General features: G+C 42.0%; 19 protein-coding genes, 1 long non-coding RNA gene and 1 pseudogene across 23 annotated transcripts; 7 read left to right on the top strand and 14 right to left on the bottom strand.

The window, feature by feature from the left end:
- Nucleotides 1-21,302: 21,302 nt before the first annotated feature.
- LOC134573521 (carbohydrate sulfotransferase 6-like) lies at nucleotides 21,303-22,556 on the top strand. The gene has a single exon (XM_063433297.1). The coding sequence runs from the start codon at nucleotides 21,371-21,373 to the stop codon at nucleotides 22,529-22,531; it is 1,161 nt and encodes a 386-aa protein (XP_063289367.1). The 5' UTR covers nucleotides 21,303-21,370; the 3' UTR covers nucleotides 22,532-22,556.
- Nucleotides 22,557-47,871: 25,315 nt separating this feature from the next.
- LOC134572575 (uncharacterized) lies at nucleotides 47,872-446,597 on the top strand. Its single transcript, XR_010085289.1, has 2 exons — nucleotides 47,872-47,929; nucleotides 446,124-446,597. It is a non-coding gene; the product is annotated as an uncharacterized LOC134572575 (long non-coding RNA).
- LOC134573522 (carbohydrate sulfotransferase 6-like) lies at nucleotides 53,487-55,035 on the top strand. The gene is made up of 2 exons (XM_063433298.1): nucleotides 53,487-54,751; nucleotides 54,802-55,035. Exon 1 carries the CDS (start codon nucleotides 53,493-53,495, stop codon nucleotides 54,639-54,641), a length of 1,149 nt encoding a protein of 382 aa, XP_063289368.1. The 5' UTR covers nucleotides 53,487-53,492; the 3' UTR covers nucleotides 54,642-54,751; nucleotides 54,802-55,035.
- LOC134572947 (carbohydrate sulfotransferase 5-like) lies at nucleotides 78,135-82,073 on the bottom strand (annotated as a pseudogene).
- LOC134573523 (carbohydrate sulfotransferase 6-like) lies at nucleotides 83,252-123,748 on the bottom strand. Of its 2 annotated transcripts, XM_063433299.1 has the most exons (3): nucleotides 123,687-123,748; nucleotides 99,742-99,961; nucleotides 83,252-85,771 (listed from the first exon to the last, which is right to left on the bottom strand). In XM_063433299.1, the coding sequence occupies exon 3, from the start codon at nucleotides 85,696-85,698 to the stop codon at nucleotides 84,568-84,570; it is 1,131 nt and encodes a 376-aa protein (XP_063289369.1). In that variant the 5' UTR covers nucleotides 85,699-85,771; nucleotides 99,742-99,961; nucleotides 123,687-123,748; the 3' UTR covers nucleotides 83,252-84,567. The 2 variants fall into 2 exon arrangements, with proteins under 2 accessions (XP_063289369.1, XP_063289370.1); XM_063433300.1 differs by lacking the exon at nucleotides 99,742-99,961 and having other exon boundaries at nucleotides 123,687-123,725.
- Nucleotides 208,016-231,195, bottom strand: LOC134573524 (carbohydrate sulfotransferase 4-like). Its single transcript, XM_063433301.1, has 2 exons — nucleotides 231,139-231,195; nucleotides 208,016-209,406 (listed from the first exon to the last, which is right to left on the bottom strand). Exon 2 carries the CDS (start codon nucleotides 209,351-209,353, stop codon nucleotides 208,190-208,192), a length of 1,164 nt encoding a protein of 387 aa, XP_063289371.1. The 5' UTR covers nucleotides 209,354-209,406; nucleotides 231,139-231,195; the 3' UTR covers nucleotides 208,016-208,189.
- On the bottom strand, nucleotides 226,446-227,612 carry LOC134572948 (carbohydrate sulfotransferase 5-like). Its single transcript, XM_063432289.1, has one exon. The coding sequence runs from the start codon at nucleotides 227,610-227,612 to the stop codon at nucleotides 226,446-226,448; it is 1,167 nt and encodes a 388-aa protein (XP_063288359.1).
- On the bottom strand, nucleotides 240,646-241,812 carry LOC134572949 (carbohydrate sulfotransferase 5-like). The gene has a single exon (XM_063432290.1). It carries the CDS (start codon nucleotides 241,810-241,812, stop codon nucleotides 240,646-240,648), a length of 1,167 nt encoding a protein of 388 aa, XP_063288360.1.
- LOC134572950 (carbohydrate sulfotransferase 5-like) lies at nucleotides 254,769-266,539 on the bottom strand. Its single transcript, XM_063432291.1, has 2 exons — nucleotides 266,280-266,539; nucleotides 254,769-255,843 (listed from the first exon to the last, which is right to left on the bottom strand). Exon 2 carries the CDS (start codon nucleotides 255,726-255,728, stop codon nucleotides 254,769-254,771), a length of 960 nt encoding a protein of 319 aa, XP_063288361.1. The 5' UTR covers nucleotides 255,729-255,843; nucleotides 266,280-266,539.
- On the bottom strand, nucleotides 285,642-286,484 carry LOC134572951 (carbohydrate sulfotransferase 5-like). The gene has a single exon (XM_063432292.1). The coding sequence runs from the start codon at nucleotides 286,482-286,484 to the stop codon at nucleotides 285,642-285,644; it is 843 nt and encodes a 280-aa protein (XP_063288362.1).
- LOC134573525 (carbohydrate sulfotransferase 5-like) lies at nucleotides 286,649-287,729 on the bottom strand. Its single transcript, XM_063433302.1, has one exon. It carries the CDS (start codon nucleotides 287,727-287,729, stop codon nucleotides 286,659-286,661), a length of 1,071 nt encoding a protein of 356 aa, XP_063289372.1. The 3' UTR covers nucleotides 286,649-286,658.
- MGAT1 (alpha-1,3-mannosyl-glycoprotein 2-beta-N-acetylglucosaminyltransferase) lies at nucleotides 408,499-423,281 on the bottom strand. 3 transcript variants are annotated; one of them, XM_063431616.1, is made up of 4 exons: nucleotides 423,177-423,281; nucleotides 420,951-421,043; nucleotides 413,350-414,398; nucleotides 408,499-409,607 (listed from the first exon to the last, which is right to left on the bottom strand). In XM_063431616.1, exons 3-4 carry the CDS (start codon nucleotides 413,941-413,943, stop codon nucleotides 408,855-408,857), a joined length of 1,347 nt encoding a protein of 448 aa, XP_063287686.1. In that variant the 5' UTR covers nucleotides 413,944-414,398; nucleotides 420,951-421,043; nucleotides 423,177-423,281; the 3' UTR covers nucleotides 408,499-408,854. The 3 variants fall into 3 exon arrangements, with proteins under 3 accessions (XP_063287686.1, XP_063287687.1, XP_063287689.1); XM_063431617.1 differs by having other exon boundaries at nucleotides 423,170-423,274; XM_063431619.1 differs by lacking the exons at nucleotides 420,951-421,043; nucleotides 423,177-423,281 and adding an exon at nucleotides 415,404-415,670.
- On the top strand, nucleotides 423,577-425,240 carry NDUFAF7 (NADH:ubiquinone oxidoreductase complex assembly factor 7). Its single transcript, XM_063433303.1, has one exon. The coding sequence runs from the start codon at nucleotides 423,807-423,809 to the stop codon at nucleotides 425,121-425,123; it is 1,317 nt and encodes a 438-aa protein (XP_063289373.1). The 5' UTR covers nucleotides 423,577-423,806; the 3' UTR covers nucleotides 425,124-425,240.
- On the bottom strand, nucleotides 428,960-431,980 carry MPG (N-methylpurine DNA glycosylase). Its single transcript, XM_063431621.1, has 2 exons — nucleotides 431,902-431,980; nucleotides 428,960-429,812 (listed from the first exon to the last, which is right to left on the bottom strand). Exon 2 carries the CDS (start codon nucleotides 429,753-429,755, stop codon nucleotides 428,982-428,984), a length of 774 nt encoding a protein of 257 aa, XP_063287691.1. The 5' UTR covers nucleotides 429,756-429,812; nucleotides 431,902-431,980; the 3' UTR covers nucleotides 428,960-428,981.
- On the top strand, nucleotides 432,189-446,597 carry PPP1R11 (protein phosphatase 1 regulatory inhibitor subunit 11). Its single transcript, XM_063431622.1, has 3 exons — nucleotides 432,189-432,522; nucleotides 435,172-435,280; nucleotides 445,288-446,597. Exons 1-3 carry the CDS (start codon nucleotides 432,445-432,447, stop codon nucleotides 445,464-445,466), a joined length of 366 nt encoding a protein of 121 aa, XP_063287692.1. The 5' UTR covers nucleotides 432,189-432,444; the 3' UTR covers nucleotides 445,467-446,597.
- A 4,325-nt stretch (nucleotides 446,598-450,922) lies between these two features.
- LOC134573528 (zinc finger protein 614-like) lies at nucleotides 450,923-472,767 on the bottom strand. Its single transcript, XM_063433304.1, has 7 exons — nucleotides 472,695-472,767; nucleotides 470,944-471,046; nucleotides 467,399-467,437; nucleotides 467,079-467,226; nucleotides 460,176-460,292; nucleotides 453,996-454,043; nucleotides 450,923-452,198 (listed from the first exon to the last, which is right to left on the bottom strand). The coding sequence occupies exons 2-7, from the start codon at nucleotides 471,022-471,024 to the stop codon at nucleotides 451,390-451,392; spliced, it is 1,242 nt and encodes a 413-aa protein (XP_063289374.1). The 5' UTR covers nucleotides 471,025-471,046; nucleotides 472,695-472,767; the 3' UTR covers nucleotides 450,923-451,389.
- A 25,862-nt stretch (nucleotides 472,768-498,629) lies between these two features.
- LOC134573617 (olfactory receptor 6C1-like) lies at nucleotides 498,630-499,565 on the bottom strand. Its single transcript, XM_063433402.1, has one exon. It carries the CDS (start codon nucleotides 499,563-499,565, stop codon nucleotides 498,630-498,632), a length of 936 nt encoding a protein of 311 aa, XP_063289472.1.
- A 16,059-nt stretch (nucleotides 499,566-515,624) lies between these two features.
- LOC134573619 (olfactory receptor 6C74-like) lies at nucleotides 515,625-519,567 on the bottom strand. Its single transcript, XM_063433403.1, has 2 exons — nucleotides 519,490-519,567; nucleotides 515,625-516,578 (listed from the first exon to the last, which is right to left on the bottom strand). The coding sequence occupies exons 1-2, from the start codon at nucleotides 519,565-519,567 to the stop codon at nucleotides 515,625-515,627; spliced, it is 1,032 nt and encodes a 343-aa protein (XP_063289473.1).
- An 11,201-nt stretch (nucleotides 519,568-530,768) lies between these two features.
- On the top strand, nucleotides 530,769-531,710 carry LOC134573620 (olfactory receptor 5V1-like). The gene has a single exon (XM_063433404.1). The coding sequence runs from the start codon at nucleotides 530,769-530,771 to the stop codon at nucleotides 531,708-531,710; it is 942 nt and encodes a 313-aa protein (XP_063289474.1).
- Nucleotides 531,711-544,762: 13,052 nt separating this feature from the next.
- On the top strand, nucleotides 544,763-545,710 carry LOC134573621 (olfactory receptor 5AR1-like). Its single transcript, XM_063433405.1, has one exon. The coding sequence runs from the start codon at nucleotides 544,763-544,765 to the stop codon at nucleotides 545,708-545,710; it is 948 nt and encodes a 315-aa protein (XP_063289475.1).
- Nucleotides 545,711-569,786: 24,076 nt separating this feature from the next.
- LOC134573622 (olfactory receptor 5B21-like) lies at nucleotides 569,787-576,676 on the bottom strand. Its single transcript, XM_063433407.1, has 2 exons — nucleotides 576,657-576,676; nucleotides 569,787-570,732 (listed from the first exon to the last, which is right to left on the bottom strand). Exon 2 carries the CDS (start codon nucleotides 570,717-570,719, stop codon nucleotides 569,787-569,789), a length of 933 nt encoding a protein of 310 aa, XP_063289477.1. The 5' UTR covers nucleotides 570,720-570,732; nucleotides 576,657-576,676.
- Nucleotides 576,677-576,716: the final 40 nt, after the last annotated feature.

Genomic DNA, 576,716 nt, shown 5'->3' on the forward strand with positions numbered 1-576,716 from the left:
CTTCTGAGCAGCTGCTGAACGAGACAGCGCAACATGGACCTGATCCCACATCTTCCGCAAAGAGGCAAGGTGCTGGTCCAAGGCGGGCATTCCCTTGTCGAAGAACGCACCGGGAAGGACAGAAGGCCGAAACCCATAAGCAACCTCAAAAGGACTTAAGCCAGTAGACGAGTGAGACACCGTAGTCCTGGCAAACTCAGCCCACGGAAGGAGGTGAGACCAGTCGTCCTGGTGCGCATTAGTGAAGCAGCGCAAATACAATTCCACAGACTGGTTAGCACGTTCGGCTGCACCATTAGATTGCGGGTTATAGGAGGAAGTGAACGACAAGGAGACCCCCATCTCAGCACAAAAGCCCCTCCAAAACCGAGAGACAAATTGAGGACCCCTGTCAGACACGATATCCTGAGGAACCCCATGCAAGCGGAACACTTCTTTGGCAAACACCTGAGCCAACTGAACCGCAGAAGGAAGCTTTCTAAGCGGAATAAAGTGCGCCATTTTAGAGAACCTATCCGTCACAGTCAATATCACTGTCTGACCATCAGAAAGAGGAAGGTCTACAATGAAATCCATGGATAAGTTGGTCCATGGTTTCTTTGGTATAGACAGAGGCAAGAGTAGACCCTGGGGTCTCACATTAGGGGACTTACACTGCGTACAGACCCGACAAGCCTGTACAAAATCTACTACGTCCTGCTTAAGTGAAGGCCACCAGAACTGTTGAAGGAGGCCCTTATAGGTTTTGGTTACCCCCGGATGACCAGCAGTTTTGGCGGTGTGAAATAAAGTCAACAGCTCTTTTCTGTCCTTTGTTTTAATATATAGTTTACCAGCCGGCGTCTCAGGGGGTGCTTGGGTTTGGTATGTCTTAATACTATCAAGAAAAGGAGACGAAACAACCAAACGGGTAGCAGCTATTATCTGAGACGCAGGAACAATAGGTACAGGAGTCGGGTTAACAAATTCTAAAGGTTCACGCTGTCGGGAGATAGCATCAGCTTTGGCATTACGGCAACCAGGTCTATAGGTAATAACGTATTGGAAACGTGAAAGAAATAGGGACCATCTAGCCTGCCGGGCAGATAACCTTCTAGCGTCAGCTATATAGGAGAGGTTTTTATGATCAGTAATAACTATGATTTTGTGTCTAGAACCCTCCAATAAGTACCTCCATTCCTTAAAAGCTAACACAATAGCTAATAGTTCCCTGTTCCCAACATCGTAATTCTTTTCTGGATCGGACAACCTTTTTGAAAAGAAACAACAGGGATGGAGGGGTTCGTCATGCGATAACCTCTGTGACAGTACTGCTCCCACACCCGATTCAGAAGCGTCTACTTCCATAACAAAGGGAAGAGAAGGATTAGGGTGGTGCAGTACTGGAGCAGAGGCAAATGCCTTCTTGAGAGTTTTGAAGGCCCTAAGGGCTTCGGGAGTCCAAACCCTAGGGTGTAGACCTTTTTTAGTCAGCTTCGTTATAGGAGAGATAAGGGGTGAAAAGTTCTTTATAAAATTTCCTATAATAGTTGGCAAATCCTATAAAACGCTGGATAGCCTTAAGTCCTTGGGGAAGTGGCCAGGACAGTATGGCTTCCAATTTAGCAGGATCCATACTGAAACCCTGTTCAGTAATTATATATCCAAGGAATTGCACAGAGGTTTGATCGAACAAACATTTTTCTAACTTACAGTAGAGTCCGTTCTGTAATAATTTCTTGAGCACCATCCTAACATGATTATGGTGTGACTTCAAATCAGGGGAATACACAAGTATGTCGTCAAGGTACACCATGGCACAGACATGCAAAAGATCCCTAAGGACATCGTTTATGAGGTCCTGAAACACAGCAGGGGCATTACACAGTCCAAAAGGCATGACCAGATATTTGTAATGCCCACTGCGCGTATTAAACGCTGTTTTCCACTCGTCATTCTCCTTTATACGGACGAGGTTATAAGCCCCCCTGAGGTCTAATTTGGTGAAGAACTTAGAACCTTTCACACGATCAAACAACTCAGTGATGAGGGGGATAGGGTAGGCGTTTTTAATCGTTATGTTGTTCAGACCCCTGTAGTCTATACATGGCCTCAAGTCGCCCTCCTTCTTTGCCACAAAAAAGAAACCAGCACCAGCAGGAGAGGAGGACCTTCTAATAAAACCTTTACTTAAGGATTCCCGTATGTACTCCATGATCTGGTTTTCTTTCTCAGAAAGAGGGTAGACCTTACCCCTAGGAGGCATAGTACCCGGTAACAGGTTTATGGCACAGTCATACTCCCTATGTGGGGGTAGCTTATCTGCCTCCCTTTTTTCAAAAACCAATGCAAGGTCTGCATATACAGAAGGGACAGAAACAGAAAGTGGTTTAGCCGTGGGCACATTGAGTGAACAAACAGGACGTACATGAGCCATACAGTCTCGTTGACAAGATTCCCCCCAGGAGAGTATATCTAAACAACCCCAGTCAAGTACCGGGTTGTGCTTAACTAACCAGGGAAAACCCAGAACGATGGAAGCAGTAGGGGAGTCAATTATTTGGAAGGTTAACCTTTCCTTGTGCAAAGCACCCACAGACATAACGATTTCTTGGGTTTCATGGGTTACCAGAGGTTTCTCAAGCGGTCTACCATCTATGGCCTCAACGGCCAAGGGTGTGGCCTTTTGGATCAAAGTCAAGGCTGCGGTTTTGGCAAAGTTCTCATCCATAAGGTTGTCTGCCGCACCTGAATCGATCAAGGCTTTAGTTGTTATGGTGGTTTTATTGACCAAAAGAGAAACCGTAATAAACGGTCTGGAGATGGACACATGAGGGGACAAAGTCATAACACCAGAGGCCGACCCCTCTCTAGGCCTTAGGTGCTGTAGTTTCCCTGTACCTTAGGGCAGGCATTACAGTGGTGCCCCCTCTTTCCACAATAAAGGCATAACCCCTCCCTTCTACGGTACGCTCTTTCAGCCTCAGTTAACCCCGTAGCGCCCAATTGCATGGGTTCAGGGGATGGTGGCCTAGGAGCGGGTAGTCAGGGCCGGCCTTAGGGGTGTGCGAGCTGTGCGGCCGCACAGGGCGCCATGGAGCAGGGGGCGCCGTGCGGCCGCACAGCCGATTTTATAAAAAAAAAATAATTTTTTTTTAATTTGCAGCGGGGGCGGAGCTTACCGTGCGGCGGGGGCGGAGCTAAAAGCGCCGGAAAACTGCTGCAGGGGAAGCAGGAAGGAGTCCCTGCTTCCCCACCAAACAGTCACCAGGAGCTGCACTGCCTCCACAATGAACTCCACAGGTAACTGTGGGATTGTCATGTGAGTGTGACTCTCTGCCTGTGTGTATGACTGTCTGCCTCTGTGTGTGTGTGTGTGTGTGTGTGTGTTACTGTCTGTGTGTGTGTGTGTATGACTGTCTGCCTCTGTGTGTCTGTGTGTATGACTGTCTGCCTCTGTGTGTGTGTCTGTGTGTATGACTGTCTGCCTCTGTGTGTATGACTATCTGCCTGTGTGTGTCTGTGTGTGTGTGTGTGTGTGTATGACTGTCTGCGTGTGTGTGTGTGTGTGTGTATATGACTGTCTGCCACTGTGTGTCTGTGTGTATTACTGTCTGCCTCTGTGTGTTTGTCTGTGTGTATTACTGTCTGCCTCTGTGTGTGTGACTATCTGCCTGTGTGTTTGTGTGTGTGTGTGTGTGTGTGTGTGTATGACTGTCTGCATGTGTGTGTGTATGACTGTCTGCGTGTGTGTGTGTGTGTGTGTGTGTATATGACTGTCTGCCACTGTGTGTCTGTGTGTATTACTGTCTGCCTCTGTGTGTTTGTCTGTGTGTATTACTGTCTGCCTCTGTGTGTGTGACTGTGTATGACTGCCTCTGTGTGTATGACTGTCTGCCTCTGTGTGTATGACTGTCTGCCTCTGTGTGTATGACTGTCTGCCTCTGTGTGTCTGTGTGTATGACTGTCTGCGTGTGTGTGTATGACTGTCTGCCTCTGTGTGTATGACTGTGTGTGTGTGTCTGTGTGTATTACTGTCTGCCTCTGTGTGTGTCTGTGTGTATTACTGTCTGTGTGTGTCTGTGTGTATGACTGACTGTCTGCCTGTGTGTGTCTGTGTGTATGACTGTCTGCCTTTGTGTGTCTGTGTGTATGTGTGTATGACTGTCTGCCTGTGTGTGTGTGTATGACTGTCTGCTTGTGTGTGTGTGGATGGCCGTCTGACCGTCTGTGTGTGTATGGCCGTCTGACCCTGTGTGTGTGTGTGTGTCACATACAACCAATACACGCATATCACACACTGTTAATATACCCATTACAAATATCACACATAGCATACATATCACACACAGTCATCACACGTACTATTACATACACAGACAACACAAACATAACAGCATACATGGATGACGGGGGGGGGGGGGGGGGGGGCGCTGTTAAGATTTTTCGCACAGGGCGTCTAAATGCCTAAGGCCGGCCCTGCGGGTAGTGCTAGTAATGCAGTACTGGGTAGAGCAGGTAACACCCGTGTATCCAGCCGTCTTTGACTACGCCTCTCTCTAATACGGTTATCAATAAGGATCACATAGTCTATAACATCATCCCAAAGAACAGCCAATTCCCTGGATGCTATTTCAAAGGCTGTTACGAGGGCGTCATTGTTCCAAACCACTTCAGCTGCTAGAGTGCGGAATTCGATAGTGTAATCCGCTACAGATCTATTACCCTGTCGTACCCTAAGCAGAGCTTTGCCAGCAGAAGCAACCCTACCGGGTTGATCAAATGTGCGTTTTAAAGCGGTCAAAAAGTCTGCAAAGGACATTGGGTAAGCATTCTCCCACGCTAAAGCTTTCCCTGACAAGTGGTTTATCAAAAAGGCTATTTTAGATCTGTCAGTGGGATAGGAACGTGGATTCATCACCAAATGGATGTCGATTTGGTTGAGGAAACCACGACACAATGCTGGGTCACCGCTGTAGCGGCGTCATATGCACTACATGAGCAGGAACGGGTAGCGGAGTGGGAATGGGCTCGGGCACAGCAGCAGCAGCCTCCTGAACGGCAGGCTGCAAGTGTGCAGTACGAGCCAGTATGGTTTGCAAAGCTTGAGCAAACTGATCCATACGGTGGTCCAAGCCATCCATTCTAGCCTCCTGATTAACTAAAAGCTGGGGTATGTCAGCAGGTTCCATTATGGCCCTGTTGTAATGTCATGATTCGGGGAACCCAACACGCTAACACACACACAGACACACACAGAAAGTGTGCAGTACCGGTCCTTAGAGTGGCCGGGTTGAGCACACACAGAATAGTCAGGAGACAAGCCGAGTAAGGGGAACCAGAAAACAGAATAACGAGAAACAAGCCGAGGTCAAAGGGTAGGAGAAAGTCACAAAGTCAGTATAACAAGCCAGAGAGTACGTAACCAGAAAGCACACGTTCAGAATCAATACTATAAAGCAAAGACCACAACAGGAAAGGTAAGTATTTAAACCAGAAGGTTAATTCTGATTGGATAATTTCCAATCAGAATTAACAATCACACGTGGGAGATATCTAAACCTCCCACTGTGATTGAGGCACTGTGCCTTTAACGCCGGGTCAGGTGACTGACCCCGGCGTGTAACAAATTGGGCGGTCTCCCAGCGTGCAGCGTCATGCATGCTGCCGCTGGGGGACTTGGAGGAAGACGCGGGCGGCATCCGTGGCTGGGAGGATGCCGCCCGCCGAACAAATGGCAGGAAGGGGACCGCGGACAGCTGGAGGGTGAGTGCCGCGAGCGGACTGCAGCCGCCCGCGGGATCCTGACACACTACATTCCTTGTAAGCAAACATACTACATTCTCTAAACACACACTCTTTACAACCCCTACACACACTACAGCCCGTATGCACACACTCGCTACATCCCCAATACACACTATGCCCCCTATAAACACTTGCTACAGCCCCTAGCCCCGCATATTACACCACAAACACAAATTAAATTGACCTATTTACACAATACCACACCACAATCAACTTACTCAACACACACGCAATCCCACAAGCAGGCTCCAAACACATGCACTATACGCTTTTCTGGCCCTTTTGTCCTCTGGTATCCCACTTATTGAGACACCAGAGACAAGTTAAAAGCAAACACAGCGCAAGCTTGTTATTAAATTTGTTTGCACTGTGCAGAACAAATACAGGGCCTTTTTCTAATGCTAGAGCTCCTCAGCGGGGCTCTGCGCAATGAACTAATATGCTCACTTTGAGAGGGGCGTGCTTGTCATAAGTGATGACAAAACATACCCTCTCTGGCCCCGCCCCTTTCTCAGGGGGCCGCTGTGATTGAAAAATGCCCGGGCCGAATTTTTTTCCCAGTCCAGCCCTGTATCAGGGGATCAGGGAAGGTGCAGGGGACACAGGGCCGGCAAACTCTTGGGTGCCGCAGGAGCCCATGCTGTCCCCAAGTGCCCACTGATCCACGGTGCTTATGGGGGGCGGCCTGGGCGGAACCGGCCGGGGGCTGAACACCCGGGGAGGGCTTGCAACACTGAGTGCCCCTCGGCCTATATGGAAAAACCCAATGCCTCGCAAACCTAGTGGGACTCGACCCTTCATGCGAGTTCACTGGGCTCACAGGTCTGGCACTCAAGACACCACTTAAGGAATAAGAGGAAAGTGCCGAACCTGACACTACCCTCACTTAGCCAGCCAGGATACACAGACATGCGAGGCCACGAGGCCTCTAGCTCTGGACACAATGCTGCACACTCTGCAGTAAAAGTTGCTAATTGCTGTATCTATGTTCGTTATAAATTTGCAAGGTACCACTGATAGATGAGCACTTGACCTTGCAGCAATACAGCTGACGGCTCTTATTAAAATGCAAACTACAGTTTAATATACAGTTAATGCTTTTCTATACGCTGTCATACTAAGAACATATAGATTATTGTTAGTGTTACTAATACGCGTTCGAAGATTGTTGTCAATTAACCAGTCTATATCATTTTTGCGCAGCTGGTAGCATTCACCTGCTTAGCCATAGGGTATTCAATAAAAGGCACATAAATACAACAATTTTCTAAGGTAACTTAATAGATAAACACCAGCTTACACTGGTGAATAGCTCTCAAATTTTAAACGATGAGACCGGATATGTGTACCATAACCACTGTGTCACTGCAAAAATAACCGCCACCTGCGGTTAAAAGTGTAAATAGTAGGTGTGTCTATTGAATAATCAATAGTAGTAGCAGGACTCTGTGGAGATAGTTATTAAGGCAGTGTGAGTTCACAAAATAGCAATATTGTATAACAAATGTCTCAGCTTTTTGTATCTTTTCTTTCCATTTGAGGGCAAGAAAAATAAAACAATAGCTGAATAAAGATAATCTAGTAAAGGTTTAACCACATATGTTAACCAGTACACTAAAAAATAAATGAATTTTGGGAAAAATATGTATTATCCCACTGTAGTAGAAAAAAAAACTATGTCAATTATTTTGTGAACTCACACCGCCTTAATAACTATCTCCACAGAGTCCTGCTACTACTATTGATTATTCAATAGACACACCTACATAAATACAACACCCTCTGCCATAACACATGCCATATTGCCATATATAGCTTCACCGGGAGACAGGCAGCCACATGCCACTCACACCCCCAGTGATTAGGGGTCAAGCTCCGTTCAAAGCACCTAGCTCGAGAAGAGCCCACTTAATGCTCACAGACCCGAACATAACTGCGACTCAATAAGATATATGCGCTCCCTTTTAGTCGCGCATTTAAGCAAGTACGGCACTTCTTGACCATCTTATACTTAGCACCCGCATATAACGTGCACAACTTTCTAATCATAATTAAGCTTCCCTTTTATCAGTTCTATTGATCTAGTTTTTTAGGATTTATCTAAAGCAAAAACAAATCTCGCAAAGTTTATGTACACTTAATTTACTTAAATACATGTTTATTTAACTAAGTATAAGGCTACCCATGCGGATAGTGACATCGCATGCATAGTTAGACATAGGTATGGCTCAGACGACTAAACAGCCTGCATAATGCGTTAATATGCTGATTGAATGCCCTTGATGTATCAAATCTTGCAAAGTCTATATGTACATTCAATTTTCTATATTGCTTGTTTGTTCTGACTTATATGCCTCTGCGCAGGCAACCATATGTTATTTTTACCGATTCATAAAATGTCTGCCTACGCTTTATTGCGACTTTAATAAACATATTCAAAACAAAAGGGACACAGCACCCAGACCACTTCAATGAGCTGAAGTGGTCTGGGTGCCTACAGTGTCCATTTGAAAGCAACAATGGGTACTCACTGGGATATAATCATTAAATAATAGTGACATGAACATACCCTTGGAAAATTAAGGCTCAAATGAAAGAGAATACAAATATAATCAGTTCAAATGAACCCCCCACCCCCCAAGTCTTTGTTTTTTGATTGTATTTCTATAATCATTTTGGCAAAACTGTGTAGCAAATATATCCTCAACATGAAGCAAACTTTTTATATGGAAGTAAAAATAATATTGAATAACTAACATGAGATAGGCTTATATACATACATTTTTTGCGATATATATGAAAGGAAAAAAAAATGTTTTCATTATTATCGAAAACACAAGATTACATGTTGTGCTATGTATTGTTTTGCAGTTAATAACTCTTTTTATCACTCTTGCTCTGTGGGCCAGCCATCTGCAATCCACTTTGGCCAGAAACACCAGTTACCTGCTAAGACCATGTTCCATCTGAAGGTCTGAAAAATTCTCTGAGAGCATTTCCAGGTCTTTCATAAGTTGTCAGGACTTGTGAACATGCACTAGTCCTTAATGACTGTGATTGAACTTTGCCCCCCAAGATGCAATCTGAAGATTTGGGGACGAATAAACACAAGTTTAGGTTTTAAGGATTCTGTCTGCAACCAGCGAATCTCAAATGCTGAAAAGTAAAAACAGGTGGTAACACAATGCGCAGCTCAGTAGATAAGGCCCACTCTTAGAACCACGCTTTTATAGGCCTTATCTCCTAAACTGTGAATTGTTTTACCTTCTGTTTTTGCTGTTACATTTTGCTTCTGATGAACCATGCCAGCGTAATACATTTTTGCTGTACTAGGTGAATTGCATATATAGTGTTTTGGCATTGCAGTGCCCACACTTTTTTTGTTGATTGTTCATTTGATCTTCTCGCTGGCCGTGATGCTAGAGAGCTCCCCGTTAAGCCAACACTCAGGGCAAATGAATAATTCCCCTTCGCGTCATGCCCGAGTCTGCAAATGAATCTTCTCTTTTTTAATGGTGATTTGCAAATGGGTTTACGACCCACTCTATGGTATTGCAGAAGTTGTGTGAGGTTACTTGCAAGTTGTGATGCCACAGGCAGAGCTTGGTAATGGAAATGTGAGTGTGTGGGATGTGAACCAAGCTACCCCAAATGGTAGTGAATTAGGGATAACCACACACAAGAAGGATTTGGGAATTGTTATAGACAACAAATTAGGCAGCAATGCAATGTCAATCTGCAGTTGCTAAGGATAGTAAGGTTTTGTCATGTACAAATAGGGGCATAAATTCTCGAGATGAAAATATGATTTTTGCCTCTTTACAAATTGCTGGTAAGACCACACCTTGAATATGCTGTGCAATTTTGGGCACCTGTTCTAAAGAAAGATATCATGGCACTAGAAAAAGTGCAGAGACGAGCTACAAAATTGATAAAAGGAATGGAGCATTTTAGTTACGAAGAAAGGTTAAAGAATGTAAATCTCTTCAGTTTGGAAAAACGGCGCCTGAGAGGGGATATGATAACATTATACAAATATATTCGGGGCCAGTACAAACCATTATCTGGAAATCTATTCATAAACAGGGCTATACATAGGACACGAGGTCACACATTTAGGCTGAAATAATAGCTGCTTGATCCAAGGATAAATCTGACTGCCATTTTGGGGTCAAGAATTATTTTTTTCTAGTTTGTTGCAAAATTGGAAGGGCTTCAGACTGGGTTTTTTGCCTTATTTTAGATCAAGAGCAAAAACATACGTGAGGAAGGCTGAACTTGATGGACGCAAGTCTCTTTTCAGCTATGTAACTAGGTAACTATGTAACTATGTAACTATGTAACAAGACTGCTCCCACCTTCAAGGTATTTAATGTCTTAAAGTCCAAGACCCAGCAAAGCTTATGCGTCACCCCCCCCCCCCCAGTAAAGTTTCAATAATATTATAATAACATTTCATTATATGTATGTATTTCTATTTTTTAAACTGTAAAGCAGATATACACATCTTGGCATTATGGACTAGTAAATGTATCAGAATTCCTTGGCGTGAATCATGGTGATGGTATCAGAATTCTTCTTTATACCTGCTGAGGAAAGGGAGCTCTGCCTCGTTCCCCTTAATTAACCATTGTCTTCATGTTGTTACTGGAGCCAGGCAGCAAGCCATTGTTTATCAACTGATTATTTTCCTAATCCAGTAACTAAAACAATGAATAAATGTGTGATTTAATAGGATTTGGCTACCATCCCATTACATCCGGACAGCTTCAACCTCAAAAATTTATAGTACAGTTCAGCATTCTTAAGCAATAATACTAAGTGCAATGAGAAATATTTTTTTAAAAATTACTAATTTTTCTTTTTTAATAACAACTTTCGCAATCATTTATAATACAGATTCTTCTTTACAATTACAGATGGCAAAGATACCGAATGACATACATTAGAAGTTTGAAGCTGCGTTATTGGATTTTATAGCCTGCATTGTCATTTGAGACATTGACGGAATCTCCCTATCTGTTTAACCCATCTCTATAACTTGCACCTTGTTAATAAGTAATGGAATTCACGGTTAAACAGTCAACTATTCATCATCCACTCCTCACCATTATTCATCTCTCGGGTGTACAAGGGCAAGGAATAAAAAAAAAATATTATTTTTTCAGTAGGGTGGTGCGATATAGTAACAAAATGTGATAACTACCCTACTGTAAATGTGAGGATGGATTAATGTTGTCTAACATTTCTCATGCCATTCTTCATGCCATTGATCAGAATCGTACCAAGGCTCCCCGTTGGGAGTAAAAAGAATATGTGGAACACACCCTTTTGATGACACTAACAAACAATTATTACTCGTGGAGCTACGGCTGAAGAACTAAAGACTAAAGGGCAAGGCTGAGAAAGGAAGCTAGGGTTGGTGAACCTGGAGCAAGATATTTAAGCTGAATGTTTTCTTTCGGAATAATAAACTTATTTCGTTGTGACTGGAGTTGTCTTTAATTCACATTTCTGTGGTGGAAGCAATTGCGGTCAAAAATGGACACAGACATAACTACGACCTCGGAATAAGGAGATAGGTAGGTGAAAGGACAATTTTCGGAAAGAGATTAATTCAAATTCTTTTTAAAATTTAAAATATAAAAATAATCAAGGATTTTCAGTATGCAGCAACAAATATAATTCAATTCAATAAATTATATTAAAAGTCAAATCATTTCTTCTATCGTTTCAAATATTTGGACATATATTCAGTAATTATTTTTGTTTGCTCTCATAATTCTCTGTATACAGATTAAACACAGACTATGAAGGTAGACCTGCTTTAAAAAGGTGATAAAGATTTTTATTTATTACAAGTGGAGGTATTCTTACCTTATTTCGATTTGTGGGAATATATATGTATTTTTTTTTTATCACAAAGTCCGTCAAGAAATACGATTTAGAGCACGTCAGACCTTTTATCCCAGGCTAGCGTACAAATACATAATTAGAAAAAACAAATCAGAGAATACCAACTAGTATATAACTATGATACAGTTGTATTCAAATAATTTATTTTTGCATCACTTGGGGAAACACAGTAGGATTTATAGACTAAATAGCAAAACTGTAGTGAATTAACGATTGAATTGCAAAATTATGCAGAAAAACTATTTTGACTTGAAGTTTTGAGATTAGGTTTCAATTTAGCTCAATTTGCTATAATTTGAATAGTCTGCATTGATTGAGAAATGTCTTAAAACAAATTTTTGACAAACTCCATAGAAATAATAAGCTTTACATGTTGCCGTCACTATTGCTGTTATAACATATTTTCTCCTTAAAACACAATACCTTCAGAATTGGGGGAAAAAAAAGAAAGAAAACTAATAATTCGGAATTGTATAGAAAAACATATCTACTTACATACTAAACTCTTATTGTGTTTAATAAGTTATAGATAATTTTGCAATTTAGTTACAAAACATTAGCTTAAAGGGCAGTATAATCTAATAAAATATATTCCTTAAAGGGACACTCCAGGCACCCAGACCACTTCTGCCCATTGGAGTGGTCTGGGTGCCAACTCCCACTACTCCTAACCCTGCAACTGTAATTATTGCAGTTTTTTATAAACGGCAATAATTACCTTGCAGGGTTAACTCCACCTCTAGTGGCTGTCGACTAGACAGCCACTAGAGGGCACTTCCTCCTTCATAGCACAGGAAACCTGTGCTAGAGCGTCGCTGGACGTCCTCACACTGTGTGAGGACCTCCAGCGTCGCTCATTTCCCCATAAGAAAGCATTGAAATTATTCTTCAATGCTTTCCTATGGGGAGCGCTAAAGCATTGCCGCGTATGCGCATTAGGTCTCTTTGGCCAGTGGGCGGGATCAGTTTTGCCCACCGGCCGACGCAATGCAGAGGAGCAGCGGCGCGGAGGAGGAGACAGCGACGAGGGACATCGTCGCTGCCTCAGGTAAGTGACTGAAGGTTTTTTTTCCCCTTCAGTAACCGGGGATTGGTGGGTCGGAGGGAGAGGGACCCTCCAGTGCCAGGAAAACGGATTGTTTTCCTGGCACTGGAGATTCCCTTTAATAAGAAAATAACAGGATGTAGTGTTAGTGGCGCAAGTTGTACATTCTTTCTGTTAGATAGATGGATAAAAGTTGCTCTGGACCAAAATATTGGACGTATGTACCCCGTGAAGTGAGAGCACATCAGTTGTGATTAAACATCACACACCGTTCAAAAATATAGGGGTGTATTCACTGAAATGCAAATTGTAATAAATCGAAAAGCAGAGGGAAGACTTAGACCCATTCAGTCAAGCTGTGATTAAAGCTGTTTTGGACCCTTTTGGGGTGAGTTCAATTAACGACAAATTGCTGTTAAGGCAAATCCCACATACTGTCAAATAGACACTCTAGTACAGATGAGTAGCATAATGAATTGTATTAATCGTAATGAGTTTTTATGAATTATTGTTTACATGAAATAATGTGGAGATGGTTTACTTTGCTGGGAGAAATAGCTTTATGATTCTGTTAGTTGTATAGAGTCTGTCTAGCTTTGTTGAACTATATAGGAGTGTCCGCCCCTCTATAATACCCCAATATATTGAGAAAACGCCACACATTTATAAATTGTGCTATATGGTTAGAGAGGGTTTAGAGTTGGGGTTGAGGCGTGTCAGTTTAGGCTTAGCAAGGGTTTTAATGTGGGTTAGTAATTGTTGGGTAAATAATGTTTAGGGTTAGAGACGGGGAACATGTAGGGTTAAAGGCAGTAACCTGGGTTAATTCCTTTAGGGTTGGAAAGGAGTTGTATGTTAGTAGTAGGTTTTAATATAAAAGGGGTGTTTAAGTCTTAAAAATGGGGGTAAAGTTAGGGTTAGCGTTAGGTAGAGGGATAATGAGGTTTATGGGGCTTAGGGCTAATTGGACTTAAGGGACACTGTAGGCACCCAGACCACTTCTGCCCATTGTAGTGGTCTGGATGCCAACTCCCACCACCCTTAACCCTGCGAGTGTAATTATTGCAGTTTTTATAAACTGCAATAATTATCTTGCTGGGTTAACTCCTCCTCTAGTGGCTGTGCTATTCGTCTTTCAATTAATAATAATAACGTTTTTAACCAGGAAAGAGACATTCAGATTGCTCTGGTTTACGAGTATGCCCTGGGGTAATCACAACAATTTGCTGTCTGGTAAATAAAAGAATAAAACCCTATGTGTTTGAACGGCACAGGTTTTCTAATCACTGTAATGGTATGTCCCTAATATATATCATACATTTTTAAAAAGTGTCAAAATGACAAATATTCATGGCATTTTTTGGGAGCAAATGTATTTTAACCCCTTCCCGACCGAGGACAAAAAATGGTCCTTAACTACCGCGGACGTACCTAGTATGTCCTCAAAGTCCTTAGTACTAACCCGATCGCCGCCACACACACACACACACAAACACACATATATTATATATCTCCATATACATAATTACATAAATAATTTCATAAATATACACGTAGACTTCAAATATATAAATGTGTATATATATTTATTTCTATGTGCACATTTATGTAATATTTTTACATAACTAAGTAATTTTAATGATTGCATTTTGAGGGACCTGCCTGACAACCCAGGCCAAAAGTCTAGAGAATTGAATGTGCTAGCACTATATTAAGCCCTATAACTTTCCATGACACACTAAAACCTGTTTTACTCGGGAGACTTTGCTGAACACAAATATTAGTGTTTCAAAACAGTAAAACATATCACAGTGATGATATTGTCAGTGAAAGTGAAGTTTTTTGCATTTTTCACACACAAATGGCACTTTCACTGATGGTATCATTGTTGTGATACGTTTTACTGTTTCGAAACACTAATATTTGTGTTCAGCGAAGTCTCCCGAGTATAACAGTTCCCCCAATGTACAGGTTTTATAGTGATTTTGAAAGTTACCGGGTCAAATATAAGGCTTGATTTTCTGTTTTGTCACATTGAAATTTGCCAGATTAGTTATGTTGCCTTTGAGAGTGTATGTCATAGGCGTGCGCACGGGATCTCAGGAGATCTCAGGATCTCCCCTGTCGGCTCATGCAGAGCCGGCGCTATCCGAGCGCCGGCTCTGCTCTCAGCCTCCCCTCACCGGCTCACAGGCAGTGAGGGAGGCAGGAGAGGACCCGGGGAGCTATTGCCAGCAGCTCCGCCGGGTTCCTCTCGCGAGATCTGAGCGTTGCCGCGGCAACGCTCAGATCTCGCGTGAGTGAACTCTAGCCCTGCGGGGCTAGAGTTCACTCTCCTCTGGACCACCAGGGATGGCAGCAGCAGCAGGATCCCCCCTCCCAGGCATAAGGTAAGAAGGGAGGGGGGATAACTGATCTGCCTCCACCTCCACTGGACCACCAGGGACAAGGAACAAGAATCCCCCCTCCCCACATAAAGTAAGAAGGGAGGGGGGGTATTTAGTAATGTACCCCCACCTCCACCCCCCACAATCACCCACACACATACACACATACACAGCACACACACACACACACATACACAGCACACACACACACATACACAGCACCCACACACACATACACAGCACCCACAGACATACACAGCACCCACACACAGCACCCACACACAGCACCCACAGACATACACAGCACCCACAGACATACACAGCACCCACAGACATACACAGCACCCACACACAGCACCCACAGACATACACAGCACCCACAGACATACACAGCACCCACAGACATCCACAGCACCCACAGACATACACAGCACCCACACACAGCACCCACAGACATACACAGCACCCACAGACATACACAGCACCCACACACATACACATACACAGCACACCCACAGACATACACAGCACACCCACAGACATACACAGCACCCACAGACATACACAGCACCCACAGACATACACAGCCCCCACAGACATACACAGCACCCACACACAGCACCCACAGACATACACAGCACCCACACACAGCACCCACAGACATACACAGCACCCACACACAGCACCCACGGACATACACAGCACCCACAGACATACACAGCACCCACACACAGCACCCACACACATACACAGCACCCACACACATACACATACACAGCTCACCCACAGACATACACAGCACACCCACAGACATACACAGCACCCACAGACATACACAGCACCCACAGACATACACAGCACCCACAGACATACACAGCACCTACACACATACAGCACCCACAGACACACAGCACCCACACACATACAGCACCCACACACATACAGCACCCACACACATACAGCACCCACACACACATACAGCACCCACACACACATACAGCACCCACACACACAGCACCCTCACAAACACAAACAGGACCCTAACAAACACACACACACAAAACACTACCAGTACCCTCACACACAAACAGCACCCTGACACACAGTACATTTACAGCACCCTCACAAGTGCACACACACACACACACACACACACAAACAGCACCCTGACACACAGTACATTCACAGCACCCTCACAAGCACGCACACACAAACACCCTCACCCACATAGTACACTACCAGCACACACACATCACACTAACAGCACCCTCACACAGCACACACACAGCTTTGTGTGTGTGTGTATATATGTGTATATATATACATACATATACATATATATATATATATATATATATATACACGCCGCGTGTGCTTGTGCTTGAGGGTGCACACCCTAATGCAATAGGCTGCGCACGCCTATGGTGTATGTTATCCCAGGAATAAGAATTACCCCCATGATGGCATACCATGTGCAAAAGAAGACAACCCAAGGTATTGCAAATGGGGTATGTTCAGTCTTTTTTAGTAGTCACTTAGTCACAAACACTGGTCAAAGTTAGCGTTCATTACTCAATGCTTTCCTATGGACGTCAGCGTGTCCTCAAAACGATTTTCGCATTGAGGATTGCAGAAGCGCCTCTAGCGGCTGTCAGTGAGACAGCCACTAGAGGCTGGATTAACCCTCAGTGAAACATAGCAGTTTCTGAAACTGCTATATTTACAGCTGCAGGGTTAAAACCTGGGGGACCTGGCACCCAGACCACTTCATTGAGCTGAAGATGTCTGGGTGACTATAGTGGTCCTTTAAGCTAAAGTTTTTTTTTGTGACTATAGTGTCCCTTTAACAGTAAGAAAATAGAAAAACGGTCTGATCACCAAGGGGTTAATACATTATCTAGATCATGCAGTTCCCTTTACAGTTTAATATTCTACTTTTAACTAAAGTTATAGGCAATTTTCAATAATAAAAAAAAAAAAAAGATCTTTATTAAAATTTTCAGCTGATGGGTGTGCCGGTTGGAATCTAATTTTATAGCATGACAGGAGGCTTCATATTTTGCTTAAGTCTCTCTTTACTAGAACTCCACAGCAGCACATTAACAGAGAGATAAACACCAAAGACAAAAACATAAGGCATCTATATAAGGCTCCTCCTAAGCCACCATTTCCTCTTTCTTTGCTGCTCCGCAGAACAGTACAGGTCAGAGTACCACTGCCTCCTGTTTTTATATGGGTGGCTGTGTGGTTTATTACTTATATCCTCCTGTGTTTATGCTGTGTGTGTTTTTACAGATTTTTCGTTTTATTACCTCTTCTTTTCTGGGGTTTGTGTGCCTTCTGTTGGCAGTTCTGGCTGCCTGCCGTCCTTTTGCCCTACTTTCTCCTATTTCGTTATTGCTATTCCGGCTCTATTCTGCCATCTGTCCCTTTATTCTTCATTTTCCCTTTGCCTGTTATTTCTTGTTCGCCGGTCGCCAGGAAGCGGTCACCTGACCGCCTCCCGTGCCGACTGTTGGGGCCACGGAGAAAGACTCCGGTGGCCCCACATGTTGATTCCCGCCTGCCGTCTTTCGACGCCGGGCAGGAATCCTCTACTTGCTCCCCTGTCCCTCCCGCGTCCCCGCTCAGCAGTCTCTTCACGGGCGGCGTGCAGATGGAGTCGGGGGAGTTCCTCCCGGTGGTCAATTTTCGGGAATTGAACACCTTCGTTGTCTGCCACCACTCTGCCACCTTCGTTGTCTGCCACCACTTCAAGTTGGGGGGCATTCACCTCCATCGGAACCTTCGGCCGGGAGACTTGTTCATGTGACTAGACCTAAGGATCCTTACCTCTCCGTCCTGGTGGACAAGAGTGGTCGCGGGTTGCTTCGCTTCACCTGGAATAGCGTCTCTCGCCAATTCATGTGCCTCCCGTTCGGCCTCAGTTCGGCCCTTGGTGCTTCACCAAGCTGCTGACGATTGTGGTCGCCCGATTCTGGTCAGTGGGCGTCCGTTTCCTGTTATTTCTGGATGATGTGCTAGCCCTCTGCGAAGATCCCTCCTGGCTCGGACTTTGAACGCGTTCGGCGACCCCCTTATTGGAGCTCCTGGGATTCGTGGTTAATCTGAAGAAATCAGCTTTGGAACCTGCCCGGACGGTGGAGTCCTTGGGTGTCGTGGTCAATGCGACGGAATGCGTTCCCCGTCTGCCTCTGGCACTGATGGCAACCGCCCGGGAGGTAATGAGAAGGATATTACGGCAAGTCCGGATTCCCTTTTAAATGTTTGCTCGCATGGTGGGCCTCCTCTCAGCCTCGATACAGGCAATATACCCGGGCCCACTACACTACAGGACCATACAACGGTTAAAGGCCCATGTTCTACGCAGGTGACCTTCTTCAGACCAGATGGTTTTCTGTTCCGGACGTGAGGACTGGACTGCGCTGGTGGCTCCTGCGCTTGGTCGCATGGAACGGCAAGGCAATATTTGGACCAACCCCAGAGTTCGTACTGGAATCGACTGTACGCCTTTGGGTTGGGGTGCCACGTGCGTGACCGGGTCCACGGGCGGCCCGTGGTCGAACAAGGAGTCTGAATTCCACATTAGGTGCCTGAATTGATGGCGAGTTCATTGGCAGTTCGGAGACTGACTGTCAGACTGCTGCGTCCTCCTTCGGTGGGACAGGGTTTCAGCGGTGCAATATACCGACCACTTGGAGGGCGCTCGGTCTCGCACACTGGAGGTGACGAAAGGGATTTCCAGCTTCTACCCCAGCGCAACATCGCGTTTCAGGCGGTGTATCGGCCGTGGGAGTCAAACCTGACGTCGGATTGTTTCTCCAGACATTGGAAGGATGCCAGCGACTGGGCGCTCTCTATTCGCCTTCGGGACGCCCATCGGATTCGGTCGTGCTTTGGTTGACTCTCAGTTCCAGCGTGCGCAGTGATGGTCGCGCTTCGACGGGTGCGGTTGTTTCTTCTCAGGAAGCTTAGGCGTTTCCTCCTTTCGCCCTTTTCCCCCGGGTGTTGCCTCTAGTTTGTGGTCGTCATGTGTCCTTGGTGTTGTTGACTCCGCTATGGCGAGAGCGGTCGGGTTCACGGAGCTTCTGGATTTTTTCTTGTCAGGATCCTCTTTTCTTACCGTCCTCTCGAATTCTCCTCTTAGACTCTTTCGGGAGTACCTGGTATGTCGAGGCGTCGTCACTATCCCTTCTCTGGGATCCCTGAGCTCCCGGGTCGAGGGGAAGTGTCCTCTCAACATGGATTTTCATAGTGTCGTTGGTGCTTAGGACAAGATGCTGAACCCTTTTTTCCGGCCCGTGACCAACTTGCTGAGTGTCTTGTCCCTCCTCGAGGTTTTGGGATGGCTGTGCCGTCTGGTTCTTGTGATTAGTCTTTTATTTAGGCGGCGCGTGTTCCGTTTGGAGGTTTTTCCCATCGGTCAGGACCCACTGGTCTGCAGATTTCTACGGGGGAGGAGGCTGGCACGTCCTCCGGCGCCTAAATACCCTTCCCTCTGGGAGGTAAGTATGGTTTTAGCGTTTTTCTTCGGGATTCGTCCGGAGTTCCTTGTTTTTTCCCCTCGCCAGCTTTCTACTGTGTTTGTCCTCTTGTTGTGTCTGGTTTCGTTCGGACGTGTTTCTGATGTTCGTTCCTTCGCCCCTGTCCAATCTCGATGGAGGAGATGGTTATTGACGCTGGCAGGGGTGAATGCGACTCTTGGAGTGCATTCGGTTAGCGGCGCTACTGCTTCCGAGTTTTTTTCCTTGATGGGCATTTCTCCTCGGGACGTTTTTTTGTAGGTGGCGGTCCGGTCCCGTGAGGAGTTTTTTGCGCCAGTTTGGTTTCTCCCCCCCTTGTTTTGGATGGATTGCATGATTGTTTTTCTGTCGATTTGTCTGATTATCTGGGCTAGGTTTGGTAGTCTGGGGTGATGTTGTGGGAAGTGCATGTTATATTGTATTGACGGTCATTAGTGATGGATTTCATGTCTTTATTCTATCAGTACTGGATCGTGGGATTTATGTTTTATCAGTACATTTCGTTCACTAATCAGTGTTTTCGATTCTGTTTATTTCGTTTCAGTTTAATGGTTCGACTTCAGTTCATAGGATCGGCTGTTTGGCAGGATGAAGTTCAAGTTCATCCATTATCCGAAGTTTTTCCTGATGGCATTCATTGTTATGTTGAAATATTTTCTTTATTTAGTTTTTGTTATTATTGTGTACGTTACTTTGTCGCAGCGTGAAAGAGGAAATGGTGGCTTAGGAGGAGCCTTATATAGATGCCTTATGTTTTTGTCTTTGGTGTTTATCTCTCTGTTAATGTGCTGCTGTGGAGTTCTAGTAAAGAGAGACTTAAGCAAAATATTCGCCTCATGTCATTAATAAAATTAAGATTATAGTTACACTAAAGCTAGTATAATCTACAATTGTAGAGTGAAAATTTGCATGCAGATAATGGATAACAACTTTCTAAATATCTTTAGAGTGCTCTATTTGTCCATTATCTTGTATTTGCCAATTTCGGAACTGTACATACATTTTCAATGCTAAAATAAAATGTAACTATAGGATGTGCCATTTTTTTTTTTTTTTTTTACATTTACACTGTATATAATTAAATAAAAAAAAATAAAAAATGGCACAGGATTTTTTTTTTAAATAGCACATCCTATAGCTAAATTTTATTTTACTGTCCTGACACAGCCAGAGCATATCATTCAAATTAATTTAACCTTAAAATGCTAGAAATGGGTCCAGCTGATTGTTCCATTTAAGGCACTTAATCACATAATTGTGATTAATATATATTCCTCATTGTCTGTAGGACAATCAGGGTTGAGATTGAGAACAATGGGACAACATTTTTTAGTGTTTGTGTATTTTTGTGTGTATTTTGAATTTATTGTAAAATTTGCAGTTGAATTTAACAGAATATTGCAAAATTCCAATCAAATTTGCTATCATGGTTTCTTTGTCTAGCAGCATTACTAGAATGAATTAGTAGGTTTACATAATTTAGTCAGTTTACACAATTTTCTAATCATCTTTTTGTTCTTCCCATTTTTTTTCTCATCTCTCAATAACTTCTCCATTACACTTGATTTGCCATTCTCTCCTTTTATTGAATTTGTCTTTAACTTACAAGTTGTTCTTTCCATATTCCCATGATAACTAAAAAAATCTGACCTTCATCCTTTCTCTCATTGACCTCCATACCCTTGCTCTTTTATCCCTTTTTTAAGCTCAGCATGCACTCTAAATATCTTCAGCTTGCTTTCCTTCTCTTACTGTCTCTTGTTGCATTGATTCTTCTCCAGTCCTTCCAACTCAACTTTCACTCCTCCACAAATCCCTACCCTTACCAGAAGAGACCTGTCCACGTTCTGATCATCTCCTCCTGGCGTTCTGGCTCGTCATTCATTGGACAGATCTTTAACCATCACAATGACGTATTTTACCTCTTTGAGCCTGCTCATCCTATTTGGATGAGACTTAATCAAGAGTCAGCAGAACTACTTCACTATCCAGTCAGAGACCTTCTCCGTTCCCTGTTTTTTTGCGATGTGACTCCTCTCTATTCCTATCTCCCTAGTGGTGGGCAACGCATATCTGAGATGAAGTTTTTTGCAGAGAGTCGGGCTCTCTGTTCAACTCCTTTTTGCCAAGCTTCAATCCCATTAGAAGGCTATGACCGCAATTTATGTTTCCACCGCTGTAAAAATATTTCACTTGGAAAGATGGAAGAAACATGCCGGTCTTATAGCCATGTAGTTATGAAAACTGTGAGGATCTTTGACCTTAAAGTCATTCTACCTCTTCTCCAGGATCCAACGCTAGACTTAAGAATTATCCACCTAGTACGAGACCCACGAGCCGTGACTGCATCCCGGAAATATTTTAGTCTTAACATTGATGACCAAATTGTTGTGGGAAATGAAAAAAAACAGAAGGATAAAAAATATAAACTCACTCTTGCACAGGTCATGACCAAGATCTGTAATGCCCAGGTCACCATTAACAAAGCAGCCATAGCAGCTGGAGAGTCCTTGCATGGGCGCTATATGTTGCTAAGACATGAAGATCTAGCCATGGAACCGTTACTGAATGTCAAAAGAATTTACAAGTTTGTTGGTCTCAGTATTAGCCCAAATCTAGAGAAATGGATTTATAATGTCACCCATAATGATAGCCAAAGCAGAAAGGAATTTATGCCCTATTCCAGAGACGCAATAAGTGTAACACAGAAATGGAGGAAGGTGCTAAAATTTGCCAATGTAAAAGAGATTGAGCATGTCTGCAGTGAGGAGATGAAACAGTTTGGCTACTTACCACTGAAATCACCAAAACATCTGGGAAACCTTAAAGTGAATCTTGTTGCCCGAAGGAAGATAGAGGGAGAGGAGGAATGACAGTGCTTTGCAAGGGATAGGTGGAAAAGAAAGAAAGAAGAAAAAAAAAGAAAGATACAATCATAAAAAGGATATATTAGTGTGTAACAATGTTTATATTTGCATATATTTGTTGTTGTTTGTATTGTGTATGTTTGTAGCCATGCAATATCCAAATACATTGAGTGATGACTTGGGCTTTCTGTTACGTTAATAGACAGTATGCTTTGAGAATTGTTTTGTCTACTACTTTTGTGGGTTTTACTGTATGACGTGCAGGGGATTTTCTTTCTATGGTATTTTTATCCATGCTTCTTTATGAAGGTTTACAGTTATCTACAGGGGAGAGTACTATGTATTTTATTAGACATACGGACACTAAATGGCTCCGGGGTTTACAATCCCATGGACATCATGGAAGTTCAGATGAATGGGTAACTGGGGAGGAAATTGCAATACAGTTTTGCTTGTGAGTTGAGGAGGGTATTACTGGCAATCTTAAACTAATGGGAAAAAAGGCCTATTATATAAATTACAGCAAAGAAACCTCATTACTATCTGTATATGTAAACATGCGAAAGGACATATTGTCAGACAGCCAGCAGGACTATGCACTAGGTGAAAAGTGGCAACTTCTCGAAGTCACTGTAAGCTTGATACCATTACTGGTTAATAAAAAGTCTGGCACAAATATCTGGCTCTGGCAAGCTGACAGCCTTTAGTGCTTCTGAACATCGCTTATTACAAAATAAAAAAAACGAATTAACTAAAAATATAAAGGAAAATAAGTAAAACTAATATTCCTTAAGAGAGGAAGATAAAAAATTAATCAAAATATTTTTTTTTATAAGAAAACCAGAAGCAAATAAGGTAACAAGTGGAAAATGTACCAAAATTACTGTTAGAAAAAAACTTTGTGTTTTCACACAATTCATCAGTAAAATGAAAGTAATAACTCTACTCATTAAAGTCCTAAGAGGGACACTCTAAACACCAAAACACTGTTAGCTTAAAGGGTTACACCACGCACCAGGACAACTTTAGTGATTTGAAGTGGTCATGGTTTCCTGCAGTCTGTATGCAAGTTTTATTCTATACCCCTGGGAGCATCATCAGCCGGCCCCAAAACTAAAGTTCCTGGTGTATTAATGTAAATTCTGTGCCCTGTGTACATGCCTTGCAAACTTCTCATTGAGCTCCATTGGGAAGCCTGTGATTTGACAGACACAGAAAGTCCAAACTGTGGAAGAAGGGGAACCTTAGTGCGTCAATGTACAGGAATCATTCTCTATAGAAAAATATAAATACTGATCAGCAGTCTGATTAAACCAATGGGACCTATTATTGGGGCAATGGTAAATTTTGCTTCTTCAATCCAAGATGTTTAATATATTTTAATATGTTTTTATAGCAGTTCTTCGTATAATTCAATTAAATATTACTGCAGTGTGTAAACTGTGTAACATCACTTGCATCATAGGAAGACATAATCATTAGCTTATGTGACATTTATATCTACATAGATTGAGCACATAACATTTTCCAGGATAATTCACTATCTTTATTGTTGTGGGAAAGTCAGTGAGTGTCACTTCTTTCGGACAAATACCATGGAATATTTGTATAAAAGTAACAGTCTAAATGAACCCACCTCTCCTACAGAACTTCTCAAGCATTCACCATGAATAAAGCAAATGAATACATTTTTTAAAATGTAAAACTGGGTGGTGAGCAAATTGCTGACGATTGCATTGAAGACTACGAAAAATTCAAGGTATTCGTGAAAGGGCATTCATTTTTGCAAATAATTATGATTGTAATTACATACTTTGTGCCATTGTTGTAAAAGGAAAGTACAGGAAATATATAATTAAAGCACTACAATTGAGCCTTTTAGGTGATACTTTAAAGAACTGAGATATTCATTTTCATGTTTTAATGCATCATTGCAATTATATATTTTTTGAGCAAGAAACACGTGAATTATGTTCAAATAAGTATTTAGGTAACACATACTACTATTATTTTATAACACATTCTTCAGGTAAGTATATAGTTACACAACAAATACACAAAACAAAAGTCCTGTGCTCAAACTCCTCTACTCTTGAGCGGCTGCAATGACCATAGTACACATCAGCCCCAATACATACAGTAAAAACCAAAGAAAAAAAGAGTTACCTGCGCTCTTCCCAAATCCCTATGTATATTTAAAGAAATTGAGGTTATTTAGTTACTTCAATGGCCATTGGAGGGAATGCCCACCTGCCACTTCAAGGCAAACCTCTCAGGTGGGTCCTATTCACCTTGCTTCCTTGAGCTTCAAGAAAAGATATCTCTGAACGGAACGTGATAGTGATTAAGAGGTGAAATAAGTCACCACAACAAAAAAGAAAAGGAAAACAAAATTCAAACAGAAATAGTAATGTACATATTTGCAAAACAACTATCCTGAGTGTAGCTATAATGTCTGTATATGAAAATCTGGTAGTTCTACCCAAATATAGGGATAATGAATACAGAGTAAGATAGTACAGGCTGTAGTTTTGTGAGTTCAGGACAATAAAAGACCATCTGTAGCAGACCAGCCGTATAAGGAGAATAGAAAAAAATCTTAATCTAAACTAAAATCTAAAAAAAAGTAGTATATGACAATGTGCTCTGCTGCAATATGAATTACTAAGATTTTAGAAAATGCTTGTAATACAGGCTAAAAGGTCTTGCTAGAGATAGTGCAACTAAAAAAAACTAATATATATATATATATATATTTATGTCATATTTTTAATATAATTAAGTAATTTTATTCATTGCAATTTGCGGGACCTGCCTGACAACCCAGGCTGAAAGTCCAACGAATTGAATTTTCTAACACTGTATTTAACCCTGTAACTTTCTATGACACTCTAAAACCTGTACATGGGGGATACTGTTTTACTCGGGAGACTTCACTGAACACAAATATTAGTGATTCAAAACAGTAAAATGTATTACAACGATGATATCGTCAGTGAAAGTTGCATTTTTTGCATTTTTCACACACAAACCGCACTTTCACTGATGATATCACTGTTGTAATACATTTTACTGTTTTGAAACACTAATATTTGTGTTCAGTGAAGTCTCCCGAGTATAACAGTATTTAGTGAAAGTTACAGGGTCAAATATAAGGCCGTTTTTTCACATTGAAATTTGCCAGATTGGTTACGTTGCCTTTGAGACCATACGGTAGCCCAGGTATGAGAATTACCCCCATGATGGCATACCATTTGCAATAGTAGACAACCCAGGGTATTGCAAATGGGATATGTCCATACTTTTTTACTAGCCACTTAGTCACAAACACTGGCCAAAGTTAGCGTTCATAATTGTTTTTTGCATTTTTAACACACAAACAAATATAAATGCTAACTTTAGCTAGTGTTTGTGGCTATGGACATACCCCATATTGAATACCCTGGGTTGTCTACTTTAAAAAACATATGTACATGTGAGGTGTAATTCAGAGATTTATGACAGATGACAGTGTTACAATGTCACTATTGATAAATGTTAAAAATATATATTTTGAAACAGCAATGTCCTACTTGTACTTATAGCCCTATAACTTTCCCCCCAAAAAGCTAAGAACACGTTAACATTGGGTATTTCTAAACTCAGGACAAATTTTAGAAACTATTTAGCACAGGTGTTTTTTGGCGGTTGTAGATGCGTAACAGATTTTGGGGATCAAAGTTCAAAAATTTGTGTTTTTAAAAATGTTTTCATCATATTTTATAGTTTATTTTATAGTAAATTATATGATATGATGAAAATAATGGTATCTTTAGAAAGACCATTAGATGGTGAGGAAGATGTTATATAATATGTGTGGGTACAGTAAATGAGTAAGAGAAGAATTACAGCTAAACACAAACACAGCAGATGTAAAGAGAGCCCAGGTCCCAAACGGTAAAATTGAAAAGCGGTCCGGTCACCAAGGGGTTAAGTAATTTTAGCTAAGTTCAAATAATTTTTCCTGAAATGATTGCAGGGGAAATTCGTCTAAACTGAGCCGGACCAAATTTTTGCCTGACTGAACCAAATGTATTTTTTTTTTGACAAATCAATTTCTTTGGACTGAATTTTTTTGCCATCAACAAGTCTAATAAAAATCAGAGCATAAGCACATTAACATTAAAGTATTTGTACCAAAATCCATTTAGTGGGGGTCTAAAAACTAGTTTTGTTTAGAGCTTTGGTAAAAGTTGCAAATGATGGAAATAGAGATATTTGTTGTGTCAAAAACAAGAATGCTCTAAGGCTTGTCTTCAGAGGTAATCCAAGATGACCTTTTTCTGTTATTTTGGGGGGATAAAATCAGCCCGGACCCTTTGTGGATGATGGATATTTGCCAACTCATTCAGAGCTCTGGAAATTGGAAATGAATAGCAGAGACTTGTTCAATAACCAATTCAAAGTTTATTTAAACGTTAGTAAGATATATACCCCATTTCCATGTTGGTGGGGGTCATGAGCGTTTATTACATAATATGTTGGTCACAAGTTATAAACAGCTGTTTCTAATTATAATCTTTCGCAATACATATTTGATTAAAACCAGATATTTACAAAATACCGATATCTTGGACAATTAACAAGAACATTTCGAAATCAGTATTTTTCCAGCAAAAAGGATTTTATACAAATCCTTTTTCCGAGAAATAAAGATGAAATGCCAAATTCATTCTTTGTTCAAATTAACTCTTATATGGACAGCTAGGATAGATATCAAAATGGATATTTGCATCTACAGTTCCCCTCTTAGATCATATCATGATCTATCTTACGGTAAATATCCATGGGAGGCCTGCGGCAGAGAAACAAGAGGAGGTATATTCAGACGTGCTAATCACGTCTGCGGGACTTTCATTATTTCTTCACCTCGATTTCCCCCATTTGCTCTGTGCCATAGGTTTTCCCTTAAAGAGGAGTTCGAGCTGTTGATTTCAGCTTTTTCAATTATCTGCTGATCTTTTAAGTGTACATCATGTTATCTGTATCTTGAGTCTTGGGTCAATATAGGCAAAGTGTATTTGTGAAGGCAAAGTGTTATTCCCAACAACGGGAATATTATTATTATTACAATTCAAAATGTAAGCTCGTATAGTCAAAACGGGAATAAGATCCATCCCCTCTTTGGACCAGGGTCCTGGATTACCATTCCACCCGGTGATCTGGGGCCAGGTCAAAAAACCCAGTGGCAAAAACTCATATTTGAGGAAAAAAGCACATCTGGGGAAACTCTGAGTGAGGGCCATCCCCTCACGCTGACAGCATTAGTGACTTATAAAACCCTGCATTTGTAAGTAAATAGCTGGGTATCGGGATTGGGAAACATTTCTTGATTCGTTTCAAAAGGCCCATTTACATATTAAATCATGAGATAACTTATAATCAGTTTGTAATTCTAACAATAATCCCAATCATGACCTTGCATCCTATGTCTCCTAATTACATCGCTATTTCGATGGTCCAGTCATATCCACACTTAATAAATAGGAATCCATCCTTAGTACACTCAACATACATCAATGACACACATAGTACATCCATGCCTGAGTAAGTAAACACTTCCTCTCTCTCCGGCTAACTCTACAAAAATAAAAATAACAAAATAGTTCAATAGTCCAGCATAGTCCAGCATAGTCCTAAAAATAGTCTTTCAAGGAGAATAAAGAATGTTAGACACCATAAACTTTGTTCCATAATCTTAGACACCATAACATAGCTAAGGGTAGCAATATGGCTGACAACAAGACAATGTCAGCTTCCACATAGTTCTTAATTCTTCTGTTTGCTGGATGTTCACCACAATGCTCTTTGCAACACCCCAATTGTTGAAAGGGTTAATACAGACATAGCGGCATTAGACAGCACTGCACCTTCAGGACTTTCCAAGTCAGTCTATGTACTCATAAGTAAGCATTTTAGTTTCTTCGGCCAGCATGGATTTTGACCAAACAGATTTAATTGCAAAAAAAGGTAGGTAGGTAGGCAGGTAGGTCAGCCAGAGAGATTGGTGTGTAGTCCCAAATATCAGGCGGCACAAATACTCCAGTATGGTCTCTATAATCATACAAACACAAGGATCAGTACGACATCAATAACTTCATTATCTAGGCTAAACTCAAATTAGAGACTAAAGTTAAACCCTTAACTTGTGTAACATGTACTTCTCTTAGCTTTGCTTATATTTCATTGCATTGTCCTTTATACAATTGTAATACATAATTTCCCTTTAGAATGCCTTTGCATGGATGAGAGAAGCACTCATTCTATATAAATGCTTGTTGAGTACTAAAACACTAACATATACATATTGGAATAATTCCTAATAAAATACTGTTCTTAAACTTAAACCTTAATTTGATAATCCCAATTAATTACTTTAATAGAATTGGAATGCTGAATTCTGTCAAAAATGTTGTGGACCCAGGTAACATTTTTTTAAACCAAAGCCTTTTATATATCCCGATGTCCAAAAAGCCACCAATTCTGTATGTGTGTGATCATGTTTAATACATGCTGGAACCTCCATAGAGTTATCCCACTTAAACAATATTTTTTTTTCAGAACAACTAGGAATGAAATAGGAGAAACAAAATGAATTACTGTTGTTGCAAAGTGCTTTGTTTAATACAGAGTTGTCTTGCTTTGCTAAAATTGCAAGTGGCCTCTGATAAGGAAGGGGCAGCAAACTGTAGACATGTGTTATATTAAGTTGCCCTCACTTGTCAGGTCTTGTAAACTCACTTATTTTATTGCAGATGCCTCTATGATACCACGTTACAAATTGACTAAGCATACTTATTATTATCCTATTTTATTTTAGTTATTTCACATTGCGCAGCCTATGCAAACAATGTCTACATCTCAACTTCAGCTTGTACTTTCCCTAAGAGCCAGCATTAATACGGTTTCCATAAGAGCCAGCATTAATACTGTTTTATCTATATATAAAACATTAAGAACATGAACCATCTGTGTATTAGGCTGAGGTTGTTGAGTGTGGGTATAGGTTTGAATCTGTGGTTGGTATTGAGGAACCTGCCAGGGTGGGTCCAGGAGCACCACAGGCACCAGGGAAGCCAGAGGCACCAGGGAAGCCAGGGGCACCAGCAATACCAGGAGTACCAGTGGGGCCAGCTTGATCAGGTTCACCACGAGTACCTTGGGGCCCTGCTCTCCACAATTAAAACAATTAAAACAGTGCTGAAGTTGCCACCTCTACAAAAGTTAGACCCTTTGATAAAATTCTCTACCTCTGCCTCCAAAACTTGTCTGATTCAATCTCCTATCACCTCCCAAATGTCCTCGTCTCCCCTGCTTAAGATCACAATCCTTTGTGACCGATCCAACATACTTTTCCCTCTTTCTTTATATCAAAACAACCTGCTGTATCTTTCTCATGAAGCATATTCCATTTGCAGGTCGAGATTACCTAACTCACACCCCCTCTTTGTGTACACTTCTTAGTGTACCACACAGATATAATATTAATAAGCTTTTGAAGAATTAGTACATAAACAGTGAAAGCAGAGTCTTCCTACAGGGTTTGCAATACTGACAGTCTGGGTCATAGGTGTAATGCAGTTAGTTACTTTTCTATTGTTAGAATACATTGAAAACACAAATATATTGCAAATATTAAACTTATATTGCATATCAAATATATTGCAAATATTGCAAATATTAAAATCATATTGCAGCCGTTTCCTACACCTATAAGGATATGGTTGTTATACTTCAATTGAGTTCAAATTGAGTATCAAAAGACTAACCACAAAAACTAAACTTTATATGCTTATCAAAAATGAGTTTAACCCCTTAGAGAGTTAATAGGGTGACCTCTTCCCATAGTATGGTTCCTTTTAGAATTATTATATTATTTATTCTCTTCTGGGTCTGCAAAATGCTTTCAATATACCAATACAAATATAATACAGTAGTTTAGAATTGCCTCAAAATAAATTGTCTGATCTCTATTAAAAATACCATTTCATCATTTTGCTATAATCAATGAGGCATATTAGATGAATCTTAATCTGGGAAAAAACGTATCCACTTCTGGTCATCCATTAATTTTGTACTTGTTAAATATATAATATAACAATTGTTTATGTTAAAGATAACGCTAAATACTCCCCTAATAATATGAAGAATGAGAGATCCACGATTTTGAGAAGCAGATTTTTTCCAGGGGCCCCTTTTTCGTGAGCTGATCAGCATTTAATCTGTTGTAAAAAGACACTAAAAGCTTGCGTTAATGACATGCAAATATTCTTTAAATATTCTTCATACTCATCGTAATATCACACATGTCCTCTTATAACACAGAACACAACGAATGTAGCAGATATCCAGCAGACATCCCAACACAAAAACCCATTAATGGACAGGCAATTAACTCAATCCAAAATACATTATTAAATGTCACACCCAAAAGAAACACAGACATAATGTAGGTTTCCCTTGTTTGTGCATTCTGCAACTATGCAAGCAGTACTGCTTTAAGATCAGAAAACCTGGCAGCTGCACTGGAAAGTCGAATTTTGGCAAGAAGTCCATTATTACAACAGAATTTTGGAAAACAGCTAAAACTTAGCGTGTTTTTTTTTTTTTTTTTCTTTAAGGATTACAACTCATATTGCTCTTGGACTAGTATTCAATAATAAATCAGTTATTTAATAGATTATTAGATTATTACGCTACCATTTCCAGCTGTATCAATACTGAGACAAATTTATTCAAATATAATTTAGAATAGCACAGCAAATTACCCATTAACATACATGACAATCAAACTGCATACTTTAAAATGAGTAACCAAAACACATTTATCACAATCACCATTTACACAGAATAAACTTTTAGCAGCTGTATTCAGAACATATTATTGTATATTTTCTTTATTTTTATTTGATTTTATTATTTAGGAGTTCTGGTACCAATGGTTTTCTTATTAAAGAAGGGATCCCGTATGGCCATATAACGCGTTTAACTTAAACATTTGTATAACACTTGCATTAACCAGTTGCAACATATGTACCTTATCAATAGAATTTCTCTCCTATACGCTTATAGAACATTTGGACCAGATTACACAGACATGGTATCACCTGCATTTGTCAGAACTCTCAAACACTCAAAATATTTATACTACTCCATGTTAAAAGCATGGGAAATTTTGACCGGTCAATTTGAGTTCCCAAAAGTCATAAAAACACAGGTAAAAACCTTTGTCCATGGTTTCTGATCCTACATTCTATGACCAAAATTTCAAACCCACTTCTGCACAGGGGGTCCACCATTTGGGTCACAATCAATAAAATCTCTGCATCCCCAGACAACAATTTACAGATTTTCACAATTCTACAGAATACATACAATTTAAAGCATTTACAACATGTCAGGTACCTGTAGCAAGCAAGTTAGTTTACAGCACGAAATGAAGCATGTGCTGAAAATATAAATTTCATATTAATTTATAATCATCTACATTTACAACATGAATTTGTAGACCCCCTTAATGAACCTCTATTTTTTTCTTTTATTTATCATCACCTTTACATGTACTTTTGACATTCCCTCAATTATTTTATTCCCTTAATTCTCATACCTGGTTTGGACACCCTCAGGGCTTCAGAGGAGCTGCCAATCCTTTCTTCCTGGGCAGGTGGTAAAAGGGAGCTTTATGGAGCAGTGGGAACCCCTTGTTCCTGCTTGGGTAGGTCTAACTTATCACAGCAAGGATAGCACCCAAATCATTATTGTCTTTAGGGGACAGGCTGGGTATAATCAGGAGGGAGTAATGGTTTGGAGTTGTTAAAAACAGCCTCATTCCCATTTTATTTATCTTAACCCCCTTATCACAGACTTCATGCTTAAAATCAAAGTTGCACAGTCAAATAAAACAGCACATAAAGTAGCAAGCTTGAGTAATGCCAAACATCCATCATACAGGGTTAAAACCACTTTTTTTTTTTTTTTTTTTTTTATCGTTAATAAACTTTCTTTGCAAAAGTGACATGTACATAAACATGTACATAAACTGTTTGCAAAAGTTACATGTACATATACAACAACTCAGTCTGCCAAGACTGAAAACCAGTTTTACAACCTACAAAAGGCAACCCATACAAAGAGGGACCATGGGACGTCCCCCATACACACTTTTACCACCTGCCAAAGGTGAACCCCTAACAAAGAGGAAAGGCCAGATAATTGTGCACAAAACCGCCTGCCAAAGGCACTCCTCCTACCAAAGGAGTTAAACAAGTCTACCTGAGACTTAAAAAAACCATGTCTACTAAAGACATTATGCATTGAAAATCCCCTTTAAAAAATTAAAATAGTAAGAAACCCCAATAAATAACAAAGCAATGTGTGGGTGATAGGAGATGCAGGTAAAGAAGGTCTTCAAAGAACCCCTTACCTGACATCTCCGCTCCGACCAATTGCCCCCCCACTTCTGACACCAGTTTGTTGGGGATAAAATCAGCCCGGACCCTTTGTGGATGATGGATATTTGCCAACTCATTCAGAGCTCTGGAAATTGGAAATGAATAGCAGAGACTTGTTCAATAACCAATTCAAAGTTTATTTAAACGTTAGTAAGATATATACCCCATTTCCATGTTGGTGGGGGTCATGAGCGTTTATTACATAATATGTTGGTCACAAGTTATAAACAGCTGTTTCTAATTATAATCTTTCGCAATACATATTTGATTAAAACCAGATATTTACAAAATACCGATATCTTGGACAATTAACAAGAACATTTCGAAATCAGTATTTTTCCAGCAAAAAGGATTTTATACAAATCCTTTTTCCGAGAAATAAAGATGAAATGCCAAATTCATTCTTTGTTCAAATTAACTCTTATATGGACAGCTAGGATAGATATCAAAATGGATATTTGCATCTACAATCCATTTAGTGGGGGTCTAAAAACTAGTTTTGTTTAGAGCTTTGGTAAAAGTTGCAAATGATGGAAATAGAGATATTTGTTGTGTCAAAAACAAGAATGCTCTAAGGCTTGTCTTCAGAGGTAATCCAAGATGACCTTTTTCTGTTATTTTTAAGAAAAATCCATTATTGTTACAGTATCAGCCTTTTTGCCACGGGTGGGCTGCTTCAGTAAGTCTTTTTACTGGAAGACTTGCTGTGGATATATAATGACACGTTATCTAAGCATCAAAGTCATGTGCACTGGGAAAGTGCTACTTGGCCAACCAGTCTAGTCTCATTCCACTTACTTGACCTCAGAATTGGATAGACGTAATTTTCCTTTAGAAATGTATCCCTTCATCAGTTCCCAAATTCTGCCTAGCAGGAGCTCTGTACGTGTAATTTTTTATTTTTTTTTAATAGCAGCATTAAAGGATTGATATAACTCTTTATAAAAATAATTGTTTTACTTTATTATAACTTATTATTATTTGTTTCTCATACATTAAATCAGAGATCTTGGATCCTCCTCTGGGGAAATCTACTTATTTACGTGGGAATCAGTACACAAGCAAACATGAGAGACGCAAACCTTCTCTCTCTGTATATAAGTGGGTGGTTCTCACTAAACTAAAGTCTAAATGGCCAAATACCAAATAGAGCAAAGCCAACCGGCTGCCTACAGTGCTATTCAGACCGCAAAATTCTGGACATTGTTGACACCATTTCTCAATGTCTGGATTTGGAAAATAGGGGGCCCAAATGGGCCTGAATTTGGTCCATATTTTAGCGGGATCAAACACTGACTGAAATCCATACCCTAATGTTTCAAATAAATAAACAAACAAATAAATAAATAAATAATAAACTCTCTATCGGGGTCAATAAGAGGGGGGTTAAAACTTTCCTATACCTCCTTCTGCCATGCTGCTGGTGGGGACATATCTGCTAAATATTTAAAACTAGTGAGTGGCAGCAATTCCTCGCCATTGGGATGGGGTCATTAAAATAACTAGTGGGGGGGACTGATCACTGTCCACCCCCTGTACCCTCACCCCAGAATATTATTATTAGGGCCTACCCTCTGAACCTAATTATTAGGGCCTCACCCACTGCCAATAGTTGGGGGAAAGCATTAGGGCTTTCTCTCTTAATATTATAATCCCACAGTTGGCAGCAGGGGTGATATTAAATTCCCCCTGTTTCTTTAATTAAATAGTCTCTGCCCGCAGGCCACAGGTGGGGACCGGGAGGAGTGAACAGTGATCACACCCCCCAATAATGTTTCTCACCCGATGCCCATGGCTGGGGGCATGAGCCCCCCTCACTCGTTTGTATTACAGGCCTTTCTAGTGACTGGGCCCAACTAGGGGCAGAGGTATAAAACATCCCTTACAATAGCATGGGGGTCTTATCGACCCCCTGAGGGTTATTTATTTATTTATTTAAAACTTTTTGTGTATTTTTTTTAATTTAAAGGTGTGTGCACCTGGCAAGTGAACTCTGTTCAGCTACCAATTAATTAACCTTTAAGCTGTAGAGGGTTTTTAACTATTTATCCTCTGTATGATAGCGCTACCAGCAGGCAAATAGTACTTAAAATAATTGCTCGTTTGCAGAAAACCTGTCGTATGCATTTGGTTACAAATTTTTGTTAACTTGGAGCTTTGTAAATCTTCCAAATTCTGAATACTTTCTATAGGGTTCAGATGTTTAAGCATTCATTTTCATCCAGGCACGGAAGGCGTTCGGGTGATTTCTGCAGATTCACTCGAACCCACTGAATTCCAACCAAAATTGTTTTTAGTAAGTATGAAAATTACCATCGCGATTAGAATTCGATCATTTTCAGTGGATTTAGTTGATCCGTTCAGAAATCTGGTCTCTAGTGAATAAACCCTCGACAGAATATCAACAATTATCCTCATATCATATTAGTAAATCATGCTAGTCTTTTTTATTTCGGAGTTATTCACTGAGAATTGTCAGGAAATTAAAGCGAATACAATGTGAAACTCAAAAATAAGACCAAGTGGGTCGAACTGGAAAAATTCTGCTAGTTGCCTACAAACACAATAAAATCTCAAAGGTAACCTTTATTAGTACCGTGTCCTAAAAAGTGACAACTGGAAATTGATAAACCAAATTCAAAAGATAGACATTGACAATATAAATTCAGCAGACTGTCCTCTAGTATTGCTAGTCTGAGAAAATACGATCTTGTCCCAACATATTTGTCAGCCAGTCAATGTTCGCTAATAGAAAGGTATACATAATTAGTGAAGAAAAGTATAAATCCAATATAGGGGGAAAATCGCTGTTAGAATCACAATTCAAGTCAAATATTGTATTATAGTATATTGTATTCCTGACAATTCTCATTTAGTGAACAACCCTGCAAACTGTACTGGAATGAATGTGAATTCTAACATGTAGGCCAAAATAACTGATTTAGAAAGATTCTCCAACTGTATCACAACCTATTTTTGCATAAATTTTTAGCAAATTGTATTGTTTTGATTCACTGCAATTTGGTGTTTGGTCAATAAACCCTTCAGTCTGATACTAGCACGTGTCGAGTTGGCAACAGACTATTTCGTTAAGCGCTATTGTCCAGATGAGATGGTAATGAGTGACAGTTGTTCTCATTCAGCTGAAGAAGAATTTGAAGGACTATCTACTGGGGAATGTGGATGTGGTAGACCGGGCAGGACGTGTGAGCGCATGGTTAGCAGCACCGGCAGGAAATTGGCGCTGTGGCCATTGCATCAAATGCAATAGGGTGATACTGGGGGGCATTTTTTTTCATCATAGGACAGGGAGAAAATATACAATCCGTGAATTTTGTATTTTTTAGTCTGAGTTTGTCCGTGAGCTTAAAAGTAGCATTTGCATGAAAAATGATGCAGTACCCAGTGGCGCATCATTTTGTAGAAAAGCGCCATTGCAGTTTCCCAATTGCGTTAAACAATTATACAAATGGTAAGAGATGTGGATCGAGATAATGTGCAATGGAACAACAAGTACTGCATTGAATTTATTAGTAACAGACACTTTAGGGTCTAAATTAGAAGAGGGATTTCTCTATTCCTCTATATCGGCAGAGAGTGCTCTCCAGCACAATGTCACCCCTGCTTTACCCTGTACTCATGCGTTTACGAGTACAAGACTTGTCAGGTTATGCTCATAGTCAAGATGGCTCCATTGTGAGCATGCACATGCTTCTTTTCAAGCGTGCACATGGGGTAACTAACGTGCACATGTGCTAACTAACCACTTTGTAGGCATTTAGCTTTGCTGCAATAAACTTTATTAGTTTGATCCCTGTTTAAGTTCTATCCTCTATTTATGTGGATTCTTTTGTGTGAAATCTAGCGAGACCAGAAGTGGTGATGTAATTTCCGATCCCAATCGAGATATCTTTGCAGATGGCGATCAGCTGCTCAGAGGGGTATATACATGACCAGGTAAAATGTGATACAAGTTCCCTTGAGAAAGGCATCCCTTTATGTGCTGAAATTTTGTTTTTTGTAGTTTATGTCCTGCTCTGGTAGGCTATTGATGGCAATACTTAATACAGATGGCGCACACATAAAAATACACTTATAAATCTTATCAGGCTACTTAATCAGGCTACCTCAATATCTGTGGGTCCTGCACTAATTCCAAATGTGGGAGAAAATTAAATAGAGCTAGTGCTTCCACATTTGGAATTAGTGTAAGACCCACCGATATTGGGGTACTGTGAAGTTGTGGTGGGCTTAACACAATATGGCCAAATACGTGGAACTGAATCCATTTTTGTTTTCTTAGATAGGCCATTTTAAGTAGCCTGGTAAGATTTATAAGTGCATTTTTTATGTGTGTGCCGTAACTTAATCAGTATTATATGTGAATATTTGTCACTGCGCCAGTACCATTCCTGCAGAATGCACGTTTCGGGTGTGCCCCCATTCCTTTTTGCCTTTGCTATTGATGGCAATACTGCGATATGTTAACGAATAGATTCTAGCCTTTTCACTGTGTTTTTTGTCTTGTGTCTATTATATGTTTAATTGTCCTATTGCTTTGTAAATAAAGATATAGTAATATTTTCAGTATCTGATGTGCATACTGGTTTGTTGTTGTGTGACATGATGACGTGAGAGTACAATAACATTTTAGAGCTTGTCACATGACCAGTAGTTTATTTTAACAGTAAAGGTTACTGATAGAAATCTAGGTATGTCTTCCCAAAACACTTCTGCTGAGAGATCACTATCTGGAAATACTTGACTTCAGTGGAATTCCCACTAGTATTGCAAGATACCTCGCATCACCAAATCTATTGCTCAATTGAATTGTCACATTCTTGCAAACCGACCTCATTCTACAGAGACTGATCCGACTGCCTTTTCCCCCAACCATTACCACTGAATGCTCAATTATCTTTATTTTTTCCTATGGGAGAGGGTAAGAAGATGGCATCACTGGGCGAAAGGGGCAGTGCCAACTTTAAAACGCTGGTAAATCTGACTTCAAAGAGAGCTTAATGTTTTGAAATGCCTTCCCCTAAATGATGTGGTTGAGCTGGCTGGATACAGGGTGGAGCTAATATCATCAACCCCCCTGCAGAATTTTCTGCATTTTCCACTAATAATCTCATTGAAGTCAGTATCTTCAGTCTTCCGAAATTTACAATGTTCCATGCTCGTTTAGCGTTGTAGGCAAAGGTGACTTAGTGATTGTGAGACATTAACAGGGTTATTCACTTTATCCAAATAGACAAACTCTGGTGAAAATGACCAAATTCTTACTGCATTGGCAATTCACAGATTTACAAAAGTCAAATGTGGTCAGGACTCGGTCAGTCCCGCTTCTGTAACATTTGGTCGTAAACGCCCTGAAAATTACCAATATCCCCATCTCAAGCAATTTACAGGACCAGAATTGGAGAATTATTATCAACTGCATGGTGGATAAAAAATCAACTGAGTGAGTCCAGCAGGATGCATGTTTGCAAATGATCATTCACTTGCTTTTTGCAAGTACTATTTGCTCACTGGTAGCATTTACTATACAGTGCTTTTTATGTTTTGTATTTGGACAGTGGGGTGTTCCTTTAAGACTCTATGGCTTCTACTTTGTATCTCTGATTCTCTCCTGGAGTTATGTTGACATTAACATGGTAGCATCAAAGTCATCTAGCTTCAATAAAGTATCAAGTTCATCACGTTCAGCCTTCTAGACATCGGTTTCTGACGCTGTTCCAAATAAAGGCAAGAAACAGTTTGAAGTCATTTCCAATTATGCCACAAATAGGGTGGAGTCCTTCTCGATTCCAAAATGTATCTCCTTGGATTGACAGTAACAGTAACTACCCATGTTATATATGGTAATAATTAGTGTTTTGTACTTTGAAGGGGGAGTGTAAGAACAACTATACACTTTTGGTGACTGCCTCTGAAGCCACCTATTTTGGACGGCAGTTCAGGGAGTCTTGACCAATTTCTCATTGCAGTTATTCCACAGTTTTTATATCTAAATGTAAAAAGTGATTTAAATAACTTACATTGTAGATTGTAAGCTTGAGTGGACAGGCCCTTTAATCATCTACTGTTCCTGTATGTCAAACCTGTTATACGAAGAAAATTAAAAGAATTAACCTAGGGCAAAAATTTAGATATCACAAGGTAGAAGGCACAAAAAAGGGGGGTAACCCCTAAATGGTGAATATCATAGAGAATAAACAAAAAAAGAAAAAAATGCCATTCTACCTGTGTATGATTTACTGAGAAGATTATAAGCTTAAAAAGTAACTTTTAATAAATAAATCTAAAATAAAAATATATTAAAGAAAAATAATAATATGAACAGCAGGAGTGAGTGGAGACTATACAGCGAGTAAAACTCTGTGACTACTTATACAAGCTGTAAAAGTGTCTACATAATAATACTAATGCTGAAGCATTAGTTTGTGCATGAAATTACAGTCTGGCTTGCTGCGCCACAATAGCTACAGCCAACCGTTCATTAGCATAGAATGATATGGCGTGAGAAATACAGTGCACTTTTTAAAAAATGGTATAAAAATTAAACACGATAAACATTACAGACATGTAAAGTAAACAGATGAGGCATGCCTAAGTTAACACATGTGCTGCTTCCGCCACAATAGCGTGTGCAATCATGGTAATATTGCAATGGTTCATAGTTATGGCAACGGAGTAGTGCACAATTTTAGTTTATATATGGAGAGTTACGAGTGAGGCTCATACGTCTAACAATTGAACAATATAACTTAGAACATAATTAGTATAGTGTGTATTCATCGAATTAGTACAGTCGTCTAACTGGCGTAGATGTTGTGTGTGGGTTTCGACGTGTGGGTAAAGCGTATTTGGGTTAGCTTGGTGTGTGTGAGGCCCTCTGTGAGCAATATAGTTAACGTTGTTGAGATGGGTAGCTAAAGGACACGTCTGTGTGCTAGCTGGGGGCATCCTTGGAGGGAGTGTCAGTGTGTCCGGTAGTGTGTTGAGCAAGTGTTGCAGCCGGTGGTTGCCTTGTGGTCCTTATACGTGAGGGACACTTATTCTTTTGCGGTCATGGTGAGGCGTGTGTTGGCTGCATTCCCTGGGTGTTTAACGACAGGGTTGCCCCTGGATAGCATAGGGCATTGTGTGAGTATAGTAACGCACGTCTGACATACGAATCTAAACAGTTTTAGAGATGTAACATAACAATTTGTAACATGAGGTGGAAGTCCACCAAAGTAGGGTTTGCTTGTAACTTACAGTGTCCATAGTTAGAGGTGAGGGAGAAAAGAGGAAAAAAAAAAAAAGAAAGAACAAAACAGTCCAGCTGAGGTCGAGTTCATTTATGGAACTCCTGTGTCCCCACTGAGGGAGGCATCTCGTGGCTCTTCAAAAAAGCCGCAGGGGGTGTCTGCAGTGTCTATGTGGTGATCGCTGCATAGGAATCTGGTGTTGCGCCGGAGGGGAAGAATGGCGTAATCTTCGCTGGGTCCCAGGCGCATGTGGGAGAAGTGGGGTTAGGTGGACCCCCCTGTGAGAGAGAGTCCTGGGGTAGGCCCAGAGTTCGTAGTAGAGCTGCGGCATCCTGGATGTCGTGGATTTGGTGGGTGTCTTTCCCGTGGTATATGTGGAGTGATCGGGGTTGTCGCCAGTGGTAGCCGATTTTGTGGCTTTGAAGCAGGGTGGTGAGCGGTCGGAGCGACCTTCGCCAGGCTAGAGTGCCACTGGATAAGTCCGCGAAAAAATTCAGCTCCATGGACTCAAATGGGAGAGGCGTTTTCCCCCGCAGGGCTGCGAGGACGGCAGTTTTTTCTTTTCCATTTCGGAATGTGAGTATGACGACCCTTGAGGCTGTGGCCGGCGCGTTTGCAGGTTTGGGTACACGGAACAGGTCTGTAGGGTGAATCTCCTTGGCTTGCCCGGTCGGGAGGATGGTCGTTAGCAGTCGCTTAATGACTAGAGGCAGCTCGGTCTCCGGTACTGCCTCCGGGACCCCTCTGATTTTCAGATTGAGTCTCCATCTGGAGTCCTCTTGTGCCGCGTGGCGGCTGTCTTGCTTCTGGGTTTGAATTTGCAGATTGTGCACTGCCTGCTGTAGTGTAGCAATGCTCTGTGCATGGTCTTGTGTGGATCCCTCCAGTGCGCCAATGCGGCCTGTCAGGCCCTGTAGGTCAGTTCGGAGTGCCGTGACATCTGCCAGGATGTTCCTCTGCAGGTCAGCCAATAGTGTCTTGAGGATTGCCCTTGTGACTGGCTCAGAGTCTGCTCCCTTCTTGCTGTATTTTTTCGTCTGTGTTGGGGCAGGAGCAGGTAAGTGTTCGTCGTCTGCGCTCTCAGACAGTTCCTCCGAGAAGTCTGAGCAGCCTCCATGGAGGGCCGCCATGTTGGGCCCGCTAGCGTAGCTTGCTTGCCGCCACATTTCTCCGATAGTCAGCCCTGGGGTAAGCTTGCCTGGTATTGTTTTTTTGGTTTTTCGCCCCATGTGGTCTCGTGGGTCTTTCCTATCGTTTAGAGGGTGAAGGGGTGTAAATCAGTCGTCTATTTTGCCGGGTAACGCACGGAGCTACAGGCACATGCGAAGCAGGCACATCCGCCCCCTGAAGCAATACTGTTTTAGCAGTCGTCTTATCTCCCCCCTCTTGTTACAGCTATTAGTGATATTTAATACAGTATCACCTCTATTACTTGGGAATACCCTGATGTTATATTATAGCAAAACAGTATTGCTTCAGCATGTGTTATTATGTATACACTTTTACAGTTTGTATAAGTAGTCACAGAGTTTTACTCGCTGTCTAGTCTCCACTCACTCCTGCTGTTCATATTATTATTTTTCTTTAATATATTTTTATTTTAGATTTATTTATTAAAAGTTACTTTTTAAGCTTATAATCTTCTCAGTAAATCATACACAGGTAGAATGGCATTTTTTTCTTTTTTTCTTTTTTTGTTTATTCTCTATGTATGTCAAACCTGTTTTGTTAGAATTGTTTGTCTTGTTTTACCCATTGTACCTTCACCCATTGTGTTTCTATAAACTGAAAGAATTCCATAGTATAGAGGCCCTTTCAGTTTCATTTAACTAGCTATTCTGAAATGCCACTTATTTGCCCTGATGTGTTTATGGTACTTATGGTGCCACTTTACATTACCACCCTGTCTGTCTGAGACCCATTTGAAAGAGTTAGGAGTACTCAGCTGTGCCTCCACTATCTGATAGTATCTTGTAAAGTTCCACAGCGGAATCTCATTCTCAACCTTGGAGCAGTAAATGACGGCACTGTTTCGTCTTCTCCATAAAAGAAAATCTTTCCACTCCCAGATCTTTCCCTAATAAAATCCACACTTTGTACCGTACATTGCAATCTATAGTTACAACCTGCATTCCAGAGGGCAATTTATGCAAAGTGTAGGTTACTGGATTTTTCCTTTCATATTTTCGCTCAAAAAACAAACCAAACACGAGTACCGTAAATCGCTGATATGTTACCTCTTACCAAATTAAAATATTGTCTGACAGGTGCCAATAGGCATGTCACACACAAATAAGTCCCTCCAAAAAAAATATGTAAAAATCATAAATCTTTAATAGGATAACAATAGGAAAAATATGGTAAAGGGACTTATTACAAAAACCCACCAGACCAGTTAAAAAAAGGCTGAGTATAAGTGGAGAGATGAAATGCAGCAAATTGTATGAGTAATTATATACAATGTACAACAGCTTGATTGTCTCCTAGCCAATGTGTACTGTTACCAAGACTCAGATGCAAATTTAATACATTCCCCAGTTGAAGGTGCATCCTTAGCGTCGAAACGCGGGTCAGGCTGTTCACTATGTGGGGTTATTCACTTTTTTTTTTGAGTAACTTATGATTTGATTTATCATTGCTGATTTTAGCTGAGCTGTGAGAGGACCAGGGGTTATTACAACCAAGTTTTGGGCCTCTTTTTGGGTACTTTTTGTGGATTTAACCCTTCAGTCAGAGAATCTTTGCCACTGGACACCACTTTAGAGATATAGGAGTCGTTTGTTTAACCTTCTGATTGCCAGTGTCTGGTTAATTTCATTATATATGTGAGATTTGTGAATCTCATTTATGGGTACTGCTATACAAGGTCACAGGTGGGTAAACAAGTAGACTATCGGTCAAAGAGAAGACTCTGACCAGTAGCTGGGGAAGGGTTACAGGGGTAGTATAGGGCTTAACCCTAGGTACATGTAGTAATCAAAAAGAAAAGGTAGTGAGGAAAGCTCCTCGTGAATACGGGGTGCTTCACCTCACAACCACTACCCCCCGTTTGAATATCAAACAGTTAAAACTCAAAATAACAAAAACTTTAATAGAACACGAATTGTCAAAAACATACACCCTATGATCTCACCCCAAATCGTGAGGATTAAAAAAGAAAAATGAAAAAGAAAGACTGTAATTATAAACTGGCAAAACAGTACAGCAAAGATCCTTATAGGGAGAACAAACGGCAACAGTGGTCACATATATGCAACAAAGTTGCAACTGTAGAAAAAAACCCAGTTAATGAGAACAACCTCCCAAGGGGATTCAGCCTATCTGTAGTACATTTAAGCCAGGAGACAGCAAAAAAAGGGGAATTAACCCATACTAAGCAATCCTAGGGAAAACCAAATTCAAGGTTTCCCTGTTACGACTTCAGAAGTTCCTATGGTACATGTAATTCAACGTTTTCAATAATTAAAGACCTGATGTGTCTAGTGTTTACCAAAAGGAAATAAATAGAAAGGATAGAGAGATCAGATGTAGAGGAAACAAAGTGTGGAAAAGAGCTGAATCTAAGCAGAGCTAAAAACGGGGGGCTCTGTCCCTATACCAGCTCCTATATCCTAGCTCAAATGGCAGTGGTCCCTATAGTAAAAAACGGGATCAATCACATCTAGATCTCTAAGTGCAGGGTATCCAACAGGCTGTCCGAACAGTCAGTAAAAACAGTAGTCCAGTTACCGGATCATTTGGAGCTTGATAACATGTGTCAAAGTAAGCTGCCCAGAACAGTCAGTGAAAGCAATAGCCCAGTTACCGGATCATTTAAATCTTAGTGACATGTGTCAAAGTAATCTGCCCAACGCGCGTTTCGGCGGTCTAACCGCCTTTCTCAAGGGCAAGTAATGCAAACTAAACCTCTCCCTCCATGCCTTAAATACCAGTAATAATAATTTAAGGCATGGAGGGAGAGGTTTAGTTTGCATTACTTTAATTATTGAAAACGTTGAATTACATGTACCATAGGAACTTCTGAAGTCGTAACAGGGAAACCTTGAATTTGGTTTTCCCTAGGATTGCTTAGTATGGGTTAATTCCCCTTTTTTGCTGTCTCCTGGCTTAAATGTACTACAGATAGGCTGAATCCCCTTGGGAGGTTGTTCTCAGTAACTGGGTTTTTTTCTACAGTTGCAACTTTGTTGCATATATGTGACCACTGTTGCCGTTTGTTCTCCCTATAAGGATCTTTGCTGTACTGTTTTGTCAGTTTATAATTACAGTCTTTCTTTTTCATTTTTCTTTTTTAATCCTCACGATTTGGGGTGAGATCATAGGGTGTATGTTTTTGACAATTCGTGTTCTATTAAAGTTTTTGTTATTTTGAGTTTTAACTGTTTGATATTCAAACGGGGGGTAGTGGTTGTGAGGTGAAGCACCCCGTATTCACGAGGAGCTTTCCTCACTACCTTTTCTTTTTGATTATCACAGGTGTGTAACTTCACCCTTTGCTTATTATTATTAGTGGTATTAATGACTAATTGCCTACATCTGATTGTACCTTTTCAACTATTCATCTGATTTGTATGATCTGAGTGTTTACGTAATATAACTGCATTAATTGCTGGATATCACTATAACTGATTTAACATGTACACTGAGGCATTTATTTAGCTATTTTTGGTTCTTGGGGAAACCCAGATGGCATTTTAATGAATTGCTCCTTCCTTGTTATTCTATATATTTTCTTATCTGAGTTTTGGTAACAGTACACACTGACTAGGAGACAATCAAGCTATTGTACATTGTATTTCATTACATATATAAGTTACTCCATTTCAGTTCCTCTCTGATACTCAGCCTTTTTTTAACTGGTTTGGTGGGTTTTTGTAATACATCCTCTTAACATTTTTTTTTTCCTATTGTTACCCTAATAAATATTTAAAATGTTTTCATAAATTTCAGGAGGGACTTATTTGTGCATGACATGCCTATTGGCACCTGTCAGACACTATTGTAATTTGGTTGTTTCTGCAAATGGGTTACCCCATTACGTAAGTCTTTCTAGCACGAGTTATTAGTTCTCCTTTTGATAGAACTTTTTCTATACTATGTTACCACCTAAACGCTGCTAAAGCCATCATACCAGTGTTTTGGAGGTACACAGACCCACCAACATTAGACAACTGGACACAGAGAGTTGGGCAGGGACCGGTCATGGAGGAAACGCTAACCACTAAATCCAGAGACATAGGGATATTTGGTGTAATTGGACAGACTACCTCAGTTCTAAGGTGAACATATAACTACCACTAATCCCCCGATTACTTAACACATCTGTTTTCAATAGACATGAGTACCAATAGATTTTCAGAAAGATCTGAATGAAACGAGGTACATCCACATAACTGCACATTATGGTCTGCCAAAGATCGACTTATCCATCTCATCACAAACAGATGGGGACGGGGAAAGGACGTTCGAGCAGCGACATACCAACTCATTAAAATTTTTACTATGGTTATTGTTTAAATCAGTTCCACTAAGTTTTGTTTTATTATATTTTACTTTTTTTTTTTCCAGAAACTGACATATCTTGGTAAAACACAAATTATACACTATGAATGTTTGATAAGTACAGTACAGTTACAATGTGGATTGCATAATTAAGTTGATTGCTCCAAATGAAGCTGGACATGCTCAACTGCTCCATCAACTGGGACCCTAAATGGTCAATGATGTTTTCACTGTGTGCTAAACCGGAAAACTCAATAAAAAAGAAATAAATAGAAAAAAAAAAAGCCACACGTAGAATGGTATCCTACACTGCCAGAATTATTTTAACCACACCCCACCTATAAAATGATTTAGGTAATTATACCTGTTGAGGCAATTTGAGTATTCTAATTGTTTGTGAGTTATCACAAGAATAAACCTTGCTAGTTTAAACAAAGGCAATAAAAAGCAAACACACCTAGAAAGAAGATATATAATGGTATTATTGAAGAAGAGTTCTTTTTTTCAAGCAAGCATCTGCTACATATAAAGGTCTGTTATCCATGCATTGCCTGGACAGTTAATTAGCCATGCCGTGGTTGTAAAACTGGCATATACCTGCTGTTGAATGAGTCATAGAGAAATTCCGCGTGAGCTGTAGTGTCAGTTTATTTAGTAAATACTGCAAAACAAAAAGTGAAAAATTGCTTCTGGGCAGATAATCCATACAAAACATCTGATGTATTTATTTGATATCAACTCAATGTTTAGATGCACCCGAGAGCACAAAGGTAAAAGTGTACGTTTGCATATATCTCCACTCCGTCTCTCCTCTAGGAAAAGTACAGAGTTTCTAGAGGAGAGACCGAGTGAGACAGACAAAGGATGTTATGATAGCGAGACAAACAAATGATGTTGTGATAGGAGGCATGGGTTGCTGTACCAAGGGAGTTTCAGTGCTGGAGACATGGTAAGCAAAAACCTTTTTTTTTTTTTAGGTTTTTACATTCAAGTTTGTACTCTTAACGCTATAGTGTTCCTTTAATTAGAAAGGTGTGTTGATATATGAACCTTAATTTACTTTATTAACTCCGCAAAACCTTTTAATAAAGCAACCTCCAATTAAATACGGATTAATCTTTGATCAGACTATGATGCGGTGCTAATTTCAATAGGAGACTTGCTGTGGCTCGTCAAGTAGCCTCATTCATTTTTATTTCTGATTTTATTCTTGTGTCACGGGTGGCTAGCCGAAGACCGGGACGCCTGTATCCCTGATGATGGTAGGAGTCACAGCGTGGAAATGAACTATCAGGGCCTGGTGCAGGGTAACCACATGCCCCCTGGTGTTGAGCACCAGCGTTTGTACAGCCACAAACCAGAACCCTGATGCAGCTTAGCAGATACCAGGAGCTAGATGATAAGCTGAGATGTATCCAGTACCAGAAACAAGGCAAGACTAGAATAGGCACCAAACAAGGTAACAAGACAAGACTAGAAGAACCCAGAACATGTACTGTACACAATACACGAGGGAAACAAGAACAGGACATTGACAGGGAAGGACAGGACTGTGCATGAACTAGGAATACAAGACAAAATAAAACAAGACAAGACATACAAGGCAAAACAAGAAGAGAAATAGCCAAGTACTATATATGTAATAAACATTGGAGATTTAGACATACATAAATGGACAAAATGTATGCATCCCACCACTGCGCCAAAGTACTCCAATTACAGTGGGTCCTAACTGCCTGGATATGCATGACTCAAAGTACAACAATAAAACACACACTGTACTTACCTGCAAGGAAAGGAGCAGAGGAATGAGACCACTGCTAGCAGGGAACACTGAAACAAAAAGGATAAATGGCAAAGGAACGGGTGTGACACATTGCTGATGAAACAAAGTCTCTGAGTAAAACAGAACAGCTGTCTTTTGTAGTACGATTCTTTCATGATTCTATATTCCATGAACGGTTCCTAAAATTCTATCGAGCAGATAGCCTTGAAGCTGAACCTTTAACAGGGTATTTATTCCATATCCTAACACAGGGATAGTCAACCTTCGGCACTCCAGATGTTGTGGACTACCTCTCCCATAATGCTCTTACATCCATAATGCTGGCAAAGAATCATGGGAGGTGTAGTCCAAAACATCTGGAGTGCCAAAGGTTGCCTATGCCTGTCCTAACATCTTCAGGCATTGATAAAAAGAATTGCGTTGGCCAACGCTATGATGGAGCATCTGTAGTGAGTGGCTGGCTTATGGCGTGCAAACACGCATTACAAAGGAGGTTGATTGTGCACTTTACATTCATTGTATGAATGGACATGGTGAAGAATATGCGGGCAGCAATAGAATTTTTTGTAAAACTAGAAAAGTTGTATGATTATTCCAGTACTTCTGTAGCTCATTCAATGTTTGCTAGTGTGCAACATGAAATGCTGAGCAAACCAGCTGTCCAGCTTAGGCAACTAAGTGATTCAAGGTGGACATGCCAACACTTGACCCTCAGTTGGAAACACTCAATATTTTGGTTGAAGAACACCATACCCCAGTTCATTGACTTTGGCTTTATTCTGGCACTTGCCTTTTTTGAGAATATACTGAACAGGACCCAGACTCTCTCTAATATGTTACAAGCCAAAGATCTTGACTTGGCACCAGCTGTCCTCATTGTGCGAACAGTCACACAAGAACTTGAAGAAGTGCACCACCCAGAGAGTGAACAAGAAGTTCCTGCTAATTCTGGAACAATAGAGAGTGTTGGGGCAGAAACACTAGGCAGTGCCTTAGCATGAAGGTTAGAATCACAGTACCAGCAAATTATGGTTCTTCCAATCTGCCTTCCAATAAACGAGAACGCCGATCTCCTTTCAACTTAAGTAATAGCGTCATTTTGGAAACTGTAGGTCATAGACAACAACTGCTCAAAAAAGATGATTTCACTAAAATGTTCACTTATGTTATTCTTGACAGAATAATTTTAGAGCTAAAATCTCTATTCTCCAAAAATTCTCTGGAGATCATGGAAGGTGTACAGTCTCTAAATCCCAATCTGAATAATTTCTTAATTTTAAGAAACTGCTACCAATGTCCATATTCTACTCAAAAAACATGGAAAACTCGGAGATTGAGCTGAAGCAAGCGTTGCTAACCCTACAAAGAAAAAAGTCATCAGATGCCATTACGGTGGACACAATTCTAGCGTTTACCAACTTTGTGGAGTCTTAGTCTATTTCATTGCTTGATCTTTACTGGCTACATAAAATTGCTTGTGTTTTGCCAGTCAGCAGTGCATCACGCGAAAGAAGCTTTTCTGGACCAAAATTAATAAAATAATTCCTTTCCAACAATAATACAAGGAAAGGCTTTCAGACCTTACCACATTGCCTACTGAGTGTAGGCTTGCATCCCAAATAAATATGAATCTTAGTTACCAGGTTTGCATTATTCCCCAAAAATGGCTGCTTAAGCCTTTATTAGTGTGAATGACTACGTTCAACTATTAACTATCACATTTCAATGCATTTCACAATAAGAGGATGACACTGAATTTTTATTTTTATTTTTGTGACGTTGCACTTTATTTTTTGTAGACTTGTTTCCTTGTTTAATATTTGCTCAATACTATATTGTTTGTATGTCCAGTAATACTTGAAGGTTAAAATATTTATAGTTCATTTAATAAGTTGACTACAAGCTTCATCAAGAAACAAAAGTTAGCCCCTTTCCCTTCCCCCTCCTTTCCCCTTCCCGGGAACTCACGGTACTGTCTACCTTTTCTGGAAATGCTGCAGGACAGCGACTGCCTCTTCTCTCTCTCTCTTTTTCTAGTTCTTTTCAACCTTTGTTGTGCCTTGCAGAACTCAAGTACGCAAATAGTTTAGAACCACCACATATTGCCCCATTCGGGCGACCTGTAGAGTACAGGATCAGCTAGCTGTGTAGCCTTATAGCAGCTACCTCTTAAACATTGACCCTCAATTTAATGACCCCCGCCATTATGCTTATAGCTGCCTCACTCTGTGCTATAGTGTTTAACAGTTCCTACTCTTCCTTAAACTGACAACAGCCCAAAGTCAGGGCCAGGCTCTATGCCCCTTGAAGGAGCTTTGACTAGTGGGCGAAGTAGCACCCCTATTAATAGGAATGTCTAAGATGCTGACTCTGTTCCATGTTAATTGTACCATCAGATATATATGTTATATATTCTTTCTATTTCACTGCTGGTTCTACTTCAGTTCTGAATCCTACTGTTTACCTTTCTGTTTTTTTGAAAATGCAAAAATAAACCATATTTTTTAAAAAGGGTGAGGGGGGGGGGGAGGAGTAGTAGGAAATGACAGGAGTGGGGGTGGTGGGGACGAAGAAAAAAAAGGAGGGGGGAGGGAATAAGCATCCCCAGTCACGCAGGTCTCTCTCGTCTACCCAGTCGTATGTGCACTTAGAGCCAGTACCTCCCGGTAAGAGACCCCGTTATCATCTCACTCAGGTGGTTGGTTGTCAGGATCTTCTCTTGTGCAATGGTAGTATGTACATGTCCTCCAGGTCTCCTCATGTTTCTCCAGTCTTCCTTTCACTGCCACTATTTCTGCCTCCACTTGCGTGATCACCTCAACGCTTTAAAACCCAGGCTTTAAATGTTGGTGGTTCTGTTTACCGCCACCGAACCAGGATAAGTGAGTTAGATGCCGTGAGCAGGCGACAAGATATTATCTTCTTATATATCAACATTGACAAGGCTGATTTGTTAAAGGAACACTATAGTCACCTAAATTACTTTAGCTAAATAAAGCAGTTTTAGTGTATAGCTCAATTCACTGTCATTTAGGAGTTAAATCCCTTTGTTTCTGTTTATGCAGCCCTAGCCTCACCTCCCCTGGCTATGATTGACAGAGCCCGCATGAAAAAAAAAAACTGGTTTCACTTTCAAACAGATGTAATTTACCTTAAATAATTGTATCGCAATCTCTAAATTGAACTCTAATCACATACAGTAGGCTCTTGCAGGGTCTAGCAAGCTATTAACATAGCAGGGGATAAGACAATCTTAATTAAACAGAACTTGCAATAAAGAAAGCCTAAATAGGGCTCTCTTTACAGGAAGTGTTTATGGAAGGCTGTGCAAGTCCCATGCAGGGAGGTGTGACTAGGGTTCATAAACAAAGGGATTTAACTCCTAAATGGCAGAGGATTGAGCAGTGAGGCTGCAGGGGCATGTTCTATACACCAAAACTGCTTCATTAAGCTAAAGTTGTTCAGGTGACTATAGTGTCCCTTTAACCCCTTAAGGACACATGACATGTGTGACATGTCATGATTCCCTTTTATTCCAGAAGTTTGGTCTTTAAGGGGTTAAGTAGAACATCTACCTGGTCAAAAGCTACACCTCATCCGCCACTGTCTTCATTTCCTCGTAGATTTGGCAATCTGAACAATGAAAATGCTGCATGAAGAAATGATTTAATTAATTTAGGATGAATCCAAACAGGAACTGCCTCACCTAACTAATTAATTTTCATGTAATTCCTGTAATCTATCCATGTATTGCTCAACAGCCAAATTAAATGGGTTTGGCAAACTTAACCCCAACAAAAATAAGAATTGAAAATTAGTTTATACAATAATATTATATACATATATACACAGGTAGCGTGAAGATAGCACTCCCAGGACTCAATATATTAAAGTAAAACAACTTTTAATGTCCACAGTTAAGAGATCAACGTTTCAGTTTGCAACCCAAACTTTCATCAGGAATAAATCCATTATTTGCCGAGATCAATTCATCAGGATCAATATCTGTATCCAACTCATGAACTGATCCTGATGAAAGACCCAATTGGGTACTGACACGTTGTTCTTGCTTTAACTATATTTAAAATAAAGATTGGAATTTTATTGAAAGTCAGTAAAAGCGGCCACCTATTTATAAATCAAACAATTTTTTAAGGAAACACCAGGAAGACAACTATAAATATCCAGGTTATAATCTGAGACTGATATCTGTATTAATAATTCAAAGGACGAATTGACTTGCCCAATGACTTACATTGACTTACAACACATTCTTGCATGCAGTCATAATTCTACTCTCCCTGTCCCTCCCTACCTCTCTGACTTTCAAGAGGTTTAATCTGATGTACAGTTTTTCAGCTATCAGCAAAGTGTGATCTCACCTGCAATATCTGTGTGACAAGAACATTCTACAAGGAAAACACATGAAGATATCTACATAGAAGGATTAATTAACTCTGTGTCTCTCTCGGTAGATACAACATTTAAGAACGGCTCATCTTTCCTTAACAAATAAGGAGTAATATTTAAATAAACTGCAGTAAATCAGGTAAGTGGATTTGTCTAGGTATTAGCAGTTTTGATCAAGTACAGTCTAATTTTAAATCCTTTTGGAATAAAATGCTGTGATGACAACTAAAACGTATAGGTTAAATAACAACTGTCACTGTAATACTATTTAAAAATATATATATATATTAATCCTTTTATCAAGTTTTGAAAAGGAAAGAGATTTTTTTTTTTAATGAATTAAATGTAAAAAAATAAATAAATTAGAAAATATCATTCCTACCTTTAGTATATGACAGAATTCTACAGCCATATACATACACCTTGGGTCAGACAGAGTTTGGAATCCGACGTTATATGTGGACTCCACAGAGACCATCCCAACTAATTGTATGTTTTCAAACACAGTCTGTCCCAGGGTGTATGTATATGGCTCTAGGATCAGGTCATTTACTAAAAGCAGAGATGATTTTTTTTTGTTTGTTACTTAATTTAAAAAAACAATCTATTTCCTTTCAAAACTTGATAATATGATTATTATATTAAAAACTAAATGTCTCATTGTCACAGCTGCCCTTAAATTAACTCATGTGCTGAAACTCCCCTAAATCTGTTTTTACAGGAGCAGACCAAACGTCTGGTACTCCTATACTAGCGTTGAAATCCTAGCAATGGGCTTTATTCACTAAACTGTGATGTGTAGGGAGTTGAAATGAAAGTTTGGACTGCATTTGATCTCTTTCCAAATCATTTGTTTTGGATTTAAAGGAAAATTAACATACATTTCAATACAGCCTTAAAGTGTGTGGTTTTATAAGCTTCACTGATCATAATATTGATGTTAAACCCTAATGTAAAGCTCTATAAACTCACTCTTTATATCATCAGAATATATAAATGAGCATTACTGTCTCTTTAACCCCTTAAGGACACATGACATGTGTGACATGTCATGATTCCCTTTTATTCCAGAAGTTTGGTCCTTAAGGGGTTAAGTAATTGTTTTCACAGCATCAACACATTTAAAAATGTCACATTTTGCTGTTTTTTTAAATGAAATGTGTACATATGTAATTATTATCTAACCTCGATACTGCACATGATTGTGAACTACAATTCCCCTAATGCTTACCCAGATTTTGAGCAATTCGTAGATAATTTAGTTGATATATATCTGCAGTGCCCGCTGGTCGGAAGTTATGTATTAATTTGTTTCACTCTTTGTTTTCTCCTCTTTGTCCATTTTCCTCTCTGTTTTCAATTAAATTTCTTACAAAATCTTTGTTGCCAATCTCTTGCACTGCTTTGCCGACCTTTATTCTTGTTTTTTTTTGTTAATTTTTTTTTTCATTTATTCTTTCTATTCTTTTTCTCCAGAATTTTGTTCTTTTTAACATAATTTCCTCTACTGGTTCCTCCTCACCATGACTTTCCGTCGGGGAATTATACTCTTTTTCCTGTTAAATTGTATTATTTTATTTTTCTTTATGTTCCTTTCTTTAAATGATTACTCCATCTCCATCTTACATTCCCCTACTTCTAAGAGGGAAAAGGTACACCTCCTTATTGTCTCTTCCTGGCGTTCTGGTTCTTCATTCTTAGGACAGATCTTCAATCAGCACAATGATGTCTTTTATTTATATGAACCTGGGCATCCCATCTGGATGAGATTAAACCAAGAGTCGGCTGAGCTACTTCAGTATACTGTCAGGGACCTGCTGCGATCACTCTTTAACTGTAATGTATCTCCTCTCCACCCATATCTCCCCAGTAGGGCACAGCGTATCTCGCACATAGACTTCTTTTCTGAGAGTCGAGCACTCTGCTCCCCTCCTGCTTGCTCATCTTTAATTCATTTAGAGAGCTATGACCAAACAACTTGCCATTATCGTTGTGGGAATGCTTCCCTAGACAAGATGGAAGAGTCATGTAGGTCTTACAGTCATGTGGTGATAAAAACTGTGAGGGTCTTCGATTTTTCTGTCCTTCTGCCTCTCCTCCAGGACCCTACATTGAACTTGAAGATCCTACATCTGGTGAGAGACCCAAGAGCTGTGGCTGCATCAAGGAAAAAAGGAAAATATTATCTCAGTATAGATGACAATATTGTCATTAAAGATGGAATGGATGGAAAGAAGCTCAACCAGGATCAAGTCATGATGAAGATCTGCAAAAGCCAGGTTGCCATCTACAAGGAAGCCAAGTCATCTGGAATTTTCAGTCAGGGGCGTTATATGCTCATACGCCATGAAGATCTTGCAATGGAGCCTTTGGCAAATGCCAAAAGACTTTTCAAGTATGCAGGTCTTCATTTGACATCAGATCTGGAGAAATGGATATATAGCATGACCCATCATGATATAAAACAACGTAATGATTTTTTGTCATTCTCCAGGGAGGCTGCTAAAGTCATTCAGAAGTGGAGGGGTGAACTGGATTTTAAGATGGTAAAAAATATTGAAAAATATTGCAAGGGGGCAATGAAGGCCTTTGGTTACTTGCCTTTGAACTCAACGAAAGAAATGAAAAACCTGACTTTGAATTTGATAAATATTAAAGAAGAACCCCTTTAAAATGTTGGAGAAGTACAAAAAGCAGCTGAGAAAAAAACATATTGCACAATTTTTTCGAACATTTTAGAAATTTATGAAAAAACAAATCATGTTAAAATTTTAACTCATGTGTCAAGAATGTGAATTCTATCATGTTCTGGCAGTTCGTTTTGATTGAAAGAAAGAAATGGCTGAATTATTTGTGATGGTAGCAAGTATACTAAGGCAACGTATGGTGGTTATGTATAATGAGCAATCCTGTGGTAAATTTTCTAGAAATTGAGTAAGCACTATCTGAACTGCTGCAATGTTCCTTCACATCTCCTGAAAATAAGCCCTAGCTTATTTGGGAGACGCGGAGGGGGGAGAGGGCGCTCCTAAAATAAGCTCTACCCTTAAAATAAGCCATAGTCGCTATTCACTAGTTCGCTAACTAGAGATGTCCCGAACAGTTCGCCAGGAACTGTTCGCCGGCGAACATAGCTTGTTCGCGGTCGCCACGGCGGGTGAACATATGCGATGTTTGGTCCGCCCCCTATTCGTCATGGAGGTGGGAGGGCCTGGGAGGGAGGGTCTGCTGCTGATTGGCTGGAATGTGTCTGCTGACTGTGAGGTACAGGGTCAAAGTTTACTCAATGATGACGAATAGGGGGCGGACCGAACATCGCATATCTACGCCCGCCGCGGCGACCGCGAACAAGCTATGTTCGCCGGCGAATAGTTCCTGGCGAACTGTTCGGGACATCTCTATTGCTAACCTATGTTCGGGGAAGTTTCCTCGCCCATAGATTCGCGGGATTCCATGCACTAGTCAACTGGTCTATGTTCGGGGAATTCCCCTGAATGTAGACCCTCTTTCTAGCACACGCTTGCCTCGAAATAAGGCATCCCCCAAAAATAAGCCCTAGTGGATTTTTTTCAGGGGAAAATGAATATAAGACCCTGTCTTATTTTCAGAGAAAGACGGTGAAATGTTACAAATTATAATGGAAAAATGTAGTATAATCTATAAAAATTGGTAAAAGGGGGCGGGGAGGGGGGCTATTTTGTAGTGGTTTGACAAAAAAAAACAGGACTTTTTCTGTAACCCATAGCCCTTACCCTCTGCAGCAGCATTGCTAATACACAAATGTCACTTTATCAAGTACAACCCATGCATTAAGTATGAGCAGTCCAGAGTCTAACCATGTCTAGTCCACCATCCACATTGTTAAACAAGCTTCCAGTGGCCCCAGCTGTTACAGTGACTATTTAGATGCCAAAATATTGAGTTGCAGCATTCCAGGACTGAGTTCATTTGTTCGTAATAACAATAGTTTAAACATTTAACTTGCTCCATGCGGCTATTGTTATTATAGCTTGTTAACCAAGTGTCTATATTTTAATATAAATGATGTTCCATTAACATCTCAATAATATTGGTTATTTATGGTTGAGTGTTCAGAAATAATTACTGAACAGAAATGGCTATTTATGTATTTTGTATATACGTTAATACATTATTTGTAATTTGGGTTAGTTTGTAAATGTATAATATTTAAAGTATTTATTGCTTGTAATTACATTGTTACATAGCTGAAAAGAGACTTGCGTCCATCAAGTTCAGCCTTCTTCACATTTGTTTTTTTGCTGTTGATCCAAAAGAAGGCAAAAAAAATAATCTTTTAGAAAACCTAGGTATAAACAGTTTATAAAAAAAAAAAAAACAATGCGTGTTTATGTAGTATTAGGATAACTGTTTACACTACATACAGTGTGTGTTTGTGTGTGCGCGTGCTTGCATGTGTATAGAAATACCAATCAATTACCCACTATACCTCACAACTGCAAAGCCTGCACTCATTGGGTCATCTGACTGCCTACATTTTATTGATGATTTCTTTAAATACAAGAGAAATTAATATAATTTCCAGAATTTTGATCTTAAAATTGCTTTAAATCCCCTCTTACCCTTAAATATCTTTTGGGAGGGCATTTAATGGGATTTGTTTCATTCATTCTTTTTCACCTTGATGAAGACTCAGGTCAAAACGTGTGCTTGTGTGGAATGATTTTAAGTATAGTCTTAAGATTTTATATATTTTTTTTATACTTCATTTTAACCACCTACTGCCTGTGTCTTACCTCATGACCTACATTGGAATGTTAAGGGAAAATTCAGAAGACACTTACAGAGGAGAATACTGATCAGTTCAATACATTTTTGGTTGATTGAGATACTGGCAATCCACTACGGTCAAACAGAGCAATATTGCTGGCTCACTAAAAAGCATATATGTGTACACCTAAAATTGTAAAACATAATATACACTATGAGAAGTTTTCTCCTTGAACAGTTTGAGATATCCAGTTGTATACTCAAATTACCCATAACAAGGGAGATATAATATATTTTATATAATGTTTCACTTCCTTTGGTATTTTTACATATTCTTTGGATGCCTCCCCTTCACCCATGACACCATTTGTGAAATACAGTGCTTTTCCTCCAGGTATGACACAGGGAAATTCCTAGGTGTTGAGAATGCAGTCCTGCAAAGATTTGTCCTTCATCATTCAGGCCCGGGCTGGCCATTGGGCACACTGGGCAAATGCCCGGTGGGCCGCGGTGGCCATGGGCCGAGGCCGGCAGGGGAGGTCACAGGACATTCCCTGCCAGTCTATGCAGGGCAGGCACTATCCGAGCGCCGACCCCGCTGTATTCCATGGAGGGCCGGTGGGGAGATCAAAGTTCTTCCTCACCGGCCCCCTTGTGATAGACCTGCGGCTGGGGAGGGAGAGGAGCCGGCGGAGCTCTATCTTGCAGCTCCGCCGGGTTCCTCTTGCGAGATCGGGCATGTTGCCCTGGCAACGACTGGATCTTGCGAGAGTGAACTCTAGCCCCGCAGGCTAGAGTTCACTCCCCACTGGACCACCAGGGATGAAAGAGTGCCTGAACCCCCCTACCAGATACCACCATGCCGGATCCCCCCTCCCAGGCTAAAGGTAAGATGGGAGGGGGGATATAATGCCTAGTTTTTATTTTATTTATTTTTTACCCCCCAAACACACAAACCCTTCTAATATTCACACACAGCACTCTCACACCCATCACTCCCACACCCATCACACTCAGCACTCTCACACCCATCACACACAGCACTCCCACACCCATCACACTCAGTACTCTCACATCCATCACACACAGCACTCTCACACCCATCACACACAGCACTCTCACACCCATCACACAGCACTCTCACACACAGCATTCTCACACACAGCACTCTCACACCCATCACACACAGCACCCTTACACACAGCACTCTCACACCCATCACACACAGCACCCTTACACACATCACACACAGCATACTTACACACAGCACCCTCACACACAGCACCCATACACACATCACACACAGCACCCCTCAAACACATCCATCACACACACATACTGCACCCTTCACATACACACTACATCCCTCACAGACACCCACTGCACCCCTCACACATACACACAATACGTACAAACATATTTATATATGTATATATATATATATATATATATTACAGCACCCCTCACACACATCCTGCACTCCTAAACACATTACAATCCAGACACGCACTAGATCCCTTACCCAACTCTGGATCGTATACACACACTAGATCCCTTTATACACTCTGAATCCGTTATATACACACACTCACTAGATCTCCTAAACATTCTGGGTCCTTCAAACACACACTAGACTCCTGTATACACACACACTACACCATCTACACACACACACTACATTCCTAAAATACACACTCTGTATCCCTTATAAACACACTAGATTCATTGTAAACAAACACATACTACACCCCTAAACACACACTCTCTACAACCTCTACAAACACTACATCACCTATATATACACACACACACACACACACACACTATAGCCTGTATGCCCACACTTACTACATCCCCAAAACACACATTCTCTACAGCCCCTAGCCCAGAGCCGGATTAACATAGGGGCTGATGGAGCTGCAGCTCCAGGCCCAGGCCCATGGAATAGGCCACCTGACTGGTATTTTACTGGCACAGCCGGTATTTGAGGCTGTCTGGCCGTGCCGGTATTGCAGTAATACCGGCAATACAAATGCAGGTATTTTTCTCAGAATAAATAGAGATTACTCTGCAATACCAGCACGGGCCAGTAGGGGTCACTGTGTGTGGAGAGAGGCAGGTATAGGAAGTTACAGCATATCCCTGCCTCTCTACTACTCACTGATCCATGGGGGAGCAGCAACACAGCACAGAGTCCAGACAGCAGCTCTACAGTAAGTGAGGGATGGGGGGAAAGGCAGTAGGGACACATGTGGACACTGAGACACTAGGAGACACATGGGGACACTGAGAAACTAGGGGACACTAAGGGACATATGGGGACACTCAGACACTAGGGGACACAGACACTAGGGGACACAGACACTAGGGGACACTGAGACACTAGGACACATGGGGACACAGACACTGGGATACCTGGGAACACTGAGACACTTGGGGACACTGGAAAACATGGGGACACTGAGACACTAGGGGACACTGGGACACATGGGGATGCTTAGACACATGGGGACGCAGTGAGACATAGGGACATTTGGAGACACTGAGACACTGGGACATGGAGACACTATGTCCCCATTTCTCCCAGTGTCCCCATGTCCCCCAGCCAGTGTCCCTAGTGTCTCAGTGTCCCTAAGTCTCCCAGTGTCTGTGTCTCATGTCTCTCAGTGTGCCTAGTGTCCCCATGTGTCCCTATATGTCCCAGTGTCCCGATGTCTATGTCCACAACTGCCCCCATGTCTCCCAGTGTTCCCAAGTGTCTGTCTCCCAGCCAGTGTCCCCTAGTCTCCTAGTGTCCCCTAGTCTCCCAGTGTCTGTGTTCCCATGTCTCTGTGTCCCTAGTGTCTTAGTGTCCCCAAATGTTGCAGTGTCCCCATGTCTCCCAGTGTCTGTGTTCCTAGTGTCTCAGTGTGCCTAGTGTCCCCATGTCTCCCAGTGTCCCTATATGTCCCAGTGTTCCTATGTCTCCCAGTGTCCCCAAGTGTCTGTCTCCCAGCCAGTGTCCCCTAGTCTCCCAGTGTCTGTGTTCCCATGTCTCTGTGTCCCTAGTGTCTTAGTGTCCTAGTATCTTAGTGTCCCCAAATGTTTTAGTGTCCCCATGTCTCAGTGTCTGTGTCCCTAGTGTCTCAGTGTCCCCATTTCTCCCAGTTTCCCTAAATGTCTCAGTGTCCCCATGTCTCCCAGTGTCCCCATGTCTGTGTGTTCCCGGGTCTCTCAGTGTCCCCATGTCTCTTAGTGTCCCCGGGTCTCTCAGTGTCCCCAGGTCTCACTGTGTCCCCAGTATCCTAGTGCCATGGGGACACACTGAGACATTGGGACACTGGGAGAAATGGGGACACTGAGACACTGGTAGACTAGGGGACTGGGCGACTGGGCGACATGGGGACACTGACACTGCGATACATGGGGACACTGAGACACTGGGTGACTTGCGAGACTGAGACACTGGGAGGCAGGGCGACATTGGGAGCAATCCATCTATACAGCAGAATCAAACTGTGAGTAGTTTGTTGGTGATTTTACAGAATTTTCTCTGATGTCGCTCCTTGTGATTATACAAATGATTAAGGCTGGTATTTTTTCCCAAGAAAGGTGGCAACCCTAACTACTCTTCACATACTCTTGCTTAAAGGAGCACTACAGGGTCAGGAACACAATCATGTATTTCTGACCCTATTATGTTAAAACCTCCCTAAGTATAGTAAAATATAACTTGTATTCAAGTCTGCAGCTGCTGGCTCTGCCTCTGAACTGACTGTCTGCTGACATCATCAGAAGTGGTGGTCTGAGCAAATTACAATACTTGCCCATAGGATTGGCTGAGACTGTTAACTAGGCAGATCAGGGGCAGAGCCATCACAAGTCCAACATAGCCCTGGTCAATCAGCATCTCCTCATAAAGATAAATTGAATCAATGCATCTCTATGAGGAAAGTTCAGTGTCTGCATGCAGAGGGTGGAGACACTGAATGGCAGTGCTGCACAATAGGCAGTACTGCCCAGGAAGCACCTCTAGCAGCCATCCAAGGAGTGGCCAGTGGAGTTATTTTCTCTGAAAAGACAGTGTTTACTGCAAGAGGCCTGAATGGAATGATTCTACTTACCAGAACAAATACAATAAGCTGTAGTTGTTCTGGTGACAATAGTGTCCCTTTAAGTATGGGAACAAAACTTGTGTGGACTGGCTGACAATAAAATTAATTTAGGTAATGCAGACGTTGGTCTCTCTAACACTGCGGCATGTCCCCTTTCTTCTACACTCACTACATACACCTTTTCTCTGTCTCAGACTATATACCAGGAACTTCTGCCTGCTAGTAAGAAGATAAGGAGACAAGTGGACCAGCGAGTGCTAGGGGACAGTCCTTAGAAAGCATGGAGTGAGCGCATCATTAGACGCATTTATGTCAAGCTCAGGGTGCTGCCTGCATAGTTTGCCCTTAGTTGGCCAGCTTGCAGGATTGGCGGGCAGCCTGACATGCATTCATGCCAGGCTGTCCTTCAAATTCTTTGGAAAGACATGCCCCCTTTTTGGGCATGTTCTCCCCTTTTGGCAGGTCTGGTCACGTGATTCGCACCAGTGGCCCACCCTTTTACCCCGCCCATTGACTTCCTGCTTCACTGGACACTGCTATTAGGGGGTATGGATTTACTTGAAAGATGAAAGCATAAATTAGAGAGAGATTAGCATAGAGTGTGTGTTTTCTTATAGCTGCATCCTATGAGTTTCCCTCCAACACCAACTCCATCAGATACATGACGCTTGGGAGGTATGACTGTTTTAGTGTTTTTGGTCGATAAGATTCCGTAATTAGGCCCATCATAATTGTCAGCACCAGGCCCACTGTGCTTTAATCCGGCCCTGCCCTAGCCACATATGCATTACATTACACCAAAAACACAACACGACTAAAACCGACCTTTTTAACTGACCTTATTACACAATACCACACCACAATCAGCTCACTCTACACACATGCAATCCCACAAGCAGGCTCCAAACACATGCACAATACTCTTTCCTGGCCCTTTTGTCTTCTGGTATCCCATTTATAGAGACAAGTTGCAAGGAAACAGAGTGCAAGCATGTTATTAAATTTGCTTGCACTGTGCAGAACAAATACAGGGCTTTTTTTCTCATGCTAGAGCTCTTTAGCAGAGTTCTGCGTATGGTCTGCCCTGGAAGAGCATTGACCCAACATACTCACTTTGAGAGGGGGCGTGTTTGTCATTGGTGATGATGAAACACACCCTTTCTTAGTGGACCGCTGTAATAAAAAAATGCCCGGGACTAATTTTTCTCCCAGTCCGGCCCTGATCATAATAATACTTTTATCACCTTTTCTGGATTGCAAAAATATTGCAGACTAACCCTGGGTGACGTTTATAGATATCTACAAAATATGGGATTTTTCGCTTCCTGGGGGCGACACAAAACAGGTAGCTCACACACCCCTACATTATTTGAAACACTATGCATTAAAATATAGATCTCCCAGTTATATAATTATCTATATACAAACTCTTATGAATGGGGGTAAGCTCAAATACATAGATCCATGGGAGCAGGAACTAGGAGAAACATTGGAGGGTGGGGAATGGGTTAACTCCAAGTCCTCCATTTGCATTACCTAGCAGGAGCAAGCCTTTAAGATACTTTTTATCTGGCACACTACACCAGTTAAATTATTGCACTTGGGGAAAACTGGATCTGGTGTATGTTGGAGACTATATGGGCACAGAGGTCCCTTCCACCACATGTGGTGGACATGTCCTAAGTTGTGGCCGTTTTGGGAGAAGATCAGTAATCTAGCCTCATACATCTTTCCCAGACACACCTCCTAAATCCCTGGGTGTTTCTGCTTTCAATACTCCTTGATGGTTTTAACTCCCATGAGCGGAAGCTCTTCAGTAGGATCATGCTAGCTGCTCGAAGAGCTCCCTCCCAGACTTGTTTGAAAGATAGAGCTTCCCCGCTAGCAATTGTCCATTATAACATAAAAGATAACTTCCTTAAGGATAAATTAATGTCAGGAACGAGATCCCTTAATTTCACAAAAAAAGTATTTATGGGAAGAGGGAAGAATGTACTGGTCCGGATGCATCTTAGATGATTGCGTTGATTGTCTTTCCTTCTTCCCTAGCGGCAGTGCCGTGCTTCTATCTCCTCCACCTTCTCCCAATTCTTTCCCTTCTAGCTAACTCCTTTCTTTCTCTCTTACCATATTTCTTTTTTTTTAAGTTACATCACCTTCCCCCTTGGAATCTGTATGCTTTTTTCCACCCATTACTTTTTAAACATTTGATTACTGCTGCTTGTAATTATATACAGATTTTGGATAAATAAATAAAAATAAATCCCAAGACTAAGAGTCTAGAGGGAGAACCCCAACATGGCATTATTTTACCCTAATAAACATTGAGTAAATGGTGACAGTTGAAAATAGTTGCAAAACAATGTTGACCACCATGGGACAAACACCTGTATTCTCAGCACCGCATTGCATGGTATCACAAAATGCATTCCGGTTTTTAATGCATGGTGTGATGTTACCCAATTTACCACACTGTATGATCATGTTTTTTTTTCCATTAATTACCGTATATACTCGAGTATAAGCCGAGTTTTTCAGCACATTTTTTGTGCTGAAAACCCCCAACTCGGCTTATACTCGAGTCAATGTCTGCATTATGGCAATTTATATTGCCATAATACAGACTGGGGGCTGGCAGCGAGCGCTTACCTCTCCTGCAGCTCCTGTCAGCTCCCTTCTCCTCCGCGCCGGTCCGTTCAGCACCTCTGTCAGCTCCCAGTGTAAATCTCGCGAGAGCCGCGGGGTCATAGTGCGGCTCTCGCGACACTTACAGTGTGAGCTGACAGAGGAGCTGCACGGACCGGCGCGGAGGAGAAGGGAGCTGACAGGAGCTGCAGGAGAGGTAAGTGCTCTCTGACAGTCTCCCTCCCCCCCACTGAACTGCCAATGCCACTGGACCACCAGGGAGTGAGAGCCCCCCTCCTTGCCATGTATCAAGCAGGGAGGGGTGAAAAAAAAATAATAATAATAAAATAAAATATTAAAAATAATAATATTAAAAAAAAGTAATAATAATAAAAAAATATATAACAAAAAAATTACAATTATTATAATTAAAAAATAATAATAAAAATGCCCACCCCCCACCAAGACTCTGCATCACACACACACTGCACTCATACACACACACACACACTGCATTCACACACACACACACACTGAACTCATATAAACACACTGCACTCATACACACACACTGCATTCACACACACACACACTGCACTCATATAAACACTGCAATCATACACACACACACTGAATTCATACACACACTGCATTCACACACACACACACACTGCATTCACACACACTGCACTCATATACACACTGCATTCACACACACACACACTGAACTCATACACACACTGCACTCATACACATACACACTGCATTCACACACACACACTGCACTCATATACACACTGCACTCATACACACACTGCACTCATATACACACTGCACTCATACACACACTGCACTCATACACACACACACACTGCACTCATACACACTGCACTCATACACACTGCACTCATACACACACTGCACTCATACACACACACACACACTGCACTCATACACACTGCACTCATACACACACACACACTGCACTCATACACACTGCACTCATACACACACACACACACTGCACTCATACACACACACACACACTGCACTCATACACACTGCACTCATACACACACACTGCACTCATACACACACACACTGCATTCATACACACACTGCATTCATACACACACACTGCATTCATACACACACACTGCATTCATTATATACCCACACTGTAAATAAAAATTAAATTAATATAATTTTTTTAGGATCTAATTTTATTTAGAAATTTACCAGTAGCTGCTGCATTTCCCACCCTAGTCTTATACTCGAGTCAATAAGTTTTCCCAGTTTTTTGGGGTAAAATTAGGGGCCTCGGCTTATATTCGGGTCGAGTATATACGGTACTGAGTTTAGCAAATGTTTAATTCTCCTGAAATAACAACTGAATTTTGCCAAAACGGCCATGTTGGATATTAGCTTCTAATGTCGGCAAGTTTATCCAAAGCACAGTGTATATCACCTTGCGGTCATCTTCTTCCGTTCCAGATAATTGTAGTAAATCAGGAAATCTGTGACTAAGTACCATAATATGACAGTTTTCAAATGTATTGAACTTTTTGGAGATCTGGAGAGCTAATGGGATGAACATTTACAAAACATTTACTTCATCCATTACAAAACAAAGAAAATGTCTGGCAAAAATATTCACACAAATATTGATATGATAGATTGACTTGTGATAGCAGATTAGATTAGTGTGATACAATGAAGACCAATTTGCTTCCACACCATTTTGGCCGTGTTAATTGTGAACTATTGGCATTTAACGTAAAAAAGAGCGCTTACTCTTGTTCCTGTTTTTACTGGCATAATTGCTAACCTTTGTAACCTTGTACGGCATCATGGGAAATGCGTCATACGTTATCTACAGTGCTAAAGGTTAGCTGTCTTGTTATGGTATATTTATTAAGAGCACTTATCATGTAAGGATGTCCCAGATGGGCTTGTAGCAACCAAACACAAAAATTCTACAAAGCAAAAAAAGTTACATGATATCTGGTAGACAAAAAAATATTCACCAGTATTTTCATTTATTTTCTTTTAAATTATGTAATATAGTTACATAGTTACATAGCTAAAAAGAGACTTGCGTCCATCAAGTTCAGCCTTCCTCACATTTGATTTTGCGGTTGATCCAAAAGAAGGCAAAAAACCCAGCCTGAAGCGCTTCCAATTTTGCAACAAACTAGGAAAAAAAACCTTCTTGACCACAGAATGGCAGTCAGATTAATCCTTGGATCAAGACGCTAACACCCTACATAGAAAAATTATATCCTTGAATATTCTGTTTTTGCAAGTATGCATCTAGTTACTGTTTGAACATCTGTATGGACTCTGATAAAACCACTTCTTCAGGCAAGATGTCCACATCTTTATTGTTCTTACAATAAAAAAACCTTTTCTTTGCCTTAGACGAAATCTTCTTTCTTCCAGTCTAAACGCATGACCTTGTGTCCAATTTAAAGTCCGACTTGTGAATAGATTTCCACACAATGGTTTGTATTGACCCCGAATATATTTGTTTAATGTTATCATATCCCCTCTCAGGTGACGTTTTTCTAAACTAAAGAAGTTTACATTTGTTAACCTTTCTTCATAGCTGATATGTTCCATTCCTTTTATTAATGTTGTAGTCCGCCTCTGCACTTTTTCTAGTGCCATAATATCCTTCTTTAGAACAGGTGCCCAAAATTGCACAGCATCTTCAAGATATGGTCTAACCAGTGATTTATAAAGAGGAAAAATTATATTCTCATCCCGAGAATGAATGCCTTTTTTCATGCATGACAATACCTTACTGGCCTTGGCCACTGCTGATTGACATTGCACATTGTTGCATAGTTTGTTATCTATAACAATTCCCAAGTCCTTTTCGTGTGTTGTTATCCCTAATTCACTTCCATTAAGGGTATACGTTGCATGTGCATTCTTTACACCAAAGTGCATAACTTTGCATTTTTCAACATTAAATTCCATCTGCCATTTGAGTGCAGAGTCCCCCAGTCTATCTAAATCCCTCTGCAGCAAAGTAATATCTTGCTCACATTGTATTATTTTACAGAGCTTTGTGTCATCTAAGATGTAAATAAAATTATTGTTTTGGCTAATTTGGATAACTTCTACATTTTTGACATTCCGAAAATGTATTTAACTATCAGCTTTTCCAAACAGGCATGCATACAAGTGTTTCTACTAACCAAGGTATGAAAGTGTAATTTATCATGTACAAAAGATTTCCACTAGCTTAGCTTCTAGTCACTCAGTCACACATGTCTGCAGGGTCAGACTGGCCCACTGGGATACCAACAATTTTCCAGATCGGACGTTTAACCCTGGGAGGCTACTCACAGCCACAGATATGGGGAGGAGAGGACACTAACATAGGTGGGTTTGCCTGTAATCATTTATGAAAATTTGCTGCAGTGTGTGTCTGTGTGTGTGTCAGGGAGATGAGGTTCTGAGGAGAGATGGGAGAGAGGCCATGGAGAGCAGACAAAGAAGGAGGTAGATGGAGCTGGAAAGGTGAGAGGAGGAGAGATGGAGGGGAGAGAGAGTCAGATATGGAGCTGAAGAGGAGAGAGGGAACTGGAAGGAGAGAGGAAGATGGAGCTGTATGGGAGAGAGGGAGGGGGAGGGGAAACTGAAGGAGGAGACACAGTGGCAGAACTAATGTAGAGAGGGCCCTGGTGCAAGAAAGTTTTGTGGGGCCCCCCTCTAGTGCAAAAGTGGTTTATAGGTAGATCTCTGACGTACAACTCCAAGGATGCCAGCTGGGGATCTACGATTTCCCCTAGACATGTGCACCAGTGAAATTTTCATTTCCCATGGGGCCCCGGTGCGAAAACTGATCCGAGGCCCCCCCCCGCGCTTACTCTGTACGCCAGTGCATGCAGATACACATACACTTAAAGGACCACTACAGACACCCAGATCACATCAGCTCAATGAAGTGGTCTGGGTGCCAGGTCCCTCTAGTTTTTGCCATGTTTCACTGAGGTCTCATTGACAGCCGCTAGAGTAGCTTCCGTGATTCTCACTGTGAAAATCACAGTGAGAAGACGCTGAACGTCCATAGGAAAGCATTGAGTAATGCTTTCCTATGGGCGGTTTGAATGCGCGCGCGGCTCTTGCCGCGCATGTGCATTCGGAGCTGAGAGGCAAATCGGGCTGAGGGATGTCCAGTGCAAAGGGAGTCCTGCGCTGGAGAAAGGTAAGTGCTGAAGACACACACACTCTCACAAACAGATGCATAAACACTAGCTAACAGACACACAGACACACACACTCTCACGAACAGATGTATACACATTAGCTAACAGACACACACTTACTGACAGACACACACTCAGTGACAGTCATACATACACACTCACTTACAAAACACACACTCACTAACAGACACCAAAGACTCACTAATAGACACACACAGTAACACACTCACTGACACACACACTTTTAAAAAAAAAAAAATTAATCCCCCAGCCTCCCTACCTTTGGAAGTGCTGAGGGGATTCCCTGGTGTCCAGTAGTGTTGCTGGACGGTCGGTCACCGGGCAGGCTGGCGGGCGGGCGAGGGAGCACTCTCCCCTGAGTGCTCCCTGTTCAGCTCCCTCGCGCACCACGTATTGATGCCGGAGCATGACGTCAGAATGCTCCCTCGCCCGCCCCCCGGGAGAAGAGGCTGGCCACACTGGCGTACATACCGGGTCGCAGGGCGGCCGAGCCCCCTTGTGGGCCAGCCCATTCGCAGCCGCGACCCCGGCATGTATGCCACTGCACACCACTACTATACATGCTGGCATGTATGCCACTGCACACCACTACTATAACTCAGCTTATTGTCCCTGACCATAACTAATACAAAGTTAGCAGTTTATTTGACGTATTTTTTTCATATTTTTTTTTCAAGACATTGTATATTATTATTATTATTATTATTATATTTATATAGCGCCGTCAAATTCCGCAGCGCTTTACAATGGGTGGACAAACAGACATGTAGTTGTAACCAGACAAGTTGGACACACAGGAACAGAGGGGTTGAGGGCCCTGCTCAATGAGCTTACACGCTAGAGGGAGTGGGGTAAAATGACACAAAAGGTAAGTATAGTATTAGACTAGTGACAGTTGCAGAAGAGGAATCAGTTGGGAGCTATTAACAGTTTAATTGATACGCTTTAATGAAGAACTGAGTTTTTAACGATTTTTTGAAGGAGTGGAGACTGGGTGAGAATCTAACGGAGGAGATATCAGCTATGCCTCACTGATGATGCCAAACAAGGCTGTAAAGATCGTCTGGGCGCTTACTCTGTACGCCAGTGCATGCAGATACACATACACTTAAAGGACCACTACAGACACCCAGATCACATCAGCTCAATGAAGTGGTCTGGGTGCCAGGTCCCTCTAGTATTTGCTATGTTTCACTGAGGGTTAATCCAGCCTCTAGTGGCGGTCTCATTGACAGCCGCTAGAGGAGCTCTCGTGCAGAGAGAACTTGCTGGCATTTCGGATCTGGACTGCCCGTATGGGTGGGACCAGTCTGATATGTTTCAGAAATGTTCTCTCTGTAATGGCACAAGATGAGCAAAAAAACAGCTTGAGATCTGAGCGGGGACCCACCGATGGGCAGGCTATTTCAGCTGCTGCCCGTTCTCAGTATACTCTTGCGACCCATTTTTTTGCTCTCTAACGGAGAAGGGAAGCGAGTTCCACAGGAATGATGCAGCCCTCGAGAAATCTTGAAGGCGGGCATCAGAGGTGGGAGTACGGACAGAAGTTAGACGTAAGTCTTCAGCAGATCGTAAGGGCCTAGACGGGACATACTTGTGCATAAGGGAGGATAGATAGGTGGGAGCAGCATTATGTAGAGATTTGAAAGCAAGAACCAGAATTTTAAATTGAGCTCTATATTTTATAGGAAGCCAATGTAGGGACTGACAGAAGGGTGAGGCATGGGAGGTGCGGGCAGACAGGAAGATGAGCTTTCCCGCCGCGTTCATTATGGACTGTAACGGCACAAGTTGGGAGCACTATTTACGTATTATAAATACATTACAAGTTGATTGCTTTGTAACGTGACATGCTGATGAATAAATAGTTTATTGAACAGTATAGTAAAACAATTAACACTTCCTCTTTTAACCCTGCCTCAAACGCATTCAGTCATACAAACAACACACTTGCAATGTGAAAACAAGGGCTATCAAGAGCATACTCATGTGATGAGTTTATCTGATTCAGACATTACATCAGATATTTGCTTATAAAACAAAGTTACACCTTCTTGTACCTATCAGGCAGTGGAGTTTTGAAGTTTACAGCCACACAGATTTCTATTTAGTTGGGACAACCCACTTCTTTCTTCTGTTCTTAATCAGAGATACATAGGCCAAGATTTATACTAAAAATTGTTCCAGTTTTGCTGGCCAACATCTCCTTGAATTAACTGCCAGCCTATAGTAACCAGATAATATTGGGGATTCTAGTCCGACTACACAACTAGGTTTGAGCTTCAAATTCTCAATAATTCACATTTTAGTAACTAATCCTTTAAATGTTCAGATATCATTAGTGTAACAAAGGGTAGATGGACACTATAATTACAACAAAGGAAAATAAAAAACATCACATCACTGTAAACATAACTGTAAAAAAAAAAAAACGTACACACAATAACAAAGTTTGAACCTCTGTATCTGGTGTAGTCTGTATAAATATTCCTTCATAGCTTCCTTCCAAAACTCGATCAGAAGAGTTTTCAAAGACAAACCCGAAGTTATACAAATACAGAAAGAAAAGTCCTGCGCTCACTCCCATCACTCCTGGGCGGCAACAACGACTACAGTATATCAGCCCCAATATATAGTACCTGCGCTCTCCCCTTAATCCCTATGTATATTTAACCCCAGAAGGACACAGCTTCAGAAGCTTGTCTTACGCTTAATGACACAAGCAATTTTTGCATTTTCTTGCTGTATGCGTTCAACTGCAATTTGCATCTCTCTTTATTGCACCGACACATATTATATACTGTTTTTTAAAGGACAGAAAGGGCTTTAATTTAATGTAACACATATACATATATACATATATATAAATGCTTATTATTAAAAGAAATATGTTTTTTGTACAGTTTTTGCAATAATAATGTGTGCCTAATTAGTGCAGGTTAAAGAAAGTAATTAAAAATAAATTCATTTAGTTGTTCTGATTTACAGAATATATAATGTGTCTGGGATTTTAAGGTTTTTTTTGGTAGTTACAGGTCACAAAGCACAAGGAGTAATATGAACTTTTAATGTGGAGCGATTTTAGAATTTGGTATGTTTGTCTTGTAAGCTTAATAGCCATAAAAGAAAACAAAATTGCCACACAAAAGTATATATTTATATACAGTAGACCTCACAGGCTATTGTCCTAAGGTTGTTTTGACACTTTCTACGTAGCCATTTTACCGCCAATCTCTGCTAAATATTGGAGTAAAATTTAGTTTTTGGGGGTTTTTGGCGCACAAACTTATAACAAAGAACTTCTCATGTGTATTTTGTAAAGTTGGTGTGTGCTATTTCTGTACAAAGTTTTATTTTGTGTTCAGTTACTTCTGATGAGTACAACGATACCCCCCATTGTATGTCTTTGGCACTATTTCGTGAAGCTACAGTGCCATATAGGAGACCTGTCCGTTTCAACATTTACAGTAGAATTTTGAGAGGCGGATTCCACAAAAACCACAAAGGCCTACCATTTGTAAAAGTAGACACTCCAGGGTATCTCATATGGTGCATATTGTGCTTTAACATGCCCCCATTTTTTCACCAATATATGCCAAAGTATGTGGTAAAAAATTATTTGGGCATTTTGTACATTTCAAATGTGCCACTAAGTTCAACCCCCCCAAATTATGCTCAGCTAAGTCTTCTGAGTAAAACAATATGCCCAATGTATGACCTAGACACTATTTTGTGAAGTTACAGTGCTGTAAAAGAGACGTGACAAGTTAAGTTTTTTAAGTGTGAATTTTCATGGAGGGTTTTGATGTGTCCGTGTTCCACTTTGGAGCACTTGAGCAGGCTACATATTACAACTACACTATAAAGGCATACCATTTCTTAAAGAAGACATACCAGGGTATTTCAAAAGGCATATTTTGAACCTTAGCGTGGGATAATTTTTCCGCTAGCTTGTACCTAGTGTAGTGGTAATAAGCATTTCTTCTGCCTTTTTGACACACAAAGTGAGTTTGCACAGTATATTTAGCAAATCGTATGTGTGCTACGACTGTATAATACGTCATATGTTGCTAAGCTATGTCGGCTGAGTACAGCAATACCCCTGTATGTACCTTTGCCTGGTATATGTGTCTACACCCTATAAGGGATCACACTTGCTTGCACTGTATCATCTGTTTGTAAATACTTCTCAACACTTGAGGGGTTTTGTACATATGTATGCGCACCAGCACTTTTCTGTTTTGTGATTGTTTCTGTACCTTATTACCTGGGTAAATTGTGGGTGCTGCAAACCTATTTATATTTTATCTTAATTTTTTGCGCCAACTTATCTAATGCACATTTTTTCTGTTAAAAGTCATTAGATTACAGTATAATACTGTGATCTGTATTTTGATCACTGTAGGCAGTGATCAACTGGCAGGGAAGGGGTTAATTTTTATTAAGACTGGGTAAAGGAGGGGTGATATTTTTTTTTTTTTTTTACTTAAACGTTACTAAAACATAATTTTTTTAAAAATTCTTTATTTTTGTCGTGCAAAGGATATAACACACGCATGGGCTACCCCAAAGGCAATCCACATGCTTTTGCATAACATTTTCAACAATCAGGGGTATGTTAGTACTTGCACTTTTTTATGGTTAGTCTGAAGCCCACGGAGCAACGCAGGGGGGGAGTGGGCCTTGACAGGGCCAGAAAGTTGGCAGGTGAGCTGAAGGTCAAGGGGTGGGCTTAGCCTGGTGTGGGGCGGAGTATGGTGAGTTAAATAGCAGCCATTTTAAGTTTAGGCCAGTTTAATTTGAGCTGCCCTTACCTGTGAGTTGTCCCTCCCTCCCTCCCTAGGTTTTGTGGTAGTTCCCGTTTGGTCACAGCGGTGGGAAATAGGGCTTGGGTAAACTGGTAATTTGTGGGTTAGGAAAGTGTTATGCCAAGGTCTAGGCTGGAGTAGGCCGGAGTTAAAGTGTTTGGTAGGTTCGAGCCCGTCGGTGGCGACGAACCTAGGGGTGTAGGGGTGTCTGGGTACACCCCTGCAGGTAAACAAATATTGGGGGCCTCTTTGGTAGGCCAGGTATTATTTGTTATGTATCAATTGTTATGTTTGTATTGTTTTGGTAGGGTCATTGTCAGGGGTATTTGGGGATAGAGCGGAACAAAGTTATTACTGTTGACAATGACCCTAAATTGTTAATTTAAATATTTTAATAATTAATAAAGCTGTGGACGTTATACTCCAACAGAATAAGCGGTGTCAGTGTTTTATTTATGTTATTAGCACATGCCGAATAACGTCTGTGCACATGTCATGCATTTGTACTAGTTTAGTCACGAGTTAGCTTTGGTAAATATAAACGAGGTCTGTGTAAGTCAGGCTAAATAGAGAGAGCAACACTATACATGGGACTGCATAGACATCTGCACTAATCAACATTGAGTAACATGCTGGCTAATTGGCATAAGTGTAGTAAACAAGCTAAACTGTGGGTCTAGGCAGGTAATATGAGGGTGTAGAATTGTAGAGAGAGATGCCCAAGTTTGCCTAATGGCTGTCTAAGCTTATAATCATAGAAAAGCAGTGCAATTAAAGGTTACTGGCATGTTACTCAGCACATCAGTCACTTAAGGAGGAGACCGTTGGATCCTGTGCGGCTCTTAGTGGTCAGTTCAGCCAGTGACCGCTCACCTCAATTGATCAGTCCAGTTTTGTTTCAGCCGATGCCCACGTTAGGTATGTTCTTGGTGCGGGCTGTTGATGTCTCGACATTGGGAGGCTCGATGGGGTTGTCAGTCCAGGTTCATGCGTGGAGTTGAGCTTGTGACAACCTGTTGATGGCTTGTGGTCTGGGAAGGCTCCGGTTCTGCCCCAGTGAGCTAGGTAAGTGGGTTCTGTAGGTCCGTCGTGTAGATTTTGGATGCCGCGCTGTGGCGTCCCGCTTGTGCCTTGGGAGTCGCCTTTGTGGGTGCTTGCGGCCTGTCGTCGTGTATTTGTAGCCCAAGTTGGTGTCTGTAGCGTTCGATAGCCTTGATACTGGGTGCTTCTTGGTGTGCGCCGGCCTTCCTTTCTGCGCCTGCTTTTTGGTGGTGGTAGGCCCTGTAACGGACCGTTTCGCTCAAAAGGGGATAAAAACCGTTTAGGCGATAATCCCCTTCCAGATAGACCAGCAGCTACTGCAATCACCAACCTCCCGAACTACAAACTGCACGTATTCACCAACTCCCGAACAAGAGACACATGAACTCTGGAAGCAGCCGAACAGGAAAAGCAATGCGAACAGCTTACACTCCTGGCAATCGGCATACTGTCAAATTCCCCCCAAGAATGAGACAACACTTCAGCTTCAGGGTTAAACAGCAACAACACTGATTTATTCACACACAGGCTTATAAGGGATTCTCCCATGCAAGGGAGGGATTTACAGTAATTACACAATACACCAATCACACATGAGTTACCTCCCACAATGCCTCACAATCCCTCCTCTCTGCCCTGGAGATAATTGGGGAAGGAATCTAATTATCTCCAAGGACAGAGGCAAAACTCCATTACCCACATGGCAGACAAAAGACAGTAAAATACATAAAATTACCTATTGATGCATTTAGTACACAAAACACATACATGCAATATATCCCCAGATAGCTTAGATCTGAGCGCACATTATTACCGAATGGCGCTCAGATCACATACATATAGTTCAACCGCCATGGAGCCAAAGTCTTTCACATAGTCTTTCGTTACACGAATAGGCTCCATGGCATGGCTATCTGGGATGAGGCTGTTCATACGGTCAAACTACCGAATGAACAGCCAGTCGGTTCCACTACCGAATGCCGAGGTAAGGAGGCTGGCGGCTCAGCGGTGTTCGCGCAATAAAGTGCCCGTTTTCAGTTCCATAGTTTGAGCGCTGAACACCGCTGGCCGTTCGGGAGTTAAAATGGCCGCTGCCACGTGTTCGGCAAACGAACAAAGGCCACCCAGCGTTCCTCAATTAAGCTGCGGTTAACCACAGCTTCTGGGCGGTTAATTGACGGCACACTCCAGCTCCTAGGTGGTCCCTCATACGGTAGTTTGTTCGGTAGCTGGAATCTACGAACAAGCCTTTCTGCAGGGAAAATAACCCTTTTTCAAGTCTGGTCCATAGTCTAAAGGAAGCAGGCGAGCAACCAGGCTTCTCCAGTTCATAGTGGCGAGGTTGGTTTCGCCACACTTCTCCCCTTTACCAATTAGACTAACAGGGTACCTGACCTCCTGCCGGTCAGGGCCCTGGTTAGTCCAGCAACCCACCCACAACACAGACACATCAGTACAGCCCACCCACAATAACTGGTTACTACACCTGGGTAGAGGAGAACTTTGTCCATGTCCAGGTGCCTTACCACAACTGTGTGGGGAACTGTTAGGCTGCCTTGGTGGGTTGCTGAGTGGGCAGAGATCAGCGGTACTCTGCCCTGATGCTAGTGCTACAGCGGAAGTAGCCTGGTTGGAGCCTGTCTCCCCTCTGGATACTGGCTGGGGGACAGGATCGACCATCCTTACTCCTTGTGCTGTAAGTGCAGAGACTCCAGTCCCATCTGCACTGTTGGGGGGCGTAACATCTCCCCTTGGTGGGCTAGGCTGCCGCTGGAGAGAGGTTGTAACAAGTTCCTCTCTCTGGACTGTAAACTGCCGCTGGGGAGAGGGGGTAGCAAGCTCCTCTCTCTGAAACTTGCTCTGCTGGTGGAGAGGGGAACCAGCTGTCTCCCCTTTCATTATTTTGTCCTGCTGCTGGGGTGCGAGACTGACGGTCTCTGCTCCCTTTAGGACACACTGCCGCTGGGGAGGAAGGACGGCACCTTCAGCTCCCTGAGGTACACACTGCCGCTGGGGAGGAAGGACGGCACCTTCAGCTCCCTGGGGTACACACTGCCGCTGGGGAGGAAGGACTGCACCTTCAGCTCCCTGGAGCCCACACTGCCGCTGGGGAGGAAGGACGGCACCTTCTGCTCCCTGGGGTACACACTGCCACTGGGGAGGAAGGACAGCACCTTCTGCTCCCTGGGACACACACTGCCGCTGGGGAAGAAGGACGACACCTTCAGCTCCCTGGGCTTCACACTGCCGCTGGGGAGGAAGGACAACACCTTCAGCTCCCTGGGGTACACATTGCCGCTGGGGAGGAAGGACGACACCTTCAGCTCCCTGGGATACACACTGCCACTGGGGAGGAAGGACGATACCTTCAGCTCCCTGGGCTACACACTGCCGCTGGGGAGTAAGGACAGCACCTTCTGCTACCTGGGACACACACTGCCGCTGGGGAGGAAGGACGGCACCTTCTGCTCCCTGGGACACACACTGCCGCTGGGGAGGAAGGACGACACCTTCAGCTCCCTGGGGTACACACTGCCCCTGGGGAGGAAGGACTGCACCTTCAGCTCCCTGGGATACAATATGCCGCTGGGAGGAAGGACTGCACCTTCAGCTCCCTGGGACTTACTCTGCCGCTGGGGAGGAAGGACGGCACCTTCTGCTCCCTAGGATACACACTGTCTCTGGGGAGGAAGGACGATACCTTCTGCTCCCTGGGACACACACTGCTGCTGGGGAGGAAGGACAGCACCTTCAGCTCCCTGGGACTTACTCTGCCGCTGGGGAGGAAGGACGACACCTTCTGCTCCCTGGGGTACCCCTTTGAGTCCCCGTAACGCACTCTGCCACCGGATAGGGCGACCGATATCTTTGGCTGGATCTGCCATGAACCGCAGGTACTTGTCTACATGGCTCCTTACGAACTGCACGAATTTCTCAGAGGGGACAAATGTAACGAGAGCCATCCGCGAGGCATACTCTTTGTCAAACGCCTCCTGAGTGTAGCTGGGTGCCATGCTTGCTTTGCTGAAGTTGGTTCCTTAGTAGATAGGGTCGCTGTACGGGTACTAGCGTTGCCCTCAATTTGTAATCCAAGGAATGGTGTTGCCTTGTAGCTGTCCTTCTGGGCTGTGGAAATGATCCCGCCGCTTGCCACCAATTGTAACGGACCGTTGCGCCCCCAAGAGGATAAAAAACGTTTAGGCGATAATCCCCTTCCAGATAGACCAGCAGCTACTGCAATCACCAACCTCCCGAACTCCAAACTGCACGTATTCACCAACTCTCGAACAGCAGACACACGAACCCTGGAAGCAGCCGAACAGGAAAAGCAATACGAACAGCTTACACTCCTGGCAATCGGCATACTGTCAAATTCCCCCCAAGAATGAGACAACACTTCAGCTTCAGGGTTAAACAGCAACAACACTGATTTATTCACACACAGGCTTATAAGGGATTCTCCCATGCAAGGGAGGGATTTACAGTAATTACACAATACACCAATCACACATGAGTTACCTCCCACAATGCCTCACAATCCCTCCTCTCTGCCCTGGAGATAATTGGGGAAGGAATCTAATTATCTCCAAGGACAGAGGCAAAACTCCATTACCCACATGGCAGACAAAAGACAGTAAAAGACATAAAATTACCTATTGATGCATTTAGTACACAAAACACATACATGCAATATATCCCCAGATAGCTTAGATCTGAGCGCACATTATTACCGAATGGCGCTCAGATCACATACATATAGTTCAATCGCCATGGAGCCAAAGTCTTTCACATAGTCTTTCGTTACACGAATAGGCTCCATGGCATGGCTATCTGGGGTGAGGCTGTTCATACGGTCAAACTACCGAATGAACAGGCAGTCGGTTCCACTACCGAATGCTGAGGTAAGGAGGCTGGCGGCTCAGCGGTGCTCGCGCAATAAAGTGTCCATTTTCAGTTCTTAAGTTGGAGCGCTGAACACCGCTGGCCGTTCGGGAGTTAAAATGGCCGCTGCCATGTGTTCGGCAAACGAACAAAGGCCACCAAGCGTTCCTCAATTAAGCTGCGGTTAACCGCAGCTTCTGGGCGGTTAATTGACGGCACACTCCAGCTCCTAGGTGGTCCCTCATACGGTATTTTGTTCGGTAGCTGGAATCTACCGAACACCCCGGCTGAAAGGCACAAACAAGCCTTTCTGCAGGGAAAATAAACCTTTTTCAAGTCTGGTCCATAGTCTAAAGGAAGCAGGCGAGCAACCAGGCTTCTCCAGTTCATAGTGCCGAGGTTGGTTTCACCACAGGCCCCTTCTCTGATTGGGCCTGAACCTTCCTGTCGCTCAGCGGTAGACTGACCACGGGAATGAAAGTAAGCTTCTGCAGCTTCCGCCAGAGGCGCTGAAAGGTCTTGTCAAGCCTCTCTAGGATGTCTGCGGTGTGATCATCTGACCGCCCCGGCTCTGGGCCTTCGAAATAGGTTGCTAGAAAAGTATTCACTGAAGAACTTAATAGGTTATTTTTTACAGTTGCAGGAGAGGAGTCATGGGAGGGATGAAAACCCGCTAACAGTTTAAATGATATGCTTATAGTGGGGCTTCTTTGCCATTAGGGATTCACAGTCTTAAAGGAACACTCCAAACCCTGAAAGAGTTGTGCTGAAGGGCTTCTGGGAATAACAGAGTGTCCTCTTTGACTTTGATAAAAGTGTCGATTGAGTGTTGCAGAAATTTGTATTTTTCTAAGGCCCTTTGATTGCACCCTCCTGACTGTCATTGATTTTTGCTGTCGCTCAAAGTCAATGTGAGGATTTTTGTAGCAGCATCGGTTTCAACGTTTCTCTACAGAAGCAATGCAGGAGCAGGAGATTGCCACACACAGGTTTTTCCTACCAATACTTCCCAGAGGCGGAGTGGAGCTTCGACAAGGAGCCCTCTTGACATTGGGTTTGACGTAAGTAACCTAATTTTTTAGGGCACTGGGGCCTGGGGCATGAATCTAAATGGAGTTTTAAACACACACTAATAAAAGTATCTACTAGTAACACTGGACTATTCCTGTAAGACAAATTGTTTGTTATATGCAAACCAGTACCTTACTGATGGAAATAGAGTTATGTTTACCATTAACTTTTTATTTGTTGTATTAATTCCACTCCCACCCAATTGACTTTTTAAGATCAGATTCTGACTCTACAGGTTGGTACCCAAACAGCTCCATTGCCTCTCTGCAAACTTCCTGTATTTGCTTTATGATCTTGAAGTTCAATTTCCTCTTCCAATTCTGAGTGACTTTTATGGATTATCTGGAATATGACATGAACTCACCAGGCTCCAAAGAACTATCTTTGTGAGTTACATTATACACCCAATGTTTAAGCTCCGGTGTCATACCCAAGCCACTAAAAGAATACAATTTATTGACATTAGACAAGGGATCCAATGCCAAATCTTCATGGCGAACTAACATGTAATTCTCTGGACAAAAATATTTGGCACCTCTGCTCACTTTATGCATGGCAACCTGTGATTTGCAGATCTTGCCCATGACTTCCGTAATGTTTGTTTTTTTGTTGTTTTGTTTTGCATTACCTAAGGCATCTTTACACACAATCTTGTCATCAATAGAAAGGTCTAAGTATTTTCTCGATGAAGAAACAGCTCGTGGATCTGTGTGTGCTCTGTGTGAGTGTGCTCTGTGTGAAGAGGCTACCTCACAAATGGTTAGATACACTCTCAATGACAGACACAAACTCTCAATGATTTGAAACCCACTGACAGACAGACACACACACACACTGACACACACACACACACAAACACTGACAGACACACACACACTGACAGACATATTCACTGGCAGTCACACAATATTACTGACAGACACACACACTCACTGATTTGACGCAAACTGACATATACTCCTAATGAAAGTGGGCGTGTGTCTGTCAGGGTGTGTCAAATCAGTGTTGTGTGTCTCTCAGTGAGAGTGTGTGATTGTCAGTGAGTGCATGTCTGATTCTAAAAATTGGTGGTGATTATAGATGGAGATATTAAGTCGTTGCTACAGAAACATGCATGTCTGGACTTGACATTTGCAAAGGGGAGGGGTTACTAATATGACCTGGGAGACGCCAAAAAAATTCTGCACCCACGCTTCTGTGACTCTGGGATCGGCTCTGCCCACACCTATACGATACACACTGTCACACTACACCTATACAATACACACTGTCACCCCACATCTATATTGTGATGAAAGCAACTTCGCCACTGCTTTTTGGAGGGGACTGTTTGCCAGCCTCCTACCCTGGGACTATGGGATAACCCATGTTCAAAAGTACTGTTTCTGCCCCATGGACTTTTAACTGGAACAGATTCAAACATGTGGCGGCGGCCATCTTAAATTGTCCAGCAGTGTTTTGTCATTAAATGTATGGAACTGTTTTGGGCATGGGACCATGTGCACGGTGGGGCAAAAATAAGACTTCCAGGAAATTCTTGAACCCCTGAACCGATTTGGGTGATTTTTGGATATGTTGTTCACACAGATCGGGGCTATCAGGGGATGTGATATGTGGGGATATGAAAATGTATGTTTTTTCTGCTTAGAGTTAATTGAGTTAGTCCATCGCCTTTGTTAATTATATCACAGGCAGAGGGGAGGGATTGTGTACACTGTATGGGAGTGACTGAATTTAAAACTATATTTTTATTGGCTTGTTGTTCCTGTGTTCCTGTGCCCCACAAGGTCCACCTGGGTGGTAACCTTGTGGGGAAAACTGTATAAAAGACCAAGCTGTTCAATAAACCCTCAGATCTGCTTAGTTCCTGTTTTACCCTCAACATAGAGCCCCGTCTCATGTGTGGGGGGAAAGGCTGCATCTACCCTGGGGATTGCTATATCACTATACTCCCCAGGGATTATAATCACTAAGCTCTTTTAAGAGCTTGTTTCTGATACTCTTTCTTGGAGGAGAGGTTCACCCACTGGAACCTGGAGCCTTGTCATAGGTCCAGGGTGGGTAGAGGATGGCGAGTTCCCAGCCAAGCTGTGACGCTGGATGTGGGAACTGCGGTGCTGATGGTGTCTGGTGGAGTGCTTATAGTCCTCGGTGAGCACTAGGAGCATCCGTCGGCAGAGGTACCCAACTGGGGTACAGGAAGCTCTGTTAGATATACAATACACACTGTCACACTACACACATGCAGTCTTTCCAACTACTGCCCGTTCAGCTGGTGCGACTGCACGGGGGCTTACACACTGAAGGGGCCCATCAGGTGTCTCATGCACTTAGGGCCACCTGATGGCAAAGTGCATTCAGTGGCATGGTCGTACGCTGCGACTCTCTAAGAGTGCAACCGGGCTCCTGTAATCTTGGCAGCCTGTGAGGAAGTGACAGTCGGTCACTTACTCCGAGATAACACTGAGCCACGTGGGAGGAAAAGGCAGAGAGGGGGGGATGAGGAGTGGGAGTGCCTCTGACTCCCAATAGCCTAAGCCAGCTGACTGGACCCCAGGGAAGTCACCCACCTGCACCCAAAGGATAGGAAACAGGAGGGTGGCTTAAAATATCTGTGGCTTTAGCTGTGTCTGTGTGTCTATCTGCGTGTCTGTATATCTATCTATGTGTCTGTATGTGTGTATCTGTGAGTCTGTATAGCTATCTGTATGTCTGTGTATCTGTCTGTGTGTGTATCTATTTGTGTTTATCTGTGTGTCAATGTGTACCCTGTGCATCTGTGTGTGTCAGTATCTGTATGTGTGTCAATGTTTGTATCTATATGATGTATCATTGTGTATCTGCGTGTCTTACTCTGCGTGTGCGTCAATGTGTGTGTCAGTGTGTGTCTCTATGTATCTGCATTTGCATTACTATGTCTGTGTATCTGCATGTGTGTCAGTCTGTGTATCTGGGTATCTGTTTTTGTGTTAATGTATGTGTCTATGTATTTGCAAGAGTGTCAGTGTGTGTATCTCTGTGTCTGTGTATCTGTATGTGTGTCAGCGTGTGTCTGTGTATCTGAATGTCCACACCTGTGTTTCTGTATGTGTGCCAGTGTATCTGCAAGTGTGTGTGTATATATATGTGTGTTTGTGAATCTGCATGTGTGTCTGTGTGTATATCTGTGTGTCTGTGTATCCACATGTGTGTCAGTGCGTGTCTGTGTGTATATGTATGTGTATCAGTGTGCGTGTGACAGTGTATATTTGTATACATTTCAGCATTCAATTCCCAACACTACACAAAAATACACCCCCGCATTCAAAGTCAAACACTATACACAAGTCAACTACTACTTTCAAATGAACAGTACATTAAAAACACACAATACATCACTACACAAAAATACATCACTACATTTACACACACATACTCCATACAATAACATGCTTACATTCAAGCATACAAACACTGAGTAGTGCTAAATACAACCTCCAGCTGGCAAAATATTGTGGGAGTTGTACAACAGACAGGGATCTACCTTTTTCTCTATAATTGCGAAAACATGTTTTCACCAGAGCTTCCTCTACTTTAGTTCCACTACAGATCATATCATGAGATAAAGTTTCATTCTATATCATGTTTACAACACCATTCTTGTTATAATTAAAAAAACAAACATGGTGATTTGCGCACACAGAGATATTTGGTTTACCTTTCACATGATAGTTCTTTGGTAACCAGTAAAAATTAGATTTTCTCTCCTACATTAAATAAATATTGAAAAACACATAGTGTAATCTATATAGATATCATGTATCATGTTTTAAGTGTAAATAGTGGCATTACACTTGGGTTATTTTTGGCAGTACTAGACTTATATCGTGTTAGCGCCACTTCTTCCTTCAGTCTGTCACTATGCCATTCTTGTTATACCTGTTATTACTGACTCTTTCTTCACTTGAAAAATGACGTGTTGATAAGATGCATAGATAAATATGATACAGACTGATCCAAAGTAAAAAAAAAAAACAAAAAAAAAAAAAAAACAACCTTTCAGACAACTCTTTCGTCTTAGACTATACACTCGTTTTGAAATATGGCTTGTACATTTTAAGATAAATTCAATGTATCCTATTTAACATACTTCCACACTGTTAGGCACTGGATTATTTTACAAACTGTAAATTGTCAAAGTGAATTTGAAATAGACAAACTGAATTTTTTTTTACATCAGATATATTTTTAATCCATCAATTTTGTCTTAAAATTTCGAACTCACTTTGAATTCCCGAAACTTCCCACTTTACTGAAAAACCCGTTTACTGATTGCTTTTAATTTTAACACATTTTAAGTCCATCACTTGTAAGTATTTTTTTTCCTGAGAAGCAAAAAAAAAAAAAACACACAATTTGCCAAAGTATACACCACATTGGAACTACTAATACACAGGTAGCAGTTTATTCTTCATATTTGTTTCATTTCTTTGAGACATTGTATATCAATTGATATATTATAAATACATTACAAGTTGATTGATATTTAAAGTGATAGGCCGGTAGGCGGAGCCGTAGTTTTGGGAGGGATTACCCAGGCCTATAAAATCCCCCTACTCTGGGCTGAGAACGACTGGTTCAGCCCTCACACCGCTCCCTTTATTAAGCTATTCAATTGGTTGGCCCTCTTTTACAGGCCTACTTGAACATCGGTTTCGGTACACCAAAACTGACTTGAACACCACTACTAACTTGAATTATTGTCCCTGACCACAACTAATCAACAAAGTTAGCAGTTTATTTGACAAATTTTTTCATTTTTTTTTCAAGACCTTGTATATCAGTTTACGTATTATAAATACATTACAAGTTGATTGCTTTTTAACGTGACATGCTGATGAATAAATAGTTTATTGAACAGTATAGTAAAACAATTAACACTTCCTCTTTTAACCCTGCCTCAAACGCATTCAGTCATACAAACAACACACTTGCAATGTGAAAACAAGGGCTATCAAGAGCATACTCATGTGATGAGTTTATCTGATTCAGACATTACATCAGATATTTGCTTATAAAACAAAGTTACACCTTCTTGTACCTATCAGGCAGTGGAGTTTTGAAGTTTACAGCCACACAGATTTCTATTTAGTTGGGACAACCCACTTCTTTCTTCTGTTCTTAATCAGAGATACATAGGCCAAGATTTATACTAAAAATTGTTCCAGTTTTGCTGGCCAACATCTCCTTGAATTAACTGCCAGCCTATAGTAACCAGATAATATTGGGGATTCTAGTCCGACTACACAACTAGGTTTGAGCTAAGCTTCAACCTAAATTCCCGATAATTCACATTTTAGTAACTAACCCTATAGATGTTCAGATATCATTAGTGAAACAAAGGGAACATGGACACTATAATTTCAACAAAGGAAAATAAAAAAAAATCACATAATAAATATTGTAAACATCATGTAATAAAAAACCAAACACGTACACACAATAACTAAGTTTGAACCTCTGTATCTGGTGTGGCCTGTATAAATATTCCTTCATAGCTTCCTTCCAAAACTCGATCAGAAGAGTTTTCAAAGACAAACACGAAGTTATAGTCTGTCAGTGCACCTACCCTTTATTGAAGGCGCTATAGATATGTAACTATGCGTAATAAAGGTTCTGTAGGCTTGTATGCAAGGCTGGTATTTTTCTAAGGCTCTTTGATTGCACCCTACTGACTGTCATTGATTTTTGCTGTCGCTCAAAGTCAATGTAAGGACTTTTGTAGCAGCATCGGTTTCAATGTTTCTCTACAGAAGCAATGCAGGAGCAGGCGATTGCCACACAAAGGTTTTGCCTACCAATGCTTCCCAGAGGCGCAGTGGAGCTTCGGCAAGGAGCCCTCTTGACATTGGGTTTGATGTAAGTAACCTAATTTATTACGGTACTAAGGGCTGCTGCATGAATCTAAATGGAGTTTTAAACACACAAATATAGGTATCTATTTATAATACTGGAGTATTCCTTTTATACTAAATGTTTGTTATAGGCAAACTAGTACTTACTGATGGAAAGAGAGTTACGTTTACCATTAACTCTTTATTTGTTGTATTAATTCCACTCCCACCCAATTGACTTTCTAAGATCAGATTCTGACTCTAAAGGTTGGTACTCAAACAGCTCCATTGCCTCTCTGCAAACTTCCTGGATTTCCTTTATGATTTTGAAGTTCAATTTCCTCTTCCAATTCTGAGTGACTTTTAAGGATTGTCTGGAATATGACATGAGCCCATCAGGCTCCGAGGAACTATCTTTGTGAGTTACATTATACACCCAATGTTTAAGCTCTGGTATCATACCCAAGCCACTAAAAGAATACAATTTATTGACGTTAGACAAGGGATCCAATGCCAAATCTTCATGGCGAACTAACATGTAATTCTCTGGTAGGAAATATTTGACATCTCTGCCCACTTTATGTATGGCAACCTGTGATTTGCAGATCGTGCCCATGATTTCAGTAATATTTGGTGTTTTGTTATTTTGTTTTCCATTACTTAAGGCATCTCTACACACAATCTTGTCATCAATAGAAAGGTCGAAGTATTTTCTCGATGAAGAAACAGCTCGTGGATCTCGAACTAGGTGGATTATTCTCAGGTCAAGCTTAGGGTCTTGGAGGAGTGGGATGAGAACTTTAAGGTCAAATATGCGAACTGTTTTCATTGCTATATGGCTATGGTTCCTACAAGTCTCTTCAATGGTTACCAGGGATTTTCCTCCACATGTGTTAAAACAATGAAGACGGTTGTAACTGGCTGATGTATTAGAGGACTGGCAGGTTGGATGCATACAGAGAGCTCGACTCTCATAAAAGAACATGAACTCAGAAAGTTGCTTTCCTCCTTGTTGAAGGTAGGAATAAAGAGGAGAAACATCACACTTGAATAAGGAATGTATAAGGTCTCTGACAGGGTAATGGAGAAGCTCAGCACTCTCATACAATAGTTTCATCCAGACGGGGTGTCCTGGCTCAAAGGTGTAGAATACCTCCGGGTGATTGTTGAAGATGCTTCCAAGGAATGAAGAACCAGAGCGCCAAGAGGAGATGATGAGTATGTGGACCTGCTTCCCCGCAGAGGAATCCGTTGTAGGTTTAGAGGAGGAGGGTATCAAGAGGACAAAACAAATTATAGAAAAGTTTATGACAGCAAATAACAGGTAAAATGTGCGTGATCTCATGACAAAAACACCCCTATGGAAAGAAACTGTGTGCGATAGGTGGGAGATTTGCGATTTGGAGAGATGGGTCCACCTGCAGAAAAATGCAAAAGGAAAAACAAAACATGTAAAAAATTTGAATATTTTACAGATAAATATTTGTTGGCATTGTATTTACTGAAAAAATTGTACATTAATCACATTAGTCTCTTGAGTCGTGTAAAAAAGGAAAAGGGAAATTCCTAATCAGTTCCTAAACTAGACAAATCAACAATGGCCACTGTGCAATCGGTCAGTCAAAAATAGATGTGCGCAGGGCGGAAAAATTTGGTTTGGTCAAGCCATTTTTTTCAAAAATTAAATATAGTTCAGGACCTTGTTGAGATATTGTCCATAAAAAATATTTGGTAAAACTATTTGGACGCACCGAAAAAGGGCATGAAAATGGGCCAATACGTGTGCTGCAAAATATATACATATTATAAATATAATATAATAGTAATGTATATTTGGCAGTGCAATGATAGGCACGTTTTCCTGCCATTTGGTTCACAGACCAAGTGAGATTAAAGTAACCAATAGCGGAGAAAGTATAAATCTATATTTAACTTGCATATATTTATCAAATGTATAATATACAAATCTAGATCTTTTTTCTACTGCTCCTTCTTTTTTGGTTACTTCTCGCTTGATTTGTGTATAAAAGTAATATTAATTTAGTTGCTAATCCCTAACCATCAATTATCTTTTTTTCCCCCCCCATCACTCATCTCTTTTTGTAGCCCAGTGGGCTGAACTTTGAATCCTGAATCAAACCAATACGCTCGTCTAGTGCTCTAATTGTTTGCTCAGTTGATCTGCACGGTGCTTCGAAGACATATTACTCGGCTGAATCGAAATTGCAATTCGGCATAAATCGACTGATTCTTGGTTTTGAGACTTGAACCCAAATTTTGTCTTTTTATTTTTTGTAGAGGATTTTATACACAGACACTTTATTTAACCATAGTCATTTGTGGTAACCTATATTTTTTTCACTAGGGTGATTAGCCATCAAGGATAAAACCTCTACTTTATTGCTTGTAGTGGAGCCCTAGTCTTAGCAGGGACTTTCTCTCCGCTGGATCACCCAAGAGTAAAATCAGGAACAAGAAAACACCAAGTAGATATCCCATCTCCTCCCCAGCAACTGGACGACACACAATTCTGGGAGTACAACTGGTTTTATACATTGCCTTTAGCATGGGGTTTCTTAGTCACAATTACACAGCTTTTCTTCCAAAGAACATCTGTGCCTGAGAGATAACTGCGTGAGAAAAAACTATAACTCAATTATCTCTCAGGTACAGAAAAATCTACAATATTTAAAAACATCCAAACATACATTGTAATAACTTCAGAACCCCACGAAAGTCACATCACTGAATAGCTTGGCTCTCAGCACACACTTTGCCACTTTGTTGATTTTTTTTTTAATAACATTATCTATAATACTTAGATCAATACTTACCTTGACCCTTGCACTTGCACTAACCCTAACCTTAAAGGGACATTCCACTCCCAAATAAAAAAAATTATTATAATAAAAAGCACTGTGTAGTAGATTTTCACCAACAAAACATGCCTTTAATTATGCATTTTTCATTGCGGTATACCTAAAACCAGCTTGCAAAAGCTGCATATCTCTTGCTGAAGTGCTTTAGTGGTCTCTGGAGTATCCCTTTAACTTTAACCCTTATACGTGGGCAACTAGAAACCACGGGGCCCCGGTGCGAAAATTGCCCTGGGGCCCCCCATACGCCTACCCCCCATGCGTCCCACCCCCCACACTTCCCCGCCCCCACCACACATGCAGACACACACACAGACACACGCATACAGGCACACATACATGTAGACACAAACACATACATACAAACACACATACACACACACACATACATACAGACACACATACACACAGACACACAAAAAACACATACAGATGCACATACACATATACCTATTGTTCCTGTAAGTTTATTTGTAATTGTCCTATTTATAGTTAAATCCCCTTCTTAATATTGTAAAGCGCTACGGAATCTGTTGGTGCTATATAAATTGCAATAATAATAATAATAATACACACACACGCATACATGCACACAGAGACCCATACATACATACAGACATACATACATAAACACATACATACACACAGACATGTAGACACAAACACATACCTACAGACACACACACACACACACACACACATACTTACAAACACATACAGACACACACATACCCACATACACAAACACACAGAGACACACACACATACAGAGACATACATACAGTAACACACACACATGCAAAATGTTTGTCACCCTTCATTCTACCTTTTAGATGCAGGAGGGTAACTCTTCCTGGGGTCCAGTGGCTAAGGCTGATGGGAGTCAGAATTACCACTCTGATTCCCTCCTCCCATTCCTCCTCCCTCGCGTCTCCTGCTGGTTGCTGGGAGGAAGTGACCGGGGCAGTCACTTCCTCCCAGCTGATGTCATCACAGGGGGCCCGGTCACGTTGTTAAAGTGCCACAGCGCTGACCAGGCCCCCTGGATATTCATTGCCATCTGGTGGCCACAGCATGGGCCACCTGATGAGCCCCTTAACATGCAGCCCCGGCGGTTCTACTGTGCGGCCCGGGGCAGCAACACAGGGAGGCGGGCACCCGGTCGCAGGGGTCCACAGGGCGGCCGGGCCCCCTGGTGCTATGGGCAAACGCAAATATTACAAGTTTTAGAATGAAATTGATACCGGAGAAACTGACGGAAGCCAAGCACAGAGAGATGGACACAGGTTTCTTCAGGAAGGAAGAGATTCTTTATTGGATCACCGATCGGGACTCAGAGGGACTAGCGTCACCAAAATACAGCAAAGTCTGAGTACTGAATACATAGAGTACATTCCTTATATAGCACTGTAGCTCCTCCCACAATTAACTACACCCACACATACCCTTAACCTATTTAATAAATAGAGTCTAAACTCATCCATCCGGTCTAACCACGTGGCTCATCTGATACAAAGGAGAGGGACGCGTAATTCCAGTTCTTACATTCCTGCACCTGGTCAGTACAGTGATAACAGTATCTTAGCTACGTGTAATTAACTAACTGATACTACAAACACATATACATACATATGCCTTGTGGCAATCTTAGCCTGCTAAACTTGTATTTTACTGGAATTACATCACATTCCCCCCTTTGATGCCTCTGATATTTCACAATTACTTGAGGCATCACTTAACCTTGGTTTGCATATACCTCAGGTTACCATGAACCAGACCAGACTTATCTTATGATGTGAATCTTTTAACACTCATCTTCCTGCATTGGTTCTCCTTGATCTAGAGCCTTATACTTATATATCGCCATTATCTGTGCAGCAGCCTTCCTCTCTGCTATACTTCCTATCAGGCTTTGCACAGACCTAACTACTAAGGGTATAAGACACGGTAGGAGTAGACACAACAGTAAAATCAGTAGGACTCCACCTACCACTGCCTTAAGCCCTCCAAACCACTCATACCAGCTACCAAACCAACTACTTGGATTGTACCCTTTCCATACCTGAGTAGGCACATGCACTAGTTTAACCATATGGCTAGTAAGCTCAGCTATTGCTTGCCCTTCGTCATCTATTTGAAGACAGCAATTGCTCAGGTTAAACTTCCCACATACACCTCCCTCTACTGCCAAAAGGTAATCCAAGGCTAATCTATTTTGGTACACTGCTGTCCTCATCCTGGTATTATGCTTCGCTAGAAGATTGAGTGCTTGTGAGGTCTCATTAGTAATAATCTCAACCACCGCCTGTAATCTTATAATACGGTTGAGCATATAAATTGGGGTTCTATAACCAAAGGTACCATCTTCTGCCCACGTGGCTGGCCCATAATAATCTATGATACGCTGGGGAGGCCATTCATTATCTTCGCAGGTGCCTATCTCTAAGGGTCCCCTTTTCTTCCTATGATTCACATCATACACTTTAACACCTAAAGTCTCACCTGTTTCAATCGGTAACAAGAAGAAGGATGGTTTGAGCATACCCAACACACATGCCCCTTCCCAGTCCTGTGGCAACTCCGAATAGGCTTTCTTACCACAGATCCAGTACAAATTTGCTGGGGCTCTCCAGGTAGATGTGATGGATAAATCAAACCACACATCCTTTAAACTGGCATATCTAGCAAACGGGTTAGATGGTTCTGAGACATTTGAAGCCGACCACCAAGTTGTATTTTTAGTATCATCATCATAAGCTTTTTGCCCTAGACAAGTTAATTCTCCTACAGAAGTATTATACATTATTCCTTTCCTTTCTATGCAAACATAACCTATGATGGAGGTCTTTAATCTCCACTCAGATTTACCTCTAACACTCAAATGATAATCGGCTTGTGTAGATATTAGTTGGTCAACTGCCTCAGAACCGGACATTACCTCCTTTGCTTCCCAAGGCCATTGGTCTCCCATGTTAGTACCTCCACACACATAGCAGTTGGTAACATTAAGACTACCGGCAATACTTTCAGCTAGGTCAATGAACAGGTTTTTAGCGTTATGGGGGATCTTATTATCTATACTCATCTCTTCATAAAAGGAATGGTATACTTGATGAGTCTGGGAGGATACCGTATCAGTCTCTATTCCTATAAACAATAATGTCCCAGGATCTAAACCCGTCCCGTATATCTGAAACCCAAATAAATTTCCATACTTATCTAGGAACTTGTCGGGGTTATTAATAAGTATATGGACTGGGTTGCATTCCATAGACTTACAATAAGGGCTAGTCGGCAACTTAGTCACTATCATGTCTTTATCTACTGTCTGTCCCCAAGTCGCCCACCCCACACAAGACCAATATGGACAAAAGTTATAGTCTTTATTTGGGCATCTAGGACTCACATATTTATTTTTACTACTGGGACAAATATATTTATCATTAGACCCATACGTCCTCTCCCATCTAAGATCCCCACATACATTCCACGGTTTTCTACCACTTGATATCGCCTTACATGCATCAAATAGCAGAACACCCGAAGAATGTACGGATTCTAACACCGTCTTATTAATTAGGGTCCCCTGAGGATCTCTATTCCTGAGAGTCAACCAAATTGTACGAGGTTGATACTCTGGACTGAAGCACTTAGGTTCTCCTACTCCTAAATGGCACACACTATAGTCTATATTTAGGTATCTACATCTTGATACCTCTCCTTTACATTCGTATTGTGAATGCCAAATTAGGGTTTGGGAAATATGGTTACCTGTTCTCGTAGTCTTAATGCATACCTCACAGCTAGGAGTGTCGGTACCTCTACCTTCCTGAATATAAAAACACATATAAATAAACACAATCAAAAGCACATCTTTCGCCGTTATCCTCAGTCTTCGTCCGTGCGATGGAACCTCAGCTTCCAGGATGTGAGGGCTGCAGGGAATGGAGTTCTGCTCGTCTTCACAGGTGTCCCTTCGAGACTTTCCTGGCTTATACACTATGTGTTGGTAAGCGGACAGGCTTTATTATGGCCTTCTCACTCACACCTGTAACAATAAAATTTGTAATCCACAATAATTCCTCGTTACTCCGACTGAGTAGTGCGTTTCAACCGGATCTTGCAGGGATTCTCTGGATCTGCTGTAATTTGCCAAGAATCGACTGCTGCTGGTTTAACCCTGGAGTGATGTATCCACGGAGTTACTTCGGCTACTTTTATCGCTGTAGGGGTAGACAAAAGAACAACATAAGGACCTCTCCACTTGGGCCCTAACGGTACATTATTCCACTCTTTAATCCACACTTGGTCTCCTGGATGATAACTATGAACAGGGGGATAAATATTCACAGGTAATCTATCTTGTACCCATTTCTGTACCTCCTCCATAGTCTTACCCAACTCTACAACCTGCTGCCGGGTAATTCCTTCTCCCAACTGACTCAAGTCCCCCCTTAAGTTACCAAGTACGGGAGGTGGTCGCCCATACATGATTTCAAAAGGAGAGAGGCCCATCCTTCTGGTAGGGGTACTGCGGATTCGCAATAAAGCTATGGGTAAGAGAACGTTCCACTTAAGTTGGGTTTCCTGACACATTTTAGCCAACTGGTTCTTTATAGTTCTATTCATTCTCTCTACCTTACCAGAACTCTGGGGTCTATATGCAGTATGAAGCCTCCACTTTATACCAAGCATATGAGTCAGTTGTTGTAGGCACTGATGAACAAAAGCTGGACCATTGTCCGATCCTATAGAACAGGGTAGTCCATATCGGGGTATTATTTCTCGTAGCAGGAATCTTACAACTTCTCCTGCTTTCTCTGTACGAGTAGGACATGCTTCTACCCAGCCTGAATAGGTGCACACAATTACCAACAGGTAACGATGTCCACCCGATTTAGGCATTACTGTAAAGTCTATTTGTAGATCGGACATGGGGAGTCCCCCCATAAACTGGACTCCTGGTGGCTTTACTGGTCCTTGTCTTGCATTATTCTTAGCACACGTTACACATCTGCGTACAATGGCCTGAGTCAAGTTGGACAATCTTGGTATGTAGAAATGTTTCCTGAGAGATTCTTCAGTACTGTCTCTCCCAGAATGTGTCCCGTTGTGATAATTTTGGACAATTTCTACCGCTAGTGATGCTGGTATGACTATTCTTCCATCTTCTAGCTGATACCACTTGTTCTCCAAATACTTTCCCGGTTCAGTCTTTAACCACTCCTCTTCTTGAGCTGTATAAACTGGAGTCCATTGGGACAGTGGAGTTGGTATAAGAGCAGCTATATGCCCCACATACTCCTGTCTTCCTGATTCAGCAGCACGCTTAGCTGCACTATCTGCCATCCGATTTCCCTTGGTTACATCACCATCTCCTCTCAGATGCGCTCGACAATGTATGATACCGACTTCTTTCGGCTCCCACACTGCTTCCAATAGTTGTAGGATTTCAGCTGCGTACTTGATTTCTTTGCCTTCTGAATTCAGTAGTCCTCTTTCTTTATACAAAGCTCCGTGGGCATGAGTGGTTAAAAACGCATACTTAGAGTCCGTATAGATATTTACTCTTAAACCTTCAGCCAATTGTAACGCTCGTGTTAGTGCTATTAATTCTGCCTTTTGTGCTGATGTTCCTTTCGCCAGTGGCCGAGCTTCTATCACCTTGTCTATTGTTGTCACTGCATATCCTGCATAGCGGATCCCTTCTTTCACATAACTACTGCCGTCGGTGTAATATTGAACATCGGGGTTCTGGATGGGAAAATCACGAAGATCTGGTCTACTTGAAAATACTTCATCCATTACTTCCAAACAATCATGTTGACTTTCAGTAGGTTGCGGCAAAAGGGTAGCTGGATTTAAGGTGTTTACAGTCTCTAAATGCACTCTTGGGTTTTCACACAACATTGCTTGATACTTGGTCATACGGCTGTTACTAAACCAATGATTTCCTTTGTAATCCAACAACGTCTGTACTGCATGTGGGACTCGTACATAAAGTTCTTGACCCAGAGTGAGTTTATCGGCTTCAGCTACTAGCAGGGCGGCTGCAGCTACGGCTCTTAGACAAGGTGGAAGTCCGCTGGCCACTGCATCCAGTTGCTTAGACATGTAGGCAACAGGTCTTTGCCATGATCCCAAGTACTGTGTCAATACTCCCACAGCCATTCTTCTTTGCTCGTGTACATATAAGTAGAATGGTCGTGTGTGATCAGGTAGACCTAATGCTGGGGCACTCATCAAAGCCTTCTTCACATCTTCAAATGCCGTTTGCTGTTCTTGGGTCCATAAGAAGGGGTCGTGCTCTGTACCTTTGATGGCTGCGTACAGAGGTTTTGCCAGTATCGCATAGCTGGGAATCCATATCCTACAGAAGCCTGCTGCCCCCAAGAATTCTCGCACTTGTCTTCTATTCTTGGGTATTGGTATTTGGCAGACAGCTTCTTTTCTCTCTGGCCCCATAATCCTTTGACCTTCAGAGATATGGAATCCCAGATACTTGACAGTTGGCAAACACAACTGAGCCTTCTTCCTGGACACCTTGTATCCTGCCTTCCAGAGAATATGTAGTAGATCGTGCGTTGCTTGCTGACATTTTTCTTTTGTAACTGCTGCTATCAACAAGTCATCTACATATTGTAACAATACACATTCTCCTGGGATAGACTCGAAATCCAGTAGATCTTGACTTAGAGCTGAACCAAATAGGGTAGGTGAATTTTTAAACCCTTGGGGCAGTCTTGTCCAAGTCATTTGGCGTTTTGAGCCCGTTACAGCGTTCTCCCATTGGAAAGCGAAAATACATTGGCTTTCTGCGGCAATTCGGAGGCAAAAGAAGGCATCTTTGAGATCTAAGACTGTGAAGTAAGTAGCCCCGCCCGGAATTAAAGCAAGCAGGTTATATGGATTGGGTACAACTGGATGTATGCTAACAACCGCATCATTGACTGCTCTTAAGTCCTGTACAGGTCGATACTCATCTGTACCGGGCTTTTGAACAGGCAGCAATGGGGTGTTCCAGGGGGAAGTACAGAATTTTAGGATACCATACCGTATGAACTTATCCAGATAGGATTGGATGTTCTTCTTAGCCTTCTGCGGAATGTGATATTGTCTTAGGCTCACTGGATAAACCCCATGTTTCAGTTCAATTTTTATTGGTGGAATATTGCGGGCCAGTCCTGGTGGGTTGTTCTCTGCCCAAACTCCTGGTATGTTAAACAATGTCTCATCACTCCTAGGGTTTTGGCTAGTCAACACTGTATAAAGTCGCCACTCTTCTTCCTTTGGTACGGATAAAGTCATAATACCTGAAGGTCCATTAAACTTTAAGGATGTTGTTCCATTTGGTAGGAACGTAATCTGCGCTTGTAATTTTGATAGCATATCACGTCCCAGCAATTGGACTGGACATTCAGGCATATAAAGGAATTGGTGTTTTACTACGTGGCCTCCCAATGTACAGAGTCGACTTTTAAGAACCGGTTTTTCAGCACTTCTTCCAGTTGCTCCTATCACAGTAATAGTCCTTCCAGATGGAGGAGCAACTAGATTAGTCACCACTGAATGTTCAGCACCAGTGTCGATCATGAACGCACTCCTTTTCCCCCCTATTGATACATCGACCATAGGCTCCGCTCGACCAAGGGGGATGGAGCCCGGTCGGTATCAATAGTCCTCCATGACAGTGTCAGCCAATCCTACAAAGTCCCTACCTTCTCTATCGCGGGACCTTTGCGCTGCTGGAATATACCTGTCTTCCCTAACACTTCCTCTGTTCCCATTACTCCCTCTATAACCATTACTCCCTCCGGGGCCTCCTCTACCTCTCGCTCTACCTCTAAAGTTTCCGTAGCCTGCCCTGGGTTGGTCTCTCTCGTACTGCTCTCTTTGCGGACATTCGTTCCTCCAATGCCCTTCTTCCTTGCAATACGCGCATTGATCCCTACTCAAAGGCTCCCTACTCCATCTATTATTGCCTCTATCTGGGCCCCGTTTATCTACGCCTGCGATCGCTACCGCTAGCATATCAGCCTTTTTACGCATCTTGCGCTCTTCCTCTTTCTTACTTTCTGTATCCCTGTTCATATAGACCTTATTTGCTACCTCCATTAGTTGGGTGATGGACATACCTGCAAACCCTTCTAACTTTTGTAGCTTGCGCTTAATATCTCCGTATGCTTGGCTGACAAAGGCGGAGTTAACCATTCGGGAATTGTCTGCGTCTTCCGGATTAAAGGGGGTATACAAGCGGTATGCCTCCAATAATCGGTCATAAAAGACACTGGGCGCTTCATCGCTTTTCTGGATCACCTCAACTGTCTTCGACATGTTAATGGCTTTCTTTCCTCCGGCTTTCATGCCAGCAATTATAGCGTCTCTATAGGCTCTGAGTTGAACCATATCAGCACCATTTACGTTCCAATCGGGATCGGTGTTGGGATAGTGTGTCGCGGCCCATGCTGCTGGATTGGCTTGGTTCAAAGCACGGGCTCTATCCTCTAATGCTTTAATGGCTGCTTGATTTATTCTTGTCCTTTCCTCATTGTTAAATAAAGTCATTAGTAACTGCTGGCAATCAGCCCATGTCGGATTATGCGTCTGTACTATTGAGGTGAACAGATCAGTCATAGCTTGTGGTTTCTCAGTATACGAGGAATTATGGGTCTTCCAGTTTAAAAGATCGGTTGTGGTAAATGGGACATATACGAAGACTGGGTCAGCGTGTGCCATTTGACCTGCGGCATCGATATAAGCTGACCCGGGATTCAGACGAAGAGGCATCTGATAGTGCTTTAATTGTTGGGCACCAGTCAACTGTCGGGTTTGGATGGGGCTACGTAGAGAGGCGTCAGTCATGGGTTCCGGTCGGGGAGAGATAGGGTATGGGGATGTGGGAGGTCGGTTTTGGGAAAAGGTCGTAAATAAAACACTTCGAGCCGAGCTAGATGAAGCTTGACCGGAAGTCTGAAGTGGCGCCAAATCAGGATATTCGTTTCTAATGGGGGTGGATTCTGGTTCCGGAAGGGGAGATTTAGTACGAGGGGGGGTGGATCCTGTACTGGAGGAGGAAGCGGAAGTGGATGAGGGTAATGAGGGGAGGGGTGCAGGACTTCCTGCGTTTGCGTCACTTCTTCTTAACGGAAAGTAAGGGGGCGGCAAAGGGATCTCGGACTCAGGGGGCGTGTCCAAAATGGGCCTAACACCAGTCCTAGTGGACGAGCAAGTCCTAGCTACCATGAGGCGACACTGCTCCTCGTGGCATGTCTGGAGCCATTTTGGCGAGTCATTTACGGCCTGTCTCCAACAGTCAATATAAGGAAACTGGCCGTAAAGTTCAGGCCTACCCGATACAGCCACGTGTAAGCGCTGTACCAGAGTTGGATCCAAACTGCCACGTGGCGGCCATGCCGCAACCAAAGTAGGCCACTCCCTAGTACACAAAGTGACCAAACGTACAGGAGACATCTTTACCCCAAAATCACAAACTTTGAATCCCTTTTTAAAATTCTTAACCATACATCCTAAGGGATCCGGAATCGTTGACTGCGACGCACCCATACTTAACAATGGAACGTCGTCGACAACGAATACTATACACGCGTACTATTCAACAGTCACACCCGTTTCCTCTGGCAACAGCACCACGTGGTACGGTTACCAAGTGAAACGTACACAATAACAATAAACACTCAGGGAATTCCCGTACACACACAGCTGTTACACCAGTCACTATATAATCAATATTATGCCCTTTGGCGTAACTATACAGTCACCCACGCTATAATTCTCTATATACGAATTACCCGTCTATAACACACCCCAGTAACATCGTCTTTTACAAATAGCGGTTACAGTACGGTTAGCATAGGTCAAAGCACAAGTTAAGGTCACAATACAATTATTAGTGGTTATGGTGTTAAACATGCAATGGACGACAATGATTAGTACTTATTATATAATGTCAGTAAATATACAGGGTTATGGTACCGTGCACTATAATACAGCAACACACTATTAACACTCTCGCTAGACGGCTGAGCTCGCGCTATCTAACAAGATATACACTTTACTAAAACAATCGTTAACACATTTACAATTCCCAACTAAACTATTGGCCAGTACCTTGAATGGACTACCTAAAACTATATACACCCGTTTTGGTTAGCCACACTGCCCAATCACCACATATATAGCGAGCTAGAGAACCGAATTTACACAGGCGCCTCTTAGTCGCACTATCAAAAGTCTAGTGGGTTCCAAATTTACACGCCTTCCCACTTAGCCCAGATAGGATGAGAACTAGCGAACCGAATTTACACAGGCGCCGCTTAGTCTCCCGGTCCCTCCGACCTAGCGAACGTAATATACACCCTAGAACGCTAGTCTAGACAAGACACCGGTGTCCGGCTAGGGCTATTTACACCAGGACCCCGCCTGACTAACCAAATCAAACGGTCTGACTAAAGAGCGTTCGATCGAGCGGTGCGCCTTCGCTCCTTCCCTCCGACAGAGGGGGCAGATACACAGATTCAAAACCCCTTTGGGCCTACCGCACAATCGGTATACCCCTAGTGGGTCCTGCCGTCTAAAACAGCAGTTGTCTTACCTCCTCGTTCCTGAACCTGAGTTCACACTCATCGACGGGGACACCCCAGCACTTCTCACGTAGAGGCCGATGATCTCCTGGACAACAGACCAGTGGCGCCGAGACGAAGGGAGGTCCACGCAGAAGTTCAGGGGTGCAGCCGTAGAGAACGTGGGCAAAGATAGACCGTCTCACGCCTCTGCCTCTCAGCTACCGTTGAACGATGAGCTTCCCGGCCAATGCACCAAATGATACCGGAGAAACTGACGGAAGCCAAGCACAGAGAGATGGACACAGGTTTCTTCAGGAAGGAAGAGATTCTTTATTGGATCACCGATCGGGACTCAGAGGGACTAGCGTCACCAAAATACAGCAAAGTCTGAGTACTGAATACATAGAGTACATTCCTTATATAGCACTGTAGCTCCTCCCACAATTAACTACACCCACACATACCCTTAACCTATTTAATAAATAGAGTCTAAACTCATCCATCCGGTCTAACCACGTGGCTCATCTGATACAAAGGAGAGGGACGCGTAATTCCAGTTCTTACATTCCTGCACCTGGTCAGTACAGTGATAACAGTATCTTAGCTACGTGTAATTAACTAACTGATACTACAAACACATATACATACATATGCCTTGTGGCAATCTTAGCCTGCTAAACTTGTATTTTACTGGAATTACATCACAAAATGTTGTATTTCTTAAACTGTGTACTTTGTCTTTAAGAGATATTGCAAACTGACAAGGTGTTAGAAATGGAACATGTTTTTCATAGATGTTTCTTTAAGCAATAACCTCAGTGCATAATATGGTATGGTATGGTACATGTTAAGACACAGAGGAGAGACTTGGAGACAGACGCTGCTCCATCTTAAAATGACTGAGAGGCTGACATGATGACATGTTCAGAAAGGGTATGTTAACCTATTAATGATATTTGCAAGCATTTACTTTCATCTTATAAACTCTGCTATAATGGATTTGATATGTCTATATTTATATTTTTTATATAATAAATATCTAAAAGACAAAACTATTGCTTCCAAGACAATCCTTTATTTATATTGTATTCTCAATTATTTACATATGTTAAATAGAGGATCTCTTACTAACTATATAACATTATGGCAAAGATATCTGTATGGTTAGCCCTACTAAGTTCTATGCTTTAAGACATTATAGTGGTAAATAAGGTTACACTGGAGTGACGGGCCCAGTCACAGCTGCGACCCCTGCGACCGCATTAGTTCCGCCACTGTACATGTGCCAATGCAAATTAACTTTACACTTGAACTATAACTTACTTTAACCCGCACAGTAACTTAAATCTTCTGCTAACACTACCCTAACATTTACACTAACTCGCATTGTGATTTACACTAACATTTAGATCAGCCCTTACATTATCACTTGTACCAACACTAACACTAAAATAATCATAGAAAAGAAATATAAACATATTAGCAAAAATAATGCCATCTCTTGATTCTACAAACACAGTGTTTTATTGTTTATTATGATTTTTCCTAAAATCCTAAATGACATAATTTTCTATATATATCCTGACATTTTATCTTTTTTTATTTTGGATTCCTTTAAATATTTGACTTCGTATTGCCTAAAATCCTTTTTTCCAAATTTCCTTTTCCCCTCATTTGGACCTTGCATGGTTATAAGCCAAAGTGAGAATTCAAGATGAATTTCCAATTCATGGTCAACATTCTATATTTCAGCTCTGCTTTCCGTTTGGCTACTCCTGCCTTTAATTTAAAATTCACTTTGAATTCTCTCTTTAGTGAATGATCGTGTAAGGAAACGTGGCACTTTGTATTCTAAGTGACGAATTACCATTGTAACAGGTATTTTATTTACGTAACATATTTAATTTACATTTTTCCTTGTTGGCTCACTTTCATAACTCCTTCCACCTGTTCTAGGTTCTCTTCTCCCTCAAATATCCTGTGTTGTTTCGACCATCAATCATGGGGTATTGTTATGTATGATGTGTTCATGTGTTTGATGAGATTGAATAATATTCCATCATGTTTAGAATTGTGCAATTTGGTATGGAAAGTTTTACTGCCATACGTCATGTGATTCATACGTGTTGCAACATAACTCGCAGCCGACCTAGTAACGTGACGCATTGAAACTGTTTATGTTACATATAAAAATACACAGTATCGATTGTAAAGTGCAGTGAGTTACAGTGTATGAGAGACAGCCAGAAAGATAGACAGACAGACTGACACAGACAGACAGACAGACTGACATAGAGAGACTGACACAGACAGACAGATAGATGGATAGATACATAGGTAGATAGATAGACAGACAGAATGACAGAATGATAGACAGACAGATAGATAAGAGATAAATAGATAAATATATAGCTAGACAGCATATTTATCATTTTACTCTAAAATACATTTTTCATCGTCAGTTTTTATTTTTCCTCTTGATATTTGTCCCTAAATTCAGGTTAATAAATAAGACTTTTTTTAAGAGTACAAATTGCTATACTTTACATAGAGTTCCAACATTTTGGGGCTGTCAGACACTGGATTTCAGTAATCCCATTCATGGCTAATATCTGGATTTTTTTTTGCTAATTTGGTAACCACCCGATGACGTTTCGTCCCGTTCTTTCCAACCATTGCGAATATCCCAACCTGTATTAGCCAAATAGTTGTGAATGTGTAGGAAGAATAATTTTTTATTCAAAGTATCACGCCTAGGAGGTTGGCATGGTGGAATAAATTACGGCTAAACGTGCAATAGCGAAGACATACCATCACACAGAGTGACTGGCTATTTCTCTAATCTCAGGTAACCTAGCCATATCCAGTTAGTGGGCCGCAATGACTACCAGCATTTATGAATGGATCACAGCGATGTTAGATTTTGCCCTTCTCATCCGAGTCTAGGCATTTCTTTTTTCTTTTTTCATTGTGTTAAAGCAGTAATATGTTGTAGCAGTGGTATTTCTTCTTTTGTTTGTCATTGATTTGTTTTTGGTTGAAGGTAGAGTACGAAGGTAATCTTAAGATTTAGTTGTGGGGGAAAAAAAAATGAAAACGGAAGTTGGGAAATAAGTTATAGGAAGTTATATATATGTGTTCATAATGAGGAAAAGTATTTATTTATCATTTCAGCATCTGACATTTACTCAGAATATGACAACACAGAGACAAAGATAATGTCACTTTAACAGATAGCGTCACTGGAAATTAAGACAATCTTTAAAATGACCTTGACAAAGGTATACATTAAGACCAATACTATCCTTGCAAAATGACAGAAAAACTAAACAACACCCCTTCCCCCCCCAAATAAAACCATGAATGGAAACAAGTTTGTAGGATATAGTCAGGATTACAAATTCCTACTAAAAAAAAAAGAACAGATGTTTTCTCTCCTTTAGGAAACAAACAAAGAAACAAGCAGGGGTTCTACGAAATCCCAGGTAACCCAGGAAGAGAGAAAGAGGTAGCTCCACCTGAAATGAATAGTACATGGGTTCCCAACACCTTTTTAAACTTAGAGAAGTCCCTCTTTGAAATGTGGGGAGGGTTAATATAACAGGTAAAAATGCTAAGTGGCTCCAAATCAACAGGAGCCACATATAGGCCCAATCCTAGGGTCACGGATGCCTGGGTTCAGTAATATTTTTGGCGCCCCCAGGTGGGCATGGTTATATCACTAGCTCTTATGTTCCCAAACATAACACTTCTAACCAAACCCATTTTCTATGGAAGACACTCCAACTTTTTGGGCCCACAACTTCACCGAGTCACATGTCATGCACTTCCTACAATGCCATATTTGCCCCCCAAAATCTTATCTGTGCCATCTTTGTGCCCAGCTTCCCAGTGCCATATTTGTTCCCATACAGCTACCCAGTGCCATCTGTGTTTCAAAATAGTGCACTTCCTACAATGCCATCTTTGTTCCCAAATAGCCTATCAGTGCAATCTTTGTTGGGAGGGACACTGGTAGTGGGCTGTAGTGTGCTGTAGTGGGGTGATTGGGGCTGTAATTTAGGAGTTAGGGGCTGTAGTGGACGGATAGGGGCTGTTGTGGTTGAGGTAGGGACTATAGTAGGGTGGTTAGGGGCTATAGTGGAGGGTTTGTAATTGGGGAAAAGGAAATCTAGTGGCGGGATAGGGGCTGCAGTAGGGGGTGTAAGGGGCTGTATTGGTGGGCTGCTGCAATTGGGGAAAGAGGCTATAGTGTGGGGTATGTGGGCTGCAACTGGGGGAGGGAGGCGGTAGTAAGGAGGATAGGGACTGTAGTGGGGGTAGGGACTGTGGTAGGGGAAAAGGGGATGTCATTGGTGGGAGGGGTGTAAAAGGGGGGATAGTGGCTGTATTGTGGGTATAGGGGCTGTAATGGGTTAAAAAGGGGGGGTTAAGAGCTGTAGTAGAGGCTTTAGCAGGGTGTAGGGACTGCAGTTGGGGTTTATGGGCTGTAGTAGAAGGCTTAGGGGCTGTAGTGGGGCATAAGGGCTACAATTGGTGGATAGGTACTGAAGAAAAAACACTAGTTTATTCCCCCCGCCCTGAGATTTACCTTGGGCCATAAAGGGTGAAATCCTGATTCCCCATGGCCCCAGGAGCTGAGTGTGATAAACTGAGTCTAATATGAGGCGGATTCTAATGTGAAGGATCCTAATGCAAAGGGCTAGCGCCACAATGCACCTCTATCTGCAGAGCACCAGAACACAATAAGTGTTATTCAATGAGACTTTAGGTGACTAAAAAGAGACAGAGAGGGGCTGGGAGGGAGACACCAGAGGGGCTAGAGGGACACAAAGAGACACAGAGGGGCTTTGGAATGGGCAAAAGAGACCGACATGGGTTCAAGTGACAGACATGGGCTTAGGAGGGATACCCAGAGTGGCTGGTCAACACAAAGAGACACAGAGGGACTGGTGGGAGAAAGAGTCATACAGAGGGGCAGGGAAGGGGCAAAATACGCAGTCAGAGGTTAGGGAATGGACAAAATAGACTGTGGCTGGGGGGGAGACACCCTGACACAAAGACACATAGAGGGGCTGGGTAAGGGTCAAAAGAGGCAGACAGGATCTAGGGAAGGGGCAAAAGAGACAGACAGGGGCTGGGGAGAGACACCCAGAGGGAGAGGGGGAGTAAGAGACAAGATGCTAGGAGAAATAAACACACACAGGGGTGCTTGGGGGAGAAAGAGACATAGAGGGATGAAGAAGAGGAGACAGATACACAAAAGTAACTGGGAGGAAATTAAAGGTTGGGGAAGAGGAGAAAGAAACACATAAAGGGGCTGCGGGGAGTAAGAGACACACAAAGGTGGGGAGTAAGATAATTAATAAACAGTGCTTCCTATGTTTGTATTTCTTTTCGTATGAAAATTAAATGCTAACTCTATGTTTACCTGTTAACTGATCACTGATAACAGATTTTTACAAGTAAACACAGTAGAACACATAGTAATTATATTAAACCACTTGTTTCTTTATCCAGAATACAGTAGACTGGTGGACCTATCAGGCAGAATGGCACGTAGACAAGTAACAGGAATTAACAGACAATTAACAAAACATTATTGTATATAGAAGCTTTACTTGCTACATACTATCTGCTCAGATATCTCACCAAATTACATCACACCTTCTAGTTGTATGATAGCTTTCTTGGGTCCCACAAAGAGCCAAAATGTCATATATATTCCATTAGTATGTACGGTAAGTAGCATTTTTTCTGATTGGTCAGATATAACCTTGGCATCCTTTTTTTTTGCATGACAGATATGAATCTTCTCTCCCTCCATTTACTCTAAGCGCAGATTTCCATAATTTGAAGATTTATCTTTTTGAACAGTAAGCAGTAAAGGGTTATAGAAAAGAATATATAGTTTATATACCTAAAAAGTTTACGTAATGTTTTCTTGGCTGCTACAAAGGATGTCTGGTTGGCAGGATTACAACTGGTGAACAAAGAGAATCTTAACAATGGGTGTAAACAAATTAAAATTTAATGACAAGATGAGGTTGTTAAATGTGTCAGTACATCCCAAGAACACATTTTAAATTGGAAAGTTATGATTAATATAGACGACATCTGAGATTTTATAATCCTTAAGAGTGGAGCGTATGAAAGATGGTGGGAATTTAACTACCTACCCTAAATGGGAGTGTGTCAGATGTTACCAAACTTGGATGATGCTTGAATCCAGTGGATATTAATACTTATATAAAAAGAAAAAAATAGGGAAAATACATAGCGTAATTCTGCGGTAAAGAGTAAGAAATGTATCTACGTTAAGAATTTACAACTCACATGGAGTACACGTAGATTAGGTGTTTTTAATAAAACTAACAAAATCGGTCAGCACCAAAATAGCTGTTTAGTAGATAAGGGAGTGCGCTGGATTTTCATTTTTACTGTACTTATTGGCCTCCAGCAGCACCCGATTTAAGCATGTTCAGGTGAGTGCAGCCAACCCCTTGTTTTCTCTCTCTCTATATATATACATATTTAGGAGTCTAGCCAGCTCCTTGGTTCTGAACCCCTACCTGTCACAGGTGCCTCATCTCAGGACAGGGCCGGACTGGGGATACAAAGCAGCCCTGGAAAAAAAAAATCTATGCCAGCCCCATAAGTCATTGCGCCATATATTGTCGCATGTAATATGTAGGGCTATGTCTTGCCACCCCAGATGATTGAGTTATATATATATTGCTTTTTCCAATATAAAGTATTGGTCCTTTCAGAGTAAAACATTTAATTATACAGTAAGCATACTCACATGCAGACACAGACAATCTCACTGACACTTATTGATACACAGCCTCATAGACAAACAATTTCACTAATATACATAAGCTCATTGGCATAAAAACACAAGCTCACTCACTAGCAGGCACACACACACATGCAAGCAAGCTCACTCACTAGCAGGCGCACACACACACACAGCTTAATGTAGTGGTTCTGGTGTCTATAGCCTGTCCCTGCAGGCTTTTGAATGTAAACACTGACTTTTCAGAGAAAAGGCAGTGTTTACATTGCTTCCTAGTGACACCTCTAGTGACAGACACTCAGACGGTCACTAGAGGCGCTTTGTGTGTCAGTGCAGATTGGCTGAGATCATCAAGCTTGATTATCTCAGTCATAGAGGCAGAGACCAGCACGACGTTGGAAAAAAATAAAGGTGAGTAAAACACTATTTTTAAAAACACACACAGACACCACGACTGACACACACACACACCACGACAGACACACACCACGACAGACACACACACACCATGACAGACACACCATGACACAGACAGACACACACACACACCGTGACACAGACAGACACACACCATGACACAGACACACACACGACACAGACAGACACAGACACACACACGACACAGACAGACACACACACACACCATGACCCAGACAGACACACACAGCATGACACAGGACACACACACACACCATGACACAGACAGACACACACACACACACACCATGACACAGACAGACACACACACACACACACACCATGACACAGACAGACACACACACACACACCATGACCCAGACAGACACAGCATGACACACACACACACACACACCATGACCCAGACAGACACAGCATGACACAGACAGACACACACACCATGACCCAGACAGACACACACCATGACCCAGACAGACACACACAGCATGACACAGACAGACACACACACACACAGCATGACACAAACAGACAGACAGACACACGCACACACACCATGACACAGACAGACACACAGCATGACACAGACAGACACACACACACCATGACCCAGACAGACACACAGCATGACACAGACAGACACACACACACCATGGCACAGACATAAAAACAGCATGACACAGACAGACAAACACACACACCATGACCCAGACAGACACACAGCATGACACAGACAGACACACACACACCATGACAGACAGACAGATACACACCATGACAGACAGACACACACCATGACAGACAGACACACACAGCATGACACACACACACTCCCACTGACATACATACGTTTTGGTACCTGTGGGTGGGCAGACTGATAGCTGTGCTGGCGGCCACAGGGGAAGCTCTTCATGCGGCCGCTGGGGGAGCAAGCTGTTCAGTCTCTGCTCCCCCTCCCTCGCGTGCAGCTTAATGAGACCGGGGCTGGAATATGACGTCAATTTCCGGCCCCGGTCTCTTTCTAGCGCGCGAGGGAGGGGGAGCAGAGACAGAACAGCCTGCTCCCCCAGCGGCCGCCATGCAAGCTCTCCATGCGGCCGCAGGTCACCCCGGCCCCAGGTGCCGACGGCCCACCGGGAAATTTCCCGGTATCCCGGTGGGCCAGTCCGGCCCTGTCTCAGGACCCTATTTAGCTTTGTACTGCAGAGAACTCGAGATGGAAGTATTTCCCCAAGTAAGTAGCTCATTTAGCAGACATTTGGCTGTTAGAGTAGGACCTGCCAAAGATGGGGTACATTGACGTTGTGGCATTCTTATGCAATGTATTATCATATAATCTAACTAAACCCCCATTATTTTTGCCTAGATTAGGTGTTTTTAATAAAACTAACAAAATCAGTCAGCAGCAAATTAGCTGTTTAGTAGATAAGGGAGTGCGCTGGATTTTCATTTTTACTGTACTTATTGGCCCCCAGCAGAGATATTTCTTGAAAGAGTATTCTAATAATATCGGACAATTCATATAGTGCCGCTAAGAATTTCCCCATCCTAATATGGTTATGTCGGGCAGAAAGGCAATGACGTACACATATCAGTTGTGTAAATGTCAATTCCTGGCAGAGATAACCACTTGCCCAGAGAGATGATGGGGAATAAGACCTCGGAAGTGACGCTGCTTCCGTGCAGTAAGTCACTTCTGGTACGGACGTATTAAACTAATAGAAGTCAGCTGAAATCAACACACCTCCAGAATACCAGACTACTACTGGCTGAAATCCCACGGAGAACCACCAATGAGGAACAACACCACCGGATTTAAAACGGACGGAACGTGAAGCAGCATATACCGTTTAAAAAAGCCCTTAGACAGGGTGAAACGCGTCTCAGGAAGGAATCCATGCTGGACAGTATACATTTATTTACACACTCAGCTTTTATTTACCGTACATACTCGAGTATAAGACGAGTTCTTCGGCACATTTTTTGTGCTGAAAACCCCCCACTCGTCTTATACTCAAGTCAATGTCTGTATTATGGCAACTTACATTGCCAAAATACAGACCAGGACCGCCGGGCTCATTACAAGCCCGGCGGTCCTGTTGGGGGCTGGCAGCGAGCTGTAACTTACTTTTCCTGCAGCTCCTGTCAGCTCCCTTCTCTCTCCTCCGGTCCGGTCAGCTCCCCTGCAAGTCTTGCGAGTGCCGCGGGGTCACTCGCAACGCTCCACGCGGCAGTCACGTTGCGAGACTTTCAGGGGAGCTGTCCGGACCGGAGGAGAGAGAAAGGAGCTGACAGGAGCTGCAGGACAGGTAAGTAAACGCTTCCTGCCAGCCCCCCTCCTACACAGTGCACACCACTGGACCACCAGGGAATGAGAGCCACCCTCCCTGGCCAGCTAACAAGCGGGGGGGGGGGGGGGGGGGACGAAAAAAAATAACATAAAAATTTTAATTAAATAAAACATAAAAATATTAATAATATAAAAAAAATATTAAAATAATAATATAAAAAAAATAATAAATATGCCCACCCCCCACCAAGGCTCTGCATCACACACACACACTGCACTCATTCATACACACTGCACTCATACACACACTGCATTCATACACACACACACACTGCATTCATACACACACACACACACTGCACTCATATACACACACTGCATTCATACACACACACTGCATTCATACACACACTGCACTCATACACACACACACACACACACACACTGCACTCATACACACACACTGCATTCATACACACACTGCACTCATACACACACACACACTGCATTCATACACACACACACTGCATTTATACACACACACACACACTGCACTCATACACACACACACTGCACTCATACACACACACACTGCATTCATACACACACAGACACACACACACTCCACTCATACACACACACACTGCATTCATACACACACACACACTGCACTCATATACACACACAAACACTGCATTCATACACACACACTGCATTCATTATATACACACACTGTAAATAAATATTCAATTAATATAATTTTTTGGGGATCTAATTTTATTTAGAAATTTACCAGTAGCTGCTGCATTTCCCACCCTAGTCTTATACTCGAGTCAATACGTTTTCCCAGTTTTTTGGGGTAAAATTAGGGCTCTCAACTTGTATTCGGGTCAACTTATACTCGAGTATATACCTTTTTTTGCTTGTAAGTTTTTTAGTACTGTAATAAATTTATTTTAAACTATTCAAGTCCTCTTTGGGTCCTCCAACTTGCTGCTACAAAGAAGGGTGGTGTCTTCTTTACAGACACCTAAGCCATTTCACCCAGAGCCAGGTTCATAGGCTCTGAGCAAGGTGTGTAAAAATGTGCACTTTAATATCTCCATATCTATATTGTAATCTACTACACCAGAAAGATTTTTTTTGTACTACTGCTTTTGTCTTATTCTCTGAGGATTATCTGAATTAAAGGGGAAAGTTCCACCAGACGGCACTACCGCTGAAGAGATTTGAGCCGATCCTATTAGAGGCTCTACTCAATGTGAGTTGCAAATTCACAAGGTAGATTTGTTTCTTACTCTTTACTGCAGAAATACACTATGTATTTTCCCTATTTTTATCTTTCATATATGTATTAATATCCACTGGAGTGAAGCATCATCCAAGTTTGTCAGTGAATGCGTGCCTGGCAGTTAGTGTGTATGCGTGTCTGTCAGTAACACTCCCATTTAGGGTAGGTGGTTACATTTTCACCATCTTTCATACGCTCCACTCTTAAGGATGTTAGCTTGTTGGACTCTTTTCCACTATTCTTGTATGCATGTTTTTGGTGGGTTAGAGGGAATCCCACTAGAGTGTTGTAGCGTTATCAAGGACTATACTCTATGTACCTTTAAGCGCCTTTATCACATAGTAATTTGTATATATATTTAGACATCTGATAACTGCACGGTCTTTAACAAGACAGAGACACAAAGATCTACAGAGCATGTGGCAACCAGTTGTTAGAATTAAAGGAATAGTCTGAGCACCATAAACACTGCAACACACTGTAGTGGTCATGGTGCCATTATTACCCTAGTAATCCCACATAAGTAGTGAAATTGTTTAATAACGGTACAGGGACTTCCGTTTGCTCTTGTGAGCTAAATCCTGCAGTGTAGAGCCAGCTTATTGGCTGAGAGCATCTCAGCCCTGAACCACTGAGCGAAGCTGAGAGCTTTTGGCTGAGAGGAGGCAGGAAGTGTTGCCTGGTGACTCCACGTTAGAAGTCAAACCATTACTAAACGATCTTACTTCTTAAATTATAGGGGTGCCCAGCTACTCCTGGCACCATGACAACTGCATTGCACTGTAGTGGCTATGGTGTTTAGAATGACAGTACATTTTCATTTAATAAAACTGTAAACTATTGCATTACTTCATGAAAGGTTGACTTTTAGTGCTGTCAACATGGTTGGGACAAGGGGAACCATCACCTCTATGGAACTTACAGGAGTGAATAATACATTGAAAATCACCTATAACTTGTGTGATACTGTGTTTTCTTTTAAATGGGTAATAAAGATTTACCAGTTAATGTGAGAATCCAGGACAGTCCAGGCACAGGGTGGGCACATTATTCACTGGACCAATGTGCAATGGACAGAGCTTCTAACTATGATTGACAGGGATCCAAGGTGGAGACTCTCAGTTCCAGGGTAGACATAAACACAGCAGTGCTCTTTTCTAAACATAATTTTATTTTTCAGATATCACAAACACATATTTATTCAAAATGGGGATAGATTTATACATAGTATCAGAAATCCTAAAAAGTGACAGCCATTGAAACCAAGTTGTTATGGTGCCAGGAGGTCCCTGGAGTTTCCTTTTATGGTATAAACGGTTTGTGAATGGTTTAACCAAAAAGTCTCCCTGACAAAGTCGTTATGCTCTGCCCCCTCCAACTTCTAAAAATCTTCAAAAACAGAAGCCACGGACTGCCACGGGCAGGAGCGCTGCTGACTGACTTGATGCTCTAAGCCAACCAGAAGCTCCACATTCACAAAGCGACTTGAGATATGTACATATTTATATTTTTCTATACAATGACAGCCAAAAAGGCAGTTTATAGTCACCAGAATAACTACATTACACTGGTGGCTTTAGTGTCCCTTTAATTACTGTGGCATTAAATCACTTGTCAGTTGGGCATTACTAATCATAAGTGATAAGATTTTCAAGTATGGAAATAGCCACTGGTCAGTAATATTAGAAATGTCCATTTTAATGACTACCAGCGTTCATTGGAAACAAGCCCTTAGTAAGGCCTCACATCTAAAAATTTATTTAGATATAGATTTTAAATATAGCCATTCAGTTCTTCTTGGGTGCTATTCCTTTCGAGCTGAGATATTTGGAAACTTTGTTAATTGATGACTAGTCCACAACAAGGTCTCAATTTAAGATTTTTGAAAAAACATATAAAAAAATGTTTTTCAAAATAAATATATCAATATATATATATATATATCTAATATTAAATCTAAATATTAAAATATTTAACAAGATTATCCAAACATTAAATCAATGCAAATGTTTTTCAACCAGTATTACATTGAGCCCTAATTTTCCAAAGTAAGCGATTTGTGGACCTCCAACGGCAGAACCTGTTGTACTTATTATGGTTTTATACAGGAAGGATAGTGGAGATGAGTCTTCTGTGTAATTATTGTTCCAAACTATACTAATTTGAGTTTCTTAAAATAAGAAGAAAACTGATTGGAAACATCCCTTGTTTTTTGCAGATTGACCATTGTTGGCAGGTCAATCACGTTCTTACACACACAAGAACAGTCCTACGTCCTATAGTCCAATTTTAGACATGCTTTAGTGGACCATTTCTATGTGCCACTGGGCTAATCTACCTCTAATCTCCACATTGAAGGTGTTAGATTATTTTTCCTAATTAAAGCACAAGTTTTAAAACACAAGTGACACAGATATTTAACATATGGATCATTCTAAAATGTTTCTGTATTTCAAAGAAAATTAAACACCAAAAAAAACTAAGACAGACTTAAACAACACAATTTAAACTTACAGTAAACTCATCTCCTGCAATAATTGATTACCATATATTTAAAGTCACAATGTAATTATTGTGACATTTTAATTCGCACAATGAGCTAAATAAATAAGCATTAACTACGTCACCAATACAATCTTCAATAATTAATGACATTTAATGATTAATCACATTCATACCAGGTATCCTGAACATATATCTTGCACCCATTTGACATCATGTTGATTCATACATTTTTTTCCTACTAAATTTCATAGGTAACCTATTCAATAGATTTTTCTGCAGGCATGATAAAAAAAGCATTTTATTTCCATTTGTTTCTCTTTAGATCAGACCAGGTGGCTGGTGAAAATGGGCCCGCACACTAAGGAGGCCCATCAGGTTGCCTGTGCAGTTAGGGTCACCTAGCAAGCATGTGTAAGCTGGGGCCCGGTCGGGCTCTGTGGCTCTTTATCAGCGCAACTGAGCCCCTTGCTTATCGGCCACCTGGGAGGAAGTGAGATCCTGTCACTTCCTCCCAGAGAGATTGGAGCTGTGTTGAAAAGAGGAAAGGAAGTGAGGAGGGTACTGGGCAAGGAGGGAGACAGGAGGATAAAGTGGAGTAGAAGGCAGGAGTGGATGGTTTTACAGACTTCAAGAGTCAACCCCTAACTCCCAACAGCCTCAGCCTGCAGACTGGACACAAGGGTAGTCACCCTCTAGCACCCAAAAGGTCGAAAACTAAAGGGCAGCTATAAAAGTATATTTTTTTTACCTGCATGTCTATCTGTATGTCTGTCAGTGTTTGTGTGTGTGTCTGTATGTCTGTCTATGTGTCTGTATGTCTGTCAATGTGTGTGTATCTGTATGTCTGTCTGTGTATGTGTCTGTATGGTATTTTTATACCCTTACTTCGCAAATTAGGTGGTAAAAACAAATCTGCGGCCCGAAGAAGTTTAGTATATTTTAATTTTGGAGCCTACCTACTCAGAAATGTATTTACTGTGAGGCTGACAAGGCATTTGCCTTGGGTGGCACTTTCAGGGGGGTGGCAAAAAAAGCCATGCCCCGCACGCCCCGGCAAATACCTTGCCAGCCTCTTGTCCGGGGGTCTCAGGAACTGGACGGCTGGCCACCTCAGGCTCCAGAGGCTGGCATCTACCTGATGTGGGAGGCGGTTGGCGAGGGAGCACTGTCCCCTGAGCTCTCCCTGCTCAGCTCCCTCGGAGCTGGAATATGACCGCACGCCTGTCCCTCTGGCAATTAAAGGTTCCCCACTGGATCCCAGAGAAATCAACTCCAGCAAAGGTATGGAGGCTAGGTGGATTGAAATAATTAAAAAAAATAAAATTGTTAGTGTGTGTATTTATCTGTTGGTGAGTGTGTTAGAGTATCTGTGTCTGTTAGTGAGTGTGTTAGTGTGTGTGTGTCTGTTGGTGAGTGTGTTAGTGTATCTGTGTGTGTGTGTTGGTGAGTGTGTGTGTGTGTGTGTTGGTGAGTGTGTCTGTGTTGGTGAGTGTGTCTGTGTGTTTCTGTCAAAGAGTGCGTATGTGTGTCTGTCAAAGAGTGTGTGTCAATGAGAGTGTGCATGTCTGTTAATGAGTATGTTAGTGCGTGTGTGTCTGTTCGTGAGTGTGTTAGTGTGTTTGTGTCTGTTGGTGAGTGTGCTAGTGTTTCTGTGTCTGTTACTGAGAGTGTGTTAGTGTGTCAGTGAGTGTGTGTCGGCTGGAGAGTGTGTTAGTGTGTCTGTAAGTGTGTTAGTGTGTCTGTGTTTCTTAGTGAGTGCATGTCTGTCAAAGAGTGTGTGTCAGTAAGAGTGTGTATATCTGTTAGTGAATGTGTATGTCTGTCAGTGTGTGTCTGTCAGTGTGTGTATGCGTGTCTGCCACCGAGAGTGTGTATCTCTCAGTCAATGTGTATGTCTGTTGACGAATGTTTGTGTCTGACACTGAGTGTATATGTGTTTGTCAGTGTGTGTCTACCACTGAGTCAGAGTGCAGCTGTCAGTGAGTGTGTATGTGTCTTGTCAGTGAGTGTGTATGTGTATCTGTCAGTGAATGCGTGCCTGTCAGTTAGTGTGTATGCGTGTCTGTCAGTGAGTGTGCATGTGTATCTGACAGTGAATGTGTGTGTCAGTTAGTGTGTCTGTTGGTGGATGTGTGTGTCTGTCAGTACTTGTTAGTGTCTGTCAGTGAGTGTGTATGTTTCAGTGAAACATATGTTGGCTCCATTTAAATAATTGTAATTGTAAACCAATATTGTAAAAAAAATCAGCTGGCAACATGAAAAAGTGGAAGATGGTAAGCAGCTACAACTCTGATTCCATACTAATAACGATGATAATTAATAATCTATTTTTTTTTAAATGTAACAACATATTATTTTTAAATTTGTTTAGAGATCCATTCTTGAAACTTTTTAATTCCTGTACCCCCAAACATACCAATACCCCAGTTAAGAAATTTTGTCCTAAATGTTAACATTTGAAAAAGTCCAGGAACACTTTGGAGCAAACCAAGAGGACCAATGTCAAAGGTTGATCTGCAAGCCCCACAAATTCTTGCTCGGCAGTGAGTTATGAAATATGAAAATAAAAGTAATTGTCATATGCTAACTGGCAGAGCCACTTCCTGGTCTTGTCAAAATCCACTGAAGAGACTGTACATCCTGAACACTTGCAGTAAATGCAGAAACTTAAAAAGCTGTATTTATTATCTATATAATGCAGCCTGGAGTGTCCCTTTTGACCTCCTCACTGTTTCTTTAACCCCTTAAGGACACATGACATGTGTGACATGTCATGATTCCCTTTTATTCCAGAAGTTTGGTCCTTAAGGGGTTAAAGGGAAAACAACCACGAAAACCACTAAATCTTAAATCCTGATTAAGGTGGTTTTGTTGCCAAAACCCTGTCCCTGCACTTTGACTAATGTAAACGTAACCATTTGTGAGATGTTTATATTTGTCATTTAGAATGTCATTTCTAACAGTCTGATAATCAGCCAATCAGACAGCTAGTGGCGGCTGGTAAAGTGTGGCATTTGAGTGGCTGAGCGTGGCTGTAGGACACCCATGCTTCTATATGAGTATCTTTGGATTAGCCTAAGATCCTCCATGAATATGAAGTAAGAAGAGGAGGATCGTTTACTAAGGTGAAACGGTGATGATGTCTTTATTTTACTTTTACAGCGTGGGCGCAATAAACTAAAGAAGAAAAGGGAATACATAAGTATATTTCTTTATAACATCAAAGAGTGTCCCTTTACGCAAATGCAAACATTTAAGCCTCAAGCACATAGACTATTCTGTTGCATGTTGCAGCCTTTCGCAAATAACAGAATACCTACAATTATTGGGAAAAGTCCACAGATGGAAACTGCCTTTTCTCTTTTTGAAATATAATAATGCATTAATCAGCCCTACACCCATTGTAAACATGTCACAAATCAGATGGGTGACATTGAGGTATAGATTTAATCTATATATAGTGATTTTAAATATATATATATTGTACAGTAGTGATGTCCCGAACTGTTCGCAGGCGAATAGTTCCTGGCGAACATCGCATATTCGCGTTCACCACAGACGGCGAACACATGCGCTGTTCGGTCCGCCCCCTATTCGTCATCATTGAGTAAACTTTGACCCTGCCTGTACCTCACAGTCAGCAGACACATTCCAGCCAATCAGCAGCAGACCCTCCCTCCCAGACCCTCCCACCTCCTGGACAGCATCCATTCTACAATCATTGTGAAGCTGCATTCTTAGTGAGAGTAGGGACAGTGTAGCTGCTGCTGATTTGATAGGGAAATTGATAGCTAGGCTAGTGTATTCAGTGTCCACTACAGTCCTGAAGGACTCATCTGATCTCTGCTGTAAGGACAGTACCCCAAAAAGCCATTTTTAGGGCTAGAACATCAGTCTTCTTTTTTTTTTCTTTTTTTTTTCTGTGTAATGTAATTGCAGTTGCCTGCCTGCCAGCCTTTGTGTCAGGCTCACAGCATATACTGTGCCCACTTGCCCAGTGCCACCACTCACTCACTGGTGTCACAATAGCTTGCATTTAACAAAAAAAAACATTTTGGACTGTACTATAATAGCAGTCAGTTTCCTTCACGAGTGTGCGTTTCAGGGCCTGCCAGGGCACAGTGTCACATCAGTGCAACTCATATCTGGTGGAACAGTAGTGTACATTTAAAAAAAATAAATAAATTTTGACTGTAATAGATTGAATAGCAGTTAGTTGTCTGCCAGCGTGTGTGTCAAGCTCACAGCGTATACTGTGCCCACTTGCCCAGTGCCACCACTCATATCTGGTGTCCCAATAGCTTGCATTTAACAAAAAAAAACTTTTTGGACTGTAATGTAATAGCAGTCAGTTTCCTTCACTAGTGTGCGTTTCAGGGCCTGCCAGGGCACAGTGTCACACCAGTGCAACTCATATCTGGTGTAACAGTAGTGTACATTTAAAAATAAAAAAATAAAAAATTGACTGTAATAGATTGAATAGCAGTTAGTTGTCTGCCAGCGTGTGTGTCAGGCTCACAGCGTATACTGTGCCCACTTTCCCAGTGGCACCACTCATATCTGGTGTCACAATAGCTTGCATTTAAAAAAAATCACTCTTTGGTCTGTAATATAATAGCAGTCAGTTTCCTTCACTAGTGTGCGTTTCAGGGCCTGCCCAGTGCCACCACTCACTCATATCTGGTGTCCCAATAGCTTGCATTTAAAAAAAATGAAACTTTTTGGACTGTAATATAATAGCAGTCAGTTTCCTTCACGAGTGTGTGTTTCAGGGCCTGCCCTGTGCCACCACTCACTCATATCTGGTGTCCCAATAGCTTGCATTTAAAAAAAACTAAACTTTTTGTACTGTAATATAGCAGTCAGTTTCCTTCACGAGTGTGCGTTTCAGGGCCTGCCCAGTGCCACCACTCACTCATATCTGGTGTCCCAATAGCTTGCATTTGAAAAAAAACGAAACTTTTTGGACTGTAATATAATAGCAGTCAGTTTCCTTCACTAGTGTGCGTTTCAGGGCCTGCCAGGGCACAGTGTCACACCAGTGCAACTCATATCTGGTGTAACAGTAGTGTTCATTTAAAAAAAAATATACAATTTTGACTGTAATAGATTGAATAGCAGTTAGTTGTCTGCCAGCGTGTGTGTCAGGCTCACAGCGTATACTGTGCCCACTTTCCCAGTGGCACCACTCATATCTGGTGTCACAATAGCTTGCATTTAAAAAAAAATCACTCTTTGGTCTGTAATATAATAGCAGTCAGTTTCCTTCACTAGTGTGCATTTCAGGGCCTGCCCAGTGCCACCACTCACTCATATCTGGTATCCCAATAGCTTGCATTTAAAAAAAACGAAACTTTTTGGACTTTAATATAATAGCAGTCAGTTTCCTTCACAAGTGTGTGTTTCAGGGCCTGCCCTGTGCCACCACTCACTCATATCTGGTGTCCCAATAGCTTGCATTTAAAAAAAAACTAAACTTTTTGTACTGTAATATAGCAGTCAGTTTCCTTCACGAGTGTGCGTTTCAGGGCCTGCCCAGTGCCACCACTCACTCATATCTGGTGTCCCAATAGCTTGCATTTGAAAAAAACTAAACTTTTTGGACTGTAATATAATAGCAGTCAGTTTCCTTCACGAGTGTGCGTTTCAGGGCCTGCCAGGGCACAGTGTCACACCAGTGCCACTCATATCTGTTGTCACAGTAGCTTGCACGCATAGTACCACTAATGGAAAAAAAAAATGACAGGCAGAGGCAGGCCGCCCCGCAGGGGCCGTCGTGGTTGTGATGCCCAGTGTTCAGAGGCCACGTACCCTGAACTTGAAAAATTCTGAGGTCATAGTTGACTGGCTAACACAGGACACCCAATCTTCTACAGCTTCCGCTCGGAACCTTGACGCACCATCCTCCTCCAGCTTAGCTTCGGGCACCTCTCAAGTTACCACTCGCCCGCCTGCCGCCACCACCAACACTAGCACCACAGCCGCTTCACTTGATCTGTCAGAGGAGTTATTTATACATCAGTTGGAAGAAATGAGTGATGCGCAACCATTATTGCCAGAGGATGTAGATAACAGGGATATGTCTCAGTCAGGCAGCATTACACACGTACGGTGTGATGATGATGATGTTGTACCCGCTGCTGCTTCCTTTGCTGAGTTGTCAGATACAAGTGAAGTGGTTGATGATGACGATGCGTCCGTGGATGTCACGTGGGTGCCCGCTAGAAGAGAAGAAGAACAGGGGGAAAGTTCAGATGGGGAGACAGAGAGGAGGAGGAGGAGACGAGTTGGAAGCAGGGGGAGGTCGTCGCAAGGAGCTAGTGGCACAGTCAGACAGCACGCCAATCAATGCATGCTGTTGCCACCACCAGAATGCCGTCATTGCAGAGCTCAGCAGTGTGACATTTTTTTTGTGTGTCTGCCTCTGACAACAGCCATGCCATTTGCAACCTGTGCCAAAAGAAACTGAGTCGTGGGAAGTCCAACACCCACCTAGGTACAACTGCTTTGCGAAGGCACATGATCGCACATCACAAATGCCTATGGGATCAACACATGAGTACAAGCAGCACACAAACTCAAAGCCGCCATCCTCCTCCTGGTCCAGCATCTTCAGCCACGTTAACCACTGCTGTCCTCCTTGCCCCCTCTCAACCATCCGCCCCTCCGTCTCTCGCCTTGAGCAGTTCCTGCTCATCTGCCCACAGTCAGGTGTCTGTCAAGGACATGTTTGAGCGTAAGAAGCCAATGTCACAAAGTCACCCCCTTGCCCGGCGTCTGACAGCTGGCCTGACTGAACTATTAACCCGCCAGCTTTTACAATACAAGCTGGTGGAGTCTGAGGCGTTCAAAAAATTTGTAGCTATTGGGACACCGCAGTGGAAGGTACCCGGACAAAATTTCTTTGCACAAAAGGAAATCCCCAACCTGTACTCGATTGTGCAAAAGGAAGTAATGGCATGTCTGGCACACAGTGTTGGGGCAAGGATCCATCTGACCACTGATACCTGGTCTGCAAAGCATGGTCAGGGCAGGTATATCACCTACACTGCGCATTGGGTAAACCTGCTGACGGCTGCCAAGCATGGAATGCGTGGCACTGCAGAGGAGTTGGTGACACCGCCACGACTTGCAGGCAGGCTTGCTGCCACCTCCTCTGCTTCTCCTACTCCATCCTCTTCCATAACCTCCTCGGCTGAGTCCTCTTCTGCTGCTACGTCTTGCTCCACATCAACGGCACCCCCCCAGCTCCCCAGGTACTCTTCCACATCCCGGATACGGCAGTGTCACGCCGTCTTGGGGTTGACTTGCCTGAAAGCAGAGAGTCACACCGGACCAGCACTCCTGCCCGCCCTGAACGCACAGGGGGATCAGTGGCTGACTCCGTACCAACTGGAGATCGGCAAAGTGGCTTGTGACAATGGAAGAAATTTGCTGGTGGCATTGCATTTGGGCAAGTTGACACATGTGCCTTGCATTGCACATGTGTGTAATCTGATCGTACAACGCTTTGTGCATAAGTACCCAGGCTTACAGGACGTCCTTAAGCAGGCCAGGAAGGTGTGTGGCCATTTCAGGCGTTCCTACACGGCCATGGCGCACTTTTCCGATATCCAGCGGCGAAAAAACATGCCAGTGAGGCGCTTGATTTGCGACAGCCCGACACGTTGGAATTCAACACTCATAATGTTCTACCGCCTGCTCCAACAAGAAAAAGCCGTTAACGGGTATTTGTATGACCGGGGTGCTAGGACAGCCTCTGCTGAGCTGGGAATTTTTTTGCCACGTTACTGGACGCTCATGCGCAATGCCTGTAGGCTCATGCGTCCTTTTGAGGAAACCTAGTCAGTTGCACCGAAGGCACCATCAGCGACATCATACCATTTGTTTTCTTCCTGGAGCGTGCCCTGCGAAGAGTGCTGGATCAGGCCGTAGATGAGCGTGAAGAGGAAGAGTTGTGGTCACCATCACCACCAGAAACAGCCTTATCAGCATCGCTTGCTGGACCTGCGGCAACGCTGGAAGAGGATTGTGAGGAAGAGGATTCAGAGGAGGAATGTGGCTTTGAGGAGGAGGAGGAAGACCAACCACAACAGGCATCCCAGGGTGCTCGTTGTCACCTATCTGGTACCCGTGGTGTTGTACGTGGCTGGGGGGAAGAACATACCTTCAGAGAGATCACTGAGGACGAGGAACAGGACATGAGTAGCTCGGCATCCAACCTTGTGCAAATGGGGTCTTTCATGCTGTCGTGCCTGTTGAGGGACCCTCGTATAAAATGGCTGAAGGAGAACGACCTGTACTGGGTGTCCACGCTACTAGACCCCCGTTATAAGCAGAAAGTGCCTGAAATGTTACCAAATTACGGCAAGTCGGAATGGATGCAGCAGTTCCAAAATCAATTAAAAAGTATGCTTTACACAGCGTATAAGGGTGATGTCACAGCACAACGGGAATCTAACAGGGGAAGAGGTGAAAGTAATCCTCCTCCTCCCACGACCACGCCGGCAAGGACAGGACGCTTTACAGACGTGTTGTTGATGCAGGACATGCAGAGCTTTTTAAGTCCTACGCATCGCCACAGCCCTTTGGGGTCCACCCTCAGAGAATGACTCGACCGACAGGTAGCAGACTACCTCGTCTTAACTGCAGATATCGACACTCTGAGGAGCGATGAACCCCTTGACTACTGGGTGTGCAGGCTTGACCTGTGGCCTGAGCTATCCCAATTTGCGATAGAACTTCTGGCCTGCCCCGCTTCAAGTGTCCTGTCAGAAAGGACCTTCAGTGCAGCAGGAGGTATTGTCACTGAGAAGAGAAGTCGCCTAGGTCAAAAAAGTCTAGATTACCTCACCTTTATTAAGATGAATGAGGGATGGATCCCGAAGGGACTGACAGTGGGCGATACATTCGACTAAAAAAGGTCTGATGAGGGGGACTACTTAACACACCACTGCTATCTGGTGGCACATTAGATTGCACGCGCAGTGCCCCAAATTTGAAGTAGGAGGAACGACCAAGCATCTTTTTCCATCTCCCGCTTCCTGGGTGGAGGAAGAAAGACCTTCAATGACATCAGTGAGGTCAAGGAACGGGACATGGCTAGCTTGGTATCCAATCTTGTCCAAATGGGGAGTTTGCGGTTGTGCAAATGGACTGTTTGCGGTTGTTTGTGGTGCGTTAAACGGGGAGTTTGGTCTGTCACTGTGAAATGGGCGTAACCCTTACACTACCTGATCGATACAACATCATACCTGATGTTTTAAAGCACGTTATTCCAAATAATTTAGGAATGTTAGGTGATTTATGCCCTTTATGGATTAAAACCAGACTCTGCATCAACTATGTAATTTTCCATGGGAGTTTTGCCATGGGTCCCCCTCCGGCATGCCACAGTCCAGGTGTTAGTCCCCTTGAAGCAACTTTTCCATCACAATTGTGGCCAGGGTTTTAAAATTCGCCTGCCCATTGAAGTCTATGGCGGTTCGCCCGTTCGCGAACATTTGCGTTCGCCATTCACGAACCGAAAATTTTATGTTCGCGACATCACTATTGTACAGATGAAAAGATATACTTACCTGAGGATTACTTCCTCCATACCTGACATTTTTTAACAAACGATCATCTGTGACCCAAAAGGACGCAAGTGGCATCCAACAATGTCACATCCACTTTATATAGGGACAAAGTAACACCACACTTGAACATAAACTGAACACATTCAAAGTCATTGCTCGGTGGCAAAAAAAAGAACAAGGGTTTAAGCTTAATGGTAAATTGTCTAGCTCCTCCCACATATATTAATTTAAAGGGACCACTCCACACACAGAAAGCACTTCAGCAAGCTGAAGCGCTTTATGCGTATGGAGTATCATTAACTTAATTAAGCTAATGGATGTGATAGGCGTGCGTCCACAGTCATCCATTTTACCTCTTCTCTGGTTACTCTCCTTCCTCCTCACCAGCTGGAGCTGCCTCACTGCCCTCCCCCCTCCCCCAGTTCGCACTTGTGGCTTAGAATCAGGGGCTAGTAGATAGCTCCTTTAATTTGGTACCATTATGTGAGACTGTCTACTTAAGGATACCAAATTAGGGCACTGTTTAGTAGATAGCTCCTTAATTTGGTACAATTATGTGTGATTGTCCTATTTAGGATAGGGAGCTGCACTGCACACATAGGGAAATTACAGCGTATTATACATGCATGGGCAAATCCCACGTAAGGATACCAAATTAGGGAGCTATCTGCTAACCAGTGTGCCCTAATTTGGAATCTTAAAATGGAGCAATCCAACAAAAGGTTACCAAATTAATGAGCTATCTAGTAAGCAAAACTCTAATTTGGTATTGTTAAGTCGAGCAATCCCAGGGTACCAAAGTAGGGAGGTACCTACTAAACAGCCGAAAGAGCAACAATAAGAAAAGTAAATTTTCTTAAATTAGGTTTTTCAGTTGCTTAGTAGATATGTCCCTTATTTTCTATAATCATGAAAACAAATGGATCCAAACACGTGTCCCATCAATTAGATCTAATGTCTAATTAGTCATGTCAGACCCTGCCCAATCCGAATCCAAATGCATATGTCTAATAAAATTCAGACCTATATTATGCCCTAAGGCCATATCTAAACCCTAATGTCATATTGTGACATTATTACACAGAGCTATATTTTAAGCTCCAAATCTGCTGTGTTAACCACAAGCCACGCTGTATATACCCCGATACAGTATACATACAGTATACATAGGAAAAAGAGCTCAAAGATCCATGTTTAGGGCATATGGGACGAGGGGTTAACCCTTAGTGGAATTACAACTGAAGACAAAAACCAAACGATATGCCGTGAATTGACCTATATTTGAACATATAGGATGTAAATCCTTAAAATAAATAAATAAATTAAAAAGTATATCTAAAACTTAACATTTATTAAAGCTATCAATAAAAAGTGATACAAGTAGAGGAGGTGCCCTTGAAAGCACAGGATAGCATCTCAATTACTAAGATATACACAGCTCAGTTCTCTTACTCAAATCTGATTTATAGTATATTATCTGTGTGCTCCAAGCCGGTATCTGGCTACAGTGTGATATTTGATACACAACTTGGTGATGCTAATTTGTTACTTTTTTGTTATGAATTGTAGCTATTCTGTTATTCTGCAGTTTACGAGTCTAATGCAGAACATCTGTACGGTCTTTTAGGTGTCTTATGTGGATAAATCTAGCCAGATATAATTGCCCACATAGATATACCCTAACAGACCACACAATAATAATATATTAGAGTTATCTCTGTTTATAATTTGTTTGTTTTTTCTTTTCCCCTTTTTTCGTTTAACGCTTGTGTGTGTGTGTGTGTGTATATATATATATATATATATATATGTAAAAAACAGATAACATTCCTATCTTGTAATACCTTTGTTATTGGACTAACAGAATTTTTTAATGACAAGTTTTCGGGAGAACCTCCCTTTCTCAAAAATTCTGTTAGTCCAATAAAAAAGGTATTACAAGATACGAATTTTATCTTTTTTTTTACATCTACATCACTGGACTAATACGGCTACAATCTCTTCTTGAACACTATGGAAGATTATAAAATGTTTAGCTTATCTCTTATGCACTTTTTATTGATAACTTTAATAAATGTTAAGTTTTAAATATACTTTTTTTTTCTTTCTTTTTTTTTTTTTATGGATTTACATCCTATATGTTCAAATATTGGTTAATTCAGGGCACATATTTTGCTGTTTTGTCTTCTGTTGTTCCCCGACACAGTGCTGTAAAAATTAAATCCAAATACGGTGTATTAAACTGTCACCTTTGCATTTATGTAATTAAAGGTGTTATTTCTATCTCTGTGTTACATGGGGACTTGGGTCTAACAATGAAATGTTACCGTAATTAAACCCAGGGCTTTTCAGGACCCCGCTAGGGAGGGACCCCCTTAGCAACACCCCTGAACAGATAGCCACTTTTGAATAATTAGACCTAATATGTATTATGGTTGAGTAAAATAATGAACAAAAAAATTTTTTTCCAATTGTTTTACTGTATAATTATATTTATGGATAACGCTTGGGGAAAAAAAAAGGGATAAGGAAAAAGTGAGAAATAAAACAACTAAACGTTATGAAAATGAAATTATCGGATAGATGTCTGCCTCTCGTATACTGACAGGGTAAAAGATACTGATTGCTCTCTCCCATACTTCAATCACTAGCCTACTTAACTCAATAATTGCCAGGCTGGTAACAAAACATAAAAAAATCAGCTTACAGGCAACGATACAGTTAAATATGCTACCTTAGAGAATATAGCTATTTACAATGCAGAATTTACCGTCTAGGGTCCAGGGGTTACACAGAGGCCCCTGAACCACAAACCATTTGCTTGCCCCATTTACCATCCCCATGTGAAGAGAGAAAAGGAGGTACCACACTGGGACCCAGCTTAGGACCCCTTCTCTGGTTTCACACCATTACACACTATTCCGAATTTTACAAAGCTAGATCTTATATTTTCCATCCATTCTATACATGTCAAACCTGGTTTTTGAAGCTCGTTATCTGACTTCAGCTGCAGAGCACTCGCTCCCACTGCACACAGCAGACAAATTGTCCCAACTTGGATGGAGATGTAGGGTTTAGTAAGTGGGAGGGAGATCCTGAAAGGTGGGACTGTCTAAATGGACCAGGAAGAAGTAATGCAAGAATTGTTTGAAGGAATCCACACCTTTAAAAATAATAAACTTTCCACTGTCTGCAGTATGCGGGCTGTCTCTTTTGTTTGCATGGGCTGACACTAACACGACACCTGTAATTGCAGGCAGCGTTTGAGAACTCTAGAGCTTCCAGGGAGAAATCTGACTTGAAGTTATGGAGTCAAGAAGGAATATTTCCCTTTCTCCCCAAAATTGGAAATTACTCGATTGGGATTTTGTTTTTGCCTTCTTTTTGATCAACAGCATAAAAGTGCTAATAATGTGGTAGCTGATCAGTGTGTGCATTGCTAATTTACACGTAAGATTGTTTTGTCTTTGCAGTATTGTTGGAGATGAGGGTGTCAGAGTTCTTGGCTGATTGGGATGCCCCCATCACCCTTCCCCCCCCCCCCAAAAAAAATATTCCCAAAATTCTAAGTGCAGTTTAATAGAACTCTCACTGGGTGGCAATCTTCTACAGGAAAAAAAAAATTGCAAGGAAAAAGACACAAAACACAAACATGTTTTTTTAAATATATGAATACTTTTTAAAAAAATGGACTTCAATGTCTGTGTCTGAACAAATGTGAAACACTTATTGCAACGGATTCACTTCTAGTCTTTTCTGATGAGTGAGAGCAATTTGAGCATCATTCCTTGGCTGACATTCTCTGAGTAACATATTTAAAGGAACACTGTAGGATCAGGAACACAAACATGTATTTCTGAACCTATAGTGCTAAACCCACCATTTAGGTGGCTTGTCCCCCCTCAGCCCCCATAATAGCAAATAAAACTCACCTTATTTTCTGCGCCGCGCGGGTCCGCCGGCTCTGACCCTACCCCCTTGGTGACATAATCAAAATAGCCAATTTTAAGCCAGCCCGCATTGGATTGGCTAAAATCGGCAAGGGGGTGGGGCCAAACACCATTTTGGCCAATCAGCATTTCCTCATAGAGATGCATTCCTCTATGAGGAAATTTCAGCGTCCCCATGCAGGACTGAGCCAGGAAGCACGTGTCCCTAGGGGCAATGTAAACAATGCCTTTTCTCTGAAAAGACAATGTTTACATGAAAATGCCTGAAGGCAATGATTATACTCACCAGAACAACTACATTAAGCTGTAGTTGTTCTGGTGACTATAGTGTCCCTTTAAACTCTGTCTACTGAGGATACAAAATGGTGAAACATCTATTACTACCTAAGGATGCTACCATGGGGTTTTGGAAACACAAACAAAAACACCAACTACTTTCCCTATGTTTTACCAACTGTATCTTTTTGAGTTAAAAAAAAAAAAAAAAAAAGTTGTGATTACATTTAAGTTATTCCCCCCCCCCTAAAATTTAGATTTATTTAGATTTTACTTGGAATTCCTGATTGCTTTAGTGAATAACTCCATATATATTTCTTTATATCAATCTCTATATATAATAAATTGACTAGTATTTGGAATCACCTACATATCTCAAGTTGGACTTTGGAAAGTCCACAACGGGCACAGAAACTTGAGGCCACGCACGCTACAACACTGGTGTAGGAGGGGGGGGGGGGGGAAGAAAGAAACGGGGGGGGGAGAGAAAGAAACAGGGAGGGGGGAGAGAAAGAAACAGGGAGGGAGGGGGGAGAGAAAGAAACAGGGAGGGAGGGGGGGGAGAGAAAGAAACAGGGAGGGGGGGAGAGAAAGAAACAGGGACGGAGGGGGGGAGAGAAAGAAACAGGGAGGGAGGGGGGGAGAGAAAGAAACAGGGAGGGAGGGGGGGAGAGAAAGAAACAGGGAGGGAGGGGGGAGAGAAAGAAACAGGGAGGGAGGGGGGGAAAACGGGGGGGGGGGAGAGAAAGAAACAGGGAGGGGGGAGAGAAAGAAACAGGGAGGGAGGGGGGAGAGAAAGAAACAGGGAGGGAGAGGGGGAAGAAAGAAACGGGGGGGGAGGGGGGGGAGAAAGAAACAGGGATGGGGGAGAGAAAGAAACAGGGAGGGGGGAGAAAGAAACAGGGAGGGGGGAGAAAGAAACAGGGAGGGGGGAGAAAGAAACAGGGAGGGAGGGGGGGAGAAAGAAACAGGGATGGGGAGAGAAAGAAACAGGGAGGGAGGGGGGAGAGAAAGAAACTGGGAGGGAGGGGTGAGAGAAAGAAACAGGGAGGGGGGAGAGAAAGAAACAGGGAGGGGGGAGAGAAAGAAACAGGGAGGGAGGGGGGAGAGAAAGAAACAGGGAGGGAGGGGGGAGAGAAAGAAACAGGGAGGGGGGGGAGAGAAAGAAACAGGGAGGGAGGGGGGGGAGAGAAAGAAACAGGGAGGGAGGGGGGGAGAGAAAGAAACAGGGAGGGAGGGGGGGAAGAAAGAAACGGGGGGGGAGAGAAAGAAACAGGGAGGGGGGGAGAGAAAGAAACAGGGAGGGAGGGGGGAGAGAAAGAAACAGGGAGGGAGAGGGGGAAGAAAGAAACGGGGGGGGAGGGGGGGAGAAAGAAACAGGGATGGGGGAGAGAAAGAAACAGGGAGGGGGGAGAAAGAAACAGGGAGGGGGGAGAAAGAAACAGGGAGGGGGGAGAGAAAGAAACAGGGAGGGGGGAGAGAAAGAAACAGGGAGGGAGGGGGGAGAGAAAGAAACAGGGAGGGAGGGGGGAAGAAAGAAACGGGGGGGGAGAGAAAGAAACAGGGAGGGGGGGAGAGAAAGAAACAGGGAGGGAGGGGGAGAGAAAGAAACAGGGAGGGAGGGGGGAGAGAAAGAAACAGGGAGGGAGGGGGGGAGAAAGAAACAGGGATGGGGGAGAGAAAGAAACAGGGAGGGGGGAGAAAGAAACAGGGAGGGGGGAGAAAGAAACAGGGAGGGGGGAGAAAGAAACAGGGAGGGGGGAGAAAGAAACAGGGAGGGAGGGGGGGGAGAAAGAAACAGGGATGGGGAGAGAAAGAAACAGGGAGGGAGGGGGGAGAGAAAGAAACTGGGAGGGAGGGGTGAGAGAAAGAAACAGGGAGGGGGGAGAGAAAGAAACAGGGAGGGGGGAGAGAAAGAAACAGGGAGGGAGGGGGGAGAGAAAGAAACAGGGAGGGGGGAGAGAAAGAAACAGGGAGGGAGGGGGGAGAGAAAGAAACAGGGAGGGAGGAGGGGGGGGAGAAAGAAACAGGGAGGTAGGAGGGGGGAGAGAAAGAAACAGAGAGGGAGGGGGGAGAGAAAGAAACAGGTAGGGAGGGGGGGAGGAGAAAGAAACAGGGAGGGAGGGGGAGAGTAAGAAACAGGGAGGGGGGAGAGTAAGAAACAGGGAGGGAGGGAGGGGGGGGAGAAAGAAACAGGGAGGGAGAGGGGGGAGAATAGAGTGACAAGGGAGGCGGGAGAGATTGACATTCATCACACACACACACACACACACAATCACAACCAATGCACCCCTTACACACAAAGGCAATGCACCCCTTGCACACAGAAAAACACACAATGCATTACACACACACACACACACACACACGCAATGCAACCCTTACACACAATGCATCCCTTACACACACAGAAACACACAATCCATTACTTACACAAACTCAAAGCACCCCTTACAGACTCACACACTTCATCCCTTACATACACAGAAACACATCTTGCAGCCCTTACAAATACAAACACAAATTCACACAATGCATTCCTTACATACAAATCAGGACATCCCCTACACAGTCCACCCCCTGTGAACAAACTCATTGGTGGACCCTGGGACCTAGACCTTGAGCTGTGTAAAGGGCCCCCCAAAAATGGAGCTGCTTCCCGTTCTCCCAGAACATTGATTTTTGTGACCACAGTTACAAACAGCCTCCATAGATCCTGTTCTACACCAGACCAGTGGAGCCAGACTGCAGCTAGAGCCCATCATCATCCTCATCTGGTTGTAAGTAGGCAATCTAGTATATTATTTGTGGCACTAATCTCTAATTTACCTCACATTAAAGAAACAGTATAGTCCCCAGAACCACTGCAGCTTAATGTAGTGGTTCTGGTGTCTATAGCCTGTCCCTGCAGGCCTTTTAATGTTAACACGGCGGCACTGCAGCACTAGTGTTAGTTAACATTGCAGGTCATATGGGTGGGGCATTGTGATATCACGGGGGGGGGGGGGGCGGCAAACTTTACTTTTGCCTAGGGCGGCAAAAATCCTTGCACTGGCCCTGTTTGTAAGAGATGCTTTTTAAAAAACTTTAGCAAGGGTAATGATCCAAAGGGACCAGTGTCCAGAAACTAGACATAAACTTACAGTTTCAACCTTATGGACCTCGTCAGCATGATTCTTATTGTGGCTTCAAATGTGAAATCTCTCTGAGAGTATATAGTCAGGTGCCAACACGTTTGTGGTGAGACCACACTAAGTTAAACTCTCCACAGTGCAAGTAGAAACATTATTGTTGAGCATTGCCTGCATTTCTCAAGTTGTCACCCTTGGGCAAAGAAACCCAAGAAATCACGTTTTCACAACTATCCCAGAGTTCCCAGCTTGATATGCAAATGAGCACAGACATATATTGTGTTTCAGACCATGCAGTGTTCAGTAAAGCGTATTTAGGTCTGCAGCAGTTGCTCCAAGGTGCACAAATGACACATTTCTTTGAAAAATAACTTCTTTATTTAGAACACTTATGAAAACCTTGAATATAATCACAAACAAATCACAGTACAAAATAAAACAGCAAGGTGTGCTGTACTACCTTTTGCACCATTAAACAAACTATATGAACTTTGTTAATACAATGTATCTTACCATGGAATCAATATTAGCAATAAAGTGTGCTGATAATTAAACCATTGTATCAGCTCGGACATAGTGTGACAAAGGATTTCTTAAAGGGACATAGGTTTATTTCAATGAAACAATACACAAAGCTGCCCTAAATTGATCAATTCTTAGATAAAAAAATAATAATAATAATTAAAACTATTTTGTTCAAAGCGAATTTATTCTTCAATAAGATAATATGCTAATGAAAACTAAAAAAAACAAATGTAAAATGATTTTACACAAAACATGTGACATTAGGTAGAGCACGGTTTCCTAAACTGTGGGTCAACCGGCTGATTTTTGGTGGGTCGTGCTGACCCACGCCGTGGACTTGGGAAACCGTCCATGACGAGGGCCTGACACCAAGAGTGGGCCCCTCAATAACAGGGATAAAGCCCTGCAGCTACGCCTCCGTCAGGAGCATAGCTGCAAACCATGCAGTAACTGTCAGTGAACTAGGCCAATCACAGAGCGTTACCATGACTTACCCCGGTAATGCTCTGAGACTTCACGTGCCAGGGCTTTCAAGACTATGTCTGCATGGTCTGTAGCCGGCGGATGTGGAGCTGCAGACAGGACTGCAAGCACCACCGGACCACCAGGGAAGAAGGAAGGAGAAGAGACCACTGGACCACAAGGGACCTCTAAAAAAAGTATTTTAATGGCTTTTACCCTCACCTCCCACATACTGTCACCCTCACGTTCTCCCCACTGTCACCCTCACCTCAGCCCCACTCTGTCACCTTCACCTCCCACACACTGTCACCCTCACAACCCCCCCACACGGTCACCCTCACCACCCACCACACTGTCACCCTCACCTCCCCCACACTGTCACCATCACCTCCCCCCACTGTCGACATCACCTCCCTCCCCCACTGTCACCCTCACCTCCCTCCCACACCTTCACCTCCCCCACACTGTCACCCTAACTTCCCTCCCACACTGTCACCCTCACCTTCCAACCATTGTAACCCTCACCTCTCCCCCACTGTAACCTGCACTCCCCCCCACTGTCACCCTCATCTCCCCCTCACACTGTCACCCTCACCTCCCCACCACTGTCACCATCACCTCCCCCCCACACTGTCACCTTCATCTGTATCTGTGTGTCCTTTTGTGTCAGTGTGTGAGTCTGTGTATTTTTTATGTCCATGTGTGTCTGTGCATGTATTGTGTGTCAGTGAGTATCTGAGTGTCTGTGTATCTGTGTCAGTGTGTGCAACATGTGTCATTGTGTGTGTCTGCATGTGTATTGCTGTGTCAGTCTGAGTACTTGTGTGTCTGTTTATTTGCATGTGTGTGTCTCTGTGTGTGTGTGTGTGTGTGTATGTATGTGTTTCAGTGTGTGTAAACACTACACACAAATGCACTAAACCTACATGCACACATACATAAACTACACACAAATGCACACCTACATTCAAACACCTGTATTTACACACATACTTCATACAAAAACATGCTTACATTCAAACGCTCAAACACTGCTCACAGATACAACCTTGCAACGGTGGGCAAATTGTAGATCCCCAGCTGGCACAGCATTGTTGGAGTTCTCCGACAGATGAGGATCTACCACTGGGATACTTAACGTGAGAAAGAGAGGGACACAGCACGTCTAAGTCTGTGAGTAACTAGTTGTATGCCCATGACATGCCAAAATTATTCCTCTAAAACTACCATGATATGTCTAAATAATGCCTCTAAAAATTGCTTGATATGCCAAAATAAAACCTCTAAATCTTCCATGATATGCCATGTTTATGCATCTGAAACTGGTTGCCATAAAGTGCAAAGTTTAGGCATCTAAAACTGATTGCCTTGATGTGCCATTTTTAATGCGTCTAAAACCGATTGCCATGGTGTGACAATTTTATCCATCTAAAGTGGATTGCCATGTTGTGACAATTGTGTGCATCTAAAGCTGACATGGTGTGCCAATTTTATGCATCTAAAACTGGTTGCCATTGTGTGCCAATTGTATGCCTCTAAGGCTGATTGCCCTGGTGTGCCAATTGTATACCTCTGAAGCTGATTGGCCTGGTGTGCCAATTGGATACCTCTAAAACTGATAGCCATCGTGTGCCAATTTTATATATCTAAAGCTGCCATGGTGTGCCAATGTTATGCCTCTAAAACTGATTGCCATTGTGTGGCAATCTGATGCATCCAGAACTGCTTGCCACGGTGTGCCAATTTTATGCTTCTAAAGCTGCCAGGATGTGTAAATTTTATGCATCTAAAAATGATTACCATGATGTGCCAATTTTATGCCGCTAAAGCTGATTTCCATGGTGTGCCAATTTCTATGCATCTAAAACGGATTGCCATGGCGTCAATTTATGCCTCTAAAGCCGATTGTCATGGTATGCCAATTTTTTGCCTCTAAAGCGGGCGTGGAGTGCCAAGTTTATTCACTTTGAAAATATGCATTCAAAGCGAGTGGGTTTTGAAAAGTTATCGTTTTCAAAAGTGGATCTCGGCCCGTAAAAGTTTGGGAAGCCCTGCGGTAAGATTATTAAAGTCTATTGGGGTCCTGTTTTTTTCGATAGTTGATATATTTAATGTCCAAAAAATTGAGTCATCAAAAATGTGATTAAATAAAAATGTCACGTCCTCTGTAGTTGAATATTATTACATCCTATTACATCCAAAAACGTGTGTCTTAATAAGTGTTGTGGTTTTTGATTGTATGGATAAGATGTTTAAGTAAATATGTTCTTCTGTCCAGTATTTAACACCTGTTTGCCTGCACCACATTTTGTTTATTGAAGTGAGTGCCGTTTAACAGATGTCACATTTATTGCTAACGTTTATGTAATGATGGTTGACATACACCTTCCCTTTTATCGAACTCGTAAAGGTCGACCTATGACAGATGTTAGATCAAGGCATGGCCAACACTCACAATTGTATTTACCTTTTCTAATTTAACCGCATATGTTCTGATTTTTCTTTAGACGTGTAAAGGGAAGGAGAGACAAGTGTCCCTAAACTGGTAGCCTGCCTGAACGCTGTTCCCGTTTTTAAAACACACATTTTGCTGTCACTTGACTAAATTGGCAGATATTTATTATGGTTCTCGTGATAGCATGAACTATAATTGCAATTTGAATTTCAGCTCATGTTTACTGCAGCATTGGTTGCTCTCTCTCTGTCTCTTCACATGTATCTCCGAAACAAGCATGTATTACAAGAAAAAAAAAAAAAACATCTGGCAAAAAGTAATTTTTTTTCATAATTTTCCACTCTAACAGTAGACATTAGGCGCATCCTGTTGCTACTGTTTGTCTTTTGGTTATTCATTGAAATTAATTATTAAAGTTGTGCATGTAAGCAATCAAAAATCCTTATTTGCCCAAACGGTGCAAATGATTAAAAACAGGGAAAGTCTTTGTCAACCATCCAACCAATTCTGGAACTGATTCTATCAACGGCTACTAGGAATTTTATCCGGACCAATGGTTTAATTTTTTTTTCTGCGCACACCCTCCTACAATTAAAACGGCTCTCAACCCCCTTACCAAGCTACTGTTGTAGTGTTGACAGATTTCCACTGAACCCTACGGTTCCAATTTATACTCAACATCAACACTAGAATTCCACTTGGCTTGGGGCAATGGTGTAAAAAGAGTCAGAGGAGACATGGAAAAAACATATCCTCATCTTAGTTTCATCATATTCCTGCTAGCTGCATGGGATCTTAGTGGTGAAGGGACATTGTTCGCACCATAACCACTTACAGTGGTTAAATAGTGTTACTGCAACAAAGTTCAATGATGACATTGATAACAGGTCCACTTTAAAACCATATTATCTTTCTTATTCACAGTTTTAATGCCACCTGTCAATACATTCTAGATTGTTTCTTTGTTTGCTTAGCAATAGCCATGTTGGATCACTTATTTTAGTATTTTAGATCTCTCTTAGTTCTTTTTATTTCATTAGATGCTAGGAAGTTGCTAACAAGTATTATGTGCCCCGTACTATAGGCTATTTGTTTTCAGCCTGGAAATTAGATTGAAATGGGGATGAAATTTAACTTTTCTAGATAAAACATGTAATAACGTTTTCTTCAGAGCTGCCAGACTTTCATTATCCAAATTTTTCATATCTTTGAATTCATACCAGAAAGTGTTCTAAAGTATTACCATTGTGTATCAGGATTGACTGAGTGTGTGGAGTATACTGAGTATGTGAATGGATGGACTGAGTGTTTGAATGGATTGGCTGCGTGTATGAATGGATTGGCTAAGTGTGTGGATAATACTGAGTGTGTGAATGGATTGACTGAGTGTGTGAATGGATTGTCTGAGTGTGTTGATTATACTAAGTGTGTGAATGGATTGACTGAGTGTGTGGATAATACTGAGTGTGTGAATGGATTGGCTGAGTGTGTTGATTATACTGAGTGTTTGAATGGATTGGCTCAATGTGTGAATGGATTTACTGAGTGAATGGATGGATTAGCTGAGTGTGTGGAATATACTGAGTTTGTGAATGGATTGACTGAGTGTGTGGATAATAGTGAGTGTGTGAATGGATTGACTGAGTGTGTGAATGGATTGACTGATGTGTTGATTATACTGAGTGTGTGAATGGATTGACTGAGTGTATGGAGTATACTGAGTGTGTGAATGTATTGGCTGAGTGTGTGGATAATACTGAGTGTGTTAATGGATTGGCTGAGTGTGTGGATAATACTGAGTGTGTGAATGGATTGGTTGAGCGTGTTGATTATACTGAGTGTTTGAATGGATTGACTGAGTGTGTGGATAATAGTGAGTGTGTGAATGGATTGGCTGAGTGTGTTGATTATACTGAGTGTGTGAATGGATTTGCTGAGTGTGTGGAGTATACGGAGTGTGTGTGGAGTATACGGGGTGTGTGTGGATGGATTGGCTAAGTGTGGGGATTATACTGAGTGTTTGAATGGATTGACTGAGTGTGTGGATAATACTGAGTGTGTGAATAGATTGACTGAGTGTGTGAATGGATTGACTGAGTGTGTGTATGGATTGACTGAGTGTTTGAATGAATTGACTGATTGTGTGGATAATACTGAGTGTGTGAATGGATTGACTGAATGTGTGGATAATACTGAGTGTGTGAATGGATTGGCTGAGTGTTTGGAGTATACGGAGTGTGTGTGGAGTATACGGAGTGTGTATGGATGGATTGGCTAAGTGTGTTGATTATACTGAGTGTGTGAATGGATTGGGTGAGTGTGTGAATAGATTGGCTGAGTGTGTTGATTATACTGAGTGTGTGAATGGATTGGCTAAGTGTGTTGATTATACTGAGTGTGTGAATGGATTGGCTGAGTGTGTTGATTATACTGAGTGTGTGAATGGATTGGCTAAGTGTGTTGATTATACTGAGTGTGTGAATGGATTGGCTGAGTGTGTGGAGTATACTGAGTGTGTGAATGGATTGGCTGAGTGACCGCCTGCTCCAACAAGAAAAAAGCCGTTAACGAGTATTTGTATGACCGGGGTTCTAGGACAGCCTCTGCAGAGCTGGGAATTTTTTTGCCACGTTACTGGACGCTCATGCGCATTGCCTGTAGGCTCATGCGTCCTTTTGAGGAGGTGACAGACCTAATCAGTCGCACCGAAGGCACCATCAGCGACATCATACCATTTGTTTTCTTCCTGGAGCGTGCCCTGCGAAGAGTGCTGGATCAGGCCGTAAATGAGCGTGAAGAGGAAGAGTTGTGGTCACCATCACCACCAGAAACAGCCTTATCAGCATCGCTTGCTGGACCTGCGGCAACGCTGGAAGAGGATTGTGAGGAAGAGGAGTCAGAGGAGGAATGTGGCTTTGAGGAGGAGGAGGAAGACCAACCACAATAGGCATGCTCGTTGTCACCTATCTGGTACCCGTGGTGTTGTACGTGGCTGGGGGGAAGAACATACCTTCAGTTAGATCACTGAGGACGAGGAACGGGACATGAGTAGCTCGGCATCCAACCTTGTGCAAATGGGGTCTTTCATGCAGTCATGCCTGTTGAGGGACCCTCGTATAAAAAGGCTGAAGGAGAATGACCTGTACTGGGTGTCCACACTACTAGACCCTCGGTATAAGCAGAAAGTGCCTGAAATGTTACCAAATTACGGCAAGTCGGAAAGGATGCAGCAGTTCCAAAATCAATTAAAAAGTATGCTTTACACAGCATATAAGGGTGATGTCCCACGACCATGCCGGCAAGGACACGATGCTTTACAGACGTGTTGTTGATGGAGGACATGCGGAGCTTTTTAAGTCCTACGCATCGCCACAGCCCTTCGGGGTCCACCCTCATAGAACGACTCGACCGACAGGTAGCAGACTACCTCGCCTTAACTGCAGATATCAACATTCTGAGGAGTGATGAACCCCTTGACTACTGGGTGTGAAGGCTTGACCTGTGGCCTGAGCTATCCCAATTTGCGATAGAACTTTTGGCCTGCCCCGCTTCAAGTGTCCTGTCAGAAAGGACCTTCAGTGCAGCAGGAGGTATTGTCACTGAGAAGAGAAGTCGCCTAGGTCAAAAAAGTCTAGATTACCTCACCTTTATTAAGATGAATGAGGGATGGATCCCAAAGGGACTGACAGTGGGCGATACATTCGACTAAAAAAGGCCTGATGAGGGGGACTACTTAACACACCACTCCTATCTGGTGGCACATTAGATTACACGCGCAGTGCCACAAATTTGAAGTAGGAGGACCAACTAAGCATCTTTTTCCATCTACCGGTTCCTAAAATCGATGCCATATACACGTCCCCTGATAGGGGACGTAACAGGGATTAAACTGATAAGAATAGTACTACTTAACACACCACTCCTATCTGGTGGCACATTAGAATGCACGCGCAGTGCCCCAAATTTGAAGTAGGAGGACCGACCAAGCATCTTTTTCCATCTCCCGGTTCCTAAAATCGATACCATATACACGTCCCCTGATAGGGGACATAACAGGGATTAAACTGATAGGAATAGTACTACTTAACACACCTTTTAATAACGCAGAGAGAGGCAACGCAGAGAGAGGAGTCTGAAGAAGAGGATTCAGAGGAGGAAGGTGGCTTTGAGGAGGTGGAAGACCAAACACAGCAGGCGTCCCAGGGGGCTTGTTGTCACCTTTCGGGGACCCTTGGTGTTGTACGTGGCTGGGTGGAGGAAGAGACCTTCAATGACATCAGTGAGGACAAGGAACAGGACATGGCTAGTTTGGTATCCAACCTTGTGCAAATGGGGAGTTTGCGGTTGTGCAAATGGACTGTTTGCGGTTGTTTGTGGTGCGTTAAACGGGGAGTTTGGTCTGTCACTGTGAAGCGGGCGTAACCCTTACACTACCTGAGCGATACAACATCATACCTGATGTTTTAAAGCACGTTATTCCAAACAATTTAGGAATGTTAGGTGATTTATGCCCGTTATGGATTAAAACCAGACTCTGCATCAACTATGTAATTTTCCATTGGAGTTTTGCCATGGATCCCCCTCTGGCATGCCACAGTCCAGGTGTTAGTCCCCTTGAAACAACTTTTCCATCACTATTGTGGCCAGAAAGAGTCCCTGTGGGTTTTAAAATTCGCCTGCCTATTGAAGTCTATGGCGGTTCGCCCGGTTCACCCGTTCGCGAACATTTGCTGAAGTTCTCGTTTGCCGTTCGCGAATCGAAAATTTTATGTTCGCGACATCACTACTGGCCAATAACAGCCATGCCATTAGTAGGCATGGCTATGATGGCTTCTAAGGGCAAACGAGTCAAACGCTTGTTGATTGGCTGCCCTGCAGTGATATGTCCGTGTTCGGGTCCGGGGTCCAAAAAACTTAATGTTCGGTACGAACCCGAACTTTACAGTCCGGGTTTGCTCAACTCTAAACAAGACAAGAGTAATTCAAGGCATTTGCTAGCACAGTGAGACCAGCGGTGTGTGGTTTTATACATGAGCTATTGCCCCATAGTTTATGAACACTGAATAAATGCCTTATAAATTGCACATCATCAAAGTTTAAAGACAAATCTCTGTTTTCCTGTGCAGAGGAAACTTGGAAACTACACTCAGCAAATCACAACTCTTTGGCTTCTGATATTGCGTGTTTTTGGTCTTGACTTTGCTTTCTTTTTGTGTTTCTTTTTACTTTTTTTAAACAGTAAATTGTTACTAAAGATTTGAACATTATGTAACAATCTGAATACGGTCTCTTCCAATGACATACTCATCACAAGATCTGTCACTATTCTTTTCAAATGGCAGGTAAACATTCTGTATCCTGTCTTTTGGAATGAATATTTTAATGTTATGCATTAAAAGAAAATAGAAATGCTGGTGCCAATTTCATTATGGATCATAATTAAATGTTTCAGTGCAAAAAAAAAATTATAACATGACAGGAGGCTTCGTATTTGCTTAAGTCTCTCTTTACTAGAACTCCACAGCAGCATAGAAAAACAACCAATCAGAAAAAAAGTTAGGTACTATAAAACTCCCCTCCTCGTGCATCATTTCCTCTTTCTTTGCTGCTCCACAGACAGTACAGGTCAGAGTACCACTGCCTCCTGCTTATAGTGGGTAGCTTTGGGATTTATTATGATTTATCAGGATTTATATTTGATATCTTTATGTATTTACTTAATTATTTTTTTTGGTATCATATTTTCTCTTCTATATATTTTTATGTTATAGATATTTTTTTGTGTTTAGTTATTTTCTGATATATTTATTTCCTTCCTACTGCTTATGTGGGTTATTGTATTGTATTTAGATAGATTGATTGTGATTGGAATTCCTGCCTTTTGATTTTTTGCTTCCCCTATCTTCTTGGGGAGACCTTTTCTTTTCTGTGGTGGTTTGGGGAGTTTCTTGGGGATTCCTGCATGCTGTCCGCCCCCCCCGCTACCCCACTCTCTTTGTCCCGCCATTACTATCCGCGGGCTGCATGCTGTATCGGGGGTTTCAGGAGACTAGCCAAGGGCTGTCTCCTGATTTCCCCGAATCCCTTTGTTCTTTTCCGGCTACAGTGGTACCCACGGTCGGACGCGAGTACTCAGTGGCCGCCCGCCGTGCTCAGCTTCTTCTCAGAGCCGCAGGCAGCTGACCGGGCAGAGGAGAGTGTGCACGCGCCCCCCCCCCCCCCCCCCCCGCTGCGCCCATGGTTTTGGAGCTCGGCTGTTGTCACCCTGCTGGGATTCACTGGTGGATTGCTTCAATGTTGCCAGGTTTCCTTCAGTGTATATCTCAGGCTCACTGTGTGTCTTATGTTTTTTTACCTGTCAGATTTCTGGGCTTCTATGACAGGAGTTTTATTGGCATAACATACCTCAGATTGCTGTGATTGTTGCTGGCAAGTATATATCACAGATTCTGTGGGTTTTTGCTAACGGTGTATTTCACGGATCGCTGTGTGTTTTTACTGCCTGTGTATAGCTCAGATTTAGTTTTACTGACTGTGTATGGTTCAGATTTAGTTTTGCTGACTGTGTATAGCTCAGATTTAGTTTTTCTGACTGTGTACAGCTCAGATTTAGTTTTCTGACTGTGTATAGCTCAGATTTAGTTTTGCTGACTGTGTATGGTTCAGATTTAGTTTTCTGACTGTATAGTTCAGATTTAGTTTTTACCGACAGTGTATATCACAGATTACTGTGAGTTTTACTGACAGTGTATATCACAGATGGTTGTGAGTTTTTACTGACAGTGTATATCACAGATGGTTGTGAGTTTGCTGACAGTGTATATCACAGATTACTGTGTGTTTTCCTGGCAGTGTATATCACAGTTTGCTGTGAGTTTGCTGATGTATATCACAGATTGATGTGTGTTTTACTGACAGTGTATATCACAGATTGCTGTGTGTTTTACTGACAGTGTATATCACAGTTTGCTGGGAGTTTTACTGACAGTGTATATCACGCTGACAGTGTAGATCACGGATTACTGTGAGTTACAGGCATTATGAACTGGGATTCATGTGCTTCACGGTATATATTTTTTCGGATCCAGTTATGGGGTCTCAGAGGAGTCTGCCCTGGTATGTATTCGCTGTCCATGGCATATATATATATAAAGCTAACAGACCTGGATCTGGCTCAAACTGGTATGGGAGACCAGTCTGCACTGATACTATACAATTTTTTCAAAATTGATGATGGTATCTATATTAATGATGGAAACATCAAACAGATCTGTGTGAGCATGTGCATTCCAATTCACAGTTTAAGGAGAGTATTGCTCAATTTATCTTACTTTCGTGGACATCGTAATCACTGAAACAACTTCCGCTTATACCCCAAACAGCGGAGATACCGCTATTTGCCTGCTGGGCATTCAGGAACTGCCAGTCCTGGTTCAAGTTATTCACACGGCATTACGCTGTCTAAAAGGGTTGATGTCTGGGGGTCCTATGTCAGGGTGCTCTGAGGATCTACAATTTTTTGGGGAACTCTACCCAAGCTCGGAGGTCCCCATTACTCATTCAAGACCCATGGTAAAGCGCTGCGGAATTGGATGGCGCTATATAAATAACAGATACTCATATGATATAATATACAACCCAGGATTGGCCTGCTATGTCTGTGCCCCATTGATTGGCCTGCTATGTCTGTGTCCATAAGAACGGCCTGCTATGTCTGTGCCCATAAGAATGGCCTGCTATGTCTGTGCCCATATGAATGGCCTGCTATGTCTGTGCCCATAAGAACGGCCTGCTATGTCTGTGCCCATTTAAATGGCCTGCTATGTCTGTGCCCATTTTAACGGCCTGCTATGTCTGTGCCTATTAAGTTGGCTTGCTATGTCTGTGTCCATTTAGACGGCCTGCTATGTCTGTGCCCCATTGTTTGGCCTACTATGTCGGTGCCTATCTGAATGGCCTGCTATGTCCGTGCCTATTTGCTTGGCCAACTATTCTGTGTCCATTCGTTTGGCCTGCTGGGCCTGTGCCCTTCTGATGGGCCTGCTCTATTGGTGCCGAACCCCATTTAGGCCGCAGGCCTGGGGGAATATCACTGAGGTAATGCCAGTGCCCACCAGTGACAGGGAAATAGGCGCAGGTGTCCAGATAAGCACCATTGCCATACTATCCAAGAGGACACCAGTGTACGGCCATCTGAATATGGTGGGTAGGGTGAAGGCCCTAAACCTCATGCCTGAAGTGCAGGGTTTCTTATGAAGACCCCGGTCATACATTTCCAAGGAGAACTTCGCACAGGCAAGGATCGATGCTCAGACACCTACAGGGGAACGCGGTGTTTTCCTTGTCTTTAACAACTAACTCCGTATCTGCCTCCCGGTATCCATATAGGTATCGGTAGTTATTTCCTGCGTTAGGTTAGCTACTGGCCCTGTTCGGTGGGGCTTACTTGTCTTACCTTTCCGGCCTGCTATTTGCCTTCAAGCTGAGATAGAATTGCATTTTTACTCTTATCTACGTTATTGTTTTTTTTTTTTTTTTTTCGTGACTTCCTTTCCTTTCGCTCGGGTCGTCGAGAGGCCTGACTTGACCTCATCCGACCTCCCGGGCGCTCGTGGATTGCGGAGAACGTCTCCAGCTTTCCTCTGACTACCAACGGTCAGCCTGGACCCCGCGCGCGCACGGGATCCGGACGGTCAGTTGATAGTTTTTTCCATCGTTATTCCTAAGATTGTCCTCAGCCTTATGCTGATCTAGTGTTCGGTGTACCCTGCAGTTGGTCACCCTGAGTCTCTAGGGACCCTAGTTTGGATCTCAGGAGGGTGCGGCCCTTCATCACTTCGATCCGAGAATATTTTATCTTCAGGAACAGAGAGCGAACCCCTCTCAGATACGGAACCGGACGCTGATTTGTTATTAGAGGGCGCAGCCCTCCCTCAACCTCAGCCAGGGACTGAGCTGGATACGGGAGACATGTTTGGAGGACACATCCTCATAGAGAGGACCGATCACGGAGGTAGACTCCACTGCCGGACGCTATCACGATATTCGATCACATTAGTAGAGGGCACGGCTCTCTTATACACTCGACGCTCTACAGTGCCGACCACTTGTTCGTCACACAGGCTTGTACCTGTGAAAGACATATATGGCTACATGGAGGGGCGTGCCTCCTGCATTCAATTAAATCTGACATCCGTGCTACTGATTTCGTTATAGAGGACTGCCTGGTCATGCAAGATATGCATATTTAGACTGGATCCCTCTATTCTATCTCCTGTAATGGATCTACTGGATCCGGACCGCTCTAACACACGCGAGACATTCTCACGGAGGTGTAACTGGGGGAAGCTCCCACCTATTTACACACACTCCTGGAGATGGTATGGCTAACGGATGGACCTCAGATATTACGTGAGTGCAGGTTTTGGTATTTCTGCCCCATATAAAACAGAGGATTGCTTTCTGTTTTTGGATATCCAGACCATTGCGAACAACTGCGCAGACAGTTTCTTCCATATCTAGGTGACAGGAGATACGGAGACCTTCATGGAACAAACGGGCACTGCCTTGCTCGAGTAACGGGATTAAGGAAGGCCTATTACCCGGTCCGAAGGTAAACCGTTCGCATGGATCACATGGTGAGACCGGTAACCCCGGTCGTACTGAGTTCCCTGGTCATTACGATCTTAGGATAAGATGGCAGGACTGCCCCATCTCCTCGGAACGCGTACCTGGTGAACAGGGTTCGGATATGGGGGTCCTCCGTCTATACTCTTTTTGTCCCTCACGGGAGCTGTTTTGTTCTGGATTCGCGCTACCTATTTTTCAACTACCGTCATGGAGACCTACAAGACCTGGTAGGGGTACCGGGTGTGCCCCGATTCCTACGCAGACATCTTTCACTCTTTGACGAGGGCATATTTGGATGGAAATCTACACCCCGGTTGACACTTCCCATCCATTTGAATATTCCTGGGATTCGCTACTCCCAGAATAGTCGACCACCGTTCCTCCACACAAGTTCAGTTCGGAACCCTGAATGGAGGTCCTTTTGGAGTCTTTCCTCTACCGTGTCCGAGGATTACAGAGTTCACTTGGAATATTGGAATCACTTAGGATACGGCTAGTTTGACAACACTCTTGCCTGCATTATACATTTACTCTCGGAGGAGACATTTCACCGGGTAGGCCAGGAGGGAACGAAAGATCCTACTCGGTTCAATTGCGATTTGGTAGTGGACTTAGACGTATTCCTTGAGATTGAAGATCTGCCTGCAAGGCCACATTGCTGGGTGACCCTGGCACGATCGGTGGAGCAACCTTATACATCAAGAGTTGAGACATGGTGGCAGTGTATTATCACGGCCCTAGGTCCGCAAATGACCTTCGACATTTTATATCTGCAGGGAAATGGCTAATAGGTCAGTCTGCCAGCACTTGGCCCAGCTGGTAGGCAACAGGTCGCGACCCCACGCACATTGGATCTATCAGCGGAGGATGTTTTTTCTGTTTTTGGGGTACTTCATCAACTGGCATCTCCATCGGTCGGTGTATTATCATCTATCGCAGTTGGAAAGTCCATTTAGGATTGCTCGGGTAGCTCCAAGAATAGGTACCAGCAAAACAAACAGCGTTGGATTTGTTGAATGAGCGTTGAAACAGCAAATACGAAGCCTCCTGTCATGTTATAAAATTGTAGATTATGCTAGCTTTAGTGTACCTATAATCTTAATTTTATTAATGACAGGAGGCGAGTATTTCCGACCCATTCTTATCCCTCCCTTGTTTAATTTTATAGTTTAGATTGATCAGGTACGTATGCAACTCTGCTTGTTGTCCCTGCTACCTGTCGCTTGTTTCTTATATCTATTTTTCATAGTAGGGTTGGGATATCTACAGGTTAGGATAAATTTGGTTGCTACATTGGGTACCTGCATGTTTACTCAGAATACATTTCATTGGATAATCAACCTGTTCGATTCTGTTTTTTCTCTCGTTTCAGTTTACAGTCCATCAACGCTATCTAGTTTGACAGCTCTTCTCGGAGGGTGGACATTGTTGTATTCATCGTATCTAGGACTTCGTTTTTTCCCCATTATATTTTCTGCCTCTTGTTCTGTTTGTCGCAGCTTGAAAGAGGAAATAATGCATGATGAGGGGAGTTTTATAGTACCTAACTTTTTTCTGATTGGTTGTTTTTCTGTGCTGCTGTGGAGTTCTAGTAAAGAGAGACTTAAGCAAATACTCGCCTCCTGTCATTAATAAAATTAAGATTATAGGTACACTAAAGCTAGCATAATCTACAATTATAATAAACAATGGAAATATTACCCTCCGGACTAGATGACTCCTGTGTAATTAAAGTAATTACGCTGTTAATATAGTATGAAGTCAGTCAGTGTATTATTTACATGTTTCACATTTTGGAACAGGTCTGACAAAATAGAACAATCTTCTATCCTTTAAAATGAAAAAATTACATATTTTGTGTCATTTTGTCTTCTAAACTTTAGCGTTAATATACTAAATTTGCTAAAGGCTGTTCAGTTCTCCTCCTTATTGTATTGGAAACCTGTCACTAAAGAGCTAGAAGCGAATTCTATTTTTTTTTTTTTTTGTGGGGGGGACGACCTGGATTACACATACCTCCTTCATACATTGAGAACTTTTCAGAGTTGCTGGTGAATATCAAACAAGTGAGACAAAAGTTTGCTAAAGTGAGGATTCAAAGTAAATTTCAAATTTAAGGCTAACATAGCTGAACTGGAAGCATAGCTAACTTTTTGGACATTTTCACCTGAAATTTAAAATTCACTTTGAATTCACTTTAAATTCTTACTTTAGTAAATACCTCTGAGAGTGTGTGCTTATATTTGAGAATTAGCTTACTTGTGGTATACTAATTGTATAACTAGATACCCAGCATACGTATCTCCACTATTCCTTCCTCGTAGCTGAAAGAAGCACTGTTCTGGGATTCAACTGAGTTTATTTTGGCCACACACGGTTTTTATGCACTGACCCCTAGCATGGGGTCTCAACATCAAAATCACAAGGGTTTTCCTCCCAAGAGTCTCTGTTTATGAGAGATAATTGAGTGGAAAAAAACTATAACTCAATTATCTCTCAGATGCAGGAAACATATACAATTTTAAAATTTTACATAAAAATACATTTTAAAAACCTAGGAACCCCACGAAAGTCATATCACTCATAGCTTGGGTCTGAGTGCCCACTTTGTCAAAATAGCACTTAGATCCCTTTGGTGGTTTGGAAACACCATTCAAATGAAGTTTAGACTGGCCGGCCAAGAGGTGATGCTCTGAAACAGTTCCATGGAGACCAAGGCAACGACCTGTCATCTTTCGGTGATCTCATAGAAACACAGATGAATGCTTCCCCTGCCTGTTAGGGAGCGAATGCTCCCGCTCTTCAGTAGTTCATGCCTCCTGAATGCCGTTCTCCCACAGTTCGTGAAATTGGATGGGCAGCAGTACTAGTTTCCCGGGTGTTCGCGGGGTCGCTTATCAGAAAAAAAACCAGACCGTCGACAACCACGTACCGCTGCCTGCGTTCAGGCAGACAAAACTTTTGGAGCACATGTGTTCGGTTATACGAACGGCGACCACACAAAGGAAACACTTGAACTAATGAGCAATTTGTGGTTAACAGCAAGTGGTGGTCGATGATTGTAAGGTGTTAACAGGGTACCACACAAAGTTGGTTCGGTAAGCGAACAGGGGTGTACGGACAGCTGAACAAAAGGGAATAAAAGTGTAGTTAGGGTCTCCATTCTGCTTCAATAACTACAGTAACTATAGTTAAAGGAACACTCCGGCACCATAACAACTTCACGCGCCTAGTCTGATGCTTCCTGTTTCAAGCCTTGGACGCAAGTGGATGTGCTGAATGGAGTTAACAATTTAACTCTTGAAGGTAAACTAGCACCACTTCCAATTTTGCAACAAACTAGGAAAAAAAAAATCTTTCTTGACCCCAGAATTGCAATCAGATTAATCCTTGGATCAAGAAGCTATTACCCTACATTGAAATATTATATCCTTGAATATTCTGTTTTTGCAAGTATGCATCTATCTGCCATCAATCTGTATGTGAGCAGAGCTGGCTGGGAAGACATTTAGGGAAAGGAAATGGACCCGAGAGACATTAAGGGAAAGCGAAGGAGAGCAATTTAAGGAAAGGGAATAGATTGGGAAGACAATTAGGGAAAGGATAGAGAGATATTTGAGGTATTTAGGAAACAGAGACAAACTGTTTAATCTCCAGGTCAATATGCTCTTGATCAATCTCACAGTGATCCAGTAGATGGCATTTTGCTTATTAAGATATCTATATGATACCTCACTGCAACAGTATTATACAGGGAGTGTTAAATAAATGGCGACGTTTCCACCATATCTCCCTTCAGCTTATATAAATACATAGAATGTAGCTGTAAGACAGAGGATATTAAGCAAAAGCCTCTCTCCCTGTAAACCTGGCTAAATAGATAAAGGAAAATAAGAGAGAAACCAAATTAAATCATGTACAAAAAGTAAATGCACCCAAGTGTGTCAAATAAAATGTGAAGTGCCCAGGCAAAAACAAAGAACTACCCGATGCACGTTTCAGAGCTAACCAATGTGCACCATGGGTGCATTTAAATTTTTGCTTTTTTGCTTTGATTGAATATAACTCATGTAATAGGTTAAGGAGAAGCCTTTTAAGGCTGATGTATTAATAATTGTTACTTTTTTACGTCTGGATTGCTACAATTGTTATTTCACCACAGAGACTTATATTGTTATTATTGAACTGTTAGTACCTCCAGGCTGCGTCTTTTCACTTTGGTGATCAGATGCTAATTTTTGACACGTGCAATTCGTTTCGTTCCGAATGCAAATTCGGACGTATTTTGGAAATTTGGATGCTTCTGAATGTCCGAAGTGCCGAATTTCCGAATTTTGGAATGCTGAACCAAACTGAATTTCCGAAGTGCCGAAGTTCTGAAGTGCCAAAGTGCCGAATTTCGGAATGCCGAACCAAACCGAATTGCTGAATTTCCGAATTGCCGAAGTGCCACATTTTCGGAAGTGCCGAAGTGCTTTGGATTTCTGAAAAGTGGCAAAAAAGGAGAGGGTTGGGGTTAGGGGTTGGGGTAGGGTAGGGTTAGTGGTTGGGGTAGTGGTAGGGGTAGGGGTAGGATTAAGGGTTGGGGTAGGGTTAGTGGCTGGAATAGGGTTAGGGGGGTAACCCTAACCCTATTCCTAACCCTAACCCTACTCCTAACCCTACACCTAACCCTACCATAACCCTACCCCTAACCTAACCCCTAACCTTAACACTAACCTAACCCTACCCCTAATCCCACTCCTAAACCAACCCTAAACCCTACCCTTAACCTATCCCTACCCTAACCCTACCTCTACCTCTAACCCTACCCCTAACCAGGGCCGGACTGGTTAGGGGGTAGGGTTAGAGGTAGAGGTAGGGTTAGGTATCCCAGTGGGCCGTGGCACCTGGGGGCTGCAGAGCTCTTACTCCCTATAGAGAGGGAGCCCTGCAGCTATTTTTAAGAATATAGCAGCCGCGGGCCGCATGTCGGTGCTGCCGGGTGGCCGGTCCGGCGGCACACTCTGAGGGGGTACTCACCTTGCGGCGGCGGACCCATCTCCTGTGCTGACAGTTGTACTGCTGTCAGTATCAGTGAGTGTACCGGTCGGCCGTCTAACCGGTCCAGGGGCACACTCACTGATACTGACAGCAGCATAGCTGTCAGCACAGGAGGACTGAGGGAGGGGCGGAGCTAGCTACCATGCTCCCTCGCAATTCCCATAATTTCTAGTACAGCCACATCATAGAGTAGTGATTACTCTATGATGTGTAAATGCTGGGAATTATGGGAACCGCGAGGGAGCATGGTAGTTAGCTCCGCCCCCTCCCTCAGTCCTCCTGTGACAAGGTCAGCAGGGACAAAGAAACAGAGGGGAAGGGGGAAGGGGCGACAATTGGAGGGGTAATAGAGACACAGGGGATGGGGTTACACCTGATATAGAATTGTCTTGCCATGTGTAATTTAGATAGAATGTGTGTGTGCATGTGTGTATTCGAATTACTGTATGTAGGACATTCTTGTGCAAATTATATACAGCATAGGTGTGTGCCTGTCTGAATCTGTCTTACAGTATGCCTTATATAGAATGTGTTTGTAGCTTTCTGTATTACAGTATACATTGTATGAATGTGTGTATGGAGTCAGGCTTCAGAGCACACATATCTATGTGTATTTGTATTATAGTATATGTGATGGACATCTATATTATATTTTTTTAAGTAGTTTATATAACATCAATGTTTCTGTGAGTAGCAGTGTTATATAGCATTTTGTGGTGGAAAGAGCCTCATATTAGTGTGGTGTACGAAGGCCTTAAGGCAAATCTGGCCCTGGGTGTGTACCTGTCTTACAGTGAAAGTATTTTTGTGTGCGTACACTGAACAATTATCTTATATTTATTATAATTGTATCATACTCTTGCATGTAGAAATGATTAGCATAACAAAACCGTTGTATAAAACTATTTTACTGTCAAAAGAGTACATGCAATAAACAATTAATTATCTTCTGTTCTGGCTGATTCAAGAGGGGTAATAGAGAGACACAGGGGAAGTGGGGGACACAGAGACAGATGGGGTAATAGAGACACACAGTGGAAGGAGGGACAGATAGAGGGGTAATAGAGAGACACAGGGGAAGGGGGGACAAAGAGAGGGGTAACGAACATAGCTGAAATGTCACCAGGGTATAGTTTAGACCGCGACCGCGCCTGCCCAAAAGAGTTTCATGAATTCAGCCTGAGTGGTCGGTCTCTTTTGGGAGTACGAAATATAACAAAATTATGAAGATAACCGCAGGGGCGGACTGAGAACCCTCAGGGCCCCCGGGCAAAATAAATCAAGGGCCCCCTTACAGGCCCCACCCATACTCCGCAGCAAGCGCCACCCATGTCCCGCCTCCAGCCACACCCTACACAATCTTTAGACACAAGGAACAAAAGTGCAATAATCCCTTCAAGGCCCCAGTAGAGACTACAATTGAGGGCTAATGGGCCATGGACGGGGGTCTTTCTAGCAGAGGCTATCTCAGTGTCCTTTAGAGAGTGTGTTAGAAAGAATCCCCTCCAGGCCCTATTAGAGACTACAATGGAGTCTAACAGGCTTGGAAGGGGGTCTTTCTAACAGAGGCCATCTCAGTGTCCCTGCTGGAAACAGTCGCCTCCAGGCCCCAGTAGAGACTACAATTGAGGGCTAATGGGCCATGGAGGGGGGGAGCATTCTAGCAGAGGCTATCTCAGTGTCCTTTAGAGAGTGTGTTAGAAAGAATTTCCTCCAGGTCCCATTAGAGACTACAATGGAGTCTAATGGGGCCTGGAGGGGGGTCTCTCCAACACTCTGGTTCCTATTCACAATATAGCAACACAACATAGCTGATACCTAGGCCAAGTTGGCTCCTCTTACCTTAATTACTGTTGCTGGCTGGCAGTCTGTGGGCTTGCTGGAAGGCTGTGGGCTTACTGGCTGCGGCTGGCAGGCTGTGGGCTTGCTGGCAGGCTGTGGGCTTGCTGGCTACTGCCGGCAGGCTGTGGGCTTGCTGGCTGCGGCTGGCAGGCTGTGGGCTTGCTGGCTGCGGCTGGCAGGCTGTGGGCTTGCTGGCTGCGGCTGGCAGGCTGTGGGCTTGCTGGCTGCGGTTGGCAGGCTGTGGGTTTGCTGGCTTTAAGCCTAACTGGTGGCCTGTAGACTGGCTGGCTGTCTACTGGCCAGCCTGTGGGCTGGCTGGCCTGTGGGTTGGCTGGCTTGCTGGCTACTGGGGCACTCGTAGATTATTTAAAGAAATAATCCATGCACAATAACCACTACTACTCTGTGTAGTCATTATGGTGCCAGGAGGGCCGGGCCCCCCTCCCAGAGTAAGTAGTCAAACCGTTTAAGAACAGTTTGACAACTTACCTGGGGTCTGCTGGGATATGAGGCTGTAGTAGGGTATAGGAGCAGTGGTGCAATGTGTAAGGGGTGCAGTCTGTGTGAGGGGGTGTAGTGTGTGAATGGGTAGGGTGTGTGGGGCAATGTGTGTACGAGGGGGCTGTGTATGTGTGTGGCAATGTTAGTATGGGGGGCTGTGTGTGTGAGGCAATGTGTGTAAATGTGTATGGTATGTGTGGGGGCAGTGTGTGTGTGTATGGTGTGTGTGGGGGCAGTGTGTGTGTATGGGGGGCAGTGTGTGAATGTGTATGGTGTGGGGGCAGTGTGTTTATGGGGCTAAAGTTCACTCTCACCACTGCGACCACCAGGAATACCTGGTGGTCAGTGTTGAGAGTGAACTCTAGCCCGTAGCTCCAGGGCTAGAGTTTACTCTTGCAAGAGCCGTAACGTTGCCGTGGTAACCGCGGCAACGATCTGTGCTCGCGCAAGAAGGACCCAGAGGAGCTGCAGGCTGAGCTCCCGGGTCCTCTCTTCCACCCTCCCCTGCCGGCTGCCCGCACGGTGCCTGCGGACAGGGGAGGGGGCAATTGCCCTCCTCTTACTCCCCCCTCCCCCTCTTCTTACCCCCCCTCCCCCTCTTCTTACCCCCTTCTTACTCCCACTCTCTTCTTACCCCCATTCTTACTCTCCCCTCTTCTTACTACCCCCTACCCCTCTCCTTACTCCCCCTTCTTACTCTCCCCATCTTCTTACTCCCCCTCCCCCTCTTCTTACTCCTCCCTCTTCTTACTCCCCCCTCTTCTTACCCCCTCCCCCTCTTCTTACTCCCCCTTCCTCTTTTTACTCCCCCCTCCCCTCTTCTTACCCCCTTTACTCCCCCCTCTCTTCTTACCCCCTCCCCCCTCTTCTTACTCCCCCCTTCCTCTTTTACTCCCCCCTTCCCCTCTTCTTACTCCCCCTCCCTTCTTACCCCCTCCCTCTTCTTACCCCCTCCCTCTTCTTACCCCCTCCCTCTTCTTACCCCCCTCCCTCTCTCTTTTTACCCCCCTACTCCCCTCTCTCTTTTTACCCCCCTCCCTCTCTCTTTTTACCCCCCTCCCTCTCTCTTTTTACCCCCCTCTCTCTTTTAACCCCCCTCTCTCTTTTAACCCCCCTCTCTCTTTTAACCCCCCTCTCTCTTTTAACCTCCCCTCTCTCTTTTAACCTCCCCTCCCTCTCTCTTTTAACCCCTCCTCCCTCTTTTAACCTCCCCTCCCTCTCTCTTTTAACCCCTCCTCCCTCTTTTAACCCCCCTCCCTCTCTCTTTTAACCCATCTCTTTTAACAACCCCCCCTCCCTCTCTCTTTTAACCCATCTCTTTTAACCCCCCCCTCCCTCTCTCTTTTAACCCCCCCCTCCCTCTCTCTTTTAACCCCCCCTCCCCCTCTCTCTTTTAACCCCCCCTCCCCCTCTCTCTTTTAACCCCCCCTCCCCCTCTCTTTTTTAACTCCCCCCCCCTCCTCCCCTCCCTCCCTCCTCCCCTCCCTCCCTCTCTCTTTTTACCCCCTCCCCGTAGCGTGGCCGAGAGGCTCTGCGTCCGCGGTGCCGACCGGATTGATAGGAAGGTGCACACACACTGAGTGTGCACCTTCCTGTCAGTCCGGCCGGGTACAGGAAACAGAAACTCCTGTTCCGCGCGGAACAGGAGTTTCTGTTTCCTGTACCCGGCCGGACTGACAGGAAGGTGCACACTCAGTGTGTGTGCACCTTCCTATAACTCCGGTCGGCACCGCGGACGCAGAGCAGCTCGGCCACGCTGCGGGTAGGGGAGGTGAGAAGCTGCAGCCGCCTGAGCGCTCTTAAGAGAGCGCTAAGGCGGCTGCAGCATTTAAAGGGGCGGCCGGGCCCCCTGATGGCGGGCCCCCCTCCCGGCCGGGCCCTCGGACCATGTCCGAAGTGCCCGACCGGTCAGTCCGCCCCTGGATAACCGTTCATGTATAAGTGGTTTGGGTGCCATTCAGGAGTTTGCTCCCACCAAACGCTGCTTCTCTCAGATGAATAGAATTGAACATATGTGGAAGTGGAAGTCCCAGCAGTGTTCGCGGCTTCGAGTGTCTGATAATATTTCCATACACTCGACGACCAAACACCGCTGGGTGTGTTTGCAAAACAAGATGGCCGCCACCTCGTGTTTGTCCATACGAACGGTGGCCACCCAGGCGACCACTTAGAATGTTAAAGTGATTGTGGTTTGTGAAGGTGTTAGTGAGGTCAAGTAGGTTAATGAGGGACACACGACTGTTCTGGGAGGTCTGTCTGTTCGGTACTTTGTTCGGTATACAACCAAATGGGGCAATCTATTCAGTGAACTTGCCAGATACCTGTTTTGGGACCACACTTGGGGAGACACCCGCAGACCTTCCAGCTGAACTCCCACAAAGGGGCCCACCCGGCCCAATTGTAGCTCCTTTTCCAACTTCTCCCTAACCACCTCTGGAAAAGAAGCAACCAACTTCAGGTAGCACGGGAAAATACACGGCTCCCTAAGTAGTAAGGAAATTCGGAACCCGTGAGAAAACCCATTGGCCTTAGTCTCAGCTAAGATTTTTTCCTTCATGTCGACCTTGAGTTGACAACCCAGGAGCCCCGTGAAGGAAACGTATGCTGTTTACCTAGCCTCTTCGGGAACATTCCCAAATTATGTCTCAACGTCTGCCTCCCCCTTGACCACACTAACGGAGGATCCTGTGTCCCCTTATTCCAACCCCACTGGGGAAGTCACGCCCGAGCCCAGATGCCTCTGCTCCACCACACCTGAAGCCACCACCCTGACTTCCCTCTCGAAGATGGACGTCCGAGGCAGCTGCGGAAGTCACTACGGTGCTCTGGATGGAATCCCTCAGACCGGGCTAGTCCCGGGGAGGAAATTATTGCTGAAACAGACTCAAACAGTACAGAGGAAGGGCTGAACTTTTTACTAAGGTGCTGGTAGATGCACTATGGCTGCCATTCCTACCCCTACCCCAACCGCCTTACCTATTGCACTGCCTACCAGAGGTCCCTGACAGTCTGGTGAGGCAGATCAAATGGATGTTGGATGGATGTTGGATGTTGAAGAGAATACCCCTGGTATCCCCTGGTAGAGAATATCCCCCCAACTGGAGAGAATGCCTAGCAGAGAACACAGAACATGCCTATCTAGGAAGGGATACGGTACAAGAGGGCAAACCTGATCCTTAGAGCCAAACAACCTGACCCCCCAGGGACAAGCCCCTTTTCCCGGAATGACCCGGCCCCTCCAGGACAATGGACAGAGGAACGATGAGACCTCGGGGCCGGTAGAAAGTGGGCCCCCTAAGAGACCTAATCTGCTGGGAATTAAACCACTGAACCCTATCCGACAACCGAGGAGCCCTAGCCTTGGGAGAGGAACGCTCCAAACTCACCAGGGAACTGGATGAACCCCACTCACTGCCGCAGACCTGCAGAATTCAGATTGGAGGGAAAATGGGGATGGTGACCTAGGGTACCCCCCTGGCACCACCTCCACCTATCTGCTCTCTCTGTGCCTGAGACCCAGTGGTTCATCCACTGGGTGTGCCACTGACACGCAGACACTCCAGCCAACCTGTCCCCACCACAGTTCCTCCTGCTCCTGGACCTGATCCTGACCACTAGGGGAAGCCCCTTCACCTCCAGCACTGGCTACAATACCCCTCACTTGCATGTGGGGGCTACCATGGATATCACTGTTGGAAGGCTTCCAAGATCTGCAGGAAGGCTGCATTACTTTTCTCTGCTTCTGGAGGGCGCCTTTCATCCTGACCAGCCAACCATCTCAGCTGCCTGCCCTGCCTGTTTTCGCGACCCACAGCTTCCCTAAGCCTAGACAGCAGGAATCCTGGGTTGGGACTTGTGGAGCCCACTGTTGCTCCTGGGCAATGAAACCGGCCTGCTGGCAGGCCCTAAATGAGACACCGATGCCAGAGCCACCCCCCACAGAACCCAAGGCCGTAGCAGGCAAAGGTGGACAAGAGAGAGAGACAAAGAAAAAGACCAAGAAACTTCTCAGGTAATAAGAAAACTACAAAATTACCAGGTAATTTTATAAATGAAATAGTTCTTTGACACCTGACTGACCATTACTTAGAAACTACTGACTCCCTCCCCGATATTCTGCCTGACAGTCTAGCTTTACTCAATCCTTCATCAAGGCTTCCTCTCATCTATTCTGACCCAGTGAGCTTACGTGTTTCAAACCTGCCCGTTACAGTGTATAATGAATCTGGTGGTGAGGCTCATCTTCCTGTCCTCACTATTACACAAATATGTCCCATCTAGGCCACTATGCTCTGCCAGAGTCCTACGTCTAACCTCTATTCATACTCCTACCTCTGATGCTCACCTTAAAAATTTCTCTAGGGCTGCTCCATTCCAATGGAACGCCCTTCCTCTCTCTGTTAGACTTTCACTCAATCTCCACTCCTTTGAAAACGTACTTCTTTTCTTTAGTAAAGCATATCAATTAAACTGTTAACAGCTTTCCCTCCTTACACCCTGATTCCTCTCCTGAAACTGTCACCAAAACAAAACACTAAGCCCTCAATGAACACTATCCTAGCAACCTACTTTTCTACTCTACCCTGTTACTTTATAAGACACCATAAAACCTGTACATTGGGGGTACTGTTTAACTCATCTCCAATGAACACAAATACAAGCTTTTTTAAAACAGTAACATGTATCAAAAAAATTACATTGGTGAAAGTACAGTTTGTGTGTAAAAAATGCAAAAAACAAATATGAATCTATGTTTTGAAAATGACCCTTCATCATCCATTTTTAAACACTCCAAGCCATTTAGTTAGATTACTGGCCACACTACCTGATGGGTGAGGAGGGGGGATTATGCAAATGGGACCGAGAGACCTTGAGAGTCCTGTGTCATCTTCGTCCTCAGTTTGGCATCTGATGACTTTTTTCTTTGTAGGGTTAGCATTACCTCCTTCAACTCAATCTCCAAGTTCTCCATTTGCCTGAATAGACTTTAACCACGGATAGCAATATCTCAAAATTAAGCAAAAAAATCAGATTGGAGACTAAGAGACTGTACAGGCTCTCACCTATAAAACTATTCTATAAATTCTATAAATATCATATAAATCAGGGGTTGAGGTGGAGGGTATGATTGCGGAGTGGGGGGAGGTGGGATAGGGTCCAGGAGGTCCATGCAAATGTTTGCCTAGGGTCCAATCAATATTAAAGATGGCCCTGCAGAATTCCATTGGTGGCACCACAAAATGAGACGATTGATGGAAAAATATGATTGATGGCAAGGGGACAGATACTAAATGGTAATCTTATTTGGAGATCAACTGAGAAGCGGCCAGTATAGGGGAAAAGTAGGATCAATAAAAAAAACCTCTATAGTTATAAATTATATTTTAATACATTTATATTATATAAATATAGATTTCTTTTTTTCTGCTCCTCTTTTTTTTCCAATTTATTATTATCAGGTGCAAACCATTTATATTTTTATATTAACAGGTTCACATGGGCACATCAGTACATAACTCACAATTTGCTTGCAACGGTTGTGCTTATTTCTCACTTAATCTGTGAACCAAATGGTGGGGAAATGTGCCTATGGGTGTACTGCAAAATACATGCAGAATATTTATATTATGTATATATTTTGCAGGACACTGAGTGGCCCATTTGGGCTCCCTTTTGATTTATCCAAGTCATTTTTTCCCAAATCATTGCATGGACAAAATAAATCCGAATTGACTGAAATAAAAAAATGCTTGGGCCAATTCAAAACCTTTATTTGAAAGATGCTTCTTCCATCCTTCAAATTATTAAACTTATTTAGCTAATCCTGGAGATAGCTATAGAATTTTTATCCAATGACCCCCAGTTCTTACAACTGACAGTATGTGAGCACAATAACTGGGAGTACTAATGTATGTAAGTACTCTGATTAAACTCCAGTTTGTCTAGTTTCTTAAAAAGGTCTTTACATAATGTTTTCTTTCCAAAGGACTAATCATCATTCCTCTTTTGTTAAAAGATCACTATAGGGTCAGGAACACAAACATGTATTCCTGACCCTATAGTGTTAAAACCACCATCTAGCCCCCCCGGGCCCCTCATGCCTCCATAAATATAGCAAAATCTTACTGTTTTCAAGCCTGAAGCTGTAACTCTGCATGCTGTTTGTCTCAGAAAAACAAACAGTCTGCTGACATCATCAGAAGTGGTAGCTTGATCCAATCACAATGCTTCCCCATAGGATTAGCTGAGACTGACTAAGAGGCAGATCAGGGGCAGAACCAGCATGATTCAAACACAGCCCTGGCCAATCAGCATCTCCTCATAGAGATGAATTGAATCAATGAATCTCTATGAAGAAAGTTCAGTGTCTGCATGCAGGGGGAGGAGACACTGAATGTTTGGATGCATTTTAGGCAGCCATGACCCAGGAAGGATCTCTAACAGCCATCTAAGGAGTGGCCAGTGAAGTTAGCACTAGGTTGTAATGTAAACACTGCATTTTCTCTGAAAAGACAGTGTTTACAGCAAAAAGCCTGAAGGTAATGATTCTACTCACCAGAACAAATTCAATAAGCTGTAGTTGTTCTGGTGACTGTAGTGTCCCTTTAACCCCTTAAGGACCAAACTTCTGGAATAAAATGGAATCATGACGTGTCACACACGTCATGTGTCCTTAAGGGGTTAATAGATATATGCACAAATTATTTTCAGCTAGTACGAACAGATCAAATTCCTTTCAATCTATGCCTAAAAGGATCGATCCATCCAGGCGTAGACTAAAAGACGTATTGATTCATCCACACGTAGATTAAAAAACAGATCGAATCATCCAGGCGTAGACTAAAAGATGGATCAACTATTTCAGCTGTAGACTAAAATAAATTTCATTAGTTTGTGCCAGCTAAAAATTATTTGTATGTAAGTCAAGTTGTTAAAGCATCTATTAAAAGCTACAATCATCATTCGGTGCAAACCATTTACATTTTATATTAACAGGTTCACATGCGTCATACCTGCATTAAACATCAGTACGTAACTCACAATTTGCTTGCAAGGATTCTGGTATGTTGGCAAGCACTGTCCTTAATGTTTGCAACTAAAGTTTAGATGTATTTATTAAAAACTACTTATCATGCTTATAGAAAGACATTAGTGCAGAACTGTACTTAAAAATACATTAGAATATTTTTTTTTCATTTGTAAACTAGACTTTTTCCCTGTACTCCCCTATAGGGCAGGCAGTGATTGTGAACATTAAGCATTAGAGTGGCTCTGTCACCATCTGGGGTCTTTGAATATTTTGCTGCTGCTTGCAGTGCTGTGGGGGTACAGTGGAAGGTAGGTTTTAGTTAACTGAAGTTGTCCCTTGAGGCCACAACCATCTTCATCTGGTGGATCATCTTGAGCTGATGGCGCTTCATCTGCCAGGAGTCCATTTCAGTGCTGCTTTCTCAGGCATGAGGTCTATGGAGGATCCCGTGAGATGGCAGAAACCCAGGGGCGTATTAGCCGCGAGGCAAACAAGGCATTTGCCTTGGGCGGCATTTTCCAGGGGGCGGCAAAAAACGCCGCCCCCAAATGCCCAAGGCAAATGTCTTGTTAGCCTTGCGGCTAACAGACATGCTGGGCTGGTTGCTGGGCGGCCGGCGAGGGAGCTCTTCCCCTGAGCTCTCTGCTCAGCTCCCTCGCGCGCCGCCCGCAGAGTGAGACTGGGAGCCGGAATATGACGTCATATTCCGGCTCCGCCTCCCAGCCTCACTCTGCGGGCGGCGCGCGAGGGAGCTGAGCAGAGAGCTCAGGGGAAGAGCTCCCTCGCCGGCCGCCCAGCCTGCCCGCCAGTGCCGTCCTGCAGCCACTGGACCACCAGGGAATGGGAGAACCCCCCCACCCCCAGCATTCCCAAAGGTAAGGAGGCTGGGGGGGGGGGAGTAAATAAAAAAAAAAATGTGTTAATGTGAGTGTGTGTGTGTGTCTCTGACTGTGTGTGTCTGACTGTGTGTCCGACAGTGTGTGTCTGTTAGTGTGTGTGTCCGACTGTGTGTGTTTGTTAGTGTGTGTGTCTCACTGTGTGTGTCTGTTAGTGTGTGTGTGTGTCAGACTGTGTGTGTTTGTTAGTGTGTGTCAGACTGTGTGTGTTTGTTAGTGTGTGTGTCTCACTGTGTGTGTCTGTTAGTGTGTGTGTGTCCAACTGTGTGTGTGTGTTAGTGTGTGTGTCTGACTGTGTGTGTTTGTTAGTGTGTGTGTGTCCGACTGTGTGTGTTTGTTAGTGTGTGTGTCCGACTGTGTGTGTTTGTTAGTGTGTGTGTCTCACTGTGTGTGTCTGTTAGTGTGTGTGCGTCCGACTGTGTGTGTTTGTTAGTGTGTGTGTGTGTGTCCGACTGTGTGTGTCTGACTGTGTGTGTCTGTTAGCTAGTGTATGCGTATCTGTCAGTGAATGTGTGTGTATTTAGAAGGCGGGGCAGGGGGAAAGGGTTGGTGGGGGTGGCGCGCGCGCGCGCGCGGGGAGGGGGGTGGCTGAGTTTTGTCCTGCCTAGTGCAGCACAAAACCAAGATACACCACTGCAGAAACCTCCATAGATATTGACCTATCCCCTAGCGATGGCTGGGGAAATGACAATACATAAGAAAAGCAGTTCTGACTTAAGTCAAGTTTTGTAGGAATAGGAGATACATAAGATAAAGGAATGACTACTTTGTCTTATAATATCTTTAGACTGCATTGTAATATCAGTGAGACGTGGGTATTTCATAAAAGTAAAGTGGTAGCACTTAGGGACTTGTATTAATCTCTATAGGATATAAGATTAATACTTCCAGCATTTTAAATTACATCATGAAACTGCCTTTTATTTGTTAAGATTAGTGGCGGCCACTTTAGAGATTAACTGGTAATACTAAAAACCACGGTAGAGTCCTTAAGTCTCTTATAAAGGTGAACTTATCCCAATCATGAAAAGACCATTTGAGGGATCTACAAAAATTACACTAATATACTTTTATTTGTCGTTTATTTTATTGCATTTTCAATTCTACTTTAAAAGATGTAAGGAGGTTCTTGTTGTTTATCAGATAAAATATTTATGACTTATTATTGTGGATTCATGTTCATCTCCTTCCAAACAAAAAGTACATATGATACATCTTCCTTTAAACATCATGTTCATCTTTCTTAAAACAATAAGCAGGGCCGTCTTTAAAGCGAGGGACACTGGGCCGCTGCCCCGGCCCAGTTACTCCTGGGGGGGCTTAAAGTAGCTGCCCTCCAAAAATTATTTTACTCCCCATGTGCCTGTTGGTGCTGGTGCGGCTACTATCAGTTGCCATTATTGCCACAAGTTCATGGATCTTATTCCCTAAACTGCGAGCATTTGTAGACATGACTCTAAGCTTATCATTTTTTAACACACTTGCTACAGGCACCTTCTGTCCTTGTTTTGGGGAACAATTGGATTGATGTTTTATCACCCTTTTGCCCCCCCCTCCTAGTTTAAATACATCTTAGCAAAACCTCTGAACTGCTCACTGAGAACATTTGTTCCCTTTTGAGAAAGATGCAAACCATCTTTTTTGTACAGTTTATTTCCATTCCAAACAGAGCTACCATGAGCAATAAAGCCAAATCCTTGCTCCCGACACCATTCACCAAGCCACAAGTTAAAGTCCCTAATACGCATCCGCCTGTCATTCTGAGTGTTATGCACAGGCAGAACTTCAGAGAATGACAGTGTGGAAGCAACCTGCCGTATATCATTGGCAAAAACACTAAAAACTTCCTTAACCTCTGAAACCTCATTGCAAGCCAAGTCATTTGTCCCTAAATGGACAAGTACATCCAATTCCCCTTCCTGCTTTGCTTGCTTAACAATATTACAGATACGTCTCCTGTCTCTGTGAGCAGTAGCTCCGGGAAGACACCTCACAAGACCACCATTGTCCATCTCCACACCTCTTATGATGGAATCCCCCAACAACAACTGTTTTCTATTAGGCCTCACCATAGTCTTCAAGCCTCTCTGCACAACACCACTAGCCTCAGTGCCTCTCTGCACAACACCACTGGCCTCAATGCCTCTCTCCACAACAGCACTAGCCTCAGTGCCTCTCTCCACAACACCTCTAGCCTCAGTGCCTCTCTCCACAACACCTCTAGCCTCAGTGCCTCTCTGCACAACACCACTAGCCTCAGTGACTCTCTGCACAACACCACTAGCCTCAGTGCCTCTCTGCACAACACCACTAGCCTCAGTGCCTCTCTGCACAACACCACTAGCCTCCGTGCCTCTCTGCACAACACCACTAGCCTCAGTGCCTCTCTGCACAACACCACTAGCCTCAGTGCCTCTCTGCACAACACCACTAGCCTCAGTGCCTGTCTCCATGACACCATTACACTCTGAAAGTGCAGAAAATGAATTATGTAGAACAACAGACTGTGCAATATGCCTTTTATCCACAACTCTAAGTCTACCAGATCCTACAGTAATCCATCTGCCATTCCTAGTATGTCTCTGTGGCAGTGGCTTTGCAGCAGTTCCAGCCTGAGTTTGTTTACCAGATAATTTACAAATCTCAGACTTCAAAAATACAATCTCCTGCCGCAAGATAGAGAACTGTCTACAGATTAGACAACAACCAAACCTCCAAAAAGTGGAACGCGAAACAAATGCATAGCAACTATTACACTGAACTAAGTCTGCCATTCCAATGAGATGAATTATTTAAATCAAACGAATCTTAACTTTTTATTTATCCTCCTGAATACCTCAGATTACCTCCAGTTTATCTCCAGAATATCTCCAACCACAGACACTTAGAAGCAACACTCTCCAGAATATCTCCAACCACAGACACTTAGAAGCAACACTCTCCAGAATATCTCCAACCACAGACACTTAGAAGCAACACTTAGATGAAGCAACCAAGCACTTACCTCCAAAAGAAGGTATACCTGTCAGGATCGGGACAGGGATCCAACACGCAGAGTACAAACAGGTGGTAGGTACGTATACCGGACCTTAGAATGGCCGGACTTAACGTAAGGAGTAAGTAGAGAATGGTCTAGGAACAAGCCGAGGTCAAGGGAACGAGAGGACAGGTAAGCGAGAGACAAGCCGAGTCAAAGGGTAACAGAGATAAACAGGGTAGTACAAACAAGCCGGGTCAGAACCAAAGAGACAACTAGAATACAAGAGCACTGAGTGACTAGACAGGCTAGAACCACGACAGGGCAATGAGCAGATGCCGAAAGCCTTACTTTATACCTTGATTCTAGAGGGTAATCACGCCCCCGACGAGTCCTGATTAGTGCTCGGGACTTGACTGACAGGTCGACCCGGGTTGGCGTCATGACGTCGACTACTGAGCGTCGCGTCATATAAGGAAGTGGATCCCTCGTGGTCGGCTTGTAAATGGCGGAGAGGACCGCGAGGAACGGAAGAAACAACCCCTCTGGGAGGATAAACGTCTAAGTCTCTCACCTCCTCTGAGGTAGAGACTACAGGTACCCTGACAGTACCCCCCCTCTCAGAAACGCCCACCGGGCGGAAGGAACCGGGACGAGATGGAAAACGGGAGTGAAAAGCCCTGCGGAGGCGAGGAGCATGTACATCCTCCTGAGGTACCCAAGTCCTCTCCTCAGGACCATATCCCTTCCAGTCAATAAGATATTGTAACTTCCCCCGGGAGATTCGAGAATCGATGATGGAGTTGATTTCATACTCCTCCTGACCCTCAACCTGAACAGAGCGAGGAGAGGATATAGTGGAGGAAAATCTGTTACAGACTAGCGGTTTCAGTAACGAAACATGAAAGGAGTTAGGAATGCGTAAGGCAGCTGGAAGAGCTAGGCGATACGCAACTGGGTTAATTCGAGTCAGAACCATGTAAGGGCCAATGTAACGAGGAGCGAATTTCATAGAAGGAACCTTCAAACGAATGTTTCTAGTACTCAACCATACCCTATCACCTGGAACAAAAACCGGAGCCGCCCTTCTGTGCTTATCAGCGTGTTTCTTGAACAACATGGAATTATGTAGGAGAATTTGTCGAGTCTGATCCCACAACTTCCTCAAATTGGCAACATGAACATCAACCGACGGTACCCCTTGGGAAGGAGAAACCGAGGGAAGAATGGAAGGATGAAAGCCATAATTCATGAAGAAGGGGCTGGAACGAGTAGAATCACAAACGAGATTATTGTGTGCAAACTCCGCCCAAGGAATCAAACCGACCCAATCGTCCTGGTGTTCAGAAACAAAACAACGCAAATATTGTTCAATCTTTTGATTGGTACGTTCAGCAGCTCCGTTAGACTGATGGTGATAGGCAGAAGAAAAATTCTATTTGATGCCTAGTTGAGAACAGAAGGATCTCCAAAAACGTGAAACAAATTGGGAACCTCTATCGGAAACAATTTCGGAAGGTATCCCATGTAAGCGAAAAATCTCTCTCGCGAATATCTCCGCCAATTCAGGAGAAGTCGGGAGTTTAGTTAAGGGCACGAAATGAGCCATCTTAGTAAACCTATCAACCACCGTGAGGATCACAGTCTGTTTTTTAGAAACAGGCAAATCTACAATGAAGTCCATAGCCAAACAGGACCATGGTCTCTCTGGAATGTTCAAGGGATGTAACAACCCACATGGAAGCGTATGAGGTTGCTTAGTCTTCATACAGACCTCACATGCTCCGATGAAATCCCTAATATCCTTCCGTAAAGAAGGCCACCAGAAATCTTTAGAGATCAAGGAACATGTCTTGCGAATACCCGGATGCCCAGCCGCCTTACTGTTGTGAAAACACTGTAAGAGTTCCAGTTGGAGTTCAGGAGGAACGAAATGCCTTGCCCCAGGAGTCTGTCTAGGCGCCAGATGCTGCAACTTCATGATCTGACCAAGCAACGGAGAGTGAATCTTAAGACTCGTGTTGGCGATAATATTGCACCTGGGTACTATAGAAGACAAAACCGGCTCAGATATCGCAGAAGGTTCATATTGTCGAGACAAAGCATCGGCTTTAGAATTCTTAGAACCAGGTCTATAAGTGAGCACGTATTCGAAATGCGTGAGGAATAAAGACCAACGAGCTTGCCTGGAGGACAAGCGCTTGGCCTCCCCAATATAGGACAGGTTCTTGTGGTCTGTCAAAATAGTAACAGGATGTAAGGTGCCCTCCAGTAAATGTCTCCACTCCTTTAAAGCCATGATAACTGCTAGTAGTTCCCTGTCACCAATGTCATATCTGCTCTCAGGGCCTGATAGTTTCTTGAAAAAAAACCACATGGATGTAAGGGCTTATCCACACCTAACCTTTGGGACAGGATGGCACCTATACCTGTCTCTGAGGCGTCTACCTCGAGTAGGAAAGGCAGAGTCGTATCAGGGTGAACTAAAATTGGTGCAGAAGCAAACAGTTCCTTGAGTGTTTTGAAGGCAAGAAGGGCTTCAGTAGACCAGTTCTTAGTGTCAGCCCCCTGTCTGGTCATATTGGTAATAGGAGCTATAATTGAAGAGTAACCCTTAATGAAGCGCCTATAATAGTTGGAGAATCCAATAAACCTCTGAATGGCCTTGAGGCCCCTGGGTAAAGGCCAATCCAAAATGGACTGGAGCTTATCCGGGTCCATCTTAAACCCTTCCCCAGAAATCACATAACCAAGAAAGTTTATCTGGGATTGGTCAAAGCTGCATTTCTCCAATTTGCAGTACAGGCCATGTTGAAGAAGCTTGCGCAATACCCTTCTGACTTGTCTGTGGTGAGTCTCAATCTCTCTAGAGTGTATAAGTATATCATCCAGATATACAATAACGCAGTCATGTTGAAATTCCCTAAGAACTTCATTGATCAGGTCCTGAAATACTGCCGGTGCATTACAGAGGCCAAAAGGCATTACTGTGTATTCATAGTGCCCATAACGGGTATTGAACGCCGTCATCCACTCGTGTCCCTGCTGAAATCTCACCAAGTTATACGCCCCTCTGAGATCTAACTTGGTGAAAATCTTGGAGCCTTTTAGACGATCAAAGAGCTCGGTAATCAAAGGAATTGTGTAGGCATTTCTAATGGTTATTTTGTTCAAACCTCGATAATCAATGCAAGGTCTTAGTGTACCATCCTTCTTTTTAACAAAAAAAAACCCAGCCCCGGCAGGAGAGGAGGATCTCCTAATGAATCCTTTTTCAAGGTTCTCACGAATATACTCCTCTAAGACTAAGTTCTCTTTAGTGGACAAAGGATATACATTACCCCTGGGGGGCATAGTACCAGGTAGTAGATTAATCTTACAATCAAAAGACCTGTGTGGAGGTAAAGTATCAGCATTCTTTTTGTCAAATACTGCCTTTAAATCCAGGTACAGGGGCGGTATTTGTACCTCTGTAGAGTAGGTAGAATTAATCGGTGTGTTAACTGTGCAAAGCGGTGACACTGTCCGTAAGCACCTGTCCTGACAACCCTGACCCCATGAGATTATCTCCCCTAATTCCCAATCAATAATAGGGTTATGTTTTTTTAACCAAGGGTACCCCAGGACTATGGGAACAGAAGGAGAAGAAATAAGCAATAAAGATATGTCTTCCTCGTGTAAGATACCAACAGTTAATTTAACGGGTATGGTTTCACGGAAAATAACAGGCTCAACTAAAGGTCTACCATCTATGGCCTCAACGGCCAAGGGTGTCTCCCTTAACTGGGATGGGATAGCGTGTTTGGTAACAAAAACTTGGTCGATAAAGCTCTCAGCAGCTCCGGAATCTATCAATGCCATAGTTTCTAGTACTCCCTTCTCCCAAGTTAAAGAAACGGGTAGCAGAAGCTTGTGATCTTTATAATTAAGATTAGAGGACAAAATAGAAACACCCAAGGCCTGTCCTCTAGAGAAACTTAGGTGCGAGCGTTTCCCGAGCGATTAGGACAATTTAGGCGTAAATGACCTCTGACTCCACAGTACATACACAACCCCTCCCTTCTCCTGTACTGTCTCTCCTCTTCTGAGAGGCGAGTATTGCCTATCTGCATAGGTTCTGGAAAAAGTGAGGTTGTGGATTCAGAACTTTGAAATGAAGGAGCTAGTTTAAAGGAAGGTCTACGGTTTCTCTCTCGAGTGTTCTGCCTCTCTCTTAAACGTTCGTCAATGCGAGAAATAAAAGAAATTAAATCCTCCAAATTTTCAGGAAGCTCTCTAGTAGCAACCTCGTCAAGGATTATGTCTGATAACCCGTTTAAAAATACATCTATATAAGCCTGTTCATTCCACTTAACCTCTGCCGCCAAGGACCTGAACTCTAGTGCATAATCCACAAGTGTTCGGTTTTCTTGTCTAAGGCGCAACAGTAATCTAGCTGCATTGACCTTTCTACCTGGAGGGTCAAAAGTTCTTCTGAAAGCAGCTACAAAGGCATTATAATTATATACTAACGGATTATCATTTTCCCACAATGGATTGGCCCATCTCAAAGCTTTCTCAACAAGTAATGTGATAATAAATCCAACCTTCGCCCTATCTGTAGGATAGGAGCGGGGTTGTAATTCGAAATGGATACCTATTTGGTTTAAGAAACCACGACACTTCTCTGGAGAACCACCATAACGTACAGGTGGAGTGATACGGGAAGAAGCACCTACAGTGGCTACCTCTAGACCTGAACTCACAGGAGAGATAGAAGTATTACGCATCTCCTCTGGTTGATTACTAGAACGAGATAGTAACGCCTGTAGTGCTAGAGCCATCTGGTCCATTCTGTGATCCATGGCGTCGAACCTAGAGTCAGAAGGACCAACCTGAGTGTTTGTACCTGCAGGATCCATTGGCCCTGTCGTAATGTCAGGATCGGGACAGGGATCCAACACGCAGAGTACAAACAGGTGGTAGGTACGTATACCGGACCTTAGAATGGCCGGACTTAACGTAAGGAGTAAGTAGAGAATGGTCTAGGAACAAGCCGAGGTCAAGGGAACGAGAGGACAGGTAAGCGAAAGACAAGCCGAGTCAAAGGGTAACAGAGATAAACAGGGTAGTACAAACAAGCCGGGTCAGAACCAAAGAGACAACTAGAATACAAGAGCACTGAGTGACTAGACAGGCTAGAACCACGACAGGGCAATGAGCAGATGCCGAAAGCCTTACTTTATACCTTGATTCTAGAGGGTAATCACGCCCCCGACGAGTCCTGATTAGTGCTCGGGACTTGACTGACAGGTCGACCCGGGTTGGCGTCATGACGTCGACTACTGAGCGTCGCGTCATATAAGGAAGTGGATCCCAGAGCCTAACTCCCAACAGCCTCAGCTACCACACTGGACCCCAGGGAAGGCACCCTCCAATATAGAAAACTGTAATGTAATAGTGGGTGGTTGCAAGGGCAAAATTACAACTATTCTACAAAGTGTAATGATGTCTGTGCCTCAACTTGTAAAGTTTGCATGTGTGTGTCACTGTCTGTCTGTCTGTATGTGTCTGTGAATGTGTCTGTCAGCGTGTGTGTCAGTATGTCTGTCAGTATATGTGTGTGTCAGTATGTCTGTCAGTGTGTGTGTGTGTGTGTGCGCGTGTGTTTTAGTACGTCTGTCATTGTTTGTGTGTAAGTATGCTTGTCAGTGGATGTGTGTATTTGTATGTAGTTAGTGTATGTATCTGTGTATCTGCATGTGTGTCAGTGTATGTGTCATGATCTGCTCTGCTCTGTTCTGATGTCTGGACTTGGTTTCTGGTATCCAGTACTCTTTTTGCTATTCTTGCTTAGTTTTCCTTGTTTTTTTGGTTTTCTATTCTATGTCTGGTTTTCTATATGCTGGGATTTCTGGGTTCATTCCTATAGTTCGTCCCTGGATTTCCCAGTCTCCAGGTTTCCTTTAAATGTTTGTTTTATGTTGCCACACCCGTTTGTTTTCCATCATTCCTTTCTGTTTCAGAGTCCTGCAAGCAGCTGCTCAAAGCTTCTGCCCTTTCTTGCAGGTAAGTGCTATATATGTCTACTTAGGATGTTTTAGCATACATTAGGTAGTGTAGGACCTGCCAGACAAGGCTGGTGCAAGGATTTTTGCCGCCCTAGGCAAAAAACTATTTGCCGCCCCCATATGTCCTGCCCACCATGTGACATCACAATGCCCCGCCCATATGCTCTGCCATATGGGCCGCCAGTCTGCACAAAGTGTCTTTTATCTGAAAAGACAGTGTGTTTACATTAAAAAGCCTACAGGCACAGGCTATAGACACCAGAACCACTACATTAAGCTGTAGTGCTTCTGGTGACTATAGTATCCATTTAATGTGAGGTAAATTAGAGATTAGTGCCACTAATAATATATTGGATTGCCTACTTACCACCAGATGAGGACAAGAGGCTGATGATGGGCTCAGTCTGGCTCCACAGGTCTGGTGTAGAAGAGGCTCTCTGGAGACTGTTTGTAACAGTCCTCACAACAATTAACGAACATGAAGCAGCTCTATTTTTTGGGGCCCCTTACACAACTCAAGGTCTGGGCCCCCAGTGCTTGACCGTGAGTATGCCTACAATGCCCACCCATAAATCCACCTACATGGCCCACCCATGAGTTCTCTCACAGGGAGTGGAGTGTATGTGTGTAGGGGATGTGTTATTGTAGAGGATGTAATGTGTGTGTGTTCTTATAGAATGTAGTGTATAGGGATACCAATTTGTGTAAGGGATGTAGTGTGTGTATAGTGGATGCATTGTATGTTTCTGTGTGTGTGTGTGTGTGTGTGTGTGTGTAAGGGATGCAAGGTGTGTTTCTGTGTATGTAATTGAATGCAGTGTGTGTCTGTAAGGGGTGCATTGAGTGGTGTGGTCCTTACTTCCCCCTCCCCCAGTGGTCCTTATCCCCCTCCCCCAGTGGTCCTTATCCCCCCTCCCGTGGTCCATATCCCCCCCCAGTGATCCTTATCCCCCCTCCTCCCCCAGTGGTCCTTATTCCCCCCATCCACTCCCCTCCCCCAGTGGTCCTTATCCCCCACATCCCCTCCCCCCCAGTGGTCCTTATCCTCCCCCCACGCCCAGTGGTCCTTATCCCCCCCATCCCTTCCCCTCCCCCTGTGGTCTTTATCCCCCCATCCCCTCCCCCTGTGGTCCTTATCCCCCCATCCCCTCCCCTCCCACAGTGGTCCTTATCCTTCCCCCCTCCAGTAGTCCTTACCCTCCTGTTTTGTTCCTCCTGCCAATGTAGCGTGGCCGGGTGGCGTGGAACGCGGGGCAGGAACCTCTGTTTCCTGTACCCGGCTGCCGGCGGACTGAAGGGAAGCGCTCACTGAGTGAGCACTTCCTGTCAGTCCGCCGGCGGCCGGGTACATGAAACAGAGGTTCCTGCCCCGCGTTCCGCGCTGCCCGGCCATGCTACATTGAGAGACCGGCAGGAGGGAGCGCTCTTCGCTTCCCTCCTGCCGGTCACTCAAATCCTGTGAGGAGCCGCACCGGTGATTTCGGGAGCAGGGATCCGGTGCCCCCTGCTAAGCTGCGCCCTAGGCGGCTGCCTAGGTCGCCTTACAGGTACCGCCGGCCCTGCTGCCAGATATGGGGTACATTGGCGTTGTTGGCAGGCTTATGCAATGTATGATCATATAGTGTGACTAAATCCCCATATTTCCATATGTAGTACTTAGTTATTTCTCCTCTTGTTTTGCCCTATGTTATCTTGTCTTGTTTTAGCTTGTATACCCAGCCCATGTACAGTCCTGTCCAGTCATGCCCATGTTATGTTCATGTTTTCCTCATGTCTTGTGTATATGTTCTGGGTTTAGCTTACTATCCTTCTCTGGTTCTGGGTTCTACTAGTTCTGTCTTGTTTTCATGTTTGGTGCATATCTCTAGTCTAGCCTTGTTTCTAGTACTGGATACAATCTTGCTGCAGAGCCTCCCTATTCAGCTCCTGGGAGGTATGCTTAATTCCCAAGCTCCTAGTTCCTGGTATCCGCTGAAGCTGATTCAGGGTCTTGATATGTGGCTGCACAAACGCTGGTGCTCAACACCAGGGGGCGTGCGGTTACCCTGCACCAGACCCTGCTAATCCACCTCCACACTGTGACTCCTACTTAACATCAGGCATAATGGGACCCGGTCCACGCGCCGCCGCCTGGACACTGTGTCTGGGTCCCGGGCACCGGACTACCACCCTGACAGTATGTACCTGTGTATGTACCTGAGTATCTGCATGTGTGTCAATGTTTGTATCTGTGTGCCTGTGTATCTGCATATTTTTTAGGTCATGTAAATTCACGTTTTCTGGTAACTAGACCAAATAAGGGTTTCTCGGTATTGGTAGTACCAGCCCTACTCTGGACTAGGACCCTGTATAATATACTTTAGAATAATATAATCCCAGCAAGGGGATCTAAAATCTAGTAATGAAATAAACAAATTGGTACTTCCAAGCAATAGTTCAGTAGAATATATCAGGGGAAATAGATACAATTTAACAGCAGTGTTGTTAAACTTTATCATGTATCCAGTGACTCCTAGAGGCCTTATTTTGCAGTGCCAAGGAGAACACCCATAAACAAGTGTATCACTGCCCGTTAACTAATTTGTTACAGTTTCCTAGAATAGGTTGCTGGTTTAGACCTTATAATTAGTGTGGAAAGTAAATGTTACAAAGAGGTCCTTGAAATTAGAATGATTTTAGGATGAAGATACCAGATTATCACATTAATACACAAGTTAAAATAAATGATAACTTAATTCAAGGGGCAGGGTAGTCTAAACTGACAAAATAGCACGAAGGAGCGATATTTGTATAAAGATTCTCATAGAGAGGAAATAAGAAGCCTTAACCACAATATAGTTGAAATACGAATTAGAGGAATAATATAATTGTAAAGACTATATTTCTCCAATTATGGAGCCAAACATGAGTAAACTACTGAGTTAGAATAATTAGACAATAAAGTTAGAGAGGCTGGATTATTCTAGATAGTAAAGTTAGAATGATTTTGAAAAAAGGGAGGAGAATAAGCAGTTGGCTCAAGCTGTTGGTAGTGAAGAGAAGATACAGTGATATAGTATCTGGATAGTTCTGGTATCAGGTAGATGAGAAGAGATGAAAGAGAAACGTTGGGTTACATTTGAAAACATGGCTAGTGCCAGCTTGCATAATCTTTATGTGAGTGCACTTTGTTGAAGTTACTTTGATGTGGATTTTGTGTAAGCAGCGGAATTAATTCAAAAGAAATTGTGCAACATAGTCATATAAAAGAATCCCTGGTATCTCAGGCAAGGACTGCTATGTGAGCACCAAACCATATATAAAAAGGGAAAACCAGGAAGAAAATTGTCTGCTTTCAGAGGCTCCCTCGACAACCAATGGTGGCTGGTGACATTGCAAGATGATGGTGCGCCAGACTGGACACATGGGTGTGACTTTTTTTTTATGTGTCCTGATGAAAGCTCCAACTGGGAGCTGAAACGTTGACCATTCTGGATTGACTGCAAATAAATCGAATCAGCAAAACCTAGAGTGCTGGTATTTTTTGGACATTCGGGTGCTTCCGAAGTGCCGAAATTACCAAATTTCCGAAGTGTAGTAGTGCCGAATTGCTGAAGTGCCGAAGTTCCGAGGTGTCAAAGAGCCGAAGTTCCGAAGGACAGTATTGCCTAAGTACTAATATACTTACCCTGTGGAAGAAGAAGAATGTTACACTGTATCCAATTTTAAATAAAAAGTATACAAACATAGCCAGGATTCAGCTGTAAGCGTTTGCAACACTTTCAACAGTCAAGTAACACACATTCATATAAAACTTGGCCAGTCATGTAATGACAGGAATGAATAAGTAGATAACTCCCTAATTCCCACGGTATTAGGGAGCTATCTACTAAAAGGCTGAAAGACCTAAATTGGTCTTTCAGCCAAATTTACTAATACTAAGTAAAAATTACTTAGTATTAGTAAATTTTGCCCCTACTCGTTATACCGCGAGTAGGGGCATGTCTATTAAACAGTGAGCAGCCTGTGGCTGCTCACTGTTAAAAAAATAAAAATAAAAAAATAGACATGAAAAAAGGTCCCCCCTCCTGAGCCCCCACCCCTGAGCGGCAAGTGGGTGCCCTAAAGTAAAAAAAGGGGGGAGGACCTACACGCTGTGTAATTTGACTCATAACTCTCTGATTGGTGGATTAAGTAACCAATCAGAGTGTTATGAGTCAAATTACACAGTGTGGGAAAATTCCAAAGAACTTTCCCACACTGTGTAAAATGACACAGAGCACTCTGATTGGTGGATTTCAAGCCAACCAATCAGAGTGCTGTGACAGGTAAATGTAGAGACTTCTGAGCACTCTGATTGGATGGCTTAAACCCACCAATCAGTGCTTTGAGCCTAATTGCAGGGCAGGGCAAGGCTTTATAAGCCTTCCCCTACCCTGCAGAGCTAAGTCTGTGCGGAGCCCTCGCCGGGTGAAGATGGATTATTATTTTTTGCGCTCAGGTATTTTTTTTTATTGCGTCGGTTATTATGCATTTTTATTTGGCCTTTTTTGGGGCTGAAAAAATAAGATTTTAGAAGAAAGAAAACATCAAATGGTAAGATTATTTTTACAGGTACTTAGTTAAAGGTCCCTCCCTCATTATTTTTAGGGTGAGGGGGGTAGGTAGGGGTTCATTTTTTGGGGGAGGGGGTGACTAAGGGTTTGGGGACCCCTAGTCACCTGGGGGGCAGCGGGGTTAAATTTGTATTTAGGGCCCCCACCCGCCGCTCAGGGGTGGGAGCCAGGGGGGAGGACATTAGGTCCCCACCAACAAATTTGTATTTAGCCACAGGCTGCTCACTGTTTAATAGACATGCCCCTACTCGCGATATAGCAAGCAGGGGCAAAATGTACTAATACTAAGTCATTTTTACTTAGTAGTAGTAAATTTGGTTGAAAGACCAATTTAGGTCTTTCAGCCTTTTGGTAGATAACTCCCTAATACCGTGGGAATTAGGGAGTTATCTACCAAGCGGCTGCAAGAGAAGTCCCGAGTTGCTGAAGTCCCCGAGTTGCTGAAGTCCCCGAGTTGCTGAAGTCCCCGAGTTGCTGAAGTCCCCGAGTTTCTGAAGTCCCGAATTTCGGAATGCCGAACTGAGCCATGCACATGCCTACTATTAATGAGTAAAATAAATTGGTCATGTTGAGGCCAAGAACAAATTACAAGTGTAATAAAGAGTTTAGCCAGTAGATGCAGCCAAATGATTAATTTTAAATATAATTTTTTTTTTAATTTTTTTTTTTATTCTTTATTTTGGCGTGCAATAAAAGAATTACATACAGGCTGGTAGAGCCATGACAGCATCTACCAACTTAATATGGTCGAACAGTTGTATACATTGTCATGGCATGTGAAACAATTGCACTTTTTGTTTTTGTGAGTTAAAGAAACAGGCTTCAACATAGATTTTAGTATAAAACTTGAGAAATAACAAGCTAGAAAACCAACGTTAGGATGAGATTAAATGTGTTGCTGTGTTAATGTGCAGAGGTATGATGTCGGAGATGTCAGTGGATAAGTAGGAGTTTTCGAACTAAGAATTGAACTGCCAGCTTATTTATGGAGAGACCTGGGTCATGGACCCAAGAGGCTAGCCTATGGTAGGGCAACGCTTTGGGTATTACAGGCTGAGTGTGCTGCTGCTTAGTGTGTGGTCTTAGCTAAGAAGGTTGACCTTTTGCTGATTCCAATGTGCTAGGCATGTGTCAATAAAGGTACTATCCCTGCAGGTCTATTGATTGCTTAGGGTACCCCAGTAGCAGAGTATGTGATACATGAGGTAGGGGCTCTGTGCAGGTCGTCTTAGTAGCTTAAGAAGACTAGTATAAAGATTGGTAATACCAAAATTAGCACAGGGATAAAGTAAGGTGATGCTACCTATGGGCCATGTGGTCTGTACCTGCATTGAGTTGCAGAAAAGTAGGGGGAAGCCCCCCAGCAGTCCATGTTGGTTGGTCTATACCCCTTCTGGAGGCCCGTGATATGGTCCTAGGTGTGCTAGTAAGGGGTACTTGCAGCTAAGTAAAACTGTGTACATTTTCACGGTTATGATCGCTCGACATACATGTACATAAACAACCTTACTAAGAATATAATGAACATAATGCACATTAACTGTTTCTGGGTGCATTGCCTTCGGTCACTGCACATTTGCAAATGGCCAAGCATACATTCACCCCGGAAAGGCTGAGCAGTAAGTCAAAATAAGATTTACAATGTTAAACCAGAAGTTACAGTAAGTCGGACGCAAGCTGACTATAAGCTGATGCGTTAAACTTAGTAGTACCAATATTGAACTTGTAACGTGAGCAGTCTCGGTTACTTATGCAGCTATGGTGCTATAAGGTGGGTAATGTAGCTGTGGCTAGGACATAGATTAGTATTTTAAAAGGCTATCAATTGCTTATGGTGTAAGCTATCATACTCAGTATATAATAAAGCATATATGCTTTTATGCCGCTGAGTCAGAAACGTTAAACATAGAGCATAACATCAAAACAGTATGAGGAAGAAGGTCGGTGCCCCTCATGGCTTTGTGTAAAGATCCCCTGTTACCTGGGGGAGGGGGGGGGGGAGGTGGGGAGATGTCAGATGGCTTTACATAAGTGGCTTAAAAGTGCCCTTGGTTGCTAAAACTCGTGTGAGTTCTACCTTAGTATTGTGGCTATAACTTTTCAACATATATACATCGTGACTGATTCATGAGTCCAGGGGTTGCAGCGAGCATTGCTGCTTAAGGTAGTCTTGTCTGGATACCGGATAGCTTCAGGGCTGCGTCAGGTGTTGGTTGCCGCAGTGATCGCCGTTTCGGCTCCTCTAGGGACAAATGTGATCGCTGTTGCGGGGGTCCATGCGGTGCCGTGTGCCAGCTTTGTTCTGTTCTCCGGTGGAGGATGAGCGATCGGGGGAAGTCCCAGGGTCGGTAGTAGCTCAGTTGCCTCTTGTAAGTCCCGTATGGTAGAGGTCGCGTTCCCGTGGTGGATCAACATTGTGCGCGAACCTCTCCAATGGTAGGTGATATTATGTTGGCGTAGGAGGGCTGTAAAGGGCTGAAGCGTGTGTCTCCACGCCAGGGTGGACACCGACAGTTCCGCGTAGAAAGATAGCTGCATATTTTCAAACAGGTACGGAGATTGGTTCCGCGTTGCTTGCATCACCGCCACCTTGTCTCCGTGATTTTGGAAGCATGCCAGTAGGTCTCGTGGGGCCTTTGGTGGGGCCTTAGCCGCTCGTGGTAGGCAAAATACCCTTTCAATGGGTACCTGTCTGGCTTGCTTGGGCGGTAATAGTGCCTGCATTAGCCTCCGCACTGTGTGCGGGAGTTCAGACTCCGGTATGTCCTCTCTTATGCCCCGGATTTTTACGTTCCGGCAGCGACTCCGATCTTCTAAGGTTGCTATACGTTGCTCGTATGTGGAGTGCTGTAACTTGATGTCCCGAACCGTTTGTCGGAGGTCTTGGGTGTGTTGCTTGGCGCGCTGGGAGTCAGCCTCCAGCGTGCCCAGGCGGCCCGTTAGGCCTTGTAGGTCTTTGCGCAGTTTAGCCATGTCTGTCTGTATTGTTAAGCGGAGGTCTGCTAGGAGGTCTTTCATGACCGTAACAGTCACTGGTGAGGAGTCTGTTTTCGGGGGTGACTTGTGAGGTGGTATCAGGGGCGTATTAGCCCGAGGCAAACAAGGCATTTGCCTTGGGCGGCATTTTCCAGGGGGCGGCAAAAAAAGCCGCCCCCAAATGCCCAAGGCAAATGTCTTGTTAGCCTTGCGGCTAACAGACATGCCGGCGGGCTGCTGGGCGATCGGGCGGCACTGCCTGGCGGGCGGGCGGCCGGCCGGCGAGGGAGCACTTCCCCTGAGCTGTCTGCTCAGCTCCCTCGCCTGCCACAGAGTGAGGCTGGGAGGCGGAGCCGGAATATGACGTCATATTCCGGCTCCCAGCCTCACTCTGAGGTTTGCGAGGGAGCTGAGCAGACAGCTCAGGGGAAGTGCTCCCTCGCCGGCCAGCCGGCCGCCCGCCCGCCCGGCAGGGCCGCCCGCCCGATGGCCGGCAGTGCCGCCCGATCGCCCAGCAGCCACTGGACCACCAGGGAGGAAGAGACACCCCCCTCCCCAGCATTCCCAAAGGTAAGGAGGCTGGGGGTGGTGTGTTAAATAAAAAAAAAAAAATGTGTTAAAAAATAAATGTAAAAAAAATGTGTTACAAATAAATTTAAAAAAAATGTGTTAAAAAAAAAATTAAAAAAAATGTGTTAAAAATAAATAAAAAAAAAGTGTTAAAAAATGTGTTAAAAATAAATTTAAAAAAAATGTGTTAATGTGGGTGGGTGAGTGTGTGTCTGTGTCTGTTAGTGTGTGTCTGTGTCAGTGTTTGTGTCTGTTAGTGTGTGTGTGTGTGTGTCTGTTAGTGTTTGTATCTGTTAGTGTGTGTGTCTGTGTCTGTTAGTGTGTGTGTGTCTGTTAGTGTGTGTCAGTGTGTGTGTCTGTCAGTGTGTGTGTCTGTTAGTGTGTGTGTGTGTCTGTGTCTGTTAGTGTGTGTGTGTGTGTCTGTTAGTGTGTGACTGTGTGTGTCTGTTAGTGTGTGTTTGCCTGTGAGTGTGTGTGTATGTCAGTGAGTGTGTGTGTCTGCTAGTTTGTGTCTGCTAGTGAGTGAGTGTGTTTGTCTGTTAGTGAGTGTGTCTGTTAGTGTGTGTGTGTTTCTGTTAGCGAGTGTGTGTGTGTGTGTATTTAGAATGCGGGGCGGGGGGAAAGGTTGGGTGGGGGTGGCGCGGGGGGATGGGGGGGGGCGCCTGAGTTTTGTCCTGCCTAGGGCAGCACAAAACCAGGATACACCACTGGGTGGTATTTCCTCGTGTGGGTGCTCCATCTCAGTCTCCGTGGTGAAATCATCGGAGATATCTGAGCCGTAGTCGTTGTAAGCGGCCATGTTGGGGCCTTGGGCGCTGAGTGCCTGCTTCCACAAGTCGCCGATGCTGTGGTGCTGCCGCGGGTTGTCGGGCTTAGATTTTTTAGTTTTTTACTCCTCCTAGCAACAATGGAGGAGCATAATAAGGGCATAATTGACCTAATAAGTAACTTATAACTAATAATTACAAGGATATAACACATACTGATTAAAAGGCTATAACTCATACCAGATAAAACAGACACACCTTAATCCCTTAAGAACAGAGCTTCGGAAGCTTGTCTTTCACTTAATGACAACGGCATTTTTTGCTATTTGCGTTCAACTGCAATTTGCATTTGACTAATTTATTGCACAGACGCATATTATATACCGTTTTTTAAAGGACAGAAAGGTCTTTAATTTTATGTAACATATATATACATAAATGCTTATTTATTATAAAAAAATACAGAAAAATGCAAAAAAAATGAAAAATGTTTTTTTTTTTACAGTTTTTGCAATAATAATGTGTGCACAATTAGTGCAGGTTAAGGAAAGTAATTAAAATAAATTCATTTAGTTGTTCTGATTTACAGAATATATAATGTGTCTGGGATTTTAAGTTTTTTTTGGGCAGTTACAGGTCACAAAGCACAAGGAGTAAAATAAACTTTTAATGTGGAGCGAATTTAGAATTTGGTATGTTTGTCTTGTGAGCTTAATAGCCATAAAAGAAAACAAAATTGCCACACAAAAGTATATATTTATATAAAGTAGACACCACAGGCTATTTACCTAAGGTTACGTAGCCATTTCACCTCCAATCTCTGCTAAATATTGGAGTAAAATTGTGTTTTTTGGGGGTTTTGGCACACAAACCTATAACAAAGAACTTCTCATGTGTATTTTGTAAATTTTGTGTGTGCTATTCCTGTACAAAGTTTTATTTTGTGTTCAGTTACATCTGCTAAGTAAAATGACACCCCCATTGTATGTCTTTGGCACTATTTTGTGAAGCTACAGTGCCATATAGGATACTTGTCCTTTTCAGTATTCACAGTAGAATTTTGAGAGACGGATTTAATTAGCCTATGCTTCCATTTGGGGTATTATAACAGTTTGACTGTTCAAAAACCCCCCACAAAGGCCTACCATTTGTAAAAGTAGACACTCCAGGGTATATCATAAGGTGCATATTGTGCCTTAGCATGCCCCCATTTTTTCACCAATATATGCCAAAGTATGTGGTAAAAAATAATTTGGGGCATTTTTTTACATACGGATTGCTTTTTTGCTGGGCATTTTGTATATTTCATATGTGCCACTAAGTTCAAAACCCCCACATTATGCTCAGCTAAGTCTTCTGAGTAAAAAGGCATCCCCAATGAATGTCTTTGGCACTATTTTGTGAAGCTAGAGTGCCATATAGGAGACCAAGCCATATCAGTTTTTACAGAACTTTGAATTTTGACGCTGGGCCTATGTGCAATTTCCAAGCATCTTCGCCGGTTTTAAATTCAAACTACCCCACAAAGGCCTACCATTTCTTAAAGTAGACACCCCAGGGTATTTCAAAAGGCATATTTTGAACCTTAGCGTGGGATCATTTTTCCGCTAGCTTGTACCAGGTGTAGTGGTAATAAGCGTTTTTTCTGCCTTTTTGACACACAAAGTGAGTTTGCACAGTATATTTTGCAAACCTTATGTGTCCTACAACTCTATAATACTTCATATGTTGCTCAGCTATGTCAGCTGAGTACAAAAATACCCCCGTATGTACCTTTGCCAGGTATATGTGGACATCGGAGGGGCACATTTGGGACATAGTCATTCCAGTTTTTTTCAAACTTTAAATTTTTACGCTGTGCCCATGTCCCATTTTAGAGTATTTTACCAGGCTATATGATCCAAATAGAGGAACAATACGAATTAATACTTATCTCAAAGAGATACAATGCGGCAGCCTGCCAGGTCACTACCCAAAAAAGATGACCTTACACAGCAGAAATGTGGGATAACAAAGAAGTTTGGGATACGGCTGCAAATCTACAACAAACAAAACACATACATAGTGTGATACAGTATAAAAAAACAAATCGCATAAATGTAATGCACTCACATTAGGACCTCTTGATATTTTATATCTTATTTTATACTTTATTTTATTAATTGTTTGGTGGTATTTTTCCCACCTTATCAATAAAGCTGCTATTTTTTCACCATTTCTGGAGTCCTGCATTGTGTATCCATCGGTGAACTACAGAAGGGATAATTTGGCCCCCCACTACTATCCGGGGAGGCACCCTAAGGCTTAACTTTCCACAAAATCCTGTGAGTGCATTACATTTATGCGATTTGTTTTTTTATACGGTATCACACTATGTATGTGTTTTGTTTGTTGTAGATTTGCAGCCGTATCCCAAAGTTCTATATGATCCAAATACCCCATAAAGCCATACCATTTCTTAAAGAAGACATACCAGGGTATTTCAAAAGGCATATTTTGAACCTTAGCGTGGGATCATTTTCCCGCTAGCTTGTACCAGGTGTAGTGGTAATAAGCGTTTTTTCTGCCTTTTTGACACACAAAGTGAGTTTGCACAGTATATTTTGCAAACCTTATGTGTGCTACGACTGTATAATACCAGCTATGTGGTCTGAGTACAGCAATACCCCGTATGTACCTTTGCCAGGTATATGTGGATGTTGAAGGGCCACATTTGAGACGCAGCCATTCAGTTTTTTTCTAACTTTGAAGTTTTACGATGTGTCCATGTTCCAATTTGGAGTAGTTTAGATGGTTGGTTATTGAAACTTCCCCACAAACACATACTATTTATTAAAGAATACACCCTGGGGTAATTCAAAAGGCATATTTTGAATCTTAGCGTAGGATCATTTTTTCTCTAGTTTGTTCTAGGTGTAGTGGTAATGAGCATTTTTAAATGTATTTTTTAACTTTTTTTACTTTTTAAAACTATTTTTTAAACTTTTGTTTTGCTTATTATTTTTTTTAAACTTTCCTAAACTTTCTTAAAACTTTTTTTTACAGATTTAACATTTTTCTAAGCTTTTTTTTTACCGTTAACCCCTAACTAGTAGTAAGCAGCACTAACCGTAAATTCCCAATTTTCCCATAACTCCCACCCACCCCACCTAGAAAAAAATATCTAATTATACAATATTTAAATTAGTTAATTAAATAAATTGAACCCCTGAGGATTAAAAAAATAAATAAAAGTTAATCGTCAGGGGTTAAAAAAAAATTAGATCACAGTATAATACTGTGATCTGTATTTTGATCACTGTAGGCAGTGATCTACTGGCAGGGAAGGGGTTAATTTTTATTTGGACTGTGTAAAGGGGGGTGTTTTTTTGTTTTGTTTTTTACTTAAACGTTATTAAAACTTTTTTTAACTTAATTTTTAACTTTTTAAAGCTTATTTAAAAACTTTTTTTTAACGTTAACCCCTAGTTAGCCTAACACCAAATCCCCCAATTCCCCACTAACTTCCACCCTCCCCAGCTAGCTAAATATATAATTTTAAAATACTTAAATTAATTAATAAAATGAATTTAACCCCTGAGGGGATAAAAAAAAAAGAATTAACCCTCAGGGGTTAAAAAAAAAATCAGATCATAGTAAAATGTAATCCCTGCCAATTGATCACTGTAGTCATTGATCAATTGGCAGGGAAGGGGTTAATTTTTTATTAAAATGGTAAAGGGGGGTGGGATTTTAAATAAACTTTATTTTTTTTTATACAGGGGGCAGGATCAGCACTGATCCGTCTCCCTGCACTTCACACTGAACCCGGAAGTGCAGGGAGGCGGAAGGTAAGTATACAGAGCACATGTGCTCGCTCTGACATGCTGATCTAATACAGAGGCAGACCGGAGCACCATTAACCCCACGATCGCCGCGATTGCGGCGATCTGGGGTTAATTTTACCACGTGACGGACGAGGTCCGTCACTCGTCATTAAGGGTTTTTCCCTGAGTGACGGACCTCGTCCGTCACTCGTCCTTAAGGGGTTAAAGTTGTAAGTTTCCACAAAGAAGTTAAAAATCACAAAATAAATAAAAATAATTATATTGTTTAAGTTTTTAAATTAATAAAAGAATGTATTGCAATGCAAACTGGTGGGGCGGAGGCCTAGCTGTCTCTATGGACGAGCCTTCAATGTCTTAAACAATACTCAGATATCTGTCTTATAAACAGTTTTTATTATTGCAGCAGCATTACAAGGTGTTGTTTTAAAATAACTCAAAGAAGCGAAATATATATTAAACAATTCAGCATTTGTCTCTTGGAAAAGATGATACAATAGATTGGAACATGTTGTGTGTAAATCTATGAGCTGTCTGCAGTTTGATTCATTTAATCCTGGATCCAACATGACACAACTCTGTTCTCTTATAAAGATGAGTAATTAGAAATCACCTATGAAAAGAATGGTATGATTGTTAACAACTAATAAATCAGCCGACTCTGTCACCTGAAGATCTCTTTCCATAAATCAATTTAAAAGAGTAATATAAATCAAATAAAATAATTTTTATGCTGCTGACTAAGTAAGGTTGCTGGAATTATGATATAGATCCAAATATTGATCTTTGTTACATTCAGAGGGAGCCCAAATTATTATTATTTCAAGTGCACTTGAAGGAGCGAGAATTCAGACATCAGAAAGCTGTTGGCATCCAAAAAAAAGCCTCTGTCGTTTTATTTGTCAGTTGTGTTTTTATACATTAAAAAGTAAGTGCTTACATGCAAATACTCATTGGACTCATTGGATATTTTAGAATCAATATTTTAGAATTAAAAAAGAAAAGAAAATTATTTTTTTAAAAAGGATGTGAGGTAAAGATATCAGGCTCCTGTCTTAAATAACATTTTGGCAAAATAGTCGAAACCTTTCAGCTAAATTATTTTATTTTTAAAACTATAAAAACAAATTAAGGCTATAATCACAGTTTTGTATTTAGGGCCCCCATCCGTCGCTCCGGGGTTTGGGCCAGTGGGGAGGACAATAGGTCCTCCCCCCCTTATTCTTGTTTAGGGCCCCCACCCACCGCTCAGCGGTGGGGGCCAGGGGGGAAGACATTAGGTTCCCCCCCAAAATTTTTATTTAGCGCCCCCACCCGCCGCTCAGGGGTGGGGGCCGGTGGGGAGAACAATAGGTCCTCCCCCCTTTTTTTAATTTAGGGCCCCCACCCGCCGCTCAGGGAGGGGGGACCCTTCTTTTTTTTTTTTTTTTTAACAGTGAGCAGCCAATTTAGGTCTTTCAGCCTTTTGGTAGATAACTCCCTAATACTGTGGGAATTAGGGAGTTATCTACCAAGCAGCTGCAAGAAATGTCCCGAAATGCCGGAGCTCCGAAGTGCCGAAGTCCCGAATTTCGAAATGCCGAACCGAGCCGAATATTTTCCCCATGCACATGCCTAATCCATATTCTTGTTGGTGACTATTGGTCTGTTTTTCAACTTTGCTCCCCGGTTTCCTTTTTGTTCCTTTTTATTTTGTTTTTTACTTCCTAATCACCCTGTACACATTTGTGATGTATGTGAAATTTTTGAATAAAAAAAAATCATATTCTTTTGTAATTTTTCCACAATTCTCAGTGAATATTATCATGACAATTCTCTGATAATATTGGTGGTGAGGGAATTTGCAAAAGAAACATATTGCAGAGGCGGACACACAACGAACACCAGGGCAAGGCACCCTAAGGCTGGGGGAATAAGCTTTGTTTCTTTTTAATAATGGCTATTACATTTCTATCCTACAGCCTTTACCTCCTAGAAACCAATTTTTTGTATCCAAATTTACTAGGAACCAATACTTAAATTTAATTACCATGTTCTACTTTTCAGTTGTGTGGTTCAATTCTCAGTCTCATGGATATCTAACTGGGTAACAATGGACAATGTGGCCAACTGCAAGTGCACCTTTCCCCACAGAGCCTCCTGGCGCAAAGCGGTAAATGTTCTGAAGCTTTACCGAGACTCTGCGGAGCACTACCCATCTGAAATATTACCAAACTCATTTAGTAGTTTCCTGAGTACCCACTACAATGGCGATGCATGTTGCTCTGACCCCTGGTGACCTGAATACTTGCCCTTTACATCATAGGTAGCGGAGGGTAAACCCTATCCAGTGGTATAATTAGATTAAGGGAGCTTCCCTCATCTACAAAGTTCTCTATTTTCTTTGGTTGCCTCTATTATATACATGGGGACTTGCAACCTTCCCTCTGTAGTGGGGTCTTTTTCACCGGGGGTCTTCTACGGTTGGCCAACCATCTCTTAACCTGAAGATTTGAACAATTTGTGGACAAACCCTGGTTGATACAACTAGTTTGGAAGGATAATCAACCAGACAGAGTTTACTGTGCAATCTGACAATTTGGCAATTTATTGATAAAAGCAAATGGTTTATAAAGGTTTAGTTTCAATAGATCTTTATGAGTGGCACTGAATCAAAATAATACTAAAAATTAATTGGTTAGCTTTCAACATCCAGAGTTCTGACGTATACCATAAGTTGTTTTTGCCAATGTGTGTAATATTTAACCCCTTCATTGCTGCTTACCAAATAAATACTCGTTTAACGGTCTGCAGAAACTCCGACTGAGTCATTGCCTATTCTGTGCCATTAGGAGCAATCAGATGTCCATCGCAAAGTAAACTGAGCAGCATTCAGAGGTGAAATGTAGTGATTGTAGCATTTACCCAACACCATGAGTGGAGACTGCATGTAGGGGTTAAATAGAACTAACTTTATTGCAGCTGTGGGTATTTATACCCACAGAGAGTCAATTACATACAATAAGGTAATTAAACAGTGCATACGTTTCCCCATCTAGTATTCTTCCCATAATTCCTTGATTTTCTTGCTGAAAACAACCCTCAGACCTACCAAAACAAACAAATGCTCAGCTCCATTTTGTCCATATAATTCTAACAACCTGAAACAATGAAGGTCCCTTGTAAAATGGCCACCCAAGCTAGAGGAAGCCAACAACTCGTATATGTTTAATATTTTATCACTGCAAACTTATCACACTGCATTGTAAACATGGTGCTTTATCTTTAGATATATCTATGTTAATGGTATGTATGAAATATCACTTATTCTGCAGTTTATTCTTATAGTTTGTTTATGACTTAAACTTAATCCTTGATATTACGTAGTTGAATGTTGTGGCAGATGGATACAAGATAAAAGGAGAAAATCCAGTTTATCTAAGGTTACATGATGGAATGTATCCTTTGCTAGATGTGACTAAGCATATTTGATATTTTAGCTTGAAAATACATTATGTTTGTTTATGTGCTTGAGGTGCCATCATTCTAAGTATGCTTTCTTAACATACAACATGGCTGTATCAGGTTCAGATTGCTAACACCTTCTTACCCATTTGTTCAGCTTAGCCCAGACTTACTGGCACCAGGGTGGGTACGTGTCCAGCACCCTCTTTCTCACTGTGTCACTGTTGTCTCCTACCAGGTCCTCACATTCTTTTCTTTTACATGTTTGTCATGCCTTTATGTAGCAGCTTGTATTGTATAAATACAAGGCCTGTTGTCGATGCGATTTGTCTTGTCTCTTTGTCTTGTCTAGTGTTTGGGTACAAGGTGGGATGGGGTATTCGTCGATTTGTCTACTTTCTGGCTGATGTTGGTCGATATCACTGAAGAAGCTCAGCTGCTAGGTGAGTAGTCATAAGGTACCAGGTTGCTTCCGTAGCTCCTGGAGGCCCATGGTGGCATGGAGAAGACATGGATTAGTGGGTTCAGTTCCAGATCCAAAGTCAGGGACCAGGCACCCTGTTCCCTTTACACACCTAGTTTCCAGAGCATTATGAAATTCTCTTAACTCACTTAATTGAATTTACTTTACTTTCTTACTGCATATGTATTTATGTAGGGTTTTATCTGATAGTGGGGACGCTGTTTTTTTGTTTTGTAAGGTATAGTCTTGGGATGCCTGTGTACCTACTTTATCCCTTTTATTCCCTATCAGTTTTTTGAGGTGACCTCCTCTCATAAACTCAGCCCAATACCGATATTTATACTGCTTCCTGTTAGTGTTTTGTTTATCTTACAGTTTATGTCAGTACATAATACTGTGTTCATTATTAGAGGGTGAGCCCTTCTCATAAACTCAGCCCAATACTGACATTTATATTGCTTCCTGTCAGTGTTTTGTTTATCTTACAGTTTATGTCAGTACAGGATACTGATCTCATTATTAGAGGGTGAGCCCCTCTCCTAAACACAGTCCAATGCTGATATTTATATTGCTTCCTGTCAGTGTTTTGTTTATCTTACAGTTTATGTCAGTACATGCTACTAATTTTATTATTAAAGGGTGACCCCCTCTCATAAAATGTTCTCCTTGTTGCCACGCTCGCCACTCCACAGGCACTCTCCCACCGCCACACGATCTCCTCAGGTAGAGTGTGGAGCGCTGTGGAGATTTCCCGCCTATCAGGCTTCTGCGTTCGCACGCTTTTAACATGTGCTAGCGTTCGTCTATTCTCTCCTTTTCAATCTACCGAAGCGTATATCTATGCGGTTCCTACCTAGTAACCTGGCTCAAGGTGCGCCTGCATATGTGCGCCCGCATATACTGCAGCCAAGTGGAGCTGTGCTTGCAGCCTCCTTTAAGCTGGGTGAGCCCCAGCATAGCCTCTACATACATTACTATGGGTCGCATACTTGACCACCATAACCTCTAGCAGTCCCATGTTACCAATTTGCCTATTTACTCATGAATCTATTGGGTGAGCCCCAAGTATACTGGGTGTTATTAATGGAAGACTCAGATGCCCTCAGACCTCCGGGCAGTAATCACCACTGCAGTTGCCGCTTCTGTGGAGAAGGCCTCAGTCAAGGCGTTTCAGCCGCTCAAGATGCAACCAAAGCACCCAGAAACGCTCCCAACAGAGAGACGTCACAGAGGAGTCTGACTCCTCTTCCAAGGAGCAAGGCTGCCCTACTAAACACCACTGGAAAGGTGAAGGGTCAAAAATCAAAACCCGCTAAGGGTAAGGCTCCCCTAAAGAAGGGAAAACGTACATGGCCTGTAAACCCTCCAACTTATGACGCTTCCTCGGACGAGGAGCAGGAGGTCCCACCATCATTATCATTTCTCGATGAGTGGCAAGCTGAAGATTCCCATTCTGATGACATGACTGGGGGCCCCAACTCCTTTGTGAAGGAATCCTTTCTGGGTGAGCCTCAGCACGTGGGCGATGTGGAGGAAGAGCTGGTGTTGGCGCATCCTGATGGCAAGCTCTTTTGTTACACCACGGGCCAGCACTGTTTGACCCGAGAAACATTTGCCACCCACGCTCGGAATATTGGACACCACCTTAAATTATGCACTTGTGGCTACATAAGGCACTGGACAAGGAGGTCTACAAGTGGCTGAGATCAGAGTGCCCCAGATCTTCACTCCAGATAAGGTCGCCTATACCCCAGAATTTGACCAGATGATGCTGTCCTTCATGGCACGAGGGAGTAGAGACCCAAAGAAAGGGGTTGAGAAAGGGTTTAAGGGAGCCCAGAGTAAGCTCCTCGATGCTGTCGGGTTGCTCACCCAGGTTCTGACCCTAACGGATGAGGCATACACCCAGGCTGATTCCTTTCAGCAGACAATGCATGTGACGGGGCGCACGATATTCGTGAGTGGACCCAGAGATGTTTTGCTTCCTTGGCAACACAAATGTGTCTCTCTCTTCAGAGAGATGCCAGCAAGCCTTATTCTGAATTGACATAGCTTGAAAAAGACCTCTCAGTAGGTTGAAACATTGCTCTCTTTTTTGTTTCAATAAATCTGCCTGCGGCTTTCACACTTTGAGTGCCTGGGAATCTTTCTTGCTGCCTTATTCTGAATTGATGGGAAATTGGTAAACCTACGGGCTTAGGAATTGGGCCCACAGACACAAGGAAAATTATTCAGTGAGCCTTTCATGAAAGGCTAATGCTTGGTAAGAAGAATCTGCTTAACCCTTGGGGGTGACAGGTTCAATTCCCCAGCAGGGTTGACTCAGCCCTTTGAGGTAGATAAAATTAATACCATTGAATTGGGTAACAATTACATCAATAGGATGCATTTGGGCACCAGAAAATATCTAAATGTCTCTTTCCTGGTTAAACATTATTACATACCACCATTTCAAGATGGAAGGTATCCATCTATTGCGGCACCCCCAGCAAGGAGGGGACTGGTTTACCCGCCTGGACTTAAAGGTGCCTACCTGTCTGTACCAGTAGACAACAGCAGTCGTCTCTCCTTTCAGTTCATCTGGAACGGGACACCATGGCAATTCACCTGCCTCCCCTTTGGCCTCAGTTCGGCACCACGATGCTTTACGAAGGTTTCTGAAAACAGTGATGGCTCTTTTTCGGGTTCAAGGCATACGATGCCTGGCTTACCTGCATGACATTCTACTTTCTGACCAGAATCGCAACCACCTTCTTTCAACTACAGATTACAGAGTGACTGTGTCGGAATCCCTCTGCTTCCTGGTCATTCGACAAAAGTCTACACTGACTCCAACTCAATATGTGGAAGTCCTGGGGTTCAACATCAACTCCCTGTCATGTACACTCCGACTTCTAACTACCACAGTTGTGGCAATACTACGTTGGGATTTGATCCCACTCAGACTGCTGGCACGGATCGTAGGACTACTATCCTCCTCCATCCAGGTGATTTTCCCAGGCCCACGGCACTCTCAGGTCATTTAAGGCCTAACAGCTTGTTTCCTCAGAACCCCCCCCCCCACATATGATCAACCATTCCCCATGACGTAAGAAAGAGAGCAATCTTCTGTATCGCGTCTCGCACCAATCACCAACTACCGATTTTCTACAGCTTATTACCAGACCTGGAGGGTGCAGCGGTAGACGCATTTCTGCAGGCATGGCTGACCGAAGGGACTTATGCATTTCAACCCTTTGCAATGATCGCAAGAGTGGTTCACCACATCAGAATGCTGGAAGTGGCAATCCCCCTGGTGACGTCAACCTTGGTTCCCAGATCTCCTTGCACTGTCATACCAGGACACTCCGCTATTAACAGACGATTTGATGATACTCACGGATTCCATGGGGAATCCTCATCCCATGCTATAAGAAGGACATTCATGGCCTGGAGTCTTTCAAGGGTGTTTGATGCACTGATGACTTATCGCCAACGGCTAGAAATATACTCTGGGACTCATGGGCCCCTGCAACAAGGAAGTGTTACCTCTCAGCTTGGAATTCACGGGTCAATTGGTGGATTGGACGGAACCCCGGTCCTTTTACGGCCTCTATATCCTCCATATTGAACTTTCTCGTGTTCCTGTTCTTGGAAAGTAAGTCCTACCAGTCCATCAATACCGTGTGTTCAGCGATTTCAGAAGTTCACGTTCCATTACAAGGGAAATCAATAGGTCAGAATCCTTTGGTTTTTAGACCATTTTAGGACATTCGGTTACATAGACCAAATATTACCAAATATTCCTCCACTAAACACTCTGGTCAGACCAAAGCTCCACCATCCACACACGGTCAGACTGCAGATTATTTACTGATAGACCGCGATCACTACTGTACAAGCAGCACGTATATTCTCTCAGACTGTGCATTGAATTCTTCAGCAGCGGTCTGACCAGGGTGTTTAGTTTATTTGGTGTTCTGCTCCTTATAGATAAATAGACTCTCTTTCCTATAGGTGCCCTTGAAGGCACAGGTTAGCAAAACTTTGCAGCATTATTATCTTAGCAATTGCCAATTCACAGTTGCCTCTTAAGGCACCAATTGACATATAGTTTTGAAGCAGAATTATTCAATTTCTTACGATATATTGCATATCACAATGGTGATAATTATCGGCAGTGCCATTCAGCAACAGTTAGAACTAGTTTTGACTATTTAGCATAGGTGGCCTTGAAGGCACAGATTTAGCTACTGTATATACTTTCATACCGATATTTTTACCATTGCCATTAACCCACATTAGTTTACTTTACACCAATAGTCCTTTCCAGGACTTCACCCCTCACTGTTTCAGCAGCCGCTTTACTCTATGTATTCTTATATTGCCGAGGGTTCCCCCTGGCACTACATAGCAAACATGATGTCATCATACCATGTTGCACTTTAGTAATAAATTGTTACAGATTGCTCCATTTGATTCTGTATAGAACACTGCATATTCATGGTATACAGCTTGCTACTATCTATCTATACACTTCCCAGAGTAAACTCCTTTATGTATATATATATATATATATATATATATATATATAGTTAGATTTTTTGTCCCCCCCTTTTTTATTCTACATTGTATAACATTTCAGCATGGTTAAGCTTTGTCTCCATCTATTGGTATACTTAAAGGAGCACTATAGGGTCAGGAACACAAACATGTAGTCCTGACCCTATAGTGTTAAAACCACTATCTAGCCTCTTGGCCCCCTTTGCCTCCCTAAAGATAGTAAAATCTTACTTGTATTCAAGTCTGAAGCCGCTGCCTCTGCATGTGAACGGACCTCTGACCCATGATCCAGTCACAATGCTTCCCCATAGGATTGGCTGAGACTGACAAGGAGGCAGATCAGCCGCAGAGCCAGCACAATTCAATCACAGCCCTGGCCAATCAACATCTCCTCATAGAGATGAATTGAATCAATGAATCTCTATGAGGAAAGTTCAGTGTCTGCATGCAGAGGGAGGAGATACTGAATGTTTGGAAGCATTTTAGGCAGCCATGACCCAGGAAGGATCTCTAACAGCTATCTGAGGAGTGGCCAGTGAAGTTATCACTAGGCTGTAATGTAAACACTGCATTTTCTCTGAAAAGACAGTGTTTACAGCAAAAAGCCTGAAGGTAATGATTCTACTTACCAGAACAAATTCAATAAGCTGTAGTTGTTCTGGTGACTATAGTGTCCCTTTAAGATTGTATCCACTTAAATCTTCTTTAACCAAATACTATATTCAAAGTTACATTTTAATTATATCCCAACCATCCTCTGGGCCAAGAGCTAGTTCTCTTCTTCTCATCGACAATTATTAGTGTCCTACGATAAGCCACATGGATACGATGGCTTTTATCTCTCGCCGAAGGGATTGACCCTTCCTTCGGCAAACACTCGGTTCGGGGTGCGGCGGCCTCTTCTGCGTTCACAGCGTGGTGAAGAGAAACCACCTTAGCATTAAAAATGCAAAATATGAAGCCTCTTGTCATGTGATAAAATTGAAGATTATGCTAGCTTTAGTGTACTAATAATCTTAATTTTAGTAATGACAGGAGGCGAGTATTTCCCCCCCCTATTGAATTTCTCTCCCATTTAGGTGGATTTATATCACCAGGTAGGTGATGTATGTTATCAATATGGTACTGGTCGTTTCTTGTGGCTACATAATTGACTCTATGCACGCTAGATGGAAAGATGTTGTTTTTATTTTTATATATAGCTGATATATGAATAGATATTCTATATTAGGTAGCTATATTATGGTACGTAGGTTAAATTTTATAGCTCACAATAGATTGTGATAGTACCGGAATATTGTGCACCTTTTATGTGATGGTTATTCATATTGTTCAGGTTTAAATTTCATATCACTAAAACGCGCTCGGTCTCTTTCAGCTTGAAAGATCTTCTACATCAAGCGTACAAGGATGTTCGTTGTTCCCAGTTTTCAATGAATCCAGCCGTTCTTCATCGTTCCTGGAATTTGAACTGTCTTCGTTATTGAGTGGTTCTTCAGTTATTATTATTATTGCTATTTATATAGCACCAACAGATTCCGTAGCGCTTTACAATATTATGAGAGGAGGGATTTAACTATGAATAGGACAATTACAAGAAAACTTACAGGGCCAATAGGTTGAAGAGGACCCTGCTCAAATGAGCTTACAGTCTATAGGAGGTGGGGTATAAAACATATTAGGACAGGAAATATCAATCAAATAGGGTGGGAGTGAAGCAAAGCTGGAGGAGAGAGTAGAGTGCTGCCCTTAAGGAGAGAGCAAGAGAGAGACAGGTATGTAAGGTAGAGGTCACTCTGGAAGGCTCTCTTCCTAAAGAGATGGGTTTTAAGGCACTTCTTAAATGACTGAAGACTAGGGGAGAGTCTGATGGGGGTAGGCAGGCTATTCCAAAGGAAAGGAGCCGCCCGCAAGAAGTCCTGCTAGTCCTGCAAGTGTGAGTTGGCTGTATGGGTGTGAGCAGTGGACAGCAGATGGTCACGGACGGAGCGGAGGGACCAAGAAGGGGCATACCTATGGATCTGTGAAGAGATATAAGAGGGGCTAGAATTGTTCAGTGATTTATATGTATGGGTTAACACTTTGAATTGACTCAGATAGGGTTCAGGAAGCCAATGTAAGGACTGACAGAGGGGTGAAGTGTGAGAGGACCGACTAGAGAGGAAAATCAGTCTAACGGCAGCATTCATTACAGACTGTAGCGGGGCAATATGGCTTTTGGGAAGACCAATCAGGAGAGGGTTACAATAATCCATGCGGGAAATTACTAGAGCATGGACAAGCTCCATTGTAGCAACTTTTGTAAGAAAGGGGTGGATGCGGGCTATGTTTTTGTTGGAATCTACAGGATTTGGCAACATGCTGGATGTGAGGCTCAAAGGTGAGGCCAGAGTCAAGTATGACGCCAAGACAGCGTGCTTGCAAGGATGGACTTATGTGGATACCACTGACCTGAAGGGAGAGTGAGAGAGGAGGATCAGTATTAGGAGGAGGAAAGACAAGGAGTTCAGTTTTAGAGAGCTTGAGTTTCAGAAAGCGGGAGGACATCCAGTCAGAGACGGAAGAAAGGAAAGCAGTGACACCTTGCAGGACGGCAGGGAAAGGTCCGGGGAGGAGAGATATATCTGGGTGTCATCAGCGTACAGGTGCTGGTGAAATCCAAAAGAGGTAATAAGTTTGCCACGAGAGGCAGTATAAAGAGAAAATAGAAGGGGACCAAGAACAGAGCCTTGGAAAAGGAGACACTGAATGAGCGTGAGAGAGATAAGATGAAAACCATGAGAGGACAGAGTCACAGAAGGCAAGCGGTTGAAGAGTTTGAAGAATTAGTGCTAGTCATTTTACACAGCGTGGGAAAGTTCTTTAGAATTTTCCCACGCTGTGTAAAATGACATAGAGCACTCTGATTGGTTGGATTTCGAACCATCCAATCAGAGTGTTATTAGTCATTTTACACAGCGTGGGAAAGTTCTTTTGAATTTTCCCACGCTGTGTAAAATGACACAGAGCACTCTGATTTGTTGGATTTCAAGCCAACCAATCAGAGTGCTGTGACAGGTAAATGTAGAGACTTACCTGTTTTTTTTTTTTTGTCAATCAATTTTTATTGAAGGTTTTCTTTTTGTCATGTCAGCGTTTGGTTGGATACAAAAATAAAAGAGGGGTAGGGTGCATAATACGTTACATGAGACAACATATGTCATGAAAAGACAATTGGGTGAAAAGAGTAATAAACAACAACCATACATTGACATTTTGACATGAGAGTAATATAGCTTAGGGAGAGCAGCGGCATAGACCGTGTCTACGGTTTTGTGACTAAGGATCCAATGAGTGGTTCAGCTGCCTTCTAAATGTACCCCTAACCTAGGGGGCAGCGGGGGGGAGAGCGGGGGATATTTTAGTGTGGGAGTGCGCTCCACCATACGGGTGGGCACTCTAGCTTCGGGGAGCCGGAGCTTCTCACTATGGGTGGGAGGTTGTTTAGGCTCCTTTGAGCGTTCTGGACTGGGGTGGCCAATGGAGCTATTTCTGGTCAAACTATAGTCCAATAAAACTTGCTAGAAAAACATGGGAGACAGACTTTGTGCGCTGTGGCACTAATCACAAAGAGTTCAGACTACATCTTCGTGATTGTCATTGTCCACTATATTAAAGTCCCCGATGAGGGGGTCTGAGGCCTCCTTGAGGTGGAGGGGTCAGTGCTCTGTGGGTCCCGTGCGTGAATGTTTGATCGTTGAGCAGGGGTTGTCTTCGGGGCCATTAAGCCCAGTTTCCGCAGGAATTGTGGTGCTTCTGCCAGAGTAGATATTTTATGTACCGTCCCTTCATGAGATACCACAAGGAACCTAGGTGATCTCCAGTGATATTCCATCCCGGCTGTTCGCAGCTGGCTGGTAACAGATCTTCTCCACTGCAGAGTTGACCTGGTAAGGTCTTGATAAAAGGAGAGTGTGGAGCCTTCAAATGCTAGCGGTGTCTTTCCTCTTAGTGCTGTCAGCAGGCTTTGCTTATCTTGCGCGGTTGAACAGCGGACTATGACATCTCTTGTCCCTGGCAAACGTGCGTTGCTCGGTAACGGCAGGCGGTAGGTTCCGTCTAGGGAAAACTTCTTTGCCTGGCTTGGTGGGAGCACCGAGGCCACCAGCCTCCGGAGATAATGTGGGAGTTCGTCGGGCGTGATTGGGTTGGGTATGCCTCGAATTTTAAGATGATTGCGTCTTGACCTATCATCCAGTGCTGTGAAGTGGAGTGCCAGGGCTTGTTGAGTCGCGTGCATGTTGGAAACCGTGTCCGATAGGGCCGACAGATCCCTACGGAGGTCGGTGATGTCGCCCTCTGACACTGCCACCCTGTCATTTACCGCTTGTAGGTCGGTCTTTATCCCTGCCACATCGGCTGCTAATAGGCCTTTTATCTCTGCGACCAGGTTACGGAAGTCGCGTTGTGTGACCGCGGCTGATCCCTCTGTGTCCCCTGCAGGGTGAAGTACCTGGTCAGGGGCCGGGTCGGGCTGTATCCCATCTGTTACGGCCTGCTCGACTTCAGGCTCCCTTGCCGCCATTTTTGTCAGTGGCTGCCGTTGGAGCATGGACCCAATGTCTCTGGACCCCGTGGGTGCCTCTGGATTCTGCCTCTGCGTCTGACGCCCCATGGTCGGTGTCTGGGTAGGTGGCGGGGTGGGCAGGTAAGCTTCAGAGTCTGAGTCGGCAAGGGGTTCAAGGCAGTGAAGCAGCGCCGACAGGTCTAGGCCTGTGTGCGGTCTGTAGGCCCCAGGTCTCCGCTTCTGGCGTTTCGGTTTGGCGGCTTGTAGGAATGGCATAAGACGTCTCTTGGTGGGCTCCTCTGGTAGAGCCGGTGTTTCTATGCTCCAATGTGGGGTGAATCCCCCGAGAATCAGCAGTTTTACCGTGTCGGGAACGGAGCGTTGGGAGATGGCGACAGCTCCGGCTCGAGGTTAGGCTCCTCCCCCCGAGACTTACCTGTTAGTCTCTTCATTTACCTGTCAGAGCACTCTGATTTGATGGCTTAAACCAGCGGTTCCCAAAGTGTGGGTCGCGACCCACTGGTGGGTCGCAGGGCGATTCCCAGTGGGTCGCGCTGACCCACACATCCAGGGCCGCCGGGCAGTCAGGCAGACTGACACCAGGAGCGAGCCCGGCGGCTTGCCCTGTATGCCGCCGGGCTCCCTCCAGTCAGTCTGCCCAGCAGCTCCGGTCTGCAGGTCCGCCGGGTGCAGAGCTGCAGACCGTGTGATAGAAGTCTCGCGAGCTCCCAGAGCGTTACCATGGCAACACTCAGGGAGCTCGCGAGATTTTTATTACACTGTCTGCAGCTCTGCACCCGGCGGAGCTGCAGGCCGGAGAGTTACCCCACTGGACCACCAGGGAATTTATTACAGGTAGGACACAGCCCCAGACCATGTCCTCCATCCCCCCATGTAACCCCTTCACCCCCTGCCCCCCATGTAACCCCTTCACCCCCTGCCCCCCATGTAACCCCTTCACCCCCTGCCCCCCCATGTAACCCCTTCACCCCCTGCCCTCCCCCCATGTAACCCCTTCACCCCCTGCCCTCCCCCCATGTAACCCCTTCACCCCCTGCCCCCCATGTAACCACTTCACCCCCTGCCCCCCATGTAACCACTTCACCCCCTGCCCTCCCCATGTAACCCCTTCACCCCCTGCCCTCCCCCATGTAAACCATTCACCCCCTGCCCTCCCCCCATGTAACCCCATTCACCCCCTGCCCTCCCCCCATGTAACCCCTTCACCCCTGCCCCCCCATGTAACCACTTCACCCCCATGTAACCCCTTCACCCCCTGCCCTCCCCCCATGTAACCCCTTCACCCCCTGCCCCCCATGTAACCACTTCACCCCCTGCCCCATGTAACCATTTCACCCCCTGCCCCATGTAAACATTTCACCCCCTGCCCTCCCCATGTAACCCCTTTACCCCTGCCCTCCCCATGTAACCCCTTCACTCCCTGCCCTCCCCCATGTAACCCCTTCCCTCCCTGCCCTCCCCATGTAACCCCTTCACTCCCTGCCCTCCCCAATGTAACCCCTTCACCCCTGCCCTCCCCATGTAACCCCTTCACCCCCTGCCCTCCCCATGTAACCACTTCACCCCCTGCCCTCCCCATGTAACTACTTCACCCCCTGCCCTCCCCATGTAACCACTTCACCCCCTGCCCTCCCCATGTAACCACTTCACCCCCTGCCCTCCCCATGTAACCCCTTCACTCCCTGCCCTCCCCATGTAACCACTTCACTCCCTGCCCTCCTCATGTAACCCCTTCACTCCCTGCCTCCCCATGTAACCCCTTCACTCCCTGCCCTCCCCATGTAACCCCTTCACTCCCTGCCCTCCCCATGTAACCCCTTCACTCCCTGCCCTCCACATGTAACCCCTTCACTCCCTGACCTCCCCATGTAACCCCTTCACTCCCTGCCCTTCCCATGTCACCCCTTCACTCCCTGCCTTCCCCTATGTGTCACCCCTTCACTCCCTGCCTTCCCCTATGTGTCACCCCTTTACTCCCTGCCCTCCCCCATGTCACCCCTTCACTCCCTGCCCTCCCCATGTCACCCCTTCAACCCCACCCCCCCCCCACTGTAACCTTTTCTGCCCCTGCCCCCCCCCACTGTAGCCTTTTCTCCCCCTGCCCCCACACTGTAACCCTTTCCTCCCGCCTGTGCCACACCTTCTCCCCCTGCCTGCCCACGCCTTCTCCACCTGCCCCCCCACTGTAATCCTTTCTCACTTTGCCCTCACACTGCCCCCCACACTGTTACCAGCACACACACTCCCTCCCACACTGTCACTCTCACCTCTCCCACACACTGTCACACTCACTTCCTGTCTCTGCGTGTATATGTATCATGTATCTGTGTGTCCTTTTGTGTCATTGTGTGTGTATTTAGTGTCAGTGTGTATCTGTGTACATGAGTGTCTGTTTATCTATGTGTGGGAAACTAGGTGTCATTGTGTGTATTGCTGTCAGGGTGTGTATTTGTGTGTCTGTGTGTGCCTCTGTATGTGTGTGTATATGTGTATACACTTCACACATACTCCATACAAAAAACATGCTTACATTCAAACACACATTGTGTATATGTATATTTTATAAACACAATACACACACACACACACTGCATCCACTACACACGTACTGCAAACGCAAACATTACATACAAACACACCCCGGCATTAAAACACTAAAATTATCTACAAACACCCCTTCATTCAAACACCAACACTCAAAAAGCACACCTGCATTTTAAGTCCGACACTACATACAAACACCCTTGCATTCAGACGCAAACATTACAAACAAGTACACCACTACATTCCAATGGCAACAGTACATACAAATACACCCATACATGCACACATATACTTAATACAAAAACATGCTTACATTCAAACGCTTAAACACTGCTCACAAATATAACCCTGCAATGATAAGAAAATGGTAGATCTCCATCTGGTATAGCATTGTTGAAGTTCTCCGACAGATGGAGATCTACCTTTTGGCCACACTTGCACTAGAGGGGGTCCAGAAAACATATTTGCACCACGGTCCTCTCTACATTAGTTCCACCACTAGGATAATCAACGTGAGGTGCCTGGATGAAAGAGCAGGACACAGCACTTCTGATTCTGACTCTGTGAGTAAGCAGTTCTATGTCTCTAAAACTTATTGTCATGATGTGCAAAGTTTCTGCCTCTAAAACTGCCATAATATCGCAGAAATATGCCTCTAAAACTGCTATGGTGTGCCAATTTTATGCATCTAAAACTGATTGCCATTGTGTGCCAATGTTATGCTTTTAAAACTGATTGCCATGTTGTGCCAATTTTATGCATCTGACTGTTTGCCATGGTATGCCAATCGTATGCCTCTGAAGCTGATTGCCATGATATGCCAAGTTTATGTATTTAAAGCTTATTGCCATGCTGTGCCAAGTTTATGCATCTAAAAGTGATTGCCACGATATGCCAAGTTTATGCATCTAAAGCCTGTTGCCAAGCTGTGCCAAGTTTACGTATTTAAAGCTGCCATGATGTTCCAATTTTATAAACTGATTTCCATGATGTTCTGAATTTATGCCTCTAAAGCTGGTTGCCAAGGTGTGCCAATTGTAAGCCTCTAAAACGGATTGCCATGGTGCGCCAAATGTATGCACTTAAAGTTGCCATGATGTGCCAAGTTTATACATCTACAACTGATTGCCATGGTATGCCAGTTGTATGCATCTAAAGCGGATTGCTATAGTGTGCCAATTTTATGCATCTAAAGCTGTCATAATGTTCCAATTGTATGCCTGTAAAGCTGATTGCCACGGTGTGCCAATTGTATGCATCTAAAGCGGATAGTGTGCCAATTGTATGCCTCTAAAGCGGATAGTGTGCATCTAAAGCAGATAGTGTGCCAAATTGTATGCATCTAAAGCGGATTCCACGGTGTGCCAATTGTATGCATCTAAAGCGGATTGCTATGGTGTGCCAATTGTATGCCTCTAAAGCGGATTGCTGTGGTGTGCTAGTTTTATGCCTCTAAAGCAGATTGCTATGGTGTGCCAATTGTATGCCTCTAAAGCGGATTGCTGTGGTGTGCCAGTTTTATGCCTCTAAAGCAGATTGCTATGGTGTGCCAATTGTATGCCTCTAAAGCTGATTGTCATGGTGTTCACTTTTTAAAATATGCATTAAAAGCAAGTGGGTCTCGAAAAATTACCATTTTGAAAAGTGGGTCTCGGCCCATAAAAGTTTGGGAAGCCCTGGCTTAAACCAACCAACCATAGTGTTCTGAGCCTAATTGCAGGGCAAGGCAAGGCTTTATAAGCCTTTACCCGCCATGTGGAGCTCAGTCTGCGCCATGCCCTTGCTGGGTGAAGATGGATTAATTTTTTAGCGTCAGTTTTTTTCTGTTTTGTCAGATTTTTTTTTTGCGCTCAGGTTTTTTATTTTATTTTTTACAAGTTCGACTGGTATTATGGTTTTTATTTGGCCTTTTTTTGGCTGAAAAATGAAGATTTTAGAAAAAAGAAGGCATCAAATGGTAAGTTTTTTTTTGTTTTTTTTTACAGGTACTTAGTTCTTTTATTCCCCCCTCAAAATTTCTAGGGTAAGGGAGGTAGGGGATTTAATATTTTTTTATTTGGTGGGTGGAGGGGGGTGACTAGGGGCTTGGGGACCCCTAGTCACCTTGGGGGGGAGGACATTTTCATTTAAGGCCCACACCCGCCGCTCAGGGGTGGAGGCCAAGGGGGAGGACAATAGGTCCCCCCCTTATTGTTATTTATGGCCCCCACCCACCGCTCAGGGGTGGGGGCCGGGGAGGAGGACAATAGGTCCCCCCTCATTTTCCTTTAGGGCCCCCCACCCACCGCTCAGGTGTGGGGGCCAGGGGGAGGACAATAGGTCCCCCCTTATTGTTTTTTAGGGCCCCCACCTGCCGCTCAGGAGTGGGAGTCTAGGGGGGAGGACAATAGGCCCCCACTCATTATCCTTTAGGGCCTCCACCTGCCACTCAGGCGTGGGGGTCAGGGGGATGAGAATAGGTCCCTCCCCTTATTGTTATTTGGGACCCCCACCTGCCATTCAGGGGTGGGAGCCAGAGGGGAGGACAATAGGTCCCCCCACAGTCACATTTAGGGTCCCCACCCACCGCTCAGGGGTGGGGCTGGGGAGGGCTCAAGGTCCCCCCTTCAGTTTAATAGCCCCCACTCGCTCGGCACGGGTGGGGGCTCGTGAGGGGGAATACTAAGGTGTTTTATGTTTTTTTTTAACAGTGAGCAGCCACTGACTGCTCACTGTTTACTATACATACCCCTACTCACGGTATAGCAAGTAGGGACAGCATTTACTAATATTAAGTAATCTTTACTTAGTATTAGTAAATTTGTCTGAAAGACCAATTTAGGTCTTTCAGCCTTTTGGTAGATAGCTCCTTTATACCGTGGGAATTATGGAGTTATCTTCTAAGCGACGGCAAGATGCAGCCGTGGCACGAATAGGATCGGAATTTCATTCATTAGAATGAAATTCCGATACGAACAAAGTCCCGAATTGTGTCCTAACATGAATGAACAAACTGTTCTCATTGTGTTAGGACGCAATTCGGCAGTTTCGCCGGTTTCCTGTCTAAATGACAGGATGCTCGGGAATACTGACAGGAAGCATCGCGGGAACAGGGAGGAAAGCTTAGAATTGCGGGAAAATTTCTCTGACCACCGGAAATAATGCACACTTTGCTCCTCTGCGGGTCAGAGATGGTCAGGCGTAGGAAACCTCCATAAGACAAATAGTGCCTACTTTGTCTTATGTTTTAAAGAAAACTAGAGCAGACAGGAAGAAATGAAGAACAGATCATGAGAGAGGGAGAGAAGAGGAATCTATTTAAGTTCGGCATGACAGTGCCGCTTTAAATATCCACAGACCATCTCCTGGATTCGAGAATGTCTGCAAGGCGCTGCTCTCTCATTTTTTCAGGTTTCTCAGGTTTATTCACAAAAGGGAGAATTGTTGAGAATCCAAAGTGAACTGCAAACATAGCTGATGTGGAAACATTTTCCTGTTCTGCTGCTTTGTCCTTCAATATGGTTAACTTTGAATTCTTGATAATTGTCACTTTAGTGGATAACTCTGTTGGTCGAAAATTTCCATTTTCCCAGCTAATTCTCCACAGTCCCTTACATATATTGTCTTGTTTATGAATGGATTTCCAGACAGTGATTTATATTGGCCAGAAATATATTTATATAATGCTATCATATCTCTTCCGAGGCGCTGTTTCTGTAAACTAAGCAGATTTAAATTTGTTAACCTTTCTTCATAGCTAAAATATTCCATTCCTTTTATTCATTTTATAGCCCACATCTGTACTTTTCCTAGTGCCATGATATCCTTCTTTAGAACACATGCCTAAAATTGGATTAGGTTAGGTTACAAAAGTTAAGCCACAAGCGTTAAGTTCATCTTTAGTTTGCAAAAGCCTTGGTTCCCACGTATAAGGCGAGGACTGAGCAAGTATTAGAGCTCTCTATACTGTTTTAGATTATAACAAAAGGATTGTTTTTTTGAATAGCATGTCCTCTTTATATGTCACATAGGATGATATTTCGCTTTTTTTTTCTTTTGACACATAGGTCTAAAATTACAATGAAATAACTAGTACTGGTTATTCGACTCATTTGTCTGTAATTTCCAGGTTTTTTGAAATTGTGCATTTTCCCGGTCTTCATCATTACCTGACACACCCATATCTGGTTTCAATGTACCTACAATTTTTATTTTTTTTAGAATTTACGTACAACATATATTTTTTTTGGGTGGGGGTGATATTGCTCCCTTTGTTTATCACTTTATCATTATCTAATTTAGCCCATCTAATTGCCTTATTGCATGCATTATTGGCTTCCCTATAGCTTACATAGGATGCCTCTGATTTGTCTGATTAAAATCTTTTAAATGCCCTTTTCTTATTTGTAATTTCTTGGTTTAACTTTCCACTAAGGTACATTGGTTTCAGTTTGTTTCTTTTATATTTATTACCCAATGATTCATACTTAGAAGAATGAGAAGTACTGAGAGAGGACAGCGAAATGGGGGGCATGTCCTCCATTATAAATATTCTCCCCATGGTCTTCCCAGGGCTTTTGAAGGGACGTGTTAGGCCAGAGTGCACAGTCCTGGTCTCTCAAATAAATCCCCTGGAGGAAACGAACATTTTCCAAGAAAGCTTAGAAGACTGTCCCAGAGGCCTGCATGCTCTGTGGACACCTACCTATTCATCTTTACTTTGCCACAGCCTTGGTTCCAACGTATGGAGTGGGACTGTTTTTTGGAACAGCACGTTCTATTTGTATTCCTTACAGAAGGATTTTTCATTTTGACATATGGTGCTTAAATTACATTAAAATAACTATTACTGATTATGTGACTTATTTATTGTTTTTTTTTTTGATTAGTATCATAACATTTTTTAGTTTTATATTTTTTATTGGTTTAGTATACACAAGTATACATTGAATCATTAACTGAAAGTGACATTAAAACAGGTAATATTAATGACATCAGGAGCACCGCAATATGACAAGACATTTCCAGTTATCATCTAAGAAATTCATCATAACATACTGGTAATGAAAAGGTATGGTATAAAATAATATATAGGTTAGTGTGCTTCGTTGGGTTGGAGAAGTAGTAAAGCAGAAAATCTGGAGAGGTTAGGAATTGTAAAGAAAACTCTCAGGAACACAGCATTTCCATTAACAGGGAGGACAGTCCACCATGGCCCGGCTGGGCAGTCACTCTATCATTTTCTTGCTTTCGTGGATGCTTGGTGTTTGGCTTGTGTTTTTGGGGTGCCTTCTCTTGGGTCCCCCTTAGGTGGGTTTCTTTTCAGGACCTCACTGTGTAGTTGTCGGTCATTCCAGAGTGCCTCTGGGCCTTGGTCTGATGTGAGAGAGAGGCAATGTGACCAGTAAGGCTCCATCTGTGCCCCATCTGTACCGGACTAATCGGTCTCTCAGTAGTCTGGCAACTGGACTTAGCTTGCGTGTTTCCGTGAGGACTAGGAAGGGTATATCTCCATATAATGTCACCTCGCTATTGCCGCTTCCCAGGGCTCTGGAGCGGGACAAGATCACAGAGTGCACAGCTATGGCCCTGGTCACCACTATTATGTCCCTTGGAGCGTTAGCTGGGGACTTAGCTGCTTTCCGGATCCTGAATGCTGTCAGCAGCACAGGTGGTCCATCTTCCACTTTGATTCCCATAGTGGTGAACAGCCTCTGGATATAGAGCAGCAATGCTTCCCCACTGAACTGTTCTGGAAAGCCTCTCAGCCTGATATTCTGGCACCTGTGTTGAGCCTCAATGGAAGCCATAGCTCTGTGCATTCTCTGGAACTTCTGTGTAAGATCCTCCAGGTGGGTCTCTGTGGCTTGTATTCTGTCATCCCTTGCGCTCTCTCTCATACATCTCTTTAACTTGTCTGGTTACAACTACATGTCTGTTCGTCTACCCACTGTAAAGAGCTGCGGAATTTGTTGGCGCTATATAAATAATAACATAATATTAATAATAATAATAATCTAGTAGCAGCCTTTTCATATCCCCCTGCGTGGAGTCTTCATTAGACTCTGGGGATTCCAACTCCTCTTGTGACTCCTCTGAGTCCTCTTTCGTGGGTTGTTCCACGGGTGCCATCTTGGGAATTGATCTCAGAGCAGGCCTCTTGAAGGAGAGCCTGATATCTGGGAGTTTAGGGCTCTCAGGTACTTGGAACCTATTATTTTTGCTGCCCATGGTGTCAGCTGGTGGGGGCAAGAAATTAGTCATTTTCCTGAGTAAAATTGGCAGGTTTTAACCTTGTTTTATTCTCTCTCCATGCGGAGCTGCACAGGAATGCGTCCGTTCTGTCTGCTCGTCAGCCACGCCCCACAGTGTCATAATTTTTTTTTAATGTTTTTTGTTTCTTTTGTTTTTTTTGTATGGTATTTTCTCAATTTTTCTTTGCATTTACCAGAATATAACATGGAGAATTTATACAAGAGGAACAGCACAACCAAAGGACAGAAAAATAATATATGAGTACTTTTATAATGCTTTTACCTTGGAAGATTAATATATCCTCAGGATTTTTTCCACAAAAGAGTTTATGCCAGTCATAATCATATTGACATTTGTCTTTTAAAATTTTTTTTTAAAATTTTTTATTAATTTTTATTGAATACATAAACACAAATATACATAAAAAGTCATAAGATTGAGTTCATAGCTTTTGCCAGCTTACTGTTACTATAATAATATGCTTTTTTAATCAGAAAAAAGGAAAAAAGTAAAGAGAGCTTCCCCTGTTTTTTAAAATTCTACCCAATATCTATCCTCATTCATCATAACACACACTACCATGCATCCTCTAGTAATGATATTTTCTAGACTACTGTTTTTCTCCTTTAGAGCAGGGGTTCTCAACCTTGTCCTCAAGGACCCCCTACCAGTCCAGGGTTTAGACTGGTAGGGGGTCCTTGAGGACAACCTTAGATCCAGCCAAATGCTAAATATAACCCTATAAATAAATAAAATATGCAATAAATATATGTGACAGATAGCAAAACTATATATGAGAAATAATATATACATACATATACAAATTGTCTACTAAGCCATAAATAAAATGTCCCAATATAGCACAGAGACAATGTGTCCCATGTAGATACAAATAGATCAGACAGAGAAGGCATACAATAAATCCCAAAGTCACACTCCAAGTCCATCCGAAGATGCCAGGTTTTCATGGCTAATTTACATAAACCATGCCACCTCCTCTTGATGTTGATTTATCCAATGTGAGCTCATCAACAGTTTGTGGCAGATCCACAATGACTTGTCAGTCCAAACAAAAAAACAACAAAGTATATATCCTAACTAACCACCCTTTATATCACTTAACATGTGTAACAAAAACGTATAAAGTACATAATATATAAGTTGGCAAGTATAAACAAAAAATTTAAATATACACCATGTACATCCCAAATCACACATAGTTACATAGGCTGAAAAGAGACGTGTCCATCAAATTCAGCCTTCCTTATATTTGTTTTTTGCTGTTTATCCAAAAGAAGGAACTAGGAAAACAATTCCCTCTTGACCCAGGAATAGCATTCAGATTAATCCTTGGATCAAGCAGTTATTACCCTACATTGAAAGATGATATCCTTGAATATTCTGTTTTTGCAAGTATGCATCTAGTAGCTGTTTGAACATCTGTATGGACTCTGATAAAACCACTTCTTCAGGCAGAGAATTCTACATCCTTATTGTTCGTACAGTAAAAAACCTTTTCTTTGCCTTAGATTAAATCTGCTTTGTTCCAGTCTAAAAGCATGACCTCGTGTCCTATGTAAAGTCCTGTTTGTGAATAGATTTCCACACAATGGTTTGTATTGGCCCCGGATATATTTGCATAATATTATCATATCCCCTCTGAGGCAACGTTTTTTTAAACTAAATAGGTTTAAATTAGTTAACCTTTTTACATAATTAAAAAGTTCCATTCCTTTTATTAATTTTGCAGCCCTCCTCTGCACTCTTTCTAGTGCCATAATATCCTTCTTCAGAACAGGTGCCCAAAATTGTACAGCATATTTAAGATGTGGTCTTACGAGAGATTTAAAAAGTGGCAAAATGATATTCTCATCCCGAGAATTAATGCCCTTTTTCATGCATGACAATACCTTACTGGTCTTAGCCACTGCTGGTTGACATTACACATTGTTGCATAGTTTGTTGTCTATACCAATTCCCAAGTCCTTTTCGTGTGTTGTTATCCCTAATTCACTTTCATTAAGGGTATACGTTGCTTCTGTATTTTTCACACCGAAGTGGATAACTTTGCATTTTTCTACATTAAATTCCATCTGTTATTTGAGTGCCCAGTCCCCCAGTCTATCTAAATCCCTCTGCAGCAAAGCAATATCTTGCTCACATTGTATTACTTTACAGAGTTTTGGGTCAGCCGCACATCTCACATATTACCCAGCCGCACATCTAACATATCACCCAGCCGCACATCACACATATTACCCAGCCGCACGTCACACATATCACCTAGCCGCACATCACACATATCACCCAGCCACACATCACACATATTACACAGACGCACATATCACATATTACCCAGCTATACATCACACACATTACACAGCTGCACATCACACATTAAACAGCCGCACATCTAACATATCACCCGGCTGCACATCACACATATTACACAGCCGCACATCTAACATATCACCCAGCCACACATCTAACATATCACCCAGCCGCACATCTAACATATCACCCAACCGCACATCACACATATTACCCAGCCGCACGTCACACATATCACCTAGCCGCACATCACACATATCACCCAGCCACACATCATACATATTACACAGACGCACATATCACATATTACTCAGCCACACATCACACACATTACACAGCCGCACATCACACATATCACCCAGCCGCACATCTAATATATCACACAGCCGCACATCACACATATTACCCAGCCGCACATCTAACATATCACCCAGCCGCACATCACACATTTCACCCAGCCGCACATCACACATATCACCCAGCCGCACATCTAACATATCACCCAGCCGCACATAACACATATTACCCAGCCGCACGTCACACATATCACCCAGCCGCAGATCTAACATATCACCCAGCTGCACATCACACATATCACCCAGCCGCACATCACACATATCACCCAGCTGCACATCTAACATATCACCCAGATGCACATCACACATACTACACAGATGCACATCTAACATATCACCCAGCCGCACATCACACCTATCACCCAGCTGCACATCTAACATATCACCCAGCCGCACATCACACATACTACACAGACGCACATCTAACATATCACCCAGCCACACATCACACATATCACCCAGCCGCACATCACACATATCACCCAGCTGCACATCTAACATATCACCCACCCAGCCGCACATCACACATACTACACAGACGCACAACTAACATATCACCCAGCCACACATCACACATATCACCCAGCCGCACATGACACATATCACCCAGCCAGACATCACACATATCACCCAGCCGCAGATCTAACATATCACCCAGCCGCACATCTAACATATCACCCAGCCGCACATCACACATATCACCCAGCCGCACATCACACATATCACCCAGCTGCACATCTAACATATCACCCAGCCGCACATCACACATATCACCGAGCTGCACATCACACATATCACCCAGCTGCACATCACACATATCACCCAGCCACACATTACACAGTCGCACATCACACACATCACCTAGCCACACATCACACATATCACCCAGCCATACATCACACATATCACCCAGCCGCACATCACACATATCACCCAGCTGCACATCTAACATATCACCCAGCCGCACATCACACATATCACCCAGCCACACACTACACAGTCGCACATCACACACATCACCTAGCCGCACATCACACATATCACCCAGCCATACATCACACACATTACACAGCCGCACATCTAACATATCACCCAGCCGCACATCTAACATATCACCCAGCCGCACATCTAACATATCACCCAGCTGCACATCTAACATATCACCCAGCTGCACATCTAACATATCACCCAGCCGCACATCTAACATATCACCCAGCCACACATCACACATATCACCCAACCGCACATCTAACATATCACCCAGCCGCACATCACACATATCACCCAGCCACACATTACACAGTCGCATATCACACACATCACCTAGCCGCACATCACACATATCACCCAGCCATACATCACACACATTACACAGCCGCACATCTAACATATCACCCAGCCGCACATCTAACATATCACTCAGCCGCACATCTAACATATCTCACAGCTGCACACACATCTAACATTACACCCAACCGCACATCGAACATATCACCCAGCCATACATTACACAGTCGCACATCACACACATCACCTAGCTGCACATCACACATATCACCCAGCCATACATCACACACATTACACAGACGCACATCTAACATATCACCCAGCCGCACATCTAACATATCTCCCAGCCACACATTACACAGTCGCACATCACACATATCACCCAGCCATACATCACACACATTACACAGACGCACATCACACATATCACCCAGCCATACATCACACACATTACACAGCTGCACATCACACATATCACCCAGCCGCACATCACACATATCACCCAGCTGCACATCTAACATATCACCCAGATGCACATCACACATACTACACAGATGCACATCTAACATATCACCCAGCCGCACATCACACCTATCACCCAGCTGCACATCTAACATATCACCCAGCCGCACATCACACATACTACACAGACGCACATCTAACATATCACCCAGCCACACATCACACATATCACCCAGCCGCACATCACACATATCACCCAGCTGCACATCTAACATATCACCCACCCAGCCGCACATCACACATACTACACAGACGCACATCTAACATATCACCCAGCCACACATCACACATATCACCCAGCCGCACATGACACATATCACCCAGCCAGACATCACACATATCACCCAGCCGCAGATCTAACATATAACCCAGCCGCACATCACACATATCACCCAGCCGCACATCACACATATCACCCAGCTGCACATCTAACATATCACCCAGCCGCACATCACACATATCACCCAGCTGCACATCACACATATCACCCAGCTGCACATCACACATATCACCCAGCCACACATTACACAGTCGCACATCACACACATCACCTAGCCACACATCACACATATCACCCAGCCATACATCACACATATCACCCAGCCGCACATCACACATATCACCCAGCTGCACATCTAACATATCACCCAGCCGCACATCACACATATCACCCAGCCACACACTACACAGTCGCACATCACACACATCACCTAGCCACACATCACACATATCACCCAGCCATACATCACACACATTACACAGCCGCACATCTAACATATCACCCAGCCGCACATCTAACATATCACCCAGCCGCACATCTAACATATCACCCAGCTGCACATCTAACATATCACCCAGCCGCACATCTAACATATCACCCAGCCACACATCACACATATCACCCAACCGCACATCTAACATATCACCCAGCCGCACATCACACATATCACCCAGCCACACATTACACAGTCGAATATCACACACATCACCTAGCCGCACATCACACATATCACCCAGCCATACATCACACACATTACACAGCCGCACATCTAACATATCACCCAGCCGCACATCTAACATATCACTCAGCCGCACATCTAACATATCTCACAGCTGCACACACATCTAACATTACACCCAACCGCACATCGAACATATCACCCAGCCATACATTACACAGTCGCACATCACACACATCACCTAGCTGCACATCACACATATCACCCAGCCATACATCACACACATTACACAGACGCACATCTAACATATCACCCAGCCGCACATCTAACATATCTCCCAGCCACACATTACACAGTCGCACATCACACATATCACCCAGCCATACATCACACACATTACACAGACGCACATCACACATATCACCCAGCCATACATCACACACATTACACAGACGCACATCTAACATATCTCCCAGCCACACATTACACAGTCGCACATCACACATATCACCTAGCTGCACATCTAACATATCACCTAGCTGCACATCTAACATATCACCTAGCCGCACATCTAACATATCACCCAGCCATACATTACACAGTCGCACATCACACATATCACCCAGCCATACATCACACACATTACACAGACGCACATCACACATATCACCCAGCCATACATCACACACATTACACAGACGCACATCTAACATATCTCCCAGCCACACATTACACAGTCGCACATCACACATATCACCTAGCTGCACATCTAACATATCACCCAGCTGCACATCTAACATATCACCTAGCCGCACATCTAACATATCACCCAGCCATACATCACACACATTACACAGCCGCGCATCTAACATATCTCCCAGCCACACATTACACAGTCACACATCACACATATCACCCAGCCGCACGTCTCACATTTCACACACCGCCTCCTCTCACATCATTATAGGGATTCTAGCTGTAGAATGTGCTTAACCCCATGCTGAACCCAAGTGCATTGTGACATTCATCTGAAGATTCCTATTAAAACAATACTCCACAATCCCATCTGTAATCTCTCCATGAGGAGATTTTCTTAATTCACTTAATTTAATTTAGATTTATATTTTTTCCTTTAATAAAAATGTATTTTGGGGGCGGGGCCTGACCGCCGAGCCGGCTGGACGTGGGGCACCTCGGCTCCGCTAAGAATAAAAAAATAACCGGGCAAAACCTACCTTTTTCCCCCTGAAAACGACTCAACAGCCACATGAAGGCAAAGGGGACACAGGCAGATACCCTGGAGGTCGGTATCAACCCCAGTCCTGCCGGCGAGGCGGACTGCTGGGCGACTGGGATGGAGGCCTGTCGTGAGGCTCTGGTGGGAGAGGCGGCCGCTCTCCCGCGCTTAGTCCGGTGGGACCTCTCGCACGCCTACTGAGGGCCCCGTTTCCCCCCCTGTGGGCCGGGGGGTTATCCCGGACCCCAACGGAGAGGCAGTGACCGCTTCTATCATCTTGGCGGCGACACGATCACACAAGAACCGCGTGGCAAATTACAAGATGGCCGCCGCGATTAATGTAAGCCGGAGATCAAGCTCCCACATACAGTATCAGAAGTTACAACTCCCTGTGACACTGGCAGACCTAAGGGGACTTTACCAAGACACTCACTCAGCTTACCCTGAGAGGAGCAGCGATCGCAGCATACAAGCATTATTCTGCACTTAAGGCTGATGCTGGCAAATGACACAAACGCACCCCTGACCGGCAAGTACTAAAACGCTCCACCACCCAGCGGGAAAATGGGGGACCTGACGCTGGTGACCAGGACGGCAGCCGACCCAGCGCAGTTACAGGGGTAACAAAGCAGCTGCTAACCTGCTACAACAACAGCCCAGCAGAGCACTGAACTTTCCTTAGTTTAGCACTGTGATCCTTTCTGACCTTACTGTAATCACTGTAAAATTGTCTTACCTTAATGTATGCATTTCCCGGCAAACTCAGTGACTAGCTGCCTCCCGGTGGCTAACCTTAAGCAGTGTGGATAAATCCATACCTGATATTAGCTTACGACCTACCGATAATATATTAACACTTAAATTAGGACAACTGCGCAATACCTAGCATGTAACCAAACAGTCACGACACACATAATCGCAGTTGCGTCCGGTCCAGCATGTTACTTAATCTTGATTATTACCTACGTAACCTTATTACTAGCAATGTTTTGCCTATTTTAAGCGACCTATCTAAGTTGCGCTCATGCTCCGTGAAAGTTAGTTTTACCTTGTTCAACTGAATGTTAAATATAAAAAATGTGCAAGCTTTAACATAACCCTGATTGTTAAAAATGTTTTTTGATCAAGCATGGGGAATGCCGTCGGGGTACCCCAGGCGTGTTGTTTCTCCTATCTGCACTACAAAAATAAAGAATTAATAAAAAAATAAAAAAAATTTATTTAATCATTCTTAGTATTGGATAAAGGATGATATTGCAAACAGTAAAACATAAATAAACGTCAACATCTGGGAAATCACAGAAAATTCTAACTCAATGCATAGGAAGCTTAGTGAAGATTTTATCCGTATGAAAAACTCACAAGTGACAGATCCACTTAAAACTTCAGAGGGCAGAGGAAAAGTGGACAATTAAATAGATAATCAACAGAACAGAAAAAAGGTGTGAATATGTTAACAATAACCTGTTTTATGTGTTTTGTCAGTTACACTTTTATCTGTATGGTTTCTTCCTCTTTCTCACTGATACTATATCCAAGTATTTTTTTAGATCAGCCTCTGACTCTACAGGTAAGTACCCAAACATGTCCATTGCCTCCCGGCAGACTGATTGGATTTGTTTTACTATTCTGAAGTCCAACCTCTTTCGCCAATTTTCTGTGACATTTTTGGCCTCTTTTGAATATGACATAAATCCCCCTGGTTCGCTAGCTATTTCATGGTGTGTTATATTATGCACCCAATGTCTTATCTCTGGTGTCATAGTCAAGCCAACAAAGGAGAACATTTTATCAACATTAGACAAGGGATCCCATGCCAAATCTTCTAGTCGAACTAACATGTAACGACCCAATGGAAAATTTGTGGAATCTCTGCCCTCTTTATACATTGAGACCTGTGACCTGCAGATCTTGGCCATTACTTCAGTAGCATTTGGAGTCTTGTTTTTGTTTTCCCCTTGATCTGAAATTCCATCTCTATACACAATCCTGTCATCATCAATAAGAGTGAAGTACTGCCTCGATGAAACCACAGCTCGTGGATCTCGTACTAGATGCACAATTCTAAGGTCAAGTTTAGAGTCTTGGAGGAGTGGAATAAGAACCTTAAGGTCAAGGATGCGAACTGTCTTCATTGCCATGTGCTTATGACTTCTGCAAACGTTCTCAATGTTTTTCAAGGGGTTCTCTCCACATACAAGAGAACAATTAAGACGGTTGTATGTTTTTGTCATATTAGAGGACTGGCAAGCTGGAGGCATACAGAGTGCTCGGCTCTCAGCAAAGTAGTGGAAATCAGACATTTTCTTTCCACCCCGAGGAAGGTAGGAATGGAGAGGAGAAACATCACAAGTGAATAAAGAACGTAGGAGATCTCTGAGAGGGTAATGGAGAAGTTCAGCAGTCTCATTTAACAGTTTCATCCAGACAGGGTGTCCTGGCTCAAACATGTAGAATACGTCTGGGTGATTGTTGAAGATGCTTCCGAGGAACGAAGAACCAGAGCGCCAAGAGCTGACGATGAGCACGTGGACATTCTTCCCTGAAAATGGGGAAGGGGAAGAACTTAAGGAGACAAGTAGAAGAGGCATGATAAAGTACCCAAGCAGAGAAAAGATCACAGTGACAAGAAATAAGTAAAATTTATGTGGTTTCATATTTTAATGAGAGCGCAGAATAGGAAGAAATTTTGAAACCAAGGTATGACAACCTGCAGGAAGAAAGAAAAAAAAAAGATGTAAGGTATGTTCATTTACTGAGAAAAATAAAGTTAAATCAGATTCAAAATATTAATAAAACGTAAAGTATAAAATTAGCTACAAGTTAAGCTGGGATATGAGCTGCAGCCTGTACTTTGATTAAGTCATACAACAAGCTTGGTTTAACAACATTTAGCAGATAAGACCTTTGATGTAAATGCCTCCAAAATGAATCAAGAGATGAAAGGGTTAAAGGGATTCTCCAGTGCCAGGAAAACATATTAGTTTTCCTGGCACTGCAGGACCCTGTGTTGCCCCTCTCCCTCCCACCCACCATCCCAAGTTGCTAAAGGGATTAAAACCCCTTCAATGACTTACTGGAGTCCAGTGCCAATGTCCCTTGGCGCTTGTCAGGCTCCGCCTACTCTCCTCCCCTGCCGACGTCAGCCGGCGGAGGACACCTAATGCGCAGGCGCATTAGACCTCCCCATAGGGAAGCATTATTTAATGCTTTCCTATGGGGATTTCGGCGACGCTGGAGGTCCTCAAACATGAGCTCTCAGAGCTGGGGAGGAAAGGAAGGTAGTATAGAGGGAGGACTTCTAAGAAATACAAAAAAAATTAAATCACATGTAGAAAGGTGTGTTGAGATGGGACGGAGTGCAAGAGGGAGGGACTCGACTCTGAACATTCCGCTTAGAAGCAGTGCTCCCAGAATGGACATTACGCAGCATGAAACAGAATTCCAGACATGCCCCTGGTACAAAACTGCAGATTGCTCAGCATATGCAGCGTTTCAAGCTGAAATACTACAAATGCAGACTCCAAACACCATGACCACTTCTAAAGGAAGGTCATGGTGGTTAGCATAACCCTTTCACAATGGAGGAAAGACAACTTGGGGTTATTTACTGATTGGAAAGTGCGGGGAATTTAGCTAAAAGGACCAACCCGAATGAATTCTCCAGCTCAGTTAATTTTAAAGTTCATCTTGCAGGGTCATTCACTAAAGGGAAAATTTAGGAAATTGAAGGTGAATTTCAAACCGCAAGCATAGCTGACTTGAAGATTTTGTTTTTTAGATCAGCCACTTTGACCTTAAATTGTTAATTCACATTGAATTCCTGGCAATTCTCAATCTAGTGAATAACTCTGTTAAAATTTGCAATTCCCCTGCTAATCCCCCCCGGTTCCTGGTTTAGTAAGTAACTAAAAAACTCTAGAAGGTTGGAGTGAGTAGAGTAAAAGAACATTCTAGCTTAAAGCATTTTACATATAATTGTAACCTTTAGTCAAGGTCACCTGCATAATTAAATGCATGCATGGTGTCATTTGGTAACTAGAAAACCAATTAAAGAGAGCGCAAAAAATAGCAATAAACTAAAAAGTGAATAACTACAAATGACAGTATATGAAAACAAATAACACAGCTGTTAGATCACAGAAAAAACTTCCCTAAGTCCAAATTGCAAACCACAGTGTCAGCGCTTAGTAAATATTTCCCCTGTGAGATATTCTCCGGGGTATCACAACAAACTTGTACAGTCTGAGTTCCAAATGGTTTCATTCGGGGTGTAAATACTAAACAGTCATTTGTAATATTTTTTTATTTGGGCAGTAGGCTGTTTCTTTAACATATATGTATCTTCTCCACTCACATTGTCTCTGATTTGCAGGTTCACTTTTCTGATCTGTGAGTAGGAGAAATTATAAAGCATTCTACTTAGCTATATATGTGATGTTCACTTGGCTGCCTGAGGAAAAAGCTGGTATTGTTTGGCAGAATAGCTTGAACAAGTTGAACTCTGATACCTGTGGAATATCATGCATTTTAATTAGAAAAACAGGAACTGCACTCCTTTAGAGGAGCCAAGCTTGGTGCAAAAACTGACCTGTAGGTGAGCCAATCCCAATATGTTAAGCAATCCAAAAATAGGTTTTTGTTCACACCAAAGCTCATAAACAAACAAATTTATTTGGATAAAGTGAGTAGAGGAACATTTCAGCCCACAGCTGAGGTCTTTGTTCAAATAGATTTGCTTGCTTATGAGCCTTGGTGTGCCCGAACCTCTTTATAGGTCGAAGCCTCTCTATACTGTACTGTACATTATATTATATGAAAGACCCCTGCAGGGAGAGTCAACCTTGTGGTATATAAATAGCTGTGTGCTGTTAAATAAAATGCCATTCTAACCACTACATTCAGACTCATCTAAAAAGTGTGGGGGGAAGCTATTGTCCCCAGTGCCGGCCTGTCCATAGACTGCTGTGGAGCCATGGCTCCAGGCGGCATTCTGACAGAGGCGGCATTTTGTGTGTAGGTCCATCGGGTGGCCCATGCCCTTAGGGCCACCCGATAGACATGTGCAATGAGGGGCCCGGTCATGCACTGCAGGCTATTTTTAACAGCGCGACCGGACCCCTTGTACCGCAGTGAGAGCTGGGAAGAAGTAACAGTGTATCACTTCCTCACAGCTCACACAGAGCCAGCAGTGCGGGAGGAGGAAGGAGCCGGGAGGATTGGGCTGAACCACTAGAGCAGACCCCGAATTCCCACCAGTCACAGCTAGCAGAAGGTAAGAACTGCTGGAGGGCTTTATCTTTTAGTGTTTATCTGTGTAGTGTGTGCATCTGTGTGTTTGTATGTTTCTATTGTTTATGTTTCTGTGTGTATCTGTATGTGTATATCTGTATGTGTGTCATTGTGTATGTGTGTCAGTGTGTATGTCTGCAGGCGTATCAGTGTGTATCTCAGTATTTGTGTCAATATCTGTATTTGTGTGTCAGTGTTTGATTCATATACTGATACACATACAGTTGCACAGACACACTGATATACATGCAGATACACAGATTCAAACACTACCACACCTGCAGATACATAGACAAACAGATACAATCACTGACACACATACAGATACAGACACTGACACTGAAACACTGACACTGACATACATGCATATACAGTTTACTTACTTACAGACACAGTTTAGAGGTAAGTATATTGGCTGCAGTGCACACACACAGACACACGCTACATCTCCAGCACACACACAGATACACACTACTTCCCCAGCACACACAGACACACACTACTTCCCCAGCACACACAGAACACACACTACATCCCCAGCACACATACACAGACACATACTACATCCCCAGCACACATACAGACACACTTAATCCACAGTACACACACAGACACACATTTCATCCCCAGGACACATACATAGAGACACTACCATTTGTCACGGCACAGTCCGAGCCCTGCAGACAGCAAGGCGTGGCCGCCCCTTTAAGGGGTCATTTTGCCTGTTTGGTGTTACCTGCCGGATCTTTGATTTGCTACTGACTGATTTCCTGGACTCTGACCTCTGCCTGATTTACCGACTTTGTTACTCCGCTGCCAGCCCTCTTCTTCTCGCCTGACCCTGCCTTTGGATTTCTCCTTAATCTGTACTGTGTTTTGGACTTTGCCTCCTCCTGTGCCATCTCCTGCAACTGGGCTCCAACTCCTGGAAAACTGTTCCATAAGTCCCCAGGTGACTGTTACTTATGTCATGCCATTCTAATAGTTTGGGGGTCTACCTTTTTCTACCATTGCATTACATTCTCCTCGGATTGCCTGGCAGTCACATTCTCATTCTCCTGCTACATACAAGTTATTAGGTGCAATACTCACTGTCTCAGCTCACACAGCTTTCTCTCAGGTCAGAGACGCAGTCCATTCTCCTCAATAATGCTCATTTATGGATATTTTTTGTGTTCTTTATTATGTTTCCTTCACACACAGCCTTTCACAACCTTGATCTGATGAGGTTTTGTTTCCGTGGAAGTGGTGAAATGGGGCCAGAAGCTGCCAAGAGATTCGGATGAGTCGTATGGTGCCGAAGTGTGCTTTGATCAGAAAGACCTTGATTTCACAATTACGAGTAGTGTAAGGTAGAGGTAAGGCTTGAGGGGTGGAATGAGGTCATTCAGCTATTTGGGCGATTCAAGTGACTTTGCTAAAATACGACCTAGATGCGTTTCAGTCAGGTAACTCTAAAGGGTTTTACGACTGTAGACAAGGCAACCGTATCTTAGTCCTACAAATGGATTGTAGCAGTTCTGAGCAGCTGCGAAACTTGTTGTCTACTGTGTTCTGGGTGAGAGTCTGGCCACAGAGAAGCGCTTGTTGTAGGGTGAAAGGGGAAAGATGTGGAAGGTAAGGGTAACAGAGGGGAGAAAGGAGGGACAGGATGAGAGACGAGCTGCAAAGTAGGAAAATAAGAGCGGAGAGGAAAGGAAGGGCCAGGAGAGGAAAGGAAAGGAAAGGAAATAAGAAGGGAAGGTAAAGGAAAGGAAAAGGTAAAAGGTAAAAGGTCCCCATATCCGATTATCCTCATTTGAAGGCTGCTAATATTGTACTGTGCGGGCTTGAGAGAGAATTAGCCCAAGTTGGTGTAGTATTGGTATGTGGCGTCCCAACCATTCCATTGCTCGTAGAATTTGGATATGTTTCCTCTTTTTGCCCATTCCTTTTCATGGCAGTATGCGGTGTTGATTCTATTAAGCAGTTCTTTTGCAGAAGGGATAAAGTCACTTTTCCAGTGGGACGCAACACATAGTTTTGCTGCAATTAACACATGAATGACAGCTGCCCTCGAGGGGATGTGGGACGAGTCAGGCAAAATGTGAAGCAAAAAACTAGCAGGTTGAAAAGAGAGTTTTAACCCTGACATATTGTGTATTACGTTTGCCACATAGATCCAAAATGCGCTGAGTTTCGGGCATTCCCAAAAAATATTCAACATGGTGCCTTTACCGCCATTGCACCTCCAGCAAGTGGGAGCAGCCGTTGGATATATTTTGCTTAGCCTACTAGGTACTAGGTACCATCTCATCAGTACCTTGAAATATGCTTCCCATAAATTAATGCATTTTGTGGACTTTTTTGTGGTTGCTATCGCAGACAGCCAGTCGTCGGTATGAAAAGTCGTGTTTAAATCTGTTTCCCATCTTATCATATAGGGTAATTTATCCTTCTTAGATGAGTTTACTTGGGTTAGGTAACACAAAGCTAGGAATTTCAGCGGGGTATGAGATTTCCCTATGCTGTAAAGTGTACGACTAATTGGGGTAAATGACGATAGATCCCGGTTTGTTATGTTTGCTGAATTTAATATGTGTTTTACTCTCAAATAAAGGAAAATGTCTTTATGAGGAAGGTTATGAGAATTTTGCAGGTCTGGGAAAGTACGAATACCTTCGGAGTCATACAAGGAGTACACGTGAGTAAGACCATGTTTAGGCCAATGCTGAATTGACAAATCTGGAGATGTCGTGGATAGGACTTTTAGTGGAGCCAAGAAGAATAGTTCATGTTTGGGACAAAGGCCTGTGCTCCATGACTTCCATGACTGCAGGAGAAATTTCGTACACGGCAGTAGAGATTTGGTGGTGCATGTTTGCGTAGTCCACAAATTATCAGAGAGGGAATGAATTTGACTGCAAGCTTGTTCGAGTTTAAGCCAAACCGGACTTGTTTTCCCCCGACAATAGGTCTAAGCTTTGTGCAAGTATAGAGGCTTTATAATAGTTATATATATTGGGAACACCAAGACCGCCTTGATGGACGGAGCGCCATAATGATGAAGTAGCGATTCTCTGAGGTTTTTTCTTCCAAATGTGCGCGTTAATAGATGTTTGGAATCTCGAAAGAATTGATTTGGGAAGAGTGATGGGTATCGTACGGAACAGATAAAGTATATGAGGGAGTGACATCATTTTTATTGAGTTAACCCTGCCTATCCAGGAGGTGTTCAGTTTATCCCATGATTTTAGTTGATTGGATAATTTCAACAATACCGCTTCGTGATTTTCTTTTATAGACTGAGAGGCTGTAAGGGTGAGCTTTATGCCCAAATATGTGATCGAGGTGGTGCGCCAGTCAAAGGGAAATCTTGATTTTAGAGTAGTTACAGTTGGAGGGTCAAGATTCAGAGGGAGTATTTGCGTTTTACTAACATTATTTTTATAAAATGACAAAGTTCCATAGTTAACCAGCGTTTGCATGAGGTGAGGTATGGTGGAGCTTGGATTCGTTAAGAAAAGAATAATATCATCTGCAAATAGAGCGAGTTTCTTTTCCCCCGCCGGTGTAATAAATCCGGGAATTAATGAGTCTTGTTTGATCGATCGGACAAGTGGTTCCAGACACAAAATAAATATGAGAGGGGATAAGGGGCACCCTTGTCTAGTACCATTTGAGATGTCAAAGCTCTTGGATAAAAAACCTGAGCTAAAAACTTTCGCTGAGGGTGAAGAGTAAAGAGCCATGATACTAGAGATAAAAGGTACTGAGAAACCGTAGGCTTGCAGGGTGAGTTCCATATAAGACCAATTGAGGCGGTCGAAGGCCTTTTCTGCGTCCAAGGCCATTAAGACCCCGGACATGCGGTGACGCTTGGCCCATTCAATGAGGTCCATACAGAATCTGGTGTTATCTCCCACCTGCTTGCCGGGCACAAAGCCTGCTTGTTCTTCAGAAACTAAGGTAGGGAGCAAGGGTTTCAGTCTGTTGGCTATGAGTTTTGCATAAAGTTTCACATCCGCATTCAATAGCGAAATTGGACGTAGATTACCACATGTCGTAGGTGGTTTGTTCGGTTTGGGTAATGTGATAATGTATGCCTCCAGCATGGATTTAGGAAAGCATCCGGTTTCTCTTATCTTGTTGAAAAGATTGGTAATGTGCGGAGTTAAGTAAGGTTCTAATTTAATATAATAATAATTTGGGAGTCCATCTGGACCAGGTGCTTTGTGTTTAGGGAGGGATTTAATAGCTGCGGCCACTTCAAGTTCCTCGAATGGAGCTGATAGCAGGTTATTCTGTTGCTGTGTGATGCTTGGTAACTGAATTTGTTCTAGGAATTGTTGTATTCCGGTTTTGTTCGGAGTGTACAAATCCTCCCTTTTATCAAGGTTATAGAGATCCTCATAAAAGGATGCCAATTCGTTCACTATGTCGGTAGGATTATATAGTTTCATCTGTGATTTTGAAAGAATGAATGGGATCTTCGTTTGAAGGTAATTGGATTTTAGTTGACTTGCTAGTAGTTTCCCGGCTTTGTTGCCCATACCATAATAATGTTGTCGAAGTTTCGTTGAGGACGCCGTAAATTCTTTAATCTTCAGTTTTAGAATTTCGTCTCTTGTTTTGGTGTGTTATAGTGCGAGAAGGGGATAATTTGTTGGAGTTTTCCAAAGACGTGAGATCTTGGAGTAGTTTTTGCTGTGAGTCGCGAAGTACCCTTTTGTTAGTCGCTCCCAGCTTTATAAATTCTCCCCTTATCACCGCCTTATGGGCCAGCCATTGGGTTTCTATGGATGTGTCTGTTGTGTTATTGATTTCTAAGTAGTTTTGCAGTTCCTTAGCAATCTTCTCCAAATCTGATGCCGAGTCAAGGATGGATTCATTCAATCTCCATTTACCACGGCCTCTTGTAGGATAAGGCACTGCTATTGTGATTATTATTGGGGCATGGTCGGACCATGTCCTATTACCTATCATCTGATCCACTAGGTGAGGCAATGTTAGTTTGTCTATCAAACAGATATCTATACGTGTGTATGTTAAATGGACCGGGGAGAAATACGTATAATTTTTTGCGGCTGGGAATAGGTTTCTCCACGTGTCATAGAGATCATGTGAAAAAATGAGATTGGAGAAAAGTTTGCTATTTTGGATGGTTAATTTATTGGGCTTTTGATTGTTGGAACGTTGGACATCTAATGTAGGATCCAGGGTACAATTGCAATCACCGCAAATTATAACATGGCCCTGTTTTAAGGAGGAGATCTTCTTTATAGTTTTATTAAGAAAGGAAAATTGAGCCTCATTTGGGGCGTATAAGGATGCTATCGTTATTAGGATTCCATTAAGGTCTCCCACTATAATTAATAATCTCCCCTGGGGGTCGACGTATTGTGTAGTGGGGGTAAATACCCAATCTGCGTGTATTAGGATACTCACACCTTTTGATTTATTAGGTGCATAAGCGTGATAAGCTGTGGGGTATTTGGAGGATCGTAACTTAGGCGGATTCTTTATACTGAAATGCGTTTCTTGAAGACAGACTATTGCGGCATCGGAATTATGCATTTCTTTTAGAACTTGTTTGCGCTTGTTCGGGCTGTTAAGGCCTTTGACGTTTAAAGATAAAATTTTCATCGTGTTAATCATTTAGACAGGAAGTGTGGCACTAGCAGATATTTAGGCATTTCGGTCTGGCGATGAGAAGGAATGGCAGGACGGTGGTTTGCACAATTAAAGATAGCAAGTCTGGCAGAAGATTACGTGCGTTAAGAGGACGAGTTGGATTACCAGTTAATGTTGCTGGATATGGGGGTGAGAAATAGGGGGAGGAAAGTAAGAAAGGGAAGAAAGCGATAAGAACTAAAGTAACTATATACAAAGTCATCTTCCTATAGGGAAGATATATCTTGGTCAACATGAGAGCACTAACGGTGTCCCAAAACATGACCTGGGGGACCAGGGAGAGTCGTCAGGCCTAAAATGAATCGCAATACAGTGGATGGCTGCAATTAAATTGAATAAAAGGTGGTTAATCCAAATGATACAAACTGTATCTTTCTAAATGAATACAGAGGAATATAGGAACAGTTAGATGTTAACGGCTGTATAGTAACATAGAGCACTCGGAGTTACGATGTCGAACGGATTGAAGGATTTATACTTTATGCGACATGCAAGCAATATCTACAAACAACATCCAGACGTGACATGATGTGAGGGGGTGTCAGCTACTTATTAGTGAAATGACGGCAGGGTTAGTAAGGGATGTCGAGACGTTCGTTGCTACTGAGTACATGCTCGTAGTTGTTAAACGTTTGTGAGCTGTCACTGTACAATCACCTGGAAGTGATGTAAATTGTATAAATCTAAAGCGTAGAAAAAAATTAGGATGTAAAACACAAAATGTAAAACATAAAGTACAGCGGAGTGCACGCCGTTATAGAGATTTAAGGGAGAAATTCAAAAGTTAGATAGTCAGGTGCTCAATATGGATATAGATATGTTATCCATAGACCTCCTCCTTTTTTTTTTTTTTTTTTATGTTTTTTAGTTGTATTTTATATATTTTTTTTTTCTTTTTTTTTTCACAGACGGTGTGCAGAATTTGAAGCGTACTCCTGTGAATACCCGCGAGGGAACATACAGAGGTCTGAATGTCCCCAGTTGCCCTATCACATGCAGTCTAGAGTGCGTAGAGAAACATACACGGGTCAAAAAATGAATAAGACATAATCAAAGAAAATAAAAAGGACATGTAAAACATAATGGCAATGCGTGGGGGTAGCAGGAGTATAAGTACTAATAAATATATATACTGGTAGTAGTCTCCCATATTAGCTGGCAAGGTGCAAACAATTGGCCCTTCCTGACAGTGGTGGAGGCTTAGCAAGCCATACGTGTTAGTAGCAAGCAACGATGTATACATACATTACTACAGATAATAACGCTTGAAGTAAAATTTTTGCAATCAATTTAACAGTCGTGATTTTACCCACGGTAAACATAAAATATTAATTGCTATATCTGCGAAATTTGTTAGGAATGTACAGGTAGGTGGGCTGCACATAAAGTGTGGGAGTGAGCAGTTTAATAACAAAGCCCACAATCGGGGCCTAGTGACAACACTGCTTGCATGAGATTAATTACTTGTGACTATGAGAGGCACTTTAAATCTAGCGACATGCTGAGGGGTTGTAAAAGAGATCTAAAAATAACATAACGATAGATTATTACAAATCGAAATGTGGTGCTATGAACAATCATAAAGAGCATATAAAGAGAAGACATAACGTTTTAAAAGTCATAACGTTTTAAACATGCTAGACTGTGCATAAAATGGGGTATACTCATCGATATGCAAACATGTGAGCGGGAGACAGTTCATGAGTTTGTAGCCGGCGAACCAGATAGGACCCAATCCGTCTGTAGTTTTCTCGGGGAGAGATCTGTTGAAGATGTTGCACACAAGGGCGATTTAGTGGCGGTCCAAAGACCCCATGTTCTGATGAGCTTCATGCCTTCGTCCGGGTCGTTCATGACAACCGTTCTCCCTTCTCTCCAGACCAGAAGCTTTGTTGGGTAGCCCCACTTGTAGGAAACATTATTGTTGCGTAGAGTTTTAGTGATGGTCAGGAATTCTTTCCGACGAGCCATTGTGGAAGCCGAAAGGTCAGCAAATAGAAATATTTGTTGAAACGGTTCCGGTAAGGTGCCAACTTTCCGTGCTGCATTAAGGAGGGTGTTCTTATGAACAAAGTAGTGGAACTTCACGATCACATCTTTAGGTACGTCTCTCGCCATACGGGCCGGGCGTGGAAGCCTATGCATGCGATCGAACATCCATGCAGAGTCAGGCAATTCCGGGACCAGGGATTTGCATATAGATAGAATGAAAGCAGGTAAAGCATCATGGGGTACATCGTCCGGTATGCCCCTAAATCTGACGTTCTGTCTCCGTGATCGATCCTCCAGATCCGCCAGTTTTAGTTTAAGAGTAGTGTTATCTTCTGAGAGTTTCTGGATCTTGTCAACGACCTCATTATGGGCGACACATAGCTCATCCGATTTGTTTTCCAGATGACTGGTTCTATCTCCCAATGACGAGATTTCCCTCCTCAGTTCACTATCAATTTGTAAGAAATCTTTTCTGATTGTAGTACGGAGGTCCTGCAACATTCTGTGCAGACTGCGTTCCGTGACCGTGGCGTCTGAAAGTTTAGAGGAGGTTGACTCACTGTCTGACTGATCGTCCGACACACCATGCGTTTCGCCGCCATCTTGGCTGCTCTTTTTTCGGTCTTTTTTGCGTTTTTTCGTCGTGTCCGTGAGCTTTTTTTTTTTTTTTTTTTTTTTTTTTTGTCAGCAATTTTGTGTTCCATCACAAATTTATTAAACAACAGAAAAGCCCTGTCATAAACTTTTTTAATATTTACAGACAGTCCTAATTGTGAGAGATGATATCCATGAGCGAGTAATCTGTTTAGTCCAATATCATCTCCTGCCACTGTGGTACGGGAGTGGGTGTTAAGGCCGCTGTGGGTAGGGCCGCCCGGAACTCCTGAAAACGAGATCGGGATAAATGGTCAGCGGCAACATTTAGAATCCCAGGGACATGTACGCAATTCAGGAAAAAACTGTATTTCGCTGCATGCCATGTGAGATTCCTAACGAACCGCATGATGGTCAGTGAAGCGGAACGTCCCTTGTGTGTCCGTGAGCTTTAATTGCTTAGAAGGTGACATTTCCGTGGTATACCTCTGTGGGGATGAGGGTTTTAGAATAAATTTGCAGTTTTCTGCTGTCTTTGTCGCTAGTTAGGCCGGAATAACAGCGGAGCTCTCAAGCCATGCGTCCGTGCTAGCCGGAAGTCGGACACGCCCCCCTGGAGTGTCCCTTTAAGTGTTGTGTAATCGGTGGTTGAATTTTGTGTGTGGTGAAGTCTACATGTATATGTGTAAGGGAGTCTAACTGTGATTGAGTGCTGTGTTTGTGTGTGTGAAGTGTTTAAATGTGTGTGCAGATGTTGTACTTTGCCCTGCCCCCATCCTGCATGACGTTTGGTATGAGGGTGCTATTATCCCTGGTGATTTAGTGGAGGACGTCCCTTACTGGATCCCTGTTAGTCAGGTGAAGGGTGAGCAATATCCCTGCTGGGAGGGTAGGATCTGCATCTGTGACTCAGAGAATTGGGTGTAGATCACTTTGGGTGCTCCGTCGCGGTTATGGCACTTAAAGGAATACTGCTACCTCAAAACTATTTTTTTATTTAATAATCCTATCATCAAGGGTTGAAAGAAAATAGATTAAAAAAATAAAATAATTATATGTCAGCAAATGAGAAAATCTCAACCCTACATTTATGACAGGATCGTACAGCCATATACATACACCCTGGGTCAGACAGTGTTTGAAAACTGACAACTGGGATTTCTGGTCTTCCCTGCTTTTGTGCAGGGAAGAAGACTATAGAGCGTACGTGTTAGTTTTAAACACTCTCTGACCACGGGTGTATGTATATGGCTGTAGGATCCTGTCATATATTAAACGTTTTTTTTTTGTTTTCCTTTCTATTTTCTTTCCAAACTTGCTGAAAGTATTATTATTTTGTAAAATATTTTTTGAGGTGACAGTTGTTTGAAGTAAAATGTAGGCACTATAACATTTGACTCTCTTTATATTGGTAAGTGTCTGGAGTCCTCTGGCACTGTCCCTCCATTCAATGTTAAACCAGTTTTAAACAGTTTAAAGGGACACTATAGTCACCAAAACAACTTTAGCTTAATGAAGCAGTTTTCATGTATAGATCAGTGGTTCCCAAACTTTTTAGGATCAAGGTGCCCTTCATATTTCAATATTTTTTAAAGGCACCCCAAGTCAAAATGTCTAGGTTTGTTTATCTGTACAGCACTGCAGCATTTATTGGCACTATAGTGTAATGTACAGTGTTGGTGTTTGAAGGAGTGCTTGTATATAGTTTGTGTTTTAATACAGGGGTTTGTATGTAATGTTTGAGTTTGATTGCAGAGGTGTGTCTGAATGTTATGTTCACTTTTTAATGTAGATGTACATTTGTGCGAAGTATTTGTGTTTGAGTAAAAGGGGTGTGTTTGTATGTAATATTTGTGTTAGATTGCAGGAGTGTGTTTGTATGTTGTGCTGGTGTTTGACTGCTTGGATGTATGCACACACACTACCACATATATACACATATGCACATTAACACACAGATACATAGATACACAACGACACATACACACACCTATAGATACACACCAACACATACACACACCTTTACACACGTATACACCGACATATACACACACACACCCTGACACACAGATGCACATTCAAAGATGTGTGCACACACACAGACACGCATACTGACCGAAGCACGCTGACATGCACACACACACACACACTCATACACACACTCTCATACACACACTCATACTCATACACTTATACTCATACACACACACTCATAGTAATACACATACACTCATACACACACTCGCTCATACACAAATACACACACTCATACTCATACTCACACACACACTCATACACTCATACATACACACACTCACACAAGTGATATTTGTTTATATTTTCAGCCACCCTCCTGTTAGCTTACCTTGTATGTCCAGGAGGGTGGCTTGGAGTCCTGCTGGTTGCTGTGTGTGAGGGGTCTGGAGCAGCTCTGGACTGCTCCTCTCCCCTCATGCTGCGGCTGCCTCCTCTCCCTTCTGCACTGTCTCTCTGCATGAAGCTGGGAGGAAATGACAGGCTTTCACTTCTTCCCAGCCGGCCAACATTACAGGGGCCTGGTCCCGGTCTTAAAGGACCACGGCACCTGACCGGTCCCTGCTCAGCCGTTATGTTTCCCGGTGCTATAATCATAGCACCGGGGAAGCATTTTGTGGCACCCCTGTGTGCACACAGTTTGGGAACCGGTGGTATAGGTCATTCCTCTGAGGTCTCACTGCTCAAATCTCTGCCATTTAGGAGATAAATTACTTTTGTTTCTCTTTATGCAGCCCTAGCCATACCTCCCCTGGCTGTGGCTGACACAGCCTGCATAAAAAACAAAATGGTTTCATTTTCAATCAGATGTAACTTATTCTATCTCCTGCTCTGTAAATTGAACTTTAATAACATACAGTAGGCTCCTACATGGTCTAACAAGCCATCAACAAGGCAGGAGATACGAAATTTTGAATTAAATAGAATTTGCAATAAAGGAAGTGTAAACATTAGATGACTCTTTGCAGGAAGTGTTTAGGAAGGCTGTGCAAGTCACATGAAGGGAGGTGTGCCTAGGACTGTATAAACAAAGTGAATTAACTCCTTATTGGTAGAGAATTGAGCAATGAGTCTACAGGGACATGATCTATGCATCAAAACTGCTTCATTAAGCTAAAGTTGTTTTGGTGTCCCTTTAACAAAAAATAGGGTCTCTGGTCACACGTAAACTAGCCTCTACTAGAGATTTGGCTAAGGCAGAGATTACATACTTCCTTGTAGTCATACACATTCAAACAAGGTAGCACTGAGAGGCTAAAAGCAGTCAGCTAACAATCTCAGCCAATCACAGCTGCCCATTGCTGTTAAGGTTAATATTTTGTCATTAGCCAAAGCCACGCAGAGAGGAAGGGGTTGCTGAGGACTCTCATTAAGCATTAAAACATAAAAAACATTAAAAACTGTTTAATGCTAAATGAAAGGACAGAGCAAGGTGACTTCAGACACTATAACCAGCTCAATGAGATGAATCACATCAATGCCTACAGTGTCCCTTTAGTCAATGATACAAAGCTCTGGCTGTGACACTCTGATTCACTGAGAAGTTCTGGGGGGCCGTGAGGTAGTTCTTAAAGAGCAGGTGAGGGGCTCAAGGCTCAGGGAGGGTCCCTTCACAACCAAAACCAGAGCTCTGAGCCAGGCCGCCTAAGTATCCACTTAAGCTGCCTTATGGGTAATCTGGCTCTGCTCCTCGTGGGTGTTTTGGAGTTTTACCACCTAACGGTTATCAGCAATGATTGAGCTAATATGGAGGTATCCATTCCTGTAGAGACCTAAAAAACAATGATGTGGATTTCTAATATTTAAGACATAATATTTAAAATTCTGGAATAAAATGCATTATTCTAAAATCAATAAAAACAGTATTTTTTCTGTTTGTTCTTTCAGATTTTTATTTCAACATCTGTAATCTCCAGGCCGGTTTTATGGTACAATATGACTGTTGGCTTTTTTTTTTGCAAAGATTATGATGCCATATCACAGTTTAACTTATGTCTATATTGCTCAACGTTACAAATGTTTAAATACCAATTAGATGAGGCAGAACTACAAATCCCACTATTATTTTGACATCTAATCCATTTAAAGAATTTGGTAGTTGTAGGCAATCAACATGTAGAGGATCCTTGCTCTAAGCGATGTACGGTCAAAATGAATTGCAAACTAAAATTGCAGAGGCTTGTTTGGCTTTTTAATAAATATTTCCCCATTTTAGCAGATTTGTGAGGATGGACAGTGTGGTCTAGAATACAAACTTTAGCTAAACTGTTCTCTTGATGATGATGATGATGATGATGATGATGATGAGAATGATATTGACTGACAGCACATAACGAGCACAAGCGTATCTATATTACATTCTAATCAGATAACTCTAGGAAAAACGGTTATTACAAATAATTTCCAGATATGAACAAGTGACTAAGCAATAATTTGATGTTAAATAACTGAATCTGCAGTTTATTCTTTAATATTCATGCAGACAATTTGTTTTGGAGGCGCCAACTACTTACTATTACATGAAAAAGTATTTACAAGGTCCCCCAAAATACACGCAACAAAACACAAAGCCCAGCACTAGAACACCATTAAAGACACATGCCATTTAAGGTTGTTTAAGAAATCTTTTTACGATGACACATATAATCCTAATATCAAACACCTCTCCCCGGCAGTTTTTATTGTCTCTACAAATCTTGTGATGGCAACACGCAAAGTTTGTTTGTTTGTGCTGCTGTCAGTCCACGCGTTCATGTGATTTACAGGTCGCTTGTGTTTGTGTTCACATGCATTTACAGTGATGTCACCTCCACATGTCTTTAACTACCTGCATTCATGACGTCTAAATTGGCATGTTCCCGATGCAACTACAGAGGGTGCAAATGCTTTGCTATTTATCCTTTTTCAGGTCTGTTAAATCTGAATTATTTCTACTCTATTCAGTTCAGAATCCTCTGAAAACTCAATACTTCTCACCCACTTAGTAGAACAAGTAATATTCACGGTTACCTTAGCAAGCATTACAAAATGGAATAGCATGTCCTTTCTAGCTATATATATATAGTCACATCCTTAATCTCATAATCTGTTTTTTCCTAGCCTGGATGTCACATGAAACCCTTGTTAAAGAAACACTCCAAGACACACAGCCACACATGACACATATCACACATTGCCACTGCTGACATCATTATGGGGGTTCTAGCTGTAGGATGTGCTTAACCCCATGTCTCACCCAAGTGCATTCTGACATGGCATCTGAAGATCTATATTAGAACAACACTCCGCAATCCCATCTGTAATCTCTCTGTGATGAGATTTTCTTAATTTATTTTATATTTATCTCTTATTTTTTTTTTTTAATCTTTAGCATCTCAATTGAATTTGTGCTTATGGCTACCTGTATGTTTTTTGCACTGAGGAAGACTTATTGTAGTCGAAACGCGTTTGCATTCTTCTTAAGGTTTTCTGATTTTTGCGGTACTGTATACTGTTGTTATTTTGCACACTGCTTTGAATGTCCTGCTTTTAAAATATATTTTTAATACTTTTTCACTAATAAAATGTTTTTGGAGATTAACCCCCAGCCTGCCTGTGGACGTATTATCACTTTTGATATAGAGCCCGATACGACTCCCTGTTTGTGAGTGTGATTTTACCATTATTCTCAGTAGGCCGCTGTGATTCAAAAATGCCCGGGCCGAATTTTTTCCTAAGTCTGGCCCTGCTTCTTTCCCACCCCTCCCTTTTCTTTTCTTTTGTTTTCTTATAATCAGAAATTGAAAAAGTCAATGTTTGTCTATCATTACTGTATACCAACATCTCTGATATTTTATTTATCTACTTGATGACCTCACAATGTGTTTTTGTACAACTTTTTACAAGCATTCTCAATAAAAAAGTGTTTGGAAAAAAAAACAACAACAAAAAACATCCAAACAACATGACAAAAGCCATGTCAGCTGGTTTATGGGTCCTGGTAGGAGGACCCATCAACCACTTATAGGGAAACTTACTCATTTCCAGATTTAATTACCAGGAGCCATGTCACATAGAAAGCTTAGTGAAGATTTTATCTGTATGAAAAACTCACATAAATGAACAGAACAGAAAAAGGTAAATATATTTACAATAAACTATTTTATTTGCTATGTCAGTTACATTTTATCTGTGTGTTTTCTTTCTCTTTCTTACTGATACTATATCCAAGGTCAAGTCTTTAAGGTCCGCCTCTGACTCGACAGGTAAGTACCCAAACATGTCCATTGCCTCCTGGCAGACTGATTGGATTTCTTTCACTATACTGAAGTCCAACCTCTTTCGCCAATGATCTATGACATTTTTGGCCTCTTTTGAATATGACATAAATCCCCCTGGTTCACTAGCTATTTCATGGTGTGTTATATTATGCACCCAATGTCTTATCTCTGGTGTCATAGTCAAGCCAACAAAGGAGAACACTTTGTCGACATTAGACAAGGGATCCCACGCCAAATCTTCTAGTCGAACTAACATGTAACGACCCAATGGAAAATGTGTGGAACCTCTGCCCTCTTCATGCATTGAGACCTGTGACCTGCAGATCTTGGCCATTACTTCAGTAGCATTTGGAGTCTTGTTTTTGTTTTCCCCTTGATCTGAAATTCCATCTCTATACACGATCCTGTCATCATCAATAAGAGGGAAGTACTGCCTCGATGAAACCACAGCTCGTGGATCTCGTACTAGATGCACAATTCTAAGGTCAATCTTGGGGTCTTGGAGCAGTGGAATAAGAACCTTAAGGTCAAGGATGCGAACTGTCTTCATTGCCATGTGCTTATGACTTCTGCAAACTGCTTCAATGTTTTTCAAGGGGTTCTCTCCACATACAAGAGAACAATTAAGACGGTTGTATGTTTTTGTCATATTAGAGGACTGGCAAGCTGGAGGCATACAGAGCACTCGACTCTCAGCATAGTAGTGGAAATCAGACATTTTCTTTCCACCCCGAGGAAGGTAGGAATGGAGAGGAGAAACATCACAAGTGAATAAAGAACGTAGGAGATCTCTGAGAGGGTAATGGAGAAGTTCAGCAGTCTCATTTAACAGTTTCATCCAGACAGGGTGTCCTGGCTCAAACATGTAGAATACGTCAGGGTGATTGTTGAAGATGTTTCCGAGGAACGAAGAACCAGATCGCCAAGAGCTGACGATGAGCACGTGGACATTCTTCCCTGAAACTGGGAAAGGGGAAGAACTTAAGGAGACAAGTAGAAGAGGCCTGATAAAGTACCCAAGCAGAGAAAAGATCACAGTGACAAGAAATAAGTAAAATTTATATGGTGTCATATTTTAATGAGAGCGCGGAATAGGAAGAAATTTTGAAACCAAGGTATGACAACCTGCAGGAAGAAAGAAAAAAAAAGAAACATTATGTAAGGTATGTTCATTTACTGAGAAAAATAAAGTTAAATCAGCATAATTCAAAATATTAAATAAAACGTAAAGTATAAAATTAGCTACAAGTTAAGCTGGGATATGAGCTGCAGCCTGTACTTTGATTAAGTCATACAACAAGCTTGGTTTAACAACATTTAGCAGATAAGACCTTTGATGTAAATGCCTCCAAAATGAATCAAGAGATGAAAGGGTTAAAGGGATTCTCCAGTGCCAGGAAAACATATTAGTTTTCCTGGCACTGCAGGACCCTGTGGTGCCCCTCTCCCTCCCACCCCCCATCCCATGTTGCTAAAGGGATTAAAACCCCTTCAATGACTTACTGGAGTCCAGTGCCAATGTCCCTTGGCGCTGGTCAGGCTCCGCCTACTCTCGCAGGCGCATTAGACCTCCCCATAGTGAAACATTATTTAATGCTTTCCTATGGGGATTTCGGCGACGCTGGAGGTCCTCAAACATGAGCTCTCAGAGCTGGGGAGGAAAGGAAGGTAGTATAGAGGGAGGGCTTCTAAGAAATAAAAAAAAATTAAATCACATGTAGAAAGGTGTGGAGAGATGGGACGGAGTGCAAGAGGGAGGGACTCGACTCTGAACATTCCGCTTAGAAGCAGTGCTCCCAGAATGGACATTACGCAGCATGAAACAGAATTCCAGACATGCCCCTGGTACAAAACTGCAGATTGCTCAGCGTATGCAGCGTTTCAAGCTGAAATACTACAAATGCAGACTCCAAACACCATGACCACTTCTAAAGGAAGGTCATGGTGCTTAGCATAACCCTTTCACAATGGAGGAAAGACAACTTGGGGTTATTTACTGAATGGAAAGTGCGGGGAATTTAGCTAAAAGGACCAAACTGAATGAATTCTCCAGCTCAGTTAATTTTAAGGTTCGTCTTGCAGGGTCATTCACTAAAGGGAAAATTTAGGAAATTTAAAGTGAATTTCAAACCGCAAGCATAGCTGACTTGAAGATTTTGTTTTTTAGATCAGCCACTTTGACCTTAAATTGTTAATTCACATTGAATTCCTGGCAATTCTCAATCTAGTGAATAACTTTGTTAAAATTTGCAATTCCCCTGCTAAAAAATAGCAATAAACTAAAAAGTGAATAACTACAAATGACAGTATATGAAAACAAATAACACAGCTGTTAAATCACAGAAACAAACTTCCCCAAGTATGAAGTCCAAATTGCAAACCACAGTGTCAGCGCTTAGTAAATATTTCCCCTGTGAGATATTCTCCGGGGTATCACAACAAACGTGTACAGTCTGAGTTCCAAATGGTTTCATTCGGGGTGTAAATACTAAACAGTCATTTGTAATATTTTTTTATTTGGGCAGTAGGCTGTTTCTTTAACATATATGTATCTTCTCCACTCACATTGTCTCTGATTTGCAGGTTCACTTTTCTGATCTGTGAGTAGGAGACATTATAGAGCATTCTACTTAGCTATATATGTGATGTTCACTTGGCTGCCTGAGGAAAAAGCTGGTATTGTTTGGCAGAATAGCTTGAACAAGTTGAACTCTGATACCTGTGGAATATCATGGATTTTAATTAGAAAAACAGGAACTGCACTCCTTCAGAGGAGCCAAGCTGGGTGCAAAAACTGACCTGTAGGTGAGCCAACCCCAATATATTAAGCAATCCAAAAAGAGGTTTTTGTTCACACCAAAGCTCATAAACAAACACATTTCTTTGGATAAAGTGAGTAGAGGAACATTTCAGCCCACAGCTGAGGTCTTTGTTCAAATAGATTTGCTTGCTTATGAGCCTTGGTGTGCCCGAACCTCTTTATAGGTCGAAGCCTCTCTATACTGTACTGTACATTATATTATATGAAAGACCCCTGCAGGGAGAGTCAACCTTGTGGTATATAAATAGCTGTGTGCTGTTAAATAAAATGCCATTCTAACCACTACATTCAGACTCATCTAAAAAGTGTGGGGGGAAGCTATTGTCCCCAGTGCCGGCCTGTCCATAGACTGCTGTGGAGCCATGGCTCCAGGCGGCATTCTGACAGAGGCGGCATTTTGTGTGAAGGTCCATCGGGTGGCCCATGCCCTTAGAGCCACCCGATAGACATGTGCAATGAGGGGCCTGGTCATGCACTGCAGGCTCTTTTTAACAGCGCGACCGGACCCCTTGTACCGCAGTGAGAGCTGGGAAGAAGTAAGAGTGTATCACTTCCTCACAGCTCACACAGAGCCAGCAGTGCGGGAGGAGGAAGGAGCCGGGATGATTGGGCTGAACCACTAGAGCAGACCCCGAATTCCCACCAGTCACAGCTAGCAGAAGGTAAGGACTGCTGGAGGGCTTTATCTTTTAGTGTGTATCTGTGTAGTGTGTGCATCTGTGTGTTTGTATGTTTCTATTGTTTATGTTTATGTGTGTATCTGTATGTGTGTATCTGTATGTGTGTCATTGTGTATGTGTGTCAGTGTGTATGTCTGCAGGCGTATCAGTGTGTATATCAGTATTTGTGTCAATATCTGTATTTGTGTGTCAGTGTTTGATTCATATACTGATACACATACAGTTGCACAGACACACTGATATACATGCAGATACACAGATTCAAACACTACCACACCTGCAGATACATAGACAAACAGATACAATCACTGACACACATACAGATACAAACACTGACACTGAAACACTGACACTGACATACATGCATATACAGTTTACTTACTTACAGACACAGTTTATAGGTAAGTATATTGGCTGCAGTGCACACACACAGACACACGCTACATCTCCAGCACTCACACAGATACACACTACTTCCCCAGCACACACAGACACACACTACTTCCCCAGCACACACAGACACACACTACATCCCCAGCACACATACACAGACACATACTACATCCCCAGCACACATACAGACACACACTTAATCCACAGTACACACACAGACACACATTTCATCCCCAGGACACATACATAGAGACACTACCATTTGTCACGGCACAGTCCGAGCCCTGCAGACAGCAAGGCGTGGCCGCCCCTTTAAGGGGTCATTTGGCCTGTTTGGGGTTACCTGCCGGATCTTTGATTTGCTACTGACTGATTTCCTGGACTCTGACCTCTGCCTGATTTACCGACTTTGTTACTCCGCTGCCAGCCCTGACTTCTGCTTCTCGCCTGACCCTGCCTTTGGATTTCCCCTTAATCTGTACTGTGTTTTGGACTTTGCCTCCTTCTGTGCCATCTCCTGCAACTGGGCTCCAACTCCTGGAAAACTGTTCCATAAGTCCCCAGGTGACTGTTACTTATGTCATGCCATTCTAATAGTTTGGGGGTCTACCTTTTTCTACCATTGCTCTAGATTCTCCTCTGATTGCCTGGCAGTCACATTCTCATTCTCCTGCTACATACAAGTTATTAGGTGCAATACTCACTGTCTCAGCTCACACAGCTTTCTCTCAGGTCAGACGCAGTCCATTCTCCTCAATAATGCTAATTTATGGATATTTATTGTGTTCTTTATTGTTTCCTTCACACACAGCCTTTCACAACCTTGATCTGATGAGCTTTTGTTTCTTCTGTCGCCTAATCAGTTTTTTAACAGGCCACGAGGAAGCTTTGAAAATCTCGTTGAACCTGTTTATCTAGATGTATTGGGACCTACACGTTGATTCTTACTTTTATCCAACCACAAATGAAACTCTTATAAGGGATGACAATTGTTCTAATAAATCAAAATCTGAGTACCGCTGCAGGTAGAGGTTGACAATTTCACGAGGTGAAGCAATATATAGCATAGACAGATATTATTGTTACATATTGTCATAAAAGTCTACTAGTTCACCAGTCAACCTCCTGCAAGTTTAAATTACATTACATCTTTTAAATTACACTTTTACCACCCTGTCTTCCACTCAAACTAAACACAGCACTTAAAGTACACACCAAGTGCAATAGAATAATCATGTTATTTTATTAAAAACAAGGAAACACAGAAACAGGCCAGGGAAAACTTAATTTTTTAATCAAGGGAATTTTTAAAGTGAAGGATTGAAATGACTTCAAAGTGGCCACCAAGCCTAAATGTATATAAACCAACACCTCTTCTTCTAATGAAAAAATAAACCAAATAGCAAATCGATATTACTACCGATGCAGCCTTGGCAAACAGAACTTGTCATCCATGAATGGTTTACAAATTGGGTTGGAAATTCAGGATATTTCTATTAAAGTAGAAAACGTACTGATCTCTGACACCTAGTAATACATTGTACATGTTTGTTAAATTCACACCAGCAGCAACTGTCTCAGATATTGGCCCCTAACCCCTGTGTCAGCACACATGCCATTTTATTGTCCCCCCAAAGTCTGGTATAGACTCAGGATATTGATCAGGTCCCATACAACTTAGCAATATAAACTGCAGATACTGTATCATTGCTTTACCCAGTGCAACAAGGAAGGAGGTTTACACACTTAATCTTTGCAACATGTTATACGACAATTGACGAATGGATCATTGAGTTATATTTATACTTTAACATAAATAAGGGTGTAGAAAAATCCACTTTGAATTCCTGACAATTCTCACTTAATAAACAGCATTTTATTACGCAGTTACTAGTTATTTGCTAAATTTAACTGATTGAAATATATCAAATAATAAATGTGACATGCACAAACATTAGCTCACCCTTTCAGTTAATCAAGTACTGTTTAGTGTGATTTCAGGAGTTCCCAAGCTTTTGCGTTCAAATATATATATTGTATATATTTAGGGGAGAAATCAAATGTGTCTTATCTAAAGGCAGCATGAATTAACAATGTGCATTAATTAAACTATTTTAATGAACAAACAATTAGTGAATATCCAATCACGATGGGTATTTATTTTTACACAAACAATCTAAAATACATTTAGTTTTCTAAAACATGCAAAAGGAAGAAAAAAGACCCGAGATGCCAATATATTTGTACTATTATGATAATAAAATGCATGCAATATTCATAATATTAATATTCCATAAATCCGTTAAATTGTAAGCTCACGGGCTACCTAACCAAGTACTTTGTATAAAAGAGCTTCAATGGCAAGCTCTCACGTCACGGCCCTCTTTACCTTTTATATTGGCCTGTTTATATTGTATTGTATGTTGATTGTTTTCTCCCCTATTTGTACAGCGCTGTGGAATATGTTGCTGCTCGATAAATGGCAGTAATAATAATAATAATAAATATGCTAACTCAAGTGCCTTTGGAGTCTAAATTTAGTTCAGAGAGGAAACTTTGCCCCCACTTTGGGGTGCATGATAATCATCACTCATCCATGATTATAAATGACAAAGAGACTCTGTAGCTCGCTGAGCATCAGACGAGTTGTAGTTCTACAGAAACTGGCAAGCTATGTGTACTGTATTCTATAGAATTCAGAACATTATTTTTCTATTTTTCTATTCACGTATTCTTACTAATGTGATGTAAGACATTTTTCTGTATATATTTTGTAGACGTGTACTGCACAAACAATGCAATTGTACATACGATTTGTACTATTATTATTATTATTAAAAAAAAATTCCTCTTACATGTTGTTATCGCACCTTGGAGATCTAGACACAGAATCGATAAATTATTCACAAGGATGTTTAAATATCTTCTACCGGTGCAAGGTAAACAGTCAGTTCTTTCACATATTCTTTGTCGGAGTGCTTTTGTATCTATCACCTTTTTTCTGTTTGAGTTTATATTTACTTACTCTTTTGTGACAGATGACTTTTAAGGACTCGGTATTCTGACCTAGTTTTAAAGCACTCAGTCAACTTTTACATAACATCAGTTGAACAATGAAATCAGTATGCCATTTTTCTTTATGCTGGGATCCGATTGCATTACGTCAATTGTTTGTTATTTGAGACATGTAGTAGTTTATATAGACAATATTTATATTACATCAGACATTGCGAAATACCTATAATATTTATTTCCTTGTTTTATTTTATTAAACTCACTTAAAGGGACTCTCCAGTGCCAGGAAAACAATCCTTTTTCCTGGCACTGCAGATCCCTTCTCCCTCCCACCTCCCATCCCCGGTTGCGGAAGGGTCAAAACCCCTTCAGTGACTTACCAGAGGCAGCGACGATGTCCCTCTGCGTTGCTTCTTGGTCCGCCCACGCTCCTGCCCGTCACCACGTCAGCCGGCCGGGGAGACTGATCCTGCTCGCCGGTGGGGTAGACCTAGTGCGCATGCGTGGCAATGCCACGCACGCGCATTAGACCTCCCCATAGGAAAGCATTGAAAATTATTTCAATGCTTTCTTATGGGGATTTTAGTGACACTGGAGGCATAGCGTGAGGACGTCCAGCGATGCTATAGCACAGAAAATCTGTGCTATAATCCCGGAAATGCCCTCTAGTGGTTGTCTAGTAGACAGTCACTAGAGGATGAGTTAACCCTGCAAGGCAATTATTGCAGTTTATAAAAACTGCAATAATTACACTTGCAGGGTTAAGGGAGTTGGCACCCAGACCACTCCAATGGGCAGAAGTAGTCTGGGTGCCTGGAGTGTCCCTTTAATCAAACATTTAGATCTGAGCATTTCCTGGTCTCCTCATTGGAGCTAGATACCCGGTGCCCCATTGGAGCTAGGTACCCGGTGCCCAAGGCAGGATGCCGGATACCAGATTGGTGTCCCCTCATAAGGCTGGTTGTGTGTGAGAATGTATGTAGTGGATGAATGTTGTGTGTAGAGGGGACTGAGAACTGTATTTGAGGAAGTCTGTGTGTAAAATTAAAGGGAAACTCCAGTGCCTGGAAAACAATCCGTTTTCCTGGCACTGCAGGTACCCTCTCCCTCCCACCTCCCATCCCAGGTAGCTGAAGGGGTGAAAACCCCTTCAGTCACTTACCTGAGACCCCGCCAATGTCCCTCGGCGGTGGTTTTGGGTCGGCGTCGCTCCTCCCAGTAATTAAGTCAGCCGGTGGGCGAGACTGATCCCACCCACGGGCTGAGGAAACCTAATGCGCATGCGCGGCAATGCCGCGCACGCGCATTAGGTCTCCCCATAGGAAAGCATTGAAAATGATTTTCAATGCTTTCCTATGGGGAATTGAGCGACGCTGGAGGTCCTCACACAGCGTGAGGACATCCAGTGATGCTCTAGCAAAGAAAATCTTTGCTATGAAGCAGGAAGTGCCCTTTAGTGGCTGTCTAGTAGACAGCCACTAGAGGTGGAGTTAACCTTGCAAGGTAATTATTGCAGTTTATAAAAACCTGCAATAATTACACTTGCAGGGTTAAGAGTAGTGGGAGTTGGCACCCAGACCACTCCAATGGGCAGAAGTGGTCTGAGTGCCTGGAGTGTCCCTTTAAGTGTTGTGTAATCGGTGGTTGAATTTTGTGTGTGGTGAAGTCTACATGTATATGTGTAAGGGAGTCTAACTGTGATTGGGTGCTGTGTTTGTGTGTGTGAAGTGTTTAAATGTGTGTGCAGATGTTGTACTTTGCCCTGCCCCCATCCTGCATGACGTTTGGTATGAGGGTGCTATTATCCCTGGTGATTTAGTGGAGGACGTCCCTTACTGGATCCCTGTTAGTCAGGTGAAGGGTGAGCAATATCCCTGCTGGGAGGGTAGGATCTGCATCTGTGACTCAGAGAATTGGGTGTAGATCACTTTGGGTGCTCCCTCGCGGTTATGGCACTTAAAGGAATACTGCTACCTCAAAACTATTTTTTTATTTAATAATCCTATCATCAAGGGTTGAAAGAAAATAGATTAAAAAAATAAAATAATTATATGTCAGCAAATGAGAAAATCTCAACCCTACATTTATGACAGGATCGTACAGCCATATACATACACCCTGGGTCAGACAGTGTTTGAAAACTGACAACTGGGATTTCTGGTCTTCCCTGCTTTTGTGCAGGGAAGAAGACTATAGAGCGTACGTGTTAGTTTTAAACACTCTCTGACCACGGGTGTATGTATATGGCTGTAGGATCCTGTCATATATTAAAAGTTTTTTTTTTGTTTTCCTTTCTATTTTCTTTCCAAACTTGCTGAAAGTATTATTATTTTGTAAAATATTTTTTGAGGTGACAGTTGTTTGAAGTAAAATGTAGGCACTATAACAATTGACTCTCTTTATATTGGTTAGTGTCTGGAGTCCTCTGGCACTGTCCCTCCATTCAATGTTAAACCAGTTTTAAACAGTTTAAAGGGACACTATAGTCACCAAAACAACTTTAGCTTAATGAAGCAGTTTTCATGTATAGATCAGTGGTTCCCAAACTTTTTAGGATCAAGGCGCCCTTCATATTTCAATATTTTTTAAAGGCACCCCAAGTCAAAATGTCTAGGTTTGTTTATCTGTACAGCACTGCAGCATTAATTGGCACTATAGTGTAATGTACAGTGTTGGTGTTTGAAGGAGTGCTTGTATATAGTTTGTGTTTTAATACAGGGGTTTGTATGTAATGTTTGAGTTTGATTGCAGAGGTGTGTCTGAATGTTATGTTCACTTTTTAATGTAGATGTACATTTGTGCGAAGTATTTGTGTTTGAGTAAAAGGGTGTGTTTGTATGTAATATTTGTGTTAGATTGCAGGAGTGTGTTTGTATGTTGTGCTGGTGTTTGACTGCTTGGATGTATGCACACACACTACCACATATATACACATATGCACATTAACACACAGATACATAGATACACAACGACACATACACACACCTATAGATACACACCAACACATACACACACCTTTACACACGTATACACCGACATATACACACACACACCCTGACACACAGATGCACATTCAAAGATGTGTGCACACACACAGACACGCATACTGACCGAAGCACGCTGACATGCACACACACACACACACTCATACACACACTCTCATACACACACTCATACTCATACACTTATACTCATACACACACACTCATAGTAATACACATACACTCATACACACACTCGCTCATACACAAATACACACACTCATACTCATACTCACACACACACTCATACACTCATACATACACACACTCACACAAGTGATATTTGTTTATATTTTCAGCCACCCTCCTGTTAGCTTACCTTGTATGTCCAGGAGGGTGGCTTGGAGTCCTGCTGGTTGCTGTGTGTGAGGGGTCTGGAGCAGCTCTGGACTGCTCCTCTCCCCTCATGCTGCGGCTGCCTCCTCTCCCTTCTGCACTGTCTCTCTGCATGAAGCTGGGAGGAAATGACAGGCTTTCACTTCTTCCCAGCCGGCCAACATTACAGGGGCCTGGTCCCGGTCTTAAAGGACCACGGCACCTGACCGGTCCCTGCTCAGCCGTTATGTTTCCCGGTGCTATAATCATAGCACCGGGGAAGCATTTTGTGGCACCCCTGTGTGCACACAGTTTGGGAACCGGTGGTATAGGTCATTCCTCTGAGGTCTCACTGCTCAAATCTCTGCCATTTAGGAGATAAATTACTTTTGTTTCTCTTTATGCAGCCCTAGCCATACCTCCCCTGGCTGTGGCTGACACAGCCTGCATAAAAAACAAAATGGTTTCATTTTCAATCAGATGTAACTTATTCTATCTCCTGCTCTGTAAATTGAACTTTAATAACATACAGTAGGCTCCTACATGGTCTAACAAGCCATCAACAAGGCAGGAGATACGAAATTTTGAATTAAATAGAATTTGCAATAAAGGAAGTGTAAACATTAGATGACTCTTTGCAGGAAGTGTTTAGGAAGGCTGTGCAAGTCACATGAAGGGAGGTGTGCCTAGGACTGTATAAACAAAGTGAATTAACTCCTTATTGGTAGAGAATTGAGCAATGAGTCTACAGGGACATGATCTATGCATCAAAACTGCTTCATTAAGCTAAAGTTGTTTTGGTGTCCCTTTAACAAAAAATAGGGTCTCTGGTCACACGTAAACTAGCCTCTACTAGAGATTTGGCTAAGGCAGAGATTACATACTTCCTTGTAGTCATACACATTCAAACAAGGTAGCACTGAGAGGCTAAAAGCAGTCAGCTAACAATCTCAGCCAATCACAGCTGCCCATTGCTGTTAAGGTTAATATTTTGTCATTAGCCAAAGCCACGCAGAGAGGAAGGGGTTGCTGAGGACTCTCATTAAGCATTAAAACATAAAAAACATTAAAAACTGTTTAATGCTAAATGAAAGGACAGAGCAAGGTGACTTCAGACACTATAACCAGCTCAATGAGATGAATCACATCAATGCCTACAGTGTCCCTTTAGTCAATGATACAAAGCTCTGGCTGTGACACTCTGATTCACTGAGAAGTTCTGGGGGGCCGTGAGGTAGTTCTTAAAGAGCAGGTGAGGGGCTCAAGGCTCAGGGAGGGTCCCTTCACAACCAAAACCAGAGCTCTGAGCCAGGCCGCCTAAGTATCCACTTAAGCTGCCTTATGGGTAATCTGGCTCTGCTCCTCGTGGGTGTTTTGGAGTTTTACCACCTAACGGTTATCAGCAATGATTGAGCTAATATGGAGGTATCCATTCCTGTAGAGACCTAAAAAACAATGATGTGGATTTCTAATATTTAAGACATAATATTTAAAATTCTGGAATAAAATGCATTATTCTAAAATCAATAAAAACAGTATTTTTTCTGTTTGTTCTTTCAGATTTTTATTTCAACATCTGTAATCTCCAGGCCGGTTTTATGGTACAATATGACTGTTGGCTTTTTTTTTTGCAAAGATTATGATGCCATATCACAGTTTAACTTATGTCTATATTGCTCAACGTTACAAATGTTTAAATACCAATTAGATGAGGCAGAACTACAAATCCCACTATTATTTTGACATCTAATCCATTTAAAGAATTTGGTAGTTGTAGGCAATCAACATGTAGAGGATCCTTGCTCTAAGCGATGTACGGTCAAAATGAATTGCAAACTAAAATTGCAGAGGCTTGTTTGGCTTTTTAATAAATATTTCCCCATTTTAGCAGATTTGTGAGGATGGACAGTGTGGTCTAGAATACAAACTTTAGCTAAACTGTTCTCTTGATGATGATGATGATGATGATGATGATGATGATGAGAATGATATTGACTGACAGCACATAACGAGCACAAGCGTATCTATATTACATTCTAATCAGATAACTCTAGGAAAAACGGTTATTACAAATAATTTCCAGATATGAACAAGTGACTAAGCAATAATTTGATGTTAAATAACTGAATCTGCAGTTTATTCTTTAATATTCATGCAGACAATTTGTTTTGGAGGCGCCAACTACTTACTATTACATGAAAAAGTATTTACAAGGTCCCCCAAAATACACGCAACAAAACACAAAGCCCAGCACTAGAACACCATTAAAGACACATGCCATTTAAGGTTGTTTAAGAAATCTTTTTACGATGACACATATAATCCTAATATCAAACACCTCTCCCCGGCAGTTTTTATTGTCTCTACAAATCTTGTGATGGCAACACGCAAAGTTTGTTTGTTTGTGCTGCTGTCAGTCCACGCGTTCATGTGATTTACAGGTCGCTTGTGTTTGTGTTCACATGCATTTACAGTGATGTCACCTCCACATGTCTTTAACTACCTGCATTCATGACGTCTAAATTGGCATGTTCCCGATGCAACTACAGAGGGTGCAAATGCTTTGCTATTTATCCTTTTTCAGGTCTGTTAAATCTGAATTATTTCTACTCTATTCAGTTCAGAATCCTCTGAAAACTCAATACTTCTCACCCACTTAGTAGAACAAGTAATATTCACGGTTACCTTAGCAAGCATTACAAAATGGAATAGCATGTCCTTTCTAGCTATATATATATAGTCACATCCTTAATCTCATAATCTGTTTTTTCCTAGCCTGGATGTCACATGAAACCCTTGTTAAAGAAACACTCCAAGACACACAGCCACACATGACACATATCACACATTGCCACTGCTGACATCATTATGGGGGTTCTAGCTGTAGGATGTGCTTAACCCCATGTCTCACCCAAGTGCATTCTGACATGGCATCTGAAGATCTATATTAGAACAACACTCCGCAATCCCATCTGTAATCTCTCTGTGATGAGATTTTCTTAATTTATTTTATATTTATCTCTTATTTTTTTTTTTTAATCTTTAGCATCTCAATTGAATTTGTGCTTATGGCTACCTGTATGTTTTTTGCACTGAGGAAGACTTATTGTAGTCGAAACGCGTTTGCATTCTTCTTAAGGTTTTCTGATTTTTGCGGTACTGTATACTGTTGTTATTTTGCACACTGCTTTGAATGTCCTGCTTTTAAAATATATTTTTAATACTTTTTCACTAATAAAATGTTTTTGGAGATTAACCCCCAGCCTGCCTGTGGACGTATTATCACTTTTGATATAGAGCCCGATACGACTCCCTGTTTGTGAGTGTGATTTTACCATTATTCTCAGTAGGCCGCTGTGATTCAAAAATGCCCGGGCCGAATTTTTTCCTAAGTCTGGCCCTGCTTCTTTCCCACCCCTCCCTTTTCTTTTCTTTTGTTTTCTTATAATCAGAAATTGAAAAAGTCAATGTTTGTCTATCATTACTGTATACCAACATCTCTGATATTTTATTTATCTACTTGATGACCTCACAATGTGTTTTTGTACAACTTTTTACAAGCATTCTCAATAAAAAAGTGTTTGGAAAAAAAAACAACAACAAAAAACATCCAAACAACATGACAAAAGCCATGTCAGCTGGTTTATGGGTCCTGGTAGGAGGACCCATCAACCACTTATAGGGAAACTTACTCATTTCCAGATTTAATTACCAGGAGCCATGTCACATAGAAAGCTTAGTGAAGATTTTATCTGTATGAAAAACTCACATAAATGAACAGAACAGAAAAAGGTAAATATATTTACAATAAACTATTTTATTTGCTATGTCAGTTACATTTTATCTGTGTGTTTTCTTTCTCTTTCTTACTGATACTATATCCAAGGTCAAGTCTTTAAGGTCCGCCTCTGACTCGACAGGTAAGTACCCAAACATGTCCATTGCCTCCTGGCAGACTGATTGGATTTCTTTCACTATACTGAAGTCCAACCTCTTTCGCCAATGATCTATGACATTTTTGGCCTCTTTTGAATATGACATAAATCCCCCTGGTTCACTAGCTATTTCATGGTGTGTTATATTATGCACCCAATGTCTTATCTCTGGTGTCATAGTCAAGCCAACAAAGGAGAACACTTTGTCGACATTAGACAAGGGATCCCACGCCAAATCTTCTAGTCGAACTAACATGTAACGACCCAATGGAAAATGTGTGGAACCTCTGCCCTCTTCATGCATTGAGACCTGTGACCTGCAGATCTTGGCCATTACTTCAGTAGCATTTGGAGTCTTGTTTTTGTTTTCCCCTTGATCTGAAATTCCATCTCTATACACGATCCTGTCATCATCAATAAGAGGGAAGTACTGCCTCGATGAAACCACAGCTCGTGGATCTCGTACTAGATGCACAATTCTAAGGTCAATCTTGGGGTCTTGGAGCAGTGGAATAAGAACCTTAAGGTCAAGGATGCGAACTGTCTTCATTGCCATGTGCTTATGACTTCTGCAAACTGCTTCAATGTTTTTCAAGGGGTTCTCTCCACATACAAGAGAACAATTAAGACGGTTGTATGTTTTTGTCATATTAGAGGACTGGCAAGCTGGAGGCATACAGAGCACTCGACTCTCAGCATAGTAGTGGAAATCAGACATTTTCTTTCCACCCCGAGGAAGGTAGGAATGGAGAGGAGAAACATCACAAGTGAATAAAGAACGTAGGAGATCTCTGAGAGGGTAATGGAGAAGTTCAGCAGTCTCATTTAACAGTTTCATCCAGACAGGGTGTCCTGGCTCAAACATGTAGAATACGTCAGGGTGATTGTTGAAGATGTTTCCGAGGAACGAAGAACCAGATCGCCAAGAGCTGACGATGAGCACGTGGACATTCTTCCCTGAAACTGGGAAAGGGGAAGAACTTAAGGAGACAAGTAGAAGAGGCCTGATAAAGTACCCAAGCAGAGAAAAGATCACAGTGACAAGAAATAAGTAAAATTTATATGGTGTCATATTTTAATGAGAGCGCGGAATAGGAAGAAATTTTGAAACCAAGGTATGACAACCTGCAGGAAGAAAGAAAAAAAAAGAAACATTATGTAAGGTATGTTCATTTACTGAGAAAAATAAAGTTAAATCAGCATAATTCAAAATATTAAATAAAACGTAAAGTATAAAATTAGCTACAAGTTAAGCTGGGATATGAGCTGCAGCCTGTACTTTGATTAAGTCATACAACAAGCTTGGTTTAACAACATTTAGCAGATAAGACCTTTGATGTAAATGCCTCCAAAATGAATCAAGAGATGAAAGGGTTAAAGGGATTCTCCAGTGCCAGGAAAACATATTAGTTTTCCTGGCACTGCAGGACCCTGTGGTGCCCCTCTCCCTCCCACCCCCCATCCCATGTTGCTAAAGGGATTAAAACCCCTTCAATGACTTACTGGAGTCCAGTGCCAATGTCCCTTGGCGCTGGTCAGGCTCCGCCTACTCTCGCAGGCGCATTAGACCTCCCCATAGTGAAACATTATTTAATGCTTTCCTATGGGGATTTCGGCGACGCTGGAGGTCCTCAAACATGAGCTCTCAGAGCTGGGGAGGAAAGGAAGGTAGTATAGAGGGAGGGCTTCTAAGAAATAAAAAAAAATTAAATCACATGTAGAAAGGTGTGGAGAGATGGGACGGAGTGCAAGAGGGAGGGACTCGACTCTGAACATTCCGCTTAGAAGCAGTGCTCCCAGAATGGACATTACGCAGCATGAAACAGAATTCCAGACATGCCCCTGGTACAAAACTGCAGATTGCTCAGCGTATGCAGCGTTTCAAGCTGAAATACTACAAATGCAGACTCCAAACACCATGACCACTTCTAAAGGAAGGTCATGGTGCTTAGCATAACCCTTTCACAATGGAGGAAAGACAACTTGGGGTTATTTACTGAATGGAAAGTGCGGGGAATTTAGCTAAAAGGACCAAACTGAATGAATTCTCCAGCTCAGTTAATTTTAAGGTTCGTCTTGCAGGGTCATTCACTAAAGGGAAAATTTAGGAAATTTAAAGTGAATTTCAAACCGCAAGCATAGCTGACTTGAAGATTTTGTTTTTTAGATCAGCCACTTTGACCTTAAATTGTTAATTCACATTGAATTCCTGGCAATTCTCAATCTAGTGAATAACTTTGTTAAAATTTGCAATTCCCCTGCTAAAAAATAGCAATAAACTAAAAAGTGAATAACTACAAATGACAGTATATGAAAACAAATAACACAGCTGTTAAATCACAGAAACAAACTTCCCCAAGTATGAAGTCCAAATTGCAAACCACAGTGTCAGCGCTTAGTAAATATTTCCCCTGTGAGATATTCTCCGGGGTATCACAACAAACGTGTACAGTCTGAGTTCCAAATGGTTTCATTCGGGGTGTAAATACTAAACAGTCATTTGTAATATTTTTTTATTTGGGCAGTAGGCTGTTTCTTTAACATATATGTATCTTCTCCACTCACATTGTCTCTGATTTGCAGGTTCACTTTTCTGATCTGTGAGTAGGAGACATTATAGAGCATTCTACTTAGCTATATATGTGATGTTCACTTGGCTGCCTGAGGAAAAAGCTGGTATTGTTTGGCAGAATAGCTTGAACAAGTTGAACTCTGATACCTGTGGAATATCATGGATTTTAATTAGAAAAACAGGAACTGCACTCCTTCAGAGGAGCCAAGCTGGGTGCAAAAACTGACCTGTAGGTGAGCCAACCCCAATATATTAAGCAATCCAAAAAGAGGTTTTTGTTCACACCAAAGCTCATAAACAAACACATTTCTTTGGATAAAGTGAGTAGAGGAACATTTCAGCCCACAGCTGAGGTCTTTGTTCAAATAGATTTGCTTGCTTATGAGCCTTGGTGTGCCCGAACCTCTTTATAGGTCGAAGCCTCTCTATACTGTACTGTACATTATATTATATGAAAGACCCCTGCAGGGAGAGTCAACCTTGTGGTATATAAATAGCTGTGTGCTGTTAAATAAAATGCCATTCTAACCACTACATTCAGACTCATCTAAAAAGTGTGGGGGGAAGCTATTGTCCCCAGTGCCGGCCTGTCCATAGACTGCTGTGGAGCCATGGCTCCAGGCGGCATTCTGACAGAGGCGGCATTTTGTGTGAAGGTCCATCGGGTGGCCCATGCCCTTAGAGCCACCCGATAGACATGTGCAATGAGGGGCCTGGTCATGCACTGCAGGCTCTTTTTAACAGCGCGACCGGACCCCTTGTACCGCAGTGAGAGCTGGGAAGAAGTAAGAGTGTATCACTTCCTCACAGCTCACACAGAGCCAGCAGTGCGGGAGGAGGAAGGAGCCGGGATGATTGGGCTGAACCACTAGAGCAGACCCCGAATTCCCACCAGTCACAGCTAGCAGAAGGTAAGGACTGCTGGAGGGCTTTATCTTTTAGTGTGTATCTGTGTAGTGTGTGCATCTGTGTGTTTGTATGTTTCTATTGTTTATGTTTATGTGTGTATCTGTATGTGTGTATCTGTATGTGTGTCATTGTGTATGTGTGTCAGTGTGTATGTCTGCAGGCGTATCAGTGTGTATATCAGTATTTGTGTCAATATCTGTATTTGTGTGTCAGTGTTTGATTCATATACTGATACACATACAGTTGCACAGACACACTGATATACATGCAGATACACAGATTCAAACACTACCACACCTGCAGATACATAGACAAACAGATACAATCACTGACACACATACAGATACAAACACTGACACTGAAACACTGACACTGACATACATGCATATACAGTTTACTTACTTACAGACACAGTTTATAGGTAAGTATATTGGCTGCAGTGCACACACACAGACACACGCTACATCTCCAGCACTCACACAGATACACACTACTTCCCCAGCACACACAGACACACACTACTTCCCCAGCACACACAGACACACACTACATCCCCAGCACACATACACATACTACATCCCCAGCACACATACAGACACACACTTAATCCACAGTACACACACAGACACACATTTCATCCCCAGGACACATACATAGAGACACTACCATTTGTCACGGCACAGTCCGAGCCCTGCAGACAGCAAGGCGTGGCCGCCCCTTTAAGGGGTCATTTGGCCTGTTTGGGGTTACCTGCCGGATCTTTGATTTGCTACTGACTGATTTCCTGGACTCTGACCTCTGCCTGATTTACCGACTTTGTTACTCCGCTGCCAGCCCTGACTTCTGCTTCTCGCCTGACCCTGCCTTTGGATTTCCCCTTAATCTGTACTGTGTTTTGGACTTTGCCTCCTCCTGTGCCATCTCCTGCAACTGGGCTCCAACTCCTGGAAAACTGTTCCATAAGTCCCCAGGTGACTGTTACTTATGTCATGCCATTCTAATAGTTTGGGGGTCTACCTTTTTCTACCATTGCTCTAGATTCTCCTCTGATTGCCTGGCAGTCACATTCTCATTCTCCTGCTACATACAAGTTATTAGGTGCAATACTCACTGTCTCAGCTCACACAGCTTTCTCTCAGGTCAGACGCAGTCCATTCTCCTCAATAATGCTAATTTATGGATATTTATTGTGTTCTTTATTGTTTCCTTCACACACAGCCTTTCACAACCTTGATCTGATGAGCTTTTGTTTCTTCTGTCGCCTAATCAGTTTTTTAACAGGCCACGAGGAAGCTTTGAAAATCTCGTTGAACCTGTTTATCTAGATGTATTGGGACCTACACGTTGATTCTTACTTTTATCCAACCACAAATGAAACTCTTATAAGGGATGACAATTGTTCTAATAAATCAAAATCTGAGTACCGCTGCAGGTAGAGGTTGACAATTTCACGAGGTGAAGCAATATATAGCATAGACAGATATTATTGTTACATATTGTCATAAAAGTCTACTAGTTCACCAGTCAACCTCCTGCAAGTTTAAATTACATTACATCTTTTAAATTACACTTTTACCACCCTGTCTTCCACTCAAACTAAACACAGCACTTAAAGTACACACCAAGTGCAATAGAATAATCATGTTATTTTATTAAAAACAAGGAAACACAGAAACAGGCCAGGGAAAACTTAATTTTTTAATCAAGGGAATTTTTAAAGTGAAGGATTGAAATGACTTCAAAGTGGCCACCAAGCCTAAATGTATATAAACCAACACCTCTTCTTCTAATGAAAAAATAAACCAAATAGCAAATCGATATTACTACCGATGCAGCCTTGGCAAACAGAACTTGTCATCCATGAATGGTTTACAAATTGGGTTGGAAATTCAGGATATTTCTATTAAAGTAGAAAACGTACTGATCTCTGACACCTAGTAATACATTGTACATGTTTGTTAAATTCACACCAGCAGCAACTGTCTCAGATATTGGCCCCTAACCCCTGTGTCAGCACACATGCCATTTTATTGTCCCCCCAAAGTCTGGTATAGACTCAGGATATTGATCAGGTCCCATACAACTTAGCAATATAAACTGCAGATACTGTATCATTGCTTTACCCAGTGCAACAAGGAAGGAGGTTTACACACTTAATCTTTGCAACATGTTATACGACAATTGACGAATGGATCATTGAGTTATATTTATACTTTAACATAAATAAGGGTGTAGAAAAATCCACTTTGAATTCCTGACAATTCTCACTTAATAAACAGCATTTTATTACGCAGTTACTAGTTATTTGCTAAATTTAACTGATTGAAATATATCAAATAATAAATGTGACATGCACAAACATTAGCTCACCCTTTCAGTTAATCAAGTACTGTTTAGTGTGATTTCAGGAGTTCCCAAGCTTTTGCGTTCAAATATATATATTGTATATATTTAGGGGAGAAATCAAATGTGTCTTATCTAAAGGCAGCATGAATTAACAATGTGCATTAATTAAACTATTTTAATGAACAAACAATTAGTGAATATCCAATCACGATGGGTATTTATTTTTACACAAACAATCTAAAATACATTTAGTTTTCTAAAACATGCAAAAGGAAGAAAAAAGACCCGAGATGCCAATATATTTGTACTATTATGATAATAAAATGCATGCAATATTCATAATATTAATATTCCATAAATCCGTTAAATTGTAAGCTCACGGGCTACCTAACCAAGTACTTTGTATAAAAGAGCTTCAATGGCAAGCTCTCACGTCACGGCCCTCTTTACCTTTTATATTGGCCTGTTTATATTGTATTGTATGTTGATTGTTTTCTCCCCTATTTGTACAGCGCTGTGGAATATGTTGCTGCTCGATAAATGGCAGTAATAATAATAATAATAAATATGCTAACTCAAGTGCCTTTGGAGTCTAAATTTAGTTCAGAGAGGAAACTTTGCCCCCACTTTGGGGTGCATGATAATCATCACTCATCCATGATTATAAATGACAAAGAGACTCTGTAGCTCGCTGAGCATCAGACGAGTTGTAGTTCTACAGAAACTGGCAAGCTATGTGTACTGTATTCTATAGAATTCAGAACATTATTTTTCTATTTTTCTATTCACGTATTCTTACTAATGTGATGTAAGACATTTTTCTGTATATATTTTGTAGACGTGTACTGCACAAACAATGCAATTGTACATACGATTTGTACTATTATTATTATTATTAAAAAAAAATTCCTCTTACATGTTGTTATCGCACCTTGGAGATCTAGACACAGAATCGATAAATTATTCACAAGGATGTTTAAATATCTTCTACCGGTGCAAGGTAAACAGTCAGTTCTTTCACATATTCTTTGTCGGAGTGCTTTTGTATCTATCACCTTTTTTCTGTTTGAGTTTATATTTACTTACTCTTTTGTGACAGATGACTTTTAAGGACTCGGTATTCTGACCTAGTTTTAAAGCACTCAGTCAACTTTTACATAACATCAGTTGAACAATGAAATCAGTATGCCATTTTTCTTTATGCTGGGATCCGATTGCATTACGTCAATTGTTTGTTATTTGAGACATGTAGTAGTTTATATAGACAATATTTATATTACATCAGACATTGCGAAATACCTATAATATTTATTTCCTTGTTTTATTTTATTAAACTCACTTAAAGGGACTCTCCAGTGCCAGGAAAACAATCCTTTTTCCTGGCACTGCAGATCCCTTCTCCCTCCCACCTCCCATCCCCGGTTGCGGAAGGGTCAAAACCCCTTCAGTGACTTACCAGAGGCAGCGACGATGTCCCTCTGCGTTGCTTCTTGGTCCGCCCACGCTCCTGCCCGTCACCACGTCAGCCGGCCGGGGAGACTGATCCTGCTCGCCGGTGGGGTAGACCTAGTGCGCATGCGTGGCAATGCCACGCACGCGCATTAGACCTCCCCATAGGAAAGCATTGAAAATTATTTCAATGCTTTCTTATGGGGATTTTAGTGACACTGGAGGCATAGCGTGAGGACGTCCAGCGATGCTATAGCACAGAAAATCTGTGCTATAATCCCGGAAATGCCCTCTAGTGGTTGTCTAGTAGACAGTCACTAGAGGATGAGTTAACCCTGCAAGGCAATTATTGCAGTTTATAAAAACTGCAATAATTACACTTGCAGGGTTAAGGGAGTTGGCACCCAGACCACTCCAATGGGCAGAAGTAGTCTGGGTGCCTGGAGTGTCCCTTTAATCAAACATTTAGATCTGAGCATTTCCTGGTCTCCTCATTGGAGCTAGATACCCGGTGCCCCATTGGAGCTAGGTACCCGGTGCCCAAGGCAGGATGCCGGATACCAGATTGGTGTCCCCTCATAAGGCTGGTTGTGTGTGAGAATGTATGTAGTGGATGAATGTTGTGTGTAGAGGGGACTGAGAACTGTATTTGAGGAAGTCTGTGTGTAAAATTAAAGGGAAACTCCAGTGCCTGGAAAACAATCCGTTTTCCTGGCACTGCAGGTACCCTCTCCCTCCCACCTCCCATCCCAGGTAGCTGAAGGGGTGAAAACCCCTTCAGTCACTTACCTGAGACCCCGCCAATGTCCCTCGGCGGTGGTTTTGGGTCGGCGTCGCTCCTCCCAGTAATTAAGTCAGCCGGTGGGCGAGACTGATCCCACCCACGGGCTGAGGAAACCTAATGCGCATGCGCGGCAATGCCGCGCACGCGCATTAGGTCTCCCCATAGGAAAGCATTGAAAATGATTTTCAATGCTTTCCTATGGGGAATTGAGCGACGCTGGAGGTCCTCACACAGCGTGAGGACATCCAGTGATGCTCTAGCAAAGAAAATCTTTGCTATGAAGCAGGAAGTGCCCTTTAGTGGCTGTCTAGTAGACAGCCACTAGAGGTGGAGTTAACCTTGCAAGGTAATTATTGCAGTTTATAAAAACCTGCAATAATTACACTTGCAGGGTTAAGAGTAGTGGGAGTTGGCACCCAGACCACTCCAATGGGCAGAAGTGGTCTGAGTGCCTGGAGTGTCCCTTTAAGTGTTGTGTAATCGGTGGTTGAATTTTGTGTGTGGTGAAGTCTACATGTATATGTGTAAGGGAGTCTAACTGTGATTGAGTGCTGTGTTTGTGTGTGTGAAGTGTTTAAATGTGTGTGCAGATGTTGTACTTTGCCCTGCCCCCATCCTGCATGACATTTGGTATGAGGGTGCTATTATCCCTGGTGATTTAGTGGAGGACGTCCCTTACTGGATCCCTGTTAGTCAGGTGAAGGGTGAGCAATATCCCTGCTGGGAGGGTAGGATCTGCATCTGTGACTCAGAGAATTGGGTGTAGATCACTTTGGGTGCTCCCTCGCGGTTATGGCACTTAAAGGAATACTGCTACCTCAAAACTATTTTTTTATTTAATAATCCTATCATCAAGGGTTGAAAGAAAATAGATTAAAAAAAATAAAGTAATTATATGTCAGCAAATGAGAAAATCTCAACCCTACATTTATGACAGATTCGTACAGCCATATACATACACCCTGGGTCAGACAGTGTTTGAAAACTGACAACTGGGATTTCTGGTCTTCCCTGCTTTTGTGCAGGGAAGAAGACTATAGAGCGTACGTGTTAGTTTTAAACACTCTCTGACCATGCGTGTATGTATATGGCTGTACGATCCTGTCATATATTAAAAGTTTTTTTTTTGTTTTCCTTTCTATTTTCTTTCCAAACTTGCTGAAAGTATTATTATTTTGTAAAATATTTTTTGAGGTGACAGTTGTTTGAAGTAAAATGTAGGCACTATAACAATTGACTCTCTTTATATTGGTTAGTGTCTGGAGTCCTCTGGCACTGTCCCTCCATTCAATGTTAAACCAGTTTTAAACAGTTTAAAGGGACACTATAGTCACCAAAACAACTTTAGCTTAATGAAGCAGTTTTCATGTATAGATCAGTGGTTCCCAAACTTTTTAGGATCAAGGCGCCCTTCATATTTCAATATTTTTTAAAGGCACCCCAAGTCAAAATTTCTAGGTTTGTTTATCTGTACAGCACTGCAGCATTTATTGGCACTATAGTGTAATGTACAGTGTTGGTGTTTGAAGGATATATAGTTTGTATATAGTTTGTGTTTTAATACAGGGGTTTGTATGTAATGTTTGAGTTTGATTGCAGAGGTGTGTCTGAATGTTATGTTCACTTTTTAATGTAGATGTACATTTGTGCGAAGTATTTGTGTTTGACTAAAGGGGTGTGTTTGTATGTAATATTTGTGTCAGATTGCAGGAGTAAAGGGGTGTGTTTGTATGTAATATTTGTGTTATATTGCAGGAGTGTGTTTGTATGTTGTGCTGGTGTTTGACTGCTTGGACGTATGCACACACACTACCACATATATACACATATGCACATTAACACACAGATACATAGATACACACCGACACATACACACACCTTTACACACGTATACACCGACACATACACATACACACCCTGACACACAGATGCACATTCACAGATGTGTGCACACACACACAGACACACATACTGACAGAAGCACGCTGACATATACACACACACACACACTCATACACACACACTCATACACACACTCATACTCATACACTTATACTCATACACACACACTCATACTAACACACATACACTCATACACACACTCACTCATACACAAATACACACACTCCTACACTCATACATACACACACACACACACTCACACAAGTGATATTTGTTTATATTTTCAGCCACCCTCCTGTTAGCTTACCTTGTATGTCCAGGAGGGTGGCTTGGAGTCCTGCTGGTTGCTGTGTGTGAGGGGTCTGGAGCAGCTCTGGACTGCTCCTCTCCCCTCATGCTGCGGCTGCCTCCTCTCCCTTCTGCACTGTCTCTCTGCATGAAGCTGGGAGGAAGTGACAGGCTTTCACTTCTTCTCAGCCGGCCGACATTACAGGGGCCTGGTCCCGGTCTTAAAGGACCACGGCACCCGACCGGTCCCTGCTCAGCCGTTATGTTTCCCGGTGCTATAATCATAGCACCGGGGAAGCATTCCGTGGCACCCCTGTGTGCACACAGTTTGGGAACCGCTAGTATAGGTCATTCCTCTGAGGTCTCACTGCTCAAATCTCTGCCATTTAGGAGATAAATTACTTTTGTTTCTCTTTATGCAGCCCTAGCCATACCTCCCCTGGCTATGGCTGACACAGCCTGCATAAAAAACAAAATGGTTTAATTTTCAATCAGATGTAACTTATTCTATCTCCTGCTCTGTAAATTGAACTTTAATAACATACAGTAGGCTCCTACAGGGTCTAACAAGCCATCAACAAGGCAGGAGATACGAAATTCTGAATTAAATAGCATTTGCAATAAAGGAAGTGTAAACATTAGATGACTCTTTGCAGGAAGTGTTTAGGAAGGCTGTGCAAGTCACATGAAGGGAGGTGTCCCTGGTCACACTTAAACTAGCCTCTACTAGAGTTTTGGCTAAGGCAGAGACTACATTCTTCCTTATAGTCATACACATTCAAACAAGGTAGCACTGAGAGGCTAAAAGCAGTCAGCTAATAATCTTGGCCAATCACAGCTGCCCATTGCTGTTAAGGTTAATATTTCCTCATTAGCCAAAGCCACGCAGAGAGGAAGGGGTTGCTGAGGACTCTCATTAAGCATTAAAACATAAAAAACATTAAAAACTGTTTAATGCTAAATGAAAGGACGGAGCAAGGTGACTTCAGACACTATAACCAGCTCAATGAGATGAATCACATCAATGCCTACAGTGTCCCTTTAGTCAACGATACAAAGCTCTGGCTGTGACACTCTGATTCACTGAGAAATTCTGGGGGGCCGTGAGGTAGTTCTTAAAGAGCAGGTGAGGGGCTCAAGGCTCAGAGAGGGTCCCTTCACAACCAAAACCAGAGCTCTGAGCCAGGCCGCCTAGGTATCCACTTAAGCTGCCTTATGGGTAATCTGGCTCTGCTCCTCGTGGGTGTTTTGGAGTTTTACCACCTAACGGTTATCAGCAATGATTGAGCTAATATGGAGGTATCCATTCCTGTATAGACCTAAAAAACAATGATGTGGATTTCTAATATTTAAGACATAATATTTAAAATTCTGGAATAAAATGCATTATTCTAAAATCAATAAAAACAGTATTTTTTCTGTTTGTTCTTTCAGATTTGTATTTCAACATCTGTAATCTCCAGGCCGGTTTTATGGTACAATATGACTGTTGGCTTTTTTTTTTTTTTTTACAAAGATTATGATGCCATATCACAGTTTAACATATGTCTATATTGCTCAACGTTACAAATGTTTAAATTAGATGAGGCAGAACTACAAATCCCACTATTATTTTGACATCTAATCCATTTAAAGAATTTGCTAGTTGTAGGCAATCAACATGTAGAGGATCCTTGCTCTAAGCGATGTACGGTCAAAATGAATTGCAAACTAAAATTGTAGAGGCTTGTTTGGCTTTTTAATAAATATTTCCCCATTTTAGCAGATTTGTGAGGATGGACAGTGTGGTCTAGAATACAAACTTTAGCTAAACTGTTCGCTTGATGATGATGATGATGATGATGATGAGAATGATATTGACTGACAGCACATAACGAGCACAAGCGTATCTATATTACATTCTAATCAGATAACTCTAGGAAAAACTGTATTACAAATAATTTCCAGATATGAACAAGTGACTAAGCAATAATTTGATGTTAAATAACTGAATCTGCAGTTTATTCTTTAATATTCATGCAGACAATTTGTTTTGGAGGGCCAACTACTTACTATTACATGAAAAAGTATTTACAAGGTCCCCCAAAATACACGCAACAAAACACAAAGCCCAGCACTAGAACACCATTAACGACACATACCATTTAAGGTTGTTTAAGAAATCTTTTTATGATGACACATATCATCCTAATATCAAACACCTCTCCCCGGCAGTTTTTATTGTCTCTACAAATCTTGTGATGGCAACACGCAAAGTTTGTTTGTTTGTGCTGCTGTCAGTCCACGCGTTCATGTGATTTACAGGTCGCTTGTGTTTGTGTTCACATGCATTTACAGTGATGTCACCTCCACATGTCTTTAACTACCTGCATGCATGATGTCTAAATTGTCATGTTCCCGATGCAACTACAGAGGGTGCAAATGCTTTGTTATTTATCCTTTTTCAGGTCTGTTAAATCTGAATTATTTCTACTCTATTCAGTTCAGAATCCTCTGAAAACTCAATACTTCTCACCCACTTAGTAGAATAAGTAATATTCACGGTTACCTTAGCAAGCATTACAAAATGGAATAGCATGTCCTTTCTAGCTATATATATATATATATAGTCACATCCTTAATCTCATAATCTGTTTATTCCTAGCCTGGATGTCACGTGTAACCCTTGTTAAAGAAACACTCCAAGACACACAGCCACACATGACACATATCACACATTGCCACTGCTGACATCATTATGGGGGTTCTAGCTGTAGGATGTGCTTAACCCCATGTCTCACCCAAGTGCATTCTGACATGGCTTCTTAAGCATTCATCTGAAGATCTATATTAGAACAATACTCCGAAATCCCATCTGTAATCTCTCTGTGATGAGATTTTCTTAATTTATTTTATATTTATCTCTTATTTATTTTTTTAATCTTTAGCATCTCAATTGAATTTGTGCTTATGGCTACCTGTATGTTTTTTGCACTGAGGAAGACTTATTGTAGTCGAAACGCGTTTGCATTCTTCTTAAGGTTTTCTGATTTTTGCGGTACTGTATACTGTTGTTATTTTGCACACTGCTTTGAATGTCCTGCTTTTAAAATATATTTTGAATACTTTTTCACTCATAAAATGTTTTTGGAGATTAACCCCCAGCCTGCCTGTGGACGTATTATCGCTTTTGATATAGAGCCCGATACGACTCCCTGTTTGTGAGTGTGATTTTACCATTATTCTCAGTAGGCCGCTGTGATTCAAAAATGCCCGGGCCGAATTTTTTCCTAAGTCTGGCCCTGCTTCTTCCCCTCCCGCCCCCCCCCCTTTTCTTTTCTTTTGTTTTCTTATAATCAGAAATTGAAAAAGTCAATGTTTGTCTATCATTACTGTATACCAACATCTCTGATTTTAATTTATCTACTTGATGACCTCACAATGTGTTTTTGTACAACTTTTTACAAGCATTCTCAATAAAAAAGTGTTTGGAAAAAAAAACCAACAACAAAAAACATCCAAACAACATGACAAAAACCATGTCAGCTGGTTTATGGGTCCTGGTAGGAGGACCCATCAACGACTTATAGGGAAACTTACTCATTTCCAGATTTAATTACCAGGAGCCATGTCACATAGAAAGCTTAGTGAAGATTTTATCGATATAAAAACCTCACAAGTGGCAGATCCACTTTAAAATTCAGAGCGTAGAGGAAAAGCAGGAAATGATAAATGAACAGAACAGAAAAAGGTAAATATATTTACAATAAACTATTTTATTTGCTATGTCAGTTACATTTTATCTATGTGTTTTCTTTCTTTTTCTCACTGATACTATATCCAAGTTCAAGTCTTTAAGGTCCGCCTCTGACTCTACAGGTAAGTACCCAAACATGTCCATTGCCTCCTGGCAGACTGATTGGATTTCTTTCACTATACTGAAGTCCAACCTCTTTCGCCAATGATCTATGACATTTTTGGCCTCTTTTGAATATGACATAAATCCCCCTGGTTCGCTAGCTATTTCATGGTGTGTTATATTATGCACCCAATGTCTTATCTCTGGTGTCATAGTCAAGCCAACAAAGGAGAACACTTTGTCGACATTAGACAAGGGATCCCACGCCAAATCTTCTAGTCGAACTAACATGTAACGACCCAATGGAAAATTTGTGGAATCTCTGCCCTCTTTATACATTGAGACCTGTGACCTGCAGATCTTGGCCATTACTTCAGTAGCATTTGGAGTCTTGTTTTTGTTTCTCCCTTGATCTGAAATTCCATCTCTATACACAATCCTGTCATCATCAATAAGAGTGAAGTACTGCCTCGATGAAACCACAGCTCGTGGATCTCGTACTAGATGCACAATTCTAAGGTCAAGCTTGGGGTCTTGGAGCAGTGGAATAAGAACCTTAAGGTCAAGGATGCGAACTGTCTTCATTGCCATGTGCTTATGACTTCTGCAAACTGCTTCAATGTTTTTCAAGGGGTTTTCTCCACATACAAGAGAACAATTAAGACGGTTGTAATTTGTTGTCATTTTAGAGGATTGGCATGCTGGAGGCATACAGAGTGCTCGGCTCTCAGCAAAGTAGTGGAAATCTGAAATTTTCTTTCCACCCCGAGGAAGGTAGGGATGGAGAGTTGAAACATCACAAGTGAATAAGGAATGTAGGAGATCTCTGAGAGGGTAATGGAGATGTTCAGCAGTCTCATGTAACAGTTTCATCCAGACAGGGTGTCCTGGCTCAAACATGTAGAATACGTCTGGGTGATTGTTGAAGATGTTTCCGAGGAACGAAGAACCAGAGCGCCAAGTGCTGATGATGAGTACGTGGACATGCTTTGCTGGAAAATTAACAGGGATAGAACTTAAGGGAAACAATAGAAAAAACATGCAAAAGTTTGCAAGCAGAGAAAAGATCACAATGACAAGGAAAAGGTAAAATTTGTTTGGTTTCATATTTAAGACTGTTCTTAGTGAAGAGAATCAAGAACATAAAAAAAAGTAAAACGGTGAGTGAGAGAGCAAAATAGAAAGAAATGATAAAATCATGGTATGACCAGCTGTAGGAAAAAGAAAAAAGAAACATTATGTAAGGTGTATGTTTATTTAATCAGCATATTAAGTATCATATAAAGTATAACATTAGCTACAAGTTAATCTGTGATGGGAGTTGCAGTCTGTAGTTTGATTACACAATTTAATAGATAAGACCACGAATGTAAGTGCCTCCAAAATTAACTAAAAAAATAAATAAAATAAGGGTTACTATAACTTCTTTGTCCCCTTTTTGAAGTTTACAATGCCCTACTAGCCTTATCCACGCCAGTGTTAATTTCGTCGACTAACAATTTTTGTCAGATTTAGTCAACCAAATATTTGGAGATTTAGTCTAAAACCACACTAAAACAAAACCACTTCAGATGACTAAAATAAGACTAAAACTAAATTGAAACTTGCTGCCAAAATTAACACTGGTGGGTAAGACACATGGGGAGAGAGGAGAGGAACTGAGACCTGTGAGAGCTGTGGGAATGACACACATGGGGGACTGGGAGAATGAGACATACTATATTTTTTAATATACTTATAGTAAAATAAATATAAGATAATTCTATTTTAATGTCCATTTCCTTAAATACCTCAGGGCCAATCTAATATAGAAGTAATGGATCAATATCTTGACAATCAAAATATTTCATGAGAATACCATGGAGGAGAATTATCATTATCAATTTTCCAAGCCAAATAATGTGAGAACATAATGGCATCCACCAAATCAAAAATATCTGAAAAGGACATCCCTCCATGATTGTATTTTCTCTCCTTATTACATAATGTTATCCTTAATGTAAGGCTTTTTATATTTTTTGTAATAAATATTGTGATTTAATACTAATCTGGTGTTGCCTTTCCCAAAATTCTTTTCTGAGGGATCCTCTCCAACTCACCTGGATCTGTACATTGCATTTAAAGTGATATTACCTGAGCCAGTTTCGATATAACAGACTCAGAAAAATGTGAGTTGGACCATACAGAGTTTTAAATTGAACCCTCTTTTATAACAGTGTTATCATATGAGTTCTCCTTTTTATACCATATGGGAATACCTGTGTCTGTTGCCTCCATTATTGGAGAAGGAATTATACTGTATTCAGGTATAACTATAATTCACCTGTGAAACACAAATGGTGGTGTCAAGCTCTGGGAGTTAGAGCATTAATATTATTCCAATTTTGCGCTGAGCACTTTATCTTTGCATTATATATTTCTTTCACTGGTTGATGTACGTGCCTTTGAGGGAACCGAGCTTCAACACATAACTGCAGCAAAATACCTAGAAGTATCTGAATAGCTAACGTTCTGTAGGATTTACCTTCCCAATGTATATATTAAAAACGAAATATTGCTGCATCCCAAAAAAATACTTTGTCCGATTGATCTGGTCCCGAATATGTGCAAACAGAGAAAGGATGCAGTTAGACGCGTGAGTTTAGCCAGAGAAGGCTCTTTTTGGTTTTTAATATGTATATTGAGAAGGTATATCCTACAGAACTTGAGGTATTCAGGGGTGTATAGGTACACTGGGGATTTGGTAGCGGTGATATATGTGATCTATCTATATGGTTGCTATCATACAGTTATTCTAATTTGCTTCATAATATTGTTACATCAACCAGCAGCTTTATATCTTTTGAACTCCCTTAGGCCCTGTTACATGTATGCTTTATTAGTATCATAGCTTGGTATCTCAGACTTCTCACAGAATTATGGTCCTACACTGAGAGTCTAAGACAGACCAGCTCTTCATGTACCTGTTAGCATTCCATTTTAGTATGTGTAGGATCTACCCCTAGCACATATTCTCCCTGCTAAGTACATATATTGTTCTTTATAAAGATTTGCCAGTATAAGGGTATATAACACCTCTTTTTTAATTAAGGTATTTATGTGTTATTCTGAGAGTTATATGTCAATAAGGTTAATTTTGGTTTTATTTATTCATTTTTATAAGCCACTTTAGTCTGACTACCCCAGCTTTGAGAAACATATTTTTGCTTCAGGCTTACGTTTTCTGACTATTTAGGGTTACCCCTCCCATCTCGTTAGGTGTTTTCTTTTAGGATTATCCATTAGCTCCGTTTTTTTCATGTTTGAGTTAGTGCTAGTGGAGTTCCAAAGATAGGCAAAATAGTCCAGGGTGGTTGGAAAATAATTATCTTTATTATAGTGTAATAAACAAAGAAGAATAGCATAATTATATAATTAAAAGCCCTATGCTGTGGTGAAACACGTCATGTTACTTTTACTTGTTTCATCATTTTATCATTTTTTTTGTTTTATTGCACTATAATAAAGATAATGTATTTTCTATTCACCGTGGACCATCCTGCCTATCTTTGGAAGTCTTTGGACTTCATACTCGTAGCTAGGGAATGTACCACCAGAACCGTATGAAATGAGCAAACCCTTTGCTCGTGTGCTAGTAAGTGAATCTTTATTTATTTCACCATTTTCATGATCTCCTTCTTAGATCAAGAGACATACTTAAATATCCTAAGGGGAGATCATACCTCTCAAGTGCAACCTATAGGAGCTTCAGAACTCCTTCTCTTGTAAGTGTATTTTTTTTCTCTTGCATTTAGATGTTATAACATACCACACTATATTACTTTCCCTGCCTCCCTGTTTTTTGTTACAAATATTATCAAAGGCTAAATAAATACACTACTCCCAACGCCTTCCTGCCACAATCGTAATAAATTGTTTTAAGGCAAAACATATCTTTATCCCCAAATAGATTAGTCCAGTGGTTCCCAAACTGCGTGCCCACAGGGGTGCCATGGAATGTTTCCTCAGTGCTATGATTATAGCACCGGGGAAACATTAATGCTAAACAGGGGCTCAGTCGGGTGCCACGGTCCTTTAAGACCATGGCCAGACCTCTGTAATGTCGGCCGGCTGGGAGGAAATGACAGCTTGTCACTTCCTCCCAGCATCCAGCAGGGAAGCAGCGCGGGAGGAGGCAGCCACAATGTGAGAGGAGAAGAGCATGAAGAGCTCCAGACCTCTCACTCCCACAGTAGCAGGACTCCAAGCCACCATCCTGGCAAGGTAAGCTGAAAGGAGTGTGGCTGGAGATAAAAAAAAAAATCACTTGTATGTGTGTGAGTGTGTGTGAGAGTTTGAATGTGTATGAGTATGAGTGTGTGTATGAGTGTGTGTATGAGTGTGTGTATGAGTGTGTGTGTGTGTGCGAGTATGAGTGTGTGTGTGAGTATTAGTGTATGTGTTTGTGAGTATGCGTGTGTGTGTGAGTATGAGTGTGTGTGTCAGGGTGTGTATATATATATATATATATATGTCTGTGTGCTTCTGTGTCTGTGCACACATCTGTGTACATGCGTCTGTGTGTCAGGGTGTGTGCTTTTATGTCAGTGTGTGTATCTGTGTCATGGTGTGGGCATGCATCAATATTTGTGTGTTTAACCCCTTAAGGACACATGACATGTGTGACATGTCATGATTCCCTTTTATTCCAGAAGTTTGGTCTATAAGGGGTTAAGGGTGCATGTGTGTATATTTTGGTGTGTATCTATGTGTGTGTATGAGTCTGTGTGCATCTATATGTGTGTATGTGTTGGTGTCTATATGAATTGTGTGAATGTGTTGGTGTATTTATATGCATATATGTGTTAATGTGCATGAATATCTGTGTAAGCATGTATGTATGTATGTATGTGGTAGTGTATGTGCATACATCCAAGCAGTCAAACACCATCACAACATACAAGCACCCTCCTGCAATCTAACTCAAATATTACGTACACACACCCCTGCATACAAACTAAAAAAATTATACAAACACACCCCTTCACTCAACACAAATACTTTACACAAATGTACATCCGTATTTAAAAGTGAACATTACATTCAGACACACCCCTGCAATCAAACGCAAGCATCACATACAAACACACCCCTGTATTAAAACACAATAACTATACCCTTCAAACACCAACACTGTACATTACACTATAGCGCCAGTAAATGCCACAGCATTGTACAGATACGCAACCTAGAAATTTTGACTTGGGGTGCCTTGGAATAATACTGAAATATTAAGGGCGCCTTAAACCTAAAAAGTTTGGGAACCACTTGTTTAGTCCAAGTAAAGCAAATTTAAATTTTAATACATCCATATGTCCTATCCAAATGTTATCTATAATAACCTGAGTTTTACTATTATTAAGTTTATAATTTGAGCATAAACCAAACTCTTTCAAGATTTTTAATAATAATGATATAGATTTATTTAAATCACTAAGGGTGAGGATTATATCAACCGCATATAACATGACATTATACTATTTAGATGCCATCGACAGCCTTAATGATATTTATCTATAAAATATCTAATGACTTGTGGATATGTACTGCCAATGGTTCAATGGAGAGTATACAAAGGAACGAGGATAATGGACAATCTTGACGTGTTCCATTATTTACCCTGAATCAATCTGAGTCCTTTGCAGAAGGAGTAGTATATAGAATTAAAATTAGTTTTTAAATAAACCCGTAATAGTAAAACTTTCTAAGACTTCCAAAAGAAACTGCTAGTTAACACTTTTCTGCATCCAAGCCTATAAAAGCGGCCGGAGAAGTAATACTATTAATTTCAGATATCATATTTATTAGTTTACAAATATTATCTCCTCCAGTTTTTTTTATTAATTAAAACATCTTGATCTTGATGTATCAAATCAGGAATCATCACTTTTAGATTTTCTGCTAAGATTTTGGTTTTTATTATCAGTATTAATCAAAGAGACAAAGTGATAATTAGACTCAACATTTTTAACTTTATTATTGTCACATGTGCTACAATTTGCTGAGCGATAGTATACTACTGTATGTTATATGTTTGTCTGTAATTATGTTTTAACTTGGGAATGATATCTATATTTGTATTTTTTTTCAGTAAAGGCAAGTAGATGAGGTAGATAACAGAATGTTCAGTGGGTACATAAGCATAGGACAAGAACAGTAAACAACATGTTTCACATAACATTGCATTACATAAAAATATTGTTAAACTTTCCTTTTGTACTTTATAGCGTATGGTAGATCGCACACAGGGGATGAGGGTCTGTCACTAAACGTTGCTGGTGTACGCTTATCTACTGCCTCAATTTATAATTTCAGTAAAGTAGGAAGTAGAAGAGGAAACATAGGTGTGAGGGATAGAGACAGAGGTAGGTGACAACCGGTATCTATCCTGTTAGGTGGTGGGTCGTGCCCTCTTCTTCCCTATGCTCACAGGCAGTCAGATCAGAAGGACCCTTCATTCGATTTGGCTGGGGGTCCATATAGTATGAGGTGCCGCTCCCTCCACTGGGGGCCCAGTGTGCTCTTATCAAGGTATTTGTATTTTATTTTACACCTGGGTTTAATGTGTGGGGCTTTTAAAAAAATTGTGTCAAGTAATGTCCTTTAAAGTGAGTTCGATTAATGACCACGGGTTAAATACACACACACACACAAAAAGGTTTCCTGTACGTTACATTATGCAAAAATTGTTTTGATATTAGCTTCGTCCAGGAGATATGTTGGAGAGGGGATTAAGAAATTGTATGCCATTTTTCTAAATACCAGGTAATATACCTTTCCTCTTTCCAGATTATAAAGAGAAGAGGAGTGGCAATTATTATGTCATCAAGTTTGAAATTTGGACTTATTCTTGAACAAGGAGATAAGGCGGGCAGACTATTGATTTTGCTATGCAAGATAAACAATAAAATACATACTTTGGTCAATGTTTACGCCCTAACATTTTTCCAGGAAGTTCTTTTGAAATATATTTCATAAAATAGATAAAATTAAAAAAGGGACTTTGCCAATTGTAGGTGATGCGAATGTGATACTTAATTAATTATTAGATTGAAGCCACAGTAATCTAAAGATAGAACCAGTTCTTCTTATTAAGAAGAAAATAAATGTGTACAGGATTTATTAAATGATTTTAATTTAAATGACATCTGGATAGTACTGAACCCTTAGGAGAGGAATTATTACATAATGTACTGTAGAACAGATTTTTTTTATGAACTCTTACATCCTAAAAACATTTGCGAATCCTGGAATTGATGTGATATCTTGGTCAGATCATGCACCGACATATGTTAGCATTAAAAATGAAAGACTATAGAATTAGATCATCATTGAGACTTAATGAGAACTTACTAGAGGGAGATAATGCAAATATCTATTAGACGTTTGTGGAGGAATTGTTGTTTGTGGCAACGATGTGGTTTCTAACTCCACATTGTCATGTTCATTTAAATCTTTTATGCAGGGCAATCTTATTAAGCCAGGTTCCAAAAGAAAACAAACTCCAAGGGAAATGACTGTCAGGTTTCAAAACTGACATGTAAGACTTTTTTGTTTATTACTGGCCCTTTAAGTGAACTTCATGATTTTCTCCTCTAGTGGCCTCCCTAGCCACTAATCTATTCACTCACTTTAATAACCTCACCTGGATTAACTAATAAGGAGGCTTGATAAGTCTACTCCCAGCACACAACAGGACCTTGACAATCAAGTCTATGCTCTGATAAAGATGAAGTCTATGCTCTGATAAAGATGAAGTCTATGCTCTGATAAAGAATCTCTGTTCCTGGTAATATCCTGTATTTTATCTACATGATTTCATTCTGTAGAGAACTTACCTGCAGTGCCTCATCCTGTACTCAACTGCATTTCCTCATACTGAAAGGCACTAACCTGCATTACTGCATCCTGAACTCATCTGCATTTCCTCATACTGAAAGGCACTAACCTGCATTACTTCATCCTGAACTTGCCTGAATTACATCTTACCTAAAGACATCCTTATCAGCTTCCAAGAATCCTGATTTGTGGCGTACTGCCTTCATTGAAGAATCTTAACTGCTTCAATTGCTGCATCACTGCATGATCTTGTAAGCAACCTGCATTATATTATTTTGGAATATACCTACCTGTTTCAACCTCTGCAACTCTGCATGATCCTGTCTTGCCTTATCCTAAAAAGTATTTACCTATAACTAGCTGCATTGCAAAGTATCCTGGAAATCCTTAACTACTTGGTATAACTTCAAGCCTGCTTGTTTACAAAAGACTTTATTCATTTACTTTCTAAAGATCTTGTTTGTGGCATATTGTCTAAACCCTGTTTTTCTCAAAGTATCCTGTTTGTGGCAGACTGCCCTTTATTCTTTATTTTCAGTAAATTTGTTATGTCTAATACGACAAATAAAGTTTTAACCAATAACCCTTGCAATCGTCTCCTCTCTGACCTGATCAGAAGCATGACAATGACATATATATATATATATATATATATATATATATATATATATATTAGCCAGTTAGAAAATGAAAATAAAATACATTTCTAGTCCAATAATGAAATAAATGTTTCATCTGAACTTAGAGATAAAATGAATGCTACCTAGTCTTTGTATTACTAATTTGTGTTGTATTATTTTCTGTGCCCATTTAATTATGCATAATATGTTGTCAGGGTTACTTAACAAAGTGAGATTTGTCAGGCATGCAAACTGAACTTCAAATTTAAGGTCAAAATAGTTGAATTGGAAAATGTATCCAAGTTGGCTTTGCTTCCAGACCAGCTAATTATGGTCCAAAAATTTTTATTCACTCTGACACCTCACTCTTGTGATTAACTCTGTAACATTCAGAATAACCTGCTCTCTTCATTCTCCGAATACAGCGATATTGCTTGAACCTGGAACATCACATGCATTCTATAGGGAAAAAAATTTAAAATTTAAGGGGAAAAAAAAGGTAAATGGAAAAAATGCTATGTTTAAGTCAGTAATTGTTCCATATTTTGAAATTTGCTTGGAATTCCTGACAATTGTCATTTTAGTAAATAATACTGGGTAGGTCACCTCTACAGTATCAGAGAGGATATAGAAAAGACCACTATTACTAAGAAGTAATTAGTGAAACTGAAAGAGGGAAAGACTCAATCGGCATGCTGCTAATGAATGACACGGATAGAGAGGCTTTAAATATGACGATAAGAAGTTTATGGAAGAAAAAGATGACAGTTCTGAATGAACAGAAATGAAGAGAGAAAGGCAAGACGAAGAGAAATGCAAATGCTACTGAGACCGTCTTTTACTGAGACACATTTTTGAAGAGTTGCCCAGAAAATAATGAACGTTTAGGCATTCAGGCTACAGAATAGAAAGGTTAGTGGCAGTGTGAATGCAGATGGTTTAATGTGCGATATCCATTAACCCCTTCAAGACCAAGACTGACAAATCTCTTTGTATGTATGTGTGTGTGTGTATATATATACATACAGAGAAACCAGGGGGCGGCTGCACTCGCCTGAACATGCATAAATAGGGTGCTACTTGTGACGAGACCAATCTCGCCACATTGCATTGGAGGAGCCTGGTTGCCCGCCTGCTGCCTTTGGATTATGGACTGGCAATTAAAGGGTTAATTTTACTGTGCAGAAAGATTTATTCCCTCCTTTCTGCACAGCCGTTCGGTAGATTCTATCTACCGAACAAACCACCTTTTTTCAGCCTCCCCAGAGCCGTGGGAAGCCGGCCGGCGTTGTTAATTGGCCACCCAGAAGCTGGCATGTGCCTCCAATGGACCTCCCTGAAGCCGCGGTTAACCGCGGCTTAACGTGCGTGTGCTGGTAATTGACCACCCAGTAGCTGCGGTTAACCGCAGCTTAATTGATTGTTACTGGGTGGTCGCGGTTACACCTAGCCGCCACACGATGGCGGTGTTCTGGAGCTCCCCGGGCAGCCAGCGCTTTTCTGCCCTGCTTTCGTGCACTAAAAGCGGACACTTTTACGTGCAGGCACCGCTGAGCCTCCAGTCCCCTGGTTCCTATTCAGGACAATTCAGCCAAACACCTGGAACTTCGGAAGTTTATTTTATGGGAATGTTTTAACCCAGATAGCCATGCCATGGAGCCTGTTCATGGAATTAAAGACTTTGGCTCCATGGAAATTAAACTGTATTCGTGTGGTCTGAGTGTCATTCACCTAATAATGTGCACTCAGACCTGAGCTATCTGGGAATATGTTACATGTCTATGTTTTATGTGTAAAAGAGGACTTTATGTATTTTAAAGTGATAGTCTGTCTTTGTGTCCCCACGTGCATAATGGCGATTTGCCTTTGTCCTGGGAGATAATTGAATTACTTCTCAATTATCTCCAGGGCAGAAGAGAGGAAGCCAGGATGCATTTTGGGGATATTTTACTGCTGTATGTCTGTAATTGGTACTTGTCTGTCCGTTGTTACAGTCTTCCATCTGGTCCCCTAGGGGAGTGTCCACCAGGTGGGACCTGCATAAATACAGGGGCAGGTAGCCCTCAATAAACAGACCACTGCTTGACCCTCAACATGGAGCCTTGTCACGTTCTTGGGGGATTCACTGTATGCTGATAGAGACTGATTGCCAGGAGTGTAAGCCGCTTGGGAGATTTTCCTGTTCGTCTGCTAGCAGCTATTCGTGAGGTTCCAGTTCGGGAGTTTGGAGTGCTACCTTATTCCATTGTATGGAGTTTGGGGCATTCACTTATATCCAATTCGTGAGTTTTGGTGATTCTACAGTAGCTGTGCCTGTCTTTGAAAAGGGGATTATCGCCTAAACGATTTTAACCCCTTGTCTGCTGAAACGGTCCGTTACACTACTGGGAGCCAATTTATACAATAAAAACTAAATCTAGCGTACTCCCTTATACACTAAACAGCAACTTCAGTGCTGACGGATTTTGTAAGTTTTTTTAAAAACACCTAATCTAGGCAAAAAATAATGGGGTTTTAGTTACATTATTTGATCATACATTGCATAAGCCTGCCACCAGATGGATTTTTTTCCCCAAGTAAGTAGCTCATGAAGCAGACATTAGACTGTTAGAGTAGGACCTGCCAAAGATGGGGTACATTGACGTTGTGGCAGGCTTATGCAATGTATAATCAAATGATGTAACCAAACCCCCATTATTTTTTTTTCCTAGATTCGGTGTTTAAAAAAAACCAAAAAAAAAACCTTACAATATAATAATGCAAACTATCCTTTTATTTGGGAAATGCGCTGATACTTTGAATATACACATTCTCACATTTCCCTGCTTGGAGGAATCACTGTTTCATGTAATTCTAATAGGGGTGGGGGGACATTGCACTACATTCCCGTCCCCTTGCTGTCACATCATCTGTCTCCTGCTACATACAATAAGTTATTACATGCAATACTCACTGTCTCAGGTCACACAGCTTTCTATGAGGTCAGAGACGCAGTCCATTTTCCTCAATAATGCTCCTTTATGGGTATATCGTGCTGTTCCTAATTCTGTTTGCTTCACACACAGCCTTTCTCGACCTTGATGTGACAAGTTTTTTTTCGATTGCCTAATCACCTTTTTTAACAGGTAAAAGGCCACTGGAAAGCTTTAGGAATCTTGTTCAACTGGTTTATCCAGTATTGGTTTCCGCACGTTGATTATTCTTTTTCTTCGACAAAAGAGATGATTGCTCTAATAATGCAGAATATGAGTACTGCTGCGATGGTGTCTTCCTGTACAGCATGACACTGTCACGTGGTGAAGTTATACATACTATAGACAGGTAGTAATGTTACATATTGTCATACGAGTGCTAGTTCACCAGTCATGGTCCTTCCAGTTTATATATATGTAAACAAAAGCGTAATTTATTTTCTTTCTTTTTTTAATTCTTTATTTTTATTGTGCACAAATTAACAGGTCGTCCTGCATTGTCACAATAACAGATGCAGGAACATGCATAGTTCACAAGAAGCATGTTATATGAGGATTTAAGCACTTATAGCATTTGATGTTTCCTTCTGCTGAGTCGGCACATTTTTATATTAATGTTAGTTAACATGAAAAGTCACTGCATCTGATGTGAGTAGTATAGCTATGTCTTGAGTTAATCATGCTTGTCTAGTATGTTTGGTTACCCGGGTGAGCGATCAATATGTGGTGCTCAGATATGGGCGGCCGCGCGTAGGCTGAGATATTTTGTGTGTCTCTGCGGCCGGGTGTATTACGGGCGAGAAACATATATAGTATATACTACCAGGCCTGCAGACTGGTCGGCTTTAAATTGGTCGGTGACAGACAGTCTATGGGCTTAACTAGGGCGTGTATTACTGCCTTAAACAATTATCTATGGGTTATTTTAAGTGTACGGAACAGAACGTGAATTGAGAACATGTATAAAAAACATAAGCAAAGGAGAACAATCAAGTGGTAAATATTACGTCAAGGATCCAGTAAGTCCCGTTTCAGTAAGCTACAGTATGGTCTTAGGCAGCGTCCATCATGTCAGAGGTACTAGGTTTGGACCTCAGTGTTTCCCTGCTTATGGGTTCCCTTTCAGGCGGTATCCCGCGTGAGGATGGGGGTCAAGAGTGCTTGGGAGTCCAAATGCCATCTGGGGGTCAACCCGGTTCCTCTGGGTCTGGCCCTTTTTGGAATCAGGACGTGGTCCCTGCTCGAGCGGTTAGCGCTTTGTCCCTGGGCACAAAGTCACGGGTGGCCACGGGATCCCAACCATGAGGGTTTGTCGGGCCCAGCGAGTCCCATGGCAAGCCCAATGCTTGCAAGTGGCTTGATGCATCCGGCAGGTCTCGTATGGTGATGATGGTGTCTCCGCGTGGTATCTGCAGTGAACGAGATTGGCTCCAGCGGTAGCTGATGGTCTTCGTGCGTAGGAGGGAGGTTCGTGCATTTCAACTGACACCTCTTCTTCCGGTGAAAATATAAACCAAATAGCAAATCATTATTACCGACAGGGATGCAGCCTTGGCAAACAGAACTTGGCATCCATAAATGGTTTAACAATTGGGTTAACAATTCTGGATATTTCTATAAAAGTGTTTATTAAATGCACACCAGCAGCATCTGTCTCAGATATTATCCCCTGCCCCATGCCATTCTATTGCCCCCCAATGTCCCAGGCAACTGAGCAAAAAAAAATAAACTGCAGGCACTGTATCATTGCTTTACCCAGTGCAGCGCGGAAGGAGTTTTACACACTTAATCTTTGCAACAAATTATACAAAGATTGATGAATGGATCAATGAGCTATTTTTATACTTTAACATAAATGAAGGTGTAGAAAAATCCACTTTGAATTCCTGACAATTTTCCCTTTAGTAAATAACCCTGTTTGTCTTGCTAAATATTTTTTTGCGCAGTTACTAGTCATTTGCTATATTTAGCTGGCTGAAAAATATCAAATAATAAATGTGACATGCACAAACATTAGATAAAATAGAAAGGTGAACAGCGCTAAAGATCAGAAATTGTACATACGTTTAGTAGAAATACTGGCCAGCGGAGTAACTTAAAAAAAAAGGAGAAACAAAGATACAAATAATGGTACAGTATGTATGAACGATATAATTCCACAAGAACAAAGGTGTTATATTCACACTCACACTTTGAGGAGCGATATCAGCTCGGTGTTAAGAGCTTGGACGGAATAATCCCCGTCTATGGATTTCTTGAGGTTCCAGATCGTTGGTGAGTTTATAGGTGTAAGTATTCGTTATTTGAAAAACAAGAGTAAAATACGCCACATGGTCTAGTACGTAAATATAAAATATCGTAGTAAGAGTAGATGATCCTACTTACATATACTAGAGCAACGACCTGCTCTAGTTTGGAGAATTTCAGGTGGAATAATCCCCACCTCGGGATATAGTGGACCCAGGTATAGCAGCAAAGCAGTATTAAATAGGAAGGAGGACAAAAAAAATGACTGGATGGTTTAAAAGTTATATATACTTTAATACAATAAGTAAAAAGTGAATAATACACTATAAAACCAGTCCTGTATAAAAGTCCAAAATTCTTCCTCACTTGACGCGTTTCGCCGAAGCTTTCTCAAAAGTGAAAGCTTCGGCGAAACGCGTCAAGTGAGGAAGAATTTTGGACTTTTATACAGGACTGGTTTTATAGTGTATTATTCACTTTTTACTTATTGTATTAAAGTATATATAACTTTTAAACCATCCAGTCATTTTTTTTGTCCTCCTTCCTATTTAATACTGCTTTGCTGCTATACCTGGGTCCACTATATCCCGAGGTGGGGATTATTCCACCTGAAATTCTCCAAACTAGAGCAGGTCGTTGCTCTAGTATATGTAAGTAGGATCATCTACTCTTACTACAATATTTTATATTTACGTACTAGACCATGTGGCGTATTTTACTCTTGTTTTTCATATAACGAATACTTACACATATAAACTCACCAACGATCTGGAACCTCAAGAAATCCATAGACGGGGATTATTCCGTTCAAGCTCTTAACACCGAGCTGATATAGCTCCTCAAAGTGTGAGTGTGAATATAACACCTTTGTTCTTGTGGAATTATATCGTTCATACATACTGTACCATTATTTGTATCTTTGTTTCTCCTTTTTTTTTAAGTTACTCCGCTGGCCAGTATTTCTACTAAACGTATGTACAATTTCTGATCTTTAGCGCTGTTCACATTTCTATTTTATCTGTCCATTTATGACAAGGTAGAGGGAACACCTTGTTGGTGAACTGCTGCTCACCCTTGAGAAGAGAGCGCTTATTACCCTTTTGCATTTGATGCACAAACATTAGCCCACCCTTTGAGTTGATAAAGCAGTGATTTCTTTGTAAGATTTCAGGAGTTCTCAAGCTTTGGCGTTAAAATATATATCCCTATTAACTTTACTATATCTCTAGTCAGGGCCGCCATCAGGCCGCCATGACAACCATTGCCTACGTATATATATATATATATATATATATATATATATATCAATTTTTGCTATATAGATGTGTACCTGCGGACCCCGCTATCTGTTACTGCAGAGGGGCCCAGCACACTCAGAGTTCACTTCCCAGCAGCTTCTGTGTCTAACTCTTGCGAGCTCTGCGGCCGTGAGAGCGTTGCAACGTGTTACCATAGAGTTAGACACAGGAGCTGCTGGGAAGTAAAGTCAGAGTGTGCTGGGTCCTCTCTGCGGAGTCCAGTGGCTGGCTCCAAACACGATGCCACCAGTGGTGCATTCTGGTTTTGTGCTGCCCTAGGCATGACAAAAATCGGGCATCCCCCCCCTTCCAAATTTCTCTTCCTGACAGACACAAGCCCTCACTGATACATGCACTGACATAAATTCACGGACAGATACACAGTCATTGTCACACACACTGTTTAATCAACACACCATTTCACTGAAACACACAGATTCACAGACATACTTACTCATTCACTGTTACACTCACTCATAGTTACACACACACTCACATTCACCAACAGACACACATACACACTGGCAGATATGCATTCACTGACAGACACGCATATTTTTTTTAAAGCTATATACCTATTTATCCTTTATCCACAACTTTACTTCCTGGCTACACAATATCCTTAGGTGGGGATTATACCACCCAAGCTGTATATACTAGAGCAAGTTTCTGCTCTAGTAAATGTGAGTACTATATTTTATCTTCCTTTTTTTAATTGATTGATACATATTTTACTATTGGAGCTTTCTTTTATGTTTTTTATATATCCATTGCACATCGCATTATATGCTTCTGCATATATCCTTAGAAGGGGATTGTTCCGTCCATGCGAATTACGGTAGAGCTCCCAGTTAGCTCTATCAAATGTGAGTGTAAATATATTTAATTATCCCAGCATTTCACTCATTGACCATACCATATTGCACTATTGTATTTTCTCTCTGTTGTTATCTTTGAGGTCGACTGTGCATATAATTTTAAAGAGATTTGTGTACATATACTACTTTACAGTTACTATTTGGGGCGCGGTATCCTCCCTTTTTCTTTGACACTTTCTTATCTACAAGGCTGGGAATCCTTGTTTTGGTTACCGCTGCCCACAACAATCCTGTGCCCAATATTGTAGTGAGCACCTATCACGCCTTTTTCCACATAATTCATTCACTATACACACACTCTGCATTCATTATACACACACTACATTCACTACACAAACCCACACTACATCCACTACACATAGACACTCCACATTCACTATACACGCTGCATCTAATACACACATCCACTACACAAACTCACACTCTGCATTCACTATTCACACTACATCCACCACACAAACACACTGCATTTACTATACACACTCTGTATTCACTACACAAACACTATATACACTACATCCACTAAACAAACCCACACTTCATCCACTACACAAACACACACTCTGCATTCACTGTACACACACTAAATCCACTACACAAACACACATTCTACATTCACTGTACACACAATACATCTACTAAATAGAAACACTCTGCATTCACTATAAAAACACTACATACACACACACACACACACACACACACACTCTGCATTCACTACACAAACACTATACATACTACATCTACTACACAAACCCACACTACATCTACTACACAAACACACATTCTGCATTCACTATACACACAATACATCCACTACACAAACACACACTCTGCACTCACTATACACACACTACATCCACTAAACAAACACACACTCTACACTCACTATATACACACTACATCCACTACACAAACACACACTCTGCATTCACTATACACACAATACATCCACTAAACAAACACACACTCTGCATTTACTATACCCACTGTCTCCGCTTCACAAACACACTCTCGCAATACACCCTAATACTACATTCACTATACATTCATAGAATACAGAACAATAATTTTATATTTTTGTATCCATCTATTCTCACTAATGTGACTTTCTTGTTTCAATAAACCTGCCTTTCTGCAGCAATACCGAGTACCTGTACCTAATTTATCTTATCTACTAATGTGATATAAGACATTTTTCGGAATATATTTTGTAGCAGTGTACTGCACATGTATTCATTGTAAATTTCAGATGATTTGTATTATTATTGTTATATATATATATTTTTTTTTTACATGTATGTTATCATCCCTTTGAGATCTAGACATAGACTTGATAAGCATTATTCACAAGCGCACCTCTCTTTCTTGCGTTTTACATATCTTCTACCGGTGAAAGGTGAACATTCCATTTAGAATGCTTTCTGCTTACAGTTTTTCAAGTTTTCTCAGATCGCCTTTGTACCTATCACCTTCTTATCTGTTTGAATTTATATTTACTTAGTCTTTCATGACGTAGTTTAACCCCTTAAGGACACATGACATGTGGGACATCTCATGATTCCCTTTTATTCCAGAAGATTGGTCCTTAAGGGGTTAAAAGCATTAGTCGGCATTTACATACCATTAGCAATTCAAACAATGAAATTTGTTTGTTATTTTTCTTTATGCTGGGATCCGGTTTGGCATTTGTCTGCATATTACTTTAATTGTTTGTTGTTAATTGACATGTCATTGTTTGTTTATATATACAATATTTATATTACAAAAGGATATAATTCAGCCAGTGGCGGAACTACCGTGGTACCTGCCGGCTAAGTAACGCGGCACCGGCCCACTAATTGAAGGAGCCCATCTGGTGGCCCATGCTGTTAGAGCCCCCCGATGGCAATGTATTTCCAGGGGGCCCGGTCAGCGCTGTGGCTCTTTAACAGAACGAATGCGCCCCCTGTGATGATGTCAAAAACTAGGCGGGAGTGACTTCTCCCAGCTTACACCGGGAAGAAGGAGAGGAGGGAGTCAGAGTGGGAACTCTGACTCCCACCAGGCTGAGCCACTGGACCCCAGGGAAAGTCACCCTCCTGCAGCTAAAAGGTAGGAAACAGGAGGGTGACTAAAACATATTGTATGTGTGTCTGTTTGTATGTGTCTGTATATGTGTGTATTTGTATGTATGTGTGTGTGTTTGTGTATGTGTGTCTAAATAAATGTTTCTGTGTGTGTGTGTGTGTGTGTGTGTATGTATGTCTGTGTGTTTGTATGTGTGTGTGTCTTTATGTATGTGTGCCTGTGTGTGTGTGTGGGGGGGGGGGGGGGCATATAGGATGGTAGACGAGTGGGAGGAGGGTGGGGTAGAGATATGGGGGTGGGGCCCCAGGGCAATTTTTGCACCGGGGCCCTGTGGTTTCTAGTAAGGCCTATGAATTCAGTGCATATAAAATAACAGTCCAATGGCAGCTCAATCACAAAGTACGGAGTCTCTCTTTTCCATTTAAAAGATGGATAAAACAGCAGGTAGGTGCAACGCCTAAAATAGTTCTTATTTGGATATATGCAACGACAAGTAAAAATAACAGGAAAAACTGATAGTGTTGTATATTAAAACTGGTGTTGGTATAAATAAGATAAAAATGTGCACTCACACTTTTATATAATCCTTAGGCGGAGATTATACCGCCCAAGCGCATAAGTTGGAGCTGCATTGAAGCTCTATAAAAGTGTGAGTGCACATTTTTATCTTGGTGGGTCAGAAAAAATTGGGCGCCCCCTAGTGGAAATCCATGCATATATACAGAGGATAAAACATAACCTTTAATGAATGCTGTATAAAAAAGGTATAATGTACCTACAATAGGATCGCAAATAAGCGAAAAAAGAAACTAAAAATGAAAAAATGGGAGGTTATAATTAAGAGAACATGTTGGATGGGGTAAAGTATCCTGAAATAGGTACCCTGAAGGATACTTAGTTGTCCCCCCAACGTGTATAATATCTCTCAAGTGCACTGGTATCTCGATGCAATTGAAATGTTTAGAACCCTCCAGTCAGCACCCATAAATTGAAACCAAAAAAACGGGATCAAAGAGGGTGAACAAAGTAGCAAAAAGCTAGCATACTCGGGAGGGAACTGTAGCAACAGGAAATAACAAAACAAGGTCAGTATACCATGTAATTGAACACTGTCCAGGATATATACAATGTGGCTGAAACAGCGATCTGATTACTGGAGCATAGCCTCAGGGGGCCAGGGGAATAGAACTGTAGGAGAGAGAGCAAACTGTGATGAACAGAATTCCCCACCCATACCCATTCGTCCCTTCCCTCCTTCTGCCTCTAATGCGACTAGCTCAAATTCCAGATATCTAGTATAACTCGTTGAATCACCTAGGTTGCTAACTGATCATTGCCGAGAGCAGTGTCACCGGATACCCTCCCTGCCTGCCTGACACGTGTTTCGGCGCCACTATCTGCGCCTTCTTCGGAGGCTAACCAAAAGGTATGTGAGCTTCTGGGGCTCCTTAAATAACCCTTAACCCTGACTGTAATCTGTGGGCGTGTACTGTGTGTCCGCGCCAAAATGGCCGGATTCAGACAAGCCCCTCCCCTACACGTCGTGCTGGATTGGGATTGGGTTATGCTAATAGGGTAACCGAGACCTGATTAACCCCTCAAGTGCCAGTATCGTGTTGTTGGAAAAATTGGTCCGTGATATGTAGAATCATTGGACATAAAGGTAGCACATAAGTGTGGGTAAACTCAGGATTCAGCACAGCTATGTGTGAAATAGCTGCTATTAATGCAAGCAATCGTCCCGATGTATCGGCGTTAAGAGAGGGGAAGGCAAGTGTAGCTCAGATGGAGAACTGTTTGGCCCGATCTGTTAATGGCTAATACGAGCAAAAGTGTTAGCATTGGAACAAGGGCAGTGGTAGCTCAGATGGAGCATCCACTGAACTATACCGCCAAGTCTGTCCTCAAGTCTGAGAGGGCTGATTATGGTCTATTGAGTTCCAGTTTATATGTGTCCCTCTCTGCAGCTACAATGAGGGATAGATCCACACATATAGGGGAGTGCTTGCCATATATAGGTGTATGCGTACAGGGTTTAGCTGAACCCCCAATGCTGAAAAAAAGAACATACCAAATAAAAATAACTAACAAAAGTATATACAGTCATAATAAAGAATAAGAAGAATGTATGTACATATATGGTATAATCATATGTTGATTATCTTGGTGTGGTTATTTTTCAATGAAGGGAGTGAATGTGAACCCCTCATTTAGACCATTGGGGGCCAAAGTTTTGAACCTGTAGATCCAGAAACACTCTCTTTTAAGCAAAATGTGATCCAGATCACCTCCTCTATGACCTACAGTCACCTTTTCAATACCTGCGAACCTCACACCCTTAGAGTCTCCAGAGTGTTGGTTTCTTATGTGTCTTGCCACGGGTGTATCCCTCAGATTTCTCACGGAGTGTATATGCTCCATGATACGTCTTTTGAAGGGGCGGATTGTTTTACCCACATATCTGAGACCGAATGTACAGATCAAGAGATACACTATACCTTTGGTGCAGCAATTGAAAAATTGCTTAACACTGCAGGCTACTTGATCGCACGAATCCTTGAGATGTTTGGAGTCTTTGCAGATGTAGCTACACGCCACACATTTGCCACATTTATATGTACCCTGTATAGATAGCCAGTTGAAGCCAGCTTTTCTAGAGGATAAATGGCTTGGCACTAGTGTCTCTTTTAGGTTTTTCCCTCGCCTTGCTGTAAGGGATACATAGGGTGTGACTGCTCCTTTGAAGTGGGGGTCTTGTGATATGAGTGGCCAGAACCTCCCTAGTATCTTTTTTGCCTGATCCCAGCCTGAATCGAAATTCGCAATACAGCGGATCGGCGTTTGCTCATTGGGAGTCGATTTGTCTTGGAGGAGGTCCATTCTATCGCTATGTAGGGCACTCTGGTATGCCTGCTTCAGGCAGCGATTAGGATAGCCTCTTTCCTTAAACCTGAGTCTAAGGAGTTTAGCCTGAGTGGTAAATTCCTCCAAGTTTGAACAATTCCTCCTAAGCCGGAGATATTGTCCCACAGGAATGCCTCTCTTTAATGTGGTCGGGTGATGACTTTCCCACCTCAGCATAGTGTTAGTAGATGTGGGTTTCCTAAATAAAGTTGTTTCAATTGTCTGTTTAGGGGTAGTACTGAACGTGCAGTCAAGGAAATTTAGAGAAGAGCCCCCTATCTCCATTGTGAACTTCAAATTGAGGTCATTGGAGTTCAGGCTCTCCACAAACAGCATGAAAAAGTCCCTTGTGCCAGTCCAGACCACTAGGACGTCATCTATGTATCTCTTCCACATAAAGATGAACTTGGTGTATTCACTGTTAGTATCACTAAAGACCACATTCTCCTCGCACCATCCCAGGTGCAGGTTAGCATATGATGGGGCACAAGACGTACCCATAGCTGTTCCCTGCACCTGGTGATAGTATTGACCATCAAACAGGAAGAAGTTATGGGTCAAGACAAATTGTAGCAAGTCTAGTACAAAAGAAGTGTGACATTGATGTCTAGAGCCACGAGTCTCCAAATAATGCTTAGTGTGTCTTAGTCCAAGAGAGTGTGGAATGGAAGAGTACAAAGCCTCTACATCCAAACTACACAGGATGGCATCCGTAGGAAGGGTAGTGGAGGCTAGGCATTTGAGAGTATCTTTGGTGTCCCTAAGATAGGAAGGTAGTTTCTCTACAAAGGGGCGAAGGATCTTATCTATATAGATACTTGCTTTACATGTTAGATTGTTAGATCCGGACACAATGGGTCTACCTGTCAGGTTCTCATACTGTTTGTGAACCTTCGGTAGGCAGTAAAATGTCGACACAGTAGGGCATTTTACATAGATAAATGAGTGTTCATCCTTCCCCAAAACCCCTTCATCAAAGGCCTTATCCAAGAGATTTTTCAGGAGTGATAGGAATTTAGCTGAGGGGTCTGTGGATAGTTTTTTGTAGGTGGTGATAGTTCAAATACAGGTTCAGTACCCCCCAATACTACCCAAACGAGAGGCATTTTGAAAAAAGGGGTGGCTTTTTTAGGCCAAAACCCCCGAGAGGGGGAACCCCAATCACAATACAGGCAAACACGTTACAGGGGGGGGGGGCACGCAAACGGTATTAAACTCTAGTAACAAAGTCATCAATCTCTCTGATAAGGCACTCACTGAATCCCAGATCCAGGTTCTTGCAAGAGGGTTATCCTTTGTCCCCGTCCCTACATTCAATAAATTTGAATGGATAAAGGATATTCACCTCTTTGGGCGACGATTGGCCCTTCACAAATTCTTTCTTATTGAGAGAGAAAAACGAGCTAAAGATCTGGGCTTTAGCATGAGAGAATACCAGTGCCTGAACGATCTAGTGTCCCTACTAAATGAGAATGATGGCCCGGAGATGCTCCCCTACACTGATTTACGAACCAAAAGCAGGTTTACCCCTAACATCAAAGATTACAAGAACATTGACATGTTCGTGGACTCCACCTGTAAGATGATACAAGATCTTAGGATGGACTCCCTTCAACCCCGACCACACAGTAACCTTTCAAGGACTGAATGGCAGGCCCTTAGTGAGCTACAGGGTGATGACGATATCATCATCAAGCCAGCAGACAAGGGGGGGAATATTGTGGTACAAAATAAAATACAGTATATCCAAATGACTCAAAACATACTTAAAGATAGTACCACCTACAAAAAACTATCCACAGACCCCTCAGCTAAATTCCTATCACTCCTGAAAAATCTCTTGGATAAGGCCTTTGATGAAGGGGTTTTGGGGAAGGATGAACACTCATTTATCTATGTAAAATGCCCTACTGTGTCGACATTTTACTGCCTACCAAAGGTTCACAAACAGTATGAGAACCTGACAGGTAGACCCATTGTGTCCGGATCTAACAATCTAACATGTAAAGCAAGTATCTATATAGATAAGATCCTTCGCCCCTTTGTAGAGAAACTACCTTCCTATCTTAGGGACACCAAAGATACTCTCAAATGCCTAGCCTCCACTACCCTTCCTACGGATGCCATCCTGTGTAGTTTGGATGTAGAGGCTTTGTACTCTTCCATTCCACACTCTCTTGGACTAAGACACACTAAGCATTATTTGGAGACTCGTGGCTCTAGACATCAATGTCACACTTCTTTTGTACTAGACTTGCTACAATTTGTCTTGACCCATAACTTCTTCCTGTTTGATGGTCAATACTATCACCAGGTGCAGGGAACAGCTATGGGTACGTCTTGTGCCCCATCATATGCTAACCTGCACCTGGGATGGTGCGAGGAGAATGTGGTCTTTAGTGATACTAACAGTGAATACACCAAGTTCATCTTTATGTGGAAGAGATACATAGATGACGTCCTAGTGGTCTGGACTGGCACAAGGGACTTTTTCATGCTGTTTGTGGAGAGCCTGAACTCCAATGACCTCAATTTGAAGTTCACAATGGAGATAGGGGGCTCTTCTCTAAATTTCCTTGACTGCACGTTCAGTACTACCCCTAAACAGACAATTGAAACAACTTTATTTAGGAAACCCACATCTACTAACACTATGCTGAGGTGGGAAAGTCATCACCCGACCACATTAAAGAGAGGCATTCCTGTGGGACAATATCTCCGGCTTAGGAGGAATTGTTCAAACTTGGAGGAATTTACCACTCAGGCTAAACTCCTTAGACTCAGGTTTAAGGAAAGAGGCTATCCTAATCGCTGCCTGAAGCAGGCATACCAGAGTGCCCTACATAGCGATAGAATGGACCTCCTCCAAGACAAATCGACTCCCAATGAGCAAACGCCGATCCGCTGTATTGCGAATTTCGATTCAGGCTGGGATCAGGCAAAAAAGATACTAGGGAGGTTCTGGCCACTCATATCACAAGACCCCCACTTCAAAGGAGCAGTCACACCCTATGTATCCCTTACAGCAAGGCGAGGGAAAAACCTAAAAGAGACACTAGTGCCAAGCCATTTATCCTCTAGAAAAGCTGGCTTCAACTGGCTATCTATACAGGGTAATATAAACATGTGGCAAATGTGTGGCGTGTAGCTACATCTGCAAAGACTCCAAACATCTCAAGGATTCGTGCGATTAAGTAGCCTGCAGTGTTAAGCAATTTTTCAATTGCTGCACCAAAGGTATAGTGTATCTCTTGATCTGTACATTCGGTTTCAGATATGTGGGTAAAACAATCCGCCCCTTCAAAAGACGTATCATGGAGCATATACACTCCGTGAGAAATCTGAGGGATACACCTGTGGCAAGACACATAAGAAACCAACACTCTGGAGACTCTAACCTCCCATTTTTTCATTTTTAGTTTCTTTTTTCGCTTATTTGCGATCCTATTGTCGGTACATTATACCTTTTTTATACAGCATTCATTAAAGGTTATGTTTTATCCTCTGTATATATGCATGGATTTCCACTAGGGGGCGCCCAATTTTTTCTGACCCACCAGGTCTACTTCTCTATTTTCATACATTTGTGTAAGGGTTACCCCCTGGTCTGGTCGCCCCCGGACACACATGAAGTTGTTTCCCCTTGTTGGGAATCCAACTCATTCTTCCTTACCCACATTTTTATCTTATTTATATCAACGCCAGTTTTGATATACTACACTATATCAATTTTTCCTGTTTTTTTCAATTGCCGTTATATCGTTATATCCAAATAAGAACTATTTTAGGTGCTGCACCTACCCCCCTGTTTTATCCAATATTTATATTACATCAGCCATTGCAAAGTATCTAAAATATTTGTTTTATTTTATTAACTTCACTTAATCAAACATTTAAATCTGATCGTATGCAAATAGGTGTTGGAAATAGGCACTCACTATAGTTAGAGGGATCTATGTTTATGGGCTGCAGTACACAGTGCAAGGCTTCCCAACCTCGTGAATAAACAGGCAAACAGAAAAAAAGCGTTTACTGCTCCCCCCCAAAATTATACGTACATATATTGCTGAATAATATGATACTTTGAACCTCAGGATAACAGAAATAAAAGGCACAATAATAGTGTAATGCAGTATACATAAATGCAAATCAAAATAATATGTTATATCCACTCACATTTGCTTGAGCTAACTAAGAGCTCAGCTGTGTTGCACATGGACGGTGCGTCCCCAGTCTAAGGATATGGTGGTAGTATAGGTGGTATTGATGCTCCAAATGTAGTGTACAAATATGTATGGAGACAAAATGACAGAGTAAGAACTCCAATAGTGAAGTAAGTACTGTACATATATTTAAGGAATAAAGTAATGTACTTACATTTACTAGAGCAAGACCTGCTCTAGTACAAACAGCATGTGTGTGGAGGAGGCTGACAGCTGTATTTGGGGGAGGCTGAGTGCTGTGTGATTGGTGGTTGAAGTATGTGTGTGTGTGTGTGTGTAGAGAGAGGTCTGTGATTGAGTGCCGTGTTTTTGTGTGTCATGTCTGAGTATGTGTGTGTGTGTGTGGAAGTCGTTCTTTTGCCCACCTTGAACCCCCTTACGGTTATCAGCCTTATGAACCACCTTACGGTTATGAACCACCTTACGGTTATGATGAGCTAAGATGGAGGCATCCATTTCTGTATAGAGCTAAAAACAGTGGTGTGGATATATGTATAAAATGAATATAAGGGATCCGTAGACATAATATTTAAAATCCTGGAATACAATATTTTAATATCAATAAGGACAGTATTTTGTCTGTTTGTTCTCTGAGATTTTTCTTCCAACCTCTGTGATCTCCAGGTCAGCGTTATGATATAGGATGAATGTTGGCTATTTTTGCAAAGATTATGTTGCCCTATCACACAGTTGTGTGGATTTCTACATTTTACTTCAATTCTTAGACCTCCCAAGTGATTATTTGTTAACTATAAATTAAACATAATATTTAAAATCCTGGAATAAAATGTTTTATTCTAAAATCAATAAATACAATGTTTTGTCTGTTTGTTCTATGACGTTTTTCTTCCATCCTCTGTGATCTCCAGGTCAGCATTGTGATACAGTATGAATGTTGGCTAATGTTTGCAAGGATTAAGATTCCATATCATAGTTTCACTCATGTTTATAGTGCTCATCGTTATTAGTGTTCAACAATCACAGACGTTTAAAGGATCCTTTATACAGGGATGGATCATAGGGTTCTGTAAAATAAGTGTGAAACAGAGGGATCAGATTTCACTAAAAAAAAAAAAAAAATCGGACCTCGGTCTCTGACCCCCCAGATGTTGCAGAACTACAACCTCCATTATTATTTTGCCATCTACTTCATTCAAAGAATTCTGGGAGTTGTAGGCGCTCAACATGTGGAGGATCCTTACTCTAAAATGATATAGGACTAGGAAACAGTAGGTGAAAATTAATTGCAAACTAAAATTGTAGAGGCCTGTTTGACTTTTTAATAAATATTTCACCATTTTTGCAGATTTGTGTGGACACGCAGTGTGGTCTAGGGATTCTCAAAAAGGTAATTAATATACATTGAATGACAGCACATAATGATCACAAGCTAATCGACACTACATTATAACTACATTAAAACTCTAGGCAACACTGTAATTACAGATAATCACATAGATATAATTTACAGATTTCGAACAAGTGACTAAGCAAAAATTTGATGTCATAATAATTGAATTTATCTTTTGATATTCATGAAGACAATTTGTTTGTGAATGCCAACGACTTCATTATACATGGAAAAAGTATACACAACACTTTCACCCAATGTACTCCTAACAAAAACCACAAAACCCAGCACTAAAGCACAGTAAACAACATTTACCATTTATGGCCCTTTAAGAAAACGTTAGCTTTTTATGTTAATCTATATCTGTCACCATATAACATCCTGCTATCATGCACCACTCCCCCAACAGGTTTTAATTTCTGTACAAATCTTGTGATGTCCACACACAATCTTTGTTTGTCTGTGCTGCTGTCAGTCCTCGCATTCACGTGAGTTACAGGTTGCTTGTGTTTGTGTAAACATGCATTTACAGTGGTGTCACCTCCCGATATCTTTAACTACCTGCATGCATGACTTCTAAATTGTCATGTACACATTGTAACTAAAGAGGGCACAATTGCGTTGCTGTTTACCTTTTACAAGAGGTCCCTTTAACTTTGAATTATTTCTACTCTATTCAGTGTGGAATTTTCTGAAAACCGAATACTTCTCACAAACTTTGTAGAATAAGTAATATTCATGGTTAACTTACCAGGCATTACAAAATGGAATTGCATGTCCCCTCTTACTATATATACACATGGCCGCATCCTCAATCTCATAATATGTTTTTCCTAGCCTTGATGTGACTTGTAGCCCTTGTTAAAGTTACATTCCAAGAAACCTAGCCACACATTATACACGGCCACCATTGACATAATTATGAGGGTTCTAGCTGTAGGATGTGCTTTTCCCCATTTCTTACCTATATGACCATTTCTTACCTATATGATATGCAGGGCCGGATTAACATAGGGGCTGATGGAGCTGCAGCTCCAGGCCCAGGCCCATGGAATAGGCCCATTTAAAAAAAATTTTTTTTACACACTACTCTTAGGTTTGCCACCTGACTGGTATTTTACTGGCACAGCCGGTATTTGAGGCTGCCTGGCCATGCCGGTATTGCATTAATACCAGCAATACAAATGCAGGTATTTTTCTCAGAATAAATGGAGATTACTCTGCAATACCAGCACCGGATAGTAGTGGTCACTGTGTGTGGAGAGAGGCAGGGATAGGAAGTTACAGCATATCCCTCCCTGCCTCTCTCTACTACTCACTGATCCATGAGGGAGCAGCAGTGTCTCAGTGTCCCCATTTCTCCCTGTTTCCCTAAATGTCTCAGTGTCCCCATGTCTCCCAGTGTCCCCATGTCTGTGTGTTCCCGGGTCTCTGTGTCCCCATGTCTCTCAGTGTCCCCGGGTCTCACTGTGTCCCCAGTATCCTAGTGACATGGGGACACACTGAGACATTGGGACACTGGGAGAAATGGGGACACTGAGACACTGGGAGACTAGGGAACTGGGCGACATGGGGACACTGACACTGTGATACATAGGGACACTGAGACACTGGGTGACTTGCAAGACTGAGACACTGGGAGACAGGGAGACATTGGGAGCAATCCATCTATACAGCAGAATCAAACTGTGAGTAGTTTGTTGGTGATTTTACAGAATTTTCTCTGATGTCACTCCTTGTGATTATACAAATGATTAAGGCTGGTATTTTTTCCCAAGAAAAGTGGCAACCCTAACTACTCTTCACATACTCTTGCTTAAAGAAGCACTACAGGGTCCGGAACACAATCATGTATTTCTGACCCTATTATGTTAAAACCACCACCCTGGCTCCTTCTTGCCTCCCTAAGTATAGTAAAATATAACTTGTATTCAAGTCTGCAGCTGCTGGCTTGCCTCTGAACTGACTGTCTGCTGACATCATCAGAAGTGGTGGTCTGAGCAAATTACAATACTTGCCCATAGGATTGGCTGAGACTGTTAACTAGGCAGATCAGGGGCAGAGCCAGCACAAGTCCAACATAGCCCTGGCCAATCAGCATCTCCTCATAAAGATAAATTGAATCAATGCATCTCCATGAGGAAAGTTCAGTGTCTGCATGCAGAGGGTGGAGACACTGAATGGCAGTGCTGCACACTAGGCAGTACTGCCCCAGGAAGCACCTCTATCAGCCATCTAAGGAGTGGCCAGTGGAGTTATTTTCTCTGAAAAGACAGTGTTTACTGCAAAAGGCCTGAATGGAATGATTCTACTTACCAGAACAAATACAATAAGCTGTAGTTGTTCTGGTGACTATAGTGTCCCTTTAAGTTTGGAAGCTTAAGAGGGATGTATGGGAACAAAACCTGTGTGGACTGGCTGACAATAAAATTAGTTTAGGTAATGCTGTTGGTCTCTCTAACACTGTGGTATGTCCCCTCCTTTCTTCTACACTCACTACATACACCTTTTCTCTGTCTCAGACTGTATACCAGGAACTTCTGCCTGCTAGTAAGAAGATAAGGAGACAAGTGGACCAGCGAGTGCTAGAGGACAGTCCTTAGAAAGCATGGAGTGAGCGCATCATTAGACGCATTTATGTCAAGCTCAGAATGCTGCCTGCATAGTATGCCCTTAGTTGGGCAGCCTGCAGGATTGGCAGGCAGCCTGACATTCATTCATGCCAGGCTGTCCTTCAAATTCTTTGGACAGACATGCCCCCTTTTTGGGCATGTTCTCCCCTTTTGGGAGGTCTGGTGACGTGATTCGCACCAGTGGCCCACCCTTTTACCCCACCCATTGACTTCACTGGACACTGCTGTTAGGGGGTATGGATTTACTTGAAAGATGAAAGCATAAATTAGAGAGAGATTAGCATAGAGTATGTGTTTTCTTATAGCTGCATCCTATGAGTTTCCCTCCAACACCATCTCCATCAGATACATGACGCTTGGGAGGTATGACCGTTTTAGTGTTTTTGGTCGATAAGATTCTGTAAATAGGCCCATCATAATTGTCAGCACCAGGCCCACTGGGCTCTTAATCCGGCCCTGATGACATGGTTTCTTAAGCATTCATCTGAAGATCCTTATTAAAACAATTACTCCGCAATCCCATTTGCAATGAGATTTTTTTAATTGAGGACTAAAAGTGGTAAATGTAGTTAGTGCCAAAAGCAAAAATGTTGGGAAATCACGAAAATCTTTTTTTTGCAAATATCTGGCACTTACAACGTTTACGATTTCCACGCTTTTCAACTACTTAGAGAACTACCAGGCACTTTTCACTTTTACCACATTATAAAGCTTTGCTCATTTGACACTTAAAATGGAAAACGGTGTTTGAAATTTTTTTTACCACTTTTTTAGTCTTCAATTCACTTAATTTATACTTAATTTATAGTCATCATTTTTCATTTTTTTTTTATTTAAAAGAAATTTTATTTGATCTTTCCCAGTGTTGGGTAAAGGATGATATTGCAAACAGTAAAACACAAATAAACACCAACATCTAAATATTAATATAAAATAATCACAAAGCAAAGCAAGAACTGAGGTAAGAGGAAAGCAAAACATGTTTAGAGTAAATGTAAATAATATGTTACTGTTGCAGGTTTGTATTACGGAGGATAAGAAAAGTGGATTGTTCAATCCAAACTCTAACGAAGTTTGATGACTGAAGAATAACGCTGGAATATCAGATGTCTGCCACAGGGACCCCTCCTTTTAGTTTATATTTATTATTATATTTATATTTTAATCTAAAAAAATAAGAAATATAAAATAAATACAAATGGTGTAGACTGAAAGAGATGTAAAATGTGGGACTCAAATTGATCAAACGAGTGGAATGTTTGGAAATGCTGCAACTCCAATCACTTTCTTTTGAAAGATGATGGTAGTTGCTGTGTTGAAACACCCTGAAACCTAAATAGCTACATTATTTCCAGTCTACACTTCAGCAATGAGCGACATTTATAGCTTCTCAGTGGACCTGTTCCTGTTTTCGGGTGGGTGGGGGAATATTTTTTTTAAAAAGCACCAAGGAAACATGTCAGCTGGTCGGGGCTGGGTGACTTACTCATTTCCACATTTAACTCCCTAAGAGTTGATGTCACCTACCAGGGGCTATGTCACTAGGATCCTCCAGGGATCTTCTCTCTCCAAATGCAACTGAAGTGCATAGTGAAAGAAAGCCTTTTTTGCCTTTCCTAACGATGCACTTCGGACAACTAGTTCAACAAATTCAACAAAATTCGAACCCAATACATAGGAAGCTTTGTAAAGATTTTATCGATATAAAAAACACACTAGTGACAGATCCACTTAAAACTTTAGAAGGAAGAGGAAAAGTGGAAATTAATATAGATAATTAACAGAACAGAAGAAAAGGTGTGAATATATTTACAATAAACTATTGTATTTCCTGTGCTAGTTACATTTGTGTCTGTGTGGTTTAGTTTTATTTTCTTTCGCACTGATACTATATCCAAGTATTTAAGATCAGTCTCTGACTCTACAGGTAAGTACCCAAACATGTCCATTGCCTCCTGGCATACTGATTGGATTTTCTTTACTATCCTGAAATCCAACCTCTTTCGCCAATTTTCTGTGGTATTTTTGGACTCTCTTGAATATGACATAAATCCCCCTGGTTCATTAGCTATTTCATGGTGTGTTATATAATGCACCCAATGTCTTATCTCTGGTGTCATACTCAAGCCAACAAAAGAGTAAATTTTATTGACATTAGACAAGGGATCCCATGCCAAGTCTTCAAGGCGAACTAACATGTAACGTCCTGGAAAATATTTGGAATCTCTGCCCTCTTTATACATTGAGACCTGTGACCTGCAGATCTTGGCCATGACTTCAGCAACATTTGGAGTATTGTATCTGTATTGTAATCGATTTGAAATTCCATCCCTATACACAATCCTGTCATCATCAATAAGACTGAAGTATTGCCTCGATGAAGCCACAGCTCGTGGATCTCGTACTAGATGGACAATTCTAAGGTCAAGCTTGGGGTCTTGGAGGAGTGGAATAAGAACCTTAAGGTCAAGGATGCGAACTGTCTTTATTGCCATGTGGCTATGATTTCTGCAAACGTTTTCAATGTTTTTCAAGGGGTTGTGTCGGCATCCAAGAGAACAATTTAAATTACCAGGAGCCATGTCACATAGAAAGCTTAGTGAAGATTTTATCTATATGAAAAACTCACAAGTGGCAGATCCACTTTAAAATTCAGAGCGTAGAGGAAAAGCAGGAAATGATAAATGAACAGAACAGAAAAAGGTAAATATATTTACAATAAACTTTATTTATTTATTTGCTATGTCATTTACATTTTATCTGTGTGTTTTCTTTCTCTTTCTCACTGATACTATATCCAAGTTCAAGTCTTTAAGGTCTGCCTCTGACTCTACAGGTAAGTACCCAAACATGTCCATTGCCTCCTGGCAGACTGATTGGATTTCTTTCACTATACTGAAGTCCAACCTCTTTCGCCAATGATCCATGACATTTTTGGCCTCTTTTGAATATGACATAAATCCCCCTGGTTCGCTAGCTATTTCATGGTGTGTTATATTATGCACCCAATGTCTTATCTCTGGTGTCATAGTCAAGCCAACAAAGGAGAACACTTTGTCGACATTAGACAAGGGATCCCACGCCAAATCTTCTAGTCGAACTAACATGTAACGACCCAATGGAAAATTTGTGGAACCTCTGCCCTCTTCATGCATTGAGACCTGTGACCTGCAGATCTTGGCCATTACTTCAGTAGCATTTGGAGTCTTGTTTTTGTTTCTCCCTTGATCTGAAATTCCATCTCTATACACAATCCTGTCATCATCAATAAGAGTGAAGTACTGCCTCGATGAAACCACAGCTCGTGGATCTCGTACTAGATGCACAATTCTAAGGTCAAGCTTGGGATCTTGGAGGAGTGGAATAAGAACCTTAAGGTCAAGGATGCGAACTGTCTTTATTGCCATGTGGCTATGATTTCTGCAAACGTTTTCAATGTTTTTCAAGGGGTTGTGTCGGCATCCAAGAGAACAAATATGACGGTTGTAACTGCTTGTCATTCTAGAGTGTTGGCATGCTGGAGGGCTACAGAGCGCTCGACTTTCAGCAAAGAATTTGAAATCAGACATTTTCTGTCCACCCTGAGGAAGATAGGAATGGAGAGGAGAAACATCACAATTGAATAAGGAATGTAGGAGATCTCTGAGTGGATAATGGAGATGTTCAGCAGTCTCATGTAAAAGTTTCATCCATACAGGGTTTCCTGGCTCAAACATGTAGAATACATCAGGGTGATTGTTGAAGATGCTTCCAAGGAATGAAGAACCAGAGCGCCAAGAGCTGACGATGAGTACATGAACATGCTTCCCATGCGATTTACCAGGCATAGAACTTAAGGGGAAAACTAGAAAAGACATGGAAAAGTACCCAAGCAGAGAAAAGATCACAGTGGCAAGAAATAAGTAAAGTGTAATTGGTTTAATTTCCCAACAGTTCTTAGAAAATAGAAGCAGGAAGATAGGGGGGGGGGGGGGGGGGAACAGTCAAACAATGAGTGAGAGAGCAGAATAGAAAGATATTTTGAAATCAGGGTATGACAACCTGTAGGAAGAATAAAAATGAAAAATGATGAAATAGATATTTGTTTTAAGTCAGCATAATTAAAATGATTAAATAAAATATCATGTAAAGTATACAAGTTCAGTTGTGATGTAAGTTGCAGCCTGTACTTTGATTAACAAAAAAAGTAATGATGGTCCAGGCACTCAAGTTCAATCCAGTGGGCAGATTTATTCTAGCAAAATCGAAACAGCGTTTTGGCCCACAACAGGGCCTTTGTCAAGCAAACAAAGGCCCTGTTGTGGGCCAAAATGCTGTTTCGATTTTGCTCCAATAAATCTGCCCACTGGATTGAACTTGAGTGCCTGGACCATTATAACTTTTTTGCAAATCACATTGTGAGGATTGGCCAACCTCAGGCCCGGTTGCACCCTGGGATCCAGGAGAGTGCGGTATCCACATTGGTAATTTTATTGATGTACTTTGATTAAAGCTTGCTTTAACATCATTTGGTAGATAAGGCCTTGGATGCTAGTGTCAAAATGAATTAAAAGATTAAAGGGTTAATATGAGCCTTTTCACATTAATCATTTTAATGTTTATAATGCCCTATTAGACAATATCAGACTTGTACACACAATAATATAAAGCTGATCTTGAATCCAGCATTGGATGAGGTCCTTTTGCTTGTTTCCACTCCCCATTAGATAAACACCGCATCATCCGAGGTCCAATCAAATGCTTCTCTATGAGAACTGTTTCCCCGGCTCTGAGCAAATGCATGTGATGTCAGAGCTGGGGAGGAGAGGGAGCATAGAGGAAGGGCTTCAAAGAAATACATTTAAAAAATCAAATGGAGGGAGTTTGGGAGAGGTGTTAGAAAGTGCATGAGGGAGAGGACTCTAAATCTTCACTAGTGATGTCGCAAACATGAAATTTTCAGTTTGCGAACCGCGAACGCGAACTTCCGCAAATGTTCGCGAACCGGGCGAACCGCCATAGACTTCAATAGGCAGGCAAATTTTAAAGCCCACAGGGACTCTTTCTGGCCACAATAGTGGTTAAAGGGGGGGGGGAGGAGACCTACTCTCCTACCCCCCCGGCCCCCACCCCTGGGCGGCGGGTGGGGGCCATAATTATAATGAGAGGGGGGACCTACTATCCTCCCCCGCCCCCCGGCCCCCACCTCTGGGCGGTGGGTGGGGGCAATAAAGATAATGAGGGGGGACCTACTGTCCCCCCCTGGCCCCCACTCCTGAGCGGTGGGTGGGGGCCCTAAAATTAACAATAAAGGGGGGACCTAATGTCCCCCCCGGCCCCCACCCCTGAGTGGTGGGTGGGGGCCCTAAAATTAACAATAAGGGGGACCTAATGTTCCAACCGGCCCCCACCCCTGAGCGGTGGGTGGGGGCCCTAAAATTAACAAGAAGGGGGGGACCTACTGTCCCACCCGGCCCCCACCCCTGAGCGGTGGGTAGGGGCCCAAAATACTCTAGTCACCCCTCCCCCCCCAAAAAAATTATCCCCCTACCTACCCCCCTCACCCTAAAAATAATGAGGGGGGACCTTTAACTAAGAACCTGTAAAAAAAATAGATGAAAGCAACTTACCATTCGATGTTTTCTTTCTTCTAAAATCTTCTTTTTTCAGCCCCAAAAAAGGGCAAATAAAAAACCATAATAACCGACGCAATTAAAAAAAGAAAAGAAAAAAACGAGCGCAAAAAAAAACCAATCCATCTTCACTCATGGAGGGTTCCGCGCAGACTGAGCTCTGCAGGGCGGGGGAAGGCTCATAAAGCCTTGCCACGCCCTGCAATTAGGCTAAGAACACTCTGATTGGCTGGTTTAAGACAATCAGAGTGCTCTTTGTCATTTTACACAGCGTGGGAAAATTCCAAAGAACTTTCCCACGCTGTGTAAAATGACACAGAGCACTGTGATTGGATGGATTTCAAGCCATCCAATCACAGTGCTCTGTGTCATTTTACACAGCGTGGGAAAGTTCTTTGGAATTTTCCTACGCTGTGTAAAATGACACAGAGCACTGTGATTGGATGGATTTCAAGCCATCCAATCAGAGTGCGCTTTGTCATTTTACACAGCATGGGAAAATGCCAAAGAACACGGAGCCCTCCATGGGTGAAGATGGATTTTTTTTTTTGCGCTCGTTTTTTTTTCTTTTTTTTTTTTTAATTGCGTTGATTATTATGTTTTTTTATTTGCCCTTTTTTGGGCTGAAAAAAGAAGATTTGAGACGAAAGAAACATCGAATGGTAAGTTGATTTTATCAAATTTTTATTACAGGGTTTTAGTTAAAGGTCCCCGCCTCATTATTTTTAGGGTGAGGGGGGTAGGTAGGGGGGATAAATTTTTTTTGGGGGGGAGGGGTGACTAGGGTTCCACCCCTTTGTATTTAGGGCCCCCACCCACCGCTCAGGGGTGGGGGCCGGGGGGGGGGCAATAGGTCCCCCCTTATTGTTAATTTTAGGGCCCCCACCCACTGCTCAGGGGTGGGGGCCAGGGGGACGACAGTAGGTCCCCCCTTATTGTTAATTTTAGGGCCCCCACCCACCGCTCAGGGGTGGGGGCCGGGGGGACAGTAGGTCCCCCCCTTATTGTTATTTTTAGGGCCCCCACCCACCACTCAGGGGTGGGGGCCAGGGGGAGACAGTAGGTCCCCCCCTTATTGTTAATTTTAGGGCCCCCACCCACCGCTCAGGGGTGGGGGCCGGGGGGGAGGACAATAGGTCCCCCCATTGGTATTTAGGGCCCCCACCCGCCGCTCAGGGGTGGGGGCCGGGGGGAGGACAATAGGTCCCCGCCCCTATTGGTATTTAGGGCCCCCACCCACCGCTCAGGGGTGGGGGCCAGGGGGGAGGACTTTAGGGCCCCCACCCGCTCAGGTAGGGGGGACCCTTTTTTTTTTTCTTTAACAGTGAGCAGCCACAGGCTGCTCACTGTTTAATAGACATGCCCCTACTCGCGGTATTGCGAGTAGGGGCACAATTTACTAATACTAAGTAATTTTTACTTAGTATTAGTAAATTTGGCCACAAAAAAAAAAAAAATAGGGGGCGGACCGAACATCGCATATGTTCGCCATCCGAGGCGAACGCGAACACGCTATGTTCGCCAGGAACTATTCGCCAGCGAACCGTTCGGGACATCACTAATCTTCACCTTGCAGGCAGTGCACTCTGAATGGACAACAGGCAGCAGTATTCTGGGCTGAATGTGTCGGGTTTTCAACTAGGCCCCGGTACAAAACTTCAAATTGCTCTGTATCTGCAGCGTTTTGAAATGCTACACATACAGACTCCTAGCACAATGTCCACTTCTAAAGCAGAAGTGGTCATGGTGTTTAGCGTAACCCTTTAACAATGGAGGAAAGACAACTCTGAGTTATTTATTAAATAGAAAGTGTGGGGAGTTGGGCTAAAACACCCAAACTGAAACAATTATCCACCTCAGTTATTTATAAAGATTGTCTTGCAGGGTCATTCACTAAAGGGAGAATTGTAGAGAATTCATAGTGAATTTAAAATGAATTTCAAATGTAAGGCCAATGTGGCCAAATTGCAAGCATAGCTAACTTGGATAACTTTTTCCAGATCAGCTACTTTGACCTTAAATTGTAACCTTCAGACAAGGTCATGATTTCTTCTGTACCTTTATTATTATTACTATTATTATTTGTAAAGTGCCAACAAATTGTAAATTGAGTGTCCATCCTATTATGGTTCGTATCTGTCAACCCTTTATACTCAATAACCTCTCCCTTATAAATAGTTGCTCAAAATATTCCATGAGATAATATTCAGGGAAAGAAACAGACAATGCAAGACAGGAATCTATTCAATTCCTTTCCGGTTGCCTATTCAAGAGAAATTGAATACAGACACCTAATGGAAAATGTTATCACACAGAGTTTTTGCTCAATGGATAATAATTCCTCAGGGTATCTCAACTAACTACATCTCTCCTTATAGTTAATAATATTCATCATCTTTACCTCATAGAACAAAGAACCAATATGACCTATGACCTAACCATTGTGATTGGACAGATATCCCACTGACATTTCACTTAAAAGGACAGAATGTGCACTATTTTTTCATTTGATAAAAAGTGATGATTGCAATGAAAATTGGCACTTTTATACAATAACCTTGTTAACTCCCCCTGGCTGTCAATCGGATAGCTGGTTTTGTTATTTCCTAGCTTGTTTAGCTGAGTAGAGCTAAACTCAAGAGGAAGCAATTGTCCAGAGCACCTGCCTTGCAAAGACTACAAGACTTCTCATTGAGCTGTATTGGAAGTCTATGATTGGACAGTCACAGAAAGTTTGGGTGGGAGTAGAAGGGTAGGGTTCACTGGTGAACAATGCAAATATTAGGCTAAGTAGAGTAGCCAAGCTTTGAAAACAGGAGACTTGGAAAACTTTTTTTAAGTGAAAAACAAAACAAAAAAACCAACAACCCCCCCTTGCCCACCCAAAAAAAAATACCCAAAAAGGTTTGAAGTTCACTAGGGGCAATGCAAACATTAGGCTAGTTAGAGTAGCCTAGATTAGAATACAGGAGACTTTGAGATCTTTTCCTGAGTGAAAAAACAAACATAGCACAAAAACAAACAAACAAATAAACAAATATTAAAACTAAACCAAAAAAATGGTTTGCAGTTCACTGGGAACACTGTAAACATTAGGCTAGTTAGAGTAGCAGATATTTGAATACATGAGACTTGTACAACTTTTCCCAACTGGTGACAATGCAAACATTAGGCTAGTGAGAGTAGCCAATATTAGAATAAAGGGGGATTGGAGAACTTTTCCTGAGTGAAAAACAAACAAAGCATAAAACATGTTTTTTAAAAAAATAACCAAAAAAACTTTGCAGTTTACTGGGGACTATGTAAACATTAGGTTTGTTAGAGTAGCCGAGATATGAATACAGGAGACTTGAAGAACTTTTCTTGAGTGAGGAGCAAAACAACAAAAAACAAACAAAATAAACAAATAAAACAAAAAAGTTTTAAGTTCACCAGGGACAATGCAAACATTAGGCTAGTTAGAGTAGCCAAGATATGAATACAGGAGACTTGAGAACTTTTCCTGAGTGAAAAAAAACAAACATAGCACAAAAACAAATATAAAAACGAAACAAAAAGGGTTTGCCGTTCACTGGGGACAATGTAAACATTAGGCTAGTTAGAGTGGCCGAGATATGAATACAGGAGACATTTTCCTAAATGAAAAACCAAAAAAAATAAACTAAAAAAAAAATAAAAAAAATTGAATATAATTTTCACAGATTTATTCATTAAATTGCAGATGAATTACCCCTATAATGGATACATTTCTAATTAAGGAAAGAAAAGCTGGTGAAGGTGACATTTGCGATGAACAAACTGTAGCGGTTATAGAGCAAACTGGGCAAGAATCAGCTGTTAAACAGTCTATATTCATAAGAAGTGTAAAGTCAAAATTTCCAACTGTGATCTCAGGTTTACATTTTTCTCTACCACTTCAGCTGGAAGGCTATTCCATGCATCCACTACCCTCTCTGTAAAGTAATACTTCCTGATATTTTTAAACCTTTGCCCCTCTAATTTAAGACTATGTCCTCTTGTTGTTGAAGTTTTTCTTCTTTTAAATATAGTTTCCTCCTTTGCTGTGTTGATTCCCTTTATGTATTTAAATGTTTCTATCATATCCCCCCTGTCTCGTCTCCAAGCTATACATGTTAAGATCCTTTAACCTTTCCTGGTAAGTTTTATCCTGCAATCCATGAACCAGTTTAGTAGCCCTTCTCTGAACTCTCTCTAAGGTATCAATATCCTTCTGAAGATATGGTCTCCAGTACTGTGTACAGTACTCCAAGTGAGGTCTCCCCAGTGTTCTGTACAATGGCATGAGCACTTCCCTCTTTCAACTGCTAATATCTCTCTTGTTGTGCGATTGTTCAAAAAATGTTTGGGCCAGAATTTAAGTTAATAAAATCCATTTGGCAGATAACATGATTGGACGATTTATTCAAGACATGTCTGATGACATTAATCTGCAAATGAAGGATATTTTTCAAGACAATAATATGATCTTTACATCGCGATTAGACAAGTCAACAGATGTCAGGTGGTTAGCACAATTATTGTTTTTTATACGTTTCATTCATACTGATGGGATGATTGAGCAATTCTTGTGTTGTCTAGAACGTCCAATGAGAACCAGAGGTGAAGATATCTTTGAAACTTTGGATTGCTTCACGAAGGAAAATAATTAACAATGGTTAAATTGTGTAGGAACAGATGGCGTACCCTCAATGGTTGGCTCAACAAAGGTTTTATAACTTTAGCAAAGAAAGACAATGAAAATATTAGAATTACTCATTGCTTTATACATCGTGAAGCACTAGTTGCACAAACCATTTGAAATTAATTTTAAAAAGTTATGGACGAAGTGTTTCAAATGGTCAATTATATTAAAAGTAGACCTCTTAAATCCAGATTATTTGCTCATATTTGTTAGGAAATGGGGGCAAGGTTTTAAAAGCTTCTACTACACAGAGATTTGTTGTCTCTCAAGAAATCGAGTGCTTTCTAGTCTGTACGAATTAAGGGAAATTATGCTTAGAATTTTGGAGGAAATTTTTCGAAAAGAATTCTTCGATCTGCTTCAAAACAAACTTTGATGCACAAAATTGGCATATCTTGCTGATATACTTGAACATTTGAATAAAAATTATACCAGTGTGCAAGGAAAAGGAGCAAATATTTAACTCATTAACACCGTTACAGCATTCTATGCCGTCCCCATTATAATGGACTTTAAAGCCGAAGAGGCGGCTTAGAATGTCAGAACAGCTTTCTACCCCTGGACGTCGGCGGTACTTACCTCTGCCGCAATCCTCTTCGGGAGGACTGTCTGACAACCCAGGCAGCCCTCCCACAGCAAATCAGACCCCGGGGGCCATGTGATCGCTCTAAAAGAGCGATCACATGGCCCCCTATAGCTGGCTGTGGACCTGCCAGCACGGAGACTGTCTGACAGTCCCCTGCTGGTGGGTAGTGTAAAAAAAAAAATAAAAAAAATAAAACATGTTTAAAATAAATTAAGTGTACTTATATGTAATATTTTATTTATAATTGTAATTATACATATACATAAATATAATATATATTGTAAAAAAATGACGATTATATATATATATATATATATATATACACACACACACACACACACAGAGAATACCTTGTAGGAAGGCACTCACAGGACTTGATATGGTTCAAAAATAATTTCAATTAAAAAGTGTCAACGTTTCAGTCCCATCTGGACTTTTATCAAGACAATTAAACAGTGAAAAAACAGCCTTTAAATATGCAGTGATCAGATGTTCATTGGAAGGTGAAAACAAGGTGGAGTGAGGTCATAATTGACGTGTCTGTTTGAAAATAACGTAATCAGGATAATTGGTATGTTGATAGATAGAAAATAATTGAAAATACAAACACATAAGAGTACATAATAACATAAATACATCCCTATAACAATTTATATACTATGTATATAGATGTATTTATGTTATTATGTACTCTTATGTGTTTGTATTTTTAATTATTTTCTATCTATCAACATACCAATTATCCTGATTACGTTATTTTCAAACAGACACGTCAATTATGACCTCACTCCACCTTGTTTTCACCTTCCAATGAACATCTGATCACTGCATATTTAAAGGCTGTTTTTTTCACTGTTTAATTGTCTTGATAAAAGTCCAGATGGGACTGAAACGTTGACACTTTTTAATTTAAATTTTTGCTGCAATAAAGAAGCACTATTTTTGAACCATATCAAGTCCTGTGAGTGCCTTTCTACAAGGTATTATGTATATATTCTATATATATCTATATTCTTCATTTTAAGTGTATTTTAATACTAATATATGTACTTATATTATTAAAATACACTACATATGACGTTACATATATAACAGATACTTAGAATGACATTATATATATAAAATAGAAATAACCGCATAATATATATATATATATATATATATATATTTTATTCTACATGTATATTTAAGTTCTCTTTTAACATAATTATGTGATTTAATTAATTAAAATTTGTTTGACGTGCCTAACAACCTAGGCAGAAAGTGCAGAGAATTTAATTCACAAGCACTATATTTAACCCTGTAACTTTCCAAGACACCATAAAACCTGTACATTGGGGGTACGGTTTTACTCGGGAGACTTCGCTGAACACAAATATTAATGATAAATTGCATTACAATGATGATATTTTCAGTAAAAGTTAAGTTTTTTGCATTTTTCACACACGAACTGCACTTTTACTTACAATATTAATGTTGTAATAGGTTTTACTGTTTTAAAACCCTTATGTTTGTGTTAAGTGAAGTCTCCCAAGTATAACAGTACCTCCTATGTACAGGTTTTATGGTGTTTTGGAAAGTTAGAGAGTCCAATATAAGGATTGCATTTCATTTTTTTCACATTGAAATTTGCCAGTTTGGTTATGTTGCCTTTGGGACCGTATGGTAGCCCAGGAATGGGAATTACCCCCATGATTGCATACCATTTGCAAAAGTAGACAACCCAAGGAATTGCAAATAGGGTATGTTTAGTCATTGTTAGTAACCACTTAGTCACAAACACTGGCCAAATATTTGTTTTTTGCTTTTTTACACAAAAACAAATATGAACGCTAATTTTGGCTACTAAAAAAGACTGGACATACCCCACTTGCAATACCTTTGGTTGTGTATTTTTGCAAATGGTATGCCATCCTGGGGGTAATTCTCATTCCTGGGCTACCACGCTGCCTCATAGGTAGCATTACTAATCTGGCAAATTTTTATGTGAAAAAAAAAATGAAAAATGGAATGTGCTATATTTGATCCTGTAACTTTCCAAAACACTGTAAAATCTGTTAATGGGGGGTACTGTTGTACTTATGAGAATTTGCTGAATACAAATATGTGCATTTTATTGCAGTAAAAGCTAAAAGTATTATGACATTTACAGCTAAAATGTCACGTAGAACAACAATTTTTTTTAAAAATCTTAATTTCACGTTTTTTTATTTTATTCATAATAAATTATGTTCCATATATGAATAGTTCATGAGAAATTAAAGCCCTGTCTCTCCTGAACAAAATGATATATAATAAGTGTGGGTGCACTTAATGTGACAGCGGTGAATTACGGGTGAACAGACATATAGCGCAAATTCCAGTTTTTGTTTACGTTTTGTTTTGAACAGAACGTGCACTATTGACCCCGTCCTCCAGCGGTAGATAAAATTTGTTCTGTGAGAAACAAAAGAGCAATTTGGAAAAGGAAAGTAAAAAAAATAACAATTTGAAATGTTTCCCAAAACTACTGAGTGCAAGCTAAAATGTGATATCAGCTCGCTAATTGTTGACCATTTAACATTGCTCAGAGAGAAAGTTCATCATTACTTCACAATCCAAGACTATGATTGGATCAGAAATTCATATTGTTCAACTGCAACAAAGAATTTTTCACTTACTGAAGAAAAAGATGATACATGAAGATGGTGACTTAGACACCTTTTTGGATAAGAGTTTCAAAAAAGCATGCAAAATAGATAAAAAAGCATGCAAAATAGATAAAAAAGCATGCAAAATAGATAAAAAAGCATGCAAAATAGATAAAAAAGCATTGAAAATTCTTCTGCAGTTTTCAGCTACGTACATTTGTGAAGAATCCTTTTCAACTATGACAAACTTAAAGACACTGGGACGATGAAACTTAAAACTGCTTGTTGACAAAATGCGAGTGTCTGTATCTACTATTCCACCGAATATTCAAAGTCTCTGTTCAGCCCATAAACCCTTTATATATCTCATTAACCCCTTAAGGACACATGACGTGTGTGACATGTCATGATTCCATTTTATTCCAGAAGTTTGGTCCTTAAGGGGTTAAAATGGTAAGTACAAAGTTTTTTAAAATGTTATCATACAAATCATATATTTGAAAAAAATATAAATGTCTAGTGTTCAAATGTCTATTATATGTATTTATGCTTTGTCTATTTTTTTATGTCAGAATATTTATTCAAAAAAAAATCTATTTGGAATCGATATGCACATGTTCTTATGCATGTGTAATTGTAAAAAAATAAAAACTCAATAAAATGATTATAAATATAAAGAAAATAATGTGTAAATGAAAGGTTTTCATGAGATATGTTGTGTCCCCATACATTTCGTTATCCAATCCAAGTATATCTCTGTATCTCTTATAGGGGGTTAGTTTAACCTCCCGTTTGCTAGTAAAACTAATAAATACAGCTTTAATAATTCCTTATTTTTTTCCCGGTGCTTCCATCAGCAAACCTTGAATTGGTTTCAATTTTAATTTCTGTGCCTACATAGTCTGTCTCTATAACTAATTTGCATTGTATTATTTTCTGTGCCTACCCAGTCTGTCTGTGCCCATTGCGTTTTACATAAGATGTTGACAGTTTTATTTACTAAAGTGAGATTTGTCAGGAATTCAAAGTGAATTTAAAATTCAAGGAGAAAAAAGTTGAAACTACTAATTCTCCAAATTAGCTTTGCTTCCAGTTCTGCTGTATTGGTCTAAAATCTGAAATTAACTTAAACAATTCAACTGTTGGGGACTTTAAAGTTGATTTTAAATTTAAGGGCAAAATAGCTTAATTGGAAAAAGCTGTTATTTTTCCATATTTTGAAAAAGGTAAATGGAAAAAATGCTATGTTTCTATGTTTAAGTCAGTAATTGTTCCATATTTTGATCTAAAATTTGAAATTTGCTTGGAATTCCTGACAATTCTCATTTTAGTAAATAATACTGGGTAGGTCACCTCTACAGTATCAGAGAGGATATAGAAAAGACCGCTATTACTAAGAAGTAATTAGTGAAACTGAAAGAGTGAAAGACTCAATCGGCATGCTGCTAATGAATGACACGGATAGAGAAGCTTTAAATATGACGATAAGAAGTTTATGGAAGAAAAAGATGACAGTTCTGAATGAACAGAAATGAAGAGAGAAAGGCAAGACGAAGAGAAATGCAAAGATCCTCGAAATCCCCGCACTGAGACACAAGAGCTGCCCAGAAAATAATGAACGGTTAGAAAGAGAGAGAATTCAGGTGCCAGGGAAGAAAAGGCATTTAGAAAGGTTAGTGACGGTGTGAATACAGGTGGTTTAATGTCCGATGTCCATTAACCCCTTCAACACCAAGACTGACCAATCACTTTGTATGGTGACCCTGCTGGCATGCCATTGTTCAAGCAGCAATAATGCAAACTATTCTTTTATTTGGCAAAAATGTGCTTATACTTTGAATATACACGTTCTCACATTTCTAGGCTTGAAGGAATCACTGTATCATGTCATTCTAATAGCTTAGGGGGGTCTACCTTTTTCTACCATTGCATTACATTCTCCTCGGATTGCCTGGCAGTCACATTCTCATTCTCCTGCTACATACAAGTTATTAGGTGCAATACTCACTGTCTCAGCTCACACAGCTTTCTCTCAGGTCAGACGCAGTCCATTCTCCTCAATAATGCTCATTTATGGATATTTATTGTGTTCTTTGTTATGTTTCCTGCACGCAAAGCCTTTTTCTTGATCTGATGAGTTTTTGGTTCTTCTGCTGCCTAGTCACCTTTTTAACAGATATAAGGCCATAGGGATGCTTTGAGAATCTTGTTCAACCTGTTTTTCTGGTATTGGTTTCTATACGTTGATTCTTCATTCTCTTCAACTAACGATGAAGATCTTATAAGAGATGATGATAGTTCTAATAAGCAAAAGGTGAGCACTAATGCAATTGTGACATTCTGTACAGCGTGACACTGTCACGAGGTGAAGCTATATATAGTATAGACTGATATCTTGTTATATATTGTCATGAGTCTATTAGTTCACCATTCATGGTCCTTCCGGCTTACATACAAAAACGCACATCGTTTCAAATGCACTTTTACTGCCTTGTCTTTCACTGAAACTAAACACAACACTCTAAGTATTAAATAGAATAGTCATGTTATTTTATTAAAAAAGGGAAACACAGAAACAGCGAAAATTAAACGTTCCAATCATCATGAAGAAATGAAATGTGGCCACCAAGCAGCAGCGGAACTATCAGTGTCAGTGTGTGTCTGTGTATCGGTGTGTCTGTGTATATGTGTATCTGCAAATAAACTGACACTTCTTCTGGTGAAAAAATATACCAAACATCAAATCGTTATTACTACCGATGCAGCCTTGGCAAACAGAACTTGGCATCCATGAATGGTTTAAAGATTGGGTTGAAATTTCTGGATATTTCTATGAAAGCCTTCTTTACCTTTTGTATTGGTCTGTTTAAACTGCATGTTTTTTTCTCTCCCCTAATTGTACAGTGCTGTGGAATATGTTGCCGCTTTATAAATACCAGTAACACTGATAAATATGCTAACTCAGTTAGACAGAAAGTGCCGTTGGATATAAATTAAGTTCAGAGCAGAGGAGAGAGTAAAATTTGCCCCCACTTTTATTTAGACATGCATAATATGTGCCTTGTACTGCCTGGGCTTAAAGTGATTCTATCATAATGAGAACAATGTTTGCATCATTGATCACATCTGTACGATTACTTTACAGTTTCATGTGAAAAATAAAAGTATAAATCATTCAATAATCAATCAAAAAAATCATTGTACAGAATTGCTTTCTTTACAAATCCTACAAAAGGTGTGCTAAGGATAAGTTCCACAACATTGAAAGATTTTTCAGATTAGGAGAACCTAGAAAAGTATTTTCTGCCAACGTGTTCATGTATTAAAGCAGTCAGGGTTATTCACTAAAGTGTGAAAAAATGGGAATTCAAAGTGCTAATCAATTGGGCGCAATGATTAAAGAAGTCGCCGCTTACCTGGCCTTTCATATTGCTGCCGGAGGAAGCTAGACCAGCGGAACAGGTCATTGACAGGACAATACTAACACGTTTCAACCTAAAATCTGTCTTTTTCAAAGTGTATGTTGGACTCTTCTCAATGGTGGCTTTTATTCAGTCCTTCCAGAATTTGAATCTCGCACAGTTTTCGTATTCCATAGTCACTTCCGCATTCCTACACCGTTTTCGTATTCCATAGTCAAGTGACTATGGAAAATGAAAACGGCACGAGATTCAATTTCCGTAAGGATGGAATAAAAACCACCACGGAGAAGAGTCCAACATACACTTTGAAAAAGACCGATCCAGGTTGAAACGCGTTAGTGTTTGTGGACTTTTACCCAAGCTTATGTAGTTGCTGTTATTAATTTGTTTTTATTCAAGTAAAGTTTCTTCACTCCTAGCCTATTGGATATCCTTGTATTTATGAGGTACCAGGAAGGAGAATCCCAAGGAGTGGAGTTTACAGCCAGAATAAGCTTATTATTCAACTGCCTACATAGCCAGAGCCTGCTTGTGGCTCTGGAAAGTGTGAGTGACCCATTACTTCTTTAATTGATCAACATTTGCTGCTATACAGTATTGTGCTATAATTGTTTTTATACGGTTATCAAAGAAAGATCAAAAGGCTCTACACTCATACCAATAAGTATATATCTGTAACGAGAATATACCCCAACACGCAGGATTCAGCTAAACAAAAGACAACACAGAGGGGAGATACGTCTACTGGACCTTAGAGTGGCCGGACTTGACATATATAGGAGAAGTACAGAGTCAGGAACGATCCGAGGTCAAGGGCACAAAGAGACAGCGTAAACTAGGACTAGCCGGGGTCTGGTACACAGTAAACAACAAGCCGGCAAACAGAACAGATAAGGATAAAGAGATAACGTAGTCAGAAAACAAAGCCAAGGTCAAGTACGAAGGAACACAACCGAATACAACAAGCGCTAAAGGGAACTGAAACAGAAACCACGATAGGGCAAGGAACCAAGGGAAAAGGGTAAGTATAAGTATAAATAACTAAACATCTATTTTGATTGGTCCCTGTCATCTCAACGCCCCCAAAAGGTAAGTGTATGGGGAGTGTGGCATGACAGGGACCAATGGGAGGCCTTTTCTAATTTAGGCTCCCACTGTCACTTTAAGAGCGCGCCCGAGACCCGCGGCACGCTCTTAGAGTCAGGCGGGACACGTGACCGCTTCTCGCGGTCACTGCCCGCCTTCCTGTTCCTGCCTTCGGATGAGCCGCGAGCGGCTCGTGCAGCAGCAGGACCGCGCGCGGCTCGAACAGAGGACCCCGGCCGGCTCCTGGAAAGGGTAAGTACCGCTACAGTACCCCCCCCTGAGGACATGCCCTCCGGGCAGGGAGGGCCAGGCCTGGCAGGAAAACGAGAATGGAAGGAATGCACAAGGCGAGGAGCGTGAACAGCGTCAGCGGAAATCCAACTGCGTTCCTCAAGCCCATAGCCCTTCCAATGCACCAGGTACTGAAGTCGTCCTCTAAGGAAACAAGAGTCAAGAACAGCAGAAACTTCAAACTCCTCATGACCTTCCACAGAGACAGAAGGGGGAGGAGGAGTATGCCGGGTATAGCGGTTGCGTACGTAAGGCTTCAAAAACGAGGTGTGAAAAACATTAGGAATACGCAGATTCTTAGGAAGACCTGAGGCATACGAAACAGGATTAACCTTATGCAAAATATGATAAGGACCAATAAAGCGGGGAGCCAATTTCATAGAAGGCACCCAGAGGCGAATATTCCGCGTGGAAAGCAAAACCCTGTCCCCCACGACATAAGAAGGAGCCGCCCTGCGATGCTTGTCAGCCTGCACCTTCTGGCGAGCAACGGAATCCACCAAAGAACGCTGAACCTGCTCCCAAGTATTACGTAAACCAGCCAAATGCTCATCCAGAACTAGCATGCTCTGTGAGGAGAAAGCAGCCAGAAGAACAACGGGATGCTGGCCATAGACAACGTAAAAAAGGACTTTTGCCGGAAGAATCATGAGTAGCGTTATTCCGAGCAAACTCAGCCCAAGGAAGAAGGTCAGACCAATTGTTCTGATGGTGGGATACGAAACAACGAAGGTACTGCTCCAGAGATTGATTGGCACGTTCAGCCGCTCCATTAGATTGGGGGTGGTATGCGGAAGAAAATGAGAGAGGAATACCCATTTCCGAACAAAAGGCTTTCCAGAACCTGGAAATAAATTGGCTACCCCTATCGGACACAATAGATACGGGAATGCCATGCAACCTAAACACGTCTCTAGCAAATATAAGTGCCAGTTCCCTAGACGTGGGCAGCTTGCGAAGAGACACAAAATGGGCCATCTTGGAAAACCGATCTACTATCATTAGGATAACTGTGTTACCATTCAAAGGGGGTAGTTCAACAATAAAATCCATGGGCAGGTTAGACCAAGGTCTTTCGGTAACGGGTAACGGATGCAACAGCCCACAAGGAACTCTGCGAGAAGATTTCATACAGGCACAAGTAGTACAAGCACCTATAAAGTCGGTGACATCCCTGCGTAAGGAATCCCACCAGAAATACCAGAAACAGCTGACACCGTTTTGGAAATACTAGGATGTCTAGCAGTCTTAGTGTCATGATACAACGACAGAATATCCCGTCTCTCGGGAACATCAACAAATAGTTTATCAGTAGGCCTCTCGCTAGGAGCCATGCTTTGTTTCGCTTGTATGGCCTGCAAGAGGGACGAGGAAATAGACAAAATAGTAGTAGCTATTATCCTGTCTGGGGGAATGACGGGAGTAACATCAATCTCCTGTTTGTCAGCAGTTTCGAACTGTCTGGACAGAGCGTCTGCTTTAGTATTGCGATCACCTGGCCTACAGGTGATAATATAATTGAAATGAGACAAAAAACAGTGACCACCTTGCCTGCCTAGAAGACAATCTTTTAGCCTCACTAAGGTAGGATAGGTTCTTGTGATCCGTAAATATGAGGATAGGATCCTTAGTTCCTTCTAACAAATGTCTCCATTCTTTAAGTGCTAAAATAATAGCAAGGAGTTCGCAATTACCCACATCATAATTCTTCTCTGCTTTGGACATCTGTTTGGAAAAGAAGCCACAAGGATGCAATGGTTCAGCCGACTCTCTTTGGGATAAGACAGCACCTACCCCGATATCGGAAGCATCAACTTCAAGAATATAGGGCAATGAGGGGACAGGATGCTGTAAAATAGGTGCAGAGGCGAACGTAGTCTTAAGAAATTCAAAAGCCAGAAGTGCCTCGGGAGACCAGACACGAGCATTGCCATCCTTTTTTGTCATACGGGTGATAGGCGCTACAATAGAGGAAAGACCTTTAATAAAACGTCTATAATAATTAGAGAAACCAAGAAAACGCTGAATGGCTTTCAAACCTTGTGGTAAAGGCCATTCTATGACAGCGGAAAGCTTCTGGGGATCCATACGAAAACCTTTAGCGGAAATCAAGTACCCCAAAAACTGGACTTTGGATTGGTCAAATAGACATTTTTCCGGTTTACAATAAAGACCATCAGCAAGAAGGGTCTTCAGAACTGTTGTAACATGTCTGTGATGAGTGTGTAAATATGTAGAATATATTAATATGTCATCCAAGTACACAATTACAAATGTGTGAATAAAGTCTCTTAAAACGTCATTAATAAATTCTTGAAATTCTGCTGGGGCATTACATAGACCAAATGGCATAACAGTATACTCGTAATGGCCAGATCTAGAGTTGAATGCCGTCTTCCATTCGTGGTCTTTCTTAATACGTATTAAATTGTATGCACCTCTAAGATCCAATTTAGTAAATACAGTCGCATGTTTGAGCCTGTCGAACAATTCCGTGATTAAAGGTAAAGGGTATGCATTTTTGATAGTGATTTTATTTAGACCTCTATAATCGATACACGGTCTTAAATCACCTTCTTTCTTCGATACAAAAAAGAACCCCGCTCCAGCCGGAGAAGAGGAAGTAAATTCACTAATAAACCCCTTTTCTAGTGATTCCTTAATATACTCCTCCATGACATGGTTTTCTTGAACAGATAAAGGGTACACCCTGCCCTTTGGAGGTATAGTGCCAGGCAATAAATCAATAGCACAATCGTAGGGTCTGTGAGGCGGTAATTTGTCAGCCTCCCTTTTATCGAAGACAGTCTTGAGAAATAAGTACTGAGGGGGTATAACCGTAGACAAAGGAGGAGTAGTAGGAACATTAATAGAATTCAAAGGGGTGACTTCAATATTACAAGATTCGTGGCAGGCTTCGCTCCATGATTTTATTTGCCCTGACTCCCAGTCGAAAATGGGATTGTGAGCACGTAACCATGGGTACCCTAAAACTAGATGTGAAGAGGGAGAGGTGATGACCTGGAACTGAATGGTTTCAAAGTGTAAAACCCCTGTATACATGTGTAACGGTGCAGTCTCATGAGTAACAACTGGAGAACTTAATGGTCTACCATCTATGGCCTCAACGGCCAAGGGTATCTCCTTCTCTCTGATGGGAATGTTGTTTTTCTTAACAAAACCAGAGTCTATGAAATTCTCAGCTGCCCCGGAGTCAACCCGAGCGTATATGTGCTCAGCTATACAACTCTCTCCCATATGTAAAGAAACAGGGAGAAGCAAACGGTTAAGAGGCAATTTAGGAGACTTAGATATCACACCCAAGGCCAGTCCCCTATAAGGTCTTAGGTGCGAGAGTTTTCCGGAAGCAAAGGACATTCCTTTACCATATGGTCTCTCCTACCACAGTATAGGCAGAGTCTGCCCCTTCTCCTATGTAACTTTTCAGTATCAGAGAGTTTGGCAACCCCTAATTGCATGGGTTCCTCCTCAGATACTTTAACACTCTCAGGTTTATCAACTCTGGGGTTAATAGGTGTAACAAAACATCTATTCCTGTTCTTAGTATAGAGCCTGTCACAAATCCTATTATCTATATAAATGAGGTAGTCAATAAGGTCCTCTAATGCAATAGGAAGCTCCTTATCTGCTACCTCATCCAATATAGTGTCAGATAAACCTTCCATGAACGCAGTAGTTAACCCATTATTGGTCCTATCTACCTGTGAAGCAAGGGTACGAAACTGAATAGCATAGACAGCCACAGACCTAAAACCCTGTTTAATTCTCATTAATGCTCTTGCGGCATTCTTTGACCTTTTGGTTGTGTCAAAAGTTCTACAAAAAGCCGTAAGAAAACTGTTGAAATCATGCACCATAGGTCCATTAGCCTCCCAAATAGGGTTTGCCCACTCAAGTGCTTTATCGGTAAGTTGGTGCATAAAGAACCCAACCTTAGACCTTTCTGTGGGAAATGAACGTGGATACATCTCAAAGTGAAATTCTATTTGGTTAATGAACCCTCTGCATGTCTTAGAATCCCAAGGGCACAAAGAGACAGCGTAAACTAGGACTAGCCGGGGTCTGGTACACAGTAAACAACAAGCCGGCAAACAGAACAGATAAGGATAAAGAGATAACGTAGTCAGAAAACAAAGCCAAGGTCAAGTACGAAGGAACACAACTGAATACAACAAGCGCTAAAGGGAACTGAAACAGAAACCACAATAGGGCAAGGAACCAAGGGAAAAAGGTGAGTATAAATAACTAAACATCTATTTTGATTGGTCCCTGTCATCTCAACGCCCCCCAAAAGGTAAGTGTATGGGGAGTGTGGCATGACAGGGACCAGTGGGAGGCCTTTTCTAATTCAGGCTCCCACTGTCCCTTTAAGAGCGCGCCCGAGACCCGCGGCGCGCTCTTAGAGTCAGGCGGGACACGTGACCGCTTAAATTTTTCAATCATCATGAAGGATTGAAATGTGGCCACCATGCAGCGATTTAACAGTGCAACCGGGCCCATTAAATCATTTTAGTGCTGACTGAGCTCCTGTGATCTCAGCAGCGCTGACCAGGCCCCATTTAGGGATGTCAATGCTGGGAGGAAGTGAAAGACAGTCACTTCAGCGGGCGCAGACTGGGAAAGCTGGAAGCTCTGACTCCCAACAACCTCTGTCAGACACTGAACACCAGGGACTCCACCCTCCTGCATCCAAAAGGTAGGAGACAGGAGGGTGGCAAAAATTTTTTTTTACGTTTTGCATGTTTGTCTGTATGTATATCTGTGTGTCTGTATGTTAGTGTGTGTGCACATATTTACATGGGAGTCAGCATGTGTGTATCTGCATGTGTGACAGTGTGTGTATTTGTATGTGTGTATCTGTGTGTGTTCAATAATTCTTGCACCAGGGCCCTGTCTTTAGTTCTGCCGACAAGCATATAAACTGACACCTCTTCCTCTAGTGAAAAAAAAATAAAAATCAACCAAATGTCAAATCGTTATTACTATCGATGCAGCCTTGGCAAACAGAACATGGCATCCATGAATCGGTTAAAGATTGGGTTGAAAATTATGGATATTTCTATAAAAGTAGAAAAAGTACTAACTTCTGACACTTAATAAGTTGTACATGTTTATTTAATTCATACAATGCTATTTCAACACCAGCAGCATCTGTCGCAGATATTGGCCCTTAACCCCTGTGTCAGCACCCATGCCATTTTATTAATCCCCAATGTCTGATATAGACTTAGTTTCCTGGGACCTGATCAATATCCTAACAGATACTGTATCATTGCTTTACCAAATGTAACAGAGATCACAATGACACTGGGACAAGTCTAATGAAGGAGTTTTACACACTTCATTTTTACATGTTATACGACAATTGATGAATGGATAATAGTGCTCTTTTTATGTGTTAACATAAATAAGGGTGTTGAAAAATTTACCTTGAATTCCCGACATTTACCACTTTAGTAAAATAACCATGTGGGCAATACTGAATATATCATTGTGCAGTTACTAGTTACATGCAAATACAATGAAACACAGTTGACCTCTGATCAGATATACAGTAGCGATAAATAAAATATACTATTAATAAAAAAATGTGCTCTCATTGCCATAATAATCTAATAGTAATAAATATAATCTCTCCATCATTAATAAAAAACTTTAACAGCCTAATAACATATATTACACAATAGTTCCACCAATATTATACAATTCAGCTATAAAGCTTGTAGCCTCCAATCCAACCTAGAAACATATATCCAAATTAAACCAACCATACCCCGTGCAAAGGTTTGTTTTTTTAATGATTATATTTCCTAGTATTAGATGTATTATGACATTAAAGACTGCTAAAGTTTACACTGAGAGCACACTCTTTATCTACAGTATATTTTTGCTACGGTGTACAGGTCAATCGTGTTTCATTGTCTTTGTATGTACAATGGGCAGTGATAATAAAGTTGAATCTTAAAGGGACACTATAGTCACCTGAACAACTTTAGCTTAATTAAGCAGTTTTGGTGTATAGAACATGCCCCTGCAGCCTCACTGCTCAATCCTCTGCCATTTAGGAGTTAAATCCCTTTGTTTATGAACCCTAGTCACACCTCCCTGCATGTGACTTGCACAGCCTTCCATAAACACTTCCTGTAAAGAGAGCCCTATTTAGGCTTTCTTTATTGCAAGTTCTGTTTAATTAAGATTTTCTTATCCCCTGCTATGTTAATAGCCTGCTAGACCCTGCAAGAGTCTCCTGTATGTGATTAAAGTTCAATTTAGAGATTGAGATACAATTATTCAAGGTAAATTACATCTGTTTGAAAGTGAAACCAGTTTTTTTTTTCATGCAGGCTCTGTCAATCATAGCCAGGGGAGGTGTGGCTAGGGCTGCATAAACAGAAACAAAGTGAATCGAGCAGTGAAATTGCAGGGGAATGATCTATACACTAAAACTGCTTTATTTAGCTAAAGTAATTTAGGTGACTATAGTGTTCCTTTAATTTCCTATATTTAACTGATTAATAAATATATATATACATATACATACATACACACACACACGCCAATCTATTTTTGTAGGGATAATCAAATGCATGCAATTTTCACAGTGTTATTCTTTCATAAACCTGTTAGATTGTAAGCTCGCAGGCTACCTAATTAAGCACTCTGTATAACAGATCTTCAATGGCTGGATCTCACCTCACAGCCCTCTTTAGTTTGTGATGTATTTAGACGTACATAGTACATACCTTGTACTGCCTGGGCTTAAAGTGATTCTATTATACTGAGAAAATTGTTTGCATCATTGGACACATTTGTACGATTACTTTACAGTTAGATATGAAAAATTAAATTATAAACCAATCAATAAAACTCATTGTACAGATTTGCATTCTCTACAAATCCTACAAAAGATGTGCCAAGGATAAGTTCCACAACGTTGAAAGATTTTTCAGATTAGGAGAACCTAGAAAAGTGTTTTCTACCATCATGTAGTAAAGCAGGCAGGGTTATTCACTCAAGTGTGAAATGATGGGAATTAAAAATATTAATCAATTGGGCGCAATGTTTAAAAACGGAGCTGCTTACCTGGACTTTTATATCGCCGACGGAGGAAACTAAACCAGCTGAACATGTTTTGACAAGACTCTTACGTAGAACTTCTGTGCATTTGACACTTTTTACTTTATATATTTTTAATATGATTTGTCAATTAATATTTGTCTAGCACCTCCGGCAGTCCTTTATTCCAGGTTTTAGGTATGCAGTTTGGGGAGTGTCACCCCACAAATTGACACCAGGCCGGGGCTGGATTAACATAGGGGCTGATGGAGCTGCAGCTCCAGGCCCAGGCCCATTAAAAAAAAAAAAAAAAAATTTTTACCACACACTACTCTTAGGTTTGCCACCTGACTGGTATTTTACTGGCACAGCCGGTATTTGAGGCTGCATGGCCGTGCCGGTATTGCAGTAATACCGGCAATACAAATGCAGGTATTTTTCTCAGAATAAATGGAGATTACTCTGCAATACCAGCACCGGCCAGTAGGGGTCACTGTGTGTGGAGAGAGGAAGGGATAGGAAGTTGGAGCATATTCCCATAGACATATAATACCTAGATGCCGTATTGACCTCGGGGCATGAAATGCGGGCGCCATTTTGGGCCGGTCACCCGGTGTGGTATTATATGTCTATATATTAGGACTTCTGTCCCTAATTTTTTTAATTTACTTTGCCTTAGTGACAAATCTCACTTTAGTAAATAGTGATGTGATTGTTTGATTTTTCCTATTCTCTTTATGCTACCTCCATGCGGACTTCAAAGTGCAAAAGACAGAGCTCACAATAATAAAGAGTTGTAGATATCTACATTTTATTTTGCACAGTTCCAAAATCCATATTAATTAAAAATAGGTGAAAAGTAAATACATTACAAATCAGGCAAAGATCCAGTCCCACTTTAAAACATGTATATTAAGATGATAGATTGTGGGGTTAGTTCACTAAACTTTTAATTTTAGCAAACCTAAATCCAAATGCAACGCATAGTTTCAATCTAGAAAGTCAAATAATTTCAATGTATTGAGTAAACTTAGTCGATAACTTAAATAACCACAGAGGTCTTAAAGCAGCAAATGTCAATTAATTTTATTTAATATCCCAGGATTAAACATCATGCTACTGGATCTATACACCCTCCGGGTGGATTTTAAGACTAACCATGTTTACTTTGAGGACCTTGCTCTGCAGATCATATATTCTATATATGTCTATGCTGCAGATCACACTGTGACCGATTCAAGATGGCGGCCCCGTGGCTCATCAGCGCCAATAGGAAGTAGCGGTCAATGCGGCATCTAGGTATTATATGTCTATGCATATCCCTGCCTCTCTCTACTACTCACTGATCCGTGGGGAGCAGCAACACAGCACAGAGTCCAGACAGCAGCTCTACAGCTCAGGTAAGTGAGGGATGGGGGAGGAGGCAGCAGGGACACTGAGACACATGGGGACACAGACACTGGGGGACACATGGGGACACAGACACTGGGAGACCTGGGAACACTGAGACACTTGGGGACACAGACACATGGGGATGCTCTTTCTTACAGTGTCCCCATGTACCCCATCCAGTGTCGCTAGTGTCTGTGTCCCCAAGTCTCCCAGTGTCTGTGTCCCATGTCTCTCAGTGTCTTTATGTGTCCCAGTGTCCCCATGTCCATGTCTACAACTGTCCCCATGTCTCCCAGTGTCCCCAAGTGTCTGTCTCCCAGCCAGTGTCCCCTAGTCTCCCAGTGTCTGTGTTCCCATGTCTCTGTGTCCCTAGTGTCTTAGTGTCCCCATGTCTCTCAGTGTCTGTGTCCCTAGTGTCTGTGTCCCCATTTCTCCCAGTTTCCTAAATGTCTCAGTATCCCCAGGTCTCCAAGTGTCCCCTGATCTCAGTGTCCCCGGATCTCAGTGTCCCCGTTATCCTAGTGACATGGGGACACACTGAGATACTGGGAGAAATGGGGACACAGGCACTGTCATACATAGGGACACTGAGACACTGGGAACAATCCATCTATACAGCAGAATCAAACTGAGTAGTTTGTTGGTGATTTTACAGAATTTTCTCTGATGTCACTCCTTGTGATTATACAAATGATTAAGGCTGGTATTTTTTTCCAAGAAAGGTGGCAACCCTAACTACTCTTCACATACTCTTGCTTAAAGTAGCACTATAGGGTCAGGAACACAATCATGTATTTCTGACCCTATTATGTTAAAACCACCACCCTGGCCCCTTCTTGCCTCCCTAAGTATAGTAAAATATAACTTTTATTCAAGTCTGCAGCTGTTGACTCTGCCTCTGAACTGACTGTCTGCTGACATCATCAGAAGTGGTGGTCTGAGCAAATTACAATACTTCCCCATAGGATTGGCTGAGACTGTCAGCTAGGCAGATCAGGGGCAGAGCCAGCACAAGTCATAGCCCTGGCCAATCAGCATCTCCTCATAAAGATAAATTGAATCAATGCATCTCTATGAGGAAAGTTCAGTGTCTGCATGCAGAGGGTGGAGACACTGAATGGCAGTGCTGCACACTAGGCAGTACTGCCCCAGGAAGCACCTCTAGCTGCTATCTAAGGAGTGGCCAGTGGAGTTATTTTCTCTGAAAAGACAGTGTTTACTGCAAAAGGCCTGAATGGAATGATTCTACTTACCAGAACAAATACAGTAAGCTGTAGTTGTTCTGGTGACTATAGTGTCCCTTTAAGTTTGGAAGCTTAAGAGGGATGTATGGGAACAAAACTTGTGTGGACTGGCGGACAATAAAATTTGTTTAGGTAATGCAGACTTTGGTCTCTCCAACACTTTGGTATGTCCCCATTCTTCTACACTCACTACATACACCTTTTATCTGTCTCAGACTATATACCAGGAACTTCTGCCTGCTAGTAAGAAGGTAAGGAGACCAGCGAGTGCTAGGGGACAGTCCTTAGAAAGCAATAGACGCATTTATGTCAAGCTCAGGGTGCTGCCTGCATAGTATGCCCTTAGTTGGACAGCCTGCATGATTGGCAGGCAGCCTGACATGCATTCATGCCAGGCGGTCCTACAAATTCTTTGGACAGACATGCCCCATTTTTGGGCATGTTCGCCCTTTTGGCAGTTCTGGTCACGTGATTCGCACCAGTGGCCCACCCTTTTACCCTGACCATTGACTTCCTGCTTCACTGGACACTGCTGTTAAGGGTTATGGATTTACTTGAAAGATGAAAGCATAAATTAGAGAGAGATTAGCAAAGACTGTGTTTTCTTATAGCTGCATCCTATGAGTTTCCCTCCAGCACCATCTCCATCAGATACATGACGCTTGGGAAGTATGATTGTTTTAGTGTTTTTGGTCGATAAGATGCCGTAATTAGGCCAATCATAATTGTCAGCACCAGGCCCAGTGTGCTCTTAATCCGGCCCTGCACCAGGCCCTTCAACATCAGTGTACAGCAGATGAACAGTGACCATATTAGAGTTTTTGAGAGGACAGCTGATAGAGATCAGAGATCACTGGAGACCAATAGAGATGTCGCGAACGCGAATTTCCGCAAATGTTCACGAACGGGCGAACCGGGCGAACCGGGCGAACAGCCATAGACTTCAATGGGCAGGCGAATTTTAAAACCCACAGGGACTCTTTCTGGCCACAATAGTGATGGAAAAGTTGTTTCAAGGGGACTAACAGCTGGACTGTGGCATGCAGGAGGGGGGTCCATGGCAAAACTCCCATGGAAAATTACATAGTTGATGCAGAGTCTGGTTTTTATCCATAAAGGGCATAAATCACCTAACATTCCTAAATTGTTTGGAATAACGTGCTTTAAAACATCAGGTATGATGTTGTATCGATCAGGTAGTGTAAGGATTACGCCCACTTCGCAGTGATAGACCAAACTCCCCGTTTAACGCACCGCAAACACCGCAAACTGTTGTCAGAGGCAGACACACCAAAAAAATGGCACACTGCTGATCTCTGCAATGATGGCATTCTGGTGGTGGCAACAGCATGCGTTGATTGGTGTGCTGTCTGGCTGACCCCGGGTGCCGATGCATGCTGTCTGACTGTGCCACTAGCTCCTTGCGACGACCTCCCCCTGCTTCCAACTCGTCTCCTCCTCCTCTCTGTCCCCCCATCTGAACTTTCCCCCTGTTCTTCTTCTCTTCTAGCAGGCACCCACGTGACATCCATGGACGCATCGTCATCATCAACCGCTTCACTTGTATCTGACAACTCAGCAAAGGAAGCAGCAGCGGGTACAACATCATCATCATCACACCGTACGTCCATGTGTGTATCGCTGCCTGACTGAGACATATCCCTGTTATCTACATCCTCTGGCAATAATGGTTGCGCATCACTCATTTCTTCCAACTGATGTGTAAATAACTCCTCTGACAGCGGGTACAACAGCGGGTACAACATCATCATCATCACACCGTACGTCCATGTGTGTATCGCTGCCTGACTGAGACATATCCCTGTTATCTACATCCTCTGGCAATAATGGTTGCGCATCACTCATTTCTTCCAACTGATGTGTAAATAACTCCTCTGACAGATCAAGTGAAGCGACTGTGGTGCTAGTGTTGGTGGTGGCGGCAGGCGGGCGAGTGGTAACTTAAGAGGTGCCCGAAGCTAAGCTGGAGGAGGATGGTGCGTCAAGGTTCCGAGCGGAAGCTGTAGAAGATTGGGTGTCCTGTGTTAGCCAGTCAACTATGTCCTCAGAACTTTTCGAGTTCAGGGTACGTGGCCTCTGAACACTGGGCATTATTCTAGGGTCAAAGGGAATCACAGCACCACAACCACGACGGCCCCTGCAGGGTGGCCTGCCTCTGCCTGTCATTTTTTTTTTCGATTAGTGGTACTATGCGTGCAAGCTACTGTGATAACAGATATGAGTGGCACTGTGCACTGGCAGAAGTTGGCAGAGTAGACGCTGTAGGCCTGACACACACGCATGCAGACAACTAACTGATATTCAATCTATTACAGTCAAAATTGTATTTATTTTTTTAAATATACACTACTGTTACACCAGATATGAGTTGCACTGGTGTGACACTGTGCCCTGGCAGGCCCTGAAATGCACACTAGTGAAGGAAACTGACTGCTATTATATTACAGTCAAAAAAGTTTTTTTTGTTTTTAAATGCAAGCTATTGTGACACCAGCTATGAGTGGTGGCACTGGGCAAGTGGGCACAGTATACGCTGTGAGCCTGACACACACGCTGGCAGGCAGGCAACAGCAATTAGATTACACAGGAGAAAAAAAAAAAAGCAGACTGATGGTCTAACCCTAAAAAGGGCTTTTTGGGGTGCTGTCCTTACAGCAGAGATCAGATGAGTCCTTCAGGACTGTAGTGGACACTGAATACACTAGCCTAGCTATCGATTTTGCTCCTACCTGACTGACCCGACATGCTTAATAGCGGTCAGCAACTCGACAGAGTCTTACTTACCTCCGCGTGGCAAGTGTGGCCTGGTGCTCACCGGGCGGGAGAGTGGTGGCCGATCTCCTTATCCTGGGATGCCCAGCAGCAGCTACTTCCCGGCAGGAGCTCCGTTACCCCCCCCCTCGGACCGGTGGGGGTTATACTGGTCCACCCCTGAGAGGCTGTCTGGAGCTAATGGACACACAGAGCACAGCCGTCCAGGCTGACATACTCATCTGCGACTCTCCCAATATGGCGGCAGCCTGTGTCCTCCTGGTACCAGCAAAGCATGGCAGGATATTTAGTCTAAGCTGGACAGACTCTTTAATCAATTTTGGAAGCAAATAACAAGCAGATAGACCCAACAAGCTCCACCACAGCCCCAACAAGCTCCACCACAGCTAAGCAAAGCAGTCCCCATTAAAATCCACCAACGCAAAAGGCGTCGAAGACAGGACCGGAGGCACAAACAGAAATGCAGAGCCTGCCCCACGTCAAGCACTCGCCTCCACCTTAAGCCACCACAATCCCGCACCGGACGTGAAGCACCACCGGGACAGATCCGACCACCCGACTAAACAAGCTTCCACCACCTCAAGCTGCGAACAGGGCACTCAGCCAGAGACTTGCCTTTGTTGTTCCAGGTATCAGGGACTCCCAGGGTCTGCACCTGGCGCCCAGGAGGGATCGGATGAGCACAAGCAGTAAACAGCAGCCTGCCAAGCATGTCCCACTATAGCCGATCCTCCACACCATGCCTTTGATCACATGAACTGCTCTCTGCACATTAACTAAACGTAAAGTAGCAAGCGTTTAAACATGTCATTATTTCACCTCCTAAAAAGTTTATTGTCGTAGTTCCTTACATGCCTTTACCTTAACCGTTCATGTGTTATTTTATTCACTATTCTCATCTCATGGGGCGACTCACACTTGATTTATAACTAGTGGTGGATCTGCTGATATAAATATACAGTTGATAACGTGCAAGCTACACCCTAAACATGACAGCCATCTTTCACAACGATGTACTGCTATATACTCATACCCTCAGTGCAACTAGCCATGATATACGCACGTCCAGCCTAGCATGCTCAAATATAACACACTTCTGTCTAAAAAAAAAAAAATGAATCTAAAATGGATGCTGTCCAGGAGGTGGGAGGGTCTGGGAGAGAGGGTCTGCTGCTGATTGGCTGGAATGTGTCTGCTGACTGTGAGGTACAGGGTCAAAGTTTACTCAATGATGACGAATAGGGGGCGGACCGAACATCGCATATGTTCGCCATCCATGGCGAACGCGAACAAGCTATGTTCGCCAGGAACTATTCGCCAACGAACTATTCGGGACATCTCTAGAGACCAAGACTAAATCTAAAGACTAGCTTGGAAAGAACAACAAGCACTTAAAAATGTAATGGAGGATAAGTTAATAATAATTTAAACAGCAGATATAAAAGGAGGATTGGTAATCATGAACTTATCTTATTATGAGGAAGAATGTAAGACACTTTTGGGGGATGAAACTATATGCATGGTATTAGGGAGAATACCTGTGAAAAGTTTATGGAAGAACATATTGTTCCTTTGAAGGATGGAAGAAGTAGAGGCATAGTGAGTAGAAGAGTGTATGAATATATTTTATGTAAACACCCGAGGGTAGCTTTTTTTTTTTATCACCTATCAAAAATACATAAATGTTTAGTAAACCCTTCTGGGAGACCAATCATTTCTGGCACTGGCTCATTGACATAGAATTTATCAGAATATGACGACAAGTTTTTACAAACTCAAGTAACAAAACTAAAGTCACATTTGAGAGATACCACACAAGTGATCAAGACATTGCCCACAGTGGAGTGGAAAAAACATTGTAATTTAGCTGACGTAACATCACTCTGTACGGTGATAGAGCACGTACAAGGGTATGAGGCGATCCAATATACATTGGCCACACATTCAGAAGTAAAAAATTATCAAATTGAATTCTAAATCATGTGTATAGCTTTTTATGGGGCACATGGACAATTTTATTTACAATTGAAGGTAATGCCATGGGCACCAGATTTGTGCCGAGCTATGCAAATCTTTTTAAGGGGAAGTGGGAAGATGAGTTCATCTGGAACAATTCTCCATTTGGCTCAAATGTGATCCTATGGCGAAGATATATTGATTAGAGTTGAGCAGACACCTGGAAGTTCGGGTCCGGCCGAACTTTGAAAAAAGTCCGGGTTCGGGCTCGAACTTGACCCTGAACCCTATTGAAGTCAATGGGGACCCGAACTTTTGGCCACAAAAATGCCTCTAAAAAACTCCTGGAAAGCGCTAGAGAACTGCAAAAGCAAGTAAAATGGGGGTAAGAGTAGGACAAGTGCCCTGCAAACAAATTTGGATAAGGAAATCACTTAAAGGGAAACTCCAGTGCAGGAAAACAATCCGTTTTCTTGGCACTGCAGGTCCCCTCTCTCTCCTACCTGCCAATCCCCGGTTGCTGAAGGGGTGAAAACCCCTTCAGTAACTTACCTGAGGCAGCGACAATGTCCCCATCACCGTTTCCTCCTCCGCGCCGCTCCTCCTCTTCATTGCGTCGGCCGGTGGGCGACACCGATCCCGCCCACCGGCCGGGGAGACCTATTAGCGCTCTCCATAGGAAAGCATTGAAAATGCATTTCTATGCTTTCCTATAGGGAAATGAGCGACGCTGGAGGTCCTCACATAGCGTGAGGACGTCCAGCGACGCTCTAGCACAGGTTTCCTGTGCTATGATCCAGGAAGTGCCCTCTAGTGGCTGTCTAGTAGACCGCCACTAGAGGTGGAGTTAACCCTGCAAGGTAATTATTGCAGTTTATAAAAACTACAATAATTACATTTGCAGGGTTAAGAGTAGTGGGAGTTGGCACCCAGACCACTCCAATGGGCAGAAGTGGTCTGGGTGCCTGGAGTGTCCCTTTAAAATAACATAAAAATTAAAAATACAGCTGAGCCATAATATAGCACTAGATGGAATCTTTGATTTTAGCATAAATCAAAATCTAAAGCATGGCTGTCAGGAGGATCAACAGAATTATCCATTTGAGAGAGGGTTGGAGTGCAGGGTATTCTCTTTCATTGTTCAAACTGAGCTCAGCTCCTGATGCATGGAGAAAATGCCTTCTCAAGCCTCTGCTAATGTGTACATAGTTTATACTAAGTGACCCATAGGTTGAGGAGGCGGTGACCGTGGTGGTGGAGGAGGATGAGGTAGCCAACACTGATAGAGATAGATAGATTTATTTTTTTTAATTGGGGTAGCCCCCCAAATATTGGGACATTTAAAAAAAAAAAAACTCTGTTCTGCAGAGTAGCTGTTGACATTATAGTTGCGCAGGCATTTTGTTGACTCTAGAGAACCTCGGGCCAAACGCACTTCCCCATGGCGGCGACTTTGCTTGCAGATGTCATCCATATCAAAGAAAATATCAAAATGTCTAGTAAACTCTTCTGGGAGAACAATCATTTCTGGCATTGGCTCATTGACATCAAATTTATCAGAATACATGGAGAAATTTTAACAAAAAAGATGGGTTACATCTGTGCAATCTGACTGGTGTGTGGTGTTTGACACTCGTATTTAAGGAGTATGTGAGTTGGGCAGGGGCATATTAGCCGCGAGGCAAACAAGGCATTTGCCTTGGGCGGCATTTTCCAGGGGGGCGGCAAAAAAAGCCGCCCCCCAAATGCCCAAGGCAAATGTCTTGTTAGCCTTGTGGCTAACACACATGCTGGGCTGATGGTCGGTCGAGCAGGCGGGCGGCTGGCGAGGGAGCACTTCCTCTGAGCTGTCTGCTCAGTTCCCTCGCGCGCCGCAGAGTGAGGCTGGGAGCCGGAATATGACGTCATATTCCGGCTCCGCCTCCCAGCCTCACTGTGCGGCGCACGAGGGAGCTGAGCAGACAGCTCAGAGGAAGTGCTCCCTCGCCAGCCGCCCGCCCGCCTGCTCGACCGACCGACCGACCGCCCAGCAGCCACTGGACCACCAGGGAGAAAGATGACTGGCCCCCAGCATTCCCAAAAGTAAGGAGGCTGGGGGGGTTAAAGTAAAAAAAAAAAAAAAGTGTTAATGTGAGTGAGTGTGAGTGTGTGTGTCTGTTAGTGAGTGTGAGTGTGTGTCTGTTAGTGAGTGTGAGTGTGTGTGTGTCTGTTAGTGTGAGTGTGTGTCTGTTAGTGAGTGTGAGTGTGTGTCTGTTAGTGAGTGTGTGTGTCTGTTAGTGAGTGTGTGTGTCTGTTAGTGAGTGTGAGTGTGTGTGTCTGTTAGTGTGAGTGTGTGTGTGTCTGTTAGTGTGAGTTTGTGTGTGTCTGTTAGTGTGAGTGTGTGTGTGTCTGTTAGTGAGTGTGAGTGTGTGTGTGTCTGTTAGTGAGTGTGTGTGTGTGTGTGTCTGTTAGTGTGAGTGTGTGTGTCTGTTAGTGAGTGTGTCTGTTAGTGAGTGAGTGTGTCTGTTAGTGAGTGTGTGTGTCTGTTAGTGTGTGTGTTAGTGTGTGTGTCTGTTAGTGTGTGTGTCTGTTAGTGTGTATCTGTCAGTGAATGTGTGTGTGTGTATGTAGAATGCGGGGCGGGGTAAAGGTTGGGTGGGGGTGGCGTGCGGGGGGGTGGGGGGAGGCGCCTGAGTTTTGTCCTGCCTAGGGCAGCACAAAACCAGGATACACCACTGGAGTTGGGATATCTTTTGCCATTGATGTAAGGTGAGTGAGATGTTCAAGTCCTTTTCTCACCTCGCAGTATAAGAGGGGAGTAAAAGTCCTACTGGGAGTTGCATGAGTTTCTAAGCCCCATATAGGATTTTTTAGGTTTATTGGTGAGGTACAAACCAGTTCAAAGTCAGTGAGGGGTCTAGGATTGTGCTCCTGTTAGAGTATGGAGCATAAGAAGTGGAGGAGTTGATGATGTTTAAATATATCCGTAAATGTTGGTTCCTTGTGCTGAAACATTCTAGAGTTGGTAGAAGTTATTTGTTTATACACTGGATGTTGGTGTCTCCTTCTGTCAATACACTTTTCTCTTGTGTTCTAAAATTACAAGTCACTTGTGACAAAACCCCTGTTTTGCCGAATCACTGGAGACAGTTACTTTTGTATGATATGTATGTTTGGCCCTTTCGTGCTTTTGTTAAAATAGCCAAACAAACTCCCGAACAATCAGACCACCTACAATGGTCGTGTGCAGCTCATTAACCACCCAGCCATTGCGGTTAACCACAAGTATTTGTCGAACGGCTGGGTGGTCAGCGTTCGTTTGTCGAACATGTGGCGGCGGCCATTTTAAATCGTTGACCGCTCAGCGGTAAATTGTCGTCGACGCTATGGAACTATTTTCTGACACATATTCAGACGAACACTGCTGAGGCTTACCAACATCCATCCCATTAGTTTTCTAATGCACGAACTCTGCCATTCGGGACTTTTAACATACGAAATAAGACCAAATCCAGTTAGCTGAAAACATGGAGCCATTCTCGGATACATTTTGCACGAACAACCGGTGAACTAAATATTGAACCCGATGGCATTTGAACTGTGTTCGTGGCAGTGGCGTACACATGACCCATGGGGCCCCGGTGCGAAAATTGATCCGTGGCCCCCCCCCCCGCGCTTACTCTGGCGGGCCGGGGCTGCAACACATTGCGGCGGGCACCTGGTCGTAGGGGTTGCAGGGCTGCGAACCCTGCGACCGCGGTATGTACGCTAGTGCATGCAGATGCACACACACTTAAAGGACCACTACAGACACACAGATCACATCAGCTCAATGAAGTGGTCTGGGTGTCTGGTCCCTCTAGTTTTAACCCTGCAGCTGAAAACATAGCAGTTTCAGAAAAACTGCTATGTTTCACTGAGGGTTAATCCAGCCTCTAGTGGCTGTCTCACTGACAGCCGCTAGAGGCGCTTCCGCGATTCTAAGACACTGAACGTCCATAGAAAAGCATTGTGTAATGCTTTCCTATGGGCGGTTTGAATGCGTGCGCGGCTCTTGCCGCGCATGCGCATTCGGAGCTGAGAGGCGGAGGGATCCCCTGCGCCAAGGGAGTCCGGCGCTGGAGAAAGGTAAGTGCTGAAGACACACACACACACACTCTCACGAACAGATGCATACACACTAGCTAACAGACACACACATTTACTGACAGAGACACACTCAGCGACAGACATACATACACACTCACTTACAAAACATACACTCTCACTGACAAACACACACTCACTAACAGACATCAAACAGACTCACTAACAAGCACACAAACACACTCAGTAACAGACACACAAAGTAACACACTCACTGACACTCACTAGCAGACACACACTCAACAGACACACTCCCTCACTGACACTAGCAGACACACACTCTAACACACACACTAACACAAACACAAACACAAACACACAAACACACAAACACACACACACAAACAAACACACAAACAAACACACAAACACACACACAAACACACTCAGTAACAGACACACACAGTAACACACTCACTGACACTCACTAGCAGACACACACTCAACAGACACACTCACTCACACTCACTAGCAGACACAAACACTCTAACACAGTGTTCCCCAACCCCCGGGCCGCGGACCGGTACCGGTCCGTGGATCAAACGGTACCGGGCCGCCCAGGGGTGTGGGGTGTGCGAGCCTGCTGGCTAATGCAGGGCTGGCATTGCCCAAGTGCCAGCCCTGCAATGTGCCTGCGGACCGGAGGGGAGATCAGAGATCTCCCTCCCCGGTCTGCAGGCACATTGCTGACAGCCGGCAGGGGAGGGAGTGAGAGAGGACCCGGGAGCTCTTACCTGCAGCTCCTCCGGGTCCTCCTCTCGCGAGATTTGGAGCGTTGCCGCGGTAACCACGGCAACGCTCCAAATCTCGCGAGAGTGAACTCTAGCCCTGTAACTGGGCTAGAGTTCACCTCACCACCACCGGACCACCAGGGAATCCCCACCGGACCACCAGGGACTAAGAAATGTCCCCCCTCCTCCCAGTAAAGGTAAGAAGGGAGGGGGGACATGAATATCTTAATTTTAATTAAATAAATTTTAAAAAAGCCTCCTTACCCCCCATACACACACTGCCCCATAAACACACTACACACACTGCCCCATACACACTACAAACACTGCCCCATGCACACACTACACACTGCCCCATACACACACTACACACATTGCCCCACAAACACTGCCCCCATGCACACACTGCCCCACAAACACTGCCCCCATGCACACACTGCCCCACAAACACTGCCCCCATGCACACACTACACACACTGCCCTACACACACTGCCCCATACACACACTACACACATTGCCCCACAAACACTGCCCCATACACACTACACACATTGCCCCATACACACACTACACACACTGCCCCACAAACACTGCCCCATACACACACTACACACACTGCCCCACAAACACTGTCCCCATACACACACTGCCCCACACACACACTACACACATTGCCCCATACACACACTACAAACACTGCCCCATACACAGACTGCACACACTGCCCCACAAACACTGCCCCATACACAGACTGCAAACACTGCCCCATAAACACACTACACACATTGCCCCATACACACACTGCCCCATACACACACTGCCCCAGACACACACTGCCCCATACACACACTGCCCCATACACACACTACCCCATACACACACTACCCCATACACACACTACACACACTGCCCCATACACACACTACACACACTGCCCCACAAACACTGCCCCCATACACACACTGCCCCACAAACATTGCCCCCATACACACACTGCACACACTGCCCCACAAACATTTCCCCCATACACACACTACACACACTGCCCCACAAACACTGCCCCCCACACACACACTGCAACTCTCACACACACTGCCACCCTCACATACACACTGCACCGCTCACACACACATACACACAATTTTGAGTCTATGTCTTTATGTGACTGTGTTTGTGATTTTCTGACTATGTATGTGTCTGCGTGTTTTTTTTAATATATGTGACTGTTTTTTTTTTTTGTATTATTAAATCAAAACAAGCGGGCCACGGAAAAATTATCAAACGTTTACCGGTCCGCGGCGATAAAAAGGTTGGGGAGCACTGCTCTAACACACACACTCACACTCACACTAACACACACTTACACACACTAACACACACAAACACTCACACTAACACACACACGTTTTTTCTTTTATTTAATCCTCCAGGCTCCTTACCTTTTGGGATTCCCTGGGGTCCAGTGGTGCTGCTGGGCTCCTGGGTGGCCGGTCACTGGGCGGGCAGGCAGGCTGGCGGGCGCCCGATGGAGCACTCTCCCCTGAGTGCTTCCTCTTCAGCTCCCTCACGCACCGCGTAGGGATGCCGGCGCCGGAAGATGACGTCATCTTCCGGCTCCAGTATCAGTGCGGTGCGCGAGGGAGCTGAAGAGGAAGCACTTAGGGGAGAGTGCTCCCTCGCGCGCCCGCAGGACCGGCCGTGGGGTGACAGCAAAGCCAGCCTCGGGGGGCCCTGAGTTGGCCGGCTCTAGGGCCCCCCAGGAGAAGAGGCTGGCCCAGTGGCTACATACCGGGTGGCAGGGGCGGCCGGGCCCCCTGGTGGACCGGGCCCGGTCGCAGCCGCGACCCCTGCGACCCTGGTATGTACGCCACTGGTTCGTGGGATCTGAGCGCTATTCGACTATAATATGCGCTCAGATCCAAGCTATCTGGGGGTATGTTGAACATGGGGACTCCGTTCGGTAAAATATGAGTCATGGATTTTAATACAGTTTGGTTATAATGTAAAAAGAAAATGTTTCTCTCTACCTGGAGATAATTAAGTTTACTCCAACCACTTAAACCAATTATCTCCAGGATAGAGAGGAGGGATCTCACTTTTGGTGTGGGTGTGTTTAATATTGTACTGTAAAGTGATTGGTTACTGTATTTTGTGTTACAGTCTTCCACAAGGTCCGTGTGGGAGTAACCCTTGCTGGGAGACCATCATAAAAGGCCGAGTGTGGCCAGCATTAACCAGATCGTTTTACCCCTTCATGAAGTCTCGACTCATGCTTGGGGGATTGGTAGCTATAATCACTACTTTGCTTTCATTCAGCTTGGATTTCGGGAGAAGCTACCAGGATTGTTCCTACAGGGATAGCAGGATCCTTTACTTCACTAATAAATATTATTATTTGGAGTGATCTATACCAGTGCTCCCCAACCTTTTTATCGCCGCGGACCGGTAAACGTTTGATAATTTTTCCGTGGCCCGCTTGTTTTGATTTAATAATACAAAAAAAAAAAAAACAGTCACATATATTAAAAAAAACACGCAGACACATACATAGTCAGAAAATCACAAACACAGTCACATAAAGACATAGACTCAAAATTGTGTGTATGTGTGTGTGAGCGGTGCAGTGTGTATGTGAGGGTGGCAGTGTGTGTGAGAGTTGCAGTGTGTGTGGGGGGGGGCAGTGTTTGTGGGGCAGTGTGTGTAGTGTGTGTATGGGGGAAATGTTTGTGGGGCAGTGTGTGCAGTGTGTGTAGTGTGTGTATGGGGCAGTGTGTGTAGTGTGTGTATGGGGTAGTGTGTGTATGGGGTAGTGTGTGTATGGGGCAGTGTGTGTATGGGGCAGTGTGTGTATGGGGCAGTGTGTGTATGGGGCAGTGTGTGTATGGGGCAATGTGTGTAGTGTGTTTATGGGGCAGTGTTTGCAGTCTGTGTATGGGGCAGTGTTTGTGGGGCAGTGTGTGCAGTCTGTGTATGGGGCAGTGTTTGTAGTGTGTGTATGGGGCAATGTGTGTAGTGTGTGTGTGGGGCAGTGTGTGTATGGGGACAGTGTTTGTGGGGCAGTGTGTGTAGTGTGTGTATGGGGCAGTGTTTGTGGGGCAGTGTGTGTAGTGTGTGTATGGGGCAATGTGTGTAGTGTGTATGGGGCAGTGTTTGTGGGGCAATGTGTGTAGTGTGTGTATGGGGCAGTGTGTGTAGGGCAGTGTGTGTAGTGTGTGCATGGGGGCAGTGTTTGTGGGGCAGTGTGTGCATGGGGGCAGTGTTTGTGGGGCAGTGTGTGCATGGGGGCAGTGTTTGTGGGGCAATGTGTGTAGTGTGTGTATGGGGCAGTGTGTAGTGTGTGCATGGGGCAGTGTTTGTAGTGTGTATGGGGCAGTGTGTGTAGTGTGTTTATGGGGCAGTGTGTGTATGGGGGGTAAGGAGGCTTTTTAAAAATGTATTTAATTAAAATTAAGATATTCATGTCCCCCCTCCCTTCTTACCTTTACTGGGAGGAGGGGGGACATTTCTTAGTCCCTGGTGGTCCGGTGGGGATTCCCTGGTGGTCCGGTGGTGGTGAGGTGAACTCTAGCCCAGTTACAGGGCTAGAGTTCACTCTCGCGAGATTTGGAGCGTTGCCGTGGTTACCGCGGCAACGCTCCAAATCTCGCGAGAGGAGGACCCGGAGGAGCTGCAGGTAAGAGCTCCCGGGTCCTCTCTCACTCCCTCCCCTGCCGGCTGTCAGCAATGTGCCTGCAGACCGGGGAGGGAGATCTCTGATCTCCCCTCCGGTCCGCAGGCACATTGCAGGGCTGGCACTTGGGCAATGCCAGCCCTGCATTAGCCGGCAGGCTCGCACACCCCTGGGCGGCCCGTTACCGTTTGATCCACGGACCGGTACCGGTCCGCGGCCCGGGGGTTGGGGAACACTGATCTATACCCATTAAAGCAAATTATGTTGTTGTTTTTTTGTTTTTGTTTTTATATTTTTTATTTTAGTAATGCATGGAAATAACACATATTAGCTTGCAATGCCCCAACAGCACATGCAAGTAAATCTAAGACATATCTTAACAGCTGGACAGCATTTGGAGAAACTGCGCATTTTATATTAAAGCACATTCGAGCTGTGTATGCATGTCTAAACGAAAAACTGAGAATAAAGTTGTCAGAGTAAAGATTATGTTTACATGAAGAGTTATGATAGTGGTACACCCATGTTTCCCCCAGCCCATTTAACTAGCATCTGGTATGTCAGGCTTAATTTTTCTAGCTGCGTCAGTAAGGCTGTATATACATAGTAAAGGGATAGAAGAGTGGGACAGCTCTATACTGTGTAGGTGCTTGGAAGAGAGGTGATACACAGTCTCAGTGAGTAAGTCCCTTTAAGCCTATGCCCACAGTTGGCATGATACAGTTCCCCAAGGAGGCGAGGTACCATCGGCTGAGGGACCAGAGTGCAGTAGGTGTAGAGATAGGCAAGTCTGGTAGCTTCCCTGCTTCTCCCTGAGCGCTTCTCCCCCCCCCCCCCCTTCATCCACGTAATGATCCTGGGACATGTCTCCGGACAGGGCCCATTTGTAGCCCGCCGTGATTTTTGCTGTCGCCGATGTCGCACCTCTTGCTGGACGAGTATCTCTCGTCTGGTCCGATGGCTTCGAGTGATCCTTCCTGGTGAGGGTGCTGTACAGGCTTGTGGCCACAAGCGGGGTAAGCAGTGAGCCTGTAGGGTACTTCATAGGGTTGTGCATGGGGAAAATTTTCAATTCGGTTCAGCATTCTGAAATTTGGGACTTCGGCAATTCGGAACTTAGGGACTTCGGCACTTAGGTTCGGCACTTCGGCAACTTCGAAACTTCGGCAACTTCGAAACTTCGGCAACTTCGAAACTTCGGCAACTTCGAAACTTCGACACTTCTCTTGCAGCCGCTTAGTAGATAACTCTCTAATTCCCACGGTATTAGGAAGTTATCTACCAAAAGGTTGAAAGACCTAAATTGGTCTTTCAGCCAAATTTACTAATACTAAGTAAAAATTACTTAGTATAAGTAAATTATGCCCCTACTCGCTATACTGTCAGTAGGGGCATGTCTATTAAACAGTGAGCAGCCTGTGGCTGCTCACTGTAAAAAAAAACAAAAAACCTGTTTCCTCACACCCGTGGCGCGCTAGTGGGGGCTTCTAACCACCCATGGCGCGCTAGTGGGGGGCTTCTAACCCCTCGGCCACCACCCCTGAGCGGCGGGTGGGGGCCCTAAAGTAAAATAATGGGGGGGAAACCTATTGTCCTCCCCCGCAGCCTCCACCCCTGAGTAGCAGATGGGGCCCTAAATTATAATGAGGGGGGCCTATTGTCCTCCCCCCTCCCCCCTGGCCCCAAACCCTGAGCTGTGGGTGGGGGCCCTAAATACCAATAAGGGGGGACCTATTGTCCTCCCTCCTGGCCCCCACCCCTGAGTGGTGGGTGGGGGCCCTAAACTACAATAAGGGGGGGACCTACTTTCAATTAACCAATCAGAGTGTTGTTATGAGTCAAATTACACAGCGTGGGAAAATTCCAAAGAACTTTCCCACGCTGTGTAAAATGACACAGAGCACTCTGATTGGCTGGATTTCAAGCTAACCAATTAGAGTGCTGTGACAGGTAAATGTAGAGACTTACCTGTCAGTCTCTTCATTTACCTGTCAGAACACTCTGATTGGATGGCTTAAACCAACCAACCAGAGTGCTCTGAGCCTAATTGCAGGGCAGGGCAAGGTTTTATAAGCATTCAGTCTGCGCAGAGCCCAATGAGAGAAGATGGATTATTTTTTTGGCGCTTGGGTTTTTGTTTTTGTTTTTAAAGTGCAACGGTTATTATGGATTCTTATTTGGCCTTTTTTGGGGCTGAAAAAAAGAAGATTTTAGAGAAAAGAAGACATCAAATTATACGTTTTTTTATTTATTTTTACAGGTACCTAGTTAATGGCCTATTTAGGGCCCCTACCCGCCGCTCAGGGGTGGGGGCCAGGGGGGAGGACAACAGGTCTCCCCCCTTATTGGTATTTAGGGCCCCCACCGACCGCTCAGGGGTGGAACCAGGGGGGTAGGCAACAGGTCCCCCCTTATTCTAATGGGTGGGGGCCGGTGGAAGGACAACAGATCCCCCCCATGATTTTACTTTAGGGCCCCCACTCGCCGCTCAGGGGTGGGGGCCGGGGGGAGGAAAATAGGTCCCCCCCTTATTTTACTTTAGGGCCCCCACCCCCCGTTCAAGGGTGGGGGCACAGGGGGGCAATAGGCCCACCCATATATATATATTATTTTTTTTTAGGATGCTCACTGTTTAACAGACATAGAGAGTAGGGGCATAATTTACTAATACTAAGTAATCTTTACTTAGTATTAGTAAATTTGGCTGAAAGACCAATTTAGGTCTTTTAGCTTTTTAGTAGATAGCTCCCTAATACCGTGGAATTTAGGGAGTTATCTACTTATTCATTCCTGTCATTCCATTGATTGGCTAAGTAACTTACATTTTATAGGAATGTGTGTTACTTTGTTACTTGATTGTTGTAAGTGTTGCAAATGCTTAAGCCTGGCTATGTTTGTATACATTTTATTTAAACTTGTATACAGTGTAACATTCTTCATTCTTTCACTGGGTAGGTATATTAGTACTTCGGCAATACTGTGCTTCGGCAACTTCGGAACTTTGGCACTTCGGAAATTCGCCAATTCAGACATTCAGAACAAAACTAATTGCACATGTCTAGTGCTTCATAGAGTGGGACCCTGCACCTTCTCCTGGGGTGCTTCTCTTGAGAGACACTTGGGGGATGCATAAGGTCTCGGTGTTGAGCTGGTTGTAGGCAATAATTCTGTAGTTAGTCGGCAAAACGTTCCCCAGGGTTGTGGTCTAGATGGCATGCAATCTGAATGCGTTTTGGGCTCACAAGTGGGATTTCTCTGAGGAGCTCCAGCACCATGCGACTGTCCCGGTCAGCTGGCAGGCCCCGCCCCCTAAAGCAAATTATGTTTAAATAACAATAGGAGTTGACCATACTAGGCACCCTAATTGTAGCAGATTACTGGTGAATATATACTCTATATGGTTGATAGAATCCTAGTTATTGTGAGTTTATTAGTTAGCACATCTACTTGGAACACAATGCAACCAGCTGCTACAGGTGCCTTAAATATGACCCCTGTCTCTTTAAAATCTAAATGTGGAATTAGCCCTAAAACATTAATTCTGCCTCCGTCTGGGCTTTTTATATCGAACCCAGTAAAAGGTTACACAGTTGAATAAAATATACCTCTTTTTTTTCTTAGGAAAAAGTAAGTAATTTAATCAGAATCTGTCAAAATATTGAAGCACACTTCTACTGAGGCTATTTAATCACACGGAGTGTCCGTTTAAAAAAGTTACTTTTTCTCTTAAACCATTTAGCTTTATATTGCTCAGCACAAGTGTTGACTCAGTGTTGGACATTAAATTAGAGGGGCAAAGGTTTAAAAATAATATCAGGAAGTATTACTTTACTGAGAGGGTAGTGGATGCATGGAATAGCCTTCCAGCTGAAGTGGTAGAGGTTAACACAGTAAAGGAGTTTAAGCATGCGTGTGATAGGCATAAGGCTATCCTAACTATAAGATAAGGCCAGGGACTAATGAAAGTATTTAGAAAATTGGGAAGACTAGATGGGCCGACTGGTTCTTACCTGCCGACACATTCTATGTTTCTGTGTTTCTTAGATACAATGTAACTTTTCTCTAAATTCTGGCAACATAGTTCTGATAGTGATGTCGCGAACATAAAATTTTCGGTTCGCGAACGGCGAATGCGAACTTCCGCAAATGTTCGCGAACGGGCGAACCGGGCGAACCGCCATAGACTTCAATAGGCAGGCGAATTTTAAAACCCACAGGGACTCTTTCTGGCCACAATAAAGCTCGTAAAATAAGGGGGGGACCTATTAAATAACAATAAGGAGGGGGACCTACTGTCCTCCCCCCCTGGCCCCCACCCTTGAGCGGTGGGTGGGGGCCCTAAATAAAGATGGGGGGACCTACTGTCCTCCCCCCCGGGCCCCACCCATGAGCGGTGGGTGGGGGCCCTAGATAAGATTGGTGGGGGGGATCTACCGTCCTCCCCCCCGGCCCCCACCCCAGAGCGGTGGGTGGGGGCCCTAAATAAAGAGGGGGGCACCTACTGAGCAGTGGGTGGGGGCCCTAAAAAAACAATAAGGGGGGGACCTACTGCGGCCCCCACCCCTGAGCGGCGGGTGGGGGCCCTAAATGAAAATCCCCCCCCAATCAAGGTGACTTGGGGTCCCAAGCCCCTAGTCACCCCCCCCCCCACCCAAATCAAGCTATCCCCTACCTACCCCCCTCACCCTAAAAATCATGATGGGGGAATAAAATAACTAACCTTTTAAAAAAAAAAATTAAACTTACCATTTCACATCTTCTTTTTTCTAATATCTTCATTTTTCAGCCCCAAAAAAGGCCAAATAAAAAGCCATCATACCCGACGAACTTAAAATAAAATAAAAAACCCGAGCGCCCAAAAAAAAACCTGACGAAAAAGAAAAAACCTGAGCGCAAAAAAATAATCCATCTTCACCCATGGAGGGCTCCGTGCAGACTGAGCTACGCAGGGCGGGGGAAGGCTTATAAAGCCTTGCCCCGCCCTGCAATTAGGCTAAGAACACTCTGATTGGTGGGTTTAAGCCAATCAGAGTGCTCTGTGTCATTTTACACAGCGTGGGAAAGTTCTTTGGAATTTTCCCACGCTGTGTAAAATGACAAAGAGCACTCTGATTGGCTTAAACCAGCCAATCAGAGTATTCTTAGCCTAATTGCAGGGTGTGGCAAGGCTTTATAAGCCTTCCCCCACCATGCAGAGCTCAGTCTGCGCGGAGCCCTCCATGGGTGAAGATGGATTAAGTTTTTTAGCGTCAGGTTTTTTCTTTTTCGTCAGGTTTTTATTTTGCGCTCGGGTTTTTTATTTCATTTTAAATTTGACGGGTATGATGGCTTTTTATTTGGCCTTTTTTGGGGCTGAAAAATTAAGATATTAGAAAAAAGAACACGTCAAATGGTAAGTTGAATTTTTCTTTACAGGTTAGTTATTTTATTCCCCCCTCACTATTTTTTTAGGGTGAGGGGGGTAGGTAGGAGGTAACTTTTTTGGGGGAGGGGGGTGGGTGACTAGGGGACCCCTAGTCACCTTTCATTGGGGGGGTTATTTAGGGCCCCCACCCACCACTCAGGGGTGGGGGCCGGGGGGGACAGTAGGTCCCCCTTATTGTTTTTTTTAGGGCCCCCACCCACCGCTCAGGGGTGGGGGCCAGGGGGGGGAGGACAGTAGGTCCACCCACTCATTTTCATAGCCCCCACCCACCGCGCAGGGGTGGGGGCCGGGGGGGGACAGTAGGTCCCACCCCTCATTATTTTTATGGCCCCCACCCAACGCTCACGGGTGGGGGGGGAGGACAGTAGGTCCCCCCCATTGTGATTTATGGCCCCCACCCACCATGCAGGGGTGGGGGATGGGAGGGGAGGACAGTAGGTCCCCCCCTCATTATTTTTATGGCCCCCACTCACCGCGCAGGAGTGGGGGCCGGGGGGGGAGGACAGTAGGTACCCCCTCATTTTTATGGCCCCCACCCACCGCGCAGGGCTGGGAGCTGTGGGGGAGGACAGTAGGTCCCCCCCTCATTATTTTTATGGCCCCCACCCACCGCGCAGGGGTGGGGGCAGGGGGGAGGACAGTAGGTTCCCCCCCTCATTATTTTTATGGCCCCCACCCACCGCGCAGGGGTGGGGGCCGAGGGGAGGACAGTAGGTCCCCCCTCATTATTTTTATGGCACCCACCCAACGCTCACGGGTGGGGGCAGGGGGGAGGACAGTAGGTCCCCCCTCATTATTTTTATGGCCCCCACCCACCGCGCAGGGGTGGGGGCTGTGGGGGAGGACAGTAGGTCCCCCCCTCATTATTTTTATGGCCCCCACCCACCGCGCAGCGGTGGGGGCGGGGGAGAGGACAGTAGGTCCCCACCCTCATTATTTTTATGGCCCCCACCCACCGTGCAGGGGCAGGGGGGAGGACAGTAGGTTCCCCCCATTGTAATTTATGGCCCCCACGCACCGCGCAGGGGTGAATATTCATATATTTAGTGAATATTCCCCTATATAACAATGTTTGGTATTTAGTGAATATTCCCCTATGCAACAATGTTTGGAATTTAGTGAATATTCCCCTATGTAATAATGTTTGGTATTTAGTGAATATTCCCCTGTATAACAATGTTTGGCATTTAGTGAATATTCCCCTGTATAACAATGTTTGGTATTTAGTGAATATTCCCCTATATAACAATGTTTGGCATTTAGTGAATATTCCCCTGTATAACAATGTTTGGCATTTAGTGAATATTCCCCTGTATAACAATGTTTGGCATTTAGTGAATATTCCCCTATATAACAATGTTTGGCATTTAGTGAATATTCCCCTATATATCAATGTTTGGCATTTAGTGAATATTCCACTATATAGCAATGTTTGGCATTTAGTGAATATTCCCCTATATAACAATGTTTGGCATTTAGTGAATATTCCCCTATATAACAATGTTTGGCATTTAGTGGATATTCCCCTATATAGCAATGTTTGGCATTTAGTGAATATTCCCCTATATAGCAATGTTTGGCATTTAGTGAATATTCCCCTATATAGCAATGTTTGGTATTTAGTGAATATTCCCCTATATAGCAATGTTTGGCATTTAGTGAATATTCCCCTATATAGCAATGTTTGGCATTTAGTGAATATTCCCCTATATAGCAATGTTTGGCATTTAGTGAATATTCCCCTATATAACAATGTTTGGTATTTAGTGAATATTCCCCTATATAACAATGTTTGGCATTTAGTGAATATTCCCCTATATAGCAATGTTTGGCATTTAGTGAATATTCCCCTATATAACAATGTTTGGTATTTAGTGAATATTCCCCTGTATAACAATGTTTGGTATTTAGTGAATATTCCCCTATATAACAATGTTTGGCATTTAGTGAATATTCCCCTGTATAACAATGTTTGGCATTTAGTGAATATTCCCCTGTATAACAATGTTTGGCATTTAGTGAATATTCCCCTGTATAACAATGTTTGGCATTTAGTGAATATTCCCCTGTATAACAATGTTTGGCATTTAGTGAATATTCCCCTATATAGCAATGTTTGGCATTTAGTGAATATTCCCCTATATAACAATGTTTGGCATTTAGTGAATATTCCCCTATATAACAATGTTTGGCATTTAGTGAATATTCCCCTGTATAACAATGTTTGGCATTTAGTGAATATTCCCCTATATAACAATGTTTGGCATTTAGTGAATATTCCCCTATATAACAATGTTTGGCATTTAGTGAATATTACCCTGTATAACAATGTTTGGCATTTAGTGAATATTCCCCTATATAACAATGTTTGGCATTTAGTGAATATTCCCCTGTATAACAATGTTTGGCATTTAGTGAATATTCCCCTATATAACAATGTTTGGCATTTAGTGAATATTACCCTGTATAACAATGTTTGGCATTTAGTGAATATTCCCCTATATAACAATGTTTGGCATTTAGTGAATATTCCCCTATATAACAATGTTTGGCATTTAGTGAATATTACCCTGTATAACAATGTTTGGCATTTAGTGAATATTCCCCTATATAACAATGTTTGGCATTTAGTGAATATTCCCCTGTATAACAATGTTTGGCATTTAGTGAATATTCCCCTGTATAACAATGTTTGGCATTTAGTGAATATTCCCCTATATAACAATGTTTGGCATTTAGTGAATATTCCCCTATATAACAATGTTTGGCATTTAGTGAATATTCCCCTATATAACAATGTTTGGTATTTAGTGAATATTCCCCTGTATAACAATGTTTTGCATTTAGAATTTAAAAATATATATATATATATAATAATAATAATAATAATAATAATAATAATAATAGTGAGGGAGGGAGGGTCTGCTGCTGATTGGCTGGAATGTGTCTGCTGACTGTGAGGGACAGGGTCAAAGTTTACTCAATGATGATGAATAGGGGGCGGACCGAACATCTGAGGCAGTCTCGCGAGAGCCGCCTTACACTGGGAGCTGACAGAGGGAGCTGCACGGACGGCGCGGAGGAGAAGGGAGCTGACAGGAGCTGCAGGACAGGTAAGTTACAGCTCTGCCAGCCCCCCTCTCCCCCCCACTGAACTGCCAATGCTGGACCACCAGGGAAGGAGAGCCCCCCTCCCTGCCATGTATCAAGCAGGGAGGGGGGACGGAAAAAAATTAATTAGTAATAATAAAAAAAATAATAATTAAATAATAAATAATAATACAAAAAAAATAATTATTAAATTAAATAAAAATTATAATAATAAATAATAATAAAAAAATTAAAATAATAATAATAAAAAAAATTGCCCACCCCCCACCAAGGCTCTGCAACACACACACACACACACACACACACACACACACACAAACACACCACTCATACACAAACACTGCACTCATACACACACACACCACTCATACACACACACTGCACTCATACACACACACTGCATTCATACACACACACACTGCATTCATACACACACACTGCATTCATACACACACTGCATTCATACAAACACACTGCACTCATACACACACTGCATTCATACACACACACTGCACTCATACACACACTGCACTCATACACTCACACTGCACTCATACACTCACACTGCATTCATACACACACTGCATTCATACACACACACTGCATTCATACACACACACTGCATTCATGCACACACTGCACTCATACACACACACACTGCATTCATACACACACACTGCACTCATACACACGCTGCACTCATACACACGCTGCACTCATACACACACGCTGCACTCATACACATGCTGCACTCATACACACACGCTGCACTCATACACACGCTGCACTCATACACTCACACTGCATTCATACACACACACTGCATTCATACACACACTGCATTCATACAAACACACTGCACTCATACACACACTGCATTCATACACACACACTGCACTCATACACACACTGCACTCATACACACACTGCACTCATACACTCACACACTCACACTGCATTCATACACACACTGCATTCATACACACACACTGCATTCATGCACACACTGCACGCATACACACACTGCACTCATACACACACACACTGCATTCATACACACACACACTGCATTCATACACACACACTGCACTCATACACACGCTGCACTCATACACACGCTGCACTCATACACACACGCTGCACTCATACACACGCTGCACTCATACACACGCTGCACTCATACACACGCTGCACTCATACACACGCTGCACTCATACACTCACACTGCATTCATACACACACACTGCATTCATTATACACACACTGTAAATAAATATTCAATTAATATATTTTTTTAGGATCTAATTTTATTTAGAAATTTACCAGTAGCTGCTGCATTTCTCACCCTAGTCTTATACTCGAGTCAATAAGATTTCCCAGTTTTTTGGGGTAAAATTAGGGGCCTCGGCTTATATTCGGTTCGGCTTATACTCGAGTATATACGGTAGCTACGAATATTTGCAAATCAAGAACAGTTCATAGTGAATAAGCATGATGGGAGTTGTCCTTCATGAGATTAGTAACTTGAAGCACTGAATGTAATTGCAAAGCAAGAAACAGTTCATAGTGAATAAGCATGATGTCAGTTGTCCTTCATGAGATTAGTAACTTGTAGCAATGAAGATTTGAGTAAGCAAGCATTAGTACATTAATAAATTATGTTGTAGACAAATAGCTGAAAGATATACTTAAGGTTAATATGGGTAGTTCTCCAATAGTTCAGAGATATGGTCCACTTGTAAAGTAGCAAAGTATCCATTCTCCAGTAATCCTTTGAGGCATGCAGCAATCCTTGCATTTGCTCAAAGGCTGGAACGGCTTGTCTGAGCTTGTGGAGAGGTAAGTCTGGTGGAAGTAGCTCCCAGTAGCTGAGCCTGTGGAGCCCGCAGGGCCGGCGCGTCCATAAGGTGGCACAGGCGGCCGCCTTAGGGCGCACCGGCTCTGGGGGCGCAAAATTCCGGTGACCGGCAGGAGGGAAGTGCTCCCTCCTGCCTGGTCACCTCTTGGATCCCCGGAGCTGCTGGGAGGCGTGCGGCTGAAGTTGATTAGGAGGCGGCGAGGGAGCTCTCTGATCTCTCTGACTGGCTCCCTCGCGCGCCTTTTGCTGATGCCGCGGGAGCCGGAATATGACGTCATATTCCGGCTCCCGCGGCATCAGAAAACAGCCTGCGAGGGAGCCGGTCAGAGAGATCAGAGAGCTCCCTCGCCGCCTCCTAATCAACTTCAGCCACACGCCTCCCAGCAGCCTCACTGGACCACCGATGAGAGACCCACGCCAGCACTCCAGGTAGGGGGGCTGGGTGGGACATGTAAATGTAATTTATTATTAATTACTTTATTAATTACTGTGTGTGTGCATGTGAGTGTGAGTGTCTGTCAGTGTGTGTGTAAGTGTGTCTATGAGTTTGTGTGTGAGTGTGTATGTCAGTGTGTATGTGTGTGAGTGAGTGTGTGTGTGTGTCTGTCAGTGTGTGTGTAAGTGTGTCTATGAGTTTGTGTGTGAGTGAGTGTGTATGTCAGTGTGTATGTGTGTCTGTGAGTTTGTGTGTGTCTGTCAGTGTGTGTGTGTGTGAGTGAGTGTGTGTGAGTGAGTGAGTGAGTGTGTGTGTGTCTGTCAGTATGTGTGTCTGTCAGTGTGTGTGTAAGTGTGTCTATGAGTTTGTGTGTGAGTGAGTGTGTCTGTCGGTGTGTGTGAGTATGTCAGTGTGTGTGTGCGCATGTGAGTATGTGTGTGTGTTCGAGTATGTGTCTGAGTTTGTGTGCGTGTGTGTGTGTGTGTGAGTGAGTGAGTATGTATTTTTCTGTATGCCTGTCTGTATGTATGTATCTGTATGATGGTATGCCTCTGTATGTATGTATGTGTCCGTATGCCTGTATGTCTTGTACGTATGTTTCTGTATGTCTCTGTATGCATGTATGTAACTGGATGTATGTTTGTCTCTGAATGTCTGTATATAGGTCTCTGTATGCATGTATGTAACTGTATGCCTTTATGTCTCTGTATGTACGTATGTGTGTGTCTGTGTGTCTCTGTATGCCTGTATGTCTTTGTATGCATGTTTCTGTATGTATGTATGTGTCTGTATGACGGTATGCCTCTGTATGTATGTATGTGTCTGTATGACGGTATGCCTCTGTATGTATGTGTCTGTATGCCTGTCTATGTGAATGTGTCTGTATGACGTTATGTCTCTGTATGCATGCATGTATCTGTATGTGTGTATGTCTTTGTATGCCTGTATGTATGTATGTATGTGTCTGCATGCCTGTATGTCTCTGTATGTATGTTTCTTTATGCCTGTATGTCTGTATGTATGTGCCTGAATGTCTTTGTATGTATGTTTCTGTATGCCTGTCTGTGTGTATGTGTCTGTATGACGGTATGCCTGCATGTCTCTGTATGCATGTATGTAACTGGATGTATGTTTGTCTCTGAATGTCTGTATATAGGTCTCTGTATGCATGTATGTAACTGTATGCCTTTATGTCTCTGTATGTACGTATGTGTGTGTCTGTGTGTCTCTGTATGCCTGTATGTCTTTGTATGCATGTTTCTGTATGTATGTATGTGTCTGTATGACGGTATGCCTCTGTATGTATGTATGTGTCTGTATGACGGTATGCCTCTGTATGTATGTGTCTGTATGCCTGTCTATGTGAATGTGTCTGTATGACGTTATGTCTCTGTATGCATGCATGTATCTGTATGTGTGTATGTCTTTGTATGCCTGTATGTATGTATGTATGTGTCTGCATGCCTGTATGTCTCTGTATGTATGTTTCTTTATGCCTGTATGTCTGTATGTATGTGCCTGAATGTCTTTGTATGTATGTTTCTGTATGCCTGTCTGTGTGTATGTGTCTGTATGACGGTATGCCTGCATGTCTCTGTATGCATGTATGTCTCTGCTTGTATGTCTCTGACTGTATGTGTCTGTATGTCTCTGTATGATTATTGCTGTCTTTGTATGACAGTGTACCTGTATGACTTTGACTGTGTGACTGAAAAATGATGCCTGTGTGCCTGTGGCTTGGGAGGAAAGACACACAGGTGAAGATGCATTTTTTTTTTTTTAATGAGGGTTGGGGGCGCCAAAATGCATCTTCGCCTGTGTAACTAAAAATCCTAGCACCGGCCCTGGGAGCCCGCGGTCTCACGGAGGCAGCTCACACGTTAGCTCACACAATCAATCACCAAGCACCCTCTCTCTGGCCCAGTCTCCCTAAATACCGTCAGAGCTGTGTCAGAGGGGGGCGGGGTCCGGCTCCTCACCGCTGAGTGCCGAACCCGGAAGTGTTACTCCATGAAACTCTGTTTCCCTGCTCTCCCCTCTACCACAGGCTCCCCCTGCTCTCCCCTCTACCACAGGCTCTCCCCTCTGCCCCAAGCTCTAACTGTTCTACCATCTTCCCCAGATTTTCCCTGCTACTCCCTCTGTTCCAGGCTCTCCCTGCATTTCACTCTGCCCCAGGCTTTCCCTGCTTCTCCTCTGCCCCAGGCTCTCTCTGCTCTCCCCTCTGCCCCAGGCTTTCTCTGCTCTCCCCTCTGCCCCAGGCTCTAACTGCTTTACCATCTGCCCCAGGCTCTCCCCTCTGCCCCAGGCTCTCCCTGTTCTCCTCTCTAACCAAGGCTCTCCCTGCTCTCCCCCCCAGGTACTCTCTGCTTCTCCTTGGTCCCAGGCTCTCCCTGCCCTTCCCTCTGTCCCAGGCTCTCTCTGCACTTCCCTCTGCCCCAGGCTCTCACTGCTTTCCCCGCTGCCACAGGCTCTCCCTGCTTTTTCCTCTATTCCAGGCTCTCCCTGCTTTTTCCTCTGTTCCAGGCTCTCCCTGTTCTTCTCCCTGCCTGAGGCTATCCCTGCTCTCCCCTCTGCCCCAGGATCTCTCCCTGCTCTTCCCTCTGTCCTAGGCTCTTCCTGCATTTTCCTCCACCTCAGGCTCTCCCCGCTTCTCCTCCTCCCCAGGCTCTCCCTGCTCTCCCCTCTGCTCAAGGCTCTCCCCTCTGCCCCAGGATCTCCCTGCTTCTCTTCTGCCCCAGGCTCTCCCTGCTCTCCCCTCTGCCCAAGGCTCTTCCTGCGTTTTCCTCTGCCTCAAGCTCTCCCTGCTTCTTCTTTGCCCCGGGCTCTCCCTGCTCTTCTCTCTGTCCCAGGCTCTCCCTGCTTCTTCTTTGCCCCGGGCTCTCCCTGCTCTTCTCTCTGTCCGAGGCTCTCCCTGCCCTTCCCTCTGCTCCAGGCTCCCCACACACACAGATACAAACACTGACACACATACAGTTTCACAGACACACTGACACAAATACAGATATGATACACATATACAATCACTCACACGCACACAGATACTCATTATCTGTATGTCAGTGATTGTATCTATGTGTCTACGTATATGCATGTGTGTCCGTGTGTGTCTGTGCATCTGCATGTGTGTCAGTGTATGTATATATGTGTCTGTGTATCTGCATGTGTGTCAAGGTATGTATCTGTGTGTCAGTGTGTCTGTGTTTCTGTATGTGTGTCAGGGTACAGATACACACCCTAAAACACTGACACACACCTTGACACACATGCAGATACACAGACACATATATACATACACTGACACACATACAGACACATACCCTGACACACAGACACACTGAAAAACAGATACACACTCTGACACCCCCGCAGATACACAAACATGCAGATGCACAGAGATACATACAGATACACACCCAGACACACTGACAAACGGATACACACTCTGACACACATGCAGATACACAGACACATATGCAGATGCACAGCGATACATACACTGACACACATGCAGATACAGACACATATACACATACTCTGACATACTTAAGGATGCATACTCTGACACACAGATACACACCCTGACACACATGTAGACACAAAGAAACAAAAGGTATGTATCCTTAAGTGTGTCAGTGTATGTATCTATGTGTCTTTGTATCTGCATATGTGTCAGGGTGTGTATCTGTGTGTCAGGGTATGTATCCTTAAGTGTGTCAGTGTATGTATCTGACACACAGATGCACACCCTGACACACATGCAGATACACACATACACATATGTATATAGAGACACACACATTGACACACAGATACCTATACTGACAAACATGCAGATACACAGACACATATACATACACTGATACACTTAAGGATACCCTGACACACATACAGATACACAGATACAGACACTGATACACATCCTCACACACAGATACTTATCCTGCCACACAGATAGACACATTAACACAGCTACACACAATGACACACATGCAGATACAAAGACACTGTGGCGAAACCAACCTCGCCACTATGTTCTGGAGAAGCCTGGTTGCCCGCTGCCACGTGTTCGGCTATACCCGTCAGTTGTGCGTTTGTTCGGTAAATTGAATTTACCGAACACCCTGGCAGAAAGGCACGAACAAGCCTTTCTGCAGGGAGAAATAAACGTTTTTTAACACGGGGCCATAGTCCAGAGGTAGCAGGCGGGCAACCAGGCTTCTCCATATCTATTTCTATGGATATATGGTCTATCCGATGAAAAATCCCTTGAGTGATTTTCTTTAGAGTCTGCCTTATAAGTGTGATACATTTTAGTGTGAGTGTGTCTTCTTGATGTCTGATCCTGGTTGTATCTCTTTCTCCTAACTTCTGTCCATTTTTCGTCATCTAACCTGTCTCTTTGTTCCCTATACTGCTGCCTGGGAGCAACTTTATAATTCCTTGGGGTTCTCAATCTCCTACTAGTATCAAAATGTTTCTGATTATCTAGTTTGAGATTGTCTGTTTTTTGATGGTATAACTTCCTGACATTACCCCTTTTATAATCATCCAAATCTCGTTTATATTTCTTCCGTTTAATCAGAAGAGTGTCTTTTTCAATTCTGTCTAGGTTCCTGCTCAGGGCCGGACTGGGAATTAAAAGCAGCCCTGGAAAAAAATATTTACCAGCCCCATAATGCATCGCGCCAGCATAGTGTGCTCCCCCCTCTGTCTCTTTCTCCCTCCTTTCCCTGTGGCACTCTCCCTCCCCCTCTTTCTCTCTATTCTCCCCCCTCGGTCTCTTTCTCCCTCCTTTCCCTATGGCACTCTCCCCTCCCCCTCTGTTTCTCTATTCTCCCCCCTCTGTCTCTTTCTCCCTCCTTTCCTTGTGGCACTCTCCCTCCCCCTCTGTCTCTTTCTCCCTCGTTTCCCTATGGCACTCTCCCTCCCCCTCTGTCTCTTTCTCCCTCCTTTCCCTGTGGCACTCTCCCTCCCCCTCTGTCTCTCTATTCTCCCCCTCTGTCTCTTTCTCCCTCCTTTCCCTATGGCACTCTCCCTCCCCCTCTGTCTCTTTCTCCCTCCTTTCCCTGTGGCACTCTCCCTCCCCCTCTGTCTCTCTATTCTCCCCCTCTGTCTCTTTCTCCCTCCTTTCCCTATGACACTCTCCCTCCCCCTCTGTCTCTCTATTATCCCCCCTCTGTCTCTTTCTCCCTCCTTTCGCTGTGGCACTCTCCCGCCCCCTCTGTCTCTCTATTCTCCCCCCTCTGTCTCTCTATTCTCCCCCTCTGTCTCTCTATTCTCCCCCTCTGTCTCTCTATTCTCCCCCTCTGTCTCTCTATTCTCCCCCTCTGTCTCTCTATTCTCCCCCTCTGTCTCTCTATTCTCCCCCTCTGTCTCTTTCTCCCTCCTTTCCCTATGGCACTCTCCCTCCCCCTCTGTTTCTCTATTCCCCCCCTCTGTCTCTCTATTCTCCCCCCTCTGTCTCTTTCTCCCTCCTTTCCCGGTGGCACTCTCCCTCCCCCTCTGTCTCTTTCTCCCTCCTTTCCCTATGGCACTCTCCCTCCCCTCTGTCTCTCTATTCTCCGCCCTGTCTCTTTCTCCCTCCTTTCCCTATGACACTCTCCCTCCCCCTCTGTCTCTCTATTCTCCCCCCTCTGTCTCTTTCTCCCTCCTTTCCCTATGGCACTCTCCCTCCCCCTCTGTCTCTCTATTCTCCCCCCTTTCCCTATGGCACTCTCCCTCCCCCTCTGTCTCTCTATTCTCCCCCCTCTGTCTCTCTATTCTCCCCCCTCTGTCTCTCTATTCTCCCCCCTCTGTCTCTTGTCTCTTTCTTCCCTGAACCCTCTACCTTTCTCCCACCCACCTGAGCAGGGCTGGTGGAAGGATTTTTGCCGCCCTAGGCAAAAAAACAATTTGCCGCCCCCCCCCCCCCCCCCTATGTTGTGACGTAACAACCATATGACTCACCCATCTCTGCTTATTTGCCCAGATTACAGTAAGGCCACTACATGCTGCACGTAGGGATGTGCAGTGTATTTCAGTAGGATGTGTACCAGGAAATTATTCCCCTATGTTATTCTTTTAATATTATGTAATGTGAATATTTATTAAAATGTTGAGTGGATGTGTGGTGTGGGTGTGCGTCTTGTGTAGGGTGGCTGTAAGTGTAGTAGCTATGTGTTAGGTGTATGTTGTGGATTTCTGTGCGTGATGTATAAGGCTGGCTCTGTTTATAGTTGTGCGTGATGTGCGTGGCTGCATGTGGGTAGATGTGAGTGGTATCTTTATGTGTAGCTGTGTGAGTAGCCATGAGTGAAAAGTTTGGGCCACTGTGAGTGATATGTGTGGCAATGTGTGAGGTGTAGGAAAAACATGTAAAAAGTAGAGGAATTTCCATTTAGCATAAAATGGGAAGGGAGAATCAGGGTTATCTCTAATTGTATTGGGGGTTTGCTGTTGATTGGGATCTCAGGCAGTACATGGGGGTTAGGGGCTGTAATGGATATAAGGAGCAGTAGGGGTGGGTCAAGACCTGTAGTGTAAGTGTCAGGGGCAGTATTGGTTGATCAGAGGCAATAGTGGGGTGGGGTGTTTTGAGCTGTAATCGTGGTTAGGTGCTGTAGTGGTTGCTGTAGTGGGGTTACAAATTTGTAGGGGGGGGGGGTTAGGGGCAATAATGGGCAATAATGGGGATTAGAATCAGGAAAGAGAGAGCCCTAGACTGTGGCTATGCCTAAATGAAATGTTCAGCTTTAGGCAGAGCCACAGTCCAGGGCTCTCTCTTTCCTGTGAGTATGTCATCTCTTACTTTGTCACTATCACTCCACTTCCTTCTCTTATCACCCCTTAGCTGTTCTCCTCAATCCCCCGTTATTTCTGCTCTAACTTACCTCTTTCTGGTGTGTGGTCACTCTCTCTCTCCTCCAGCCCCTGAGCAGCATGCCCCTGCAGTCATCTTTCCTCCTGCAGACAGCTCCTCCTTGCAGTGTTTACCAAGTGCTGGGAGGGAGCCCACAGCATGTGAGTAGAAGGAGGAGGGGACGTGTTGTTACTCCCTATCCCCTCCTCTTATTCAGGACCGAGCACTCCTTCCAGCAAACAGACAGCAAGACCTGGTAGGGAGACTTCTAGTGCTGCCAGGTCTTGCTCTATTAAGGGAAAGTGAGGGGGCGGCCGACACCTCGCCCGGTCAGGGAAATCTTTTTATCTTCCTGCCGGCTTGTTCAGCAGCAGGCTCTCCTCTGTGGTGCCCCCAGGGAGCTGGTGGCCTGATGAAAGCGCCGGCCCTGCACCTGAGAGGAGTCAGGGGGGGCAGCCACGTTTCATGCTGCAGCCTTGCCGGTCCGGCGGCATTTCTAATGCTGGGGGCTGAAGGAGGAGGGAGGAGCATGTCTCTGTACCATGCTCCCTCGCGGTTCCTGTGCTGGGAATTGTGGGAACCGCGAGGGAGCATGGTACAGAGACATGCTCCTCCCTCCTCCTTCAGCCCCCAGCATTAGTGACAGGAGTGCCGCCGGACCGGCGAGGCTGCCACCCGGTCCGGCGGCTCCAGTGTGGAATGCGGCCGCCGGCCGGCCCCCTCAGAGTGTGTGCCACCGGACCGGCCACCCGGTGGCACATACATTCCCAGCGCAGCCCCCAGCTGCCGCGGCCCACCGGGAAATTTCCCGGTATCCCGGTGGGCCAGTCCGGCCCTGTTCCTGCTGATCTTAGTTGACAGCTCTTCAAAATCTTTAGTGCCAGACAGGGGTTCTAGTTTTTCTTTAATATTTTTAATGGCCATGTCCAACTCAATAATGTCAAATAATGTGATTTATCTATTGACATGCAGTTGCGGACTGCAATATGTAGGGCGCACCACTAGACCCCTAAAAACTAGAATTTGCGAACACCTTAGGAACGCGCAAAAGGGAGTTCTTAATCATGCCGTATCGGCACATATCAATCAAATTCACAATGGTGATATAAAAAATCTGCACTTTATGGGGATACAAAGAGTACTGAAGCCATGGAGAGGGGGTGACCATATAAAAATTTTAAACAAAACGGAGATGCGATGGATCTTCGAATTGGAAACCCTCTCTCCTAATGGCTTGAATATTGATTTCGAGATGTATAACTATATTTAATAAGTTTATAATATTTTTATAATGTTTTAATTGATAGGATGTATTTTTATTGATTATATGTCTATGTGCTTTTTCCCTACTTCTCTTTCTTTGAGTCACTTTGGACTATCTATATATAAGGACTTTGAATTGAATGCCATGGAAGTTTTAAACATCGGTGAAAGTTATCATTTGTCATTTTCGGAAAAAAACGATACCAGAAAGAGGTGGAACGCATGAGTATTACTAATGGAACGCATGCGAACCCGGAAGTGCCAACGGTGGAACGCATAGATGCGGAAGAGAAAAAACCCGACCGGAACATGATTGGAGAATGAACAGACCGATATGATTGGTTTACGTGCAAAGGGGGCGGGTTGTATGTACTCGTTCTCCGCGCCAAATTTTCTTTTAAAAAAGTGAGGGAGCTTGTTTGTAATATTGCACCTGAGGAAGACGTATCTGTGACGTCGAAACGCGTTGTGCTCGTGGCTGGCATCAAAATACCTTGAATGTAAGATTTTATATGCTTTTGTAATAAATGATACTTTTGATATATTCTTATTTGGTGTTTGCCTATCTTATCCATTATACTTTGGGAGGATCAAGCTCCATTCGTTTGAAAACCGGTGAAAGACTCCTTTTAAAGCGATATTACCTGAGCCAGTGTGATAACAGGCTCCAACCCATGTGAGTGAGACCATAAAGACTGCTGCATTGAATTGATTTACTTACGCAGTATTATGCTATGGTTTTTCTTATCTTTTATGTTTAGGAGTGATACCTACTGACCCACTGATATACATTCCAATTGGGTATTTATTGTTTACATATATATGCACATTGGGTGAATACACCATATATTTTTTGCATATTTGTTAATAGCGCTGCACACTTTCTGGTACTTGCTGAGCCCTACAGATTAGGGAAGTAAGGCATGGGGGGGAAGAGATAGCCTACAGATCAGGGAAGTGAGGCATGGGGGGGTTGAGATAGCCTTCAGATCAGGGAAGTGAGGCATATGGGGGTCAGAAATAGCCTATAGATCAGGGAAGTGAGGCAAGGGGGGGCAGAGATAGCCTATAGATCAGGGAAGTGAGGCATGGGGGGGGGGCAGAGATAGCCTATAGATCAGGGAAGTGAGGCATGGGGGGCAGAGATAGCCTATAGATCAGGGAAGTGAGGCATGGGGGGGCAGAGATAGCCTATAGATCAGGGAAGTGAGGCATGGGGGGGCAGAGATAGCCTATAGATCAGGGAAGTGAGGCATGGGGGGGCAGAGATAGCCTATAGATCAGGGAAGTGAGGCATGGGGGGGGCAGAGATAGCCTATAGATCAGGGAAGTGAGGCATGGGGGGGGCAGAGATAGCCTATAGATCAGGGAAGTGAGGCATGGGGGGCAGAGATAGCCTATAGATCAGGGAAGTGAGGCATGGGGGGGCAGAGATAGCCTATAGATCAGGGAAGTGAGGCATGGGGGGGCAGAGATAGCCTATAGATCAGGGAAGTGAGGCATGGGGGGGCAGAGATAGCCTATAGATCAGGGAAGTGAGGCATGGGGGGGCAGAGATAGCCTATAGATCAGGGAAGTGAGGCATGGGGGGGCAGAGATAGCCTATAGATCAGGGAAGTGAGGCATGGGGGGGGCAGAGATAGCCTATAGATCAGGGAAGTGAGGCATGGGGGGGGCAGAGATAGCCTATAGATCAGGGAAGTGAGGCATTGGGGGGGCAGAGATAGCCTATAGATCAGGGAAGTGAGGCATTGGGGGGGCAGAGATAGCCTATAGATCAGGGAAGTGAGGCATGGGGGGGCAGAGATAGCCTATAGATCAGGGAAGTGAGGCATGGGGGGGCAGAGATAGCCTATAGATCAGGGAAGTGAGGCATGGGGGGGCAGAGATAGTCTATAGATCAGGGAAGTGAGGCATGGGGGGGGGGCAGAGATAGCCTATAGATCAGGGAGGTGAGGGATGGGGGGGCAGAGATAGCCTATAGATCAGGGAAGTGAGGCATGGGGGGGCAGAGATAGCCTATAGATCAGGGAAGTGAGGCATGGGAGGGGGGCAGAGATAGCCTATAGATCAGGGAAGTGAGGCATGGGGGGCAGAGATAGCCTATAGATCAGGGAAGTGAGGCATGGGGGGGCAGAGATAGCCTATAGATCAGGGAAGTGAGGCATGGGGGGGCAGAGATAGCCTATAGATCAGGGAAGTGAGGCATGGGGGGGCAGAGATAGCCTATAGATCAGGGAAGTGAGGCATGGGAGGGGGGCAGAGATAGCCTATAGATCAGGGAAGTGAGGCATGGGAGGGGGGCAGAGATAGCCTATAGATCAGGGAAGTGAGGCATGGGGGGGGGGGCAGAGATAGCCTATAGATCAGGGAAGTGAGGCATGGGGGGGCAGAGATAGCCTATAGATCAGGGAAGTGAGGCATGGGGGGGCAGAGATAGCCTATAGATCAGGGAAGTGAGGCATGGGGGGGCAGAGATAGCCTATAGATCAGGGAAGTGAGGCATGGGGGGGGCAGAGATAGCCTATAGATCAGGGAAGTGAGGCATGGGGGGGGCAGAGATAGCCTATAGATCAGGGAAGTGAGGCATGGGGGGGCAGAGATAGCCTATAGATCAGGGAAGTGAGGCATGGGGGGGCAGAGATAGCCTATAGATCAGGGAAGTGAGGCATGGGGGGGCAGAGATAGCCTATAGATCAGGGAAGTGAGGCATGGGAGGGGGCAGAGATAGCCTATAGATCAGGGAAGTGAGGCATGGGGGGGCAGAGATAGCCTATAGATCAGGGAAGTGAGGCATGGGGGGGCAGAGATAGCCTATAGATCAGGGAAGTGAGGCATGGGGGAGACAGCCTACAGGAAGGGTCAGCAAGGAGCAGGAAGGTAAAGTAAGAGAAGGAGCAGAAAGGAGAAGGAATAGAGATGAGCAGAAAGGGGCAGCAAGGAGCTGGAAGGGACAGCAAGGAGCACAAATGAGCAGGAAGGGTCTGCAAGGAGCAGGAAGGGTCAGCAAGGAGCTGGAAGGTAAAGCAGCACAAAGGTAAAGTAGAAGGAGCAGAAAGGGTCAGCAAGGAGCTGAAAATTGCAGCAAGGAGCAGGAAGGGACAGAAGGAGCACAAAAGTGAATTAGAAGGAACAGAAATGAGCAGGAAGGGTCTGCAAGGAGCAGGAAGGGTCTGCAAGGGGCTGCTGCTAGATCAGGGAAGTGAGGCATGGGGGTGGGACAGCCTATAGATCAGGGAAGTAAGGGATGGGGGAGACAGCCTACAGGAAGGGTCAGCAAGGAGCAGGAAGGTAAAGTAAGAGAAGGAGCAGAAAGGAGAAGGAATAGAGATGAGCAGAAAGGGGCAGCAAGGAGCTGGAAGGGACAGCAAGGAGCACAAAGGAACACAAATGAGCAGGAAGGGTCTACAAGGAGCAGGAAGGGTCAGCAAGGAGCAGGAAGGGTCAGCAAGGAGCAGGAAGGGTCAGCAAGGAGCAGGAAGGGTCTGCAAAGAGCAGAAATGGACAGAAGGAGCACAAAGGTAAAGGAGCAGAAAGAATCAGAAGGATCACAAAGATAAAGTAGGAGAAGGAACAGAAAAGGGTAGCAAGGAGCAGAAAGGGACAGCAAGGAGCACAAAGGTAAAGTAGGAGAAGGAGCAGAAAGGGTCTGCAAGGAGCAGAAAGGGATCACAAAGAGAAAGGAGCAGAAGGGGGAGCACAATAAGCAGAAATTAGCAGAAAGGTAAAGGAACAGAAGGAGCCAAGGAGGAGAGAAGACAGTGTCAGAAGAAAAAGAAGACTGTCAAATGAAGGAGAAGAAAAGGAGATTGGAGCAGGAAGGACAAGTGAAGTGAACCCTCCACTTTCTTCTGGACACCACATCATAAGGCTTTGGTACCTGGGCCTGGCAGAGAAACTCTGGACCTTTTCATCTCCCCAGGTAAAAAAAAGAAATACCAGTGTTAATGTGTTCACTTTTATTTACTGAGTGTCAGGAAGCACAGAGTGCCGCTGGGGAGGGGTGTTGCTGATTGTCTAGAGCGGTCAGCTGGCCCTCTAAGCCAATCAGTAGCTCCCCATTAATAAAAAAGTAAAACATTTTTATGAACCGGGAACTAGCGATTGGCTTAGAGCGTTAACTGACCACTCTAGCCAACCTATAGCACCCATGCCTGACGTCAATCTGCACTTCCTGACACTCCGTTTCACAAGCTGAATTCACTGAGCAACCTGGAAATCTGGAGCTGGAGGAAGCCTTTGGGGTTAAACAATTTGAGAGCGGTTTAACCCCTTAAAGGAAAGGGAGCACCCAGTGGCTTCCTGGCATCATAGCATTTTCATTTAGATGAAGTTGTTATGGTGACCAGAATGTTCCTTTAATTTGCTTAAAGGAACACTATAGTGTCAGGAATACAAACATGTATTCCTGACACCATAGTTGTGAAAACGCTATTCACCCTGGCTTTATGTGATAATGACTATGCTCCTCTCCTTCATGACACTGTCAAAAAGGGACCAAGCATGGATGTTATTACAATTATGCCCTCCCCCCACCCCCGAAAATTCCTGTGGACGCCCATGCACATGCGGATACACAGAGACACATGCAGATACACAGAGACACACACACACACACATTGACACGCAGATACAGATGCTTCATTATGGCCTGAATGCTGAAATAGATCTTCAAGGTCTGATATAAATATTTTGAACATTGGTTGTATTATTAAAATTGGTATGTACTGGTTTTCTTCTGGAATTTACTCATTTATTATTTATTTATTTACTGATATATTTATGTATATTACATTTATACTATTTTCTGCTATGTTATTCTATTTGTACTGTTAGGTATATACATGTACTCAGATGGTTGTTCTGTAATTCTATCATCCAACCTATTCCAGTCTGTTATCATTTATGTATATGGATGTGTGGATTGGGTATGGCTTTTACCTTCCAACACATTCATGTGCACATTTGAATCTGTGCCAGACTCATTATTTATTTATTTATATATTATGTTGCTTATTTCTTTATTGGCTATATATCATACACTTTGTGTTTTTGTATGGTCTTCATTATGTTATCGATGTATAGCGACATATTGATGTGTAATCCAGATCTCTAGTGTTTTGATCTCCTCTCCTGTGTTTATACACGCTCGAGTCTCGAGCGTTTTGCTCTTAGATTTTTAGCACGCATGCGCTCGGCAAACGGATGTACGTCACAGGAAATACGTCTGTGCGTTCCAAGCTGAAACGCACGCCGCCGGTGATCGGCATTATGAAGAATTTCAACGGGTATAAGAAGATTCTCCTTCACACGACCCTCTACATATCCCTGAAAAAGTCCCTTATATATTACTCTGGACGAAACACGTTGGATATATGGACTCATATTGTTCTTAATTTTTTATTCTAAATTTTATTGTGTTTTGATCTCTTCTGGTCTTGTTACTCCAATTTGGAATTGTGCTGTTCGTTCCATGCTGCTTTGGAGTTCCACAGAGAGTGGAGATATGCTCAGAACTTCCTTCTGTTTGTAAGTGTATCCAATAAATCTCTTTTGTATTTTTTATTACATACTTCACCATGTATGGCTTTTTTTTTATCCATTCCTTAAAGATATATACCTACTTGAACTGTGCATTTGAAGCGGCTATCAAGGTTCATACTACATATACCCCAAGGGGGTGAGAGGCCTGATTTTCACCTTTGTTTGTGAGTTAGATATCACTACCACTTATTCACTTATTATATATCACAGTGTTATGCTATGATCTATATATTTTGTTTTTCTAGATTCTACTACCATTGTATATAGAATATTTCCACACTGGTCTAATTTCCAGGTTGTATACATATGCTGTATGCTTATTGGATGTGGGTTCCACTTTGTTGCTTTTTATTGTACTGGGAAAACCTGATTGACTATCAAAGCACCTCAGATGTACAAGACCCAGATTGTTAACTACAACTCAGAATAAGTGGTTAATAGGAAGAGGAAGAAGAAGAAGAGGAATATAGATTTCCTACTGGAGTGAAAAACCATGCTGGAACAATATTCTGTAACAATGAACTTTACAATGACATTTGGTGGCATATGAATTTGAATTCGGAAGAAACACATCAATCAACGAAAGAAACCTTGATGCAATTAATAAATAATAACAAGACCGGCCTACTAAGAGTAGATGCCCTGCCAAGAGAATGGAATATAAAAGGCCAGCAAAATCTTTCAGAAACCTGACATGATGGGACACTTGTACTAAAGCACGATTTGCAGCTTTTCTTAAACTCTACATAGTATGTACATACCTGCACAGCAAGGAACTCCTGTAAACATAAACACAGAGACATTGATACAACAAGGGATCTGTAATGGTTCTGTTGCAGATGTGATCTACCGATGTACTCCTTGCTCTTTTGGTATAACTATACCAATCAAAACGTTAAATGGCTCCATAGAATCAAACGACATAGGATTCTTGCTATATTCTGGACTTCCAGGAATGTGGGTGCACAGAAAAATTATAATTACTAAAGCAATCATGCTATTTTTTCCCCTGTAACAGAAATGTGTCAGTGACAATGTGTAATATAATACAGATACTATAATTAATGGTAAAAAATAAACACATAATGTCTTAATTACAAAGGTGGATAGACTTTGTGAATATCTGAAACGCAATTGAAGATTATTGCTAAAATTCCATATGAAGCTGCAGTCTGGCCTACAAACAAATATATTACCCAAGGGGGGCGGGGCTTGACCGGCATGGCGGACGGTCGCAGCATGCAGGAGCTCCCTACTAACCTACGATGTCGAGCGATTTGCTGGGACTCCTGCCGCTCACATCATGCTCCAAACGGGTACCCATCTGCCACAGACGTCGGCTGGAAAGTCCCGAAGCGGAAAGCCGAGAAGCTGACAGGAAAAAGCCGGGTGGAACAGCTGCGGCCTAGCGGGGGCTGCGGGCGGGAGAATCGGCCGATCTCCCGTCCCTCTCCTCCCCTACTAACGGGTCCTCACAAAGTCCCGTCCCCCCCCCACGGGGCCGGGGGGGATATCCCGGTCCACCGCACACAGCATGGGACTACACCCAATCCGTACATGGGAGCCCAGACCGGCAGCAAGACAGATGGGGGAACGCCGGCCACGTGGAAGCCTGAGGAGGCACGGAGCGAGCTGGGATATGAGGCGAGATTGGACAGAATTTTCCAAAGCTTTTGGCGCAAACTGGAGGTACTAATGTCCCGTTCAGCCCAGACCCACCTGAGGGCCGAGGCCTCACACCACCAACGGCCTGATTCACGGCGACTCAGCGAGCAACCTCTCACTCACAGACCTCATACATGGCAGTGGCATGACACACGCCAGGCTAAGGCGGACGGCGAGAAGGGCCAACCGCGACCCCACAAGCCAAAGGTTCCTCAAACCCTAACCTATAGGCCTAACCCAGCCAGCAGTGTCCCAGTCAGGCCCAAAGTCTCACCTCAAGGCCCAAAGCATCACCTGCAACAGCGGGGGCGAGGTACTGTCACACTGCGACAAACCGCCCGACTACTCACTCACATACCAGAAGCCTCTACCATAGGCCGTCTACAACGCCTTCCCAGGCTGAAGACCGCATGGAGTCCGACTCCAGGACACCAACCACACCGCCGGAGGCTCGCCCGCCGCAGGCGGCGGCAGAACACCCGAGCCCAGCATGGCGCCCGACGAAGGGACGACCCGGCCTCTCTGAGTAACCGTGTCAGTGGGAAACTGGTGAAGGCCTTCATAACAACCTGGGGCCGGCCGACGGCCGACGCCAACTCGCACCATGCCGTACCCCGGTGGCTCATTCATCACGACGGTGCCAACTTCCCCACCGTGCCCAGCAGAGGTATTGGCTGAACAGACCCCACTAACTGGCGGCCCCACCATCACGACTCTTAGCTGTTAGCCGCAGGGCTCTAGCCTGAATGACCCCCATGGACTCTCCTTACTGGACTCCCACTTGTGCAGAGGCCTCCCATTTTGCCTACTCGTATGACTTTATGTTGTTATTATTATTTTATTTTAAGCTCTGATACTACTAAAAAGTTTGACGTTAATACAACGAATATTAAAGCGACAAAAGTTAGAGCGACAAAGCGACAAATGTTAGAGCGACAACTATTAGAGTGACAAATGTTAGAGTGACAAATGTTAGAGCGACAAATGTTAGAGCGACAAATGTTAGAGCGACAAAAGTTAGAGCGACAAAAGTTAGAGCGACAAATGTCAAAGCTACACGGGTTACAGCGACACATGTTACAGCAACACATGTTAAAGCGACTACGGACAAAGCGACGAATGTAAAAGCGACAAATGTAAAAGCGACAAATGTAAAAGCGACAAATGTAAAAGCGACAAATGTTAGAGCGACAAATGTTAGAGCGACAAATGTTAGAGCGACAAATGTTAGAGCGACAAATGTTAGAGCGACAAATGTTAGAGCGACAAAAGTTAAAGCGACAAATGCTGTCTTCCTTTTGCTTTGACTTAGCACACTAAGCACTGACCATATGTCCTTGATTTAATCCTCTAAATTAGCCTGGGTAACTAATGTTTTTTTTTTTTTTTTTCCTTGTTATACATGTGTAACCTGTCGCCCGCCTAGCATGACCTAGCGAGATACTAATCTGGATCCTACGATCCTTAGCTTGTATTTTCAAATTAGAGCTTAACTACGTTACATAAAAAAAAAAAAAAAAAATTAGGCATTGATAATCTGGAAATGTACGTTAACTTTCTGTATTGTTGTACCAACCCTATAATGTAACTCGCTTTAACGTTTCCTCCGTCTTCTCTTTTGTACCCCATACTATATGCCTTAATAAAAATCAGATATATTACCCAAGACAATGGCCAGAGGTGCACCTCAATAGGGGGAGGGGATTCCACGATAAGGGGAGAGAGAAGGAGGAGTGGACAAAAGTAAGGAATAATAGGAGGAAGCCATATGAAAGACCTAACACCCCCAAGAAGCAGAGAGATAATACTGAAGTTAATAGAAGGAGTAGTCCACAAGTGTATACCACACGTAATCGTTTTGAAGCGTTGAGAAATAGACAAGATGAGGATGATTTTTTAGACAGGGAACCGAAGAGAGGGGATTTTCCAATAAAGAGAACGAGAAGAATCAGTTTAGGGGATGCAGAGGAGGAAAGAAAAAGAAAAGAAAAGAGGTACAATCGATAATCCCAATTGGGATTAATAATATCTCTACATACTCCCTTAAGGAGAATGAAATTAAGGTCCTAAATAAGGGACTCAAATTTGCACCCTCAAAAAGCTTCAACACATTCCCAGCGTATATAGATTTGATGAAATATAGTAGAAGATTGTGCATTAGAAAATTATTTTTAAATAGACAAAGTAATATTACGTGTAGTTTAGAAGATGATGGTTTTAAACATACTTCCTTTCATAATAGGTCTAATTTTTATCCCACCTATTTAAAACATGGTAATATTGAGGCATTTGAAAAAGCGTTTTTTAATGATTTAAAAAAATTAGAAAATAGACGGGTTCAACATAACCTTACCTATGAAGAAAGGGTGGCTCTAAAGGGACTCAGAGAAAATGATCAGATTGTCATCAAACCCGCAGATAAGGGCGGTAGTTTGGTAATAATGGACTCTGGGAAGTATGTGGCAGAATGTATGAGACAATTGGAGGATACTGAGGTTTACAAACAGTTGGATGGGAACCCACTAGGGAATATGAAAAAGGTACTTATAAGACTTTTAGATAGAGGGAAAATAGAAGGATTTTTAACATGTAAGGAATATGATTTTTTAAACACCAAAACACCAAGAATCCCGGTATTCTATATCCTGCCCAAAGTCCATAAGGACCTAGCAAATCCCCCCGGAAGACCCATAGTCTCGGGTATTGGGTCTTTGTCTTACAATGTATCTAAATATATAGATTCTTTTTTACAACCTCTAGTGAGTAATACCAGTTCATATTTGAAGGACACGTCAGATGTCCTAAGGATGTTCAAAGATTTTGAATGGAAGGAGGGATATGCCCTAGTGACCTGTGATGTTACCTCCCTATACACATGCATACCCCATGATAGGGGTTGTGCTGCTGCTAAATACTTTCTGGAGTTAGATCAGACATTGGAGAAAAAACAGATTGATTTTCTTATTGAATGTATCAGATGAAAAATTACTTCTGGTCAACTCCCAATTTTTTTTACAGCTTAGGGGGACTGCGATGTGCAGTACCTATGCGCCCAGTTATGCCAATTAATTTATGGCCCATTGGGAACAGAGCTATATCTATGGGCAGCATGACTGGAGCGCACGGGTACGTGCCTATCGCAGGTATATTGATGATATGATTTTTATCTGGGATGGACCAGAAAAGGATTTTAATGATTTTTTTACATTTTATGAATAATAATATGTGGGGTATTCACCTCACTAGTCTTTTTAGTTTCGAGTCCATTGATTTTTTAGATCTTAAGATTTTTATAGATGGAGGAGTCCTCAAGACGGAAACCTTTTTTAAGAAGGTGGATGTTAACGGATATGTGACCTATAGTAGTGGGCACTATTCCCCATGGTTGAATAACATACCTAAGGGCCAACTCCTAAGGTTGAAGCGAAACTGCACAGAAGAGACCATATATCAGGAGCAAGCGCAGGATCTTTTGAAAAAAATTAAAGAGAAACAATATCCAGAAGAAATTTTAGAAAGAGCTAATGAGGTAAAAGAAATAACACAGTTGGAATTGATAGATCGAGTACAGGAACAGAGCAATGATACAGATGGTTTTAAAGATGTTTTAGTTTTTGATTTTAATGATCAACATAGATCGGTCAAACACATAATAAAGAAATATTGGCCAATATTGAAAACAGATAAAGAATTGGGAGATCTACTACCACCTGAACCTAAAGTAACCTTTCGAGGGGCGCCTAGTCTAAGAAGCACCTTAGTACACAGTTTTTATAAGGAAAAGACAAAGAGACCACCTGGTATGTTTTTAGGGGAGTCGAAAGGTTTTTTTTTTTTTTAAATCAGGAAGGAATAGTAAAGAATTCAGTATCAGAGAGCATATCAGCTGTCACTCCAACAATGTGATATATCTCCTCCAATGCCCATGCCACTTACAGTATGTGGGGAGGACTACATGTCCTCTCTATGTTAGAATAAGGGAACACATATATAATATTAAGAGAGGCTTGGAGTGCCATAGTGTCTCCGAACATTTTAAGAAAATGCACAACCAAGATCCCAGTGGACTGGAATTTATAGGGATCAAACGGGCGTTCAGGGATTGGAGGGGAGGAGATTTTATTCGTAAGATCGGACAGGAGGAGATGCGTTGGATTTTTTTACTTGAGACTTTATCCCCGTCCGGTCTTAATAAGGATTTTGAGTTATGTAATTTTTTTAGAAAGACCCCCCCCTTTTTTCTTTTGATTTTTAATTCCCTATAAAAGATGATATTTATATCTATAATTATACATATATTTTTTTTTGTATTATTATATGTTTTATTATGCGGTCTTTGTTTTGTTTATTTTTTACTCTAATTATATAATATAGGTATATTTTTATTGTAAGGGATAATTCCCTGTGTTATCCCCTTTTCTTGGATTTCCACACAATGTGCTGTTTTTCAAGTTTACATTTAGGATATCATCCCCTTTTTCTAAATGTGGACTTGTCTATGGAATATTTATTTTATATGCTATGGAAGTTGTCTCATTTACATATAAACTGTATATACTTGGTGTATGATCATTTTTGAGACTGGCTTATAATATGTATTTAGGTATGTGCTATAGAATACTGTTCATAATTGTTTTAGAGAATTGCAGGACTGTATTGTGATGTTTTAGAAATGGAATAATAACGGACTTTTAATATGAACATAATGAGTATAATGGGCGATTGGATCACGGCCTTAGGACATTTGATATATAATACGTACTTCAGTGGGAGGAGAGTATGCTCGTTTGAGAAAGCCCCAAGAGGCGGGGCGAAACGCGTCACGTGACCACGTGATCGGCACAAACGGAAGTGATCGGAAAATATCCACCGGCGAGAGGCACCATTCTGAACGGGAGAAAGACTAAAGTTTTATCTTTTTTCACAACATCAGATCCCCATATGGTGTGGTGAGCTTGCGGTGGACTTTGCTGTTTTTTATATTTTGCTGTTTGGAGCTTGTTTTATGTGAATACATTTTTGCGTCTAACACAGTGGTCACTAAGAGCATTTCTTCGGATCCCACGTACCCAAGGGGCTGATCCTCCCTGGGCATGATAGCCGTGAGTGGGGCTTATACCACTCTATACTTGTGAGTTTTTTTACCTTCAGGGATATTTGTATATGTATTTATATTATTAACTTTATTGCACTAGGAGTGCCTCCTGTTGTCCCCCCTGCCTGCTTTTTGTCTCCCTCATTACAGTACCCAGCTGCATTTTTTGGCAGGCTATAAGTATACACGTGTCAGTGTTTGGTTTCACACACTTGTTTTGGGTTTTTATTAATACCACTGTTTGCATATTGAGAGTCACTTTAATAGTTTGGAGGTGTCTCTATATGTTTTATGCGCACTAGCACTTTTCTCTTTTTGTATTATTGTGTACCACTTTACCAGGGTATATTGCTGGTGCTGCTATTTATATCCATTGTCTATTTTCAAAGATTTTGCGCCAATTTATCTAACTTGTAAACAAATATATTAGACAAAGTATAAGAGCATAACAGCTAATTACCCAGATGAATAATTGAATCATGATAGTTAAAGATCATATGATTACAATAACAACTGCAATAATGTTTAAACTTTAGAAGAAAATGTGAACTGTTCTTATTAAATCAGAAACTACTCGATATTCGTTTAAGTTTGCAGAGTGGTATAATTAATATAAGTGAAGTACTTCACCAGTTAAAATTTAACTGAAAGACAGGCAGAAACTTTACTTCAACTATCATAAAGTTTATTTATAATGATAAAAATATTCAGTCTGCCAGAGCCAAGGCCAGTCAATGGAAAGTCAAAGAGTATTATGGATTAACCAGTCCATGTGATATACATGATGATTTGGGAAATTGATCATTTAGGTCACCTATTGCAAACTGGTAAAAAGATGTCAAAGATATAAATTCAAGATCCATACCACTCTATGTATATATATTAAAATACACGTAATCAAATATTTTATCGGTTTTTCAAATACCAAGGAATTGTTATTTGGTTTGTGATGGTTAAAGGTACATAAAAAGACCTATACAAAGGTAGAGTTAAAATATAAATACCTTCAATATTGTATCTGAGTGCTTTCTTAACTCACTTTTAGAAATAATAAAAAATCCAAATCATCTTAAGCTACACCGAACAGCCACTGAAAAATATATTTAAACAATTAATGTCAGATCTTGGTAAAAAAAAAAAATAAAAAAAAAAATGTTTTTAGACAATTTGTAGGTGTTTCTGGTATTTGAAGCCACTAATAACTGTAGTTATTATATTTACTAATTGTAACTTAGGGAATGCGTTGTCTTCTACCTAACAGGACAAATAAAGATGAATAACGTCATATTTCCAATTAGCAACGATTCTAAATATATTGAGAGATTTTGAATAAAAGAGTATTTTTAACATTTAAAGAGAATATAATTTTACATATCATTGTGAACAAACGTGGTAAATACTGTTTCAAATTATCCTTATATCTCTAGATCATATACCATGGTGTTATCTCTAAAACAAAACACTAGAAAGATTAACTATGTTACTATTTCATCTATCATTATTATACAAAGTATAACAAATGTAAAGATTTTTCCACAGATTTTACCTGTTAACATTTTTAGCACAACAGCACCTGATGTCATTGAGATGTCTATCACTGAGATGTTACAAAGATTCCAATACAGCAAAACATTTACTATAATGGGATCCATGTCACTTAAGACAATGTCTTGGAAATGCTGTCAATTAATCTATTCCGTAAAAGAATATCGGAGAGTATCCAATCTATACACATCATAAACGGTGTAAAAATGTTTCATGAAATAAACAAAATAAAAAACAAAAGACAAAGACAAATACCAACACCATCACCACAGTGATAACACATAATGCTGATTCAATATCTGCAACCAATTCTAGCCAAATATATGGAAAGCTGGACTCTACAACCTATACTCTATAACAAATACCCGGGTATTCTACAAACACAACCTCCAGCAATGTATCTTCAACAGGCCTTTAAAGACTGTTGGAGAACTTTGGTTCACTAATTTAAGGAAGAAATGCTCTACAATGCCCACAGTTTAATGGAGAGGGTGTTATGGGCAAATGCAAATATTACAAGTTTTAGAATGAAATGTTGTATTTCTTAAACTGTGTACGTTGTCTTTAAGAGATATTGCAAATTGGCAAGGTGTTAGAAATGGAACATGTTTTTCATAGATGTTTCTTTAAGCAATAACCTCAGTGCATAATATGTTTGCGCCATTTTGTCCCAGACGAATTACAATAACAATAATGCATAAACAAGCTTCAAGGCTATCCTATGACTCTTTCAGTACACAATATACTGTGGTAACCCCAAGTTAATGGAACTTCCCCAAATCCGGGAATCTCCCACGACTGTACACTTACGTCTTAGTATAAACAACAGATAAGCTATTCAGACTTTAAGATGCCATCTTGAACTAAGTCAGGAAAATTTCCATGACATATGCACCCTTTAGTTATGGCCTTGTATGTTTGCCAAATTAAGGGTGGTCCTAAAATGAACAAAGTAAAAAAAGTAACTTTTTCATATATGAACTACAGTGACCGTAAAATGACGACACCTAAGGTATAAATAGGTGTACTTTTTAAATGTTACGACACAGAGGAGGACTTGGAGACAGACGCTGCTCCATCTTAAAATGACTGAGAGGCTGACATGATGACATGTTCAGAAAGGGTATGTTAACCTATTAATGATATTTGCAAGCATTTGATTTCATCTTATAAACTCTGCTATAATGGATTTTATATGTCTATATTTATATTTTTATATAATAAATATCTAAAAGACAAAACTATTGCTTCCAAGACAATCCTTATTTTATATTGTATTCTCAATTATTTATATATGTTAAATAGAGGATCTCTTACTGTCAGGGTACCTGTGGTCTCTACCTCCAAAAGAGGTAGAGACTTAGCTGTTCCACCATCCAGACGGTCTGATGACTCCCTTCCCCGCGGTCTATCCGGTCATGCAAGGCCGGCCGCGAGGGAGTGACTGCCTTTTACACCATCTAGGCAGGAAGTCATCATCAGGACACTCCCCCGGATCGACCTGTCAGTCAATTGCTGCAGGACCAATCAGGACGTCTCGGAGGTGTGGTTACTGCTCTGAACAGGGTATTTAACAGAGCTTCTTTCATTAGCTCATTGCCCTGTCGTGGTTCTAGCTTGTTCTAGTCACTCAGTGCTTGTGTATTCTATTATCCCTTTTGGTTTTGACCCGGCTTGTTTACCTTACTCTGCTTATCTCTGTTACCCTTGATTCGGCTTGTCTCTCGCTTACCTGTCTTCTGTTACCCTCGACCTCGGCTTGTCTTTGACCATTCTATACTGTACTACTTACGTTAGTCCGGCCATTCTAAGGTCCGGTATACGTATCTGGCTACTGTTTGTACTCTGCGTGTTGGATCCCTGTCCCGATCCTGACATTACGACAGGGCCAATGGATCCTGCAAGTACAAACAGTCAGCTGGCTTCTCCTGATCCTAGGTTTGAAGCCATGGATCACAGAATGGATCAGATGGCGCTTGCGCTACAGGCTCTATTATCTCATGCCAATAACCCACCAGAGGAGATACGTAATACCCCTGTTTCTCCTGTCAGTTTAGGTCTAGAGGTAGCCACAGTGGGTGCTTCTTCTCGCATTACCCCCCCAGTACGCTATGGTGGGGCTCCTGAGAAGTGTCGTGGCTTTTTAAACCAAATTAGTATCCACTTTGAATTGCAACCCCGCTCTTATCCTACAGATAGGGCAAAGGTAGGATTTATTATCACCCTACTTATTGAGAAAGCTCTGAGATGGGCCAACCCACTATGGGAGAACGATAACCCATTAGTGTATAACTATAACGCATTTGTAGCTGCTTTTAGAAGAACATTTGATCCTCCAGGTAGAAAGGTTAATGCAGCCAGATTACTGTTGCGCCTGAGACAGGAGAACCGAACACTGGTGGATTATGCACTAGAGTTCAGGTCTCTGGCGTCAGAAGTCAAGTGGAATGAGCAGGCGTATATGGATGTATTTTTGAATGGCCTATCTGAAGTAATCCTTGATGAGGTTGCTACCAGAGAACTCCCTGAGAATTTAGAAGATTTAATTTCGTTCATCTCTCGTATAGATGAACGTTTAAGAGAGAGACAGAACACTCGAGAGAGGAACCGGAGACCTTCTTTTAGGTTAGCCCCCGCTTTTCCAAGTCCTGACTCCACGGTATCTTTGCTTCCTGAACCTATGCAGATAGGTTATACCCGCCTCTCTGAGGAGAAAAGACAGTACAGGAGAAGAGAGGGTTTGTGTATGTATTGTGGAGCCAAGGGTCATTTACTCTCGAACTGTCCTAACCGTCCGGGAAACGCTCGCACCTAAGTCTCTCTAGAGGACAAGCCTTGGGTGTTTCTATTTTGTCCTCTACTCCTAATTATAAAGATCACAGGCTTCTGCTACCAGTTTCCTTAACTTGGGAGAAGGAAGTAGTAAGGGCTATGGCATTGATAGATTCCGGTGCTGCTGAGAATTTTATCGACCAAGCCTTGGCTATTAAGAACAATTTCCCATCCCAGCTAAGGGAGACACCCTTGGCCGTTGAGGCCATAGATGGTAGACCACTACTAGACCCTGTTATCTTTCGTGAAACCATACCCATTAGTTTAAATGTTGGTATCCTACACGTGGAGAATTTATCTCTTTTGCTCATTTCATCCCCTTCCGTTCCCATAGTTCTGGGGTACCCATGGTTGAAGAAACATAACCCTATTATCGATTGGGAGTTAGGGGAGATACTCTCGTGGGGCCAGGGTTGCCAGGATAGGTGTTTATGCAAGGTTTCTCCATTAGCTAATGTTAACATACCTGAGACTCCTATTCAGTCCACAGAAAGACAGATACCAGACCTTTACCTAGACTTAAAGGCAGTATTTGACAAGAAGAATGCCGATTCTTTGCCGCCACACAGGCCATTTGATTGTAAAATTAAGCTTCTACCTGGGACTATGCCTCCGAGGGGCCATGCATATCCTTTGTCTGTTCAGGAAAACTTGGTTCTAGAGGAGTATATTCGGGAGAATTTAGAAAAGGGATTCATTAGGAGGTCTTCTTCCCCGGCCGGGGCTGGGTTCTTTTTCGTTAAGAAAAAGGATGGCACGCTGAGACCTTGTATCGATTACCGAGGCTTGAATAAAATAACTGTCAGAAATGCCTATCCTATTCCACTTATTACCGAGTTATTTGATCGTCTTAAGGGCTCCAAAATCTTCACCAAGTTAGATCTCAGAGGGGCATATAATTTGGTGAGAGTCCAGCAGGGACACGAGTGGATGACGGCGTTCAATACTCGGTACGGTCACTATGAATACACAGTTATGCCGTTTGGACTTTGCAATGCTCCTGCAGTATTTCAGGATCTGATTAATGAGGTACTTAGGGAATTTCAACATGATTGTGTCATTGTCTACCTAGACGACATACTGATACACTCTAGGGAGATTGAAACTCACCATAGACAGGTCAGAGCGGTATTACAGAAACTTCTGCAACATGGTCTATACTGTAAATTGGAAAAATGCAACTTTGATCAGTCTCAGATAGATTTTCTTGGTTACGTGATTTCTGGGGAAGGTTTTAAGATGGACCCTGACAAACTCCAGTATATTTTAGATTGGCCATTACCTAAGGGACTCAAGGCTATTCAGAGGTTTATTGGTTTCTCCAATTATTATAGGCGCTTCATTAAGGGTTACTCGTCTATTATTGCGCCCATTACCAATATGACCAAACAGGGGGCAGAAACTAAGACGTGGTCTCCTGAAGCTCTCGCTGCTTTCAAGAGGCTCAAAGAACTTTTTGCTTCTGCTCCAATATTAGTCCATCCTGATACGACTTTGCCGTTTCTACTCGAGGTCGATGCCTCTGAGACAGGAGTAGGTGCGGTTCTGTCACAAAGATTAGCGGTAGATAAACCATTACACCCGTGTGGTTTTTTTTCCAGGAAACTTTCTGGGGCTGAGAGCAGATATGACATCGGAGACAGGGAACTGTTAGCAGTCATTAAAGCCTTAAAGGAGTGGAGACATTTGTTGGAGGGGACCCTACACCCTATTACGAATTTGACAGACCACAAAAACTTGTCATATATTGGGGAGGCTAAGCGCTTATCCTCTAGACAAGCTCGTTGGTCCTTATTCCTGACTCACTTCAATTATGTACTGACTTACAGACCTGGTTCTAAAAACTCTAAAGCCGATGCATTATCTCGCCAATATGAACCTTCTACTGTACCTGAACCAGTTCTTTCTTCTATAGTTCCGAAGTGCAATATCATTGCTAATACGAATCTCAGGATTCATTCTCCATTATTGGCCGAGATCATTAAGTTGCAACATCTCGCACCTAAACAGACCCCTGCGGGTCGTCATTTCGTTCCTCCTGCTTTTCAACTGGAACTTTTACAGTGTTTACATAATAGCAAGATGGCGGGACATCCTGGTATTCGCAAAACTTACGCCTTGATCTCTAAGGACTTCTGGTGGTCTACTTTACGGAGGGATGTTGAGGAGTTCATCGCTGCATGTGAAGTTTGTACTAAAACCAAACAACCCCATACGCTTCCATGTGGACTCCTGCAACCCTTGGAGGTTCCAGAGAAACCATGGTCCTGTTTGGCCATGGACTTTATTGTCGATCTACCTATCTCTAAAAGACAGACTGTTATCCTCACCGTGGTTGACAGGTTTACTAGGATGGCACACTTCATTCCCCTGCCTAAACTCCCGTCTTCTCCCGAATTGGCAGAGATATTCGCCAAGGAGATTTTTCGCCTACATGGGATACCCTCTCAAATTGTATCGGACAGAGGCTCCCAATTTGTTTCCCGCTTTTGGAGGTCCTTCTGCTCTCAACTTGGTATTAAATTAAACTTTTCTTCTGCCTATCATCCTCAGTCTAACGGAGCTGCTGAACGTACCAACCAGAAAATTGAACAATATTTACGATGCTTTGTTTCTGAACACCAGGATGATTGGGTCGGTTTGATTCCTTGGGCGGAGTTTGCACACAACAATCTCGTTTGCGATTCTACTCATTCAAGCCCCTTCTTCATGAATTATGGTTTTCATCCGTCTATTCTTCCTTCGGATTCTCCTTCCCAGGGGGTGCCGTCGGTTGATGTTCATGTTGCCAATTTGAGGAAGTTGTGGGATCAAACTCGACAAATCCTTGTGCACAACTCTATGTTGGTCAAGAAACACGCTGATAAACGTAGAAGGGCGGCTCTGGTCTTTGTTCCAGGTGATAGGGTATGGCTGAGCACGAGGAACATCCGTTTAAAAGTGCCCTCCATGAAGTTCGCTCCTCGTTATATTGGACCCTACAGGGTGCTGACCCGTATCAATCCGGTTGCGTATCGTTTAGCTCTTCCTAATACCTTACGCATTCCGAACTCGTTTCACGTTTCATTGCTGAAACCACTCATATGTAACAGATTTTCCTCCACAATAGCCCCTCCTCGCTCCGTTCAGGTGGAGGGTCAGGAGGAGTATGAGGTCAACTCTATTATTGATTCTCGAATCTCCCGGGGGAGAGTACAATATCTGGTTGATTGGAAGGGATATGGTCCTGAGGAGAGGAGTTGGGTACCTCAGGAGGATGTTCATGCTCCCCGTCTCCGCAGGGCGTATCACTCTCGCTTCCCATCTCGTCCCGGTTCATTCCGCCCGGTGGGCGTATCTGAGAGGGGGGGTACTGTCAGGGTACCTGTGGTCTCTACCTCCAAAAGAGGTAGAGACTTAGCTGTTCCACCATCCAGACGGTCTGATGACTCCCTTCCCCGCGGTCTATCCGGTCATGCAAGGCCGGCCGCGAGGGAGTGACTGCCTTTTATACCATCTAGGCAGGAAGTCATCATCAGGACACTCCCCCGGATCGACCTGTCAGTCAATTGCTGCAGGACCAATCAGGACGTCTCGGAGGTGTGGTTACTGCTCTGAACAGGGTATTTAACAGAGCTTCTTTCATTAGCTCATTGCCCTGTCGTGGTTCTAGCTTGTTCTAGTCACTCAGTGCTTGTGTATTCTATTATCCCTTTTGGTTTTGACCCGGCTTGTTTACCTTACTCTGCTTATCTCTGTTACCCTTGATTCGGCTTGTCTCTCGCTTACCTGTCTTCTGTTACCCTCGACCTCGGCTTGTCTTTGACCATTCTATACTGTACTACTTACGTTAGTCCGGCCATTCTAAGGTCCGGTATACGTATCTGGCTACTGTTTGTACTCTGCGTGTTGGATCCCTGTCCCGATCCTGACACTTACTAACTATATAAAATTATGGCTAAGATATCTGTATGGTTAGCCCTACTAAGTTCTATGCTTTAAGACATTATAGTGGTAAATAAGGGAACCGCCAGCGGTTACACTACTGCCCCCCCCCCGGCCCCCACCCCTGAGCGATGGGGCCCTAAATACTAATAAGGGGGGGGACCTAATGTCCTCCCCCTGGCCACCACCCCTGAGCGGCGGGTGGGGGCCCTAAATACAAATGGGGGGGGACCCTAGTCACCCCCTCATTATTTTTATGGCCCCCACCCAACGCTCACGGGTGGGGGCGGGGGGGGGGGGGGTTAGACAGTAGGTCCCCCCTTATTGTTTTTTTTAGGGCCCCCACCCACCGCTCAGGGTGGGGTGGGGGCCATATTCCCGTATATAACAATGTTTGGTATTTAGTGAATATTCCCCTGTATAACAATGTTTTGCATTTAGTGAATATTCCCCTATATAACAATGTTTTGCATTTAGTGAATATAGGGGAATATTCACTAAATGCCAAACATTGTTATATAGGGGAATATAACAATGTTTGGCATTTAGTGAATATTCCCCTATATAACAATGTTTGGTATTTAGTGAATATTCCTCTGTATAATAATGTTTGGCATTTAGTGAATATTCCCCTGTATAACAATGTTTGGCATTTAGTGAATATTCCCCTATATTCACTAAATGCCAAACATTGTTATACAGGGGAATATTCACTAAATGGAAAACATTGTTATATAGGGGAATATTCACTAAATGCCAAACATTGTTATATAGGGGAATATTCACTAAATGCAAAACATTGTTATATAGGTGAATATTCACTAAATGCAAAACATTGTTATATAGGGGAATATTCACTAAATGCCAAACATTGTTATACAGGGGAATATTCACTAAATGCAAAACATTGTTATATAGGGTAATATTCACTAAATGCCAAACATTGTTATATAGGGGAATATACCAATGTTTGGCATTTAGTGAATATTCCCATACATACCAATGTTTTGCATTTAGAATAAAAAAAAATAATAATAATAATTAAAAAAAAATAATAATAATAAAATAAAATGATTGCAGCTTCCGAATGAATCTAAAATGGATGCTGTCCAGTAGGTGGGAGGGTCTGCTAGGGAGGGTCTGCTGCTGATTGGCTGTAATGTGTCTGCTGACTGTGAGGTACAGGGTCAAAGTTTACTCAATGATGACGAATAGGGGGTGGACCGAACATCGCATGTGTTCGCCCGCGGTGGCGAACGCGAACATGCTATGTTCGCCAGGAACTATTCGCCTGCGAATAGTTCGGGACATCACTATTAAGGAAACAAAACCAGCAGAACATTAGCAGCTAGACTGAAACGAGTAGAGGCAAATGCTAAAATACCATATATATATATATATACACTCCCAACAACACAAAGGTAGTATCACCCATAGACATAAGCAACACATTCGCAGATTATTACGACAAACTCTATAACCTGGCACAATCTGATCAAATGCATATACCAACAAATCAAGACATTGCAACCTACCTCTGAAACATATCACTACCTAGCCTCCCCAAGGACCAAATCACCACACTCCAGGGCCCAGTCACGAACAAAGAAGTGGAAGACGCCATACACTCCCTACCAACCAACAAAGCACCAGGCCCAGATAGATTCACAAACACATATTACAAAAAATTTGCATCAACCCTAGCCCTACCCTTAGCATCCCTGTTCAACTCAGCTACCCAGGGGAAAAAAAGTTCCAGAAGAACTGCTGCTAGCCCACATCATAACACTCCCGAAACTCGGTAAGCCCCCAACCCACTGCCCCAACTACAGACCAATATCCTTACTCAACACGGACGCTAAACTAAACGCAACAATTTACGCCTGACTGCTAGGTTCCAAATTACTGTCTCTGATTCATGACGACCAGGTGGGATTCATAGCGGGGAGACAGGGAGCTGACAACACTCAAAAAGTCCTAGACCTGGTCCATAGGATATGAAGGGTGGGTCTGGGGATCCTTCTCGTGTCATTAGACGCGGAGAAGGCCTTCGACAGGCTGAACTGAGGTTTCATGAGAGCGGTTCTGGAAAAATTTGGTTTCCCTTCCCAGTTTACTAACACGTTAAAAGCTATATACAGCCACCAAACAACTAGAGTCCTAAATTTAGGGTTTTGCTCCGACAGGTTTACAATAACTAATGGATTCCGGCAGGGCTGCCACCTATCCCCACTGCTTTATGTCCTGGCATTGGAACCCCTCGCGGCCAAGATCAGAGCAGAACCATCTATACACGGGGTATCATTAAACCAGAGAGAATATAAACTGAGCATTTTCGCGGATTACTTATTCCTCACCTTAACACAATCACAGATATCCCTACCAAACCTCATGAAACACATCACAGCATACGGACACATTTCATACTATAAATTAAATGTCACCAAGACACAGGCGATGGGCACATACGCAACGCACAACTAAAAACCCTCAGGGGGTAATTCCCCCTGGACTGGAGAGATGATTATTTAACCTTCTTGGGCATGAAAATGACCCCACCACACTATTTAAAGCAAACTACACCCCCCTAATCACCGTCGTCAAAACCACGCTAGAGTCCTGGGAGGGGAAATACCTGTCTTGGGTTGGCCGCATAGCTGTCATCAAAATGTCCCTGCTACAGAACACTACAAATCCCCTTACCAAGGAACTACCTAAAAACCCTATCAAAAATGTGAATAAATTTCATATGGCAGAACAAGAAACCGAGGGTAGCAACAAAACTCTTACAGAGAAGACAAATCCAAGGGGGATTAGGTTTCCCATACATAGCAGCGTACCACAGAGCAGCAGCACTGACACTAGTACCACAATTAAAACAGAGCCCCTCCTCGCCCCAGTGGTTAGAGACAGAAATTTCCTGGGCAAGACCTCTAACTCTGCACACACTATTCTGGATCCCTAGCACTCACAGAACGGATACCGCACATCTCCTCAACAAATCTTCCAACACTGGGATGCCTCTAAACACCAGTTGGTCTACCTCCTCCCAGTGCCGATGGCTGCCCCGCTAGACATTCTGTCAACCATAATACCGACCCTAGATAAACAACCATGGCTCCAAGGGGGGATACGCGAAATAGGGCAGCTATACAAGGACGGAGGCCTAAGACCCTTCCCAGACATAGAAAAAGAATTCAACCTCCCACCCAGACTGATCTTCCCTTACCTGCAGATCAAATCTTACCTATCTAAAAACAAACCATGCAATCGCACCTCCGAACCTAAAACACCAATGTCAGAATTTGAACTTATATGCACCCATAGAAAACCACTCAACAAACTAATCTCTATCAGCTACCAACTGCTCCTCCAGACATCAGATCTGACCAGAGACACATATATACACTTTTGAAAAAGGGAAATGGGGAGCATAATAACTAAAGACAAATGGGAAAAAGCATACTCCTCACACAAAGGCGTCACCTCATGTGCCACTGACTTAGAACTGCAACGCAAACCGTTGTACCGCTGGTACCTAGTTCCAGCCAAGATCCACCACATCTGGCCACAATCCACAGATATATGCTGGAGATGTGGACATCAAACAGGCACCATGACACACATATGGTGGACATGCGACACCTTACAACCCTTTTGGCACGAAGGGTGCCAAACTGGAACTATGCATTCTATTCATCCCACCAGAAACGATCCCCAAAGCCACGTGGGCAGCAATATACCATGTACTCATATCAGCTGCCATGGTTATAGCAAGGCTCTGGAAAAAAACAGTAGCCCCAACCTGTGAACTCCTCATAAACCAAATAACACTCAATTGGCCTATGAAACGGTCAATTTGGCACAAAGAAACACATGAGACATGCCCACACTATGTGGACTGATTTTCTGAAACAAAACAGCAAATGACAAACCTAACTCAGGAACGTCCTAACGAGGCCACATCTAATAGACTCCAAACAGGTGCGAAAATACAAGTTACTGCCACTACCAAAAGTGTACAACTCCCTCCCGTCCCCAACACCCAACCCTCAAGACTGGAAAGGTTCAGTGAAGGTAATTAATGTACTTCTCTGCTATGTTATACGATAAACATTGTTCCAACTGTTAAACTATACTAACAGGCGAATACCAGATGTCTACAGTTACAATTGAGAAAATGACACAATGAATGGTATACATAAAGCTACTGTTTAATGATACTATGTTAATTGACAAGGTACAATCACATGTAAATCGTACTGTTATATGCATTTACTGACCAATAAAAAATGTCAAATACCAAAAAAAAAAAAATAATCAATCAATAAAAATCATTGTACAGATTTTCATTTTCTACAAATCCTACAAAAGATTTGCCAAGGGTAAGTGCCACAACGTTGTAGAATTTTTCATACTAGGAGAACCTTGAAAATTATTTTTTGACATCGATAGTAAAGGAGCCTGAATTATTCACTAAATGCAGGGAATTCAAAGAGAGCTCAATGTGAAAACGAACTTTTATAACAAAATAGCCAAATCGTAAAAAGTCAGCTATGATTTTAGTTTTTGTATTTTCTAAAATTTTAAATCTCAATAATTTCAACTTCAGTGAATAACTGTGAGAGATATTTGCAAGAGCGTGCTGACTGCGTTTCTTCCTCAATCATCCATGACCATAAATGTCAAAGTGACTTTGCAGCTTGCTGAACATCACATGAGTTCTAGTTTCACAGAAACTGGTGAGCTACATGCATTCTATAGAATACAGAACAATTACATTTAATATTTCTATTCACATATTCTCACCGATGTGATATGACATTTTTCCGAATACATTTTGTAGCAGTGCACTGCACATGTATTCATTATAAACTTCAGACGATTTGTATTAGTATTGTTTTATTTTACATATATGTGCGCACCTCTCTTTCTTGTGTTTTACATATCTTCTACCGGTAAAAGGTGAACAGTCAGTTTAGAGTGTTTTGCTGCACACAGTTTTCTCGGAGCACCTTTTTATCTATCACAATTTTTTTCTGTTTGAGTTTATATTTACCTAATTTTTGTGACAGGTGACTTTTAAGGACTCAGTATTCTGATGTAGCTTAAAAGCACTCAGGCAGCGATTACATACCATCAGCAGTTCAAACAATGAAATCAGTTTGTCATTTTTATTTATGCCTGGATCCGGTTTGGCATTTGGCTGCATATTACTTGAATTTTCTGTTTGTTGAGACATGTAAATCCTCTATTCTTTTTATGACAGGCCTACTCGTACGTTGGTTTCGGCACACCTGAACCAACTTTGCATCTTCTGATATATTCCATAACCTATTAGAAATTCCGAGCACAAATATATATATATATCTCACACCATCACCCAACCGCTGCACTTTATTTGTATTTGATATATTTTATTTCTACATATAAATTGAAGTTTTGGATACCTACGTTTGGATACCTAGTCCTGCAAATTGTTCCTGGTGTGGAGACTGCAGTCAGGAGTAAAGGTGATATTGGTTAGCCCCCCAAAAAATTACAATCTAGGCACCCAGAGGCGATATAATTGTGAGTGCATTTCAAACAGCGCAGTTGTTTATTTTCTTATATGGTTTTAAAATATGCTTTATAAGACACACAAAGGGGGTTGTAAGAGATATACAAGGGAGGTGTAAGATGCACAATGGTGAAAAATAGGGGATAAGAAAGGAGGTAAGATATTAAAAAAAGGGGATAAGAAACAAAAGGCGGGTTAAGAAGCACACAGGTGAAGATGCTTTTGGGGGGGGGGGAAGTGGGCGCCAAAATCATCTTCGCCTGTGCACACAGGCGAAGATGATTTTGGCACCCACTTCCCCCCCCCCCCCAAAAGCATCTTCGCCTGTGTGCTTCTTAACCCGCCTTTTGTTTCTTATCCCCTTTTTTTAATATCTTACCTTCTTTCTTATCCCCTATTTTTCACCATTGTGCATCTTACACCTCCCTTGTATATCTATTACAACCCCCTTTGTGTGTCTTATTCCCCCAGCCCCTCTATGTGTCTCCTTCTCTCCCAGCCCCTTTGTATTTTTTACTCTTACCAGCTCCTTTGTATGTTTCTCTGTCACCGCCAGCCCATTTATCTCCCCCAGACCTCTGTGTCTCTTTTTCCTCTTCTTCAACCCTTTTGTGTCTATTTCACTCCCAGCCCCTTTGTATTTCCACCCCCAGACCCTTCTGTGTGTCGCTTTCATCTCCAGCCACTCTGTGAACTTTCTCACCTTCAGGCCCATCTGTGTGTCTTTCTCCCGCCTCATGTCCCTCTGTGTGTGCTTCTCCCCACTCAGGCCCCCCTGTTGCTGGGAAAGATATATGTTTATATTTATTCCTGATCTCCCATACACACAGACTTAAACACCTGTGTGCCACTCTCCCCTCCATGTCCCTTAGTGTTCCTCTCTCCTCTCCTCCATGTGTATTAGTGGTCCTCTCCCCTTCCCGTCCCTTAATGGTCCTCTCCCTTCCCCTTCCTGTCCATTAGTGGTACTCTTCCCTATCCCTTAGTGTTCCTCTCCCCTCCATGTCCCTTAGTGTTCCTCTCTCCTGCCTTCCCTGTCCCTTAGTGCTCCTATCCACTCACTCCACTGTCCCTTAGTGTTCCTCTCCCCTCCCTTCCCTGTCCCTTAGAGTTCCTCTCCCTTCCCACCGCCCACCCCTCTTAGTATTCCTCTCCCTTCTCTTTTAGTGGTCTCCCCCTAAACCAGTGTTCTTTTCCCTTCCCTCCCCTATACCTTAGTGCCCCCCCATGATCCTCTCTCTTTCCTCCCCAGTGTTCATCTACACTCCCTCTTTCATAGTGTTCTTTCCCCCCTCCCCTGTTCCATAGTGTTCTTTCCCCCCTCCTTGTAGTGTTCTTCCCCCCTCCCCTGTCCCATAGTGTTCTTTCCCCCCTCCCCTTTTTCATAGTGTTCTTCTCCCCTCCCCTGTCTCATAGTGTTCTTCTCCCCTCCCCTGTCTCATAGTGTTCTCCCCCCCTCCCCTGTCCCATAGTGTTCTTTCCCACCCGCCCTCCCCTGTCATTTAGTGTTCTTTCCACCCGATAGTGTTCTCACCCCTCCCCTGTCCCATAGTGTTATTTTCCCTCTCCCCCATAGTGTTCTTCACCCCCTCCCCTGTCCCATTGTGTTCTTCCCCCCCTCCCTTGTCCCATAGTGTTCTTTCCTCCCTCCCCAATAGTTTTCTTCCCCCCCCCGTCTCATAGTGTTCTTTCCCCTCTCAAATAGTGTTCTTCCCATCCCCCCATCTCACAGTGTTCTTCCCCCCTCGTCCATAGTGTTTTTTCCCCCCTTCCCTGTCCCATAGTGCTCTTCCCCCCCTCCCCTGTCCATTAGTGTTCTTTTCCCCCATGCCCCATAGTGTTTTTCCCCTGTCCCATAGTGTTCTCCCCCCCCCCCATCCCATAGTGTTCCTTCCCCCCATCCCTTAGTGCAGTGGTGTACTTAGTCCAAGGCAAACTAGGCATTTTTTTTGTGTGGCACTAACCAGGGGGCAGCAAAAAATACCACCCCCAAACGCCCCTGTCATGGTGGGGTCCAAGACCTGGCCTGCTGGCCGCCATATGGACCCCCCGGCGTGCAGCTGTATTGGAATCAGAGGCGAAGAGGGAGCTGTGATCTTCCTGCTCTGCTCCCTCGTGCGCCATTTGCTGATGCCGGGAGCTGAAATATGACTCCATTCAGGCTCCCAGCATCAGTAGACAGCCCGCGAGGTGCGAGGGAGCAGAGCAGGGAGATCAGAGCTCCATCGCCGCCTCTGATTCCAATACAGCCACACACCTCACAGCAGTCCCCTTGGACCCCAGGGACAAATCCACGCCAGCTCTCCAGGTAGGGAGGCTGGGTGGAAATTTAAAAGTATTTTAATAATATTAATAATTAGTGAGTGTTTGAGTGTGTCTGACTGTGAGTGTATGTGTATGTGTGTGTGTGTGTGTGTCTGTGTGTGTGTCTCTCTGAGTGTGTGTCTGTAAGTGTATGTATGTGTCTGTGTGTCTGTGAATGTATGTGTGTGTCTGTGAGTATGTGTGTCTGTGTTTGCATGTGAGTGCATGAGTGTGTCTGTGTGTGTGTGTGTTAATGTCTGTCAAATCAGTGAGAGTCTGTTTGTCATTGAGTCTGTGTGTGACTATCAGTGTGTGTCTGTCAATAAGTGTCTGTCAGTGTGTCTGTCAGTGTGCGCATCTGTCAGTGTGCGTGTGTATGTCTGTCAAAGAGTGGGTGTCAAATCAGTAAGTATGTCTGTCAGTGACCTCTTTGTGATTGTCATTGAGTGTGTGTGTGACTGGCAGTGTGTAACTGTCAGAGTGTGTGCTTAAAGGGACACTATGGGCACCCAGACCACTTCAGCTCATTGAAGTGGTCTGGATGTAGTGTCCCACTCCCCTTAACCCTGCAAGTTTAATTATTGCAGTTTCTCAGAAACTGCAATAATTACCTTGAGGGTTTAACTCCTACTGGGTGGGAGTTAACTGATCCTGGACATCCTCACGCTGTGCTTGAGGACATCCAGCGTCTAGTAAATCCCCATAGGAAAGAATTGATACAATGGGGGAGTGGGCGCCAAAATCATCTTCGCCTGTGAACCCTAATGCAAGAGCAAAGGAGGAGCCTGACCCATCTCTGAGGGACATCGGCGTTGGATTCAGGTAAGTGACTGAAGGAGTTTTAACCCCTTCAGTGCCGATTAGGGGAGGGGAGAGCACGAGGGAGGGGGGAACTATAGTGCCAGGAAAACTTTCTTGGCACTATAGTATCCCTTTTAAAGGAGAAGGAAAAGGTGGAGTCTAAAGAGGAAGAGGTGCGGCCTTGATCGGCAGGGGTGGGGCAAATTTAGATTAGGTTTAGTCATCCCTAGGGCAGCACAAAACCAAAATACACCACATGCCGGTGTGCCCTAAGGTGGCCGCTTGTACCGCCTTATGGATGCGTCGGCCCTGGTTATCAGCAATGATTGAGCTAAGATGGAGGCATCCGTTGGGGCACTGCGCGTGCAATCTAATGTGCCACCAGATAGGAGTAGTGTGTTAAGTAGTACTATTCCTATCAGTTTAATCCCTGTTACATCCCCTATCAGGGGACGTGTATATAAGGCATCGATTTTAGGAAGCGGGAGATGGAAAAAGATGCTTGGTCGGTCCTCCTACTTCAAATTTGGGGCACTGCGCGTGCAATCTAATGTGCCACCAGATAGGAGTGGTGTGTTAAGTAGTACTATTCCTATCAGTTTAATCCCTGTTACGTCCCCTATCAGGGGACGTGTATATAAGGCATCGATTTTAGGAAGCGGGAGATGGAAAAAGATGCTTGGTCAGTCCTCCTACTTCATATTTGGGGCACTGCGCGTGCAATCTAATGTGCCACCAGATAGGAGTGGTGTGTTAAATAGTCCCCCTCATCAGGCCTTTTTTAGTCGAATGTATCGCCCACTGTCAGTCCCTTCGGGATCCATCCCTCATTCATCTTAATAAAGGTGAGGTAATCTAGACTTTTTTGACCTAGGCGACTTCTCTTCTCAGTGACAATACCTCCTGCTGCACTGAAGGTCCTTTCTGACAGGACACTTGAAGCGAGGCAGGCCAGAAGTTCTATCGCAAATTGCAATAGCTCAGGCCACAGGTCAAACCTGCACACCCAGTAGTCAAGGGGTTCATCGCTCCTCAGAGTGTCGATATCTGCAGTTAAGGCGAGGTAGTCTGCTACCTGTCGGTCAAGTCGTTCTCTGAGGGTGGACCCCGAAGGGCTGTGGCGATGCGTCGGACTTAAAAAGCTCCGCATGTCCTCCATCAACAACACGTCTGTAAAGCGTCCTGTCCTTGCCGGCGTGGTCGTGGGAGGAGGAGGATTACTTTCACCTCTTCCCCTGTTAGATTGCCGTTGTGCTGTGACATCACCCTTATACGCTGTGTAAAGCATACTTTTTAATTGATTTTGGAACTGCTGCATCCTTTCCGACTTGCCGTAATTCGGTAACATTTCAGGCACTTTCTGCTTATACCGGGGGTCTAATAGCGTGGACACCCAGTACAGGTCATTCTCCTTCAGCCTTTTTATACGAGGGTCCCTCAACAGGCACGACAGCATGAAAGACCCCATTTGCACAAGGTTGGATGCCGAGCTACTCATGTCCTGTTCCTCGTCCTCAGTGATCTATCTGAAGGTATGTTCTTCCCCCCAGCCACGTAGGTTCAGCAAGCGATGCTGATAAGGCTGTTTCTGGTGGTGATGGTGACCACAACTCTTCCTCTTCACGCTCATCTACGGCTTGATCCAGCACTCTTCGCAGGGCACGCTCCAGGAAGAAAACAAATGGTATGATGTCGCTGATGGTGCGACTGACTAGGTTTGTCACCTCCTCAAAAGGACGCATGAGCCTACAGGCATTGCGCATGAGCATCCAGTAACGTGGCAAAAAAAATCCCAGCTCCGCAGAGGCTGTCCTAGCACCCCAGTCATACAAATATTCGTTAACGGCTTTTTCTTGTTGGAGCAGGCGGTCGAACATTAGGAGTGTTGAATTCCAACGTGTCGTTCTGTCACTGGCATGTTGTTTCGCCGCTGGATATCGGAAAAGTGCGCCATGGCCGTGTAGGAACGCCTGAAATGGCCACACACCTTCCTGGCCTGCTTAAGGACGTCCTGTAAGCCTGGGTACTTATGCACCAAGCGTTGTACGATCAGATTACACACATGTGCCATGCACGGCACATGTGTCAACTTGCCCAAATGCAATGCCGCCAACAAATTTCTTCCATTGTCACAAACCACTTTGCCGATCTCCAGGTGGTGCGGAGTCAGCCACTGATCCACCTGTGCGTTCAGGGTGGACAGGAGTGCTGGTCCGGTGTGACTCTCTGCTTTCAGGCAAGTAAATGTTATTTTTAATACCCCTATTGTACTACTTTATTGTTTTACTATACTTAATAAAGATAGATATTTGATTCTATCTCTCCTCAACCATCCTGTCTGATTTTGGAACTCTACGAATATCCCAGATTTTGTTCTCCAAGGTGGGGAGTGTACCATTAAAACCCTATGAAGTGAGAAAAGCCTTACTTTGCTCCAGAACTAGTAAGTGAATTTTCATTTATCTCAGCTACCTTACACACAGTGTACATTATATATTCTTTTTTGTCTTTCATATATACCACGAAGAAGGCATCGCACCACCAACACATGCTTAGCGTATGGATCATACCACTCCATGCTGTCAAAAGGAGTCATACATTAGGCTCTAATAAATTAGTGCAATTCCTATATATTTGTTTCATATGTCAAAGTAACACAAACTACTACACTATATTGTGTCCACTTTTCTGCTTTATTCCATATTACTGGACTGAGAGATGCACCGTATCTGCTTAAACAGGGATTCCACAGGAGCTATTTAACTCCACCTCCTATAAGAGCATCTCTTCTCATCATTATTATACTCCATTAGTATTACATACTACACTATATTATTTGGTTTTCTTCCTCTTGATTGTCGTTATATATATCACCTGAGGTCATATTGGGGCGCTACTCCCAACTCCTTCCTACTACTATGTAAAAGTTTATATAAGCTACATTTCTATTACACAAGGCATTGAAAAATAGCTACAATATGTATTTTGTTTGTTTTATTTTATTAATCTCACTTAATTAAACATTTAAATCTGAGCATTTAAGGCTATTAATATAGAATGAATGCTATTAATATAGAATGAATGACAGCACACAATAAATAATACTACATTATAAACTTAGAAAACTGTAGGCAACACTGTAATTACAGATAATTGCAGATCATTTTCGAGATTTTAAGTGACTAAACAATAAGCTCATGTCAAAATAATTGTATCTGTTTATTTTATGATATTCATGAAGATAATTAGTTTGGGAGTGCCAACGACTTAATTTTACATGAAAAAGTATACACAACGCGTTCACCCAAAATACACGCAACAAAGCACAATAATCAGCACTAAAACACAATAAAGAACATTAAACATTACAGTCATGTAAGAAAACGTTATCTTTTTGTGTTGACCTATATCTGTCTCCATATCACATCCAAATATCACACATCGCTCTCTCGACTGTTTTTGTTGCCTCTACAATATTGTGATGGCAACACGCTATCTCTGTTTGTGCTGCTGTCAGTCCATGCGTTCATGTGATATACAGGTTGATTGTGTTTGTGTTCACATGCATTAACACTGATGTCACCTCCTCATGTCTTTAACTACCTGCATGCATGACTTCTAATATGGCATGTACACAAAGTAACTAAACTGTTTACATTTTACAGGTTCCTTAATTCTAAATTATTTCTACTCTGTGTGCAGTGTGGGTTCCTCTGAACACTGAATAATTCTCACCCACTTTGTAGAATAAGTAATATTCATAGTTACCTTAGCAAGCACTACAAAATTGAATAGCATGTCCCCTCTTGCCAGGGCTGCAATCGGAAACTTTGGGGCCCCTGATGCAGCTTAGGGTCTGGGCCCCTGGGGCCAGCCCCCAAGTCCGCTCACATGACCACCTCTGAGTCCACCCACAGAGCCCATCCTGGGTCCACCCACAAGGATGAAGTGTGTGTACTGAATGTGGTGTTTGTATAGTGGATAAAGAATGTGTAGTGGATGCAGAGTGCATGTGTGTCGTGGATGCGGTGTGTGTGTCATAAATGCAGTGTGAATTGTGGATGCAGATTGTACGTTTGTGTAATGTATGTAGTGTTTGTGTATATTAGATGCATTGTGTGTGTTTATGTAGTGGATAGAGTGAGTGTTTGTATAGTGAATGCAAAGTCTGTATTTGTATAGTGGATGTAGTGTGTGTGTTTGTGTGGTGGATGTAGTGTTTGTGTGTATTAGATGCAGTGTGTATAGTGAATGCAGAGTGTGTGTTTGTGTAGTGGATGTACTGTGTGTATAGTGAATACAGGGTGTGTTTTGTTTAGTGGATGTTGTGTTTGTATGTATTAGATGCAATGTTATAGTGATGGCAGAGTGTGAGTTAGTGTAGTGAATGTAGTGTGTGTATATTGAATGCAGAGTGTGTGTGTGTATGTAGTGAATGTAGTGTTTGTGTGAATAGTGAATGCAGAGTGTGTATGGTGAATGCAGAGTGTGTTTTTTTGTAATGGATGTAGTGTGTGTATAGTGAATGTGGAGTGGGTGTTTGTGTAGTAGATGTAGTGTTTGTATGTATAGTGAATGCAGAGTATGTATAGTGATTAAAGAGTGTGAATAGTGAATGCAGAGTCTGTGTTTGTGTGTATTAGATGCAGTGTTTCTAGTAGGGTTGTGCAAGGGCAAAAAAATTGGTTCGGTTTGGCACCTCCTAAATTTTTGGGACTTCGGTAATTCCCTAACCCTAACCACCACAACCACTTACACATCTGGGGTTAGGGTAGAGTTAGGGGTAGGGTTAGATTCCTGTCATCATTCACGTAATTTTCCCTCCCGCTCTTGGTTTGCCACTTTTCAGAAATTCAAAGTACTTCGACACTTCCGCAATTTGGTTCCGTTTGGCACTTCCGAAATTCAGCAATTCAGCATCTGAATTTCCGAATTGCAAAATTTGTCCGAATTTACATTTGGAACAAAACGAATTGCACATGTCTATTGTCTAGTGAATGCAGAGTGTGTGTTCATGTAGTGACTACAGAGTGTGCATGTTGAATGCATTGTGTGTGTTTGTGTAGTGGATGACGTGTGTAGTGGATGCTGTGTGTATAGTGAATGCAGTTTGTGTTTGTGTAGTGGATGCTGTGTGTGTGTAGTGGATGTGTTTATGTTGGACAAATGTGTGTTTTTTTACATTTATTTTGGTATTTATTTATTCCCCGGTGGTCCAGTGGCTCAGCTGGTTGTAGAGCAAAAAGGGGCCCAACAGTCTTCATCTTCGCCCTCTGGCAGTCAGTCATTTCCTAACTGCCATACAGGGACCAGGGGCAGATCCAGAAGCTAATCTCCGGAGGGGCACTGGTAGATTATTTAAAGAAACAATCCAGGCACAATAACCACTGTTAGTGGTTATGGTGCCAGGAGTGCCATGGTGCCCTCCCAGGGAATAGGGATACTAGTGGCAGTAGTGTGTGTGTGAGTGTGTGTGGAATGCAGTGTGTGTGTATATTGGTGCATTGTGTGCGTGAGGGGAGCAGTAATGTGTATGGGGCAGGAGGGGTGTAGTGTGTGTGTATGGAGGGCAATGTGTGTGTGTGTATGGGGTTGCAGTGTGTGTATTGGGGCAGTGTATGTGTGAGGGATGCAGTGTATGTGTGTGTATAGCAGGTTGGGGGGCAGATAAATAAATATATACTTTTTTTATTTTAATAAATCATTTTTATATCCCTCCTCCCTTCTTACCTTTGCTGAGGGAGGATATTTCCTGCAATCCCTGGTGGTTGGGTGGAGAATCCCTAGTGGGGAGTGAACCTCTAGCCTGCAGCTCCTGAGGCTAGAGTTCACTCTCGAGAGAACCGGAGCATTGCCGTGGTAATTGTCACATACACACACAATGAGATTAGACAGTCGTATGTGCTTAGTTTCTAGATTTAAAATCGGACAGTGACTTCCCAAGATTTTCAATATTATGTTTATTTATTCCTATATACAGCAAATGTGCATTTGTGAGGTGTTCAATATAAATACATACATTTAGAAAGCCATATCCCCTTTATCCTGCCCCTGGGCGCCTCTATCTTAGCTCCCTGTCAATCATTGTTATAAGCTCTGTCCTTTACAGCTGTCAGTCAGCATAGACAAAGCATACAGTGACAAAAATTCTATTTTTCCCCTTAATTTCCAGTGTTGACCTGACTTTGAATTAGGATGTCTTTTGCGAAAAAAGTGTTTTTCAATGTTTTATTAATTGATGCAAAATTTAGAGGACTGACAGTTCCCCCTTAATGTAGCTTTGCCACTTTAGAGCTTTTCATAAAGAAAGAATCTTTACAATAAGCCGGCAGGGACCAAGTTGGATTGTTTTTGAAGATCCAACACAATTACAAGATGTACGTAAGATAGAGTAGGGATCTAATTTTTGCCTAATGTAGCAATAGACAGCGCTTTCATGAGTGCATCCTGTCATTACCCCTTGCACATGATGACAAATGGAGAAATACACCTTAATAGGCTTGTATCAAATGATCTATCTGAGATCCTGGTGTCTTCCTGACTCTTTAATTTTTTGCATACGGCACCTGGCAAATAAAACCGCCGGGAGCAGTAGAAGGCTGGCAGTATGGAAATGGCAATGCAAAAGACGGAGTGCATCAAGTATAACTCTTCAACTATTCCCCCCCACTAGGCGCGAATGAACAAGAAGACATTTCATTTGCCACAATCTCACCTACTTCAAGAGTGTGCGTGATGTAGCTGTGCTGGTAAAAGGGTTAAAGTTCACTATTTGTCTGCATAGGACTGGAAATAAGGATAAAATCCCACTTAACACCACCCAGACTGAACCATAATAATGTAAATATTATTATTTTAACGTTGCCACCACCAAGACAATTTATAAATTGGGTGTAACTTAATAATAAAAACCCACCAAAAACAACTTAGAACAAAACTTAAGCAATTGCAAAACACTAATTAGTCTCTTCAGGTAGCGTGATTCTTTACCAGACAAAGGCAGAACTTAATAAAGGATTATTTATTATGAGCAAACAATTGTCACAGTGCATACAAAAATATAGATGATAAACAAATTATTTACACCAACAACAGATAAAAACAAAACGGATAAAAAAAAAACAAAGTCCTAATCCCGTACTCAGGTTTTCAAAGTAAAATTCTGCCCAGGGGGTCACTGGCAAGGAAGATGGTGACTCATTCACAGCAAGTACAATACACACTTCAGTATCATTAGATATATACCCTGTGGAGTACCAAGCCTCATCTAGAGGTGGAGATAAGGCGTACCTATAGTAACTATGAGTGACCACCCCCTTGTGTTCCAGACTAATATCAATCCAAATGGAAACATTTGGTTCTATCTCCTCTTATGTACTTGCCACAAAAATAATAATTGCATCTATGAATTTGTTACTATTTTTCCATTCCATATATATGTACACTCCATACTTGTGACCCAATATAGCAGACATCACAATCCCTTACCCTATGCTTAAGTTACGCAAATCATGTTTAGGCTTGATTAGAAGATTGTGCTTGTCCCATTCTAAATATAATAAAAATAAGGCTTAATTATTAATCTGTGGGTAAGTATTAATGATTCTTTTAGATTTGATACTGGAACACAAGGCTACTGGCCATTAACATATCAAAGGACCCACTATCTAAGAGGGAATCTAGATATATGGCACATTAGATAGTTAGTTTATATTTAAACCAGACTTCCAGGCCACTTATGTGTGACTTCTCACACTTTGTAGTTTATTGCTAAAATTTCAAAAGCGGGATACAAAGAACAAAATAGGGGGAGGGGGTATTCAACAAAACAACCCTAATGGGCATGTGTCTTCAGGGATCTGGTCATGTGCTCGTTTGTTTGTTTTGTGTGTAAGAGTGCTGTGTTGAATTTCAATATTATATATTGTTTAGGGGCATTTTATAGTGGACTGACTTTGACACTAACACTCTCAAGGATCCTGTGAGATGACCATAAAAGCAAAAATATGTGCAGTTCTCATGCATGTCCTTTACTTTTTCAGGAATGAGTTAAAGGGAAACTATAGTGCCGGAAAACAATGTTGTTTTCCTGGCACTATAGCTCCCCCTTCTCTCGCATCACCCAACCCCCCCTTCCCATTCCCATGGGACTTACCCCTTGAGCTGAAGTGGTCTGGGTGCCTATAGTGTACCTTAATGTTCTGCTACAAGGTGGATTTATATTTTATTTCAGGTTCAGAAAGCAACAAGCAGCCTACATCTAGTTCTGGATCTGCCCTAAACTTAGTAGGTTCTTGTCACATTAATGCTTTTCTCCTCTCAGATTTTACAAAGAGCACAATAAACCCAAATATAAATAATTTGTGCCTAAAGAAAAAATTACATAAAACTTAATTTCAGCCATTGTTACGGGTTTCTTTCAGTTTTCATTACTCTCTTAAAAAAATAGAGAACAATACAAAGTTCAATGAATCTAAACAGATAATGCTACTAAAATAAAGGTAAATTAATTAACTCATGTGATACAGAATGTAGACCAGACTCTGATGCCAGAGAGTTGTGGGAGGGAGAACCCATAAAGCCCAACCATCTCGCTACTGCCATTTGTCTCCAAGAATCTTGAGAGAGTTGTGTATGCGAGATTGACAGACTTCCTCGAATCCAACTCTCTGCTTGACCCGCTTCAATCTAGATTCCATGCTCATCACTCTGTTGAAACAGCTGTGACCAAAGTATCCAATGATCTTATCATGGCAAAATCCCATAGCCACTACTCTATCCTAATTCTCCTCAACCCTTCTGCTGCTTTTGACACTGTTGGTCATCAACAGCTTCTTTTCATTCTCCGTAATCTCGGACTATGGGGTACTTCTTTTTCCTGGCGCTCTTCCTACCTCTGCCAGCGCTCATTCTGTGTTTCTTTCTCTGGCTCTGCCTCTTCAATTCCTCTCTGTTGGTGTTCCCCAAGGTTCTGTCCTTGGTCCCCTATTGTTCTCAATCTACACTGCCTCCCTTAGTATACTCGTCAGCTCCTTTGGCTTCCAGTATAATTTCTATGCGGATGACACGCAAATGTATCTGTCCTCCCCTGATATCTCACCACCCCTCTTGACTCGTGCCTCTGACTGCCTCTCTTCGATTTCCAACTGGATGGCTGCACCTGTCCAAAACAGAACTTCTGGTCTTCCCTCCCTCAAGTGTTGCTGCTCCCTTGTCTGTGTCCCTCCAAGTCAATGGCGCTACCATCTGCTCTACCTCTAAGGCTCACTGCCTAGGTGTTCTCTTTGACTCCGACCTCTCCTTTACCCCTCATGTCCAATCAATTGCCAAATCTTGCCACTTCCATCTCAAAAACATTGCGCGCATCCGACCCTATTTAATGCCTGAGACTGCAAAGGTGCTTGTCCATGCCGCTGTCCTTGACTACTGTAATCCACTTCTCAGTGGTCTTACATCTTCCCAACTTGCCCCATTATAATCTATAATGAAAGCGACGGCAAGGCTCATCTTCCTGTCCGCCTGTACCACCCACGCCACGCCTACCATCTGTCACATCCTGTTCCTGCTGCAGATCATTTCTGGCTATGGCTTCTGGTATCCAGTACTCTTTTTACAATTCTTGTTTAGTTTTTCTTGGCTTTTCTGGTTTTCTATTCCATGTCTGGTTTTCTTTATGCATGGTTTTCTGGGTTCATTCATGTATTCCGTTCCTGGAATTCCCAGTTTCTTGGATTCCTTTAAATGTTTGTTTTTTGTTGCCACATCCGTTCCTTTTCCATTAATCCCTTTTGTTTCAGTTGGTTCCTGCAGGCAGTTGCTCCAAGTCCTCTGCCCATTTCATGCAGGTAAGTGCTGTGTGTGTTTTATTATTGTTTATTAAGTCATGCATATCTAGGCAGATAGGACCCACCATAATTGGAGTACTTTGGCTCAGTGGTGGGCTGCATACATCTTGCCCATTTATGTATGTCTAAATCTCCAATGTTTATTGCACATATTAGCACTTAGTTTTGTCCCCTTTTGTTTTGCCTTATATCTCTTGTCTTGTTTTATTTTGTCTTGTATTCCCAGTTCATGTACAGTCCTGCCCTGCCCTGTTCATGTTTCCCTCGTGTCTTGTGTACATATTCTGGGTTCTTCTTTCTGTCCTGCTCCGGTTCTGGGTTCTACTAGTTTTGTCTTTTTTTCTGGTTTGGTGTCTGTTCTGGTCTTGCCTTGTTTCTAGTACTGGATGCATACCTGCTGCAGAGCCTCCCTATCCACATCCTGGGAGGTCTGCATATATTTTCCTAGTTCCTGGGATCCGCAGAAGCTGCATCAGCGCCCTGGTATGTGGCTGCACAAACCCTGGTGCTCAACACGAGGGGATGTGTGGTTACCCTGCACCAGGCCCTGATTGTTCATTTCCACGAGGTTGACTCCGATCATCATCAGGCACACAGGGGTCCCGGTTTCCATACCGTCACCCGTGACACCCTCTTTGTCAGTCCCTACATTGGTTTCCTGTAAGATACAGGAATCAATTTAATATTCCTGATACTTGCTTACAAATCTCTACACAATGCTGCTCTGACCTACTTATCCTCATTAATACACAAATATGTCCCATCTAGGCCCCTACGCTCTGCCGGAGAACTACGTCTATCCTCTGTTCGTACTCCTACCTGTGATGCTCATCTTAAAGACTTCTCTAGGGCTGCACCGTTCCTATGGAACGCCCTTCCCCTCGCTGGTAGACTTTCACCCAATCTTCACTTCTTCAAAAACTCTTTGAAAACTTACTTTTTAAAGAAAGCATATCAATTAAACTGTGAACAGCTTTCCCTCCCCGCACCCTGATTCCTCTCCTAAAACTGTCATCAAAACAAAACACTAAGCCCTCAATGAACACTATCCCAGCAACCTACTTTTCTACCTTATCCTTACCTTTTGTGTCCCTTCACCCCACTCCCTCTAGCATGTAAGCTCATTGAGCAGTGCCCTCAATCACTCTCTTCCTGTGTGTCCAACTCATCTGGTTACAAATATCTGTCTGTTAGTCCACCCATTGTACAGAGCTGCGGAATTTGTTTGCGCTTTATAAATAATAATAATAATAATAATAATAATAATTATTATTATTATTATAAATATGATCAGTAAGAAGTCACTTTAAACAAGGGTACTTGGATTTTTGGAAACATGCCCCAATAATAAATGGGATTTTCAAGCTTGCAGTATTGGATTAACAAGGAAGGGGTACACATTGCATACACATTTACCAGCACTACATTAAACACAATTCATGACAACTTAAACAAACCGTCAGTATGTAGACAGCATTGTAGTTTGTTTACAGATCGTTGTTGGTGATGCGTAACCAGAGGAACAAACAAAGTTAATTCTTACCACTGCAATAAAAACATAAATATTAACATCCTTGTGGTATGTGTTCCAAGGACTTCGGCGCAACTGAAACTGTACACATATAAAGGTTATAATTATAAAAGTTTGGGTCCTATAGCAACGACAATAACAATGCTCAAATTCATGCTGTCTTTCATACACCTTCAATCAGTAATGCAACAACATTACATAGCACAACTCACAGTTAAAGGGACACCATAGGCACCCAGACCACTTCAGCTCATTAAAGTGATCTGGGTGCAATGTCCCAGGCCCATTAACCCTGCAATGGTAATTATTGCAGGTTTTGAGAAACTGCTATAGTTACATTACAGGGTTAAAGTCACCTCCATTAGAGGGACGTCCGGTCGGTACAGTGACTTTGGTCACATGAGGACATCCAGCGTCACCAATATGCTTTCCTATGGGATAAGTCCTAATGCGAGCGCAGTGCTCGTCATGCATGCGCATTAGGTCTTCCCACATCGGCTGTCGGGGGGAGGAGCAGAGGCGGAGCCTGCACCAGGTAAGTGATAAAGGGGTTTTAACCCTTTCGTCCCCGGGAGTGGCGGCATGGGACAGGGGTACTATAGGGAGCTATAGTGTTAGGAAAACAACTTTTTTTCCCCTTGCACTATAGTTTCCCTTTAATGACAAAACTGGGAAATAGAAAAGTATCTGTCACTTAAGTGTAAATGAGTTTAGAATGGATGGAAACATCAGATGTGAGAATATCCATGTGTTGCATCCAGCAAATCCATTCATGTATAGACGAGTGTCTATAAATGTAATGACTACTAACTAACTAATAAATCAGTCAAAAAAACTTCTCCAGAATGTTTCTCTCTACAAATAAGATTAAAATAATAATGCAAATAGAAAAAGATTATTGTTATACAACCAGCTACAGTATGTTAGGCTGGAATAGCCAGTTGGTCATTGTTAAGGCGGACATTTTGGAATTGCTTCACAGTATTCAAACTATCAACAAGAGCAAATATAAAAAAAGCAAAAACAAATGAAAAACAAGAAAACAAGGACACAGTTTTGTTAACAAATTGACATGTAGTCTGACCCATGTACCCTGTTCTGCGTGAAGTCTAGGTAATTATAAATATCACAAATGTAGTGTAACATTTTATAAAAGAAATGAGATCATATACTTTACCTGTTACACTCTATTCAAAATGGCTCCTGCATTGTGTGAAGTCAAATTTACACTCATGTTTGGCACATTAACATAAATAAATGTTAAACCATGCTGTAGCTGTAGGCATGTGCAAGAGGACACCCTAATACCAGGTCAGATTGTCCTCCTGGTCCTGTAATTTAACATCCATGAGCACTTTTGGGTAAATTTAGGGTTAGCTTGTTTGTTTTTGTAATTACTATCCCATTGGCATTATAACTATAAACTGAAGTTATCATTGTAAGTCTGAATCGATTTTTTGCACATTCCATTACAGATCAAAACGTAGTCATAAAAGAGCCTCTGACTGTATGCTAATTTTCTACATCTAGTTTGCACATACGATTTGAGAACAAACCTTCAAAATTTATTCAAAAGGAGGGGTTATGACAGATGAATAACTCATCATCAGAAGGAGTTCAAGTACTAGAAGGAGAAATAGTATATGTAGAGAACAGCTACAGGTACCTGGGAGTCCCAAAAACACCTGGCAGTCATGAGGAAGAGGCAAAGAGGATAGCAATAGCCAAGTACTTCTAGAGAGTCAGACAGGTCCTGAAGTCCCAGCTCAATGGCTAGATGAAGAGACAAGTCATGAATAAATATGCCTTGCCAATCATCAGCTAGCCAGCTGGAATAATAACCTGGCCAGGAGAAGAGTAGGTCACCATGGATGTCAAGGGCCGGCAACTACTTACTATGAATGGAGGAATCCACCCAAAATACAGCACCCAGAGACTGTACACCAGCCAAAAGGAAGGAGGTTGGGGCCTGATGAATGTCAAGGCCACAGTCCTAGATGAAAAACAGAGCATACACACATACATCATGAAGATGGCTCCCAAAGATGAACTGCTAAGGTAGAACATCTGAGATCGCTTTACAGAAGAGTGCAGTTCAAGGTACAGCTAACCAGAGAAAGATATATACACAAAAATACCACCCAGAGGGGTCAGAAAGTAAATGTTAAATATATTTATATATGTTGCCGGTATGTAGTGGTTAGTTCTTACAAATGGGAAGAACTAACCAAAAGGTGCACTGGTGGACTGGTGTCTGGGTCATGGGTGCCCAAGGCTCACTGGTGCACATGGGGAGTGAAGGTTAGCCTGTCTGATCTGGTTACACAGAACAGCTACTGTAGCTCAAATTGCAGAAAAACTCTGAATGTTGGCCATGACAGAAAGGTGTGCTGTGTATGGGGCAGCAGAGTGATCAGAGTACCCATGATGACTCCTGTCCACTGCCGAAAGGGCCTTCAAGATATATATATATTGTATACTCTACATGCCTGCCTTTGCCACCCACTTTGTCATTACACTCACTCCACTCCACATCCTCCCTAGTTGTATCGCTTTCTCACCTTCCATTCCAACCTCCTCCTACCAATGCCCCCACTTTTATTTCAGCTCCATCGTGTCTCTACCTTGTGTATGTTCACCCTCTCTGAGTTCTATATCAATCAGTCTTTGAGCAGCATTCATCTGTAATGCTTCCTTCTCCAGTCATGATGTTTCCTACTCCGGGCAGTTTAACCTAACCGTGTTTCACACACACAGTGGGAGCACTCTGCAATTGTGTTGGAAGAGGAAGGGTTACGATGTCACTCCCTATCCTCTCCTCTAAATCCACACAAAGCGCTCTGCTGGCACACTGAAAATAAGAGCTAGTAAGGAAGTCCATTACATCCTTGGAATGTAGTGAATAAAACTATTTAACTTAAATACAAGGACACCAGCGATTTAATTAAAGGCGTATCACCATTTTACATGATCTTTCATATTACGTTTACTTATTCCCTATAATTAAGAAAAAAAAAACTTGTGCGTTTGTGAAAATAAAATGCGTTTGATCACATTTTAATTTTTAAATCACATTTTAGATTTGACATTTTAAATTTTCCAAGTAAAAACTTTTTTTATTACATTTCCCCAAAATAGTAATAAACAACATCAGTGGCCGTTTACATGGTAACAACTCTATTTAAATTGGCAGGTTCACTTTAACATAAGTACGCCCAAATGCCTTGAATACACCATGTATCATAAAGATACATGATGCATTCTTCCCTAAGCAGGACAAAATTAATCCATGATAGCAACACGGTGGCTTCATTGCCAGCATGCCGAAATCTGTTCCTATACTCCGTATACTGTCAGCTAGGGAGTAACCTTATCAACCACAGGACAAAAACCGTGGTTGCTATGCTTAGAGTGCAGGAGAACCACTTGTAGGTGTTCTCTACTGCACCCCCTGCCACTCAATTCTTCATCACAGTAGTCTATGTTGATGAATTGATTGACAAGTAGGAGAAAGACACATTTTAAAATATTATTTTTTTACAATCTAAAAATTGGCTTGCAATACTGCTACAATGTATGGGCAGAATGATCTTTTTAAATAGTTGTGAATGCCGTGTCAGACTTCATCGGATCATCGGACACTCCCTCTAGTGGAAAATCAGTAAAGTGGAACTTAAAACTAGAATGAAAAGCAAGAAACAAACTAATCTAAACCTGACACCTACAGGCCAGTCACAGAATTGCCTCAAAATATTTGTTTGCTATGGAAATCATGTAGGGATATATTGCATGAACGGTGCAACTTAGGTTTAGTCCTTGTGGACCGGTAGACATGAACATGTGCACTTATCTTATCTCCTGTAGGTGCTGGCACCTGAGATGGGGGTGTTAGTTAATGAAGACCAGGAAAAGGCAGAAATTTTAAATACAAAAAAGGGGGAATAGGTACCAGCGCTGATTTTCAAAAAAAAGTAAAGAGGTATATATACAGAGAAAATTGGAAAATTAGCTGCTAAACACTGAACAAAGTGGCTTCCCATAAGACACAACGAATACAGTAAGTGAAAAAATATATAGATAGTGTAGCGCTTCTATGAATATAACTTAAAAGTAGTAGTTACCTAAAAGGTGGATGGTAGTCTACATCCAAATACAGACTTATAAGTGTAATGGATCAAATGGAATCAGGCTCTGTAACAATGTAGAAAAAATATCCACATAGTGTAAAACCTTACTGACATAAAGACAATTAAAAAGTAGTCATAGGAACACTCACAAACATAGAGCTATAAACCTAGCTCTGGTGTGGATAGCTTCGGGTCAGTTTAGGCAACCCACCCCTATATTGGAGTTCTGTATGTGGTCCTAGGAGAGTGGGAACAAAGGGAGACCGCAATAGGGTAGCACAGTATATATCCAGATGCAATAAAATGGTATGTAAGAAATATACTTACAAACCTAGAGCCCCTATGGCTCTGCAGTCTTGTAGTGTGTAGTAAGGGACTACACTCCCTAAGATGCAAGAAGTCACCGGTCACCAGGATAGAAAATAAAATACTTTTATTTGATACACTTTAAATATAGTAAAACAATAAAACGGAGCAATGTCCACAGTGAAATCCCAGGACGCGTTTCACTACAGCGTGTAGTTTCCTCAGCTGGGTTGAAGAACGAATGTATGATCCTGGTTTGCCGGTCTGTGTTTAAATACCTTCTTTGATAAACGGACGAGGATTAGGTGTGTTTGATGCCTCTACGTAATTACCACTACCAGGTAAGACGTATGAGGTGCAAGCCTCTAATCTCTGACATCGTGTGCGGGTCAAGCCTCCTTCATATAAGTATGATGTCACTAAAGTCTTTAGTGGAAAAGTCCGTAAAAGATAAATAGTAGTCTTTATAAAATCTGTCTCTGTCCATTCAGAGACTCATCGTGTCCAGTAAATGATGTTATAATATACAAAGTGAAAAAGAGAGAGAAAGATGTATTATTACTAACCAAAATTCTGCTCATGTATATAGTTCAAGAGCGCAAAAAGAAAGGGAATGATAATTAAATTGTTCACATTTAGTCTCCTTTCTAGAAGTACATAATGTACAAAATAGATACATAATAAAATTCATGATACTCAAAACATAACAAAAGAGGATATATAATCAAATAAGAAAGGGGATAATTATTAAATGGTAGATACTGAGTCCCCTTAAAAAAAGGTGCATATCTGTACGGAATAAGTATATAATAAAACTAATGATAATCTAAACATAACTGGTACATATGCAATAAATAGCAGCATGATAATTCCTAATAAATAGTAACATGATAGGTATATAGATAGAGAAAGTATATATACACGAGTACTAACATAAATATATGTATACAAGGGGACGGCAAATAACGAAATCTTATAGAAATGCAATCAATAGCAGCATAATAGTTCATAAATAGTAACATAGTAAATATGCAGATAGGAAAGAGCATATACAAGTACAAACATAAATTACAAGGGGACGACAGATAACAAATCTTATAGAAATGTAACAGCATTTAAGTAAAAGGAGAAACTTAAAATGTAATAAAAATAATAATAAAAATATATAAAAAATGAATTAAAAAAGTGAATTAAAAAAGGGACTATAAAAAGTGGCAAAGTTTGAAATCAGCATTAAGTCCATGGGGAATTAGAGTGTCCATATTGTAAATCCATTCCATTTCAATCTGACCTATCCTTTTAGAAATTTTAAATAACTATTTCTCCTCTGTATATATTAAGGAAGAACCCGTGGCAATCGATGTGCAAATGATTGCTGCAAAAGACTTGCAGAAAAATTGTAACAAGACAAGGTGCTGTAGCAACTAAAGAAAGTTAATATAAACAAATATAAACAAAGCTCCAGGGCCTGACGGTAATCATCCACGAGTACTTAAGGAACTATGTGTAGAAATAAGTGAACCTCTGTTTCTAATCTTTCAAGATTCCTTTATTTCAGGAAGTATTCCGGAGGATTGGAAGAAGGCAGATGTGGGTCCTATATTCAAAAAGGGTTCAAAATCCTTGCCTGGAAATTATAGATCTGTGAGCTTAACTTCTGCAGCTGGAAAAATATTTGAAAGGTTATTAAGTGATAATATTCAAGAATTCCTTGAGAAGAACATGGTTATCAGCAAACATTAGCATGGTTTTATGAAGCACAGGTCATGTCAGAGTAACTTGATAGCATTCTATGAAGAAGTAAGTAGAAGTAAAGATCAGGGTGTTGCAGTGGATGTGATCTATTTGGATTTTGCCAAGGCATTCGATACAGTTCCACACAATAGATTAGTGTTCAAACTCAAAGAAATCAGTCTAGATGAAAATGCTTGTTCTTGGGTAGAACATTGGCTTAAAAATAGAGTACAAAGAGTTGTCATTAATGGTAATTTTTTAAGCTGGACAGAGGTGGCAAGTGGTGTCCCTCAGGGTTCTGTTCTAAATGATTTTGAAAAAGCATTGAAAGTCATGTTTCAGTGTTTGCAGATGACACAAAACTCTAAAGTAATACAATGTGAGCAAGATTTTACATTGCTGCAGTGGGATTTAGATAGATTGAAGGACTGGGCACTCAAATGGCAGATGAAATTTACTGTTGAAAAATGAAAAGTTATGCACTTGGGCATAAAGAATGCACAAGCAACTTACCGTATTTTTTGCTCCATAAGACGCACCACACTATAAGATGCACCTACTTTCTAGAGGAGGAAACCCAGAATAAAAAAAAATCTGAACAAACTGTCCCATACAGGGCCATCTTTAACGCAGGGCAAAAAGGGAAGCTGCCCCGGGCCCTGTCATTCCTAGGGGGTGCAAAGCAGCTGCCCCTTGAGCCCGCCGGCCGCTGTGGTGCGTGCGGGCAGACCACTGCGGGCCGCATGATTAGGGGCCCCATCGCGTGACCCATGCTCTTAGGGCCACCCGATAACAATGAGTCTGCAGGGGCCCAGTCAGTGCTGCGGCTCCTTAACAGTGCGACCGGGCCCCCAGTGATTAGGTCAGCGCTAGGAGGAAGTGCAGTCACTTCCTCCTAGCTAACACAGAGAATGCCGCACGGGAGGGAGGAAGAGAGGAGGAGCACGGACTGGGAGAGAGCCCAACTCACAACAGCCTCAAACAGCCACTGGACCGCAGGTAAGTCACCCTCCTGCACCCAAAAGGTAGGAAACAGTAGGGTGACTGAAATTGTATATTTTCCATGTATGTCTGTTTGTGTGTGTATATCTGTCTGCATGTGTATGTGTCTGTTTGTGTGTGTATCTGTCTGTATGTGTATATGCATGTGGGTCTGTGTGTCTGTGTGTATATCTGTCTGCATGTTTATCAGTCTGTGTGTGTATCTGACTGTATGTGTATCTGTGTGTATATCGGTCTCTAAGTGCATGTGTCTGTTTGTGTGTGTATCTGTCTGTATGTGTATATGCATGTGGGTCTGTGTGTATATCTGTCTGCATGTTTATCAGTCTGTGTGTGTGTATATGACTACTGTATGTGTATCTGTGTGTTTCTGCGTGTATATATGTCTGTATGTGCATGTGTCTGTTTGTGTGTGTATCTGTCTGTATGTGTATATGCATGTGGGTCTGTGTGTATATCTGTCTGCATGTTTATCAGTCTGTGTGTGTGTATCTGACTACTGTATGTGTATCTGTGTGTATATCTGTCTGTATGTGCATCTGTCTGTATGTGTATATGCATGTGGGTCTGTGTGTATATCTGTCTGCATATTTATCAGTCTGTGTGTATCTGACTGTATGTGTACCTGTGTGTTTCTGTGTATATATCTGTCTGTATGTGCATGTGTCTGTTTGAGTGTGTATGTGCATGTGGGTCAGTGTGTATATTTGTCTGTATGTATATCTGTGTATCTGTATGTGTGTTTCTGTGTGTATAGCTGTCTTTATGTGTATATGCATGTGTCTGTGTGCATATCTGTGTATGTGTACCTGCATGTGTGCCAGTGTGTCTGTATGTGTGTCTGTGTATCTGCATGTGTGTCAGTGTGTGCCCCTGTGTATCTGTCTGTGTCTATGTATCTGAATATGTGTCAGTATGTGTGAATGTGTGTTTGTGTAACTGCATGTGTGTCCGTGTATGTATCTGTATGTGTGTTATTGTGTGTATCTGCATATATGTCAGGGTGTGTTTGTCTGTTTATCTGTGTTTTAGTGTGTGTATGCATGTTTGTCAGTGAGTATCTGTATATCTGTATGTGTGCCAGTGTGTATCTGTGTATGCACCTGTGTGTCTGTGTATCTGTCTTTGTATGTTTGTGTATTTAGATGTATGTACCTGTGTATGTCTGAGCCTGTCTGCATTTGTGTCAGTGTTTGCATCTGTATATGTGTCTGTGTGTGTATTTTCACTAGGTAAAAAATAAGTGTGGCTAAGTCTACGATTTATGTGTGTGTATCTTTGGGTGGAAGGCGTGTTTACATGCTAGAAGGTGGGCGGGAGGGGACCAGGGGGCCCAAGCTAATGCTTGCCCAGCAGGGCCGGACTGGGAGAAAAATTCGGCCCGGGCATTTTTTTAGCACAGCGGCCCACTAAGGGGGTGGGGCAGAGAGGGTGTGTTTCATCATCACCAATGACAAACACGCCCCCTCTCAAAGTGAGCGTTGGGTCAATGCTCTTCCAGAGCAGAGCTCTGCTAAAGAGCTCTAGCATGAGAAAAAATGCCCTGTATTTGTTCTGCACAGTGCAAGCAAATGTAATAACATGCTTGCACTGTGTTTCCTTGCAACTTGTCTCTGGTGTCTCTATAAATGGATACCAGGAGACAAAAGGGCCAGGAAAGAGTATTGTGCGTGTGTTTGTACCCTGCTTGTGGTATTGCGTGTGTGTAGAGTGAGCTGATTGTGGTGTGGTATTGTGTAATAAGGTCGGTTTTAGTCGTGTTGTGTTTGTGGTGTAATGTAATGCATATGTGGCTAGGGGCTGTAGAGAATGTGTGTATAGGGGATGTAGTAAGTGTGTGCATACAGGGTGTGTGTGGGTGTGTGTATATATAGATGATGTAGTGTTTGTAGGGGTTGTAGAGAGTGTGTGTTTAGGGGTGTAGCATGTGTTTGTTTACAATTAATCTTGTGTATGTATAAGGGGTCCAGAGTGTGTATGTTAGGAATGTAGTGTGTGTGTGTGTGTATACAGGAGTCTAGTGTGTGTTTGAAGGACCCAGAATGTGTAGGAGATCTAGTGAGTGTGTGTATATAACGGAATCAGAGTGTATATAGGGATCTAGTGTGTGTATATGATCCAGAGTTGGGTAAGGGATCTAGTGTGTGTCTCGAATGTAATGTGTTTAGGGGTGCATTATGTGTGTGAGGGGTGCTGTAGTGTGTGTGTGTATATATATATATATATATATATATATATATATATACACACACACACACACACACTACAGCAGTTTGCACACTTCCGGCCGAAAACGGAAATTTAAGTTCCTGCACCGCGGTGCGTGCTGTTTTGCCGGCCCACACTACAATACAGGTACGTAAACCTTCACGTTCACTCTATAAGACGCACAGACATTTCCCCCTTACTTTTGAGGGGGAAAAAAGTGCGTCTTATAGAGCGAAAAATAAGGTATATATATATATATATATATATATATAATATAAATATGTTTGGAAGTATTGTGTGTGTGTGTGTGTGTTTGGTGCAGTGTGTTGGGGTTCTGTATGTGTGAGGGGTGCAGTGGGTGTCTGTGAGGGGTGTAGTGTGTATGTGAAGGGTGCAGTATGTGTGTGTGATGGATGCCGTGTTTGAGTGGTGCTGTGTGTGATGTGTGTGAGGGTGCTGTGTGTGAGGATGCTGTGTATGTGTGTGAGGGTGCTGGGTGTGATGTGTTTAAGAGTGCTGGGTGTGATTTGTGTGTTAGGCTGCTGTGTTTAAGGGTGCAATGTGTGTGATTTGTGTGTGAGGGTGCTGTGTGTGATTTGTGTGTGTGGGTGCTGAGTGTGATGTGTGTGATTTGTGTGTGTGGGTGCTGAGTGTGATGTGTGTGAGAGTGCTGTCTGTGATGTGTGTGCTGTGTGTGAGAGTGCTGTGTGTGATGTGTGTGAGAGTGCTGTGTGTAATGTGTGTGATAGTGCGGTGTGTAATGTGTGTGATAGTGCGGTGTGTGCTGTGTGTGAGAGTGCTGTGTGTGAGAGTGCTGTGTGTGTGATGTGTGTGAGAGTGCTGTGTGTGCTGTGTGTGAAAGTGCGGTGTGCGATGTGTGTGCTGAGTGATGTGTGCTGTGTTTGCTGTGTGTGATGTGTGTGAGAGTGCTGTGTGTGCTGTGTGTGTGAGAGTGCTGTGTGTGCTGTGTTTGCCGTGTGTGATGTGTGTGCTGAGTGATGTGTGCTAGAGTGCTGTGTGTGATGTGTGTGAGAGTGCTGTGTGTGCTGAGTGATGTGTGCTGAGTGATGTGTGCTGTGTGTGATGTGTGTGAGAGTGCTGTGTGTGCATGTTAAAAGAGATTTTGTGTTGGGGAGGTAAAAAAAACAACTAATAAGAAGGCATTATGTCCCCCCCTCCCTTCTTACCTTTACCCTGGGAGGAGGGGACCGGCATGGTGGTACCAAGGAGGCGGGGGGGGGGGGACCGGCAGTCGCACACCATCCCTGGCGGTCCAGTGGGTGTGTGAACTCTAGCCTACTCTCGCGAGATCTGGTCGTTGCCATGGCTCTCCATACCTTTTGTTTAATAAAGTAGTTTGCTTAACCCCTTAAGGACCAAACTTCTGGAATAAAAGGGAATCATGACATGTCACACATGTCATTTGTCCTTAAGGGGTTAAAGGGACATCCATCACTTTAAGACAACTGCCCCACTCAAAATCTTTAGCAACATCACTTTGCAGACTGAAAAAAACAGGTAAATATTATTTTTTCAAGTATACCAGCTTTCTTCTTACTCATGCTTTCCACACCCACTCCAAGGAGGGATATTGATCTAACCAATCAGTGTTCTATTCCTAGGAATGCTGGAAATGTACACTGGGCATGCCTGACAGATTTGCAGAATTCACCTTGCAATTTCCTGATGGGGAGATCATGCAGTGTGATCATGCAGAGCGGGCTCCGGTGTTGGGTTTCTTATTCATGCTGCTGCACAGCAAAGCGAGGTTTCTGTAAATAGTAGACTGTTCTGAAGCTGAGAAGGAAGGATAAGAGGGGGGCTAAAGAAACTCCCCTAACTGAAAGGCATGCCCAATAACGTAATCAGGGCCAGACTGACTATAAGGCCAAAGCCTCATGGCAACTCAGCCGGTGGGGAGATGAAAGATCTCTCTCATGAACCAGCCCATTCTCATGCCACGAGAGCCCAGCCCACACAAAAAGGAGAATACAGACCTGCTTGCTCTATTTCTCAGCGGGCTGCTGGCCTGCAGTGCAGTGGAAAAGCTTAAAAAGCTTTGAGCCAATCGGAGAGGAGTGGGCAGGGTTTGTCAGGGTATTTATATCGGCAGACATTTTGTGCAATGATAGAAATTAAAACGTATATTGTCAGTCACTCTGAACAGAGCAGACTCCATTTTGTTATTTTCAAACTAACAAAAGACACAAGATTTCTATCCCTTATGTAAAACTAACCACTTTCCCTTTGCTAAGGAATGCTTAGTGTATACAACCTAGAGATAAGAAATGAGAACGGGGGATGGACAGACTGTCTAAATGCTAATGGAATATAATCATTTCTAAACCCAGACATTTGTGACAGAGAAGATTAAATAATTTAATTCTACTTTCTATATGTACAAGATTCCCATTGTAATTTAAGGTGAAACTTAGTTCACAAACTGTCATATTAGAAATTATAGCAGAATTTGCAGATATATACTCTGGACAAAACTGAGAAAACCCCTTTGAAGTGAAAGGATACTTAAGTTATAGGCAACATATAGATAAGCCAAAATGATGTCAAAATAGCCACCAGGAAAAGTTAACTCTTTCCTGTATAGGTATGTTTAGTGGGATGAGACTGCCATCTATAGTCCGAATATTAAAATGGTTATCTAGAAAGGAACCACCCCCTAGTGTTGCTATTGGTTCATAAACTAGTGACGAACAGAGAATCTGTTCCTTTAAAAGTTAAGACAAAGGGAAGAGAGATTCATTCAGAGAATCAGGGCAATCAGGCAATCGGCAATCAGAGCAGTCAAAGATCAAGGCAGATGCAAGGGCATGCAAAAGAAGCAGAGAAGTGAGCAGTCGGGGACAATGCAGAGAGGCCTATGACACTCAGAAACTCTTACACTCCATGCAGAGAAAGAGACCCATGACAGACAAGTTCCTGAGACTACCTACCAATCTGATGAAAATATCTACTTACTGGTAATTATACTGGTTTCATTTAATTAATTTAAATTAATTAATATTTTCTAGTAGCATGATATATGACTGGATAAATCACGATCAGATTTCGATATTCAGAAATCTTAGTTATTAAAGAATATATATGGTTATAGCATCCCAATCTGCAGATGGGATTAATATTAATTATATACATTAATGTAATTATTATCACATGTTAGCACATCGTGATATTTATCCAGCTGTATTGATTTGCTATAAAATAAGATTAAATATCTGTTTAGGCAAATTAATAAAATTCTGCTTATAGAGCATGTCGATTTCTTCTCATTGGATGGATCCAGGAAATGACTAATGACTGGTTTAAATGTTATTTTATTTAAAATTACATAAGAATAGATCTTAAATGCGTAGAAGAGGTCTAGCCAGCATTGAAAGGGTTATTCTGTCAGCTAAAGTTTTTACGACTTCACGCTAAGGAATTCTGTTCTCTCTGTGAAACTTTTTCTTTGTCTCTGTGAAAGACAGTCATAAATCTTCTTAACAGCTATGTTGTAGATTCTATACTGTATTAACCAGTGGAAGTTTATATTACCATATTGTATTGCATATTCATATTATACTGAATATTCATTGATTATTGTCATGCATGTTACTCATTATTATTATTTAAATTGTTAAAAAATAAATTGTATCTAATTTTATAAACAATTTGTGATTTATTTATATGGTATACATTTCACTTAAATGATACGTTCTTTGGGATCTGAGAATTTAAATAGTGGGAAATTCTCTCTGTTTACTATTATTATCCCATAAATATCCCCACAGGTTATATATCTCATGCTCTTCCAGGCATGCATGTAAAGGGGACTGAGTGGTCCAAATTAGGGAACCACCAGGACAGCCTGGAGAGAAGGGAGAGGGTAAGCAGACCAGCCTTTGCAGCTAAGAGTACTTGCTATGTCCTGCCCTACCCTACCCACATTAGCCTGTCTTTTTCACCCTCCACTCCACCTCAGCCAGGGGTTAGTGCCTGTCTAACCCAGCCACCATCTTGCTCAGGCCAAGGGCTTGCCTAGATAGCCACTAGTCTGCCCAGGTGCCAGTCGCCCTCCTGGCCAGTGGCCAGCCATTAAAAACCCACAAACACCACTCGATAGTCATTTAGATTCAAACATATATGGGGACTCAGTGTGTGTGTGTGTGTGTGTGTGTCTGCATTGGTAAGTGGGATCCAGCATGGGTCAGTGTGTGTGTATGCGTGTGTCTGCACGGGTCAGTAGGAGCCAGCATGAGTCATTGTGTGTCTTCATGGGTCAGTGTGAGCCGGCATGGGTCAATGTGAGCAGGCATGTGTCAGTGTAATTATCTACATAGATCAGAGTGTGTGTGTGTGTGTTGGGGGGGGGGGAGTTGCGAGGTTACTGAGTGTGCAAGAGAGAGTGCATATGTACATATACATTTGTATACACACAAAAATTACCATATATATTAATGGTGGGGCATTGGGGGAAACTAGTCTTGGGGCAGTAAAGAGTTAATACAGTCCAACAATCCAGCCATTGTAAAACAGTATGACTACTTACATTGGGGGGACGCCAGGGCCCTCCTAGTACACTATAGATAGTATGGTGCTCTTAAAGGGATTCTATAGTGTCAGGAAAACAAAGCTGATTTCCTGGCACTGTAGAATCCTGTGGTTCCCCCCTCCCGCATGGCTGAAGGGGCTAAAACCCCTTCAGTCACTCACCTGATTTCAGCTCCAATGCCCCTACGTCAGCCAGTGGGGGAGACCTAATGCGCATGCGCGGTAATGGCCGCGCTCGCATTAGGATTTCCCCATAGGAAAGCATTATTCAATGTTTTCCTATGGGAAAAATCAGACGCTGGAGGTTCTCATGCAGAGCATAAGGACGTCCAGCGTCAGATAACTGACAAAGGTCCATTTGGATTCCGGAAGTCTCTATCTGTTCCGGAAGTCCCTCTGTCTGGTAGACAGCCACTAGAGGAGGAGTTAACCCTCAGAATTCTCAGGAACTGCAATAATTACCTCTGTAGGGTTAAGAGACAAGGGGCAGTGCACCCAGGCCCACTTTAATGAGCTGAAGTGGTCTGGGTGCCTACAGTGTCCGTTTAATGCATTGGAGCCCTGGAGTGGGCCTATAAATACGAAGCTTTACCTGCTTCTAGTTTCTGTGAAGTCAAGTGTTATCTCATATAGTTTCATAGCCTTACGCAGCAGACAGAACTGGTTTAACAAAATATTATCAAACAGAATCACAATGTAAATATGCTAACTGCAGCTTAACCCCTCCAGGACCAAGACTGCCTTTAAGGCTCGCATATGGAATAATATTGATCTACAAAATTAACGACTGCACTTTCTCGGGAGTTGAACGCAACCTTGCTATCAGCACGCAACATGGAATGCGTGCATTCTCTGGTCTCACCCCTGTTAATCTGTTTGACTACAAACTATAAATAAATGTATGATTTTTACGCCTAACCTAAAAGGGACAATATAGTCAACAAAACAAGTTTAGCTTAATGAAGCAGTTTTTGTGTATAGATTAAGTCTTGGAATTCTCCTGCTCAATTCACTGCCATTTAGGGGTTAAAGGGATTCTATAGCGTAAGGAATACAAAAGGTGTATTGCTTACACTATAGTTTCCTCTGACCCCTTCCCCCTGAGCATGGAAAGGGTTAATAAATAAAAAAAAAAAGCCTTGTTACACTCCACCTCCTCTGATGTCACCCGATGGGGGGCAAGTGCACTACGACCTCCCCATAGGAAAGCATTGCTTAACGCTAGATGTCCAGGAATTGCTTCTAGTGGTTATGGGGGACTAGGACACTGCACCCAGACCACTCAATGAGCTGAAGTGGTCTGGGTGCCTATAGAGTCCCTTCAAATCACTTGTGTCTGTATATGCAGCACTAACCACACCTCCCATGGCTGTGACTGACACAGTCTGCATTAAAAATGTGTTGATTTTCAATCAGATGTTACCAGGGCTCGAGCCCTGCAGGAACGCATGGGAACAGCGTTCCTGCACTTTTTTCACAGCAGGAACGTCGTTACCCCAGCAGGCACTAACCAAGGGGCGGCAAAAAATACCACCCCCAAATGCCCTGTGTTACCCCTGTCATGGGGGGCAACCTGATTGATCCGCCGGCAGACGGCCTGCCTCACTGCAGCACCACTGGACCCCAGGGATCCATCCATGGCAACTTTCCTAAAAAGGCAGAGAGGCTGAGTGGGTGGGAAATGTTAATTGTAATAATATTACTAATTTGTATATATATATCTGTTTGTGTATGTATGTCTGTTAGTGTATGTGTATGTCTGTTAGTGTACATACACCACTGTGTGTCTGAGTATGTGTGTGCGTCTGTGAGTGTATGTGTGTGCACGTATTTATATATGCAGTGGTTTTTTTTTTGTGGTTTTTTTTTGGGGGGGGGGGGGGGATCTTGGGTGAGTTCCAACACTTTTTTCCCCAGGACTTGACCCCTGGATGTTACTTACTTTAAAAGTGTATCTCCTGCTCTGTAAATTTAACTTTAATTACATACAGGAGGCTCCTGCAGGGCCTAGCAAGCTAATAACAGAGCAGATTAGAAATTCTAAATTAAACAGAATTTGCAAAAAGGAAGTGTAATCATTAGATCAGGGTGTGAGGTCACCATGGCAACCAGGAATATTGCAAACAGGCAGCCAGCTGCGTTAACTGTAGGCAGGTGGCAAGGGAACTGTGACCACCTTGCTCTGCTCCCTCGTGCGCCGCTTAGTGATGCTGGGACCGGGATATGATGCCACTCCTGCCCAATAAGTGGGTGTGTGAGGGAGCACAGCAGGGAGATCACAACTCCCTTGCAGCCCACCTACAGTAAGCAGAGGTAGGGAGGCTTGGTGGAATAAAACTATATATTAATTTGTGCGTGTGTCTGTGTCTCTCAGTGTGTGTATGTGTGTTTGTCTGTGTCTCTGTCAGTGTATGTGTGTGTGTGGATAATACAGTTTAACCCCTTAAGGACACGACATGTGTGACATGTCATAATTCCCTTTTATTCCAGACGTTTGGTCCTTAAGGGTTTAAGGAAAAGCGCACACACAAAAAAAAAAAATACAGTTTTAAATTTTACAAGGCTACTTAAAATCACCTATCTTTGCAAACAAATATGGATTCAGTTCCACCATATGGCCATATCAGGCAAAGCCCACCACCACGTCACAGTACCCCAATATAGGGGGTCGTACATTAATTTTAACATGGGCGATTTACATGCTAACTTGCAATACTTACAGCTTCAACTGCTTTCAGAGACTCCTCAATTTATGCTTTCCTGTGGTCACCTCCAAAGTTGCACCAATAGTGGATGGGGAATGGGTGCTCAGTCCAAACGGAATCTGGTCTGGACTGCGAAACCTACACAGAAAAAAAAGGGAATTGGGCGCACACACAGAACATGCATTTCTTAGAAGTGACATTTGTTTGCAAAGATAGGTGATTTTAAGTAGCCTTGTAAAACTGTGTTTGTTTATGTGTGCGTTGTTCCTTTAACAGTATTTTGGATAGATTTGGGTCTTTACTGCAGCCCCACTTCTAAGAAATGCATGTCCTCGATGTGCCCTCAATTCCTTGGACTACCCTTCCATGTGTTCATTCTTAATCAATTGATATCTAGATCTGGGCTAACAATTAACCATCATTGTGCACTCCGAAATGGGAATCCTCTGGAGGTGGTCCGTGGCACTTGGGGCCAGGCAGGCAGCCCTAATGCCTTTTCAATTATTTTTCCTCTCGGACTCTCCGCCCTGGGGAATTAAGGAAGGAAGTGCTGGGGCCTAGAGTGGCCGCATTTAGGCTGCTGCCATCCGGATGGAGCACTTTGGGAAGAGAGCTTTTCTGTGCCTCTTCTGCTCCACACCAACTCTCAAGCACTGCCCGCACTCAAGCTGCGCCTTCACACTCAAGTTCCGCCCCCAGCCTCAAGCAGCTAACCTCGGCGACAGGAAGAGGCAGGAAAGTGGGAACTTTACCACAAAGGATGGACCAATATTAAAAAAAAAACAAAAAAAACCACACTGATAATAAAAGTACATTATTATACTTTATATATTATATTATCACTTCAGTTACTTTATAACATTCAAAATATATATTATTATATTTATATAGCGCCGACAAATTCCGTAGCTCATATATATATATATATATATACATACACACACACACACTACCGTGACACAATGGCTTAAAGGGCTGGCACAGATTTTGTTCACAGGAGTGCCGTGCATTCCCACTCTGGCCCTATGCATAACCAGCAAACTTCAGGACACAAGTTCCGCCTGAGCTCAAGCCAGCCAGCCAGCTAGCTTAACCCAGGTTTGCTCTCCCCTCTTCCAAGTGGCAATACTATTTCCTTTTGAAAGTTGGAGATGAGGGATTGATTTATGACAACTGCTAATGATTACTCTTTGGTATTCTTCCAGTCAGCAGAGAGAAGGTCATCGAAGGTGAAAACCAAGGGTAATAAACCTCTTGTACTGCCCAAGGTTATATCAGCACACACAACAAGGAAGTCTTAAAGCCCATCATAGGTCAAAGGCCATCCTAAAACAACGTAATGTGAGAGTCGTTAAATCAGGGTTTACACTTTGTATTTTTACTTCAGTCTTTTAACAATAATAACAAGGCTGGGTGCTAGTACTTGTATGCATTAACTGACATTGTTTGTAGACATGCTTATTTGACATCATTATTTAGGTTTTGGGGAGGCAAACCGATGAGATCTCTGTATGGGAAAAAGGGATAATAAAAATAAAAAAACACCCAAGACATTTTGTAAAAGAAGCGATATCATTGGAAGGGTTCCCCGATCATTTACTTACAGAAGATTACAGATAGTTTCATTATCTTGGTAATTGCGGATGCAAACTCTTTAGGCAGTAAAATCAACATCTTTATTACACTTACTTTAAAACAAAAACTTACCTTACAAATGTTGCCCATGTTAACATATTACGTGAAGTACAAAATATTCCAAGGCACATTCACTGTGTGTGGTCTAAACACTGAAGTTGAGTAACACCTGATCATTATCTGCTATACAAACACTGCTTCAGGCATTAGTGAGTTACAAAATGCAGGAAGCGATCCCCTGATATAATACATTAAAAGTATGCAAAACAATATACAAAAAAAAAAAAAGATCCCCTTTAAAGTACCTCTCAGACTGCAGTTTTTGTGCTCTCCATGCGTTTTAAACAGAAAACCTCTAGCTGACTAAAAAGGACCACCCTCATTAGGGTTTTATTCCTTAAATCTCTGTTTAGTAGATATGTTAAGTTTATTTCCCAGATGCAGTTCCAAACATTACATTTGATGAGTGAAACTGTTCTGTAAGATAATAGCAGCCGTAGCACAGTGCATATCAGTTTATAAACAAAACCGAGCTGTGTACATACATGCCCAAAACCAGGATCTTTACCGGATCCCCATAACACAAGACGTAGACCGCACACAAACAAAGACGGCGGACACCTCACGAGGACCCCGACCGTAGAGTAACCACTGGCAGTCACCCTAATAAAACCAAGCATACATGTAGGGACCTACCGACCTTAACCCGCTTCCTGACGCATAGTTAGGCAAGACTTAAGGATAAGCAGTAACGAGCTAAAGAATATGAAGGATGGGTGGGAAGGGATGGATGACTGAAGAGAAAGGGGAGGTTAGTCCACACTAGTCTTCAGCGCGAAGGTGCACCCGTAGCACGACAAACGAAGGTGGCCGCGGAGGCGACCCAGGTTCATCTGTACTCCTAAGACATAGTTATTTATACACGAATGCATAATAGATAGGATTTGTTCACATGTTTTACTGTTAAATCGCAATACTGATTTCGCGAAGAATGTTATGCCTACCGAGACAACCTCGAATACTCTAACTACCTGTTGAATCTGTTAACACTACTGATGTCATTGTTACGTTTCAAACTTGAAATAAAAACTAAGATTGTCCAAAAAAAAAAAACAGGATCTTTGGGGGGCACGGGGACGAGAGAGATGTCAGCCCTAGTTGCGTGTATCTCAGATGGCAAAACAGGAAATAGCAATTCCTCGTCCTATGACCGAGAGCCAGTTGGGGCAGGCTTTGTGCTGCAAGAATATTAGCAAAAAAAAAAAAAAAAAAAAACTGTCGTTGTAAACTACTCATGGAAGGGAAAGCGGGAGCAGAACACAAACCTTATGATGCAGTGTCGCTACAGTACTTACAATGACCTTTTAAAGATCCTCCACTCAAAAGATAATGAGAGTTTTCTGTAATTTTCAAATACGGTTACTAAGTTTTAATGTGAACATTATAACATGATATGCATTCTGAGATATTTATATTATTGATCAAATAAGACGCACTCTAAACTGAGCTGTAACTATTTAAAAGTGGATCTGTCACCAAAAAATAAATCCTGTGTCTGAACCGCTTTTTTTTTTTTTCTCTTTTTATCCTGAGGACTCCTTTTCATAAAATGTTTAAAGAAATGCAAGGACTACATTCCCTTATGGATAGCAATCACGTTGAGAAAACGTGACAATAGGCGGAGCTTAAAGCAAGGTCCAGCTTCAGTTGCCAATTATTATTATTTTATTTATATAGCGCCATCAGGTTCTGTAGCGCTGTACAATGAAACGTACCCATAACTCACCAGTTTTAATCAATTCTTCAGAAGGGCAAACAAGATATCATGATCAAAGTAGAAGAAAATGGATGTGCCCAAGTATTGCGATCAGTCACCAGGTAAAAAGAGAATAAATATAAATAAAGGCAAGTGAGAGAGTATAATCAGTAAGACAGAAGGGGCATTAGAAAAGAAAAAGAATAATAACAAATTAAAATAACAGAGACCCTTTAATTTCTTCATTAACCCACCTTGCTGAGAGCACTTGAAATAGTAATCATTGCACCAGTATGGTTTATATATTTACTTCATTCATATAATACAAATGTTTACAATTATATTTCTTTTAAAAAATAAAAAAATAAGAAAATCAGGATGACTATTTGTTAATATACTTAGAGTCAGTCCATGGCCAGATTATAAGCACAATGTAATCTTCAAAGACTTTTTTCTTTCTTTCTTACCCGCGATCTGCTATAACTGAACTAAGCTGCCAAAGCACCAGTTTATATTTATGTACATATACCATCTGCCTTGTAGCATTATCCATCATAGCCCTATCTAATCAGTTTGGACTTTATCCAGCTTTAGTCAAGGACATGTTGCCTATAAGGATTTAGTGAAAGTTAGAATATTTTCGCTTATCAGCTCAAAAAAAAAAAAAAAACAACCATCAAGCTCATAGTTTAATCATTAACAAAAAAAAAGGCACAATTAGTTAACCAATTATATACAAATATCCCCATAAATGTATATAGCGGATTCATTTAATGTACGATTTAAATCACTATGCAGCACAGTCAAACGTGGCTGTTAAACCCTCAGCGTTTACCTGGTCAATATATGAAAGTATTCATTTATGATGATTATTTACACTAAGCACCGACCAAGTAGCATTCATGTGCTGCAAGACAGAAAAATCGACCAAGTTGGATTCTCAAGAATCTTAACAAAACTGCCCTGATATGTACTCCCAAATACCAGAACAAAACGTTTCAATCACTGCCCATCAAGTTATAGAAATTACATGTGGTTCACGCAAACGTGACAGATCTTCTACACAAACGCAACGGCTTGCAAACTGTCATTTAGGTAGCATACTGTCATTTAGGAGAGTTTGGAAGACCAAACTCACCTTTCTAGTGTAATAGCTACCTACATTATTGCTTGATAGGATTGGTCTAACATATCTGTCTTTTTGGTTCTCAGCCTTTTTAGCTTTTTATCATTAGAGGTTGACCACTGCGGTACTTTGCACCACAATCAGTTTTTCTGTGAGCCACAATGCCTTGGCAGGACAGCTAACATGCTTTAGTTGAAACAAAACATTGTGGTTTGTTAAAAGATCATATATTACAGTAATCTGTGTTAAACGTGGCATCGTCTTTGTTTGATCTGTTGCCATACTGATTGCATGCACACATTTCAAAAAGGAACATCCATCTCTCCCCCATTTGGAAGACTGATCGTGCATGTTGTGTGCTATGTAGTAAGGATAACTGCTTTCATATAAATATTAACTAAATACACTAACAGTAATATTCACTTAGGAATGACATGAGGAGAACTGACAAATTATTGGTAAAAACATGTGAGCCATAAAAATAGATGGCTTTCCCGTATGTCTAGCTTGGCCTGACATTTGCAAATTCCTTGTCGATTTACCATAATTCTACGTTTAGTAAATAAGCCTGAAATGATTTGTTTTACTTTGCACATATGACCTCCAAAGTTTGCCAAGATGAATTTGGTAGAGTGACACTTCTCCTTTAACCCCTTAAGGACACATGACATGTAATGACATCTTCCCATTGTAGTGGTCTGGGTGCCAACTCCCACTATCCTTAACCCTGCAAGTGTAATTATTGCAGTTTTCATAAACTGCAATATTTACATTGCAGGGTTAAGTCCTCCTCTAGTGGCTGTCTACTAGAAAGCCACTACAGGACACTTCTGTGTTCATAGAACACGAAAAGTGTGTTATACGACGCTGGACGTCCTCACGCTATGTGACTATTGCGCAATAGGTCTCCCACGCCGGCTGATGTCGGTCGGGAGAGGAGCGTAGGCAGAGCCTGACCCAGCACCGGGGGACATCGGCGCTGGATACAGGTAATTCACTGAAGGGGTTTTAACCCCTTCAGCAACTTGGGATGGGAGGTGGGAGGGAGAGGGGACCTGCAGCGCCAGGAAAACGATTTGTTTTCCTAGCACTGGAGAGTCCCTTTAAGTGTTCAAGGGGTGAGCAATCAAAGGATTAAAAGTGTTCCTCTCGTCTTGTTTTTTCCTGAACGAGAAACTGTATCTGTGATTTTCATCTAAAGGAAGCAGAGTAGTTCTCATAATTTCCTGCTGAGCTAGTGATTTCCACAGAGTTTGTGTAGACAAATCACTATTGACTCTGCACTGAGCACTGGTCAGTCCCATGATCTGACACGTGTTAGCACCTCAGATATGCTGTACATCCAATGAAACAGCTGCTATAGATTACCTGATCGGTGCCTAACCTTTTAATGCTCCAAAATCAACATTCTCCAGTCTGTTCAGCAGAGAAGCAGGAAACTGCTGGGAGAGGGGGGATACTTAGGAAGGAATCTAACTGAACCGCACCCTTGCAAACGGCAGAGTTGGGCTTTTGTTAAAAAGCATTAAGTGGAAGTTGGCATGAAATTAGAAACAAGTTGTTAACAGTGTCTTTAAAAGAGGCTGGTGTCTACACAAACTTTAGTGCTAATCTAGCAGTAAAAGAAAAACCAAAAATAAAAAACTAAGTTATCATAGTATTACTAAAAGTGTCGAGATGCTGAACAAACAGAAACAAAACAAATTCTGCATTCTGTCGGGCAGGGTTTGAAACTGCTACTTGGCAAGTATGCAGAAATCGGGTGCTATCAGTGTGAAATCAATTAACTAAGTCCAGCAAGGATCTCAAAATGAATCATAGTGATTAGATCATTTTTAGGTCCCGTCATTTGGGTGAATGGAGGGACCCAAATATGCACGGTTATTCAGTAAAATGAGAACTGTCAGGAACTCCAAGTGAATTTCAAATTGCAGACGACAAAAGCTGTACTGAACAAAACGCTGACTATATACAAGACGGTTAATTTGGCCTTAAATTTTACAAAAAAGTAACTTTGAATTTGTGACAGTATACATTTTAGCAAAAAAAACTGTCAAATCTACAACTGTGAGGGTGATCTGGCAACCCTGCCACCTTTAACATAGAACAAGGTGGCTGTAACCCACTACAGACTTATGCTCCACAAACAAAATGATTATGCTACACAATTGAGTAAAACATACAAATACTGCAGATATAAATTGTGTATACATTTTGTCTTGTTAAGACGTTTCCTTGTGTTTTATGATAATGTTTGCCTCGATGAATATATTTAATATCCCTATCCGTACTAAACATCTCCTGTTGAATAATAAAAGTATTGAGAGTGGATACCAAAAGGAATAAAAGAGATTTACCAAATCTTAATACAGATCACCCAATGGTCTTGTTTTGATGAGTACCCGATACTTTAACAATATAGATATATATAACTAGATTGTTATTTTGACCCATATAACATTAGCACCTTAGTATTTCTGCTTTATCTTTATTTAAAATATGAATTCATAAACACATCTCTTTTACTTTAAAATGAGGTCACCAGAGAAAGCTGAATCACTGTGGCTATAAAGGTCACTTTATTGAGGCGATATCATAGAAAGGAGAGGATTCTTAAGATACCAAGCCCATAGCATATAGATCCCACAAATGCCTGAGCTTGCTTCTTCATGAGTGAGCAACACAGCTATGGACCACACTGCTTGCATCTCACTAAGAGATTTCAATCCTTTTTGTTTATTAACAATTCAAGAGTTCCTTTCCTATGTCAAAATCCTTCCACTCAATTTTCAAGAGTTTATGCGAAAATCTGATGCGCTTTATCCTATATGTATTATCTACCTTTTACTCCTCTCCCTTCTCATACACCATTCTTCTTCCATTCTCCTGAACAAGATTCAGATCACTTTAAGTCCATGATGGGTCATATCCCGCCCAGTCTTTAGGTGGAGCAAGAAAAACTCTTCTTCCTCTGTGAGTGAAAGACACCACCCCCATGTAAGCTGCTCGAGCCACCCCAGATTTCAGGTCATCCATAACACCGAATGACCGGGCCATGGCCTTGAAAGTGTCTCTATTTGTGTATTCAACCCTCACCGTCCTGCCCCCAGACAATTTCCCTTGTAGCACCTCCTCTGCTCGAGCTTTTGGTGCCCCATAAACTTGCCCCAGGAAAAACTGGTCATATGTCTCTTTCAGAAGATATGAGAGATCCATTTTTGTGAAGTCTACTGGATCTTGGTTCAACTTGATAAACTTCAGATGCTGGTCAAAGAACTGCCCCTGGCTGACACCTTTTCTCCCAAATGTCCTAGTACGGGGCAACTCTGGCCTTATACAAGCCCTACCTAGTCTCTGTTCAGGCCGCCTGGCCCAATCATCCCAGAAGGCTGCTGGCCACTTTGGCTCTAGCTCCTCCCACAACTCTCGCAGTAGCAACCAGCCGAGACCTGGAAAAAAGTCAGAACGGTGAAGCATGGCACTGCTCCCAGCCTCCACCAGGGCTTCTTTGCCATTATCATTCCAGGCAGACACACACCACAGGGTGGGATCCTTGAGGAGAATGCTAGAGGAAGCCTGAAAATATTGATAAAAGTCCGGGGCTACCTCCAGATCGTCTTCCACCACAATGGCTGCCTTATAGGCCATGGTCCTGAAGATCTGAGGATTATGAAATAAGAAGCAGAAATTAGTATTGGTTACAGAGTTTGGCTTAACATATTTCTCTAATTACCATGAAATATTTTTATTTCCCGCAAAGCCCATATTGGAACTTTTGTACATGACATCCACAGGTAATTCATGACTTTCATCATGGACTGAAATGTCAGCAATTCACACACAAGTCATATCAAACTTTAACCCCTTAAGGACCAAACTTCTGGAATAAAAGGGAATCATGACATGTCACACGTCATGTGTCCTTAAGGGATTAATATAACGTTCTGAAGAGCACACATAAGTTGTTCAAGCACACTATTGTATACGTCATAGATAAACTATTGCTAATACGCTAGTAACTAGGGGCCAAGTTAGCATAAAACAGTAATTCTGTGACTTTGTTAAAAGCCAACAAGGGCAAATGCAAGAACAAAACATAGGGAAGCGCAGTGAAAAAAATATTACTAGAATAGCTTGGAGACCTGCCCTGGAGTAATCATGAAACAGCTCTCTGAAAAGTTCTCCAAAAAGGTCAAGTTCCATGATGCTCAGACATCTTAAAAAGGTGTCTCTTGCTGCACAAAGAGATCAACATACGGATATACAAATGTTCGTTGTCTAAGCTTGCATTCCATGCAAAATGCCAGCATTACTTCCTTTTATGCAAGGGTGACAGATTTAAATGTTCCAACAAGACAAACCATTAACTGAAGGCTCTGAATGTATTATTTCTTCATTGTTACTGTGGCCCTGTGCCACCATTAGCCTGGAACTCATGCTAAATATGCTCTATAATTCCCATCATGCATCACCCGACTGGCACTGAGCCCTATCATCTTAATAGGTTGCTTGTCATACGGGCAAGCAGCACGTATGGCAAAGGATGAAGATTCGCAAAACATATGAAGAGTTGTAGCTGGCATGCCATAGGTTGCCTTTGGTTGGCCCTGAACCCTCTTGCAAGGTGGAATGGTAGATGAAGCTTGTACAAAGGCTTGGTACAATATACTGTGTGGTTTCTATTTAGAAATATATTTTCAATAAAGGTATCGCACACCTTTTTTCGACAAAGGTTGAGACAGGGCACTTGATACGTTGAAAGATCTGAAATTTCATCTGTCACAAAAGAGTCATAGAAAGGTTTCTCTCTCTCTCTCTCTCTCTCTCTCTCTCTCCAAGAGATAGAGAGAAAACAAACAAACCACTCAGTTATTCGTATGTGGGAAAACAGACTTCCATTTGCATGTGTTTGTGGATTTTTATTTTACTCAAAAAGATAAGTGGGCTAGTAAAACTGTCCTGCAGAGATGTGTGTTCATGTTATATGTATACAGTCACATTGTTTCTGTATATATGCAGCCATTTGAATTAGATAAAATATAAATAAGTCCAGAGGATGCAAATGGAGTAATTGGGGGAAAGGATTGAAAACTGAATTGCATGTCATGATTTTGATCTTGCAATGGTCATTTGGCCAATCAGTGACTGGCACCTCAGCTCAACTGCAATTGCACTAAAGTTCAGCCACCCACACTTCTCTTTCTGGGTGTACTGTTTTGCCATAACATTTTTGTAGGTATTATAGCTAGATTAAACAAAATGTTCTCAAGCTTATAAAACCACAAAACCGCAATAGGAGTTCCCTTTACAACTATCCTCAGAAATAGCAGCTACAGTTTACTGGGAGATGTTGCTCAATGTTTCGTTATGTTTGGCAGCTAAACCTGGACACTTTCCACGCATAACTGCCTACACGTTTAGAGGCACAGACACTTTATATTCACACAGGACAGTTAAAAAATCCTTGGAGTACAGATTTATTTACATTTTCCGACACACTTCGCTGACACTTGGTAGAAGTAGTAGAGGCTACAGAGATCTGAGGTTTCAATATGTTATCAGGAACTCTGTACAGAGAGCAGGAAGTGTGAGCTTCGGTCTGCCTGCACATATTCTATTTAACAATTCACATGCAGATTTACAAGGAAGGAGGACACAGATGCTCTGTGGGTAGAGGCCCAAAGTTGTCACAGATGACTGGAGAGCGAAGGGAGGATCCAAAGATGCTCTACTAATTCTGATGCTAGAAGTGATAGTGTTAACTATTGCAGTACTCTTTTTAAAGAGTCGTTTGCTTTAATCAAATTTTTATGTTTTGTTTTCGAATAGTTTTTCATCTCATTGATAGAAGAGATATTGGTTTTGTTATTATGGATTTATAATTATAAACCGTTATCTGTTCTCATATAATGTTACATCTGCCTACAATAATTACAATTATTTATAAAGCACCCACATATTCCGCAGCACTGTACGATAGGAAACAAGGCAAACATTTAAAAAGGGACAATATGGGCACCCAGACCAGTTCAGCTCATTGAAGTGGTCTAGGTGCAGTGTCCTTGTCCTCTAGAAACTACAATAATTACCTTGAGGGGTTAACTCCACCTCTAGTGACTGGCTAACAGACAGTCACCAGAGGGACTTCAGGGTGGTTAGGCGACCAAAAGTCGCCTAACTGATGCTGTACATCCTCACTCTGTGCAGGAGGACATCAGGCATCTGCTAAATCCCCATAGGAAAGAATTGATACAATGCTTTTCTATGGGGAAGCCTAATGCAAGCGCAGAGGAGCTTGACCCAGAGCTGAGGGACATCGGAGCTGGATTCAGGTAAGTGACCAAATGGGTTTTAACCCCTATAGTGAACTACAGTGCCAGGAAAACAGCTTTGTTTCCCTGGCACTATAGTTTTCCTTTAAAAGTAGTAGGAAAATGTGTAGTTTAAAGAGGAAGAGGTGTGGCCTTGAAAGGAAGGGGTGAGGCAAATTGAGATTAGGGGGGTGCCCAGATTTAGTCATGCCTATGGCAGCGCAAAAACAAAATACACCACTGTACAAGTAAAATCTGTAAAATCCCCATAGGAAAGCATTGCAGCAGTGCTTTCCTATGGGGAGGGGAAAAAATGTGCTTGTTGTGCATGCACATTTGCCCCCCCCTTCGGGTGACATCAGAGGAGGCGGAGCACTAACCCAGTGCCGGAATTGTGGGAGTACTGTAAAGTTTTTATTTAACCCTTACAGTTCCGGAGGGGAGGAAAGGCTTTGTATTACTTAAACTGTAGATCTCCTTTAATTCTAATGAAACACGTATGACATACAGGAAAACTAGGTGGAGAGGGCCCTGCCTAAACAAGGTTAGTGAATTCAACTCATGGAAAGCACCCCTCATCTGGAAATGGCTGGAAATTACCCATGTGCACGCACACACTCACTCTCTCTAAAAGGATAATAGTAGGAAAATGTAGGTTAATAGTCGAGCTTAATTATTATTTCCACGTTGACGTGGCTTTAAATTAGTAATTTCCACGTGTGTAAAGTAACCCTATAATCACCGTGTGTGTGAGTGATTGCATTAAATATACCATGACCAATGATCAGATTTCTGACATTTCTATAAAATGTGTACAAATTACAAAATACCCGGGGGTTTTCTGGCATAGACCAAGGTCGTTCTACAGCAATTGTAGTGCTACCCATTTGCCACCCCAGGTAGAAGTCATTTCAATTTCTCTAGTAATAATGTACAAACACCACACTGCAGGTCACATAAAACAAAAATAATATTTTTGTAAACTATATAGTTGCATCTCTTGTCCAGATGAACAAACTCTAAACACGTGCAAGAAAACAAAATGACATAGTACACGCTTGGCTAGTATTCATATCTTTCAATTTACTTACCTGATTAAGGGCCCAACGGTAATGGCGGGAGATTTTATAATATCCCTGGAACTTCCTGTGTTCTGATGGCACAGACAACTCGGAGAGGTCGGGTTGTTTTATGTGCTTCACTGCATCTCCATATGAGTCTATAACCCTTCCTGTCTCTTCGTGGCCACAGTCCTGGCTTACTATAATGGGAAACATATCCACTGAAGGGCGGTATTTTAGGAGGGAGTCTAGGCACCTCCTTACTGATGGGCGATCACATGCTATCACAAGGATTGGAATGACAACTGGCAGAGGATCAGACCCAACTGGGGATGGGGAAGGGAATGAGACATTAGCTAGTTTGTGGGGCACAGCGATGCCATGTACAACCTGTGGAGGAGGCTGACGGATGTTTAGGAGGCCACTGTAGTGACGGATTTGCTGAAGTAGCCCTTTCTGTTTCTCTAGCTCAGTTTCTGCGTCTTCAGTCAGACGAATTAAGTGTGCAGTTAGGTCTGAAGGATCAGGGCCACGTGGGCGGCTCATGAGGTAGAGGAGAAGGATGGCATTCCATGAGATAAAGAGGGCTGCCCCCCAGGCCGCCACGCTAGCCTTGCGCGGCATTCCCCTGGGGGGTCCCAATCTCTATTTGGCAAAAGATTTAAAAAAAACAGGTAGGATCTTAGCTGGACTTGCCTTGTAAATTCCAAGACAAGTGATCAAAAAATATATCAGTTCTAATTCAGTTTAGTGCAATTTTGCAAGCTGAATTCGGATCAGATCAAAGTGGGACTAAATCCACTTCAAATTCATCCTGGACATAAACAGGCAATTTTTAAATAAGATCATAAAAAAAAAAAAAAAAAGGCAACTTTAATTTGGCCTTGGTTTTAGTAAGAAAGAGCCCCTGGTTAGAAAAAGTCCATATTGCAACAGGTTCAGATTAGTTCAGGCTCATGCTTAACACCACAGTTCACTCATTTACTATGATGTTATGATCTTGGATCACTGTGGGGGTAAAAGTCCACTTTCAGATGAATCCACCTCCTTCTCACAGGGCAACGCACACACCAATCCACCTATAGAGAGAAAGTCAATAGTCAGACAAATCTTTAAAACCAAATGCAGCCGGATTCTAAAGACATTAAACAAATGTAGCATGGAATTCCCCCCAGTTCTTGTGATATAATTACAGGGAATTCAAAGTGAATTTAAAATGTAAGGTCAAAATAGTTGATCGAGAAACATTCTCCCAGTCAGCTATGCTTTCTGTTTGGCTACTTTGGCCTTCATTTTAAAAGTTCTCACTTTAGTGAATAACACTGTAAGAAACAGGTTAGAATACAGGTAAATGAGTCCTACTGATAACAACATTGTGCCTTTCAAAAGATTCCAAAAACCATTCCATTATATTAGTTTTAACCAACCCTGCTGAATGGCTATTCCATTGATGTATCTCTTTTAGTTAAAAATAAATGAATACATCCAGGATTCACTAGGCAGAAGAAAGGGTTATTAGCCATGCCAATATTTATCTTAATAATCATCCACTGGGTTAAAACATTTTTTTCTAACAGAGTTCAAATTCCACCTGGTCTTACAACTTAATCTAAACTAATAACTCCAGTTCTCTCAAAGACCTTTATGCGATTTGCCTTCTGCATGCTGTTTTTTGTTTTGCCTATTCATTAGCTACAAATCATTCACCTCCACCAGCTCCAGACACGCTTTGATCTCCCCCATCCTCATTTTTTTTTTTATTAGTTCCCCCCATGCTTTCCTGTGCTGTCACATGCTGTGCCCTCTCTCCGGCCTCAGTCTCACCCCTAGCAGATTACAGTCTGTCGCTATTAATTCGAGATTAGCAATTGAAACACTGCTAACAAGCGAGATTAAACAGAGGAATGATCTACACGGTGGGCGAAGAGGAGCTAGAAAGGTCTAGTAAGAAGAGAGGGAGAGAGGTAACAAGTGTTGCTAAACAGGAGGGGGGAGAAAGGTGAGAGAGATCGCAAAACAAAAAGGCAGGGGGGGCGCAAAGAGAAGAATTAAACAAAAAGGATGCAGTAATAATGCAATCTGACCTGCTGGTTTGGGATGATGTTGGAGTTCAGACTGTAAAACTTAGCCAAAGTATTGCCCTGAGCCTCACTCTCCAATAAATCGGGATCTTACTTTAAATCCCAAGCAGTCTCACAAGGTAACTGTTTTAAAAAGTCTCTCTGTGTCCAAGTCACTGTTTTCTTGTCTATACTGCCTGTTCTCTCGGTTCTACTCAGGAAGTCAGCTGAAAGAGTATTGGGTTTCAAGAGAATTAGTGAGACATAAAGTAGCGACCAGCCCAGGGGAGGGACCACTCATTCACCATTCACAAAGAGACACGCACAGACTGCTGGCAATGCGAGACTGTCGGCATGATCTGGGACTGATCATCACTTCTATTAAATAAAGTTAGGGCTAGAAGGATGACGATGCCCACAATAATGAATTGGGGGAATTTTAATTGTATCCCTGATTGCACTGACAGTCTATGTATGTCATCTCGACAGAGACAACTTGTAAGTGTATGAGGAACACATCAAATATGGAACTAAAAAGGAATGTTTAATTTTACAGAAGGTATAGCTACAGGCAAAGTTTTAACGATCACTTCTATGTGGTTTTATGAGCTGCTCTGGCATTTTCGAAAAAGCATTTTTAGACAAATTTATGACAATGTACTGCAGGTCAAAACAAACATGAATTCAAGTTTTACTGCTGTGGAGCCATTTGATCACTCATACAGACTGCACATCAGAGTGACAGCTTGATGATGACATCAAAGAATACCTGATATACTGGTCAGTGGTGATTGGAGAGTATCAAAGAATACCTGATATACTGGTCAGTGGTGATTGGAGAGTATCAAAGAATACCTGATATACTGGTCAGTGGTGATTGGAGAGTATCAAAGAATACCTGATATACTGGTCAGTGGTGATTGGAGAGTATCAAAGAATACCTGATATACTGGTCAGTGGTGATTGGAGAGTATCAAAGAATACCTGATATACTGGTCAGTGGTGATTGGAGAGTATGCAAAGGGACATGAAATATTTGGAAGCTTAACCCTATATATGTGGGATTAACATAGATGCAATATTTCATTAAACCTAAGGCAAGCAATGTAAGATAACAGGTCTCAGGCATTATGGAAGCCTGTGAGGTATGAACATCTATAGTCTATGTAGGAGTCTGAATGCCAGAATTGCAAAATAAAATAAACCTTTTATTATTATTGGTATAAATATAGCGCCAACTAATTCCGGAGCGCTTTATAATATTTCTTGTAATTATTGATCTGCCTGTTAAAAGGACACTATACGCACCCAGTAGGGATCAACAGATATTGATTTTTTTTTTAGCCGATACTGAAAATCTGAACTTTCAGGCCGATAACTTACCGATATTCTGTACATTTACCATCTTGAAAAAGTAAACTATTTCTAAAGTTAAATGCACAAAATATACATGCCACATGTAGTGGATGCAGTGTGTTTAGACAGGGGAGCGGTGTGTGTTTGTGTAGTGGATGCAGTGTGTATTTGTGTAGTGTGTATAGTGAATGAAGTGTGTGTATATAACAAATGCAGAGTGTGTGTGTTTGTGTAGTGTGTGTATAGTGAATGCAGTGCGTGTGTGTGTGTGTGTATATAGTGAATGCAGTGTGTTTGTGTAGGTTGTGTATATAATTAATGCAGTGTGTGTATTTCTGTAGGTATGTAATTTGGGGGGGAGAAGGGGCATTTTTTATTTACATTTTTTTTTAAATATTAAAATTTATTTTTAGTTCCTCCTCTCCTTGCTTCTTGCTTGGCCAGGGAGGGGGGATATGGCATTCCCTGGTGGTCTAGTGGCATGGACTGTGCAGTGGGGGCCCAGCAAGCGCTTACTTACCTTCCCAGCAGCTCCCTTCAGCTCCCGTGTCTTACGCTCTGACGGCCGCGTGACCTGCGAGATTTAGACAGGGGAGCTGAAGGGAAGGTAAGTAAGAGCTTGCTGCGGGCCCACCCAGTACCGCCGGGCTTGTAATGGGCCCGGCGGTTCTGGTATGTATTATCGGCAATATCGGTATTTCTATAGGCCGATACCAATATTGCCGAAAATACCGAATATCGGCTGATATCGGCCAGACCGATAATCGGACGATCCCTAGCACCCAGACCACTTCATCTCAGTGAAGTGGTACCTGTCACACTTCGTCCTGCAATGTAAACATTGCAGTTTTTCAGAAACTGCAATATTTACATTGCAGTTCCAAGACAAGCTCTAGTGGCTGTCTACCAGACAGCCACTAGAGGTGCTTCCGGGATTATTTTACTGTACTTTAGATTTCCTGATGTTGCACATCCTCACACTTTGCAAGAGGAGTCAATGCTTTCGAATGGGGAGGGCCTAATGCCCTCACTGTGCTCAACGCGTATATGCATTAGCCCACTCGTCAAGGAACATCGGCGCTGGTATCGGGTTAATTCTTACATGGGTACTTTTTAACCCTTGCAGCACTGGGGGGATTTGTATTTGTATTCCTAGCACTATAGTATCCCTTTAAGAACAATGATGAAAGCATTTCCTAATGCACTTGTGGTTAAAATAAAGGGCAGGAAATATTTAGTTTAATATGTTTTATTTTTGTGGAGCTTATTGGCTGGTGCGATGTATGACTAGAAAGTATGATGGGAGATGTACTTATGAATCCATACCCATTAAGGTACAGCAAGGTTTCCCTTCATTTATTCCTATATATTCACCACCATAGAGCGCTACACCGATATTTCTTCCTCTTCCACTATTTACTGATAGAAAGATAAGCACGGTGGCATAGCAGCTCGCATTAATTTGTTTGGTATAACCTAGAGTTAAAACTATACATATAAGCGCTTGTACTTTCCATTCTAATGATGGGAGATGTAGTCCACAACATCTGAAGTGCCAAAGGTTGCCTATCCCTGCTGTACAAGTTATGAAGGGTGGGGCACAGAGGTTCCCATTTTATGTCACAAAGTAATTTGTGGTGTGGTCATGTGACTGAAAATCACTGTAGCAACAATAAATGTATTCCTTGTTGTGGCCAAGACAACCTAGCCAATATTGATAATGGTTAGCAACGCCCAAAGTTTTAAACTGTAATGAATAGTTAAAATAATACACGGTCACAGGACTTGTGAGAAGTAAAGTTAATTCAGAACACACCTTTATATAAAAAAAATAATAATAAAAAAAATAATAATAAAAATAAATCATGGTTATCTAACGTTCATTAGCTTTGCCTGCCAGAAATAACGTGTGCATTAATAGATTCAAGGGACATTAGGATTTTACACTAGTAGATAGACTTTACATATGTGTAGGACAATATCCTCTTGAAGCATTATTAGTTCAGTTACGTTTACCTTCTTAACTTGTGTTAAACATTCCGCATGTCGAGACGTCATAGAGGAGGCAAGGCCTCCTCCGCAATGGTCCAATACAATGCTCCTCACAGAGGAGCAGGAGCTGATGTGTAAGTGTGGCCTTGAACGCATCCAAGCTTCCCCAAAGGAAAGCAATGCATTAAATGCTTTCCTATAGGCTTCGTATGACAGTGATGGACTTATTGAGCTATCTATGACACTAAAACATTATCTGATCTAAACGGTAGGGTAGGGTGACCTAATGGTCAAAATGTCCTTGGATCCTAACAAAGTTGATAGACACTCTAAAGAGCTGTGAGAGTCTTTGATAGTTTTAGAAATGCTGGTTTCCTAGTCTGGGGAAATAATAGTCACTTAAAAGCTTTAATAAAGAATAAAATATTTTCATGTACTTGTATGTTATATCCATTTGTATTAGCGTACAAGTTTATATACAATTGAGTGCGAGAGAGACAGTCAGTTTATGTATACGTATATATTTATATTTGTGTGTAAGTTAGATATACCATTTAGAATTGTAAAATACATAAGTTAACAGCATGCAATCCCAGTACAGAGTAATTGTGGTGGGGTGAAAGGGTGGAACCAAAACAAACTGGTTCTCTGGTATTTTGAGCTAATTCCCCCAGAGGCTAACAGGTAAACATTAGTTTGGAATCCATGGAGATGGCGTAGAAGAGCATGTTTGATTGTGAGCGGTCATGCTTATAACTGAAATAAACCAACTGGTATCTTATAATTACTCACGGTTATGAACTGTACACACTAAAATTGGAAATTAAGGTTTACCTTTGCTACTTTTTCCCATACAGCTTTCGTTTATTTTGTTTTTGGCAACCTGACTAGTATACAGAAGATCATACTCTGAGGATTGAGTCTGAAGGCTGCTGAAAGGCTAGAAAGAAGGATTCTGGGCTTGTTTAAGGTAAACTGTAAGTTCAGGGCTGTGTTGGCCTAGAGACAGAAACATATACTGGGCTTGTAAACAAAATGAGCTAGAATCAGGCCACAACCACAACAGGATTTCTACAGTTAATTTTATTTTCCACACCTCTTGTTCACGTATTTGTTAAATATAGGGACAAGTAAACACAATATTAAAAATCCTGAAAATTCTGTTTCACTTCAAATTATGGTCAATATAGACAAGGTATGAAATATAATCACATCAGGAATTTTCCCACAAAAACAACCCTGAAATATAAAGGCAAATAAGGGAGTGATCTTTAACCCCTTCAGGACCAAACTTCTGGAATAAAAGGGAATCATGACATGTCACACGTCATGTGTCCTTAAGGGGTTAATTGAATAGGTGTGAGTTTTTGTCACTTCTCTCCTTAAAATGATGTAAAGCATTTACAGGTTCTGGTGTTCAACATGAGCAGATAAAAGAATAATCCTGGCCAAGGAAACCCATAAAACTCTATATATGCAGCTTTCTCATACTACCGTACAAAACGAGCAACAACACAGAATATTTTAGGTTCCCAACAGGCATTTCTGTAGGTTTCTTTAACCACTATCTGCAGTTATACAATATAGTATTTAATATCACTGAATGAATCAATGCGCAGACTTGGACCAGGTCAGGTTCTACATTAGAATAATTGCTTTAATTATTAGAATTGGAAAGCCTAGACAGAAAGGCATTGGCAATCACACTCACCCTAACTAGAAACCTCTTTCCTGGCTGATAAACCATACAGAATTCATTATGCTCATATTACATATAGCACTGTAATACATCTTGAGTGGTTATTAAAGGAATGCTCGAAACACCATAACCACTACAGTACCAGGAGTGTTTCAGAGCAAAGCAACTCTATTTTAAGTAGTCAATCCATTTTAGACTGGTCTACCTTCTCGCCTGGTTTCTCCAGGGTGCTGCTCCTGTTTAGGAACTTCCATTAGCAATCTAGTGGCTTTGATCATCACTGCAGGGCATAACTCAGACAGAGAGAGCTTCTGGTTCTCTATCTGAAGTAGTGGAGGCATGGAGTCCAACAGACACCAAATAAGCAGTCAAACTATTCTAAAATGGTTGACCACTACACTGGAGCACCATAGCACTCCTGGAACTATAACCACTTCAACATGCTGTAGTGGTTATGGCTTTGGCAGTCTTCCTTTAATACCATCTCATTATATGCATGCAAGACAATATAATTGTATACACACATTAAATATGATCTTCACACTTGCCCCTGTTCTTCGCTTTCTCGGCCAGTTGTATGACCTCATTTTGACTTCACACTGATGTCATTGTTGTACCTGTATAGAAAGAGTGACATGTTTTACATTGCACAGTTAACACCATCAGCCAAATGAATGACATTCTGTGCAGAGTAATATGCCCAGAATTGACATTACCCAGCACAGAATTTGTGATTGGGAATGACTAGTGGCAGGCAAATGAAGCTGCCAAAAGTGGAGTTACACCTTCAGCAGCAAATGGTTAAAAACTTTGTTTGTGCACCCTTTTTGATATCTACAGAATCCAAGCACCATGACCATTTCAAATCACTTAAGTGGTCATAGTGCTTGGAGTAATCCTTTTGGCTAAAGTTATTTTGCTGTTCAGAGTGTCCCTTTAATGAAGCATTTCCACCTAAATGTAAGAAAGCTGCACATTTATTTGTAGATCCTAAGTATTATAAAACTCTGTTGAGCAAACTATAATCTTTCCTTTCGATCAATGCATACAATTTTATATATACTGAACAGTCTGTGCCTCCTCTCTAATTTTACTGATCACTGCCAGGGTAATTCACTAAATAAATACAGACTTTTAGCAAGTTTGCGGCTTAAATAACCAAGATGTGAATACAGCTGAGATTTTTTCCACATTGGCTATTTCAGCATTTGCTATAATTTGAAGTTTGGTGAATAACGCTGTGTGACCCACACTTCTGAAATGCAATAAAACAGGTCAGCTAGAAAATGGAAGATTGTCACCTCATTTTAGCACAAACTAATATCAAACTAAATATAAGCTAATGGCTGTGCTAATTTTGTATTTTAATCTTTATATATGGTTTTATTTTCCTTTACATGCTTTGCTGGAAAAATCCAAGGCAAAGTATGTAAATGAGTTAAATACGCAGTGATGTACACATGCATGTGTGTGTATGGCACAGGTGGATAAAATGCTGAGAGTATAATGGGATGGCAAAGTCACTACAATGTGGAAAAGCAGAGGAGATAAGATTGGCTTACCTCCAACACATAATTGTAATTATTCTCCCTAGTAAACACTGCAATAGCATTTACAATTGGCAAAGAAGCAAGGAACGGTCAGTTAGCTTTAAGTGACTTCCTTCTTAAGGCCAATATCTATAATTCTAAAAACAGAGTGCAAGAGTACTTGGTTGTGTATGTCAGCAATGCTAAAATATAATAATTAAACCTATAGCATTCAAGTAAATTCCACATCACTATATACAGAATTGGGCACACCATTGTGTTTCCCTGAACAGAGATCAATATTTCATGTAGTTGAGGCCACATGAGAAATGCTGGCATGCAATATGTGTAACCGACGTGCCGCAGGATTGATTTAATTTCAACACACCACAGGTGGCAATTTTCATCCTTTGCCCCTCAACAGGTATAGGTGACATATGCCCAGATAAAGGGTCTGGCAACCCTACCATCATAAAATGCACAATTTATAAATTGTATTATGTCTGAATGACTGGTACTTCTTTACTACATTGTGTTTAACTGCTAGGATGAAGATATTTAAATACTCCAACTTGTTGTTTTAGGTGCAAGGCTCCCAAATAGAACACCAGCAGCAGCTTAATGCATGCCATTTACTGACACATATAATTAGAACACCCAGTGCAAGGGGCTGGTAAATGACAGCTTGCAGTGCTTTAATGGGCCTTGTGTATTCCAATAGGGAGCCATGGCTGGCTGAGCATCATAGGAGACATGGTTCACACCAGCAGCAGCTTAATGCATGCCATTTATTATTATTATATTATTTATATAGCGCCAACAAATTCTGTAGCGCTGTACAATGGTTTACTGACACATATAATCAGGAGACCCAGTGCAAGGGGCTGGTAAATGACAGCTTGCAGTGCTTTAATGGGCCTTGTGTATTCCAATAGGGAGCCATGGCTGGCTGAGCATCATAGGAGACATGACTCACACCTGCAGCAGGGCCACAGGTTAGCCATTGGAGCCACAGGTGGAGGTGTCACATGGGATACTGTGATGACATCACTAGACAACAACAACAAACAGAGGGATCTCTCTCGGGTGTGTTTATAATGAGGTGTCCAAACATGCAAAACCGGGGGTGATGACGTCATCGCAAAGCTTAGCCACAACACAGAGCACTCCAAGGCGAGCACATGATGTCATAGAGATGCCGTGACGTCACGCACCACATACCAGTCCCCGAGGTCACGTGCATGCCTCCCTTCTCTTCCAGGCTTCTCGTCCATTCCTCTCCTGCTTTTCTTCCTTCCTCCCTCCCTAGTTCCCGGTTTCGCTTCCGCCGGATACTGTGTACTGGACGCTGTCGCCATAGCAACCGAACAGTTTGGTTTCTCCACTTCGAGCATGGCGGGAGGTGAACACCGCACGTCACTGCGTTCCAGCTCGCCACCCGGCCTGCTCATTGGCGGCCCGGGAGAACCGTGGAACGCACTTTCTGTACCAGAGATCTGATTGGTCATTTATGGCTGCCGTGCCTGAGCATACTTTATCTTTATTGGTCGCATTGTGCACGTGACCGTATGTCCACCGCTGCGTTGCCTCTTACGTGGAAAGCACACTGAGCAAACGCTAATCTGATTGGCTGGCTTTGGAACGCAAAGTTTTCTTCATCAAGTCTCCCCTGCAGGTGACATACCCTTGCAGAGCGGGTGACACGCGGTTTCCAGGGCAGCTCTGGCAGCAGTATTTTTGTCACCTCCCCTGCATCAGGTTCGTGTGGAATATGTGAGCCCACCTCCAGGAGAAGCCATTCACTCCCCAGTATTGTGAGATACCCACACAGTATCAGCACTAACTGCCATCATGAATAAACTGATTGCCAGGATCCACAGTCTGGGAAAAGGATTCAATGGTAAAACCCAGCTACCTGCTGCCTGGCATTGTGTTAGGTACCAGAGCAGCAACAATGGAAGCCATGCAGACAGCCCCTCACTCCTGAAACACTTCACCATGAAAATCAAAGCATCAGGACCTATCACTGTGGCAGAATACATGAGGCAAGTTTTAACAAACCCCATAAAGGGTTACTATATGCATCAAGACATGCTGGGAGAACATGGAGACTTTATCACTTCCCCTGAAATAAGTCAGATCTTTGGGGAGCTCTTGGGTATTTGGTGCCTTAGTGAGTGGTTATCTGCTGGAAGACCAAAGGCTTTCCAGTTAGTGGAACTTGGGCCTGGAAAAGGTACCCTGACTGGTGACATCCTACGAGTCTTTAAACAGTTTAATCATTTATTGAACACTACGGACATCTCGGTGCATCTTGTGGAAGTGAGTCCAAAATTAAGCCAAGTCCAGGCAGTAACATTAACTGGGAAGAATATTAAAATGGTGGACGAAGAAATATCTCCCACATACATGAAAGGAGTAACCACGTCAGGACTTCCTATATTCTGGTACCATAACGTAGAAGATGTACCACCAGCTTACACATTTTATATAGCGCATGAATTTTTTGACGCGTTACCAATACATAAATTACAGAAGACCAAGGAAGGATGGCGAGAAGTATTAATAGATATTGATCCAGAGATTCCTGACAAACTGAGATTTGTTCTTGGGTCAACGTCCCCTCTAGTGGCAAAAAACTTTGTACAGGATGACGAGAAAAGGGATCATGTTGAGGTGTGTCCTAGTGCTGCGGTTATCACTCAGAAACTTGCCCATCAAATTGACAGACATGGAGGGGCTGCTCTAATTGCGGATTATGGGCATTTTGGAGATAAAACAGACACTTTCAGGGGATTCCGTGACCACCAGCTTCACGATGTGTTACTGGACCCAGGAATGGCAGATCTGACTGCAGATGTTGACTTTAATTTCTTGAAAAGAATGATTGGAAACATAGCGGCCACGTTAGGGCCTGTGACGCAGCGTGAATTTTTGAAAAACATGGGAATTGATATCCGTTTAAAAGTTCTTTTGGAACACGCCGAGGATGCAGATACTCAGCAACAACTTAAACTGTGCTATGATATGCTTATGAATCCAGATAAAATGGGAGAGCGATTCAAATTTTTCTCTCTCTTTCCCCATGCTAGATTGAAAGACAATGAGCGTGGTCCAAAACATAAATTACAACCTGTGGCAGGTTTTACAGAATTAATTTTTCAATAAATTTATGGGTTTCATATCAACTTCCATTTAATATATTTTTTGTACTAAAAGTTACTATTAGAAGTTTGGTGTTTTTAAAGGTTGCCAGCAAAACCTAAAGGACATTTCCAACAGATTATTTTTTTTTTATCTATCATACTGTATTGAAAAATGAGATATGCAAGATGTAAACACAATATAAATGTTTCACACCAACCACCATGACCACTTCTGCTTTTAGAACAGAGTTTTTGTGCGCATGTTTGGAATTGAGGTAGGTTTTCAGCTATTTTTACAGGGTTTTTTTAAATAAAACTGATGGCGATCAAGTGACAAATGCCCAATAGGGCATTATAAAGTTACAAATCCAACACTAAAAACAGTTGGAGTAGCCCTAAAAATGGACCTGCTTTTTTGGGGGAGTTACACATTCACATATCTGACAGTGTTTCAAATGTCCAAAAAGGATTGCTTATTTTTGCAGGGTATGATTGTGGGTTCAGGTTTGTTAAAACATTTACTGGGGATTCCATGAACTACGTAATTAAAAGTATTCAGAACACTTTCAGTAATGCAAAGGAATATTGATGTTTATTTATCAATCTTGAACTCTAAAATGAAAAAATACATTGTAATGTATGGTGATGTTATAAAGTTGTGATACATTTATACACTGTTTAAATGTGTTCTATAATGCACTTACAAGCAGCACATTACTGGCAGTTGAACTGAAGTGGTGTTCTTTAATATTCTTTTACATACAGCATTTTACATCGAGTTATATTGCCACGATAATCTTGCACATAATTAATTACAGTGAATCAGTTGTGTGCTTTGTATATGAGAGTATGTGATATCACTTGAGTTATGTTATACACTTGATACTTCACATATAACAATTATTCCTATGGTGCTCTGAGTCAGACTGTATGTTACTGTGAGTGTTCTTAAAGGGACACTATAGTCACCTGAACAACTACAGCTTAATGTATTTGTTCATGTGAGATCTATAGCTCCCTGCAGGCAATCTAATGTAAACACTGTATTTTCAGAGAAAATACAGTGTTTACATTGATTGATAGGAATACCTCCAGTGGCCGTCACTCAGACGGCCACCAGAGGGACTTCCTATCATGCAGGGCCCTAAAAAGGCCCTGTACACATCAGACGTATTAAAATACGTCTGACGTGTGCAGGAGAGAGAAGGCACTGTGTGCGCGCCTTCTCTCTCTAGCCTGTCAGCAGAGGAGGGGGGCGGGCAAAGACCGCAAGCTGAGCTGTCAGCTCGCGGACGCGCGCGGTAGTGCGCTCAGGACTTCAGAGGGCGGTATGAATGCCGCCCTCTGAAGTATGTGCGGTGAAGCCGCGCATGCGCACAAGGGAGCAATGACGCTTCCAAATGGAAGCGTCTGATTGCTCGCGCCCGCCTATTTCGTCATTTTGACGAAATAGGGGGGCGCGGCTTCATGAGGCTTCTGGCGCTGGAACCAGGTGAGTAATTACGGCTGCCTGGAGAGTCCCTTTAATGTGCAGCTCTGTGACAGCGGTAAGCAAAAGGGCTACTCTGCTATTGTAGATTATTTGGACTGCAACTTCCTTTTTGCAATGACAACTATCTGTCGGAACTTGGTGGTCCCTGAAACTGTAGCACCAAGGTTTGACAGCCTTTGGCTGAGAATGATGTGAGTCATAGTTCATTACAGCTGGAGGTCTTCAATATGGTCTGTTTTCTTGGCACTGCAGAACCCTGCAGTGTCCCTCTCCCACCCCCCCATCCCATGTTGCTGAAGGGGTTAAAACCCCTTAAGTGACTTACCTGAAACCAGCACCGATGTCCCTCGGCGATTGGTCAAGCTCTGCCCACGCTCCTCCCCCGCCGACGTCAGGAGACCTAATGCACACGCATTAGACCTCCCCATAGGAAAGCATTAGGCTATGCTTTCCTATGGGCATTCCGGCAACGCTGGAGGTCCTAATGAATAGCGTGAGGACGTCCAACGTCGTGTTTTAAGAACCCGGAAGTCCCTCTAATGGCTGTCTGGTAGAGGAGGACTTAACCCTGCAAGGTAATTATTGCAGTTTATAAAAACTGCAATAATTACACTTGCAGGGTGATGGTAGTTGGCACCCAGACCACTCCAATGGGCAGAAGTGGTCTGGGTGCCTAGAGTGTCCCTTTAAAGGATTATTGGCAGTGTAGTCTGTTTTAAAGTGCACAAAGACAGGTTCCTAGACTGAGTTTTTATTTTACTTTACATTTCAGGGCACTGGATATGCAATATATTCCCAGACTTTACATATACAACAAATTGTCACTGCCCAGATAAAGAAGTAATAAGCTAAAATATTTATTTAGTTAATTTCAAAGTACTGACTTTGCAGTACAGCAAAGTGGGTTTCTGGAAGATGTAGTTCAGTTACCAGCTTTTTAACTTCTAAAAGCTGTTAAATGAACTCTGAAACATTTGCTGTGCTTCCTGATGACATGGCCTTTATTACTGGAGAAATATTGCAAACTGTAAGACAGAAAAGAAGCTGTGACATCACGTACAGCTACAGTAAGCAACAAGAAAGGTGTACTTAGACATGCAAGAGGTGGGAAGCAGTGAGGGGGCCAGCAAATATATATATATATATATTTATATAATATTCAGACCATAAATTACAAGAATCTAGTTGTGTTCAGCCTGCAGTGTCCCTCTAAATTATTGTTTTCCAAACCAGTCCAGGATTTAGGGATTACCCAGTTGTCCAAGATGTTTTTAGAAGGGAAAACACACAAAAACCTTGACTCAACTGGGTAATCCCTAAATCCTGGATTGGTAGGTGTGCCATGAGGACTGGTTTGGAAACCACTGCTCTAAATGTATATTTAAGATTTAGCAAGTGACACTGCAATCAGGTTAATTCCAGGCCCAGCAAGAGCATGCATTACATTGGAGGAGGAATAAAATTATTGTTGCTATTGCCTTTCCCTCTGTATGCTAATGGACAGGTTCAAACACCAGACATAAGAATCAATTAAAAAGAACCAAGAGGGAGGTACTCCTTTCCAGGTTAGGAGTTAATTCAGTAGTGTGGTTTTATATCAATTTTTTTTTCCATAAACACATTGTATATTGAGAATAAGTTAACATAACATTAAAATGTTTAGGAAGTGTTGCTTCTCCTTTAACTCTGGTATCTGAATAGCGGTTTCCAATTGACATCTATGCGAAAACTGCACATCAGTTACCAATAACTGTGCTAGGATTGCTTGGCTCTCCTCTAGTATAAGGAATCAAACTGTGTTAAAGTTTGACTTTGTAACTGTGGTCCGCAAGGCGCCACTTTCTATATCTACTGTAGGTTGGCTAAGGTCAATTTTGCTTCTATACACAGTGTGCCATTCGTTGGCTGGATCTTCCACTCTGCAGAAATCGAAGTGCGTCACCAGAAATAGAAGAAGCCTTTCGAACCCTGCCGGGACACAAGTAAGAGGAAAAACTATTACTAAAGGGTTTTCCCCATTACTGGTGAACAGAGCAAGGGTACTCCTGGCATTATAACACCTACAGTCTATAATGGTTATGATTCTTGGAGTAACCCTTTAAGGCCAAAATAGCAGTACCAGAAGCTTGGCGAACTTAGAGAATTGTTTTTTTGTTTCGCTATTTTAGCCTTAAAATTTGGGATTCACTTTAGTGGATAACCCCTTTATTCCTGTTGACTCGTATGGATGGAAAAAGCGTCAGTTTATTTTTGGTTTATGTGATGTGCAACTGTAGCTCTGTAGAGCCTCATACTAAAACAAAATCACACAGCAATGCCACGCTTTTGTTTTTTTTTTAATGTTACATAAAATAATTTTTATTAAGTATTTGAATAAGAATCTGTGCATCACGCTTCTGCAGTTTTGTCTCGAATACTGACATATATGTTTCCTCTGATATAAAACCGCAATGGTTTAGATGTCCATACTCCTGCGTTGCCAATGCCAACACGTTCACAAGACACAATATCTTTATCGGCGATTTTATTTTCTTCTTCTTCTAGCCATGCCATTGGGTCAGTAACAAGGTCCCTTCTATCAAAACTCTTATCTAAAACCATGGCTTGGCAGAGCTTTGATGGTCCATTGCACAGATCTTTGTTTTTCAGTGGTTTTGAGTTGCTTTTTCTCAGATTCCTTCGGAACGTTTGCATATGGTGTAGACCCTCTAATGGCTCAAGAGATCGTAGAAGGACTGCAGCTCCATCGCCCTGACTAGAGATATTCATACAGAAGTACATGCCATAAATTTGATATACATACATGGTTCCAGGCTTCATGAACATTGCCATATTTCTTTCAGTCTGTTTCCCCCCTCTTGAATGAGAAGCTTGGTCTTCACCTCCCAAGTAGGATTCAGTTTCTACAATTCTTCCTCGAAGTTCTGTTCCATCTGGCAGTTTTCTGACCAAAATTTGTCCCAATAGGTTTTTTGCGAGTGTGATACATGGTTGCTCATAAAAATCAGATTTGAGTCGACGCACTGATTTCTGGAAGTATTTACTCATCGATGAATACTGTTCCTCACTATAGGTTTCATCTTTTTCATTGCTTTTAGCAGGATGGGAATGAACATCATTCAACAGTTCCACACGTGGTCTTTTTGTAGGAATTTCTTCCATCTAAATTAATGATATTCTCTAAAATCCTATCAATATATGGCCACAGCCCACCACTTCCTATTTAAAATAAATAACATGGTCAAAATATAATGCTAGACAAATCTTGCGTTATTATAATGATCAGAACCATATGCAACTTGCAAAGCAAGATTCAGTTTGTTCTACATTTGTCACTGGTTTTGTAACATGTCTGCTCCCCATCTTCTCTTCCCCTAAAACAAAATCAGTAAAAAAAAACAAATACACATCTGGATATTACCACTTGCGTCTAGAGAATAACAAAAGCTCAAGTATTTCCCTTTTTGCAAAAATAAACAAACAAAAAAAATACTGCTGTGCAGGATGCCATACAAAAGGATTCTGGATGTTGCAGGTCAGCTAACTGTACAAACATACCCAAGAATCTAACTACAAGTTCCTGATACCCTTACCATTCTCATACAATGCAGACATCAATACCAGGATTGGTGAAAGCACTTACGGTTCAGCACAGCATGGTCCCCTCCCACCCCCCATCCCATGTTGCTGAAGGGGTGAAACCCCTTCAGTGACTTACCTGAGACCACTGTCGATGTCCCTCAGCAGTGGTTTAGGGTCCACCCACGCTCCTTCCCTGCCGACGTTAGCCAGCGGGGGAGACCGATTGCGCATGCGCAGCCGCCGGCGGGATGAGACCTAATGCGCATGCGAGAGTGTCCCTTTAACACACTGGTGTATAGATTGTGCCTGTGCAGTCTCACCGCTCATTTCTCTGCGGCTTAGGAGTTAAATCACTTTGATTATGCAGTCCTAGGCACATCTCCCCTGGCTAACACTCACACAGCCTGCATGGGAGAGAAAAAAGGGAAGTTTCATTTTCACAGCACAGCTCTTAAAGAGTGTAGTTAGACCAGGGGTAGTCAACCTTTTAGAGGTACTGTGCTAAAAAATATCTTGAAGTCCCTTGGTGTGCCAGTCTTTTTATATATATATATATATATATATATATATATATATATATATATATATATATATATATATATATATAATTGAGGTGTGTATGTTGAAATATTCTGCTTGTATAATTTATGGGTGCTGTAGTTGCTGTGTAAAGATGTATATGTGGGCAGTTATATTGTAAATGTTCATGAGTAGTTTGTGGATGACATATATTGTATGTTTAGTGGTGTGTGTGTGTATGTGTGGGTCGCTACTTTTGGTATTGCATGTGAGAGGCTGCTTGTGGGATTGTGTGCGTGTATGTGGATTGTGAGTGGTGGTGTTTGTTTAGACTCTGTGTGTGTTTGTATGTGGGCTGTTTAAATTATTTGTATGGAGGGGAGGCTTATTTCGCAGGTCTGTGTATATCTAGCAGTGTGAGTGGCTTCCATGGGGTCCAGTGAGGACCAGGCTGGCCAAGTACAGGTCAAGGGCAGGAGCTGCGACAGCTGTTGTGGGCTGCTCTACTCCAGGGTGGACACCAGTTCATAAGTGCTTGGAGGAAGCGATCTGAGATCACTTCCTCTAAGTGCTGCAGTGCATAAATGATAGATTAAGCATCACCACCTTTTTTGCACTAGCAGATATCTGAAGTTCCACTGGGACTACGGATAAGCCAGAGCCTGTTTGGTTCTAGCAATCTTGAGGGCCGTGCAAAGGCACCTAGAGTTCCATCCATGGCACACATGCCATAGGTTGCCTAGCCCTGAGTTAGACTATGCTATAGAGTCACAGCTATAGGAGGTATGGTTTAAGCTCCTAAAAAGCAGATGATTGCATACTTAGACTGCAGGGGCATGATCTATGCACCAAAACTACTTAATTAAAGCAACACTATAATGTCCCTTAACACTAAGCAGCAAACGGTTCAGTCTCTCAGAAGGCACTGCTTTCATTTACAAGGTACCAGAAGCGGCATCTAAGCTCCCAAATCACTGCATTGAGATAAAGTTAAACTATCCCTTTAATGACACAATCAAACATCTAGCTGAGCCTCCCAGGACACATGGCCAACCCCATACGGACAGCCAGAGGCATGCTATTAGAACAGCTGGGGGAGGCTAAACAGGCATCACTTTCTCTATACACTGTGCCTCCTAGGTACATCCATCATACCCCCAATGATGTAACATGTCTCCCTCTGCCCTGTCCCTGGTTTCTGATTTACCTTGGGCCCCGGGCGGTGACTCCGATGCTCTCCCCGCGGTCATTGATGGCACATCGCCGTCAAGTCTTATTGGCAGGCAGTTATCACCGTGAGACGCAAACAAAAGGCAAAGAACTCTGATTGGCTCCTCGTGGAACGCATCGCCGAACAAACTGCTATTTTATTGGAGGTATTCACAAACGTCAATATAAGCCTGAAGTTGATTGGTCGTAGGTGGAACGCGGAAACCATGATTTAATTAATTTCCTGTTTGTTGGAACGCACGGTCCTTGCCTCATTCTGCGTCCGTACAGCTGACGTAGTTCGGGCGGAAGGACTTCACACCTTCTTACAGCGAGGAGATCGAGCCCGTCTCGTTACCATAGAGGGAGATATTAATCCCAGAGAAACCGATCCCTCTATTTACAAACCCCATGAAATGACAACAGAACAGATCTACCAGCGAGAGGACCGGAAGTCGGAGTAGAGAGCGCCCCAGACCAGAAGTCATCCTGTCTGTCCTCGCTGGGGAGCACTCTCTGATCCCGTCAGGAGCTCAGTGTTATGGCGGAGTCCAGTGTGCAGGCGGCGGGGGGAGGAGCCACGTCCAGCACCGTGACCACCGAGAGCGAGACGCAACCGGTCAGTGACGTCATCAGCAGGAGCCTGTCCGGCCGGGGGCCACAGGGAGCCGGCATGGGGCTCTCCACAGAGTGTGTGCCCGCAGTGCATCATGGGACAAGGTGGACAGCCAGAGCTGGGCCATCACCAGGGATTGCAATCACACTCACAGCATTTAGGGGGAAAAAATAAAACCAAATGAAGATTTTGAGAAAAATTAATTCTCCAGCTGGAGCATAGTCACAGCTTGGTTATTTTAGGCTGAGTGACAGTGCATTGGTTTCCATGGTAACTGGGTCTTCTCAAAACTATTGTCAATATAATAAAACCTTTTGTCACGTTTTGAAAAGAAATAGATTTAAAAAAAAAAAAAATTATTAAAATTGAAGTAAATTTAGAAAAAAAATATAGAAAAAACTCCTAGTATTTGACAGGATCCGTCAGCCATATACATACGCCTTGGATCAGACCGTGTTTGGAAATTGACAAATTAGTCTCTGTGGTCTCCTTACTTCACTCACTGCACAACAGCAGGAAGACCGTAGAGACAATCTGTCGTCTCCAAACACTGTCTGGCCCAAGGCGCATGTACAGGGTGGGGAATTTATATTGCCCGACATACAGTTCTGGGCATTGGGGTGAGCAGTTTTGCTATTCTTTATGCCCTGCTGGGGAATGGGGTAGGCAAGTAGACCAGAGAAGTGGAATTTATATTGCCTGATGCCTGGAACATGCAGCACAAGCAGTTTTTGCCATTCTTTTAGCCCTTCCATGGGTGGGTTGGTTAATATTAGTGGCGCAGAAGAACTGTCTGCTGCATATAAAGCCACTTTGGGGCCGCAGTAGACTGCTGGCATGGGGAGGTTGGAGGAGCAGCAGACGCTCCTCACAATGCACAGAGCGAATGGATTTTGAGATACTAGATGACATCATATTGGTGGCTGTCACTAAGGAATAAAAGGTCAAGGGTCAGTCAGCAGACAGTCTGCAACATTAAAGGTATTCTATAGTGTTAGGAATACAATGTTAGTGCCCTCTGGTCCCCCACATAAACGGTTAAAAAAAACCATACTCGCCCGATTCCTGCACCAGTCTCCTTTGGTGTTCCACTTCCTCTTAAGTCATCTGACGGTAGTGGCTAATTCGCATGCACGGCAAGCGCATTAGGCCCACTCCATAGGAAAGCATTGAATCAATGCTTTCCTATGTGGATTTTACTGACTCTGGACGTCATCATGCAGAGCATGAGGATGTCCAGTGTTAGGTGTCCAAAAGTCTGTTAAAATCCCAAAGGCGCCTCTATTGCAGGACTAAGTGTTACAGGGACATTGCACCCAGACTACTTCAATGAGCTGAAATGGTCTGGGTTCCTGTAGTGTCCCTTTAAGGCTGCTGGTAATGTGAAATCTGTAAATGGGCTGTACAGTATGTGGGTCTCATGTAGTTTGTATGTAAATGGCTTAGCATGTGTTCTTTTGCCTGTGTGTGAGTATGGAGTGTGTGTTTGTGGCTGTGTGGGTCAGTGATTGTGTGTTGCAGTGTGTGTCAAAAACGTGTCTGTAGTTTAGCGAGGACAAGTTTGAGTAAATTTTTTTAACAATTTATATTTTAATTTTTGGAGTTTAATGCATATATGCATACACGTGTATGAATGTGTATATTTTTAATATTAATATATAAGTATATTATAAGCATTGCTTACATCTGCATGAAACACCGAAATTGTAGGGAATAAAAATCTGAATTGGATTACTTTAAACATACAGCCAGCACATACATACACACGCAGTACATACATACACACGCAGTACATACAGCCAGCACATACATATACACGCCGTACATGCATGCAGCACACACTGCATACAAGCAGCGCACGCTCATTTTGACAAAGGGAAAGACTACAGTCTTTTTGATAAATAATTCCAAATGGCAAAATTGAAGCAAAAATACCCATCTTCTAATTATAGAAAAAATACAGAATATTTTACGATCAGCTATTTTTGCCTGCATGTTTCCATTCAGATGTGAAAATAGGTTTAGCATATAGCCCTGTCAATGTCCTAGGCTCTAGGCAAAGGCCCCCGGTTTTTGTAATTTATGTTATATTGTGTCAGGACAAGTAGATTGTGATACCACTTTAGTCCCTTGGACAAGAAGGTTTTTTAAAAATATATAATTTGATTCATTCAAATTTTGTTTAATACATTTATTTAGAAATTAAAATTGGACAAACATAATTATTTGTCTCATCTGAGAGGGTAAAAATGGAAGCCATGGATAGTGTGACTGCCTGCCACTATTTTAACCTGTCAGATGAAGCAGTCCATCCCAATCCTCTCGGCTGTATGTTGTAGGGGGGAGGAGCAGAGAATGGTGCTGTTAGCCAAAAGTTTCACCTTACCTGGGTCCGAGGGATGCCGCTTCTTGCCTTTTCTGGAGCCAGTAGCTTTCTGCTTGAGCTAAGCAGTGCCACTGAGCCCGCCCTGCAGGTTTTACACTGCAGGGTTAAAATGAAGGGGGCATGTCACCCAGACCACTTCATTGAGATAAAGTGGTCTGCATGCCTATGGTGTTGATTTTAATCGTTCAAGATGGGTTTTTTTACTTTGAGGTTTAAAGTCTGTCAAGTAATTAGCAGAAAGCTAACGTTTAACTTGTTTGACACAGGAACATCGGTCTCTCACCTTGAAGCTAAGGAAGAGAAAGCCCGACAAGAAGGTGGAGTGGTCATGTGACACGGTGGACAATGAGCACCTGGGGAGACGCTCGTCTAAATGTGAGCCACAATCTTTTTATCTCTCTAAAGGGAACTGTATGGACCAGAAAAGTCCACATCTAATTCTCCATATATCCTAGAACTGCCATGATGTTTACCTGTTTATTTCAAGCTGGCTTGTTGTTACATGGAAAACTGGCTCAGTTATATATGGTTAAATGTATATGATTAATAACATTGTCAGAATTATTCTGGCAGCATAACAGACAGCCACCGTTTAACAGGAATTGATTTCTGAAGTCTCCTTTGAGGCATTCTTACCTCCCAACTGTGTCTGATCAACTCATGTGGCTCAGAGTTAGGCCTCTAGGGAAAGCACTTCACACCAAATGACTGTCTCAGAGCTAGGCCTCTAGGGAAAGCAGTTCACACCGAATGACTGGTTCAGATAAAGGCCTCTAGGAAAAGCACTTTACACCGAAAGACTATCTCTCAACCTCCAGTAGTGCTTATTAAATACGAGTGGTACTCTCGTACCATTCCATCCTTATCAAAGATCAGGATAATTGTCCTTTTCTTGACATAACTGATGATACTGAGGTCCAAATAAACTTTGACAAGGCTTAGTTCAAATGTTTAGGAAATTAAGCAGGCCAGGCGGATAACTTGGAGCCACAATGAAACTGTTTATTTTCTGAGCTGGATTAGAGATATGTGACTATAAGTATTGGCCACAATGTTCTGCATACTCACAGGGAATTTGTGTATAATCTATCTCCACCATGCATCTTCCCCAAACACAGTCCATACTGAATTAAAACACAATCCAATGTATTCTGTGTTTGTGACCATTTACATAACTAGCTCAACTCTCTTGACACGTATGCAGCAAAGTGTTTCTCAATTGAGTTGTGTGTGTGTGTGTGTGTATATATATATATATATATATATAATTTGTAGTCGGGGAAATATAGCCGTATACAGAAATCTAGCATGTAATAACCATAACATCAATGAGTTGGAACCAGTTGGCTGTGGTGTGCCGGAACCGACAAAGCAGTAGGCCTGTAATAAAAGTGGGCAAAAATAAAATACCATAAGACATAATACGGTAACCAACTTCTTTCTTTATTTAGATAAGTCACAGAAAGCTTGTCTTAATTCTTTAACGGGATTAGTTATGTAGAGTGTGTAAGCGGAGGATTTCCAGCGTCCCATTGTCTTGATAATGTGCTGGGGTATGTGATTAGCAGATGCTGTAGGTTCTGCCCCGATTCGGAAAGAATGACCTGAGAAATGACTGGGGTTTTAAGCCGAGCCTAGTCAATAGTAGACGTACATAAAGCATAAACTTTGTTGTAGTCAGAATGTTACCATGCAGTTCGAGCAAAGGTAGTAAAGGTTGTTTGCGGAGTGAAAGAAGATAAGCGTCAAAAACTTGTACAGGGCACCATTTATTATGAGTAGGATACAAGGGTATTGTAATAGTATGACCTATGGCGCTGTTTTTTGATTGTTTTAAAATTAGTAGGTAATGGTCGTTATGTTTTTGCAAGTCCATAGTTCTTAGGTAGTCGGGGGTTGTAATGGTCTTAGTCGTGAATTCGTTGGCTCGGAGGAACCCATAAAAGGCTAAATATATAGCTGTCTTTATTACGGTATTAGTCCTGTGCTCGAAAGGAGAAGAATCTAATAAATTGATTAGTGAATGGAATATGTTGTTGTCTATGGGTAGTCTCTGTGAGGGGACATGTGCGTCCAATTTTTAATGCCTTTAAGTACTGTCTTAATTTGATATGAGGACAGGAAACCTGTAGCGTTGTGTTGTTGGATAAGCATGTGATGTTGAATGCCAGTAAGGTACAGTTTTATCATGTTAAATGATAGTTTAAGGTTAATGTGGCAAAAGGAAGTGAAACCCAATATTGATTCTAACGTGAACATGTCGTGGATGTGGAATTCAGTAATGGATTTCTTGAATCGTATGTGTTTCTAGTGTTTACTGAAAGTGCGAGGTGAGAAATGTGTCGAGCGTGATCTAACAAAGCTTTTACTCCATTATCATGTCTTGGAAAAGTGGGGCTGGAGTTGCCAGTCTGGAGGCAGTGGGTAGTGTTGTGAAGAAATCCTGAAAACGAAATCGAGACAAGTGATCAGCACCGGTGTTTGTGCACCCTGGAACGTGAATACATGTGATAAAGAATTGACAGGTGGCCGCTACCCATGTGAGTCGTCTTAAGAGTCTCATAATTACCAAGGATGCTGACCGGCCTTTATTGACAATATGGCATGTAGCCATATTATCCGAATAGCACCTAACCGTGTGACCGGACCAATGTGGTCCCCAGTCAATGGCCGCCGCCCCAATGGGGTACAGTTCAAATAAAGCTGAGGTCTCTGTGAATTTGGGTAGTGATTTGAGCTCGGTTGGCCATGGTCCCCAAAGCCATGGATCTCCCCAGATGGCTGCAAAACCTGTGTTTGCTGCAGCATCTATCCACAGTGTAGGTGAAGTGTCAGAGTGGGGTGGTATAAACATGGCTCGCCCGTTCCAAGAGGTGAGGAAAACTCCCCACATACGTAAATCAGAGGTTGCGTGGTCGTCTAATGTAATACTTGAAGAGTGAGGTGAATTTTGGGAATAGGGATAGTAGGTGTGAAATAAAAGATCTGCCCTGGGGGATGATTCTCATCGCAAAGTTGAGCGATCCCAGCAATGATTGCTGTTCTTTCCTGGTGCAACAGCCTTGCCGTAGGTAGTGTTCAATGCTTGCCAGGATACGCTCACTTTTGTCTTGAGGGAGGCTAGCCTACATATGTACAGTGTCTAGTTGTATCCCCAAAAATTGCATGTGGGTGTCGGGCCCCAATGTCTTTTGTGGGGAGACTGGGATAGTGAGTGATTCAAACAAAGCCAACATGTGTTTCAAACTACTCGGTGGAAGTGTGTTGTTCTCAATCGTGAGGAAATCATCTAGATAGTGAATAACTGAAAGACATTTACACACATTAAGTAATCACCAACACAAAGCCTCTGCAAATGTATCAAAAATACGTGGGCTGCTTTTGGAGCCAAAAGTGAGACGGGTGAAGAAATAATATAATCCTTGCCATTTAATGCCGTGAAGGTGCCAAAGTGAAGGGTGCATGGGAAGTAACTTGAAGGCATTTACTACATCCGTTGTACTTAACCATGCCCATGTGCCTGCTTTAATGATAGCACCTATGGCATGGTCGATAGTGGCGTAATGTAGTGAAAATTCTTCAGAAGGTATGAGTGAATTTAGGCTAGGGACCGTGGAGGAATGTGGTGCAGATAAATCAATGATCAGCCTAGGTTTAAGTGAGTTTTCCCTGTGACAATCCCAATGGGATTGGTTCTCCAAGAAGTGAAGGGTGGTGAAAGAAATGGACCCAGCAAGAACCCTTGGTTCACCTCGGTCATGATGAGTTTGTGTACCAGCTGTGGGTCATCTAGTGTGGATAGTAGGTTGTCACATTCCAGTGTGCCTGTAGGTAAATGTATCAGCCCTGTGTGAAATCCCTCAGTCAGTCCTGTTATGAGATAGTCACTGAAATGTCGTGACGGGTGTAGATGTAGAAAAGTGGTGAATAAGCCGAGGTTCACGCACGTGAGATATGGTTTAGGGAATGCTTTATTTGGGCACATTGTCTTGGAATGGGCCCTGAAACAGTGTGAACATACATGCATCAATCTGCAAGAGCTAAAACCACAATTGCCTGCATTAAAGTTATTACACACTTGGGATTTGCCTAAAAAAACAATATCCCTGCCCAGTTTGTCTTTTAAACCTCTAGTCGGTCTTTGGAGGTTAGCAGCTGGTTGGCTTTGTTCGACTTCAGCCGAATTCGGGCAGAATTTACTGCTATGTGTGGCTGATGCGCACACTGCACAAGTTGTGGGTCTGAGGCCTGCAAAGTGCCTGCAGAATAGCTCTGTGTCCAATTTATGCTTAAATTGAACTGAGCCAGAGGCGCAGCCACATTTGCAGAGAAGGAACCACCGTCTTTGTGCCCCAGATCCACCATCTTGTGTATGTATGCATCCAATTCTGCTCTTTTCCCGGGGTAAACAGAGCAGTTTACATCTCTATAAATCCCAAACCCCAGTACGAATTCAGGGATGGTCAATTTTGTTCAGCCGGGGGTCTCTAGCCCTTAGTACTACCGAAATATCCCCATATGCAAAGGTCCTGTTCTCTAGGACATCCTGGGAGGCAATGAGCAATGAGACCAGATTAACGTCCTTGCCTTCCAAAATGTCCTTTTTAAGGTGAGATGGGACCAGTGTTCAGTAGTCTGAACAACTCCGCCTTCCTAGCAGTAGCTGGGAAAGGGATGCAGTGTCTTCTGAGTTCTGCTGTGAGACGTGGTATGGTCCATGATCTAAGGGATGCAGGGCTATTCACATCTGTACCAGGACCAGGGGTAGCTGGCCTAGCGGGTGTGCTAGGTAGTGAAAGTTCCTCAGGGATATCAGGAGTTGGTGACATATCTGAAGTTATAAAATGGTATAATCAGTCGTATGTAATGAGTTTTTTGGGTGGGTACTGGTGGGCTAGCTAAATACGAAGCGGTGAAACAATTAAGCTTTTGAGTGTGACAGATGAGTCCCTGCTAGTTGGCAAGCGGCTTGAGAGGCACTATCTATGCGTGGGCCCGAGGGGAAGTTTGAGGCCACCGAACGTTGTGGCGGGGTGTTGGCCTCTCGGTGTCAATTAAAGCATAAGAAAGAATGGGAGTGACAGGTGAGGCCCTCTCTTTGCATTGCTGTGAGGCGGCTAGCTATGATTTGGCCCGAGGGGCGTAGTACCTCCGAGTATGAGGATGGGGATGTTGGCCTCGCGGGACCACTAGCCTATGGATTAACACCAGAAGAATTTACCTAATTGGGCCACATAACCTAGGACCAGTACCCCTTAAAGCATAGAAAGTAATGGGTTCTGGCGTAGTACCTGATATGTGAGTCAGGCCGAGCTCTCAATGAAGAGGTAAACAGTGACTGTGATAGTATCGAGTAGTTGACCTGTGGGTATAAGATGATATATAAATTTCTGAGTGTAAGGTAGTGGTTTGGCCAGATCGTGGGCCCTAAAACCAGAACCTACCCGACACTCTCCAGAGGGGATTTAACCGAGAGAAAGTGACAGCTTCCTTGCTTGTAAAAGCTACCGTCCAATGAATGATAACCTAGAAGAGTAACTTACACACTTAACTAATTTCATATGTATTTTTGGCCTTTACATGAATCATATTTAACCCCTTAAGGACACATTACATGTGTGATATGTCATGATTCCCTTTTATTCCAGAAGTTTGGTCCTTAACCCCTTAAGACCGCAGGACGTTCTATGCCGTCCTCATTTTAGTGGGTCTAAAATCCGCAGGACGGCATAGAACGTCCTGCGATCTTATGTACTTACCCGGTCGCCGGCGATCCCACGCCGGCGATCGCGGTAGGGGGGACTTACCTGGGAGCCCAGGGAGTCCCCCTCTGTCCTCTTCGGCCCCCCAGGGCTATGTGATCGCGAGGTCCTTGCGAGGACCCCGCGATCACATGGACGGCATAGCCGTCCAAGGCAGTGCCAGCAGGGGGAGTGCCTGTAATGACAGGTACTCCCTCTGCTGTCTGAAAATAAAATAAAAAGATGTTAAAACAGTGTAAAAATAAGATTATGTATACTTAGATCATATATAGATTTATTATATATATATGATCTAAGTATATATATACACATATACACACATACACATAAATATACATACACTGTCTACGTGTATTTTAATATTAATATATACATAATTATATATATATTATCAAAATACACGTACAATGATAGTGATTAAATATATATATAATTTTCATTATATATATATATATATATATATATATATATATTTAGATATAAATATATAAATACGTTAAAAAATAAAATAAAAAAATAAATAGATAAAAAATATATAAACATGCGTAATTTCGTTCTAACTGTATTTTAAAATTAATATATATATATATTGATATCAAAATACATGTAGAACGAAATAATATATAAATATCTATATACATAAGTATATACGTATATATCACTATATATATATATATATATATATATATATATATATATATATATATATATATATATATATATAAATAATTAAAAAAAAATTATATACATATATATATAATAATTCTAGGCATATATTTATGTAATAATTTTACATAATTAGGTCATTTTATTAATTACAATTTGCAGGACCTGCCTGCCAACCCAGGCCGAAAGTTCAGGGAATTACATTTTCTAGCACTATATTTATCCCTGTAACTTTCCAAGACACCATGAAACCTGTACATGGGGGGGTACTGTTTTACTCGGAAGACTTCGCTGAACACAAATATTAGTGTTTCAAAACAGTAAAATATATTACAACGACGATATCGTCAGTGACAGTGACTTTTTTGCATTTTTCACACACAAATGGCACTTACACTGACGATATAATTGTTGTGATACGTTTTACTGTTTTGAAACACTAATATTTGTGTTCAGCGAAGTCTCCTGAGTATAACAGTACACCTCATGTACAGGTTTTATGGTGTTTTCAAAAGTTACAGAGTCAAATATAAGGTTTGCGTTTCATTTTTTTCACATTAAAATTCGCCAGGTTGCCTTTGAGACCGTATGGTAGCCCAGGAATGAAAATTATCCCCATGATGGCATACCATTTGCAATAGTAGACAACCCAGGGTATTGCAAATAGGGTATGTTCAGTTTTTTTAGTAGCCACTTAGTCACAAACACTGGCCAAAATTTGCGTTCAAATTAGTTTTTTGCATTTTCAAATATTAACACTAACTTTGGCCAGTGTTTGTGACCAAGTGGCTACTAAAAAAAGACTGGACATACTCCATTTGCAATACCTTAGGTTGTCTACTTTTGCAAATGGTATGCCATCATGGGGGTAATTCTTATTTCTGGGCTACCATATGGTCTCAAAGGCAACGTAACCAATCTGGCGAATTTCAATGTGAAAAAACTGAAATATGTAACACGCTATATTTGACCCTGTAACTTCCCAAAACACCATAAAACCTGTACATAGGGGGTACTGTTTTACACGTGAGACATCGCTGAATACAAATATGTGTATTGTATTGCAGTAAAAGCAAACAGTATTTTGACATTCACAGTTAGAATGTCACGTAGAATTAAAAAAAAGTAAAAAATTCTTATTTTCTCTCTTTTTTTTAATATTTTTTTCATATTAAATTATGTTCCATACCTAAATATTTGATGTTAAACGAAGGCCCTGTGTCCCCTGAATAAAATGATATATAAGAAGTGTGGGTGCATTTAATATGAAAGAGGTGAATTATGGTTGGACAGACATATAGCGCAAATGCCAGGTTTTGTTTACGGTTTTTTTGGATCACAACTTGTACATTTGGCTGCGGTCTTAAGGGGTTAAATTCCAACCAACCTAGAAAGTAAATACAATTGATACAGATGTCAGAATTCACAAATCCTAGTACGACTCCCTGGTAAGAAAACCTGTGGGAAAATGTCAGGGAAATCAGGACACCAATCTAGGTTTGAACATTTATATATGTTTTTAGTAGAATTTATGAGTGACTGTAATATCGTTTGTGACCAGTAGGGGAGAAATTCACCTGGAGTACTGGTTGAAATTCGTGCTTATTTCGTGAGTAGTTGCATGAACTAGATGGAGTATAGATACATACGAATAGATCCATTTAATTGTACTTTGAACCGAAAAAGAAACTGCTATGTGTATAACCGAATGCTAGCGTTCATTAGTTTAAGTGATATGAACATTTGCGAGTGGCTAAGGGAATTTAGCCGAGCGGCGTGCTGTATTTAAATGAAAAAGTACCGAACGCGGGTTGAAACGAACGGGGCTCCGCCGTGTAAAGCCGGGAAGTTTGCAGCGGTTGCTTTACGGCGGGCCTAACTTACGGTTTTTGCGGCGGCAAGTAACGAACGAGCTGTGCAGACGCCGGCGGCGGGAAGGAGAGCCAGGGGAGCACCGGACCACCCAGGAGAGCACCGGACCAGGAGACCACGAGGAAATAGGTAAGAAAAATCCAAGATGGCGGTCTGAACCGGAAGTAAACGTTTCAGACTCGCCAGACCAGTAACGGTAAGGTGGGAGTGGATTGGCAGCCCTTTTAAAGGGAATTCAAGCCCCTCCCACAACTACAGGCCAAGCCTTCAAATATATATATATATATATATATATATATATATATATATATATATATATATATATATATATATGTATGTATGTATGTATGTGTGTATATGTAAAAAAATCTGTAACCTGGCACTCACCCTTTCTAAATAAGATAGTTTTAATGCCTTGGTGCTATCCCACGTTGAAAGATATATATGAAGCAATAAGAGATGCACTCTCAGGTCTTAATAAATCATTAGTCGGTATTTATTTTCCAAAAAAGGTTGACATCATCCGATCGACGTTTCGACCCCTCAGGGTCTTCCTCAAGATCAATGTACCCCCATAAATATAACAAATATATAGGAAAATAGATAATGTACTCACCAATAGTGATACAGTTCCCTCACCTCCGCCGTGTATACCCGGAAGTGTACTCGCGATCATGTGACATGCCGTGGTTGGCCGTGATTCGTGCGTGCTGACGTGCCCAACGGTTGCTAGGGAACCGGTGAAACAATTAAAGCGCGAGTGCATCTCTCCCAGGGCATAGGGGAGAAATATGAATGTGTAAACAGTGTGTGAAATAAGAATGGCTATTGCAATATCAAAAGCTATACACAGCTATATACAGTGATCTGCTGGTGATCAGTGTGTGCTATTTACAAAAGTGCCAAAGAGTGTGTAAACAAAAAGTGGGTGAAAATACTAAGTAAAGTGAGCAAGGTTAAAAAAAATGGTGCTGATCTCCTATAAAAGATATGTGCAAAATCCTGTATATAAAATATAAATTATAAATTATTAAAAATCATATTCAACATTTCTAAGAATACAATGGAAAAGAGGCATAGTTCTAACATGGTATATGCAAAGAAGACTATAAATGACATTACTATATGACAAAGATTTATTAATAAATGATTTATTAAGACCTGAGAGTGCATCTATTTCAAAGCCTATATATATAGGCTTTGAAATCTACAGGAAACGGAGATAAATGTCTCAAATATTACAGCTGGCATGTTGTCTTGTTGGGATGTGTAAAGGGCTGCCTGCCTGTACATGTATCTTAATTAGACTTGGACTGGCTTTCATTTTCCATGACCTTTTATCTTCTGTACAGAACTGTCTCAAGGTTATGCACTAAAGTGCAAATTGTCAGGAATTCAAAGCGCATTTCAAGATGTAAGCCATGACAGCTAAATTGGAAAGATTCCCCAAATTAGCTATATTTACAGTTCAGATTTTTTTGTCGTTAAATGTTAAAATTTATTACATCGTAAGTTCCTGACAGTTGACACTTTAGTAAATAACCCTCTTTGCATTTGTCAAGTTTTCCCTCTCATTTCCTCTCTGCGTGTTAAATTTGTTTACCCAGATTTCTCCACTTGTTCATGCATTCAATCTGATTTGCATTCTTAAAACAAATATACAATATAATGTGACTAAAGGCGCTTTTAGTGGTTATTTAAATATTCAATATAAGTGCAGCAGCTATAAACACTCTGTGGGCACTCCAAATAGCCCACCAAATTAAAAGAAAAATACAGCTGCTGATCTAAACACCTATCGAAGAGAGGGTGTGTATGACACCTTAAAGGCTAAAAAATTAGAGTTTAGCGATTTTTGATTTTTACTCACCTTAGTAAATATATTCAGATCTTTCTTTGTTTTTATATACAACTCATCAATAACCCTAAATATTTGAGGGGTAAGTCCCATTTGTTCCCCAAGTAAGCATTGCACTTTGTTTTAAGGGGAATATGAACATTGAGGTCCTATCTGTAGTTTTCAAATTTTTCTGATTTGTATTCTTGTTGAATTTTCTAAGCTATTTATCTTTCCATCCACAGGCTGCTGTATATACGAGAAGCAGAGAGCATTCGGGGAAAGTTCAACAGAGAGTGAGGATGAGGATGATGAAGGCTGCAACAGCAGTCACTGTATCCGAGGCCATAAGAAGGGAGGGGGGCACGGACCTAGAGAGACCACCCCACCAAGCCACGATAGTGCGGGCCGTATGCAGCACTGAAACAGCTGAGAGGGAGACGCAGTGCATCCTTTATTAAATGCTTACTGAATAATCATAAGGGCCTGCTGTCTCCTTATTATTGTGAGAGCAACAGCAGCAGCATGACGCGTGGTCTCTGTAACTGTCTGTTTTGCTGGGGCATCCAGGGCACTTGTAAGAATGATGAGAGTGACACAGGCAGATTTATAGAGGGATAATGAACCGGTCACCCTGCGAGTGCCAGATAGGAGTACAATGTACTGACTTCCCCTCTGGCACTCACATGTGGCTCACTTGGAAAATACAAAATAAAGGATAAAAAATATATATATATGCCTCGATCTTAGATGCAATCTCAGATAGCTCTGTAACGAACACTATCCTATAGATACAGTTCTTCTCTCAGCTGTCAGAGCATGGATTCATTGAATGTACGTGCATGTCCCGTCTCTCTGGCTTTCTCCCTGTTTCGCTCTCCATCTCCTTCCTTGCCCTTTTCTGAATGGAAATTTTAGTAGTCAATTGAATGTACTTTTCCGTGAGATATTCCTCTAAACCAGGGGTAGGCAACCTTCGGCACTCCAGATGTTGTGGACTACATCCCCTATAATGCTCTGACACCCATAATCCTGGCAAAGCATCATGGGAGGTGTAGACCAAACATCCGGGGTGCCAAAGGTTGCGTATGCCTGCTCTAAACCCTCAGGCTATCCATGCTGTTTCAGTTCTCGTAATGCCAATTCTAGAAAAACAATGCAACTTATTTATTAAACTTTATTCTGTTTTGGAGTGAAGCATTCCCATGATTCTTTGCCAGCGGGAGAGCAATCTGTTGGCTACCAATGGTATAAGAGAATAGAGGAATTAATGACACACAGCTCCTTTGCTCGAGGGTTAATCTGTGCCTTCCCCTCTAATTTCTACCCGGGTACCAAATTACCACTCCTGCTGCTCTCTAAACCATCCATGCATTCCATTTTCAGCACAGCAATCAAGATACACCATGGTCAAACACAGCTGGCTTTACAAGTCCCCCCCCCCCTAACATCATTGGCTTTGGTTAACCAGATCATTACTGGGTTGTTTTTTTTCCTCAATCTGTATATTGTGATTTTATGTTTTTGGAAATTAAAAGATTTTTTTTGTTTGGTATTTTTGTCTTGTCTCTTATTGAAAATAAAAGTTTTGTTTTGAATGCAGCTGTTTCCTTATCTATTTCTATATCCCCCTCCACACTTTATTTGCTGGGCATGAGAATGTATCTCTGGTCCTAAACGGTTGGCACAGTTAGCAGGGAAGAGCTACTGATAATGTGGATTGACTTTGTTAAAGGGTTTACTAAACTATGAAAACCCCTGGTTTGTAAAAGGAGAGGGACTGTTGCCAACAGAGTAAATTCATTAAAATACTGGATCTGCAAATACAAATATTCAACTCAGTGGGCCATCTTAGCGCTATATAAGTAAGACGTTGGGTAGTTAAAGATCCCATGAACGTTGGTGTATTTGTGACAGTCAGTTGGTTTATTGTTCTTGAAGCAACTAGGATTCCATAATTTAAATAACCCTGTTTTTGAGAGTTTGGTGACGTTAAAGGGACATCTTGGGCACCAATACCACATTACTGCATTTGGTTTTAGCCTCATTATCATGCTATATTTGTTTTTTTTGTTTTTTAATTCTTTATTTTTGCGTGCAAGGTATAACATATGAGCTTACATCGCCACAACAGCGGTGATAGGCAGTACATCGACATGTGATACAATGCATTAATATGGTGAGTGAAGAAATTGCACATTTTTAAATTTTAACAGGAAAAACATATAAAGGTATAGCACCCATGGGTGTCACCAGGATGATACTGACAATGTTAAGGCAGTCAGAAAGAAACTTCAAAACATCAACATTATCATTATGCAGACGTTTCTTACTAAATCGAGTAACACACATTGGGATTGCTTAAATAATATATGGTAGGTTACATAAGAGGTAAAACTCGGTTGGGAGTAGTGAATGATTAGGGGTGTCTGGTTTGCCAAACCAATAATGGCACAACAGCTAGGCACATTTAGATGCCAGGCTATACAATGACTACCGGGTGTGGTAATCAATATGTAGTTAAGGAGTATTAAACCCTTGGTGTCTAGGCTAGTTATATTCCCAGCAGGTCGCACCGCAGTTAGCTGGAGTTAGGTGTAGGTGTACAGTGAGGCATTAAACGGTTGCTTGGGTTATTCAAGGGACATCTCGTCCACATGCGGTTAACATAGAGATGGCATGCTCAATTTATGTGATTATGATGGAAGGCATAAGGCCATGCAGCTATAGCAACAGAAAATAAATAGTTCTGGTTAACGTTCTAAATGGCAAAGGAATCATTCAATATTTAAACTGAGTATCTCCCAGGAGTATGCAGCAACTGTGGGAGTTTCTATACTCTGTCATGAGTCCCTTCAGCCGATGCCCTTAAGTGGGGGGTAAGTAGGCTGGTGTTTTGAGATATCTGCCTGACTACAGCATTAAAATTCTGACAGAGTACAAAAACATTTAACCTTAACATCAAAAAAAGTCATTATAAAAAATTGGAACTTGGAGGTATTTTCAAGGGTTGTGCGTTCGGGCTGAATGTCTAAACAATGGTGGGTAGTGGAAGTCCCCGTGGTTATTCCTGTCAGCCTATGCCCACCCTGGAGGCCTGGTACGCCAACCTGTTTTGTAGATGTTGCTTCAGTGGCTTGCTGTTGTGCGATGGGTCTTTGGGAAGGCATTTATATGCATTTGCCAGTCTTTCGTGATGGATGTTAGACCGGATCGATTCTCCATGCTTTTTCTTGCATGTCTGCAGGTGCAGAGCGTCCCCTTTCCTCTTGTGTGGGGCACAAGTCTAGGCTTGTTGTGCGAGGCACCTGTTTCCGTTTTTGCATCATGTAGGGTGGAGTCTGAGCTCCGTATGGGGGGCATATCAGAAGTGGTGTGGTAGGTGTAGTTTGGTATATGCTTAGGAGATGGCCAAGGGTGCATGGATGTTGGTCAGCTTACTGATAACGTGGCCTTATACATTGTATAACTTATTGCTATGGCGGTAGATGAAACCAGAGGTAAAAAAAAAAAAAATCATCAAAAATAAAAATAAAATGGGAAATCAACAGTTTTAACCCAACTCTGAACCCCTAAATATAACGGTTTGCAGCAGTCCTAGACCGGCTCTTCATCATGCCACATGGTGACGTGAATGCTGCCCGCAGTCTCTGTCTAGGTGGTGACCGAGGCGTAGGATTCTGGCGTGGAACCCCGCGGGATGAACGGGACGGTTCTTGCTGGATCCCAGTTTAGGGTAGGAGAGGTTAGGTTGTGGGATCTTTCTTGGGTGAGCGAGTCCTGTGGCAGGCCTAGAGTCTGCAAGAGATCTTCAGCGTCCTGGGTGCTTTGTATATGATGTGTGTTAACTCCATGCTGTACGAGGAGTGTTCGGTTGGGCCGCCATCGGTAGCTTATGTTTTGTCGTTGGAGCAGGGAGGTAAGGGGTCGGAGTGACCTGCGCCATGCTAAGGTTCCGCTGGACAAGTCGGCGAAGAAGGTCAGGGCCATACCGTCTAACTGGAAGGGGGTTTTACCCTGTAGGGCGGAGAGGACCACCGATTTATCTTTCCCGGTCCGGAAGGTGACTATTGTGTCCCTTGTGGCTGTGGTTGGGGCTCTGGTGGGTTATTACTTTGGTCTGTCCGGGTGGCAATATGGATGTGAGTATGCACCTAAGAACCTGGGGCAGCTCGGCGTCCGGTACCTCCTCTGGGATCCCTCTTACTTTTAAGTTATGTCTCCATCTAGCATCCTCTTGGGTCGCAAAGCGGCGTTCATGTAGCATGTTCTGGTGTTGCAAATCCTGCACGGCTTTTTGCAATGAGGAGATGTCTTGCTGGTGGTCTTTGGAGGAGTCCTCCAGTGAGTTGATGCGGCCTGTCAGGCCCTGCAGCTCCCCCCAGAGAGCTGTGACATCCGTTAGGTTGTTCTTCTGTAGGTCTGCTAATAGGGATTTTAGTACCCCGGTGGTTACCAGGTCAGAGTCAGCTCCTGTTTTATTTTGTTTCACCCTCTGCATTGGGGCAGAGGCTGTGAGGTAATCATCCCCGGCGTCCCCAGAGCAGTCGCCTGAGAAGTCTGAGCAGCCTCCGTGGAGAGCCGCCATATTGGAGCTGCTGGTGCCGCGTGCTTGCCTCCACATATCTCCGATTGTCAGCCCTGGAACAGGTTTGTCGGTCACCGGTCTTTTGTTTTTCCGTCCCATGAGGCTTGGTGAGTTCCCACGGTTGTGCAGGGATCGGTGAGGGTTACTTTGGATCAGATTTCCCCGTTCTTTGCTCGGAGTTTCAAATTATAGCGTCCGCTCACTTCGGCAGTTAGGTTCCGCCCTCCCATGCTATATTTGTTACATGCTAAAACCTGTATATAGTTTTTGCATAAAATAAATACATCCAGAATAAAAGACTTCCTTATCAAAAAGGTATACACACAGCTCAGTCAGAGACAGTATTGAATGTTCTGAACTACAAAACAGCGTGCATTAGAAAGTGAAAACACCCAGAGAGACATATAATAAGGATATCCTTACCGGTTTATAGTTTCAACCTGCAGCCAGGTTGTGAATTAAAAACACCTCAGTGGTGTTGAGGCTGAGACTGTGTGCATTGCTTTGATAAGGAAGTCTTTCTGGCACAAGGGGACAGACTTACGGTGCAGCATTCTGCAAAACATTGTTTTTTGTGCAAAAACTAAGGATTTGAGCATGAAAACAAATACAATATATTGAGGTCAAAATCTATTACATGCATTAAAATTGTATTTGGTGCCCAATGTGTCTCTTCAAGGAATTTGTGATTGAAATTTGCTATAAACTTGTAGTTTTCATCCATGGTACAAATGTGTCATGTGCTGTAGGATTTTTCTGAATTTCTTGCATTTTGGTTAATGTGGCTATCTTTTTAGCCCATTAATGCCAAGACCATCATGAGGTCACATGATTTGGCTAACCCACTGTCCGCAAGGGTCTATTTTAAGCTCAAATTATTACAGTGTCACTTCTAAAGAATCAGCTCCATCCTTTTGGTGCATAGATGTTGTCTCATTACTCGGACAATGTGAAACACTGCCATGTCTGTCTGAGAACGGACAGCCACTAGAGCATGGGTAGTCAACCTTTGGCACTCGAGATGTGCATTACATCTCCCCTGATGCTTTGCCAGCATTATGGCTATAAGAGCACCATGCATTTCATAGAGAAACCATTGTATTCCATGCTTCTCTGAGAAGTTTTGCAATGGTGATGACAGCTATTCTTGCACATGCACCATAGTCTATGCTGCTTCTCCTTGAGATGCATCTAATTGGATCAGATCTCATTAACCTGGATGATCGGGGCTACACAGAAAGTATGTTTATAGACATATTTATTTTAACAAAGGGAGGTCCTAGATATAAATAAAAAAATTCAACCATGCTAGTTTTTATTTTACATATTAAATGTTACAGAGAAGACAGTGTTGGAAACTTAGCCTGCTGATAAAGTCGGTTTCAAAATTCTCAACTTCCCATTTTCAATTGACAAGAGAAAAAGTATCTTCCTATACAATACCTTTACTTATCCGTGTGTGATGGAGCCTTAGCAGCCACGTTTGTTTTTCCCTACTTGGCTATTTCAAACCCGTAAGGACACAACTTCTGGAATAAAAGGGAATCGTGACAGAATATTACCATCATGTGTCCTTAAGGGGTTAAACCCAAGTATTTAATCTTCTTCTTGGGGATTGCAGCTATTATTCGTTCAATCCCTTCAATCAACTGCTCAACTACAACTCTTTTCAAGCGTAACTCTCCCTCTCGGGGGGTGGATTGTAACAATCCCTCTCACCCAAGTTGCGTGCCGGACTGTACGTAAAACGCCTGGCCTATTAGCTTTCTATATATGTAGTTTCTTGCACGTGAACACTCTGGTGGCTAACAAGATTAGATTTCCTACTAAAGCATCTTCCACAGTCCAAACAAACGTGAGACTTTTCCTTATTGTGAGTTTTCTGATGCTGGTTGTAGGCAGACTTGTAAGCAAAGTACTTTCCGCATGTAGCACACTTATACGGCTTCTCTCCGGTGTGCGACCTCAGGTGCTGAACGAGATTGTATTTTAGAGCGAATGGTTTCCCGCATTCGCTGCATATGTGATCCTTTTCGCCTGTATGGATTTTGTGGTGTTTTACAAGGCTGCTTTTGTGAGCAAAATACTTTCCACACACTGCGCACTGATGAATCTTGCTGTCTGTGTGCTGTCTCTGATGAACAACAAAGCTACACTTATATGTGTATTTACCGCAGTCAGCATTTCTGTGCAGATTTTCATCAATTTGTGATGGTTGAGTAGTTTCGTAGGTAGATTTGCTGCTATAATCGTAGTCTAAGCAGTTTACCTTTACATGCCGGTGACAACACAATGCATCATGGTTGCCGTTCAAAATTATCTGGTTAACGCAGTTCAGGTTTTGTTCACTTTGAAACGAGAGACTTGTGGATGTAAGATTGCTTGCTTCTAGAGAAGGAAATTCCCTAGACACGTCTTCATCACAATCTTGTCTTTGAAAGTTGTGAGCTACACTCGTATGGTCTTCGATCATTCTGCTTGACAAATCTGGTACAGTATAGACTTCTGCATCTGAGAGATATTCTGATTGGTGGGATTCCTCTAATGTGTTCCTGATCATAGGTCTATCTGAGAGGGAATGGAAAAAATATTACATTTTAAATAGACGTTTTCTTCTCAAAAGTTCCTAGCCAAGTTTAAAGGAACACTATAGGCATGCAGACTATTTCATCTTAATGAAGTGGTCAGGGTGCAGTGCCCCTACCATTTTAGTTTTTTGGAACTGCAACATTTACATTTCTGAGTTAAATCTAACTCTAGTTGCATTTGGCCAGACATGCATACCTCATTCCATTGCTTCACTATGAGAAGCAATGGATTGGAGGAGATCTTGGTTGACGTTTCTTTTGATGCTGACATCACCAGAGGCAGAGCTGCAAGCGAGGTGAGTAATCATTCTTTAACTTAAATTTTTAAAATCCAAAGGGAATGGATAGTAGAGAACCTATACCGATCAGCCACAACATTAAAACCACCTGCCTAATATTGTAAGTCATCTCCACAAGATCTCTGAACGTGTTCTTTGGTATCTGCCAACAATGCAACACCTTGACCTCTTTGTCATGTTCCTCAAACCATTCATGTGGCAGGGTGTATTGTCCTACTGAAAGAGGCCACTTCGATCAGGGAACACTTTTGGGTGTATGGCATCTTCAGCAATCTCTAGGTAGATGGTGCGTGTCAACGTAACATCCACATGAATGTCAGAACCCAGCAGAACATTGCCCAGAGCATAACACTGCCTCATCCTCTGGGGAATGCCCTGCCTCTTTTCCCCACAGTGCATCCTGCAGCTATCTCTTCTCCAGGTAAATGACGCACACGCACCCGGTCATCCACCTGATCTAAATGGAAACATGGTCAGACCACGTAACCTTTTTCCATGGTCCAGTCCCCATCGATGGACATAGGTCATCATGGACACTCTGACCTGTCTGCGGCTACGCAGTCACATATGCAGCAAACTGTAAGGCACCGTGTGTTCTGACACCTTTCTATGATAGCCAGCATTGGGTTTTTCAGTAATTTAAGCTACAGTAGCTCTTCTGTATGATCAGAACCAGATAGTCTAGCCTATGCTCTCCACATGCATCAATAAGCCTTGGGCGCCCATGACCCTGACGCTGGTTCATCAGATGTTCTTCCTTGCACCACTTTTGGTAAGTATTAACCACTGCATACTGGAAACACCCAGCAAAACTGCCGTTTTGGATATCCTCTGACCCAGTCACCTAGCCATCACTGTTTGGGCCTTGTCAAAGTCACTCTGATCTTTTCGCTTGCCCACTTATCCTGCTTCCAACTGCCTATTATTTCCCACACATTGACAGTGTACCAATATAATTAATGTTATTTACCTAACCTGTCAGTGGTTTTAATGTTGTGGTTGATCAGTGTATAATTCTGAATTAACAACGTTTTTTTCTAAAACTATAGGCTCCCTTTATAAATTACTCGCTTCCGGGTTTGCAATGGATAATGCAATGCTAACAACCATGTCATCAAATTCAGATATTTTTTTTTTTTTAATTGATTTTTTTTCTTGCAAATTAATATGATCACTAGTTTATTCACTAAACTCTGAATTGTGGAAAATTAAAACCAAAACGGAAACATTTTAGTACAAATATATATGATCTGGAAAAAGTTTTTGTGATTATCACAGCTCTGCAATTTTACTATTCAGATTTAAATTCACTACAATTCAGAGCTTAGTGAATAACCCTGTAAAAAAAAATGTAGTGAAGTTTCTGATTGCTTTTAGTAATTACTGTGTAGTTATTACATCTCAATTAGGTTTTTTTTCTTCTTTTTAATTTGAGAGGCATGTTGAAAAATAAATACCAAAAAAAGTCCGATTCTTACATTGAAAAAGATGGCTTCTATTTTCGTCTTCTTTACCACTCTTTGTATCTGCAGAAGAAAATAGAGATGCAGTTAATTTTATTTTTACTCGCACAGTCAGAGTGTATTTGCATATCAATTAGCGTTCCTCCTACTCAGTACAGTTTATCGTCACGCATAGCGCAGTGCAAGCTTGATAAGAGAGATTTCCTTAAATAGACAGGAAATATCTGGAAACGTGACAAATCGAGGTTTCCTAGGCTGTACACAAGGTCATGGCAGTACAAAAAAAAAAATCATTAATAATGTGATATGTAAAACACAAAGACTGTAGAGGAACATGATTATTTAATGTTAAAGGGACACTGTAGGCACCCAGACCACTTCTGCTCATTGGAGTGGTCTGGGTGCCAACTCCCACTACCCTTAACCCTGCAAGTGTAATTATTGCAGTTTTTCATAAACTGCAATATTTACATTGCAGGGTTAACTCCACCTCTAGTGGCTGTCTATTAGACAGCCACTAGAGGTCACTTCCTGGGTTCTAGCACAGGTTTCCTGTGCTAGAGCGTCGCTGGACGTCCTCACGCTGTGTGAGGACCTCCAGCGTCGCTCAAAACCCCATAGGAAAGCATTGAAATGATTTTTCAATGCTTTCCTATGGGGAGACGTAATGCGCATGCGCGGAATTTCCGCGCATGCGCATTAGGTCTCCTCGGCCGATGAGCGAGATCAGTCTCGCCCACCGGCCGACGTAAATCACTAGGAGGAGCGTCGCGGAGGCGGAGACAGCGGCGAGGGACATCGCCGCTGTCCCAGGTAAGTCACTGAAGGGGTTTTCACCCCTTCAGTAACCGGGGATTGGTGGGTGGGAGGGAGAGGGACCCTCCAGTGCCAGAAAAACGGATCGTTTTTCTGGCACTGGAGTTTCCCTTTAAATTAATCTTCATTAAAAGGATGATAGACAATTTAATTAACTTAGCTGCTTGCCAGTTCTACACGGATTTTAAATATCTTGTAAAAAATAATCTGCCCCTGTTTTTTTGATGCTCAGCTTTCCCTTTTAACCCCTTTGGTATGATTTAAATTGTCTCAACCCCAGTCCTTGGAATTATAGTAGAATTAGATTATTCTAACGGACACGTAGTTGAAACTATACATTCCTCTCCTGATCCAATGGGTAGATATGTTCTTCTAGTGGTTAAAATAGATTGTACAATTTTTACCTTGGTAAATATCTATGCCCCAAATCGCAATCCGGAAATATTACTTGATCAAATTATGGAAACATTAGATGAGACAGCTAGTGGTAACATATTAATAAGAGAAGATTTCAATAGTGTTATAGATCCAAGAAAAGATAGAAGCCACAAACAAACAGGAAACTCCAATTTATTAAATAGTTATCCATATAATTTAGCAGATTTTATAGCAAAAATTTTTCTTTACGACTGTTGGAGGATATTTAATCCGAGAGAGAGGGATTACACTTTTTTTTCTCATGTCCACCAGACATATTCACGTATTGACATGTTTTTTTGTAAAAGCAGGTTTCCTTGATTTAATTGTTAAAGCAAATATTGGTTCTATAATGTTATAGGATCGTGCCCCTATCTTTTTGAAAATTAAATCTAAAGATAGTTATAGACCTAGGACAAGGTGGAGACTTAATGAAAGTTTATTGAAAGTCGATCATATTAGGGAATCTATCACAATGGAAATCGAGAACTTTCTAAAAATTAACAACAATGGAGAAGTCTCGGCTCCTATGGTGTGGTGTACTCTGAAAAGTTTTATTAGAGGTCTATTAATTAAATATGGTTCTGAACTCAAAAGAAAGAAGGGAGATACTCTTCAAGAATTAAGAATTAAATTGGCTGAGAAAGAATATTTAAATAAAAAAATCAACAACTAAAGAACTCATTGAAGAAATAAATAAATTGAAATTATCTATCAAAGATAAAATATATGAATTGGTAAATAAGAACCTTACTTTCCTTAAACAAAGATGGTATCACAATAGTAACAAAATAAATAGAGACCTTTCAAATAAACTTAAAAATTATAATAAAGATAAATCTATAAAAAAAATAATTTCAGGAGATTCCCACCTAATTTCACCATATGATATTGCTACGGCATTTGTGGATTACTATAGTTCTTTGTATAATTTGGATAAAGTAAAAGCTACTGATTTAGAAATAGACAGCTTTTTAAGTAGTCTTAAGCTCCCTAGAATAAAAACTTCAAATTTAGAAAAACTTAATGCTCCATTTCTATTAGCGGAAATTATTGAGGCAATAAATAACTTAAAGGACCACCACTATAGTGCCAGGAAAACATACTCGTTTTCCTGGCACTATAGTGCCCTGAGGGTGCCCCCACCCTCAGGGACCCCCTCCCGCCGGGCTCTGGTGTGAGGAAGGGGTTAAACTTACCTCTTTCTCCAGCGCCGGGCGGGGAGCTCTTCTCCTCTGATCCTCCTCCTCTCCTCCCATTCGGCTGAATGCACACGTGCGGCAAGAGCTGCGTTGCATTATCAATGCTTTCCTATGGACGCTTGCGTGCTCTCACTGTGATTTTCACAGTGAGAATCACGCAAGCGCCTCTAGCGGCTGTCAGTGAGACAGCCACTAGAGGATTTGAGGGCTGGATTAACCCATTTATAAACATAGCAGTTTCTCTGAAACTGCTATGTTTATAAAAAAAAATGGGTTAACCCTAGCTGGACCTGGCACCCAGACCACTTCATTAAGCTGAAGTGGTCTGGGTGCCTAGAGTGGTCCTTTAAAACCTAATAAAGCGCCTGGCCCGGATGGGTTTCCGGAAATATTCTATAAAACTTTCCTTAATTCTATTTCTTCTATTTTGTTAGAAATGTTTACAAAAGTATCCATAGACTCTCCCTTCCCGAAAGAGATGATGATAGCATCAATTATACCTATTCCAAAGCCCGACAAGGACCCTACTCTAATGACAAATTATAGACCGATCTCGTTGATTAATACGGATATAAAAATCTTCTCTAGTATACTGTCTAATCGACTTAAAGATACTATAAATGAATTGATTGGAGTGGACCAGTCGGGTTTTGTAAAGGGAAGAAGTACTACTGATAATACTCGTAGGATTTTTAACTTAATACATAGAATAAATGAAAATAGATTGGGTTCGGTGGTTATGTCCCTCGATGCCGAAAAGGCCTTTGACAGGGTTAATTGGAGATTCCTTGACTCTGTCATGGGTCAATTCGGCATGGTGGGCCAATTTAGGAGTAAGACTATGACACTAAACAAGAACTCCTCAGCAAAAATTAGTAATCCTTTTTTTGACTCAGATATCTTCGAAATTAATAATGGTACTAGGCAAGGCTGTCCTCTGGCCCCCCTATTTTATATATTGTCAATTGAACCTCTGGCTGCATTGATTAGGCAAAACATTAATATAAAAGGAGTAGAAATGCGAGATAGAGATGTGAAAATAACTTTGTTTGCAGATGATATTATCCTCACTTTAGTTGACCCACAGGTATCAATTGCATATCTGTTGGGAGATATAGCCACATATAGTTATTTTTCTACTTATAAAATTAATATGAAAAAATCTCAAATTCTATCTTTTATGTTAAGTGATGCTGAAAAAGACATAATATCTAAACAGTTTCACTTAGTTTAGTAAAGATTTCTCTTGACACTACTAGTGCGATACAATCGAATTATGATAACTTATTTAGAAATTTACAACATGAAATTATAAAATGGAAACGATTAGAACCCTCCTGGATTGGAAGTACAAATATGGTTAAAGCATTCTTGATACCGAAACTTTTATATCTTTTCAGGGCAATTCCATTTAGAATTAAGATAGAAACGCTTAACCGGTTTCAAAGTTTATTTTCCAACTACATATGGGCTAATAAACCACCTAGGATCGCATTTGAAGTACTGCATAGAAGCTACTCGAAAGGGGGTATAGCCTTCCCGGATGTATCTAGGATTCATGAAGCCTGTAAAGCATCCCAGCTATTATTGTGGATGAATTTGGATCAAAATATTTCACCATGGTTCAGGATAGAACAAGAAAACAGTCCCAGGCATAAACTGCCCATTCTTGTGTGGATAGGCCTATTAAACTCAGTTGCACTGGAGAAAAATCTTTTTTCTAATAATATTTTAAATGATTTGGTCATAACTTCAAAAATACTTATGAAGAAACTAAACTTGAAGGATAGAATATTCTATGATACCCCATTAGAAGTACTACGATATATATTGACAGATTTAGATATTAAACCCTGGTTCCAATTAGGGATAAGTAAGATTTCAGACCTATGTGAAGGACATAAATTGACTACATTCAATCAATTACAATTAAAGTATAACATACCTACTAGCGATATATTTAAATATCTAAGATTAAAGAACTTCTTAATGTCTAAACTAATATGCAAAGAACATTATATAACCTTCCAAATTGCTAATAGTAAAAAAAAAAAAAAGGAGTATTGCTAGATTTTCTAGATTATTCGATTTAATGGATCAGGATCTTCAAATCCCTTCTTTTAATAAATTGGAAATTGATATTGGTAAAGCTTTACACTTTATAGAATGGACTAGAGCTACTCAATTAGTAAAACAATCTATTCATAATGTATCATTAATAGAAACCCACATCTATTAAATTAATTTATAGATGGTATCTAGTCCCAGTTAGACTTCATAAGATCGATCCTACCCATATTAAAATATGTTGGAGATGTGGATTAGAAGATGGGACTATATAATCATATTTGGTGGGAATGTTCTAGACTAAACAATCTAAAATTACAGATGTTTGATTTGGTAAAATCTATATATTATGACATAAATGAAATCAGTCCACAAATGTTTCTATTTAATATCGGTCTTCCTACACAGGATAGCAATCTAAGAAGACTCTTGACTCATATATTCTTTGCAGTTAAAATTAATATCGCTAGATGTTGGAAATCCCTTACACCTCCTGATTGGATAGAAATTATGGCTCAAATTGAATTTCAACATAAAATGGAGACAAGTTATTTTTTTAATTCGCTTCCTAGGAAAATGGAAAAAAAATGGTCTCCCTGGACTTCCATATACTCTAGTATTAATTAACTATATCTCTGGATTGTTCTTTTCTCTCTTCAAAAATCGGCCAGAATTTGTGTTATGTAAATATGTTTATATATTTTTTTTTTTTTTATGTTTATATGTAAATCAAATATTTGAACTTTCCTATATAATTATATGATATGTATTAACTTGATTGGATATTTTGTATGTATATATATATATATATATATATATATATATATATATATATATATATATATATATATATATATATATATATGATATCTATACCTGTTGATGCATTTATTGAATTATTTGGATTGATGATGTTATATGGGATAGGCAATTGTGTTTTTTATGTACTTGTAAAATTTCTGTAAAATTTCTATTGAATAAATAAGATAAATATAAATAAAGAAATAAATAAATAAATAAAGAATGTTCTCGCAGATGGATGAAGTACATATTCTTCCAAGCATAAAGCTAAATACAGCTTGTAATTTGAATGCCCACACCCATCAGAAGTTAAAGTATATTTAGACTACATTTCCCATCATCCATCCTCTTTTGTAACTGAGAGGCAGATGCTAATAGCTCAACAGAAAAAACAAAACCAAATACATGATGGGAATACAAGTGAAATTAACAATATAGAGTACACAGAATAAAAAACTATAGGCCAAGTCCATTAGCCCACCAGGTCGAGATGTGAAATCACAATGGACCCTGGTATTTCCTCTTAATTTATTTTCTACATTCAGTATGGCTATAATATTAAAAAGACATTTACTACTATAAAATGTGTTTGAGATAATTAGAATGGGGTCGTTTGTTTTCTTTGTGATAACGACTGCAAGTTATCTAGTGTATCCAACCATCCACATGAAGTTGAGTATTTACTGAAATGGAGATTGTGGAGATATAGGATGTTTTAAAAGTTACAACAAAATAGCAAAGTTGTGGCTTTTTCAGAAGTTATTTTACCCGTTATTTGCAATTGTTATCTTGTCAATTCTTCCCAAATCACTTTTTAGTGAAACAAAAAAATTAAAAATAAAAAAGCAAATGGCACTTTACAGTCGGTGATTTGCTTACTGTATTTACCAACCTGAAATAATGTCTGATAAGATCTGAATCTCTGGAACATCTTTTTCACTTCTTACTTCTTCTTTTGACAAGTTAAGGGAGTTTAATTCTGGATCTGCATTACAGGAACCTGCAATTCCTATGAAGACAAACTATTCACAGATATATTACTGAAAACCATCATCATCTGTTAGGAACGCACATATCATATAAATGTCAATTTGGAATAAGACATCTCAATGCCATACAGTTCACTTATTAGCATTATTGCTGTAATTTAAATTGTAAAGCCTGCAAAAATGGCAATTTTATTAAAGACACGGAGGCTCCTATTATGCATATCTCTTTCTTTATTTCCTCAGCAGCAAAGATAGAGGAATATAAATATTATCAAAAAATGAAAGAAAAAACTGTACAGGCATAACAGGTAGCCAATCACATAACAGAGGAAGTAGCTATACAAGTCCTGTGTCTCCCACAATCCCCCTCTTTCTTTGCTGCTTCCTCAGACAGCTAAGTATTTTACTTGAGCTCTCCTACTCATTGCATTTTGTTTTGTGATGTTTACTTGTGATTCATGTTTCTGATTATACTTATGATTATTATTATTGTTGTTTTTATTCATTGTTAATATTTTCTGGTACCTACATCGTTGGTGTATTTGGGGGTTTCCCCTGGGACTTTGCCCGCCGCCGCGGGCTGTTTTCCCCTCCTACCGTCCCTGTTTGCCGCTTCTCGGCGCTATCTCAGCCGCGTGGTCCTTCTCTGTGACCGCGGCTGAGTGTGCTCGTTTCCCCTCTCGCGGGCTGCCCGCGCGGGTAGGTGCACGCGCCCCTTCCCCCGCCGGGAGCCGGTCCGCGAGCGCACTCTGACACGTGCGGCGGCCATTTTGGGCGGTCATTCGCATCTCCCTGTTCTGCCGTGCGGTCGGTCCCTTTTCTCCGGGTCCCCCTGCTACACCAATGATCAGGTTTAGCTTATTTCTGTTCTACTGGGTTAATCAACCCATTTCTAGTGTTTTCATTTTTTGCTTCTATTGGTGCCCCTTTTTTTTTTTATTTCTATTGTGCCTCATTATGCAAGATAGTAAGGATGGGCCTACTGACCCCTCTGGGGATTTCCCAATAGATAATCCTGAGGGTGCTATGGCCTCTCAGGAACTCCAGGCCTTATTAGAAGCTACTATGGCTTCCTCCCTTCAAAAGGCTATTGCCTCCGCTATGGGAGCTGTCTCATCCTCCTTTACCCAGTCACTGCACTCTGTGTTTTTGCCTTCCATGGCTGCCCCTAACCCCCTGGGTGTGGGGTCCCCTTCCCCTGCCCATACTGTGCCGGGTGCCCGTAAGGCGAAGGCAAAGTCTCGACATATCGGCTCCCACTCCTCGATGCAGGCTTTGCCTGCCATGATTGACACGCCTCTGGCGGTCGCAGATAGCGCGCACCCCACGCGCACAAGAGCCCCTGGCCGGGCTAAAAAGGCTAGATTGTGGAAACGGGCTAGAGCCCTGGATGATGGGTCGGATACCGACCGGAGTGTGGAAGATGATTCCGATATTATGGAATATGACTCCTATGTGGAGGACGAGTCAGGCGAGGATCAACCCCTTACGGGTGTAACCCCTTCTGGGTCCTCTGCCGCCCCCCGAGGAAAAGTGCCAGACCCCGCTGGGGATAATAATAAAGGGCTTTTAGACCCACAGGGTAACCCCCTGTTTGACCCGGACGACCTGCGTCACCCGCGGTCTGCTGAATGGGTCCCTCCGGACCATATCGCCCAGTATGTGGCTAAGAGAATATGCACGCCTCTGTCCAAGGAAGGCCGCAATAAATTGCGTGCCGAATGCCCACGACCTTCCCTCCCTGGCGCTGCCTGTAAGACCCCAGACGTTGACCCTCAAATTGCCCAATTTCTAAATAAGTCTGGGTGGAAGCCTAAAAAGGGTCTTGATCACTCCCTGAAAGGGTGCCAAGATAAAATTCTAGATACGCTGGGCCCCCTGTCTAAGCTGTACGAGCTTCTTGAGGCCGCTCGTAATGGTGACTCAGTTCTGGATGTAGATGTGGCCATCGGGTGGGTCCAGCAAGCTATCTGCCTTGTGGGGAATGCCAACACGGCTATGTCCTCCGAGAGACGCAAGGCTATTCTTTTGAAAATAGACCCTAAGCTGGCTGCTATGACCGTAGCGGAGCCTGACTCAGCCGATGAGGGGATGTTGTTCGGCACATCCTTTGTGAAGGACATGGGGTCCTATGTTAAAACCTTTACGGCTATCGACAAGGCGCAGGCAAATATGAAGCGCGTCTTCGCGCCCAAGGTTTTCGGTGGGGCCGGGCGTAGCAGGAACCGTCCACCCGGCCGTGGCTTCCGAGGCTCATTCCGTGCCACCAGAGGTTCCTTTTTCCCCTCTCGAGGGTTCCAGGATCCGAAAACGCCTCCCTTCTTCCCGGCTAGAGGGAGATCCTGGGGCTCCAGATACCTCCGTGGTGGGTCTTCGGGCCGACGCCCTTATGGTGAGTACCCCTTCTTCCCTTCTCGATCAGGTTCGGGTGGCGGGGAGGCTGGCCTTATTCTCCCCAAAGTGGGCAGTTATAACCTCAGATGCTTGGGTTCTGCAATGCGTAAAGGGTTACCAACTAGATTTTGTCTCCCTGCCTGTTCAAACGTATACCCCCAGGGAATTGTCTCTCCCACAGGAGCAGGACGCGATGATCTCCGCGGAAGTCGCGGAGATGTTCTCGAAGGGCGCCATCGAGGAATTGCCGTTTGCCACTCCAGGCTTTACGAGCAATCTCTTCCTTGTACCCAAGAAAGGGGGCGGTGTCCGCCCAGTGATAAATCTTCGCCCTCTCAACGCCTTCCTGCGCTACCAGCATTTCCAGATGGAAGGCATTCATTGTCTCAGAGACCTTCTGAGACAGTCGGATTGGATGGCCAAATTGGACCTGAAGGATGCGTACTTCACGGTTCCAATAGCAGTAGAGTCCAGGGACTACTTGCACTTCACCTGGCACGGACGGCGTTGGCGTTTTACATGCCTTCCGTTCGGTCTCTCCTCGGCCCCTTGGTGTTTCACCAAGGTAATGAAGCCGGTGGTGTCGTTCCTCCGTACCCGAGGGGTTCGACTGATTATTTACCTGGACGACATCCTAATCATGTCCCAATCGTTGAAACGCCTGAGGTTGCATTTAGACTGGACGGTCAACCTCTTACAGAACCTAGGTTTTCTGGTCAACTGGGACAAGTCGGTCCTGAAACCCGCCCAGTCTATGGAGTTTTTGGGGTTCCAGGTGGATTCCGTACGGCAGTTCCTGTACTTGCCGGAGTCCAAGATAAAGGCCATCCAGAAGGAGCTTCGTCGAGCTCTTCGTGCTTCGGACTTGTCGGTCCGGCAGCTGGCAAGGATCATCGGTCTGCTGGCCTCCTCCATTCAGGCGATATTCCCAGGCCCTTTGCATTACCGGGCTCTCCAGCGGCTCAAGGGGTCACACCTACGTTCGGGTCGATCGTACGAATCCCGAATTTGTCTGGACGAGGAATCCAGAGACGAGCTGGTATGGTGGTTGGCACACATGGAAGCCTGGAACGGACGGGCGATTTTCGGTTCCGTTCCGGACGTGATCATAGAATCAGATGCCAGCTTGCACGGCTGGGGGGCTCGTTGTGGCGACATTTCCACGGGGGGCAGATGGTCCGACGCAGAGAAGTCGTTACACATCAACTGCCTAGAACTTCTGGCGGGAGCCTTTGCGATTCGCAGCCTTACCCCTGGAAGGGCGAACTGTTGTGTTCTCCTCAAGTTGGACAACGTATCGGCGGTCCGATACATAAATCACCTGGGAGGCACCAAGTCCAAGATGTTGGCTCTACTGGCGAAAGACTTTTGGCAATTCTGCCTTCTCAACAACGTCTCGGTGACGGCGGAACATATTCCGGGTCTGGACAATTCCGGTGCGGATTGGAACTCCAGGCATTTAAGAGACTCGGGAGACTGGCGATTGCACGCCTCGGTCTTCCAAGGCCTAACCAGGCTGTGGGGACGGTTCGAGATGGACCTGTTCGCCTCTCGACTGAACACTCAGTTGCCGAAGTTCTACAGTTGGAGACCGGACCCGGCGGCTGTGGCGACGGATGCCTTTCTTCACGAATGGCCTCCGGGCCACCTGTATGCCTTTCCTCCATTCAACATGATCGCTCGTACGATCTCGAAGCTGGTCCGTCACGACTGTTGTCTAGCTCTGATCACCCCTCTGTGGAGATCCCGTCCGTGGTTCCCTCGTTTGATGGAGTTGTCCATAGACTTCCCTCGTCTGTTGCCGAACTTCCAGAACCTCCTTCTGGATCCGGATGGGAACTCGCACGAATTGGTGCTCCAGCACCAGTTGCCCCTAGTAGCATGGTTCCTTTCAGGGGACGCTGGCTTGTCCCTGACGTTCCACAGTCAACTCTCTTGCTCCTCGATAACGCCTGGGCTCCGGGCACGCGATCAGCTTACCGAGCTGCATGGAAGTCTTGGTCTGATTGGTGCGTGGAACGGGCAGTGGATCCCGTATCTGCCCCTCTCCATTTGATCCTGGGGTTTCTCACAGCCCTGTTCGACTCAGGCAAGGCGTACAGGACTATCAATGTTTTTCGCTCGGCCATATCTGCCGGTCACGGAGGTTTGGAAGGTTTACCCGTCGGCAAACATCCTTTTGTATGCCGTCTTCTCAAGGGTATTCGCTTCGTCCGTCCACCTAGGTCGCGGTTTTCGGCATTTTGGGACGTCAACGTTATGTTGCGGTTTCTGTCGGAGTGGTACCCTAACCAGGACTTGACTCTTAAACAACTATCCTCCAAGATGGTTATGCTGTTTTGCCTGGTCTCTTGTAAGAGAGTCTCCGATGTTAGGGCTCTTGATTGGGGTGCCTTTGTGTTTACTCCTGAAGGCGTTACTTTCAACATATCTAGGAGAACTAAGTCGGCGTCCAAATCCTTCGTATATCCTAGATTCTCGTTATGTCCGGCACTCTGTCCGGTGGATTGTTTGAAGGCCTATCTAGAGGCTACGCGACCGTTGCGTTCATCTGACCGCCATCCCCTATTCATTTCGTTTAAGGCTCCTCATCGCCCAGTGTCGACACCGACGCTAGCGCGTTGGATTCGTTGGCTTTTATCCCTTGCGGGTATAGACACGTCTGTCTTTACGCCTCATTCTGTACGAGGTGCTATGGCCTCGAAGGCATCCACAGTTGGTTGCCGTCTGGAAGACATCATGCGCGCAGCGGACTGGTCCCGAGAATCGACCTTCAGAGACTTCTATTTCAGACCAATTGAACACGTCGCATCTCAAGTGATAGCACAGCTTTGAACTTGCATAATAGGAGCCTCCGTGTCTTTAATAAAATACCCAGATTTTACTAGTAACATGACGTAAAGTCATGATTTTATTAAAGACACGGAGGCGAGTATTATTCCCTCCCACCCTCCCGGTGTGGATTTGGGATTAGAGATGCTTCGATGCTATACAGGTACGTTGTCAATTAGGTCTGTATTGAGATCATGTTTTTGTATCGTGTACTTTTATCATGCTTAGATGATTTGACAGTTTTATATTGGTTTCTAATCTTATATATTTTCTCTATTTCAGAATCCTGTTTCATGTAGAATTCCTCACGGTTATGTTTGGTAAGTCTACAGTTTTGAGTTTGGAAATTACCATATTTCTCTATCTTTTTTAGCTTGAAGTTATCGTTTTGTTTCCCGTTTCCTGTTTGGATCAAGTGGGACATCGTTTATCTTACCTGGTCTTCGGTTTCGCAAGAAAGAGGGGGATTGTGGGAGACACAGGACTTATATAGCTACTTCCTCTGTTATGTGATTGGCTACCTGTTATGCCTGTACAGTTTTTTCTTTCATTTTTTGCTAATATTTATATTCCTCTATCTTTGCTGCTGAGGAAATAAAGAAAGAGATATGCATAATACTCGCCTCCGTGTCTTTAATAAAATCATGACTTTACGTCATGTTACTAGTAAAATCTTGGAATTATATTGTAATTGGCAAAACCAATCTCAAGATCATGTGATTCATCAAAATGACTAAAAATAAGGTTTTAAGCTTATAACTATTTATAACGTTGAGGGCATTACCAGCATAATACAGTGAAGATATTTTTGGATTGTAATTGTGTTGAGGCACACATGCAATACTGGCCAAAGTTTATAAAAGGTTATCAAAGCAAAACAAGTACGGTATTGAGACCAAGGCTTTATAAACATTTGATCAAGATTACATTGCAAAATACGACTAACGATACCACAACCCCCAAAGAGACTTAAACGGCTGATAGCCAAGTTGAAGGCCGTGGAAAAATGGCAGATAACTACAACTTTAGCATCTTAACAGGAATACTGAAGTAAGACATGAGGCAGCTAAAAAGACATGACCATGGACGGAGTGTTTTGGAACACCAAGCTGAAGCAAGACAGCAAAAACCAGGTGGAATCAAGAGCTTGGTTTTTGGAGGAGTTTAATATCTGAGCAAGACCCCATGGATTACTCGGAGTATTATTATAGGTCATCGGCTGAGAAAAGGTCGCATTATAAGTATTATGTACATTCTTGAAATAGCCAGTAGGTTCTTGCTTTAAGGATGAATGCATTCTAGCTTTAGAATGTTCTAATGGTATAATGACATTCATCACGTTACTACTTACATTTACCTTATTCACATCAACTGCTGACAAGTAAAGACCTCTTACAATTAGATAACTGATCACCATTTCTTATCCCAGCTATTAACCAAATAAAGCTTTTGGTCACCTACCATGTCAAGAGAACAACGCCATAACCTGGACAGTCTTGCTGAGAAGCTGGAGATATGGTATCAGTTTCTATCACCTATCTAGACTAACTAGCTTTTGTTCCCATCTCCCATAATATCACCTGGGCTCTGGGGTGAAGGTATTGCCGGGTAACCCAATGACTGGTGGTTGTCCATCATCACGTCCACATAAAGATCCTTGTGTTCTTCTATGTAATCCCATTCCTCCATGGAGAAATAGACAGAGACGTCCCCACATTTTATAGGCACCTAAAACAGAGTTCAGTTCAGTGTCCCATGACAGGTCTCATTTATACGATGCACTCACAGAGAAGAAAAGGTCACATTATAGAAGACATGGACTCAATCACTAAACTATCCTGATAAAAACGACATTGTATTCTGCAGTGGATATAAAGTTACAGTGTCCAGCATGGCTCACCTCTCTCTGGGGGGATTTTTTCTTCACAATGACATATTCCTGCACAATGAGAGGAAAATATAGGTCAGACCTCAGAACAATGAACATATGGGTCATTCGGCTATATCACTCTATGGCAAGGATGTGATCTGCTTGTTACAATGTTAACTGGTGTCCACTCGTTTCATACAATGTGAAGTTGTTAAAATAATTTAAAAGTAATGCTGAGATTTTATTGGCTATTTTGTGGTCAATAAAAAGAAGATTGGATGTTTGTGTGAGAGCCCATCTATCTGATGTATAGGGAGCTTGGCAGTTTTTAAAGTTTTTAACTTGTTTTTGTCTTTTTCCACCAGGATTTCAGTAAGGCTTTTGACACTGTTGCACATAGAAGGCTTATCAATAAATTGCAATCTTTAAGTTTGGATTCCAATATTGTTGAATGGGTAAGGCAGTGGCTGAGTGACAGGCAACAGAGGGTTGTAGTCAATGGAGTATATTCGAAGCTTGGGCTTGTCACCAGTGGGGTACCTCAGGGATCTGTACTTGGACCCATTCTCTTTAATATTTTTTATTAGTGATATTGCAGAAGGTCTTGATGGTAAGGTATGTCTTTTTGCTGATGATACTAAGATGTGTAACAGGGTTGATGTTCCAGGAGGGATAAGCCAAATGGCTAATGATTTAGGTAAACTAGAAAAATGGTCAGAGTTGTGGCAACTGACATTTAATGTGGATAAGTGCAAGATAATGCATCTTGGACATAAAAACCCAAGGACAGAGTACAGAATATTTGATAGAGTCCTAACCTCAACATCTAAGGAAAGGGATTTAGGGGTGATTATTTCTGATGACTTAAAGGTAGGCAGACAATGTAATAGAGCAGCAGGAAATGCTAGCAGAATGCTTGGTTGTATAGGGAGAGGTATTAGCAGTAGAAAAAGGGAAGTGCTCATGCCATTGTACAGAACACTGGTGAGACCTCACTTGGAGTACTGTACACAGTACTGGAGACCATATCTTCTGAAGGATATTGATACCTTAGAGAGAGTTCAAAGAAGGGCTACTAAACTGGTTCATGGATTGCAGGATAAAACTTACCAGGAAAGGTTAAAGGATCTTAACATGTATAGCTTGGTGGAAAGACGAGACAGGGGGGATATGATAGAAACATTTAAATACATAAAGGGAATCAACACAGTAAAGGAGGAGACTATATTTAAAAGAAGAAAAACGACCACAACAAGAGGACATAGTCTTAAATTAGAGGGACAAAGGTTTAAAAATAATATCAGGAAGTATTACTTTACTGAGAGGGTAGTGGATGCATGGAATAGCCTTCCAGCTGAAGTGGTAGAGGTTAACACAGTAAAGGAGTTTAAGCATGCGTGGGATAGGCATAAGGCTATCCTAACTATAAGATAAGGCCTGGGACTAATGAAAGTATTCAGAAAACTGGGCAGACTAGATGGGCCGAATGGTTCTTATCTGCCGTCAGATTCTATGTTTCTATGTTTCTATGAAGCATGTTTTAAGTTTGAGATAGAAGTGGCCAATACAATTTAGTGTCATTGTTGGAAACCAATAACTAGCTGGTAACAGCTGGCATTACATATTCTAATGGTGTAGAATACAAAAAAGGTTCAGGCACTCCTAGGTTCAGAGCAGTCAATTTTATTGGAACACACAGCAACGTTTCGACCTTTATGGTCTTTGTCAAGCGTTGCTGTGTGTTCCAATAAAATTGCCTGCTCTGAACCTAGGAGTGCCTGTACATTTTTTGTATTCTACACCATTGCCATTGGAACCTGGTGCTTGGTTCTGGTTTAGTTAAGCACCCTGGCTCAGATTGATGGGATGGGAGTGCAGTTCCTTATGTATGTTGTAAAGGATTACATATTCTATGATGATTTTGTGCACTGGAATCAGCCAACACCCACTAACATTATCGATTAGCGAGTAATGGGTGTTTAGTAAAAGTTACAGACATCACTGGTAGCAAGCCCAAAGTCTGTAGTACTCTTTGAACAAGCCTATCAACGTCTTGATCACTAACTTGGACATATGAACTACACAATGTCCCTTCATTCCAAGCGTCAGCACACAGACCCCATGGCTGCTATTGGATCTCACTTCTGCCAACCTCCAGGCTCAGCATTAGAGAGTGATGAAGATTAAAGCTTTGACCTGGGTGTTTCTAAGGTACAACACCGATCCACACACCTAAATATATCTCACTAAACACGATTTCAGTCTAACTATAACACAGTCACCAGCACCGTCCTGGAGGTCTACTGATTACTGCTGCTAACATTTCTGACCATGGGCGTAGGAACCCAAAAAAATCTTGGGGGGAAAGCATTTTTACTCACCGGGTATATTCTTATTCCGTAAACTAGGAGTTGTTTATCCCATTGTACAGCGCTACGGAATATGCAGTCGCTATATAAATGATTAAATAATAACATTAAAGGGTCACTACAGGGAAGGGGTTTTACTTACCCGGATACAGCTCCGGGATCCTCCTGATTAGAACCACCCCTACCGTTCCCATGAATATTAGAACCACCGCTACCCCTTCCATGCACAAAAGAAGCCCACCTACCCTTTCCACGCATATTAACCCCCTACCCCTTCCATGCATATTAGTACCCCCCTATCCCCTTCCATGCATATTAGTACCCCCTAACCCCTTCCATGCATATTAGAACCCACCCTACCCCTTCCATTCATATTAGTACTCCCCTAACCCCTTCCAATAATTTTTCTACCTCCCCCCTCCTCCCATCCATATTAGTTGCCCCCCTAAACCCTTCCAATTATTTTTCTACCTACCCCTCTCCCCCTATCCTTATTATTCTTCTACCTACCCCTCTCCCCCTATCCTTATTAGTAGCCCCCCTAACCCTTTCCAATTATTTTTCTGCCATGTTAACTAACTCCAGTCCTGTATGGTCCGCGGGTACAGGGAGCTTTTGATTCCTGTACCCGGCCGGACTAACAGGAAGTGCACACTCAGTGTTCACTTCCTGTTAGTCCGGCCGGGTACAGGAGACAGATGCTCCCTGTACCCGCGGACCATACAGGGCTCGGCCACGCTACAGTGAGGGAGTGACAGGAGGGAGCGCTGAGTGTTTCCCTCCTGTCAGCCCCTCTACTCTGGCTGCGCCCGGGCGGTGCACCCTCATGGACGCACCAGCCCGGGCAAAGCTGCAGCCTCCTGAGGCTCTCTACAGAGCGCTCGGGCGGCTGCAGCATGATGGGGGCCGGCGGAGCTGGGGGGGATTTCCCAATAACCTGTCCCCCCGCATGATTTGCTGGGGGGGATGCTTCCTCATCCCCCCCGGTTCCTACGCCCATGTTTCTGACATCTAAGGGGTGGTAAAATAAGGGATTAATAATACTAGGTCTTAGCTTTATTTATGGATTTTTAATGAAATATTTAATACGATGTATATATCTGTTATATATTCAGATTCACTCATCAACTCATAGCTCTCGGGCCACACGTGTGCCCAGATTAGAGTGTGGTGAAATGCAGCCCAGTGAGTGCAGCCAGGTCTCACCTCCCCAGTTAGCATATAGATAATCTCCAAAGTGTGATTCAGGAATCTCTCAATCGTGTCTTGCTTCTTCTTATTCATCATAGCAACAGCTTGATTTGTAAACCTAGGAAATCAAGACATACAATCGTTTCAGGTCAAGATGTGGAGAATAATACAGATTAATTTATTAGCGGCCTATTATCAACCTATTCCTCTGGTTATATACTGGGCCCATTTGTACCCTTATCTTATATGTATCTGTGTGCCAATAGCAATCAGGGATTCCCATCTCTTTTTTAAGCCAATAGACCCACTGCTATTTGTTCTCCACTCACTTGGGAGAAACCTTTGAAATCATTGGCAATCAGCACTAGCATGTATTAGAGCCCGGCACTCATGCCTACATTGGAAGCTAAGCCAATAGGTGGATATCTCTATTGCTAGGAAGTGGTAGGGTAGGTGGTTTGTTTGTTTGTTTAAGTAATTAGAAGGACTTATCCTCAAGGGCAACAATGATGTCAACACAATTCGGCAGAACAAACCTTTTGCAAAAGGTGAGATGTGGTTGCTGTATACAAATAAGTGACGGTTTCCCTTTCAAAATATTGTCTGAGAGCGCTCAGGTAAGTTGTCAAACTGTACTAAATGGTTGACTACGTACAGTGGCATTGTGCCTCATCACTCCTGGCACCATAAGTACTACAACAGGCTTGGTGGTTTTTGAGTTTGGAGTGTACCATTCATGTTTAACCCCTTAAGGACACATGACATGTCATGACTCCCTTTTATTCCAGAAGTTTGGTCCTTAAGGGGTTAAAAAGGTCACTGATATAGAATACATGATCTAGGACCGCAAGAACTATAATGTACTCCTACGTTATACAATAAAATATATCAGGTTAAAGCAACACTGTAACTGTGTGGGGACTTTGCCGAATTCACAAAGACCCATATGTTGACATCACTGCTAGGGGTCTGGTGACCGAGGGGGGAGGTAAAGGTGAGATTTACGTACCTGAACTTATCCCTCGTATGGGCCCTCATCTTCCTCCCTCATATCCTCTACAGCTCCTGGCACTTCAGCATCAGGAGCCATTGTCACTGCTGTACTCTGGCGCATGCACAAGCGTACAGCATTGAGGTCTTTGGAGGACAGAGCCAATTGGTGACGGCTATCAGGATTGACTCTGTATCAGTGCCCAGAGTAAAAAAAAAGACAGACGGAGGAAATATACAGAGAAGAAACTAGTACCTACTTTGCTTCAGAATATCTTTTGACTGGGTTATTATTTCAGTGAAATTCCAACACAGTCAAAATGAGTATTTCATAGAGATTCTATATTTATGAAATACTAATTTTTCAGGGGGCGATGACAGTGCCCCTTTAAAAGAGGTCAAGTTGAAGCCCTGGCTGCAAGTTGGTAGCAAAATTACTAACACATGCCAATAAAACAAAGGGTTCAAAATGTGTTCTCTCTATTTACAAACAATCAATTACCATGAAGCCAAAATAAGCTGCATGGAGATATCACAGAGCAGTGGGGCAAGTAGATTTCTTATCTTATCTATGCATTATGAACCTTTATTTACAAGACATTCACACTGAAAGCACTGATTAGATGATGGACTTCACATGACTGATATAAAAATGATATACATTATAATCAAACATTTATTGTAAGCACACATTTAAGTCTTTATAAACACTAGGCACTGCTGTGGGCACTAAGACATTGTATAGTGAATATACAGAGTAGGATGTAAGGTCCTACCTGGGCAAATGTTCACCATTTGCAGGGAGACAGCAATAACTGAGCAATATTTGGGTTCTGCTGCAATTGTAGAGCGAAGTCAGTCTGTACCAAGGAATTCTGGGAGGTGTAGTTAATTTACTCTAAGGTGTCACGTTTTCTAAGCAAGATAAGACTACAAATCCCAGAAGTCTTTTCGGAGTGCAATGTAGATCACATGACAAATAGCTACCAGTCAGCTGTGAGGGTAAAAGGCTCTTCTAGGCAGCTCTTGCAGAATCACATGTTTGTTACAATAGTTTGTATAGAAATGATTACAGAGCCACAGGGATACACAGTCACAATATAAGGATCTGCAGGTCACTGTATCAGTAGGCATGAGTTATAGTGGCTGTTGATATGAGTTATATAGCAGCTATTAGTCAAAAGACTCTTGGAGGTCATTATCCATAGATTAAGTGTTTAAAATACATGTTAAATGAAGGTGTGCTATGCCTTTAAATACACTATAAACTATTTATGTAGTAAGTAAAACTAATCTAGAAATCAATTAATACATTTATCTCAATAGCATAAAAATTATTCAAAAAAGTGCAAATGACTGTGTGTACAAATAAAAACCATTTAGATGCTAAACCCCTATGTGCAGATACAAGCAAGGGTGACACAATGTAAAAAGCAAAAAAAGCGAAAATGCAATTAGTGATATTGATCACCCTAATAAATTGACTTACAGACAAATGCTTAATGGATAACTGCAGTGCCAGGAAAACCAATAGCTCCCTATAGTGACCCCCTCCACGGTGCAGAAGGGGTTAAAACCCCATTTTGTCACTTACCTGAATCCAGGGCAAATGTCCCTTGGCTCTGGTTCAAACTCCGCCTCCGTCCCTGCTGACGTCAGTCGGTGGGGGACGCGTAATGCACATAGGAAATCATGTTTTACATGACGCTGGATGTCCTCATGTATAGCGATCAAAGTTAGGCAACCAAAAGTCGCCTAACACAAATGGAGATTTATTTCCTCCTTCAGAGTCCCGTCTGCCATTTTTGTTGCTGGCAGAGTGTTGGAAAGATCATCCATACAATATTGGTGGTCTTTCACACAGTATGAAAAGTTTCTAAAGTATTATGCTCAAAAGGGGCATAGTATTAAGAAACAGAAAGTTGATAACACAATATTAATAATGTAAATTGAGTATCCTCTACTTGTATAAATGTATAAGTGTCCTTGTTAAGTGTCCAAAATGTACTTTACTTGGTGAAAAAATTTGCGTTCAGGATTTGTTTTTTGAGTCTCTTTCATTCAACCTCTGAATATTGAAGGGACACTATAGGAACCCAGACCACTTTATCTCCTTGAAGTGGTCTGGGTGCAGTGCCCCTGTCCCCTTAATCCTCCAGCTGTAATTATTGCAGTTTTTAAAAAACTGCAATAATTACTACCAGACAGCCACTAGAGGGACTTCAGGGTAAATGACGCTAGACATTCTTACGCTCTGCATGGGGACATCCAGCATCAACTAAAAACCCCCAGAAAAGCATGGAATAAATGTTTTCCTATGGGAATGTCCTAATGCGATTGCGGCACTCGCCACGCATGCGTATTAGGTGCCCCCCTGCAGGCTACGTCGGGGGAGTAGGAGCAGAGGTGGAACTTGACTCAGCGCCGAGGGAATCAGGTAAGTGACAAAAGGGTTTTAATCCTCTCAGTGCTGCGGGGAGGAGGGGTGGCCACAAGGGACAGGAGCATTATATGACACTGTAGTGCTAGGAATACAAACAGAGACCGTCCCAATGCATTGAACAGAACATTTTATAGGAGAAGACTGGTATTGACCAGCCTAGGGTGCAGGGCACTATGATTGTCAGGGAATATAAAACCCTAAAATACTTTTCACTAACACACATCCAAGAAGTATACATTTAAAGTAAAAAGCTTGTAATGTGGGGAATTTGTAAAATGAACATTAACAGAAATTGGATGTCTCCAAAAGAAGCTTTTCTTGAAATCACAAGGGTTTTCAAAGTTAATTTCTCATAAATGTGCTATGCTGGGTCAAGTAACATGTAATCCCACTGAACAGCTAATCCCGAGCATTATATGTATGATGGATAAAGCTTTTGCATGTTCATATTTTCATATATTCTATGGAGGAACATCTGAAAAACCATAGCAGATCTTCTGAACATGCATAGATCTCCTATCTGCAAATACAGCATGGCCACTTCACTGATGTTCTGAACATTCACAATTGACTTCATGAGGGAATCTTCAGCCAGAATTGTCTGGGACTCAGCAGCTGTGAATTCCTGCAGAGTGCAGATGAAAAATGTTGATCTCCATAGGCCAACACTTAACCCAGCAGCTTTTCGAAGCCATTACAATGAATCCTGCAGTTCTTAATTGACCTAACAATAAATCTTGCGTGTTTCAGTGGCTTTTACATAATGCTTTCAATTGATTTAAAACTGAACCATAAAGTTCTTTGTCTATGTTACATTGAACCCTGCAGCTCACATAAACCTTAAACGGAACAGTACAGTTCTCTATGGAAACTACATTGCGCCCGTCAGCTCTGAATAGACATTAAATTAGTGGTTAAACCCTGCAGCTCTCTGTGATTGACACAGAATACTGCAAGTCTTCATAAACTCATCAGCAACATTCTGTGAAACAGAGGAGCTGTCCTTTGATCATGGTGCTGAAATTATTCTTCAGTGCCCTGTCATTAGGTACAAAAATACAGGTTTTAGAACACCCAGGTGCAGTATATAAAGTAAATAAAGTAATTACTTCCTTTTTGTTAGGTATAGGTATAGCAAAAGGATTCCTCTCAATCCTCAATACAACTTTAGACAAAATAGGATATACCTAAGCCTATAAAACAAAAGAAAATGCGCTCATAGGGGATTAACGTCAAAACATAAATTGCCCCGGGGCGTGGCCTGGAGCTCAAGCGCAGCGGTCGCATGTTGGTGTAGCTCCGTGCTACCACGGCCTAAATTTAGCGGAACGAGCACCTAAAAGGCGGAAAAAACTGTACCCACGACGATGTCACAGTCCAAGGGTCGCAGACAGACTGAAAGGAGCGACAAAAGTGATTTTTTTGCCACTCGGAATGCCCAGAGGAAATTGCCAGTGAGACCGGAGGAGTCCCAAGATGGCGCCCAAGATGAAACCTCTGTACTGCAGGGACAAACAACAGCGGATGGGCCCGCAACTCAAAGCATGATCCAAAAAATGCTGGACGATATGTACCAAAAGTTACAACTTACCCTCCACACATCACTTAATGAAATCAAGTCTGAAATCCATGATCTGGGCACACGCACGTCGTCATTGGAAGACAAGATGGCGGACCATGCTGAAGCTTATAATGCCATGCGGGCTGAAATGAACGAAATGCAAGACACAATGGTGGCATATGAGAACAAGCTGGCAGACATGGAAGATAGATCCAGACGAAATAACCTGCGCTTGAGAGGGATTGCAGAAACGGTCAGCACAGCAGATCTGCACGCATACATACAGGGGCTGTTTAAACTCCTTATCCCAGACTTGCATCAAGACATGCTCCTACTAGACAGGTACCACAGAGTCCCTAAACCGAGATTCCTTACATCTGAAGAGCCCAGAGACACCCTAGTGAGACTCCACTACTTCCATGTAAAGGAAGATATCATGAGGGCAAACAGACAACGCCCGAACCTACCATCACCCTACCAAGGGATTACAATCTATGCTGACATATCGGCAGTAACGCTGAAAAAACGGAAATCCTTTGCAAGCATCACAGAGAGCCTGAGGCAACATAAGAAGCCATATAGATGGGGATTCCCAGTTAAACTACTGGTTATGCACGAAGGCAAGATGACAGCCATCACGTCTCCTGAAGCGGGTATTCAAGCATTGAAAGATTGGGGCCTACCACCGCCGAAGACACCACCCCAAGGCACAGGACGGACCACACTACCTCCCACGTGGAAGAAGATCACCAGAAACAGATAGGGCCGTAGCCCGCAACCTAAGACTGTGGCAGGTACCTCATAGAGACACTGAGACTGAGACTCTAAAGGGGAAAAGTGCCCGCCAAGGGGTCCAAGTTCGGTAGAATCACCATGTTTTTACGGTTACACTCCTAACCAACAAGGTAAAACCGGGGACCTGGGGGCAACACAATTGACTTCCCCAACCATGGGACTCCTAATGCTACTGTTACTGTTAATGTTAATGCTAAAGGTAATTTTAATGTCTAAGATAACAGGTGCGAATACCAATGATCCACCCAATACAGGCCGTAAGACCGTTGTGGACAGGCATGGAAGAAAGATACTTCCTACCCCACTGTGCCAAAGTTAGGCACCAAGCCATTACCATGGCAGTATGTTTAGTTTTACTTGTTTATGTTCATCTGTTAGACCACCATGTTTTTCTATGTACACATTCATTGCAGGTACCACCTCACACCTCAACACCCCCAATAGCGCCACCTCCGGATGGGAATAGCCCCACACATTGCAAACATCACAGGGAGCGGACACCATGTTCGATGAAGCTGGGAAAGGTGTCCCTCCCAAAAACAGATAACACTAACACACCACAAATCGTAATCCGACTGTACAACCCCCCATGAAAATATACTCTCATAATACTAAAGGGCTTAATCACCCAGCGAAGCGTGGGCTGCTTCGAAAAGATTTGCAAAAACTAAAACCCGACATAGTGTGCCTACAAGAAACCCACTTCAAAGACAATGCCCATTCACCTCTATTCCGACAAGACTACCCCCACCAATTCCACGCCACGTACTCCAATAAATCGAAAGGGGCATCAATACTTATCAGTAAGGATGTGGCATTCATACTAATATGTTCGGAAGTAGACACAGAGGGCAGATATGCTATGGTGGTGGGGACGTTTAATGGGGTCGTATATTCCATTGCAAGTGTTTATGCCCCAAACAAGGAACAACGAAACTTTCTCCACAAGGTGTACAAAAAATTGTCGTCTATAAGCCAAGGCATAGGGGTGGTTTGTGGCGACTTTAACCATGTACTAGACCCTCTGATAGACACCACTGGACCGCATACACCAGCCAGACTGAAACCGCTTAAGAGACAAGGCAGGGCAATACAAAAACTGCTCCAAGACAACCATTACTATGACGTGTGGCGAGCATTACATGTGGGAGAAAGGGGGTATACATTTTTATCCACTGTACACAATACCTACTCACGCATAGATGGCATATGGATTGCAGGCCAACATCTGGAACAAGTCAGGGACTGCTCTATAACTCAATTAACGTGGTCAGATCATGCGCCAGTAGTGGCGACATTGACAGACTTATACGACTCCACACATAGAAGCCCATGGAGACTAAACGCGTCGCTTCTTACAGATAGTAAATTCAGGAAGACATTAGAAACAGAGCTCGTTCACTACTTTACAGAAAACGATACGGGAGACATATCCCAAAGCACACTGTGGCAAGCACATAAATCAGTAGCTAGAGGCCTATTGATAAAAAGAGCATCACATTTAAAAAGGTTGGCGCAAGCACAGATGAGGCTATGGCAAAAGGAGCTGCAGGACCTTAACACCCAAAACCAACAAGCCCCCACACAGGAACTAAAAAAGCGCATTATGGAGATAACTCAGGCCATACACACAAAAGCCATAGAAAGGACAGGGCTACACCTGCAAAAACTAAAAGCCAACCATTACTCTCAGGGAAATAAAGCAGGCAAACTAACAGCTAACCTCCTCAAAACGAAGCAAGCACAACAGAAAATAGCTTACTTAACATCGACAGAGGGACACAAAATAACAGCACCTAAAGATATAAGTAACACATTTGCAAAATACTATGCCTCTCTGTACAACCTAACAGAGGATGTGAACACTCATCAGCCCACCCCTCAAGAGATTAGTTCTTACCTACAAGCCATACCCTTGCCAACATTCACACTGCAACAACAACAAATACTCACGGCTAGCATAACTACCAAGGAAGTAGAAGAAGCTATCAACCTACTACCATCGGGTAAGGCGCCGGGCCCGGACGGTTTCGCAAACTGCTACTACAAGCAGTTCGCCCCCATCCTAACGCCTCACCTGACAAAAGCGTTTAACGAGGCTACAGCAACACAACAGTTACCGGCCGAATCCCTGCTTGCACACATCATTACACTTCCCAAACCACCCACATGCCCTCAAAACTTCCGCCCAATATCCCTGCTTAACACTGACGCCAAGCTGTATGCAAAGATCTACGCAAGGCGACTGAGTGGAATGCTCACACAGATCATCCATACAGACCAAGTAGGGTTTATAAAGAATAGACAAGGGGGCAACAATACAAGAAAAGTACTTAACATTGTTCACAGTATCCAAAAACTAAGAGTGGGAGGAGTGCTAGTGTCTTTAGACGCAGAAAAAGCCTTCGACCGACTGGGATGGGAGTTCCTAGAGCAGGTCCTCAGGAAGTTTGGGGTACCAGAGGGATTCATCTCAGCGGTCAAGGCTCTATACCACACACCAACAGCGAGGGTCATCAATGCAGGTTTTGTCTCGGAACCTCTCAAAATCACAAACGGCTCCCGACAAGGTTGCCCGCTGTCGCCCCTCCTATACGTCATGGCCCTAGAACCCCTAGCAGCAGCAATTAGACAACATTCCTCCATACATGGGGTAACAATAGGAGATAAAGAATACAAGGCGAGTCTATTCGCGGATGACGTCCTTCTGACCCTGACACAGCCCCACATGTCACTTCCCAACCTCATGGCTACCATCACGGAGTATGGGAAACACTCCTACTACAAGTTAAATGTCACAAAGACGCAGGCGATGGGGATGGGGCTGCCAAAGGAAACACTAGCTAGACTCAAAAGCGCCTTTCCATTTGACTGGCGAGGGGACCACTTAACATACCTGGGCATACGCATCCCACCGAGTACCGACAAACTGTTAGAACTCAATTACACCAAGCTTCTGAAGGAAACAGCAGCCACACTGGGATCGTGGGAAGGGAAATATCTATCATGGGTAGGAAGAATTACAGCGCTAAAAATGATGCTGCTCCCAAAACTCCAATATCTTCTGAGAACCCTCCCCATAAAACTGCCACTCGCGTATCTGACCTCCTTCCAGAGACTGATAACCAGATTTGTGTGGGCGAACAAAAAACCCAGGGTAGCGAATAGAACACTACAATTACCACTAAGAAAAGGGGGATTAGGCATGCCAAATGTACTTGACTATTATAGGGCGGCCCAACTGTCAGTGATCAAAGTAGCAACGGCGGGAGGGGAGGCTCCACAATGGACAAAGATAGAATCATACTGGACACAATGTACATCCCTCAAGGAACTATTATGGCTACCACAAAAACTCCGACCCCGACACATACTCCCATTAGCAACCACCCAACTCACACTGCAATTCTGGGACGAAAACAGGAAGAGGGAAGGGACAGAGGGGACACTCTCTGGGGACGCCCCAATCTCATGCTTAGCAATAGGGATCCCGACGTTTGATGCAAAAAAATGGTCAGAAAGGGGTTGCTCTAAGATTGCCCACATGTATCAGGGAGACCAGCTAATGCACTTCCCAGACCTCCAAGCTAGGTACGGCATATCCAGCAATGCGTTATTCTCATACTTGCAGCTGAAATCCTTACTCACAGGGATACCAATAAACCACCAAGGGTCAGCCACTAACCAATCCATAGAGCATCTATGCCTCTCTAGTAAACCTCCCAAAAAAACGATCTCCAAGATCTATAACGTGCTCATAGACGACAGGTCAGACCCAGGCATGACATTCCAAAAGACATGGCATACAGAATTGGGGCAAGACATAGATGAGGAACAGTGGCAAAGGGCGTTTACAATACATAAAGGCAACACACGATGCACATCTCATCTAGAAACTATCAGAAAACTGCAATATAGATGGTATAGGGTACCCGAACAATTAGCTAGGATTTATCCGAACACTCCCAATGTATGCTGGAGATGCGGGACAGAAAAGGGTACAATGAGCCACATCTGGTGGTCATGCAAGGAGATTGGGGACTACTGGGAAATGGTAGAAGGAATAGCTAAAGATCTAATGGGCAGGCAATGGAAACTTTCCATCCAACAATGCATATTATTCATGTTACCACAGGCACTGACCAGAGTTGAGGAGGCTCTGCTGTTCCACTTGCTGATAGCAGCGGTGACATTAATAGCCAGATCGTGGAGGTCACCATTGCCTCCAACCAGGGAGGCTCTCATGAAGCAAATATCACTAAACTGGCAATACGAAAAAATGGCAAACACACATATCGGATTCAAAAAACACGTAGGGCCAGCTAGCGAGAGATGGGAAGAGTACAGGGGGGAAAACAAGGCAAAGGACCGAGGTGGGTCTTAAAAGACAGGAGGGACGGATAGTTAAGAGGGAAGAGGGAGGAGGGAAGCATGGAGGCGCTCACTACATAGCGCAATACTAACGTAGATGACAATCCCAACAACCACGAGAACCCTTAAAGAAAAGGGCACAGACCATAACAACAGGAACAGAGCTAGATAGCAGCTAGTCACCACACCAATCAGAAAACACCGCAAGAGAGTGTAAGGGGCGTGGAAGGGTGTTGATATTGTATTAATGTATTAATGTATAATGTTAAGGTACAACACTTCTGATTGTCAGGGCATGGTATGTCAACACTCTAACCCCAACCAATTTCCTTTCTGTACCCATGTAATGATTGTAGTATTAATGTATTACTGTACAATGTTAATGTACAATACTTAGGATTGACATGGCATGGTATGTCACCAATTGACCCCAACCCTTTTTCTTTTCTGTACCCCGAGTTTATTTTTTTTTTGAGAAAATATTTGAAAAACAATAAAAATTGTCAAATTGAAAAAAAAAAAAACCATAAATTGCCCCTTGTTAATATGTTTCACTCACAAAATTGAAGTGGTTTTCAGGCACATCAGATAAGTGGATCTTCACGACTTTCTCACAGTTAGAATGATGAGTGTATCATGAAAAAGATAAAAAAATTGGCATAGTATAGCACTGTATTAAAGTATGAATTAGCTTTTAATGTTTTCACTTACAATGTAAAAGGTATAAAAAGGCCCATCAGTACAAATCTGTTTGTCCCATCGCTGTGGAGTATGGTAACCCTCAAAGAAATATCCAGCAGGAAAAAACAGGTACACAATAAAATAAAATAAATAAATAAAATACAGTAACAAATAAACAGCTCACTCTACGCGTTTCGTCTGTCTTCCAGACTTCCTCAGGAGTGATGAGATGCTTCAAACCTTCTGTGGACACCATCTTCTTTTTATAGGACTTCCCGCCGGTTTTTCGGTCCAATTTCCTCTATCAGCTGATTCCGATCAGCTGTGTTTTGAAAGTCCGTTTCCACTCTCCATATATGGAGTTCCGGAAAAAGGGATGGTGTATAGACACATTATATGGGTTTATATCCTGTATTCTGTGCTCTATTTCGATCTTTTATGTGCACTGGGATTTGGCTTATGAATGATACTGTTTAGAGTATATATGAATGTATAGAGATAAAGCTATTGATGAAATATTTCTGATTTTACTTTATTTTATTTGTTCCATACATGCTTTTCACTCCGGGGACTTTGTGGTTCCTGTGAGATCCGTGGTGAATGAAGTGGAACACATTTGCGTTCCAGTGGTATATGGGACTTCCGCATGGCCGATAAGAATGAGGACATTTCCGGGTTGGTGGAACGCATATGCGTTCCACTGACGTTTTCCGGAACTCCATATATGGAGAGTGGAAACGGACTTTCAAAACACAGCTGATCGGAATCAGCTGATAGAAGAAATTGGACCGAAAAACCGGCGGGAAGTCCTATAAAAAGAAGATGGTGTCCACAGAAGGTTTGAAGCATCTCATCACTCCTGAGGAAGTCTGGAAGACAGACGAAACGCGTAGAGTGAGCTGTTTATTTGTTACTGTATTTTATTTATTTATTTTATTTTATTGTGTACCTGTTTTTTCCTGCTGGATATTTCTTTGAGGGTTACCATACTCTACAGCGATGGGACAAACAGATTTGTACTGATGGGCCTTTTTATACCTTTTACATTGTAAGTGCAAACATTAAAAGCTAATTCATACTTTAATACAGTGCTATACTATGCCAATTTTTTATCTTTTTCATGATACACTCATCATTCTAACTGTGACAAAGTCGTGAAGATCCACTTATCTGATGTGCCTGAAAACCACTTCAATTTTGTGAGTGAAACATATTAACAAGGGGCAATTTATGTTTTGACGTTTATCCCCTATGAGCGCATTTTCTTTTGTTTTATACCCTGTCATTAGGTACCGGTAGGTACAGCTGCACAGCCTATTTAGGCCGCAATTTAATGTTATTGAGTAAGCTTGCAAAATGGTTTAATAATCTTGGATAAAATGTTCAAATCATTTTTTCAACATATTAAAATATCAAAATATATATTAAAAAAATCTAAATATATATTTTTTAATTTTATATTTTTCATAACACTAAATCATTTTTAAGTTTATCCAAAAATATTAAATCATTTGGATAGCTTATCCAACAATGTTAAATTAAGGCCTTGCTGTTCAATATAATATTTTTGAATATGTTTTTTAAATAATTTAATATTTTGAAAAATATTTTAATATTTTCATATTTTTGATATATTAAAATATTTGAGATTAGTAACTACAATCAATTAGTACATAGTTATCCGTTTGATTGGCGTAAAGATTCCCTGACATATTTGGGTATACAATTAACTAAAACTAGCTCTCTTTTAATCAAACAAAATCATATTCCTTTATTGCATAAACTAGAGACTCAGCTGAATAAATAGGGGGCTCTGAGGATGTCCTAGCTAGGTCGCGCGCACACAATAAAAATGATGCCATTACCTCATATTTTGTAGCTTTTCCATACCATTCCTATAGCTTTGTCAAAAAATATATAAAAACGAATATGAGGAGGCCCATAACTCCATGGCGGCAAAACTGGACATCCTCTCGGACAGAATGGAGGCACAGGAGGGGAAAACAGCAGACACTGAGGATACAGGTAGGTGAAACAACCTCCGCATCAGAGGCATTGCTGAAGATATAGGCCTGACAGAACTCACAGCCTACCTAGTGGGATTGTTCAAAGCCCTCGCCCCAGACGTGCCCCAAGATATGTTTCTTAACGGACCGGGCGCATAGAGTGCCAAAACCCACATTTCTACCAGCTGAAACGCCCAGAGATGTGCTGCTAAGATTGCACTACTTTCACATAAAAGAAGACGCCATGAGAGCAAACAGAACGAGAAACAAGGCGGATCTACCGACGGCCTACCAAGCCATAGCAATTTATGCTGATATCTCAGCCTACACACTCAAACAAAGGAAGGAATTTGCAGGTATCACCATGCAACTCCGCCAACAGCGCATACCGTACAGATGGGGATACCCGGTGAAATTGGTGGTACAGAGGAACGGAAAAACGACCATCCTGCTGAACCTAGAAGATGCGATGAAAACTCTCGGGAGCTGGGGTATAGAACCACAACCCCCACAAAAAGAGACTCAGAGACTCCCTCCATCACGGAGGAAAGCCAAACACTAATTCATCCCCTTCATCTGGCTGCTTGATCTCAGGCTTGTATAACCAATGCAATGATTAATTTATTTTATTTTTATTTAGCTATTGACAGAATAACATGTGTGCACTAATGTAGAATCCACACACGGGTTTGTAAGGGGCGCCGAAATCGGGGGGAAGGGGGAGACCACGATCAAGGAGGGCAGCTGGATAGGAGAGACAAAGCAGCACAGCCCCCCCTGGGATACAGGGCATGGCAGAGAGATGGGCATTGAAAGGGGAGCTGCGCTGACTAAGACCTGTGAAGAGATAGCCCGCACCAAGGCTAGACATTATTACTGTTCTCATGGTACATTTCCCCCTCCCGACGCTCTACTGATATATACCATCAGACACAAATCAATAAAAAAAAAAAGTAGTACACAGCGCACCACACCAGACCAAGAGACAAGCAGTAGCCCCCCAGATAGGTGTAGCCACAGGCCCTCTGCATAAATTCATCCTAAAAAGGGTCACCATAACCTGACAAGCACACACATAGGCCGTGGCCGCTGAACCGTAGCCAAGATGGGAGGTGTTAGCTCCCACCCCCAAAGCACCGATACCTGGTGCCTAGCCGGACATTCGGCAAAAATGGTTGTAAAATTTGGTTTACCAGTTTCTGTTATTTTACCTGTTTGTATATATGTATTTATGTTTGTGACACTTATATTCCACTCCTCTAGAGTACGCCCTGCTGGGCACCTGCCGGGGAACAACCGGATAGGGATCCCACCACTCTCTCCATCTAGACCATCATACACACATGGACGCCAACAGGTAACATGGGGACAGCCCTTGGGTTCGAAGCAACTGAGACAGCAAGGCTCCCCCGCACATAGTCTTCATACACATGCATACACACAACCCCATGACCACAAACCACCGTGAAACTCTACTCGTATAATGTTAGGGGACTTAACATCCCTGTCAAAAGACACCTCCTGTATAGAGAGATCAGACATAAAGGGGTAGACGTATTATGCCTCCAAGAGACACACTTCACAACGAACGCACACCCCACCATACTACAACGTGACTTTCCACTACAGTTCCATGCAACTTCTGCCAACAAAACTAAGGGCGCTTCCATACTGATTAGCAAAAACGTTGCCTATATCCCACACTCTCAACATATAGACCCAGACGGCAGATACGTTATTATAATAGGCACGCTTAACGACATGCCTTATACTATAGCGAACATCTACACCCCCAATACGAACCAACGTAACTTTTTACACAAACTCATACTTAAACTACAGTCAATACAGCAAGGAACAATAATCATATGCGGAGACTTCAACCACGTGTTCGACCCCGCAATAGACATGACGCTGGCCTCAGCCAAAGCACGCACAGCACCTCTTTGAAAGCAGGTGAGGGCAATGCGAAAGCTCATACATAGTTACCATTTATACGACGCGTGGAGAGCCACCCACATAGGGGAAAGGGGATACACATTTTCCTCCACAGTATACAACACCTATTCATGTATTGACGGCTTTTTCATTTCAGGAGCGGGGGTAGACCAGGTGGCCCAGTGTGAGATAGGACAGATTACTTGGTCCGACCATGCCCCGGTTGAGCTGACGCTTAAAAACCTTTATGACCCAACTCATAGAAGCCCATGGCGATTAAACGCAACACTCCTGAGTGTCACGTCCTGCTCTGTTCTGTGGAGATGTCTGGCCTTGGCTTCTAGTATCCAGTACTCTTGTTACAATTCTTGCTTAGTTTTTCTTGGTTTTTGGTTTTCTATTCTATGTCTGGTTTTCTTTATGCTGGGATTTCTGGGTTCATTCCTGTAATCCATCCCTGGGATTCCCAGTCTCCAGGTTTCATTTAAATGTTTGTTTTATATTGCCACACCCGTTTGTTTTCCATCATTCACTTTGTTTCAGTTTTCCTGCAGGCAGCTCCACAAGGCTTCTACCCTTTCTTGCAGGTAAGTGCTATATATGTCTTAGGACGTTTTAGCATACTTTAGGCAGTGTAGGACCTGCCAGATATGGGGTACATTGGTGTTGTTGGCAGGCTTATGCAATGTATGATCATATAGTGTGACTAAATCTCATGATTTTCATATATAGTACCTAGTTATTTCTCCTCTTGTTTTGCCTATGTTATCCTGTCTTGTTTTAGTTTGTATACCCAGTCCATGTACAGTCCTGTACAGTCATGCCCATGTTATGTTTGTTTTCCTCATGTCTTGTGTATATGTTCTGGGTTTAGCTTACTATCCTTCTCTGGTTCTGGGTTCCATTAGTTCTGTCTTGTTTTCATGTTTGGTGCCTGTCAGGGTACCTGTGGTCTCTACCTCCGAAAGAGGTAAAGACTTAGCTGTTCCTCCATCCAGACGGCCTGATGGCTCCCTTCCCCACGGTCTATCCGGTCATGCAAGGCCGGCCGCGAGGGAGTGACTGCCTTTTACAGCATCTAGGCAGGAAGTTGTCATCAGGACACTCCTCCGGAACGACCTGTCACTCAATTGCTGCAGGACCAATCAGGACGCCTTGGAGGCGTGGTTACTGCTCTGAACAGGGTATTTAACAGAGCTTCTTTCATTAGCTCATTGCCCTGTCGTGGTTCTAGCTTGTTCTAGTCACTCAGTGCTTGTGTATTCTATTATCCCTTTTGGTTTTGACCCGGCTTGTTTACCTTACTCTGCTTATCTCTGTTACCCTTGATTCGGCTTGTCTCTCGCTTACCTGTCTTCTGTTACCCTCGACCTCGGCATGTCTTTGACCATTCTATACTGTACTACTTACGTTAGTCCGGCCATTCTAAGGTCCGGTATACGTATCTGGCTACTGTTTGTACTCTGCGTGTTGGATCCCTGTCCTGATCCTGACATTACGACAGGGCCAATGGATCCTGCAAGTACAAACAGTCAGCTGGCTTCTCCTGATCCTAGGTTTGAAGCCATGGATCACAGAATGGATCAGATGGCGCTTGCGCTACAGGCTCTATTATCTCGTGCCAATAACCCACCAGAGGAGATACGTAATACCCCTGTTTCTCCTGTCGGTTCAGGTCTAGAGGTAGCCACAGTGGGTGCTTCTTCTCGCATTACCCCCCCAGTACGCTATGGTGGGTCTCCTGAGAAGTGTCGTGGTTTCTTAAACCAAATTAGTATCCACTTTGAATTGCAACCTCGCTCTTATCCTACAGATAGGGCAAAGGTAGGATTTATTATCACCCTACTTATTGAGAAAGCTCTGAGATGGGCCAACCCATTATGGGAGAACAATAACCCATTAGTTTATAACTATAACGCCTTTGTAGCTGCTTTTAGAAGAACATTTGACCCTCCAGGTAGAAAGGTTAATGCAGCCAGATTACTGTTGCGTCTGAGACAGGAGAACCAAACACTGGTGGATTATGCACTAGAGTTCAGGTCTCTGGCGTCAGAGGTCAAGTGGAATGAGCAGGCGTATATGGATGTATTTTTGAATGGCTTATCTGAAGTAATCCTTGATGAGGTTGCTACCAGAGAACTCCCTGAGAATTTAGAGGATTTAATTTCGTTCATCTCTCGTATAGATGAACGTTTAAGAGAGAGACAGAACACTCGAGAGAGGAACCGGAGACCTTCTTTTAGGTTAGCTCCCGCTTTTCCAAGTCCTGACTCCACGGTATCTTTGCTTCCTGAACCTATGCAGATAGGGTATACCCGCCTCTCTGAGGAGGAAAAACAGTACAGGAGAAGAGAGGGTTTGTGTATGTATTGTGGAGCTAAGGGTCATTTACTCTCGAACTGTTCTAACCGCCCGGGAAATGCTTGCAGCTAAGTCTCTCTAGGGGACAGGCCTTGGGTGTTTCTATTTTGTCCTCTACTCCTAATTATAAAGATCACAGGCTTCTGCTACCAGTTTCCTTAACTTGCGGGGGGGAAGTAGTAAGGGCTATGGCTTTGATAGATTCTGGTGCTGCTGAGAATTTTATCGACCAAGCCTTTGCTAGTAAAAACAATTTCCCATCCCAGCTAAGGGAGACACCCTTGGCCGTTGAGGCCATAGATGGTAGACCACTACTAGACCCTGTTATCTTTCGTGAGACCATATCCATTGAGTTAAATGTTGGTATCCTACACGTGGAGAATTTATCTCTTCTGCTCATTTTGTCTCCTTCCGTTCCCATAGTTCTGGGGTACCCATGGTTGAAAGAACATAACCCTATTATCGATTGGGAATTAGGGGAGATACTCTCGTGGGGCCAGGGCTGCCAGGATCGGTGTTTGTGCAAGGTTTCTCCATTAGCTAATATTAACATGCAGGAGAACCCTACTCAGGCCACAGAAAGACAAATACCAGACCTTTACCTAGACTTAAGGGCAGTGTTTGACAAGAAGAATGCCGATTCTTTGCCGCCACACAGGTCATTTGACTGTAAAATTAAGCTTCTACCCGGGACTATGCCTCCGAGGGGCCATGTATATCCTTTGTCTGTTCAGGAAAACTCGGTTCTAGAGGAGTATATTCAGGAGAATTTAGAAAAGGGATTCATCAGGAGGTCTTCTTCTCCGGCCGGGGCGGGGTTCTTTTTCATTAAGAAGAAGGATGGTACGCTGAGACCGTGTATCGATTACCGAGGCTTGAATAAAATAACTGTCAGAAATGCCTATCCTATCCCACTGATTACCGAGTTATTTGATCGTCTTAAGGGCTCCAAAATCTTCACCAAGTTAGATCTCAGAGGGGCTTACAATTTGGTGAGAATCCAGTAAGGTCACGAGTGGATGACGGCATTCAATACCCGGTATGGCCATTACGAATACACTGTTATGCCATTTGGACTATGCAATGCTCCTGCAGTATTTCAAGAGTTGATTAATGAGGTACTTAGGGAGTTTCAGCATGATTGTGTTATTGTTTACCTGGACGACATACTAATACACTCTAAGGAGATTGAGACTCACCATAGACAGGTCAGAAAGGTGTTACACAAACTTCTGCAACATGGTCTATACTGCAAATTGGAGAAGTGCAGTTTTGATCAGTCTCAGGTAGACTTTCTTGGGTACGTGATTTCTGGGGAAGGTTTTAAAATGGATCCTGGTAAACTCCAATCTATTTTAGACTGGCCTTTGCCCAAAGGACTCAAGGCTATCCAAAGGTTTATTGTTTTTTCCAACTACTATAGGCGCTTCATTAAGGGTTACTCCTCTATCATTGCGCCTATTACCAATATGACCAAACAAGGGGCTGATACTAAGTTCTGGTTTGAGGAAGCTCTTGTTGCTTTTAAAACTCTCAAGGAACTTTTTGCCTCAGCTCCCATTCTAGTTCATCCTGATACGACTCTGCCTTTCTTGCTCGAGGTCGATGCTTCTGAGACAGGAGTTGGGGCTGTTCTGTCTCAAAGGTTAGGGGTGGATAAACCGTTACACCCTTGTGGTTTCTTCTCTAAAAAATGTTCTGGGCCTGAGAGCAGATATGACATCGGGGAAAGGAAACTGTTAGCGGTCATTAAGGCTTTAAAGGAGTGGAGACATTTACTGGAAGGGACACTACACCCTGTTACTATTCTAACGGATCATAAGAACTTGTCTTATATTGGGGAGGCTAAGCGCTTGTCCGCCAGGCAGGCTCGCTGGGCTTTGTTCCTCACTCACTTTAATTATGTTCTTACGTATAGACCTGGTTCTAAGAACTCTAAAGCCGATGCTTTGTCTCGTCAATATGAACCATCCACTATAACTGAACCACTTCTGTCCTCCATAGTTCCTAAGGGGAATATCATCGCGAACACGAATTTCAGGATTCACTCTCCATTGCTTTCTGAGATCATGAAGTTTCAGCATTTGGCACCCAAACAGACTCCTGGGGATCGACACTTCGTTCCTGCCGCTCTCCAACTGGAGGTGCTACGCTGTCTCCATAACAGCAAGGTGGCTGGGCATCCTGGCATCCGCAAGACTTATGCGCTGGTCTCTAAAGATTTTTGGTGGCCTGACTTACGCAAGGATATTAAAGAATTCATCGGGGCATGTGAAGTTTGTACCAAGACCAAGCTACCCCATTCGCTTCCATGCGGATTTCTGCACCCTTTAGAGGTTCCTGAAAAGCCTTGGTCCTGCCTGGCAATGGACTTCATTGTTGATTTGCCTATTTCTAAAAAGCAGACTGTCATCCTCACTGTGGTAGACAGATTTACTAAAATGGCTCACTTCATTCCCTTACCTAAACTCCCATCTTCGCCCGAATTAGCGGAGATATATTCGCCAGGGAGATTTTCCGTTTGCATGGGATACCTTCAAATTGACAGAGGCTCCCAATTTGTTTCCCGTTTTTGGAGATCATTCTGCTCCCAACTAGGCATCAAATTGAATTTCTCCTCTGCCTATCATCCTCAGTCCAATGGAGCTGCTGAATGCACTAACCAAAAAGTTGAACAATATTTACGTTGTTTCGTTTCAGAACACCAGGACGATTGGGTCGGTTTGATTCCTTGGGCGGAGTTTGCACATAACAATCTCATTTGTGATTCTACGCATTCTAGCCCTTTTTTCTTGAATTATGGCTTTCATCCTTCCATCCTTCCTTCGGAGTCTTCTTCTCAAGGGATACCGTCGGTGGATGTTCATGTTGCCAATTTAAGAAAGTTGTGGGATCAAACTCGACAAATCCTTCTGCACAATTCTACGCTGGTTAAAAGACACGCTGACAAACGTAGAAGGGCAGCACCGGTGTTTGTTCCAGGCGATAGAGTATGGTTAAGTACTAGAAACATTCGGTTAAAAGTGCCGTCTATGAAGTTTGCTCCTCGATATATTGGACCTTACAGGGTACTGTCTCAAATTAACCCAGTTGCGTATCGTTTAGCGTTGCCTAATGCCTTACGCATTCCTAATTCATTTCATGTTTCCTTGCTAAAACCATTAATATGTAACAGGTTCTCCTCCACGATCGCCCCTCCCCGCTCAGTTCAGGTGGAGGGTCAGGAGGAGTATGAGGTCAATTCCATCGTTGATTCACGAATCTCCCGGGGGAGACTGCAATATCTGGTCGATTGGAAGGGTTATGGTCCTGAGGAGAGAAGTTGGGTACCTCAGGAGGAGGTGCATGCTCCCCGTCTCCGCAGGGCGTTTCACTCTAGATTCCCTTCTCGCCCTGGTGTATTCCGCCCGGTGGGCGTATCTGAGAGGGGGGGTACTGTCAGGGTACCTGTGGTCTCTACCTCCGAAAGAGGTAGAGACTTAGCTGTTCCTCCATCCAGACGGCCTGATGGCTCCCTTCCCCACGGTCTATCCGGTCATGCAAGGCCGGCCGCGAGGGAGTGACTGCCTTTTACAGCATCTAGGCAGGAAGTTGTCATCAGGACACTCCTCCGGAACGACCTGTCACTCAATTGCTGCAGGACCAATCAGGACGCCTTGGAGGCGTGGTTACTGCTCTGAACAGGGTATTTAACAGAGCTTCTTTCATTAGCTCATTGCCCTGTCGTGGTTCTAGCTTGTTCTAGTCACTCAGTGCTTGTGTATTCTATTATCCCTTTTGGTTTTGACCCGGCTTGTTTACCTTACTCTGCTTATCTCTGTTACCCTTGATTCGGCTTGTCTCTCGCTTACCTGTCTTCTGTTACCCTCGACCTCGGCTTGTCTTTGACCATTCTATACTGTACTACTTACGTTAGTCTGGCCATTCTAAGGTCCGGTATACGTATCTGGCTACTGTTTGTACTCTGCGTGTTGGATCCCTGTCCCGATTCTGACAGTGCCTATCTCTAGTCTTGCCTTGTTTCTAGTACTGGATACAATCTTGCTGCAGAGCCTCCCTATTCAGCTCCTGGGAGGTCTGCTTAATTTCCAAGCTCCTAGTTCCTGGTATCCGCTGAAGCTGATTCAGGGTCTCGGTATGTGACTGCACAAACGCTGGTGCTCAACACCAGGGGGCATGCGGTTACCCTGCACCAGACCCTGCTAATCCACCTCCACACTGTGACTCCTACTTATCATCAGGCATTATGGGTCTCGGTCCACGCGCCGCTGCCTGGACACTGTGTCAGAGACAGTACATTTACCGCAGAATTACATCAGGAACTAACACACTACTTCCAGGATAATGACAGGGCAGATACGCAACACCCTGTGGCAGGCCCATAAATCTGTGATACGGGGACTGCTGATAAGACGGGCAGCATACCTAAAACAAAAATCCCAAACACAGCTCCGTACATACCAAACGGACCTTCAGCGCGCCACGACGCAAAACCAAATCACTCCCACACATGAGCTACGGGAACAAATCATACGAATCACCAGATGTCCCTAGACCAGGAAGGCTACCAGCTGAAAAGGCTTCAGGCACAAAACTACACACAGGGAAACAGAGCGGGCAGACTGCTAGCACAAAGGCTGAGGACACAACAAGCGGCCCAAAAAATAGCATACATGATATCTCTAAACGGACAGAAGATAGTGGCACCTAAAGATATCAGCAACGCGCTTGCTAAATATTACGAATCGCTGTATAACCTTAGGGACGACCCGAACACACCCCAACCCCAAGAACCTAAAATAGCCTCCTTTTTAAATAGAGTTAACTTACCCACACTCACCCCCACCCAACAAGAAAGTCTCTCGGCCATGGTCACAGAGACAAAGGTGCTGAGGGCAATTGACTCCTTGCCCACGGATAAGGCCCCAGGCCCTGACGGGTTCGCTAACTGCTACTACAAACATTTTCAACTAACACTTGCCCCCCACCTCACAAGCGCCTTTAATGAAGCCGTCACAAAACACACACTGCCTCCAGAGGCTTTGAAGGCTCACATCATTACGCTGCCTAAACCGGGCAAGCCACCCACTCACCCACAACCCGATTTCATTACTAAACACAGACACAAAACTCTTGGCGAAAATCTACGCCGCCAGATTGGGAGACATCCTTCCACAAATAATCAAAAACGACCAGGTTGGCTTTGTCAAGGGAAGACAAGGAGGGGACAATACGAGAAAGGTCATAGACATCATGCATAGCGCCCACAGACAACACATGGAATGCGTGACACTCTCGTTAGACGCGGAGAAGGCCTTTGACCGCCTGAGCTGGAGGTTTCTGGAAGCAGTTCTCCGTAAATTCGGGATGCCGGAGGCCTTCCGCTCGGCGGTTGGTGCTTTATACAGCAGGCCATCGGCACAGGTGGTCACGGCAGGCTTTACATCGGAGCCATTATACATTACAAACGGAACGAGGCAGGGATGCCCGCTTTCCCCTTTGTTGTACGTACTGGCTCTGGAGCCACTTGCGGAGACAATTAGGGCCAACAATTCCATACACGGCGTAACCGTGGGCGACAAGGAATATAAAATCAATTTGTTCGCGGACGATGTCTTACTGACGTTGACCCAACCACAAATCTCACTACCAAACCTTATGGACAACATTAAAGAAAATGACCTTAACTCCTACCATAAATTAAACGTCACCAAATCCCAGGCCATGGGTATAGGAATCCGACAGTGCCAACTGAGACACCTCAGTGAAACCTTCTCATTTGATTGGAGGAGAGACCATATCACCTTTCTTGGGGTCCTTATACCCCCCCCACTTACCCCACGTGTTCAAACTAAACTTAGCCAAACTAGTCGGATCATTTACTGACACACTACACACATGGGAGGGAAAATATCTCTCATGGCTGGGCAGACTGGCAGCAATTAAAATGTCTATACTCCCCAAACTCCAATACCTCTTGCGCACAATCCCCATCAGTCTACCAGGTCAGTACCTGACCACCATTCAACAGATGCTCGTACGTTTCGTATGGGCCAACCGCAAAATACGAGTAGCTACCAGACTCCTACAACAACCGATTAGAGATGGTGGATTGGGGATGCCCAACATCAAAACCTACCATAAGGCCACGCTGCTGGCAGCCATAGCAGCAACCAATGCCGTGGAAGACCCCCCCAGTGGGTACACATAGAAGCGCATTGGGCATGCAGACAGGGGCTGCAACACCTGTACCAAATACCACGCAAATTGCGCCCGAAATACGCAGACATGTTGTCGACCACGGCGGTAATGCTCAAAACATGGGAGTCAGTTAGGGCCACGCTGAGCATGGTCGGTCCAAACACGGGGAACATACCTCAAGCAAGTATATCGGTGGGCATCCCGACCTTTGACCACACCCCCTGGGTAAGGGGAGGATGTACACACCTTAGACAAGTATGCGAGGGAGCCGTAATACTGCCATTCCCAGTACTACAAACCAAATTCTCACTACCCGCCAGACACATATTTCCATACCTCCAACTAAAATCCTTTGTGTCCACTCACCTGACGGACGCAAACCCCGAGACACCACACATTAGTTCCTTAGAACAACTCTGCCTATCACGAAGCATACCCAAAAAAATCATGTCCCGACTATACACACTACTGATGACCCCGACCACACACGAACAAGAGGACTTTAAAGGAGCTTGGCAGGCAGACATAGGACGCACGTTCAGTGAACAAGACTGGAAACAAGCTTTTCAGGCCCATAAAGGACACACCACATGCGCCACACACCTGGAGGTAATGAGGAAAATTATGTACAGATGGTACATGGTCCCAGACAAACTAGCTAGAATGTATCCGGGAACCTCAGGGGACTGCTGGAGGAGTTGTGGAGGCAGAGGGACACTGTACCATATTGTATTGTATACTGTATTATTTAAAGTTTTATCCAAGCGCAGCCCTTTCCTGTATTTTTACTCTCTTGTGTTTTATTTTAAGGGTTCTTGAGGGATTCCCTTATAGGGTTGCTGCTAATCTGTGTTATTTAGCGCTTACTCATTGTTCTGGACACTGTACCATACCTGGTGGACATGTCCCACAATAGCCACATACTGGGTGATGGTGGAGGAGATAATAACCAACACGATAGGCCAACAGTACCACTTAACACCAGAGCAAGGTATCCTATTCATGCATCTCACCCAATGGCACAAACCAGAAAGACAATTGATATTCCAAATACTTATTGCAGCAGCAACGCTGATCGCCAGACACTGGAAGCAACCACACGCACCCAGCAAACAAGACCTAATAACGCAAATCACCCTAAACTGGGACTATTAGACTATGGCCAATAAATACATTACAGCAAACCACAGGATTAAGGAGGCAAAAACTAAGTGGGCAGCCTACACAAAGAGACTCACACAATGTCCCGGACCCCCGTTCGTGGACTCACACGAAGACAAACGACACCTAGGGCCTGAAAGAGCCTGGTGGCCAGACAAAGTCATAGTAAAGGTGTAGAGAACAGAATACTCTACTACAAGCTAGAGCATAAGAGGCAAGCCGACAGTACTACACACAAGGGAACCGGACTCCGAAGAGTGGGCAGAGCGGAATAGCTTATTTGATACTTATGTTCAGTTTATATGTTTTCCCCCCTCCCCCCTCTTTTAGCTTATTTTCTCCCCCTTCCTAATCCCCGATTTGTTCATTACCCCCCACCCCCCTTCCCTGCCACACCAAGGGACAAAAACCAATTAGACATAGGCCTGGACCCCGGGAGAAGAGAGCTACACGCTACACTCCGGCAGTAAACTCAAACGGGACTCTCACGTACTACAACACACCGTATGATTCGTAGATGGCTAATATTGTGTATATACAACAGTCCTGTATCCACTAATTGGTGATATGCTACTACTTGATAAAGGTGGCAAGTATGGATAAACATCACGAACCATACCTAATGTTCCGTCGAATATATCAGACGAATTAGCATCAATGTATGTAAAGTGATGCTTATGACCCCCCTCCTCTTCTCTTTTCTGTATCCCCCTTGTTTGAACTTTGATTTATGACAAATAAAAATTGTCAAATTGAAAAAAATATATATAAAAAAATTTCAATATATGTTCAATTCGTACATTTGGAAAAAAAAAAAAAAAAAACGCCAAGGGTTGCATTTAGGCTTACAGAGCTTCCATACTTACAAGGTGGTTTAGGCATCCCCAATATTTTTAAATTTTATCAGGCTTCCATGATGTCTTACGGTATGGCAGTACTCTTTCGACCGATCTCACCACTGTGGTTAAAATTGGAGCAAACTTGTGCTAAACCTTATTCAGTAGAAGGCCTTCTTTGGAAGACTCTAATGAATACGACAATAGGAAAATATATGCTCCCATCGTCTAAATGAATGCTTCATTATTGGTCTACATGGGCCCCTAAACTGTTAAAGGGTGTGAAATTATTATCTTTAGCCCCATTACATGCAATAACTAGTCTCACACAAGACTTAAACTTGACTGCATGGGAGGATAGAGGTATTGGTAAGGTGCACATGTTATATGATGATTTAGGAATCAAACCCTTTTCTAGTTTGCAGGCAGAGTTTTCCCTTTCGACTAAAGATGTTTTTCCTTACTTGAGGATTAAGAATGCTCTGTTAGTTAATAAAGTTTGATAATTTTTGTTTGAGACCTAACATGGCGAGCAAACCTCTTTCAGTGCAAATGGGGAAGAAAATCTGCCATACATGTTATTATGGGAACGAGACTTATTAAAAACTTTTGCCCTATCCAATTGGCATCAAGCTATAAAATTTACTAAACAAATATCACAATATCCCAACTTACCCATTGGGAGGCTTATAGCAAAGTTTTAATGCGATGGTATTTGGTTCCTGCAAATATTTCGTGAATGTATGCAGGTGCCTCTGACATATGCTGGAGGTCCCAAAGGAATAAGGGAACTTTACTACATATTTTTTGGGGGAGTGCCCTGATCTTGCACAGTTTTGGAAAAATATCAAACAAATTATACAAACGTTTACGAGTATACCGTTATCAAACCATCCTGAGTTTGCCTTCTACATATGCATCAAGATTGGTAAGGAATACAGAATAATTTAGTAACTATGCATATATTATTAGCTGCTAAAATAAGCATTGCTCAAAAATGGGAAAAAAAACAACCCCACCGAATATATTGGAGGTGTTAGAAAGAGTAGCTAGGACGTGCCAATATGAGAGAATAGCAAATAGAATAGAAGGCAGAGAACTCTGGCATGGGAAAAAGTGGCAAGATTGGTTAGAATACAGGAGCAAGGTATCAATACATACTTAAGTAAGCTGGATATGGGTAGATTGGGCTTCAAAAGAAACAAAAATTATCTGACAAAGAAAAATAGTTCAAATTTAACTTATTGTATCTTATGCAATGATAGGGATTTTTTTTCGATAAAAACTTATGGGCTGTCAATAAGAAAGCAATAAGGTAGAAATTGATAAGAGGTTTTTGATTATTGATTTTTTGATGGAGTGATTATACCGCAATTGTTGTATATTATTGCTGTTGCAAAAGAAGCCTTATTAAGTGTTTACATTTTTTTTTTATAGGAAATGTAAAATTGAAATTGCTGTGCTTTCCATCTTGTGTTCTTTTTTTTCTCTCTATTTTTCTGTTCTTATTGTTATGTCTATGATTATCGTAAATCAGGTTGACTAATTGCTACAGTATAAGAGATAACAAACTTTTACATATTTAGAACGGTATAAGGATAAGAAGAATACAAATTATACGATGTAAAAAATTGGAGAATAATTGTCTGTTAACCACATGGGTTTTTCTCTTTTGTGTTCAAAGAAAAATGATAAAATAAACATTGAAAAAATATATTTATATATATATATTTGAGATTTTAATATGTTGGGGAAAAAAAAGAGAAAAAAAAGAATAAAAAAAAAAAATCATTTATCTGCAAATATTCCCGTAAACATTTATTGATGACTTCTGTAGATAAATAATTTGAAAAGTAGTTTTTTTAAAACAGATTGTGACCATTTGAAGAACGTATTTACAAATATTAAATCAAAGTTTTTGTGTTGCTACAGCTGGGAACTCCCTTTTGGCCACCCTTGCTTTAGTCAAATCCTCTATAATGAATGATAAAAAAATAATCAAACTCTTTATAGGCTAAAATGTTATGTAATAAAAATATATATTTAATCAGTTGTCCTTATGGTCATGAGAACCAAAAAAATAAATAAATAACATAGCTTAAAACTGTACATAAATATTATATATTTCTCATAATTATGTACATTACATTTTATCAACTTTTTGTTCAGGGATAGACAAGTGTATGTACAATTAAACATAAACATAAATTTGAAAAATTCCAGCCACCTTTTTGAACTTGTTTGAAAGCTTTGAAAATCTGATATATCTGACCTTCCGCGCTGTAATGGGAAATGTTCTGTATATGTTCATAAAAAAAGAAATAAAGCAATAAATTATATATGTGACTATTGAACAGTCATTTCGATAAGAATTTGATCATTCTTCTAGATGCAGAAATCACTTCTTTATTTTTTAAGCTATAAATCAGGGGATTTAGCAAAGGGACAGCTGCTGTGTTGAAAAGAGAGAAAAGTTTATTGGCATCTAGTGTTTCTGCTGACGTTGGTCTCAGATACTGGAAGACAAGAGTTACGTAAAGAAGGATAACGACTGTGAGATGTGAAGAGCAGGTATAAAAGGCTTTACGTCTTCCAGTGCTGGAACGGATCCTCAGTATGGTGTTAATTATATAAATATAAGACACAAATGTGAGGAGGAAGGGAGAGAGGCTTAGAAGTAGAAGCCCTTCTACGAGAGTCAATATCTGCAAAACAGAGGTATCACTACAAGAGAGATTCATGAGTGGCACAAGGTCACAGAAAAAGTGGTTGATGATGTTAGATTTGTAGCAAGAAAATTTCGATAATAAAGCAACGTAAGGCACGACTTCCAGGAATCCCAATACCCAGCATGAAATGGCCAAGAGGACGCAGACTACCTGGTTCATGACCATAGGATAATGCAAAGGTTTGCAGATGGCCACATACCGGTCATAACTCATGGCTGTAAGTATTAGCAACTCACTGCAGGCCAAGCACGAAAATATATAAAACTGTACCATGCAGTTAAGAAAAGAAACCGTCCTCTGCCCAGATATAAAGATAGCAAATATCTTATGTACGGTGACCGTGATAGATGACATGTCCATAATGGAGAGGTTGCACAGGAAGAAGTACATGGGAGTGTGCAAGTGATGGTCCAGGCAGACGAGCAGGAGAATGGCCATGTTACCTCCAAGACTGAGGAGGTAAATCAGAAGAACCAGTAGGAAGATGGGAGCCTGGAGCGCAGGGACATCCGATATCCCCTTAATAATGAAGAAGGTCACTTTAGTCTGATTTGTCATCTCCATATAATACCCTCATATATGTATTTTGCCAGTGGAACTGAAAATCAAATTCAAAATATATTGTGCAAATTGTAATTTTGCTTTTCAATGTAGATTTTGTCTCCGTGATTGCTGAATATTCATAGGACTTGTTTGCATGGCTGACGGTAACATTTATTAACTAATTGCTGAAGTGGTTGTTGCAAACACTTGTAACTAACAGCAGTTTCCATGCAACAAAAATTTGCAATGTTTCTGATTAATAAATGTTTGACGCCTGCCACTTAGCATTTGTCAAAACTTTTATCATCTCCCACCTGAAATTAATTGGAGCCACTAAGCACTATTTACCAGTTGGTTTCAATGATAGAGAGTAAATATTACCACCTGTCGCTGTCCGACCAAAAATTATACCTGCCTTATCTAATAATGTACATTTAAATATGTCTAGCAATAAAACCTGCCTGTTATCATCGTGTCAAGTAATACCTGGGATATTTGGCTAGTGATGTGTATGTAAACACCAAGGGCAACTTGCCCAGAAAATTACCGGAGAGGTCACATTCATGGCTTGTGTCACAGTTACAGTCTATCTGGTGATCATACCGACTCTTTAATCATTTAAAGAGCAACTGACAGCAATTTTCACTTCTCAGTTCTTAAAAGTGTTTTATGTTTAATCAGACCTAATTTTTTTTTTTAAATAATGTGCCTTGATTTTTTTTTTAAAGAAAAGTTCACCTTTTAATTTCCTTGAGCAGCCCCTTTGGGTCGGATTTTAATGTCATCTAACCAAAAGCTGCCTATCCTAATTTACTTGCTCCTGCTGCAATTGCCCCCAGTGTTCTGTGCTCTGAGGCAGACTAGTTTCTTTAAGGAGAAGTTGGTCACCCCAACAGAAGTTGATAACCCCAGAAATTGGCCCATCATAGCTGCTTAGCCATTAAGAAAAAGTGAAATTTTCTCAAAAAAATCATTATACATCATTAAAAATACCATTACGTTTCATTAAATGTAATAAACGTAAAAAAAAATAATCAAGAAGTGAAAATTGATGAAGATTGTCCTTTAAGTTTAAAAAATATAAACCCTACCTCACAGCAGTTATTGTAATGTAGTTTAGAATACACATTTTTCCTACACCCCTTTCACAAAATAATGAGATCTGATTCACCTACCTTTGTGATAACATGTCTCCTGTATTTGTCTTGTATCACCCTTCTGAGAAGACAATTAAATAACCACCTCCTAAACCTGGTACCAAGTCCCAGCTGGCACAGAAAATCCAGAATTCCCATCTGGGACTATTTTTAATTATTCTGAACTCCCCATAGCAATTATTGGAATATACAATTTTTACACAGCATAGATAGTTTAAAATTAGTGATTATTGATTATTTAGTTGTGTGTACCGACTCCTTTGCAAATTGTGTAGTTTTTTAATTTATTTGTGGGTTTTTTTCTAAACTATTCTGGTTCCCATGCCTCCCAACATTGGTAGGTATGAAATCAGGACAAGGGTAAGGGTAAACCTAATGGAGCATGCCCAATGGTGCCACTTGCATCACTGGTAACCCCCCAAAAAGACAGTCCTACCCAGAAAGGGAACAGGACCACCGAGATTGCATGCCAGACTCACTGGCATCATTGTACCTGTCTAAACTCAGAGCAGACAGTGCAGAGTGCAATCTTTAAATGGTCCTAGTGTACTCAACACAGTACAAGTGCTTTTCTTCTTCTGACTGGGGTCAAATCCCTGCTGTCTCTGTATGCGGGACACCCGGATATGGTTATTACTGCTGACATCGGGACAGTTGGGGCATGTATTCCTTTTCAGGGCAGTCATTTAGTTTTTCTGAGAGATTTACCTTTTTATTGTTAGGAGACCACAATAGCAAGGTATACAATAAATTTAGTAAAAAACTAAGAAAGAGTTACCTGCGCTCTCTCCTTAATCCCTATGTGTATTTAAACAAATGGAGGTGATTTAGTTACTCCAATGGACACTGGAGGGAATGCCCGCCTGCCAACGTCAAGGCAGACCCCCCTAGACGGGTCCTACTCTGACCCTTCACCTTGCTTCCTTGAGCTTCTGGCAAAGATATCTCTAATGAGACAGAGAGGGGTATTTTTTATATACACCCCTATATACTTACTAACCCTTAATAGGGAACACAAGGGTTAGTGGGATACCTGGATTTTGTATTATCTTGTATTCCCTACAGAGAGCACTATATGTACTTTATTTTGTGTTCTATGTGCAATCACTAACCTTGAGAATGCTCACCTTCCCTATATCCTGGAGCGGGGATTATACTGCTCAATGCTGGTTTATTAGAGCGCACAAGAAGCACTATTTATGTGAGTTGCCTTTTATGTTTTTGTTAGTCTGATGTTACCTCTGGATACTTCACTATAAGATTTAGTTTTTTGTGTTTTCTCAGTTCATCATCTATTTCCTGTTGTGGGGATTGTACCACTGAATTCTGTCTGGTGTGACCCATTCTTTTTTTTTTTTACAATCTTTATTTTGTGTCATAGAAAGAACGATACATGTAAAACAGGTACAGAGTAATGTTACACAACATCTACAGATCCAATTAGATTTCTCTAATTTTTATCCTCCCCTCTCCCCTCTCACCCATTCACCCCTTTGCAACTCTCTCCACCCAACCCTCCCCCTTTTCATGATCCCACAAATATTGTATATTACAACACTTCCAAGCAGGCTGTTATACCTCAGAATATTCAGTACCAGTGAGTTTTGCTGTATAGGTTCAAATTAGTGTCCATTTTGCGTTTATCAGTAAGCATTGTCAAGAAGAAGAAGAAGAGAAGAAGTAACAGGGGGTGGACTCCGCACCCATCTCCCCGTGACACCCAAAACTCAATTAGCAGCACCATACAGCAGGGTATATTTTAAACCCGTCTAACTATGTAGTCAATCCATGGAGTCCAAGACTGGTGACATTTATCATTGACTCCATTCAGTTTTGCGTTAGGGACTTGATAGCCTAAGTCTCCTCTACCTTTCCAATCACCTGCTGTTTGGTAGGTGCACCAGTATTTTTTTTACATATTTTGGATAAGGGATAATTTTCAGAGTGCCATGCAGCATATAGTGTAGGGCAAGCATGTAAAACTCAAAGGCTAGCATGGGTCACATAAACAAGTTTATGTGGGCCGCAAAAAAAACAAACCTTAAATTTTCATAGAAACGTAGGTTTGTTTTGAAAAGTATAGTATAAAAGAAAAATCAGCATCCCCCTATACTAAACCCAAGCCCCTCCCTTGTACTAAATCCCAGTTTCCACTCTCTGTACTAATTCCCAGTCCCCCCTCTACTAAATCCCAGCAAATCCCTTGGGAAGGGGCGCCGCCAGGAGCGCCGGCCCCCCTAATGCTGCAGCCGCCCGAGCGCTCTGTAGAGCGCCTCAGGCGGCTGCAGCTTCGCCCGGGCTGGTGCGTCCATGAGGGCGCACCGCCCGGGCGCAGCATGAAGAGAGGAGCTGACAGGAGGGAAGCGCTCAGCGCTCCCTCCTATCACTCCTTCACTGTAGCGTGGCCGAGCTCTGTACTGTCCGCCGGTACAGGGAGCATTTGTCTCCTGTACCCGGACGGACTAACAGGAAGTGAACACTGAGTGTTCACTTCCTTTTAGTCCGGCCGGGTACAGGAAACAAAAGCTCCCTGTACCAGCGGACAGTACAGAGCTCGGCCACGCTACAACATAGGTAGGGGAGGGTGGGGGGAATAAAGGGGGGGGAGAAATAAATGGAGAGGGAGGGAGGGGGGAGAAATAAATGGAGAGGGAGGGAGGGGGGGAGAAATAAATGGAGAGGGAGGGGGGGGGAGAAATAAATGGAGAGGGAGGGAGGGGGAGAAATAAATGGAGAGGGAGGGGGGGATAAATAAATGGAGAGGGGGGAGAAATAAATGGAGAGGGAGGGAGGGGGGAGAAATACATGGAGAGGGAGGGAGGGGGGAGAAATAAATGGAGAGGGAGGGAGGGGAGGGCAGAAGAAATAAATGGAGAGGGAGGGAGGGGGGAAATAAATGGAGAGGGAGGGGGGAGGAGAAATAAATGGAGAGAGAGGGGGGAGGAGAAATAAATGGAGAGGGAGGGGGGGAGAAATAAATGGACAGGGAGGGGAGAGAAATAAATGGACAGGGAGGGGGGGAATAAATGGACAGGGAGAATAAATGGACAGGGAGGGGGGGAATAAATGGACAGGGGGGAATAAATGGACAGGGAGGGGGGGAATAAATGGACAGGGAGGGGGGGAATAAGTGGACAGGGAGGGGGGGTAAATGGACAGGGAGGGTGGGGGAATAAATGGACAGGCAGGGTGGGGGGAATAAATTGAAAGGGGGGGAAATAAATTGACAAGGTGGGGGGAAGTAATTGACGGGTAGTGGAATTGACGGGGTTAGGAGGGGGAATGAGCGTGGGGAAGGGAGAAGAGAGTGACAAGGGAGGGGGAGAAGAGAGGGACACGCAGGGGAGAAGAGAGTGACAAGGGAGGGGGAGAAGAGAGGGACAAGGGGGGAGAAGAGAGGGACAAAGGGGGGAGAGAAGAGAGGGACAAGGGGGGAGAGAAGAGAGTGACGAGGGGCGAGAGAAGAGAGTGACGAGGGGGGGGGGAGAGAAGAGAGTGACGAGGGGGGGAGAGAAGAGAGTGACGAGGGAGGGAGAGGGGGAGAAGAGAGTGACAAGGGAGGAGGGAGAGATTGACATCCATCACACACACAATGCACCCCTTGCACACAGAAAAACACACAATGCATTACACACACAGACACACACACACAAGCAATTCAACCCTTACATACAATGCATCCCTTACACACACAGAAACACACAATGCATTCCTTACACACACTCAATGCACCCCTTGCACACACTCAATGCACCCCTTACATACGCACACACTGCATCCCGTACATACACAGAAACACACATTGCAGCCCTTACACATACAAACACAGATTCACACAATGCATTCCTTACACACATATCAGGACATCCCCTACTCCTGTGAACAAACTATTTGGTGGAACATGAAGGTGGACCCTGGGGCCCAGACCATGAGCTGTGTAAAGGGCCTTTAAACAATGGAGCTGCTTTCCGTTCTCCCAGAACACAAACAGCCTCCAGAGAGCCTGTTCTACACCAGACGAGTGGAGCCAGACTGCAGCTAGAGCCCACCACCATCCTCATCTGATTGTAAGTAGGCAATCTAGTATATTATTCGTGGCACTAATCTCTAATTTACCTCACATTAAAGAAACACTATAGTCCCCAGAACCACTGCAGCTTAATGTAGTGGTTCTGGTGTCTATAGCCTGTCCCTGCAGGCCTTTTAATGTAAACACGGCGGCACTGCAGCACTTGCGATAGTTAACATGGGGCATTGTGATGTCATATGGGGGGGGGGGGAGGCAAACTTTACTTTTGCCTAGGGCGGCAAAAATCCTTGCACCGGCCCTGATTGCCGCTCACAGGATGCGACTCTGGAGTCCAGCCTCTAGTATACCACCAATGGCGCCATCCGCACCCTGTGCCTAAGCGGGTCCTGCCACTACTCAGGGCCGTCTTTAACGCGGGGCAAAAGGGGCAGCTGCCCCGGGCCCTGTTATCCTAGGGGGCCTAAAGCAGTTGCCCCTTCAGCCTGCCGGCCATCGTGGTACGTGCAGCCTGTTGGAACTACCACCGTGGGCCACACGATGAGGTGGCCCATGATTTAAGGGCCACCCGATGGCAATGTATTTTCGGGGGGCTCGGTCAGCGCTGCGGCGCTTTAAGAGCCCCTGTGATGATTTCACAATGCTTGGAGGAGGTCACTGCCTCCCAGCATTCACCGAGCGCCGCACGGAGGAGAAGAAGGAGAGAAGGGGTCAACATGAGGTAGCTACTGGACCCCAGGGGAGTCACCCTCCTGCACCTAAAAGGTAGGAAACAGGACGGTGTTGCATGTTTGTATGTGTACGTCACGTCTAAACATTTGTTATGAAGGAACACAACTGCAGATTTCTTATAGTTTGAATATTTATTATAAAAAGTAAAAGGTATTGACTTTAATTCCAATTTACAGGTACTGTAGCTTTAAGTAATAAACGATAACTAAAGTCCACAATTATAGGCACTGTAGCTTTAAGTAGTAAACGATAACTGAAGTCCACAATTATAGGCACTGTAGCTTTAAGGAGTAAACGATAACTGAAGTCCACAATTATAGGCACTGTAGCTTTAAGGAGTAAACGATAGTAAATTGCAGATACTGAATCAAATAAAGTCTCTTAGTAGAATTAACGGTTTAGGTGATAAGTAGTTACAATAGCTGTTCCATAACTTTAACTGAAGCAAGACTGATGCAGATAACTGATATGCAGTATGAGTTGAAGTTAGCTGTAACGGGGTTGATTTTACCGAAGGACTTTGGAGACAGGTAATAACAGCTTTTAGATGCAACGCTTATCACATTGGTTTTACTTAGCTTCCGGCACATAGAACACTGGTTCCCGAGATCTCCTCAGAGGCGGATGAAGAGTGTTTAAGCTTTAGTCGTGGATGAGGAGAGGTGAAGGGAACTTTGCAGAGTCTTTCAGTCCGGTCTGTTAGCAGAGGCTTTCACAACGAAGTTGTACCGGTTGGTAGGTACGGAACGTAGTTTAATAATCCAGCGTCGATCAGCTGGTGCGGTCAGATTAAATAGGCAGACCGTGTCATAAAGAGGTGTGGCTAGGCTCCGTGGAACCAGGAAGTAAGGGAATACCGTAATTAAGGCATGACAGTATCCCCTCCTTAATGAGCAACCTCTGGGTGCTATTGACTTGGCTTAGCAGGGTAACGTTTGTGAAATCTGGAAATTAATTTGTCAGCATGAACGTCAGAGGAGTTTTCCCATGTATCTTCATCAATTCCATATACTTTCCATCTGATGAGGTATTGTAAGGAGCCACGATGGATCCTTGAATCCAGTATACTTTGAATTTCGTATTCTTCTTCACCCTGGACCAATATGGGATCAGGAGAAGTAGTGACATTTCTTTGGAAAGGGTCAGGATGATGAGGCTTCAACAAGGACACATGAAAAACAGGATGTAGCTTTAAAGTTGGGGGAAGTTTCAATTTAACAACATTACGGTTGATAACCGATATTATTGGAAAAGGACCAAGGAAAAGAGAACTTAACTTCTTTGATGGACGATTTGTAGAGATGTTCTTTGAGGAAAGCCAGACAAGATCACCGATTTTATAAGAAGGTGAAGGTTGTCTTTTTGTATCAAAAAACTTCTTTTGATTGGAGGAGGCCAATTCTAGATTCTCATGCAATTTCTTGAATAAAGAGGACATATGAGAAATTTGATCCGAATCAGAGAGATTAGATGAAGAAATTGTCTGAGCAGGAAAAGAGGAAGGATGAAATCCATAATTGGATAAAAATGGAGTCATTTTACTGCTGGTATGAAAAGAGTTATTGTATGCGAATTCTGCCATAGGTAACCAAGTTATCCAATCGTCTTGTAAGTGAGAACAATAACATCGTAGATATTGTTCTAAGCATTGGTTGACTCAGTTTGTCCATCTGTTTGAGGATGATATGCAGATGATAGTTTACGTTGGATATGAAGAGTGGCACATAATGCATTCCAAAATTTGGAGGTAAACTGAGTTCCTCGGTCTGAAATGATTTCGTCTGGCAGTCCGTGAAGTTTAACTATGTTATCAAGAAATATTTTCGAAAGTTCAGAGGATGTGGGTAACTTCTTTAAAGGAATGAAATTAGACATTTTCGTGAAGCGGTCTACCACCACTAAAATGGTGGTATGATGATGAGAAGGAGGTAATTCTACCAGAAAATCCATAGAAATGGATTGCCAAGGTCGTTCAGGAATCGGTAAATTCAATAATTGACCAAATGGTTGATGATGGACATGTTTTGATCTTTGGCATACAGAACAAGATTTGACATAAGATTCAATAGTTTGGTCTTGACGAGGCCACCAATAGTATCTTTTAGACAATTCAAGGGTCTTTTTTATACCTGGATGACCTGCCAGAGGAGAATCATGAATGAATTCGAGTACTTTAATTCTGAAAGAGGGAGGTACGTAAATCCGGTCTTTGAAATAGTAGAGACCGTTTTTCTTGGATAATTTCATTGATTTAGGAAGTTCGAGAGCATCTTCACTGAGATCTTTAATGTCATCAATAAGAGAAGATAAGATTCCAATGATTTTAGGTGAAGGAGGTTCAATTTCAGTGTCCTTATGGATCCTGGAAAGGGCATCAGCCTTTTTGTTTCTGGACCCAGGTCTAAAGACGATTTGGAAGTTCAACCGGGAAAAAAAGAGATTCCATCTTACTTGTCGAGCAGACAGTGTTTTATTGGAGTGAAGATATTCGAGATTTTTATGGTCAGTATAAATGATTAAAGAGTTCCGAGCGCCTTCAAGAAGGTGTCTCCAGGTTTCTAAAGCCACTTTGATACTTAGTAATTCTTTTTCTCCTGTAGGTTAATTCTTTTCGGCAGGAGATAATGATCGTGAGAAGAAGGCGACAGGATGAAGAGGTTCTTGAGGAGTTTTATGTTGAGAGAGGACAGCTCCAATTGCAACTTCCGAAGCATCCGTTTCAAGGACATAAAGATATGAAGGATTTGGAAGTTAAAGAATAGGAGCTGTTGTAAACTTTCTCTTTAATTCAGTGAAGGCAGTTTGAGCCTTCTCGTTCCAATTGAAGGGATGTTTTTTACTGTTAAGTTGATTGAGAGGGTGAGCTATCTCAGAGTAGTTTTTAATAAATTTTCTGTAGAAGTTGGCGAACCCTAGAAATCGCTGTAATTCTTTTACTGTAGAGGGAACAGGCCAGTTGATAATACAATCGACTTTTGAATTATCCATACCTATTGAATGAGGGGAGATGACATAACCTAAGAAGGTTATTTCTTTGACGTGAAAAATACATTTTTCGGGTTTAGCAAATAATTTGTGAGTTCTGAGTCTTGATAACACCCATCTGACATGTTTTCTATGTTCCTCAGGAGTGTTGGAGTATATGAGAATATCATCTAAATAAATGATGACACAGACGTCCAATAGGTCTCTAAAGATATCATTTATGAAATGTTGAAAAGTTGCAGGGGCGTTGCAGAGGCCAAAAGGCATCACCAGATATTCGAAGAGGCCATATCTTGTTCGGAAAGCAGTTTTCCATTCATCATTAGCCTTTATCCTGATGAGATTATATGCCCCGCGAAGGTCAAGCTTGGTGTAGATGGTAGCAGTTTTCAATCGTTCAACCAGTTCATTGATGAGGGGAAGAGGATAACGATTTTTAACTGTTATTTTGTTTAAGGCTCTGTAATCAATGATAGGACGTATAGTCTGGTCTTTGTTTCTTACGAAAAACATACTTGAGGCAGCAGGTGAACTAGAGGGTCTAATGAACCCTTTCCGTAGGTTTTCATCTAGATATTCTTTGAGAATTTGTAATTCAGCCTCAGAGAGAGGGTAGATGTGCCCAAAGGGTACTGGGGCACCAGGTATGAGGTCTATAGGACAATCGTAGGAACGATGAGGCGGGAGCGTTTCAGCTTCTTTTTTACTGAAGACATCTGAAAAGTCTGAATAACAAGAAGGTATGGTTGGTTCTTTGGAGATTTGAAGAATAGGAATTTGCTGTAAACATGTTTCTTTACAATAATGTGAGTTAAAGGTGATAGAGAAAGGAGACCATGAAATTTGAGGGTTGTGGTTCCTTAACCAATTGATCCCTATTATAACGGGATAGAGAGGTGATGGAATAACATCAAATACTAGAAATTCAGTATGAATATGATTGGTGGTTACCTTTAGAGGGATGGTTTCATGAAGAATCGGTCCCGAGGAGATAAAGGAGCCGTCAATCACTTTAATAGGAACAGAAATGGCTTTTTGAACACAAGGAATTTTATTCTTTGTTACAAAGGTTGAATCGATGAATACTCCATGTGCACCAGAATCGATGAGAGCTTCAGTCACAATTCTCACCTTATCCCACTGTATTACAAGGGATACAGGTGTGAACGGAGTGGTCGATGTTGAGGGGAGTGCACTGAAGATCGCAGAGGTATAGGCTTGTCTACCGGCCTTTGTCCGTTTTAATAAGGGACAATCAGAGACCAGATGATCTTGAGAGGCACAATACATGCATAGGTTTAATTGACGTCTTCGGTTCTTTTCTGCAGGAGTGAGAGGACTTCTTATTACCCCTATTTCCATAGGTTCACTTGGTAAGGAAGTCTTTTCTGGAGCTTTTGAGGGAGTAAAAGGTCTTCGGTCTTTAGAATGAAAAAGGGCTTTTTCTGCCTTTCTTTCTCTTAATCTTCTGTCAATTCTGATTGATAAGTGAATTAGAGCGTTCAAAGTAGTAGGGAGTTCTGTTCTAGACAGTTCATCTTTTACAGCTTCAGACAAACCAATTCGAAATTGGTTGCGCAATGTGATGTCATTCCATTGCGTTTCTACAGCCCATCTTTTAAATTCAGCAATGTAATCTTCAACAGGTCTATTTCTTTGCTGTAGTGTTCTGATTGTTAAATCAGCTGTAGCTTGTTTGTTAGGATCTTCATAGAGAAGAGACATGGCTTCAAAAAATTCATCCAGTGAGCCTAAGATGGGGTCATCATTGTCCAAAAAGGTATGGGCCCAGAACATAGGTTCACCTCTTAGAAAGGAAATAACTGAAAAAACCTTAGATCTTTCTGTGGGATAAGATCTAGGTTTTAAAGCAATCAATAGTTTGCAGGAATAAAAAAACTCCTTATATTTGGAACGATCACCGTAGAACTTTTCAGGGTTACATACAGCAGGATCGCTAGCCGAGAGCATAGTAGTATGAGGAGTACGAGTTTGTAAATCTCTAACATAAGTGAGAATTCTTTCGTTAGTGACTTGCAGGTCTTGCACACCTTGGGTTAATGTATCAACTCTTTGATTTAGCGAAGTTATCGTGGAATCGAAATCTACTGGATCCATTACAATGGCTGGATTATTCTGTCACGTCTAAACATTTGTTATGAAGGAACACAACTGCAGATTTCTTATAGTTTGAATATTTATTATAAAAAGTAAAAGGTATTGACTTTAATTCCAATTTACAGGTACTGTAGCTTTAAGTAATAAACGATAACTAAAGTCCACAATTATAGGCACTGTAGCTTTAAGTAGTAAACGATAACTGAAGTCCACAATTATAGGCACTGTAGCTTTAAGGAGTAAACGATAACTGAAGTCCACAATTATAGGCACTGTAGCTTTAAGGAGAAAACGATAGTAAATTGCAGATACTGAATCAAATAAAGTCTCTTAGTAGAATTAACGGTTTAGGTGATAAGTAGTTACAATAGCTGTTCCATAACTTTAACTGAAGCAAGACTGATGCAGATAACTGATATGCAGTATGAGTTGAAGTTAGCTGTAACGGGGTTGATTTTACCGAAGGACTTTGGAGACAGGTAATAACAGCTTTTAGATGCAACGCTTATCACATTGGTTTTACTTAGCTTCCGGCACATAGAACACTGGTTCCCGAGATCTCCTCAGAGGCGGATGAAGAGTGTTTAAGCTTTAGTCGTGGATGAGGAGAGGTGAAGGGAACTTTGCAGAGTCTTTCAGTCCGGTCTGTTAGCAGAGGCTTTCACAACGAAGTTGTACCTGTTGGTAGGTACGGAACGTAGTTTAATAATCCAGCGTCGATCAGCTGGTGCGGTCAGATTAAATAGGCAGACCGTGTCATAAAGAGGTGTGGCTAGGCTCCGTGGAACCAGGAAGTAAGGGAATACCGTAATTAAGGCATGACAGTGTATCTATTTGTATGTGTGTCTGTATGTGTATCTGTTTTTGTGTGTCTGTGTATGTTTATATGTGTGTCTGTGTTTGTGTGTCCATTCGTGTATCTGTCTTTCTGTGTGTCTCTATGCCTATCTATGTCTGTATGTGTATCTGTGTGTCTGTATGCATATATGTGTCTGTATATGTATCTGTGTGTCCGTATGCCTATCTGTGTCTCTGTATCTGTTTGTACCTGTGTAACTGTGTGTCTGTATGCGTATCTGTTTCTTTTTATGTTTATCTGTGTGTGTGTTTGAATGTGTATTTGTGTGTGTAAATGTTTGTCTGTATGTGTGTCAGTGTGTGTATCTAAATGTGTATCTGTATGTGTGTTAGTGTGTGTCAATGTGTGTATCTGTGCATCTGTATATGTATGTATGTTATTGTGTCTGTATCTGCAAGTGGGTCTGTGTATGTATCTGTGTGTTATTGTGAGTATCTGCATGTTTGTCAGTGTTTGTCTGTTTATCTGTATGTGTGCTAGTGTGTCACTGAGTGTATCTGTGCATCTGGATGTGTGTAGATGTGTATCTGCATGTGTGTCTGTGTATGCACTTGTGTGTATGTGTATCTGTCTTTGTTTGTGTGTACCTGTGTATGTGTGTATCTCTATGTATGTCAGTGTCTGCATCTGTATGTGTGTTAGTGTGTGTATTTTGTCTCTGTAAAAATGAGTGCGGCTAAGTGTGTTTTTGTTTTGTTTTCATGTGGGGGTGGAGTGTGTGATTTCATGCTAGGCCCAAGCAAATGCCTGCCCAGGGTCCAATCAGTATTAAAGACGGCCCTGCCACTACTCCTTGAAAACCTGTGAAGGTGGAGAACGTTCAGGTCGGAATGTGACGTGGCATTGCGTGCCTCCATGCACTTCCAGGTCCTCCACTGTCCAGCCGCGGCCATCGCAACACTGACCAACACACACTGACAGACACACACTCACTAATAGACACACTCACTGACAGACATACACACACACTAACAGACACACACACTCACACTCTCTGACAGACAGACACACACACACATTCTCTGACAGACAGACACACACACACTCTCTGACAGACACACACACTCTGTGACAAACACACGCACACACACACACATGCACACACACTCTCTGACAGACACACACGCATGATTAAGGCTCGGCTGAGCCGAAACATCGCATTTATTTTTTGGTGTCCATCCTTTACACGGGGCGCCTCCTTGGTGGAAAGCCAGAGCATTCATGCAGAACTTGAGTGCAGGGTATACTGTTTCTGCCAGACACACACACACAAACACACACACACACACACACACTCTCTCTGACAGACAGGCACACACACACTGACAGACACAGTCACTGACAGAAAAACCCACTGACAAACACACACTCACTGACAGACACACACACACACACACACATTTCCACATTCTTGCACACACTAACATCATGATTGATTTATTGCTTCCTATCTTTGGGAGCTGGTGTGGGGCCTCTTCTCTCGGGAGCTCAGTCTTCCTGCTCCTCACTGCTCCCTCACGCGCGCAGTTTAGTGATGCAGGGTACTGGAATTATGTCATATTCCAGCACCCGGCATCACTACAGAGGGCGGGTGCTGGGACCTCTCCTCCGGCCGATACCGTGTAAATTTGAGCAGAGTAGGCACCTGCAATGTAAGGAGAGCAGGTGCCTACTCTGCCTTAGTAATCATGGCAAACTCGCGGCTCACAAGACTGCAAACATATTCATTGTGGGCCACATGCGGCCCATGGGCCGCGAGTTTGACGTGCTTGGTGTAGGGGCTTCCTGTGTTACTTATTCATTTATTTATTTATATGCAACTACCTTCCTGTCCACTGCAACACTGTTGCTCTCTTGACTTCTAGTTCCTAAAAAGTTGCAAATGCTATTTTGAATTTAAGTTACTGATACGTTGACAATTTATTTTAATATTTACAATTCTACTTCAAAATACAGTTTGCTGTAGCAAACATGTAGCATTTCACATTAACTTAATCACTCCCTTAGATGTGTGATAAATTGATATTTGATAATGTATATACCGTATTTACTCAAATCTAATGCGCCATGAAGATACTACTGTGCAACGTTGTGCTATATGAAACGTTTATTGCCATATACCATAGTAACATTGATGGTGTTTCAATTTTAGTGATACATGTTAAAGGGATCCTATAGTGCCAGGAAAACAAACCTGCATTATTCAATGCTAGACTAAGAGTTCTCTGGAACTTCAATGTTTAACATTGTAACACTAAGTGCGATAGGGACACAGCACCCAAACCACTTCAATGAACTGAAGTCTATTCTTCCTTAAGCGCTCTTTCAGGAACACAATTCGCCAGTGTCTAAATTCGCCTGTGTGAATTCATCCGTTTTAATTCACCCAATTTAATTCACCAGTTTTAATTCACCAATTTTAATTTGCCTGTGTGAATTCGCCAGAATCCAATTTGCTGGAAATTTTACAATTTTGCCCCAAATATAATGCACCAGCAGGGTTTTCGATGGGCCCATTAATGTGTCGATAATTCCCTTTTTCCAGGATTGTTATTGTTGAAACTTGCAGGCTTAATATAAAGTGTAGGACCCTTTTCATTCCAATATTGATAAAATATCTGTGGATTGTGACCACTTCAACACTGATAACAACTCTTAACATGTCAATATGACTATTGGATATGAGATTGTTATTTCCCCATATGTTTTGTAGAGTAAAAACAGCAGATCAGGACATGATTGTGGCAATAATGGAAATTAGACCAGTGTGTATAATATAAATTTTCAAGCCATGGACCAGACACGGGCTGTCAAAAAAATGACACTCAAACAACGGTAAGTCTAGTGCAGGGATAGGCAACCTTTGGCACTCCAAAAGTTGTTGACTACATCTCCCATGATGCTATTACAGCCATAATGCTGGTGAAACATCAGGAACATGGACTCCACAACATCTAGAGTGTTGAAGGTTGCCCACCACTGGTGTGACGTGAGAAGTACAGCCTTACGACAGTCCATGGCTGGCAATCTGACAGCCATAAATCAGGACAAAAAGCATAGCTGGAGATCTTATTATGGCTTTTCTGAACTGGGTTTTGTTGGTTGATTTTCAAGTCAAAATGTCAATACAACTTACTGTTTATTTACTAAATTAAGAATTGAAAGTGCATTTTGGCCATTTTCACTCTACATTTAGGATTCACTTTTAGTTAATAATCATGTTAATATTTATTTAGTAAGTATAAAACAATTCTGTTATTTGCAAACAAAGGAATGCTGCAGGGAATTGGATCTGCAGGGTACACATACATCATTTTTAAAAGTAGCATTCTTTTATTTCCTGAATAAAATATACTTTTGTTTCCAGAACAAAAGTTCTCTAATCTTTTGTACATCATTTTACATCATTTGTACATCATTTTATTTCTTAAACTAATGAATATGATATTTAAGTGTGTCATAGTAAGGTTAATAATGTACAAAATAGTCAAAATATTTGTGGCTATCTACCCCATGAAGCTTACGCTCTTATTTCTAAAAAAAAACGTTGTTTCTTCTTTGTTATGCTTACTGGTGAAAACATTAGATCTGTAACTATCAACTGGATACATTATATTTTCAATAGGTGGAAAATTGTCTCCTCTATACAACAAAAAAAAATCCAAGTACGGCAGGGGGTTGAAATCATTCAATTATAGGGATGGGTGGAGTTCTACAAGGAAAATATTCACATTCCCTGTAATTACACACTTCTTTTAAATATATTCTAGGAAATGCTTATATTTACAATATAAAGAAATAGTCATTATTATTAATATTTGAGGACATGTTTTTTTAGCAGCATCATTTTATTCAGAGGATGCAAAGGAAGAATAATGGTTTTCTGCACAGCAATGATCAATTTATTCAGAAAATCAGCATAATACCTAAAGAAAACAATGGTTATTAGCTAGGCTTTACCGTAAACAGTAATTCACAAATTTAGGCAGTTGTCAAAAAAAACAAGCTAAATTAAATTTTTCTTTTCTGTTACAGCTAATTTGGCCTGTTTTTTCCGTTTAGCTACAACTGTTTAGCAAATAAACCCCAGTGTTGCTTGGCAGAGGACATTCTTAACAAACTTTAGAAACAATTTTGTGCAATAATACAACAATAAAGATAAAATGAAGTCCACTCAACACAAATGTTTAATACTTGTTTGTTCACAGCAACCATTTCAGCTGCCGCTTGGCGGCTGACTTGACGTCCTTATTTTTCAGGCTGTAAATGAACGGATTTAAGACTGGCACGGCGGCTGTGTTAAACAGAGAGAAGACTTTATTGGAATCCAGAGTATCTGTTGAGCTTGGTCTCAGATATTGGCAACACAGACTCATGTAAAGAATAATAACGACTGTCAGATGTGAAGAACATGTGTAAAATGCTTTTTGTCTCCCAGTGCTCGAACGGATCCTCAGTATGGTGGCAATGATGAAGACATAGGAGATGAAAGTGAAGACAAAAGGAGTAAAACTCACAACTAGCAGACCTTCAATAAAAATCACAAGCTTCAATACAGTGGTATCACTACAAGAAAGCTTCATGATTGGCAAAATGTCACAAAAATAGTGGTTAATCTCATTGGACTTATAACAAGAAAAGCGTGATATTACTGACATGTGAGGAATGACTTCTACAAATCCCAACACCCAGCAGATGACCGCCAGAAGAAAACAGATTTTACTGTTCATCATCATGTGATAATACAAAGGGTTACATATGGCAACGTAGCGATCGTAGCTCATTGCGGTCAGTAGTAGGAGCTCATTGCAAGTCAAGGAGGAAAATAAATACATTTGTGCCATACAGTTAAAAAATGAAACTGTTTTATCCCCTGACATGAATGTTAGAAGGATTTTATGGAGTGTAATAGTCAAGCAAAATATATCCAAAAAGGATAAATTTCCCAAGAAAAAGTACATTGGTGTGTGTAAGTGGGGGTCCACCAAGACAAGCATGAGAATGGTCATGTTCCCACTCACTGTAATGAGATAAACAAAAAGAACCAAAAGGAAAACCATAACTTGCAGCTCTGGGACCTCAGAAATCCCCTTAATAATAAAATAGGTGATCGGGGTCTGATTTTTTCCAAAGTCTTCTGCTATCTCCGGCTGATGCTGGGTGGAAGAATGAGAGATTTGTTAATACATATCCATCATTCAGTAACCGTTTTTTTTAGTTATTCAATATTAAATGAATTCACCAAGTTTTTCTAGCCAATTCCAATGAGGTCCACCATTTATGGTAATTGGCAAATTGTGGCACCCTCTACTTCGTTCTACAAGCCACACAGTACTGTTCCAGTATAACAATATTGAAAGGATGTTGGATGGACATGTAAAACAGAGAAGAACGTGTTGCAGTTTGTAACATACTGTTCTAGAGTACTACCTAAACAACAAATAGTCACCGTTGATCCTACTGTAACATAATCACCGCTCAAGCTTGCTTTCAGAGTTGTAGATTCCAAACATTTACTCTTATTTGGCCTTACACTTTATATGTATTTATTCATTTATCATATTTGTCTTTTTGAGATTTTTTCAACAGCTCTATTTTGCATCTTTCTCTAAAGCCCTAAATAGGAGCAATGAGGTGATACAATGTTGCTGGAAATCTGACCAAGGACAAATATTCCCAGCATATAATTATTTAGTTAATTATTTCCCTAAATCTAGTTTATCCTACAATGCATTATAGGAAGTCAAATATGTTGGTACTCGTCACCAATGGGGGGGGGAATCATTCACAAACATCCAACTTTCTAGGGTGGTATTGGTAATTTAATCTCATGGGTTCGTTAGATACATGCTTACCCCGCTCTCCAATATTGCTGCAGCCACCATCTTTGCGTGTGTGCCACGCAAATGCTAACATTTTTATTTTAATGTTATCATCAATCTTATCAACGCTATTATTATAGTTTTTGCATTTATGTATTGTGATATCTCCATTATGTATATCACATATTAGGTGTGTGTGATTTATCTTTTTTTAATGACTTGGCATTTTGTTGTCTGTTCACCCCTGGTAGTGTATGCACTGGGAGTCTGTAATCCGATAAACAGAGAAATAACATTCCGTTTCTTGTTTCTATGCGTTAGAAGGAATGGAGGTGTCAATAGTTCTGTCTCGTCCCATGTTTTCAGCTGTGCACCGAGAGAGCCGACCATCTTGCTTTGCACAGCTATCCTACATTGGTGGAGAATAATGCATCATCAGTAGAATCTGTTCAACCCTTGGGGGTCACAGGTTCAAATCCTGGCAGAGTTGACTCAGCCCGTCATCCTTCCGAGGTAGATAAAATGAGTACCATTAAATTGGGTAATAGTAACAACCCCTGGATGTTGGGCTAAGGTAACATCCCCAGGAGGTACTTGAAAACCAGAGTAATCTGAATGTACCTTTCCTGGTTAAATACTTTGTTGTTGTTATTATTATTATTGTTGTTGTTGTTGTATATAGGCCACTCTGTGTATATATTCTGATTGTTAAAAGCCAGGTAATTGCTTACAAGTTTAGGTGAACATGTTATACAGTTGATTGATAAATTAGAATGATTTAAGTTACATTTAGTTGCCTTAATCGATTAAATTGTTTCAACATGTTTTATTTTATTAATCCTTTGTTTAAGTTTCCTTTCCACGGCATAAATATAATCAGCTTTGTGATTCATAAAATGAAATGAATGCAATGATTTTCTGATAAATAAACCTTTAATCTGTCATTAAATGTAAAATTATAAGCACAAATGATAAATGCAGTATGTTGTAGGACAGTGATGGCAAACATGTTTAATCCATGTGCTGCACAAATCCTGTACATAAAAAATCCCATTTATGTTCTTCCTGCTCCGTTCTGAGCTGTCTCTCTTCTCATATCATTCTGTTCTTTCTCTTTCTCGGAACTTATTTGTTACATGTACATGACGTTCTTCCCTATGTCTTATCTGTACTCCTTTCACCCTTTCACTCCCTTCCTACTACTGTCCAATGAGTATTTGCATGTAAGCACTTACTTTTTAATGTATAAAAACCCAACTGAAGAATAAACGACAGAGGTATATTTTGAATACCAACAGGTGTCTGGTACAAAGTCCAGTCAGGAGGACAATACAACGTAAGCAGATGTGAAGAAGGCTGAACTTGATGGACGGATGTCTCTTTTCAGGCTATGTAATGATGTCACTATATAATGCCATAAAAACTGTGAATATCAGAATAAGATGTGACACATTTTCGAAGTACTCTGCAAAGTTTCATTTTAAGCAATTCTGCACTTGTCATTGGCACATAAATATTAACCTTGGCAAATAATCATAGTTGAAGTGCACATCCATAAAGGCTAGCAATCTGATACTGTTATTTTCTCACTAATGTCTTTATATGTGACTTTCTCCCTGCCGTATTAATTACTTGCTTGTGTAATAATGTATGGGCAGGTATAGTACTATATAGCATGCTCCTCCAGCTGTTTGGAACCACAGTCAATCACCTCCTCATTCCCTTCACATGCTATCAGCTGCTGCAGTTATACTATTACCTCTCTGCTATCACATACAAATTCCTCTGTTACCTCTTGTATTATCTCCCCATTTTAACCTTTAGATTGTAAGCTCTTTGTAAATGCCAGTAATAAATAAATATAGTTCTATAACTTTATTTTAAAGAGCCAGTATTTGCAGAGTTTATAGAGGATTGTATGCTCACCCTTGGCTTTTGCGGCCCCTGTAATGAAATTAAATTACATTTACTAACAGAGCTCCTATATTTATTTGCTTCTCAGAATTAACCAGCTGGTCTACTAACGTAATAGCAGATTGTAATGAGATTGCCCTAAACATCTCAAAATATTAATCGTGGCTCTGTAGATTTATCTAGTGACAATTTTCAGAATATCTCTCAAAGCAAACTAAAATGAGTTTTACATCTGTGCGAACACAAATAAACACGGACTGGAAGTTACGGTTATGACAAAATTAATCTGGTTATTTGCAGTCTATGCCAGTGCTGTGATGTGGTCACTTACCTGCACCAGTAAATCCATTCTGCGATGCTGTGTGAGCAGAGCTCTGAGTTTATATGCTTTTCGGATGGACGGATACATTTTCCCTGTGGGTCCAGATTGAAATCTCTGAAGAAATAACTGCAGAATGTTATAAAACAATATGTGTACAGTAAATAGCTCTGTAGAGTATAAAATAGTTACTTGGTTCTATTATGTGATAATGTTTATTGTCCCTACCAAACAAAACACCCATTTATTTCTGTAAAGTACTCTAAAGGTGACTACATGAATAAACTGAAAAAGAAAAGTAAATATTCTATAGAAAATAAAAGCCAAAAAAGTATTGAAAGAAAATGGCCAAATCAGGCCAGGAAGTGGCAGAAAAAAGAGTGGATACTTAAAAAAAAAAAAAAAAAAAATTGTATTTAGTCACATAATAGCCTCCATTTGTCTAAATATACATAGGGATTAAGGAGAAAGCGCAGGTAACGTTTTTCTTTTCTTTGGTTTTTACTATATATTGGGGCTGATGTGTGTTGTAGTCCTTGCTGCTTAAGCGCAGGACTTCTCTTTTTGTATTTGTATTTGTATTTACTTTGCATCACACAGCCTGGTTGCAATGCTGCTATCCATCCCATGTGTTCCCTATTAAGGGTTAATAAGTATAGGGGTGTATATAAAAAATACCCTTTCTGTCTCATTAGAGATATCTTTGCCAGAAGCTCAAGGAAGCAGGCTGAAGGGTCAGTGTTAGTACCCGCTTAGGGGGGTCTGCCTTGACGTTGGCAGGCGGGCATTCCTCCAATGGCCATTGGAGCAACTAAATGACCTCCATTTGTCTAAATATACATAGGGATTAAGGAGAAAGCGCAGGTAACGTTTTTCTTTTCTTTAGTCACATAATATGTATGTGGCCTTTTTACGCAATTGTATGCTATTCCTGTGTTCTGGTTAGATTTGTTTTAGGTTTCTCGGTGCTGATCCAAATCAGTCTGTTACCAGGACTCAGAATCAGAGGCTCATCCTTTCTGGTTTCATGATTGATGAATGCATCCTAGTCAACTACCACCTAAAGAATAGGTCATTTATGACTTGCGCTACACATGAAAAGTTGTGCCTCTATCGCGAATATCAAGCAAGTAAAGATTAGGTCAATCCTGAATGTAACTCCGGAAATGCAAAGCACCATGACACAAGCTGGTTTGATGTACTCCACACTACATAACATAAAAAATCATAGGTCATAGCAGGAGACAGATTTTTTTTTTTTTTTTTTTTTAAGTACAGGGGAGTGCAATGTAGCAATATAAGATTGGGAGAAAAATGGAAAAAGAGACACTAAGGGGAAGATGGGAAGTGACACAAACTTGGAGGAGAGACGGGGAAAGGCACATGTTACATAAATATCATATCACACCATGATCATTCAATCACACCTCTGATGAAGACGTTAGTTAAAATGCAGATCCAGTGGTTTCAAGATATCTAATATAGGCTACTAAACCATGAGTTCAATGGTGGATGGCCTGCAATCACAATGTTATCTAAGCCTGGACTGGTCCAATGGAATATTTTCCCCAGCCTATCACCACTTTTTTCGTTCGAGAAACAGCTAATAGTAATGAAAGACATGGTAAGTAGAGGCTGGTCACTAAAAAGTAGCAAGAAGTATGTAAACCAGTCCTTCATTTGCAGTACTTGACTGGCAAATGGTACCTACAGGACAAGACTTGTTTTTCTATAATAACAAAGAATGTGAGAACTCTGAGAACGGACAAAAGCCTGGAGAAACTCAATAACTTGCCCTTCGGTAAATTCCTGCTCAGGTCTCAAAATATTTTCTGTTCATTTGCGCCATTACAGAGAGAAGATATCTGAAGCATATCAGACGAATCCCACCCGTAAGATATCTGAAGCATATCAGACGAATCCCACCTTTTATATCCCTGGCTAAGTACCAATCTGTGAATTCAAAAGTGGATTTAATTTTGGACTGAGTGGAATTGCCTAATGAGTTGATATAAGGTTGCTAGGTGATAAAGAATATTTTAATTAAGGTGTTTTTTTCAGAGCAAGGCTTCTATACAGTTCATATGGACTTCTTTCTTTTTGTATTGAGGTAGACTAAATAAAGTGCTGGATCGGAGGTTATAGGAGGTGGGAACAGCCGGGGAGAGCATTTTGCTCAGGTAGGCTGGGAGCTTCCCAGAAAAGCTCTTAAACACAAGGCTGGAAAGATGAAGGGTGCGTCTGGATTCCAGCGACAGCCAGTTTTGTTCTTTAAGAATGTCACAATCTTAATCAGATTCTCCATAAATGAAACCCAAGGTAAATCCTCTAGCACACGGTACTGCTCTATCTTAGTGAACAATCTCTCATGGTAGGCATTCGGCTAGACTTCGAAAGACTCGTTATTACAGTCTTAGCTGCAGTGAGCATAAGATATGTCAAATAATATTTCTGTTTAACTGATGGGACATCTAGGTTAAAAAGTAAGATGGCCTCTAAGTCAAGTGGAACATGTACACCTGGCACCTTTTCTGTTAGGGTCCCCACTTGCTTCCAAAATGCTGTTTACCATATATGATGTTTACCATATATGATGGAGGTCTCTCCCTCCCACATCTCAAACATAGAGGTGACACAGCTGGGTCAAAGTGATTGATTTCAAGTGGAGTGAGGTATCACCCTGAGAGCAGTTTGTAGTTGATCTCATTTAAGGAGATAGGAGCTGGGATTTTATCTTTTTCTAAGGTGTTACAGATTGGAGAGAAATCATACCTTATGTTGAGAAGTCTTGGAATATGAGAACCTTGTGTATTTCACTTGTCTTTCTATATTCTTGGAGTATAGTTTCCTTGTCACAGAAGTTCAAGAGATGGATAATTACAGGTCGTGGACTAGTAGTAGCTTTCATTGGAATTCTCTCAGGGCCAAGGTGGTGTGCTCTCTTTATCAATAATGGTTTGTCTGAATCATAAGGGAGGTGAAGTACTTCCAGCATCCAAGATTGTAGAAAAGGTAGCAGGGTTTGGGGTTTGATGGAATTTGGGAGCCCTATATAATTAAGATTATTTCTCTTACTTCTATTTTCAATATCCTCTACTTTCATTTGAAGTTAAGATCCGACTGCTTTATAAGTTGGTCATGTTGTTGACTTGATGTGTCTATTTTCAAGGCTATGTGTAGCAGTACTTACCTTCTCCAGGGGCCGGCCGGGGTCCTCTCTCCTCGCCGCGCGCGGTCCTGCTCCTGCACGAGCCGCGCGCGGCTCATCCAACGACGAGATCAGTGGGGCGGGCAGTGACCGCGAGAAGCGGTCACGTGTCCCGCCTGACACTAAGAGCGCGCCGCGCATCTCGGGCGCGCTCTTAAAGGGACAGTGGGAGACAAAATTAGAATCAGTCTCCCATTGGCCCCTGTCATGCCACGTTCCCCATACACTCACGTTTTGGGGGCGTGGATATGACAGGGGCCAATCAAAGTGAACATTAGGGTATTTATACTCACCTGTTTCCTTTGCACCTTGCTCTATCGTGGTTTCTGTCCAGTTCCCTTTAGTGCTTGTATCGTTCAGTTGGTTTTTTGGTGCTTGACCTTGGCTTTGTTCCTGACTCCGCTCTCTCTTTATCCTTGCTTGTTTATCCGCTGGTTTGTCTTCTGTGTACCAGTCCTCGGCTTGTTCTACTTTACGCTGTCTCTCCGTTCCCTTGACCTCGGCTTGTTCTGGACTCTGTCTTTTCTTGTACTCGTCTAGTCCGGCCATTCTAAGGTCCGGTAAGACGAATCCTGGTTTCTTGTCTCTTGACTGTCTGGACTATTCCTGCGTGTTGGGGTATATTACCGTGACACTATGAAGCCTGGAGGAGTTAGCTGCCACTTTTTTGACAAGATCGCCAATTTGTATGGTGTCAAGCTTTGCTTGCAGCTTGGGCCCTAGCAAGGTAGTGATGTCAATGGCCAGAGAAGCTGCATTACTATTATTAGGGAGATCAGGCACAAACAATGCGTCAGATGTGGCAGGGCTTGGCGGTGTCAGGGCTTACCTTAGTTTTGAGTCCAGTAGGCAGAGATTTTTGCTCACCCTTGCAGATATACAGAATCCAAGGTGATAAGGTTAGAAACCACCAGGACTGTGAATCTGTGCATGGGGCCTGTGCATGAAAGGTGTTTCCAATACGCAGTACAGACAAGGGCAAATCCAGAATAGTAGTCAGTTGTGATGTGCAATCATGTGCCTTCGCAAAGCAGTTGTACCTAGGTGGGTGTTGGACTTCCCACGACTTTCTTTTGGCACAGGTTGCAAATGGCATCGCTGTTGTCAGAGGCAGACACACTGCCTGTCATTTTTTTTTCGATTAGTGGTACTATACGTGCAAGCTACTGTGACAACAGATATGAGTGGCACTGTGCACTGGCAGAAGTTGGCAGAGTAGACGCTGCAGGACTGACACACACGCTTCTACACAACTAACTGCTATTCAATCTATTACAGTCAATTTTTTTTTTTAAATGTACATTACTGTTACACCAGATATGAGTTGCACTGGTGTGACACTGTGCCCTGGCAGGCCCTGAAACGCACACGTGTGAAGGAAACTGACTGCTATTATTTCACAGTCAAAAAAGTGTTTTTTGGTTTTTTTAAATGTACACTACTGTTACACCAGATATGAGTTTCACTGGTGTGACACTGTGCCCTGGCAGGCCCTGAAACGCACACGTGTGAAGGAAACTGACTGCTATTATTTCACAGTCAAATTTCTAGTTTTTTTTTTTTATGTACACTACTGTTACACCAGATATGAGTTGCACTGGTGTGACACTGTGCCCTGGCAGGCCCTGAAACGCACACGTGTGAAGGAAACTAACTGCTATTATATTACAGTCAAAAAAGTTGTTGTTTTTTTAAATGCAAGCTATTGTGACACCAGATATGAGTGGTGGCACTGGGCAAGTGGGCACAGTATACGCTGTGAGCCTGACACACACGCTGGCAGGCAGGCAGGCAGGCAACTGCAATTAGATTACACAGGAAAAAAAAAAGCAGACTGATGTTCTAGCCCTAAAAAGGGCTTTTTGGGGTGCTGTCCTTACAGCAGAGATCAGATGAGTCCTTCAGGACTGTAGTGGACACTGAATACACTAGCCTAGCTATAAATCAGCAGCAGCTACACTGTCCCTCCTCTCACTAGGAATGCAGCTTCCGAATGAATCTAAAATCGATGCTGTCCAAGAGGTGGGAGGGTCTGGGAGTAAGGGTCTGCTGCTGATTGGCTGGAATGTGTCTGCTGACTGTGAGGTACAGGGTCAAAGTTTACTCAATGATGACGAATAGGTCTTGCACTGCACTATTGCAGTTATGAAGGATCCCCAACTGTCAAGGACAGATGTAGCCTGCAACATCTGATGTGCCCATGTTTTGATCCGTCCAGACAGCAGATTGATAGCCGCTCGGACCATGATGAAGTCGTGGGCATATGTTCGAGGCTTTAAGGCAAACAACAACTCGCAATCTACCTTAAAGTACAGGAAGGATGTACGGCTACCGTCAAATCTCTCAGGCATGACAATGTATGGCTCAGAATAAGCAGGTTCCGGGGCTAGGCATACTGTGCCTTTAAGTATTAACACTTCTCGCTGCAACTCCAAAACAGTCTGGGCTGAGTTTCTTAAACATCTCTGTGGACTCCATGATGGTCAGTTTGTTATGTCAGGGCTTTCCTTAGTTGGTAGTCCGGAAGGCAGAGATTTGTGCTCACCTTTGCAGATATACACAGTCCAAGGTGATAAGGTTAGAAACCACCAGGACTGTGAATCTGTGCACGAGGGCTGTGCGTGAAAGGTGTTTCCAATACGCAGTACAGACAAGGGCAAATCGAGAAGAGTAATCAGACACGGTTCCAAAAGTCAGGGCAGGCAGCAAACAGGTTATAACAGATAATCCAAGAAGAAAGTGTCACAAGCCAAGTCAGTCTTAGGAAACAGTAAACATGAAACAATGAACTGACAATGTTCTCAGGGAGGGGCAGTGTTTTATGCCCAGCTAATGAGTGATATGCCTCAGGTTTAACATTAAGCTGAAGCATGAGCTGAAGTGTGGCTCAGAAGCAATACAACAGGACACATGAGGACCACAGTTCAAATCCCCTGTTTTGCACTTCTGGGGTGCCCACGTCTGGATGTCATGGTGAGAACCATGACAGGCGGGTCTGAAGAAACTTTGTCTGTGGTTTCAAGATCGATTGCAATGCTCAGTATCAGTTTTGTATTCCAGGTTGGATAAACTTCTCCATTATTTGTAATGTAGTAGAGTAGAGAACAATATAGTAAATCATGTTATCACTAGTTATTATGGTAGAAAACATGTATGATTTGTTCACTGTACATGTAATTGGCTCATGTTAGGTAAGCATCTTGCCACCTAGCAGTCAATTATGGCATGTTGGATCTGTTGCTCATATGTATATCAGCGTGCTGAATTTAGAAAGCGCGCCATTGTTGTGTGGCAGAACGATGAGCAATAATTAGGACCGGTTGCAGTAAATAGGCTTGTTCTGTTGTTAAAATATGGCAAGCAAAATAATGGCCCAAATAAACTAAATATATAGAAAAATCTTCACTTGGAAGTATTGTGGATCTGGGATGAGATTTTCACATGACCTCTTAAAGAAGGGGAGTCCAATGAGACTGGGAAGGATGTAGGCCTTGTGGAAGTAAGAGCAAAGTGGTGCATGGTCTGATGTTATGTGGGGATAGGGCCTACCTTCAGGCTGTTGTCAGCTGGAAGTGGCTGCACTGCGCCCAACTTGGTGCTTGGGAATGCTTGATTGCAAGATGGGAGGTCTCTCTTGCTTTCCCTCCTAGTCCAGGACCTTCATGTGCTTCTCCACTGAGCTGGTGCGTGTAAGCACAATCCCGGTGGTGTTCTGGAGTGGCTGTCGACACTTGGCTGTCTGGGTGAAAGTGTTTGGAGGCTTGGGATGGTTTACTGGTTTACCATAGCTAAGACAGCTCTGTGCAGAACTCTTGTTCCTGCATCCGCTCCCATTGGCTCCTCTCCCGGAAGTCTCAGCTTTTTAATTTTTCAAGGCAGTTATTAAATTATTATTTTTTAATAATAAAATAAAATTGGCATTGTTCTTCACCAAATACCCATGGCTTTACTCCATTTTATATCTAGCAAAACTATTTTCTTATTTTTATATCACCTTTGTTTTAAAATTCCAAAATATTACTTGGATATCAATAAGTCATTTGCGAAGGTGAAAAAAGGCTTGTTTCATAGGTGACAAGGGACATAATGTTTGAAACAATGTTAGAATAAACCATTCAAAATAATTAGTCTCTAATGTAGGTGGTTTCTGTGGGATTTCACACCTGAAGATTGAAAAGGCCTTCTCTTGACAGGGGAACATTAAACAGATCATGTCTGCACAGGAAGAATGAAAGCAGGTATTCTGTAGACCATCATCTAGGGTTAATGATTATAGTTATAATTTATTTATTTTTTGGTTAATATCCAGAGCAGGAGGGTGAATTTTACATTTCATTAAACAATCATATTCAAAACATATTATAGGTTTATTGAGAGAAATCCTAGATCTTTATTAGTCATTCATAATAGATGTAAATAATGTTCTACTGGACCTCTGTGAAGGTTGGTAGAACCCAAATAGCCCCTTAGTATTGGATAGAATGTTCTTGGATTCCCTCTATGTTTGGCTATTTGTCTTCTTCTGCACCTAGGAATTGATGACTCAAATGACATATTACATATTCTCCCCTTTTATTTTCTCCACGTTCTGTCTAATTTTCTCTCTGTTTTCAATTTTCTTTCCAATACACTAAGCAAATGTGTTTGCTGGTGAATACTCAGGTAAGTGTGCATTGGCTATTTTATAATAGTTTCCTAAATATTACTGCTTGTATCATAATCTCACAACATCAGCAAATTTAAAACAGTCGTGTAACTCTATTCTAGGTCTGCTATTTTATGGTTGTGTTGTTTTAAAATAAGTAATGTACCATTCTTGGATTTTCCTATTTTTAGTAAGTTACAACCTTCTGGGTAAAATATAATATTTAAAAAATGCAACTAACCCGAGGATACAAATGCATGTAATTTTAGAATTAGATATATTTTGACTAATAATTCATTTTATCTAATTACATTTTATTTGAATTTTTATCTGCTGAATTAATAAATCAACTTATACCTACCTACCAGGATCCTGATTCCTATCCGGAGAGCTGAATGGCTGTCAAAGGGTCCTGATCTCCCTCTCAAGGGAGAGATATCTTAAGGCGCTTGAAACATTTGGAGTCTGTGAGTGCCATATTTTGCAGGGGCACGGTGGAATATATTTATACATACAAACGCATGCATGCATACATATGCACTATGCTTTTTTTTGTTTGTTTTTTTAAATATATATTTTAGGTATCCAGCTGTATCCCATATATCTTGTATTTTATCTGGTTTGTATGAGATCACCAGCAGGGAAGTGATCTCGGGAAGCTGTTCACACAAGGTAAGTGGTTTAACCTTTTGTAACTCAATTGGTGGTTATAGGGTATATTGGCAATACTTTTATTTAAGCAGGAAGTCTCCACTCTACTATATGAACGACATATGATACTTAGTTGTTGATAATCATTCCCTGCCACATGCAGTGATTGCTTCTCTTCTACATGACAACTACGTCCTCTGCACCAATCATATAGAAAACCTTTATCAGAGAATTTCAAATTTATGCAAAAAATAGCCATTTTTATATTACAACTGTGACCAAAAATTTTAGTTTCCCTGTCAATTCACAACCATTCCTAGGTTAGTGATTTATTTCAGTATAGGCTTAGGTTCTTCACAAGAAACTTAAATTTATTAACACTTTTTTGCACTTGAAAAGACTGCCTGTAAATGTTTATAGAATATAGATATCAAATATCAGGTGGTTAGAGCACTTAGAATTGGTCCTGCTCAGATCACATAAGTCACGTAAGTGTCTTTGGACAAGACAGACACCTATCAATTGTTTTTCACCACTTCTACTTTCCATAATTGTAAATTGCTGTGGAATATATTGGTGCTAATTATCATTATTTTTTTAAAATTTATATAGCACCATTAGATTGCGTAGCGCTGTAAAGTGCTAATAATAATAGACACTTTTAAAATACTATTCTATATGCAGCAATACATTTCTTGAAATAGTAAACAAAGCTTTAAAATAGCAGTCAATAAATCTATATAGGTATATATAGTTATGTATATTAAATGATAATTGTTCATGTCTTCTTCGAGAGGTCTATAAAAATATTTGCCTAGTTTTTGTATCATTAGTTTAACAGACTCCACATTCTAGGTATAATAATCTAAAAAAAAGAGTTTTCGTTTTTGCTTTAAAGTAATTAAGAATTCCATCTACGCAGATAATAGAAAATTAATTGTCTAGCAAAATACTGTTTATATTTGACATTTTGTGAAAAGAGTCTTGTTTTCATGGCACTCTTATCATGATATTTAACCCCTTAATGGCATTAGGATGTTCTATGCCGTCCCCATTATAATGGGCCTAAAAGCCGTTACAGCGGCATAGAACGCCCTAACGCCTTTTAGCCCCTGCGACATCCGTCGTGATCCTCTTCTGGGGGACTGCCTGACAGCCCAGGCAGTCCCCCCTATGAAATTTAGGGGGCCATGTTATCAGTGGTCAGTATAGCTGGCTTAGGATCTGCCAGCAGGGGGACTGCCTATCATGACTTGCTGTCCCCCCGCTGGTGAAATCATAAAAAAGTGAATAAAGCAATCAGGGGTAAAACAATATATATTATATATATACTCATACATACAGTAATTGTATATAAATAAATGTAATTAAATAATAATACAAAATTCAAAAAATTATATACATATATATATATATATATATATATATATAGTTATCAAAATACACTTAGAATGAAATTATATATATATATATCTATATATATAAATATATAAAAATAAATAAAAATATATATACATATAAATAGATATAATTACATAAATAATTACATAAATATGCACGTAGGATTTAAATACATACGGTATATATGTATATATATTTAAATTCTACATGTATATTTATGTAATCTTTCAACATAAGTAAGTCATTTTATTAATTATAACTTGAGGGACCCGCCTGACAACCCAGGCAGCAAGTCCAGAGAATTTAATTTGCAAGTCTTATGTTTTCCTGTAATTTTCCAAAACACCATAAAACCTGCACATGGTGGGTACTATTGTACTTAGGAGAATTCATTGAACACAAATATGTGTGTTATAAAACAGTAAAACTTATCACGATGATGATATCACCAGTAAAAGTGCAATTTTTGTGAAAAAATTAAAAAAATTAATACAAACGCTAACGTTGGCGAGCGTTTGTGACTAAGTGGCTACTAAATAACACTGGACATACCACATTTTAAATACCCTGGGTTATCTACTTTTTCAAATGGTATGCCATGGTGGGGTTAATTTTCATTTCTGGGCTGCCATACCGTCTCAAAGGCAACATTGAAAAATAGAAATCTTATATCTTGGCAAATCTTATATTTGACCCTGTAACTTTCCAAAACACCATAAAACCTGTACACGAGGGGTACTGTTGTACTTATGAGACATTACTCTACACAAATATGAATATATGAGAGCAGTAAAATGTATAATACTGATGATATCATTGGTGAAAGGGCAGTTTATTTGTGGAAAATGCAAAACAACAAATATAAATGCAAATTTTGGCCAGGGTTTTTGACTAATGGCTACTAAAAAAGACTGGACATACCCCATTTTGAATACCCTGGGTTGTCTACATTTACAAACGGTATGCCAAGATGGGGTTAATTTTCATTCCTGGACTACCATACGGTCTCAAAGGCAACATGGGCCCAGCAAACCAATCTGGCAAATTTCAATGGAAATTGGGAAAGCCCTATATTTGACCTCTGTAAGTTTCCAAAAACTCATAAAACCTGTACATGGGGCATACTGTTGTAATTGTGAGATATTGCTGAATACAAATATGTGTATTTTATTGCATCTAACAGTATTATGACATTAACAGTTAAAATGTCACATTCACATTCACATTTATTCACATTCAATTATGTTTCATATATAAATATGTAATATAAAATGAAAACCCTGTTTTTCAATGTGTGGAGATTGTATAGTTTTTAGTTTGAGGTTGGATAACAACTGTGAATAAAAAATACTTTGACTTTCTTTGTCTTAGGATATATATTAAAATATGTCAGAGCCAAACCAGACCGTATTGTCCTATTTTGTTATTAAGGGGTTTTCGGATGTCCCACAACTTCAAGTTCTTATCTTCCATTTGGTTCTGCTCATTTATCTCGTCACACTTGGTGGTAATGTGGCAATTCTTCTGCTGGTCTGCTGGGACTCTCATCTTCATACTCCCATGTACTTCTTCCTGTGTAACCTTTCTGTCCTGGACATATCTTCTATCAATGTCACTCTTCATCAGATCTTTGCTAATTTTATAATAGGACAGAGTACTGTTTCACATATGGCTTGCATGGTCCAGGTATGCATGTTTTCATGGTTTTCTGGGAATGAGCTGGTACTACTGACTGCCATGAGTTATGACCGGTATGTGGCCATCTGCAATCCCTTGCAGTATCCGTTGACCATGAACCTTAGATTTTGCATTCGCATGGCCATGTTCTGTTGGATGTGGAGTCTGGGCTTGGTCATTCCTCCTGTTATCATACTAGCACGTTTTTCTTGTTACATATCTAACAAAATCAACCACTTCTTCTGTGACATTATCCCATTGATGAACCTTTCCTGCAGTGACACCTCTATTTTGGAATTGTTGATATTTACAGAAGGTGTCCTTTTTTCAACTTTCACTCCTTTTATTCTCACGTTCACCTCCTATGTTTTCATTATAACCACCATAATGAGAATAAAGACCAACACCGGGAGACGCAAAGCCTTCTACACATGCTCTTCACACCTTACAATTGTCATTATGCTGTATGTCATTCTCATTTGTCAGTACATGGTACCAACATCAACAAGTGCTTCGAAATATAATAAGCTTTTCTCTTTGTTTAACACAGCCGGCGTTCCCATGCTAAACCCTTTGGTTTATAGCTTGAAAAATCAAGACGTAAAATCTGCCGCAAAACGTATCCTGAAATGCTGTAAAATGGCGTTTTGAAGACTGATCAGAACAGGAACCAAGGAGAAGTGCGCACGACAGTTTATTAGTCACAAAATCTTAATTTTTTTAATAAATCATAAGTAGGGCAACATATAAACATCAACATTTCAGTCTCTGCATAGAGACTTTTATCAGGTCCTGATCATAGGCGTGCGCAGCCTATTGTATAAGGGTGTGCACCCTAAAGCACAAAAACACACGCCGCATATATATATACATATATATATATATATATATATATATATATATACTGCTGTGTGTGTGTGTGTGTAAGGGCGCTGTGTGTGAGGGCGATGTGTGTAAGGGTGCTGTGTGTTTAAGGAGCGCTGTGTGTGTGTGTGTGTGTGAGGGCGCTGTGTGTGTGTGTGAGGGCGCTGTGTGTGTAAGGGCGCTGTATGCATGTGTAAGGGTGCTTTTAGTGTGTATATGTGAGGGTGATGTGTGTGTGAGGGCGCTGTGTGTGTAAGGGCACTGTATGTGTGTGTAAGGGTGCTGTGTGTGTGTGTGTGTGTGTAAGGGTGCTGTTAGTGTGTATATGTGAGGGTGCTGTTAGTGTGTGTGTGTGTGTGTGTGTGTGTAAGGGTGATGTGTGTGTAAGGGTGCTGTTAGTGTGTATGTGTAAGGGTGATGTGTGTGTGAGGGTGCTGTATGTGGGTGCTGTGTGTGTGTGCTGTATGTTTGGGGGATTGTGTGTATTGTGTGGGGGCCGTTTGGTAAATATCTCCCCTCCCTTCTTACCTTATGTAGGGAGGGGGGACCTTGCTGCTGCTGCCTTCCCTGGTGGTCCAGTGGAGGTGGGGGCAGATTTCTTAATATCCCCCCTCCCTTCTTACATTATGCCTGGGAGGGGGGATCATTTCTGCTGCTGCCTTCCCTGGTGGTCCAGTGGAGAGTGAACTCTAGCCTTGCAGGCTAGAGTTCACTCTTGCGAGATCTAAGCGTTGCCGCGGTAACCGCGGCAACGCTCAGAATCCCGCGAGAGGACCCGGCGGAGCTGCTGGCAAGAGCTCCCCGGGTCCTCTCCTGCCTCCCTCCCTGCCTGTGGGTCGGTGGAGAGGGAGGCTTAGAGCAGAGCCGGCGCTCGGATAGCGCCGGCTCTGCATGAGCCGACAGGGGAGATCCCGAGATCTCCCCTGCCGGTCTCAATACATAGGCGTGCCGCGGGGATTAGGGTGTGCCCAGGCACACCCGGCACACCCCGTGCGCACGCCTATGGTCCTGATGAAACTCTACATGCAAAGACGGAAACACTGACGTGTATATGATGTCCTGCTTATGATTTACCGGTAATCCAGCAATGAAGATTTTGTGACTAATTAATCCTTTTGTGCACATCTCCTTGGTTCCTATATATATATATATAAAATACAGGGACCAAGATCTTGATATGTGTCTTTTTTATTAAAAAATAAAGACGTACATTTTTTTAAAACAATTTACAAATCCCTTGAGTGCTCTCATAGTAAAGAATAAAATTTAATAAAACGATGCAATTTACTTATAACTTGTGTTGAGCTTTTTTCATGTAACGCTCCATTTTCTTTTACATATTTATTAAAGATTTAACAAATTACATCACAATCCGGTTCTGCCCAGGCACAGCCGAGGCACGCAGTGCATTGGAGGAGAACAATATAAACATTGCTTCATATCTCCTCTGACCTGACTGCTTTCTGCCAGGTGCAAAGGACAGAGCTTATAACAATGATTGAGGCTCCCCAAAACTCATAAAAAGCATGTTTTAAATAAACGGGATAAGTAAACATAACATTAAAAATCCTGGTAAGTAACCGTCCCCTTTTAACTGATCTCATGTTAAAAGACATTTCAATACCCACAGCACGGATATATTTCCTTATATACGGCTAAATATTTGGCTACAGAAGATCTGCTCTCCAGTCTCTAGTAACTTATGCCCAAGCACAGAAATGAGTATCTAATTAAATTAACTCAGGGAGTTCTTTCAAGAACCTCAGCAAAGTGAAAAGACAGGGGCAGAGATAAACGGTGCTGGATTCAGGACTTTGAATTTAACCCCTGGCACCATCATAACTGCATTCTGATGAGGTTGTTATGGTACCCAGAGTGTTCCTTTAAATTCAATTATTTTATTAGCAACATGCTGTATGTGGTTCTGATCTGAAGAGAAAATAAACAATTTAGGTGCCATTGGTACTGTTGGAATCTGAATTCAAGTTGTGAGGCTAATCCTCTAAATGGGGTTTGAAATTCCCTCATTGTGTGAGTTGCCATTTGGTTTGTGAGTACAGTAGACGCCATTGCCAATATTGTCCCATAATTCACAATTTATCAAGTAAACAGTTGAGTGACTAGTGACATAGTTAGTTTACTTCACTTGGGTTAATTAACATTTGCTATTCATTATTATTATGCAATCAATAAATCTTCCCCTATAATAAAATAAAACAAAAACACTTTCTGGAAGTGTATCCTAATGAATTTTGCTCTACGATCTTATGACATCAAAGTTAATGCACCAAAGCAATAAATTAAGTTAAGTCACCATTGATGATGCCCTAAAATTTAATCTGCACACCCAGATACTTCTTCTTTGTGCCGTACTATAATACACGCCTCTTGTGATCCTGCCCTGATTTCGTGATGGGGACGGGATGGGTCAAAAAGCTATATATTATAACTGAGTCGTGGTAGATTCATCATGGGTAATTTTACAAAAGAACAACAAATTAGCCACAGAAAACAATGAATTTATTCATCAACTCATCATGTCTGCCGAAGATTATTTGCATTTTAATGGCTTCATCAGTAAGCAAAACTGTTGTTTTTGGGGTACAGAAAATCCATGGATAATTCATCAGCCCCAATTGCACCCTACTTGCAGGAATTATTGGGCAGAAATTCCAAGGAATATAGTGTATTAGGTGGATATTTTTGATATTGAGGAAAAAGATAGAAATGCAATTACAGTGTTTGGAGCTATAAACTAGCTCCTATTTCTGCACCTTATTGGTATAATCCACACCTGAGAATATGGGCTTGATGTCTTGATCCGATAGGATGTGGTTCAGATATACAGGTGGTCCTCACTTTGCGACCTACCTGTTTTGTGACGGCTCACACTTAAGACCAGCTCTCTAGCGCGTGCATTAAAGGGATTCACCACATTAGAGAGCTGGTCTATGTTCGGGAATTTTCCCTAAACATAGATTGGAGGGATTCCCTGCTTTGGTGCTGTAAGGATCTTACCTTGATTGGGAGTCAACACGCAGAGTTTAAAGCACCCTTTACAATTTTACACCAGCCAAGGGGACTCAAGGCAGAAATCCCCAAGGCAGTGAAACGGTGCACTGGGGCTGATAATAACCAGTGCTTCCAGGAACGAGGTACAGGCAAGGAATATCCAAAGGCGTAGTCAGGGACGGAATACAAAATAAGGACAGGCGATAATCAGGCATAAACGAAGGATGAGCAGAGGATCAAGAACCAGGAGTCAGATTAACAGCAGAACACCAAACAGGAACAAAATGATCTGACCATGAGACACCAACCAGGCAGGGTTTAAATAGGGAAACATCAGCAACTTATCAGGAACAGGTGTGCAGGGTCCAGGCGGGGAGACAACAGGATACCAGGAACTGTCAGAAAATAACCAAAGTGTGGAGCCTAAGGTAAGGTTACTGACTGGGAAGTAGGAGACTCAGGTTCAAACCCAGTCGGCCCAAATACACAAATATGTGTATGGCACGATGACAATTGTGACAGGTGCATATGTCTATGTTTGGGGAATCCCTCTAATTTATGTTCAGGTAATGTTCCCCAAACATAGATTTAAGGGATTCTCTGCTCTACTGCGCTAGTGTATGTTAGGGGAAATTTCACTGAATGTAGACATATGCGCCAGAGCAGGGAATTCCTCTAATCCATATTTGTGGAAAATTCCCAGAACATAGACCTGCGCATGTGCCTCACTTACCGACCAATTCTTTTTTCGACATGGTCGTAAGAACGGAACCTGGTCAGTAAGTGAGTGGCACCTGTATAAGAAAAACAGAAAAATAACAATAATATAGTATGTCAGATGTCCCGAGTAGTGAATAAAATATGTATTAAATGCACACTCACATTTAATGGAGCCTTCAAATGGCTTCTTATGAAAGGTTTGGAGTGGAATAATCCCCACTCTTGGTATGTGTAAGTTAAAATCCTCACTGAGTTATATAAAAATTAAGAAATAAAATATAGTGCACACTGTGTTGTAAAATGAGTAAAATAACAGGAGATGTACTCACTTGGCTTGGAGCAAATATATATTTCCAAAGGCATAGGTGGTATATTCCTCACCAAGGAAAATGATGTCCCAACATCAGGATAATAGGAAGGTCTAGAGGCACTAATTATACTTAATCTTTATTTAAAAAGTAATGATAAAAACCCCAAAAAATAAAGTAGAGTAACACAACGCGTTTCACCCAGTAATTAGTCTTTTTCAAAGTGTATACCAGAATACAAAATTAGAAAATAACTGTCACATGACATCATAGGTCATGTGACCGTCTTAATTAACTTTCGAACAATAGAAACTAAATAAAAACAAGCATCGGTACAATAAAAGAAAATTATGCCATGAAGTAGAATGGCTTATAAAAATGAGGCTTGCAGCACATGAGAAAAACAGGAGATGAAATGAGAGGGAGTACATAGATGGCCGTCTAAGCCACGTGATCAGCACAGCCGAAGCTACAAATTATAGCCAAAAAGCTCTTATAGCATAAATTTGCTGTAGGGGAATGGGTAAGAAGAAGAAAAAAAATCTGAAATGAGCACTGTAAGGGATGAATTTGGCTCAAGTGTGTGTGTAGTAAAATGGATGCGCCTAGGTGTGATAAAAATGGCACCGCAGTCCATGTCACATGACTGGCGTGCTCACGATGGAAAAATAAAGTTCAAAACGAAAAGTGCTGGGATGTAGATATATTACAGGCAAGCTGGGAGATGTAGATAAAACTTAAAAACGTGGAGAATAAAAAAGGAGCTGGATTGTCAAACATGACAGTCTTGCTCCAAAAACATGGTGTTGGAGCAAAATACAACAAGTGACCATATAATATTAGGCGGGGAAATCTAAAAGGCTGTGGAGAATAAAAACAATTAGAAATATATGAATATTTTTTTTTTTAAATTATAAAAAATATGGTAAATATTAATAAGAATTGCAGAGGACAGTAAAACCAAAATTAATGAACCCATAAAAAAAAAAAAAAAGACAATATAATGCATGGAGAAACGAAAACAGAAACATTTTTAAGAACCCATATTTAAAACTATCAAAAAAATAATAGAGTATAAAATATATGAAGCATATAACAAACATTTGTTAGAAAAACGCAATATTAGAAAAACATTTAAAAAAAATAATCAGGTCAAAATCTACAAATTTTGCAAGTCCATCTGTAGTGTAAAAAAGAGTGACATCATATATCAAGATCTTTGTAAAATGCTGGTTCAATATGGTTAGAGAACTTTCTGTTTAGGTGCTATCATGAAGAGTGAGCTTAACATCTAGAACTTCAATCATAAAGATGATTATGTAAAGTGAGTACAATAAGTAAGCGTCTAGCTAGGAAGGTGCAGTCCCAAATTGTAGTCCTTTAGGATTACCTCTCTGAGATTATTATGAGCTGTCCGTATCATGTATCATGGAATTTCCTGGGGTGTTGTAGAGTGTGGTAGAAACTCCATCATTGCACTGATGCCTTCACCTTTGGAACCTATTAGGCAATAGTAGGGACTGGTGGTTGCAACCAGTGGACAGGGGTCAACCACCTTGCTTCCTTCACATCAAGTTAAATTCTTCTTGTATTTAGATAGCGAAGCCTGGGTGTAATGAAGCAATAATGTTTCATATATGGAAGTAAATATGAGAGGGCCCTCCATAATTTTGCTCTGACTTTAACCATATTAAGCCATAGCTAAACTTCTGTGTGTTTAAAACTCTTCAAGGAAATTAGGTACAACAAGGGGATGTTTATAATAAAGAGCATGACGTTGATGTGGGGCAACTGTGTGTCATCGTGGACACTCTTATAAACTTGATATATCTGCATTCTGTCAGACAGCTTTGAGAAATGGTTCTAAAATTCTGTATCTGTGCCATATTTTTTTTAAAGGAACACTCCATGCATCATAACCTCTACATTTGTCTTGGTTGCCGTTACCCTTACACACAGGACAAAGGATACCCACAAAGTGAGGGTCCAAAGGCTATATTATAGGCCTTAGAGTGACTGGATTTAACTAATTACACGAAAGAATCAAAGTCAGAAATAGCAGAGGTTAGGAATACAGAGATACAGATACACGAAAAACAAGGTCAGGATAATAGTAATGCACAGGTCAATATATACATTTGTTGATTAATTTTGCCTGTTTTTCTATATTTTTTGGTTATTTTTTCTTGTAAATATTTGATAAGTTGTATATATTTTTTCAGTTTAGATATGCTTTTTGATTGCTTTAGTCTTAATATTATGAGCTTCTGAGATCTATGAGATCTATAATTTAATGAGATGTTTATATTTGTATATAGAATGTACTCTATTAGAGATATTTTGCCTGTGACATCTATATGATGTGCTGTATTTGTCTTTTGACTCAATTTTTTCTATTTGCATGCCTGCTGTTCTTTTCTGTGTCTTGAGTCTTTGCCTTAATAGTCTTGATTCTCCTCTTTAAATTGATTTATAATCATTATAAGATATTTTACGTAATGCCCATAATCTTGATATGGTATGTGAAATGCTTTTAACACACCTTATTCTGGGTCACTCTTCTTATTGGGTATAAAGTGACATCTTCATAGTATATATGATGACACGATCTTTTTCTAATTTTTGTTCATATCTTTTTAAATTGTTTTGCTTATTGCACTTTGCACTTTACATTTCTATATTTCTATGATAACAGATAGATAGTCCATGAAGAAATTTCATGCATTTCACTGGCACACTCGATATATACACGCCAGAAAATTATACCGCTCTTATAATTGTGTTTGTTTATCGGTATCCTAGCAACACCACGTCATCATACACGCATCACGTGACCGTGGTGTTTTCACTTCCTGTTTCACTTCCGGGTGTGCACGAAGGGATTCAAGGGTTTCTTCACGATTGGTGAGTACATTTTCTTGTTTCCTATATATATAACTTTTGTAGCTAGGTACATTGACCTTGAGAAAGACCCGAATGGGTCGAAACGTCGGCTATTTTTTAATGCTATACCTATTGGAATAAACTACCCCTTTTTTCATCTACCAAGTCCTTGGAGTGCATCTCTTTATTTCTGTTTATATATATATATATATATATATATATATATATACATATATATAATAAAAATAGTGAAAGGCTTGCACTCATGGTCTTTTTGTTTGTAAAAGATTCCTTTATTTCATTCCTTGGTAAAATACGATCAACGTTTCAGCCATCGATCATCAGGATCAATTCAGCACAAATACATATTCTGACTAATACACTTATATAGCTAAACAAACTAATTGATCAATCATAAAATCACTCACCACCTGTATTGCTATTTCCTCTGCGTCTCTTGATCGCTTCTGCGCATGTGCGAGCCACTGGCGGATCCAGGGGGGGCAACGGGGCAATTGCCCCCCCAAGATTCTCCCCTGCCGGCTAGTGCAGGGCTGGCATTGCCCAAGTGCCAGCCCTGCAATGTGCCTGCGGACCGGGGAGGGAGATCAGTGATCTCCCTCCCCGGTCCTCAGGCACTATGCTGGCAGCCGGCGGGGGGAGGGAGTGAGAGAGGACCCGGGAGCTCTGCCTGCAGCTCCTCCGGGTCCTCCTCTCGCGAGCACGGAGCGTTGCCGCGGTTACCACGGCAACGCTCCAAATCTCGCGAGAGTGAACTCTAGCCCTGGAGCGCGGGCTAGAGTTCACTCCTACCACTGGAACCACCAATGAATCCCACTGGAACCACCAATGAATCCCACTGGGACCACCAGGGAACAAAATATGCCCCCCTCCTCCCAGTAAAGGTAAGAAGGGAGGGGGGACATAAAGTATATATTTATTTTAATTAAATGTAAAAAAAAAGCCTCCCTACCCTCCTTCCCCCCCCATACACACACTACACACACTGCCCCACAAACACTGCCACCCCATACATACACTATACACACTGCCCCACAAACACTGCCCCATACACACACTGCCCCACAAACACTGCCCCATACACACACTACACACACTGCCCCACAAACACTGCCCCCCATACATACACTATACACACTGCCCCACAAACACTGCCCCCATACACACACTGCCCCACAAACACACACTACACACACTGCCCCACAAACACTGCCCCCCATACATACATTATACACACTGCCCCACAAACACTGCCCCCCATACATACACTACACACACTGCCCCACAAACACTGCCCCCCATACATACACTATACACACTGCCCCACAAACACTGCCTCCCCCATACTCTATACACACTGCCCCACAAACACTGCCCCCCATACATACACTATACACACTGCCACACAAACACTGCCCCCATACACACACTGTCCCACACACTGCCCCCAATACGCACACTGCCCCAAACACACACACAATGCCACCCTCACATACACACTGCACCGCTCACACACACACACACACACACACTGCCCCCTAACACACACACTGCAACCCTGACATACACTTCCGCCCTCACACACTCGCACACACACACTTCACCACACACACACACTTCACCCCTAACACATACCACTGCTCCTATGCCCTATATCCCAGCAGACCCCAGGTAAGTTGTCAAACTGTTCTTAAACGGTTTGACTACTTACTCTGGGATGGGATCCTGGCACTACTGTGCCCTAACTACTACACTGAGCTGTAGTGGTTATTGTGCCTGGATTATTTATTTAAATAATCTACAAGTGCCCCTCCCGAGATGAGGCTCTGGATCCGCCACTGGTGCGAGCATGCCGCTACCCGGAAGTAGCGTACTGACGTCACCAGCCGTTACCAGGGTTATCTGATGCTACTTCAGGCTCCCTGGCAACTAGGTGAACAAAACAAAACAAAATGTGCGCCGGGTCTTATCTCTCATATAGCATACATGCAGCCAGACTAATCAAAATAAAATATACATACCAATCATACAATCCTTAAAACTACAATCCCTACTGTTCACTCATTAGAGCATGATTTTTCATTCCATATTTATGCCAATTCTCTTTGCTGTAATTATGCTGTAATTTTTAACAAATAAGTTTTACATTTCTCTCTTTGCAACAAAGTTTTAAATTAAGAACCCATCAAAAAAAATATATATATCTTCATTCAAGTGATTTTAAAGAACACTTATACTAATATCTTACCAAACATGTTAAAATGACTCATCTATTTAATGTGCACTGGAGTTCTATTCTATACACTAAAGTATTATTAAGTGGATTTTATGTTAAAGTGACCATGTGACTAATATACATTAAAGTGCTTCCAAGCATATCAGTTACACATAACAGGAACTGAGAATCCATGCCTAAAGTACAATGTGAGAGAAAAATAACACAAAACAAATTACTACCCAAAAGTTTGACAAAGACTGGTGTTAGAATAAGTGCATGGAAAGTGTTGAAATACTGCCATTTGAAATACCCTAGGGTGTCTACTTTTCAAAAATATATGATTTGATGGGGGTAAATTATATTGTCCGGCTTCAAAAATGTCCCAAAGAGGACATGGGTGCATGATGAACAGCTGTGAAAATTTAAAGTTAGAAAACTAGAATGTGCACCCTCCAAATAATGTATTTTAGACCCCAGAGAACCCAACACAAATATACATGGTGTATCACTGTACTCAGAAGATGTTGCTGAACACATATTGGGGTATTCTTTGGCAGTAACCCTTAAAATTCACAGTACATGTATTATTAAATTGCTATGTGAAAAAAAAAGAAATCACAAAAAATTAATTTTTATTTGGCATAGATTGGTGGTAAAATAGTTGCATGCAAAGAGTCAAAATACCCCAAGTTAAATATTGTAGGTTGTCTTGTGAAGGGTTATTCAGGGATTCCTGACAGATATCAGTGTTACAATGTAACGCGTTAATTTTGAAAAAATAAATGGTTTGGAAATAGAAATGTGCTACTTGTCCTTATTGCCCTATAACTTTCCAAAAATTCTAAGAACATGCTAACATTGGGTATTTCTAAGCTCAGGACAAAATTTAGAAACTATTTAGCATGGGTGTTTTTTTGGTGTGGTTGTAGATGCGTAACAGATTTTGGGGGTCAAAGTTAGAAAAAGTGTTTTTTTTTTTGTTTGTTTTTCAGCATATTTTATAATTTTTGTATAGTAAATTATATGATATGATGAAAATAATGGTATCTTTCAAAAGACTATTTGATGGCAAGAAAAATGGTATGTAATATGTGTGCTTACAGTAAAAGAGTAAAATGCTGAGATATTGAATAGCTACCTTTAAATTTTCCAGTAGAAATTGTGGACATGAAATGTATTTGGCAAATACATCTCTAAGGAATATCACTGATGATGCAATGCAATAATAAACTATTAAACAATATAATTAGTCTCTAGCATGTAGGTACTGTGGGATTTCCTACCTCTATGGACGAGTTTTCACTCTTTACAATAGATTAAAAAGTCGTACTCATTGCAGCCAAACGCTAACCTCAGAATGACTGATGCTGAAAACGTTAAAGTAGTACAGCAGGTATCAGATCACATTATAGAACAAAAGGCAAATGTTGCACTTTAATTGTAACTGTTGATTGCTTTGGAGTAAGAGGATGGAGTAGGAGTCACTGCTGACAATATGACATTTCAGAGTTACATGTTGGAATTGGCCCCAAACCGTCAAGTCTATACTTTCATACACCTGTATTATTGCTCTCCCCCAAAAAAAGACGAAAAACCCATTATGAAGTGAATTTGAGCTGTCTTACGATACTTAAAATAAAATTCTACTAGACTTCATAATGGCAATAGGATTCCTCCATGGCTTCACAAACTGTCAAATCTTGAATTTCCTGTTTTTCAATAAAACATACAAAATTTGTATTTAAATCCTGCAGTATCTGCAAATACAAACTCTTCAGGCAACAAACTCCACATATTTGTTTTCTGTAAAGAACCCCTTCTGCCGTAGATTAAATACCTTTCTCCAAGACTTTTATTAAGATTGTAGTCTGTCAATGCACTTTTCGCAGTTTCCACAGGATTCTTCTTTAAAACGTGTGCCCAATATTGCACTGCATAGTCAAGGTGAGGTCTTACTACTGATTGATAAAGAGATTTGATTATATTTGTTTCATGTGCATTAATATCATTTGTATATGTAGCTTTACCTTACTGTCCTTTGTGTCAGAAAATTTACTTTGCACAATGTTTTATATAAATGTTCTAAAGTTGATCTCATTATTATTATTATTATTATACCTAACTCAACCTACTTAGGTTATAAGTTGATTGTAAATGGCTTATTCCAAAATGTATAACTTTGTATTTATCTATATTAAATCTCAGTTTCCATTTGAATGCCCAGAGTTGTTGGGTAGAGGTTTTGGTTTATACAAGAATACCAGGGAAATAATGTTAAAATTATCATCAAATTTTCGATTTTAATTTTTTTTTTAAAGTTTATTACTTTTAACAAAATAATTATTTTTATTTACATTTATGTATACTGTTTTGGCTTTTTTTGTTTTTTTAGAGAATTTAAAGGGACACTATAGTCACCTGAACAACTTTAGCTTAATGAAGCAGTTTTGGTGTATAGAACATGCCCCTGCAGCCTCACTGCTCAATCCTCTGCCATTTAGGAGTTAAATCCCTTTGTTTATGAACCCTAGTCACACCTCCGTGCATGTGACTTGCACAGCCTTCCATAAACACTTCCTGTAAAGAGAGCCCTATTTAGGCTTTCTTTATTGCAAGTTCTGTTTAATTAAGATTTTCTTATCCCCTGCTTTGTTAATAGCTTGCTAGACCCTGCAAGAGCCTCCTGTATGTAATTAAAGTTCAATTTAGAGATTGAGATACAATTATTTAAGATAAATTACATCTGTTTGAAAGTGAAACCAGTTTTTTTTCATGCAGGCTCTGTCAATCATAGCCAGGGGAGGTGTGGCTAGGGCTGCATAAACAGAAACAAAGTGATTTAACTCCTAAATGACAGTGAATTGAGCAGTGAAATTGCAGGGGAATGATCTATACACTAAAACTGCTTTAATTAGCTAAAGTAATTTAGGTGACTATAGTGTTCCTTTAACTTTTTATCTGGCTGAGCAGCCATTTTGAGTCAGACTCTACTGTTATCTGACCAACTGCTGCTCAACCTAACTTACTGCTGCTGCAGTTTTACACAGAGCAATCAACGCAGCCAGTAAGTTAGGTTGAGCAGCAGTTGGTCAAATAACAGTAGACCATGACTCAACATGGCTGCTCAGCGAGATAAAAGGTATTTTCTTTAAAAAATTCAATACACATCTTAATTTTTTTTTTTAAGTATCAATAAATGTAATAAACTTTCAGAAAATGATAAGTAAAACATCACAACAGTTGTCCTTTAAGTTCAATGGTTACAGGTGCCGATACTTTGGTCAATGTTCTCTGTCCTATTTATTAAACTGGCAGTAACCATGACTGCTGTTGACCACATTGATAGCATTCTATTGATTGCTTCTATTTAGGCCATTGAAATGTGTAATTAGTAGCTGATCTCAATAATCCAAAATAGCAGGATACATTCATAGATCAAACTGGGTGAGAGGAGTGTCAAACAAAGGAGACAAGGGGGATTGTAAGGTTATATAATATTCAGACCATTAACAACAGAGTCTAACTGACCTGCTATCATTTAAATTTTTGGCATCATAACTTGGAAGTAAATGCCAATAAATGTATATTCAACAACTAAATGAATAATCTTAATAAAGACTGTAAAATAAGCCACAGTAATACAGTAATTTTCTTTCTTTCAGCATGCATATTCAGATATGACAGAGCCAAACCAGACTGTGTTGACCTATTTCATCATTAAGGGGATCTCGGATATACCTCAGCTCCAGGTTCTGATCTTCCTTTTGGTTCTGCTGATTTATCTCATCACACTTGGTGGTAACACAGCCATTCTTCTGCTCGTCTGCTGGGATTCACATCTTCACACTCCTATGTACTTTTTCCTATGTAACCTCTCCGTCCTTGACGTGTCTGCCATTAACGTCACTCTTCATAAGATCTTTGCTATATTTATATCGGGCGATAAAACAGTTTCCTTCTTGGCTTGCATGGTCCAGGTGTGTATATTTTTATGGTTGTCTGGAAACGAGTTGCTGTTACTGACAGCGATGAGTTATGATCGGTACGTGGCCATCTGTGACCCACTGAGATATCGTACGGTTATGAACCTTAAAGTTTGTTGTCTATTGGCCTTGTTCTGTTGGTTGTGGAGTCTCGTGCAGATTCTTCCACCTGTTTTCATACTAGCAAGCTTTTCCTGTTACTCGTCAATTGAAATCAATCACTTCTTTTGTGACATTGCTCCATTAATGAAACTTTCCTGCAGTGATACCTCCAGTTTAGAGCTGGTGATATTGACAGAAGGTGTCCTCCTATCAACTTTCACTCCTTTTGTTCTCACGTTCACCTCCTATGTTTTCATTATTATCACCATTATGAGAATAAAGACCAACACTGGGAGACGCAAAGCCTTCTACACATGCTCTTCGCACCTTACAATTGTCATCATTCTGTACGTTATTCTTGTTTGTCAGTACATGGTACCAACATCAGCAAGCATGTTGAACTATAATAAGCTTTTCTCTATGTTTAACACAGCTGCCGTTCCCATGCTAAACCCACTGATTTATAGCTTAAAAAATAAAGATGTACAGGCCTCTGCCAGACGTATGCTGAGATATTGTCATGTGGCTCTAATGTATTGATTTAAAGACAAAAAATACACATGTATTTGAAATTATAAATATACTGTTATGTATTATCTACATATCCAAGGTAAAAATTGAGTCTTCACTTAAACGTCTAACCTGCAGTAACCTGTAGAAATAGGTTGGAAGTATAAACAAGAGAATGCCTGTGCTTTTTTGCATATGCAGCATGGTACCCTGGGAGCAATGTGAATTCAGTCTATCATGTTAGAGACTTTTTTTTTCTTGTTTTATTTTGTTTGTTTTTTTAAATCTTCCTAGGAATATTTATATGGCTTATAACGATATATTTCATAGTGTATATGTTATACAGTTTTAACCAAATATTATGTTGACAAATGTTAAAAGGAGGAGGAGATCCTATTAGAAAGACAGATCGCTAAACATTTTGAAAATGAATGCTTACCTAAAGAGAAGACTGATGTTCTACCTCTTGAGCGCATGGAGCACAAAAAATTAAATTTTTGTGAGAATGACGACCTTGCAATGGGAATTCATGATAGAAAATAAGGAAAGGCAGCATTGTACATGATTTTATTGATAATGTATTTTGGAATTATTCTATTGTGAAAATGTTTTTGAATAAATATCTTAATAGCTAAAAAAAAAAAAAAACATTGAAAGTTGAGTTTCTGTTGTGGCATCTACCCAGACATTCTAAATGCATTACCTGCAACTACACAGACAATGAATGTAAGATGATAACTTCTCATACTTATAATAAAGAATAGAAGATACAATATTATAGAAATAGTTGTTCCAAATTTATTATTTATATCCTGGATAGTAGCTGCGGTAACCTATAGGTAGAATACAAGGACATTCAAAGAGCAAAATTCAGAGAACAGAGACGGAAAATCTTAGAAAGTCAACTAAACATAGTGCCCCTTTACGTCAAGTTGAGAGGTAAAGATCATTAAACATTCCTTCTTCTGCATTATTAGTAGAAAGTAGGTCCAGGCACTCAAGGTTTCTTCAAATAGGCAGATTTATTGAAAACTGAATGTGCAACGTTTCAGCCTTGACAGAGACCCCCGTTGCACATTAATTTTTCAATAAATCTGCCTGTTTGAGGAAACCTTGAGTGCCGGGACCTACTTTCTACTAATGTCTACTAAATTGGGTTTTGCCGACCCGGTCTTTGATGCACCTGGTTTTCACTGTGAGAGTGTGGTATCCTTTATCTTTGAACATACTTCTGCATTAGTGACATTAACTCCGTCCATGTTTGGACCACTCATTAATGGAGACCATCAGATGACTTTGGCAGGGTTATTTATTAAAGTGAAAATTCTAAGTGAATGCAAAGTACATTTCAAATTTAAGGTCAAAATAGCCAAACTGGAAAAATTCTCTAAGTCAATTATGCTTTTAGTTCAGCTACTTTGGTCTTAAAATGGAAAATCACTTTGAACCTTTTTGGCGAAATTTACATTTTTAATGAGGAGGTCGAACCTTCTTCTTTAAATATATCTAAAGCCGGGCATTGTCAGACATTTTGGATAAAATGGCTAAATTGTCACAATGCACCATTTAGCAAAGCAGAACCACTGCCATTTTGTAGAGTTCCCAAAAGAATGACATTTCTTTTTTTTCTGTCCTTAGCTGAGAATTAAGAAATGCTCACAAAGATGGTGAATGTTTCAATGGCTCTTGGTGAGAGCAAGCTCCGATGAAACAATTTGTATCTACGTAGATACAACTGTGCACATTTGTACAAGATCTCATTGTCTGGTACAGACTAAATGAATATGCCTTGAAGTGTATATGGTATTTAAAGTCATATGATTCATAAGGTATAAATATATATAACAAAAATAATGTATACATTGATCCCTATAGAGGATCAATAGGTCATGTTGGGGAGCTTGCAAGGGCATAAACCCACAGAGCGCTGGAGAATAATAACTAATTCCAAAGAACCCCTACTAAAAGAGGAGAAATGGAAATGAGCAAGTCCCTAAAAAATGATTAGGAAAATTTCTACAAGATTGGACAAAAACTTTATTGAAATCCATAGTAATCAGTAGTATTCAAGGACTCAAATAATCAGTAAAAAAATATTAATAAACCCATCACCTAACAGAAAAAATATATAAATATATATGTATATATATATATACATATGGAGTCTCCTAATTAGATCTCAGTTTATGGATTGAATAAAGGAAGGACATATGTTTATATTCCCACAAAGGTGAATGACCCGGTCAGGCAATATAAACCACAATTGATCCTTAGAAAAATAACGCAGAGGACTGTTACAAACAATGCTACTTAATCAGTGTAGATACTCACCGGGAGATAGAATATTAGTCTGTCTTGATATATTGATACTTGAGGTAAGTATGTATATATTAATTGAGTCTCTGTAACACTAACGGTAGTAGTGAAAAAGTAAAAACAACTAAGCTACCCAACGCCCGTCGGTGATGGCGATTTGTCTGTAGGAGTCTCTAGCTATAATCCGATTTTTTGGGATGTGTAATTGCAAAGCTACCTTCAACTTTTTTACCCATTGATAGGAGAGCCTTGAATAATGTAAAGTAAATAAGTGGTTAAGTCATGGTAGCACTCTCAGATACATTTCATATCGGAGATCCAGCCTGTGGTATTAGGAGGCGACATGCTTTGCAATATATCCTTTTAGCATTAAGCAGAAGTTATCCTATAAAAATAAATGTTCTTCATTTTTCATTAGTTTTTTTGGGGGGGTTTGTTTTAAACTTTCCCCCAAATCTCCTGGTTTTATACCTAATCACTACTACTGTAAGTGTTACAGAGACTCGACTGATATATACTTACCCCAAGTATATCAAGACAGACAAATATTTTGACTCCCAGTGAGTATCTACACTAATTAAGCCCCATTTTTTGTAACAGTGCTCTTTGCTATTTTTCTAAGGATCAATCGTGGTTTATATTGCTGGGCTTTTCCTTTGTGGGATTATAAACATATGTCCTCCCTATATTCACTTCATAGGCCTAATCTCATGAGATCGAATTAGGAGACTCCAAATGTATATATTTTCTTTTGTTAGGTGATGGGTTAGTTATTATAATTTTTTTTTTTTATAGATTATTTGAGTCCTTTAATGCTACTGATTTCAATTAAGTTGTTTTTTGGGTTTTTTATTTGCATTAAGTCATGGTACAGATATCACTGTTTCATATACATAGAATATTGAGAAGTAACACTTATCTGTATGCGTCAAATAAAGTTTTTGTCCAATTTTGCAGAAACTTTCCTTATCGTTTTTTAGGGACTTGCCCATTTCCATTTTTCCACTTTTAGTAGGACTTCTGTGGAATTAGTTTTAAATATATATAACCTTATATAATATATAAACATGTAATATAATGCCTAGATATGAATTTGTTAATGTATTAAAATATCAGAGATGTATTTGTTGATATATTAGATATTTAAAGGGACTCTATAGTCACCATATAAAAGCAAGAAAGACAGGTCCCCCAGCCTTCCTTCTTGCTTTTATATGAACTTTCATTAATTAAAAAAAAAAAATCGGTGTTTTTATATTAAAAACTTACCTCCGTTCCAGCGCCGAGCTCCCCGCTAGGCCGCGCCCCCTTTTTCGTCAAAATGACGAAATCGCGGGGCCCAATGGGACGGCTTCGCGCTGGACCAATCGCGTTCTTCATAGAGCGGCATTGAATGCCGCCCTATGAAGAACCTGAGCGCTTTACCGCGCATGTGCGCGGAATGCGCGTTCGCGAGCTGAGCTGTCTGACTGACAGCTCAGCTCGCTTTCTAAAATTATCAATAAGGGGGGGGACCTACTGTCCCCCCCCGGCCCCCACCCCTGTGCGGCGGGTGGGGGCCCTAAAATTATCAATAAGGGGGGGACCTATTGTCCCCCCCCGGCCCCCACCCCTGAGCGGTGGGTGGGGGCCCTAAAATGATCAATAAGGGGGGGACCTACTGTCCCCCCCGGCCCCCACCCCTGAGCGGTGGGTGGGGGCCCTAAATACAAAGGGGGGGGGGACCCTAGTTAACCCTCCCCCCCCCCCCCAAAAAAAAATATCTCCCTACCTACCCCCCTCACCCTAAAAATAATGAGGGGGGACCATTAACTAAAAACCTGTAAAAAAGAAAAAATGAGATAAAATCAACTTACCATTCGATGTTTTCTTTCTTCTAAAATCTTCTTTCTTCAGCCCCAAAAAAGGCCAAATAAAAATCCATAATAACCGACGCAATTAAAAAAAAAAAAAAAAAAACGAGCGCAAAAAAAAATAATCCATCTTCACCCATGGAGGGCTCCGCGCAGACTGAGCTCCGCAGGGTGGGGAAGGCTTATAAAGCCTTGCCCCGCCCTGCAATTAGGCTAAGAACACTCTGATTGGTGGGTTTGAGCCAATCAGAGTGCTCTTTGTCATTTTACAAGCGTGGGAAAGTTTTTTGGAATTTTCCCACGCTTGTAAAATGACACAGAGCACTGTGATTGGATGGATTTCAAGCCATCCAATCACAGTGCTCTGTGTCATTTTACAAGCGTGGGAAAGTTCTTTGGAATTTTCCCACGCTTGTAAAATGACACAGAGCACTGTGATTGGATGGATTTCAAGCCATCCAATCACAGTGCTCTTTGTCATTTTACAAGCGTGGGAAAGTTCTTTGGAATTTCCCCACGCTTGTAAAATGACACAGAGCACTGTGATTGGATGGGTTTCAAGCCATCCAATCACAGTGCTCTGTGTCATTTTACAAGCGTGGGAAAATTCCAAAGAACTTTCCCACGCTTGTAAAATGACACAGAGCACTGTGATTGGATGGCTTGAAATCCATCCAATCACAGTGCTCTGTGTCATTTTACAAGCGTGGGAAAATTCCAAAGAACTTTCCCACGCTTGTAAAATGACAAAGAGCACTCTGATTGGTTTAAACCCACCAATCAGAGTGTTCTTAGCCTAATTGCAGGGCGGGGCAAGGCTTTATAAGCCTTGCCCACCCTGCGGAGCTCAGTCTGCGCGGAGCCCTCCATGGGTGAAGATGGATTATTTTTTTTGCGCTCGGTTTTTTTTTTTTTTTTTTTTTAATTGCGTCGGTTATTATGGATTTTTATTTGGCCTTTTTTGGGCTGAAGAAAGAAGATTTTAGAAGAAAGAAAACATCGAATGGTAAGTTTTTTTTATCTCTTTTTATTTTTTTACAGGTTTTTAGTTAATGTTCCCCCCCTCATTATTTTTAGGGTGAGGGGGGTAGGTAGGGAGATAATTTTTTTTTGGGGGGGGGGGGGGAGGGTTAACTAGGGTCCCCCCCCCCTTTGTATTTAGGGCCCCCACCCACCGCTCAGGGGTGGGGGCCGGGGGGGACAGTAGGTCCCCCCCTTATTGATAATTTTAGGGCCCCCACCCGCCGCACAGGGGTGGGGGCCGGGGGGGGACAGTAGGTCCCCCCCTTATTGATAATTTTAGGGCCCCCACCCGCCGCACAGGGGTGGGGGCCGGGGGGGGACAGTAGGTCCCCCCCTTATTGATAATTTTAGGGCCCCCACCCGCCGCACAGGGGTGGGGGCCGGGGGGGACAGTAGGCCCCCCCCCTTATCGATAATTTTAGGGCCCCCACCCACCGCTCAGGGGTGGGGGCCGGGGGGGGACAATAGGTCCCCCCCTTATTGATAATTTTAATTTTAGGGCCCCCACCCGCCGCACAGGGGTGGGGGCCGGGGGGGGGGGACAGTAGGTCCCCCTTATTGATAATTTTAGGGCCCCCACCCGCCGCACAGGGGTGGGGGCCGGGGGGGGACAGTAGGTCCCCCCCTTATTGGACCTACTGTCCGGGGGGGGACAGTAGGTCCCCCCCTTATTGATAATTTTAGGGCCCCCACCCGCCGCACAGGGGTGGGGGCCGGGGGGGGGACAGTAGGTCCCCCCCCTTATTGATAATTTTAGGGCCCCCACCCGCCGCACAGCGGTGGGGGCCGGGGGGGGGGGAAGGAGAGTAGGTCTCCCCCCCCCCCCCCCCCCCTTCAACCACTATTGTGGACAGTCAGCTCCCTGTGGGTTCGGGCTTCAGCTGTCAGCTGAAGCTGAAGCTGTCAGCTGAAGCCACGCCCGCAGCAGTGCTGACAGGCTATCAGCACACAAAGCGCGTTCACAGTGCTTTGTGTGCTGATAGCCCGTCTGATGCATTCACCCAGAATGCATCGGACGAGAGGCCTTTTTAGGGCCTCTGAACTCGGAAGTCCCTCTGGTGGCCGTCTGATTGACTGCAACAAGAGGTGTTCCAAGCTTCCAATGTAAACACTGCATTTTCTCAGAAAATACAGTGCTTACAAGAAAAAGGCTCCGGGTAGCTGTAGCACTCACCTGAACAACCTCATTAAGCTGAAGTTGTTCAGGTGACTATAGTGTCCCTTTAACTGATACACAAGTATGCAAGCATTTTATTAATCCTTACATATACATATTAACAGGTTTTAAAAAAAACAACAGCATTGTTTTAATACATTGACATTAAGTTTTAAAACACAGCTGTGCTCATAAGAAGACTCGCCCCAAAATGCTAGCTTATATAGTGCTAATACATGGGAATTAGTTTCATTTTTAGCTAAAGTAGCTAAATAGGTCAAAGATAAGTAATAACAGACTATTGTTTTAATGTTTTTATAAAAAATGACTATTGATGAGATTTCAGCTGGTTAAACTTAAACCTTAATCAGAAGTGTCCCCTACTGTCTAAAGAACTAACAATAATTAAATTATTATATATAATCTTATATGATTATTCATTTTCATATTTAATGCCGCTTAAGAAGTTTATTGGTTATTTACCCGATAAGGTGGATCTTAAATTAGCTGACAAAGAAAGAGAATGGAATTAATGGATGGACTGCTGAACTCCTGTCTGTGGGTTTTCACATACACACCTGGGGGGTCCACCTCAAATCTCAAATTACTTTTCCAAACTCTACGATTTTAACTACATACCACTTCTCCAAGAAATACCACACAATCTAACATCCTGGAGTAAGCCCCACTTTAGTTGGATAAGTAGAATTAACATCCTGAAAATGAATGTCCCCCCCAAAATACTGTACCTACTGCAGGTCCTACCCATCACAGTCCCTAAAACTTTCTACACATCCATTTGATGCATTTTCCCCATTTTTATCTGGTCCAAACACACATCCAATGACCTGGCACAAATTTAGCGGAGGACTGGGATTACAAAATATAGAACTCTATTACAAAGCGATCATGCTATGCAAAATATATGACTGAACCAGTTTTCAACCACAAAAACAATAGACAAATCTAGAGACTGCTATGTTTAAGGCACCATCATTTACAATTCCGTGGTATAAACATGGACAAACACTACTATACTACTCCAAGCTAACACACCCCACAATAATACCAACTCTAAAAATATGGAACCAAAGTAGACACTCTCCCCATGTTTCTCCACACCCATCGCCCCTATACCCATGAACTTACAACCCCCTCTTACCTCCAGGCCACCTACTTCAAACCATTCCATGACTCATCGTACCTAACTCTAAGCTTGGTCCTAACGATACCGCTCTGAAACCACTATCTAACCTGTTAAAAATAAACAATCAATATTTACTCCTAACTGTCCCACTTCAATCATTCAGATACACTCCTCACGGACTACTTGCGTCCACTTATGACTTTCAAAACCCAATGCCAAACCAGAAACTTGAAGTCTAAATCTATCTACGTTTTATAAGTTATTACAAAGTGACCAAAAACACTCACCACCTTCACTCATGGACGTATGTGCCAAGTACCTACACAATTCATTACTAGCACCCACTGAATGGATAACAAGTTTCACACAAATACACACTACCTCTATTAGTTGCAACATAATCGAAGCTAACTATAAAAGAGTCTCAAGATGGCACTACTCTCCTGAAAAAATTCATAACCTCTACCCAACTGTCTCTAACAAGTGTTGGAGATGCACTTGAGAGACAGGCACCTCAGCACATATATGGTGGTCTTGCCTCATGATGCACATATATGGTGGTCTTGCCCCATGAAGACTATTGGAAATAAATTGTATTATTAACTAACAATATAAGTACTCTATAAAAATATGCTCTTTTTACTGTACCCATTACCAATTCCTAAGCCACAATGTATTTTTATCACTAATTTGTTCACAGCAGCAAACTTACTTATCCCTACCAAATGTAAACAAAACATATCAAGGCATTTGATACAGTTCCACACAATATATTAGTGTTCAAACTCAAGGAAATTGGTCTAGATGAAAATGCTTGTTCTTGGGTAGAACATTGGCTTAAAAATAGAGTACAAAGAGTTGTCATTAAAGGTAAATTCTCAAGCTGGACAGAGGTGGCAAGTGGTGTCCCTCAGGGGTCTGATCTGGGACCCCTTATATTTAACATGTTTATAAATGATCTTGAAGACAGTCATATTTCAGTGTTTGCAGATGACACAAAACTCTGTAAAATAATACAATGTGAGCAAGATATTACTTTGCTGCAGAGGGATTTAGATAGACTGGGGGACTGGGCACTCAAATGGCAGATGAAATTTAATGTTGAAAAATGCAAAGTTATGCACTTCGGCGTAAAGAATACACAAGCAATGTATACCCTTAATGGAAGCGAATTACGGATAACAACACACGAAAAGGACTTGGGAATTGTTATAGATAACAAACTATGCAACAATGTGCAATGTCAATCACCAGTGGCCAAGGCCAGTAAGGTATTGTCATGCATGAAAAAGGGCATTCATTCTCAGGACGAGAATATCATTTTGATCTTTATAAATCACTGGTAAGACCACATATTGAATATGCTGTGCAATTTTGGGCACCTGTTCTAAAGAAGGATATTATGGCACTAGAAAAAGTGCAGAGGCGGGCTACAAAATTAATAAAAAGAATGGAACATATCAGCTATGAAGAAAGGTTAACAAATTTAAACCTATTTAGTTTAGAAAAACGTCGCCTGAGAGGGGATATGATAACATTATACAAATATATTCTGGGTCAATACAAACCATTGTGTGGAAATCTATTCACAAACCGGACTTTACATAGGACACGAGGTCATGCGTTTAGACTGGAAGAAAGAAGATTTCATCTAAGGCAAAGGAAAGGTTTTTTTACTGTAAGAACAATAAGGATGTGTAATTCTCAGCCTGAAGAAGTGGTTTTATCAGAGTCCATACAGATGTTCAAACAGCTACTAGATGCATACTAGCAAAAACAGAATATTCAAGGATATAATCTTTCGATGTAGGATAATAACTGGGGTCAAGAAGGAATTTTTTTTCCTAGCTTGTTGCAAAATTGTGCCTCAAACTGTTTTTTTTGCCTTCTTTTGGATCAACAACAAAAAACAAATGTGAGGAAGGCTGAACTTGATGGACGCAAGTCTCTTTTCAGCTATGGAACTATGTAATAAGAGAATAGTTCAAAAGAATAAAAACGATGAGAGTTATTGAAGAACTTAATTACTCATTCACTAACAAATACGCACTATACAACAAAGTCTGGAAACCCTCATTGATGTTTATGCTACATACCCCAAAACAGGGGCGTGATATAGGCGGGACCCTTGCAAAGGACTCCTAAACCCATCAATGTTTCAATTTCCTGACACAGTATTCCCCGATGACTTGGTCATTGGGGAGGAGAGTCAAAGATTAAAGATTATAGGCAAAGCAGATTTCTAGATTGGGAATATAGACGCCCACGGTATCTGGTGGTATTGGGACACCCGCAGGTACCACACCATGCCTTACCATATCGTTTCTCAACTCCCCCTTCCCCCTCCCCCTGACAGCAAAAGGCCTTTTCTAGGCCTGTAACACAAATTTGTGTTATATAATCTACCAAGTTCATCCGAGTTGGCTCACTCTTGACAAAAGAAAGTTATGTTACATTGACACTCCGACTAAGCTCATAATAGCAGCATATACTCTCATCCAAACGCTGATGTTAGATATATTGTGCTAGACTTCTCTGTAGTAAGACAAACCCCCGTATTCTACTTTGTTCAATATGATGTCACATGGTAGTCAAAGTGGGGGCGCTTATTTACATCTATCTTTTACATCTATATTAAATCCCCAGTAGCAACAGATCCTACTTTGATCTCATTTTGTTGTCCATTGTTTGGTAATGCCCTTCATACTGTCTTTTAGAAATGTTAACAAGGTTTTATTTAATGACTATGTATGTGCATCTCATTGTCAAGATATCTCTTTGGATTGTGAAATTGTTATTTATTGATGCATGTACTGTCATGTACCTTCTACGATGAACAATAATAAATGTAAAAAAATAAATGGTTGCCAAATATTGATGGTTGCATATTACTGATAATAAATTCTTGAGTAATTATGACGCAGCGGCTACATGGTTGCCAGATTTTGGTTGCATTCTATTGAATAATAAATTCTATGATAATCATAAGTTGATTTCTGTGGAAATTGCATATTAATTTGCTTGATCAAATTGGATTAAATTACTGCATTGTCATATTTCATTATATTTTCACGCATGCTCATGATTTTATGTCACAATGAAAGTACAAATTGCTTCAACCAGTTGTGTCTAATTGGTGAATCATAATGAAAATCAACAGAACAATGAATTGAGGGTCTAGGAGTGAAAGGTAGGGATTTTTTCTCATTAATATAATAGCACCAGAATATCGATTTTTGATATTAATATAATGATTAACTTTTTATTAGTTTTATAAATGATTCATCCTAATATTTTTACCCCATAAAACACTCCTACGGTATGTACTCAAGATAATTCTCAAATCATTTAAAAATGGTTTCACTCTTAGCTTGGCATCATCAACAGGGTACCTCTACAGTGCTCTCTAGTGGTTATGGTTGTTAGACGTCCTTTTAAGTTACATTAGAATGTTACACAATTTTCTAGAGCAGAATTGTAAGCTACAACAGAGTATCTAAAACAAAACGCAGCCTCACAATGGGCTTGGGTAGAGTACACTTCCATATCAAATTCATTTTTGAAAGCACATTTCCACAGAGTAAGAGATGAGGGTGTTTATAATTGAGGTTCCTGGTGGGTGTCATTTGTCACTGGTGATATCTGAGGTTTTCACCAGACTGTAATTGTGGTGAACTGAAAAATACATTTGCATAATTTACTTATAGATTTATGAGTTTAGAAAAATTCTCAATTTCATTTTTGCATCCAACTATTTTTCAAATTTGGTTTCCAATTCACCAGTTTTCTTGATTGATAAATAATAGCTGACTTTGAGAATTGTGACAGACTGCCCTTTGTCACTGGCTTTTGGAGGAGCCTCCTTCCTTATGACTATGGCCCCTGGGGCCATTTAAAAAGTCTATTTGGGCTTATTAGATTTTAAGAATACTTTTTTCTGCCCCTTTAATTCCATGGAAAAATGTGCCTCTTCCCCTCCCCCTTTTTCCTGTCCTATTGTTCTCCAGCAGGGCGTTGTCCCAGGTACACTGCCAGACCAGTTAAAACGGACTGCTTTGTCCCTCCTCAATCTCTAATCAGCCCTTGCTATTGTTTAACCCCATGGCGATCCAACTGTATTCATGGGATCTGAGCGCTTTTGGGACATACGGAACGCTCAGATCCAAGCTATCTGGGGATATGTTGGACATATAGGTTAAACATTGTATTATATGAGTTATGTAGTTTTTTATGTAGTTTTTGTAACAGTTTTTGGACCTAGAGATATTTCCTGTACCTGGAGATAATTGGCTTACCACACCCACTTAAGCCAATTATCTCCAGGATAGAGGAGAAGACAGACCGGCTGCACAGCCTAAATCTGTGGAACTGTTTTGGGCATTAAAGCCATGCTTGCAGTCGATCAAATATGACTTCCAGCTATCTTTCGAACCACCGGGCCAATTCGGATGACTTTTTAATATGTTTGTGCACTAATTATGCTGGTTAGGTTATAACTTTTATGGAAATTACATGTATAGTTTTGAAGTTATGAATATTGTGTAAAACTGTATATTTACTGCCTGTGATAATTAGCTCAGCCCATTGTGTTCAGTAATTATATCACAGGCAGAGGGGAGGGTTTGTGTGCCTTAGCTGGGAGTGTCTGAATGTATTGTACTGTGTTCATTGGCTGTTGTAACCCTGTGTCCTGTGTACCACAAGGTCCACGTGGGTGGTAATCTTGTGGGAAAATGTGTATATAAGAAAGTCCTGTGTGCTCATTAAAACCAGTTCTACTTCACCCTCAACTCGCAGCCTTGACTCATGTTTGGAGGGGACAGCAATAATCATTACAGGGATTGCTATGCTCTGCATACTCCCTTAGCTTCACTGAGTCCTTGTACGAGCTTGTTCCTGTTCCTGCTTTGCTCTCTGGAAGGAAGAGAGGTTCACCCACTGGAACCTGGAGCCTTGTCGTAGGTCCAGGGTGGGTAGGAGACGGCAAGACCCCAACCAAGCAGCGGCAGTTCGTGGAGTCTGCAGTGCTTATGGTGTCTGGTGCAGTGCTGATGGTCCTTTGGTGAGCGCTAGAAGCATCCTTTCTACGGTCCAACCCTCAGCTAGCCTGGGGCAACCGTAACAAGAATATATCCAGTTTGGATATTTCAGCCATATATTTGCAGAAACCACCCAAGTTTTCCAGAATATCCAGTTCAGTGAATAATACATGAAACATTTTATAGACTTTATATCAAATGGGGTAACTTAAAGTCAAGAGGGATATTTTCTGTTATTATGTTTTATATGCAGACTTACTCTTCTTTTTGAGTACAACTTTTGCATTATTTGATTACACACAACACATTATTTTCTATGAAATGTACACAGAGACTGAGTTACAGGTGTACAAAAAATGGTAGGGGATTGAGCAATACGACTGTAGGGCAATGATATACATCAACACTGCCTCATTAAGCTAACATTGTTCTGGTGGTGACTACAGTGCCCCTTTTAGATGAATATATACTGCTAGTGTTGAGCTGGGTTTACTTTAAATGTGTCTCTATAGCCAACCTTGAAGGTACTACAAAAATCTTTCTGAGGTATCATGAGCACTCATCTCTTGTAAGGAGTTTCTACAATATTTGGAACTTGATGAGGTTTCTGTGGTCTATTAAGCAAGAGATGGGATCTCACAACTAGGATGAAATCTACAAGTATATAGCAAGAGATGAAATTTCCAAACTCAATTTAAAGCCACATTTTAAACTTGAGATTAACAAACAAAAACCTAGTAGCATACCCTCTATACAAATGCTGGAAATAGTTGGTAAGTCACAAACGGAATAGTACCAGCTCAAATACTGAAAGGGCTAAAAGGAAGCTCATTTATTCAAAGGGTGATTTATAAACTATATCATAACTACATGACTATATTATAATTTGATCTTTTTGGTCTCAGCAGTTATATATTCTCTAGAGTCTGATACAATACATATAACTTTTTCCTAGTTAACAAATCTGAACTGTGGTTAGCATTTAAACACTGAATTTCTTTTCAATTGATACAAGTGTGTAAAATTGTGTTACGTTATTGTAACAATCTTCAGTTCGTGTTATAACTTGATCTTTTTTATTTTAACAGCTAGATATTCTGTAGAGTCTAATTACTGTCAGAGAATATGTGCTGTCTATTCTCAGCACCCTCCAACATTTTTCACTCTGAGCTCTAATCACAATATTACTCTTCATGAATGGTTTTGACTTTTCTGGTCTCTTCTTTCATTTAAAACTCTTGTATTATCAATTGAGATCTTTTTAGTAAAACAAATACAAGTGACGGTTTATTAGTGGTAATTTCTTTTTGAAGCCAAGTTCTCTAGTGGGACTTGTCTTTATTAGTTGTTACAAGTTGTGTGGATAGTTTATTTCTGATTCAAACATGTATATCCCCTGATTATTGCAAATAGAACTCATGAGAGCATCTTAGCAATGTCATACCTTGGAGAGTAATTTACATTTTGTCTCATTACTAGAAATTAGTCCTAAGATACCTGAATTACAACAACAGCGTATTTCGTCATGAGTCCCCAAGCTTCAAAAATACACTAATGTTTGTCTCCTAATGTCTTTGTTGACTTTGAAGACGTTGAATTTTATTACACATTGTCCTATACCAAAGAACGGAGTACAATGTTAAAGTAGTATGCGTCAGGATGAGCTGACCACTTCACAATACTAAAGTCGGGGCCTCTAGTTGAAAAAGGAATGAGGGCATGAAGTACCCAATACTCTGTATAATATGGTTTTCAGGGAGCTAGATGAATCTCTTACTTTCTCCAAAGGGTCTGCTCAGTAATGACAAATGTGTCCTAGGATAGTAATGAGAGGGTAGTAGTTGTGGAACAAACCTAGGTTCTTTGCTCTAGTACAAGGCAGAGATAAGGGAAATGAAGTCCCAGAACTGATGTAGTGCCATGCATCAATATACTTGTAGCAAACCTTCGACAGTGCATCTAAATCATAGTAGCAGATCATTCTTATTTTATAAAATCTCCTAGATATGAATGAACCTCTTGGGAAATAAAGTAAACCAAAGTTTGCTGTCACTGATTTATTCAAAATGTATTATTTATTATTTTCTTAGAATAGTTTTTTCTGTTTGATTTTATCATTTAGATTTTTTTTTATTTCTGAGAAACCAGCAATGTAGGAATCTTAGCTAAGCCCCATTGGGTCCAGTAAGTTTACTTACATGTCTTCTCCAGTTTGGGTTTTGTTGGCAGGCTCATAATCAGTATCCACTTTGAAATGTTACCAGATGTGCTGATGACAAGACCAGTATCCCAGAGGCAGTTTACCTTATTGTGTGTTAAATTTACAGAGAACGAGTGTGCGGTAGAGACACACTCTAAGTTAGCTTCAACTAAAGGCTGAGTTATTTTTAGGGGGGAAACCCGCATACTGTCCTTTGTGGTCAGTAGCTTTACCTTGCAAGACATTTGTCAAATGTTGTTGTTCGTGTATCAGTGGAATATTGGCCTTGACTGTAGGTTGCACTAGTAAAGCCAATGATCATAAGTTCTCAGGACAACAAATGCTTGTATGCTCAGTTAATCCAAGTGTTATAGCAAGGCTGTCCATCCTTGGCCCCATCAGCTTATAGTGGAATTCATGTAATTATTTTGACACAATCATCTGAGAACTAAAATTGGAACTCCTGTGATATAGTGTACGGATTACAGTGATCACTTATAGTGTATGGATTACAGTGATCACGTATCATATATGGATTACAGTGATTAGATATAGTGTACGGATTACAGTGATCACATATAGCATATGAATTATAGGATCACATATAGTGTATGGATTATAGTGATGACATAAAGTATGGATAATAGTGATCACATAACGTGTATAACGAGTAAAACAAGTAAGTATGGCGCTAAAAATTATTTCACAAAAATTGATATAGAAAGCTGCACTTTACAATGTGTAAAAGCTCAAAACACATATAGTAATACAAAACAAAAAATAAAGCGTGAGCTGTATTTAAGACAAACTATTAATTTATCTCAGCTGTAGCATCAACCGTATGAAAGTGCATATGTGCTACAAACAAAAGGACGTTACATAAAGTGACATATATTTAAAACCAACCGTGCACTGCCCAAATAGTCTGAAAAATAGTCTCTTAAATGGCTTTCTTACAATCTCATATGACTATGATAAAAAAAGAAAAGGGAAAGATAAGATAATTTATAATCACACGTTGTAACCATAAGGTAATTATTTATCACAAAAACTGCTAACTTTATACTCTGAAATTTTAAAAATATGGGGATTTTTAAAAATAATAATTTATTGGTCCTTATTGGTTCCAGAAAGGACAAGGGAAAAATGAAAGGGGAAAGTTAAGATATTTTTTTAATTACATGTTGTCATTTTAAAGGAACACTATAGTCACCTAAATTAGTTTAGCTAAATAAAGCAGTTTTAGTGTATAGATCATTCCCCTGCAATTTCACTGCTCAATTCACTGTCATTTAGGTGTTAAATCACTTTGTTTCTGTTTATGCAGCCCTAGCCACACCTCCCCTGGCTTTGATTGACAGAGCCTGCATGAAAAAAAAACTGGTTTCACTTTCAAACAGATGTAATTTACCTTAAATAATTGTATCTCAATCTCTAAATTGAACATTAATCACATACAGGAGGCTCTTGCAGGGTCTAGCAAGCTATTAACAAAGCAGGAGATAAGACAATCTTAATTAAACAGAACTTGCAATAAAGAAAGCCTAAATAGGGCTCTCTTTACAGGAAGTGTTTAGGGAAGGCTGTGCAAGTCACATGCAGGGAGGCGTGACTAGGGTTCATAAACAAAGGGATTTAACTCCTAAATGCCAAAGGTCAGGATTGAGCAGTGAGGCTGCAGGGGCATGTTCTATACACCAAAACTGCTTCATTAAGCTAAAGTTGTTCAGGTGACTATAGTGTCCCTTTAAAATAATTTTATTACAAAAATACTAAAGTATTCTAAATTTTAAATTTTTTAACGGGATGTAATGAGTTAAATTTGAGAGAAGGGGGGGAAGGAAGAGAATAAAAAAAGAGAGAGAATAGGGAATAAAAAAAGAGAGAGAATAGGGGAACTTTAAAAAAAAATTTGACAGGAGAGGAGTAAAATATGTTAATGAGAAATTAGGAAAACTGGGATCTAATAGAATCTTCCAACGACTCTCCAAAGCTGGCTCCGTTGGTCTTGATTTAGAGCTATGCCACTCGAGTTGTGGCATTTTTTTTTGTCCTATACTATGTTGGGTGTATAGGATAGGAATGATGGTACTTTACAAGTACCTTGTCCCAGAGTTAATCTTTTTTTTAAACCTATGATTGTTCGGTATATGTGGTTGATGTATTTTTGTATAATATGATTTTTTTGGTTGTCGGGGTCTTTAGGCGAAAGGGGAGGGAGCTTCGGGATAAGCAATAATGGTTAAATTTGCATCCTTGAACATGTGGGGACTAAACTCCCCTCACAAAAGATCAATTTTTCTACAATTATGGGAATTTGCTTTATGATAAATGGCGTGTCTTTAACACAGATAAGAGAGACTGCACTTGTTTTTCAAAATTTTATATTAAATATTTGAGGATTGACTATATTCTTACTGACTTAAATATTGTCGAAAGAGTTAAGAAAACCAACATTCTTGAGAGTACCTGGTCGGACCATAATATGATCATCGTGGAATTAAACGATAAATTTGTTAAAATAAGACCAGAATGGAAACTTAAAGAGTTCCTTTTGGAATCTCCTCAAAGAAGAGAATTTATCAGAAAAATATAAAACTTTCAAACTTTCAAGAGAACTTCCACTGAGTCTCCCCCCTATGTTACTTGGGCAGCCTTTAAATGTGTGGTCCGGATATATTTTATTAAATTTGTTTCTTAAACTAAGACCGTCAGAGAAAATAATCTTTCTGACCTCTATATTGAACTAGAAAATCGAACACGATATAATAAGGTTAAATCCTCAATAAGTATCTCGAGGCAGATTGATGATTTATTTTATTTTTTTTAAATTTGTTGATAATTAAAACTTCAAGAGCTTTAGATAGGTTAAATTAGATTAGATAGGTTAAATTCTCTTTGGTGTTATAATGTAATAAAGCAGATAAGATGCTAACCAATAAACTTAGAACTTAGAAATGTTCAAAAAGCTAAATCTATTTCAAAAACAATCTATGATAAAGAGACCTGTTTGTCCCTCGATAAAATAGCTGAAGCCTTCGAAAAGTACTACAGTAATATAATATAATATCAAATCTAATATTTTACAATCTAATCTAAAATCCTTTAAAAAGAAAAAAACCTTGGGGTTAACGAGAACTCCAAGGGAAACAACCGCACTACACTTTGCTATGAGAAATTAATTAAAAAATATTTTATATAAACAATAAAATTAGCACTTCATTTCTTCTTTTTTTTTTTTCTTCTTTTTTACAAAATATTTTTTTCCACATGAAAATAGTGAAGTGAAAATAATATAGTAATTAAGCCAGCAGACAAGGGTGGGGGGACAATTGTAGTAAGAAAAATGTCCCTTATACCTTAGAGATACTACACACATTCTACAGGTTTTAAATGAAATTAAATGGGAAAAATACTTTGTATTGGTTACAGCAGATGTATCCTCTTTATATACGATAATAAGACATGAATTAGGGATTAGTGCAACTGAATATTTTTTTTTTAAAAGAAGTTAATTTGTATCCGGACAATCAAGTTGATTTTGTTTTAGAGGAAATTGAGATTATTTAAAAAAAAAAAAAAATACTTTTGGTTTTACAATAACTTTTATTTACAACTATGTGGCACAACAATGGACACCAGGTTTGTCCCCAGTAACACAAATTTATTTATGGCCCAATGGGAATCACAATATATTAACCCAGAGGGAAAATGGGGGGGCAAACCTGCTGTATGAAAGAGATCTATTTTTAATCTGGAAAGGGGGCGTGAATTCCCTTACAGATTTTATGCAAGAGGTCAACTCTAATGAATGTGGGGTGTCACTAATTTTTAATTATAGTGCATCAAAAGTGAGATTCCTCAATATCACTATTTTTATTGAAAATAATCAAATTAAAACTGGAAAGTGTTTTAAATTAGTTGAAGTAAATAGCTACATTGATAAAACAAGCTGCCTCTTCAATCCTTGGTTAGAAAACATCCCCAAAAGCCAATTCATTTGAATAAAAAGAAATTGCACTGACACAAGCACTTTTATTAACCAAAGTCAAAGACTAATTCAAGATTTTAAATATAGAAGATATGAGGATACAACGTTAGAAAAGGCTGAGGAGGAAGTTTTTTATATTGGCAGATCATCTCTTTTAAATTATAAAGAAAAGTTATCTTTATCCACTTTATTTGCCAGTATTCAGGGCCACATAATGCAAAGGTGAGGAAAATAATTACTAATAGCTAGAACCTTTTACTTAAAGACCCTGTTTTAAACGTGATTTTACCCACCCACCCTAAAATCATACATAGAGGAATCCCTAATCTTAAAAGAACTCTAACTAGCAATATTATTGGGGAACACAAAGAAGACATTAGAACCAACAATTTTTTAGATCAATATGAGTTTTTTTTGGGTGTGGGAAATGCAGAGCATGCCAAAAAACAAAAACACACAGACATTATATAAAATAATTCAACAATAATGACAAAAAGTATAACATTGAAGACTGCATAACCCGCAATACCAACAATGTTATGTATGTAAGAAACAGAGACAATGTTTGTGTAGGCGATTCGGATATAAAAATAACAAAATTAATAACGAAAAATGGGTGTGAAGGTGTATTCCCCTATCACCTTTGATGAAAGATAAACCCAGAAGTAAAAAATATATACACCCAAAGGCTAAACACAAGGTATACTTAAATGTATTTTCAAACAGCACAGACTCAGTATATCTGTGGAAATAAAAAATTATAAAAACATAGTGATTTCTGTATATAGCCAAAATAAATGCAGCAAGGTGAGAAGAAACAAACCCACAAAGCAGGAGCCGTGCCAGGCTCTATGTAATCAGCATATGGGTGCCTACACAGGCTAAACGATATAGTGCCAAGACAGGAGTACCGGATCAGTAGATAAAGGTAACAATTTATTGAAAACAATTAAAAAGGTAATAAAGGACTGGAGTCCAGAAGATAAGTAGTGTAAATGTATATATATAGAAAATATCACTGGACCATAACACTGGTCCTCACAAGTCCAATCCCATAATTCAATATGTGTAAAACATCAAACATGTTTCAACTTTCGCCTTCTTCAGTGCTGTAGAATCTTCTGTCCGGTATGTTTAAATAGCCTGTTCTTATTCAATCATAATTAGCAGATGGGATTCGTTCCCGCTCTCTCACGGCAGAACGTCACTTCCGGTATGCGTCCATGCGTCACTTCCTGTTTTTCGCCGATACAGCACTTCCTGTGTATCGATTGTTAAGAAATTTAGGTCTTGCACAAGTCTTCATTTTGGTTGTGGGCAAAATGCCCTTATAATGCACATATATAGAACATTTAAAAACAAGTGATAAAAGTAAGGATAAAAAAACAAAACAAAAACCAAAAGGGAAAAAAAATTAAAAGAAAAACAACCATGTCATATATTTAAGAACTTACACCGTACATAAATACATGAAATAAAAAGAATAAAATGTGTGAGAGGAATTCACTATTCTAAAAGATAAAACATTTTTTTTTACAAACCAGTTAAAAAGTGTGATACATACAATATAATAACAGAGAATTATAGAGGAAGCAATCAATAGATAAAGAAAGAGTCATATGAGTGGGAGTGAAGATTGCCAAAGATTGAGAGATAAAGATATAATAGAAAAAATGAAAAAGGAATAACAATATAAGAAATATATATAAAAATATAAAGATATATAGAATATAAAGGAAAGGGGGATAAAAATTCCTCAATCTTCTCCATCTCTTATAAAAAGATAAATGCACATTAAAGAAAATGAATAAACTCAAAATCTACATTAAGTCCCTTAGGGGACAGGTTATCCAAATAAAAATATAAAAAATCCATCTACTCTCAATTTTATTCAACTCTTTAAAATTGTCCTCCCCCTCCAATTCACATTTAAAAACAAACAAACAAACTATGTTTGGTGTACCCTCTTTGGATATTTGGATACTCTGTCCCCTAATGGACTGAATGTAGATTTATTCCCAGCTATCGGGCAGCATAGATTTTTACTGAGCAGTCAATATGAGATACCAGTCTATCCGGGTATGCATATATACCGGTCAAGGTAGAGGAATTTTGAGTCTACCTATGAATCTTATTTAGGCACGGACAATATCCAATACTAAGGGATATTTGCTGGCTGCAAAATCCCATTTGATTCTTATTTAGCCTACGTATTACTTTGAAGTCTCAATATCCTCTCTTTTTGTCTATAGCTTATTAGCACGGCTAACTCTGTGTTTCCCAGCTGGAAGGGTTAGCCATTTGATACAATTATTGTAACAGTGAAGTCACTACTACATATTGTTACTTAGTTGGCAGTGGAGGCTATTTCGCTACATTATTTAACCTGTCTTCGGTTAAGTAACTTATTTAGTACCTCCTTATCCCCTATAGGTGGCTACTGGTACATACTCTGTTCTGTTAACCTTAGACGAGGTGATTAAGCTTTACCCTACATTAGACATTTAGTAAAAAAATACCCTCACTATTTATCCTAGCACCTAATAAAGGTTTTTCCCTAATATTGGCATAGGTTTTGGGAAGGTATTGTCTCTTATGAATATTAATTTATCAAGATTGCCTCAGGTTGTCATTTTGGGATTTTCACTCTAATGTTTGATGCTCTAATTTTAACAGAAGGGTTATCCAACGATCTTTGGTTCCGTTTCTTCTGAATATGTCTTGCATTGAAACTAGGGTTAGGCCCTCATTAGTTGGTTACTCCCTAGAGACCTTATTTCCTTATTTTACTTTTTAAAATTAAAGGCTTTAAATACACCGTAGAGATCAAAATTAAGCTCTAAGCGGATGATGTTCTTATACTATTTGAAGATCCTATAAATTCAATCAATGAATTGATGAAGGTGATCCAGGAATATCGTCAATTCTCGAATTATAAGCTAAATACTTCTAAAACTATTGCCCTCCCTGTGTTCTTACATTCACGGATGAGAGCTGACATATTAGAAAGTTTGACTTACTCTGGGCAAAGGAAACCTTTACTTATTTAGACTTGAAGTTATCCACTAAGACTCAGAATTGGCTAGAGATCAACTTGCTACCCCTGATAAAGGAAATTAATGTCAAATTTAACTCTTGGAAAAAGAAAGAGATATCGTGGTGGGGCAAGATCAATACGATTAAATTGTATGTTAATCCAAGTTGGATTAATCTTTCACACTCTTGTTTTTCTAAATTTATATGGTAAAAAAAAGATCCAGGATAAGCTTTTAAGGGACACATTAGTCACCAGAACAGCTACAGCTTATTGAATTTGTCCTGGTGAGTGGAATCATTACCTTCAGGCTTTTTGCTGTAAACACTGTCCATTCATCTCCATGAGGAGATGCTGATTGGTAGGGCTGTGTTTGAATCATGCTGGCTCTGCCCCTGATCTGCCTCCTTGTCAGTCTCAGCCAATCCTATGGGGAAGCATTGTGATTGGATCAGGCTACCACTTCTGCTTGTTCTTCTGAGTCAAACAGCATGCAGAGTTACAGCTTCAGGCTTAAATACACTAGGATTTTGCAATATTTATGGAGACATGAGGGGCCCAGGGTGGCTAGATGGTGGTTTTAACACTATAGGGTCATGAATACATGTTTGTGTTCCTGACCCTATAGTGATCCTTTAAATTGATATCAAGAAAATTAGAAGATATATGATTCTGCTTACACTGCTTGAACAGACTTCTTCGAGCTATTTTGCTGGCTCATGATATACGTACTTTTCATGAATTATCTTTGAACATAACTGGTATAAACTTGAATCTAAGAGAATATGCCGCTTTACATATGTGGCTTCAATCTTTTGATTTCCATATCAGTCTATTAAGACATTGTTTTTTTAAGGAAGTTCTTTTATTAAATCATATTTTGTTTAATTGGTACGAGGTTAAAACCAAGCTGGGTCTAGTAGAGAACATCTTACCCTCCTTAAAAATAGAATTGATGGGTGGCCTTAAGTAGCAATAATAATAATACTTTTTTTAATGCTTTGTGTTTGTCTTGTATTATGTTTTCAGTTGTTTATATCATGGAAACTATTTGTCCTACCAAGTTTTAAATATGGATACATATGTGTGTATAGTATAATATAACAGAAATGTTTTGTGAATTATTTTTTACATGATTTATGATGGCCTGTCATTGTTTTCTTTTTTTTTTCTTAATTCTGTATGTGTTTTACTACATTTTTAAGCTGTTTATATAAAGGAAATTACTTGACGTGACTCATGATGCTCAGAATATTGGTAAAATATGCGTGTATAAATGTTTTATGTTTTGTATCTGAAAATAATTTGTCTTAAAGTCTCAGCGCACTTTATTTTGTCTTTTACATATAGTGTATGGATTACAGTGATCACATATAGTGTATAGTGATTGCATATAGTGTATGTATTATGTTATAACTCTCATGTGACTCTCATTTAACTCTCATGTCACTGAAATATTTGCAATACTACATTATTTTTGTTTTATTATTACATTAACATTTTTTTGTGAGCGAAAGTAGATCTGCTTTCAACAGAATTAAGGTATTTTTGTTATGCACCATGACCACTGCAGCTCATTGTAGTTAATTAGGATGAAAAAAAATCTTTGGGTGCGATCTTCAGCATGCATACATTGCTCCCTCCTTACGAGATTGGTATGTTATTTCCATTCATACTGGACGGTTGTATAGGGTGACGGTAGTCAGCTAATCCTCGTCCAGGCTTCTTGGCTTATTTCTACCCTCCTGGTTGAGTAGTGTAAATTCCCCATGTTCAATACCAGCTGAGCTGGGGGCAGTCACTGGGTGATGAGGAGAGTTAACATTTTTTGTTATACTAATTCCAAATAGTTTAACAACAAAAAACCATGACAGAAACTGAGCTGTCATAATTTTGGTGCATTGATAACAGAGTGAGAATTTATTGACTTAGGTCGTCATTTCAAAATATATCTGGTATTGTGGTTACTGGCACAGTGTATAGATAAAACATTCATTCATTTATTCTCTTCACTGATGCTAATTAGTTGCACAGACTTTTCAGGGAGTTTCAAGCTCTCTTCTATAAATATATATATATATATATATTTTTTAACCATATTTTTTGTGTCACCATATATTTATTAGCAATGTGCCCAGTAAATTAATTGTATAGATCACATTTTTGGCCTTAACCCCTTAAGGACACATGATGGAAATATTCCGTTATGATTCCCTTTTATTTCTGAAGTTGTGTCCTTAAGGGGTTAAAGATGGTATGCAAAGCACTATCACTCCAATAAATGTGAACAAAAAATAAAGGCACACTGTAATTAAAATTAAATGCTTTATTTTCTGTTTTAAAATATTCATTTACACATTTTTAGCCTTTGTTTTAATGCTGACTTCACATCTTTATTTTTAAGGCTGTATATCAGAGGATTTAGCATAGGGACGGCTGCTGTGTTGAAGAGAGAAAATAGTTTATTGGACTCCAAGGTGTCTTCTGAATTTGGCCTGAGATACTGAATAACAAGGGTTGCGTAAAGAAAAACGACGACTGTGAGATGGGAGGAGCAAGTGTAGAATGTTTTACGCCTCCCAATTTTGGAACGAATCTTTAAAATTGTAACAATTATGAAGACATAAGATATGAAAGTCAAGAGAAATGGGCAGAGACATCCAACAAAATAGCCCTCGATAAACAGATAGGTCTTCAAAAAAGACGTGTCGTTACAAGATAGTTTAATAAGAGGTATAATATCACATAAAAAATGGTTGATTTCATTGCCTCTATAACAAGTAAATCTTGAAATTGTCCAGAAAATTGGTGTGATCTCCACAACACCCAACAGCCAACTGGCAATGGCCAATAAAGTGCAGACTGTCCGATTCATAAACATGGCATAATGCATTGGGTAACAGATGGCAACATATCGATCAAAGCTCATCGCTGTCAGTAGCAGCAACTGATCAGTAGTCAAGGTTAGAAACATAAAAATTTGAGTCATACAACTAAATACAGAGATTTTGTTGCTTCCTGAGAAGAAGTTTGCAAAGATTCTATGCAGGGTTGCTGTGCTGGACATCATATCTAACAATGAGAGGTTACACAGGAAGAAGTACATGGGGGTGTGTAACTTAGGGTCCCAACAGACGAGCATAAGAATTGTCATGTTACCACCAAGGGTGATGAGATAAATCAGCAGAACCAGGAGAGAGATTGGAACCTGCAGCTTGGGGACATCGCTAATGCCTTTAAGAATGAAAAATGTCACTGTGGTCTGATTTAAGCTTTCCATCTTGTTTGATTGCCTGGAAACATAATAAAAGTAGACAAACTGTTATGTTGGTTTATCAAATCAAAATCACGGTTATACTTAAAGGAAGAATAAAAAAAAGTCATCAATCGTAAACCAGTAACCATTAGTCAAACTACAATGAAATATAGGAACGAAGCATAGGGCAGGAGGAGGCAAGCTTCAGTACTCAAGATGTTGTGGACCACATCAACCATAATGCTTTTACAGATATAATGCTGGCAAAGCATCATGGGAAATGTAGTCCAGAACATCTGGAGTGCCAGAGCCAGATATATATCTGGCACGAATAGTTTAGTATTAAAGGAATGCTCCAACCTACAAAGCTTGCTGACGTTTTTTAGGGTGTAAGAGTTTGTTCTTTTTGTCTTTTTTTTTTTAAGTGCCCAGAAATCTGCATTTAAAGGTCCTAATTTGTATGTCCAAGGCTGTCAGTCAGTCCTACACCTGGCTATATATATATATATATCTTGGACATGGTTTTAGTCACAGCCTGTTTCTCGCAGACATGGTGCCTGGGTCTGGTGCTGAACTGCTATAAAAGTTTTTTGTAGTTTCCAGAGTCAGCCACACTGTTATCAGGCCACCAACAATGTCCATGTGAATATCAAAGCCTGATCACTCTACTTTTTCAAATGGCTAATCAGTTCTTACTGTCCTGCGTAAAACAATCTATAAAATAAAATACACTGAATTTCTCCTGTTATACTCTTTCTAAGCATCCATCTCCCATGGAAAACAAGTTTTGCTAAGTGTTTCTTGTCTCATATAAGTGTCTATTAGAGACAACAAAATTGAAAGGAAGACTCCAAGCACCAAAACCACTATGGCTCACTTGAAGTGTTCCTTTAAGGGTAGCCGCTAGTTAGTTGTCACTATGAAGTTCTGCATCAAGGAAACAGCTGCAAGCCACTAACTCTACAGAAAGTGATTTTTAACCCCTTAAGGACCAAACTTCTGGAAGAAAAGGGAATCATGACATATCACACATGTCGTGTCCTTAAGGGGTTAAACATTACCATCTTGCCAGTAACTTATTGAGACAGGTATAGTAACAGGCCCTTACTATGTACGCTTTGAATGTCTTCCTGTACCTTTGCCATCATTCATGCCAGCTGTCTTCCTTAAAACTATACCTACTAAGCCATCTGCTATTTTACTTTTACAAACATTTTCTTACAAGTAGAAGGTGCATGGAAAGAATGATGGCAAAAAAAATTAATTAGATTTGCATGGATACTGACTGCCTTCAGCTATCCCCGGCTATTAGCTGCCTGGTCTTCTCACGTCATGTCCGTGCTGCCACCAGTTCTGTGTCTCCTCTTGTCTCCTGCCTATCATTCGGTATGTCCTCCAAGTGAGTTATTATAATAATGTACAATAATTCCAGTGTTATTAAAAAAAATACTTTACTGACCGGTGCCCTTTTATGAGAGTTAAACGTCAAGATATTCTGCAAAGTGTGTGCTATTGGAGTAGTTACGTCAGTAATAATTTTGTGTAAAATAAAGAATGCATCACAAGGAATATATTGAACGTTCATTAGATGGTCTATCTGAGTTTTGGTGGGTATAAGTTAACATTTTCTAAAGAATTTTCCTAAATACAAAAGTATTTCTTGTCAGTTTTATGTAACATTTGCTTTATGAACACTGAATATTGTATTTAAAGTATTTTAATATTATTGTTTTGTTTTTTTAAATATAGAAAGGTTCAGCTTTAAATGTCACTCTGTCGCTATCCTCCAATACTTACACCTAAAATTGAGTTGTGAGTAATGGCAAATTTAAATAGAATGTATAGAGTACTTTAAAAACACATACGAAACATTCCTTACATGCACACAATTAGCAATAAGCTTACATAGACACTTGTTAACAATTAACAATAAAACATTTTTTTATTTCTGAACTTGTCATTAATGAGTTGATCTTCTCTTGATTTGAATTGATTTGACAGATTTTGGAAAGGTGTCAGCAGTCATGGCTAAGAGGGTATCTAGAGTCTTTGAAGGATAGAAAAAAGGAAGAATATTATGAAAAAGAAGAAATGAAGTAATTGCGCATATATGGACGTGACTTCAAAAATACAAGAGAATAGCACACAGACAGCAAAAACATGTTAACTCATATCAGGTACAAACAACATTCTGGCCAGAGCAGGATACATCCACAATCCCTGTGTTTGAATCTCATTTTGATCTTAAACCACAAAATACATTCAAAAAGGCACTCAGGAGGCTGGCTAAAAAGGGGCATCAATCTAAAGCCCCTTGGTCAAGGGGGCAAGTTGTAGAACTCACTCTTGACATTTGCTGCTTCTGTCCTTTTTTTTATAAAAGAGATCTGCTTGACTGTTGAAAAAGGATGACCCGCATTACCGGCTCCAGAATACAGAAAGGATGGCTGGGAGATACCTAGGCCCGGGGTGAAAATGCCCTTGAAGGAGACAAAGATGGAGGTCACAACAGCTTGACAATGGCTGGAATCTCTGTGTAAATAGTAATGCAAGGGCTAAAGTAAAATGTGACGGCTTCCATTAGGCCCCTATGGCTTCCCCATCCTGTAGAGTCATAAGATCAGTTGGTGGGACAAATTAAGAAATGGCTCCTCATCTGCTAGGTCTGGGGCTTCCTGGTCCACCTGCAGCATTTCCATTGGTCAGTGGCAGCAATAATGTGGCCAAAAGTAGCAAAATTATCTGCCTTACATTGAACACCTACCTCCATGTTTCATTGCTCCTCATTCCTCATGTTCTGTTCGAGCTTTGAGCTGCATGAGATTACATACATTAAAAACTTGCGAAAGGTCTTCATGCCTTTTGTGAAGAATATATGTCTTTTGCACATGACATATGAAGAAAGTACAAATAAACCAAATGACTCTAAAGTTTTTGTGATTTTTTTTTTTTTGCTATGGTCTCTAAATTGGGCTTTAAATAAGCTGTTAAGTTCATGGAGGTTTCATGAAAATGCATTTGTTAGAAAAAGTAAAAAGGATTTAGTTACTTATTGTGGGGAAACAAGGCTAAGACCTAACGTTAAGGCACCTCTCTGGCACTCAAAGGCTTTGACATGCTATCAGCATACAACCAGCTGTTTTAAAGCAGTATAACCACATGCCACTTTTTCTTCTTCTTTACTCAACGTGCTGGTCTGCTGCAAAGATTATTTAAACAAAAGGAGTCCACAAAGTTTTAAAGAAACATTAAAAAATACATGTATTTTCTCTTTTTCTCCATCCTATGTTTTTGCCTATTTTTTCTTTAGTCCTTAGACATATTGAGAGTAATTTAGCCCCTTAAGAACACATGACTTTTGTGACATGTCATGATTCCCTTTTATTCCAGAAGTTTGGTCCTTAAGGGGTTAAAAACAATGAAGGGTGCATTGGACATTTTGCCCTATGAACACAGGCTCTGTTACAGCTAGCTTGTCATAATGCTTGTAATATATTCTTTTTGTTTAATTTTACCACCCGTTTACAATTTTTGTGGTCTTTACATAACTATGGCTTTGTGTCATAGTTAAAATATAAAAGGAAATATAAAAAATGGGTTCATCAATCATAGTGTGTCTAAGCATTTTTTAGAACATCATGCACCAGATCCTAAATATTTGGAGTTGTTTGCAATTGAGAAGGTTGATATACATTGGAGAGGAGGAGACCTAGCCAAAAAATTAAGTATCCGTGAGGCCAATTGGATTTTTGAATCCAATCTGGTCCCTAGGGGTCTTAACATTGATTTTGAGATTAATCCAATTTTGTAAATATTAATTATATCCCCTCATAAGTTGAAATTCATCATTTTTATATATATATATATATATATAGTTTATATTTTATTTTTACATATTTTTATACATTTTTATACATTTTTATAGTTATTTTATAAATAGGGTATCATTGATTTTGTGACTTAGGTCTTTTACCTATATATGCAATTCTTGGTATACTTGTCTTTTTATTTTACCTTGTGTACTAATCACATTCCCCTCTCTTTATTTTTCTTAATGCCCATAACTCTCACGATGTGCATATATGCACAATGAGTTTTTGCCCATCAATAAACTGGCATCCTAAGTACTTCTGTTTTCCCAGATGGATTTTATAAGACGTTATATATTGCCCAATCAGGACTTATTAGAGGAATAAGGGGATGTTCCCTCGACATCGGTGGATCCACGTCACAAGGTGTGACATACCCATGGATGTCGGAAGAAGGGAGATACGATCACATGGGTAGTGCTGAAGGAAATACGTCACCGGAAGTACAGACACAGATGGAAAACCGGAGGAAAAGATGCCGATGGACATATTGTGGAGGGTATTTGGGTTCAATAGGACACCACCATCTTGGGGATGACGGAACACCATATTTGGGAATAGGAATGTCCCATTCTAATTGTGTACATGTGTAATTAATGTTATTTAATTGTTATGTATATGCTATATAAATGGCATTTGTTATTATGCTTGTGGGTTAAAACGCGTTGTGCTTTTACTTCTATTTTATTTTGTTTGTATGTACTATTTGTACTAATAAATAGCTTATATTCACTTTGGACCTGGGAGTACCAACACGTGGAAATCTTATCCCTGAGAAAGCATCCTGCACTTCTGAGAGGAGCTGATGTGCCTTATAAGTTCAGAGAGATCTTATGATAGGCTCTGAAAATTGTGAGTGTGCTGATTTTGTAAAAATTAATTTTAACTAATTATACAGGTTATACTATGTACTGTTTCATTTCCTGTCTTATATAGAAATCAGTATTATTGTAAATAATGGTAAATTTTACCAAGTGACTTTTAAGTTAAATGGTATTTTTGTTTTATGTGTACAGCTCTCGCTGTATACTGTATTGTAAGAGTATTTTAGTGACTGTACATTGGGCGTGTTTTTTAGCAGCACCAATTTTATACCTTTAGCACCATCTATTCCTTCTTTTTTCTATTCTAACTTATTAGGAATTGCTGAACAGCATACACAGAGAGGTGTACTTACTTGTTAGGAATTACTGAATAGCGTACACAGAGAGGTATTAGCTCTGTACCTAGAAGTGCTGTGGTGCAGGATAGCTCCTCGTTGTGAGACCTGTCCGATTGGCAGGGAAACATTCCTGTGTGCATTGAAAGGTCTGGCTCTGCATGATGTGATACTGCGTGTGACAGGCACAGCGTGCATTAAGTGATACTGCATGTACATAGAGTGAAGCTAGATGTGCATTGAGGGATGGTTGTCATGCATGGAGTGATTTAGGGCATCTATGGCGAAAGTCGAGATGTGTAGATTGACGCTGAGTGTCCACTAAGTGAAGCTGGATAAGTGTAGAGTGACAATGGGTGTACATGGAGTGACATTGTGTGTGAAGTGACATTGTTTTGTGCATGGAGGGATGCTGGTGTGCATGATGGAGCAACAGAGTGAAAGAGTCTTGGGTATGAATGAAGACATCCTGGGTGTCTGGGTGTGGATGGAGAAAGTATGGGTATACAAAGAGACAGGGGAGGTATGTAGAGAGACATCCAGTGTGTGCAGTGAGACTGTGTTACTTTGTAGAGAGACATCCTGGGTGTGCAGTGAGACAATGTGTTTTTGTAGAGACATCCAAGATGTGATGAGAGACAGTGTGTATAATGAGAATGACCAACTCACTAATGTCACACTATGGTCTTGATCAATACTAATCATGGACTGAAATCATTTCACAAACCATAACAGAGATATTACCCTTCCTTTACGACACATTAAGAAAGGTGTAATATTTCAGAGTAATTGTGAGTCAAAAAAGCCAGAAACACCAAATTTTTCACATTTCTATTACAGTTCATTAAAAATAAGGACAGAATATAGACTAATACAGAAACTTAAAACAAGTATAAAAGGCATTCTTAAGTTATAATATAACCAGCTAATCACCTTAAACGAAGGACTCTCTGAGTATCGACCAGATTGCTTCACCCCGCACCATATAGTTAC

Source organism: Pelobates fuscus, chromosome 9, assembly GCF_036172605.1.
Source record: "Pelobates fuscus isolate aPelFus1 chromosome 9, aPelFus1.pri, whole genome shotgun sequence".
Lineage (NCBI taxonomy): Eukaryota > Metazoa > Chordata > Amphibia > Anura > Pelobatidae > Pelobates > Pelobates fuscus.

Bases quoted from the DNA above. Each gene is read 5' to 3' on its own strand.
- LOC134572948 (XM_063432289.1), bottom strand. From the start codon at position 227,612: ATGACACCATATAAATTTTACTTATTTCTTGTCACTGTGATCTTTTCT.
- LOC134573522 (XM_063433298.1), top strand. From the start codon at position 53,493: ATGACTTTCCGTCGGGGAATTATACTCTTTTTCCTGTTAAATTGTATT.
- LOC134572951 (XM_063432292.1), bottom strand. From the start codon at position 286,484: ATGGCTCCTGGTAATTTAAATTGTTCTCTTGGATGCCGACACAACCCC.
- LOC134573524 (XM_063433301.1), bottom strand. From the start codon at position 209,353: ATGAAACCACATAAATTTTACTTATTTCTTGTCACTGTGATCTTTTCT.
- LOC134572950 (XM_063432291.1), bottom strand. From the start codon at position 255,728: ATGTTTGAGCCAGGACACCCTGTCTGGATGAAACTGTTACATGAGACT.
- LOC134573523 (XM_063433299.1), bottom strand. From the start codon at position 85,698: ATGAGATCACGCACATTTTACCTGTTATTTGCTGTCATAAACTTTTCT.
- MGAT1 (XM_063431616.1), bottom strand. From the start codon at position 413,943: ATGCCGCGCAAGGCTAGCGTGGCGGCCTGGGGGGCAGCCCTCTTTATC. The intron at 409,608-413,349 runs GTAAGTAAATTG...CATAATCCTCAG, and splicing joins ACCGTTGGGCCCTTAATCAG to ATCTTCAGGACCATGGCCTA.
- LOC134572949 (XM_063432290.1), bottom strand. From the start codon at position 241,812: ATGACACCATATAAATTTTACTTATTTCTTGTCACTGTGATCTTTTCT.
- LOC134573528 (XM_063433304.1), bottom strand. From the start codon at position 471,024: ATGATGAATAAGAAGAAGCAAGACACGATTGAGAGATTCCTGAATCAC. The intron at 467,438-470,943 runs GTGAGACCTGGC...CTCATTGTGCAG, and splicing joins TCTATATGCTAACTGGGGAG to GAATATGTCATTGTGAAGAA. The intron at 454,044-460,175 runs GTTGGTAAATAC...TTTCTTCTGCAG, and splicing joins CTTATCAGACATTATTTCAG to ATACAAAGAGTGGTAAAGAA.
- LOC134573619 (XM_063433403.1), bottom strand. From the start codon at position 519,567: ATGTATCCGTCCATCCGAAAAGCATATAAACTCAGAGCTCTGCTCACA. The intron at 516,579-519,489 runs GTAAGTGACCAC...TCTTCCACCCAG, and splicing joins GAATGGATTTACTGGTGCAG to CATCAGCCGGAGATAGCAGA.
- LOC134573525 (XM_063433302.1), bottom strand. From the start codon at position 287,729: ATGCCTGGTAAATCGCATGGGAAGCATGTTCATGTACTCATCGTCAGC.
- NDUFAF7 (XM_063433303.1), top strand. From the start codon at position 423,807: ATGAATAAACTGATTGCCAGGATCCACAGTCTGGGAAAAGGATTCAAT.
- LOC134573621 (XM_063433405.1), top strand. From the start codon at position 544,763: ATGACAGAGCCAAACCAGACTGTGTTGACCTATTTCATCATTAAGGGG.
- MPG (XM_063431621.1), bottom strand. From the start codon at position 429,755: ATGGAAGAAATTCCTACAAAAAGACCACGTGTGGAACTGTTGAATGAT.
- PPP1R11 (XM_063431622.1), top strand. From the start codon at position 432,445: ATGGCGGAGTCCAGTGTGCAGGCGGCGGGGGGAGGAGCCACGTCCAGC. The intron at 432,523-435,171 runs GTCAGTGACGTC...TGTTTGACACAG, and splicing joins CCGAGAGCGAGACGCAACCG to GAACATCGGTCTCTCACCTT. The intron at 435,281-445,287 runs GTGAGCCACAAT...TTCCATCCACAG, and splicing joins GGGGAGACGCTCGTCTAAAT to GCTGCTGTATATACGAGAAG.
- LOC134573617 (XM_063433402.1), bottom strand. From the start codon at position 499,565: ATGGAGATGACAAATCAGACTAAAGTGACCTTCTTCATTATTAAGGGG.
- LOC134573620 (XM_063433404.1), top strand. From the start codon at position 530,769: ATGTCAGAGCCAAACCAGACCGTATTGTCCTATTTTGTTATTAAGGGG.
- LOC134573521 (XM_063433297.1), top strand. From the start codon at position 21,371: ATGCACTCTAAATATCTTCAGCTTGCTTTCCTTCTCTTACTGTCTCTT.
- LOC134573622 (XM_063433407.1), bottom strand. From the start codon at position 570,719: ATGGAAAGCTTAAATCAGACCACAGTGACATTTTTCATTCTTAAAGGC.